General features: G+C 37.6%; 5 protein-coding genes and 1 long non-coding RNA gene across 19 annotated transcripts in view; 3 read left to right on the top strand and 3 right to left on the bottom strand.

Annotated features, from left to right (window-relative positions):
• map2 (microtubule-associated protein 2) overlaps positions 1-23,635 on the top strand; it is a 123,895-nt gene extending 100,260 nt beyond the window's left edge. The window contains exons 8-19 of the mRNA XM_079882009.1: positions 32-331; positions 1,494-4,211; positions 4,529-4,729; positions 5,183-5,320; positions 6,510-6,568; positions 7,297-7,482; positions 7,652-7,796; positions 8,913-8,969; positions 10,079-10,398; positions 20,588-20,669; positions 21,579-21,691; positions 21,774-23,635. Of these exons, the coding sequence (XP_079738135.1) occupies positions 32-331; positions 1,494-4,211; positions 4,529-4,729; positions 5,183-5,320; positions 6,510-6,568; positions 7,297-7,482; positions 7,652-7,796; positions 8,913-8,969; positions 10,079-10,398; positions 20,588-20,669; positions 21,579-21,691; positions 21,774-21,989 (4,535 nt within the window). The 3' untranslated portion in view covers positions 21,990-23,635. The remainder of the gene's footprint in view (positions 1-31; positions 332-1,493; positions 4,212-4,528; positions 4,730-5,182; positions 5,321-6,509; positions 6,569-7,296; positions 7,483-7,651; positions 7,797-8,912; positions 8,970-10,078; positions 10,399-20,587; positions 20,670-21,578; positions 21,692-21,773) is intronic.
• Positions 23,636-25,314: 1,679 nt separating this feature from the next.
• myl1 (myosin, light chain 1, alkali; skeletal, fast) lies at positions 25,315-30,737 on the bottom strand. The gene is made up of 6 exons (XM_079880358.1): positions 30,494-30,737; positions 28,996-29,023; positions 27,450-27,593; positions 27,061-27,234; positions 25,966-26,043; positions 25,315-25,810 (listed from the first exon to the last, which is right to left on the bottom strand). Exons 1-6 carry the CDS (start codon positions 30,611-30,613, stop codon positions 25,782-25,784), a joined length of 573 nt encoding a protein of 190 aa, XP_079736484.1. The 5' UTR covers positions 30,614-30,737; the 3' UTR covers positions 25,315-25,781.
• Positions 30,738-37,677: 6,940 nt separating this feature from the next.
• cps1 (carbamoyl-phosphate synthase 1, mitochondrial) lies at positions 37,678-83,618 on the top strand. 2 transcript variants are annotated; one of them, XM_079882022.1, is made up of 38 exons: positions 37,678-37,891; positions 38,085-38,194; positions 38,705-38,849; positions 39,056-39,145; positions 39,214-39,270; positions 39,352-39,444; positions 39,520-39,609; positions 39,699-39,827; positions 40,125-40,231; positions 40,426-40,567; positions 41,020-41,097; positions 41,292-41,390; positions 41,494-41,589; positions 42,560-42,749; positions 42,837-42,994; positions 43,137-43,265; positions 43,860-44,004; positions 44,899-45,109; positions 46,058-46,256; positions 46,461-46,637; positions 48,380-48,498; positions 51,007-51,148; positions 51,246-51,311; positions 51,475-51,538; positions 51,690-51,871; positions 60,195-60,389; positions 62,349-62,416; positions 66,112-66,187; positions 68,539-68,616; positions 70,853-70,960; positions 71,793-71,882; positions 72,182-72,352; positions 77,545-77,619; positions 78,247-78,345; positions 80,043-80,102; positions 80,267-80,379; positions 83,132-83,261; positions 83,336-83,618. In XM_079882022.1, the coding sequence occupies exons 1-38, from the start codon at positions 37,799-37,801 to the stop codon at positions 83,462-83,464; spliced, it is 4,503 nt and encodes a 1,500-aa protein (XP_079738148.1). In that variant the 5' UTR covers positions 37,678-37,798; the 3' UTR covers positions 83,465-83,618. The 2 variants fall into 2 exon arrangements, with proteins under 2 accessions (XP_079738148.1, XP_079738147.1); XM_079882021.1 differs by having other exon boundaries at positions 38,073-38,194.
• A 53,317-nt stretch (positions 83,619-136,935) lies between these two features.
• On the top strand, positions 136,936-138,747 carry LOC307164860. Its single transcript, XR_013822352.1, has 3 exons — positions 136,936-137,179; positions 137,263-137,367; positions 138,666-138,747. It is a non-coding gene; the product is annotated as an uncharacterized lncRNA (long non-coding RNA).
• Positions 138,748-146,694: 7,947 nt separating this feature from the next.
• On the bottom strand, positions 146,695-450,405 carry erbb4b (erb-b2 receptor tyrosine kinase 4b). Of its 4 annotated transcripts, none has more exons than XM_079882023.1 (28): positions 450,044-450,405; positions 306,420-306,571; positions 268,543-268,729; positions 244,777-244,908; positions 240,342-240,407; positions 233,278-233,396; positions 231,094-231,235; positions 229,349-229,462; positions 228,298-228,424; positions 227,174-227,247; positions 222,658-222,748; positions 219,740-219,939; positions 216,583-216,715; positions 214,173-214,244; positions 211,517-211,610; positions 206,881-207,035; positions 205,787-205,831; positions 200,930-201,062; positions 198,377-198,499; positions 197,072-197,170; positions 192,933-193,118; positions 161,968-162,123; positions 160,251-160,326; positions 159,934-160,080; positions 158,101-158,198; positions 157,690-157,860; positions 153,528-153,861; positions 146,695-152,501 (listed from the first exon to the last, which is right to left on the bottom strand). In XM_079882023.1, the coding sequence occupies exons 1-28, from the start codon at positions 450,120-450,122 to the stop codon at positions 151,813-151,815; spliced, it is 4,194 nt and encodes a 1,397-aa protein (XP_079738149.1). In that variant the 5' UTR covers positions 450,123-450,405; the 3' UTR covers positions 146,695-151,812. The 4 variants fall into 4 exon arrangements, with proteins under 4 accessions (XP_079738149.1, XP_079738150.1, XP_079738151.1 ...); XM_079882024.1 differs by having other exon boundaries at positions 146,695-152,498; XM_079882025.1 differs by lacking the exon at positions 214,173-214,244 and having other exon boundaries at positions 450,044-450,397.
• Positions 450,406-471,495: 21,090 nt separating this feature from the next.
• Positions 471,496-503,338, bottom strand: ikzf2 (IKAROS family zinc finger 2). Of its 10 annotated transcripts, none has more exons than XM_079882043.1 (10): positions 503,148-503,336; positions 502,980-503,060; positions 501,552-501,604; positions 498,577-498,625; positions 493,281-493,385; positions 483,354-483,545; positions 481,490-481,657; positions 477,261-477,398; positions 475,441-475,566; positions 471,496-473,980 (listed from the first exon to the last, which is right to left on the bottom strand). In XM_079882043.1, the coding sequence occupies exons 4-10, from the start codon at positions 498,608-498,610 to the stop codon at positions 473,253-473,255; spliced, it is 1,491 nt and encodes a 496-aa protein (XP_079738169.1). In that variant the 5' UTR covers positions 498,611-498,625; positions 501,552-501,604; positions 502,980-503,060; positions 503,148-503,336; the 3' UTR covers positions 471,496-473,252. The 10 variants fall into 10 exon arrangements, with proteins under 10 accessions (XP_079738169.1, XP_079738165.1, XP_079738160.1 ...); XM_079882039.1 differs by having other exon boundaries at positions 483,342-483,545; positions 503,148-503,201; XM_079882034.1 differs by lacking the exon at positions 501,552-501,604 and having other exon boundaries at positions 483,342-483,545; positions 502,980-503,038; positions 503,136-503,338.
• Positions 503,339-576,716: the final 73,378 nt, after the last annotated feature.

The raw sequence follows: 576,716 nt of genomic DNA, 5'->3' as shown, positions 1-576,716 counted from the left end.
GATGTTTCCACTTGTCTCCCTCTTTATGAAGAAGAGGAGACCATAGAGAGTCTCTCAGCTGCGGAGGAGGAAGAGGAGGAGACTTCAGAAGCCGCAGCAACAGCAGCAGCTCTAGAGGAAGAGGAGGATGAGGAGGAGCAGTGGAGTGGGGAGGAGCCTGAGCAGGAATCCCCATCTGAGCTCCTAGAGCGGGCAGAGGTCATAGGCGAGGCCCAGGCTCTGCCCGGCCTGCAGGCCGAGGCTGAGGTTCACACGCAGGCAGCTACTGCTGCTGACGAAGCCCCTAATGGGAGATCTGAGGAGGCAGGGGGGCAAGAAAGCCTTGCGGAAGGTGTGTCCATCCTTCTCACAACCTGCATGTTTCTCTCTCCCTTCACAAAAAAAAAAAGCTAAGCGAAAGCATCGTGAGAGCTTTCTAAGGGAATGTGGGTGGATGGCTCAAATATCTCCTCTATCTGCTGATGCTGCAAGGCAACACAGGCTTGATGGTGACCAGCTTCTGTGGCCAGAGCTGTGTGTTTGTCTGTCAATGTCTTTCTACTAAATTGCTTTTCCCAGAGCAGCTACCATCTTCTAGCTATCTGATGAAGCTTTTTCTGAACTTTCTGCTTATTTCTCTATTGACGCTACTGCTGCCAGGTCGACCTCTCTCATTGTTTTCCATTGCTCAGTTAATTTTTATTTGCCAGCTACATTGCCAGTTTGTGGGTGATTTTTGCTGCATGCGCCAACAAAACACCTGTTTTTACAAGTAGGATTCTGTTAGAATCCTGTTTTTGTGATATTGTGATATTGTGATATTGTGTTATGCTTTATTTTCAAAGGCATTTGAAAAGCCAAGCTTGTTGATTCAAATTTTATTTGTTAATTTTCATTTTGCTTTTTTCTTCACATGATCATTGTCATTTCACATGGTTAATAGAAAATGTAGAACAATTTTGAATAATAAAAAACAATGTATTATTTCATGAGTGGTATTTTAAGACAGTTACAGTCGGCCACATGTATACGTGTAATTTATACCCATTTAGTGCTTAAAATGAGCCTCATTAAACAGTACCTTGCTTGCACATTGTTGTCTTTTAGATTCCACCAATATTTGATTATCTTCTGAAAATCAGACCCACAGTGCATTTTCCATAATCTCTGAATATGTATTTGGCAGAAGTTTTAAGATCAGCTATTCCATCTTGCTGCTGGTGTACTGACGTCAGTATCGTGTTTGGACCACCTCCTTGGATATTTCATCTTCATTTTCTGGACCTCATCCACGCAACATTAAATGTTCTGGGTCTGCATGCTGATCCTGTCATATCCATGCCATCACTCCATCACTGAATTGGTATGTGTGTATCATCGGCTGCTGCTATTTGAAAATGGAAGTTCATTTTACCAAGAGCTTTGGCTGTCTGTGTGGTGGTTGGCCTGGCAAACTTGTACTTTGAATTATTAATAATGCAATACAATGCAGACTACTTGAGATTTGCTTTCAGCTGTGAAGATGGAAGCAGAGCGGCCAGAAAGCGAGAGGACAGATCCCATTGGCATGGACTTCACTGATTCCGCAATGCATCTAGATGATGAACTCCCATCTTACCAGAGCCTTACCAGAGACACAGATATGCCAGAAAGCCCCTTTGCTCGAACATGCCCCATGGAGGATTTTGAAGTGCCTCCAAGTTACCAGGGTCATGCCAAAGATCCAACTGAAATGCCTATTGTACAAAGTGGCGCTGTGAAACAGCCTTCAACCGAAGCAGGTGACTCCAGCAATATCCATGAGGTCAAACCAGGGCAGATTCAAGACAAACAAATGGAAAAAACAGCAACAGAGGGGGACATGAAGGACAAATCTGGCATGTCTGCTTATTTTGAGACCACTACAATTAAGACGGATGCCACTGGGTCTCAAGGAGAAGGGTATTATGAGCTGAGTACTACATCAGAAGAAGAAAAGGACTCTATTGGTAACCTGCCACTTCCCGAAATCAGCTACAGCACTTTGGCTCAAACACACTCTTTGGAAGTCCAGCCAGATCTTCCAAAAAGTAGCGCAGACACACTACTTACCACTTCACCAGCAGAGAGAAGAGATGACTGCAGACTGTCTCCTGGAAAACTGGCTCTAGATCAACGAAGTTACTCTTTGAACATCACCATTGGGGCAGTGAATCATGGCGATGCCCAAGGAAGTCCCAGAAACTTCTCTCCATTGGCCACCGACATCATGTCTCACACTAGTGGGAGCCTTGACGAATCTGCCGATTACCTTCCTGTCACAACTCCCTCAGTTGAGAATATCCCTCAGTTTCCACCACTGATCTTGGAGACAACTGCCTCTGTCACATCTCCATCATCTTCACCTCCCCAAGCAACAATCACTGATGTAAAGACAAGTCCACAGACAGAGTCTCCAGAATCACCTGTCCAAGCCAAATGCTGTTACAAAAACGGCACCGTCATGGCCCCAGACCTGCCTGAAATGCTGGACCTGGCAGGTACCCGATCAAGGTTGACGTCTGACAACGCAGAACCAGATATTATGAGGAGGAAGTCTGTCCCAATGGACATGTCTTCTATGGTGAGTGATTCTTTAGCGCATTTGTTCAAAGGTGACCAGGGCCAGATGGCTACAAAGAGAGAAATGCAGCTGGAGGAGCAAGGATATTGTGTCTTTAGTGAATACTCTGGCCCCATGCCATCCCCTGCAGATGTGCACAGTCCAATGGAATGTTCTCCTCAAATCTTCAACACAGTGATATCAGAGGAGAAAGAAACTGGTCTTGATGCATTTGGAAAACAGGAGTGTCTACCAACTGAAGATCTGAAAGCAACAGAGGTTGTTACACCACAGGCAGAACCAGCAAAAGAAAAATCAAGGAATGAAGATTCCTTTGAAAATGAAAGTGCACCTTCTGAACAACCTTCTACAGAGTCTAAGCAAGATGAGTCTGATCTTTTAAAGACTGAACCTTTGGAAGAAATCAAGAGTCCAACTTTACCTGACAATGAGAAAGGACAGTTAGACAAACAAGCTGAAACATTTATTACACCGAAAGTGACGGTTACTCTTGAGGAACCAAAGCCTGATTTTGATGTAGGTACTAATCTTGCAGCTGAAACCGATGCTGAAATAGCTGCCTATGAGAGGCAAATTCGCAAATTGGAGATGGAGGACCGACCTCTGAGTGTAGAGGAGGAACGGGAACTCCAGGAACTCAGGGAGAAGGTGAAGAATAAACCAGACCTTGTGCACCAGGAAGCTTATGAGGAGGTGGATGCAGAGGATGCATACCAGCTCACTGGAGCTGCAAAGGACAGAATTGCTCGGCCCATCAGACCATCTCCAGCATCTTCTGTAGAAAGTGCTACTGATGAGGAGAAAATGCATGTTGGCGAGTTTGAAAAACCTAGATCACCAGGTAAGAAAGAGGCTCTCAAAACAGATCCTAATAGATTATCTCCAGTTGGGTCTTTTGAGAAATATTTTAGAGAGGAAAGACCTTCTGAGCAGGAGGTAAAGCAGAAAGACTCAGTGGAGCCCCTCAAAGAGAAAGTTGCTGAGGAGAAACCTCAGCAAGCTCCTTCAAAGACAGATGAGGGTTCGGTTGACACCACAATGACACAAGAAGTAGAGGAAGAGGTAGAGCTTGCAAAGGAGCCCGAAGAGGTTATGCCAGAACCAAAGCCAGCTCTAAACTTGGATGAGAAGCCAGTGGTAGATAAAACTGAGCCAACTGAGGTTGTGGTCGAAAAAGAGGAGGTTAAAGAGGTTGAGAAAGAAGAAGTGGAAGATGAGGAAGTCTTGGATGGGGCCAAAGCTGCAGAAGATACTGTTGAGTCTCGAGCTGCAATTGAGTCAATAGTGACAGTGGAAGATGATTTTATCACGGTGGTGCAGACCATCGATGAGAGCGAAGTCTCTGGACACAGTGTACGTTTCTCAGCTCCCTCTGAAGAAGAACATCCAAAGCTCCTCCAAGACGAGGAAGAGGAGGAGGAGTCCGTGGAAATGGCACAGGAAGTAGAGATGGAGGCTCCCAGATTAGAGGAAGTTGTAGATGTTCCAGAGCCTATTGAGCCTTCTGTATGTCCAGCCAAAGAGATAGAAGTGCCAGAGAGTGAGGCCCCAACTCAAAGCTATGACGACTACAAAGATGAAACTACCATTGATGACTCCATCTTAGACAGCTCCTGGGTGGACACTCAAGGTGTGATTTTAATATCTGTTTTGCATTAAAATTTGCTCAGCAAATGACAGAATCTTTCAGAATTGTTAACTTGCTGTCTATATTTTTAGGTAGTTTGAAACGGTCATAAATTAGCTGGCTTGCCATTATACAGCAATACAATTTGTACAGTAATTTTATTATTTCTGTGAGAGCGTAAATTAGCTGGCTTGCCAGTATATAGCAATACAATTTTTCATTTTATTATTTCTGTGAGAGCCATGTTGAATTTCAAGTAAATGTATGTTTACACCCTGGTATAAGAGTAGCTTGGCTGTTTCACTTCATGTACTCTGTAGATGATGATAAGAGTATGGCTACGGAGAAAATTGAGCCTCTACCCAGAGTGATGAGCCCTGTCAAGAAACCACCCGCAGAGAAACCAGTCAAACAGAGGGCTAAAGGTGGCAGGGCAAAAGGACGAATCACCACCCCTGAACGTAAACCTATTCGCAAGGAGCCGGTACCCATCCAGAAAGATGAGCTAAAGAAGAAAAAAGGTTTTTGTTGCTGGAGTGACATTGTTTATTATGTATATCCTGTATTTATTTTTTCCATTATGATGGGCATTTTCTATAGCCCTCCACATGTTTTTTATTTTATTTTATTTAAACAAATCAAATACTTAAATCTTTATGTTTATTTCCACTTTGAATAGATGTCATGTATCAAATGTAAAATTTTGTATTAAGATTTCTTTCTTTTTTTTACTTAAAAAGTGCAAGCAATCTTTTGTTACATTTTCATGAATTACATTTTTATTAAAATGAATTAATTTATCATGCTTCAACCAATCATGTTTTCTTTTACCCCCCCCCCCCCATGACATCTATGTTAAATTATTCTTTCAATAAAAGATTAATTGATATTTTAAGGAGAGTGACTGTATCTCCTATTGTCCTGAATCGTACTGCTGCTGTGACTGTCCTTGATTCTTTGTCTCCCTCTTGTAGCTCTGATTAAGAAGGCTGAGCTCACAAAAAAATCTGATATTCAGACGTGCTCTCCTTCCCGGAAGAGTGTTTTAAAGGCTACCGTAAGGCACCCTAGACCTACTCAACATCACGCGTGTGTTAAACGGAAACCCACAGGTGATCTCTGTCACAAGGAGCTGTTTTGCAATGTGGCTGGCAAACATGGGCATTGGCATGTTGTTTTAAGAGTGATGCTTGTCTATTGTTTTATTTGTTTTTCTTTTCATGTATTTTATATAACAGATTGTTTTAGTTACATAAGTTTCATGTTCATGCAGTGTTTGTAATGAGGCTCACTGGTGTTTTATTCAATTGTTTTGTTTATAATGTTTTCATTTTCTTATAGTATGACCTTTCATTTTGTTGTCTGCATGTGTTCTCTCAGTTTTACATGCTTGTTCACACTTTGTTTTCTTTTCAAAGCGATGCTGCTTATTGAATGTTGTGCGTGTGTGTCTTGCGGTTAATTTTAAAGGATGTCCTTCTGACTTAAATGTGTTCGATTTTAAATATATGAGGTGAAGCATACAATAATCACTATTTCCTCTCATTTTGTAATGTTTCTATTCTGTTGTATACAACATTCAGGGACCAATTACATTGGTCTCCAGGCAACTGGTGGTTTGAGTGAGTTCTGGGCGCTTGTTTAAAAGAAATGGCCTCCATCTCTCTGGAGGAAAGGAACTTACTGTGCCATAATGAAGTTCCACTGTTAGCTTTCTGAGAATTGTGCTTAAATTCATGGTAGACATCTGATACATTGCTGCAATCCCCCAATTAGACTTTACTGAAAAGCCTCTTATATAATACAGTTCATTTTCAAATTCTCTGTTAAGCTGTGCCAAGTTGTTTCAGAGCATAGCTTTCCAGTAGCTACAGAATATTCAGTTGTGAGTAACAATCCATTTCATATTTGATCCTAAATAGCCCAATTAGAAATACTTTGGCTTGAGTATTTAAAAAATAAATCTCAGTTAATTTTCAGAGAGAACTACAAGTAAGCCTTTTGTTGGTTGATTTGCTTGAAAAGTTAAACACTTTGGTTCTGTGGCGCTTTCAGGAAATTAATCTAGTAGTTGACCAGCCCACACCACAACATTGACTCCACCAATGGTGTGAGTTTAGGGCAGCACTAACTGTATATGTATATGTGGCTGCTTTTGAATACAAGATTACATTTGCAGTGTGTTTGCTTGTGTGTAATGTTCAATACGTTTTATTTTCCTTAGAGATATCTCTACGGTCTTGGAAACAATATTTCTCTTTATCATTCTCAGTCTCTCTTTTTCTCTCTTTCTCTATGCAGTGTCTGCAGATGGTCGACTGCCCTTCAGTGTGGCCAGGCACTCCAGAGATCGGGTGTCTGTAAGAACCATATCAGATTTCAATTTTATACAACTATAATGTCCCCAATTCAAGCATAAAATTCGCTTAACAGGTTGTCGATAAATAGTCGAGTCTGTATACTAGGGATCCGCTCAAGTACTCATAAATATAATAGGGGTTTTACACAAACATACCAAAGGTCTTCTTTTTTAATTTTGTAGTTTGTTTGTAATTTTGTAGTTTGTTCATATACATAATATATATGAAATTTAATAAGTATTCTAGATTAAATTATGAATAGTGCACACTGCTTTTAAACAGAGCTAATAGAATGTGACAGAGCTGCATTTTGAGCCTCTGTACGCAGTCCCTTGGTTTCCACTCTTTGTATTGTCTGTACATCACATCTCATTTCTGCATTGTTTGTTTTACAAGTTTGCATTACTTTTCCTCCTTATTTCCTTTAACCTTAAAGTGATACATTGCGCCCCCTCAAGCAGTTTAATGGCCCATGTACTAACACTACATTCAGTGAAACTCAACAAGTTTTCTTTTTTTTTCTTTTTTTGTGCTTGCTCATTTTTTATTGCCCGAGTGGTTATGCATTCTGCCCAGAATTTAATGCCCTTGTTTTCCCCAAATGTGTGGTCAGATGTTGCTCATTTCGTTTGTGTAAACATTCTTTCATGCTGACTTTTATTTCATGTTTTTGGTTTCATTTTCACCGTGCATGAATCACTCATCTGTCCGTGTTCCTCTCATCATAGACCTCCAATCCCACAACACTAACAAAGATCCCTACCTCTAAAATTCGGGCAGAGGCTTTGTTGCCGGCCCGGCCGAACTCCGCCAGCTCCTCCAATAAAAGGAGCCCGTTGGTCGAGGCAGATCTTTATGAGCCCCGTCCTTCTTCAGCGGGCCCACAAGTTTCGCTAAATATATATGTTGTAAAGGTAAGCAGGGAGCGAGATGGTTCAAATGACTATTTGCTTCTGCACAATATTAGACACTTGTAACTTTCCAGAGAAAACGGCATTCTAGAATTTGTTAACCTTTTGTTTTGGATGCACTATTGTTTTAAGTTCCCAATGATTCCAACAGGATTAATGATTCTGTCCTCAGGATGGTGGTTCTCGGAGCCCAGAGAAGAGGTCATCCCTGCCACGGCCAGCATCCATACTAACCCGTCGCTCACACATGGCTGAGCACGAGGAGAGTTCCACTTCCATTACCAGTTCTGGGTCCACAGCACCACGCAGGCCCACATGTAAGAGGCATCACAGTTGGAATCAATGTTTCTCAGTTTCCTTCCCTATTCCCCCTTTTGCTTTAATGGTATGAGACAAATTACCATGACAATGCAAAACAAGCAACCACTCTTCTAGGTTCTTTGCAGATTCTAATGAGGATAGTTCTGCGGTTTCAATGATCTGTTAAGCAATGTTGTTATAATAATTTAATTCATAATAAACTGATGACAACGCATAATTGTTTTTTTTGTTTAAGCAAACCCAGTTGTTTAATGCACATCCAGACATCTAACACAACACTTCTAAAGCCACATTAATGTGGCATATAACAGTAAAAATAACCTGCAGATGAGCAATATGCATCTTTATTTCTTTAATACACGAACAACCCTCATATATAATAATATGTGACCCTGGATCACAAAACCAGTCATAAGTCGCACGGGTATATTTGTGGCAATAGCCAACAATACATTGTATGGGTCAAAATGATCGATTTTTCTTTTATGCCAAAAATCATTAGGATATTAAGTAAAGATCATGTTCCATGAAGATATTTTGTACATTTCCTACCGTAAATATATAAAACATTTATTTTTGTGAGTGAATGCAGCACAATCACGAACATAAATGGACAACTTTAAAGGCGATTTTCTCAGTTTCGATTTTTTTTTTGCACCCTCAGATTCCAGATCTCGTCCAAATATTGTCCTATCCTAGCAAACTATACACCAGTTGAAAGCTTATTTATTCAGCTTTTAGATGCTGTATAAAACTCAATTTCAAAAAATTGACCCATGTGACTGGTTTTGTGGTCCAGGCCAGGGTCACATATTTGATATTGATCAGACTTAATTATCACTTATTTTGATTATGCAGATTGCTTACTACAATCAAAATGAATACAAGACATTTTCTTAGTATTGCATGGTTTTTATTTCACAAAAAGCCAGTATGCGCTGCAAGAATTGATGAATAAACTACTAATGTTGCCTGAAGAATCTGAATTGCTTGCTCAAAGCTTTTCGGAGACATTTGGATCTATTTTTAGACACATCTTCTCTGCTTCAGGATCTACAGACTTTCTTTAACTCATACATACACTCACACCCTTTCTTCCCCTGCTCCTGTAGCATTCCGTACTGAAGTCAAAGCAGAGCGCAGGACAGGCAGGTCTCATAGTATGACAGGTATAGAGTATCATCCCTACTGTTTCACCCTGTTTATTGTCAGTCCTTCATACCTGCTGTCCTGTGCAAGGATACAGTCACCATCAAAAATTCAGTGCCATTAAAAGTTATTCATCCCAATAGCACATTTTGTTACAGAAGTGGAGCTGTAACACTAATTTAAAAAGGTGAATAATTTTCATAGGCACTGTTTTACAAAGGGATTTTTTTTTTTTTTTTTTCATTTGTACTTTTTTTTCAGTTATGCATGTGAGTACACTTTTCCGTTATGTGTTTGTGGCATTTAAAGTGTCCATTAAATATTTTTTTGATACATAATGCCTTTTAAAAATCAATAGTAAGATTTACTATCTTTCATTGTCGTTGTCATGTGGGGTCCAAAAGTCTGAAAAAGTCCACTATGCAAAGAAATGACTTCTAAACTAGTATTATTTTACTTTCCCAGTAAGAAGATCTAAAAATGTACACGAGAATCAACATTGCATAAGATATTAAGACTTATAGTTTTCATAAACTCAGCTTTCCCTTGATTTTAAATGGCTTATTGACACTAATCAAGTGAAAACCTAATTTCTTTGATCAAAAATACAGTAAAAACAGTAAGTGGGACATATTAATACAATTGCCTGATTGGAATTGGAAAAGGAATGATCCTTCAGAAGTTATTCTAATATGTTTATTTGCGGCTCAAGAAACATTGCTTTATATTATTAATGTTAAAAACAGTTGTGCTGCTTAATATTTTTGTGGAAACCATGATGCCTTTTTCAGGATACTTTGATGAAATTTCAGAAGAACAGCATTTATTTGAAATAGAACTTTATAGAACTGACATTTTGAATTAGTTTTATGCACCCTTGCTGAATAAAATTGTTAATTTGAAAATAAAACATACTGAACCTATATTGAACATACATTCTCTAAGAACAGGTCTCAGTATCATATCTGTTGTATTAAATTAGGGAAAAGCTAAATAGGAGCATTTTCACTAGTGGACTTTAGACTGCACTGTACTATTTATGTGAGAAAAATTTCACATACATTTGCTGATGTTGCACTTCCTAAATCCTAGCATTTAAACTACTAATTAAGTTCTGTTTCAACTGTAGGCACAGAGTCTGCTCGGTCCCGCTCGGCCCGCAGTGGCACCTCCACACCCCGCACCCCCGGGTCCATGGCCATCACCCCTGGTACCCCTCCCAGCTACTCTTGCCGTACTCCGGGAACCCCCCGCACTCCGGGCACCCCCAAATCCCTCAGCCTGCTGTCACAGGAGAAGAAAGTGGCCATCATCCGCACACCTCCAAAATCCCCGGCGACTACACCCAAACAGCTGCGCGTCCTTAACCAGCCGCTGCCTGACCTGAAGAACGTCAGATCCAAGATCGGTTCCATTGACAACATCAAGTACCAGCCCAAAGGGGGCCAGGCAAGTCCAAATGCTCCCAATTCATCCTGATTTCACCCCAACTGAGGCTAATAGCCAACTATCCACTCTTTGTCCCCCTCCCCATCCGTCTTTTTTGCTCTTTTTATGCTCCTTCAGGGTCGATTCTTTTCCCTGTGTGCACACTGTCATTTAAAGTGTGCTTTACTGTGTTTCGCACTCATTCGCATGTATCAATTCACTGTGTGCATGCTAATGGCTGCACATAATAGCTGTTAGGCCATTTCACTCGTCTTGGATTGACTGGTTCTTTGCCTGACTGGAAGGTAATATAGCACTTGTTCTTATGACATGGAGCAAATCATGTTCCAAAAATGTACCTCATATTATTTATTTATTATATAATTTTAAATGGCAACATTTGCACTTTGAGATGATCATAAGGATGTAGAACCTGTCATTTGACCATAACTGTGTTATTCTGCATTAAATGAATATTTGGGCTGTCAGTTGATTAAATTAATTGCATAAGTAATTTTATAAAGAAAAACATATATAAGGTTATGTTATATAAGTATATGTATATTTAAATGTAAAAATATTACACTGTCATATACCATCAGGTTTTGCCCCAGTACTAAAGAATAAGTTATTTGTCTATCTATTATTTCTAACTCTCTATCATATAGAAATGCTGGAGAGACTGTTCTAATACAGAAAACTTTTGGAATTATTTGATTGTATGCTAGATAGCCTTAGGTTGCATTTTGGGATTATAGAAACTTCAAGGATACACACATGAATGCATGTACACCCATGCGCCAAGGTTGTTTTCCTCCTATGTCTAGGACACTCTGGTCTTGTAGGAGGTTTGTTTACTAGGATGAATAGAGTTCATTTGGGACGATGGGGACAGGCTCTTGATGTAAACACCCCTTGTGTTTTTCGGTCATTTCATGCACGCTCGCTGTGATGAGCAGGGTGTAGACTGCGTGCTGGAGTGACATGTTTATGTCTGGCTCGTGGCGGAGTGCAGCAGTGCAGAGAAAAGGATCTCGTCAGCCGGAGGAGTGGGAGATTGGGAGGTTATTTGGGTGGGAGACTGCAGTGATAAACTGTAAGTAAGGGCAGTGGAGTAATTGTTTGTCTATCTTATATGTCTCAGAGACAATGTGTTAGATTTCAATTCTTGAGAAAACGATGTGTGAAACATAATGTAAGGTTTTTAATCAGGACAAGATCAGTTGTTCTTGCACGTTTGAAGAAAAAACTTTGACAAAAAACTTAAATGATTACATTTGAAATGATATTAAATGTTGGACGGGGCTTGATCGGGAAATGATTGGATTGGATTTTTTTTAAATCATTTTAAGAATTATTTTGATAACATTCCTATAGAGGTTATATGTTTTTTTTTATTATTTCATTTTAAAATGTTTTATCCCAATGAAGTCAATTTATAATGTTAGTGGAATTTCTTTTTCATCAAAACAGTAAAAATTTTGATTAAAAAAAAAAAAAGACTAGAAATGATGTTTACTAAATACAGTATAAAATTTGATTTCATATTGCCTTTAAAAGTTAAAAGTACTGTAGCAATTTTTTTTTAAAATTTTATTACAAATTAATGAACTCTTAAGGTCCAGAGAGTGAATAGATAAAACAAAATTTTTATCAAATAGATAAATCATGTAAAACTAAATTTTTTGACTGTTTTTGATGAAAAATATCTTGACTTACATAATAATATTATAATGAAATACAACAGAAATTTAGATTGTTTCGCCTTTTAAGCAATGACTGATGATACTGAAAAGTAACAATTAAATCATTGTCACTTTCTAAGTTCATCACTAGTCTTTGTGAGCCCTGTAGACTTTACAGTGATGAATCATTTAGTGAACTTGAAAATGGCATTGGAGTTCATTTTAGGGCACTCAGGACACCCTAAGGAGGGTGTGTTGTATAACCTATGCCACGGCCTGAATCTGTCTGGGCCCAAATGCTCCCTCACCCCTGGATGACAGCGGGTGTCTCCCCAGCATAGTCACTCACAGAACAGGTCTAAGAGACAGTGACATGAGCCACAATCTCTCAAGGTTGAGTGAGCGGGCATGTGGCGGCCACTGCCAGTCTGTGTTTGCCCAAGGGTGAGACTGGATAAGAGTGCTGCGCCTGTCTGTGCCTTAATGACATAATATGTCTACTGAGGGCCACTGAAGCAGACGGGGACAGTCTGAAAACCCGGAAACTGGAAAACTCGGAAAGCATGTGCATATTTAATGTTAGAACATTTCATTGGATTAATATTCGTCTAAAAGCTGCAAAGATACATCAGCTCTAGAGCTAAGTTATGTAGATACTTTTCTGTTCAAATCTAATATACTATAATAATAATATAATATAATATAATAATAATATACTATAAAAAATATAATAAAAATAAATATAATAATACAATTTTGATAACATCCCCACTGAGGTTGTATCATACCTATTTTATTTTTACCCCCCCCCCCCCTCACAAAGTCAGTGTTTTGTTTCTTTTATTAAAACATCATTTTTAATGTAATTAATGATGATAATTTATACAGTATATAAGATTTTGATAAATGTAGAAATTGTATCATACCTCATTTCTTAAATCCTAAGGTCTTATGTCATCTTAAGTCATAATTTAGTTCTTCATGATCATCACCGTCCTTCTGACCTATAGAAATGCATTGTCCATATGTGCTGCTGTGCCTTTAATACTTATTGTTTAAGAAATGTTTAAGAAAACATTGTTAAAATATAACTTTTGCTGTTTTTTAATACAAATAATTTTACTGTCCTCAAAGATTTTTTTTTTTTTTTTTTGACTGGTCATGAATTTACACACAGTATTATGTTAAAATGTAAAGAAAAACCTTACTTTTGTTATACTATTTTGTCACCAGTTTGTGAATCCTGCAGAGCAACATTCCCATTTAGATCGTATCATCTAATCTTTAAGAAATGTCCTCCCGTATGAAGTCCATCTATCATGATAGTGGAGTTTTTTGTGCTGCTGGACCTTTAAGGCTTCTTTGAAAACTGTATCGCTTAAATGGATGTTCCAAACGAGCAATTGTTTGCAGCTTAGTTAAAAAAAAAAGCCCTTTGCATAACTAAAGATACTGTATGTTTTCATGTAAAATGATCTCAAAACACGATTGAGATGAGATTAAGCAAAAATCTGACTACTCATGTGACCCATTTCACATTCTTTGTGTGTGTGTGTGTGTGTTGCGTTTATGTATGTTTCATGGCACATTTCATCACTCAGAGTTGACCTCACCACATTTGACTTTGTCATAGCTTGAAGAGTGTATGTAAAGTTAAGAACTTTCATGACTCATGTATGTCTCGAGACCAAACACAGACTCTGGCTCTGGCTCCAGCTGTCTCTCTCCCTGAAGGGTCATCATCTGTGCATTATTCTCCATCACCCCCTCTGCGTCGGTGTTTTGTGCACTTCGTTCGGGTTTACAGTATTTAAGAGACTGCTATGTGTGCAAGAGTGTGTGTTCAAGAGATTTCAGTAACATTGACTACAGTTGTTAATTTTGTCCTGCTTTCTGAACCAGCCCAGGTCCAAATCCCTATTCCCTAATAAATTAACACTGTCTTAGAAAACAGCTGAGGCCAGTTAAAAGCATGCTACTACAACAGCCAACAGCCTGGTGGTGAGTGCATTGTTGAAGTCTCTGTTCCACTGCGATAACAGCTAAATGGATTGTGCATCAGGTGATGTGTGAAACTGTCACTATACATTGACTACAGCAGTCAGGTGTCATCGCATGAGTCTGGTGTTTGATGGACTAAAGTACATTTAGCCTTTATAGACATATAATGTTGCACTGACTGATTCATTTTCATTGGCCTCTGAGGTATTTCTTGTTCTTACAACTATTGGAGAGGGGCATCTTTTATTAAAATCCCCAATATTCTCCTTATTTTCTTTCACTATGCAATACATTTAATGATGCAATTTCACTTAGATTTTCATTATTCTTTAATTTGATAATTAGCTTATTAGTTTATGTGTATATGCGCAGTATATCCAAGTATTTACCGTAGCATAATATGTAATATAAATATTCAGCATTATATATAACATATGTAAATTCATAACCAATAAAATAATAAATAGAATAAAAAATATAAAAGACAAATAAAATTATAGTAAAAACTAAAATAAAACCATAAAGATATCATATGTAATTATTTAAAAGATAATATAATATTATACGTATATGTAACCAAGATAATATAATACGTAAATGTATACATATACACACACACACACACACACATTATATCTTTATTGTTATATTATGTAATAATATTAAAAGTAAAATACCATTATTTTACATGTTTTATTATAGCCTACTACTAATTTTTTAAAAATACTATTATTATACTCTTTTGTCACAGGTCAGTGAGTCCTGCAGAGTGACTTACAATATTCAAGTTTAATAGGGCGATCTCTTTGGGATTCTTGAAAGTTTTGCAAATAAGGACCCCAACAGTGAAGCTGACATTTGCAGGCGTTAGCATGAGAGCAAGAGTTTTACATGTAACAGCTAATTCAATTTGTAATGTTTATCTGGAACTACTTCCATGTTCATTTATTCAGCCCTTAAGTGTGATGGCTTCACTTAATGGAGAGACCTTCAGCATTTTATTAGCATAAAATAAGTGTCTAAGTACATTTGCAGTTTAACCCTTAAGGGGCGTTCACACTGACAGTGATTAAATCAACACGTTTCTGCACTGATGGTTGCTTGTAGACATGCATTGCTCTCCACTAGCCACATTGTGTTATACTAGCTGCACATTAGCATAAAGTTGACCTCAACTCAACTTTGTTGCTTTGTCAACGCTTCTCTTTTGATGACTGGGGATTGCCCATTTGATTTTTGGCTGCAGGTGCTGTTAGCACCAAGAGATGGGTCAAGTTCATCTTTATGGGTTGTTATCTTACCTCTCTTACTGACCCGTCTCACCAGTGCACGGCTACCAGTTGTCTGAATGTTTGTGTGCATGTATGTGGGTGTGTGTTTCCATCTTCATTAAAAGAGCCACATATCTTTGTATTTTTCTAGATTCAAATTTTAAACAAGAAGCTGGACTTCAGTCACGTACAGTCAAAGTGCGGATCCAAGGATAATCTGAGGCATTCGCCCCGTGGAGGCAATGTATGTACTGCTCCATCTCTCCCTATGTCTCTCTCTCCTTCTCTTCCAAAGCCAACAGACCTCCACGGTTTTTGACCATTTACAAGGGGTGTGAATCGTCACTTGTTTCACGATTCAATTCGATTTGATATCACGTTGCGTTGCATCCTCACTTTTCAATATTACTGCACATGCCTATATTTTCGTCAATGAATACAGCAATGTAGCAAACATCAAACACAACTTAAGTCTGAACACAGCAGACGACAGGACCATTTAGACCAAACACTAGTAAATACTAAAAGCGCACACACACTCGCACTCGACTCGCCCAGACACACACACACACACGCAGCCTCGCACGCACACACACTCAAGCTCACACACTGTACATTTTAAAATAGTGGGTGCATTTTTTATTACTCACTTTTGTGTTTCGCCTCCCTCCACCATTTTACGCTAGTGCGAGAAGCGCGTATGTGACAAATGACATCAGAGAAAAGTCAGTAGTCTATAATTGATTATGGTCTATACTGCATTTGATGCAACGATTCATTTCAACATTTCTACTGCACTGGATGCTCATTAGGACAAAATGCTTTCCATGGCAGAAGCAAACATTACATAGATCCAGACAACCTTGAATACACACACACATCAGATATATTTTCACACGTGGCTCTAAAATGCAAAACTGAAGTCCCTTCTTGTTGTTCATCATGTGAAAATATATACACCCTACATGTATATATTTGTAAACTGTAATGCAGGTGTTTCGATGTTGACCCATCAACACTTGTGTGTTTACTGTATGGAAGTCATATAAAAATAAGACGAAACATCACTCTCCTTTTCTATATAATTTCTCTGTTTGAGAAAAATGGTGGTAATTTATATGGTTATTTTCATCCTGAAACAGTTGTGATCAACAGTCTGTATCATGGAGTAGTTGCTGTCAACATTTTTATTCTTCTCTTCTTTAGGTTTCAAGGTCTCCTCTATTATACTTACTTTTTAGGTTCTGATCGAAAACCTAGTAAGCCATCTTGCTGTCTGCCACCTACACAGAGAGCATCCTAACTGAAATGGAACCTCATAAGTGACTTATTTGGAGTGCTCCACAAAGGCAGTGGCTTAGTGTGTTATATACAGTACATTTTAAGTTGGAGTCGTCAAGATTATTTAATTTTTTGAAAGAAGTCTCTAATGTTCACCATGGCTGCATTTATTTGATAAAAAAACAGTACATTTTTTATTTTTGTTGAAAACAGTTGGGCTGCTTAATATTTTTGTGGACACTGTGATACATTTTTATTCAGGATTCTTTAATGAATATAAAGTTTAAAATAACAGATTTTATCTGAAACAGAAAACTTTTGAAATATAAATGTTTTCACTTTGATAAATTTGCATCCTGGCTGAATAAAAATAGTAATTAGATTAGTCAAATTTGATGACAAACTTTGATGTTGGCTTGATAAAGCCAGGTCTGAAAGTTTAAAATTACTTTGAAAAGCTTGAAGTTTGAAGGTTTTACTCAGAGAAAGTCCATTTTTAAAAGTATTTATAGTACTAGTTTTAGCACATTAGTAGAATAATTAGCACATTGCTAGCATGAATTAACACATATTTTAGCATGCTGTTAGCATGATTAGCATGTTGTTAACATGAAATACGAGTTGTTCTGGTTTTTGGCAGTAATACATTTAAAAAACAACAACAACAGCAAAAAAAACGCATGAAATACGATTGCGTCCCAAATGACGCACTATACACTATGCACTTATGCACTATCACTATGTACTTATGCACGTACTCATCCGTGTAGTGTATACATTTGATATGGTTTAGTTATTCACTGTCGCAGTCAGAAAGCCCTTCACCCTCCGCTACGTAATTAAAGCTATGACAGTCGTGCATGAAGTGCCCAACATCCCACGCTTTGTTTTTTCCATTAATTAACTGCATCATCTGGGTATTTAAAGTGTACTTTTTCAATGTGGAATTTTCAGTGAACACACTACTCACACTATTTATACTAAAAAACAAATTGGGACGCACATGTTGCTAGCATGATTAGCATAATTTAACGTTTTAACATGTTGTTATCATTATTAACATGTTGCATTCATGTTGTTAACATGAATTAACATGCTGTTAGCATTATTTAATCTTGCTAGCATGTTTTAGCATTTTGATAACATGATTAGCATTTTGATAACATCTGTCTAACATATATTAGCGTGTTGTTAGCATGATTAGCATGTTGTTAACATGTTTCTAACACGATTTAACATGTTGCTAGCATTGATGTAACATGCTGCTAGTGTTTTAATAAGCATGATTCACCTGTTTTTACATGTTTCTAACAGGATTAAGCATTTTGCTATCATGTTTTATGATTTGTTATGTTGTTACCAAGTTTTAGTATGCTAGCATGATTCGTATTTTGCTATCATGTTGCAAGCATGATTAACATGTTGCTAAAACAATTTAGCATGTTGTTAAAACAATTTAGCATGTTGCTAAAACAATTTAGCATGTTCACATGATTTAAAACATTGTTCTCAGGTTTGCTAGCATGTTTTAACATGTTGTTAGCATGAATCAACACATTAACACTGAAGAAGGCCTGCAAGCTGAAATGTGTTATTTCTCTGTAAATAATGTAAAATAAAGTAACTGAAAAGATTTCAAATAGCTGTTTTTTGTAGTTAGTATAAATCAACATGTTCCTAGCATGTATGAGCATGTTGTTAGCCTGATTAGCATGTTAATAACATGTTAACATCAGTAGCATGTAGCTAGCATGATTTAACACATTGCTAACATGTCAAGTCACCTTTATTTGACGCTTTATACAATACAGATTGTTTCAAAGCAGATTTACAGTGATAACAGGAAAATTATGCATTTCGGCTGTTGTTCAGCTGAAGTCAGATTAGTGTTGATTCAGTTCCATCGGAAAGATCATAAATCATTAAATTAGTTAATTTAATTTATAAAGCAGTTCTGCAAAAAAAAAAAAAAAAAAAAAACGATGTTATCGTCCAGCTCAGTTCAGTTCTTATACAACAGAGTCAGTACAGTCAGGTCAAAAATATTGTTGAATATTAAGTTGTCCTTGGATAGTCATTTAGCTTTGCTAGCGATAAACATCTTAAATACTCTATTGCTGTGTTTGAAATTGCTGTGTTTGCTGTGTATCTCTGGTCGTAATCAGTCCTTCACTGACAAATCAGCGTTCATTAGCAGAATGCTAGCGTGTTATGGGCAACAACAACTCAACCTGTAAGAAATCGAAAGGACATAAGTAATCGTTCATTCAACTTTCGACCTATAACCCATGTTGAATTTGCAAAACCTACAATCAAATCTGAGATTTCTCAATGGCAATCGGGTGAAAGAGACAAATTTAGCTGTCTAGCTCCATAGACTCCCATTCATTTTGCACTCATGGGCGATCGCCCCCAGTGGAACTCTGGTGGAACTACAACCAAAATTCGGTACAATAGGACTTAATAGGGAGTGGCCAGGCTCTCCGTAGACGGGCTCTGGTAGTAGCCTATGTCCAAATACATAATATTCGGAAAAACAGCAGTCCCCGGATGACCTACTACTTCCGGCGAGATTCTGAAGTGAGAATTCGATGGACACTTTACTATTCCATTAGGCCACCGGAGGGGATTTATGAATGGAAGTGAAGCGACTGACGCTGACGCTGAAACTGACGTTGGTGGGTCACGTGACAGTAACAACATGGCGGATGTAGAATATCTGATTTCATTCATACTACCCATATTCATGCTATAGAGAATACTTTTTTAAATGATTTGTCAAGCCAACATAATAAAATAAATAATCTAACTGACCACAAACGTTTGAATGCTTGTGTAAAAGGGTCATGTGAAGCACACAGTAAATTTATCTCATAATTGATTTCAGTAGTTTGCTGTTAACTTGTTGCTACACTAAATGTTGTGATAAATAATATAAATACCCACCATACAGAAATATTGTGTAAAATACTAAATTGAGTATTTTTAGTAATAATTAAAACATTTAAATGATTTATATTAATAATTGACATTTCTCTCACTTTGTCTGCCATCCAGATTTTTTTTTACTAAGCTTGTTGTAATACATTTATGCCATTGCTTTCACTGCTAAGGATAAATGCAATGCTGTCTCACAATTTGATCAAAAGAAATTATAAAGGCTGCGTAATTATGCCTAAAAAGCTGCTTAAGTAGTCATCTCACTAGTTTTTGGTCTCTCTGTTCTTTCTGATTGTGTATATTGCCTGCTAAAATGTCTTGACCAGTGTTTTCTAAATGTCAGAGCTGGTATGTGCTGAGTCTGTACTTCAATCAGATTTGCTTTTTCTGCCCCTTGCAGCAGCAGCGGTCAGTCATTGTGAGTGACTATTACAACAAAGCTATAATGACCACACTGTGTAGACTCTAGAGCATGGCGCTAGCAACGCTAAGGTCATGGGTTTGATTCCCACAAAATATTACTTATGCTGTCTGTTTAGTTAAGGTTGGAATATCCCTTAACTTTCTGGAACATTACTTTAATGCGGCAATTGAGCACTACATTTCTCTTATTTGTATAGGACAAAAGGTCAAAATCTCCTTTTAAGTATTTCATGATTCAGTACACCAGTAGCAACACCAGTATCTACCCAACCCAATATTTACTTTGCCATGAATTTCTAAACATCTGTAAGTCTATCATCTGATTCAGTGATCTGATAGTGTATTTATGATATTCATTTGCAGTTGTTGGATTTCTTAATGTTGTGACATCTTCAGCATATTGATCAGTTTTTGCAGATTTGCAGCTCAGCTAACATGCGTTTAGTTGTGGAGTTAGTTGAACTTGTCGATTATTACTACTTTTTTTTAGGCAAAGGTTTTTTTTTACGTTGCAGATTCATATGTGAAGAAGAACTGGAGTGACTCCTTGCCTTTATTATCCCATTTGGGGTTTAATTTTTTGTACTCAACATCTGGTGTTTCTTACAGGTTCACATTCAATCTAAGAAGATTGATCTTAGTCATGTGACCTCCAAGTGTGGATCATTGGACAACATCCGCCACAGGCCAGGTGAGCATGCTAATGAATTCTGGAAATTTTAGCCACAGATTGGAAATTTGCAATGTCATGATACAGATTGTGTTTAAAGCATGCAACGCCTGAGCTAGGCTATTTGATGATATAACAGCGCCATCTTGTGGTTATATTTTAATCTCCTCCTTTGCCAAACCCATTTAAAAGGATTCTGCCATTTCAAATTATCCTTATATACAAAAGGCAAAATGTTATGCTGTAAGAATCTTGCTAACTCTTTCCAATAATTAACAGTTAACAGTGATCACATCTGTATTTTAAAGAGCAGAGATTTGATAAATGTTCATATGTTATTAGATTTAATAGGCCTATACATTCAGTACTGTTGAAAATTTGGGGGTCAATGTTTTTGTTTTATTTTATTAATACTTTTATTCATTTTATATGACATTAAAGACGTTTATAAAGATTAATATTAGAAATAAATTCTAATATAGAATTAGAGAATAGAGTTATTTTTCCATTCATTAAAGAAACCACCAAAAATATTAAGCAGCACATCTGTATTCAACATTGACAATAATAAGAAATGTTTCTTGAGCAGCAAATTAGAATGATTTCTGAAGGATCATGTGACACTGAAGACTGAAAATCCTGAAAATCCAGCTTTGCCATCATAGCAATAAATTACATTTAAAATATATTCAAATAGAAAACTTTTAATTGTAATAATATTTCACAATATTATAGTTTTACTGTATTTTGATCAAATAAATTCAGCTTTGGTTAGTATAAGAGATTTAAAAATAAAACTTTATCAGTAGAGTAAATCTTTAGATTTTATTCCTGTTTTTTTTTTTTTTTTTTTTTTTTTTTGTTCTGTGAAAAAGATTTCACCAGCAGAGAAATGAGAAATTAATTGCATTTCTTTTTTATGACTCTCAGGAGGTGGTCATGTGCGCATTGAGAGTGTGAAGCTGGACTTCAGAGAAAAAGCCCATGCAAAGGTAGGCTCACTGGACAATGCCCACCATACACCTGGAGGAGGCCACGTACAGGTGAGTGCACAAACACAACCGTTTTTACTTATCCGTCCCACATCATACATGAGGACCGACTTCCTATTTCCTGCTTTCTAAGATCGAAACCCATAAGCTGTTGTTCCGAGACGCAGCCAAAGCACGTGTGGATCACGGGGCAGAGATTGTGATCGAGGCGCTCGGGCTGTCAGGCGGCACCTCTCCACACCGGCACAGCCACATGTCCTCGTCCGGGAGCATCAACATGCTGGAGTCTCCACAGCTGGCCACGCTGGCCGATGATGTGACCGCTGCCCTGGCCAAACAAGGCTTGTGAATCCGAAATGTCTCCGTTCAATCAAATTCCCTCCACTCAATCTACAATAGTCCCCTTCATTGGTGTCACGGTTGACCCTTCCTCCCTACGGTATTTAATGAAGACTACAGATTTCACTTCCCATCTGAAAAAAATAAGCATTTTATCTGTTTTTTGTTTTATTTTGGTCAATTTTAATGAATAACGACTTGTTAGAGCTAGAGACCAGTGCTTTTTATTACCCATGTTACATGTGACTTTTTATGATTGTGTACAGGCAGTGGCCTCAACTGCTGGTTATGGGTCAGTGTCAGGTGTGTTGCGTAAACAGTGGCCTCAACTGCTGGTTTAGGGTCAGTGTCAGGTGTGTTGCGTAAAAGTCGTCGAACTGAATTTTTTATACACGGCAATGTGGCGCGACGGTACCATTCTGCACGCGTTCTTTTGCCCATTCAGTGCATGGACTCTAAAACATCTCAACTGCGAGTCACATACGATCAAACACAATATACACTATAAGGGAATATATTTATAAGTATACCAGCTCTTTGTCTCGACATCTCATGCTCAATTGAAAAAAAGAAACGATTACTCCTTCGATAAGTTATTCCTGTACTATTGCATTTAAAAAAAACAAAACAAAAAAAACTAGATAGTATGATGAGCATGTATTCTAGTACACAAAAGAGGCTATTTTCTATTTCAAGGGATTTTAGTAAGTTATTTGCTGAAACATCGAATAAAATCAACACATCATGTTTTGTAGATACTAGCAACAATGTTTAGTTTGTACATTGTTTCAGATGACCGTTACAAAACCGTTGCTTCCGTGGATCTTTGTCGGTACACAGTTCAAGCAGATTTGTCACATGGGCGATATTGAAGAAGTCACTGTCAGCACGGTGAATTCACCGTGAACAACTACAACTTGAGCAAAATCTTTATGGGGAACTTTTTCGCCGTCATGCTAAACTCCCAAACACGCAGAATCCTGTTGAAATGACTAGATTTCGCCTGTGAAATTTTGCCGAGCAACATTAAATGTGACTGCACCTTTACACTAAACGCTTATATTACAGTATTACATTACGCAAAATACAATCGAGGGCTCCAGTTATACATGAATCATGTAAGATCTGCTCAATCTGCTGTCTTGGAAGTGTCAACCACATACCACCATCTTTCAGAGTCGAGATGGGAACGGACTCGCCTGAGTAAGATATGGGTGGTTCTGCGGCCCTCATTTTATTCTTGAACGTAGGGAGCAGCTCCTCGGGAAGTTGTTGGTGATTTAGGCCCTGTGTTCGTCTGCTGATTCCTGCTTGGATGCTTAGTTTTCTTTCTTAGGACGTGGAAAAAGAAACACAAAACAAAACTTTAAAAAGGATACTCACTGTGCTTGCATTTGTTTGAACACAGTACACCAGTATATTTTTTCCTCGTCATTTGTGGTTCTCCCCTGCCCCTTTTCCTCTAGAACAGCTGTCATTCGTAGGCTTCTGTGTTTTCTCGGCCCCCCTGAGCCTTACCTGCCTTTTTCCTTGATTCCCTCAGCTGCTGTAAATGTATTTAAAAGGTCACATAGATGTACGCATTTTTTCTCCTGTTGGTATGATACGGATTATAAATGCCCTTAACAGTTATGACAATAAAAATACAGAAAATGAACAAAACATTGGTGTGATCTGTTTTTTTCTTTCTTTCTGACTTTGAGAAAAATGAGAAATGTGTTATGACTTATGACTGTGGTATTATAGCTTCCTTAAAGTTTTAAAAAAGCAACAAGCGACGAGAGGCTGTACATTATAGTGATTTTACAAACGGTAAGTGGAAATCTATTGGTTGAATTCAAGGGTCCAGGGAAACAATCTACTACAGTACATGTGGGATTTATAAAGTAGGGTATACCATAGCGCTATAAATTAAGCATAGCGTCAGTTCTGGCAGGTCACATTAGTCAAGCTCGCATCAGCTGACTCTCAGCTGATCCACGTCTACTTATAGGAATACGACGCCTATCACTGTATACATATATAAGCTCCTTCAGTATTATCAGCAGCTATCGTGTTCTCAGGAGCTAATTACCCTCCTCCATCCCCAGCTCCTCCTCTCATCAGTCAGGATTTGGCTTTCTGATTCCCCCTGAATCAGAATAAATTCTCGAATTATGATGTACTTTAAAATCTTGGATTAATGATATCTGCAATACATGCATGTTTGTTCTGTTCTGTTTCCCCTGAGGGGGGTTATTGCTGCTCTTATCCATGCTAGGCTGGTTCTTGCCCAGAACAGAATCATACCGCCAATCCTAACTGTATGCTAATGTCAATCGTATTTGACGATAGTGGTCCTGACGGAACTGTATCGTTGATCAGTCTCAGTCATTTTACAGCAGCTTCAAATGTGCCTCATTCAATCTGAATATAGAGAACTTTTCATTATGAATACTTTGTTTTGTAGGCCTCATATTTTGAACTCAGTGTTTACAGATACTTTTTCTTAGTATGTCTGGTATAATTACAGTCTATTTTAAAAACTCACCCAAAATATAGGTTTTTTATGGCTATGTAATAATATAATTATTTTTATCTAGACATATTAAAACATTTTTATAGTTTTTATATATTTTCAATTATACTTATTAAATCAATAAGTATATTACTATAGTAATAATACCATTGGACTATAAAACAATAGAAAAATCCAATAATTTTACACAACAGTAAAATTACTGTACCAAGATTTATAGCTGTCTTAATTTCTTTGCTCTCATCAGTGTTAAACCAGAGCTTTTATTTTAGCGGAGTCTCACAAGAAAACCAAAAGCCTCTCATTTGTTGACAACAGATTTATAAACGGTTGAAGTTTTATTTTCAAAAGCAGGTCACAAGGTCAAAATGTGACAAGTTTGCATCCCAGTTGTCTTTGAATTTTACCAGATATTGTACAATAACCTATGAATGAAAAAAGCCTAGGCTCTGTCTAGTCTTTAATTGGGTATTTATTTACCAGTTATATTCGAAGGTTATCTTAATGTTAACATAAACTCAACATGATATTAAAATTGACCGCATTTACTTTCTTGATATACTCATTGTGAACAACCTTCCCATTTTTCCTGATCAAATCAATTCCAGATGTCCAATCTAAAAAAAGTCCACCAAGTTTCTGTTTTTCTTGTTGAAGATAATTTTTCACTTCTATCGTTTTCACTCTGAATTGGGTTGTAGATACTGTTTCATGTTGGCTGTAAATACCTGCTATAATCAGTCATGTTCACTTACCTCTCACTTGCCTTTCTGCCTTGTGCGCTGAATATGAAAACATTAATCACAACAAAAGCTAATACTTTGTGAAAAGTTTATTATGAGAATTGACAGAGGCGAAAAATAAATTAAGACTCTGGGGAAAGGGGAAGGAGGTTTTGCAGGCAGTCCATTAATGGCAGTATATTTAGCACCTTTGACTTTGCGATCCAGACAGTGAGAGGTCAAGGGGGTGGTTTATATTTTTGTGTAATCATGATGCCCCCCACACCCCCCACCACTCACAACTGTTCCGCTACGGAGAGGCTTGTCCCGGCAAGAACATCACCAAGAATACTAGCTGGAAAAAATATAAATGGATTCCAAGAATGGACAAAAGAAATAGGATTCAAGTGGAAAAAAAAAAATAGGAAACACAAATTACAAAATAATTGTTTATGACTAACATCCCGTGTCCCTTTTATCCGTTTCTGAGTTGGTTTTGGAAACATTGTTTGGATGTCCTGACAACATGGAATCTGGAGAAATGCTTCAGTTTCTTCACTTCTTACACAGACATGATGTGTTTGACGAAAGCTGTTTAGAATGAAGAGATTGAAAAAATGTCCATGAGATGCTGGCTTAGAATTACAGGACAACAAACAGCGATTAGCTCTATAAAACGGTCAGTCATTATTGCATTTTTTACTGTGATTAATGTGCAATGAGACAATGAAAGGAACTGAACTGACCCTCATAATTCACACAGCCATTTTCATCCTCCTGGCCTTGCATGAGAGCATCGATCTCAGCTTCAGTCATTTTCTCACCTGCAGGGAAAGTGAGAAGTCTAGTTTGATCATGACATTAAACAGGCTGAAAGACAGAAGCTCGCCATTAAAGTGCATTTAAACCACTGCACAAAATGTTCTTCATAGTGGAAAAAGGTTCTTTATATTCTTAAAATATTCTTCACAATAAAAAAAGAAAAGAACTGTAAATATTTTAAGAACGGTTCACTAAAAGGTTCTTTGAGGAACCCAAAAATTATTCTCCCAAAAAAATGCTGAAAGATACAGTACAACTTGCTGAAACGTATCATAGCTCCTGTAATCTGCCAATCAGTGTTTCAAACGCGGAAAGATATCCATAAAAAAAGTTTGTGAACAACACCTCACAACGTTTGTCTCAGAAAAGTCGTTAAAGTTTATTCATAAATTATTAATATACTGTATGCACTTTATTATAGATGCTTTATTTTTTATCTTAATTTAATCATTTAATGAAGGCTATGTTTTAGTAAATCATCTAATTCTGTTTAAAAATGTCTGAAAATTGTTGAAATTCTTTAAAGGCAATTTTCTCTAAATGTTTTTATGACAGTCACCATTTCAATTATTATATCTAGACAACAGGCTTGATTAGTAGAAACATTATAATACTATGATATATCAGTGGTTCCCAGTTAGGGGACCCCAGCAAACTGCCAAGATGGCAACAGGATGACTTAAAATTATTTAATTATACATAAAACTTAAGATGTAAACTGAACACATAACCCCCCCCCCCACACACACACACACAATTAACTGTAGTTGCTTTTAAAATTAAAGCAGAAATAGAGTTAATATCTTAGCTAATATAAGGGGGTCAACTGATATATATAATTACAAAGCAGACTTTGCTTTTACATTCAGTTCATTCAAAGTTTCTAGGTAAAAAAACAACAACTCAAAATGATTGAGTAGGTCATCATATGTGTTTTTCAAAAGAGTCCACTCTCATTATTGATGTGAATTTGGAATTGCAGTAGTGATCTCATCTACTTGTTAATTCTGGCCACTTACCCAGTGTTGACAAGACGATACGCAGCTCAGCACCCATTACTGTTCCGTTGCCCTCCTTATCGAATACACGCAGACCCTCAACGTAGTCATCAAATGTTGCCTTGTTTGGGCTGTTGATCACAAACTGCAGCATGGGCAGGAAACCATCAAAGTCGACTCTCTTGTTTGCCATGTCTGTGAACAGGGACATAAGTGAATAAAGGAGTCAAAGAGGGCAGATGCAGTGAAACATAATGCACTGCAAGCACCTGTCATGACACCAACCTTCTGCCAATTACAGTTAATCAAACAGGCATCTGAAATATTTCACTGTGAAAGCTCCTGACAGTGCTAATGTTGACTAGAAGTACTTTCAGTGTAGCTAATTAAAAGGAAAAAAATCCACGTACCATCAGCGGTGGGGTTGCCCAGGATCAATGCAACCTCTTTGTTGGTTGGGTTCTGTCCCAGTGCACGCATGATATCTGCAATCTGGTTGAAGGCTACTTTGCTGTCACCAACTCTGTCGAAAAGTCCGAAGGCCTCTCTGTAATCTGGAATTGTGTAGAGATTTTTTTTTTATTGAAAGTTGAAGTGTGTCATTTCTGCACACATTAGTTTCAAACAGGTTTCCTGAACACATCCCTGTCTGCCATTGGTTAATCAAACAGATGGTCCTGCCCACAACTCACTTCCAGTTATCTAGCTGTATCAAAACAGTCTGTTATATGCTGCTTAATATTGCAATCTAGTATTATTTATCATATTTTTTAGCACAAATAGTTGCACTTTGTCCATTCACCATGCTTCGTTATTTCTTCTAGTTATCGATCTATAGTGGTAATGAACCAGAAGTCTTGTACATTCACAGGAAAGCTGGGACATGAGAAACTTTTTTACACACTTTTAATGAGGCACTTTAAATGTCTAATTTGAAGATTAAACTTTATGTAACTTTTGGATATTTTTAGACTTTTACTATTTTGCCCCAACAAAAAGAAAAATTATTTGATAATTCACTTTTTAATTGATTTGATATCAGTTTTCACACAAATCTTTCTCCAAACCTGGGCATATTAAGACAAATTTGTCTGCCATATGTCAGTTTATAGTCTAAGAGACTCAGTTTTGCTTATAACAATTTTTTTTTAACAAAATGAATAGGCATCTACTATGGTCATCAAAATTATGCATTTTATTCAGATCTCTCAAACAAAATATCAGGTTCCCTTTTTAACCACTACCTTTAAAATTGTGGGTTTCTCATTTGTTAAAACATATTTAACAGTTGAAATTGATTTAAAAGATAACCAAAAATGAGCAAACTGAGTAATAATCAGTGCTCAGTATTTCTATGGGCATCATGGCTATTAGCTCACTGGAATATGATCTGCTAAAAGATTAATAGCTTCATCTGATTTCCGCACAAAGCCAGCTGCCAGCAATGAAGTGACAGGAGCAGGGGGAGACATTCAAAGAGTCACCATGGAATGGATATGCTCCCCCAAGAATATAACTCCCTCCATATAAAGGCAGTACCATGTGAGGCCAGAATGCTGACTGAGGTGTAACTCACACCCAGGATGGCGAAAGCTGCCCATCACGGAGCAATGGCCACATTCTTCTATGTAAAATGCAGCACTGAACAATGGTGCAAATTAATTGCATTGCATTGCTTGACCTTTATAGCACAATAGAAGTAAATCCCAAAACACTTTGGGAATTTGACTCAAGTTGCTTACTTCAAACCACTTAAAATGTTCTAAGCTTTTGAATTAATATTGCTGCTTGTTTGTCATTAAATTCCTACCAAATTATAATTAGTTGAATTGAAATAGGATATTTAATATCTAATTATCCTTTTGCAGGATTTTTTCTGCTTTATTTTAAGCACCACATACATAGGTGTGAGCAACAGTCCTGGAACCAAAAAAAAAAAAAAAAAAAAAATCTCACCTTCCATCTGGTCTGGGCTGAAATCAACCTGCAGGAAAACAGAGGTACATATTACTCTATCCCATAAGTCATCAACAAATATAATATAATATGCAGATCAGTAGGCTATGTACATTTACATAAATAGATCAAACATTCATAACAGCTGCATTTGAATCTGTTTAACATTACATAGTGTAGTTATGCTAAATGTATTATTAAAGCTATCATAAATTCTTACAGACATTTTCTTTAATAAGCAATATGAGGAAATTAGAGTTACATTTTATTCTGCTCCATTCCAGAATATTTGCATACTTATATATTGAAAGTATCTGTACAAAAGTACAGATCTGTGTGCCCTTTCTGTCTGTGTTCTGTATGTAAATTACAAATCAAACCAGTTAGTTTAAATCAGTTTAAACACAGTAATAAAATTTAGTTTACATTACATTTGATCTGTTCTAATTTTATATTCTAATTTTTATTGTATAATATCATTATCATCATATTAATCAGTCAGAATATCAAAGGAAAATAAGATATATCGGGTATGGTAAATATCAGGGCAGTCGGAGTAATGGTTGAAGCAAAACACTTTCGTAAAATAATAATCAGCAATGCAAATTTCCACTACATAAATCAGGGAGAATATGTGCATAGCCTGAAGATGTGGAATGATTTTCAAGACCTGAGAAAATCCATCACATCACTAACACCGTTATGACAGGTGAGTCATTCACAAACAGCTGCTTTAATAGAAAACTGAAGAGTGAGAGCCCCAGATCTCGGCATGCTTAATTTAGTTGCTCAGCTGCTTACAGAACATTAAGGAGCTCCATGTTTGGCCATGTGAAACTTCTCCACATTTGGCAATCTGGGCCAATCAAAAAAGGGGTGTGACCTTTGATTGTAGTTATGCAGGAAAAAACAGAACTTATCCGGAACTATCCGTGGTGCTGAATCCGCCAATCATATTTCCAGCGGTCATCAGGCAATAGAGCAACCTTAGGCAACTGCTTATAATGACTTAAGTCATTAGCAAACAGTTTAACATGCCTAACAAAATAAGCAGGTAATGTAAATTCAAATATTAGGATCAAACTTTCATGACAGTGTAGTTATGTAAAATACATAATGAAAGTGTAAATGCAACCTTAATGCAGGCCTTTTCAGAAATAAGCTAAATGATACTGGAGGCTATAAAACGTCAGAATACAGATATTATGGATTTATTGCTTCATTAAAAGCAAATGCATGTAATCCCTGGTATGTAAATAATAACAGAACATTATTCTGTAGGTGGAAAATATGTATTGACCAAATCAGCATTCATGATATAGGTTACTGGTCGTTTTTAAAAATTTCTGATTTGTAATTTAGTTTAAAAAAAAAAAATGCTATAACAAACTGCATACTTTTCAATGTCAGCTATCACTTCAAATGTCACTGTAAAGAGTGAGCAGTAGAATGAACTTTTCACTGAGAATCTGTCTGATATGACAGGAATGGTGGTTACCTTCACAGCGGACAGATCCACTGCCGCGGGTTTAGGTGGGGCCTCAGGTTCAGGCGCAGGAGCAGGTGCGGCTGCGGGCTTGGGGGGATCGGGCTTCTTAGCGTCCTTCTTAGGTGCCATTTTTTTTGTCTATTTGTCCGCCGGGAAGGAAGTTAACACAGGGAGTGGACCACAGCTTGGAGGATACTCAGCATTCTCAAGGTAAGCATAGATGTTTATATACCTCGTATTATGTACCTCGGAGTTGATGTCAGACTGATGCTCAGGCGGATTGGGTCGCTGGCCACAGAGGGGAGGGCTCGCGCGCCCCAAATGGAGAAGGGGGCGAAGCTCGGTGAAAAGGGTCGTAAATCTCATTTCAACTTTAGGTCAGACAACCCGCGAATTTTCTTGAGAAATGATTAGGGCTCGTGCGGATTGAATGTGTACCGCGACCACCTTTTTTAATTGAGACTTTTAGAAGATATTTAAGGTGTTCCTAGTTTACTGCTTGCTTTAACAAAAAAAAAAAAGAAAAGAAGAAGAAGAAAAAAAAAAAAGCTTTCGTCGTGAACGTATATGGAGGGAAATGTGACTGAGAAACTGTAGAAAGTGTAAATAAAATGGCGGTCGTGAGGATGCAATCCAGCGAGACACTCGCAATCGGGCGGAAGTTTATTGTCAAACACTGTCATTATTGTCTTTAATTTACAGATCATAAATGACATATTATTTACGTATCGTTATTACATTACATCGTACTTGGTCTACACCTAGATTAATAATGGAAACATTCAATATATATATATTTTTGGTAGGCTAACACTTTACAATAAGGTTCATTTGTTAACATTATTAATAACATTATGTATTAACTAACATGAACTAAACATGAGCAATAGCCTGCTTTATTTGTTAATCTTTGTTAATGTCAGTTAAAGCTGTTCATTGTTTGTTCTTGTTAGTTCATAGTGCATTCACTAATGTTAACAAGATTTTAATGAAGTATTGGTAAACGTTGAAATTAACATTAACAAAGATTAATAAATGCTGTGTAAGTGGAGTTCATTATTAGTTCATGCTAATTTATGTAGTTAACTAATGTTAACCAATGAACCTTATTGTAAAGTGTTACCATATTTTTACTATTATTTACATCCTCACAATAATGGTTCAAAGAATGTGTAATGGCACCAGATTATGGCTAAAAATACCATGACAGGTGGCTAGAATGTGACCACTTTCTCCAAAATAAATGAAAGTATGCTGGTATGTTGTCATTTCAGTGAAAGTGAAATGTCAAAGGATGAAAAAAGGAAGTTAATTAATGTAAATTATCTAACATTTTGATGAGAGTGAATGTGGCTACTTTGTTGAAATTAAAAAATAGATAGGCCTATAATAAGATATAGAACATATAAGTTTTGTTTATTTAACTTTTTTCAATTACTACATAATTCTCATATACCATATTCCCTTATAACATTGTTCTATTCTGTTTTGGAACTTTTTTTATTCTATTCTTCTCTGCAGGTTAGAATTGTAACTGGTAAGGTAAATCCATTGTATGGGTGTGTCCTGGTCACATATTTCAGTCTATGATGTCTGATAATATTTAAATTATTTTAAAATGAAAAATGTAATAAAATGGAAATGTAAAACAAATTGTGTTTCAGACTGATCTTCCATGTGCTGAGTAGGGAGATATGTTTGTCGAAGAGTGGAACTCTTCCAGCATCCAAATTCGTCCCTTATCATGTGTGTGAGCAAAGTGCAGACAGTATGAGAAATGATGAGAGGCAGAGAGAAATCAGACTGTGAAGTGAATGAAAGTTGATAGTGACATTGAGTGACTAAACAGTCTTTGTTCATCTCAGCCTGGACTCTTGGGAAAGGGAGTTATTGGAGTCTGGAAGTCTTAAGGAGACCTCAGCTGCTGATGCCCGTTACCTCACAAAGCACATAGACGATTTCCCTCACCCCTCTCTCATCTAAATATGTCTCGCTGGCCCTTTCCCCACCCCCAGAGGAGGGCCATTAACGTAGAGACGCAAGATATTCATTCACCCTTCTCAACCCCACTGCTTTCCCCTTGGAGGCTTGGACCTGCTTTCTTTGACCCCCTTCAGTTGTATCCCAGCTGTCATCAGGGCTCACCCCTGCCATCTAGAAGTACCTTCTCTAAGAACCTTCCCCCCTCCCGTCCCATCCACCTGCCCACCAGAACCAACACCCCCCTCAACTCTTAATGATTTTAGCAGCTAACTCACTTTTAGCCTGCTTAGTTATTTGGTAAGGTTAGTGGGGATGGGGAGGAGTCATCAAGTTTGATGGAAGACTCAACATGTCCATAGATGACTTCTGTAGTGTGTGTCAGGTTTGTTGGAACATGAGTTGTTTGGCCTTGATTCTTCATTTAACCCTAAAGTTTTTAATTTTTTATGCATTTGGTGCTAAATAAAGGTGCTTAAAGGGTTAGTCCACCCAAAAATAAAAGTTCTGTCATCATTTACATACCCTCATGTTGTTCCAAACCTGTATGCGTTTCTTTTTTCTGTGGAAAACAAAAGAAAACATTTTGTGGAAAGATGGTAAACAAAATGTATCAGTTCCATTGACTTCCATTATATTTTTTGACCATACAATGGAAGTCAATATGGGTAGCCAAACTGTTTGGTTACCAACATTCTTCAAAATATCTGGTTTGGAACAACATGAGGGTGAGTAAATGATGACAGAATTAAAATATTTGAGTGGACTATCCCTTTAAGAATGCTTAAATATATCACAAAAGTTATCCTTTGAGTTAAAACATGAACTGAATCATATAAAGATGTGTCAACCAATAATAACACATGTGACTTGTTTTACGTCATTCAGTCATATGTTTTCAGTGTATCATGTGATCAGCACAAAAATATCCTGTTTTCCACAGCAACCTGAGACAGAGTGAAGCATAACATCAAAACATCAGTGAAGCATAAATATAAAACCCCTGCATCATACACATGCTACTCCAACTCAGGTATGAAAACATTCCCATCTGACTCTCCTCAAACTACACAAAGCTGTACTAATGAGGTAAGCAAGCTTATGCCCATCATACAGTAAAAGGCCTGCAGGGTGTCATGCCGAGGTGACGCACATCTCTGGATTCATTAAGTGTCTTTTTGAGAGCGCAACAGTGAGGACGTGCCAACCGTGAGGGAGGAGACAGACACTCAGAGGAAAGGTGAAAAGGTCTCATAGTGAAACACTTCATGTGTGGCCAAGGGAATAACGATGGTTTTCTTCGATAGTGCATATTTTCCACCTGATAAATAACATGCATTGACTTAACATGATTTGTTTGAATTATTTCTTTAAATCCTAGCACTTTTATATGTGGACTAATTCCTGATCTTATCCTATAAATATAATTTTGCTAATTGGACAATACAACAGTATGCATTAGTGACTAAAGAGACACATAAAATCTAACTGATTTGTACAGTGTCTTTTCTATGTCTAAAAATATATTTTAAAATACTATTTTAGGCATTAGTCACAGGTGTCTTATAACATTAGAAGGCGGATATGGGATGATCATATTGTATATACCCACAACTATATGCAAAAAATAAACACAACTACACATCTATCCCATAGCAATACTTCTTAATCTTATATTTGTGTCTCTTTTTGCAAATGTTTTTATTATTGTTGTTGTTATTATGTCTGAATGTTGACTGAACGTGACTCTGAAACTGTACTGGCTCACAGTATCAGCTAACAACACATTGAAACTATTCAGAGGTGAAGCTGTTTCTTTTATTGTTACTCCCATGTCTGGGACAGGAAAATGTCTAATATCCTCATGATGTCACATTGAATGTGACTCAAAGTGACACAAAATTAAGTGTGATACAATCAAAAATTCCTCTGGCAACTTTAAAGCTGAGTTTGGGCCTTAAACACTCACAAATATGATATTTTAAACACTTCTGACAGATACAAGTATGCAATTTTGGATATTTTCTCACATCCTACATATAAAATAGTGTGAATAATGTATCTACCTCAGTTGGCTATATGATTCAAGAGATACTGAAGGACGGACTGCACTGGGTGAATGAAACATGCCGCTGCTGTCTTAAGAAAAGAGCAGGAAGTGACGCGCTATTTTCAGATAACCTCAACAGAGCAACAGAAGCACTCTGACTCAGAGGTCACAGATTCTGCATAGTTCGGACCTCAAGGGTTCTGATGTGAATCCCCATAACTAAAAGTGTTGCTCACTCTCCTCACTCCTTACTAATTCCATAAGGAATGGGATTGTAACTTAGCCCTTGGACAGATGGGCTTTATTTATAGCCCTTCCTGAAGAGGTGCAAAGTTTTCTTGGGATCTCTCTGAGCGGGTGGGGGGGGTGGGGCACAGCTCCTTACCCTTAAAGCCATCTCGGACAAATTAGGGTAAAGCTAAACAAAGCAGCACACAGCCTTGAAAAGTGACTGCTACTCCCAATGAGGGTCTCCAAGCCATTGGAACAGCAGCCCCTACTCTAAAAGAATACCTATTATAGTTCCTTGGAATTGCTGAAGTCACCAACACACGTCATCAGAGAAGCCCGCCTATCACTTCTGGTTCAAGTGCTGAGATGGAATAAAATACAAAGAAGGAATCATTTGCATATACTAGTAGAGGCTGTCAGAATGTTCTAGTGCTGCATTAGATATGCTGAGATGTGGATAAGCTCTTCAGGATGACGAAAATAAATAAATAAATAAAATAGCTATTGAAATGTCAGGCCCCTAAATCTTACACCTAAATATACATACATAAATAAATAACAATATTAATAAAAAAAATATATTTTGCTCATGTTTCTGAATCTCTGAAAGTTCCAAAATGGCTTTATTAATTTATATAAATTAATCGACTTTAACCTTGCATGCATTATTTAAGTTGTTTTTTGTGTGTGTGAAAAATGGTCACTCATTTTATTCTGTTGTCATCCATGGAGGAAAGACACGACTAATGAGTTTAGATAGAGACCAACATGGCCTTGGTTATTTTCAGACCCTTGTATATGGCTGGGGATCTTTGAAAACAGCAAATGGGATCCCAGCCAAAATGGATGGGCTCCAGAAGAAGAAACTAACCGTATTTGTGTAGTGTGAGCTATAATAGAAAGCTATGCATTTCTGAAACACCCCATACCCCCTAATCACTTAGCAATTTTCCGTCTTATAATGCCAGCAGGCTCTTAGAATAGAAAAAGAGCACTGAAGGATTGCAGGCTATGTTAAGACAGGGATGTTCTCTCCATTGAATTTCTCATGTAGACATAAGGATCACATTATAGGAGAATCATTCAATGTAAACATGATGGTTTCATCCAATACTGAAGTACAATGCTAGATTCAGCTGGATGCTAGATTTACTTATTTAACTGCAATATAATCAGTGGATACCATATTCTTGATAGTTAGGGTTTTTCCCTCATTATAATAATGTTAAAACTCAACAAATACTGTTTAAGCATCGCTTGGTTTTTGTTTCACAGATCTCATGGAATCTCAACAGTAGATGAGTTTTCATAGGATGACGGCTAGAGGGCAGTGCACTGTAAAACAATGGATCAGAGTTTGGCTTGTTATTTTCATTTTCTACTGTATGCCCCTGCTGGTAAAGGCGTAACTACACCAATATGGTGGCAAAAAAGCTTATTTTTTCCACTGATGGCAATTAAAAGTAGCTTTCTTGCATAAAACATATAAAATTAAAATATTTTAATACCATATAGTATAGTACATGCTTTACCAGCTCCCCTTTCTGCCTCAAAGATCTGACCATCCAAAACACAAAAGGTAAGTGTTAAATAAATAACAGCATTCCGTAATGAAACTCATTGACAAATACCCTAAATATGGCCACAATATTTGCACAAATATAAAAATGTAACCAGAACTAAACTAATACACAAACTATAATTGCAAAAACATGTGAACAGCTAAATGAGAGACCCTTGTTTCTGACTGAAATGGTATGGTCCAGTTTCCTGGTGTCACATAATGTTGGAGCCAAAACTTTTTGTGATTTTTAGGCTAATTTTAAAGAGTTTATAATTTAGATAAATTATATACATAAAGTATAATAAAACAGACAAAACGTTGATGAGACCAGTTTCACCCATATAAATGTGCAGTGTGCTACACATCTGTTACACAGAACCATGGTCTAGTTTGTGGTCAAGTTGACACTGCTCACAACCTGCCACAGCCACAGTTGATGTATATTGTTCCTGTCTGAAGACTTTGTCTTTGCTGAATGGTGAAGCACATTATGTGCTGTTTCTGACAGACTGCTGAATCCACCAGAGTGACGGCCTTTGAACTGAGCCCTCCCAGCATGCTCAGCAAAGTCCTGCACCAGCATTAATCCCCTGATAGGGGCTCTCGCTATTGTCAGAAGGAGAGGAAAAGAGCAGGGATTTGCTCACTGTAGCAAACTGTGGATCAGGGTTGCAAATGTGAATGCATGGTTAGGAAGTGCTGTAGTTTCATCAGAAGTCTGTGTGCTTCTCCTTTAAAAGGCATATTAGAGCTTCCTTTTAAAAATCCTAAATACAACATATGACATTTGTTTTAACCTGTGGTCTGCACTGGCATGCAGACTGATGCAAGTTAGTTTAAGTTTTAGTAATTTGTTATCTTTTGTCAATTTAAATAGTTTTTTAAGGTGATTTTTTTCAGTTTGAGTTATTTTAGTAGGCCTACTTCATAGTAAACTTATTTAATTTAGTTGCCAAGGCAACTTAAGGCAACTTAACACTTAAAGGTTTTCCATGTAATATATTTATATTTCATCTGAGCTTTATTTCAATTAAGCGTATATGTTAAATAATAATAATAATAATAATAATAATAATAATAATAATAATTTCAGCTTCAGTTAAACATAAAAATAGTTTTTAATGTAAAATATTTGAAAATATGACATCAAAGTTGAAGTGTTAGGTCATGCTTTATTTTACAAGGAGTTCTATATATGATTTACAATCTTGAATCGCTGATAATAGCAACAGTTATTCAATAATTACCTGCATCGTCTTCTGCCGTCGAAGTGAAACTGACCAATCAGAGCACAGCGCGTTGAGTAAGCGATGAGAGTGTTCTCGTGCTCTCCATCTCTAACTTTACACAGCGGCAGCAGGTGGACGGAGCGCGCTGTGTAGTGTTCACCGGTGGTTGGAAGTATTTTAAACCCATTTCAAGTTGATATTCACACATAGTTTGAAAATAGCGCATATTGTAAGGAGAAAACCACATTTCTGGACAGAATATGTCGAAAATCTTAACTGTCTGTGGAGTTGCCAAATCACTGAGGCTGGGATGGCGCAACTGGAGAACATCAACGAGGTTGCTCAGCTTTAAGGTGTGTTATCTTTGAGTTATATGGTTGAGCGCATTAATTTACATGATATGATGTAACAAAGTTTTTGTGAAAAATTAACTGTGTCATGACAGTCAAAAATCCTGGAAATCTGCCTCAAATTTTGCTTCACGTTGCACATCATGAATTTCTTGCCTCAGACGCATTTGTTGCCTAAATTTAGTCTAATGTCCAGACTCAGACTGCACACCTGGTGCTTGAAGATGGGACCAAGATAAAGGGATACTCCTTTGGTCATGATCAATCTGCAGCTGGAGAGCTGGTCTTCAACACAGGACTAGTTGGGTAAGAAGGGACCCTCTGAATATGGTCATGCATTAATATAGTGTTTTGGCAGCTGTGGAAAAGTGCAAAAGAAACAACTTTCCTGATAACTAATCAGTGGCAACACTCATGCAATCAACCAGTTACTTTGTCAAGTCAATAATTACAGTACAATAAGGTTACTGTCATATTAGCTTTAAGTCACCATGCAATCAAAATGGACAATTCTTGTATTTTTAGAGTATATGATTGCAGTATTTATTATAAATGATTTATTCTTTTAAATTCATGTGCCCTTGTAATCTTTAATCAAAATAACTTCCCCTCCCCTTTGCCGTGTTTTTCGGCATGAGGGCGAACATTGAGATAGCAATAGCAAACCACAATGATCCCGCCTTACATTTTTTCCTTGTTCCTTGTTCCAGAAGCCATTTCACTTGGATATAAGTCACAATAGGGGAGAAAAGACTATAGCAAGTTTAGTTTGATGCTGACTTTAAGCATCTTAAAGTTTGTTTATCATCTCTCCAGCTATCCTGAAGCTCTGACAGACCCCAGTTACAGAGGACAGATCCTGACCCTCACCTACCCCATTGTGGGAAACTATGGTGTTCCCAACACACAGGAGCTGGATGAACTGGGACTGAAGAAAAATGTGGAGTCTGATCGCATTCAGGTGAGCTGTGCAGCTCGTACAGTACTAGCAATGCGAAGATCATGCGTTTGATTATTAGGGAATACACAAACTGACAAAATATATACCTTGAATGCAGTATAAGTCACTTTTGGATAAAATTGTCAGTCAAATACATACATGTTAATATATATTCTACCCTTATCTGCAGTCATGATTGTTTTTTTCCATGTATTTGTTGTTGGAAGGTGTCAGGATTGCTGGTTCAGGACTACAGTCATGAGTACAGTCACTGGAACTCTGTAAAATCACTGGCACAGTGGCTTCAAGAGGAGAAGGTGTGTTTCCATATATTCTACTTCTACTTACTTACAGTATTTAAAGCGTTTTTTTTTTTTACTTGCAGGTGCCGGCACTTTTTGGGATAGATACCAGGATGCTGACAAAGATCATTAGAGACAAGGTCAGAATTTACACAACTTTGAAGTATGCACAGTTTGTCCTAAATACATTCTGAAGGTTCCTATTTCTTTCCTCTAATAAGGGTACCGTTTTGGGTAAGATTGAATTTGATGGTCAGCAAGTGGAGATCACAGACCCAAACCAACGGAATCTAGTGGCTGAGGTCTCTACCAAGGTAACCTGCATACTCGATCAAATTGCTGTCACTGCATTTTCAGTGAGTGTTCACCATGTCTCTTCCTGCTTTAAGGATATTCAAGTGTTTGGGAAAGGTAACCCAATCAAAGTGGTTGCTGTTGACTGTGGAATCAAGCACAATATTATAAGACTACTTGTCAAGGTAGGGGATTTTGGCTGTGGTCTTCTTCTGTGGAAGCAATAGACATTATAGCTAATCATATTTCAAATCTTTTCATTTTTATATCATAGCATGGAGCAGAGGTGCATTTAGTGCCATGGGACCAAGACCTGATGAGTTTGGAGTATGACGGTCTCTTCATTTCCAACGGCCCAGGAGATCCTTCACTGGCAAAGACCTTGATTCAAAATGTTCGCAAGGTATGATATATAATATTATCATTGTTTTGAACAATTCATTTGGAATCATTCATCTGAAACAACTTTCATTTTCTGCTGACATCAATTAGGCCACACTGGTATTTTTTCATTTAATGTGCTGTTTTCCTTGGAAATATATTACATTACAGAAGTAAAGTAGTCTACAAACAGAAAACATTTACGTTAGAAAACAAGTGAAAAAAAGATTAAGTTTAGCTATGTAAACTAATATGGGAATTTGAAAATTAATAAATTGTCACTGCTCATCTTTCATCCTGCCATCATATTGACCTTCAGGTGCTGGAAAGTGACCGTCCTCAGCCAGTGTTTGGTATTTGTATGGGGAATCAAATCACAGCTCTGGCAGCTGGTGCACAGTCGTATAAACTACCAATGGGAAACAGGTACTAATTATTATTATTATTATTATTATTATTGTCTGCTATATAATCTGGTACATAGTCAAATTTACTGTCAAATTTGATTTCATGTGGGTCTGGAAATGGAATTCAAGGCAAAAAATACCATGGCAGAAGAAGAGAAAGCATAACTTTTGTCATTTGTAACCTTAGACTAATTAAAAAGATTTTTTTTGCAGAGGCCAAAACCAGCCAGTTGTGAACGTGATGACGGGCCAAGCTTTCATCACAGCTCAGAATCATGGGTATGGCATAGACAGCGAGTCTCTACCTCCAGGCTGGAGTCCTCTCTTCACCAACGCAAATGATGGAACCAATGAGGTCTGGATTTAACCTAAAAGGGATGCTTCACCCAAAACTATTTCAATTCTGTCATCATTTCCTCATCCTTATGTCGTTTCAAACCCGTTTAACCTTCTCTCTTCCACGGAGCATGGGTGAAAATGTGAATTTTTCCATATAATGAAAGTAAAGGGGAGTCTTTCTGTCAGACTCAAAAATGTTGTCATTGTTGGATGATCTATCACTTTAACTGTGACTGACTGTGGAAAAATTAATTAAAAGTGCCTGTAAGGTTTTTTAGTGATGCATTTCACTTCTGTGGTTGATCTCCTTTAAAGTAACACCTCCTCATTGGTTTGACTACTATAGTGTCTGTTTTTATTGATAATTAACTCTTATAGAAAATATTCATATTTTGTAAAAACCTTTCGTTTTGCTTTTAGAGGAATCTAGGTTAACTCCGAACACTGTTTTCTCTTCTACTCTTCCAGGGCATTATGCATAAAACCAAGCCAGTGTTCACAGCGCAGTTTCACCCTGAGGCCAAGGGAGGACCCACTGACACAGAGGTACCGCAGCACTGTCAGAGGATTGTGAAGAGTCTGATCTTTTTGTTTTTCATGGCTGAATGTCCTCTCTTGATCATGTTGTGTTGAATCCTCCATAGGGATTCATACATGACTGCCCTACACAGCGGGGTGCTGATTATTTCATTAAAAACCAGCCAGTGTACTTGAACACTTTCTTCAATTATCTTTTATAGTTCCTGTTTGATGCTTTCATCTCTCTGATAAGGAAGGGGAAGGAGGGGAGCATCGCATCTGTGATGCCAAAGAAACCTGCTGTTCCTCAGAGAATCCAGGTGGGGGAGACAAACTACATAAGTTGGAAGTCCTCTCTGCTGTCACGTTGTGTTGAGTACAGTACAGAAACAGACACTTGTTTGTTGTTCTTGTTTTATCCAGGTATCCAAAGTGCTGGTGCTGGGGTCTGGAGGCCTGTCCATTGGTCAGGCTGGAGAGTTTGACTACTCAGGATCCCAGGCTGTCAAAGCAATGAAGGTGAGCAGTTTTGTTTATTTTTGTGGGTTCTACCTTTTTGCAGTGACATAGTTCAGTCCTTCTCAGACCTTTCAGGCCAAGTACCAAGTCAGACCATCCAAGTACCACCTTTTCACAGTCATGCTGCCCCTGTTTTTATAAGCATTTATAAAAGCAAATAGAGTCTTTTTGATCTTGTTTAGGCCTTAGAATAATTTTTAAGTTCAAGATTGTGTATGTAAGTTAGTGCTTGTTTGTTGTCAATTGACTAGACATAGATATGTTCACCAGCAAAAATGTTTTGTGGTGAATCTGGTTGACCAAGGGAGTCTTGCTGGTAAAGCTAATTGGGACATTAGCACACCATCATCCAAAACGGCAATCTTAAGGGTTGTTAGTAACACATAATGCCATGCTTTGATTAATATCAATTTCAAATAAATTTTAAAATCCAATATCACTTGTTAGTGTTATTTTAGTATTATTTATATACTGTTCTAATATTTAGCGATATTTTTAATTAGCTTTTATTTTTATATTTCCAGTTCTTTGTTTGATTTTTTGGGTTTCAGTTTGGGCAATTTTGTGCTTTTTAGTTTCAGTTTGAGTAATGTGCTTTTGTCATTTATTTTATTAGACTTGTTTAATCGTTCTATTTAATAATATGTATTTGTATTTGTTTTAGTAATTTTAGTACTTCAACTTAAAATGATTCAGTTAGAATCCAAGGCAACATTTACATTTTTTGTTTGAGTAATATTTTAATTCATATTTAATTTAAATTACAGAAAATTGTTTTTAATCATGTTAGTTTTAGCATGTGTGTGTCTAGGATTGTAAATATTAATATTAAAAATAATAAATGAATTCTATGCTTTTTATTAAAGAGTTGTACATTTCCAGAGTACCACAGTTTGAGAACCACTGACCTAGTTGAAACAACAGTACAGGTGTTCTTTCTCACAGCAGTGTTTCTTGTTTCTGTCTACAGGAGGAAAACTTGCAAACAGTTTTGATTAACCCCAACATTGCCTCTGTACAAACTAACGAGGTTGGCACCAAGCAGGCAGACACTGTGTACTTCCTCCCCGTCACTCCTCAATTTGTGTCAGAGGTGATCAGAGCAGAGCGACCCGACGGCATCCTGCTCTCCATGGGTGGACAGACGGCTCTCAACTGCGGTGAGCATTCATCATTACACTTTACCAAATTTAACAGGACTGAAAGGATTGACTGATGGTACATTATGTTCCTGTCTGTGGTCCCAGGTGTGGAGCTCTTTCAGAGTGGCGTCCTGCAGAAGTATGGAGTGCAGGTTTTGGGCACACCTGTGGAGTCCATCATGGCCACTGAGGATCGGCAACTCTTTTCAGATAAACTAATGGAGATCAACGAAAAGATTGCTCCCAGTATTGCTGTTAAAACGGTGAGATGGAAAATGTGGTACTGCTCAAAGTTGTGATGCTGTCTTATTTGAGGTTTCAGAGAAACTTTTCGAAGTAAATGCTACAGTTGGACACTGTTTGAGTAGATATTTGTCTGTGATTATGATCCTTTTTGTCTGGAAGGTGGCAGATGCCTTGAAGGCAGCAGAGGAGATTGGCTACCCAGTCATGCTGAGATCAGCTTATGCCCTGGGTGGCCTGGGTTCAGGCTTGTGTGCTAATAGAGAGAAGCTAGAGGACACCGCTCGCAAGGTAAGCACTGTAAAACATCACACAACATGATGTTAATTATTTCTATTCATGTTGATGCTCTGAATTTAAATATTATCTGCTTTATTATGATCAAGTATAGTGTAAAAATTGCTGAATGTTTGCTCCTGAACAGAGAGATTTTTTTAAAGATTGTTTCATGTTTGATTTAGGAGGTCATGTTGTACGTTTTTCTTTTCTTTTAGTTTTCCCCCCAATGTCCACTAATAATGTTATTTTTTTGTGCCAAATATTTTTTAATTAATAATAATAATTAATGATAATTTTTTGATGATTTCTCCTATTTAAATATGTTTCTAACTTATATGTCTGCTTTGGGTTTGCTGTCAGGTCCAATATATTTTTCAAATGCTTCATGCATCAATAAACCTACATTTTTGCAGCTTATTAAATAGCCTTTTTTTACTGGGTATTAAGCATGAGCTCTGAAAGTTACGGTATGTGTTCATAGTACACTCTTTTATCTCAAGAAGATCAAGGAAATTTTGATTCCCTATAATATGGACGCTTTCTAGATGGTTTGGCATGATGAAAGTGGGTTAAGTCCTTTCACTCTTTTACTCTGTTCTGTTACAGGCCCTGGCCATGAGCAGGCAGATCCTGGTGGAAAAGTCCCTGCTGGGCTGGAAGGAAGTGGAATATGAGGTGGTGAGAGATGTCGCTGATAACTGTGTCACTGTCTGCAATATGGAGAACTTTGACCCTCTGGGCATCCACACAGGTACCACATGTAGAATAAAATCTTTTATGCATGCGTGTCAGTGATGAGACACATTTTTTTTATTATTTTATTATAATAAAATTATTATTATTTTTTTATTTTTTATTAAAAAAAGTAGTTTTGCATAATTTTTTATTATTTTATATATAATTAAAATACTAACCTATATATATATATATATATATATATATATATAAAAAAAAATATTATTTATACTTTTTAATTTATATATTTGAAATATTTAAATAATGCGTGTTTTAATTATATTATATTATATTAATTTAATTAATTATATTATTCTATTAAAACACGCATTATTGAAATATTTAAAATATATAAATTAAAAAGTATATGTATATATATATATAATATATATATATATAAAATATTATTTGTACTTTTTAATTTATATATTTGAAATATTTCAATAATGCGTGTTTTAATAGAATAATATAGGTTAGTTTAGGCTTTCAAATTGGTCAAACACCTATGATATTGATAATAATAAAAAAAAAAACTAAATATGTAAAGAATGAATTCTTTTCTTTGATCAATATTTTCAAAACTTGCATGTATTCTGGGTGTAAGGAAAATATTTTATTACTTTTTACCTCAATGGTTGCAAACTGTTTTTGAGAATGAAAATGATCTCTTAAATTTTTTTTAATTGAAGATTACATTTTTAATAATTGGTAGACACATGGATGTTGAACTACTTTTTAAAAAGACTTTTTCTCCTCATAGTCTTGTACGTCCTTGTTTGTCATTGACCCCAGCATACACACGTCCATATTCATAAACCTTAAAGACATTTTAATTTAAACACCAGTCACATCATATGCATTGAAAATCCTCAAGCGCTTCAGTTAATAGCCCTTTCTGGTCATCTCAAAGGTGACTCCATTGTGGTTGCACCCAGCCAGACTCTGTCCAATGAGGAGTACCACATGCTGAGAGAGACCGCTATTAAGGTGGTGCGTCATCTAGGCATTGTGGGAGAGTGTAATATCCAGTATGCCCTGAATCCGTCCTCTCTGGAGTACTGTATCATTGAGGTGAATGCCCGCCTCTCCAGAAGCTCAGCACTGGCGTCCAAAGCTACAGGGTGAGATCTGCACACCAAAGAATTATTTAATAATACATCCATATTTTTAAAGTATATAAGCATAAATGCTGCTTTATGGGTTGCCACCGTATAGCCACAGTTAGTTACCGTATGTCTTTAGGCACCTCTCTGTGTTGTATTTGAGTTTATTTAATGCTGTATGGTACGGATTTAAGAGTGTAAATTGCTTTGGCTTGGTTCAAATTTACCTGAGAAACAGACGTTTCCCTGTGATCAACTGAAGGTGTCAGTTTCACACTGTCTTTAGTTTTGAGTTTTTTTGTCACCAAACTATTGAGAACTGACTGCAGCCAAAGTTCTATGTATGTTGAGAGCCAGACTCTAAAAAACACCCACCCACCACTCTGTCTGTTCAGTGTGAAATGAATCTATATATTTTGAAAGCATTGATGCCACAATTGTGTGGAATAAACAGAACAGATTTTGTTGTCTTATAAAAAGATTAGTGTGAAGAGGCAAAAATAGTTTTAATACCATGTGGGGCTATTATTATTTTTTTCTTTTCTTCGGAAAATCATTATGGAGGGAATTTTGGAAAGCATTGTTATTTAAATCATGTTAAGGTCTAGGTTTATTAATATTTTCTAAATTCCAATAGGAAAAAAGTAAGATAATTGATGTTATATATGGATATCACAGCTTAAATAGTTTTGCAGACTTTGCTATATTGACAAATCTGAACACGGGTTGGGACACTGCTGAGATTTTTTTGAAGTGCTAGAGGAGACATGTAAAATTACTGGGGTCTCAGTCACAATTTGCTCTCTGCAAAATTTCATTGCTGTTTAGGAGAAACAATTGAGATCTTAAAAGATGTAATTTTAGAGTCTGATGAACTTTAAATAATTATAAGTTACTATTGTTCTATTATTGTAGATAATGTTATCCATTATATGACATGACGGCTTTCTGACCCTTTCTCATTAGGTACCCACTAGCATTTGTAGCTGCTAAACTAGCTCTGGGCATTCCTCTGCCGGACATAAAGAATGCAGTATCGGAGCAGACCACGGCCTGTTTTGAGCCCAGTTTGGATTACATTGTCACCAAAATCCCTCGCTGGGATCTGGACCGCTTCCAAGGGATGTCTCGGGAGATCGGCAGTGCCATGAAGAGTGTTGGAGAGGTGCAGCAGTTGTCATGGCAATCAAACACTGCTGCTTTCTAGGACAGATTAAAACTAATCCAAGACCGAATTAGGATTTTAATTCTTTATTGCCAATTTCGTTTAAATCCGTTTCACAGTTAATTCAGTGCTGTTGATTTACAGAAATAGGCAAAAAAAAAGGCTCCCATCTCCATTCTTTCCTCTTATTTCCTCCCCTCACAGGTCATGGCAGTTGGCCGAACCTTCGAGGAGAGCATCCAGAAGGCTTTGCGAATGTGCCACCCCTCAGTGGACGGCTTTGTACCACGTCTGCCTCTGAAAAGAGCATGGGCAGAGCAGCACGACACGCAGCGAGAGTTTTCCATGCCTTCAAGTACTCGTATCTTCTCCCTCGCCCAGGTTTGTGACTCAGAGCATTAAGCAATGTGCATTACAGTCTAGATGATAGATTCTGATTGTGCTCAACTCAATATGACAGGCATGTTTAACTTAGACTCATGATTTATGAGCGAATGAGACAACATTTTTACATCAGTCCTAAATCTTTGTGTCCAGGTTGTACCATTAGTTTGGGGCTAGTAAGTTATTTTTTTTTTTTTATCCAGCAAAGAATGCATTAAATTGAAAATAGTAATTAATACATTTATAATGTTGCAAAAGATTTATGTCAATTTATGTCAAATGATATTCTTTTGAACTTTCTATTAATCAAAGAGTCCTGGAAAAAAAATGTGTCTTAGTTTCCACAAAAATATTAAACAGCACAACTGTTTTCAACATTGATTATAACACGAAATGTTTCTTTGCACCAAATCAGCATATTAGAATGGTTTCTGAAGGATCATGTGACACTGAAGACTGGAGTAAAGATGCTGAAAATAAATGAAAAATAAATAAAATTTGTAAATAAAATCACATATAAAAAAGTTATTTTAAATTATAATATTTTACTATATTACTGTTATTTACTTAAAAATCGAATCAAATTGGTGAGACTTCTTTCAAAAACATTACAAAATCTTCCCAACTCCAAACTTTTGAATGGTAGTGTATATGATTTAATAATTTTATAATGCAATTCTGTGTCCTGTTTCAGCTCAAATTATTGAATAAAAAATTATTAAATTGTATTGTACTTTTGAAACCAATGTAAAAGTTAACTATAATATATTTATCAGACAAAGAAAATGGCAAAACTACCATAGGAAATTGAAATGTAAAAGTGTGTAAATGTGTAAAAGTTAGGGTAGTTATATATTTCCATAGGTTATTTAACTAAACCTTAGTTTTAAAGAATTATTTTATAGAATCCTTAACTGTGATTGGTCAGTTACCTCATTATGTGGTCAATTGTTTTTGTATGATGTCCATTAATATGTGTAATTGACCTATTGTCGCTTGCCACCAATTTCCTAGTTTCTTGTTGCTCTCGGTGATCTCTTTCCTCTCCTTTTCCTGTTTCAGTTCAAATCAATGTTTTGTGCCTGTTTATTTACTTGTCTTGTAAGTAGCTGTGCAGTACTAGGGTAATGTAGTACTGTAGTCAGCCGGTCATTATTGCAAAATAAACCCCTTTAGGATGATACAAAACTGCTCTTTATGAAATGGACATTCATTAAAAAGGAAAATTACCTGGCTGCCTAAAGAGAAACCAACCAACTTCTCATCAAAAAACGTGTTATGTGAGTGTCAAATGAACGCATCGATGCTGGCAGATTTATTAAGGAATAATAGGCCAAATCCTGTCAAGACACGAGTCATCAATAACTCTCAAGGTTGGTCTCGCTTTTGTGGCACTAGAGTTTGATGTTAGTCTCCAGGCACATAATTTCATTCAGAGCAGGTTATGCCTCCTATTAAGCAGACAGGCTATTAAGTGCTGTGTCCTGATTGGCCAGGACCCCCATCCCCGTCACAGCGCTACGGCAACAGCGAGTTACAGCTCATTGGGCTCTGCTCTGTATTCAAGGGACACTGCAGGCTAACAGCCAACAATCAAGAGCCATTATTTCTCATTTAACAATGACCCAACAATTTCTTGTAGATCGCCATCATTTATTAGAAAAGCCTGTTTATGTTCATGGCATTTATAGTATCGTCTGCTGATTTTAGACATTATGTTGATTGTTTTGTTTCTCAAGGCCTTGCACAGTGGTGTGACCGTTGATCAGATCCATGACCTCACTGCCATAGACAAATGGTTCCTGCACAAACTGAGGCACATCACTGAGATGGAGCAGCACCTGGGTCAGTATAACAGGTGAGAGAGATTAACAGTCACATTCGGACACTCATAACTGATATTAATCTAATAAAAAATAGATCTATCTGTCATCTATCTATAAATTGACAATTGAATTTTTAGCACCTTTTATTTTAATTATTTTATTAATTTTTGTTTTTAAATTGTGACATTATATAACAGATTAATTATTAACTAATCTCACAACATATTCTCATGACTGGAATGCAAAAAAAGTAATTTTCATTAGTGTGTTAATTACTGGAATTATACACTCATACTCACTAACTTTATTAGGTACACCTTCTGGACCCCCTTTTGCCTTCAGAACTGCCTTAATTCTTGTGGCATAAATTCAACAAGGTGCTGGAAACATTCTTTTAGAGATTTTGGTCCATATCGACATGATAGTTGCATTGCATCCGATCACGCAGTTGCTGCTGATTTGTCGGCTGCACATCCATGATGCGAATCTCCCGTCCACCACATCCCAAAGGTTCTCTATTGGATTGAGATCTGGTGACTGTGGATGACATTTGAGTATAGTGAACTCATTGCCATGTTCAAGAAACCAGTTTAAGATGATTTGAGTTTTGTGACATGGTGCGTGTTATCCAGATGGAAGTAGCCATCAGAAGAAAGGTACACTGTGGTCATAAAGGGATGGACATGATCAGTAATAATACTCAGGTTGGCTGTGGTGTTTAAATGATGCATAATTGGTAATTAGGGGCCCAAAGTGTGCCAAGAAAATTTCCCCACACCATTACACAAACCACTGATACAAGGCAGGATGGATCCATGCTTTCATGTTGTTTTCACCACATTCTGTCCCAACTATCTAAATCCAGATTCATCAGACCAGGCAACATTTCTCCAATCTTCTATTGTCCAATTTTGGTGAGCCCATGTGAATTGTAGCCTCAGTTTCCTGTTCTTAGCTGACAGGAGTGGCACCCGGTGTGATCTTCTGCTGCTGTAGCCCGTCTGCCTCTGTTCAACGTGTTGCCTTCAGAGGTGCTCTTCTGCAGACCTTAGTTGTAATGAGTGGTTATTTGAGTTACTGATGCCTTCCTATCAGCTCAAACCAGTCTGGTCATTCTCCTGTGACCTCTGGCATCAACACGGCATTTTTGCCCACAGACCTGCCGCTCACTGGATATTTTCTTCTTTTTGTACAATTCTCTGTAAACCCCAGAGATGGTTGTGTGTGAAAATCCCAGTAGATCAGCAGTTTCAGAAATACTCAGACCATCCCGTCTGGCACCAACAACCATGCCACGTTCAAAGTCACTTAAATCACTTTTCTTCCATAGTTTGAACTTCAGTAGATAGTCTTGACCATGTCTACATCCCAAAATTCATTGAGTTGCTGCCATCTGATTGGCTGATTAGATATTTGTGTTAAACAGCAGTTGAATAGGTGTACCTAATAAAGTGGCAATTGTGTGTATATTATTTATGTGATATAATTTATTACAGTAATGAGAATTACAAAAATAAAACTTTTGGATGCATAATGAGAATTTGTAAGGAAAAATAGGCTTAACTGTAATGGCACAATGTAAAACATCTTAATGGTTCTATTCTGTGGTATTCTAATAATTCACTTAAACTTACTCAGAAGATGGCTAATAAAATAACCAACATCTAGATCTTTATTTTATTAGATACACAAATCTGGTAAAACCTTGCTTATGGTTCTTCATAATACAGTACATTGCTCAAGAACAGCAGCATCTTGAGTTATAGCCACATTTCCTTGAGCATGAACTGTAGTTAAGCACTCAAAGATCAAAGTTTGAACCATCTTTTCACAACCCCTGTACTACCCCTGATCTTTAACCACCAGGCTACTTTCAGGTGAGAGCTGACCTCTTTAAGCGCAGTATGAAGTAAAGTCTCACATGTTGTGCGTGGGATAGTGAGGATTGGTTGTCTCTTTCCATTGCGACTCTACCGTCTCACACTCCTGCTGTCCCATGCTGGTTTTAATGCTCTTTGCTTTGTTAATAAACCGAGATTTAGACCAGGACCAGTATATGCACTGAAGGCTTGCTGTATACATAGCTAAAAAATGTTTTAGAGCTACTATTTTTCACAGTAATATAGATCAAAAAGTTTAACATGTTTTGATTATCTGAATTGTTTTATGCCAATGCAGAGCTTATGAAACATGAATGTTAAGAAAGAAAAATCTGCAAGTTTTGATTCCATTTCCCTTTGATCTTTGTTCAAACGTTGTATTGATTTAAAAATAAGCATCTTTAGCAAGATTTTTTTTGGGGGAGATTTTCTTTCCTTCCATGTACACTGTAGCTTGAACTCTCTGATGATCAAAGGTCTACGGTTTGCTATTTATCCTAAAAACATTTTCCCTTTAATGATTTTGCTTATATTTACCAAAATATATTTAAAAACCAGCTCAGAAAACACTAAACCAAGCAGTACAGAGCAACATTAAATAGTTAACATTCTGAAAACTTTGTGTCAGGTTGAGTTTCTTAATGCTGTTTGCACCCTCAGCGCCACAGTGCCAAGAGATCTACTTCTGAAGGCAAAGAGGGATGGTTTCTCAGACCGACAGGTTGGCCAGGCTCTGGACATCTCAGAGGGAGAAGCTCGGGCACTGAGGCTCAACCACAACATCCGACCTTGGGTCAAACAGGTTTGAGCCTATTGGCAGAAATATCCTCTTATTATTGAGATCCAGTGGTTATGATAAACCTGGCTTCATGATAAATGGCTTTTGTGCTCACTTTCAGATTGATACACTGGCTGCTGAATACCCCGCAGCCACCAACTACTTGTATTGCACTTACCATGGTCAGGTAAACCAGTCTGTCCAACCTTTATGTAGGGTCTTTTATTGAAGTGCCAGGAAATATTTTGTCTAGGCTTCTCCACAGTAGCATAATTTTTCTTAATGATTTTAGTACACAAAGGAAACATTATATAACAAGGGAAAGCTTATTTCTTTGTCCTTTTCAACAGGAGCATGACTTGGATTTTAAGGATCATGGTATCATGATTGTGGGTTGTGGTCCATATCACATTGGTGAGCTCTATTCCTTTTTACCTAATCATCCTTTGATTTTTTTGTTTGTTTTCACTTTACACCAATCCATTCATGTATTGTCTTCATTAGTTTTAATGAGCAATTAGTGCAAAAGTGGGTCAGGGCAGTGTTTCGCTCTACTGCCCCATAGGCAGCAGTGTGGAGTTTGACTGGTGTGCTGTGTCAAGCATTCGTGCCCTCAGACAGATGGGCAAGCATACAGTGGTGGTGAACCATAACCCGGAGACGGTCAGTACGGACTTTGATGAGTGTGACCGTCTGTACTTTGAGGAGTTAACCCTGGAGCGCATCCTGGACATCACACAGCAGGAGGTGAGAGGTCAAAGTTCAGTCCGTGCATCTGGTGCATTTGGGTAACTGAAAGGTATTATTCACTTTCATGTTTGACAAGGGCATTTGTTATCATTGGTCCGATTTCTGAAAATACCGTGCAAACATTTATTATAAAGTGTATAGGTGATCTAAAATCTGATTGGATGAGCCACGTTTAAAAAGCTTATTGATGGGCTAAGTCAGTGTATTCGATTATTATTACTAATAAATGTAGTTAATTTAAAATGTGCCTTTAAGCATTGTGGTTGTTGGCATTTTATAAAAACAAACAAGAAAAGGAAAAACTAGAAAAGGAAACTTTGTCAAGACATTTGTGCTAGCTTGCACTGCTTGACAAAGCTCTGTTTTAAGAAAGGTTCATGGTTAAATCACCATTGTGTTGTTCGAGTACTTTAAAATCTATTTTTCATTAAGGGATATTAGAAAGATTGGTTGGGTTTGTTTGGGGATATATTTGATTGTACGGAATGGGAGAACGATAAAAAAATAAGTCAGAACGGACTGAAGGACTGTGCTGAGATGGGTGGAGTGCTATTTAAGTATTATTTATATACTATTATAGTATTGATTAATATTTTGAATTGGCTTTTTTTTTAAGCAAGTTTAGTTTTAAGTAAGTTCAAAGTTAAAAAGTAAGTTTTTTTTATATATTTCTAAATAGCTGTAATTTTTTTCTCAGTAATTCTAGTACTTTTCAGTTTATTTCAGTTAATGGCTCTGTCCCAAATGACACACTTCATGTCCACTTTCGGTCTTGTGGATTTACAATGGCACGAGACGGAAAGTACCTATGAAGTGTGTCATTTGGGACAGAGCCATTAACTGAAATAAGTTTTTCATCATTTTATTTCAGCTTTATTTCAGTTCTGAAAACATTTTTTAATAGTACCAGTTTTAGTTAAACATAAAATCACTGGTTTGGTGGACGTAGCAATTGCATATCTTTTGACATTATTGTGGAGAAAAATACTGTAAAATACTTTACAGACATTTTTAAGCTTACTATGAAGCAAATTCATTCATATTATACTGAACCTGTTTTTGTTCACCATCCTTATATCCCAAAAAAAGAAGTCTGATATCTTGTTATCAGGTTGTATGCTACCATCTTCAAACTGTGGAAATAGATTTTCTTCCATTTTGTTCCCTGCCTTATAAGAAAGAACCTGCTTAATACAATGTTTCAAACTCATCTGTTATCTTGTGTCTGAAAGTATATACGAGTAAATGTGTTACTTTATCCCCATTATGCTTGCTGTGGAAAAAGTAGCAATGTCTTCTATAAAAAACGGCAACAGACTGTCTGTAGAGTGCGAGCAATTCCTCATTTTCTCCTTTGATGTGTAGCAATGTGTGACCGTAGACAAGAGCCGACTGGGCCAATGGTCTTAATATGAATATCACAGCAAGACTAACACCACAGTGCACAGCTTATGCACAGTGTGCTATACAAACAAGATCATGTGTTTCCAGTGCATATGAATTTTTTAATGCTTGGGCTGGTATTTTAAAGTGTCATCACATTTCGAAAAAGAGATGATGCAATGATGGCCCTTGTTTTCAGCTGCATTGATTCTTGAAATAGTTTTTTCCATTCATTTTCTCCATTTCAAAAAGAATCACAAACACACAGCATTTGATTCTAAGCAAAAAAATGTTTTTAAAAAACTGACAAATAGACACGTTATGTTCAGAATATCATATCACCATACAATTCCTGCAGTAAATACTAGTATGATTCAGAAATACAATTTGATAGATAATAGTGGTAATACAGGGTTTTTCCTGGGTCAAAATTGGTCTTCGGTGGTGGCTGACCGACATGGTCATCCACACACAGCAAAGAGTACCCTAGTACCCACATGATCCGCAAGCCCAATATTGACAATAAATGTTACATTTAAAATAAATACAAAGAAACAGTTTGTGATTTTTTTCTTATCCTATTTATTCATGAAAAAATGATCACTGACAGGCTAGTAAAAGAAAGCGATTACAACTTATTTTATATCTATACCTTGATGTTTGTTTCTTTTGTTCCTCGTTGTTAATATTTGGTTGTTCATTCTTTTTATTTTATTTTTTGGGGGGGCCATCATAGGGGTGGGCGATATGCCAAAAATATCATAACACAATTTTTTTTTCAGGAAAATCACGATTCACGGTTTTATCACGATTCTTTTTATATTTTGTTTTTACTATTTTGTGACTGAGCATTACAGCCAAACTAATGTCCATATTTTAAAAAACAAAGCCTTAGGTAACAACAAAAAAAAACAAAATGGCAGACAGGGGCAAAGATAAAAATATTTGTCATTATTTTCTTTGTTATTAAATATTAAGATCAAAGATACACATTACACTGACATACACAACTTAATATACAAATGAAATAAACAGAGCTTTATGTTTTCAGCTACAGTAGGTGTATTTAACAGTAGCATTGAAGAAAGTAATTAAATGAACAAATATGAAATTAAAACAAAATAGACTTCACTGTATAAATTATGCATTGATACTTATTAAAGCTACTTAAAGTTATCAGTCAATAGCAGTGAGTGATTTTCTCTTTGCATTTTGTTGGTTTATTAACATTAAAGGAATAGTTCTCCTAAAAATTCAAATTGTCATAATTTACTCTTTCAAGTTGTTTTAAACTCGAATAAGTTTGTTTCTTCTGTTAAAAATAGAAGTTATTTGGAAGAATGTGGGTAACCAAACAGTTGATGTACCCCAGTGACTACCTTAGTATATTTTTCTCCTTTGGAAGTCAATGGGGACCAGCTACTGTTTAGCCACATTCTTCAAAATATTAATATTAGAAAAATATTAGAAAATATTAGAAGGAAATTAATACAGGTTTGGAACAAGACAACATTAGAGTGCGTAAATGATGAGAAGTTTTATTTTTGGGTGAACTATCCCTTTAAGGACAAGCGGCAGCGTGTTTACTGAAGCTACTGTCTCTTTAAAAGAGCTGCGCGCGACGCGTCTAACGCATTTTGACAAGCAGATTTACTCAATTTTCTCAAGTTTGCTTTCACTTTAGACATAACTGACTTTATGTAAACCTTGTGTGTATTTAACAGTATAAGCACAATAAGACTCGAAAGATAACTTAGTCCAGTATCCAGGCGCTGGTAGACAGGCTTTTAGTGCATGTGAGCTTCACATGCACGCGCTGAGAAACGCACACGTTAGAACTGCGCATCAGCACGCGAATTAAATGTTTAACCGACAGGGCATTAAAGCACATGCAAATTATGAACCTTTGTGAACTGCAGTGTCCTGTCCCTCGGCTCAAAGGAGTCATTAGGTCGCGAATCGGACTTTAGCGGACGTGTTGTGTGGGAAATTGGGAATCCAGACTGTTAGGACATCACGAAAGATTTGTCAACACACACAAAAACACTTCAAACTTTTTTTTTTTTTTTGCGTTTATTTAAAGTTATGTCAGCTGCATGTGCGGAATGCTTGTCACAAGTTGTAAGAGAAGATAAGGCAATTTTTTTTTGACTGCAATTCACACCCAGCGCTAATTCAGCAAAAATATTCTCCGAATGCACCGCGTGAAACATGGATTCGGTCTTCCGACCTTTAGGATCAGTTGATTTTGATGCGAAGGGAGAGAGCAAAGACAGAACTGAAGACGGAGAGTGCCCGCGCGGGGGTGGGGCGATGTGATCGCTCTCTCCGTCACTCCGTCAGTAGCCTGCTTCACTCACAAAACCCAATTACAGATCAAATAAGGCTTTGGCGGGACAAAAAATCGTTTTGGCGGCCGCCAAAAAATTTTCAATGTAGGAAAAACCCTGTAATAACATTAATACAAATGCAACTATTGACTTTCGAGGATTTTAAGGGCTGCATGATATTGAAGAAAAATGTGAGAAATAAATTGTAATTGTGTGTGTGTATCTACACTCACCTAAAGGATTATTAGGAACACCTGTTCAATTTCTCATTAATGCAATTATCTAATCAACCAATCACATGGCAGTTGCTTCAATGCATTTAGGGGTGTGGTCCTGGTCAAGACAATCTCCTGAACTCCAAACTGAATGTCAGAATGGGAAAGAAAGGTGATTTAAGCAATTTTGAGCGTGGCATGGTTGTTGGTGCCAGACGGGCCGGTCTGAGTATTTCACAATCTGCTCAGTTACTGGGATTTTCACGCACAACCATTTCTAGGGTTTACAACGAATGGTGTGAAAAGGGAAAAACATCCAGTATGCGGCAGTCCTGTGGGCGAAAATGCCTTGTTGATGCTAGAGGTCAGAGGAGAATGGGCCGACTGATTCAAGCTGATAGAAGAGCAACTTTGACTGAAATAACCACTCGTTACAACCGAGGTATGCAGCAAAGCATTTGTGAAGCCACAACACGTACAACCTTGAGGCGGGTGGGCTACAACAGCAAAAGACCCCACCGGGTACCACTCATCTCCACTACAAATAGGAAAAAGAGGCTACAATTTGCACGAGCTCACCAAAATTGGACAGTTGAAGACTGGAAAAATGTTGCCTGGTCTGATGAGTCTCGATTTCTGTTGAGACATTCAGATGGTAGAGTCAGAATTTGGCGTAAACAGAATGAGAACATGGATCCATCATGCCTTGTTACCACTATGCAGGCTGGTGGTGGTGGTCTAATGGTGTGGGGGATGTTTTCTTGGCACACTTTAGGCCCCTTAGTGCCAATTGGGCATCGTTTAAATGCCACGGCCTACCTGAGCATTGTTTCTGACCATGTCCATCCCTTTATGACCACCATGTACCCATCCTCTGATGGCTACTTCCAGCAGGATAATGCACCATGTCACAAAGCTCGAATCATTTCAAATTGGTTTCTTGAACATGACAATGAGTTCACTGTACTAAAATGGCCTCCACAGTCACCAGATCTCAACCCAATAGAGCATCTTTGGGATGTGGTGGAACGGGAGCTTCGGGCCCTGGATGTGCATCCCACAAATCTCCATCAACTGCAAGATGCTATCCTATCAATATGGGCCAACATTTCTAAAGAATGCTTTCAGCACCTTGTTGAATCAATGCCACATAGAATTAAGGCAGTTCTGAAGGCGAAAGGGGGTCAAACACAGTATTAGTATGGTGTTCCTAATAATCCTTTAGGTGAGTGTATATATATATATACGATCACATGTACTCAGTGTGTAGGGAATGGCAGTGCTGAGTGTGCATTCTACAAGATAAGGCATTTATCAGAAGTTTAGGCTCTGTTGTGCAACGGACCCTCCGCCATCATCACGTGATCAGTGAACTGTGATTCGTGCTGCACTGTGTGCGACTGCAACTCGTGCTGGATGAGCAAAGCAGATGTTTACAATAGTTTAAAATGGTTTTTATTTTTATAAAAACAGCAAAACGACAGACAGTGGAGGCGGTGCCGCGGTGTGCACCTTAATGCAATATGAATGTAGCGGTGAAATATTCTATGCTAATTTCACCCTCAGGCTCCGTAATGGCGATATCGTGAGTCAGCTTTTCACTCGACGAGAAATCATCACGTTTTAGTCTCGCGAGATCTCGTGGCACTCATCTTCTCACACTAGTTTGCTATGAGAGCATAAATCTAGTCTCTGCTGTCTGCATTGACCTAAAACTTTTATCTTTTCTAAACTTTTTAAAGTATTAATTTTTCTGTTGCTATTATTCATATTACGATTTATTTGCGATATTTCAATCTTGCAGCCCTACTGTTATAAGTTTCTATTATATATACAGATTTGTCTGAAGACTGACTTGTTTATGTAATTTGCAAATTTTTATGGGAATGGAATTTCTCTCTCCACAGTAACAAACTTCTGTGATTGTTCATTCTTCAAGATAGCCTGGCTAACGTCAGACCTCTTTCTCATTGAGACGTGGTCTGGGAACCACATGTTCATTTTCTCGTATTTGAGGCGTGGTTTACGAATGCCCAGAGCCGTTTATTGGGCGCTACGAATGTCTATCAAATGTGCCTGTACGTAGCTCATAGCCAATCGTTTCAATTATACCAGATGACGTATGTAGAGTGGCAGAAATTCGACGAGGAAGAAGACGAAATAAACTTGCGTTCTAAACTACTTAGAACACTATCTAAAGCTGCATCGAAAAGGTAACTTCGTGTCTGATGCCATGTTGGATCCATAGATATAAACAAACTGCTTCGGTGTGTCGCATAGATGTTGTCATCCCTTTTTGAGGGGAAAATCTGGTCCATGGAATCCAGGCTGCCTAGCAGCGTGAATAAAATCGAGCTGCGCGCAAGGCAGCATGGGGAAACCCAGGCTATCTTCAAGAAGTTCTTTCCAGGAATTTGGTAATTAGTTTTTTTTTTTTAAAAAGAAGTTGAAATCACACTGATTAGTAGCTACAGAATCATATACCATCACTTAACAACTTCTGAGATTTTATTGCTGGAATGTTCTCTATAGAGAAAATGAATTTATACATCTCTGGTCCTAGATGCCATTATCTCAAGAGACTAACCACAAAATGCCTCTGAGCATCTAAGCAGTTCTTGGTGAGCCCATTTCTATTTCGTTTTATAGAGATAGAGCCACTCAAGTCTCCACTGATGATGCAAAATCTCTAACAGCCATTGACTTTTCCATTCAGACACATTATAAGCTAGTTAAAGTGATAGAAGCTTGGGTTGATCAAGTGTTTGTTGTTTTGCTCAGAGGTTGTAATAAATTCCCAGGTTCTGTGTAGCGGTTTATTACCATCACGTTAACATGCTCTGAGAAACCTGGAGGGAAATGCGAAGCTGACATATGTATTGTGAAGTGGGCATACATGTGGTTGCCATAGGAATGCAACGAATGAGATTAGAGGGTATATGAAGAAGGTATACCTTCTAATACCTTCTAACCTTCTAATAGAAGGTATCAGAGCGTAAAGTAATGCCATGTCATGTCCCAGGGTCAGCTTCTGGGACCACAGCTCATCTCTGAAACAACAAGAAGGAGAGAGAGAAAATATCAGTGGATAGGAGTCTAGATTGAGTAATGCCTATAAAGAGTGGAACATAAAATCATTGTGAATTCATGCAAAGAATGAGCAATGATTATAGTAATTTCTGTCAGATCAGTGCTTTGATTAAAACATTTTTTGCTTAAAACAAACTTTCTGTCATATTATGGGATGAACCAAGCTTTAAGTTCATAAGCATCAGAATTTGTAGTCTTTGATCTTGGACAGATACAATATGTTAAATTGTAGAGTCAAAACTAATTGTAAAATGCACTTGACATTTAAAAATAAAAAACATTGGGCCTCATTCACTAACCGTGCATACACACACATTTGTCTGTGAATCTGCGTAAGAACGTTTTCACAAACAAATAATGATTCATCAATAACCTACGCTCTAAAATGTATTCTAAATTTGCAAAACAATTAAGGAACAACTGAAACCACTGGTACACAAAAATCACATACCCTGGGTGGCATTATGAACGCATTTCAAATTAAAATGTATGTATACATATTTCATCTTAAATACATTTCATCAGCACTGCGAGTTTCCTCTGCATCAAGATGCAGATTTGCATATATACAGCTAGTTAATCAGAGATCTGTATTAAGTTTTGAGCATGGCACACTTGGCATTGATTGAGGATCTTGTTGCTGAGAGCACGTTTTTAGAGAGGGTCATGTTTGCTGAGAGGGCCGAAAGGAAAGGATGTGTGGAAAGCCCTTATATGGACATGGTTTTGGTGTGTTTTATGCAAGTTACTAACCTCGGGAACGTGGTCGCTCATTTAGAATACTCCAAATTCATTAATGTTCGAACGAGGTTAAGAACAAATCATTGTGTGTACGCGCATGTTATTAATTAGGTGGAAATTTTCCATCAGAAGTTCTCCTGTGAGTATAAATATAAATAATCCACACAATTATTAGTGAATGAGGCCCATTATTTGAGCTGTAATGTTGTATAAATAGTTATTTTTCATTATTATTGGTGGATTAGCATCTATGTGTTGCTATTTATTGGTTAGTAAGATATTTTGTAAACAGTAAAGTCCTTTACGTTACTGCAAAATAAATGCTGTTCTTTTGAAGTTTCTATTTACTGTATAAAATCATTCTGAAACAAAGCTGCACTGCACCGCTGTTTTCAACTGCAATAATATAAATGAATGTTTCTTAAAATGACCATCAAAGCAGCATATTAGAATGATTTCTTTTCTTGTGACATTGAAGACTGGAGTAACAGATTCGGAAAATTCAGCTTTGCATCTCAGGAATAAATTACAAATATTAAAAGACTTTCCATCCCTCTACAGGGCTGCACAGGCTGTATAGTATCTGTGGGTGGGCAGATCCCCAATAACCTGGCCATGCCCCTGCATCTGAACGGGGTGAAGATTCTGGGTACCAGCCCTCCTCAAATCGATCGTGCAGAAGAGAGATCTATATTCTCTTCCATACTGGATGATCTTGGTGTAGGCCAGGCCCCGTGGAGGGCTCTCAGCTCGCTGGTAAGGCCAGTTTTACTTGTTATCTGTTCTTAATTTCAAATGCATTTAATTGAACAACTGAATAATTATTTTGTATTCAAAATTTGTGCCTTGATGATCTTGATGATGCACATCATGTTCCAGTCTGTTAATTTTGGTCAGTTGAGTAATATGGATGTGATTTTGCAGTTATAGTGAACACCACCCGCTTTACTTATGCATTTTCTTGTTTAGTTAATCATTCATCCCAGGCTTTCAAGAAATCGCCCACCCGAGTGGCCGCACAGACGTCTTCCCAATATAGTTACATTTTCTAGACTTTTCACTTTTACAAATGCTGCATTCACTCCAAATACTCCAGAGGTGTCAGAGTGCTTTCAAACAGCAAACTTAAGAAGTGCTGAAACATGTTGACTGGAAGCCTGCTCGCTCGTCCGTTAGCTACACCCAGCCTTCTTGCCGCGGGCCATGGAAGCGAAGAGCTGAAGTCTGTGATGAAGGGGGAGAGAGAGAGAGCATTCTGCCCCATGGCGCTGCCCACTCACCCTCCGTTGGTTTCCGTCTCACTGCTTAGGGTACATCTAGCATTTTAATGGTCTCACCGTTGTTGAAACAAGCTAGAAAGGCAGTAGAGATCAGCAGAATCTTTTGGGATTCTGTGGTTCACTCAGTGTGTTGTTTCTGGCTAGAAGAGCAGTGCTTAGGAAAGGTGAAGATAGAGGATACAGTTGCTTCCTTGTGTCACACAGCATTTCCTGCTAAGTTAAAGATCTAGTTCACCAAAAATGAAATTTTGGTCAGCATTTAGTCATTGTTGTGTCGTTCCAAACCTTTACAGTTCTAGTTCAAATTTTATTGATTAAATACTTGAAATAAGGTCTGTGGTTAACACAAGCTCAAGATATTTTCACGTTTTATTCTACAACCTAAAATATATCAGTAATACTTCACTCATGATATTTTTAAGCGTTAATGTGTCTTGAAAAAGGCTGTTCGCTAACAAGTGGGTACTCACTACTCTGCTTTTATAGCCTCCTTTTGTTTATATTCACATTCTTGCAAACTTATTTAAACTCAAACTGAGATTAAAAGAGTTGTCTGAAGCTTGGTGGTGACATTAAAATCTTATTTCGCTGTGTAGTTTGTTTATAGCCTATATTTAGCTTTTTACTTATGTTGATTGCATTTAGGCTTTAAAATGATAAAAGTTTTGTTAATTTATGTAAATTATCTAAATGAACTAAACATGTAATAATTAAATAATTTATTTTCTGCAATAATTCAGAACCCAGTGGGAAAATCCCATTGACTTTTTATCAAAGGAACCAGGGTGATGCAAACAGAAATATGTCATCTCTGCAGCACTCTATAGCTTTATGTGATGTACAGATGGAAATTAAAGTGATTTTTTACTTGATCTACCCTTCTACTGTAGATCTCAGTTGGAAACTTAGATGTGCTCTCCTCTGGTTTATTGAAGATTAACATCCAAGTATCCATTTGTACAATATAAAGCAGGGTTCCTCAAATCCAGCCCTGCGGGGCAACTGTCCTGCAGAGTTTAGCTCAAACCATGATGAACTACCTGCAATTTTCTAGTAACTCTAAAGACCTTGACTAGCTTGACCCTTCAGGACCGGATTTGAGGAACCATGATATAAAGCTTTACTGTGTGCATTTGTAGCTCTAGTTAGGCAGAATCTCATCAAATGCGATCTGCAAAAGATAACTTGCTAATAATGGTTTATTCAGGTAGAGGGTTGTTTTATCTTAAAGTTTTTCAATGTGAAGTAGCCAGTTCACAAAGCATTAAAAGTACGGTGAATAGATGTGGTCAGCGGTAATTGTCTGGCCCTTTGCCCACAGCCTGGGACTCAAATGGAGAAAAGGGCAGAAGAACCCTGACCTCATCTGAAACACAGCCTATTTGATTCTGTGCAGCTGATTGCAAAGGGATATCTAACTTTCCTTATTTTTCAGGAAGAGGCTGTTTCTTTTGCCAGTAATGTGGGCTACCCTTGCCTCCTGCGACCATCCTATGTTCTTAGGTGAGTACAAGGGGAACGATGAATTCAAGACACAAACACAGTACGGACGATCAGTTTTGGAATGGATTTCCCATGTGATGCTTTTATATATCTCTTTGGCAGAGCATTTTGGGTAAAGATTTTTTTCTCTTAAAAGAGTTGTTCACCCAAAGTTTTGTCATTATTTACTCACCCTCATGTCGTTTCAAACCTGTATGAATTTCACTCTTCTGTATGATAAATATCTGTATGGCAAAAAGAACAAAATTTTAGTCACATTTCACTAATAATCTTTCCCTCCAGTGATCTGTTAACTCAAACTACTGCAGTCAGATTGGTGAATGAATCATTCACTCTGATTTGCGAACCAGTTCAACTGGTTTATGTGAAAAGAATCAGCTCAAAAGAGAGATTTGCTGATCCAGTTTTCAATTTCAGTGATTATATGTCTTTAATTAAAGGTGCTATAAGCGATGTCGGGACACGTAACTTCTTGTTGACATTCGAATTGTTGTCAAACAAAACGGAGGCTAGCTAGACCCTCCCTCCTCCCCTCCCTTCCGGCATAAAGGAAAGTCAAAGTAGTCACTACAAACAAAGTTAAGTTTTAGTGATACTTCATTCAATGTGTAATGTCACCAAGTTAGATAAATGCTTTTATATATTGCAGAACAGAATGCAGAAAAAGAGAAACATTATCTTAAAATCGTTTCGCCACCTGAGGTTATAACTATAGCTCCCATACAAGGACGCAATAATAGCAAGATAACGTTAGCTTCGCGTTTCCCAGTGAGCATAAACAACAGCGGCGTCGTAAACAAATTTAGTCAAAGTTGTCAATAGCCTATAAATGAACATTCAAATTCATAACAAACAGTGGGTGAAAACAATCATTCACACAAATTGTCGCCCTACTGTGAATTTACAATAGAGATTGATCGCTAGCTGCTAGAAACATATGTTGTATTCACCAAAGTTAACGCTGACTGCATAGTTCTAGCTAATTACATCCTTGTGTTGGTTTGGCGAACATGAACGTCAGTTTAGAAAGAAAAATGGATTTACCCACCTGTTCTGCAAAAACAGAGCAACCTAATGTTGGATTGGAATCCCTTCTGCCGGCGGAGTTCTCGCCACCTTTCGAAGGTTTTTCCGATGTAAATTCGGTACTTCGCGCGTTTCTTATCCTTGTCCCTCTTCTTTGCAATTTGCTCATCGGAACGTCGTCTCTTTGGTCGTGTGTAGGCCATAATTCAAACTTCCCTCTTCATGCTTCTCTCTCCTCCACACCCCCTTCATGTGTACGCGCACTAACCCCCCAGACCCCACCCTCAAATACTTCTTGCCAGTGATTGGCTGAAACACTGTTTGTTGTGTTTCGTGGTGCGGGTGAGCCCAGTTTGTTTTTGTTGCCGTTTGTGGAGCCTGTGGTGTCTAGAAAGACCGCGTTTCTTCACAGTGTGTTCAGGGGACAGGCAGCGAGCGGATAGTGAGGAGATGTTTGCTGTATGTGACAAAAAATGTTTTGGCCTAAAAAACGCGTGGCATCGCTTAGAGCACCTTTAATACTACTTCTACTTCTAATAATGCATATGTCCCTCTCATAAAGCTCTCAGATGGTCCCTTTTAGTCACTATAAATTGCCATTGTATTGAAAAGACCTGAGGGATATTCTGAAATTCTTGCTTCACCCCAAAAAAATTAAAAATTAAAAATAAATCACAGCATACATGTGACCTGTTGATTTGTCAAGAGCAGCTAAATTTCACTCCAGTCTTTTCTCAATTGCTGCCTGAAAAATACTGGATAAAATGCATTCACCCGCATTGTAAGAATCCAGATTGACAGGACTCGAACAGCTAATTTGCAATAATCAGACAGCAGGCATCTATTTTGAGTGCCTCGATGGAAAAATTACTTTCCTTTCAAATCGAGTCCGCTGTGCAGCAAGAAGGCACAAAGAAATAGCAGGTTATGTTGCCTTTTCTCCATTACCCAGAACATGTCTCAATCATAAAAGCACTTTCATCAGTGGAGTTTCTATTTGTTCTCATTAGATGTTGCCTCAAATGTCATTGACTGTTTTGAGACCAGTTTAGAGTTTTTTCAGGGAACCACATCAGTCACAGAGACTCGCACTGTGCCAAGTGTGAAGCTAATAGTTATCAGTGGAAGGTATAGTGCACAAATTTCAGTCTGGTTTTCTTGTAACCAGATTCACAACATGAAACTGAAGCTGAATGAAAGTAAAGTGCTTTAGCACATCCATTCATCACTGTAAAATCTTTATTGTTGTATGTAACCAACAGCCACATACAGTAGAGTCTCTTGCAGTAACAGTGATTTGCTTTTAGTTTTCAAGAAATCCAACTGCCAAAAACAAGATTTTTTGCTTATTTAAATTCGTTTGAATATTTATTGCTCCATGTGAATCCGTCACTGCTTAGCTGCTTGGTTGAGAGCTGTTTTTTGAGTCCTGCTCTGTGTTTCTGAGGTGCCAACTGTGGTTTGGCATCATTATATTGCCTAAACCCATGCCTTAGGCTCAGACTCTCTGGGACTGCAGCTCCGACACAGAACCTGACAGAAACACTGCCAGTTCATCTGGACCGTAGAGCGGTTCATACTGAAGAGAGACACTTAAGGCTGTCTCAGTATGTTTCCTTCTTGTCTCTCTGTGACTGTATTTTGAGATGTTAGTGAAACATATTGCTGACTTTCAATTAAATAGTGTGACAGTAAGCAGTGGTCACCTGTTGTAATATTTTTGTGGGATGCAACCAGAGTTCACAATTAACTTTTTGCCATTCTTGCCAATAGCAAGTTATTTGGGATAGTTTACTTGACATAAATGGCTAAATCTATGAAATCGTTTGATATCACCTTAGACTGCAAAAGGCACCTATCGCCTTATCAAACTATTGATGTTGATTAGTATGTTCTGATTTCAAACCTTCTATATTAAGGTATGTAATGAGAAGTGCTGAGTGTTAAAAAATTACAATGTGCCATCTTGCCATCTCCAAATTGTTATAACTGTTTTCTATTTTAATATATTTTAAAATAAGCGAAGCTGAATTTTCAGCAGCCATTACTTCAGTCTTCAGTGTCACATGGTTCTTCAGATTTCTTCAAAATCATTCTAATATGCTGATTTGCTGCTCAAACATTTATAATCAATATTGAAAACAGTTGTGCTGCTAAATATTTTTGTGGAAACTAATACTTTTTTCATAATAATTTGAATAGAGATTTCAAAAGAACAGCATTTATTTGAAATAGTTTTTTAACTCACTTTTGATCAATTTAATGCATCCATCCTGAATATATAGTTAGTTAGACAGACAGACAGACAGACAAGATATTTGGATGATCATTTGTTCAGGTATGGATTGCTGTCACTGTTAGATGCCTGGTGACACCACAAATGTTAGCTGCAGGGCTGATACCATTAAAATCCCAGAAAACTGTCTTTTATTTCTTTCAATATGAAACGCATTCAGTGCTGATCGCTTCAAGGAGCAGCTGACCCAAATATATTTCTCTAGTTGGCTTTTTCTCTCTTTCTTTCTTCTTTTACACAACTCTACATACAGTATCTTCCCGTTAGGTTTGACTCTATAACCATATAATTATGTTTTTGTCTCATATTATTTCCTGATGGACTCATTTAAGTGTCACAGTGATGAATGATAAAAATCTTTCTCTCTTTTCAGTGGCTCAGCTATGAATGTTGTGTACGGTGCAGATGAGATGAAACGTTTCCTGGAGGAAGCCACACAGGTGTCACAGGTGAGGTCTGCACATTTAACCATTTGGCCCTGTCACAGCACAAATAACTGATGTGAAGCGTGTTGATTTTGCCACATGAATCATGCAATGGCTCAGTCATGAATTATGTAATATGCATCCTTTTTTTAACCCATTATCACAAATGAATGATGCTCTTGAAATTATATTTCATCCTATGTAAAACACACTTTAGAAAAAGGTGCCTTAAAGAGTTTTTTTATTCTTTTAAAGGCAGACCAAGCACATTTCCATCAGCTCCAGTTTTCCTGTACCTCAGGGCCAGTACTGATTTTCATCTCCTGTTCCTGCTGCCCCTTACAGTTTTTTTTTACCTTCGCTGTCACCATCATTGAGCCATTCATTCCTGAGTGCATTAGCAAGGATTGCTATATAGGATTTTTTTTTTCACCATATCTTTTTTTATTACCATCACTAACAAAATATGAAAATGATCAGTTTTATATTGTCATGAGCTAGTAAATTATCGAGACTTGTAGCTACAGGATGAAGAGAACTATTTAAGTCAATTCTTTGTAATATTTACATAAAATCAATGATCTAGATGGACCCCTGCCAAAGATCAACAACAATTAACTTTGTCTGAATTGTGAGGCATACCACATCACCTCATATCTTAAATTTAAATGCCACATCAATGGATGAATGAATTTTAGCATTGCCTCTTCTAATTCTAGCAATGTTGTAATCCATTTTGCCAAAAGAGAAAGGCTGTCAATTTGTACAAATGTGTATATTAGCTAAAAGAGAAATTAAACTGCATTCACACTACCAGCGACTTTGTCGCTGCATGTCGCCAGTGGCTGTGGCATTTTGTGAATGACATTCACGGATGTTACTCTGTGTTGTAGACAAATCAGTTTTCTTGCCGCTACAAGCAAACATTTTGGAAGGAAAAATCTAAATGTAAATGGAATCTGTACATAAAATGCCTAATATTAAAGATGAACGAGAAACAGAGTGCTCTTTGCCATCGCGGCTATTTATCTGCAGCAAAAGGGCAAATGCCGGTTTATCTGGGCTCACAAAGCCATTCAGGCTCGGAGTCATTAATTATCATAAATTATAGGACAGTTGCGAACTGCTAAAATTAGCTAGTGCGCTCCACTGACTTCACTCCTATTGGTTGTCGCTCCCGAAATTCGCTCTTCATTTGCATAAAGTTGAGATGTCACATTGCTGGACATGCCCCATCCGGTCGCCAACAGTCCCTGCCGCTCGTGTCGCTGGAAATCGCCAACTCTCCATTGAAATGAATGGGGTTGTGTCGCTTTGTCTCTGCTAGTGTGAACACAGGTTTAGTTAACTTTTCTTTGCTTGCTTTCTTTTTCACTGGCACATAGATGTCATCTAAGCTAACAGACGTGACTAAAAGCCACATAATTCCAAAAATGATTTCATGAGGTCTTTAACTTCACGGTCCTATAACGGAGCAGATCTATGAAATATAGATTTATAGAGTTGTGAACCCTTTTATCACTCTGGTAAAATAACGTGGCTGGATTGAGAAGGAATGAATAATTTTCTTAAGCACTCAATTAGCCTTAGTGTGCCTTACATCAGGTAAATATATATTTGCTTAGTACATGAGTATATATTCTCGCTCTCGCTCTCGCTCTCGTGTGTGTATGTGTGTGTAAACTTGGTTAAGGTATTTATCTGACACAATTAATTTGAAAAAAGGCAAACTACAGCTACAGGTTTTATTTTACTATGCAAAAAGTTCAATAATTTCTTTGTTTGACCGCCTGGTCAAAAAATGATGTCTGCACAATTTGGCAGGTTTTGCTACATACACGGCAAAGGTTCGCCCTATTACTTACTTTATATGAACGTAACACCACACAGATCAACTTAAAGATGAAAGGCTGAAATTATCAATACACGTCTGTACATCAGCCACATTCAATGAAAATCTACCAGCCTAATAGCTTGTTTCACACCCCCACACAAATTATTATTCTCAAAATGTCCATCAGGTTGTCTTGGAAAGCCACTCATATAACTAATGGAAATAACAAGATTGAAATATAGAAAGGTCTTTCAGACATGTGCTTGGTTGAAGGTTTAAGTTCTGCACTGCAAGATGCTTATATTCACTTAAGTATCAAAATGACCCTGTGCTACATGAGACTCAGGTTGATGTGTCTGTAAGAGACGGTTAGCAATTCTGGGAAGCACAAACACTCTGTACTTGTCAATGTACAGCTTTAGCCTTGAACGACTTTTTGAATGAGCTTTTCAATACAGAGTTTTTTTTTATGTCCTTTGTATTGTATTCTTAAAAGCCGTTTTCAGCAATGTTTTTATTTACTGCATTTTCTCTGAAAAAGGATCATCCTGTGGTCATCACCAAATTCGTTTGTGGTGCCAGAGAAGTGGAGGTGGATGCAGTAGCCAGAATGGGCAAGGTGAGCGATTCTAGAATCATCCTGGTGTTTTAATTCTCCAACAGAAAATGGGTAAAATGAGTAAAATAACATGATCAGGCATTAAATAGAAATCTGTCTAAAATTGAAAGCAGAATGTGGAACACTTGGTTTTGATTGAAAATGTCTCTCCGAATCAAAAGATCTACGTTGCAGTGGTTTGATTGTTCAGAGGTTGTGGAAAACTTTTTAGAATGTTTTTTAGAACATTGTTATCCCACACACCCACACATAACAAAAACAAGACAACTAAAAATAAAATAAAATATGGCTATGGCAGCTTCTCTTTGGAGTTTGTAACTTTCTTGTATCTTCTTACTCTATCAAGGCTTTATTTATTACCTCAATTTTTGTGGTGAATCCTAAAATTAGAAAAAGATGTGTATTTTGCATTTAAAGTCAGTATAATCTTAATTGTAGCCTGTTTTGGTTTAAATTGACGTCAAAATGTGTTGTGACAGTAATTGCGTTTAAGTCTTCTGATTGGCTGAACAAAGAATCTGCTGCTCACACTCAAACTGAAGCTATCCCAGGCCTGTGTGTGCTCAGTTATCAAATCTAAATCACACACACACACAAACTTATTATGTGATTTGTAAAACGTCTTAACTCCTATTGATATTTGTGATCAATGATCAATTTTAGTCCCACTGTCGTGACAAATTGGGTCTCGTTTAGGTTTAGTAGCTGTTTTAATGCCTGATCAAAAGTTATCACAATATTTAGTTGTATAGCTATTCTGAGATGTTGTAGTTTGTAGCAGGATCAATTTTCTGTACAAAATAAAAGCATGTGAATATATGTAGGGAAAGTGCAAATGAAGTGTATAAGTTAAGATAGTAGATTAATCTGGTATCTCTATGCTATGTCAGTACATCATTTTTTTTTAAATATATTTCATAACCTATATCTTTGGTTATACCAGTACATAAAGCATATAATTTTAAAGACATTAATGGCCATTATAATACAGTTCAAACTACATGTATCATAACTTGATTTGGTAGGAATTGTAAAAAGGCACTAAAAATAGTACCCACTTGTTTGGAGTTCTAAAGACAGTGATGGACTCGAGTAAGAGTAAATAAGTAGTTTGCTGAAAAACTACTCAAGTTACTACGTTACTACGTTACAAAGTACTTTAGTATATTTTAATAATAATATTATACGTGTTGTATCTATTAAAGAAAACGTATTTAGTTTCATATTTATGTTTAAATAATGTAATGTTATTTTTTTATTTCATCTATGTTGATTATATGAAAAGTGAGCAGCAAGATAGGGATAAGAAAGGTAAGTTAGAGTAAGATAGGATCATTAGATGCGCAAGTGAATTTCGTTTTGTATAAATTTCATATTAATTTTAATCAATGTTTCATCAACCAATTGCCTGGATTTAATAAATATAGCAGCCACTATAATCAGGAAGTGGAGACGTGGGTGCGATCAATTGCATTGCTCGTGAACTGAAGCTCGTCTCATAAATGAACCGAAACTCAGCATATAGGCTACTTGTCTCACATACATGAGAAATATATCTATGGAAAGCTTGAAATGTCTACTTTTAAACAAAACAATAAAACTTTTTAAAGTTTTACTTTTAAAAAACGAAAAGAAATAGCTACTCTCTGCTTATATAATCTGAATGAAATGTGCATTTCTCTCTATAGGTGCGTTCACAATACTGTGAAGATGGCGAGTCAGCATCGTCAACTTCATCTTTGCAGCCGAGTCCGACACTGACACAGAAAACACTAGTTTATTAATAAACAATTAAAATGTCTCCTTGCTTAAATTTGACACATTCATAATTATTACTTTTGCCGGTTCTTTGTGGCAAACTTCATGCGTGCGCTTGAGTGCAAAATAGACTAGGAAAGCAACTTGCACTGACTAGTCACTGCTATTATTTTGTCTCAAGATGCACACCAGTAATGTTATTTTCTAAGGCACGTTTATAAAAGCTGCTTAAATGCCCTAATTTAACTAAGGTCTAATCCTGGCTTAATCTAAGCCTTGTCTGTGAAACCGGGCCTGGGTGTTCAATGTACAGGCCGTTTGCATGTCTCATCTTGTTTTTCCAAGTTTGCAATCAGTTGATGATTGGGAAAATAAATAAAGTATGAGCCACAAGATTATCCATGATTTTCAAAAAAGCAAAACTAGATGCAAATAAATGATAGTTAATCAGCTGTTTTAAGTGTGGTTGTCATTACAGGTGCTGGCTCATGCTATCACAGAGCATGTGGAGGACGCAGGAGTGCACTCAGGAGACGCCACACTCATACTGCCCACCCAGACCATCAGCCAGGGAGCTCTGGAGAAGGTCCCAGCCTCATTTACATTCAACAAAGCTTTCTGTGTCCTTTCTGGTTAAGATGGTTTGCACCTTGTTCAGACACATTTTTTTTTTTTTTGCCTTTCCAACACATTTCAAAACATTTTTCACAAGCCTGATCCAAACCATCTTCATAGCGTAGTAATAGTGTACTTTAAAACACTGAATCTGCCACACTTTCCCACTTTTCTCTGTGGCGATTTGGATACTGTCCTCATGAAAAACATAATGCTGAAACCTCCACTGCTAAAGTTTGGATTGTTACTATGACAATCATTGTGTGGTGGCAAAAACCACTGCAGTCCGAGCAGGAAAAATCAAACCTGTCTACATATAACTTGTCGTCTTGCTATCTAAACATATGCTGGTGTCATTCTTAATCTAAAGTTTCTTTCCCTCCGGAATGGTGTGGTCTTGATTGCGTTTTTCATGAGACACAGATGTGACTTTTCATTCTCCTTCAAGCTGAATCAAAGCCGACAGTCAAAAATAGTTTGTGTGTTTGTGAAATCCACAACTTAAAACACATCTGACAAAGCGTGTGTATTCCCAGCAAAGTTACAAACTGTCTCTCAGAGGGCCAGCAGTCAAAGTCTTCTCTTTTCAGCTGCCTCACTTTATCAGAGTTGATATTAAACTTTCTGTGCTTCCTAAAAGGTTTCAAGTTGTACATTTAATTGGTGAATTTTTGACAGGGCATTCATAACTCGGACTGTGACTGATGTTTTCCGCCTGTGCATAAGCAAAGACTTTAAGTGAGGTATTACTTGTTTTTATTTATATATTTATAATATATATATAAATATATTTCTTATTTTAGGTGAAGACTGCTACACAGAAAATTGCTAAGACGTTTGAGATTTCAGGGCCATTTAACACTCAATTTTTGGTGAAAGGCAATGATGTTATGGTAAGTTATTGGTTCACAGTTCTTCATGAAAAATGTGACGATGACTTCAAAATATATGAATTTGAACATTAATTTTTCAGGGCCAGTGGACCAACAACATTTAGAAACATTTTTGATACAGAATGAACTATTTGTCATTTTTTTTCTTCTTTATTTACTCTGTAAATTATATTTTTTATTGAATCATTAGGTCAGGAGGAAATGAATCATGCTAAGCTTTTGAGTTTGCATTCAGCTTTATATTTGTAATTTGTTAAATATGGCTGCTGGTTACTCAGGACCATGTATTTCTGTCTCAGGTGATAGAGTGTAACCTGCGTGCCTCTCGATCCTTCCCTTTCGTCTCTAAAACTATTGGTGTGGACTTCATTGATGTGGCCACCAGGGTCATGGTGGGGGAGCCAGTGGACGAGTCTCATCTGCCCTCTCTAGAAAACCCAATCATTCCAGTCGACTATGTTGGCATTAAGGTGTGTAAGGGAAGTAAGCTGTGATCTAGCAGTTATTGCACATGTGCTCATGTGGGAGAACTTGAGAAGCAGGTTCAGTTGTAGGCTGTGATGTTTTTTTAAGTTTTATGAAAGTTTAACAAACAAATAAAAAAATACATTTATAATATTTATTAAATATTATATACTTATTAATATTATATACACAGACTGGGAAAAGTTCATTTATATATTATATAAAAAATACAATAATATTGTGAAATATTATTACGGTTTTCTATTTTAATATATTTTTTCAAATGTAATTTATTACTATGATGGCAGAGCTGAATTTTCAGCAGGAATTACTCCAGTAAGTCACATTATCCTTCAGTCACTTCATTATAATTTGCTGATTTGGTGATCAAGAAACATTTCTATTATTATCATCAATGTTGAAATCAGTTGTGCTGTTAAAGGAGCTGTATGTAAGATTGTGGCCAAAACTGGTACTGCAATCACTGTATCCCCTCCCCTTCCCCCCTGACTCGAGGTTGCCAGATATGTTGCAGGATCCAGCAGGACCGTAGGCTGCTACAAGGAGCTGCAGCTGTGGTAACTAGAGCAGAGCTGGCAACCCGGATGCCGAAACACTACTGACTTCGTGATTGGTAGATAGGCAGAGGGTGGAGCATCAGGCCAAAACACAACATGACAACATCAACATCAGTTGAGGGCTGCAACTTCACTTTTTAAATGACAATATCCTGGCCGTACTACTGTTGTCAGTGATATAAGTATTTGAAATGAACATGATTTCTTAATGTCTAGTGACACATCAGGGCCATTTTATGATTAATTGAAATACATTTCTTACATACAGCTCCTTTAATCAAAAATACAGTAAAACAGTAATATTATTTCGAAATGTACTACAATTTAAAACTGTTTTCTATTTTAATATATTTTGATGGAAAGCTGAATTTTTTTCAATGTCACATGATCTCCCAGAAAACATTCTAATATTTTGATTTGAAGCTCAAGAAACATTTCTTATTGTTATCAGTGTTGAAAACAGTTGATCATTTTGTTTTCAGGATTCTTTGAATAATAGAAATTTCAAAAGAAAAGCATGTGAAATAGAAATCTTTTGTTCAGGATTCTTTGATGAATAGGAAGGTCAAAATAATAGCTTTTTAAATAAAAAACATTATAAATGCATCCTTGCTAAATAAAAAATCTTTAAAAAATGTTTTTACCCTAAATGTTTGAACAGTAATGTATATTTCCAGCATATTACGTACCACCTTGGGAAGGCACATTCTACCTGTTTGCAAAGTACTGCCATAGATCATTTGTACTGCTGTTTAGAAGTTTATTTGTCTTCTCATATAACAAGTTACTACTTACTGAGCAAGCCAGTTAAGGGTGGGCTTTAAAAGTGATTGATTATACAATTAAATTACTAGTGTTAGTGCTGGTTTTTATCACAGGTTCAGGAGTCCGCCTGAATGATGTTTCTATTCTCCTAAAGTCATTTCCTGTGAAATGATCAAGGAGTTTTAGTGCAATAACCCCAAAGAGGAGCCAATCATAAGGGAATAATCCCCGTCTCCTGCCAGTCTCAAAGTTTTAAATACCTCATTTAGTGCTGAGAGGAATTTTAAACAGCTAACTGGATGTTACCGTTAGGGAGAGATGTATAGGGGATTTACATTCTCTTGCAAGATTAAAGATTCATTCTCTCTCTTTTTCAAATGCATCACTCGTGATCTTTTTCTTAAGTTTCCCATAGGAAAGAAATGCCTTGATGAAGATATCGCTTATACCTCAGTTGTTTCTCCTAGACAGCTACAAGAGCAAATGGAGACTTCAGCTTTTGAATCTTGCGTGCGTGTGTGTGTGTGTGTGTGTATACACACACAATATATATATATATATATATATATATATATGAAGAGTTCAGATGCAAAAGCCTCTAAGTGCCATCTGAAATTTTCTTCTAGAATGATCATTTTTATCAAGCTTGTATATTTAAGTTCAGTAATTTCACTTAAATGACAATTAATAGGTAATCTTCATTGCCATTTAAGTGAAATTACTGAACTTAAATATTCAAGGTTGATAAAAATTCATTCTAGAAGAAAATTTCAGATGGCACTTAGAGGCTTTTGCATCTGAACTCTTCATATATAATAATAATAATAACAATAATAATAATAATAATAATAATAATAATAATTAAGCAGCACAAATGTTTTCAACATTAATATAAAGAAATGTTTAAATTGTTGAAATGTTGAATTTCCATTACAGGAATTAATTACATTTTAAAAAATATATAAAAGTACAAAATTAAAATAGAAATAGTTATTTTAAATTGTACTAATATTTTACAGTATTGCTGTTTTACTGTGTTTTTGACTTGCAGGCTTGGTGAGCGTAAGAGACTTCCTTAAAAAACATTAAAAAATCGTACCAACCCCAAACTTTTGAACAGTAGTTAATACATATTTATTATAATATTGGCTCTTTCTTTCTTGATTTGTGGCACCTAAGAAAAAGTAAAAATGTATGATAAATGTAATAAGATCTTAAATTAATTGTATTAGTTAATTTCGGTGGGAGTAGTCAGGTATGGGATGACACTAATAATATGAATTAATATGACCAAGTCCACATTGGTACATTGTCATGTTTCTTGTTTCCTGGGTAGCGTCTCAGAAATAGTGCACTTCCTGCCTAACAAGTCCCCAATGTGAAGTCTTAACTGCTTTCCTCAGCTTCACAAATGGCTGTTGGAGGAAGGTTGGCATGTACTGAATGAGCTTTTCAAAGTGCATGGACATGCTCCATCTTTGTGTTTCATAAAAGTGCTCGTTATTCTTGTTTGAGAATCTCTGCTGCTCACATTTACCAGGGAACCATGGGTTTTTTGAGAAATGCACTCACTAAGATGATTCTGTATCTCTCAAAAGGTTCAATACAAATTTGCTCACTGACTTTTCTTCCGCTTTCTCTCTGCATTATGTGATACGATTGTGAGTGTATAATATTTGCAATTTTCCTCTTGTAATGTATGCAGTGACCCATTGGGACCAGGAAGGCCTGGTTTCCATACCAACCACCGGCCTTTAAAGGAAGCTCTATAAATTGGTAATGGGAAAGACCACTCTTTGCTACTTCACCAAAGATGTTCTGAGATTCTCCTCGCAGGGTAGTGTGAATCCTCAGGGGGTTCAGTGATAAATAATGTATCTGCTATGATGATGAACTGTCTCTGGAACGGTGCCCGGTTAGTAGTAGTAGTAGTAGTAGTAGTAGTAGTAGTAGTAGAAGAGCTGATAGTGTCCTTCACCTCCACAGTTCAGCCTGGCGGTGGTGCCCACTGGGATTCCTGCCACATTAACAGCCAACAATGCATCAATAACAGAATGTATCAAAGCTGCTTGTTTATTCCCGCCGGTGCGGCTTCCTCTCGCATTTACATACGTAAGTGAGGCTGGCTTATCCAGGGCTGATTAGATGGCTTCAAGGATGAGTTCCCCCTGGTGGCGCGCTGCAGTGGAGGCAGAGGTTGCGTGTTAATCTGTGTCCCGTGTCCCCTGTGCAGGTAATGGGAGCTGTCTGCCTTTAATTGGAGAGATAAGGATGTCACTTCTCACAGGGCAATCAGATCGCCCCGTCACTCGAAAATTGCTTGAATAGAAGTCAAACCTGCTCCCCTGTTGGTCTAGTCCACAACATTCAGACTTTAGCAGTCTCATCATGTTCTATCCAGCTTATTTTTAACTTAAAAGCAGATGCAGCCATTTGTAACATGAATGTGCGAGGCTTCTGGTCTCATCCACTTCCAGTTATTTTTAGCGGTATAAAACTGTACAATTAATATTGCAAACTGCAAACATTTATTTTATTGTATTTTCTTAATTATAAATAAACACTTTTACTGTGCTCTGCACTTGTTATTCTTCGAGTTATTTACCTATAGCAGTCAATGAATCGGAAGTCTCGCACATTCACAGAAAATAGGCTACATCCGCATTGCAAAATAAGGTGGATAAGCTGACTGTCAGTAGCACCCAAAATAAAAACTTACCCAGTATCCTTCTTCACATTACATGTGTTCTGCTTAAATTCAGGTATCACAACCTGACCGTTTTTAAGTCGTTTCATGTGTCCTTTAAGTTTATGTCTCTTCCTCAAATGTTTTTGCATTTTGTCTGCTTATGTTTTGGCCTGTGGGTGGCAGTGGTGAAGCAGGTTTCCTGTTTTCCCATACGCTCTCATTCGAGAAGTTCTCTTATAATCTCATTTTATTGGCAAGAATCACCTTAACAAGTCAAATGCTCTTGAAACCATTAACCCTATATTACAAATGGACACATTAGACTTTCATTAGGCATGTATACATTTTCTCACTTTCTTGGTCCCAGGATTCGTGCTAAACACGGAGCAATAATGCTTCACAGATACGTGTCAGGAAGTAAACAGCATTTGTATCAGATTGCTTTTTTTAAATAAATGGATGCCTACTGTACATCTCCTAAATTGCTACTGTTTCTCTTGCAGGTCTATGTGAACAAAATTATGCTTAAAAGTGATAGAGAAATATATGATTTAATCAGACAATTTTATTGCCTACAGTTTTCAATGTTTTGTGTGAATTTTGAGTAAAAATTGTGTAAAATAAGGATTTAGATTTTTTTAAAGACTTTTTTGTACATTTAATTTGCATATATAACACTCTCTCTCTCTCTCTCTCTCTCTCTCTCTCTCTCTCTCTCTGTATAAATGTGTATGTATAATGCATTGAATAGATCAAAAGTAACAGTCAAGACAGTTATCATTTTCTTTTTAACTTTCTATTAACATAGAATCCTAAAATATATCAGTTTAGATAATTATTGAGCAGCAAATCAGCATATTAAAATGATTTCTGAAGGATCACGTGACACTGAAGACTGGAGTAATGATGCTGAAAAATTAGCTTTGCAATTACAGAAATAAATTACATTTTAAAATAAATTAAAATGCAAAATATTTGTTTTAAATTGTAATATTTCACTATATTACAGTTTTTACTGTATTTTTGATTGAATGAATGCAGCCTTGGTGTATCTTTCAAAAACATTTTGAAACGTTTAAACGGTACTGTACAGTATATGCATTAGCCATTAAAAAAAAACATTGAAAAACTACTTGAAGTTGAATATTGTTATACTCTTTGCTAGGCTCCCATGTTTTCCTGGCCTCGGTTAAGAGAAGCTGACCCTGTCCTGCGTTGTGAGATGGCCTCCACTGGAGAGGTATGGATCTGCTTTAGACACATTGATTACTGTTACATCTGTCATAAAATCTGAAGAGGCTCCAGCTCATGTTTTCATTAGTTATCTGGGAAACAGCCCCACCATCAGGGATAAACAATTACATATTGTCCATCTTTAGCCCTATTAGTTCTGAGGCGCTCGTGGACACCTACATCTAGTTTTTCTGTCCTGCCTTCAATTCAGCAAAGATTATTTTAACGTTTCCACTCGGGCCGCTCTACCTGCTCTCCCTGGCAACGGGAAAACCATAGAAACCAGCCTGGAGGACAATGAAGCAGGAGGAGGTTTTTATCGTGCAGCACTGATTTTCAGCTTTAGAACAGGAAGTATAATATCTCCATCCCAGATTTTATGATGGCCCCATTCTGTCCGTTTTTTCTTCTTCATAATTGTAATATCACACCAGTCTACCTTTATTCAGCAACATTAATAAGTTTGATTTATCTCACCTTGGCTTTGAATATTGTACTAATGGAGATGAATGAATAATTTATCCAGGAGTTTCTGTATGCTGCAATGAATATTTGCAGATTTGCTCATAATCTTAAGGATCAAGATATTTCTTTCTTGCTCTTGTTTTTCAGCAATCTCTTTTGCTCTCTGCAGGTGGCTTGCTTTGGACCAAACATCTATTCTGCCTTCCTGAAGGCCATGCTCTCTACAGGATTCAAGCTTCCCCAGAAGGGGATTCTCATTGGGATACAAGTAAAGGAGATTTTTTTTTTCTTTCCTTAAAGGATAAATCTCAAAAGACTGCCTGCTTTACATCCTCTCTGATTTACACAGTAGTACATTTCTGGCTCGTTTTGATCAGAGCAGGTTGTTATTTCCTCATAAAATGATAAACACCATAATATGAGGTTTTCAAGTAGGAAAACAATTCCTGAAAATATTTAGAGATCATTAATAAGCTTCAAAGTTAGCATGGAAAAATATAAATTCTGTTAGTTTTTTACCCTTACAAAATATAAGATTTATATAAGATTTCCTTTCTTCTATGGAACAAAAAAAAAATTCTGGCTGCTCTTCTATGCAATGGAAGTGAGTAGCGACTAGATTTGTCAAGCTACAGAAATGACAAAAAACACCATAATAGTATCATAAAAATGGTCAATATGACTTGTGCATAATATAATATAATAACAATGCAGTCTGGTAGATTAAACCCACAAGCCTTCATTTCCTATAGAGGAAGACCTTGGACCATCTTTAAAGGGATAGTTCACCCAAAAATGAAAATTCTGTCATCATTTTCTCACCCTCAAGTTGTTGCAAACCTGTATGAATTTCTTTCTTCTGCTGAAAACAAAAGAAGATATTTTGAAGAATATTGGTAACCAAGCAGTTATTTTTCAAAATATCTTCTTATCAAATGTGAAGCCAACAAATCGCAAACATTGATCATCCATAAATGACTACTAAAATAAGAAATTGAAAATTGGAAATGATTGCATGTAAATCTCTCTGAAGCTGCACATGAACATTTAGCAGTCCCGAAGGGGCGAATACAAAATCACATTTATTCACATGAAATACATCCTGAATCACCGTTACTGTGTTTATGTTCTTGCAGTACTCCTATTTTAATTTCAGCGAGTTTCACGTGACAGAGAATCATTCAGAGTGAAATGTCTTTCCATTCGGCTAGTGTGACACAACCTCATTCTGCAGGCACAAGATATATTAAACAGGCTTTATAAAGAAATTCCTAAATGCTTAAAACACAAAGCACTTAATAGTTACGATCTGTTTCCTCAAATGGTTTTCTATAGGCGAAATGTTTTTGTGGTTCATTTTCCTTGGGTGTAACTGTGTGATGTTCACACATCATTATAAGCCTCGACTATGACACTGGAATTCAGAGGCTTTGTTTTATGTTTTGATGTAATATCATCATCGGCATGCCTTCTTTCATTTCCTCCCGTGCTCTCTCAGATGTTTACGATTCATGCCCACTCTCAGCGTGGAAATCAAATATCTTGTCAGGGTCATTGACGATGCTCAGACAGCGTTGTGTTCTAATGGAGTCTCTGGTATGAATGAGAGCATGAAATTCCCATTCGAAAACAAACCTCCGGATTCTGTAGACGCTACCTGCCTGATGGCCGTACCTGGGGACTGCAGATCTGACATGCTTTTTAAAGCCTGATTACCAGCCTGTGGTTAAGTCTCCGTGAACACAGAGCTGTGCTATTGATCTGGAAGTGCTTAGAGGAAGACTTTTCTTCTAGAAATAGTCTGCTGCTCTGTGTCCATCCACACACAGACTACCTGACCTTTTGGCTGTGATCTTTTTTTCTGTCCGACTATCTTTTTCTTTCTTTCTTTCTTTCTTTCTTTCTTTCTTTCTTTCTTTCTTTCTTTATATTTTTCTTTATATTTTTCTTTATTTTTGTCTCTAGCATTCATTCAGGCCTAACTTCCTTTCCACTGCTCATCAGCTTCATGAGGAGGGCTTCAAGGTGAGTCATTCTCATCCACATCCTTTGTTGGGTTCAATATACAGTTGTTTTAACTGTCGTGAACCAATAAAACAGCTGTTGACAAACTTTAGTAGTCTTTTTCTTAGCTGAATTACATCTCACGTGGATAAAGAACAAATCTTCTTCTGGTGTCCTGTCTTTAGCTGTACGCCACAGAGGGTACGTCAGCTTGGCTTAATGCTAATGATGTTCAAACTATCCCCGTTGCTTGGCCGAGCCATGAAACCAATAACACACCATTACCAAGCATCAGCAGGTGAGTACTTTTGCCTTTTTTTTTCCAAATGTATTTTTATTAGCGCTATAAATTGATTCAATATTTAAATAAAATATTTGTAAAAAATGATGTGCTATACTAATAAAATATTATTATTATTATTATTAATAATTGCGATTTAATGACAATATTTCACACTTCAGCTCCTTTAAGGAAATAAAATATGGGGTTCTATAATGGCTAATGCATATACAGTACCGTTCAAAAGTAAGAAGTCACTTATGCTCACCAATGCTGCATTTATTTGATCAAAAAAACTGTGAAAAATGTAATATTTTGAAATATTATTATAATTTAAAATAGCAGTTTACATTTTAAAATGTAATGTATTCCTGTGATGACAAAGCTTAAGTTTTAGCATCATTACTCCAGTCTTCAGTGTCACATAATCCTTCATAAATCATTGTAATATGTGACCCGATCTGGCGAAATGAGTCGGAAGTCGCAACGTTCCATTTTAAGATATGGGCCGATTATGTGGAAAAACAATGAAATAATAGATTTTTGAAAAACATTTTTTTTTTGCTAAAATCCAAAGAACAGACATTCAAAAATAATCTCCTAAAGTTTCGTAGTCCAGATAATTGAGTAAAGATATTTAAATGACTATTAAAGTTTACAAAGTTTTACTAAATTCGCTGAAAATGAATATTGCTTTTCTCAACTCCTCTCGTCACCTCTGAGCATTTCCCGGGAATCCCCTCAAACGTCTCTGCTCTCCAAATATGGTGTTTCACGTTGTATAGAAACAATCAAAGAGCTTAGAAATGTACACAAACGCTGATCATTTGTCAATGGGAAGCCCCGTTTCGACTGACCGGCACGCGATTGGTCCAGCCATCCTCCTGTCAGACTCGTAGCGCTATGTGTAAACAAGCTAGCAGATCTCCTCAGAAAGATTAAATATTATTAATTTGAGAAATGTCGCTGTCAAAAGAGAGCAAAGTCGCCAAAAAGTCGCCAAAAGTGTTGAAATCACTAGAGGCTTCTAACCTAAGCTCTGCTGCTGGTCATCAAGAGTGGCTAAGGCTAGTCAGTGATTTTTTTGGATCTGGAGACGTGTCATCCTCTGATGACAGCGACAGCAGTGACAGCCCTGTGGTATTTATCGTGTATGGATGTGAGTGAGTGCAATTATTCTGTGAGTGTATTTATCTGCAAGGAGAATCCATTACAATGTGTTTGATTTATTTTAACCCAATATTTAACTGTTGGTATCTCTGTTATGAACGTGTTAAACTATTATTGTCAACTAGCCTACACAAAGGTTCTATTTCCTTGTCTCTCTGCCTCTCTCTCTCTCTCTCTCTCTCTCTCTCTCTCTCTCACTCACTCACTCACTCACTCACTCACTCACTCACTCACTCACTCACTCACTCACTCACTCACTCACTCACTCACTCACTCACAAACACACACACACACACACACACAGACACACACACACACACACACACACACACCCTCTCTCTAGGAAAACTGTAGCACCTCTGTTCAATCTTTCTGATTTTAGTAAATGTTTGTAAAAGTGCCTTTTAAATTATTTATTAAAATAAAAACTTTAAAATAATTTGAGCTTCAGCCTGGTTTAATAGCATATATTAATGTCTTTGGTCAAATTAAGCTGTACAATAAATAGTTTACCCCTTTAAATGCAATGGATTTTGAAAGATATCAACAAAAAACGGGCAAAAAACTTTAAAAGCGATTTTCTCAGGTTTTCAATTGTAAAAAGAGGACAGACGACCATAATTCAAATGTGTATATCTTTACAACCATTCAAGGTATGACTTTGACTTGGATATCATTTGAAAGCTTATGGTCTCCTCTTTCCATTAATACCAAAATCTCAATTTTGAAATTTGGGTCACTGTGACTCATTTTGCTGGATCAGGTCACATATAATGAAAACATTTCTCAAGAAACATTTCTTATTATCAATGTTGAAAACAATAGTAAAAAAAAAAACGTTTTAAATGTTTTCAAACGTTTAAACGTAAATATGTAATATATGTGTATCTATATATTATATATATCACCATTAAATTGATTCAATTATAAAACAGCCAGTAATGCTGATGAAAAACATAGTTACTTTATAAAAACATAAAAACTATGAGTTAGAGTGGTATTGCATAATCCTGAAACTGATTGTTGGCTTTTATCGGAAACATTTAGCTGTAACAGTCACGGATCTGCTGTTATGAGACTCAAGAAGCTAAGCCTGTCAACAGAAGATCCAGTCACCTTTTTGGCATTCAGGCATATTTGTGTCACTTATGTTAGCATTCTGCTCTGGTGCACAGCTCTGTTGTAGCAAAATGCCTTCAGACACTGCATACTGAGATACAAGTATGTCTGCTGTCTGCCCTCAAGGGTTGCAGTAAAAGGCCTTTACCATTTTGTTTTAGTATGAGATGTTTACTAAAGTTGGATCACAGATTGTTTACTAAAGTTGTGATTCAGCTAATCACATTTATAACTAGTCAGTGGGAGCTTTTAACGTAGCTTCACATACAGTATATTATTTGATTTAGCATTTTTGATTCTTGTATTAAGGCGTATACCCTAAATAATGAGTAGCACTTTTGAAAAATGGAGAGAATCTGAAAAACTGGTTTATTTTACAATGAATTGGTTGGCTCATGGGGGCAAAAAAATTATCAAGTATACCTTTTGAAATTTATAAAAGGTTTATAATATATCACTCTTTGCATTATGCTCTGAATAGACTTGTCAGCGAAGGACACATTGACCTTGTGGTCAACTTACCGAATAACAACACCAAGTTTCTCAAGGATAACTTCCAGATCCGGAGAATGGCGGTTGATTACGGAGTACCTCTTATCACAAACTTCCAGGTCAGCCTTGTCTCTTAAATGTACCATGAATTATTTTGGTTCTAGTATTAAATACCCGTTTCCCTTTTCTACAGGTTGTAAAGCTGTTTGCAGAAGCCATTAGGTATTCCAGTGACTTAGACGCCACCAGCCTGTTCCACTACCGCCAACGTGAACCCAGACTGTCGAAGAGCTCCGCTGCATGGTTAACTTGTAACCTCTAAAACAGGAAACTCAAAAGTTACCCGAGGTGGTGTTATCCAGTCATTGGGAGCCATTTGAACAGTTACAAGCATTTTAACAAACATGAGTCTAACTAGACAGGGCTTAATAGTAAGGGTTTTTCAGCTGGCCCAATCAGAACAGTACAGTGGTCTCACTGGCCATACTTCTTTAGTAAGTTTTTTTTATATTTATATAATTTGACATAATTTTATTTCATTTATTATAATTATACTACCAGCCAACTGGTTTTTAATGTTTGTGAAAGATTTATTCGATCAAAAATGCACTACTCCAGTCTTCAATGTCACATGATCCTTCAGAAATCATTCTAAATGCTGATTTGGTCCTTAAACATTTATTATTAAAATGAATTCATATTTGATTTAATTACAAAAATGTCATTCCTTGACAGCTATAAATTCATATCAACACACTTTTGCAGGAAAACACTACTGATCGATCCTTATTGTTGAGCCCTGCTACAGTTATTGTAACAATTACAAATATTTATCAATGTTTGTCCACTTCTCTTGAAACTGTGTATATTCAATGTCTACCTTGTCTTGACCAACAGACCAAGACAAGCTAACTATCCTTAACTATAACCATACTGCTTGTATCCAAAATCTAGTGGGCTGAATGTGGCACGTGAGTGGGTTGAGACAGAGCTTTCGAAGCTTTCTGGCTTTTCTTAACACTCAGCACTGTCTGTTCAATGTACCAAAGAGCGAGAAACTGCTGCTCTCAGCACACAATAGCAGATATGCGTGTGATAACACAAAAAGAAAATGGTTTCTATGAATGTGTCCATGTTTGTGCCTGTCTTACCAGAGTGAGAGTGGAGGAAACATCTAGACTTCATTCCTCAATAAACATTACAGAAAGTTATTTTACGCTAGAGCAGATCTTCAAGTACAGGTCATCTATAATTAACATGCTTAGTGAGATGGATTGTCCAATAAAAGACCCCAAATATTCATGCACCATTTCATAGCCTTTTATTTTATGCTTTAATTTGAAATGTTTCATCTAAATCACAAACAGAAGATATTGAGTTCATATCGGCAAGATAAATTAATGGATTTGAAGGCAACATGTTTATAGCAGCTTCTTAATCAATGGATTGTTGTTTATTCATTTGCTCTAGCCTCAAAAGAATGTCATTCATGAGTGAAACAATTGAAGCTTCTTAGGAGATTCCTCATTCAGCTTTATTAGTCTGCCAGTAATAGAAATATCAAGCATCGGCCATTACTCCGCGCACACGCATTATGTTTATCACTTAAACATCGCTTAAACTCGGTGCTAATTGGAAAAAGCTAATATTATGACCAAACATTCCACTGATGTGTTGCACATTATCTAGTGGTCTAGATATTGATGCCAAAATTAAATCCCAACACATCTGTGTTTGTGTGGGAGCAAAGTACGATACATGTCACAGCTCATAACGAAAAGAGATTGCAGAAAGGGAGAAACTAAACAGAAATGGGTAAAAAAAACAGCAGTAGAATGTGGGTTTTTTATAGTGCCGTAGACAAACAGAAACCAGACTAATATATTAGATTGTTAGCACACGTTACACAAAGGGACAATTCACCTCAAAATGGGTGTTTAACCTCCTTTTGTTTTTCATAAAAAAAGAAAGAAAAAAAAAAAGAAAGAAAAACAGTTTGTATTGACATGATGGTGAGTGAAGATACATTTTTATTTTCTGGGTGAACTATTTCTTAAATGCACATTCCTATAGTTCAAGAGTCTCTGTTTAAGCAGTTACAGATGGAATCTTTGAGTTCATTAAATCAGTGGGAATCCCAGATCTGGCACACAGGCATTTGAAACACCAGTAGGCAGATGGCACCTTATGCCAGCCAGATGAGGGGGCACCCATGTGGCAGCGATAGAGTTCATATTTAAGCCATTTCATATTGGCTAATGGCCATTCATTTACAGCAGGGCATGTTAAGGCATTATGCTGAATATGCCCATTTTGACCCTGATGCTATTTTGCAGCTGTTGGATCAAACCAGCTCTGTGTTGTACATCTGCACAAATGGATGACAAATGGATGGATAACTATTTTAACAGGTTTTATTTCTGTTTTTTGCTGTACTGATTGAGGAAAAATCTGCAGAATTGTAATGTGGGATGTATTTAAACATGGTAAAATGTGTTTAATGAAGCTGAAAGTATAAAAAATTAATTAGCTAAAAAGGTGGAGGATGTGTAGAATCATGAGAATGATGACACTTCCAATTCAGCACAATATCATTTTCATTATAAAACTGCTTTTTAGCACTGAAATCCACAGTCATTTTTGAAGCAGCCACACCAACTAAATCAATTACATTTTATATGCATACGTTGTTTGGCACCCTTAAACATCCTGATAGGCTTAATACTATAATAATTAACTAAAGTGGACTTTTACCTATACTTTCTATATTAGTTCATGCAATATGACATACTGTATAACAATAAATAGTTCATTTACAGCATTTATTTATACACTTGCTTTGACTCATCAAAATAAGTTAATTAAAAAAAAAGAATAAGTTATACATGATTCAGCTCATTCAAGTCAGTTTAATTTAATTTAAGTTGAAATGACTTAAACATCCAAGTTGATTGTACTCAAAAATTTAAGGCAGCAATTTTATTTAACGTGTATAGATTCTTTTTTGTATGTTTTAGTGTTTCAAATTGTATAAATTAACAGTAGAAATTTGAACAGTGATATATGAACAAGATTTAACAATGAACAATATTATATTTTTAAATTAAAAAGATAGTTTCAAAGAAACGGAATGCTGAATGCTCATGTTTGACTGCATCGGTGAATGCAGTTAAATTGAAGCTTATTGTAAAGTGTTACCTTAATTTTGTGTATGAAACTGTCTGTATGATGTAGTGAGGGAACAGGCAGTGCATTTCCAATTCAATCATTAGTGCAGGTTTTTAGACTTAGGCTCCAGATTTGCTCTGGATTAGAAAACAGAGCAGCCACACAGCAAATTGAATTAATTCTCCAAAGAATCAAATTATCCAAATTTGTTTAAAGTACAAAACGCTATGTTTACCTTGTAAAGAGTTTGAAGGGGTCTTGCTGTGTTCTTTAAGCAAATGGAGGTTAATTTGTTTTAGTCAGGGGCTCTGATTAAGTTCTTTACAGATGGCAGGACTGCACCGATAGCATCCTTTTTTTCACAGACCTGTCTACATCCATTAAGACAAAGGACGGGACAAAGCGTGTTGTCGTTAGAGCCCGTGAGGAATAGTCTACTACAGCCTCGAAAACAAGTTGAACTCAAACTATCTCAGCCTGAACCTAATAGGCCCATCCAATTTCAATACATCCTACAGAAAACTCCCTGCATTAGCCGGAATTTGTCAATAAAAAAAAAAAGCCCATGAGATAATATGCTAATAGCGTCTCTCTCGTTGCCAGACTCAGGGCGAAGCTATTACTTTTATTAGTTTAAAACAAATATGCTGTAGAATAATCCAGCTACACGATTCCCTAAATACTGTGTACTTATTTTTCTGGTGAATAAGGTATATGTGACAAATAAGAATGTTATATCGCCTCTGGCTGTTGTTCAGCAGCTAAACTCTCGCTGAACTGGCGGATAGAGTTGAGACTTGCGGACCCTGAGGGGCACTTGGTACATCGTTGCTGACAACAGTTTCAAAATGGATCCTTAACCCTCTTCATAATATTACCACTCAAACATGAAGGGAAGGGAGAACAGAGGCGAGAAAAGCTGCCGAACATAATTACCACGACACATTATGCCACGCGTGATATTTTCCCCTCCATGTGAAACCTCTCGGAGGATTCCGATGCGCCTTTATATTCGTTTGCTGTGAGAACTTTTAATTATACATGAATGAGTTTTAGTGCTGACTCTCGGTGAGGACCTCCGAGATTAGAACGCTATATGCCGAGTTTCCAGGGGTCATGATTAGTTAGTCACACAAGGCTGAACGTTTGATTGAATTTAGCCAGGAAAATGAAATGTTGAAATTTGATAGGGTAGAGCCTACTGCCTATAAGAAACTTACACAAGGCCATCAGGAGAGCGGTGTACTTTTAAGGGAATGGAATCAGAGTTGCATCTTCCTCCTCAGAGGGTCGGCAGAATATTATATTATAAAGCAGAGTAACATTGATTAGAATGATATTAGATTGATGCTGATCCCTCTATACCTTGGTACATGTAACCTAAAAGCTCTTTAATGAGATAGAGAGTGCATCCCCCCTACCTATAAGTCTCTCTTGAGGTTCAGAAGGAATGAAAGACATCGTGTAAAACGTGTTAGTATGGCTATCAGTTCGGCCCCAAGATATTGCTGTGAGAAGCCAGAGATTAAAGAGACTTGCTCTATAGGCTACATATGTGCGTGTGAATGTGATTAAATGTGATCCAGTGGCACATGGAGAAGTAGACTTTGCCTCAGGTTGAAGATTGCACAGCCATTCATCTGCATATGCCAGAGGCAAGGAATGCATTTTTCATCTCTATTTGACATTCTTTGGATACTGCAGTTTAGGTAATTTGCATCATACATGGGCCATGTATAACTGTAATATTCCCATTTAATGTGAAGTCATGTCACTACACATTTATTAATTCATTTTTGTGGATTTTATTTTTTTCTTGACAACCCATTATATTTAGATATCATATTCATATGTTGCATACTGTATATGTAACTCTCTCGCTCGCTTTGTCTCTCTATCACACACACATTTATTTATCAATTGCATATGTACTCAGTCAGAACCTCTGATTAAAATAAATGGTTAATTATAATAATTATTAACTGATAAGCACTTAATTAATGTAAACTAGCGCTTTGCAATTTAAGCACATTTAATCATATCACATTTTTACATCTACATTTTAAGTCCAATTCAGTCATTTACATATGATGATCACTACAGTTGCCAAGTTAAGGTACACTTTTTCTTGCTTTACTGTGAAAAAAGCCACATGGCAGGATTTGAATCTGAATGTTAAAAAACAACAGTTCCCTGAGGTTCAAGGGGTCCTGGTTTTTGGTCCCTGGGCTTTCTGAAGTTAAATGGCCTGAAATCAGTGGTTTAGCACTGCTTGAGCAGGACTGCAGAAAAAGAAACCCAGATGACTGTAATTGCATCTCTTTTTTTGCCATTTTTAACCCTTTAGTACGGATGAGTGAAACTCGTGAAGCTACTCTCGCTGCCTCACCGCAGGTGGGAACAAATTGAGCTGAAGCTCATTAAGGAAAGTGCCATGACAGTGGTGATCTAACCTTCAGCCGTCTCTCAAAGGGTCTGAGAGGAGGCCGGGCAGCTGCAGTCGTCTCTGTCCCTGTGCAGATCGAGTGTGCAGACTCAGCCGTACTGAATAATGCACGGCACCTGCCTGGGCTGAAGGAGGCCTGCTGTGCGCAGAAGAAAGAAAAAAAACGCCTGCTAATTGACATTGGTTTCTCATGCTGTGCTAATGAATTATCCATGGGGCAGGGATGAGGCACAGCGCATGCCATCCTTTGAGGTGTTTGCTGGTATCCTCCAGAGAGGTTAACAGATAAATGATGGGTGTTTTTAAGTGCCATCTGACTTATCAGTCATTATGTTCCTGGATTTCTTTATATCAGATGGAAGAGATGTCAGGGAAGGGAGACGTCAAATATCTTTAGGGAAATTACAGAATATGTTTTCCATGTTCAGCTCATGATATTACCATGATGGTTGTCATTGCACTGGAAGAACCCCAGGCCATTAATATGCTTGGGCTTAATTTCTAATAATATGGTATTTTTTCACCTTTTTCTACACCTTTTGATGATTACATATTTATTCTTTAGATCATTTTGCACAGAGGTTGACAGGAACAAAGTACATTTACCTGAGTACTGTACTTTTTGAGTATCTGTACTTTACTTGCGTATTATTTTTTCTGGAAACTTTTTACTTTAACTTCACTACATTTGAAAGACACATATCGTACTTTTTACTCAACTACATTTCTGTCAAGGTCCTTGAGTAGAGAGTAGTAACGTCAGTTAGTGGATGATTTTGGTTGCAGGGGTTGCATTTTGGTTGGAAATGAAAGTCGGGTTGACGTCAGAACCCGACTGATGTTGGTTTCTGACGTCAACCCGATTTTAATTTTCCACCACAATACAACGTTGGAGATTAATGTCAATCTGGCGTTGAATTCTGACATCAACTTGATTTTCATTTTCAACGTTGGCTTTGGTCTTCTTAATGTAAATTTTGTCATTGTTTTGGAGCACACTAGCTTATAGATAACAGTAAGGCTAACATATTCATGCTATATTCATTTACATATGAGCCTCTATCATTGCAAGAAAATTGGCCACCGCCTTGCAAGCAGTTCCTCTTGTGCATCATGGTCATGAACTGGTAGATTTGAATCCAACAGAGAACAGAAGGAATGAAAATTCCTTTTCCACACTTCTGCAGATTTTTTCCTGCTATTTGCCAGTTCCTATAAAACACATGGGTAAAAGGTAAGATATAATTTTTATTTGATTTGATGGGTCCAATTATACTTTTATAATTTATGTTAGCTCTAGTATAGCTCTCAAATATTTGCTATGCACATACTGTACATTCTTCTGCAAAATGCTAATTGCAAATAATAGGGTACAACGGGGCTAAAGGCGCACCAGGGTAAAAGGCGCATTTGATTTTATTCACTTTTAAACCACTAGATGGCACAAAAATTCAGCTTTTGGTGATGCATGTGGAAATTTGGTTGATGCTTGATGCGATCTCGGACAGCAATGCAAATTTGATTCTGCGTTAATTTGATCTAATATTTGATGTTTTTTAAAATGTAGATTTGTGTATAGCAAATGAGAATCGATACAATTATTGACTATTTTGAGACAAAGGTCTTGGTGATGATTTTCAGTTTTGTTCAAGGTAATTAAAACAGTTTTTCAATAACGGAATAATATGTAAATGTATGGTATTTGATGTAAAAAAGCACCCCTACTGTTGGGGCAAAAGGCACAATAATGAACATGATAAGAAATAGCTAGCTGACTTTTCCATTTGATGACATGATGTGGTTAAATTCAGATGGTAAATATCATATATTAAGTTGGGTGTCCACTTTATAGATAATCACCATATTTATATTGAAACCCTCATATTTAAAAATATGATATCAATCAAATCATATAATACAATATCATACTTATTTGTTACTACTGTAAAGCTATATTAAATTATAATGTGATCTCATCCAATGCTTTCAGAATGAACATATTGTTTTGACAGTAGCCTATTTGTTGAACATAAATGAATTATTTTATTAAATAGATAATAATCTAAAATAGTACTAAGTGTGCCTTTAGCCCCGTTGCACCCTAAAATGCATCTAACCATCAATTCAATTGATCAGTTTAGAACCACCTAGTAACTATGCAGTAGAAATGCAAAAATATGATCAGTTTATTTTATTGCCATTCAAAGAACCATATTTTGTCAGATGAATTACAGGCTCTTTATAATACATCTTCAATAGCAATCAGCCTGGAAAGTAAACGTCAAACACACATTTTATCCTGTGCATTATTACCCACAATAGGTGCTGATGTAGACAAACAAGCAAGAAACAGCCGTATACGAGCATGTTAAAATCACTGCAGGAGCCAATGTGCTGCACACAAAGACAAGCCATTTATATCTGTTATTGTAAATTGATGCCGTTCACAGCTTGGTTTCATACTCGTCCGCTTTCTAATTCACTTCTTATTCTCTCTGTGCTCTTATCTGGAATTACTGTTCAAAATTACTGCCTCTTATGAAGAATTTAAAACCCTAATTAGTCATACCTTGTCTCGGAAAAACAGAAATGTAACTCAACAATTTCCCTGTCATATTTTCTGTGAAGACTCAAATGAGCCACTCTGCATTTCGTATAACAAAACTGCCTGTAGTATTACTTCCCTTGTTTTATGGAAATATATATAATTAGACATAACTAAGAGAAGTGATTAGTATTCCAGTTGCAGCAAGACTCTCAATACTGCAGTTAAACTCAAATTTGTGCTTAAAGGAAAATGCACAAGGCCCTAAAAGAAGAGACTTCCTCTTTGGATTAAAAACACCTAAAATTATGCTACATTGTTAGTAGTAGTGTCTAAACTCTATAATATAATGGTTTTATTAAAGGTAGCCTACACTGTATCTAACTTTTCGCCCTCTAGCGGTTAAAAAAAAACAATACTGCATGCATTTTGCAAAAGAACATTGTTTTGGTTGTGCTTGGGATTGACTGAGCAGATGAATAATGACCCTTCACAATAGATAATGCTTCACAATGAACTCTGTTAGAGAGCTACATATGGCAGTTTATCTGTTCAATAAAAAAATGACCTTGCTCACCTGTTGAGTAATTAAAACATCATCTCCGAATCGCTTTTACAACATTTTAAATCCCTCAGTTCTCGAAATCTCAGAAAAGCCAAGCCAGTGTTGATTCTTGTTTTATTACGAGCTCTGCCACGTTCTCTTTTTGCCAGCAGACTCTCCTCTATTCAGTTTCGGAGTTTCGGGATTTAACATGCTCCGTGTCAACCTTTCTTGCTCATTGTGACAACTAACCTATGCCCACACCATACATGTGTCAAAGAAGCCAGAACAACTTTTCTCTGTTTACGGATATGGCGAGGCACGTACAGGCCAGTGATGTTTACGTGCAGAAGGGGGATTTCCCTCCTTCTCTTCTCACCTTTTCCTCTCTGTTTTGCTACAACTGTGGCACTTGATGAACTGTGCCAGCTAATAGACCAGGGAGGATAATCAATATCTGAACTACAACATTCTTCAGCCATTTCCCAGTCCCAGTCAGGAGCGAGACCCCAGATAAGTTAGTGCCATTGTTTTGTCTCAAGATGCACACCAGTAACTATTTAAATGTACTAATTCAAATAAGGCCTAATCTTTGCTTAATCTAAGCCCTATTTGTGAAACCAGGCCTAAGAATCTTTCACTGTAAAAACCCATATTGGTTGGCTTAAAGGGGACATATCATGCTAAATCCACTTTTTTAGCCCTTAAATGCATTTTGTTGTATATTTGGAGTGTTTATAAGTACAGAAAAGTTGAAATTATTCTCTTCAGGTGCTTCGTTGATATCTTTATATTCTGTTTTGGCCTTATTTTTCAACCTGTTCCGATTTTTCTGTTATCTATGACGTTTTGTGAACTATTACGTCACAGTATTTGCAGCGGAACTGCCAAATAAGGACATTGACTTCCAGCCCAACACTTCGAGCAATCCGCCATTTTTATTTCTCGCTGCAATATTGTAGTCCAAGCTAAAGGATGCAGAAGTTACGAGAGGGTAAGTTAAAATGTTCGGTTGTTGGATGTAGTAACCCACACGCTTCATTACACCGTCTAATGTAGATGAACTGCCGGGCTTGTGACAGGGCCATAGACTGTGGACAGGGCGCATGTTTAACTGAAAGAACGAGCAGAGAGAGAGAGACCCGGTCGCGTGCACGCACTCTCTCTCTCTTCGGAGCCAGGAGAAAATGTAAACAAGACACCGTCTCCAAACTAGACGCTGTCTTGCTCTCTCTCCCTCGCACATATTAATCAAAATAAATCGACACGGTGGTAAAAGGTCGGAAGACCAAAGTTTCATGTGTAAATACAGTAACACACCATTGCGATACATCCAAATGAAGACGTTCTTCTGCAGGTTCGTCGTCTTCATTTTCATCTCGCTCCGGCTCCGACTCTGGCTCGAACATGTAAGGCTGGCTGGACAAGTCTTCCGTTGTTGACATTTTGTTAATAACGTGTGAATAAAAAGTTTCTGTGCCGCTATAATCGTATCTCTGCTATCAAACTACAAAAATGGCCGAACGGGGTGGAGTTGAACCGAGTGTCACCGCTGCATCCTGGAGAGGGGGCGGGGTATGAAGTGTCTCAATTGTATTTAAAGAGACCGCACCAAAACGAGTTGCTCTCAGACGCACATCAGAAAAGGGGTAGAAAAGGGGCCTGTGGAGCTATAATAATGAGGAATTCAGACCCAAGCATTGCAGTTCCGCTTTATATAGACTACAAATGTATGATTTATATGTTAAAAGGAACGATTTAAAAGCATGATATGTCTCCTTTAAAGGGATAGTTCACCCAAAAATGAAAAGTCTGTTCAACAGAAGAATAAAACTCATACAGGTTTGGAACACTTGAAGGTGAGTAAATGATGACTGAATTTTCATTTTTGGGTGAACTATCCCTTTAAGAATTGAAGCTGCCTATGTAAGCTGTAGACAATTTACTGGGTTTTGAAACAGAGCTATAGCTCAGAATACTTGAACTGCTAGACATTATCTCATTGTGCACATATTTCCATGACTTCTGTCTTTCAGGGACTCTCCACAAGTGTATAATTTAAATTCTCACATCAATCATGTTCATTATGCAAAGTTTGTCTAATGTGCGTCTTATTCATTTCTTTATTACATAAAAATGGATTTGATACCTTACGTTGCTTGTGTTCTAAAATGTTTTCTACAAACTCCAGCGTGCATAGGGTAATGCCTTCATTTGCATGTTTTCATTTTGCTAGACATTTTCAGAGAGAGGGAAACAAGATGCTTGCAGTCTGATTATTTCTCCTCTGTGACTTTTAGTTAAACATCAGCCCACATTCAATTCTCTTTGATGTGCTGTTTTTTTCTCTCCTGATATCTCAGTCCTTTCTCACAGAATTGGACTCCCTGCTCCTTTGCATCTCTTTTTAACAAACACCTACTGAATTCACATCTTAATTTGAGATATAATTTAAAATATTAATTCTCCAAAGTTTTTTTCCCCCTCAAAACTGAAAGTAAATATCATATGATCAAGGCACTTGCCTCACATTTAGTGTGGAATAAATGCAAATATATATATTTTTTTGTATTTTATGAAAGGGCTGTAGCAAATTAGCTCTATGAAATATTAATAATGAATATTTGGATCAGTTAATATAATTAACTTCATGTTGTAAATTAATATTACAATCAATTAACCTGTTTGTCCCGTGAACACTCAGTGTTAATTGTTTATTAATTCTAAGAAATGTACATTTCCGAGGCATGGGAAATGTCTTTCTTACTTTACAGTACTACTAACAGCAAGTAGTCAAGATCTATGATTAGGGACTCCAGATATGAGCTTGAGACACGGACAACTTTACGTGTGACATGAACAGGATTTTATTAACTAGACTAAACACTTAAACTACTCTAACATACACATACATACATGCATACAGTTTACCAATGGAAAGAGAGCTTAAGCAGAATACAGGAAAGCAAGAAGATATAGCATTGTTTGAAATTCAGCAGATCAACAGCCTTGAGCAAACCATCAGTTTAGTTCTAACACGCCCTTCTTTAAAAAGGGGTAAGGATACTTAATGTATCAAATAACAAGACTAAGTTCGATACTTGCATGTCTCGCCCATTTGAATTAAACTGTCCTGATGCAATTTGAGGCTCCATTTGATTTTTGCTGATGTTGTCTTGATGAGAGAGAACCAGTGGGAGTCAGAGGATCTTTGGTGAATGGAAAGACAAGGCCGCAGCCTGGCACAAGCTTGGGGGTCCTTCTGAAACGTCTAGTTCAGCAGCATCTTCACATCAGGATTCCAGAAAAGGACTAAGAGAGTAAGAGGGCTGATCTTGTGATCAGTGATTTTTAAAGCGTGAAGATGTCACACCCCTCTGGAGGTGTGTGTGAGCCAATAAGAAGTTTTCCCTTTGGAGGGAAATTTTACGGCCCATTGTGTTCTAGCATGGCATTTGAATATGTAATTTCATTGGGTGTTTAAGAAAATAATCTCCAAGATTCTTATAATACTAATGCGTCACAAAGTTAGCAAAATGTAATGTAAATTAACAAATGGGAGGGTGAAGATTGGCGTTTATAGAGACCAAACATGCCACACATATGATTTTGGTAAAGCATAGTATGCAAAGTCTGAAACATTGACCCAATAGAGTTTATAAGAATACATAGGCCAAATCACATAAAATGAAAATCATGAGATGGGAAAATTAGATGCATGTTTATACATTTCTCAAGTGGTTATATATAGAATATATAGGATTAAAAGGGTTTATTTCTCCTTCTCAGCAAGAATTAAGTGAGAGAGTCACAACTCTCTGGAAATTCCTTTTGGGGTCATAAAACTTCTTATCAGTCTTTATGTGTCCTGTAACAGGACACTGTGTTTTGCCAGTGTGTTAGATTCATTTGTGATGTTAGTTTTGGGGGAGGTTTTCATAGACCTTTGTTGGGAGAGTGAGTTTGCTGGATTATTCATTAAATATAATGAATAATTTGTGTGTGTCTGTTTGATCCAGATGCTACAGGGCCTTGTGGACTTTATTTTACATGATAGTAGAAATTGGCAGGTAAATAATGGTACTAGGACTGATTGGGCTGAATTGAAACCAACTGTATGTCCCATGGAGCACTACATTGTTGCCAATATAAAATTATACTTCTGCTAAGTTTCCTGAAGAGTGTGCCATTCATTTTATGATTCTGCATTGTATCGTGACCTAAAAAGATTATTAAGAAAAATATATATATTTTTAATGCCATTTCTCATTGCAAATCAAACTCTCCAATTCAGTTAATTGATTCAAAACTGGGAGGAATGTGAGGAAAATTATATTGCAATGATTTTGCATGCCCCCGGGAAACTTTGGGTTCACTCAGGTATTCAAGTTGTTACATTTTTCCTAATTTCTTAATTTCCTAATTTTCCTATTACTCTTCCCCCTATCACCATGTCCCCTTAGGGGCTCTGTAGTTTAGTGGAAAACAGTGTGGAAAGCATTCCATGATATAACTCCATCTATCCCCAATATTTTTTTTAGCTACCAGTCCATGTTATTCAATGGGTCATGTCTGACCAACATTTAGGTAATATTTTAAGTTACTGTAGTACACTCATGCTTTGGCCCAGTATGTGCAGATCATCTTGAGCTTCCTCGTTGTACTTTCTACCACCTTTAACCCTAATAAACTAATGTTGTCATGATAAGCAAAAAACTTTCTCTGTGCAGGAAAAATTCAGATGTAGCAGCCAATCAGTTAAGCTTGGCATCTTGCTGTTGTGGGGTGAGCTTTTGTAATCTGTTGAGTGAAGCTTAATAAAATGCATGAGTGGAGAGGGGTGCTAAAGCCGGGCCTGTTGTTGATGGTTTTGTATATCCCTCTAAAGCCACTCAAGCAGGGCTGAGGGTGGGCTCACTTTCAATATTTATGAAATTGGCTCTGTGTGAAATTGGTTTTTGCCTAATGGATCCTTGCATGACTGCACTCCTTAAAAGACACTGGAGTCACAAGAAAGGAGAGATGAAGAGAGCAACAGAGTTGAAGAGCGGAATAATATGAGAGGAGTAAAGAAACTGCGAAACCCTCGAACCCGGGCCTACTAAAAATATGAATACATTACACAAGAGAGAGAAAAATTAAGCAATAGGTTAGCACACATTTTAAGGAATTGTTCAATGAAAGAATACTGACACTTCACATGAACCCACAGTTATCTCACCCAACTATCCTATTTGCAGATTTGTCAGCATTCAAAATTTTGCCTTGACTTTATGACTGAGCCATTTGCTTCAAATGGCAAATCAGTAAGTCGCATGATGAAGTCACCCAGAACGCCGAACGCAATTTACACTGTTTTCAAGAGGAAGCCATTTCGCTGCATGGAGGGAAGCCGAGGCTTTCCAGAGAGCTCTTTACGCTGGTTTTATCGTCTGGGACCCAACCAGCCGGCTAATGAGGATGACCGTGAGCTTGCTCACTGTAACGGTGATATGGATGCCGGGGAAACTAAAATGTAAAGTTGCCCGGACAGAATGGCACGCACTATAATACCGTGGTACATTAAGCAATAATTGGACGGACCTCCTGATTATGAAGTCGGCCCATTTGGCTGGAGTGCCACATCTCCCCTCTTTCACAGATGGTTAGCTTAGATTAAGTGGGGGAAAATCAAATGTACAGGCCCTATCTCATTGGGGCAGTGCTGGAGCATCTTACTCAGCGGCCTTGGTAATTTACGAGGAGGACGGGGCTCCATGGATCCCTCTGTTCCTCCATATGTCTGCCTGTGACATTTACCAGACTATCTGGATTAATTAGTTTTCATGGCCCATACGCACGGGGCATGTTCGGAAAGAATTCCCACAGCCATTTCAGCTTCCAATTGCACCAAAGCATCAACCTGTCCCATGAGCTTTTTATAGCCATTTATATATGAAGTGTGACCTGAGGAGGTCTAAGAAGGAAAGCTACCCTTTAGCATTCTCATTCATCTTAATGCTAGTTTGCAGGAAGTATGTGACTTGAAAATGAAAAATGTATTATCATTTACTACATTGGACCCTCTTGGCTTTCATTGTATGATAATACACTGCCATTCAAAAGTTTGGGGTCGGTAACTGAAAGAAGTCTCTTATACTGACCAAGGCTACATTTATTTGAAAAAAAAAATACAGTGCAGTAATATTGTGAAATGTTATTACAATGTACAATAACTGTTTTCTTTTTTAATATATTTTAAAATGTAATTTATACCTACATTTTAATATCCAGTCTTCGGTATAACATGATTCTTTAGAAATGAATTTAATATGCTGATCTGCAGCTCAAGAAACATAAAATTGAAAACTGTTGTGCTAAATATTTTTGTGGAAACCATAATTTTCGTAGGATTCATTTGATGAATAGAAAGAAAATAATTAATTTTAATACTATTTAAATGGTAGTGTAAACATTTTAATAGAATTTTTTTTCTTTTTTCTTTTGTGTTCCCAAAGAATAAACTATCCCTTTAATAGCTGTACAAAAATGGGCTAACTAGGCCAAAACATTTTTCAAAGAAGTTTCCCAAACGCTCCCTCCTTCCACACAAACATATAGTCCCGCCCCAAACTAACACCATTGGTTGAGATATTGTTGATATGTCCGGCTCAGACAGAGTAATGTTTTGATTGCATCACAGACACAGTGATTTGGGGGAATTAACCTACAGCGACTGACTTACTGTCGTCTGGCTGGTGATGAAATACAGTATCGCAGTATGTGGCCTGCTCAAGTGCAAGAGAGTTGCTGGCCCACAATGCTTGCTCCAGTGCCCCGTGTTAAATGGGAAGGACCGCAGGAGGAAACTCTTCATTATACAACCACTTAAAGGAGTAACATGCCTCAAGAAGGAGGGGAGGGAATGGGAGAGGGCAAATGACAGACTCATACCTCTCTGTCTCTCTCCATCCATCTCGTGTTCTCAAGACAGCTGTAAGCCAAGCAGAACGCTACTGCCAGTCTGGTAATTCATATTCCCAGCCTGCTACCAGAGAAAGGGATGGGGTAGGAAGACAGGATGCTGGATGGGGAAAAGTGAAGTATTAAAAAGTTGATGATACTTTTGTTTAAAGCCAAGGAGAGAGTTTTAAAGAGGAATTAAAAAGACGGCCAAGCAATATAGAAATTTGAATCTCTCAAAGCTGAAAAACACTGATGGTTTTAAACTATCCCAGCTCAAAAGTTTTTTTTGGTTAGTATGGTGCCATAACTCATCTGGCAGCGAAGTCTTCATTGATGGCCATTCAATGTTTTTAAAATAACTGAATCCCTTTTTATATTCCACTATATTACAGGGCTTTTTTTTGATGACTGACAAATGGGGACACTTGGGATCCCCAATCCCCTCTGAGTTCTAAAAAAAAGTGGCATGCCAAGCCACTCTCTCTGGACTGGTGAAGAGGGCGCATTCAGTCAAAAAGAGCAGTTTTTCCCATAAGAGCAAATTGGACGGCGAGCATCTTTTTAAAGATGTCTTTCTGTCCGTGTGTTTCTGGTTGCAGTTGTTTCCTGTCTTCATCTGATGGCCACATTCACAGTCTCACATGCCTGGGCCAAGAGCATTCTGAGATCGCGTTCGTGGATGGTTCATATCCTCATTGTGAGAATATGACCATGTCGACGCTGTGGTCGAGACTTGCCTTCCTCGTGAAGGAATGAGCCCCCTCTGCTGTAACCCAGCGTGCTGCCTCTGCACAATGCCAGGGCTACCAAGGGCATCGGGCTTGAGTGGAACCCTCCAACTTGCACAGAGACCTTGCAGTTGGATGATTTGTTCCTGTGTGCAGTGTGCAGTTTATAGCTGCGTTCTGTCCCATTTGCCTTTCTTCCCGTAAGTGCATATGGAGGTTCAGAAGTCGTGGAGGGCACCTTTTACTGCCACTCTTATTACCTGCAGGTCCATCAAGCTAAAGCTCTCAAAGAGCTGCAAGAGGGTAGTTCTGAGTCTGGGTTGATGCAGGAACTCCGCACAGCGCCTGACTTCGCCCTCCGGGCAACAAAAGTCACAGCACGGGGCCGAAGGGCAGACGATGTCCATCTTGGTGGTCCAGGAGCACCATCTCTGGCTATACCTGGTAAAGATGCGGGATGCCGACAAAGTTCACTTTTTCAACACCCCCATCTCGCAAGGTGGCCTCTTCGGCAACACTGTCGAGGACTTCGCCCAGCAGTTCTTGGCAATACAAAAGTAGACAGAGGACATCAAGCACATCCTGCCCTGGCGTAACACCACCGCCACCAGGCCAGGTCGGACTTTTACAGCCCTTACTTCATCGTACCCAAGAAAGGCGGTGGGTTACAGCCAATCTTAGATCTGCGAATCTTAAACCGGGCCCTTCACAAGCTACCGCTGAAGATGCTAATTCAAAAACGCATTCTCACGTGCGTTTGTCCCCAAGATTGGTTTGCAGCAATCGACCTGAAGGACATATACATTCACGTCTCAATTCTGCCTCGACACAGTCCGTTTCTTCGATTTGCCTTCGAGGGTTGGGCATACCAGTACAAGGTCCTCCCATTTGGGCTGTCCCTGTCTCCCTGCGTCTTTACCAAAGTCGTGGAGGCTGCCCTTGCCCCGTTAAGTGAAGTGGGCATTTGCACTTTTTTTTTTTAACTATTTCGACGACTGGCTTATTCTAGCTCACTCTCAATATCTGTTGTGCGAACACAGGGACTTAGTGCTCAGGCACCTCAGCCATCTGGGGCTTCAGGTCAACTGGGAAAATGCAAGCTTTCCCCCATGCAGAGTATCTGTTTTCTCTTTATGGAGTTGGACTCTGTCAATATGACTGAGCGCCTCACCAACAAGCACGCACAGTCCGTGCTGAAATGCCTGAATACGTTCGGAAAAAACAGCGGTTCCACTGAAATATTTTCAGAGGCTCCTGGGGCATATGCCATCTGACAGATAGAGAACGTCTTGGTTACTGTCGTAACCCTCGTTCCCTGATGGATGGAACAGAGACGTTATGTCTCTCCTGCCACAATCCTGAACCACCCCGCTGAATAGGGGCACCTTGGTTTTTTAGAAACTGTGTGTACAGAACACTTTTTTTTGCATGCTACACTACTTTCCCATAGTTTTTCTTTGTAAACATGGCAAGACTGATGTGTTCTAAAATCTCTGTTCTGTGGGGATCAAGTATATAAGGTAAAACATTTTTTTTTTTCATTCCACTACCTTGCTTCTAGTGTTTTTAATTATGAATGTATTCTTTTTACAAGTTAACAGCAGGACACAAACTATGCAGTCGAGTAAGGGGTCATTCCACAGGCAGTGGAAATTGAAAAAAAACAAAACATGAATGATCCATTTTTTTTTAAGTTTAAACACATTTTTTAAAAGATCTTCTTATGGCTTGAGTGCCACATGTTTAGAATGTTGTGCCATGTGTGAATCACTGAAAAAGAGTGAAAAACACGGCGAGAGATTGATCTAGAGAGATTTTAAGAATTGTTCAGATGAAGACAAAGATATAATCAGTATCTTTACCCGGCTCTTGCAATTGTCTCACTTTGTCATCCAGAACTGCACCTTGTTCGTGGAGAGGCAGGTTGGCATGCGGTGCTGCCTGCCGTCCTCTGCCTGGCACATGTTCCTGGCATTGGGATGTGCAGAGAAGACCCCCTCCTGTCCGTCACATGTCACTAGCATGTTGCCAGTGCCAGGCTTCCGTACCCCTGCTGAGCACAGTGAGTGTGATCACATCACCCTTCTGCTTGAGTCTTACACACACCTGCAGTAGTGTCAGTCCATGAGAAGGATAGCCACCACAACAAACACAATCAGTCGTACACACATCCGCCCACACACGCGTTCACACATTCATTTAGCATGCATTCAGAAAGGCACAAGCAACCGAGATTTGCGGTTTCCTCACAGCTTGGTTTTACTTTAAAAGTACGTTTCTGCAGTTCAGTGCACTTGAATTGCTACATGGGAACAATACATCATATTCACTCGGAGTGGATGGTTGATGGATAATTTGCTGGAATTACCAGGCACAATGAGCGCCTGCAAAACAGCCGCATAGAAAGGGGCTTTATGACAACCAGATGCTTTATTGTTCTCTCATAAATCGCAGATCAGAATCTGTTCAGGGAGGTAGAAAAGGCTGATTCAGAAATTTCAGGCCAGGCCAAACATTCACACAATCTAGATCCTCCTAATTCCACAAGGAGGCACTTATCTACTTTAATGTTTGGTCGTCACCTACTGTGCCTTATCATGGCATTTATATGGTCAGTCTAAATATGCCACTGGATCATACACTACTCCAAAGCTATTGCTTATTTCAAAAACAAATAAAATTATTCGAAACTTAACTGCACTTGGACCATATCAATCACTGATGCTCTGCTCCCAGTGAGGCTGTTCCACCAGCAGAGGGCACTATTGCTGCTTCTAATAAATTGTTCTTGACATTCCTGTCAACCTTCCTCACTCACCTTTTCATAAACATCCAGATGATATCATGTGCAAGTCACATAGGGTGTTGTTAGTCATGTACCCTTTTGGCTCTCTTAAAACATTAAAGCGCAGTGGATAAAAACAGTGCAGCTGCAACATTCGGATGCTTTAATGCCTGCCTAGACTTCAAGGCTTTGAAGAGTTAATAAGAAATTTATGTCAACAAGAATTTAAAGCAAAATGATCACTAGTTTATCTAGTAAGACCTTTTTTTCTCTGAGAGCTCTTGTGTAAGTGCATGTTGAAGTCTGTTGTCATACATATTTACTGGTGCCGATGCATGCCAAATTACACATTACCGTATGCGTTGTTCATTTCAGGCAACAAAGGGGATAGACAACGCCATATTTTTACCTCTATTAGATGATGATGTAATTGTGTACAAATGCTTTTATCGGCATATGATGTAAGTATTATAATTCATATGTATATATAATTCATTGCACTTAGAGATTTAAACAGGTTAGAACAAAGCTGCCAGCCCTCTTTTGACTCTTTACAGAGAGAAAGCAGTTTTTTAAAACAGTATTCTGTGTATTAAAGGAATAGTTCACACAAAAATGAAGTCTTATTAAGTCCATATGAGTTTCTTTCTTCCATTAAACACAAAATGAGATATTTATAGCAGAATGTTCAAGCAGCTCTTTCCTATGCAATAAAAGTGAATTTGTGACCACAGCTGTCAAGCAAGATTTTAAAGTTAAGTTTTTTTTCAAATGAATAAAGACTTACATTCTGGTCTTTTCCTCACAGAAAGCTTTCATATGGCGTCAGAGGATTTATTGCGCAGTATTCATGTTGATGACTTTTGTGGTGTTTTTTGTACTCTATCCACTTTCAATGTTATGAAAGAGAGCACCTTAGACATTCTACATAACGTCTTTCTTTTGTGTTTCTCGGAAGAAAGAACGTCTGTGGGTTTGGAACAACATGAGGGTGAGTAAATTGCACAGCATTTTCATTTTTGAGTGAACGATCTCTTTAAGATATGCATATGCATAAAAGGTATACATTATAATCACCAGAACCATGATATGTCTCTGTCCATGACTAATATATGTCCTAATTTCTGTAGGTCTTTCACTGTTATATAAAAATGAATGCTAAGACTCTGAGAGTCTTTAGTACAGCTGCTGTTGAGATTTTCATGTCTTTCTCCCGGCTCAGTGAGACTGGTCTTTGAAATACTTCAAGGAGCTCCTTGCCATTAGTGTATATATTATCATTTCATCTAAACCTATACTGCACTCCATCCAAATTAGGCGTATTATTAGCTCAGAATCATTCATTATTGATCCCAGGCAGGAGGATGTATGACCAATTAGTGGCTCTCAGATCTGTGCTGAGGAACATGTCAATGTGTGTATATAATGATTTGTTTGTGTTCATATATAGCACAGATCATTCTCTTTGCGAATATAGAAGACCATGTATGTTTAATGGGCTAAACATGTTTGAAGAGTGAAGAATAAAGATTTTTTTTTTTTTTTTTTTTTTTTTGAGAATTTACAGTGGCCCCAAAAATTATTTGGATAGTTAAGCCACAATTAAAACTGCAATCATGTCTTTGCATTGTATATCATAACAAGAGGCGTTTATTTTAAAGAAATATTGCACAAGCACACTTTTCAATCAACACATTGCACAAAATCAAGTTAACACAAAATGTGAAGGAATAAATAGAATAACATTTAAATGTAAAAAATTGAAATAACTTTTTTCTAATTAATATATTGTAAATTGGTTATTCCTGTGATGGAAAAACTGATTTTTGAAGCCATTACTTTAGTCTTTCTTTCATCCTTCAGAAATCATTCTAATATGCTGATTTGGTGAGAAACATTTCTTATTATTATCAATGTCAAAAACATTTAGCTGCTTAGATGTTTGTGGAAACTGTGCTAATTTTTTCCCACAGGATTCTTTAATGACTAGAAAGTTCAAAATAACATTTATTTGAAATAGATTTTTTTGTAACATTGCAAATGTCTGTCACTTTTGATCAATTTAATGCATCGTTGCCAAATAAAATGATTAATTTCTTTAAAAAAAAAAAAATTTCAAAAAAGTGTCTCAGAAAAGTGATGCTAGTTCTGAGAAAAGCTCTAGGATCATTTGTTTCTTATGTAATTAAATATAGACATTCTTAAGTGTGATTTGTAAGTGCCAAAAGTGTCCAGATGCATCTTGGGCCACTGTACATGGGCCACTGTGGTCTATTAAATTATGTTAATCAATACTTTTCAGAATTAAAATATATTCTAGGGCTCCTCCCCCACTGAGCTCATTATAGTGCAAAAATATTAGATGGCACGGCAGCATAATAAATGCTGACTAGGTGGGCAGCAGGTTTTTTAACACACTCTTAGCATTTAGGTGTAGCAAAACATTTGTTTTCTCTTGGACAATACAGTAGTTAAACTTAAAACCTGACCTGACCTGAGATGTTCAGATTAGCATTGCTCTAACCAAGTCTGAGTCCTTTCAGTCGCTGATGCCTTTAGAATAAAACAAAACAGCCCGTGATGATCTGTAAGTTTTAGACTTATCTCACGTCCCTCCACTCAGTAACTGAAGTCACTGCAATACTTTCTGTTCTGCTCGATTGGTTTTGTTTTGTCTCAGAATATGAGCACATTGTTCGAGTGAAACACCTGAGAGCTCTTTTTATCAGGTTACACTAAATGAGCAAACAGAAACACTGTGAGCTCAAATGAGGTTACACAGAAAGACGCCCGCCACTGTCGTCTTCCTCCAATTAAGACTGTTTATTCTGCATGCAGTCTTTTTTGGCTATGATAAGACGCAGCACGTTCCAGGTTCTTGCTGTTCCTTCAAGCATTTCCGATTTATCCGTGTAGGAGCAAGGAGACAAGTGGCAAGCATCCATAATTACAAACTGATTCAATCATTATTGTTGTCATTACCGTGACTGATACATGCTGGCGATGCACAGCAACGCAGGAGTGTGACACTCAAAGACAATGCGCCCCCTCCAATAAACGTTCCTGTGTGTGTGTGTGTGTGTGTGTGTGTGTGTGTGTGTGTGTGTGTGTGTGTGTGTAAAAGGGAGCGAGAGATCAAGAGTGAAAGAGCCAGCTTTAATAAAAGCCATTGTTCTGATTTATGAAGTGTGACCCCAGATGATTCATCTGATCAGATGGTGCCATATGAGGGACAGGCATGTCACAGGACACGCTATGTGTGTCACCTTTTACATGCAAGATCATTTGAAATTGAAAATTCTGTTATCTTCATGTCAGCCTTAACATCATTCTATGCCTGTATCACTTTAAGACAGCATACCTATTTCATACCAGTGTTGTTTGATGTTCACTATATGTCACATGGACAAAACAGTTGAAACAATCTTTAAATAGGCCATATTTTGCCCTTTAAAGCTACACTGTGTGATTTTTACCCCCATCTAGCGGTGAAATTGTATATGACTACCCAGTGAATGTTAGTTTCTGTTCCTCTCAATTCCGAGGGCGTTTTAACTCCTACGGTGGCCGTATTATTCCAAGATTAACATGGCTTCCAGTTATCACTTCGTCCATGACAATAATAAACAATACATCTAAAATGAATAAAACTACAGGACAGATGTCAGGAGGTAAACGTCACCCTTGGAATCGGCTATCCCAGCATAATCAGATTAGGCTAACGTTACAATGTGTACAAAGTAAAAGCAATTAAAAATAACTAAAATTTACAGTGTCCTTTTTTTTATATAGCTTAAAAAATTGCGCCTTTAAAACTATTCATCACCTGTGATCCGTCGCAGCACAGATTTATGTTACAAGGTAAACAATACTTTTTCACCATTGAGGCGAGGATGAAGTTATACTAGAGGTCGTTCTGGCGTTATGCACAACCATGCTATGGTTAGACAAGCAACTATAAAACTTCGAATTTACACAAATGAATTACAACAGGCTGAATTACCTGTCGAGAAGAAAGCAGGCAACCTCGGCGTCCGTTTTAAAATCTTTTCTCCTCATGAGCTCTTTCCATCTGGGAAAAGTTACTCCAATATTGACTATGGTCTTGCTGATTTGTCTGTCGCGTTGACATTTTAATTCTCTCTTTCAAATGTGAGTACACACACACACACACACCACACTATCTTTCAAATCTGCCGGCACTCGCGAGCTCGCGAGTAATCTCCCCCTCGCATTCGTCACGGTGTCACTGAGTGAAAAACGCAAAAGGCGAAGCTTGAATTTACAGGTATGTCCCTCTTTGGCTAATGTAGTTTCAAGATGGAGGCGCAACATGGCGACCGGCATTCGAACCCCTCACCCGTATGTACTTTCAATGGCAGATTATAAACTTAAGAGAATACTTTATTACTTGAAAGAAGTAAATATACATTAAGCACATATATTTTTGAAAGAACTAAGTGTTTTTTGCTAAGAATCAACTAAAAAAGTTACACAGTGTAGCTTTAACAAAGTCTTGATTTTGTTTTTGGTGTCTACTAGAATTGGTTTTCATGCTTGAATTTTTTTAATCATTATTATTATTATTATTTTACATTGTTGCAGCATCTCTCTTCCTAGTCTGTCAGAAATGCTCTGTTTAGTTCCTGTCCTGTCCTTCCGAAAAGCGAATGTGCTCTGATTGCGATTGGTCAACTGCTTCATTTCAGAAAAGTCACGGGCTTTACAATAACCACGAGTTTCAACACACTACTAATGCGGCTCAACCAGGCCTCGCCCCTTTTTTGCATATGACTTTGGCAGAAATTATTTAAATGAGGCAAATTGTGATGTGTACGTTTCTGCCAAACTCAAGCCAAACTTGTTCATCGTCAAACAGCAAAATTACACACTAAAGAAAGATTAAAATGTAAAAAGCACAATAGTCCCACTTTAAAATATCTACTTTTGTGCGCCACATAAGAAATTAAGTAATGGTATGAACTGACATCAGGGTGAGTATATGACAGAATTTTAATCTTTGGGTGGTCAACTATCCCTTTAAGCGGGTCAGTTATTGCAGAAGATTAATATTTAAGGTTAAAGTTTACAACAAACCCCAGCCTAGATTGTTTGAGGAATACAAATACAGTGCTGCATTTAACCTCTTCCGCTCTACTTGCCCGTGGGCGGGGCATAGAGCTACGTCATTATACGTGCACTTATTTTTAATCAGTTATTGACGAGATCAGAAGAGTTCAGGAAGTTCACCAATGCTATGACCTCTACCAGACTTACTTTATTCATATTTTGCTTTGTTTTTTTCTTTTCTTCTATTTAACATTCATTCAATTACTTTTCGATCAGACTCACTTGTCTTTCTGAACACGTAGCACAGGAGCAACATCTCACTCTGTTGCCGGGAGCGACACATTAAGCACACCACTCACAATAGATATTTACCCACAGACAGCCAAAATGACTTTTATTCACGACAGTAGTTGCTGGCCGTGACTGCTCCAGAGGGGATTTCATCCTCGTGGAGTTGTGGTAAGCATGAAATCAGAGTGAGACCATCTGTTGCTTAAACATCTGTAAGTAGAGAGGAAGAGCGGCGTAATCTACGATGACACTGAGTGTCGTGACACATGAAGAACCACGATTGCCAAAGCACGATTCATCTTGCTCTATTTGTTTACCACTAAACAATAACTGCAATAACTGTCTTCTGCAATAACTGACCCGCTTAAAGGGACAGTTGACCACCCAAAGATTAAAATTCTGTCATATACTCACCCTGATGTCAGTTCAAACCATTACTTACTTTCTTATGTGGCACACAAAAGTAGATATTTTAAAGTGGGACTATTGTGCTTTTTACATTTTAATCTTTATTTTGCTGTTTGAGGATGAACAAGTTTGGCTTGAGTTTTCTTTTAGAAACGTACACATCACAGTTTTCCTCATTTAAATAATTTCTGCCAAAGTCATATGCAAAAAAGGGGCGAGGCCTGGTTGAGCCGCATTAGTAGTGTGTTGAAACTCGTGGTTATTGTATGCAGCATGTATATGCAGCATGCCGTTTATTCATTATTTAGCCTTAGGTGTTATAATCTGTGGTTTAAGTGTCAATATCGTGTAGTCTACATACATGTTGTGCCCAACTTTATTAGATCCTTGTCGCAGTGTGATTTGTAATGATCTTATACGATTTCTGAATTCGCACAGTCTGCAGAAGGCATTAAGCATGTTAATTGCAGTGAAGTAGGTTCCTTTAAGAACACATTTTTGTAAATGTTTCTAACTTCTAAAGTTGTCTTGGCCAATAATCTTTATCTGATATTTATCTGTGTGTATGTTAAATTTAAGGGGAAAGGAAGTTCAAAACAGCCCTCTTTTCTCATGCAGTACAGTATACATTCACAACACGTTTTCATGCCAGTCTGTTGAATTTTGAAAAATAACACACGTTTTTCCTCCATTTTGCTATAGGGTGATATGAACCTATATTCGGGTGTGATAACAGTGAAAGTGTGGATAGCACATTCAAAAGTGTTTGTAGAGGGAACCAAAACAATCATATTATCATGCAATTTTTTGTCAATCTACACAATGCCAGAGAATTTCAGGGAGGAAATAAAGTGACTGATCTGCAACTTTGCAGTAATACTAAGAAAAACAACAAACAGTTTAGCTTACACCTGCTTGCGTCAAAGTTTTTCTGCCTCCCCCACCGTCCGTTAATATTCTTTGGCTGTGCTTGTCTCTGAAGATTTGTAACTTGGTTTAAGCACATTAAATCCACTCTCATCTGAACAGCAGGCAGACGCCAGCTCTTTCATCTCCAATGTATAGCCGCTCATTTTTTAGAGGATAGGTTCAATGAGTTACATGGTTGACATCAGATGGTATATCTCAGAGATTGATATAGCAGGTTAGAGAAGGCTCTGAAAGCAAGTAAATACTATAATTTCTGAGGGAGTCAGCAGGGGAAGAGAGAAATGAACATTAGAGAAGTGCTTGATCTTGGGCCAGTTCTGCAGTAGAAGTCTGTCAACAGAGGACACTAGACTCTCAGCTGTTTCTGCTCTAGTGGAAGAGAGTCTATTTTGACTTTTGCAAGTGTACTTTTGGCCTTGTGGACATTCAGAAAATAATCTCCCTGAAACTCCCACAGTTTTCTAGTAAAATGTCATTTACTTTTAATAAATAAAAACTGAGATAAAAGTACCAGTAATTGAGGAAACAGGCATTGTGTGGTAAATTAATTTAAACGTATACATTTGACACCATTCATTAGTATCTTAAAGCTACAATATGTAATTTTTTTTGCCGCCAGGGGTCACTAACCTCTTACAATAACAAAGGCGTAGGTTGATGACGCATAAGCGGAATTGTGGAACTTTTTGTCATGCCGATGGATCTAGTAATGTTTATGGATGAGTGAATACATTGATGTTTTTAACATGACTGTGGTATGAAGCAGGGCGCGATTGCTAATGAGAGACAGATATCAGCAACACACGTGAGTCCCGCAGATATAAAGGAATAAGGACATTTCATTCTACCGAACTACCCGCAAGTGCTGAATTACTACTCACACAGGTCAGTTTGTTTGACGAATGAAACTTGTGAGGTAACGCAGCGCTGTTTCACTTGGTCAACACTATCACACTAAACTGCATTTGAGTGTGTTGAAAGTTATAATGTTATTCTATGTGTTAGTTTGTTGGCTACATGAGACTAGCAGTAAGCTAGATCAACATTAGAATAACATACTGATCATATTCTAACATTTCATCATGTTGTTGAGCTATATAACATTGATTAGTTTTATGTGCATTTGCTCACCTCTACATTTGCACGTCTCTGTCAAGTCGAAGTTTGTCACGCACGTGGAGCTCTCGGCATCTCGAAAACACCACGCTGATATTGATCCTCGTTTTAGTTCTCCTTTTGTCCCAAAGTCTGCTTGCCATGGTCCATAATGTTTGAACGAAACAACAACAGCGTGAGCGTGCCGCTATCCATTACACAGTTGTCCATTATGGCAGTACGAGCGGAAACCAGGGATAACGTGGATATTACGTCATTGACAGGCGACAGGGATGGGACAGGGATGAGCCATTATTTAAAATTGGAATTTCTCTGAAATTAAAAATCTTTGGGAACTTTTGGGATATTGTAAGTACACAACTGCAGGAAATATATCTCACTGTGCAAGTGATTTTTGTATTTTATTACAAAAATCTTACATAGTGTAGCTTTAATTTGTTGATTAGAGCAAAAAAACATAACCCTTCAACACTCTGCCCTAATGACCTCCACTGTACACTGAAAAACTTGGCATAGAAAGAATTTTCACAAACTGTTACAAAGAAACAAGTAACACATTCAATGTAAGATTTTAAGGTAGAAAAACAGAAATAGTATTTTCTTGTAAAATGTTATCAATAATTGATCAACTTCACAAAATCAGTTTTACAGTGTATATATACAGTAAATATGCAAATCATTTGATAGAGACAAATTTTTCATCCAGCCTTTGAGTAGGTCATTGATAAACATGAGATTCCATGGTGGGAAGTTCAGCCAATAAGCCATTTCCCTGGAGAAGAGAGGGTCATGTGCTTGGCAGAAGGACAGAGGGGGTTTCATTCATAGCCTTCCAAAGAATTTGAACCAGTTCTTCAAATGAAAACCACAAACAAACGCACTTTATCCGTGTGATCTAACCTCTGCCATGCTTTCAGAGAAAAATATTCCCTAAAGAACACCGTTTGAAGACGTTCTTAATTTCTGCATTCGAACTCCATTGAAATAAAATGTTTTGTATGATTTGCTGCAAAATTTCTGCTTTTAAATCTTTTCAAAGAACTCTCAAATATGTTGCATGGAGGCTCAAGATTAAGTGCTTTTGATCTTTTTATTCTTTCTTATTTTATTTTCTTTTTTTGTACATTTTTAATACTGTCTGAACCATTCGTTTCAGCTGGAAAGAGTCCTGATTTGATATTGAGCCAACAACAGAAAATTAGCAAAAACCTCCCTCTCCATACAAAGTATATGAACAGAGATGGACCATTAGTTTCTGCAGAAGCTAATATTAACTCTCTGTGGATACACAAACCTGGAAATGAAGAGGTAATGTGTTGTCATGGCACTGTTTACAATGCATTTGCATTGGTGAGAGGTTTGTAATTATGCGGTTTAGTTGCCATCACTGATGTTAATATTAATTTGAAATGCCTCTGACCTTCGCCTGAGGAATCCGCTCTCCACCTCCAAATAGTTTCATAGTTCTGAATATCTGATTTTAATTCATTGTTGCCATGGCAATAATGTAACAAGGGTATAAAGTCCACTTCAATGCATATAAGCATAATTGCTGCCGAAGTTGCATAGTTGATTTTGTTAATGACAAACAATAGCGTTCAAAGAGGCAAAAGTATATTTTCAAGTTACATTACTTTAATGTGAGTCCCATAAGCAGATTTAACGGCCTTTTACATGGTACACGACAACCAGGCAACAAGCTTTGATTGCCGTCTTGAGCACCAGCCCAAATTCAATGATGCTTCTAGTGCCACTTGCTTCACCAACTCAATGCTAGCAAATGAGATCATGCTGCAATTCTTAATAAGGTGATTAGTGTAAGTATTGTATTTTGTGTTGTTAGTGAAATAATAAAGTTAATAAAATGGCATTTATTTCTCATCTCCATACATTGAACACAGCATTAAATAAACGAGATTGGTGGACAAACATTTTTTTTTTTTACTAAAACAACATTTTAGTGTACATTGAAATTATATAATTTAATTTAAAAAAAGTTATGCTTCTGCAAAATAATGGGTGATCACATCAGTAAAAAAAACAACTGATTGCTTAAAAAAAAAATTAAATCCCATTTGGAAATAAAATCTAAAGGCTTTAATATTTGTAATTATCGTATCGTTAACTATTTATAAATATAAGTTGAAAACAATCATATCAGTTTTTAGAAACATTAGTATTTAAAGGCCAATTCACACTCCACCAACAGATACAGACCAACACCAACAGTCACCAGGTTACAGTACATCACTTTCTCAGACACACTTTCTGGAACACAGCATGACTGGAATGCATTGAGGTCAGAAATGGGAAATGTTAACTTGATTATTCACAATTCTGATCAGTCTAATTTTGATCAAGCTTTGAGATACCAAAAATAGTGCATTTCTGTCATGACAACTCTGTGTTTGGCAAGGTAATAGATGACAATGTTGATAGTTTGGTATTGGCGGAATAGATCTACACTGCAGCTGCTGTTGTTTATTGCTGCTGCTGCTGCTGTTATTGCTGCTGCTGTTGGTTATTGCTTGTGCTGCTGCAGAGTGAGTATATGGGACTTGCTACTGCCAATACATAAACAACATGCTGCTTTGAGCAGGTAAGACATGCTGCTGCTGTTCAATATAGCATACATGAATTACCCATAGCAGATATATACAGGTAGAAATGGGGAAGGTGGAGGGTTTCTGAAAGTGTGCTGCACTGCCACAGCAAATGTTGACCAAGTATTTGAAGATTGAGCAGCAAGCTCATTGGCTACTGATACAGCTGAAACCAATCAGCTGCTCCCTATAGAGTATGACGTGATTGCAAGCAGCTTAAAGGCCCACTGAAATGGCTTGGAACGCGCAGCTTTGTATGATGCGTTGACGTAATTTCCACTGAAACAGGAAGCTAAGGCAGGACATACTGAATGGCTCCTCCCCTTTTTCAAATAGCCAATAGCATTTAGTTTACCTCACAGATTGCAAGTCGTATTTGACACATTCTAGAGAGCATTTGATTGGACAGAAGATGTGAATATTCTAGACTTTCACGACAGAACTTTGTATTAGTCTCTCTGCTTAACACATTTTACCATGTTTTAATCCATTCAGTGTAATTAGATTTTTTTTTAAAACATCTCAATATTCTGTCTGAGACAGCTCATGACCTATGAAGCTTGTTTACATCTCGCAATTCTGAGAAAAAATCTCAGAAATGCGTGATATAAAGTTGCAATTGCGAGTCCTAAAGTCAGAATTGCAAGGTATAAACTCGCATTTGTGAGTTATAAAGTCAGAATTGCGGGATATAAAATCCAATTTCTTTTGAACTTTAACTTGCAATTGCAAGTTTATACCTCACAATTCTGAGAAGTCAAAATTCTTTATTTCTCACAATTCTGACTTCTTTTCTCAGAACTGTGAGATATAAACTCTGAAATCTGACTTTATTACTCGCATTTGCGACTTTATTTCATGCAATTCTGAGAAAAAAAGTAAGAATTATGAGATAAATAGTCGCAATTACCTTTTTAATTTTTTATGCATGGCGGAAACAAGTTTCCATAATGACTTGACAAACTTTGTTCTGGCCTTAGAAACTAAAGTGTAGCCTGCATTGCTGTTATTCAAAACAACAGAGGATTACTTATACCAGCCGACTGCACATGAAAGGCTCCTCAGCAGCAAACTTGACTTCATTACCTACTTTAAGACTATGACAGCAAGTCTCATCCTAACTTATGATGTCAGTCTCTCCTGGGCAGAGTCAGGGGAGATGTTTTATTCATCTGCGTGTAGCATTCAGAAGCATTGTAGGAAAGTTCTCTAGTAAACACAGATTTAATGGACCAGGCTCATTTTTCGCTGTCTGGCAGGAGCAGCAGCGATAGAGAAAACCATGTATAAGAAATGAGGAACAATGCTAGCCTGGGCTTGAGAACTATAGACGTGCAACAAGAGGTGACTACAGGAATGTGCTGAAAGAGGAGAGGTACATGCCTGGGAGTGTATGTGTAGTGTTCTCAACTCTGCAGACAGAGCCATGCTGCTGCTTTTGAATGCAGTTTGAACATACTGGGTATGGGCCTACCAGTCACTGAGCAGATGTGACATGACAGGAGTTTTTACTGTTATATAAATAGAAAGTTGCAGGATCGCTCAGTCAGTTTTTATGGAGAGTGAACTCTCCACATTCAAAATGCAAACAATTACAAGTACGTGCTCTTTTGTAAAACTATCCTTTTTGAAAAAAACTGAACACAGTGATGATATTTCATTCTTGAATAAATCAGTGTGGTTGAATGAGTCAGTGATTCAATGACTCACTCATAAAGGCAGTCACTTGTTTTGAGACCGAATGAATCAGTGTGTTTGAACAAATTGGTTGAGGGAGTGATTTATTAACTTACTCAGATAGTTACCTCTTGTCACTTGCTGGTGTATCGGTATAACCTGCTGAAGAAAGTTTTCCCCTGGTTTACACCAACATGAAAGTATGGGTTACTATGTCAATAAAAGGCACTGAACAGCATTAATAAATGAGAGACCATACTCCTTTAAAAATGTAGTAAATGTTTTTTTCAAGCGGAAAACACATTTGCCCAGTTTTACAGACAAGGCTTAAGCCTAGTTCCAGACTAAAAGGCATGTTTCAGCTGTTTTAACTATCACTGAGATATCTTAAAATAAGTTAGTACCAATTTTTTTGTCTCAAGATGCACACAGTGTATCTGGTGCAACATTTTTTGAATGTTTAATTTAGAAAACAGAGATAGTATTTTCACATTTTTATTGAAAATATAGTACTAAATACTAAAACACAGATGATTTACAATTTAATTAATAAATTAGTAAATTAGGTGGGGACCACTTGAACATTATTTTGGAAAATCATTTGTTATCTAATGCAGTGGTTTCTAATCCTGGTCCTGCAAAGCACATGCAATGACTTTGTATATTCGAAATGATATTTGTGAATTTGTTTAAACAAAATTGATTTACTTTCATAGGCCTATTACATTACCCACACTGAGTTTTCAGGTAGCTAAAGTAAATCACGTTGAGTCATGGAGGTTTGCCATCATGAGGTCTGACAAATAAACAGTGGAGTATATGCGTTCAGGTGGTGAAATCTGAATAAATGGCACAAGCAAGCAGGAAAATGTTGATTACCCCGACATATTCATATTCATAATGCACCGACCAGCTATTACTCTCAAAAAGTGATCTCAACACATTTCTCCATGGCTGCCCTCATCAGCGAGTTTTCTACGCGGTGTATCAAACGCCACCGCTGTACTCTGCCCACCCGAGCCAGCAGCAGCCGTCAGACGCGAAGCGCTACCGGGGCAAGTGGGGTTTGAGCAGTGCATCACTGGGAGCAGGTGCCATACATCAGAGGAGCGTAACCTGTCAAGGCGTGAATGGGTTTTGTCATGAATGAATAACTACTGCAAATGTAGCGGCAAGGAGGAGAGCTTTACGATACTAAGCCTTTTCATCTTCTCTGATCCAGGCTTTGGGCCAGACAGAAAATAAACAGAATCTTCTACAAACACAAAATCTCTGTCCCAAATGGAAATGCTGTGCGAAGAGATTCCCCCCCTCCCTTTCCCCCCTAATTTTTTTCTCATTTTTTTCTGTTCTAAGACGAGGGACAACTGACACAGAGAGCATGTGAAAGTGTGAAGTCGATTTTAACTGACAGTACGGTTGTCTGCTTTGGGTTTTCGTGTGGTGGCAGCCGTCCCCTCTGGGCAAGTACAGCTGACTACAGTTGTGATCGTAACAGAAATATCCATTGGGTGCTTAAATCAAGTGAATAGTTTCATTCCTGAGGCGATACTTTAATTCAGCCAACTATAGTAGATCCATGCTGCATACAGCAGACTGTGCAGTAGGAGTCTGTGATGAAATTAATTAGCACTGTTGTCATTGTACAGCAGATTATGACCCACAGACGGATGCTTCACCATTCTTTCCACACAAACAAAAAAAAAAAAAAAAAAAAATCTAATTATGTTATACACAAACCAACAACAGCAACAACAATAGTAACTGATAATGAAATGAAAATAAAACAATAATGAAATAAAATCAGGGATAAGGGCGGTCTTATCACCCTGAGGGGGTTTATTTAGCAAATAATACCCTATTACAGGTCAATTTCCCAAATAAATAGATAAATGGACATGAAGCATTCATTTGAGTTGAAATTATGACCTGGAACAATCAAGTAAAAAAAAAAAAAAAAAAAAAAAAAAAATCTATTGACAGACATTTCAGCAGACTAAAGTATTCCAGAGATCCACCTGATAAATAAAGTTAGCATCACTGATTTAAAATAAATGAATAAAAAAACATGGTTGCAGGAATGGTCTGAAAAGTAGGGGGCACATATTATAATTTCCATTGAAACAGGAAGCTAAGGCAGGACATATTGAATGGCTCCGCGAATCATCTTTTGAACCATTTCTTGAAACTGGTCGAACCAGTTCACCAAATCAAACTGAATAGTTCAAAACAGTTCGCGTCTTGAGTCAGTGCTGATCCAGTTTTCTAAAGTTAGGCTACTCGCTTTCGGATGTGCCTGGCAGTCCCTCCGACTCGGAATAAACCAATATCCCGGAGTATATGTTACTCCACTGTCTTGTTCATGAAAATGAATTAGGAGACATAATGTTTATCAGTGGCGCTAAATGATTTGCTGAAATGCAGGTATATGTGCGCTATAACCGTATACCGCTTGTTTATTAATTCAGTCCACTGCAGAAGCCATTTGTAGAATGTGATTTTAGTTACGGCCCCACCAAAAAAAAAAAAAATGTTTTGTGCTCTGGAGCCAACCCTGCCACAGGCTATTAGTCTTAAAGGGTAACTAAACCCTAAACCAACTTTTTTTAGTTAATGATCTGTAAGAATGGGGCTTTATTAGTGCTGTTCATTGATTCGAGTAACTTTTTTTGACATTTGGTTATAAAGTGTTTTAATTCTACAATATATGGTGTAAAAATATATGGTGTATATGGAGTGCTGCCCTCTTCAGGTTTAACGGTGGCTACTGCAGTTGAATTTTCCTATTGGATGTTTGCGGTACTGCGTGACGTAAGCGGTACTACGTGACATAAGCAGGTTCCAGCTCACCACGCCCTTGGTACGAGCTCACCACGCCCTTGATACGAGCTAGCGTAGATTTATCTGTATTTAGTACAGGAGGGTACGTAGGTGTAGTGTTGCTGGTTGCAACAGCACTGCTGGACTGCATAGCTTTCCAGCAGACTTGGAAATTAGGCGCCAGTGGTTGCATGCACTTGGCCTGGAAGACCGTGAGTTCCCGCCTAGAGCTCAAGTGTGCAACCTGCATTTTATGCGGGATTGCTTCTCCAACGCAATAGAGGTGGAAATGGGCTTCTCCACACAGCTCGCGCCGAAAAGCGACGCAGTGCCAAACGCTACTCCTCCTGCATGGACTCCACCACCGCAGCGGCATCTTGATGTGAGTGATCATATATATTTTAATCACAATTTATGGTTAGGCTAAAGTTAAAAATCCTCTGGGGTCGACAAACGCGCCGGCGCCTTTTGCTGGATTTTTTCACATAGCGGCAAAATATGAATATGCCTACAGAGAGCGCGCGCTATTGACATCAACTCGATAAAACTCATCAGATGCATGTACTTTACGTCGTCTTGCGACCCTATGTGTCACTCTCCATTTTAGAGTCTGACAGCGGGTCTCAGGTGCACGCCTCCCCCGCTCAGCCCCGCCCTCGGTTCGTCCCCTCTATCTCCGCTGGGGTCTGCCCACTTTTCTAGCATTTTTCAAATATTGCCAGTGGGTGGAGTCAGGCTCTGACCAGGGGGTTTTGTTACCCTTTAAAGTTGTCATTTTATGCATCCTAATGCACCATTTCTTATTAGCGAGGCATTTTGTGTTTCAAAGTAGTGTTTTGACTCCATATACCACAATGTGACAGTATTTCTTATTTTTAACTATAGAACTTATTTTTAAGCTAAAAGATAAAGAACCTACTTTCCATATTAAAGAAAAACTATTGCTTTACTAATGAATACAGTAGTGTTCTCCTTGCTGTGTCCAGGTAGGGAAGCAGTGGATTAAACAGCCCTTACTGTGAGAAGAGGAGAACGAGAAAAAGGAAGGACAGATTCCTCACCACATTGCATGTATTTTTCCTCACTCCCAAAATACCCCCTGCTGCTATCCCATCTGCCTTGGCACTCCTCAACATGGCAGTTGGCACGCAATCCCCACTAATATCAAAATGGCAACAATGGATTTACAACAAAGAATATAATCAAACTGTAACTGTTTAAAGGGATTTTTAACTTATGGACTGTTTCACGTCAGTCACAGGCCTTCAAGGTACACAGGACAAGACGTGTGATTGTTTGATGCCAGTTATGGGAAAAACTGTAGCTTTTCAGATATTGCTCCTGGAGGGAAGTCTAATACTTCATTGAGTGTGCTGTAGAGATTCAGCTGTTCGCTCAATTATTTACTAAACTGAACAAAGAACAAAAAAAAAAACAACAACAACAACAAAAATTGTACATGAAGACAATGTTTCTTGCAGAGGTTAATCCATAAAGTATGTCTTATTGCTTTTGATGAAACAGATCTCTTTGTGCATACATGATATAACTAGTGATGTGCAATCTATTGATCAGCTTTTTGATGATATAGTATATGTAACTGATGCTTTCAGTATATGTAAATCATAGAGCTTAGCTAGTAATCATGAGGTCTGACAAATAAACAGTGGAGGATTATAGTTCAGGTGGTGAAATCTAAATACATGGCAGCAGGAAAATGCAGCACTAGTTAGATGATTTCTTTTTTTTTCTTTTTTCAGAAGAATAAAAAATGTCAACCAAACAACTAGTGTAGCTAAGCAAATTTAAAATGTTTAATGCAGGAAGTAAAATACAGGACAAATCTATAAATGTTTTCACTAAATTAAAGCTGCAGTCTGCAAGTCTGGCAGATTTGGTCGACTTAGCCAAACCAGAGCCCGTCTACGGAGAGCCTGCCCACTCCCTATTAAGCTCTATTGTACCGAATTTTGGTTGTAGTTCCACCAGAGTTCCACTGGGGGCGATCGCCATGAGTGCAAAATGAATGGGAGTCAATGGGGCTAGACAGCTAAATGTGTCTCTTTCACCACGATTGCCGTTGATAAGTCTCAGATCTGATTGTAGATTTTGCAAGTTCAACATGGGTTTTAGGTCGAAAGTTGAATGAACGAGTACTTATGTCCTTTCGATTTCTTACAGGTTGAGTTGTTGTTGCCCATAACACGCTAGCATTCTGCTAATGAACGCTGATTGGTCAGTGAATCACTGATTACGACCAGAGATACCGCTTGATGGCATCGTGTCATCCGCAGCGGGACCAGAAACAAACAAAACAAAAACTCTTCTAGCACATGTGTTTACCTGTGTCAGCTGTGTTGTCGATGCCTCAAGTGAAAAGAAAGTGCAGAGCGCGAACGCACCAAAGTGACTGAAGGATTGCCGTGAAGCAGTATCTCTGGTCGTACATGTATATGACGTCATTGACACTTTAAAAGACTTTTTGACTCAAAAAAATCTAACACCCAGCAATGTGTAATTTATTTGCATCTCCTTTCGAATACAACATTCAAATTACTAGACAAAAAATTACTATATCATGAGAAAAGTGGATTTTTAATGGTATAGCGCCATAGACCTCCATTCATTCTGCACTCGTCCTGTGAGCGCCCTCATATGGAATCAGAGAGGAACTGCAACCAGTTCAGAAGCCGGAAGTGTACTGAGAGTGAAACTTCTCGCCATATTCTCTGGCCAAACTTTTGAATGTTTACAACTCTCATGCCCCTCCCCCACTACCAGCGAGCACCCTCCCATCGAGGTCGTGCTCGTCAGTGCGTGTGCACCAGATTTTCTGTGAATGCGTCCCTCTCTTCAGCATCGATCAACACCATAGACTCGGAGGTAGGCTGCCCTGGCTAATCTATCCATAGATAGCAATAACCGAGGAATTGGAAGCTTGTTAGTAGATTTTCTCTCCGCCATCACGCTTAGTACAATATTCAGGCGAACTTCAGGCGTGTCGAGTGCATGTGATATAGTAACGTGCGCGAGCCGCGAGGGAGGGGGGATCTGTGGCTTGTGCACGACCTGTGATTGACAGTCAGATCGCACACCCCCCTGCGCTGATTGGACCCGATGATCCGGGAGCAGTGGATTTTTGCAAAACAAATAACATGCTCCAGCCAGGTGGAGTTAGAAGCTCAGGTTTTTTTCTAAAACCACCTTATTTATGTTGTTCTGTCGGATTATAGTGTCGATTTCACTGAATATGATAAAAAAAAATGTTGCCGACGGCAGCTTTAACAAGGAAGAATAGAGTATGTAATTAGTTTCTTTTATGTGCAACAGCTATTTTTATTCACATATAATTTTATAAAAACATGGTCACAAAGAAACATGATATGAACTGATCTTACCATCTCTAACTGTAGTTTAAATCAGTGACATCTCTGTTATAAGGCTCTCATACTCACAAGAAACAATCGCAAATCACTCCGTGTGATTGTCAAATAAGTAAAAATAAATGGTTGAAATACAACACATGTCCATTTTTAGTAGCATATACTCACCATTATGTAACCTACAATCCAGGGCCTTGTATAACTGCCCACTTAGGAGCCCCAGCATCCCCCTTAAAAGGCCTAGTAAACAAATAACAAGGCTCTTGTCTGTTTCTTAACTAGATGTTCAATTATTCCTTCATAAAACTCATATGTTCCCAAGTAAATTTTTATGAGAACCATACTTCATGTACCTACAAACCCTTCCATTGCCAGGGGCTGAAGTTAAACCAGTGTCAGAGGGGATCCATAAAAGTGTTTTGGATTTGTGTGATTACTGTTGGTACAAATGTAAGTTTCATTGGATTTATGGAGCCATTTCCCTGGAGTGTTCATTTCAGCCTATACATAAATCTCCTGGACGACCAGCTCCCGAGGACCCGCACGATTGTTACAGACTGATGTAAAAGTATGACAATATGACAACATACTGTAACAATATTATAGTGGGTGTACTTATCAGCAAAAGACGCAAACTGCATTACGTCAGAGAAGGCTATAGATCAGCAGAGGGTGTCTGAACATTATTGTAATGCTGTCTGTGTTTATGTGCACTGCTATTTCAGGTTAACAATCACACACTTGCATCCACATGCGTGCGCACACCTCACCTCTCGTTTCCCATCTCAGTAATTAGTTCATTAATCACAGTAATGGAAACGACCTAAAACAAAAAATGTTCTCCTTTTCCAGCTTCAACCATAATGCTCCTTTATGCACAGAATGGGGCGGCACTCTTCAGCTCAGTGGAGGAGAGGTGGGACACTCTATCAATTACCTTATCGAGGATTCTTGCCCCGCCGGGGCTGCAACAGGACATTTTCCACAGGACACGTTTTGTGAAAGTATATTCATTAAACAGCAATCAGGCAGCACTCTGACGAGAAACTGAAAATAAATTGCCATTACTAAGAAATAGATGATTTGTTAGAACATATTCAAAATGTACGTGGGCATTTCTGCTGGAAAACGTTTTGGGAAATAATCATATTTTAAGAGTTTTGTTTTTCTTGGCCGCGGTACAAAGTTTGTTTTGATGACAACTTTAAGAATAAGAAGAAGCATCTGTCAACTGGTTGCATTGGTAGCAGACTAAAATAAACACACAAGTGCTGGTCAGAGCCCACTTTTCAGCAAATAACTATCGTGCGAATATTGGCCTACATCATCTAATTAATATCCGTAAGTCAGGCTTCAAAAGTCATAGGCTGCGTCCGAAGTCAGTGCTTCTTTTGAATAAGCAATTACTTCACGGCTATATAGTATGAATATGAGTAGTATGGATGTAATCTGGACGTACTACATCTGTCATGTGACCTACTAGCATGAGTTGCATTCACTAGCATTCACAAATGCTCTCCTATGGCCTCATGGGATAGTAAAGTGTCCATCAGATGCGCATTACAGAATCTCGCTGGAAGTAGTAAGTCACATAGGTACATTTTAATGTAAATTCAGACTTCCACATTTTTCCATACAGTAGGCAACTATGCAATTTCGGATGCAGCCATAGGCCTACTTAATATTTCTATTTGAAGGGAAGCTCGATTTGGGTAATTCAGTATGGCAAATTAAAATGCCCAGCTGAAGTGAAATTTATTTAGCCTATGTATACACATTTTTTTCTTTGACTGTCTCTTTAAGAGAAATCACTTGCCATATGCAGTCCTTGACCACGCTGAACACAGCCACTGAAACTTGCCATATCATGTTATGCATAGGCAGCATGTGAGTAAAATTTAGGATGAAGAGATGAGCAGCAATGATCAATGGGTGGGCTAATCTCTTTCCACCTCATTTCCTTTCTCTAGCATGCTGGGTATATGCATGCAGAAAGTATCGACCCCAAAGAATCTTCAATCTGGAGATGATCTGAGCCTTTACAGGTGAGTTCTTAAACAAGCATGCTGTCAAGTGAATGCAAATCCACCACAGGAGATGGCCTACGCACTCCTGAACATGACATCACACCTGAAACAGATATCTTCCCTGCGTGCGCGTATACCTCGATTGCAGTCTCGACACGTATGGAAATGCAGACAAACACACTTCATCTCCCTGTCAGTTACTACGCTCTGAATTTGATGCGCACGCTGATTCTCGCAGGTAGTGTGTGGCCATTTGCGAGCTGTGTCTGGTCTATGGTTCTCTGCTCCGTGTCCATCACCTGTAAACTACACAAAGAACAGTAATTGCTTGTCTGGGCTGTCAAGCTCAGCTTTTGGGGAATCTACACTTGCCGACACCAAGCAGATATTTACACAAGAAACGAAATTACTCCCTTTTCAGCGCACCACTCCAGAGTGACGTTCCGCTCAGACCTGTCAGTCTGTTTAGGGCATTTTTTTTTTAAATTTAATCTCACGAAACAATGTAGGCCAACAGTAGTCGGAGTAAAGTATTGAGAGTGGATTTTCTTCTCATGCATGAAGTCCTCACTTGTTTGCATTCTTGCGACAGAAAAATCCCAATCGTTGAAATCCCAATATTTGAACTGCATTATTTGTTCATTCTGTCTGTTACTATCTGGGATTCTGACTATGTATCGGATACATAGTCAGAATCCCAGAACTGCAGGGTCATATGAAATTGTCTTATGATAAGGATTCAGGTTGTGGTTAAATCCTGACTGTTAACACAGGCAACGCAAACTTAACTTTTTCTGTCTTTCTATTTAGGATGAAATACAGTATGACCCTGAAAGCTAAAAAACAAATAAAGACATTTCAGTAAAAACAATGAGTTTAGAAAGTGCACGTGAAAAAAAAGAAAAGAAAGATTACATCTTATTTTTTAGACGTTTTATTAAACATTTGCCATTGTGAAACTATCCTGAAGAGGCCTTCTCTGCCAAATACGTGAGGACATTGCGTTATATAAGATGATCGTTTCAGATGATCTCTGAAAATGTAAAAATAGCAGCCAATATTCGCACTGCTCTATTTACTGACTAACAGCAATATTGAAGTCAATTTCACCACCACCCCAGGCATATACGCCTGTCACAGTGAGCATAACTTTTACAGGGCACTTTTCAAATGGCACCTCCCCTGGAGAAATTCACAAGGCTATGAAACTCCTTTTATTTTTAGACAGATCTCAGGTATACATGACATTATCATTCAGCAGACCAGATACGTCAGTCAGCAGATCAATCCACCAGTTCCAATACTACATCACACAGACATTGTGGAGGAACGCTGGAGGAAGTAGACACAATATTTAATTGTACTGCAAATGACAGACGCACATTCTGTTTAATAGGTTCAACGGTCTTTCAAACCCTCTTTCATTATCTGCGTTCTACTCCACTAACATTAGGATCAATACAGTAACTAATCATCTGTGTCTTTCTTTAGTTCTGTAGGTTCAACAGGTGGCTGGAGCTCAGAGACACTCACATCGAGGGAGAGAACAAGAAGGCATCCCCATGGACCAAACATGTGCAATAGGTGAGAATGCTGCACAGCAGTACACAGTTCAGCTGTGAATTAAGGGAACAGCAGCACTGTAGTCAGTACACTTTTGTAATCCATCTAAAGATGGAGGTGAATGTGGGGGTCATTCGACAAAAGATAAGAGGATCAAATGGCTGTTCACTCATAAGCAGCATGCATTAAGGCTCTATGCATAAAATAAAGCCATTTCTGGGTCTCTACATTGAGTATTTCCTTCAATAGCTGCCATAACACATTGTCTGATGTTCAGAATGATACATTTTTGTAGCTTATTGACAGTGAATGTCTTTTGTTTGCTTTTGGACTGGAGGGAAAGTTATACATTTTAATATACATCAAGCACTTTTATCTTAAAAGATCAAAACAGTAACATATTTGATGTCTTATGATACAAATTGTTTAACCTATTCATGTTCACGGAACTGCATAATTACAGTCGTCTTTTAATATTTAAAAGTCTTGATGGAACATTAACAGGCATTTGTGTGTGTGTATATATATATATATATACAGTATATATATATACATACATACACACACAACATAAACAGTAACCAGGTTTATTTATTTGTTAATTATTGTTACATTTTATTATACTATTTTTCTCTGAACTTTTCCGCTGACCGGGGGTCCCTGGACTGCAGTAAAAAAACAAAACCCTGATATAGGCAAAAACACTGCAATATTTTCCTCATCCTCAAGGAGGAGTTGAGTCTGCCTGCATCCCCGGACGGACAGCTTAACTCAAGCCTTCTTCCTGTCTACCAACTTACAAGAGCAGCAGTAACCATGGTAACTCCTTCAGAACCCAGGGCAAACATTTATAGGGCAATGGATTTGCTTGAGAAATACTAAAAAGAGCTCAAATAGAACACGGCAGTCAGAGAGAAGCAGGACAGCTTGATAAAAACAAATGCAATCAGAAGCTTTTTATGAGTTTATGTGAACACTTGCCTTGATCTTTCAGTCTCTCTGTCCTGTCCTTTCTCTCCAAGCTTTGTTGTTTGCTTCGTTGTCCTCCTCCTGCTTCTATAATTACAACATTACGAAGGATTTGTGTGTTCTGTGAGCACTGACTGGGTTTCTCTTTCTCTCAGTAGTTGCAGTAATTTAGCATCACTGAAGCCTGCAGCAATAGGGGAGCTTGCAACACCATAACCCTCACTCAGAGGAGCACAGGTGAGACCAGGAGCAGAGCTACCATTACCTCAGGAAGAAAGACAGTCCTTATTGCTGTCTATTTCAGAGCCTGAGAGAGAACTGTCAAAGCTCGGGATGACACATATCCTTGTGATATACTGTGTTATTAGGCCTCAAAGTTACACTGAAAAGAGTATTCCCTATTGGAGAATCCAGCTTAAAGGAGTAGTTCACTTTAGAATTTCCTGATAATTTACTCACCCCCACGTCATCCAAGATGTTCATGTCTTTCTTTCCTCAGTCGAAAAGAAATTAAGGTTTTTGAGGAAAACATTCCAGGATTTTTCTCTAGTGGACTTCAACGCTTAACAATGGTTTGAATAAAGTTTTAATAAAGACTCTACGATCCCAGCCGAGGAATAAGGGTCTTATCTAGCGAAACGATCAGTCATTTTCTAAAAAAACTAAAAACATTTATATACTATTTAACCACAAATGCTCGTCTTACACGTCCACGACTTCACTTGACGTAATAACGTTCCAGGTCAGGCGGTGACCTGACATAGGCGGAAAATGTAGGACGAAAAAGTCCATCTCATTCTCTCCTACAACTTCAAAATCATCCGACATCCTTGTTTTACCTTTTATTTTTCGTGACCCCAATGTGATTACGTAATGTGTGGCGCATCGTGTGCAAGACGAGCATTTGTGGTTAAAAAGTATATAAATGTTTTTGTTTTTTAGAAAATGGCCGATCGTTTCGCTAGATAAGACCCTTATTCCTCAGCTGGGATCGTGTAGAGCCTTTGAAGCTGCATTGAAACTGCAATTTGGACCTTCAAACCGTTGATAAGCGTTGAAGTCCACTAGAGAAAAATCCTGGAATGTTTTCCTCAAAAACCTTAATTTCTTTTCGACTGAAGAAAGAAAGACATGAACATCTTGGATGACGTGGGGGTGAGTAAATTATCAGGAAATTTTAATTGTGAAGTGAACTACTCCTTTAAGATGATAGATGGTTTCTAGCAGGCCATTAACTAGCAACAATGTTCCAAAACAACACTTTTGAGTTTCCTTGACCAGATGGTTTGTTGCTAGTTGAAGATGGTCTCCCATATTTAGCATAAGATGGATGCTACAGGAGTTTTGAAAGTGTTCTGCTGTTTGAGAGTGAGCAAGACAGAAAAGACAGTCAAGAAGGAAAGATTAGTCAATGCCATGTCCCACTAGAACAGTCATCAGGTATGGCGACAAGAGACGTTACACACCTTACATCAGGAAATGATCCTGCTCATCAGCGCTTCTACTAATGAGCATCCTAATTCATGATTGTATCGCACACACTCTGACTAATGAGTCTAATTGCTAGTAAAGGAAGACAAACAAAGCGGAGCAAAGGTTTGCACAGGAAGACTGTAGCTGCACAATGCTGCAGAAAACAACTCAGGATACAAAAGCGATGGTTAGTGATTTTTTGTCACTGCCCTGCAGCAATAAAAAAATGCATGACCTTTCTATGTATTTCTACTCTTAGTAATCATCCAATGACAAATACTAGTGATTTCTTTTGCATTTATATATATATATATATATATGCATTTGGCAAAAAAAATTATCCAAAGCAACAATGAATTCATAGTACACATTCATTCCCTGTTTATCAAACCCTTGGCTTGGCATTACTTCGCCATGTGTTATTGTCTGATATACAGAAACACAGACTTTTGACTCTAACATACTCAATCCTGAAGGTCTTTGGTGGAACTGTAGAATAATCTAAAATCTATGGTTTGTTGTACTGTTGCGCAGTTGATTATTGAAGAATAATTCCCCCGAAACTAAACTAAAACTAAATCTAATAACACAAATAAAACTATATAAATAAAAATGTAAATGAAACCTATATATGAATGCTTAAACAAAAATTAATATAAATAGCAAAAGCACATCACACAATTATGCAGAGAGCCTAAAAGAACATGGTGAGATGGGAGGAAAAATTATATTTATATTCTTTTGCATTTCCCTAAGAAACTTTGCATTCACTTAAAAAACTTTTGCAATCAAAATAATACGAGCTGGGAGGATAAATATATATTTCATTGCTTTTGCAAGTGAATTTACAGAGCCCCTAAAATGACAAGGTGATGGAAAAAAATATTTCAATGTTTGAAATAAATTTTGCGTTCACTTACTTGGCTCACAAAACCTTTGCATTCCCTCACAAAACTTCTTTTGTTTTTCATTTTTCATTACCATGTCACTTTAGAGGCGATAAAAGCCTAAATAAAAGCCTAAATTCAATCTGTTCATCATATAAAGTGATCCAGTCTTTAGAAAATTTGGACTAAACCGGTATATTTATGCAAAGTTTTATGATCTCTTTATGAACTTTTTGAAGTCAAATAGTTTGTTGCGTAGCTGTCAATGGAGGGACAGAAATCTATCAGAAGTCAAAGTCTTACAGGTTTGGAACGACATGAGGGTGAGTAATTGATTGAAATTTTCTTCATACATGTAATTACACTTCACTTTTGCAACATGTCATATAATACATTTCTTACATTCTTACAGTGTAAGGTAGGGGAAACTCTAAAATAGGTGCCGGATCCAATTCACATAAATGAAGTTCTGTTGTTGATAAAGTTGTAGGTCTATTGGCTTGTACTACATGTCCGCAAAAGAAAATAAATAGAGTTGAATTGCGCTGATACTTTTATTGCATCAACTCAAGCTGTAATATCTCACATTCATTTGTTCGGGCTTCTCGGGAGAGAGCTTTGGAGAACAGGATTTTATATTACGGTGCTTCTGGTACAAGGACAAAACCTAGAGCGCTCTCTCCCTCTCTTAGAGTTTGTCCGTAACGAAGCGTGCTGGGGTAAATGATTGATGTCAGAATAAATTAAAGTGCAATAGAAGGACATAACGCATTGTTCAGACTGACATCCATCAATTTAACCCTAAAAACTTTTAAGTGGCAATTACAGGACTGTGGAACAGAGCAGGAGAAGAGCGAATGCAACATACAGTAGCCATTTGTCAGGAAGACACGTCATCAGTCTATCAGCCCGGATTAACACGACATCACCTTTGATTTATCTGCAGATGAGCAAAAGCAATAACATTCCATACTCCTCATTTGTGTAGGATAGCACTGTATTTCTTTGACATTTTTAACATATCCAGTAATATCTCAATATGCTTGGCAATAACAAATGAAGCTTGGGTGAGAAACCAGGCTGAAATTATGTGTTATAATTTCACTTCAAGAACAAAAGATGGTTTGAAGCCTGGGGGAGACTACCATTGGATGGATTGCTATTTCTATGAGTGTCTGGAACAAGTTTGTCATTTCAGACAGCAATCCTCCAAGGGTGCAGCTACTCACAGCACCTAAACAAATAAAACAATATGCTGATGATACTCATCTGAACATCTGGCCTTTTTTGACGTCACAACACATGAATACACATTTGTGCATTTGACAGAGGATTTTATCCACAGTGACTAACCCAGAATAAAAGGTAACAAAATAACTAAAAAGAAAAGAATCTAACCCATATTGTTAGAGCCAATGGATGGAGAGTTATCTTAATATATAGACAGACCTGTACTCCACAAAGTCATGCTAGTGATGTGAGGAGACAGAGAGAGATTGATACTGTCATTTTGCCATTGGACGGGTGGAGGACACAGCCTGGATAATGAATTGTGACACTTCAATTAGCCCCTCCAAGATAAACAATGCAAAAATAACCCTCTTGCCTATTCAGTTTTATGGCTAACTATCACAACACATTATATTGTTGCCATTAACCCTTTCATGCATGAATTGTGATAACCTCAGGCAGGTTTTTTTCCTATGTGTTTTTATTGCTCTTAGGGCATGAAAAACAAGATTTGAATTTTTTGTAAAAAAAAAACAAAAAAACTTTTTTACACATTTTTCTAAGAGATTTTCAGATGTCCACTTGAGTGGAGAGCATGCGTTTATGGTTTAAACTGAAGAGATACTGTATTAAACATAATACAATAATCAAACAGATATAGTGTGTGTATTTAACAAACCAATCAATAAAATTATATCAAATCATGTGAAAACTATAAAATATATACAAAAAATATAAATGCGAAATATTGCAAAAACAATTGAACTTCACACAAGTTGAACTTAATCTGCGTATCTTTAATATCAGAACATGAGGACGTGATTCCATCAGAGATCTCTACAGCCTGTCATGGTACAACTGTGGAAACCACTCAGATGCTCCCTCCAGTGTACCAGAGTATGGATATTTACCCTTATTAGCTGATAATTCTGATTATGTTCAAGATGGACACATTTCTATCATAGCTCTCTTCTGAGAAAACCTAGCGATCAGGTGTTTTCAATCTCATCTGAAATGAGCAGTGTTGGGGGTAACGCATTACAAGTAACATGCATAACGCAATCAGATGACTTTTTTGATGTTACGAGTAATGCATTAAGTAACGTGCATTACGTAATCAGATTTTTTTGATGTTACGAATAAATGAATGTATTACAAGTAACATGCATTACATGATCTAACAAGTAAAGTAATTAATTACAAGTAATGTGCATTACATAATCAGATTACTTTTTGATGTTACAAGAAACGCATTACAAGTAACGTGCATTACGAAATCAGATTACTTTTTGATCTAACAAGTAATGCATTACAAGTCACATACATTATGTAATCACATTACTTCTTTGATGTCAATGAAAATTACATTCTAATAATACAAATACATTTATTTAGTCAAAAAAAAGTTACTGCAGATTAAGTATTTTCAAAAACAACATTCACAGTGTAAGTACAGTATGAATTGTAGCTGAAATATAGCCATTGATGCATGAGGTCCACTATAGTGGACAGATTATTAATCAGAATTTTAAAATCAAAAATCAAAACTTGGAAAATTTAACTGTGATATGACTCATTAGATATTGTTTGATGCTGCAATATTTTTTTTTACTTGTGTACGAGGGCATCATTTCCACACTGGCACTACCGATTCTTGGAGGAATTAGTGAAAAACTTGAATATGTGTGAGATACAGCAGATATATGTCTTTAGCAGTCACACAAGCCTGTGCAGCCTGTAAATTCTTCATTAGAAAGGATCCATCTCATTCAAAAGCTCTCAGCAGGACTGTCTGATATCCATGGAATAATAAATGATAACTTATAAAGTCGCAAGTGTTTTTGAAGTATGAAAAAACATTGAATATGAGGGAATCAAAAAAGATCATGGCTCAAGCGATTTCCTCAACAAAAAGGCGTTCACAACCAAAACGAGTCTTATTAAACGCCTCATGACATGTTTTTTTATCATGATTATTATTATTATTTAAATGTGCTCATGAAGTTCACCTATAGACCTTATGCGCCAGAGAAACAAGGGCGCAGCCATCTTTAGAATATTGTCTTAACTTCTGTTTTTGCGGTTGCTCTGTATATCTCTATGGCATTGCTGTCCAGGAGTAATTAGCTTTTGAAGTGGATTAACTAAATGTAAAGTTAGCGAAAGTTATGATGAGGATTGGAATGTTTAAATCAGATGTCTTAACAAATGTCAGTAGACCGGGAAGATTTTAAAACGAGACGTTCATTCATAAATAGGCAAGATCGCTATGAAAATACAGACCGGAAGTCAAAAGACAACGAGCGCAGCGCTGAAAAGGGGCGGGGCTACATAAGGTCTATAATGCCAATACAGTTTCTTGCATAAAAAAACTGAAACAAAATACACTCACCTAAAGGATTATTAGGAACACCATACTAATACTGTGTTTGACCCCCTTTTGCCTTCAGTACTGCCTTAATTCTACGTGGCATTGATTCAACAAGGTGCTGAAAGCATTCTTTAGAAATGTTGGCCCATATTGATAGGATAGCATCTTGCAGTTGATGGAGATTTGTGGGATGCACATCCAGGGCACGAAGCTCCCGTTCCACCACATCCCAAAGATGCTCTATTGGGTTGAGATCTGGTGACTGTGGGGGCCATTTTAGTACAGTGAACTCATTGTCATGTTCAAGAATCCAATTTGAAATGATTCGAGCTTTGTGACATGGTGCATTATCCTGCTCGAAGTAGCCATCAGAGGATGGGTACATGGTGGTCATAAAGGGATGGACATGGTCAGAAACAATGCTCAGGTAGGCTGTGGCATTTAAACGATGCCCAAGTGTGCCAAGAAAACATCCCCCACACCATTACACCACCACCACCAGCCTGCACAGTGGTAACAAGGCATGATGGATCCATGTTCTCATTCGGTTTACGCCAAATTCTGACTCTACCATCTGAATGTCTCAACAGAAATCGAGACTCCTCAGACAGGGCAACATTTTTCCAGTCTTCAACTGTCCAATTTTGGTGAGCTCGTGCAAATTGTAGCCTCTTTTTCCTATTTGTAGTGGAGATGAGTGGTACCCGGTGGGGTCTTCTGCTGTTGTAGCCCACCCGCCTCAAGGTTGTGCGTGTTGTGGCTTCACAAATGCTTTGCTGCAGACCTCGGTTGTAACGAGTGGTTATTTCAGTCAAAGTTGCTCTTCTATCAGCTTGAATCAGTCGGCCCATTCTCTTCTGACCTCTAGCATCAACAAGGCATTTTCGCCCACAGGACTGCCGCATACTGGATGTTTTTCCCTTTTCACACCATTCTTTGTAAACCCTAGAAATGGTTGAAAATCCCAGTAACTGAGCAGATTGTGAAATACTCAGACCGGCCCATCTGGCACCAACAACCATGCCACGCTCAAAATTGCTTAAATCACCTTTCAATCCCATTCTGACATTCAGTTTGGAGTTCAGGAGATTGTCTTGACCAGGACCACACCCCTAAATGCATTGAAGCAACTGCCATGTGATTGGTTGATTAGATAATTGCATTAATGAGAAATTGATCAGGTGTTCCTAATAATCCTTTAGGTGAGTGTATATGCAGAATGATTATTTTCAACCCTCATTCTGAACCTCCTGAAATTATTCAGTTTTCAGGGGCGGCTCTTTTAAGGCTTGCACATGAGTGTTTTGAAAACATAATCCATGAAAAAAACGTTTGCCATAAGAAACAACTGGGCCAATTTCACAAGAATCGGAAATCAATTAACGCTGTGTAAAGTTAGTTCCGTTATGGGTCAGCGGCTAGATTAATAGCCTATGTTCTTTTCTCAAATATAGTTGCTGTTTATAATCTACAAAAAAAATTATAATTTGTAGCCTACTTGTTTGTAGCTTATACGGCCACTCGAATTTAACAGCTATTTCATCAGCTGTCGTACTCATTCATCACCATACGACAATCATTTATTTATAGAATTTATTTATATAAAAACTAAACTCCCAATATGAATGCAGGATATAATATTGTGAGATTAATACACACTCTCTCTGTATATATATATATATATATACTTTATTTTGTCACGACTGTTTAGGACACAGTATAAAGTTTCTGTCCATTTGTTCTAAAAATGTATTATTTATTAGTGCGGTATGCAGCAGTTCTTTTGTATGGAAGAGTAAACAAAACTCTGTGGTAAATTGTGCAAAGTGTGAAGCTAAGCATGTCTTTAAAAGCACTAATGATCCGCAGGACTCCAGCTCGCACTGAGATGCATGATAGTGTGTGTTTATGCTGCTGTCTGTGGGCATATTTACGTAATAATGCTGTGTGTGTGTGTGTTTGTGTGCACCACCATTAGCGCTACGGGCTCATCTGAAGCAGGGGTATAATTGGAGGTAGAGTGCGATGAGAATTAAAGAATATGTCTGTTTACTGGCGTCTGCCTGAGGTTTGGACGAGATGATAAGATGATGTATCTTAATGTAGAAACAATATGAAAAGCGAGGGGCCATATGATAAACCTTATCATTTTGACTCATGAATATTAATTAGATGATGTACAAACTATTAAACAGACTGCATTCTATTCATCACAGTGTTTTTTTCATTTGTCAAAATAAATATGACTTTTATCCCAGAGTTTTAAGTTACTTAAAGTAACTTGAATAATTTCTAATTTTCATTCAGTTTAAATAACTAACATTAAAACAAATAATTAAAAAATCCAGACTATGGAAAAACAAGTGAGGTTATTTTAAAATCAGCAAAAAAGTTGACACAAACCCTCCGTTTTCTGATTAGAAAAAAGTTTCAAAATATGAGAAGATAATATGTAGGTAGGGGAATTAATTAACTGATGTCATGGTTGATTTCAGTTTTAATTTTTTTTGGCCTAATTTGTCAGATTAGCTGGCGGGGCTTTTTGAGGCTGAGCAGAATGGCAATAAATAGCCGCTTACATCACACATCCAATGTCGTCACTTTGTTAGAGCACAGACGTAAACAGTCAACATAGCGGTCAGATGGCTGTTTATGAGCGGTAGCGACATGCTAATGATGTGCATTAGCAGCTCGCTCTGGCTCTGGGCCTAGTCATAATGGCTCCAATCCTACAATTACTGGACATAAGCTTTCGCGCTGAAATTACTAAAGACACTTTGTTTTAGCGAGAGGCCATAGGCGGAGAAATGTTGACTTGAGACCTAGCGCTGAAGCGGTTATTATGGTTTTAAAAACCCAATAACGCTGTCAGAGGACATTCACATTTATCCTGCAGGGATATTGCTGCTTTGAGGGAACTCCCAAGAGTTTCCTTTAGGCTGATGCTCATTTTCTAAAGGAAAACTGAACCAATAAGGCACAGAAAGAGTGGGCGGCCCATCCTCAGCACCAGCCACCAAGCTGTAAGTAGATATCTTCCATCTTTGACACTACTGTCCCTATGGAGGGAGTCCAGGGGGTCATATAGTTCTGAAGGAAGACTGTATTTACCAGGGCTGGAGAAGCTAATTTGAAACTGTAGCTTGAGAAGCCACAAGATAGTCATAAGAGTAAAATGACAAGCTTAGCTACACTAAGCTACTAAGTAACCTAAGAAATACACTGAATCTGATTTGGGCGTAATGTCTTTTAAAATAATTATCTGTTAATATGTAAAATTTAGGGGCGGTCACACTACACGTTTTGTTCCATTGACATGCGCATGCAAAAACAGGAGACCAGAAATGCAAGTGTTAATTTTGCTGCATTCCAAAGTTTAATTTTTGGTGAACTCTGACCAATCAATTTGTATCATGTTAAGATGTGTGGCCAATAGAGGAATGATATTTTGTTTAAAAAAACAAGGCATAATCTCTTAGCTGAATAAAAAGAAGGCAAACTTCAAAGATGCATGTTTGCAGCATTGCAGGATATAGGGTAGATTTTATACTTGCTTTGTATCTACTATTATTTGTTATATGTTGAATTTATGTTTAAAGGGGTCATAGACTGGATTATTTTATTATTTTATAATGTTTCCTGGGGTGCCCTTATAATGTTAGTATGATTTTAACATAAAAAAAATTGTCAGAATTTATAAATAAAAGGCCTGATTTTAGCCTCTGATTTGAACGCTCTGTTTTAAGGGGCGTGCTTGCTCTGAGACTTCAGTGTAAACGTCCACTGCTGTGATTGGCTGACATGTTTGCATATGAAATAGCTAGTATTACATGTGGAACTCTCTCTAAAACTTTTACTATGTTTTTACTATAACAGCTATCGATTAAGGAATCGTGAAAAGTATTCACATGAAAGGTTGCAGTGATTCAGCAGATGACAGACAGCCTGTTGATCGCGTATGAAATTAGCTAAAGCCAAAGCTGAAGTGTGACGACACAAGTCTCCACTTTTTAGATCCTGTCGTCTGCTGGCCTTGGTTTCAATGAAAGCAGTTTTTGGAAGTTTTGAGTTTTGAAACTCACAGGGTATTTTTAATGAACTTAACTGTCAAAATATCAAGGAACATTTGAATTCTCATTCTATGACCCCTTTAAAAAAAAGATGTTGCAGAGTGGGAAGTCATCACGACCATTGCAGTGTCCGAAAGTCTGTAGGTATCATAAACAATTTTTTTACAACATTTATTAGGTTAACTTATATTGTTCATTATTTATCCTTGTTTATTCATAAAATATTACCTAAATTGAATTAATATAATGAGAGAGTGTTTGATTATATGCTCAGCTCAGCTGTTGCAAGGTTGCGTGCTTGAAGTGACAAATACATTTATATATATTTTTTCATCACACTTTGCTTTGGAAAAAAATGCTGGAATGTAGAAGCTTATTTCCGCCACCGAATAAAAAGATAATTGTGACTTTTTTTCTCGCAATTGAAATTGTATATCTCACAATTCTGAGAAACAAGCTTCCGTACTAGTAGAAAAAAGACACTACTGAAAAAATTTAGTTAAAGTTATGAGTGTCACTACTTTTAATTAATTAGTGCGTGAGAAAAAGAAAGTGTTTGGTTTCCTACTTTCCTTGGAGGTTTTTTTTTTTTTTTGCTTCAGCATGTTCCATTTTTTATTTTTTTTTTATTTTTTTTTACAAGGATATTTATCTGTAGCCATGAAGGCATTATTAGTAGAGTTCATGACTGAATTCCCCCCATGCCTTGCATTTTTCATTGTATACATTTCCATTCATTGCTTGTTCTCGTGGGATATGTGTAAAGACAGAAACATTCTCTGGACTGACAACTATATTCAGAAACTTCTTGGAGCTGAGCACGCAGCTCTGAGGCAGTATGGAGAGGAAGACACAAGATGTTGTTGACCCAGGATGACTGAATGAGAATTCTCTCCTCTAACACAGTTTCTCCCGGCTGTCTATGTATGATGTGTTTCATCACCCACCTGCAGCACAGAAGGTGTGACTCATGCCCTATGAGAAGGCTGTTTGTTGGCACTATAGCGCTCATGGAGGCCACGTCTTGGGTTATTTGCTTGCCAGACACCATGGACACTTTTTGGCTTTATGTTAGAGATGGATGCATGAGCCATATATTCAATGCATACAAATTTGAAGAGTGGAGAGGTTCAAACATTTATTGGTGCAAGTTTTGTTTGTAATTGAGTTTTACCACCAAAAATTAACATGCACGTGTGTTTGTCTACCAGGGATGCATTGTGAGAAATGCAAAGAATGCTGAAATGCTATATGAAAATACATTGCTGCTTGAATCTGAATACATTATAAGTGTGAGCCAGATTAAAATGCATGCAAAGATGCAACTTATGTCATTAACAGTCCTTTACACCAACCAAACAAACTGAACACTGACGTCAAATGGACTACAGTCAACAGAAAGCGGCTTTTGAAGAATGGAACTGATAGGCCTTAAAATCCCAATCAAACGCTACTGATCACATGCACATGAGCGAGCAGAGAGAGTCTCATCTCATTTACAAAGAGCAATGTGTGAGCTTCGAAAAAACCATGGAACAATTACATGGAGAAAGAAGGATGAGGCAGCAAACGTCTGGAGATCAGATCACTTCACATTGGCGCAGCAGAGGCAGGATCCGCAGTAATTACCAAGACAAACATGCAAACGCACGTCTTGCCACGGCTTTGCATGACGGCTGTTTCCTGATTGCTAATTGTGATTAAAAGCAGCACCTGAGGATCGAGCTGACCTGGAGAATGATCCTGTTGTGGGAGAGAAATAATTGGGGTAATTTTCTTCGCTTTAGCCGTTCCACTTAAACGAGGCTGCGTGATTTAGAAAAGGGAGAGAAACAAGAACATTTCTAACGATGATTCCTTCATAAAAAGGGAGAGAAAGGAGTCAGGAGAAACAAGTATGTGCAGGAAGAAAGCGTAAACAAAAAGCAGCCGTTGTAAATTGACAGCTGATTCTGTAGCCACAGTTTAGCTCTGTTGCATTTCTCCAGGTGTGAGACGGGTAAATGAGTAACGAATAAAACGAGACGGGCATCATTCCCTATTCAGACTAATGAGCCATTGTGTTCAACAGGCTCTCCCTTCCTCTGCACCGACAACCCTTTCATTGGAAACGAGTGTTTTAAAGGCTCACTGAGTATGTGGAAAGGGGCTTGGAGTAATCAAGTGTGGTACCGAGGTATGTATACATAATATCATACAGGTATAATACACATATATACTGTATGAAGCATGTGCGTTTAATAATAATAATAATTCATTACATTTATATAGCGCTTTTCTCGGCACTCAAAGCGCTTTACATAGAAGGGGGGAATCTCTTCAACCACCACCAATGTGCAGCATCCACCTGGATGATGCGACGGCAGCCATATTGCGACCGAACGCCCACCACACACCAGCTTACTGGTGGAGAGGAGACAGTGATGAAGCCAATCAGTATATGGGGATGATTAGGAGGCCATGATAGACAGAGGCCAAGGGGCAAATTTGGCCAGGATGCCGGGGATACACCCCTACTCTTTCGAAAGACATCCTGGGATTATTAATGACCACAGAGAGTCAGAACCTTGGTTTAACATCTCATCCGAAGGACGGTGCTCTTTGACAGTATAGTGTCCCCGTCACTATACTGGGGCATTAGGACCCACACAAACCACAGGGTGAGCACCCCCTGCTGGCCTCACTAACACCTCTTCCAGCAGCAACCTGGTTTCTCAGGAGGTCTCCCATCCAGGTACTAACCAGGCTCAACCCTGCTTAGCTTCAGTGGGCAACCAGTCTTGGGCTACAGGGTGACATGGCTGCTGTCTGAGGGTTTACTGCAGGACGTTCCATTTAACCTTCCAAAGCATAAACTGGAAGCAATAGCAGAGAATTTAATCTCAGTATCTTTTATGACTCATTATTAAATCTTATTGCTAAGGCTTAAGACATTTTTTTTTAATGCAAACCTGGACTGAAAATGCAAAATAATCATTTTTCTTTCCAAGATGATAAATTGAAACTTGGTGAATTAGGCATATTTGAAATGCAAATTTCTAAGGCCTCTAAATGATCAACATGATTAAAACTTTGCTGGAAAACCTGTTGTACACAATTCTACTACATGCTTAAAAAGAACAAACTATAAGATGACCAAAAGCAAGTTAAAAGGTATTTTAGATTAATTTTAAAATTGTCTTCTTTCAGGTCTGCAGAGCTTTGATCATAAGCATTTAAATATCATCTTACTAAAACATACTAGGAGATATCAAATTATAACTGATATTTATATGCATTTTATGTAAGTAGTCTGCTATACTGTTATAAAAATCTAAATCTAAATATATCAGCAACTGCACCAAGTTGCAAATTCCATTGCAAAAATGGTTTGGCTTAAGTTTCAATAAACTTTTCCATAAAAATACATCAGACTATTTTCATGTGTCATGGTTTACCAAGTTTACTTCACGAGAAGCTATGTGATGAATGCAGGAAAATAACCTCATGACAAAGCTGATTGGCTGATGGGACCATAAGAAAACAACCCTTCCCTAATGACTGTGAGCTCTGATGAAAAAAGGCAACAGAAAGCTTTTCATGATTTTAAGTGCACTGATAAAATATATTCTATAATATAATTACATTTTTGTGATTTATATATTGCTTGCATTTTTTTCCCCAGATTCACTAGTTCACACTTACAAATAAGTCAGATAGAATAAATGCGTATTTGGCGTGCTGTCCGAGGACATTCGGCCCGAACCCAGAGTACTCCCCCCGTATTCCTGGCTGTAAAAGATTGAGCCAAGAGTGAGGAGTCGGGGTGGTGGAGGGATGCTGGAAAACTGTCAAGGAATATTAGGTGAGTTGACAGAGTGGATATATATATACTTCTTGTCATGATGATTAGGGTAGACATAATTGTTTGATGACGAGTAGATTGGATTGACTATTTGAACGTGCTCCTCCCGAACTTTGTTTATAAAACATCATTACTTTTAAATGGCTGTCAATAGAGAAAAATGCTTGTTGCTGCTAATGATGTAGTAACAGAATACATCAGCAGGAGCTTAAAGGGCCGTAGGGCTGGGTAAAAAATATCGATTTCTCGATTTTAATCGATTCTCATTTTTACGAAACGATATCGATTCTTAAATCCCAAGAATCGATTAGTCATCCTGTTTTCAGTGATGAATGAATGTAATATTGTTGCGCGCATCCCATTCAACAAATCGCAATAATCTTTGTGCTTTGTTATTATTAATATGAAACAAAGTCTCAGATTTCAAATTACGTCCATTTTCTTATGAAATTCAAAAACATAAATACCGTTTCGGCGCTGTGGCGTGAGATCGCTCTGGCTCAGCTCAGCTCAAGAGAAGCAGCGCGGAGCGCACATGACCTTCTCTTCCGCCTTTATAATATCAGTTACAGCGCGAGATAAACATGAATGAGCATCTGAAAGTGTGTTAAAAGGTAGAGTACAACTGATCGAAGTCCGTATCATGTGACATGGAGTCGCTCAATCAGTGTTTCAACCGTGCAAAGACGTTATAAACAATGTCATGTAACGTCACATTTACCTCAGAAAAAGACATCCAGTGACCATATACTCGTTAGTCAGCGAGAAAAAATAATTCTAGAGAGGAGCATTTTGTTAAATATATGCACAATATTACATATTCATTATAATTGTTAATGTTCAATATTTAATGCATGTTTGAATAAATCTGGAAAGTTTTTTTTATGACAGCCACCATTTAAATTTGTATATAATTTCATATAACTTTATTATCATAAAAATAAATGTGTATTTTAAGTGTTTGTATACAAATCAGTTAATTTTTACCTTCAATATTATAGTAGGCTAATGAAGCCTATAGGCTACACTCCCATAGTTTACAATAATAGTTAAGAGATTTGTTTTCCTTGAGAACATTTGTAATGTATTGTACCTGATATACCCAAAATAATCGATATTGAATCGAATCGAATTGTAATCGAAATCGAATCGAATTGCAAGCTTGTGAATCGAAATCGAATCGAATTGTGAAATTTGTGTCAATACCCAGCCCTACGTGATACCGTAGCCAAACCATGAACCCTAGTTACTACCAGAAGACAGGAGTGTTACCCTGATACTGACAAACTGCATATCGTTTACAGAAGATGAAAACTGAGGGTCAGATTCAATAAAACGCTGTACAGCTTAGAATGTCAGATCACAGTAATCTGCTGCATCCACCACAACCCAGCACTGAGAACTGCAAGATGTGGAATTCAGCCTGTTACTTGATTTGCAGAGAGCACATGAAAATAAACCCAAAAATCTCTGAAAGCATGTTGCTTGAATGAGAAATTTGAGAAATTGCTCAGGTGGTGCAAAAACATTCCAGCCTATTCACTGAATCTGGTGGCCAGTTCTATATAGTGTTCAGCAGAAAACTTGTTCACATCACTAACATCTGTAGATCCAAGAAGTTAATCTATCTATCTATCTATCTATCTATCTATCTATCTATCTATCTATCTATCTATCTATCTATCTATCTATCTATCTATCTATCTATCTATCTATCTATATGGTGTAATAATTGAGGTTTAGTTCCATTTTTATAGATTAGAAGACTACAGTATTGCTCAAAACCGCAGCAGCCGGGAAAATATCCAACATGAAATGCAAGTGCTTGGTGGCAATCATTCTGTTAGATTCAAAAATTATATTTTGTAATGGGATTCAGTCAATGAGATTGCTCTGGAGATTGGCCCATAGGTTACCTGTAGGCAGATGCATATCGATAGGCACATTGAGGGAAAATGAAAGACTCTTGCTTGGTGGCTTTTGCGCCTCATCTCTCCACTGCAGGGAATGTAATATGCGTCCTATAATGAAAGCTCTCAGGGGAACTCTTCCTCTGCTTAGTGGTCTATACCAGGCCCACTCAATCACAAACGCAGTGCGTGCTGATGTACCGACAGGGCTTTCAGTAACACCAAACTGCGTAGTCTGGAAAATGTCGTCTATCGCCTTTAGCGCCATACACTTTTCTTGCCACAAGTCATAGCACAACATTTATCTCTGCGTTTATGGAAAACGAAGATGCTCGGCTCCACAATATGAAAATAGAATACCATTGCTCTGTTGTGAAAGAGAACGCCATTGTCTTTCCCCTGGTTTAGTTGGTTCATTAATGCAGACAGTTGCAGTACATTATCAGGGTAAATGTGACTCTAAAGGTGATTCTTTTCACTATAGACTATATTTAAAGAGTTGTAACATTATAGGGAAGAGGGGCCTCATTTAAAAAATGTTCCGTAGAAACTGTCCTACATTTGATCTGACGATCATTTCTCAAATGTGCGCACATGTGATTCAGAGAATGAATGAACACACACAAAAACAATGTGTGTATGTCTCTCTTCCAGAAATGAAAATTATTAATCTCAAATGATCTTAAGCAGCTGATGCAGCTGAATGGTTTCAGAACTCGAAAAGTGCATACGTCTCCTTATACCCCGATGTGGTGCCAAGCACTTTTCCACGTCAAAGACCGGTTTTATAAATTTGAACGTTGCCGTGGATTTTTTTGCGTATGCACACTCTGAGTTGTGAAGACTGGAATACACTACGGGACATTTGTCCAGATTTTTGCCCCGAATTGCTTCCCGTCTGGAAGGGTCGAATATAGTTGCAGTTTGTGTCAAAGCCAGCCACAGATTTAAAGGAATAGTTCACCCAAAAATAGAAATTCCATCATAATTTACTCACACTCATGTCACTCCAAACCTGTATGTTTTCATTTGCATGGGGAATCTTATGAAATTCTAAAAAATAAATAAATAATAATAATTACACCATACAGGTTTGAAATATTTTAATTTTTGGATGAACTATTCCTGTAGGCAAGCAGTTGCTGGAGTTAATTTCCCGTCATTTTCAGGTCCTGTTCACACGAGTAATAAAAAACCACCTAATTTGATCCTAATTTAGAGCATATTACCAATCATATGAATTATTTTAGGCCAGACGTTGTCAGAAAAACAGGTACAAAAACAGTGGCAGTAAATCTCAGCTGAAGAGATCAGGTCATATTTAGATCCAGAGATGCTTATCATTTCTCTTCATGGGAAAATCCATACAGAATGTCACAGGTAAAGGGGGGAGGGCTGGGGGAATGATGGATTGCGTCTATCACACTCAATTATGTGCTTGAGAAAAGTGATTTGACTCGCTATGAGAGGGAAAAAAAAAGAAAGACAATACTGATCACACCCTCTTACAATATTGGATTTCCAGTGACAATACCATAAAATGTCACTGCGGGGAAAAGAGCAGAATCTGTCATGCACAAGCACACAACACAAATAATCATGCTTTATCATCTTTTGTTGTGATTATCAGAGATATTAAGTTTTAAGGTGGTTGCAGTGCAATTCAGGTATAAGTGCAAGAACTTTCATCAGATTGCCGTCTAAAGCACTACTCAGACGGTAATGGTTTCTCATGGTGACGTCTGTAAAAAGAACATTTGCATGGCTCCTCTATGCTAAAACTCAGGAATACAAACGCCAGGTATTTCAAACAGGAACACGAAAGTGGTAATGTAATTTTATTCAGCACACTAATATTATCTATACTACGCTACAGACATAGTCGAGAATACTCAACCTGTTTGTGTCAATTTATACGTGAGGGTCAGATGTAAACAAAACTAGATGGTGCTATGACTCACCAAACCAATTTTGTCAGCAATTTTTTTGACTAACTTTTCCTATAAGAATACAAAATAACATACAATTACAACAAATAAAAAAAACCTTCTTTGTGCTCTTGGAAATGTCGTCAAATGACACGTTTCACTGAAGTTAACTGTCCTGTCCCAACTTCCCACGACTGCCAGGTAATTTGGCTTCTGAGAGAAAAACAAACATTTCTGTTTTGGACGCAATAAAATCACTGACTAGCAACTATATAAATGCTGAAACTACCTCACATTCCCATATGAAACAATTACCATCTGAATAGGGCTCGAGCTAAACAAGCCTTCTGATGAAACGAAGTGTTGAATATGCATTCAAGATCACATGGCCAGAATGTCTTCTAGTGGTTCACTGTGACATTTGGTGCTGTATCTCAGGTTTTTTCGAATGCTTAAAAAGGTTGTAGCATGTGATTTCGAAATCTGAAAGTGTGCAGAAGTGGTCTTTAAGAGTCTGAATAATTGCCTTGAGATGACTGCAGACTTGACAGACTCTTGCTATCCATCAAGACATTCAAAATGCTGTGAAAAAATGTCAGATTTTGACATTCAAAAAGTAAAACTCTCTGAGCAATCTTAACCCTTAAACAGGCAATGTGCACCACAGGATGCATACTCTTTAATCTCTTGTAGGAGGCATGAGAAAGAATTTTTCACCCAATTCTGTTATCAAACTGTTGAGTCTGTTTGGAGTATGTGGGTCACATGACTTTGTTCAAATTTTCTGTGCTCGTTTTGTCAGTTTGACCCATAGACTGTAAAAAAAATATGGACGACGCCCCTTCGCTCTCTTCCATTGGTGAGAACTGAAGCCGCCAGTGTTCCGATATGACGCTGACATCTTGGGGCTTGAATCTGCGCAGTAGCGATTTTGGGAACAGACCTGCGCAGTAGTGAGCAGGAAGTAAAGCCGCGAAATCAACGCCCCGCCCTCACTCTCGGTGTAAAATAATTAATTAGAAAAATTTAGATATTAAATTTAAAGCTCCAATCTCCTCAGTCCTCAGAAGATCCCGAAAAAAAGTCTGTTGGTGCTTCAGTGCTACTTTGCTCAGAGAACCAATAGGGTATATGTCGAACGTCGCATGACGAAACCGGAAACCTGGTCTCATCGCATCCGCTTGTCATAGAAAGTGTTAACAGCCGTATGAACTGACGCCGATATCTATGGAATTTTAAGGTAATCAGCTAACCTACCTATCTCACTTTGTTATTGGCGTTTTATTCTATTTAAATATCTAAACGTTAGTGTGAAGATTTTTTTTTTTTTTTACTTTTAAATATCGATCTTCACATGCGAGGGATATTGGTTATGATCATCTTTGCTCGCTCCTTTTAAGTTATCTTGAGTAAAACAGTAAAAAAATGCAAGAAGCACATACAAAAGACCTGAACCGGAAGCGATGCGTTCTGTTTTCCGGTTTCGTAATGCGACGTTCGACATATACCCTATTGTCAATCACAGTTGTCAATCATGACGTCACACCACCGTTATCACATCAGCGTGATAAAAACTACAGTAAATGACAGAAACCACCTTCGGAAAAAATATACTTGAAGTGTAATTAAATTGTTTAGTTGGTCTCAAGTCCCGTTGAATAAAACGTGGAGGCGGGGTTTATGACCTATACTAGGACCAGTCACCAGGGGGCGATCGAGACGTTTTGGCTTCACTTTTCAGGGCTTGTGTGGCACGCTTGGTCCCATGGAGTGGGACATTCTGACTTTGTAGAAATTAGGCATATATTAAGATTACTTTTATTCAGCAAAAAGTGCAAAACAACTGCTAATATTAATTGTGAACATTACAGTTTTTCTCAGTCGCTTTGGTGCATTTCTCATAACACTATTTACATTTGCACAACAGTTAATGCAGTTCTCAAAACAATTAGTACAAACTGCAAAACCTAGTTGATAACCTGCAAAAGCGTGTCACTTGCTCAAAATGGATAGCTCATTCCTCAAAAGCAAGTATTTATGTCAATGAATGTGTCAGTGTCATCAAAATGAAAAGTCCTGACACCATCGTTTATGAACAAGATAGTCAAATGGCTTAGTCATGTTTTCATTATGACAGTTTACTCTGTAAATGTTTTCCAATGATAAAAGTCAGATCTTGGTGACACTACCTGAAAATGCTCAATACAGCACTAAATACTATTTGCACAGCCATTTGAAAAATACAGTAAAGTTACACATTACTGTATGTATGAGGTAACGGAGTACAAGACACTGAATATGTATGTTTCACATTTTTACTGCATATGCTCTTTGCAATTCTAATTTGTTCACAGCATTGTGCAAAAGAAAAAATACACCCTTATTTACAACAAACATAAACCCCCTTTGGGTAGAGCTGTGCACAACTGTAAACAATATTGCAGTAGGCCTATATACTGTATTGGAACTGAACATACAACATACATAGGACTGTAATCATTCATGCACATCCAGACGTTCCTCTCTGTCTGGTCACATAATTTCATCTACATCCCAGCGAATATCATCTCTTGCTCAATTGCAAATTGTTCAATTTAGGAGACTTTTTCAGCATTTTTTTTGTTGTTGTTGTTTTTTTAAATGACAGATTTTGACAACTAGTTCAACATTTTTGTATGTAATGACTCAAGCAATGAAATGAGGACTATTAGTTTTATATGGAATGACTATTCATCATTCACAAGTATAGTTAATTTTGACTGACATGACATAAGCAAATGATAATGTTATAAAACAGCAGAGAGTTGTATGAAAGCAATGGATGCATGTCCAAAAGCATTTGCAATTTGTTGGAAGGAATGAGAAACTGCTACTATGATGTGCACAAATGACTAAATGTTGTGGAGGTTGAACTAACTGTTGTGCAAATGTAAATAGTGATGTGAGAAATGCACCAAAGCGACTGAGAAAAACTGTAGTGGTGGGGGTAGGGAAGTCGAAATCTTGTTCCAGGACCTTATAGACCCCTCTGTACACAGTCCCCCTTTTCAATCTATGCATTTTGAGTTAAAAGAAAATTGTGCAAATGTTAATATTCACATGTAAAACTAATATTATTATGCTTAGTTAACTACATCTTTGCATTTTTAACTAGATATTTCCTTGCAGGGTTTCACACGGCTCATTTTATGGTAGACCAGGGGTGTTCAACCCTGCTCATGGAGGGCTACTATCCTTCAGAGTTTAGCTCCAAACCTGGAGCTCCAAATCAAGCACACCCGAAAAATCTAACCAAAGTCTTCAGTATTACTTTGAAAATGATGTTGTATCTATATTACATTATATGATTGACTAGGGATGGAGCTAAGCCCTGCAGGACAGTGGACCTCTAAGGCTTAGAGTTGCCCACCCCTGAGGTTGAAGAAGAGACAGTTCAGCAGTGTAAAAATACAAGTACTGTATATGCCTCAATTTTAGGACACTTTGACATGTCATACATGCGGGATATATTTTGCATATTACATTTTTTTTGCATCAAATAAATCAGAAATATTGATGACTTTGGCTTTTTATTCCCTAATAAGGGCAACACATCCTGGGATACAACTCTTAAAATCCAAACTATATGAAATATTTCAAAAATTCCTTTGGATATGTTTTACTTCCATAAGTCCAGATGATTAAAAAAAAAAAAAAAGATTTTTGCTGATGATTTTCCACTCTTGCCTGTTTAAGGGTTAATGTCATGTTTAAAGAATGTGAGATGCATTCCCTTTTGGAAAAAAACAAACAAAAACACACACACACAGAGACTCACATATCAGGTGTTGTATTTATTTATTTATATTAAATTAAAAATATAGATTCAGGTAACAAAACTGTGAAACAGTATTTTAAATGCTCTAGCTTTGGGGAATGGGAAAGCTGTGGTGGAGAAAGTTACTGTGACCAGAGCTGAAGACTCTCACTGTATGCCTGGATCAAAAATGACAAGACTTGACTTTAGTTCTGACAAGCCGTCACTCAATAACAATGCGGCCAAATGAACACTCCAGGCAATTAGTCCTCTTGACAGCATGAATAATACACTCTGACTTACGAATCTCTTGGAGAAACACCATGGCGGATGCATTTGAGAAGGTTGAGCTCAGGGACTGTGGCTTTCGCCGGAATATTTCGCTCGCTAGCTCGCTAAGCCTGAGCTCACCGTGTGGTTGGCTGCAGATGGGAAACGAGATGGGAGATTGTGCATGAATAAGAATTACATACTGAGAAAGAATTCGACACTACCGATATGACCCGGACTAAAGTCAGGGAAAGCTTAACTGGAGTTGAGAGAGATTCCTGGGAGATTCAAATGCTATTGTCACGCAGCTGCAGATTCCCCACGCTGCATTCTGTACAAAAAGAGAAAATTGTGGGGTGAAGGGGGAGGGCTATACCTGACAGAAAGAAAACATCTACCTCTTGAGCATGGGTAGGGGTTAAAGAACACAAAAACGCACCAAGCCGGGCTACATACGGTCACGAAAAAACACACCGAAGTACTAAAATAACCTGCAAGATCTACAAAATCAAATATGTGCTGTTCAAATTACAGATATATACAGCCATCAAATAAGAATAATAATCTCACACTCAATATAAGTGAACAAAACATAGTGGGGGAAAAAAGGTCAGTCGAAAAGAGCGCAAGTTTTCTCAGCTATTTACAAACATCTGGCCAATTCAACTGTCTATAAAAATACTATTCACATTTTCTCATTGACGTACAGTAGTAAAATCATGAGGAACAACCATTCCAAATGTCAGTGTAGCAGGAAGATGTTTTTCTTCCCTTTATTTGTCCTTTGTGATATAAAATGACTTTTAAAACTGTGCTTAGTCTACCGATACTTTCCGACTACCTTGACACATGCAAAATAAGTTCCAGTGAGCAGAGGAATGAAATTATCAAAAAATACAACAAAAAAGGGGGCACAACTAATGAGAAGGACCCAAAAGAACAACATGTGCTTGTTTCCATCTGACACTGCAAATATGCATGATCAGGTCAGCAAAGGTAGACTCATAAACACTGCAAATTAATAACATTTTATCATTAAATGCCCAAACATATTATAAGTACCCTATTGTTTTTAGTAAAGCTTATTGCCTCCCAATACTGTAAAATATATGATGGCAGAGTCATTAGAAATCCCTTTTTGAGTTATAGGGCCCATTTAAAAATATGAAGAGGATTTTATGTGCCTAAATCAACTAGTTGACAAATGTGTTAAACAAAAATGTATATTTAAAAAATAGAAAAAAAAATATTTATGGGTGAATTCACTAAAGTTTCACACAAGTCAAAACCCTGTATTTTCTAACCAATCACCTACAATCGTTCAACCATACGCTAAAAGTGCTAAAATAGTTCTGCGCTTTATTTAATGAAGTCATTGTTTTCAGCGCACTGTATACGCGCCTTATGTAAATTAGGTTATCAACTCATCGCTATTGGCTATCACTCCTGACAGAAATCAGGCGGTGAACCATTTGACATTTTAAGCAGATCTTTGCGTACATAATTCATCAAATGTTGATTGAATGATGGAGAAGAACGTTAAAACCAGTCACATGATGCGAGTTGTAGTAAAGTGCACTTTAAGCAATTTAAAGAGTTGATTCAAGTGCCCGGATCTCAATACTGGAGATTCAAGTCTCCTGCATTCTTCACAACCAAGATCAGGATTTACAAATTGCATTCAGCACAGATTCTGTGTACGCATTTGTACCGTTAATTGATCTACATAATTATTTTAGTGAATCGGGCACATGTGCAAATAAACAACGCAATCAGTGGTTTCATTCTTAGTGCACTCACCCATCATATTTTTTTTATGCAATGTTTAAAAAAAGGGGGAATATAAGCATTCACCAATATCTCACCACTCTTCACATTATTGTCTCCAAGTCCCTGCAGGAATATTTACACAAGTTCAAGATGTTTGTCTCATGTTCTTCGAGGTTCTGCTAAAAGTGAGTCACCAATAAACGATGTGCAGCGAGACAAAAATGTTTGTGCTCCAACGAAACTTCATCTCCCAGAAAGTGGAAATGTTTCCGAAGAAAATGAGTCCCATCCTCTAACAGTCTCGAACCGAAAGCCTTTGCAAACAATCTCTAATATCACAATTCAGGGATCCTTCTCCCTCCGTTTTGGACTAGTTGTTCCTCACGTGATGGATTTAGTAGATCGCTCCCCACCCTGTTTTCACAGGAGTTGCTACATATGTAGATTTAGATGCCCTGACCTGCGGTGACGTTATCAGTAGCGTGCACATGAGGTCCTTGTCTTTTATCGGGTTGAGAGAAGAGCTGTCCATCCCCCGTGTGGTAACTGAAAGCTTCAACCCTCTTTGCACAATAAGCAAGAGTGTTTTCATGGAGGTTGTAGTACTTTGGACTTTTCATAACCACATCATAACCAAAAGCCTTTACATAACTATGCATTGTATTTGTCACAAATGAATAAAAATGAATAAAAATATAATTTGGCCTTAGTTCTAGTACTACGTGCTTCATAACTTTTAAAATAGTTTTCAAATTCTATAGGAGCTAAAATGAAGCAGTTTCAAGTATCAGTTTCATTCTGTAAAAGCATCTTATATTATTATTATTATAGGTAATCTTTGCGTTCTTTTACTGTAACCCATCTTAAATTATGCTCTATTCATTTTATATTTAAGGTTAAAAGCTTGAGATAAATACTTCAATTAGTAAACATCTGTGTTTGGCAAAATTGCCATGCGTCACTAACATTCCCTGATTTCGTTTCCAGTAGAGAGCCAAAAATGTCATTTGTCTAATCTGTTATCACATGGGAACAGCAATATCCACAATGAAAGGAACTCCGCTCTATCTTTGTTATGTTCATTAATTAAAGTGCTCCATGTAACCGTAAACCTTCATATTCATAAGCACAAAAAACATTGAAAAAAGGGGGAAACAAATGACAGAGCAAAACAAATGTATGTGGGCGGGTGGTGTTTGCTATCGTCATGTGAGCTATGATTATAATAAATGAGTATTCAATCAGTGCCGTTGGTGTTTAAAACAAACTCATGCGGCTGTGCCAGACTGTTAAGTGCTATAAAACCATTTCACATCTCCAAACCAGCAACACAACATCATTATTATATCTCTTAGCAGAAAAGCAGAGTGTCTGGCAGTGCTCAAAACTATACATGAATCTGGCCTTAGAAGCCAGGATGACGTGGTTGGCATTGAAGATGTAGCAGTTGTTTTCCAACATGCTCAAATAAGCTGCATTATCTTCCTTAACTTGTATCCGTGTGGCTCCATGAGACTCTTCTTATAGAGAAGTCATAATGAGAGACAGTTCAAATGGAGATGACAGATTTGTGGCAGTCTCATCTCTGACCTCGGGGCAAATATTCCATTTGTATGTTCTCATTTGTTCCTCATAGTACTGTATGATGATGATGGAATTCGCATACCTTCTCGATTTCAAAATGTCCCTCATTGTTGCAGTTTTAATGTACCCAGCTACAAAAAGCTGCCATCTTGATAGCAAGTCTGGATTTTCACTCGCACGGGGATAAGGTTTATACAGTTGTAACAGTTTTCCGGCCATATTTCAGGACAGGAGCCAGGCGTTGTGTGATCTGTCGAGTCTTCCGTGCAAACCTGGTCCTCTGTAGCAGTGTAAATATCCATTTCGACGCAGTCGACCCGTCTATGTGGACGCTATTGGTCGCTAGTATTGATTTTAGCTTCTAAAGTTCAAGGTAGACCTATTCCGGGTTTTTTATTCCACACATTAAATGACAAAATAAGGAAGGCTACCTTAAGGTGACAACTCCGTGAGCGTACAGATCAATGCTGGCTAGATCAACAATAAAAATGTTATTACAGTAGACTGTTGCAGATCTGCTTTTATGAAGTTATTGATTTAGTTGCGGCCTCGTTCATATGCGGGCTGATACTGTCCTCAGCTCGGAGTGCTTCTCTTCATCAAATTGCCTTTACACATGTAGTTTTACAGACGTCCAATGCGGTCCGCTGGACTGTTTCCAGTTGTGAATCGTTCCAGTCTTGCGACTCAAAAGGAGGAGAGAGCGGCTCAATATAAGTAATAAAAAGTGCCTTGTTTGAGTAATATGATGTGCATAAAACCAGATGAATTATGGAGATATTTTGAACAGAACATCGCATAATGTGTTGTCTTTTGAAGATGTGCCATCTGAGAAGGTTGTGGTCCTGGTTGACAACACACTCTAATGATGACTCTATAATGTTTTTGTATGTAGCATACAACCAGGCCTGTCGCTTACATTTTTATGAGTTATTAGGCAACATCAAGGACCTTTTTGGGCCCTCTTGTCTCAGGGCCCATGGCGATATTTCCAGTACAACACATCTGCCTTATATAATCATGTATGGAGTGCTAAAATAAACTATGCTAACCAAAGTCATAAATTACAACAGATCATATCGTAGCTTCAAATCAAAATCCCAAAATGAGATAAACGATAAACATTTCTGTAATTGCACAAAAGAATGACTCCTCTCTGCTATTGGATCGACCCACGTTGCATGTCATAATCAGTACTTGCTTCCAATGGCATGAGCGTAACATCTATCTTATGTTGGGAACAGTATCGCTTTCCGATAGTTGGGGTCAGGTAGGGAGAAAGGTCTTAATGGTGACTGGAGTGAGGACAGACAAGCAGATTGATGTGGTCATAAGTGACCAGTGCCTCTGGAGGAGAAGCTCACCCAAGTGGATCAGTTCCAGGTTGTTGGAGGTTGGGTGTTAAATCCAGTTCAGAGAAGAGCGGATAGATCAGGATGCTGGTGTGAGAGCCAGGGTGAGAACACACTATGACTCTCTCTTTACCTCCATCTTTCCTTCTTTGTCTCGGTCGTTGTTGCTACACGACAGTGTTCCTCTGGCGGTAGGGAGGCGGCGGCAACACTGTGCCCGGTTTTAGCGCATACTCTGACAGGTACTCCTGGTTCTCGGCCACGGCAGGTCGGATCCGACCGTTTTGCCGATAGAAGAAGCGTGTGCTGCAGTCCTGCAGATATTCTGGGTTGTGGAGAGTTGCCTTGGGGGGAAGACTGTGCTGCCAGTACTCAGGATTGTCAAATGTCTTTTTGGGCTTTATGTCGGCTTTGATGGTCCCGGAGTGAGCGGGATGGAGGTTGTGTGCTGGGTGGAGGGTGTGTCCGGGATGGGCAGAATGGAGGGTGTGGCCTGAGAGGGTGGAAATGCTTTGTTTGCCTTGGTACAGTGGCTGTGTTGAGATGTGGGCACTGGGCGCTGCCGGTTGCATGGTTTGGGAAAGATTTTGGCTGTTGGAAGTTACAGTATTTGCTGCTACTACTGCTGCTGCCACTGCTGTGTGTGCCACAGGGACCCCATTCTTCCTCAAAACGTCGTGACTCTTTTCCCCAGAGTTATGGAAGGTGTTGAGGTACAGAGGGTCATTGACGTACTCATCCTCCACCTTGGGCTGCCCGTTGGAGGTGCTGTGGTAACCTCGCTCAACAGTGTGGACCTCTCCGTTTCTGCGAAGGGTGACAAAGGGGTTCTCCTCCACGGGGTTGAGATAATCTGCTAGAGAAAAGAAAAGAGCAGTGAGAAGAGAGAAGGTGGGCAACATTGTGCCAGCTAGTGCTCTAAGGATAACGTCGACTACCATTGATTTAAGCAGGTTTTTTTCACAGACTCAATTGAATGCTCTCTCAATTCCTAGGCCTGGTTTCACTGACAGGTCTTAGATTAAGCCAGGATTAGAATTTAGTGCAATTAGGACATTTAAGTAGATTTAATAAATGTGCCAGGATTTTTTTAATATAACTACCATTGTGTTTGGCTCAAAGAAGAAAGTCATATACATCTAGGATGGATTTAGAGTCAGTAAATTATGGGATAATTTTCATTTTGGGGTGAACTAACCCTTTAAAGGTTTATTCTGACTTTATTCTGTGGAACAGAAGAGAATTGTTTCAGTTTTTTTTTTTTTTAAATAAAAAAATCTTCTTTTGTGTTCCACAGACGAAAGTGAGTGATACAGGCTTGGAATGACATGAAAGTGTGTACATGAAAAAAATAAAAAAAATAAATAAATAAAATAAAAAAAATATTATATAATAATACAATAATATATATATATAATTAAAAAATATATATATATAATATATTAATATATATATATATATATATATAATTATTATTATTTATTTATTTATTTATTTATTTTATTTATTATTATTATTATTTTTTTTCTATCAATCTATCCCCTTTAAAAAGTCCAGAGTGGATATGGTGAAATATACACAGATGAACAAACAGTTATTAAACCAGGCTTTGTGCTGTATTTGTTGAGGCAATATTATTACCCTTGTAAATATGCAAGAACTGTAACCCAGGGTTTTCAATTTACAAAAGTGAAATCTACACAGGATTAATCACTAACCACTGGGCAAAAGAATGAACAGTGTGAATCATTGAACAAAGACAACCCATGATTACCAATGACACTGGATAAATAATTTGGATAAAGCGTAACATCTCTACGTGAGCTCTTTTAGATCAATCTCCTCTACCACTCCTGCTCACTCCAGTTTATTCCTCCAGTACCTGAGGGCTTTTTGTCCTGCATAGCGCCCATGTATCCATCCTGGTTGGTCTCAGCTCTGGCTCCACGCTCACACAGTATCACAGTTGGATCTGCACTGTACCGCTGGCCACAGCTGTCCTCCCCGGTGCTCGCCCTGGGTGAAGCCTTCTTCCTGAGAGTGCCATTACAGCGGCTGTCTTCAAATGCCTCAGAGGACCCTGAGGCCCCCTGCTGGGCCATAGATTGCTTCTGAGCGGAACAGCCCGGGCTGACCGCGGACACAGCCACGACCCGTGGGATAGTGGCCATCATCTCCTCCATGCCGAAGCTGCCGTCCTGGTATGCGAATTGATTCTGCAGAAACACAAACAAGCCTTTTAGTATCTCTGCAGTGATCTATTTCTGTTTGCTTTACAATTAAACATTTCAAGAGGCAAATATTTTATACTAATGAGTCTCCAAATATTAATACAGTTTGAGATTTAATGAAAACTTGGCAACAGTGAATGAACAGACGTGAGTGTAGGAACACAGCTTTCCTGATGCAATTAGAAATCACATCACAATTTAAACTATTTGTTTTTTTTCTTATTCCTAATCCTCAGATTCTCTCCGTCTGCTTGTCTTTGTTTTTTCAGTCTCGCTCTGAACTTGTGTTGGCAAAACTGTTGCATAAATTCACGCAGTCCCGGAACAAGTTTTTACGGTATCTTATGGTAATACCATGTTACTTTAATATATACAATGGTACTGAATAATACCATGCCATATTCATTGATTATGGTATTTATATGGTTATCAGCAGTATTTGTTTATAGTGTGATATATACCATTACAAAACCATGGTAATACCTAGTTATGTGGGAGTACTTTTCTATGAATGCTGCAATCTCTCTGCAGTAAGTTTGCAGGTGTTCTGTCTGCTCAGAGAAACTCTGTCTGTGTCCTGAATTCAATGTCTGTATCCTTATTTTCTTTTCCTCCACCTTCCCACTAGCACAAACCTTCTTCCATCCTGTCTTCCCCAGCACACACCCACGATGCTATTTGAGCAGTCTGGAGCTCATTGCTGTGAATGAAGGGTGCTGCTGGCCAGAGTATTATGGCACAAAATCTCTTTCTCGGACCTTTACCATGACTGTTCCCTGCTGGTGGAATGATCTGCCAAACTCAACCAGAGCTGCTGAGTCCATAACCACTTTCAAGAAACGGCTGAAGACACATCCTTTTCGGCAGCACTTGATCCAGTAATACTAACACTTTCTCTTCTCTTCTATTCTATTTTTTTTATTTTTATAAAAAAATAAAAAAATACATGCAATGAGTTAGATTAAATTGAGCAGGGTCATTGCACTTGTATATTGTCGTCCTACTGTTAGTTTAACTGCTTCTATTGTTCTCATTAGTAAGTCGCTTTGGATAAAAGCATCTGCTAAATGAATAAATGTAAATGTAAATGTATTAGTATGAAGAAGAGGAAATAGAGAGTGAAGTAAACTTTAAGGGGTGGGCAGTCTCATTAAAATGCCAGAACACGAAATGAGTCATTTTATATCACAGTAACTGTATACATCACAGTAGTTACTTTCTTCTGGGAATTAACTGAAAGTTTATACTTTCAATAAATATGTGGTAAAGCATATTACTTGATAATCTTGTAGATAAATTATTAAATTTATTGAATAATTATTCAATAAATGATTAATACAATTTCCAATATCTAAGGAATAAAAATGAATATTTAAAAATATAAACAAAATATAATTACTTAATACATAAATGAATAATGAGTAAAAATATATATTTTCAATATTTACTTCAATTTAAAATACACAGATATCACATATACACTACCATCACACGGTACCTTCGATCATACCACACAGCTATACTTGCATAGGTCTGAGGAATTTCACAACACATTTTTTTTTAAAAAGTTGAATAAAGTAGTTGTTAATGTTTATGCCAAACCTGAAAAAAAAAAAAAAGCTTTTTTCCTAGTTTCCCATTAAACATTTACAACTCTGTGACCAAGGCGGAGCTGAAACACACATACACAAAAATGATTTTTCCATTATGCTCAAACTTCACAACATTTTGAGTAGAGATGAATTTGAGTTAATATTGCAATCTGCTGTTTGGGTTATTTGGCAGAGTTTTGTTTTCCCAAAGCTCAGTTTATACGGCAAACTGCAGGCGAAAGATTTCTGTAATGTTCCAAAGAGGCTCTGAAGGATTGATGTCCCTCATTGATATTCATACCGCTCACTCTCTTTTCTCTCCCAGTTAGACAAAAACAAAATGCAAGTTAGAATGCAAAATGGCACACATGGTTAGCGAACACGGTCCAGGAGAAAAGAGGAAACATTTCATCACACCCACCCCTCCCACACATTCTCACACCCTCACTAAGTCCCTGGTAAAGAATGATTGAACCCTGAGATTTTGTCTTTCTAAGTTACAGTTAAGAGCTGTTCGAGCTGCATCCCAATTGGCTGTCCTTTCCCTTTGCCGCTGTACACACCAACAGTTAATAACATGCTCATGGCTGACTAACACAGAGCAAATACCCACTTTGGTCTTCCTGTCGATGGGCAAATATCATCTTCACTTTAGTGAGGACCCAGTTATTTACACTGGCATGCCTCTGTAATGAAAGCCCAGGCATGGAGCCCATTATAGGCACACATATGTGAGGGCCACTTTATTTTTCTCCCCCACTCCACAGGAAAACCTTAATGCAAGTCACAAAAGCACTGCTGCTTTCTAAGACAAATTAGCACCTGAAAATACAAAAGAATCTCAGCATTTCAATACCCAACATCAACAAGGGGAATTATTTATGCTATGAACGAGACTTCCTTTTTTGTTGTCATCACATTCCCTATTTCAATGGCAGACAAGTTCGTTCTGGGAGAGTGTAGTATCTGTCAGTGTAGGAATGGTGTGCTGGGATTTCTGAGATGCTCGTGTGGGCGGCACTTAATTGGCTAGGGGAGCATCCATCCACCCCAAGGTCAACGTCAGTTAGATGATAGACTCATCTGAAAACTCAATTCAGCCTCAGACAAGCAATAAATAGAGATTCATGAGTGAGAACTAAAAGTGCATTAAAATGTAAAAGCTATCCTAAAATATGTAAATATGTGCAAAACGCCCAAATCTGAAGGTGTTGCATGCATGATGCATATGTCAATGCATCAACGACCTCTTGTCCTTTGCCTACTAAAAAATATTTCAATATTTGATGCTATTTTCTATTCAATTTTCCTGAAGAGTGCCACCAACTTTTTACCAAAAACATCTAGGGCTTACCATGATTTAAAGTATTCAGATGAAGTTATAGGAACTTTAAAGAGTTAAAATGACGACAATCCAATGATTATAAAAGAGTTCACACAATTGCACCGACAAAATACAATCTGATTTAGCCACTAAACCCTGACAGATCGCAACCCAAAGTCACCTTTGGGGCTAGTCTATTCATTCAAGTCTGTTATACATGTACAGCACCTATCTAACCGAATGGGGAAACGCTAAAAAACTGCTTGTTAAACTTATAATGTGCTATCGTTCAAAAGTTTGGGTCAATACGATTTTTAAAAATGTTTTTGTACAAAGTCTCTAATGCTCACCAAGACTGGATTTATTTGCTGAAAACTGTGTGAGAAATTGTGAATATTACAGTTTAAAATAACAGTTTTCTATTTTAATATATTTTCATTAATGAATTTTAAGCAGCCATTATTCCAGTTTTCCTACAGAAATCATTTAATATGCTCATTTGGTGCTCCAAAATCTTCTTATCAATGTTATAACATCTTCATGGACACCATGATATATAGTTTTTGTATCAATGTATCAATGTAGAAATCTTTACCGTCACTTTTGATCAATTTAATGCATCCTTGCTGAATAAAAATATTAATTTCATAAAAAAAAAAAAATCTTACTGACCCCAAACCTTTGAACACTAATGTGTATGAAATGCTCACACACACACTCACGCACGCATACAGTATATTTAATACATTTCAGGTTTAGTCTAGCCAATTCACATTTTGCAGCACCAAACAAAAGGCAGGTGTTGTAAAGATGAAGCCTGACTTTGCCGAGTGGGTATTTATTTAGAAGGCGGGACTTCCTTTACTAGAGTCGTACTGTAACTGTAAGTACACTCACTCTGTTGGGGTCCATGCGTGATCTGGTTGTATATGCCAGTGGAGGAATACTGAAGGCTTGTGGCACCAAATACTCCTCAGCATCCATCAGATCCTCCAGTTCTTCCTCATCTAGCAGACTTTGGAAGAACTTACTATCATTGGGGCTGGGCAGCTTCATGCGGTCGTCCCCCTGGCACAGAGAGAATCAGGCTTGAGATATTTATGCATTATGCAGAGAAATAACACTTTTATGATACTTACATGTATTATTTATAATTTTGTATGTTATATATTTTATTATTGTACAGCACACTAGTCAATAGTCTGTTGTTTTTAAGTGTGCTTTATAAATAAATAAACTGAACTGAACTTAAGATCCTTGACTCTAATCACAACCATGGCCATTTGTGCCGAGCTGTAAAGCTCTTACCTGGATGACTAGGTAACGTTGTGGGTCTCTTGCCATTCGGCAAAACTCTGCTGCAAGCTCCTTAAATCTTGGTCTGCTGTCTGCATCTATCATCCAGCCTGGAGGGGCACACATAGCACAACTTCAGTCAGCAAAGTAGACCACAATGGATAAACAATGCAGTGAGCAATACATGTAAAAGAAGGTAATGTGTACAGTATCTATCTACCACACACTGTTGATTACCACATAACTGTAATTATTTTTTTCCTCTAGGTTTTAAAAACATTTTTTAAATAAATGATGATAATTCTTATATAGCCGTTTTCTTATGTACAACTACAAGATTCAACGGCCATTGATCTACAGTATAAACTCAGAAGGTTTCCTAAGCCGACCTGCTTGAACACTACATAAGAACTTCTATCATGATGTGTTAGATTAATCACGATTACTCGCACACTTATCGTGAAATTAAGCATACACCATTTATCTTGTTTAACACATAATTTTTTTTTACAAAACTGTGTTTCTGTCAGGACCACTATCGTCAAATACGATTGACAATTAGCATACAGTTTGAATTGGCGGTATGGTTCTGTTCTGGGACAGAACCAGCCTAGCATGGATAAGAGCAGGGAGAGCAGCAATAACCCTCCTTAGGGGAAACAGAACAGAACCAATATGAATGTGTTGAAGATATTAATTCAAAAGTACTACAAAGTTCGAGAATTTATTCTGATTCAGGGGGAATCAGAATGCCAAACCCTGACTGACGAGAGGAGGAGCTGGGGATGGAGAAGGGAATTAGCTCCTGAGAAACGCGATAGCTGCTGATAATACCGAAGGAGCTTATATATGTGTATACAGTGTATACAGTGATAGGCGTCGTAAGAAGAAGAGGAAGAAGTTTTATTTATATAGCGCCTTTCCGTAGCTCAAGCTCGCTTTACATTTGTATATTACAATACATTTACACACCCGAACACACATTACAATCACATGAGGACACATCTAGTCACATTATCCAAAATACATGTTAAATAGATATGTTTTTAGCTGAGTCTTGAATGTAGCCACAGATGAGATATTACGAAGTGTAAGGGGTAGTGAATTCCATAATTTAGGAGCATTAACACTAAATGACCTTCCACCTACAGTAGCCAACTGGAAAAGAGGGATGGACAATAGGGATGGTCGTATTCCTATAGGTAGACGTGGATCAGCTGAGAGTCAGCTGATGCGAGCTTGACTAATGTGTCCTGCCAGAACTGACGCTACGCTTGATTTCTGCAAGCTTTTTTCAAGGTAAATTTAGGTGTCTTTTCAAAAAAAGGACACTTGAAGACTCCAAAAGGACACCAAATAACCAAAAGTCCATATAATTCATACATTTATGCACACCAAAGCACCCATAAAAAAGAAACAAATAACAAACAGTCAAAAATCATTACAGGAAAACTTGAATTCCTAGTGTACAGAAAAAGAGCTTGTTTAAATTTTAGACAAGTCAAGTTGCGAAACAGAACAGGACCACGTGGAGATGCCAAAAAATAAATAAATAAAAATAAACCAACTGCCTTGACCTGACTTCATATGCCTTCAACAGTAAATAGATCCATTCAGAATTACTAAACACAGCAACATACACTTGACAAATCATAACATTATCACGAATGTGTGTGGAAACAATGTACTGAAATGTGTCTGTGTCTGACACAAAATGTGTCTATTTTGAATTAATCACATGCGTTTAAGTGTTACGCTGACAGCCCTAGTTAAACCCCCCCCCCCCCCCCCCAAAAAAAAATAATAAAAAAATCTGGGATGAAAATTTGTGCAAAGCTGTCTTACATTTGACCATGACCATGTAGACGTCAATAGTGCAGATAGGAGGTTGAGGAAGCCTCTCTCCTTTCTCCAGCAGGTCAGGGATCTCTCGGGTAGGGATTCCATCGTACGGCTTTCCTCCAAATGTCATCAGCTCCCAGATAGTCACCCCTGGAAAAAAATCAAATAAGCAATTTAAAAAGCTTGTAGGCGTGTGCTAAGACTGTCTGGTCTGTTTGCCCAATTCATACAGAGTTTGGCTGCATAATAAAACTTGAAATTAAACTTGAAATAAGATAAATTTTACTGAGGCATGTAACTGTAATTAAGGCTAATCTCACCGTAACTCCATACGTCACTCTGGTGGGTGAATTTCCTATAGTGGATACACTCCAAGGCCATCCACTTTATAGGCATCTGACAAAACAATAGGGAGCATTTCAGTGGCTTGTGTTGAATAAAAAAACACACAATGATACAGTACATGAAAATGTAAAGTTCAAGTGAGCACAACGAGTACTAAATTATTGTTTATTTACGCAACTTGACAAAGTTTATTCAAAGCTTACACCGCTAAAACCAAACCTTATCACAGTATCATGCATTATTTATTAGGTCTGGTAAGTTAATATTTCAGAAATGGAATAATCAGTGATATCTGATTCTTTTCATCTTTTGCTTTAAAGGGAAACATAAGAAACAGGTTGGGGTAAATGTGTGTGCAGAGCTGCTGGGTATCAAACTGCACTAAAACTTTAGTTTCAAGAGGTTTGAAGTTTCTCCTATGTGGGAAAACAAACATGGCGGATTTAAAATGGTAGCCGGTTGGAGCTGAACGGAGCAGAGCGTGTCCCAGGATGCTCTATATGGCAACAAGAAGGAGATTCAGATGGATAAGATCAGATCAAGTGCATTAACATGCACGTTAAACGCGTTAAACCGTTTTCCTTTATCGGTGTGAGCTCATAAACGGCTTAAAAATGAACCAATCAACACAGCTAGATTTTGGCCATTACCCCGATTTCACCAGGCATGTAAACACCTTAATCTATGTTCTGTCACATTACATGTAATGTTACTGCTTTTTGCAAGTAAAACCCAAGTATTTCCATATAATTTTCGGTAAAAGGCTATTCTAAGAAGTCCTTGCCTGATGCATCACATATGATGATATTTAATATAAACAGTTGATTATCTTCTCATTTTTGTTATTAGTAATGTACATTAAGGTGTTTTGTTTTACATTTTCTGTTATTTTGCTACTGTTTATTATATTATGTTAGTGTGGTGTGTTAACCTGATGGTGTTTTGTTTTTGCGTGTATGACCCTGTACATACACCATATATACTGACCATGTTTTATGGAATCATCATGTGCCTTTTTATATTTTACCACTTGTATTTGTATGGTGGTTATTGAGGTTAAAAGCTGATTTTGCTATATTAACATTGTCACTTAATGAAATATGATTATAATATGTAAAATATTAATTAAAATATGATTATAATATGTAAAATACAGGCACAAATATGCCATACACATTTTGTCTATATTTTGTAGGATGAATTTCTGGCCAAAAAAAATATATATACGTATATATACTTAACAAAATATTTGTTAGAGTGTTGGCTTTCTCCTTCTTTGTAAATCAGAATTCCTTTGCCCATTTTCTCGCCAGGTGAAAACCGTAAGTTTGATCACTCAGAAAATTAGAAGCACACATTTCTTAGTTACATGTCAAGACTATTCCCAGATTTCTAATGAAATCGACCTTTCATTAGATGTGTTTCCTGACTAGTCTACGCATAGTCATGTAAAGTGCACACCAACATGACCCTTATACCTATGAGTCTTTGAAAGCGTGCAGAGCAATAATCTTCTGTCTTGTAGTTGGTGTATGGCCTTATTAAACATTGTTAATTAGCCTGTCATAAGGAGATGTGTTCTAAAACCCATAGACAAAGAGTGCAGCAAATCTTTTGACTTCCAACACAAAGAGCATATATTAACTGGGTCAGTGCATGCCCTTTGTCTTGTTGAGGTCATGTGACACTGACTTTTCCACCATCTGCGTTGTATTCCTTCTCATCTGCATCCAGGAGGCGAGCCAAGCCGAAGTCAGTGATCTTTATATGGTTGGGTGACTTCACTAGGACGTTCCGAGCCGCCAGATCCCTGTGCACAAGTCTCCTCTCCTCCAAGTACATCATACCCTGCATCAACACACATACACACACTTATTTAATATGGGAATAATTTAACTGTTGTGTGACAATCGAAGAAACTTGCCAATTCAAGTAATGAACGGAATGCATAGCTGATATAAAAATTTGGATGACTAGGAATAATTTCCTATTACTTAATTCTGAAAAAACAGAGTTTCTAATGATTAGAGCAAAAACATCCGCACGTACTAACCTAGAATACGGTCTAACAATTGATGGGTGCTCTGTCAAGTCTTTGTCGTCGGTTAGGAACCTGGTTGTGCTCTTTGATACCAATCTTTCATTTGAAAGCCACGTTTCCAGTATCTATAAAACCGTATTCTTCCATCTTAAAAATATATATAAATTACGACATCTGCTTTCAATGAGAAATGCGTGAAGTTTTGGTTCCTGCCACTGTCGCCTTTTTCCACCTTTGTTGCCATTAGCTTGGCTTGCTTAGTTGGGGACATTAAATTTAACATTTCATTTAATATTCAACAATAATATTGATCTGCCTGCATTGACTCTATTATACAAGAACTGAACTGAGCTGGACGATGACATCACGGTTTACTCCATATATATATATAAATGAACTAAATAAATGAAATCACTGAAGCTGGACTGTGACGCTATTTTCTTCTGGAAACACTTTTTTGCATTGTTTTCCTGTTATCTCTGTAAAGCTGATTTGAAACAATCTGTATTGTAAAAAGCGCTATATAAACAAATGTGACTTGACTTGACAATCAAAATCATTATCACTAGCACTGACACTTTCACAAGCGTGATGATACCATCTCATAAGCTAATCAAATTCACTTAGGCTACATAACGCAAAAAAAAAAAACTTTTCCTGCAAGACAATTGAATAATATTGTGTATATTACTGGTAAAGTAACTTTATCTAATATTACTGTACATATAACATATAAATTCATTCTGATAGAATTTTAAGTACTTAAAGTACTTCTCAAATATATGACAAGTTTCTGATTGTTTCTCAAGTGTTTTCATCAAACTCATTTAAGGTTATTTTTGTATTATTTATAAAGTATTGTAGAACTTATTAATATTTTGAATGAGCTTCTATTTTTTTATATTTTTCATTTTTATTTTTATTTCATTTTAAATTTTAGTAATTGTTATGTGCTTTAGTCATTTTTTTATTCTATATAGCTATTTTTTAAGTTTTAGTTTTAATAACTTTAATACTTTAATACTTCAGTAATTAATATTACTCCTAATATTTATATTTTATTTTGGCTTTATTTCAGTTACCAAAAATGAGAGGACAATAGACAACAATCGGGTTACAGAGTTCTTCTATATTTCAGTTGAACGATCTACATTTGTGATATTCACTTAATATTGTTTATTAGTATATTTAAAATGTGCTAAATAAGGTCTACTGCAAGACTACAAGATATAACTGCAAAATACACATTTAGATTTATGATGATACCATCATTATCTCTCATAAGCTATTAAAGTTCATGTACTTCTGCATTAGTTTCATCATATCCTTAAAATGTAGAAGGCGGCATTAGGAAGAAGGCATTAGCAGTAAAATCAAAGTTTGTTTGTTCTGCCTTCACTTTTTTCAAAGACACTTTGTGGAGGGATTACACTAGAAAAAAAGTCACAGAATTATTATTGGTGATTGGTCACATTGATAAGCGATGAGTCTCTTCTCAGGCGTGGCCGTGTATCGCAAAACAATGAAAACTCCAGACATCAATTTTCTGGAGGAGCGAACAATGCATGTAATCGATTTAAGTCCAAACCGCAGCATGGAGGCCTTTCGCAAGAAAACAGCCTCTCTACTTTTCCCTCCAACGGGGCTTTCAAGTGCCCTTGAGCTGGTGGCTGGAGGAAATTTATATCTTAATGTGATTGGTAGAGAGGTAAGGACAGCATGTGGCAAAATGGTTTAAGAGAGCGAGATAGTGAGAGGGAGCTTGTAAAAGTGGGGAAATACAATTTGAGAGGTCCAGTAGGTCATCACAGGTGCTCTCTGAGATGAGAAGACTGCGTCTGTCATCACAGAAAGAGTCTGGATTCAAGCGCTTTTAATATCAAATAACTGTGAGAATATATTCATAGGAGGAAAGCGTATTACATCACCTGCATGTTGGCAGTGCATCATATACTGGGGAGAAATGCTCGTGGTTACGCATTCATTTTTATAGGGAATTGAAGAGAAAAATCTATATTTTTATTATTTCTGAAGAAACACATTCACAGTTTTTGTCTATTTTGCACATAATAAAGCAACAACCCTGAACATTTCTTGCAAAACAAGTCAATAATATTGTGTATGTGTATGTTTGCACTGAAGTACTTTGTTAGCAGATTACTGGTTAAGTAAATGAATCTAATATTACATGATGTAAATTCAGTCTACTGTTATTTTTTGTTAAAAAAAAATTCCCCCTACTGCCCATGTATAAGACAATTTACCAGTTGTAGCTCGAGGCTAGTCATCAAACTGAATCAGTGTTATTTTAGTATTCTATATATATTATACAGCATTATTATTAATATATTTTTTATATTTTCATGATTTATTTTATCTTAAGTAGTTTTGTTACGTGCTTTTTGTAGCTTCATTTTTCATAATAAGTTTTACTTTTAGTAATTTTAGTACTTCTACTAAAACTTTTAAGTTCATTACATTTATATTATTTTGGCTTTATTTCAATTAGCGGAAATTATTTGAATAGTTTTAGTGTTTTAGTGTTAACTAAACTGAATCGATGAAAATATCAAATTATGAATAATTATGCTACTAATATAAAACTAGAGGACAATACACAATAGTCAGGGTACATACTTCTTCTATATTCCAGTTGAACACACTCATTTGAAGGATAACTGTCACCAAAATGCAACCTAGGGTCTTTTCGATCTCCAAAAGTAAATGAACTGACTCTGAATTTTAGTATTGCTTCTTATATGAGCATCCTTTTTCAAATACAAGGTCAATATTGATTTTCACTAATGACAAAACAACAAATTATCCGTGAATTTATATGGAACTAAGCTTTAGGAGCGTTCCATCTTTACTCTCCTCCCTGTTACTTTGCATTCGGAGATCGACTATTTTTGATTATTTCCGAAAACGAAAATACAGTCAAACTCAGAAGTGGCGTTTCCATTCTAATTATGCTTTTAAAAGAAAGTTTGCCTCGGGTAGATTAACAAAAAGACCCTAGGTTGCATTTTGGCGACAGTTATCCTTTAATGGCATTGACTTTATCATAATATTTACTATTTACTTTTTAAAAATATGCTAAATAGGGTCTAGTGCAAGACTACAAGATATGCAAACCCATATTTAGATTTGGATATTTAGATTTCCACAGGCGTTTCTTATCATCTTGTTGCTGAAATGCTTGTATCCACTGACTACTTCAGTAAACCTTTCATATTTACATGACTGGGGATTTAAACAAAAAACACAGATTTTTTTTGCTTAAAATAACACAAATGAGTACTTTATAGTCAAATCTGCTGGATATTCTTTTCATTTCCCCAGAAGTTAATAACATGGTTATAAACCTAAGTGAGAGATCAATTCTAATTGGGAACTAAAAAGTGGCACATAAAACGTATAATGAAAGGAATGTGGCTTGCTTTGCAGCATGTCAACAGTCTAGACTCAGATCTGAGAGTGTGTTTCCAACTGTACTTATTAACATGATGGCAGCAGCTCTGAAAGAGAAATCCCCCAATTTAAGATGAGCCGAGAATACATAAGTGGACCGGCTAAAGCAGTCTGGGAATGGAAAGAGGGGTTTAATTCAACCATATTCAAATGGGTTTGGGTTAAGCGGGGAAAGAGGATGATGCTTTTTTTCAAAAAAAGAATAATATGTTGCTCAGACAGCTTTTTTATTATCTTTTCTATTATGAAACAGATGTTCTTTACTAAAACCAAGTGAGCTGCCTATAGAGGTAGGTTTCCAAAGCATTATGCATTGTGATTAAATCAGTAAGATATTATTATATCATATCCATTATAAATATACATAATTCATTCAGGACAGTCTTTGCATTCAAAACTTCAACCAACACTGGCTGACCTGATGCGTTTCCTACAGTAATAATTGATGGTCTATCCTAGTAAAGCCACAGATGGGGATATTGTGAATGAGACTGGTAGGATATGATAAATTAAACAATAAGCCCTTAGTGTCCCTCAGGGTTGAGGTCAGTGCAGTCCAATGGTGTTCATTATGGGTCACGGGAGAAATGCTAATCGGTATGCTTTAAAATACACAAATGTCTGCAGAACTGTGAAGGAGGAGGGAACAAATCTCTTTATGCCATGCAATCTTTCCCCAGCAAGCAAGTGTAATCTGAGGTAATGGTGTGGGGATTACACCCTCTGTGCTTGCTGAAGAAAAAAAAAAAAAAAATCACTTCCTCTTCTCCATACTCACCCACAGCACCACATTTATTACAGGACTGTATCACATATAACACTACCGTTCAAACTTTTCCGGTCTTTTCCTTTTTTTCAGCAAGGATGCATTAAATTGATTAAAACTGACAGTAAAGTTTTCTATTTCAATTGAATGTCCTTGTGCTGTTTGTGAACTTTTGCTGTTCTTAAAAATGTATGACAGTTCCTAAAAATATTAAGGAACACTAACTGTTTTCAACGTTGATAATAAGAAGAAATGTTTCTTGAGCAACAAATCAGCATATTAGAATGATTTCTGAAGGATCATGTGTAATGATGCTGAAAATTCAGCTTTTGTCACCACAGGAATAAATTACATTTGAAAATATCTTCAAATAGAAAAATATAGAACAATATTTCACATTGTTCTCGTTTTTACTGTGTTTTTATCAAATAAATGCAGCATTGATTAGCATTAGAGACTTCTTTGAAAAATATTTGAAAATGTATACTGATTATAACATTTATAAAGGAAGTGACAATCAGATCAAATGACCACGACTGGCAGCCATTTTGTTGCCTTCCTCCTTCCTCTGCACACACTGCAGGTACGTCTCACGGAAGACATGGTCTTAAGAGCTTTTCAAAGATTAATGAGCCTACATTAACATTAATCGTCTATCAAAATGCAATTATCTTAGCGTTTGCAGAGCTGAGGTAGAGAGGAGGGAAACGTACATTTCAGGGTAAATAATCTTGACTTCTGCACGACTGTACCTGCAAACAAGGAAAGTGCTTGCTTGCACCACATAAAAAAGCAATTACGTCTCACTGGCATGGCTTTTCAAAAGTCTTAATTGGACATAAAGCATATTTTATAATCTTATCAAAATTTCAAATCATTTCGGCAGGGAAATAATTATATTTAGACACAATAATGATATATATATATATAAACATCACATAGATGTGTCTGTATCAAACATTTTCCTTCTCTTTAGCTGTTTTTATTTCTTCAGTGAGAATAGGAAGGTTACAAGACAATAAAAAGGAAGACACTTGGGGGAGAAAATCTATGAAGGTGGCCCCCTGAATGTCTTATTTATGTTCATATTGGAGCCATGCAAACAAAAGTTCAGCCCATAGCATTGTCCTATAGAATGCACTTTGTCAAAACATTTATAAATGTTTGTCACAACTATTTTCATTGACATTGAGTCCTGGCTGTAAGCAGAGGCCACACATACACACGCATGCATGCGCGCACGCGCACACACTTTTTTATTTAAAAGAAATTATTTAGCAACACGTTAAATAATTCCACATGCCTTAAAACAGAGGAAATTCCTTTTGGAACAGAGTCGAATTCTCTCACCCAAAAGCCTGATAACATAAATATCCTATCCCCATGTATTAAAAAACACAGGCTACACAGTGTTTCTCTCGCTCAGTGTGAGTGAGCAGTGCACTGCAGTTCCTAGCAGTTGATCCACGTTTCTCACAGGACTAAACCCGAACCCATTCCACAGTCAGAGCACAGGCCGCTTTGCCCCATTCACTCTGGTCCCAGTGTATTTAAAACAGATTACTTCTGCAGCCCGGACAGTCAATCAATACTCACTCTGATTACAATAAGCCACAAGATGGCCGCGGCACACAATATTTATCCCCAGAGTGGACTTCAGTGTAATTAGAAATCAATGGCTCACACAGTCCATTAATGCAGCAGACCTGCTGATAGAGCAACAGAGATCGTCACATACGCGAGTGTTAAAAACCCGGAAGAGAGAACAGGCGACTTTATGAAATAGCTGAGCAGTTATAGGCAACCCCCTTTCAAATAATGTTCAGTGTGGGGATTCTACATTAACGTGTTTATAAGGGCTTTCATAGTGACACTGAGCTCACAAAGTGTGCAATACATATCCAATGCTTATACAAAACATGGGTGAATATAATTCACCATAAATTGCCAAGTATCAGTGTAGAGCAGATGTCTTCAAATAAAATTGAATTAGGGCCTATAACATAAATAATAATACAATATAACATGCATGTAGTGCCATTTTAATGTATTTAATACATACATTGTAGTGATGCTTGCATCAATGTCTTTACTCTAAGCACCATTTGTTTACTGCAAATATTTGTCATATTTTAAGTATTTTGAGTTTGCAGTCCAAGTACAATGCGATAAGATAAAAAGCACATGTACCGCAAAATACTGGCAAGAAAACCTCTTTCTTTTAAGTTGTAGTCACGGACCATACACAGTAAAATAAACCGTGCACAGTCCAATTCACAAACAAATGACTCTTATGAATCGGTTCTTAAAAATACAGAGTGAACCAGTTAAGTCTGATGCCTCTTTTAAAGGGGGGGTGAAATGCTATTTCATGCATACTGAGTTTTTTACACTGGTAAAGAGTTGGATTCCCATGCTAAACATGGACAAAGTTTCAAAAACTAAGTTGTACGTTTGAAGGAGTATTTTTGTTCCAAAAATACTCCTTCCGGTTTGTCACAAGTTTCGGAAAGTTTTTTTCGAGTATGGGTATGTGTGACGTCAGATGTAACGGAATTTCCTTATATGGGTCCTAAGGGCACTTCTCCGGTAAGATCGCGGCCGCGCGCGCACTCGTAGACTAGAGCAAGAGAGTGAAAGCAGTTCGCCATCAAAGCGCCCTGCCCGGCTTTTGGGAAGTCAATGTCACCAAAGAAGTGTGTTTTTGGTTGCCAGGGCAAGACAACCCTGCACAGATTCCCAAAGAACCCAGCGTTAAGGAACCCGTGGATGGAGTTTGTTTTCCTGAGCATAAACGGAGTTGTGTAAGACTGTTTGTTCCCTGCATTTCGACGATGATTGTTTTCAAAGCCCAGATCTACGGATTTGCAGATCGTCTAATGCTTAAGGATCGAGCAGTCACAATGATAAAGATTCGCGGTCGTGCGTTGGAACCGGACGGTGAGTAAAACTGTTGAACTGAATAAATGTCTCTGTGTGTTGTCACTAGCTCGGCGCGTTAGCACAGCTAAGCTTCGCCCACAGGGCCCGCCTCCAGCCGCTCGTTTTTTTCCGGAAAGACTCGGTACAGTCTATCTTTCTGTTATTAATATAATAAAACAAAATACTTTTTGGAGATATGAAGGATGCAATATTACTCTATAGGTACTCAAGATTAACAGGAGATTGAGTGAAAATGAGCATTTCACCCCCCCTTTAATGAATCATTCAAAAAGACTCACGTTCTCTGAATGAATCTCATGAGTTCACTGAATCAACTCAATGAATCCATTAGAGCTGCAGTATCAAGTGATCATTAAATATACTACAGTCTATTTCAACAATATCACAAAAATGATGTTTCAAATATTGGTACAGCTCTGATTCGACCATAGATCAGTCATGTTGATATTTCGACCAACAGCAACAGCGAGTGTGATTATATTATCTGTGATATTGATTTTAAACAACAGTTCAATGAACAAGAATGAGTAAGTTACATTTTACACACAATATTGCAAATTGTTGTTCGGCCAAGGAAAATAGTTCCAAACAAAGCAACAGCAGAAACATTGTGCATAGAGCAAAACACAGCACTGCTGTATTGTTCTTTGAATTGCGAAATCGCAATGTTTATACTAACACATTTTAATGGAGGTCAATGAATTTGTATAATTATAGCTCTACTTCAGCTTCATTTAAACTTAATATTGAGTTTTTGTAACACATTACTTAAATTTTTTCCATAAAAAAACAGGTCTAGATCCAACAGATTGACGGTTCCTCTACAATACCATCACAAACCCTCAATGGGCTCCTGCTGAAGGCCCTCAATATGGAGAGATCATTCTTGCACTCACCAAAGGAAACTCAGAAAGGATTTGTCTCCATGTTTAGTAATCATGTTTCAAAATGAGAGCTTTAAAGGAATGAAAAATCCTCTTGTTTCATCATTATTGGATTACTATCTCTATGCCAATACTGCTTCCCCCATAAACTGCTCTGATTAAATTAACTTCCTTCCCAACTCGCTTTTGACCTTTTGAATGATGTCCTTCATTCCCTAAGAGATGGATTTAAATTGTGTTTGTCACTTATTAAGTGTTTGTCATTTTGCAGTGATGTGAACTTCTCTAAAGCCTTCTGTGCGTTTCCTGTCTCTGTGGAGGATTCGTGATATAAGCCTGGGAATAATCACTGAGTAAAGAGTGAGGAGTGTGACCTGTGAAGACCCACTGCAGAGAAAGTGATTCAGTCCTTCTGTCTCGTCACCCGCATTCGCACTCTTTATCCTCACTTATACCTGTAACCACATCTGACTGGGATTAGACTCAGCCATCTTTTCCTCATTCGAGACAAATAATCTGTCCCTGATATTTCAGCTGTGCAGAGCGTGGAGCCGTGTGATAGGTTTAGTCTAGCAGGTGTCATCATCAGTATTCTGAATGTCCTTTCTGAACAGTGTTACCACCACAAAACCATTCCATTAATTCCAGACCTGTCAGCAGACCACAGTCGCTTGGAAAAAAATCAACAAAATTGGAGGGGAGACCTGTCTATCGATTATAACTTCAATCACACAAGTGATTCCTATATAATGCCAGCTGGCTCTTTTTAGGAAGAAATTGGGGCTTTGACCTTGTAGATAAAGTTTACTACTACTTATTTCAGGCAATTCAAATCACTGTCCAAAAATGTAGTCATGTAGGATGAGATTGTCTTGAACATCTTAGTACACCAAGAGCATCAGCATTCCAACTGCATCAGATTTAAAGGGATAGTTCAACAACAACAACAACAAAACATTCACATAATTTACTCACCCACATGTCATTCCAAACCCTTTTTTCTCTCCAAAGTCAATCGGGTCAAATGTTGTTTTGTACCGCATTGACTTTCATTGTATGTGCAAAAACAGTTAAAACTTATTTTGTGGGTGAACTATCCATTTACGTTTTAAAACTGCACCACTTTATAAAAAGCTTTGATTTACAAAAATCATGATTAACAAAATATTACTTTATCAACTTTTTAATAGCCTAATATACTGTACACTACATATTAGAACGATTGAAGGATCATGTGGCACTGGAGTAATGATGCTGAAAATTCTGCTTTGCCATCACAGCAATTCAAACAGAAAACAGTTATTTTAAACTTTACAAATAATTCACAATAATGATTATTATTTTTTTTTTTTACTGTATTTTTTATCAAATAAATGCAGCCGTGGTGAGTAAGAGACTTCTTTCAAAAACATTAATTATTCCAAACATTTGACCGGTAGTGTGTAGATGACAAAATAGCTTTCTTGTCATTCACATTACCTCCTTCTAAATACCATGGAGAAAAAAGTTTAGAAACAAATTCAGCAAGAAATAGTTCCAACGACAGCTCCAGTGAGGATCTGGTCACCCTAGCCTGTGTGTCCCAATTTGAGACTTCAAAAATCGGGACCCCACTACTTTCTGAATAGAGGAATAAGAAATGCTTATTAGAAATGATGTCTCTTTTTCCTCTGTCAAGCATGTTATTATCTAGCACCTGGACTGTGCATTAATAGAGGTTAAAGAATCTCTCTCTCTCTCAAACACACAGGCTGCAAAAGGCAGGCGGTACACTCCCTCTGTGACCAATTTTCAAGCCAGTGTATGGAAAGAACACAGCGCAAGCACAGGAAAAAATAATAAAGAGCGGCATGCTGCACAGACAAAGGGCTAATTAAAAGCTGAGCAGCACAACATGGCTGACAAAAGAAAGACCAGTTTAAGTAGTTTGTGTAAACATGCCACTGAAGACTACTGGTGCAATCACAGAGAGGAGGAGGACGGGGTGTACCAAACAATTGACAGGTGGTGAGAGAGAGAGAGAGAGAGAGAGAGAGAGAGAGAGAGAGAGAGAGAGAGAGAGAGAGAGAGAGAAATGAGGAGCAGTGCATAGAGAAAGAGAGATGCAGTTAATACCAGTTGTGCTGCATTAAATAGCCATGTTGTGGTGTTAATAAAATGAAACCAAATCAGGGCTGGTTAAAGGTGCCCAATGATTTCTTTTAAATACCAGGCATAAAATTAAGGGTGACACTTATTTTTACTTATATAAAATCTACCTACACCTATGGAAGCTTGTTTCCGCCACAGAATAAAACATTTTAAAAGATAATTGCGACTTTTTATCTCACAATTGCGAGTTTACATCTCGCAATTCTGACTTTATTTCTCAGAATTGCGAGATATAAAGTCAGAATTGCGTGAAATAAAGTCGCAATTGTGAGATATAAAGTCCAATTCAAAGGAAAAAAAAGACAGACTTTTTTTTTCTTTTTACCCCAGAATAGTTTATATCTCACAATTCTGACTTTATATCTCCCAATTGCGACTTTATTTCTCAGAATTGCGACTTTATTTCTCAGAATTGCGACTTTATATCTCGCAATTGCGACTTTATTTCTCAAAGTTGCGACTTTATTTCTCAGAATTGTGACTTTATATCTCGCAATTGCGACTTTATTTCTCAGAATTGCGACTATATATCTCGCAATTGCGACTTTATTTCTCACAATTCTGACTTCATATCTTGCAATTGTGAGAAAAAAAGTCAGAATTGTGAGATAAAAAGTCAGAATTGTGAGATAATAAGATAATTATTATTATTTGTTTATTATTCAGTGGCGGAAACAAGCTTCCATATACACCTAACCCAACCTAATATACATTTTTAAAAAGAAACTAAGCAAATGGAAAGCCTGGGTTCATCATGCATTTTCATTGCATTAGAAAAGAGCAGCTTTTAATTTTGAAAATAACTCCTTCACTCATTGGGAAAAAAGTTGAGGGACATGAGTAAGCAGTTAATGACAGAATTCAGTAAAAATAAAAATAAAAAAATGAAGGTGTACTCAATGTGAATGCATAATTTCTGCATCCTCATATATATATATACATACATATATGGATGGATGGTTGGATGGATGGATATTTAGTTTTGTTTCAGATTTATGTTTTAATGTCTTTTTTGGTGTAAATTCTCTGTTATGGTTTCCTGTTTGTCATGTGATTCCTTGACCTCTTGTGATCATGTCTTGTGGTCTCATGTGTCATGTTCTGATTGGTTCTTTCTGTTCACTGCTTTCAGGTGTGTCTTGTTTAGTCATTAGTCTTGGTGTATAAATAGCCCTTCAAGTCAAGTTATAGCCACGTCAGGTCAATGTCGTGTTTAGTTTATTTTTGTATTGGTTTCACGTTTACTCCAATAAACTGCACATGGATTCTCCTTCAACTTGCCATCAGTGGATATTTGTTAAAGAAAGCTAGACAAGAGACAATGGGAACATGAGGGCTATTTATACACCAAGACTAATGACTAAACAAGACAAACCTAAGGGCAAATGAACACAATTAACTAATCGGAACATGACGCATGAGAAGCACAAGTCACATGATCACATGAGGGCTATGAATCACATGACAAACAGGAACCATGACTGTGAGAATTTCTAAATAAAAGACATGAAAACATAAACTTGAAACAAGTCACCTGATCCTTTAGAACTGATTTCTTATTATTTTCAATGTTGTAAACAGTCTTTGATGAGAGAAAGTTTAAAAGAACAGCACTTATTTGAAATATAAATCTTTTGTAACAATTTAAAAGGCTTTATTGTCACTTTTGACCTATACAGTGCATCCTTGCTGAATACATTTTTTGAACGGTAGTATCATATTTTTTAATATCCACTTGGCATCACCTCTACATCACATCAATCAGCGTGCCTTGTTTTCAGTCCACTGCACCAGTGAATAAATGATCCCCATTTTAACAGGGGGAGCTCTAATATAGAGGAAGTGAGCAAAACAACTGGAATGTTACATCATCTTTAAGCCTTTACAATTCGGTGGCATTTTCTTTCATAGTAAAGCACATGGTGGGATTGGGGATATTTTGGTAAGAATCAATAGTCTTTTTCCAGGTTCTGCATGCTGAAAGTGGGTGATTTTCCAAATAAATATTTTTTTTATACACAATTACACACTTTGAATTGCCAAGAGCAGTTCCAGCACATAGTATACGCAGAAATACAAGGCCACGCTAATCAATACTGACATGATTCTGACTTTCTGGTGTAAAAAGGTTTTTTTAGCGATGAGCATGATGTATAATTTCACTCCTCAGGCATTCAAATTCATAAAAAATAGGGAAAGAGAGGAAAAAAAGAGGAAATTGGAAGTGTGCGTGTGTGTGTTTGTAGTGGTGAGTGTATATGTGTGTGAAAATGTGCCCTTGTGTGTGAGAGCCTGGCTTCTGTCCGTCACACTTCACTACCCATTCAGCAGCGCTCAGAGTGACAGAATACCAATAGGGAACTTAGACAGGAGAAGGACAACCGGGCCATAGTGAAACCGAGCTGGACGCTGACAGAAAAAGAATAAGGCAGGAGAGGCAGGACCCTGATCAAATCCTTCAACATATCACTGACATCTGCTTTGTAAATCATGGAATTAACATTAACCTGTCATTCCTATTTATAGCTAATCCATTACGGCCAAGACTCTGGAGTCGCCATAGTGCTAAGGGGTATGCTTTTTTTTCTGTTCTGCTTGCTTTAACAAAAACTCACAAAACAACTTTCAAAGTTCTGATTCTTGCTTTCAGTTCAGCCTGTTTTAAAAGCATGAAAAAGAGGTGTACATTTGTCTATCCAGTGTTTCAAGCTTAGATGCCAATGGAAACAACATAATGAAGATAACTATACTACAGTCTTGTCATCATAATGTCTTTCTAATGTCATAAGTGGTGAGCTGTAAGTGTTCCCAGATTTTACTTGCCGTCTTGATGAATTGATTTTGGCCTGCATGCATTATACTGTATGTGGCGTTCCAACGGCTCTTAAAATCTGATTGGATAAGACTGAAATGAAGCTGTTACAAAACACCTTTATTAATTGGCAAGTCTATTCTTAGGATAATATTACTTGCCAAAATAAGTATTTACTGCAGTGGTCTTATAAATAAATTAATGATGAAAAAAAGAAAGAAAAATAAGAAAGAATAATTATATGATACTTCAAAAAAAAAAAAAAAAAAAAAAAATGTAATGATTAAACCTATAGCAAACAGGCTCAGGCTAAAGTAAGGGGAAGCTACTATTAAAAGTACACTGCTGTTCAGAAGTTTGGGGTCAGTAAGATTTTTTCTTACTAAAGATTATTAAAGGTCTTTAATTCAGCAAAGATCCATTAAATGAAAAAAAGTAACAATAAAGACATTTGTAAAGTTACAATATATTTCTTTTTTTAAATGAGTATATTTCTTTTTTGAACTTTCTATTCATCCAAGAATCCTCTAAAATCCTGTATTGCAGTTTGCACAAAAATATTAAGCAGCACAACTGTTTTCAACATTAATAATAATAATTATCACTAAATCAGCATATTAGAAGGATTTCTCAAGGATTATTTGACACCTAAGATGAGAAAATTCCACTTTTTTGAACAAATGAACGAAGCTTTGGTTGGCATAAAACACTTCAAAAACATGATGGTGAAAAGAACAATGACATAAAAACGGTAACACTTTTAATTAGGGAACACATATTCACTATTAACTAGGAATTTTCCCTCAATAAACTCCTAATTACTGCTTTTTGATAGTAAGGAAGTTTTTGCTTATGTTTATGTATGGGGAGTATATTTATAAAACAAGGCATTAATATGTACTTTATAAGTACTAATAAACAGGCAATATGCTAGTAATATGCATGCTCAATATTACCTAGTGCAGTGTTCCCAAATCTAAAGTGTTACCAAAAAAACGTACTGGCCCTAAACCTTTGAGTGTATTTCTGTAAATATTAAATTATATCCAGTAAAGAAGACAAAAAGAATGAGAAACCCTGATTTAAGGTATAGATATGTTTTTTTATGAGAAAATACAGGTGAATTCTAGTCAAGTCAAGTCACCTTCATTTATATAGCGCTTTTAACAATATGAATTGTTTCAAAACAGCGTTACAGTGATAATAGGAAATTACACTGACAGAGATTGTTTTGGCTTTACAGCAGCTCTTAGATAATGTTATTGTCCAGCTAAAGTTAGTTTTGATTGATTGATTCACTTCCGTTGCGAAGATCATTAGTTATCAACTTAGGGGCCGATAACATGACACAGTTCTAACAGAAAACCCTCAACGCGCTCTGGCCGCCCATCCGCACAAAACAGTGCCTGGTGGCTCGAGAACACACTCCCGGAAATAGGTTCCAAGGTGCAAACAATTATCAGTTATCTCTGCGCAAACACCGACGTCGCGCACATGCGCATCACGTGTTCAGTTCTTAGGTATGCGCGTTTTAATATATATATGTGCGCAGGTGTGTAGTCCTTTACAAATCAACCCTCAATCCTACTTGTCTGGCCTTAAAAATGTATAATACAGAATTATTTATCACGTCCGCGTGGCCACTTGGTGACTCTGTACAGATAAAATGACAATGTTTTATCTGTACAGAGGTAAAAGGAAGGGAAGGAGGCCTTCACAGGGGAGAGCCTAGTTGACACTTCAGGACTGCGTTGTCGTCGTGTCCAGACGCAGTTCCTTCATCAGATCTGGATACAGCCTGGATCCGGCGGACTGCGGTAAACCTCAGGATAAACAGAGAGACTTACTGTACGTACACACCGCCGCCGACTTGAGCTGCAAAGAAGCTCTGGCCGCCCTGTCAAGGACGCTTGTCAAAAAGTACGGGGAAGCTTGTTGACGCTTTGGTCGCTCTGACGTAGCAGCATTCTACAGTATGTTCGATCATGGGAGAAGAGAAGTGTCACACCATGAAATATAAACAGAAAAAACAAGCAATACATTGACACTAGAAACCTTTTATAATGACAGCATTTTTAGAACCGTTTTGGTCACATTTGGTCGGGAAAAAAAGAATAATTAGCTATTATTATTATTATTATTAATAGAGAGTTCGCGCGCACAGCCGGGGCTCTCTCTCTCTCTGCTCGTTCTTATATATGCCCTGTCAAGCGTGCCCTTGTTAAACTGACAGGACTTAAAAACACATGCAAATGATAAACTTTCACTCTATGATGGTTAAACTGTGCGATTAATCCGATAATGATAGGAAACCCAGCAACGGCGATGGTCAGCTTCTCCTCCATTTTCTCGGAACTAATGTTTTGGTAGGAATGAAAGTTTACATCGTATGTTTCTCCGGAATAAGCCAGCGCGAAGGACGTCTATATTCCGATTGGTTGCTGGCGTTTTGCCGCTGCTTGCCGCTGAACCATGTCATAGCTCATTACCATAAAGTTGAGCTACTTTCAACTTTCTGATTGACGCTCTGGTCGCTCAAAACGCCCAAAACGCGACGCCGATGGATTTGACGCTCCTTGCAGCTGAGAGAAGCCAGCTTCCATTGAAAATGAATGATTTCCGGTAACTTTGGAAGCTCAAGTCGGCGGCGGTGTGTACGTACAGTAATATTAACGTAGACGCCATCCTTCTTATGATGTAACAAGTACATCAGGATTTATGGGAAGTGTTCCCGGTTCCGGCTGACCTAAACTATGCAGCCTAACATTGAATTATAGAAGTCTATAATGTGTTATGTGTATACTAGGCCAAAGATATGTGTTTTTAGTCTAGGTTTGAACTGACAGAGTGTGTCTGCTTCCCGGACAATGTTAGGAAGACTGTTCCAAAGTTTTGGTGCTAAATAGGAAAAGGATCTACCGCCAGCAGTCGATTTTGATATTCTAGGTATTATCAACTGGCCGGAATTTTGAGATCGCAATTTCGGACCAGCTGTAGTTTATTTATTATGCGTGCACGGCAACCACCCGTAATATCATTACAATAATCTAGCCTTGATGTAATGAACGCATGAACTAATTGTTGTCAGTGAGAGCATATGACGTAATTTAGATATATTTTTAAGATGGAAAAATGCGGTTTTACAGATACTAGACACGTGACTTTCAAATTAAAGATTGGTATCAAAGAGCACACCCAGGTTCCTAACCAACGACGAAGACTTGACAGAGCAGCCACCAAGTTTTTTGTCCAATAATTAGAATCTCTGTTTTTTTCAGAATTAAGTAGTAGGAAATTACTAGTCATCCAGTTTTTTATATTAGCTATGCATTCCGTTAATTTTGTGAATTGGTAAGTTTTGTCAGGGCATGAAGAAATATAAAGCTGAGTATCATCAGCATAACAGTGAAAACTAATGCCATGTTTCCTAATGATATCTCCAAAGGGTAGCATGTACAGAGTGAACAGCAACAGTCCTAGTACTGAGCCTTGTGGTACGCCATACTGAACTTGTGATCGATAAGACATCTCTTTGTTTACTACTACAAACTGATAACGGTCAGATAAGTATGATTTGAACCATGCCAATGCAGTTCCACTAATGCCAACATAATTTTTGAGTCTATTTAAATGAATGTTGTGGTCGATAGTATCAAATGCAGCACTAAGATCGAGTAACACTAATAGAGAGATAAAACCACGATCGGATGATAAGAGCAAATCATTTGTGACTCTAATGAGAGCTGTCTCGGTACTATAGTACGGTCTAAATCCTGACTGGAAATCCTCGCAGATAAAATTTCTTTCTAAAAAGGAACATAGTTGTGAGGATACTGCCTTTTCTAGTATCTTTGACAGAAAACGTAGATTGGCCTGTAATGACTAATTCTGTAGGATCAAGTTGCATTTTTTTTAACAAGCTGAGGTATCCTAATGACAAAGATGAATTAATGATACAGTATTAAGAAGAGGATCTATGACCTCTGGAAGCATATCTTTCAATAGCTTAGTCAGTATAGGGTCTATAGTTCATAAAGTCATTACTGCTGTGCTGCTTGGAAACGTTTGGACTTGAAGCTTTATTTTTCGTTAGTTTAGCCACTGTTTCAAATAAATACCTAGGGTTTTGTTTATTTTCTTCTAAGAGGGTTGAAAAATAAGCAGATCTAGCAGCTTTTAAGGCCTCTCTGTATGCAATCGAGGTCTCTTTCCATGAAATGCGAAATACCTATAGTTTTGTTTTCTTCCAGTTGTGCTCCATTTTTCTGGCTGCTCTCTTAAGGGCCCGAGTGTGCTCGTTGTACCACAGTGTTGGACTATTTCCTTTAATCATCTTTAAGCGCAACGGAGCAACTGTGTCTAAAGTGCTGGAAAATAGAAAGTTAAAAGTTTCTGTTGCAATATCGAGTTCTTCTAAGCTATCTGCGATGCTGACGAGATGAAACTGATAAGGAAGATGATTAATAAAGCAATCTTTAGTGGCAGAAGTGATAGGTCTAACATATGCTTCTACTCAATACATTTTTTTTTTGTCCATAATTATAGTTTTGTCTACAAAAATATTGCTACAAATACATAGTTATTTTTTATCCATGTACTAGTCCTTGATCACTGTTACCAGCGATCTCTCTAGTAAAATTGCCTCTAGTAACGCCTCTAGTTGGCTCCTTCAGCGCATGGTTCTGATCTCAGGTGTTGGGCCTTTGGGGAGGGAAATGGTGTGCCAGAACATATGCCAACACATGACCTTGTCCTGACGGACTGGGCTGTACTTGGCATGGGGCACGGGGCACCAGATGGGCTTGATAATGTGCTCGGCGTGAGGGAGGAGCGAGACCTACGTGTTCCTCTCAATCAGGTAAGACCTGAAGACCTGGAGACCTGTGGAGGCTTTGGGGGTGGGGGGCCAAATTCATTAACAACACAGTGTGGGGGGCACAATAGGGGAGAGGGGGCATCACCCCCACCCAAAACACACACTCTTATTTGTCCTCTACTGTGACCTACAATCGTTAAAATCACACATTGGAATTATTAGTGGAAACGGAATAATGTTGTTTTCTTCCATACCATATTTTACCACGAAAGATAGTTCACCTAAAAATGCTGTCATCATTTACACCCACGTCATTCCAAACCTGCTATGGATATTTTGAAGAATGTTGAGGTCCAAACTACTTTGAAAAAAAAAGAAAAAAAAAAGACATTATTCAAAACATCTTTTATGTTCTACCTAAGAAAGTCATACAGGTTTAGAACAACATGAGGGTGAGTAAAAATGATTACATAATTTTCATTTTTGGGTGAACTATCTCTTTAATCGCTTCCCAAGACCAACTATAACAGGTACTATGAAAACAATTTATATTTCAGAAGAAAATGTACAAAAAAAAAATATTTCAAAAAATATATAAAATACAATAAAAACGCCATCCAAAATGGAGCAGAATGTATTTAGGTTAAGAGTGACTTCCACTCTACAGACTTTAACTTTCAAGAAAAAATGAGTGATGGTGACTCTCTAGGATGCAGTCACTCTCTTCACATGACTTGTTGCTGTTAATTGAACCTCATATCCACCAATTTACTGCTCAATTTGTTGGCCTGGATGCGTCTCTTTAAGCTGTAACGGATGCCTGGCAACACATTAACCATTCAGTGGGATAGAGACACGTTCCCGGGGAATCACACTGGGAGTGAGAAAAAAGACTGATGACTGAATAGGCTACAAATGACATCTATAATTCAATATTAAATATTTAGTAACCATCATCATAAAGAGCTCTTGACTGTTTATACTTTACATAATGGAAAGGTTTTTAATTACATAGAGATGAACCATGTGAGTGATATGAGGTCTTCGATGAAACACAGTTGGTGCAAAGATAGAGATGCAAGAGAGAGAGAGAGAGAGAGAGAGAGAGAGAGAGAGAGAGAGAGAGAGAGAGAGAGAGAGAGAGAGAGAGAGAGAGAGAGAGAGAGAGAGAGAGAATAACCTACACACAGACCTCACACCTCACCAATGAATGTGTGCAATTCATATGGACTACTTAATTATCCTTTTTGGAGCTTTTCTACTGTATTTGTATTGAAAAGTGCACCCTACACAGTCAGCAAAACCTCCTTTTGTGTTTCACAGAAGAAATAATCTTCTTTGAAATGACATGCGGGTGGGCAAATGTCTCCATAATTTAAATTTTTGGTGAACTATCCCTTTGAAGAGTAAAATTTCATCTTTGAATATAATTTCATTATTTAATATTATGTATCTGTATTATTATTCTTTATTAGTATTATTATATTATGAAGTTTAAAATGCATGAGTTAGACTATAGACTGCATGGACACAAGGAGGGTAGCTGGGAGGATTATGTATTTTGCTTAAAGGTATGTGTAAAATGCAATGTTCACTTAGCAGAGAGTTCCAATGATGATGATACTTCAAATGTGTACAGTTGGTATGCTCTTTGCAAGAAAATGAATGTTTCAACTGATGCAAATGTACCATTTGTATACCACTAATATAGACTGAGAAACAGTTTCTTAATGTGGAAAGTGGATTGTACCATTAGCATATACGTTCCATCTTTAAACAGTGTTTTTCTACCTTACAAGGAAGTCGAAAGTCGCTCAGTTGTGTATTTAAGCTCAATCTTACTGTACTACAGCAGAGAAACACGGAAACGCATAGACCTGGCATGAATATAACATCTTCTCAGAGTTTCTCGCCTGACATATAAGAATAAAGATTTTTCTTGGCAAGGTAACTGGTGTCCGGTCCTGTGAATCAAATAATAACGGGGAAAAGGCTTAATTCCAAGTCTGCACCCTTTAAATCAAACAACTCAATCCAGTGTGAATGCATCTGCTGTAAGGTCATGCAGTCGTCCTTTGCCTCATGTGGCATTACACCAGGGCACAAAGAAGAGCTTAACACTCATTTGCTGGGTGATTAATTTACTCTAGATATGATCTCAGATAGTTCATTGGCACCGCAGCCCATTTCCTTTCTAACAACATTGGCTTCTGCCCCATTTTAGAGTCTTTTTCTCCCCCTTTTTTCTTTCTCTGACCTGGCCTGAACAATTGTTTACAGATTCCGAGCGAGGTCTGGCCTTCCTCGGGCCACAGTAAATTATACACACCTGTCTGCTCCTCAAAACACAGCTCTGTCCTCTAGTGTCTGTTAGGCGCACATCTTGCAAACCAATATTGCAGGTTGTGTTTGGCGCTGGGGGCCGGTGTGTGTATTTTTTTCAGGAAAAGGGGATGTTCATGCCTTTCCTCTGAGGCTGGTCTGGCTCCATTGCAACAATGAGTAAACCTCTGTGGCAGCCATGATAAGGGCATCAGCATAAGGCTTCTGGGAAATGTAATGAACAGTCACTGGTGTGTGAATATTGGCTATTTTACAATGGCTTGTGCAATCATCTATACAATTTCTTACGATTTTGTTGACTTAAGTGTTATGTAATATCTGTAGTGATTAGATGTGCCGGTATTCGGTAATACGATTTGTAAGGAATAATTGACGACGGGCCTAATAATTCAGCTTATTTCAATATCGTGATAATACTGTATACCGTGATTAAAGCATCAGTAATTATTGCAACATGAAAATTTGATACCATCACATGCATAGTAGCGATAAATTTGTCAATTTGCTGTGATTAATCTTTTTGGTTTCCGCCAATTAAGTAAAATACAAATAAATCGAAATAATAAAATAATAATAATAATAATAAGGCTGCATTTCAATGATCAAAAATACAGTAAAACAGCAATATAGAAAATATATTACAGTACGATTTAAAATATCTGTTGTCTATTTTAATATATTTTCAAATGTAATTTTCAGCATCATTACTCCAGTCTTCAGTGTCACATGATCCTTCAAAAATCATTGTAATATGCTGATTTGGTGCTCAAGAAACATCTCTTATTTTTATCAGTTAAAAAACAACATTGATTTGAATTAGATTTGTTTCTATCAATGTAATATCTTTACTGTTACTTTTAATCAATTTACTTCATCCTTGCTGAATTAAAAAATAAATATAATGTAATAAAATAATTAAATTATAAATATACATAACAATATATATATATCTCACTCCAGTCTTCAGTGTCAAATGATCCTTCAGAAATCATTCTAATATGATGATTTGATGCTCAAGAAACAATTATTATTATTATTATGTTGAAAACAGTTGTGTATTTTTATTTTTTTCAGGATTATTTGATGAATAGAAAGTTCAAAAGAACAGCATTTATCCCAAATAGAAAGCTTTTGCAACATAATAAATGTCTATACTGTCACTTTTGATCAATTTAATGCATCCTTGCTGAACATAATTATACATTTCTTAAATTTCTTTCTCAAAAAAATGTATATATACTGTACATAAGCAGAGTGTCATCCATACACAAAGTTTAGTATCATGTTTATTATATTATAAACTAGATACTAAACTCTGTGTATGGATGGCGCTCTGCTGATGTTCGCATGCCTGGAAGAAAAATAAAACAAAACAAAAACAAAAAGCATTTTCTTCAGAAATAAGAAAAATTAGAGAAGGGTAAAGTCATTTTGCTTGAGGCGGCACAACACATTCATTCTTACGCTCCTTTAACTTAAGGCGCTATGCCAAATGTGCGTGTGTTTTATGTTTCTCGCAAAAAACTCCTTCTGACAGCAAATGTCGGGCTTGGACTACACATGCACAAGTCAGAAAAAACTAAAGAGTGTGGGAGAAAGGTGTGAGATCACGACAGACAGGTACTATGTCAGAGCTAAATGAAGATGATCCTAAAGTGGGAAAATCACATTTTCTCTGGGGAAAACCATTTTTTCTCTAGGTTTTATAGGAACAATCAATAGTCTGTCATTTTAAAGCTAGAATGATATTGTTAATATAAAAGATTTTCTTCTCACAAATATGATACAATTAAAGCGTTTTGTCACCCAATTTTGTCAGTATTTACTTGTTACCATGTTGTTCCAACTCTGTATGGTTTTCTGTCATTTGTAAATTGTTTCATCATCACATATTAAGTCATGTTTATATAGGCTATATTTTATAAGTCATATGGAGTGTACGTAAAAGAGCAGTTATTACGCAGTATTTTGCATAAAATCTACATTTTTATTACACAGAAGGAAAATACATGTTGGAATAACATGAGGGTGAGTACATTTTTTCCTTTTTTTTGTACTCGTTTAAGCTCCAGTCTATTAATCATTTACTTTGTCCAGGCGTCTCTAGGGGTCTAATATTGGCTGTGTGTGTATCAGTTGATTTCCACCATAAGTGTTTAAAACGCTGACTTAAAACTAATTTAAATCCTGTGCCTTATGAAACTAGCCCTGGTGGAAAACCTCAATTCCAAACGACAAGTGCTAAGTGTCAGTCAGCGATTCAGACAACCTCTCCTATTTTCCCAGACATTTCTGCTCCAAATGTGCATCTGTGCTCCCAGCTGTCTGTCTGCATGCGAGCGGCCAGTGAGCAGTCCGTGATACTCTCTGCACGCAGACACATGGCAAGTCATCCTTTCTGTGCACGCTACAGCATAACAGATGGCCGCCTGTGGTAAATATGGCTAACTTGACCTGATGAAATAGCACAACAATCGATCCAAGTCATTATCATCTCCAGCTAATTGAAGAGGCCTTGATGAAACGGCAAGAGGAAAACCGTTTATATTCAGATTAGATGATTGCGTTTGCTAATGACTCACATGTCTCTATTGCTCTTTAAGTCTGATTAAAGCAGTTATGCTTAACTTTCTCTTCCTGTCATTCCAATACAAATTCAACACCTAGTTGCAGTGACCAATTCAATTCCAGGGCTGTGTTCGAAATCGCCTCCTATACCCTTAAATAGGGCACATTTATAGTGGTGTCCAAAAAGCATAGTGGACATTATTGAGTGCACTCATTCAATCCCATGATGCACCACAATAATGAGTGTACAACTGATGTACACTCAACGGCTAGAGAATACCCATAATGCACTGTGAGGGTGGCGTCGAATGAATTCCTGCGTCTCGCCAGAAGATGGAGCTGAATCATCCATCCATCCATTTTACAAACCACTGGTCCAATGTGTGTACAGCGTAATATCATACAGGAATAAATTCCTTTTTAATTGATTACTAAATTGTTTAATTAAGGTTTATGCAAACTACTTTCCATGGCAGAGTACATTATAAATCTTTTCATTACTACTGGAGCTGCCAGTTTGCTAATTTTCAAGCACAAACTATAAAAAAGCGGCAGCCCTTCCAGCGCGGTGTCAGAATTTTCTCGCTCGTTTTCATTCACTCCATCAAGTGGACTATATTAGTATCAATGGAACAGTGAATGAGGGTATCTAAATTCTCAGTGATAGTTCACGCAAAAATGAAAATTCTATCATCCTTCACTCACCTTCATGTTGTTTCAAACCTGTATGACTTTTCTTTCTTTTGCGAAACACACAAGATATTTTAAAGAATGTTGTTTTGGTGTCCATTGACTCCTATTGTATTGACAAAACACAAAGATATTTCTCATAATATCTTTAATAGCTTGTCACAATGCCTTCTGCTATTGCATTATCTGCTAATTGTCAGTGCTATTTTAGTATTATTTAGTATTACAGCTTTTATTCATTTTATTAATTAATGTTATTTTTTATTAATTTTTATATTTTCAGTTTTCATTTCAATTTTATTTAAATTGATGGTATTGGTATTGCATTATCTGATAATTGTCAGTGCTATTTTAGTATTATTTAGTATTACAGCTTTTATTCATTTTATTAATTAATGTTATTTTTTATTAATTTTTATTTTTATATTTTCAGTTTTCATTTCAATTTTATTTAACGTTTTAGTAATTTTGCTACATGTATGCTTTTGTCATTTTTGAAATATTACCGTTTAGGATGAATTTATTTTTAATCAAGTTTTAGTTCAATTTTAGGTTTTATTTATTTAGAGTTAGTAATTTTAGTGCCCTTAAACTTATTTCATTTAGTTGCCAAGCACCATTTCCAATTTTTGTTTAGTTTTTTAATCTAATTTTTATATTTTATTTAAATGAACAAAAATGTATTAAATAGTTTTAGCTAATGATAATAACCATGACAAGACTACATGCAAAGCTAAATCACAGCAAAAGACTCTTGTTTCTACCCTACCTTTCGGAATGCACAGAGTGTGCCTATAAACGCTGCCTATACTGTAGGCAGCTTACTTGGGTTTAGAACACAACAAAAACAACACTCAAACTTCTACTCTTAGCATATCTTTCATAAAACTCTATAGAAAGTTACAGCTGTTTTTTTGGTTGTACGTCACATGGCATGCTCATAGAAATTGAGGACAAATTACAGGTCCCCATACCCCCCTCGTTCCCACCACAAAAAAACTGACAGATTCACAGAGGTCAAAGCAATTAAAGCTGCTCTGTTAGACAGGCAGTTTTGATATCCAGATAATTGAGAGTGAAGCCCCTGCTAAACACTTGGTGTCCCTTTTAACTTCATCTAACACTGGCGATTCGCTCTAGTGTCTGCAGGTCTACTGAGCTGAGAAAGCCTCTGTGTTCCCTGACATCAGTGCTGTCTTACTCTCTCTCTTGCCTGTTTAAAATTTCAGCAGCCCAGCATAAAAAAGCAAGGTTGAGAAAGAGTGAAGAAGAGGTAGAGGAGATGTGAGATGAATGATTGTGTGTGAGAGAATGACAAAATATATTTCATATGAATATTGGAAAAGATCTGTATGGATGGCCTTTAAAGTAAATTGCTTTGCATTCATTTGTTTGTCTTGGGTTTGCAGGACTCAGAGGATGTTTTTAAAGGTTCAATTCAAATCGGAGAGATCTAGGTTCAGGTATGAGCTAACCGGGATGACAATTACAGCTTTATTTAGCTAATTAGGTTACATTGTTCAGGAAAGGTGTTCTTTCAAGACATCTTCACATATCTTTATCTACGGTCAATCCGTAGATTATAATTAGCAAGTTAGAAGCCAGATAATTGTCATCTCAACTAAAACCATTGAATATCAAGCGTCAATTTAATTACATCTATTGAAAATTCAATTGGCTTAGCTTCAAACATGAAGAATGGGAGGATTCCAAGATTTCCTGAACCATGAAAGGATAAAAGGGATAATTGTTGCCTGTGATTGTATCAGTATCATCATTGTTCTTAATAAGAACTCTGCAACTTGAAATAACATTTAAACCACCGTCTACCCAGAGTGTATTTACACTTTCCATTATAAAGTTCACTTCCAACTGGCAGAACCATGTCAGGTGTGTTTTGGAGGATTTTCTCGCTCTCTATATATATTATGGAAGCTAATTTCCGCCAGAGAATAAAACATTTGAAAAGATAATTGCGACTTTTTATCTCACAATTTCGAGTTTATAAAGTCAGAATTGCATGATATAAAGTCACAATTGCGTGTTATAAAGTCAGAATTGCGAGATATAAACTCACAATTGCATGTTATGAAGTCAGAATTGCAAGATATAAACTCACAATTGCGAGAAATAAACTTGTAATTTGTAATCTGACTTTTTTCTCGCAATTGCGAATTTATATCTCACAATTCTGACTTTATATCACGCAATTCTGACATTATATGTCCCAGTTGCGTATTATAAAGTCATAATTGTGAGATATAAACATGCAATTCGGAGAAAAAATGTCAGAATTGCGAGTTTATTCTAACAATTATTCTAACATAATTCTGACTTTATAAATCACAATTGCAACTTTATATCACACAATTCTGACTTTTTATTTAATATATACACCTCTCTCCCCTAAAATATATTTACATACTATTTGGTTTTATCATATTTTTGTTAGCAACGGTCTGCAAATCAACCAAAATGGGTCGAACTTTTAGAAATGGATGGACTAATTAAAACTTCTAATTACTTGAAACTACTGTGGTGTGTATTTTTCCCTTTGGGGCTTGCCATAGGACGTATACTGGAAACTGATGGACAGCCGCCGGCAGGACTGTCAACTCAGTAGTCCCTGAAAGACGCAGGCACAAACATCAGCTCTCTCTGATTCCAGAATGACTATGTAAATGGGCTGTAAAAGAAGTGCATGGGATGCAGTCTTAATGAGTGTGCATGCATGTGTGAACATGTTTCATGCTGTGTGTTCTGTTGTTTGCCTGTGCTGTCACTTTCTGTGTGTCACAGTCTGTTTCCTTAACAATTACACCTCTAAGCTGTTTTCTTAAATGCCACTCGGAAAATACAGACTCTAGTAGTAAACATTCAAAACACAATGACCAAATGTGTAATTACTGCAAAAATGTAATGGTACAGTGCCTCACAATTAGTATTTGAGGGAAACTTCAGTCTTGCATGGCTGCAGATGGTTGTCAGCTCCACACTGTTAATTTGAGAGATGGTGCTGCTTTCTATTGCTCTACAAAATCCTTACTTGAAGATCTCACCTGTTCACAAAGACTGCCACTATACAAAAATACCCACACGCTAAGAGGATGAAGGTTGCGGCAAATGGCCAGTAGAAGTCACAATAAATCATTGTTTTTGTCTCTCTCTCTCTCTCTCTCACACACACACACACACACACACACACACACACACACACACACACACACACACACACACACACACACACACACACACACACACACACACACACACACACACACACACACACACACACACACACACACACACAGTGCCCCTGACCTTTTCTTTAATAAAAAGTACTACTGGGGGTCTCTGGTGATCTCACAGGGCATCAAAATTTAACCTTCACACGTCAGGCTTATGTTGGCTCTTGAGTGAGTCAGTTTTTAAAGCATCTACACTTGATCACCTATTCCGTTCTACACACACATGTCCAATTCATTAACAGAGCACAAGTGAAATGTGAAGGAAATAAGGAAGTGCAAATGCTGGTTTAGTGCACCTCTGGTCAATCTAATCTCATTGAAATTATTCATTTATTAATCTATTTATTAAAATTCCTTTCATGCCTGATTATTTCATAAATAATCTATTGCATGAAGTGTGTTTTTTCCCCCCAGACTGCCAATAACCCGTTGGGCACAGTGAGACAAATCACAAAAATAGGCTTGTAGTCATCTAGGACACTTTGCCATGTTCTATCTCTCTGAGTGGTACTTGTTAAAAAACGCTTTCCGTTCAATTTTTCTTCATGTCCTCTTTCACTTTTTTATGGTACATTACAGTACCCTCTCCAGAAGAACATTCACTTTGTCCGATTCCAGTGGTCATAACTCTGCAGGGCTCAACAATAAGGATGGCCTGCTGACCCGAGGTCAGTGTGAGAGAGATTCAGCCTAGCTGACAGAACAGACACATGGCCTTTAGGGACAGGGCTGTGTTCTAACTGAAGAAATTACAATCATTGATTTTGTACATCCATTTTTAATGCCTTACAAACTTAAATGTTTGGTCTTGAAACCATCAATAACACTGTTGTATTTTTTGTTTTTTTTTTGCAAAGAAAAAAAATTCCACCAAAATAGTTAAAAATCTTTTATTTAATTTCCGTAAAGGAAAAAAATATAAATATATATTTGTATATTTGATAGATTGTAAAGATATAAATAATAAATAATATAATAGAGGGCAAGTATGTGAACAAATGTGAACTACTTGCCTGACACTGAAGTTTGTACAATCTGTTCAATGACTGTCAGAATGCCTTGCATTATATATATAAAGAAGATGGCACTAAGTGTCTAGTGCGCTGCAAGAAGAAGTACTTGAATAATTGTCACAAGGACAATAGGCAATTCATCATTGTCTCCAAAAACAACTGAGTTCTTGTTATCATATATATATATATATATATATATATATATATATATATATATATATATATATAACTACACAACTATCTCTCAAACCTGATTGTCCTTTCTCTGTTTATTTGACTGTTTTCTTTTCCTCTGGCCTCATTAAAAGAAACTCCTCATAGCCAGGTGGCCTAATGCACACACACGCACGCACGCACGCACACACACACACTGTTTGAGTATGAGTGTACGTCAGAGAAGCTGCATGAAGAGGGCATTGCAAAAACAACACACTCTATGTCTGTAATAAGGTACTTGTAAATAATGCATATAACCACGGCTTTGCTTCATCAATAATGCATGGACCACAACAAAACATAAGTAAAAAATGATTTTTTTTCTTCTCAAAATTAGTTGGTGTATAGTAACTGGCCAACTTTGTGCAATGGATTCAAATAAATGGTATGTAAAGCACACAGTTTCAGAGACACCAAAGCCCTGTTTCACTGATAAAGATCCACATCCACAATCACCGCAGTTGTTTGCAATAGGGCTTAATATACTGTATGTGTCCAAGAATTGGCTAACTGAAATACCTCTCTATATCTTTGTATAATGCATCGGTGAAAGGTTGGTTTATGGTATTATTGTGAAGCCAGTAATTTAGCACCACGAGTATATGAGGTGACATTTCTAAAGCCTTGGCTCGTTTTGCTCGTTTTATATTGAAAAGAACAGGTCAGACACTGTCTGATTTTACTCCCACACTGCAGCCTGCTCCTAGAAAGACTATCATAAGGTGAGCCTAATACATAAATAATAACCTCCGGTTGTATCACTTCAGGTTAACATTTCTTAAAAGTATTGTGCCTAAAATCTTTTTTCTGCATGGCTGATTTGGAAAGCCTCTGAAGTGGTCATGTGAGTACAGCAACCAAACACCTGAATACCAACTAGCCCTCTTAAACTATGATTTAAATGCATGAGATTTATTTAAACAGTTGAATCTGGCTTTTGTCTGCTCATCTGTACAATACAAAGCTAAGCTCACACCAGCAGTGGCTAACATGGACATTCATTTCTATTGGTTATAATGTTTATTTGTATGCATTAGAGAATGTATGTATTATAAAAAAAAATATTTTATTATTATATTTATTATTATTTGTTTTTCAGTAACCCTTTCTGCATGCTACATAGTTACCCAAGTAGGTAGTGACAAAGGGCTGACTGTTTGAGTGAGTCATGAATCATTCACAAATGTTTCTTAAAAAAAAAAAAAAAAAGAAAAAGTCTAAAATATATCTCTAAGGGGACATGGTGATTGAAAAAAAAATAGATGGGAGGAAAAATAAAGAGCCAATGCTTTTCGGTTCTCTCACAAATTTTTATTGTGTGGTTTGCAAGTGAATGCAACGTTTCTCGGGAGAACGCAAACATTTTGCGAGCGAACGCAAAGTTTCTCGGGGAAACGCGAAACATTTGCTCATACTTTTTTTCTTCACCATGTCCCATAAGGGGCTCCGTAAAAATGTAACTCGCAATGATAGATAGATAGATAGATAGATAGATAGATAGATAGATAGATAGATAGATAGATAGATAGATAGATAGATAGATAGATAGATAGATGCAGCCTTGGTGAACATGGTTTGTTGATAGATAGATAGATAGATAGATAGATAGATAGATAGATAGATAGATAGATAGATAGATAGATAGATAGATAGATAGATAGATAGATAGATAGATAGATAGATAGATAGATAGATAGATAGATAGATGCAGCCTTGGTGAACATGGTTTGTTGATAGATAGATAGATAGATAGATAGATAGATAGATAGATAGATAGATAGATAGATAGATAGATAGATAGATAGATAGATAGATAGATAGATAGATAGATGCAGCCTTGGTGAACATGGTTTGTTTTCAAACATATTTTAAAAATCTTACTGACCCCAAATTTTTAAAAGGTACTGTATGTACCCTTTCTCTCCCTTGCTATTTTTTTTATATAATCAAATACAATTCAGGCTGCAAACACCATTTCATGTTAACTTTAAAATAGTTTTAGCTGAAGTATATCAGTTCATATACTACAGTCTCTGCTTAAATTATCATGTCAACTACCACCTGTGATGTAACTCCTGTGTAACCATATTCACTCATCAGTTGCACTCATATTCAAGATACCTTTTTTCTTTTCCTTTTAAGAATATTTTGTAAACAATAATTCCTGAAATAGCTCTGTTACTGTTCTGCTTTTTAACCCCCCTCCCACACACACACACAGAATTGATATACAGTTCTGCATCTCAGAGGTGTCAGAGGTTTTGTTTTGAGTGACAAAAAGCAAAGCTCACAGATACAACTATGAGCTCAGATCGGACAGAGCGTGCTGTACGCTGCTTATCTATCCCAGCAGCCTTTGAGGTGCTGCTGCTCTGAGATCAGTCACATGCACTCCCAGTCTGGGAGACACCGAGAGGAGGAAATATGGCCACCATTGGTGTGGGAGGAAGATGAACAGAGTGGTACAGACAGCAGATGAGGTTGGGGGTCCAATATCAAAGAAATATGGCAAAAATGATGCTCGCTGCATGACTGGGAAGAATTTAATATGTACAAATTATTAGTACTTCTGAATAAAAACATGAGCCATATCAATGGCCACATAAATATAAGATAAATAAGAGTGGTCTCAACTAATGTTGCATTTAAGTAGATCTCTAAATCTCTGGTTCAATCAGGATTTGGGGTGTCTTACCTTGGCGATCTGAACACACCAGTTAAGCAGTAACTGGGAGCCGATGTTGTCTTTGTGCTCGTGCACGTAGTCCAGCAGACAGCCGTGGGGCATGAGCTGAGTGACCAGCTGAATGGTTGGGCTCAGACACACACCCAGTAACCGCACCAAATGAGGGTGCTCCATGCTGGCCATGATCAGAGCCTCCTGGAGGGAAAAAAACAGTGACTCAGAGCACAGGAATCCATAATCCATCAATTACAATGAGTGGATTAAATGTCAGATTTTACAGCATGTAAGGTAAATGTCTTAAACTGTTCTTTTTTTAAGTAAACACAGCTGGTTCTTTTAGCTTTTAGTATATATATATATATATATATATATATATATATATATATATATATATATATATATATATATATATATACACACACTCACCTAAAGGATTATTAGGAACACCTGTTCAATTTCTCATTAATGCAATTATCTAATCAACCAATCACATGGCAGTTGCTTCAATGCATTTAGGGGTGTGGTCCTGGTCAAGACAATCTCCTGAACTCCAAACTGAATGTCAGAATGGGAAAGAAAGGTGATTTAAGCAATTTTGAGCGTGGCATGGTTGTTGGTGCCCGACGGGCCGGTCTGAGTATTTCACAATCTGCTCAGTTACTGGGATTTTCACGCACAACCATTTCTAGGGTTTACAAAGAATGGTGTGAAAAGGGAAAAACATCCAGTATGCGGCAGTCCTGTGGGCGAAAATGCCTTGTTGATGCTAGAGGTCAGAGGAGAATGGGCCGACTGATTCAAGCTGATAGAAGAGCAACTTTGACTGAAATAACCACTCGTTACAACCGAGGTATGCAGCAAAGCATTTGTGAAGCCACAACACGCACAACCTTGAGGCGGATGGGCTACAACAGCAGAAGACCCCACCGGGTACCACTCATCTCCACTACAAATAGGAAAAAGAGGCTACAATTTGCACGAGCTCACCAAAATTGGACAGTTGAAGACTGGAAAAATGTTGCCTGGTCTGATGAGTCTCGATTTCTGTTGAGACATTCAGATGGTAGAGTCAGAATTTGGCGTAAACAGAATGAGAACATGGATCCATCATGCCTTGTTACCACTGTGCAGGCTGCTGGTGGTGGTGTAATGGTGTGGGGGATGTTTTCTTGGCACACTTTAGGCCCCTTAGTGCCAATTGGGCATCGTTTAAATGCCCCGGCCTACCTGAGCATTGTTTCTGACCATGTCCATCCCTTTATGACCACCATGTACCCATCCTCTGATGGCTACTTCCAGCAGGATAATGCACCATGTCACAAAGCTCGAATCATTTCAAATTGGTTTCTTGAACATGACAATGAGTTCACTGTACTAAAATGGCCCCCACAGTCACCAGATCTCAACCCAATAGAGCATCTTAGGGATGTGGTGGAACGGGAGTTTCGTGCCCTGGATGTGCATCCCACAAAACTCCATCAACTGCAAGATGCTATCCTATCAATATGGGCCAACATTTCTAAAGAATGCTTTCAGCACCTTGTTGAATCAATGCCACGTAGAATTAAGGCAGTTCTGAAGGCGAAAGGGGGTCAAACACAGTATTAGTATGGTGTTCCTAACAATTCTTTAGGTGAGTGTATATACACACACACACACACACACACGCTGTTGAAAAGTTTGGGATCGGTTGATTTTTTTATGTTTTTAAAATAAGTCTCTTCTGCTCACCAAGGCTGCATTTATTTGATCCAAAATACAGTAAAAAAAAAAAAAAATTGTGAAATATTATTAGTTTAAAATAACTGTTTTCTATTTGAATATATTTTAAAATGTAATTTATTCCTGTGTTGGGAAATCATTACTCCAGTCTTCAGTGTCACATGATCCTTCAGAAATCATACTAATGCTGATTTGCTGCTCAAGAAACATTTCTTATTATTATCAATGTTGAAAACAGTTGTGTACACTTACAGTTGTTTTTCCCGGATTCTTTGATGAATAGCAAGAAACAGCATTTATCTGAAATAGAAATCTTTTGTAACATTATAAATGTCTTTACTGTCACTTTTGATCAATTTAATGCATCCTTGCTGAATAAAAGTATTAATTAATATCCAAAAAAAATCTTACTGACCCCAAACTTTTGAACGGTATTGTATGTTACAAAAGCTTTCTATTCAAGATAAACGATTCCTGATTTTTTTTTTTTTTTTTACACACCAGTTTTCATTCAATTTCAATTCAATTATAATAATATTTCACAATATTACAGATTTTACTGTATTTTTGGTTAACTAAATGCAGCCTAGGTAAGCATAAGAAACTTCTTTCAAAAACATTAAAAAATCTTACAGATCCCAAACTTTTGAACGGCAGTATAAATATTACTGTTCAAAAGTTTAGGGGAATGTATATATATATATATATATATATATATATATATATATAAAAACATTTAAAAATTATGCTTTTGAAAGAAGTCTCTAATACTCACCACGGCTGCATTTAAAAAAGCAGTAAAAGCAGTAATATTGTGAAATATAATTACAGTTTTAAATAACTCTTTTCTGCATTTATTTAAATGGAAATCTTTTGTAACATTATAAATGTATTTACTGTCACTTTTGATCAATTTAATGTGTCCTTGCTAAATCTCACTGACCCCACACACGTTTAAACGGTAGTGCGATTTATTGTTACACAGCTCAGTCCAACAATAAATTATCTGTTAAAAGATGGCACATTCTGAAGCAAGATAAACAGTGCATGACTTATTGGGCAACAAATATGTGAGAATGAATGGCAGTGTCTTATATTTGACAAATGAGAGCATGTTTCAGTTACAAAAAACAGAAGTGCATGTATGTTACAAACAGCTTTAGCAAAGACAATTTCTTAAAGATTTGTTCTGAAGCACTTCTCATGCATGTTGAAACACGCACCCATGACGTCCCACTGAGATTCATAAGTGAAACAGACCCATATAGTCTGCTCTGCTGCAATGAGTATAGTCTGCAAAATGAGTGTTGGATTTATTTGCTTTGTTTCACGACACTTGCGTAAGCTGGAGGATTTACAAGGCAGACTTATTACCCATAAATCACTAACACTGCACACTTGCATGCTGAAGATGAGCATCTACAAAATTTAACAAAATCTTTATGCTTGTCTATTTCAGTTACTGTGCTTCAGTACAGTGTTTTTAAGTAAATCTAGTCAAAAATAAGAAATGCGTGAAGCATCTTACTAAACGAGAACACATTTATGATCCAAATTCCAGTTTATATCCAACATATTTAACCTGTGGTCCAAACAAAAGTATAAAAGTATCAGGGACTAAGAAAATGCAGAACATAAAAAAATACATATAATTTCCACAAACAGCTGAGGGGATAATTCAGAAATAATTTCCAAACCTCGGGCCATAAGGTTATATTACTGCAATAAAAGATACCTCAGCCATTAATATGATTTCAGGCCTTGGAGGGATCCTATTACGTTTGTTTGAACATTTTGAAAAAATAACATGGTGTGTAGCACACATCCAACATCCACAAACACACACACAAACCCATTATCTGAGCACTACATAAAATGACACACTTGACAGTTATATAATGAGCATTCACACTCCTGCTATTCTCCAGCTGCTGAGATGATTGCGTGCCCGTCCAATCAACAGCGGAGGCCAGCGTCTACAAGTCTGATCCGCCTTCACGTGCTTCTGTTGTTTAAGCGCAGTATGAGTGGATCTGTTCATCTACAAACCCCTAAGAATATTCTGAAAGTGAAATGCCCATTAACACTGATGAATTGTGGGAAATACCTTATGTGGGGGAGTCATGGAGAGGACGCTTTAATGCATGCACATATGCTCAAATATCTTAATGAAAACAAACACATGCATTACTAACATGAAAAAGACGCAACATTCTGCTAACAAATAAGCAGAAATAACCTGTTTTAGATTGCACTCAACGTGTGTGTAAGGGCCTTTGGTAAGTGTTTCATAGTCCTTGCATCATCTAAGAGGATGGTTCAAGGTTTACATGCATTTTTCCTTTTGAACTACTAAAGAGCTGAATATTCGCTTAGTGGAATTACACAAACTACAGCTGCAAGCCTTGCAACAGAGTGACACTCACATCCATGAACTCTACATTGGCTTTGGGGCCCGTCGCCTCATTCAAGATCTTTATGGCCACGGGAATCTTCACAGTCTCACCCTCAGGAACCCAGATACCCTGAAATCACACACACAAAAAAATATTTCTTGGGAGGAATTGCACTTTTTTTTTACTGTAGAAAATGTGAATGTTCATGCAAAAGTAGCATGCATTGACGCTAGATTGTTGATGAAGTCTTCTGAGTTGTTCTTAACACACTGCTAAGGTGTTCTTGGTGGTTGTTAGGTGGTTAAAACGAGCCTACACTTAAATACCTCCTTCAAAGTAAGTATAATATTTTCATGAGTTTTGATATTGATTTGAAGTGCACTACAGATCAAATGTTTGGGGTTGGTAAATATTTTAATGCTTTTGAAAGAGGTCTCTTATGCTCACCAAGGCTCATTTATTTGACCAATATAGTTAAAACAGTAATATTGTGAAATTAATTTTTTTAATTTTCAGCAGCCATTACTCTAATCTTCAGAAAACAGTTGTGCTGCTTAATATTTTTGTGGAAATTCTATTATAAATAGAAAGTTCAAAAGAACAACATATATTAAATTTTTTTCTATCGATGTAAATGTTGATACATCTTTGCTGAATACAATTATTTTAAAAACATACTGACCCTAAACTTTTGAACACTATCTTTCATGTTCATAGCACTGTATGGGGAAAGTTATGCACAAAAAATAAATAAAATAAAAACAAATGAATATTTAGTGTTAAAGGGATAGTTCACCCCAACATTTTCATTTTAATTACTCACCTTCATGTCATTCCAAACCCGTAAGACTTTTGTTCATCTTCAGAACACAAATGAAGATATTTTTGATGAAATCTGAGAGCTTTCTGTCCCTCCATTCACAGCTATGCAAATACCACTTTGACGCTTAAACTGCTCATTTCATTCTTTGGACTAAACTGCTCATTTCATATGGATTAGTTCTACAATCTCTTTATGAACTTTTGCAACTTTTATGAAGTGCAAATGTGTCAGTTGCGTAGCTGTCAATGGAGGGACAGAAAGCTCTCAGATTTCATTAAAAAAAACTTCATTTGTGTTCCGAAGATGAACGAAGGTCTTACGGGTTTGGAACGAGATGAGGGTGAGTAATTAATGACAGAATTTTCATTTTTGGGTGAACTATCCCTTTAAGAGTTTTGATAACCTCCCAGCAAATGTATGTGCAATAGTTACAATAATGCTTTCCTAATCAAAATATACGGGCTGCACAGATCTTTCTTCAGTTCCCTCTGTCTCCTCTTTGATGCCATTACCTTGTAGACGGTGCCAAAGGCCCCGGCTCCCAGAATCTTCACCCGTTTCAGCTCAGTCTCTTTCAGAATGCGCAGTTGGGCCTGGTTCGGGGCCGCACCGCTGGGCGTCAGAGGCTCCACCAACTGAGACACACAAAGCAACGGACGGAAGATGCTGTCAGTGACGCTAAAATCAATCTGGACAATCAATGAACATTTGGCCATAACTCAAATAAATTGAATAGCCCAGACAATAGTGTATGAATTCCTTGTAATTTATTTAGTCTTGCTGTGCCATTATGTGGCGCATATAAGAGTCTGGGAGTTCAATCAATGCATAAAAAACCCTGGTGATAAAGGAACTATTGAAATGTGATGAGAGAGAGAGGGACAGAGATAAGAGGAAAAAGCAAAGAGAGAAGATTCAGGAAAGAAAGACAGAAATAGAGAAGGTTATCCTGATAAAAATATGAAGGGAGAAAGTGTGTAGGAGAGATTGGGAAGCGTAAGAGAAAATGAGAGATAGAGAGAGAGAGCGTAAATCAGCCGTTCTATCGACCCTTTGCGGCGTCCCCCGGCTCATCACAGCGCCTGATTAAAAAACAATAGCACTTCTTCATTTAAATGGAATTGTAAATCAGGAGCCAGAACACAGAAGGCGGAGGAGAGCCAGGGGAGAGGACGAGCTGTGATCCAGGGAGCTGTCCGCTGCAGGCGGTGCTGAAACACAGATCAGCTGTCCGTGGTGCTGAAAAACCTAAGTGGCATTGTGTTGCTCCAACTTAATATACATTTATAGTGATAGGAACACCCTATTCCGGTGAAAATTGAGATATGGGAACGCTCAAGACCATTTGTGTTATTGGCATACATGATGTCCATTTTCACAAATACGTGCTTACTTATGTGGCATGCGTGGGCCAGCTCCAGATTATTCTATGGAGTATCTGAGGAGAGCATTATACTTTCCGTTCAAAGCCTGAGGCCATAAGGATATATGTACGCATGAAGACGAGAGGTCGGAACCTTCGGGCACAGAAACGCAGGATCCTTGCGCAACCTGCACTATTATGAACCCTCCACCCACACTGTGATATGAAAAATAAACAACAATATTAAGAGGATGGATAGAAGGAGATTGAGTAAATGAAAAGGAAGGACAGAAACAGTAAGCATTAAGAGGAAAAATAAGCCATAAGTGAGGCCAACATCCCACCAGCAAGGACACGATTTCTCATTAATGTTAATTTAATTAATACATACAATCTCTTTAAAAAGAGGTGCAAAGAGAGGCTATTATCCTCAGCATTGGAATAATTCAGTTTGACTGTTCATGAGGTTTACATAGTAATCAAAACAGATTGAGTTAGGTACTTTTAACTGTCTTTAGAGCTTTTATAAAGTTGAACTATGTTTCGGTTATAGAAATCTTAATTAACTTAACCATGAAAAAGGTACAAAATAGGGCCTACAAGAGAATGAAGTAATTCATATCAATAAATGGTCAGTAAAAGGGAGTGATTAACTTTCATAAATTGTGGATGAACAAACTCATGTGGCCAAACTAAATAATATATATACTCTTTTCTATTTTATATTAATTTTACATTGAGGTTTGCTATTCTTGCAACTCTGTTACCAAATCTGATGTGACTCAGATCTGTTTTTTGTCATGACAGTGTGAGCGGCACAAACCACATGGAATCAGATTTTTTTTATTCTGATTTGTGCCACTTCCATATGTGGTCCTAAATCTGATACAGGTCGGATGTTTAGCAATGTGACCTCAGTCTGAACAGTCATATCGGAATTCATGTGACCTTTATGACACTCTAGAGCAACATTCGTCACAATTCTGCACTCATGGGAGTCACTTCAGTTGCGATTGGTAGTCACTGGAAAGACAGTGATGTGTCAGAACTTAAAATTATTACAGTGACTGCTCTATATACAAGCAAAACCTGAGGGTCATATCATAAATGTTTAAAAACTCTGCTCTTTTTTTTATTTATATATTGCCTGTGCATAAATTCGCTGGATTCCGCGGCAGATCCCACAATAAATAAACACATAATCACTTAATCTAATGTCCTCTGTGTTTATTTCCGTATGACAGCCTGCAGTGTGTCGTGTTCTACCGTTTTTTTGCGCACCCGGGTCAGTTCAGGACCATGATCTGTTCACACTGGAATCTGATATTGGTCACATTTAAAAAAAACAATGTGAACAGCTACAAAAAAATTTCAGATCTGAGCAATAAATCAGAATTGAGCACTAAGGCACGCAGTGTGAACGCAGCCTAAAATACTGTTTAATACCTTGGTTTTTGTCATTTTGTTATTTTGTAATTAATTACATAATACAAAAAAAATATTAATCTTTTGACAATTAAATACAAACAGCTGAATATCAATCAACAGATTATGATTGTTACTGTTAAGGTCCTTCTGGTTTTCAGGCTTCATGAAATTGGCTGAGAGAACAGTCTTTAGGAAGTCTTCTGTCTGTTTTCTGAATGCATGCTTAAGTAAAAAAAAAAAAAGAAAAAGAGAGAAAAGATGGACTTTGTCTAACCTCAGTCTCCAAGAAGCGTCTCAAGGCTCTCTTTTTCTTGATGCTCTTCCTTCTGACTGATATGGCAACACTCAGGCCCACAATGATCACCACAAACAATCCCCCAATAACCCCAGCCGCAATGAGAGGAGTCCTGAGGGAAACACGGGAGAGAAAATAAACATTAGCCATAAGCAATAACAATAAACTACTGGGTAATTGGTCCCATATCACGTAAACCAGAGCTTATCAACTGGTTCTGCTTCATGACTAAGGTATTTCAAAATCGGATATCATTAAAATGAAACATTGAAATGTAAGAATAAATAAAAACATCCATTTATTTATTTATTACATACAACATTTTTGGAAAAACTCAACAGACTTATATTTATAGTTGAGAACCGCTGACACATACTACAGAAGAACAAAAGAGCTGTACAGATCAGTAGAGAAACCCATCAGAGGCGCGGGCTGAGAATTGCCAACATCCCTTAAATGAGAAGGAACATGAACAAAGCCTCACTCTCAGAAAGAAATGAGATATTTGGTTGGATGTGTCTGCAAAAAACCTTTCCAACTGCAGTCATCTTGCATCAGTCTTCTCTGGGCTGTACTTTGAGGTTTCAGTTTTAAACTCCGTCTGAAAATGTTCCCTTAGCATTAATGAAAGGCCTAATTCAACGGCAGCACTAAATCAGGACTGACTGCATACAAAACACAGCACATGCTGTACTATTACAGGTCTTTCATTAAGATCCAACTCTTTAGACTGCCAATCTTACCATGTAATTGTCTCTGCACTTTTTTTCACCCGTATTTCTAACAGCACATGGATATAAAGTAGACTCGTCATTTGAGGGGTATTATCATGGACCCAAGTCTTCTTTTTAGTTTTTCTGGGAAAAATGATTTAAGCATATAAGCTGTGTACACACAGGATGTGCTCATGTTCCAACTTTGCTGTTTTATAATTGCTGGATGGATATCTTGGAATTTTACATCTCAAAGTTGCCATTTGTTTTTGTATCTTGTATAATTAGCATTGCATTAAGAAACCATATTAAGTTCAAAGTAGCTACATTTTATGCAATGAACATCAATTGTTGAAGGACTAATCAGAAAAACAAATAAAAAAAAGTTTTTTTTCAAATAAACAGTTTTTTTTTTTTTTAAACTGTTTACAGTGTCTTGTGCTGGTGATTTCTCAGGACACTTATATCAGTGATTTCTGACAGGTTGTAGAAATTGTTTTGGTTATTCGATAAAACAAACTGCTTACAGCAAATTTAATATCTTAAAGGGATAGTTCACCCAAGAATGAAAATTCTGTCATTAATTACTCACCCTCGCGTTGTTCCAAACCCACAAGACCTTCGTTCATCTTCGGAAAAATCTCAAATAAAGATCTACACAACTGACAACTTTTGTGCTTCAAAAAGTTCATAAAGACATCGTAAAACTAGTCCAAAAGACACAATTGCTTTACTGTATATGATGAACAACAGAATGTAGGCTTTTATTTACATATAAACAATCATCAACTCACACATCAGTTGTGGTAAATGGAGGCTAAAGCACGTTGAGCTTCCACAAGAACCAATGATGTTCGTTCTCGCACATCAAGCAGATTTGGTTGAGCGTCGTTTATGTTCGCAGATCAATGTACAAATAAAGTAAATCTGTTCATCACATAAAGCGTCTCTTCAGAAAATTTGGACTAAACCGATCAATTCATATGGATTAGTCTTACGATCTCTTTATTAACTTTTTGAAGAGTCAAAGTGTCAGTTGCATAGCTGTCAGTGGAGGGACAGAAAGCTCTCAGATTTCATAAAAAAATATATTTATTTGTGTTCCAAAGATGAATGAAGGTTTTATGGGTTTGGAACAACATGAGGGTGAGTAATTAATGAAATAATTTTCATTCTTGGGTGAACTATCCCTTTAAGATATTAAATTTGCTGTAAGCAATTTGTTTTATTGAATAACCAAACAATCTAAGTAATTAATGACAGAATTTTCATTTTTGGGTGAACTATGCCTTTAATTACGGTGTAATTACATCATGTGTTAAAAATGGATATTGAGATCCTTGTGTTTTTTTCTATTCCGTTAAACTCGTCCAGTTGCTTCCTACGTGTACACCTCTGTACGGAAGGCCTTTGTGTTTGGTTTTCCCTCCTGTGTAAATTTGGAACTGTAAGTTTGTGGAATGGAAATGAATTTTCACTCAGTGAGGTGGGGACAGTGAAGCATTGCCCAGGCATGATGAGCGATAGACTGCTAGATTATCTATGGGCGAGGTGAGAATCTCTCCCGTTAATTTGATATTGATCTGCAGTCAGAATACAAAGCTTATGAGCCACGGAGACCATAGCCGTGTGCATACCATCACCCACCGAAGCCTGTGTGAGTGTATAGATCCCACATGCGTGAGCGAGCTTCTTTCGCACTGACAATGAGCAGGCAATTATGTTGATGCTGCATTGCTGTCAGCACGCACCGTGCCACTGCCGTATATATTGCAGGGGAAGGAGGACAGGATGTCTGACATCTTGTTTTATGTAACCTGCCATGTCTTTTCCAATTGTGCAAGAGAGACTCTGGAGAGAAACACTTAGAATACACATTACAGAGAGGTTCAACAAGGATTTTTGGAGGTACGGCGGGGATTCTGATGCCCTAGGCAAGATAAGACATGACCCAACCATCCAGTATTACTTATATTGAAACCGTTCTGCGATAGTATTATATAGACATATTAGATGGAAGAAAAAAAATACATATATTACATAAAAAAATCTAATATAAACGTAATTATTTTATTTAATAATATGTCGACTTCCACTAAAAAATTTGAGGTCAGTAAGATCTTTTTTTTTTTTTTTAATACACATGTATAATATACAGATGCATATACAAATGGCATTAAATAGTCACTCATGCTTTTCGTTGTGAAAAACATCCTCTTTACCTGACTCTGCAGGCTGTTGTGAGTGTTGACTATCACCTGCCTCTCATCTTGTTCACACTAGAGATGTTCAACTCTCTCCTGAGAGCGTGTTTGGTCTCCAAGGATAGCAATGTGTTTTATCAGGATTACTCCCTCAAGCCTTTACTCTGAAAGTCTTTCCAAACAACAAGTATACACTCCTGCACTGCACTATAATACACTATTAGGACAGGACAGAACTATATACTGTATAAATGTGTGTGTGTGAGAGAGAAAGCGAATAGTCTTGATATAAATCCTGGTCCACATTACAGCTCATTCTAACCAAAAAAAAAAAAACGTCTCTGGAAGTGTTCAGTGAAGAACCTCTGAACAAGACTTCATATCTCAGTTGATATAAACCTGCCAATCAGATTGCATCTTGTGAGAAGCTTTTGCCCTAGTTGTTTTCAATACACATCAAGCAGTCTGTGGTTGTGATGTGTGAGGTCGAGACAAACGATTTCTAGCTTTGGCTTCCCTCCCCTGCCAGGACGGTGTATATCACTATGGTGGATATGAAACAGCAAACACATTTGCTCTGAGCAGTTAATGGTATTTTGTTCCAGCTTTTCCCATGAGAACAAAAGAAAGTGATATCAATTTATCAAATATGCCATGAAGCAAATGTACACACACACACACACACACACACACACACACACACACACACACACACACACACACACACACACACACACACACACGCCTCACAGCAGCACATTAATCACAGAACTGTGGCCTGGTCATTATATAACTGTTTTTTTTTTCCCCACCGTGCATTTTGGTGTTAAAGCAGAGCTCTGTCTTGAAAGGCAGCTGGCACTAAAACAATGAGCAGTGTGAGTGTGTGTGTTAATGATGTCATCAACACAGGAATTAGGCCAATCAGATGCAGCTGGGTTTGACAAACCTAGAGCCTTGCACTGTACGCAGCCAGTGAAGGATGAATTTTAATGTACAGTGAGAAATCACTAGTGAAAATACCTCTATTTTGCAAGCTTTGTTCATTTAATATAACATTTCATTAAAAATTGTACTACAGCATAACTATTTGAGTGAAACTTCATGTGATCAAAGTCACACATTTGCTTATTTAAATATTAACCAAGAAATTCAAAATAAAAAATAAAATACTTAATAAATATTAAAATTACAAATAATATTTCTTCATTCGACATCATCAAAAAAAAAAAAAAAAAAAAAAAAAAACGATACTCAATTATTTATATTATATTATTTTTTATTTTTTAATAAAAAAAATGTCAGAGATTTTCAATGTAGTCTCAGACATTTGGACCCCACTGTTACATTACAGTGCACAGAGGTCTTGTGACTGAATCACCAATATGACATAACTGTGTGTGTGTGAACTGTCTGTAGAACTGTGTGGTGTAAAGGATCTCCAGTCACAGTGATTTTCTATTGATGCCAGCCAGTGTGACTAGAATCAACTGTTGGACATTGGGCAGAAAACCAAAATAGATACCATGAATAAATGATGGCTTAAGGGAGGACGAGAACCTGGTGCCAGAATTCTGACCTTGCAAACCTACTGACAGTGGAAATCACTGTTTTTTGGAGAAAGAGTGTATAACACACAGTAGTGTTACTACAGGACATCATTTATGTTACAGAGATTTAGACTTATAGTATATAATATATATATATATATATATATATATATATATATATATATATATATATTAAGAAATCTAAAAAAAAAAAAAAAAAATCTGAGAAATGGGTGACCCTAGTTCAAGTCCTGGCTCAAGGTACTGCTGCCCTCTCTTCTCTCCCATTGTTTTCTGTCCATTAAAGGTGAAAAAGCCCAACATATATACATATTTATATATATATATATATATAAATAATGAGTGTACCTGTCCATCATGCCAATGCAGTCTTGCAGACGAGGCCCTGTGCATCTGAAACAATAAAGAAAGAAAACAAGTTAACAAATAAACACACACACACAAAAATACATCTAAAGTTTTCTAAAGTATTTATGTTTTAAAATTATTCAAATTTATATATTTATTAGTATTTAACTATTTAAATGTTTATCCTGCACCAATAAAACAATTCATAGCAATAAAAATGCTGCATTTATTAATTTTTACTAAAATATTTTAATAAATAACAAAATACCATGCAAGGTATTCATTGAAAAAGCCAGTTTGAAACGAGTCTTACTTATGTACGTACTTAATTTATGCTACTGAAGTTCAAATCAGTAATGCTGTTAAGATCAAAGATCTCGGTCTAAACATTCTTACAAGAAACATTCTTACATACTTACAAGACTAGGAAAGGTTGTGAATGTAATCAAATGACTGTCTTGAGACAAATGAATGGTCATAATTCATCAAATCTATTAGTGCTAGACCTATTTTCAAGACACTGCCTCTACTGTCGTTTTATTGACGTCTAAATTCCTGCCCTTCCACGCTGATGCTCACAGCCCTGTCGTTTTGTCAGCTAACCGCTAACGTCACTAATCGTCCCTGGCTAACAGCGATCCCAGATCAGGCAGTCAGCGGATGAGGGCTTCCATGTGACACAGGAGGAAGAAAAGTGAATCCATGGCTCAATGTGAAGATTCATTGAGGAGATAATGGTTTTCTGCAGGAAATTTAAGCTGTCTCTCATGTAACCCCAAGGGCCTGAGGTTATGTTGCAGGTGCCCAGCCGGATAAATTCAGAGAGTGTGATGGTTATCATTTAGGGCTAAAGTTAGATTGCAGAGACGCAGCAAGGGCAAACTCCTTCCTCTAAAATTAATGATGCTTTATGCACAGCCAGCTCCGAGGACACAAGAGCTCTAAAAAGGGTCAGTGCATTGACAAATAGGCTCTCTGAAGTTCCTGAGGCTAGAACTGACGTGGCAAACAAGCACAGGAAGTAGCTGGACCGCTACAGATATATTTCCCACACACTCCCACAAAATGCAAACATTTAACAAACACGTCCATACCCCTGGGTGCAGTTGACATGACAGGGGTGACACTCATTGTTGGCCTCTGCATATTTGAAGATGAAGCTGTTTGCTCCCTGTAGGCCATCAGGGCATTTCTCCACACAGTTGGGTCCGTCTTTAAAGTGAAGACATTTAACACAGTGATCAGGACCCTGCAAGAGAGAGAAAGAAAGTGGAGGAAAGAGACACATAAAATACCAGCACCTATGGATAATAACCATCCCTCACCACCAACACAATGACCATAACAATCAGCCGGCACAGGATTTATGGCGGTAATATGGAGAGAGGAGGCCGGAGAGGGGGAATTGGTAGCTTGGATATCAATATAAGCACCCTTAGAGTCATCCGAACACCTCATCAACCAGAAAGACAAATAACACTTTGCGGACAATAGGAAGAGATGCTCGGTTTTGTTCCATTAAGGGTGGAAAACGCATGCTGCGCCTACGTAACCTTGAGGAACATCTGTATGCGAGCGTATCTGTCTGTGCTCAGTGAGACCGGGGCTGATATGTGCTTCTTTATGAGCGAATCTCTTGTGAGAGATGAATAAAAGCCTTGCAGCAATTACAGCTGCTCTTCATTTCTCGCTGTAAACCGCCTCTGATGCAATAAAGCAGCAGACGGCACCCAGACGCGGCCGTGGGAGCCAGGCAGCACGCAACACACACAGCTTCAGGACCGTAAACACGATATTAACAGTTAAGAAATGATTAATACTTATAGTCTGCAAGGATGTGACATTAAAGACATTTAAAATGTTAGAAAGGATTTCTATTTCGATGCTGTTCTAACTTTCAATTCCTCAAAACATCAACTTTGATAATAATAAGAAATGTTTCTTAAGCAACAAATCAGAATATTACTATGATTTCTGAAGGAACAAGACAGGAGTAATGACTGCTTAAAATACCGCTTCGCCATCACAGGAATAAATTGCATTTCAAAATATGTTAAAATAGAAAACAGTTATATTTAACAAAAAATATTTAACAATATTACTGTTTTACTATACTTTTGATCAAATAAATGCATCCTGAGTAAGCATAAAAGACACCTGTCATCATTTACACACATCTCATGTTGTTCCAGATCTTTCTTTCATCTGTGTGCAATAGAAGACATTTGGAAGAATGTTTTTGTCCATATAATGAAAGTCAATGGGGTCCTAAATAACACTGGACTCCTTTGACTTTCACTGTATAGACAAAAAAGACGTTTCCCAAAATACTGTCTCTTCGTTTGGGTTCCACAAAAGAAAAAGTTCGTACTGGTTTGGAATAACATAAGAATGATGGTGACAGAAGTTTCATTTTTGGGTGAACTATCCCCATCATTTCTCATCTACCCTCTACTATTGCTATTAAGTGGCAAAAGGCTCAAAACTAAATAAACAAATTAACACTCAACCACAACTACATGAGTAGCATGCTGCTCTATTCAGCATTGCATTATTCATTTAATATTTGAATAAATCTATTGAATTTAGTTTACCTTCAAGTCTTATCAAAATTATCATGGCTATGAGAATAGCGTGCATGAACGTCACCAGAATGTCATAATTACCAGTGGGGAATCTCTGGATATTCATTGAGTTTGGGGGCATGTTAATTAAAGAATCCTGGCGGAAGTAAATTAGTATTGTTTCTGATTAAGTTTTAATTGCGAATGTTGACTGTACAATTTAATTTGCATGCATTGTAGGCTGTCACAAAGCTTACCAAATGCCTCCTCATTTAGCTGGTTTACTCATCATTTTGTTCTATAGCTCTGAAAAAGCTTATTGTCTTTCTTGGTAAGTAAAAAAGAGGGAAAGAAATATGATGGCCCTGCGAGTCAATTTTATTCCGGCACTGGGTCTGCCAAAATCGTGCGTAGCATGGCACAGAGATAAAGGTGTCTGTAAAACTCCTCCAAGGCTAGGTTACCTAGAAAGCATCATCACTTTTTCTGTTAATTGTGCTGCTTCTCCAGACACCTGCTGCACACAAATCTCCATTTCCTCTCCACACACACAAAACACTGTTTGTTAGTGTTGTTTAATTATGCCTTTGTGAAGCAGATGTTGCTGATTGCTTCACAGGTAGGTTAGACCACTCAGCAGTTAATCTGCACTAATAACAACAAACATTTTAACAGCTTAGCTAAGCCTTGCATCACCTCAGAGGCTTATGGGTGTCCTTATTGGAGAAAGTCAGCTGGATCATTTGGTGATCAATTTAGTGTCTCTATTATTTGCATATTGTCTCCAATGGTATATTTTAGGAATGTGACATCTGGATGTTACAATACAATTATTATTATAATTCTCAAAAGAAATTCTCATAATATTCCCATTACAGTAATGGTTTTTTTTATTTTTATTTTTTTTTTTTTACCACATATAATGACTTTTAGTAAAAATAAATTATTCAGAGCAGTACATCAAATATCTTTCAATAAATATTTTTTTAGATTACATTTGACACGAGGGTTACAAGGAGATTTGCTTAGCTGTCAATAATTTTACACTGCAAAATGCCTTCATTCTTTATATAACAATTACTAACATGTACACATTGACTGAACTACTTCAGAAATGAACAGATAACAGGCTTTGATCAGGCAAAAACCACATGAAAGAGGAATATTTATCCTCTAAATTTCCAGTCAGGTCAGGACACGCACTCAGTTTTAGAGAGTTTTTTTTTCTGTCTATGTTTGTGCTGGTATGGGTCTCGGAGGGCTCATGATCGCGTCATTTGCGAGACCTTTCTGTTTGACTCAAGCAGACGACAGCCAGAGGCCTCTGAGATGAAGAGATGGATCGGCTAAATCCTCTTTCGCCAACACAAGCACACGGCCGTACGCATCTTGTCATGTAGTCATCAATTTAAACCAAAGTGCCTGAGGCTGTTTTGAAAAAGGGGCAGCACTGAGCACACAGCCCATCTGTGGTAATGTCTCTAACCTGATCAGATTCATGAACATCCAAACAGCTTATTCATCCCACTCTCAGGTGTCTTCTATGGGGCAGGACTCTCTGTAAACACTTGCCAAGCTTAGGCAACTTAATCTACTTTCTCACTAAATTAACAAGAAGTAAAATCAATCCGACGGCAGCAAAAGTACACTTCGACAAGGGATTCAATTAATCATTTGACCAAGCCAATCGAAGGCGGTGTCTGCTGTTCAGCTCTGTTTGTGCTTAAAGCTAATATATATTGAAAGAGATTGCATTGAAATGAAAGAAACATGCACACAGAATCCAAAATTAACAATCACCAAGCATTGATTGAGCTGATTATTCATTATATTTATTTGTAGTTAAAGCTACCTTTCAAAAGTTTGGGGTTGATAAGATTTTTTTAATGGGGTGGTTGATTATGATTTCACTTTTCTAACTTTAGTTAGTGTGTAATGTTGCTGTTTGAGCATAAACAACATCTGCACAAAGTTACAATGCTCAAAGTTCCGAGCAAAGGAAGATATTTTCTTTTAAAGAAATTGCTTTTTAAGGACTACAACAAACGGCTGGTAGGGACTACATGACATTCCTCCCGGGTTAGTGACATCACTAACCCTAAAAATTACATAAGCCCCGCCCCCAGGCACAAGATTTATAGATTATCAAGACAGAATATGCTAATCAATGATTAGAAGATAACTACACTTTAGCTACATAAATACATCAACTAACCATTCAGAAATGTCCTGTTGCATTACATGTTGTCACTTCTTCTTGAGTCTCTCCATCACTGTCTGACTCCGGTTTAAACATAAAATACTAAAAGTTTTTGAAATTTTCAGTGCATGTCTGTGTGAGTTAAAAGGACACAAGCTGTTGTAGCTCCACCCTCTGTGCCGGGAGCAGCAGCTCATTTGCATTTAAAGGGACAGACACAAAAACTGCGCGTTTTTGCTCACCCTCAAAAAGTGACAATTTTAACATGCTATATCAAATATCTGTGGGGTATTTTGAGCTAAAACTTCACATACACTCTCTGGAGACATCAGAGACTCATTTTACATCTTATGAAAAGGGCATTATACCACCCCTTTAAATATTTTTGAAAGAAGCCTCTCATGTTCACCAAGGCAGCTTTTATTTGATGAAAAATACAGTAAAACAGTTACATTTTGTGAAATATTAATATAATTTAAATGAGCTATTTCTATATTATGTTTACACTGTAATGTATTCCTGTGATGCAAAGCTGAATTACTTCCGCCTTTAATGTCACACGATTCAGAAATCTTTCTAATATGCTGATTTGGTGCTCAACATTTCTCATTATTATCAATGTTGAAAACAGTTGTGCTGCTTAATATTTTTGTGGAGACTGTGATCATTCAGGATTCTTTGATGAATAGAAGGATCAAAAGAACAGCATTTATTCAAAATCTTTTGTAACATTATAAAAGGCTTCACTGTCAGTTTTGATCAATTTAATATGTCCTTGCTGCATAAAAGTATTCATTTCTTTAACAAATAAATAAAGTTGTTTTTTATAATCAGAAAAAAAAGAATGTCTAAAACACCATGCCAATTAAAATTGTACACTTGTGCTAATGTTGTTGTTTTTAAAGACTGATATTATTGGCTTATTATTTTCTAAGTGTAGCTGGAGATGAATATGACTGAACTCACAGGCCCAGTGCACGTAAGACCGTCATCATCTGCCACCTCACACTGTGCGTCACACTCCAGGCACACTGAACCATTTGCGAACTCGCGCACATCCCTATAAAAGAGAAAGAGAAAAATATGAGGTATCATAACACACTAAAATGACATTTAATGACCGTTCAAGAGCATTCAAGTTTCAGATGGGAAGAATAGCACGTCAATCGTCAAAGTTCGTCAAGGAATTCCTGCTCAAGTTCAAGGATCTAGATGATTCAATCACTAGCCTTTTAAAGTCAAGACAACTCTCCAATTTCAGACTAGATATTATGTCTTTATGTACACTTCATATTTCAAGATCTGAATGAGGAAAGGCTGAATCACAGGCAGTAAAAAAAGAGTCATCACACACACACACGCACGCACGCACGTCCACACACAACACACACACACACACACACACACACACACACACACACACACACACACACACACACACACACACAGGTAGCTTGTGAAAGAGCAGCCGAAGGGAATTCAGTGCCTGAGGCACAAGGCCATAGGGAGGCAACAGTGGAATCCAACACATCCGCCAGGTGTTTACAGCACTTCTCAGACAGCTGCCACAGCTGGCAAACACAGTTACTATTGACCAAAAGTAAACAGTCAGCTTTCACCACCTATCGAGGTGACAATTCATCAAGCACATTCAGGAACACCTCAAAGCACCACATGGAGGAAATCAGCCAGGGACCTCAAAAACAAATGATCACAAAATGGTTCAATACAGGCGAACACAGTCGCTTCCTGGTTTCATCACTCCTCTGAAGACGGTAGTGACATTTTAGAAGCTGACATCCGTTGCCGTGACATGTGGAGGATGGCAGCTCAGTGTGGGAGTTTTTTTTATGATTGACGTGCTGTCAATGAGTGTTACATTAAATGAGAATTAATTATTCTTTATCTAAAAGGCACAGCACATTTTGTGTAGACTGTGAGGAAGCTTTTAGAAGACCCCCTTATCATTAAAAGACTTCTCGTTCTCCCTTTATGTGAACTTCAACTCCACAGGCTCCGTAGTGTTGCACGTTCGGTGTCCACCGCATGTTTCCTGGTTTGTTTCCTTTGTTCTCACCTGTGTTTGCTTTAGGACACAAATTTTGACATTGGACATCAAGTGGAGACCCAATACAGAAACAAAATGGTTTATCATTCAAAAGTAAACAAATGTACTTAAAATCCAACATGAAATACATGAAAACATGTTTCTGTATTGGGTCTCCATTTCTAATCAGTCAAATGTGAAACATGACTTGGCTGAATTTTGTAGAATCATAAACAACTGCAGGTGTGTGATTTACAGGCTTTTTTACAGCATAAGTCTCTTATGCTCACGAAGGCTGCATTTATTTAAAGGAGCTGTATGTAAGATTGTGGCCAAAACTGGTACTGCAATCACTGTATCCCCTCCCCTCCCCCTCCCCCCTGACTCGAGGTTGCCAGATATGTTGCAGGATCCAGCAGGAACGTAGGCTGCTACAAGGAGCTGCAGCTGTGGTAACTAGAGCAGAGCTGGCAACCCGGATGCCGAAACACTACTGACTTCGTGATTGGTAGATAGGCAGAGGGTGGAGCATCAGGCCAAAACACAACATGACAACATCAACATCAGTTGAGGGCTGCAACTTCACTTTTTAAATGACAATATCCTGGCCGTACTACTGTTGTCAGTGATATAAGTATTTGAAATGAACATGATTTCTTAATGTCTAGTGACACATCAGGGCCATTTTATGATTAATTGAAATACATTTCTTACATACAGCTCCTTTAATCAAAAATACAGTAAAACAGTAATATTATTTCGAAATGTTACTACAATTTAAAACTGTTTTCTATTTTAATATATTTTGATGGAAAGCTGAATTTTTTTCAATGTCACATGATCTCCCAGAAAACATTCTAATATTTTGATTTGAAGCTCAAGAAACATTTCTTATTGTTATCAGTGTTGAAAACAGTTGATCATTTTGTTTTCAGGATTCTTTGAATAATAGAAATTTCAAAAGAAAAGCATGTGAAATAGAAATCTTTTGTAACAGTATAAAAGTCTTCACTGTCATATTTGATCAATTTAATGTATCATTGGTGAAGAGAAGTATTCATTTCTTTCAAAAAATAAATAAATTACACGTCCTCCCTCCCTATTACTGTCTGACACTGAAAACTGAACCAGAAAGCCTTTTGGACTGTTTTCTGATATCTGTATTTACCACTAGCCACTTGTTAAACAATCATCTGAAATGAATGTTAATGCCAGCTGTAAAAAAGCACAAAACATTCTGCTTGCTTCCAGCAAACCACACAACAAAAACTGTCCTAATCATCTTCAAAATCTTTCATTTAGAGCTCAAACAGTGGGTCTTTTCATTTTTTAGCTGTCTGTTCCCTAACACTGAGTGAATCATCTTGTGCGAACAGCGAGTGAGACCGCAGAGGTCGACAACCAGAGGAGAGACAGAGAAAACATTGAGATCAACCTGCAAATCAAAACACAAATACACACACACACACAAACAAAAACAGCAAAGATAGCGGAGCACTGGGTGACTCGTGTGGGACGGGTGAGTAGGTGGACGTGACAGTGCGAGACAGTGATGCATCCGTGTCCGTGCCGTACCTCTCCGAACCTGCCTCCCGCTTCTCGACCACATAGGGCCTGGTGAGCAGCTTGGGCCTAGAGCCGGCCAGTCTGCAAGGCAAAAGAATCATGTGGGACGATCGCAGGGTGCACGAGCCCTGGTGCTGATTCACTATCAATGCAAAACCAACATGGATGTGGCATTTATATAAAATACAGTGCACCCATCCATGATAGTCCCAGTCCTAAACACTCAAAGGACGAGGGGCCGTCTCAAAATGGCAAATGACTGTTGTTTCAGAATGTGAAAATGGATGTTGTTTGTTTATTGCCTTGTTTTAGCTCTGGGCAAGGGAGAAATTAAATTTAGCTGCTTCACTCAGTCAAATCAATCAAACGCTGATATTCATCTTTCCCTTTGAGCAGTACGTAAGCACACAACAAATAAAGAGGGAACTCAAAACCAATCTGTAATTTACTCTCTTCACTGCACTGATCAACACCTTTATTGTTCACTTATTCCAAATGTGAGAAGGGGCTTAATGTCAAAACAATTTTATGAGCAATCAGACAGACACTGACTACCAAAAAGATTTTTGTGCTGGTTTGGTATTGGTAAAGGCGGTTTACCAAGGAAGCCTGGCTGGTTAAGTTAGTTAAGCAGTATAACGAGAACATCATCCATAACACAACATGTGCAGTTATCTACAATCTACAGTGCCATGGCAAACAAACTGATTAATTTTTCCTTGGGTTGTTTAGGAGTTTATGATGAGATAAAGACACAGGGTACCATAAAATGACACAAAGACAATAAATAAAATGTCTGGTTACACTTTATTTCGACAGTTCACTTTAGACATTCTACTAACTATAAGTAACTTAACTTTGCAACTACATGTCAACTAACTCTCACTAGATATTAGTAGACTAGACTGTTAGGTTAGGGTCAGAATAAGTTGACAAAGTTACTTATAGTCGGCGGAATGTCTGTTGGAGGACCATCAAAATAAAGTGTTATCAAATATTAAGCAGATACTAAGAGTCTACTAATACTCTAATGACTGGTGGTAGTTGACATGTGGTTGCAAAGTTACTTATAGTTAGCAGAATGTCTGTCAACTATCAAATTGAAGAGTTAGCAATTGTCTATCTATTACTGGCTGCACAAAAAACAAGAAAGGACGACAAGAAAATACACAGATTTACTACACAATATATGTTTTCTAGAGTGTTTTGGCACATATTACGAAACTCATATGCCCTATATATCCACCCACTCTACTTTAATGTGTGACTAGCCAAACACAGTATATGTACAGTATTTGTGCTTTTATTAAATTATTATTATTATAATTTTTTTTTTTTGTTTGTTAAATGAAGGCCATTTGTCTTGGAAAATATTTTACTACACCTGCATTTATTTTTCCTACTTTTAAAATGCTTTTAAAAGGGTAGTGCATCCAAAAATGTTAGTTCTTGTCATTCATGTCATTCCAAACTTGTATCACTTTCTTTTCATCACAAACGTTTTTATTTTTGGGTGTGTGTGCCCATACAATGAAAGTCAATGTGGTCCAAAACAACACTGAAAACAATTAGTGAATAATTAGTAAAAGATTAATCACTAAGATATTTTTCCAAAACCAGATTTTAAGTGTTTCAACTAAAATATTTTATGAGTAAATGATGACAGAAGTCTTTCTTTTTGGATGAACTATCCCTTAAAAGTAGACATTTTATTATTTTAACCTCGTCACATATCCAGACTATAAAAAATTGTTTAATATTTTATTAATTTCATTAAACCATAAATTAATTTCATGAAAAATGATCTTATTTATTGCGTGGAAAGGATAAACTAGTGAGTTTGAAAAGTGTGTTTCAAGAGAGTTTATTTTCTTAAAGTACACAGGGTCAAAAGTGCCCATGGAAACACTCATACTTGTGTGTGTCTGTTTATCTGCCTTAAATCTTTGTGCGTGTGTGAAAACAAAGCCAAGGCTTTACTTAGTTCTTCATTCTGTCATGGTGCTCCACACACTGCTGTATTTGATGTAGACGTCATATGAGGTAGAGCTCACCCAAACACTGTTATTTATTTTCCAGCTCAACCAAGCTTACATTTCATCATTGCAACCTGCTCTCCAAAGCCAGGGGACGTGCTGCTCTGCTGTTTTATTATTGTTTTCTAGAGGATGTAGACATGAATCTTTGTGAAATCCCTGTAGAACAACTAGCTATTGTTCAACCTTAGGAAGACACATCTCACAAAGTATATGCAAATAATCCGACAACATAGCTTGAGCACACCTGTGATTCTTGAGATTTGTAGATTCATGTAGTAAAACATGTCCTGTACAAATATAGTTTTGTGGAGTTATACATATCTATATTACATGTCAATTTAACTTATCAGTGGCATTGAGTGTGGCGTTTAACAACTTACCCTTCGTGCAGGTTGCAGGATTCAACACAGGTGCGTCCCCTGCTAAAGAACCGACAGGACAGGCACTGGTCGGGCCCTGGACCCCAGCATCCAGCATCAGAGCACAGCGGGTCACATACCATACGATCCAAAACTGCAAAAGATATGTTTATCATTAATACAAGAGCACGCATGCCAGTAAATAACTAACTTCCCCATAGTTTCCTATCATCTCTCATCTGTCCTACCACTGAAAGTGGCAAAAGCCTGTCTTATTTAAATAAATGATAATACAAAATGTATAATATATTATACATTTTTATTACATGACTCTGTGGAATACTTGATTCTGATTGGTCAATCGCGCCATCCAGCGCTATGTTATTCCCTGATAACACAGACTCATCTGGGTAATTAAAATCAGAACTATAATGTGCCACTAAAGACTGGAGTAGTGGCTGCTAAAAATTCAGCTTTGACATTATAGGAATAAATTACATATATATATATATATAAATAAAAGTTATTTTAAATTGTAATACTAATAAAATATTACAGTTTTTACTGTATTTTTGATTCAATAAATGCAGTCTTGTCGAGCATAAGAGACTTCTTTCAAAAACAAACAATCTTACCGGTCCCAAACTTTTGAATGGCACTGGCAGTATATGCAATTTAATGTAATTTTAATATATACATTTTTTAAATATATATTTTTTTATGTATGGCAATAGATGATATACGGATATATTTTTAGAATAAAAATGCAGAATTTTATATTTGCCTAAATGATAATGTAGTGCTGATTGTGCAAGTGACTGCTCTAATTGACTTTTTCTAATAAAATGTCACCTGCTCCAAGGTGTTACAATGAAAAACTAATTTCTGTCCATATCTGCATTTCAATCTATTGCACATTTGTCTCCAAATGATGCTGTCAGTCCACCCCAGGGAAACTTTCAGTCGATAGATGGAAAAGATCCTTTGTCAAACCGTGACTGAACACAATGCACACACCATCTGTGAAAGTGTTACTCGTCCGGTCATGGATGTATCACGCTTGTACGAAGCTGGCTGTATGAACTGCTGCATTTCAATTTGAAATGAGGACAGAATGGTCTGGGCGCCCACCCACTGGGCACTGTATTTTGCAGCAGCTGGGAGAGTGTTTTAAAATACTGCTGACACCACTTCAGCAAGTCTCACAGACGTCCTCCTCAACAGACAAACTTCTGAAACTAATGTTGAGAATAATATCACTGAAGAGCATATATCGGGGTCAAAAGATTCGAAACCACAGTTAAAATATGGATGTAAACTAATGTGTATTAAATATGAGCAAACTTAAGACAATGTGAACAAAAAGTCAAGTTCTTGCTTTCATTGGGAACAATAATGCTGGATTTTACAGCCTGAACTTGTGGGATTCAACCGCAGGCGCTAACAAGGACGACAAGACCACAGCGCCTCTTGTGATCAGGGGTTTACCTGCACAGCTCTCACATAGTCGGCATGAAACGGATGTTGCGATTGTCTTTTCTTCCCTATTGTTATGCATATCCGAGTTAAACAGCTTTTCGAATGAGAAAGAACGTGCAGCAAGACTTTTGTCCGTGTGTAATTGATCAGATCATTTGAATCGTTTGTGAGTGACAGGTTGTCACACGTCATCAAAGAAGAGAAAGATGTCTTAGCAAGAGTGAGGGAAAGTTATTTTGATTAAAGAACACAACAATATTCAATAAAAATATTATGATATCATGGTGAATTCAAAGCAAAAATCAAATACTAGATTTTTTTTTTCTCTAATTTTCAATTAGAAAAGAATGAAAACCTCCTCAATGTATTACGTTACTTTGAGGACTATAGTAAGGATTGCTGAACGCCAGGTAGGGATTACTTTATTTGTGGCTAGTACATTTATTTGCAAAAATGAATGACTAAATGAGCAATAACATGTAAAAGCACTCCAGGGAGCACAACAAAAACCCAGCCTTTCTCAGGGAACAACATCTAGTTCAAGGACCAACTTGGTACATAACGCAGGTATCCAACAGCACGAGGAACGACCGAGAGAAGTGGGAAGCCCTTTCAGCTCTACGTTTGTGGCAGATGGATCAAAAAGATGCCAACTTCAAAGTTTTAACCTGGTTGAAAACACACAATTTGGGTTGTGCTGATGTCAAAAGCAGTGCTGGGTTGGTTTCCAGGGAGATGTGTAAGAGCCAGGGGGATCGCGAAGCCCAACAAAAGGCTACAGTTGCCGCGAGACATTAATGATTGCTGTTGCATCACAACATCCTGCGCAATGGAAAAGAAGGCTAAAAACTGCTTTTTAGCTGTTTTTCATAAACATCACTCAGCAGCGAGAAAAGAGAGAGTTCTTAAAGACAGAGGTGAAAGTAAATTCCCTCTGGTGATTACAGCTTCTCCTAGAAAAAAAAAATCTGAAATGTCAGAAATTGTTGCAGGGTCTTCCCTGCAATTAATTCCCTGTGATTGTTCATGGAGCGACTTAACATTTGCAGAGAATGGGTAATTAGATTGACGGTCCATGCATAAACCCGAGGCATTTGGGGTCTTTTTTCAGGTTTGCGGCAACATCATTCCACACATCTTCAAGTAAAAAAAAAAAACATCAAAGAACTCTTTATGTTGGATCTAAGGGTGAATTTGAAGGGTAAAACTGGAGCACATAGTAGGGGGCTTGCATCAGTACTCATATTTCACAGCAGAGTGAGACTCTGATCGTCTGACATCTCCTGACCCCCTCCATCTGTGGAGGAACCCTCATGGCCCCCGCTAGGCTCGGCGAGGTGCAATGACACGGCCAGAACGTCAGGTATGAGGGAGCTGCACCAGCACCTTCCAAAGTGACCGAATTTACTACCTCAAAGTCTGCGAGCTCAGCGTGAGGTGTCGTGATCTCTGGCTGTGGTTCGGGTGAACCAGGACAAACAGCAGCTGGAAGCCTGAGAACCATCCTAGCCTCAAGACTTTTTCTCACAGGTCAGATGCTGCAGATTGTTGAGTAGATGTTGTGAAAAACTGTTTTTTTGAATTATTTTGATTTGCAAGAATAAACTGGACTAGACCTTATGATCTGGCTATGCTAGGATATGACTAATTCATCCTAAAAACTAATGGAACAATAGTAAAAACAGAGCGACGGACTCACTGCACTCCTTGGGGTTGCGGTTGTTGCGGATCAGGGACTTCTGGGTGTTAGTGCGGAAGAGTCGTGTCCAGTTGACGGTGTTGTAATAGCAGAGTTGACTGTTGTTGGTGACATACACGTTTCCAGCACTGATCTCATTAAGAGACTGGAGCTGAAGTGATGAAATCCACTGCTGCTTCAGCACCAGAAGAGAGATGCCACTAAACACACGAGAAAACACAAGGGGACAAAAGGTTAACACTTTAAAGAGGGGTTAATTCAGTTACAAAAATAAAGGGAATACACAATATTTAATCAGTACAATACAACAGAAAAGCCCACAATTCTTAATTTTTCTCAGTGAATGAATGAATGAATCAATCAATCAATCAATCAATCAATCAATCAATCAATCAATCAATCACTCTGTCTGTCTTTCTATCAATCAATCTGTTTGTGTGTGTGTGTGCGTCTGTGTCTGTGTGAATAAACAAACAAATGACAAAAAATATTTAAAACAAATAATACAAAATAATAATTAAACATTTGAGGGCTTTATATGAATATAACGAACTACATAAATAAATATAATAGAAACTTTTTATTAAAATTATATAATTTATAATTATTTATATGACATTACATTTTTATATATTTAATCAAATCAATTTTCACTTTCCTTTTTTAACAATTTTTCAAACTGAATGAACACATTAAATTGACAAGCACACTTTTAAACAGTCAAAAACAACTAAGAAGACCAGACTTTCTTTTGCCTGGAGACTTGATCAGATCAGAATGAGTAAGAATGAAACAAAAGAATGAGATCCGACACAAAGAAAGCTGAAATGATGGCTTCATGAACAAAAGGCACGAGCGATTTGTCAGTATGAGAGCTGCTGTTGCCTTTCTAAAGCAAGTGTTTAGCTTGCGTCCCCCATCTAGCGTCGCAGAGGATCTCCCACTTCAGATGTGATGAGATGGGTTAATGCTGAGGCGTAATCACAACAGTGTTTTTAATCACAGGCAGGCGTGCTGAAGAGCACATCAAAGGGGCTTTGAGAGTCAGAACGTGCAGGTGCACTTAGACACTGACATCGCTCTCATCTCGCCGAGACTTCTCTTCTGTTATTCCTCTTTGTCTCTACTTTTCCCCCTCCGTGTTTCAGGCAAAAAGCCAGTGGCAGACACAGAGCACATCATGTGACAAACGGTAATTGCTACAGTGGTAGAGCTTTCAACAAATGACCCGCAAATGTTAAAACTGTGCTCTCGCTCTCTTTCTGCTTCTCCTGACTCTTTAACTCTAAGCAAATGGGTGTTGCACTGTGTGAATAGAGCTTTTCATTTGGACTCTTTGAACTCTTGGCTAGAAAGCCTCAGCCTCTTTAGAAAACACGAAAGAGGGGATTCACTAAGAGTGAATTAGGCATTTGCACATGCCGTCTGCGTTGTTTTAGTCCAATTCACTAACATGACTAAATGATGCAAATCAGTTGATAATGGAAAAGTAGTAACAAAATTACTGCTGAAAGCAATTTGAACAGCTATAAATCTAACAGGCTTACAGGCTAGTTATTCATCAAATGATAATATTGATATTGAGATGAATAAATGCCACGATCAATAGAAACTATAAACAAATATCTCTTTCAAATAAACATTCATGAACCACCTCTTTAACATGGACGATAAAGGCACAACACATCAGACAGGCTTTGAATTTTGTGAGTGGAAAACAAGTCTGTAGCGAATTATAATGAATGATTTTGCAAGTTATTTTTAACTTTACATTCTGTTTTCCAATTATTTTTAAAGGACAAGTTCGGTATTTTACACTTAAAGCCCTGTTTTCAGATCGTTTCTGATGAAATAGAACGGTTAAGATTGAAATTTGGACACATGCTGCTGGCCCGAGAATTTTCGGTTTCTGTGGTAGCACCCCCCCCCCCCCACCTCCACAATGGCTGCATATGTGCACTGGAACAATCGTTCCTAAAACGCATTAAACTTTCGTTTACAAAGACGTGAAACTCACCGAGTGGTCAGGGGTGTTCACTGATATGCTCACACAAAAATCGCTGCAAAAGATGCTTTCCAACAGGTGTTTTACCATTCGTTGTAAAACTGTGGACCTATTTTTTCTTCAAACGCCTCACACCCGTACATTCTTCCGTTGAGAGCTTGAATAATAGACACTCCAGTCCAGTTTCCGGCGGCGGAGTAATACCGTACCTCACAGCACATCCAAAAACTACGATAAAACCTGTTGGAAAGCATCTTTTGCAGCGATTTTTGTGTGAGCATATCAGTGAACACCCCTAACCACTCAGTGAGTTTCACGTCTTTGTAAACGAAAGTTTAATGCGTTTTAGGAAGGATTGTTCCAGTGCACCTATGCAACCATTGTGGAGGTGGGGTGGGGTGGGGTGGGGGGGGGGGGGGGGGTGCTACCACAGAAACCGAAAATTCTCGGGCCAGCAGCATGTGTCCAAATTTCAATCTTAACCGTTCTATTTCATCAGAAACGATCTGAAAACAGGGCTTTAAGTGTAAAATACCGAACTTGTCCTTTAAGGTTTGATTACAGAACCACAGAAAGACAACAACTGCAAAGTTATTCAATTGACTTTCACGGTTTGCTTTACATATAATACACACATTTAGTTTTGATACCATGTATAAATAAGTAATAGAAATGAATAATCATTTTGAATTCAGGTTTTTTGAGTTCACTGCTCAAAATATAATTATTTTGTTTTGTTAAGGCTACTTCTGCGTTATTTTTCCGACTTAAATGTGTGACGTCGTAAAAACAAATGCCTGATTTGGAAGAATGAGTTTCCCAAGTGCACTTGAAGAAAGCAACAGACTTGTGGAAGTGGGATGAGGGGGATTATTTCTAGAGCTGGCAACAAAGAGTGAGCCCTGGATCTTACCTATAGAGAGATCTGCCTCCGATGGTTGCCAGATTGGAGAAGACACTCAAATCAGTCATGTTTTCTGGCCAGGACTGAATGTTTAAAAAACCTGGAAAACACAAAATGACACACTCAATGAGCCAAATGATCAGCCAACATATATAGTAGACATAAGTGGTGCCACCTACAGTAATTATTAAGAGAAATGCATTACTTTCATTGCAGCATGAAAAAAAAAAAAATCCCTCTTAGGAGCTTATTAAAGTCATTATGTGGGTGATCAGTGCTGAGCATAATCAATGTGTTATTTGAGAAATATGACCACTATATAATGCCTGACTATATTATATTCTCATATCCTGCATCTATCTCCGTTTATTTAATGTAGATTGAAGAGCTGATAGCTATAGATCAAGGAGACATTTTAATAATGGATTCAAAAAATGAATAATTTATTGAAGGGAAAACAATCCTGTGCATATGCCAAGAAGAGACAAACAGGCCATGAAAAAAAAAGAAAAAAAAGAAAGAAGAGGACTTTCTTATTCAAGGACAAGAAGAACATAAATTACTCCAATTACTTTAACAATGCAAAGCTTGGCTTGTGCATATTTCAAGTAATAACTGATATTTGATTGCCTTTAAACTAATTCATTACTTTCAGAGGGACATGTTTGAGCAATAGCGGTCTTGTGTTAAGAGACTAATATAAATATTATTCCTGCTGAGAGTTTATGGTCATATCTCTAGGCCGCAACTTGTGGTTATCATTCCTGGCCTGCTTTGTTGTGCTTCTTTAAAATTTTGGATTCAAACGTTTGGATTTCACAACTCATTAGAATGTCTACCAGAAAAGACTACAGTAAATATTAATGCAGCCATTTGATTAAGACATTTGCCTCCAGTGATGGTTTTCTGGAGGAGAGAAAAATACCATCAATAAATCATAAATCAACTAAATTTCACATTAATTGAGCTCTACTGACATTGTTGCCAGACTGTTTATTATTAATGCAAAACCTGCAAAAATGTACCTAAAATTTCATGATTTTCACTCTTAGAAATCAATCATTTCTGAGCTGAAATGGGGTTAAACGCTTCAGCGTTTGCATTTTCCGCAGCCTGAGTTATTTGGTCTAAGGTTGTGGAAGCAGATTAGAGGAAGTGCCTCAGTGAGGTGTCGTTAGCGTGGTGTCTGCTGACACTAATTGCCTTAATGACAAAACTGTGCGATGGGAAGTCTGAGAGAGTGTGTCTGCAGTGCCTTGAGAGTGGGCCGCTTGCCTGTCTGTGTTGTAATCTGTTTATTTTTTTACGTGTGGAGGTGAGACTTCATCATGCTAATAGTCTAACGAGGTCCCAGAGAACACTTGTCAGCTCCAGACAAACATCAGGAGAGTAATGCTGCCCCACAAATGAATTGCACGTAAGAATCACAAAGGGAACTGCTTCAAATGAGTCTGAGTAACACAAAATACAGCTGTCGACACCAGCGCATTTAATCTGCGCCAACATGATCCTTTAAGGCTAGGATCTCTTTGTGTCATAACTCAGAAATGTATGCTTTAAATTTCTGATGCTTTAATATACCGTATGTAGGCTGTTTATATATATATATATATATATATATATATATATAGTGTTTGTCATATTGGTGCATATAAAGTACAAAACTGTTTTCAAACGTTTGGAGTCAGTAAGACTTTTTTTCTTCTAAAGAAATGTATGCTTTTATTCAGCAAGGATGCATTAAATTGAAAAAAGTAAAGACATTTGGTAACACTTTACAACAAGGTTCATTAGTTAACTAGTTAACATAAACTAAGAATGAACAATACTTCAGCATTTGTTAATCTTAGTAAATATTTCATAACTAGTTAATGCTCTGTGAACTAACATGAACAAACAATGAACAGCTGTATTTTTATTAACTAACATTAACACAGATTAATAAATACTGTAACTAATGCATTGCACATTGTTAGTTCATGTTAGTTAATACATTAGCAAACATTAGTTAATGAACCTTATTGTAAAGTGTTACAATACATGTATAACATTACAATATATTTCTAATTCAAATAAATGCTCATTCGACACATATATATATATATATATATATATATATATATATATATATATATATATATATATATATATATATATATATGTGTGTGTGTGTGTGTGTGTGTGTGGGTGTGTGTGTGTATAACATCATTCAAATCATCATTTAACAAAAATAGTGTGGAAAAATATATTTTAAACTATATTTGTACTGTGTTTTTTGCGTTTTAGAATAAACAATCTGAATCTACTTTGCAACACTGGCTGTTTGGTTGAAAAAACTAACTTCAGAGAAAATAAATAAATTTGGAGAAAAATATCAGATATCATGATCAAAATGCTGCAAAAATATTTTCTCAGAAAAAATATATTTAATATGATAATTTTTCACAGTTCTACAGTATGTCCCAGTGCTAACCCCTCCCTCAAGCCCTGAGACCAGGCAGAGGTTAAATCAGGTCAGCCTCTTCTGTCCATCTCTCTTGAGAGATGATTCACAGAGGGCTTGAGCTGAAGGCAGTGCCGGAAGAGCCACAGGCATTTCCCCAAATCTTCAAATACTGGTGGAGAAGCATTCGACTGCGGCTGTGAAATGTTCGTTTAATGCAAGTCAAGGTTTGGGGTTTACTGGGAGTCATACTGACCATGCAACCATACAAAAATTAAATAACAGCCATCTGAAGGGTATTTCGTTTCAGCTGCAACTTCTCACAGCTAGATGACCTTCTTCAAGCGTAAAATGCAAATTGTACACTGAATTCATTCAAATGGAGTAAACACATTCGATTTAAAAATGCGCTGTAAAGAAATACATATAGCAGGCACCTCTGGATCTGTCAAAGTCTTCAAGCTGGGGGTCACAGAGCAGAAATAATACCGTTTCCAGTCAAGACGTTCTGTCAGAGACTGTGGCCACCTGCATATAGATGTGACAGCCTGACATGCATGCCTCACTGACTTGGAGAGCCCTCTTTGCACAGCAAGAGAGAGCGAGAGAGGTAAAGAGCGTAAGGGAGAGAGAGAGAGAGAGAGAGAGAGAGAGAGAGAGAGAGGAGAGAGAGAGGGAGGGAGGGAGAGAGAGAGAGAGAGAGAGAGAGAGAGAGAGAGAGAGAGAGAGAGAGAGAGAGAGAGAGAGAGAGAGAGAGAGAGAGAGAGAGAGAGAGAGAGAGAGAGAGAGTGTTTTCAACTGCTTTCATGTTTCTTATGAGTCCTGCTCTCCTTTGGGAAGCTCTCTTCAGTTGGAGAAATCTTCCTCATCATGTATTCATCATATATAGGGCCTCCCCGCTGAGATACAGAGAAACGGACTCTCGTACAAACACACACAGTTACACACATCCCACACACACACATCTACAAATCCACAAACACACTAGATCTTCCTCTGTGCTTTGTTCCATGTGTTTTTGATGCAACTCTTCAATAAAACAGGTGGATTATGAAAATCTGGGCATGTGAATCAGCTATTTTCATTTTACAGGCCCTTCTTTATGAAAGCATAAGTTAATGGCTCTGTTTCAAAATATAGGAAGATGCCTTGCTGTCTACTGTCTGTTACCTTATAAGGCAGCACCCTAACTAAAATGGACCCTCCTTAGTGACTGGTTTGGAACACTCTCTCAGGCCCTGATCACACCTGGTATTAAGATGTGTTTTGGTTGATCGGATCACGAGTGGACGACGTGTATACAGGTGTAAATACAGGTGTAAAGGGGTTTAAAATGTTTTGAGCTTGTCCACTTCCAGAGGTAGACAAAAATGCATTCGACCAGATTGCTTTTGTAGTGTAGACGCTCGTGGTCGAATGAGTTCGAACAGCCACTGAAGCCTACTCTCCAACTATTAAAGATTATGGGAAGCGCGCTAGCCATACTGGATTTAAACTTGGTCGGCTGGTGAACCAAGTTTGGTTTGAAGACGAAAAACGTACTAAGCACAATGTTCTCTCACCATTGATGATTTCTAATGCACTCACAACATTTGAAGTAGTCTTGCAAATGAAGGTGTAAACAGGATAATGTTATAGATTGTCAAGGGGAATGTTTCTCCCTCGTCTATCAAAATGCATCTTAATAGCAGGGCCTTAGTGTGTTAAACAAATAACCCTCCTCATGCAAAGTGTGCAGTAAACGTAACTTGACTGATTTCAGCAGAGATTTGAGTTACAGTAGCAGTGCTTGTGTCAGCACATATTCTAATAAGCATAAACATACATAAATATTGGGTAAAATTGTTAATTTATTATATTAGCATATAGCATTTATTTAAATATGTGCCCGCCAGAGGAGGATGGGCTCCCCTTGCTGAGTGCTGGTTCCTCCGAAGGTTTGTTCTTTGTCATTTGTGGCTTGCGCAATTTGTGTTTGTAAGGCACTATGCATTATTCAAAGATGCCTTGAAAACAATGTGTTATCATATTATCATCATTATTATGTAAAAGACCCATCCAAATTAAACCAACATGACTTACCAGTGATCTCTCGAACGGTGCGGAACACATTGAGTTTCTCTGGATCCAAGGGCTCTATGTTGTGGTATATGTCCCTGTAACACAGACGAAGATCGATGCAAATACACATCATACTCAGTACATACTGAAAGCCACATCATTTCTTTAATAAATAAAGAAAAACCAAGCATTTTGAGTCCAGATCGTGTAACAAGCTCTTAAAGCAATCAATGAGAAGCCATTTGCAAAAAAACAAGTTATTAGAGAGTCCATAAGTGCAGACTATCAATATAAAAGCATTTAACCAGTATCTGCTGACCACATCCATCCCAGTCTGCTGAATTTTCTAAGTCTCCATGCATGCCTTATAATGTTCTTTTGAGCGGTACAGCAGGTTTTAATAGCACCACTGAGCTGGAGATCTTCTGGGAGGATGTGTCCAGAACACCTGCTGACGCGGCATGTGTGAGAGTGTGCACGTGGGAATACGTGTAAGAAATATGTGCACTCCATAGCACAGTTTGTGGTGGAGATGATGTCATATGCATGCCTATCAGGATGTGTGTATGTGTGCACATGGGTTTTCCCAGCATGCCTGCGGCTGCTGGCCCTGGATTGCTCTTTAAGAGCAGAGTCAGCTATACGGGGTTAAAGGGCCAGCCAAGCAGGCGCAGTGGGATCAGAAAGAGACCACTGGAGGAAGCAGGTCAACCAGAGGTCAAATGACTTCTTGACAAGCTGACAATCAAATATTTCACAGCACTTATATAAAGAGGGGGCAGCAGATTTCTCATATAAAGTCACATTAACTGCGGCCATCTTGAGAGTCAGTAGAAGGTCTCATAGGTCTTGCTTGCCTGTCTAAACTCGCAAAGTGTGTTAACGGCACTTTTAATGTGTGCTATTAAACTAGCCACTGCTGTTTTTTTTTTACACAGCCATGATGTGAATGGTTTCTCTAGAGCTTTTCTTTCATGAATCCCCTCCTGCATCATTAAAGCTGATGTTATCTGATAAAAAGCAGCAGCATAGGTCAAATGGCTTCCGACAATCCAATATTCGATATTCAGCTGTAAAGCAGAGTGTGATGGCTGTGAAGTGAGCTGAAAGAGGCCTTGAGGAGAGGAAAGAGGAGCCACTCTCACCCTTTAATGCCTGTGATGAGGAACACCAGATTTCCGTTGATCTTGGTGCAGTTGATGAATCTGTCAATGTTGCTGGAGTCGACGGTTTGAGCCGTCTGAAGGCTGGCAGTGCCAATCCCATCACATGCTATAACATAAACCAGACAACTGTGTAAAAATCATGGATAGAACTTTCAGGTGATGTTTGATAACTTTGAAAGAAAGAATAATTAACGAATGGTTAATGTCAGGTCAACTGACCCCTTCAGAAATTGGTTAGCAAGGTTCCCGCCAAAAGACCATACTTCACACATCACTGTTACTGCTGTAAAGTTCACGGTGCACAATACATGTACTGTGATGCAGTGTTTTGTCACAATACACCGCTGCACAATGGGCAAAGTAGGTTGTTTACTGGAAAGGCTGAACTATCCTGATAACAATAACTACAGTAACCAATGCACTTCACAAGTTGATGCAAATAAACAAATAAATACATAAACAAAGACTGTATCAATACCAGTCTTTGAATAGCAGCAGTAGTTCCATGTAGTCTTAAGTGTTGTTTTACCAGTAATTGTATTTTACATTTGATTGTTTCTTTTCTTTGTTTTCAGAGAGAAAAAAATCGATATAATTCTATACATTTATATTTGACATATATATATACACAGTATTTCAATATTACTGTATTACAATCTATAATTATTGTACATTTAGAATTTATACAAATCTGTGTTATCCAAAACTATTTTTAAATAAATAATAATAAATGCAATATAAATATTATTAAACTTAAATAAACATCTGAAATGGTGAAAAATTATAATTTTAAGCTAAATTACTAAAATTATTAAAACTAAAACTGAAATAAAAAATAAATAAAAATGCCCAAAACACATACCAAAACAACTAAAACTTAAACTAAAATTAAAATATAAAAGCTAATAAATAGCATGTAAGTAATATTAAAATAATACTGTTATAAATTGAGGAAATAGCATTTCCACCAAAAATATGATTTTGCTTTGCTATCACAGTTTGTGTGAGTTTTGATGAAGTGTGTGATCACCTTTAGGGCAGATATCAGTGCAGGGGATGCACATCTTGATCCTGTTCTCCTCCACCTCCATCTTGTTGCTGGGACAGGCTCTGACACAGGAGCTGTGGTCCACCACGAAGTTATCTATCACACCACACACAAAAGCAGAACAAAACGGTCAGACTGCAGCGTGCCCCTGAACAAACTCTAAGCAATCTCTGTGAAAAAGGCCATTGACATTTTGTAATGGTAGAGAAGAAACATCCATTCTCAGACAAAAACCATTAACACATCCGCACGAACGCACTGGGGACCCTGACTGTGGCGTGTGCGTGTGGAAAGAGCCCATTTCCGGCGGCGACTGTGCAGCGTGGCATCCATCACCAAAGAGGAGAAAGGGCTCACAAAGGGCCAGATAAAAGAAGATGGAGCTCTCAAGTGCAGACGTCTCTCTTCACCTCTTACATTAAATGTGAATCTCAGAGTCTTACTGTGGCATTAGATTTAACGTGACACCAGAAGAATGAATAAGCCTGGGTAAAAAAAACCCACAACCCTCACTTGACAGCCTCGTGAAACCCAACCAAACTGAGGATTTCAGAGATGTACCACTGAATGAAGAGGCCTTGTCCAAACTGCAGAGGGCAGTTTGGGTAATGGAACGGGTCTCTGAGTACTGCACAATAACATTCATCGTGGACTGAGCACTGGAGTGGGCGTCTGTCAGTGTGCAAACCCTTCATTCTGCAGCAGTGGTGGCCCAGCAAGGGGGAATGATGGCACTCGTGCTCACCTATAACCACTGTTATCAAAACTCTCTTTCATAATTTTGATGTTACTTTCTTTTTCCCCGTTCTCTCCTCTTCAAAGAAGTCAGGCCAGTTCATTCGAAACACACGAGATTCCTATCTCCGTATCAGGTCTATTCACACTCAGCTCTGTTTTATGTTGCATTGTATGCATGCGTATAGTACATGTCCATACTTTGTTATGGTGCTGCTGACAATGCAAAGCCATTAAAACATTAAAAATGTACTTATACTGTAGATCACATTTTAATTTGTTCTTAATACATTTAAATGTGGGATGGACAATAAAACATTTAGCAGTGGTTGAAATTAAGTTTATCTTCTGTTTGGGGACCCACATTGAGGTGCATTACTGTTTTGTGGATATTATTTTTTAATAATATCGGTCTACTAGAATTTGATTAGGTTAGAGTAACGTATTAAATTAATGCAAAGAAAAAAAAAATATTTATCAAAAATAAAAATAAACTAATTCTCAACAGAACATGAGGGTTAGCTTAATGTCGTTTTGAACGCATATTTTAATATTTTAACAATAATTATTTTGAGATCAAACAATAGTTGGTGGACCCCCTGCAGTACTGCCACAGATCCCTGGTTGAAGACCCTTTCTTTCTTTCTTTCTTTCTTTCTTTCTTTCTTTCTTTCTTTCTTTCTTTCTTTCTTTCTTTCTTTCTTTCTCCTCCTTCAAGTCAACAGAGGCCAAGAAGCTGAGTGAGATTTATCAGACAGGCTCACTCCTGGGGCTCTACGTGTGGGCCGCACCTCAACAGGGGCTCAGAGGAGCGTGAGGACTCAGGTGCAGAGCCGATTCGCCTCATTTGCATTCAATCTGAAACATGCTTACATGCCCGCTTGTGAACGCGCCTAGACATGGCATCTGATATCCATTTATGTGAGTGAAAGATCCAGCTAGAATCGTGTGCGTAAGCATACACAGGTTTGTATTCATTCTCTCCGTCTTACGTGGGCACTTTTTGACGCAGAAAGCTCCATATGTGTATTTGGCCCGCGGGTTGTGCTCCAGCTGGAACGTGGTTGGGTTGTAGACGAAGGGTTGTGGGCATTGCGTCACGCATGCACCGCTGTCGTTGAAGTTAGTGCAGGCCTGGACACAAGGAAACAAGGTTATTGACAGCAATACACATTTATTTAATAAAACAGCTGACAAAATCTTGTGTTGCTACTCTTACAGTCTCATTTTTGTAAATTATGCAATAGAAGAATGTGTAGGAACACAAAATCAGCTTCAACACACAAAAAAGAATGTCAACCAACACCAATACTACATAAAAGCAATATAGAGCAGCAATGCTACTAATAAATAATGATTCAAACCCGGCTAAAGGAATGGAAAAAGCTCTATACTTTGACTTTAGAAACATGTGAGAACATATGTTTCCTGTCTTAGAGGTGCTGAGATTCAAAAAAATTGAAGGCATTGATCCAAATCCCAATGCATGCCGCGAAAGTGCTTTTTCAATTAAAAGGGAACAATTGAGAAGTACAATATCAATGACTACAGCTGAGGATAACTAATTAAAAAAACAGAGAGGTGCGATAAATCGCTTTCTCTGAGGGCCGGAGAGGCGAGGAACAGTCAGAGACGTTCGGGATCTGCCCAGGCAACACGCAACAAAAGAGCTACAGAGGTGTGGCCCCACTCTCATTCACAGCAAAGCATTGTGGGAGGAAATGAGATTTTAATGGTATCTCCAGTGCAAAGAACATCTCCTATAGGGAGATTTCTGGTCAAAAGCGACTCATCTGTAGGCAACATAGATCTCTTTTGCAGAAGTGAATTGCAGACGTGAATATCACAGCTGAACAAAAACTCACAGATAAGGTGAGGGAGCCAGAATGGGTCTGGTGCTGTTACCGTAACACTTATACAATTGCAGGTTTATGGGATGCTGATAAGGCCATAGATGACTGACAGACTGTGTGTGTGTGTGTTTGGGGGAAAAAGTTTTGAAATGCTGAGACATCTAAGAGGATAAAATTTGAGGTTAGGGATTCTATTCAACCCAGAAAAGATGTTGACTATTTTTATTTTTTAGTCAATGCTTAAAAGCACAATGTCCACATTTGCATAATTTTAAACACAGTGAGGTTTAAAAGTCTGATTCCACATTCAAATCTGAGATTCAAAATCTAATCTAAATCTAATTTTAAACCTATAAAAACTATTTTAGAATTAACATTGCACATCAACATTTCCAGACCACTATAAATGTGTGATATTTTGACCATGTTTAAAATCCCGTTCACATGACGGCAACTATAACAATAACTATAAAGTTTTAAAAATCATTCTAATTCTATGAGAAGAGGGAAGTCCACACCACAACTAATTATAACAACAACAGAAGAACGACATCATTGAAATCACTTTCAGAACAGTTTTTTGTTCAGCTGATAAATTATAAAAACACTGACAGCCAATCAGAATCCATCCTGCTTTAAAGAACTTGAGCATTTAAAGTGGCAGGCGACATAATTGCAGTGTGTGCTTATGATAAACAAAATGTCACTGTGCATTGGTGTGGTGTATTTATATCATTGGTGCATTGGTGTGGTGTATTTATATATTTATATATTTATAGTTATAGCTATCTTCATAGTTATCTTACTTATTACTCTTGGTGTGAACGGACCTTAACTTGTACAAAAGATCGAATGTTCTTGCTTCCTTTGAAGCTCAATAAGGTCTTTGGATAATTTTCAAATCTTGCTGGAGAATATGATAATCAGGTTTTATACAAACTTGTGAAGTTCATGCAGCTTGAGTACTGCTGTTATTAAAGCAAAAAGAAAAAGAAAAATTGTGTTTGCTGATCATATAATTTGTGTTGATAAAAACCCTATAAAAAGAGAAGAATGCAAAAGCTCAAATTTGCTAGTGGACTTTGAAGCCCCACTTTATATATTGACTATGACATGCAAATACAGAACAAATACAGAAGTTTGTGGACAGAGGACTTTCCATCCTGCTGTCACCGACCATATAGAACAAACTGTAGTCGTGTGATCTTTGACTAGTCGACACAGAGCCAAAACATCAACTAGTGGCAGAGCTAATCGACTATATTCTGCAATCACTAATATGCTTGGGTGTATGCGTGTGTTACAAAAATACTGAAGACATACAAAGCAGTCTGTGTCCTTCGGTCCTGAACAGCCTCCAGCACACTCGCGATGGCAGCAGTCACTGACATACGGGCCAAAACAGCGACCATCACACTGCTCGGCACACACCGTCTTGGTCACTGAGAAAGTAACAGAGAGACAAGTTCGGAAACTGTTTGTGAAAAAAAGCATTTTCTAATGACAATTAGCATCTGTGTTAAACACTTTAACCATAATGCCTTATCATACAGCTGTCTAGATGACAGTAGGAGTGGTAAACCGAGTAAACTCTTAACTTCAATGATGGTGAACATGGAGCAGTGCTGCTTTCCTACTCCTAGCGATACTCACAGTAATACATTTAGACATTCACAGTAATTCCTACCATATGGCATGCCAAATACTTCTCCGGTGTAGCTGCTGAATGGCCTTAGGGAGCTTTCTGAAATAAGGCCAACTTTATGCGCTGCAAGGATGCAAACGAAGATGCGGATGCTTGGCTAATGCAACTCTTCTCACGTTGTTAGGATAGTAACAAACTTTACTCATGGGTGTGATATAGTTATTATCAAAATGGATAAAATATTATGAAGGTACTCTATGATTAAAAAAATTGGGTTTGGTACATTTTGTTTTTTTATTTTTTAAAGTTATATTCTGAAAATATTATTACAATTTAAAATAACTGATTTGTATAATATATTTAAAAATGTAATTTATTCATGTGAAGGCAAAGCTGAATTTTCAGCATCATTACTCCAGTCTTCAGTCAAGTCAAGTCACATTTATTTATATAGCGCTTTTTACAATACAGATTGTTTCAAAGCAGCTTTACAGAGACAACAGGAAAATGCAACAGTTTGTTTCCAGAAGAAAATAGCGTCACAGTCCAGCTTCAGCTTCAGTTCAGTGTCACATGTTCCTTCAGAAATCATTCTAATATGCTGATTTGGAAACATTTCTTCCTAATATCAATGTTGAAAACAGTAGTACTGCTTTATTTTTATTTATTTTTTTTTAGATACTTTTTTTCCACAATTTTTTTGATGAATAGAATGTTCAAAAGAACAGCATTTATTTAAAATAGAAATCTTTTGTAACATTATCAATGTCTTCACTGTTACTTTTGATCAATTTAATGCATCCGTGCTGAATAAAAGTATTCATTTCTTTAAAAAAATCTTTTTTAAAATGGTTTAGCTAGCTGTAAATGTGTCGAATTTAACTAAATTCCTGAGTAAGATTCTCCTAAAACAGTTGCTCATCACAAAAGTTGACCTGAAAGAGAGAACTAGCTATAGTAGTATACAGTTTACTAATGGCCAGTGGGTTACGCTTTTGGAATGAAACAATGTCCAAAATCACAAAGACTGTCATTTTAATTGATCTTATAGTCCCCACACAAATGTGAGTGTGAGTGTTACTAGCAAGGTGCTTGTAAAACGGTGTAATTGGATTTCCACAGCAGCATTTGTATATGCATGCTTGTTCGGGCTGACTGCACGCTACACAGCCTCTTACAAATGCGTGTTAATTCTTTATCAAGAGTTCATTAGGCTCTCTAAGCATGACAGGATTCAGATGTACATGGATCTTGGTACGTTGACATAGAATTTCAAGCTGTGTCAGCAGTGTCCTGCTGGGTGACATGCTATACTTAATCTAAAACTACATAAAATATTTCTTTATTTTTTTAGTATAACTTCTATACATGCAGTTTTAATGATCTCATGCTAAAGAGAACTTATTGAAACTAAACTGCAAAAAACAAAAAAAAAAAAAAAAAACCTGAACTTCTGACGTGAGATAGATGAATAAATTCTTATTTGATCATCCATGTTTACATATCAATGATTTGTTTTGGTTTTTTTCAAATCTTTTTTTCTCTCACAATTGTGAGTTTATATCACGCAATTCTGACTCACAATTGCAAGTTTAAATTGTGAGAGAAAAGTCAAAATTGTGCGATAAAAAGTCACAATTACCTTTTTTTATTTTTCATTCTGTGGTGGAAACAAGCTTCCATACAAGGATGATCATTTCTGTCTAACCTTAATTAATACATTTTTAAAGAATAAGGCAGTTAATACTATATTAAACCCGACAACAAACCTGCTTCCCATATGAGTGAACCAATAAAAACGTATTTATTTTTAAGGATAGAGGGAGGAAAATGGCATATTTTTTTTTACACAATTTGTTTAGGGGGAAAAACAAAAAACCTTAATATCTTGGCACCAGGGGAAATAATAATAATAGAAAAATGTTTGATATGAACCCTTCAAGAGAACTGTAAAAAAAATCTAATAGGACATTGGAAATGATGCTTATCTCAGCACCTATACACACTTTCCCTTGAACATTTATATAACTTTTAAACTAAAATGTTGATAGAAATGGTCATCTACCTATTTACATTCACAAGCGTCTCCAGTCATTACAGCATTGCTATAAGACCTGCACAATGCATCCAAGGATTTTATATATATGAAAAGGTATCGATACACTTTGAGAGGCATTTGTGAATAGATTCAATTTATGTGAATTGTCCTTCCTCTGAAATACCACTTTTACAATTCCATTATGGCAGTGTAAGCCATAACCGCATAGACACCAAATGGCCTATTTTTCTAAACAAAAGACATTTTACTGAACTAAAGGCCCACTCAGAAACTCGATGATATGTTGATTCATTTGCCATAAAACACGCTTTTTAAAATACACCCAGCTCTGGCAATTATACACCATCAATCTGCTAAAGTACACAGAAGACTATGAAGCACAGAATATTTAGCCTCTGAGAGTTTCATTAGCGGCTCAACTGCCGTGTTTTACGGCGCAGACACATTTTAGGTCAAGAAGCGCCGCTCTTGTTTAGATGTAATCCCGTTTAGCTATGCACAAATTGATTTCCAAATCTAATTATGCATCAAAAAAAAAAATCATTATTTGAACACACTAGATTGAAATATTTACTCAGTATCCACTGGGTTGAGGAGAAATACAGATTTAAGTTTGCAGAAATGACAGGAAGCTACAGCGAAAATCCAACAAGAATGTTTAATGCTCTCAACTTAGTAAATAGCTTCATTAGCGTGAGATGGAACTCGAATCCATTTCACAGTCGCGCAGTTCTCCAATTACTCCGTCCTTATCGTTTCGACAATTAAGACTACTCAAGCTAGGCGGCTGGTGGCGAGGCGAGCTGCGGATTTAACCGCTGTGATGAGAGAAGGAAGGTGAGGACGACGAGATGAGGGAAGAGGAGAGAGAACAGACGGGACTTATCTGGTGCAGTGCGGTGACATGTAATGTCTTTGTGGAGGCAGTTTGCAGAAGCAAAGGTTTGCCTATGACTATCTAAATGAGATCAGAATATACTAGAGAGAAAGAGAGAGAGAGAACAGGCTATCTTCCAAAACCTAGTGAGCTGCTTATGTCTGCAACATTTTTAGTTCAACCAAAAATTCTGTTATTATTGTTCCAAATCCATATGCTGTTATGTGTGCTATACAGATTTTTCCATACAAAAACAGTTCAGATGAGTGTGGAATGAGATGAGGATGAGCAAATAATGTCAGGATTTTAATTTGTTTTGGTGAACTGCTGCTGTCCCATAAAAAGGTAAGCAGCATGATTATAGTCCCAGAATCTAATGAAACATCACATCACAATATCTTTCATGGAGAAGGCAATCCCCATTTCTGATGAGCTCAATGAAAGAATCCATCCAAGATATTGTTTATAAATGTACAGTATATACACTCCCATTCAAATGTTTTTAAAAAAAGTCCCATATGTTCATCAAGGCTGCATTTATTTAATCAAAATACAGCATTATTGTCATTTAAAATGACTGTTTTCTATTTTAATAAAAACAAATATATATATTCCTGTGATGGCAAAGCTGAATTTTCAGCAGTCATTTCTCCAGTCTTCAAAATGATCCTTCAGAAATCTTTTTAATATGCTGATTCGGTAATCAAAAAAATATTTATTATTATTTAATCAATGTTGAAAACAGTTGGGCTTCTAAACTTTTTTCTTCAGTGTAAAAATCACTTTTGATTGATTTTACATCCTGGGTGTATGAATTAAAAATGAAAATAAAATATTGACCCCAAAACCTTTGAACGGCAGTGTACAATTCTTTCAAAAAATAACATTTTGTTGATGAGTATTGATTATATAATTGAATGTAATTAAAAATTGAGTATTCTATCCAATATTTGTGTATGCTGAATATGTTTACATTATCAACAACAGTGAAATCAACTGAGATTCCAGTCTTTTGTGCGCTTTGCTATTTGTATGAGTTGCTGTTCCAAATTGGTTACTACATATGAGGTTCCATTTTTGTTAGTATGCTTGCTAGAACACAGCCACAGAGAGACAGAAGCGCCTGTTCAAATAAATGGTTTCTCCATTTAAATAACAGATTTCCTCTCAGAGGTCTTGAAGATGGAATGAAAACAAAACTGAGTGAGAAGAATGAGAGTGTGTTGGTACCCAGATGGAGGGACAGAGTGAAATGACAGGTACATCTGCAGAAGAGAGAGGAAAGAGGAAGCAGGGAGGACATTATGATTAATTAGAGTATATTTGAGAAGCAAAAAGGCTCATATTCTCCTACTTGACCCACCAAACCATTTTAAAGTAAGTCTATAAAAATGATTGTCCATTACGTGAATAAATGGTGATATCACCAGGGTAGTACAAATTCCAGGTAGTTTTCCTGCCATTCTGTAAAATGAAATTGCTCTGCTCTGCTCATCTGTGTGATGATACTGTCGTGAATACAGATACATGGTCTCACAGATGTGCTGAAATACCATTAGCAGTTCCAAACAGAGTCTGCAGACTTTCTGCTCTTTTTTTAGGTGAAAATCTGTAGAATTTTGTGGCAAGTATGGTCAAATAAAAGAATGTTTAGGTCAAATTTCTGCTGCTTTAATTTAAGGTTTCCTTGCCAATCACTAGTATGGATCAACAGCCATAAGATACAAAAATATATATTATTTATTATAAATATCCACTGAATTGAATGAAAAATGAATGGAGACTACAAGATGTGTCAAATTCTGTGGAAATCTGTGGAATTTTCTGCAGAAATGATCTGCACAGATTCCGTGTGGGTCTGCCTATTAACTTTCCATCTCCTCTCGCTCATGCTAATGACACTAAAGTACTGTAATGCCATGAGAGGTTTTTCTCTAATATGAAAATTTCAAAAATGGATTCTTTTTTCAGCAGAAAAGTTGAGTGTTTTGTCCTTAAAAAAAAAAAAAAAAAGACCCTTACTGCTCCATTAGCAAGCTTTTCGAGGCAGGGGAAATGACATGTTTTTGAGCAGTCTGACTTAGCATTTGACTGCACTATAAGAGCACGTCCGGGGAAATCAGAGTTACAGGGTGTTGTGATCAAGCTTGTTGAGAGGAAGCCAGCAAGAGAGAGAGACTGAGTATCTGTCTACGTGTGAGATTTTTGAGGGACCTAAAGTAATTAATCCTGGCAGTTTTAAGTGCAGCTGGTTTCCTCAGCTACATGTGAGAGGAGAGGGAGAGTCAGGCTTCCCGTCTATCTCTTCAATTATCCTCCACTGGGAGGGCAGCGGTGAGCCACGGCCTGCTGGAGGTGTCCTATCGGGCCTGTGGAGAAAGCTGGAGAACTCTCACAGAGTGGAACGACACTTCACCTCTCTCTGCGGCTGTCTCTGCACAGTCTAGATATTGTATTCATGAGTAAAAGTTACTTCTGAGAGATTTTTATTCATCCTTGTTGATAAGTTACAGTATGCTTATGCTATACAATGCATTATCAAATTAGAAAATAAAAACAATAAGCCAAGGCTGTTTGTTCAAGTTTTTTGCCTAAACTCTTCATAAATCACTGTGAGTGACTAGATTAACAAAAATATGAGTTTAATCACGAAAAGATAAAGAAATTTCCACAGATTATATTCATCAGCCTCAACATAGTCAACTTGGTGCCTACTAACATGCGGTCATGTGCGTATTTATCTGCATTGCATGACGGCTTTGAGTTAGGCTCATCCAATCATTATTATTATTACAGTTATTATCATTAACTAAAACTAAAACTATTAAAAAAGTATTTAAATCAAATAAAGCTGAAATAAACGAAAATTAGAAATATAAGTTCAAGTGGAAGCACTAAAATTATTAACTGGAAATAAATAAAAACTAAAACAGTAGCTATGTACTTTTGTCATTTTATTCGTTTTTATTGCAATTTAGGTTTAATTTATTTTTTATTTCCATTTTAAAGGTGCATTAAGCAACTTTTCATGTTAAAAATACCCGTTTTTCTAACCCATACATACTTAAACAATTGCCTGATGGGCTGAATGAGCCCTTCTATGATCACTGCGATTGCCTCTATAATCCTGTACAGTAAAATAAATAAGAGGGATTCGGGACGGAATCGACTGGGCGTGACGTCATGCGCGTTCACGCTCACCTGGTTATGTCTGGCAGGTTTGTGTATTCGCCGCCATTATAAGCATCAGCGAAGACAACTCGAGCGACTTTTGCAAAAGTAGAAGATGGATTCAAAGAGACCGGCTTCTAGTTCATCCCAAACCCCAACGCAAACTCCATGTAACCGCGTGCACAACTCTGGTTGCAGTTTCGTGTGTCGCCAGAAGGGGGCATAGTTCTGCAAAAACTCAGAGACTTGCGCAATGCACCTTTAAAATGGAAAATGGAAAATAACATAAGCCAGGTTTGAACCCATACTGAGACTTGAAGTCTATTTATCTGCATGAGCACCAGAGTTCAAAGTTCAATGACTGAAAATCTCTGATAATTAAAAGGATGGTGGCATCATTTCAAACATGGTCAAACATGATTTCAACATGTTGTTTAAAGCTCTAGTCTGGTAACTACTTCAAATCCTGTGAGGAATGATTGGAAGTGACACTCTCTCATGTGACCAAAGGTTGAGAAAAGTAACTTTTGAACATTCAGATGTAAGCATACATTCATCATTTCACACTGACCCACTGTTTTTTTCTTTTCTTTTTTGGACCATTCTAAAGTCATTTGTGAATTTCGGACACTTACAGCTTTGGCACTGGTCCTCCTTTGGCCCCCAGCAGCGTCCATTACATGCTCTATGACACCTTTGACCTGCAACCAGGAAAGAAAAAAAACATTTAGTTATTGAAATGTTCGAAATAAAAGATTACACAAAATAACATGTTTTATTTGAAATAACATTCACGTATGCACCTGTGCAATAATAAGACCAGAAAGCTCAGTGATCTTAGTAAATTTTGATTTCATGTCGACAAACTTTTAAGTGTGCATTTTTATCACAAAATCATTACAGGGACATATATTGTCCTAATGTTCAATCATAGTAACCAGAATTTGGGATAGAACTCTTTCCATCCGCACTGACCCTATTCTGATGAAGTGGGGAAGAGTCGACGCTGACTGACAGAACAATGTTCTCCCTGACTCTCCGGAGCTGTGCCTGAATCCTCCCCGGCCCGTATAGTTTGCTACACTCATCTGCAGTGGCTGTTCTGCCACCCAAGCTTAATTGACTGTTGGGTAATTGCAGTGTGAGCATGGCTGACTGATGGAGTGTTGTCCTCTGTCCCTGTTCCACTTCAGTTAAGAGTAATTACACTAGTGGCTTACTCCCTTCAACAACATGGGCCAGACACTTTTGACTATCTCCCCTTTTTAAACATCGCCCTTTTTTTTACACTCTCTCTCCCGGTTCCTCTTATTCTTCCTAAGTACTTGATTTCTCTGTTGTTCACGGCAAACTTTCTAATAGCTCAGGCTAAATGAAAATTCTGTCTTCATTTACTCACCATCATGTAATGGAAATTAGGCTACGTTCAGACTGCAGATAAATGTGGCCCAAATAAAAAATGGTCTGCTCATATGTGACTCGGATATGTTTTTGTCATGACAGTGTGAACGGCACAAACCACATGCAATCTGATCTTTTTGATTCTGATTTGTGTCACTTCCATATGTGGTCCTAATACAGGTCAGATGCTGAACAGTCATATCGGAATTCATGTGACTTTTACGTCACTCTAGAGCAACATTCGTCACAATTCAGCGCTCATGGGAGTCACTTCAGAGATTTTATCGAGACAGTTGCGAAAAGTATTCAGTGAAGGACAGTGATGTGTCAGAAGTATTACATGTGACAGCTCTATATACAAGCAAAACATAATGATATGCATAACTCTGCTCTCTTTTTTCGCATCCTCGTCTTTGTTTTTAATATTACCTGCGCATAAATTCACTGGCTTCCACGGCAGACCACACTATAAATAAACACGTAACGTTAATCGCTTACTTTACTGTCCTCCGTGTTTACTTCCGTATGACAGCTTGCAAATCTTTTTATTGTTCTTTTGCACATGCGGGTCAGTTCAGGACCACAACTTCTTCACAATGGAATCTAATATTGGAATCTGCCACAATTAAAACTAGGGCTGAACGATTAATCGCAATTTACATGTAATCACACTTAAATCGAGATGGCTTATCGCGATTTTAAAATCGCAAAGGCTGCGATTATTTTTTATGCGCAGCTTGTCATTGATATAACTTTACGGCTCTGTAAACGCTGCTCCATCTGAAAGCATTGTGAGTTTGAGTCACTTATAACGTGCATTTGAAAAAACAACACGCGTCAAACATCTTTCCAAAACATGAGAAGCATTTATGAACCTCTTGTCCAACAACAGACAACATTTAATAACATGCATTTACTCCAAACTCACTTCATAACGACAGTTGAGCATCCTTCTGTGAGATGATGTGCCACCTTAATGTACATACAAAAAAAAAAAAAAACTGAATTTAAGTTTAATATACAAACTAATTACAGCAGTCAGATCACGCAGTTGTCACTCAAGTGATCATTTATATTTAACTTAAATTCAGCTTTTTTTAAATGTTTTATTTGTACAGACCAAAACACACCACCACGCATGCGCGTCCAGTACGTGTCGGATGTATCCAGCTACGTCATCGTGCTACAGGCTGCAGCAGGACTTCTTGGACAAAGCTGCGCATAAAATAATTGCAGCCTTTGCCAAATCGCGTGCGGTTTTATTGCGATTAATCGTGCAGCCCTAATTTAAACGACAATGTGAACAGCTATACAAAAAATCTTATCTGAGCAAAGAATCGGAATTGAGCACTAATGCTCGCAGTGTGAACGTAGCCTTAGATAGCGTTTCACCCTGTAGAGCTCCAAAGAGGACAAAAGATCAGCATAAAAGTAGTCTATACAACTTGTACATTACAATCTAAGTCTTCTGAATGCATGTACGATAAATTCATGTGAGGTATAGATGTAGCTTACGAGTCGTATGGGCCACTTTCATGGTGCTTTTTTGAGCTTGGAAGCTCCTGGTCACTCTGAAGATTATTTCACAATAACAAAACATCTCTCCCTGTTTCCACTAGAAAGATAATGTCATTCAGGTTTGAAAATGAAATGAGGGTGAGTAAATAATGACAGAGACGCTCAAGGTCTCATTTGGTTCATTTTAATGTTTACATTGACCATCATTTTATGCTTCTCCTTACTGCCTACACTTCTGCTTCTAACCCAATCTGAAGGTTACAAACATTGGAAATAAGTAATTGATAAACACTGGCTGGAAGGGCAGGATTACATTTTAATTGGTAAAAGGAGCATTGCTTATTCCTTGTTGTTTTAATGTAAATAACCTCACTAAATAATGAAATAAAATCAATGAGATCAATCCCTCCCTCAAAACACTAAGAGATGGTTTACAAACTCAACACCCTTGATCTGGGCAGTGGGGAGAGAAACAGATCAAGAAGATTGATTGATTGGACATAACGTGAGTCTCTCCAAATTAAAATCTGGTTTTAAGATGAGTTAACCCCAAAATTAAATCTCACCCTCATTTAGTCACCATTATGTTGTTTTTGTTTTTTAAGACATGGAACACAAAAGGAATATTTTGGGTATTCTTCTATATGATAATAGTAGGCCTACATATTGACCAAGTAAAAGTACCATCAAATAGCTAAGTGTGTGTGTTTTTCTTTTTGTTTAGTTTTTTCTCCTTTCTGGAGTTTGACAGCTCCTTGCTTTTATTGTATGATTAAAAAAATATGTGGGAACATTCTCCAAACTTTTTCCTTTTGTGTTCAGAAAAATAATAGCATACAGGTTTGGATCGACACGAGAAATAAAGACCGAATTTAAATTCAGGTGTAGTTAAACACACACTAATCCAAATAGAATCAAGAATCTTTTAATAAACAGGGAGAATACGCAGGAGAATCAGATCAGCAACTACAAAATAACACAAGCAAGACCGAACAAAGGCTATGTTCACACCATAAGTCAAAATCTGATCATTTGTGTATCCAATTGGAATCTGATCTAAATGATTGGTTGTCTATGTTGTGTATCGCAACTGTTCAGATCCGATTTGTGTGTCCAATGCTGCTCTTTTGTTTTCCGGAATATCTGCACTGGTTTCTATGGCAATGACGTTGCGCTGGTAGGTATACACCAAAAAAACAAACAACCACCACAACATGGAGGGATTTGCAATACAAAACACGTCTCCATTATTGTCATTTTCTGCTCGTCTGGCACTTTGCAACAACACAACCTTGTTTCTGCAGGGACTTTCAGCATGTTTCCTATAGCAAAGTCTGACACTTACTTTTTTTTGTGGTGTGAGAAAGTCACATTAACCACGCAAAATCCGATCAGAGCAGTCAGACTGAAAAGGATTTCCAGAAATGCTTTTTGAATAGGATTTCATGTGATTTTTTTTCTGCCGTTCACACTTGCTAAATCTGATCGGATTTCAATCAGATACGCACAAAAAACGGATTTGGATAGACAGTCTGAACGTAGCCAAAGAACTGAGGAAACTAAGAGCTTAAATACACAGAAACAGGTGCCGGATTAATAGGAAGCTAATGACCAAGGAACACAGACAAAATGGGAGCAGGGAAAACAAAAACAAAACACAGACATAGACATAACCCTGACAACTACAGTATACATCAAATGGAAATGGAAAAACAATAAAACAGTGTGTCAGTGTGTAACATTTTTTCTTCAGGATTCGTTGATGAATAGAAAGAACAGTAGTACACTTCCATTCAAAAGTGTGGGGCCAATATGATTTGTTTTAAAGAAATTAATTATTTTATTCAGCAATTGACAGACAATACATTTATAATATTACAAAAAAATGTATATTCCAAATCAGTACTGTTCTCTCACACAAATATTGTGTAGCACAACATTGATAATAATAAGAAATGCTTCCACCAAATTAGTATATTAGAATGATTTCTGATGGATCACATGGTGACACTGAAGACTGGAGTAATGGCTGCTTTGCCATCATATAAATTGATTACATTGTATCCTTTCAAACACTGACCCCAAACTTTTGAACAGTAGTTTAGTAACAATTCATTTTTGCACCTCATGCTCTAATTGGTCAATACTCACAGGAGCTGCTGCTATTAGACGGCACAACCAGGTGATCGGAGCGGGCGTTCTTCACTATATCCTGCCAGTGGATGGTATCGGCATGACACAGGAACTTGTTCTGGTCCACGTACACCCCTCCATTCAGAATTTCTGTTAAAACACAGACAGCAACAATAAAACAGCAATCAGTCTGTAATGAATTATGTCAGCGGACACCTCTGAGCGAATCATTCCAGTGAAGGTGACCTCATCATTATCTTTTACTTCACATGGAATATAGCAAGGTTAGGCTCTCCCAAGAACAAAGATAATGTATAAAATAATTTGATTTCTTCACACAATGTCACTTTTTGACCCTCTGGTGTTTTTGACTGGCCTGGTTAGTCAGCCTAGAATCCACAGTCAGACAAGACTGGTGCTTTAAAGGGACAGTTCACTCAAAAATGAAATTCTACTCACTCTAATGTCATTCCAAACCTTTTGTTGCTTAAAATGTCTTTTGCCTATGTCACAATATGACGTAAATCCTTCCCTGTCTGTGTATCACACAAAGCTATTGTGTGATATTTAACAACTTATGAGTCAAATAGACGTATTTGATGATATTTTTATGGTGCGCTTGCATCCTTTTTGGAGATTGAAAGCTCCAGTCCCCATTCATTGTAAAATAATTTTTCAAAATGTCTCCTTTTATGATCCAAAGAAGTCAAAAAAGTACTGTCGCTCATACAGGTTTGGAATGACATTTGGGTGAATAAATAACGACAGATTGTTATTTGATTTTATTTTGAGATGAACTATCCTTTTAACAATGAGGCTAGACAAATTCGACTCTTGCTGCTATCATTGTATTTCCCCCCACTTCCTTCCGCTCCTTTGAGAGATGTCTACTCCCAGCTGACAAAAACAAAGGGAAGGAAATGATTACATTCCCCGACAATATCAAAATCAGATCCATCCTGGATTTGGAGCTCTGATATTCTGGACAGCAGCGCTAACAGATTTCTAATTTCATATTTCATCTGCAGGGAGGCACTTCTCAATCCTTTGCCCTAATATGCATCATACTGTTTCACACGGATCACCGGATGGAGAGGAATCAATCTGTTGTTCCCCTCCCCGCGCGTTCACGGGTGAGACGTCTCTGTTTGGGCACACCAGACGACAGTGAACATTATGATCTTAACGTGTCTGGAGTAATCCTCACTTGCGTGGACAAAAACACTGGAGAGCTTATAACAGATTTGCATTATTTACTGCATTGGATTTCTCTTTCACGGCAACAGGAGATTAGCTGTGTGGCAGTAGAACAGATGAGACATATTCATATTACCACGGGCCATCTGAAACTGATAATAGCCTAACAAAAGCTTGATTAAACTGTACTCCATGGATGATTGGAGAAGGTGTTATTATGAATTTCCCCAATCTCTACAGGGCATTGAGAAACCTGTCGCTCAATGGATAAATTAATTTTAGCGTTCTCGGTGTCTGACATGCTGGGAGGGCTGAACGCAAATGTCTTGAGCTCTCCTAGAGGCAAGAGGCAGAAAAACAAATAAATGCAATGGCAGAACTCAGCAGGGGTCCTCAGACGGCCCAACCGGTTGATGGAGGGCCGGAAAGCTGTATTCCTCTCTCTACAGATGATTTCACTCCAGCTTCACTGAACCTTAGTGTGCACATCAGATAAGAACACCTTGGGGAAGAGAGTCCACAATTGAAGACTACATACCAATTATGCTATCACATCATAAAAACACTGACCATACTAAATAAAACCAAACACTAAAGCAGATAATAGTGTGTGTTTACATGCAAGCATCATGGAAATGGTACACCAGATGTTGCGGCTAAAGCTAGTTGCACCAGTTCATCTACAGTATCTTCTTACTCAAAGGTTCATCATTCTCAAAGACAACATTCAAAGCATCCTACACAGGCTATGACATATTTATAAACAAGGCTATGAAGATGTTTATGTAGTTGTCCTTATTTTAAAGGGACAGTTCATTTAAAACTGAAAATGTTGTCATAATTTACTCACCCTCATGCTGTTCCAAACATATGACTTTCTTTTTTATCTGTGGAAGATCAGTGTTGTTTTGGACCCCACTGACTTTTATTGGACAAAACCATCCTTCAAAATATCTTCTTTCGTGTTCCGAAGAAGAAGGTCAGTCAAAAACCATGTGCTTAACAGTTAAACATTAAGTTATAGATTTAGATGTATTATTCTGATTTGATATTTATATTAATATTCAATGTTTATATTTAATACTTTCATGAACATTTGACATTTACATTTAATATTTACATTTGTTAAACCCTTACAACATAAAAAAAATGAAACCTGAAGGAACATATTTGTGATAAATCTGGCACATTATCACCCTAAACTCAGTTTCTCATTTGGCACAGATTGGCAGGCAAGTTGGCAGGCAAGGGTGGTGATGGCGCAGTGGATAAGACACAAGCCTTTGGTGTGAGAGACCCGGGTTCGAATCCACTGTGAGACACCAATGTGTCCCTGAGCAAGACACTTAACCCCTAGTTGCTCCAGAGGCGTGCGACCTCTGACATGTATAGCAATTGTAAGTCGCTTTGGATAAAAGCGTCAGCTAAATGAATAAATGTAAATGTAAATGTAAGTTACCTGTATCAAAGGACACACAGCTGGAGGGGTAGGAGAGCGCACACACACACACACACACTGCCAGTCTATATGCCAGCACAGGCGCTGGGTTCAGTTAAGCGTTTCTCTTTGCAGCGATGACAGCTGGTTTCATTTGAATGAGTGTTTGATTAGTTGGTTCTGTAAAAGCTACAGGTTCAATTTTGACTCAGATAAAGTGAAAACATTAATGTCAATGACAAACGCTCTACACACACGCACACACACACACACACACACACACACACACACACACACACACACACACACACACACACACACACACACACACACACACACACACACACACACACACACACACACTCACTCACACACACACACACACACACACACACACACACACTCACTCACACACACACACACACACACACAATTACTGAAGTCATTGTACAATTACTGAAGTCATTGTAAGCTTTTGAGGTTTTTGTAAGGTTCCTTCTGATGGATTTGGTAACACTTGAGTCATTACTAGTGGGTTACCATGATCTTCACATTAGAATACTGATTAAAATAATTAGTAATTCCTTTAGAAGGATGTAGCAACACTTGAGTCATTACTATCCAAAACCTTACAAAAACCTTAAAAGTTTACAATGACTTCAGTTAATTTCATGTTTTATGTTCAGTCAGTTATCATGCTTTTCACTTTAGTATACGGATCCTAAAAATGTGTAACTCTTTCTGAAAGAGATGGTAAGACTTGAGTCATTACTATTGGGTTAACATGATTTTCACTTTAGAATTAATTATTATACATTATGTATTATTCACATTAATAAATAACCTGTATATAAAAGTTCTTAGTAGTTGTCCGGGAGGAATGAAAAAATAGTAGTTACTGATTACTGGATTAAAAAAAGGTCTCTTAACTTCAAGAAAGTGCCTATGATGACTAAAAGCACTGCCTCATAGACAACTCGTGAGATTTTGCAGAACTCTCTGGGCTTAAGACAATCAGTTTCGTTTAACTAAATGGACAAGACAGGACTTCATATTGGAACCAGAGATGTAATAGTACGCAGGGCCTTTCATCAGCTTAACTTGAAGATCAACACTAGTCAAGCTTCTCCTTATAACAATCACAGAGTCCTAATCCAGTAGTTCATTCACACTTCCTCTATAAAATGATCAAGTCAGTCGGGCATAGATGTGGCTATTCATCACAGAGTGTCAACATCACCGCGGCCTTACGCCAGTCACTGCCAGCAGTCTGGCTCTGCGTGTGGCACAGAGGGATCGCGCCTGGCAGGGCTTATGAGGAATGATATGCCAGACTGTGCCAACTTCCCCTGCCGCCACTGTACAAATAGGTGATCTTCTGCACCATCCATCAATGTGAGGCTCTGCACCACACAGCCCAGCCTCTCCAGACGCGTTACCAAGGAGATGTTGTCTGGTTAAAAAATGCAATGGGTAAAGTTGAACAAACAGAAAGAGGGTACAGAGTGATTTTTCTTTCCGATAAGGCGAACAAAAATTGCCCTCAACCCAAACACACAAGGACTTTTGTGAGAAAAATAAACACTTTGCGTTTTAATCGTAGTTTAACTGAACATTATTGTTCTTTTCACTGTTTGAGGGTGATAACTTTTATGCTGTCTTTTTTTCTTTTGTGAGACTGAGAGCGCTAAAACCACGGCCTAAGTGCTAAACAAGACCTAAGAGATAGACAGAGAATATCTTACATCTCTTACATATCTTTCACCGGATATTTGAAGATCAAGTGTTCCTCTGTGCCCAATTTGAGGGGGAAAAACGCAAGTAACTCCTTCCATGTGTCCGTTAGAGTCTTATTGAAACTGGCCGAAAGCAGGCAGAGAACACCTCAGACTCTTCTGGATAAATGATAGCATTCGGTGCTCTTTTTTGTGGCTTATTGAGTCTAGGACTGACAGAGACAACTACCTGAAATGTTCTTACTACCTGACAGATTGACTTCAGTGGTGTCTGTCAGGTAGAAGAGAAATCTTCTGTGTTATTTCACAAAAAAAGTCACTTACAGCTCATAATGATTTGTTCTACCTTCTGAATCCTATTGGATACAGATGATAATGGCTGATCATCAAAATGAATGAAGACACTGTATGTGTGTAGCAATTTTTTTTTTTTTTTTTTTTTTTTTTTTTAAGATTTCAATATGCAGCCGATGATCTGTTTTAAGACATGATTTTTTTGGACGGTAAAAAATGGCGTAACCAGTAAATTGACGAGCGCAAACCTTAGTAAATCACCTTGCGTGATTCATTTAAATATTTTACTTCCATAAAATTTGCATCTGAAGGGAAACTCCTTTTCAGTGCTAATTTTTCACTACGTGTCTTTAGTAAATCCTGATAGTAGTTTTTTAACGGCAAAAGAGGGTTTGTGCTGGCAGAATTTAAAAAAAAAAAATTTTTTTGGATTCTTTTAGGAATATTAATAAATATAAAGTTCAAAAGCACGCCATTTATTTGAAATAGATTTTTTGGGGGGATATTATACATTTCTGTCTTTACTGTCACTTTTAATCAATTGTATGCATCCTTGCTATGATATGAAAAAAGTCTTACTAACCCCAAACATTCAAATAAAAAGCCACAGTTGTGAACCACTGCTCGTTATTTAGCTAAGATAATAAGAAACTTCAATGATGGGCTTTCCATGAACACCTCAGCCAAGGTCAGAGCAAAAGAGCCACTCACATAAATCTAGAGGAACAGGGGTGGCAAACTAGGAATAAAACACAGACAGACTCTATTTGAATTTAATTGCACTTTTATGTATTTAACTACTGACCTGAAAAGAACAACGGCTTTAATTTAACTACATAAAAGCATTTATGAGGAGTTGATGCTGCAGGCGTTAGGGGGAGAGAAAGGGGGAAGGCGCGAACCTGTGCGGGAGTAGTTCGGCAGGCATTCGTGCCGTGCTGGCTGCAAGCAAATGCACTTTTAACGAGACACTGTTGACATTCAAGCATGAGTGGCCACGGCAGGCAAAGCATCATGGGAGCCTACTGATGGCCCATATGTGATCGGCACTGACAGAACATGTGTTCTACTGGTAACGTGTCTGTCTGGAATTTATCTGAACCAAGGACCCTCTTGTAGCGCTCAATGCATCATTTTTTTTTTGTTCAGGCTACAGAGGGACAAAGTCCAACTCGATAACAACTCTTGAAAAACCAATGACAAAGGCAGTAAATAACAGGCAAGAGCTGCATTGAAATAAATCCTTTTCAAATCCAACCAAGGTTGATCAAAAAAAAAAATTGGTGCAATACAGGACACCCTTTTTGTCTACAGGAGGGCAATTTTTATTGGCAAATGTTATAAGGGGAATTGTCACAGTGACGGTATGACATACAAGCAATAAAGAGAGAATTGAAAGTATATTGAATGCTGAGTGAAAAGCGTGCTGTGCTGGACTAGTGGTTTAAAAGCAGTGACAGATGCTCGCAATACACTATAACATCTTTTTTATGAACAGTTAAAAGCAGAATAATTTGAACCCAGTCTTATTTTGAGTTGTTTGTTGGGTTACAAGGTATATCAGGGTTCAAGGCTGGTCGGCTCAATAAATATAGATTCAGTATATATATAAAAACAGGATGGATGACAGTTTCAGACAGTGGTCTTTACTTACAATCCTCCCTGCCCTCCTGCCTTCCTCAAGGTGGTAATTGCGTTTAAAGCAGACTGATTAAAATTTGTTATCCCTTGCGCAATTGTTTCCGATGAATCTTTATGAAAAATGGCTAAGATTAAAGGCTTATGGAATTATCTAGGGCAGGGAGCATCTGCTTATTTATCTGGGAAACTAATAGAAAAAGAATAGCGGTGTAAATGAGAGAGGGCAAAGGGATAAGAAAGGGCAAGACTTTCCCTCTCTTATTTCTAGTAACAGAAATAACCTTTCATGTTACATATCTGGGTCAGATATGTTAAATCACTACATGTAGTGGCACAATTGTGGGATAGATTTCTAAAGCACAGGGCTATAGGAAAGGGAACATATTACAGTAATGGTCTGTCTACTGATAAAGAACACAGATTAAGACCACAGTCCTAAACTGTACAAAGCATGTGTATTCGGTCAGCTATCTCCTCTGAGAGGATTTGAATGCAGTTACTTCGGGTCAACACTGTGATGAATGATTGCCTGAATATGATTTTAGTGCAGTAATGGGCATAACATTACATAATCTCCATATCATCTTTCTATGTGTTCTATGATTATAATATAATATAATATAATATAATATAATATAATATAATATAATATAATGTAATGTAATGTAATGTAATGTAATATAATATATAAACATTTTTTCAGTCAAGGATTATGTCATAATATAATATTTTTGAGAGTTCTGCTATGGTGAAAGCTGTTGTTAGCATTGAATAGTAATTCAAACATCCATTTTCTCTTTCCTTGGGCAGAGTAAAATGCCTCTTTAACTGCACAATGGCTCAATCAGAGAACACAAGAGAGCTTAAATGAATGCTTCAATAAAAATAAAAAAACACAATGAAAAACATAGGCAGAGAGAGAGGAGGCCAAGTGTGGCTTCTGACTGAGTGACACTTCAGATATCAGAGCAGGACTCGGTTCACCCCACACCAGCACTGCAATGAGCTCTGTACCCGGGAGCTCCAGAGAGAGAGAGAGGGGAAAAACTCAAACAGAAGAGCACCTGCATACAGATGACTGTACTGTGACCTATCTTAACCTCAGGGAAAGGTCAGCATTCCCCTGTTAGACTGCAGGGGAAGACAGGAACGTCTTTGAACCCAACCTCTAAATCTCATAACAGCGTGAAAGACAATTGCAAATCAGTATTTGGTGTGACCACCCTTTGCATTTAAAACAGTTTTAAACATTATCAGCTCTGGGGTGTCTGCATTCTTCCTAAAATGACAAAAAACGTTGTAATAAATCAAATAAATAAATAAATAAAATAAACTATAAGCATTAGAGCTGTTGTTATACCTTATTTTATATCAGAATTTTATAATAACATGTCTATTCTCAAACTTACTAAGTAATAGAAAGAATCCTTACGGCACTGTTATAGAACCAGAATCATTAAATCCCCTAGTTAAAGTGAATTTAACCCCTTGCTCATCACCCCCAATTTTGGCAAGTGCTGCATACATGAAATGCCCAAAATAAAAAGGTTACTGCTCATAAGTAATTCTGAATAGAAACATAACACACATACATTTAGAAAGCCAACCCTTGAGAGTTTATAGTTCAAGACTCAAAATTAACCAGACTGTTATTAATATTGAGATATATAAGCTCAAACATATTTTGAACTAAAATAATCTGGGATCACCAGTGATCCCTGTCAGGTAAGGGGTTAAACAAAAAACTTTTCTAGGGCTAAACTTTGTTCTGCTACCAAAACTTGATATGACACAACATACCTTGTGTAACACATTATAAATTAGTTCATGCACAGTGCTGCAAATTGATGCAAGAGGCCTGGATGAGGAAATTCTCTGTATTTAGAAAAGTGATTTCAGATGTGCGCTGAAAGTAAACAAAAGTCCAGGTGGGGAAGTGAGGGAGGAGTTTGGAGTATATTTAGCATCATGCATTCATCCGCATGGCAGACCCCACCTGACCAGCTCGAGCGCTTGGCAGGGCGGCCGTAGCCGCGACAGCAGGGGCTATTCATGTCCTATTACCCTCCGCTGCATTCAGTACAGCCCCTGAGCCTCGTCCCTGTGAGCCACTATGCAAAAAATAAATACATTAATTATTAAGCCACAGAGGGAGACGGGTATGCTGCGGCAACCATCTCGCTGTGCCAGTTTAGCTGAAACACAAGAGCCGGCGCACACTCGATTTACCACTCCAGATGCACACCAGCTGCTTTCTGCGTCTCTAGCTCCTTCTGGTGTTTTCTATGTCACTGGGCATGTTTGGTGGTGTCGTCTGATGTGCCATGACTCCATGGTGGTCAGGTCTCCCAGTTACGTTCACCTGCTTCTTCCTAGGTAACGGCTCACTAGCCAATCAGGAGCAAGTAAAAGAGATTTTCATCATGGATGTTGCTGACAAATCTGCAGGAACTGCGTGATGCTATCATGTCAATATGCCAAAACACCTGAGGAATGTTTCCAACACCTTGTTGAATCTATGCCACAAAGAATTGAGGCATTTCTGAAGGTCCAACCCGTTATTAGCGAAGTGTACCTAAGAAAGTGTACGAATAAGTGTACGTACCTGCTCCTAAACTGCTTGAAAAAATAAACTTGTATATGCTAGTCTCTTCCGGTCTAAATGAAAAATAAGCTGCAATGTAGATTAGACTTCATGACAATAGTCTGGCTACACAAGTCTATACAGCCTCCATCTGATCTATCGATCATGTGACCAAACCAAAACCCACAGTTTCAGCAGAACAAAGATTCTTTCACATTCCCTCTGAAATAAGCGTTCTGTGATTGTCAGCAGAGGCAATTGACTTACCACTCTTAAATGTTTCATTAGCGTTTCCTGCTGCGGGCTTGATGAAACAATGCCAAATTTGAGGCGACATCAAGAACAGGAGGACTAGCGGAGGTGGAGATGCCTTTTTATCAGTCTGTAGTGTCTGTATCCCTTGAAAGCCTAAGTGTTTGTGTACGTATAGATGTGTCTGGCTGTGTTTGGACTCTGCTCTGCATGCTATTGATGCCAATGACACAGACTTTGGCTGGCAAACACTGTGAAACCCAGCCAGAACAGCTGGCAAGCACAACACAGCACTGTTCAAACATCCACGACAGCGTTACACACCTGCCAGGAAACCTACTAGGCCCACCGACTTAAACTGATCAGGTCTATTGGGTGACTTTTTTATGTCTTTTCCTGCTTCACGCACCCCCCAGTCTTTGCTTTGGTTGCATTGTGTCGAATGGCCTGGTTTTTGACTCTGAAATAACGCTGCAGGGCTATAGAGGAAACGGTTTTGATTATTAATTGGCATAAAAATTCTTTGCACGCCTCACATTAACTTTTAATGAGGCCCAAGTCTGATATCTGAAGAGGCGGAGGGCTGAAACGGTTTGAAATGGACAGGCGAGCAGAGTTTGCAGCTTTCTGAGTGCTGCTGATACACATTGTGTCTGTGTATGTGTATGTGTATGTGTGTGTGTGCAGGACAAAGGTGAGGTGCGGGCACACTGCTCATCAGTGGCTGGAGTTCCTGCACTCCGGCTGGCCCTGAAGCCCCATGTGCTGCCAGTTCTGAATTATTCAACATCCACAGCCGCTCTACTTTTTTTCAACCCTGTTTTTTGCTCCTCTTTTCTCTTGACTGTGAGCGTTAGCTTGCACTCAAAGCGACGCACGCATATAATCAAAGGCATAAGTGTACGGAGTCATTTATTATTATCATGATGTACAGCCCTGGGTCATGGAACAGCTCTATTTGTGTCAAAAAGCTTGCACGAATCTGTGTTCGGGCTGGAGTGTAATGACTGATTTTGCAAAGGCTCGAATCAAATGGTAAAGTCAGGTGCTAACAACACCCTAGAGACTCTTTGACTCCATTAGCAGAGGCTTACGGGTAATGGAGACAAATGGGGGAAGCTAAAATGTGTGTATGTCAATGCTTTCTTAACACAGGAGCAAGCTGTCGACTAGCAGCAACACGCTAAAACACTAAAACAGGTAGAATGTTATTGTTACATTTACATTTTTGTCAGTTGAACATGTCCTTCCATTAAAGATGAAGTAAAGCAACAAAGTTAGCAAAAATGACATGATAAAGGCTTAAAAAGTCATAATTTTCACTTGCTAACTTTTATTAACCTCTATCTCTTTCTTTGGTCAAATGCAAAAGGGGATATTTATGCACAATGTTTGAGCTTCTGTTTTCCATACAATGAAAATGGGTGAAGATTTAAACAGTTAGGCACCATAAAAGTTTATAAAACGTATATAAAATAAAAATATATATTCCAAGCCTTATTAATACTTATTTTTATTTATTTACAAATGACATTTGAGTAAATGACATTTAAGAGCACTACAGAAGGGAAGATTATCCAACAATAATATCTTCAATTTCAGTGTGTTTCTCACAGATTTTCAGACAACTTATAATGACGTTTTTTGTTCTTTGTCCTGATTGGCAGAATAAATCACCTTTCAGTGAATGGGGGAAAAAAGCAGTTCAAACAGTCTTTGATGCATTCATTTATACATGTAAAAATAATACAGGGTTTCAACGATATGAGCGTGAATGATGTAAATGATGACAAAATGTCATTTTGGGGTGAACTATTTCTAGTGTGGTCAAACAATAGCGATCTCTACTAACCTGTTGCATTCATTAATAAACGAACAAATCTCAATATCTCCCATCATCAAACTGTCAAAGATAAATCTTTTTCTACACTAATATGTTTTCCACCTGCCTCAGATTATATAACCGCTCTGTGATGTGCTCCACTTTCTTTTTACAGTACACAGAACGCAGTGATGTTAATTGACCGTTTTCTCTGGATGGTTCATGCAATTGAATTAACTATGAGGCCATTAAAAGCTACACACACATTAGAATAACTGGCTGTTGTCATGATGTTGGATTTACGTTATTCAATCCCTCATTGTATCCAAAGAGGAAATTTATAGCTATTCTGCACACCTTTGTAAATTTACTGCATGGATTATGGGGGGAAATCTTGGAATTCTGTAGAATTAATTTAAATATATTAACAATAATTAAACAGAACATAGTACTACGGTCTAATTGGCAGATGAAAGCATTTTGAAGTTGTTAATGTTGAATGACTTTTTACTTTCTCAGCTTAGTGTGTAGAGACAAACAATTCAAGGGCTCTGTGGCACTTCAAAACATTGTTCTGTGTGTTAAAGCACCTAGCATCTAAACTTCTGGTTCAACCAGTGGTGTAAAATGACACACTTCACCTTTAAAGGGATAGCTCAAACTAGTGAGTAAATGATGGCAGACTATTCATGTTGTTCCAAACCTGCATGCAATTATTTCATCTGTGAAACTTTTTGTATAACTTTGTGAATGACAAACAATCCAATACCATGGAAATCTGCAGACTTGGTATGTTTTATATCATTATTCCTTTATGTATGTGTGAGCCCTTTTTTTTTTTTTTTTTTACAGTGAAAAGTGGTGTTTGAAGCCAGGAGATATGTTTAATCATTCAGATTCTTAATGATGACACCAGATTCATTATTAATGGGCCTGGTTTCTCCAGTGATTGGTGTGGGCGAGTGGGTATTAGCACTAGCTCCACGCTCTCTATTTGATCTCTGTGTAATTACAGCTTTTCTTTTTTCTCTCTTCCCAATTCACATTACAGGCTTTAAATACAGACAACTTTTAAAATGGATTCTTCCATTTTTTTTTACTCTACTTCCAAGGGCTTTGTTTCTCCTCAGCAGTTCTGTCATCCTTTCATCTCCATGGAAAAGGAAAGTGCACTGTGAAATGTGTTCTGTATATACAAACACACTGCTGTTAGAAAGAGAAGCACATTTAATAGAGTTATAATATATTTCTAAAAGAGCATCTATGCAGTGAATAAGTCTCACGGCAGGTTTTACGGCTCAATGAAAAGTCATGAATCCCACATCTTTAATGGCTTTGATTACCGTCACACACTTTTCCTTTCCTTTGTGAGGGCAGAAGGGTCAAATCTTTCTAATGATTGTAATTTTAAAAGTCCTTCTGTGGTTAGACATCAATATTTCATTACATTCTTTTCTCACAGCTTACATAATTCCCAAAAGCTTTAATTAATGAGCTTGAAAACTTCTTAAAAAAAATTAAGAAGTAAAAGCACAAAGAATATGCAAGTGGTAAATGTAAAAAAAAAATATATATATATATATATATATATATATATATAAATATATATATGGCAACTGTTTTTTTCAAGACCTAATAAAGAAGCACTTGTTTGTGTTGTTGCAAATGAGCAGAATCATAATATTGTCGCTTTTAATGCTGTTTTTCCTCAATGCCATGCATGGAGAACATGTCCTGTCATTGACACCGTCCTTTCCACCTCTGTAACCTTGCGTTTGTGGTTTATGTCACTGGTTATTACTGCACTACAGCTGCGCCAAAAGATTAATAATACAGCCACATTCTAGATTTGCTGCAGTGCAACTGTTGTCCTTCAGAAGGAGGATCGCTCCCCTGTGCCTCAAACAGTGAAAAATCGAGTATGACACAAACGTAATTGCATGGGAAGTAATCAATTAGACACACAATTGGAAGTGACCCGGGGTCTGGAAGCCTCAGTGCGAAAGATGGAAATGAGTGTTGTGCAAGCACCAACAAAAGTCATTTTCTTTTTTCTCCTCCCGGATCCCTTTACACAGACCGCGCTGAGCTGAAAAAGAAACTAAACGGGTAAAGAGAGGGAGCAAGAGACAGACGTGTCTGAGGGAGTGATAGGCTGATCTCCTTTTCTCATTCTTTGTCTTTCATCTCCGGTGCGCTGTTCCAGACCGCTTTCATGAGACACTAAGCAGGACTCAATGAGGTTAATGCACGATCATTGAGATTTTCTCCTTGAACAGGTGCAGGTATATTGAAGCGTAAACATAAAGAGCTGCTATCATATGTACATGAATGTGTTATGTTTGGATGGGAAATACTAAAGCCGAGAGACTATTTACATATTGATTGCAGTTGTGAATAAATGTAATATTGCCACATGTTTTCCAACATTAGTTCTAGCTTTAGATATTGCACTTCTAATATGCCCACACTCTACAAGAAGGTGAACTGGAATAACAGGAAGAGAATCTTACTGAATTATAATGCAAAGAAACAGGCGATACATGCCGGGAAGTTCTTCAACCCTGGTCCACAATTTTTTTTTATTTTTTTTTTAATTCAATATGACATGCGTAAACTAAATGCTCATTTTTATCATAGGTGGCATCCATCCAACCATCCATCCATCCATCCATCCATCCATCCATCCATCCATCCATCCATCCATCCATCCATCCATCCATCCATCCATCCATCCATCCATCCATCATTCATGACAAACTTTGCTTTTCTAGTTAAAAATTATTCATCAATTATCTGATGAATGTCTTACTACTTCCTTACATTCAAATTTAAATTGTAATTCAACATCCTGTTTGCTGCCTCAATTCAAATTTGATTCAAATTCTGTAACAGAATTGGAATTTAAATGGCATTCTTGATTCAATTCTGAATAGTGCACACTTAATACATTATCTATGAAACAACAAGTGGAGGAAATATCATGTGAATCTGCAAGAAACAGCAAAGATAAGTAGTAGAAGGTAGACATAACCACAAAACACATGAGAGCAGTATCAGTAACTGTGTACATTCACAGTTCACATTTTTGAAGTTACAGTGACAACACACTTACATAGATGTCAGTACATAAAGATTGCAGTATTCAAATGTCCTGTGTCAAAGTGTGCACTTAAGCATCTGTAAAATGTCTCTATTAGTTCAAACCTACAGAAAAAAAAAAAAACTAATATAGAAAAATGCTAATGCTTTAGAGCGAAGCTGAAAGTCACAAAATGGCATAAACCACACAAAAACCCACCATTTACTAGCCATAAAACCTAGCGTGCAGTACAAAATTAGAACCTTGAGACAGCACAGACACAAACCTTGACAAAACAAAGTCCTCTTTCAAGATAATTTGTTCTAAAAGGCAGGAAAATAAATATAGCTTGCATGAAGGACAGGACGTTGAAGCCCATTTTCCACATCTGAAAATAAGAATAATGAGCAGTGCTCCTACAATTCTGAGTGAGAGGCATTCAGAGATTCATGATAATCATATCCTCCTGGGACCCAAGAATAGACTTTTGTCCACTGTAGTGGACATTATATTTTAGTGAATTTCTCTGAGATCATACATGTCACATGACACAACCTGGGTGTCCTGTAAAGAGCACATTCAGGACTTTTCAGAAATGTTGGAGGTTTCACCATGAAAACAACTTCTCCTTGGTCTTTAAAAATGTCTGACATTAATTTAGTGATCAAATGTAGCATTCTTATGGAAATATGATAATATATTGTAATTATGATTTAAATTGGACTACTTTTCAAATTGTATTTCATAAAACAACATCTCAGGAAAATGTTAAGGGGTTTCAAATAAAAAAATACTTTCTGTTACAGAACAGGGCGTTGATTTCAAACGTGTCCACTGTAGAGAACATCAGGACTTAAATCATGTTTATCAGGCATTTTGTGAGATATTCCTATGAAATATTAGATATTATTATTAAAATGTTGGCAATTATTACTCCAATTATTACACTTCTTTTTTCATTAAATGTTGCTCCAAGAACACATTAATGTGCAAATTAGATACAGTGTAGATACATTGCATTGAATGGGAATATTAATTTATGGCCATTTTACCCACATATTGCATAAAGTAAAATGGTGTATCAATTCATTCCGTTATTTCTTTCATAACATAGTTGAGAATAATCTTTATACAAATTTTGGTTGAAAAAATCCTGAAACCCCAAAATTTATTGGTGATTGAAAACAAATCCTTAGTCCTGGTGTCCACTACAGAGGACATAGCATAACGTATGAATAAAATATTATTTTTCAAAAATGTTTTTTTTACCATTTGTTTATTGTGCTCTAAACAGTGTGATGACATGGAAAAAAACTAAATTCACAAAACTTTTTTTTTTCTGGGTCTCAGGAATATAATACGTCTAATCAATGGTTGAATTATGAATTACAGCTCAAATGAGAATAAGCTTGGAAAGTAGAAGAGGAAAGTAAACACTTAGTTGCAGCCAACCTTTACAATAATTTATTATGGAAACCATATAATTATCATGATAAAGCTATTCTACAAAAATACCATAGTGTGTTTGCAGAGATTTAGGAAACTAATGCTAAGTTCATATACTTTCTCCAAAAAACAATGCTACAGCCAGTTATTCTACTTTGAAATGTGTGTTCCGTGTCAGAATGTCTGTTTTTATTTTGGTTTGTGTGATCCCAGCTTTTGCTTATCTATGCAATAGTATTTCGACACCCTGGGTTGCCAGCTGGTGTAAAATACAGCGTATTGCAGCCATGGAAGCCAGCAAATAAACTAGGCCAGAGATCGCAGATTCTACCTGACATAAAAAGCCTCGGCATCCATCTAAAAACCTTTATGTCCACAGGCATATTAAAACACAAATAAATCAAATCATCAACTTACAGTGTAAGTAAGTGTATGGTGTATGGAGTCTGAGGAGGAGGGGGTGGGAGAAACAACCCTCTCCGATATTTTGAATTTGAACTGCATGCTGTGCCCATTTCAACCACTAGCTGTCAATATTACATACGGCACCGTTGACATTGATTGTTTTCTTTTAAAATTCTGGGTAGAGAAGAAAATAATGTGTAATAACCAAAAGCACTCATCAAGGGCAAAAAATATAAAGTGGGAGAAATAATACAGACAACAGAAAACTGCTGAAAAAGAAAAAGGAAACAGTTACATTTACACACTCATCTGTTCTTATGGAGGTTGTTATTATTGTGAGGTAATTACTGTCTAAGCTGCATTTGCTGAAAGAAATGACAAGAAACAATGAGGTGCACAAATGTTGAGTAAAAAAAAAAAGTTTGCCTAGGCATGAACAAAACATTCTAATTCTTCTGAAAAGGACGACGGAGAGCCACTTTGAAATGTCAAAGAAAGGATGCGAAGTTTAACCTTTGCCTCAGCAGTGGGACGAGGTATAATTATTACAAATCACCTGCCTCTTGAGGCCTTTGAGGACACCGACACAAGACGACACAGCTCCTTCTGGACTGACAGTAGCAGATGGTAACACTTTCTATAAAGCCTGTATACATGAAACATTACAATGCACATCCGAATCCATAACATCTTTCCATGAATAATTCTAACCAGAGCTATAATTCATGATTATATTAAGCTATTCATTCTTACACATAAAAGAGTAAAAATACAACAAAGGACATGGCATTTTGGGATGGGCATTAGCACACTAAAAAAATATTTAAAAAAAGATACAAGCACGGATATTATTTTATTAGTATACATAATGTATTGTTAACTGTTGCAATTATTTATGAGAACATGCAATATATGAGATGTATTATATTTTATAAGGCATTATTGAAGCATAAGAATACGTTTATATATTATTGTTGCTATTGGGCACACATACTACATATCCACACACATAAACTGATTTAAAATATTTAAGCAAAAGCCACTATATGTAAAAGTTTTGAAGATCATGAGAAAAATTAATTCAGTCATGTGTGTCCAAACCTTTGACTCCTAGCATTTAATGCATTATACATACAGCGTTCATAGAAAGTGCTATCAGACAGTAAAAAAATAAACAATAAAAAAATAAACATGGACGGTTGTTGCAGTGAGTTTGCTAGTGGGCAAATTACATCATATTGTGGAAGCCAAATGAAAAGACACAGGAGATATAAAAAGCCTTAAGTATTAAAAAGAAGCTATTATTTCTAGCTATTATTTCATGCAAAAATCCTTAATCAACAACATTCAAATAATTCAAATGCTTTCCGAGGCGTAGTAAAGGTGTTGTACCATTTTGCATTCAAACAAATAGTTGAAATAGCTCACTCCATTGACTCTGACTTAATAACCCAACAGGGAGGACGTTTGAAAGCCAGACACAAGGGAAGCCCGAGCACCACATCACTGTGTCGCCCACACACCACCTCTCAGAAAATCAATAGAGCAATATCAGAATATACCAGCGACAAATTGATTTTATCCAGGGCAATTTCTACCTCCGTGGATTTCAACTCTAGTAGCAGTGCCGACAGGCTGGTTTGATCAGATTCGGGATTAGACCCAGTGCAGTTAATAGCCTTTATTCTCTTAGATATCATTTATGGATGGTATTGATCACTTTACACATCTCCGGAGAACTGCTATGAGAGGAGTGACATGATAATGTGACAGGGGATCAAAAGGCTCATAATGTAGGTCTGACAAGCTGATAGTCCTTGACGGAGAGCGAGAGAGATGTTGCCCGGGCTCTGTTCCAGCTTTGATCTGTCTCAGGGTTACAGGCCGCTGACTGAGTTCAACATTTAGAAGACCAGTGTTGGGAGTAAGTGACTAAAAATAGATGGTTTCTTCCAAGTATTTCCAACAAGTAGTGACAAACTTTGATAAAACGTTACATTGCTCTATTTGTGTCACGACTCACGTCACCCATTGAATCCTGCAATTATTCAATTCATTTTAGTGAGTCAATTCATTTGGAAGTTTTATGTAAATTATGCCATCATTTACTTCCCCTTATGTTGTTGCAAACCTATGCATTTCTTTCTTCTGTGGAACACATAAACAACACTAGACCCTGTTGAATTTCATTGCACCAGCAAAGAACACTATGTTTCTCTCCAAAATATCTTCTTTCCACAGAAGAAGGAAAGTCATGAAGGTTTGGTACTACATGAGGGTGGGTAATTAATGACAATTTTCACTTTTGGGTGAACTATCCTTGAAAGAACAAGCTCGCTACAATTTCGAAGTCGCTTTCTTATTGCCGTGGAAGAAACATACAGCTTCTTCTAGGCCAATAATACTTCACTGCGATTTCTCATTTTTCTCAGTTATTTTGCTTTATTTCCAGATTCAATCATAGGCTTGATCTTACATAGTAGAGCTTGTTCGCACATGCGCACTCTTCAAAAACGGTGCTTTAAATATCTTGACAAACTAAAAGACGTAAATGACATTTGTATGTATTCTAAATAAAAGACACAGGTTGTACTGAATGTCAGCTTGGTAATTTTGCTCAAGATAAGGATTTATTAAGTCCACATGTCATGCAAACTAAAAACTATGCTCCTAACCACAGGTCGAGAGCTGTCGTTCCAACTACACAACTTTGCGACACTGTTTGCGAATGTTCGTTAGAACGATGGTTTCGGGAAACACTGACTCGTTGAATTATGCTGATAACGACGGAACTTGCGAACATAGTTGGCTAACGATGCTTTTGGGAAACGCACCCCTGCTCAATGAAAGCACGAGAAAGATACAGATAAAGTTAAGAGGGCAGCGAAAGTAAATTTCACAAAGACTTCGGTGAACAAGAAAAGAATGAATGGGTAACACTTTAATTTAAGGTGACGTATAGTTACAAGTTACTACATGTATTTACGTCAGTAACAGTAAATTATGCATATTTACAACTAACCCTAAACCAAACCCTAACCATAACTCTACAGTAAGTACATGTAGTTAATTAATACTACTCAGTAATTATTTGAGTAAGTACAATGTAACTAAGTCACCTTAAAATAAAGTGTAACCACTGAACGTAAGCAGAAAGAGAGATGATGAGCGAGTGTGAGAAAACGAGAGAGCAGAGCTTCTGTGTTGTCTCCTTCCTTGTGGGCATGGCTGGGATTTCAAACGTTCCTTAACTCCAGCGCTGTTCCGTGTTAGTCTGCCAAAGACGGGATCACACTCCTCTGGGACCACCTGGTCTTCTCGACGTTCCTAAACACTGTCATCTTCCAAGAATACAGCATTAAATGAAGCACAGTTAGGCTTTAAGTGATGTCAGCATTGCAATGTGGCATTTGGGTTATGTACGCTGCGTCGAGTGGACTGGGGACAGAGTAAGTGGAACAATACACACGGCTTAAATTATTTACCCGGTCTGCTATGCCATGTCTCTCTCTGCTCCATTTCCTTTGCCTAGCCACAGCAAGTGAATGAAGGTGTTTTCTGGACCAGAAACATTGTTCCATAAGAGACAGACAGTGTTCCCGAACCATTTACGTGCACTAGGTTAAATACCTAGCCAGATTCGGCCCTTTTGCAGTGATACAGACTAAAGCAATTTCAATGCAATGCGAAAAAAGAAAACAAAAAACAAGTGCAGATCTTTCTACCCTTGTCTGCCACAGGTCACAAACAGTCCCACAGTGTCCCAAAATAGTCCCACCTCAAACTTATACCATTCATCGTGCATAAAAAAAACAGTCAACAAACCAGAAGGAATCAAACTAGAAATGGCTTGTACAGTACTGTAGTCGCCTCCTCATTTTAAGTTGGGATACATTTACATTTATACATTTTCCAGACACTATCATCCAAAGCAATTTACATTGCATTCAAGACATTTTTTTTTTATCAGTTTATGCTTATGCACTAAAGTTTAAGCTGCAGAGAATTACTGTACAAAAAGTTTGGGGCAAGTATGATGTTTTTGAAAGAAATTAATACTTTTATTCAGCAAAGTATGGATAAAATGTAAGTAAAGACTTTTACACTGTTAGAAAAAAATCTGTTTAAAAAAAATGCTGTACTTTTGAACTTTTTTCTCATCAAGTGAAGAATCCTAAGAAAAAATAATACTTTAAAAAAAAAAAAGTTTGTATCACAGCACAGCTGTTTTCAGCTTTGCTTTCAAAGGAATAAATTACATTTTATTGTGAAGTCTTATTGTGATTTAAAATAACCGTTCATATAAAATATAAAATATATTTAAATTATTTTTATATTAACAGGTATTTAATATAATATATGTATTACACATATATATATATACAATATGTGAAAAATATATAAATATAATATATATATATATATATATATATATATATATATATATATATATATATTTTTTTTTTTTTTTTTTTTTTTTAATGTATCATTTGTTCAACAGGGTCATGGATTTGATTCCATGTGATAACTCAAACTAATAAGATGTATACTGTAAACTGCTGTTGATAACAATATTTGAAAAATAAATACATGCAGATGAAAATGGTCTTAGTCCTTAGTGGATTGAAAAGAAAGTAAGTGGCACTGCTCACAATTTAGAGCCCAAACCTTCTTCTTCAGCATTACAAGAACACTCTGCATCCTGGTTCCTCACACTAAAGGCTGACTGGTAATCGCCACTGATTAATGCTGGTTAAGATTACTAGTTTGATCGTAAACAGTTCTGGTCCTGTTAAGTATCATGGTCACAGTGTGACGATACTAAAAGTACAGACGTAATTACTACCACCTCCAACAACTATTACAGTCTGTGCCATTAAGAAGAAACATACTCTTAATTTGCCAAAGAAGACAAAAGTGGAGCATGGTAAATGTCAGGCCCATGCACTTATACTAGTGCTATCAGCCAATCAGAAGGAAGCGGAGCTGTTGTGTAACACAAATGATCAGGTACTGTGAAGAAGAGACATATCCAACTGGCCCTGGTAGGGAAGCAGAAAGAACAGAGACACTTACAAAATCCCCCCAACTCATCCCGGTTTTGATGAGACATGCGTTTGAATTTAGCTACTGATTCAAAATAACAATTCAGAAACCTCTGAATGAGAATATACTGCATGTATATATGTCCTTTCAGTGAAATGAACAACATTTTAACGAACTCGAACTGAACATACTGAAGAATATTTAATAGGCACCACACAATAGGTGTAGTACAAAGAGCAGAGCTGTTGAAAAAAGGTCCTTCACAGACAAACCACAGTAATTAGAGTAATGAATGGACAGGACATTTACCCATATGTCTTTATTCCTCATCTAAATGGAAAATACATAATTCTCTCTTCCTCATAAGAAAAAAGAGCAATCATATAATGAAAAAAACTTAGTGTAAATCAAAATAATGTATATTTGTACAAATATACATGATTCTCACACACTGCTTGGTGAGTAATACACACACACACACACACACACACACACACACACACACACACACACACACACACACACACACACACACACACACACACAGTATATAAATACATTTTAAAATATATTAAAATTAGAAACAGTTATTTTATATTGCCAGAATGTTTCACAATATTATTGTTTTGTTATGTTTTTTTTTTTTTTTTTTTCAACCAAAGAAATGCCCCCTTGGTGACCATGGCTGGGTTTCCCGATAACGTTGTCTCTTAGCGTGCTACGAAGACTCTTAAGGTATAACTTAACTGAAGGTATACCATTTCTAGGCGTGTTCCCCGAACCATAGCTTAGGAAGCTGCTTAAGATATACCTTCTTACGTGCGACGTTACCCGGTGCTGTCCGTGGCGATGGTGCTGAATTAGTTGATATCGATGGCTTGAGAATCAATTATTCTCTCTTGCAGGGGCTGTTTATGTGAGAAAGCGGTGTTCTTTATAAAAGAAGCACTTCAGAAATAGTTGAAATTGCATTTATTAGGACTCGTGCGATATGTAAGGGATAATCCACGGCTAGCCATGCATTAAAGAATTTTAATGCATGACGTAGAGGCGAAGAACCACCCGACGCGAAGCGGAGGGTGGTTGCCTCTACGAAGTGCATTAAAATTCTTTAATGCATGGCTAGCCGTGGATTATCCCGCTTATACCTTGGTTATTTGCCAAGTTAAAAATAAGTTAAAGCTGTAACTGATGTTTACAGTGTAATTTTTTAACAGACGTGTAAAAATGACGGTTATTTCTTAAGTTTAGGCTCGTCAGTTCTTGCACTCCGTCCGCTTTAAATAAAGTAGAGCCATCGGATTGCTTTTATTTGAATGAATTCACATTTATTTAAATTCATTATTAAAAGAGAGAGACAGAGAACTGAAGGAGAAGGAACAGAGAGAGAGAGAGAGAGAGAGAGAGAGAGAGAGAGAGATGCGTGCACGAGTTAACGTTACCTGTGTGCGTCGATCTCTTCTTTAAAGTCTAGCAGCTACAGTCCCCTCGTTGCTTAAGCCTACCTAAACGTTTTCATATGCGTCTCTCACTCTGCTTGCAAGTGTATCTGTGTTACTATGGTTACCAATGTAGCGGATTAATTTCGAACTGTAATCAAACTGACTGGAACTACCTGTGCATTAAACGGTTTTACTGCACACCTTCCAGCCAATCAGAATCGAGTATTTAAACAGCCCATGGTATAATATAAAAAATAATCCAAATTATAATAGCCTATAATAGCCTAGCCTACATATTAAATTGTATCATATATTGCGGCCATAATAACCATTTCACATTTTTACGTGCTTTCTTCTCTTTCCCATTTTTGTTCGCTGAGGTGGAGCTGCGATTAAATATTGTTCTTGTAAATACTTTACAGCATTTCAGTAATAAAAGTGTATATCTAACGTACGGTGCTCTGCAGTGATCAAAAGGGATTTAAACAGTGGATTAGCAAGAATGCACATTGTTACAAAAAAATCTTTAAAAAAAAAATCTATAAACGCTGATTGTTAAAAACTTCATATTCATTAAAGAATCCCGAGAAAATAAAAATGGTGAGCATAAGAGACTCTTAAAATACAATTTAGGGAAATACATGCTTCCAGAGTAGTCTTAAATAAAATTGCCACTGAAATATTTTTGAATGTTTTCAAATATAGCTTAAATAAATGTAGGCTTTACTGTGCTACCGCAGACTTTATTGTACTAAGTAAACACTATTCAGTGTAGACTCTCTGGCACTTTCAAGAAGATTAGCCTTTACCACTCCTGCAAAACTGACAGATCTAAACTATAATAAAGCCTCGGTTCATATCAGAGCAGCGCCATCATCAAGCTGTTCAAGTTCCAGTGTTCCCCAAACCTCTCTCACTGAGTTTTATGGATCCAATTCCAGGTGCAGATATTTAGCTGTATTTCACTGCCAGCGTCGGTCCTCATCCATCCACCAGTTAGAAAACCAGCTAAGTCATTTCTGATGGAAGTTGTGTGAAATCAATTTAGTATGATATCCATATTCATAAATCCTCCCCCTCTCATTTCTGAGAGAGAGATCAGAAAGCACTCGCCAACTTCACAAAGGCCTCGAACAGTGACATTTACTCTGTGTGATTGTATACGACAGATATACATTCTCAGCCAGACGCAGTTATTGATGTTGTAATGAGTGATTTTAAGTTGGGTAAACAGGGATCATTGTATTAAAGTGGATATCAAAAAACCACAAACCATCTTAAACAAAGAATTTATGCTCAATCAAGAACATTCACAAAAGAGAAGCAAGACGGGGAATAAGAAAAAAAAAAATGAACACACGAGTCATGTGACCTGTGGACTCGAAGGCTCATATTGTACCTGTGAGGTTCTTAAGGCCAAGCTGACGGAGACCGAAGTTGCCGTCTCTGCGGTAGTTGAGGAATACAGCCAGGGCGTAGCGGTCTTCATACAGCCTGGTGCCGCGGATGATGCGAAGATTCTCCAGGGGCAGATACTCAAACTGGTTCAGAGCCACAAGCACATAGCCCGTCACCTCACGAATGGACTGCAGACAGAAGATCAAAAGCACAAATATCAATCAACAAATATTAACCAACCAATCAGCTGGAACTTCTGGAAATAAATTAGATGAAAAAAAAAAATCTGATTTAGAGCGAAACAAATACATATTAAACATTGCACGGATGTGGTTACAGTACACACCACACTATTATGTAGGGGGGGGGGGGGAAACACTTTTTTTTTTAACTGATGTCCGATCAAAAGTAATAGAGTATGAGAGTGGTGTGGAGTAGAGAAAAGAGCAATTTTTCTTCAATCACTCTGATACTGAACTGCTATATCAATTATATAATGACCCATAATGCTATTGCATGTTAGAAATGATTCTTTACTTGTTAAATATATTGTTAATAGGCATTTAGCAATCAGAAAGAAAGTAAAACCAAAATCTGTTATATAAGATTGAATTTATCAGGGTCAATTATCTTGTCAAACTATTCGGACGGGAGTAGTTTTCCAGGAGGATGTTAGAGAAATTCGTGTTTCACAGACATACTTTGCGCTTTTTAATCCCGTCCGAATCTGCCAAGTCTGTTTTTCCTCACACAACCTTTGTAAAAATTCCAGGGCAAATGACCTACTGTCTTACAGGTTAACTCAACGGTCATCTGAGAAATCTAATCCCGTCTGTGATTGCTGACGTTGTATTTTGACCAACTTGAGCTACCGTTTGTGCACCAATCTTTGGGATGCTTTCATTTCATTTCAATTCGGATGGTATCCGATGAAAAAAAAAAAAAAAAAAAAATCTATTAATAAATAGAGCCAAATCGCAGAAAAGAATTAATATCAGTGTCTTTATTATAAACAGCCACTTCTCGTAAAGTTTACTTAAATAGGGTTTTTGGAGTAAATTAAAATAATATCAATAAATAATAAGTTAAAAGACATACTTCATACGTGATGCACATGACCTTCTGTAATGGCCACATCTAGAAAACACACACTCAGATTTTAGTCCGGTCTGAATCGGTACATAAAATCACAAACGTCGAGTGATAAAAACTGTAACTCGAACGTCGTTTAGAAAACTAGTCCTGTCCGTATAGGGCTTCCTTCTTGAAAATAAATTTATGAAAAAGAGCCTCTTCCCATATGATCCTGCTGAAATATGTTTATGTCTCAATTATAAAGGTGAAATCTAAAGTGGTTGTGATGTAAAGTTAAGGGTAGAGTCACCTCAGGCCTCTAGGCTCATCATACATTCATTAGCTGAAGTGTTGGGAGTGGACAACAGTAGGACAAAATAAGCCAGAGGGTCTTTGCTCTCTCTTTCTCTGTCTTGTTCTTTTTTATTATCTCTCTCTCTCTACCCTCTACTAGACAGATAATGATCACGGGGATGACTCAAACCCATCCAACCACATCCGTGAGACCCTCGCCGTGACATACTGGTGCCGTCACCATGCCTGTCATTAAGGCAGACACAGTTTCATTCATTCTGACAGAGCGCCTCCTGCTGTGAATGATGACACTAAATGTGTGTGTGTGTGTGTGTGTGTTGGGGGCCAGAAGTAGCCTTGAGGAAGTGCTAACAGCGGGGAGTGCTCTCACTGACAGCCGTCAGTTAGCGTGAGCTTCATCTTGGGACCCATGCAGGGTGACAGGGCCGGTCCTGCTGCTGTCATCGTCCGCCATGTCCGGCTAATGGGCAGAGACGTGAGCTCTTTTTAGCAGCAGCGCTAGAAGGCCAGTCAGAGCCTCAGTCATTTATCTGGGCTAATGAACTGTTCTAATAGCTGCAGGGACATTGCAGGAAGCACTTCCTGTGCGTGTACGTGGGGTATCACTGATGTGCACTGTGAGGATTGTGTCAAGTGGGGTGACAGGACTTCTGACGAGAAGGTACAGAGAGCGGACCAGCTGGAAATGGCATCACAGCTGAAAGCAGTATCCGTGCTACTTCGGGTCACGCTGTAAAAAGACGAGATCGCTTTTTTTCTATAACTCTGATTTTGTACTTTTTTTTTTACAGTGTCTGGGCCTTTTTTATTTAAAAAAAGGGAGACGCAGGAGAAGTGGAATGAAAAAAAGATAAAACATTTAAAATGTACTTTTTTAACTTGAGTGACACAAAAAGATGCTGCAAATGATGAGAGATGTGAGTGGAAAGGAAAAACATATCTGTCTGGTACATGTTTACATGAAAACACGGTAGAAATGCAGCGCAAGTGAATGCAAAAACACGTTCCTTTAACAGGCATTTACCATTCACAAAGTGAGATCAAATCTGTATTGTACTATCAAATAAATGGGCTTTGGGAAAATGTACGACGGCCACTGATATATATAATGATCATTCAATATTTCATTCAAGATCATTCAAGTTTTCTATATACTGTATATCAATTATAAATGTGTGTCAGTTACACTTAATTTTCCTGGTTAAATAAACATTATATCAAAAAGAGAGAACAAATACAAATCTTTTTTTTTTTTTTTTTGCTATAACTATGTAAATTTCTATTTATTAAAACCAAGTATACATTTCAAGTTAGTGTTTTTACGCGTTTGTACATTTATTCCAAAATAATACCTAAATGCAATAGCAATTTAAACAATATACAGTATATTATTTGTGAACTAATGTTCGACTTTTCTTTTTAATAGTCGACTCCATTTCTGCATAGGCAGAAATTGTATTTTGGGTGGGCCAGTGAAAAAGTGAGTGGGCCTATGGTTTTTCCTAGAAAAAAATGACTTAAATAGTAGAAAAAAGAATAGACAAACTGCAAAAACAGTTACACCTTTATTTTGCAATATTGGGCAAAGGCAATAACAAAACACTCTCTAATCATCATGTTCAACCAACAGAGCTCAATAAAGGCTGGACAAACCACCAGCATAGACAATGACCTGTCTATTTTATTCAGGCTAGTCAGCAGGCAAAGACAGTTCACCCGAAAATAAAGTAGGCTAAAAGTAAAAGAAATTCAAATAATGAAAACGATCAGCAGAGCACGGTTTGAAATAAATAACAACGCACTCCCTAATTTCTGTTAAATCAACCATATATCAGCCTGGTGGAAATTAAGCTTTTGTGCCAAAAAAATAGCAACTCATTTAAACTAAACAATGTAGGCTAGCCTATAAGGCAACTTTATAAAACTTCCTCAGTTGATCCGGAGAATAACAAACAACTCATTTTGAGAAAACAGCATTTAAAGATTTGTAATGTAAAAAATCATACTTTTTTAGTAGAAACAACTATTTACAGACACAATATCTTATCAAATCATCAGCAACAACAATACAAACCACCTAAAACACATCAAAACTTATAACACAGCATTTATGGCCTTCAACTGAACAGAACCCCAGTCAAAAACACACATCAAAATGTCAGAGCACGTCACATGATGCATCTGAATGAATCACGTTGTCAGAAATTAACATCAGCCAATGAGATTTCGCTTCTAGAGTTAAATGCCCCATTGTACTTTCACGATTGGTTGCTGATTAAAGGAAATGACCATATTTGGATCCGACAGCACTGTACAGGAGAGAGAGAGAGAGCTTTTCAACGGTGTTTGCGATGACAGGTGCAGACAGCGATCGCGGAGCAGCATATTGATTTAGAACGCCAACTTTTGTTGAATTTAGGAGAAATCTACAGACGCAAATAGACAAAATGTAGTAAAATAAAGACCTAAATGTGTATTTTGGACTTTTTTTCATCACAAGTCTGAAAGAAGACATTGAAGACAAATAGCCCAAAATCTCAAAATTGACCAGTGAAAAAAACAACAACAAGCCTACCTTTGTTGGTTTCATTCTACAAAACAAGACGCAAAAGTGCCTGGGTTTAGTGTTCAAAACAGAAATGATCTCATCATAGTCCAAAGATTCACAGAGTTCTTTTTCAAATAAGTTTTTGGCTAAAAAGCAGCTAAGTTAGCAAAGTTAGCTGGCTAAAGGCCGCCAGAGCCCGCCACCCAGAGAGTCCTGTCGGAACCCCTAGCAACCATAGGCTTTCTACAACTTGATTCAACAGTTCCATTTTTTTCGGAAAACAAATAAAACACACACACACACCAGTCAACAATAAATCAGGTTTATATTAATATATTTTCTTAAATACATTTGAATAATAAAAATAAACTAAAAATGTATTTTGATCAAACTTGCCTGGGCGGGCCAGTGAGTAATGTGGGCGGGCCAGTGCCGCCCTGGCCCATTACTGGCTACGCCCCTGCGACTCTTTTTCAGTGGCCATCAAGCTTGTACACTCTGGTCACAGACATGAAGATGTACATTTCATTTCCTCAATCTGATTGCTCACTAAAAAAGCCCAAATGATCATGTTTTCAGCCCATTTCAAGTTTGATTTTGACATGACATAAAGCGAGTTGTTTACTTACTTTTTAATTAGTCTTCCCATTAACGCCATCATTAACTTCTTTCAGGCTGATGAGAATGGTACAAAAGAGGCGGGATTTATCGCACAAACCAATCATATCAAATCATAACAGATAATATCCAATCATCTTGCGTGACTTTCCCCCATTCATTCTCAATTACCCCCCATCAAACCCACCGCACATTAGGGTGTCCATTTTAAGTCAATTGGGACAGAGGAGGCGCACATCCCCCTGTAACTTCACCTGCGGGTGTCACTGTTGGACACTGTTACTTTATTAAAACTACTTACTTCTATACTTTTTAATGTCACATTTTGTAATATTTTTGCGCTGTTTTATTTGACGTAATACAGATTATTTTCACATCCAGTTTTTTGAGGAGATACTGCCTCCCTTGCCTCCTCAGAGGAAACGCCCCTGTCTAATAGTGATAACCAATATATTGTGCATCCTGTAACAAAAAAAGAGCAAATTTTGTTATGTAAACTAAATTTTGTTTCTTTTACCGCCGAGCGAGGAGCAGAAAACGTAATAAACTCCACTACTGCACTCACATTCTCTGATCCCGTCACGGCATCTGAATTTGGATGAAAGCACTGAACTGGCCAAGCCTTTGACCTTGCTGTGGTCCCTCCATTTCCTCTTCCTCTCCTTACGGCCAACAAAAAGCCACTGCACTTGCCACATCCTGCCAACAACCCCTTCGCCCCTGGCCATCGGGAACTAAACCCATCCCAGTTACCTAGCAACCTCTGGAACCTGCTGCTGTCTAAAAGACATGAGAGAGGGGGAAAGTAGAGGGTGGAAGAAAAAAAAAAAAAAAACAGCAACATCTTTGTTGTACTTCTCCTAATTTAATTAAAGGATTACTTTGCGGAGATTTTCCACACAGCCTATTTGGCTTCCCGCACTTGCTTTCCATCACCATTTAATTCCTCTTTTTCAAACTAATTTGTTATTTTCAAGCCAGTGGATCGATACTTCCCAGAGTGGAGAAGAGAGCGGAGGAGAGGGATAGAAAGGGGTCCTCTTTCTTCTTGCTGTTTGCTCAATAATGAATCACATATATAAATAAGGTAAACACCTTTTTGTGATTACAAGCGTAGTTTAAAGCTAATGACGTGACATCAATGAGGAGCACTTTCCACCTGTTGTTAAACATAACATATCCAACCTGAGCTGGATAGAGATCAATGGACACACAAAGCAACAGTTCTTTCAGCTACAACATCTACGGTCTCTTCACCTCTAATGTAAGGGCACAGTTAAGGCTCTGGGGTCAAGTTCACCTGTAACACAAGGATGACTGTCCCTGCATCTTTGTTCGGGACGTCTGTGTTCATTTGTAAGAACTTTCAACCTATTTGTTTCTGTTGTATTTGGAGTAAGAATTGTTTGTGTTACAAGGCGGTCAATCCTCAACAGAGTGAAAAACAAACCCTAAAATTTTGGAGGCAATTCAAACTTACAGCTCCTCTGACTTCAAAGTTACATTTAAAGTTGTTGTTTTTTAAATTCATGTCAAAAAAAAAAAATAGTTAAAAGACTGCGAGTCATGGTTATATATCTGTAGATCAAAACAGTTCATCTTCAGAAAAAAAAAAAAGATTTTTTTGTTGTTGCAAAGACAGAGATATATCAAAAGTTTGGGGTCGGTGTAATGATTCCACCGGAGGGTGAACTAAAAAATGTCTTTCAAAAAACAAACAAACGCATTTTATATGTATCCTCTCTCAGCATTTCTATCTGCTGTACTTATAAACTGACAACAGACACTAAAGATGCTTTTAGAAGCCAATGAGAGAGACTCTTATACAGGTGGTCTAATAGAGCACTTACAGATACACCCAGCGCTAGGGGCCATTTGAGGCCTTAATATGATGCCTGTTAAAGGTAACAGTCCTGATAAAGCCAATCTATAAATACAGCCCATGTGGTGTGCGGAGAGAGCGGGAGATATGGGAGCCCTGATGTTGGCTTTGGAAGCTCAGATGACAGTGGTCCACTTAAAGCTCTTGTGATACTGACAGGAGAAGGACATCTAAGTTTTGAGTGCTGGTAAAACTACCATTATATGGACTAGAAAGAGATTTTAAGATTTGGGAACATAGACCAGATTGTCTGAAATAAGCCTACATTACAATATCATTCAGATCTCTTTTGATCCTAAAAATATGTTCAGTTATAACGTTTATCTCCACCATTTAAAGAATTACTGAATGTGTTTCTGCATGTGGTAAAATATAGTGTGCAAAAGTCTCAACAGTTTAGTTTATTCACCCAAGGCCTTCCATTCAAACGCAGTCAAAGAAAACAGCAGTGAACAAAGTAAAGGAGAAAGATATGGACAGATTCTCTAGATTTCCAGGGATTCTCTCTTTTCTCAGCGGTAGAGTGTCGGAAAAGAGGAAGTGTGCCGCGAAAACAAAACCCCCTTTCACTCCCCGAGACGTGCTCAGTGTGGAAATAAACTCCTGCAATTCACAAACAAGAGTGGAATGGAGAGAAAAACCGGGAAGAGGAGAGAGAAAGATTGATGGAGAGATGAGGATGAGGAGAACGACAGGGCTGCAGTCGAGTGGATCATAGTTGGTTCTCTGTATATTTTAATGCATAATTAATACTCCACCTGTTCCAGTTCAGAGAAGACAACAGAGGGGTTGAGGAGGAGGACAGACTAGACAAAGAGAGATTGAGAGAGATTTAAAAGAGAGAGTGTAAACATATAGCAACACCATGGCCCTGTGTATACCATTATGCTAATTAGCACTCATTTACATACATATAGATCTTGTTGTGTCTTTTGGAAGAGTGGGCGGAGACATACATAGAGGTTTCGGTGTTTGGATCACTGAGTGTCCTTATGCTAATGCATTATATCCTCAAAAAATAATACAGGCACAGCATCTCTCTGCTACATTTCTATACAGTTTTATAATGAGGACATATTTATCATTATTATGCAAATACTTGTTCTGATTATTATAATTACTTATTAGCAGAGTTGCTAGTCATCATTCATTAGCAAAGTTCTTTGAATCAACATGCAGGTGGCACTTTCCATGCAGCTGGTGTCATACTTTTTTAAAGGCATATAGAGGTGAAAAACTTTTTTTTGTAAGAAACTACCAGAAACTTACTAGTAACTAGTTTGAAACACATCAAATGTCTGCCATCCCATCCCACCTCAAATATCTTGACCTTCTCTGTATCGAACAGTGAACGTAATACTATATGACATAATCATGAAAAAAATCAATGTAACAAAAAGGCTCCATGCCCAATATTGTGTGCAACTCTGTTACTATAAAGTTAAAATATAAAATATTATAGTTTTCATTGAATATAGAATATCAAATAAAGTTTTCATTGAAATTTCACTGATTATTTGTTGAAAAAGACAAAAATAATAACTCTTGGCCCTAATTTATATTTTGTTATTACATTCACAAATCATATCTCCATGTTATACTATGGTTGAGAATGTAGAAAATAAAAATACCAGTGCTAAATGACATTTTCATGCCATTTTTTTGTTAACAGTTGTTGAAAAACATTACAGTGGAGTTTCCCGCAACTTATGCTAAAGTGCTACAGAAAAAAAAAAAAAAAAAAAAGGGGGGGTTTTAGTTGTAAAGGAATCGATAAAGAACAATTGTTAATTGGAAATCCTTATGCTTCCCATACCGAAAACTACATGTGTAGCCGCAGCTAAGGGAAGATTTGTCATGTTCCAGAGTTATGCAGTCCTAAATCCTCTCCTGCTCCATTTTTACCCTTTATTTCTCTCCTTTAAGTTTACTTCAAATAGTGACACTTGAAATACATAATGCTTATGTCGATATTTTGATCTCACAAAGATGCGTCTGATGTGTTTCATCTCACCCTTCAACCAGAAAAGAAGGACGTTCTATCTTGAACAAACTAAACAAAAGTACAATCAAAGGAACTAAAATCCCCTTTTTCTTTTCCTCACAAAGACCCTATTTTATGAATGAGAATTTCAAATGTAAACAAGCTTTTGAGCTACATTAAACCAATTACCTTCTTTAATATAACTTCTTTGCGGATATCCCTGTCACCATAAGAACATACAGCATGTCATTAGCCTAATCTGTGTGGACTGACGGAGACGCCAGACTTCCACTGCGAAAGGAATTGTGAATGAGAGGCTCAGCACAGCGCTCTGTTTGATTCTCATTGGCTTAGACAGAGCAACAAACACGTCAGGGTCGTTGATAAGCAAAGCCTGCAGGATATGTTGATTACCACAAAACATTCTGTGACAGCAAATATTTGAAACTCAGGCACAGACATGACAGACAGGAAGGTGTTCTCTGTAATTTCATATGCATGCTAAAGAAATGGATTGCTGCGTTTTGGAATATTTCATTGTTGCTTGTGCAGCCATATTCTGAGATAAACATGCTCATACCAGTTCTATTTGAGAAGCCCAGATACTGCAAGTGCCTTGACTCATTTTGTGAGACAACAGAACATGGTAGCAAACAATAAAACATTGTCTCACAATGATGTGAGCAGATTTACAGTAACACTGTAAGCAAACACTGAAGTCACAAACGGGTCATTTGAACCTTTAAAGTGCAATTAGGGGAAAAAAAAACAAGAAAAAAAAAAACAATAGCCAATATTGATTTGAGTTAAAACTTTCAAACAGTGAAAAAAAGAGACAATAAACTAAGAATAAACTGTACTATAGGCATAAAATTATTTCTATAAGTTAAATGTGTAAGAATAAATAAGCCGAGGTGATATGCATTATTGGTAAAACTTTAGATTTGGGAACACTATTCACCATTAACTAGTTGCTTATTAGTATGCATATTACTAGCATATTGACAGTTTATATATATATATATATATATATATATATATATACATATACACAGTACTGTGCAAAAGTCTTAGGCATGTTAATATCCTAATATCCTTTGTAACATGATTACATGAAGAAACATGTTTTTTTTTGGGGGGGGGGGGGGTATTAACATGTATATAAAGCACATATTAATGCCTTATTCTGCTTGACCATATTCTTGATCCCTCAACCCTACCCAATACCTAAACATAACCAACACAAATACCGTACTTACTATCAATAAGCAGTAATGTAAAAGTAGGTGTTTATTGAAGGAAAACTCCAAGTGTCCCTCCTCTTCTCCATCTACACCACATCACTGGGACACATCATACAGGCACACGGTTTCTCCTACCACTGCTATGCTGATGACACACAGCTCTTCCTCTCATTTCAACCAGATGATCCCACAGTAGCTGCACGGATCTCAAGCTGTCTGGCGGACATCTCGACATGGATGAAGGAACATCACCTGCAGCTCAACCTGGCAAAGACTGAGCTTCTCGTCCTCCCTGCCAATCCGTCTCTACAGAACGACTTCACTATCCAGCTAGAATCATCATCAATCACCCCATCAAGGTCGGTAAGAAATCTTGGGGTAACGTTTGATGACCAGCTGACCTTCACAGATTACATTTCAAAGACAGCTCGATCATGCAGGTTTGCACTGCACAACATCAGGAAGATCAGGCCTTTCCTTACTGAGCATGCAACACAACTTCTCATCCAGGCCCTGGTCATTTCTAGGCTTGACTACTGCAATGCTCTTCTGGCCGGACTTCCATCATGTGCAACCAAACCTCTACAGATGATCCAGAACGCTGCAGCTCGTCTTGTCTTCAATGAGCCCAAGAGGGCCCACATCACTCCTCTGTTCATCTCACTGCACTGGCTACCACTTGCTGCTCGCATCAAGTTCAAGGCATTGACGCTTGCTTACAGATCCATCACAGGCTCAGCTCCCTCCTACTTTCACTCACTCCTACGAGTCTACATCCCTACCAGAAGCCTACGATCGGTCAAAGAGCGACGTCTCGTGGTTCCATCACAGAAAGCCACAAAATCACTTTCCAGAACATTCTCATTCACAGTTCCATGCTGGTGGAACGCTCTCCCCACCCTCATCCGGAATGCAGAATCCCTGACAACATTCAAACGACAGCTGAAAACCCATCTCTTCCGTGAGCACTTAACCGCATAAAAAAAAAAAAAAACCTTTCCCTTTAAAACCTCACTTATCGAGCTTATGCTACTCTGAATAATGCCTGAACTTCGTATTTTGAGCACTTCTTGCGTTGTTTTTGCCTCTTCATGATGACTCGCTTAATTTAGTCCTAATTTGTAAGTCGCTTTGGATAAAAGCGTCTGCTAAATGACTAAATGTAAATGTAAATGTAAGTGAATAAGTGTTTCCTAATCTAAAGTTTTACCAATAATGCATATCACTTCAGCTTATTTATTCTTACACATCTAACTTGTAGAAAGAATTTTATGCTTATAGTTAAGTAATCAAAGTTTATTAGTATTACTGCATTTTTTGTGCATACTGTATGGCAATGGGAAATGCAATATCACTTAAAGACATTTCTCATATTTTCAATCCACAATATGTATGATTAGCCTACACACTATCGGAAACAACCGCATTTGTTGTAAAACACCATATTTACGCTTTAATAGCTACACCTCCAGCAGGATCAACCTGTCATTTTAGAGAAGAGAGAGTAGGATGACATGTTTTGAAGGTGGAGTGAGCTGTTGTTAAAAGCTGACAGCACTGTAAACAGTTCCTAAAGCGATCCTTCCTATTCCTTCGCACTGCTGCAATGGACTACTATCTCACACAGAGTAAACGCCACAGGAGAAGACAACAGCCCACCGCTACAATGATGTCACCGATCATTAATGGAGCTTTGGGCTTTGTTTTAGCAAACATGCATTTTTAAACCATCTGGCTCAGCAGAGTGTTGATGCTCCAGTGTGATATCTTTATATTTCACCGCCTGAAATATGTTTGGGAAACATGTCTGGCACAGGAGTGCTCCATCTGTGTGCACACAGACGCTGGTTTTGAGATACAGAACAAGCTTTTTCCAGTTGTATTGATACATATGCCTAATGGAAAATAAATAAATACATGTTTAAAACATATGGTACGTGAAAGGAAGAAGGTTTTCAAATTATCCAGATCTTGATTTTTTTAATGAATAGATCAATCGTTAACCTGTGTGAAAGCATATACAGTGCAGCCCGTCCTGTAAATATCACTTTACAGTTTAAGTAAATAGACTACTTTTGGAACAGAACGCATTTTGATGTCCACTGCTCTGCTTTTTATATGTCACGTAAATATTATGCTACGTGGATGTGTTTTACGGCAACTCTCTGTGTTTTACTATGTAACCCCTTCTGGTTCTACTCTCACCGCTCCGAGCGAAATTCAAACCGAACCGGCATTTCTGGCATTCTACAAGGACACTAAAGACCGCAGCCTCTAGCGATAGTCACCAATGCGCCTCTTGAGATCAGGGGGGTGAGGCTTACCCACACAGCTCTTACTATCTGGCCTCCGTTACACTCATCCTCCTAAACCTCACTCCCATTCGGGTCACGCCGATTTGAATGATGAATAATGAAGGCCAGCTAGAAACCTCAGTCCACTGATATTAAGAGGCATACAAGCGATAGATGCTAGCATCTGCGTTCTTTAGCATCCTTGTTAGAGCGCCCATCTCCCATGCTGGAAACACTGTTTCGAATCCTGCTCGGAGCGGGGCAAGTACGCGCGCACACCTTTTACTTCGCCAGGGACCAATGGTAGTACAAAGGTGTTTCGAACTCCAAACGAAGTTCATTTTGGCTTGATTTTGTTCAAAATAACGTCACATCAGTTCGTTCTTTGATTTCGCTTGACGTATATCAGGGCCTATATACTTCATATAAACGTATAGCTCACCAGTATAGTCTTAATCATGAACACATGACACTTATGAGTTGGTTCTTTTTAATGAATCAAGAGTGATCCGTCAAGTCCAATTCCCACATCTAATGATTCTAATGATCTGGTTCTTTTATGAGCAGTTCAAAAAGACCAGGTTCAATCAATCTGAAACACTGCCTACATAATGGACATTCTAAATGAAATATATACAACTGAATCTAAATTGAATTGAGAGCTGTGATACTATACACATAGGTCAGTCCAATGACATACTTTCTCATGATTCTGCTGTAGAAGGCAGATCACAAGGTTTTGGAATAGAGACATTATGTACTGTGTATCTGCATTACGTGTGCGCTCTGCACAATTGTTCAGGATAATAATCAGTTTAAGCAGAAACAGCATTCTGGAGAGGCTCTCCAATAGCACGGTCATGCAGGTTTGCACTGCACAACATCAGGAAGATCAGGCCCTTCTTACTGTAACTGAGCATGCAACACAACTTCTTGTCCAGGCTCTTGTCATTTCTATGCTGGACTATTGCAATGCTCCTCTGGCAGGACTTTGAACATGTGCAATCAAACCTCTACAAATGATCCAGAATGCAGCAGCACGACCGGTCTTCAATGAGCCCAAGTTAGAGACAGTGACATCAAGTTCAAGACATTGATGCATCCCCTCCAGCGCCTCATGGTACGTACGAGGCACAGAATCACTCAAGAATGTTTTCGTTCACTGTTCCCAAACAATATTCAAGAAACAGCCGAAAACTCATCTCTTCATGAGCAACTGTACTCTGCTAATAAAAAAAAAGAATAATAATTCTATGCTTACAATATTCCTCCATCCATTCTTCCCTGCTCTAGATTGGACTATTCTGAACTGTGTCTGAAACTTTGTATTACTAGCACTTCTAATGTTTATGCCTCTTTAAGATGAATCGCTTGATGAATTCCTCATTTGTAAGATGGTTTGGATAAAGCATCTGCTAAATTAATAAATGTAAATGTAAACATCTGCAAGGCCATTCACAGGTGTGAAGCCGATTGAGTGGATGGTCCCTTCGGAACCTACAAACTCTTTCATCTCACATTCCGAGGGGGTCGGAAAGTGATGAGCGCTCTTACAGCGACGCCACATTCTAAGATGGAGGCTGGCTGGGATTGTGTGTTAAAAGACCCTTGATTATTACGAGAGAAAGAAAACCGGTCACTATACAGGAAGTCTGTTTTTTATCCTGCTTCCTCTACTTTCCACCTTTTCCCTGTGGACTAAGGATCACAAAAGCAGTACTGCTGTGGCACTATATCCAGCACTCTCATCCTCTCTCTAGAGAGAGACGTGTGTGTGTGTGTGTGTGTGTGTGTGTGTGTGTGTGTGTGTGTGTGTGTGTGTGTGTGTGTGTGTGTCGATTTATTGTGATTCGCTGTGGGGAGATGCCTCATGAAAATAGAATGTTCCCTCAGATGTCTTAATATGATCATTCATTTATTTGTTTTATCTGCACTTAATAAAAGCTTTCACGCACACAGACTTCAGCACCCCACAATGAACTATGCTTGAGTTCCTTTCATATTGATTGGGCTCAACAGTAATTAAGAATGATATCCATCTCTTTCTGCTGACTCTACCCATGATACAGATCACTTCCCTTTGCTCTTTTTCCTCAACATGTCCTCACAGCGTCAGTTGCGTCGCTTCACTGCCATTCATAAATCCTCTCCCATGGCCTCATGGGATAATCAAGTGTCCATCGAATGCACACAGAATCTCGCTGGAAGTAGTACGTCATCCAGGGACTTTTCCGCCTTTCTGTTTTTCAAATACTATGCAATAATACTTTTGACATACAGTTTTTCGCATACCATATAGTAGGGAAGTATTCGATTACGGATGCAGTGTATGTTTTTCAAACCTGCCAAACCACAATTAATCATCTGATGAACGAAAGTCAATGCCATGTGGTGTCAATGACATCAACTACAGATTTTTAAAGCAAGTAATTATAAATAAAAAATTACTTTAATTTTGATCTGTTTCACTATCAAAGTGCTTCAAAGAATGTATACTACCATTCAAAAGTCTAGAGATATCCTTCAGAAATCATTCTGATATGCTGTTTTGGTGCTCAAGTAATATGTATTATTATTATCAATCTTGAAAACAGTTGTACTGCTTAATTATATATATATACTCTGTCAAGATTCTTTGAGGAATAGAAAGTTCAAAATAATAGCATGTATTTGAAATAGATTTGTTTTGTAACATTCTAAATGTGTTTACAATTTTGATACATTTAATGTATCTGTGTTTAATATAAGTATTAAAGCTACACTGTGTAACTTTTTTAGTTGATTCTTAGCAAAAAACACTTAGTTCTTTCAAAAATATATGTGCTCATTAATGTATATTTACTTCTTTCAAGTAATAAAGTATTCTCTTAAGTTTATAATCTGCCATTGAAAGTACATACGGGTGAGGGGTTCGAATGCCGGTCGCCATGTTGCCCCTCCATCTTGAAACTACATTAGCCAAAGAGGGACATGCCTGTAAATTCAAGCTTCGCCTTTTGCGTTTTTCACTCAGTGACACCGTGACGAATGCGAGGGGGAGATTACTCGCGAGCTCGCGAGTGCCGGCAGATTTGAAAAATAGTGCAGTGTGTGTGTGTGTGTGTGTGCGTGCGTGCGTACGTACTCACATTTGAAAGAGAGAATTAAAACGTCAACGCGACAGACAAATCAGCAAGACCATAGTCAATATTGGAGTAACTTTTCCCAGATGGAAAGAGCTCATGAGGAGCAAAGATTTTAAAACGGACGCCGAGGTTGCCTGCTTTCTTCTCGACAGGTAATTCAGCCTGTTGTAATTCATTTGTGTAAATTTGAAGTTTTATAGTTGCTTGTCTAACCATAGCATGGTTGTGCATAACGCCAGAACGACCTCTAGTATAACTTCATCCTCACATCAATGGTGAAAAAGTATTGTTTACCTTGTAACATAAATCTGTGCTGCGACGGATCACAGGTAATGAATAGTTTTAAAGGCGCAATTTTTTAAGCTATATAAAAAAAAAGGACACTGAACGTTTTAGTTATTTTTAATAGCTTTTACTTTGTACACATTGTAACGTTAGCCTAATCTGATTATGCTGGGATAGCCGATTCCAAGGGTGACGTTTACCTCCTGACATCTGTCCTGTAGTTTTATTCATTTTAGACGTATTGTTGATTATTGTCATGGACGAAGTGATAACTGGAAGCCATGTTAATCTTGGAATAATACGGCCACCGTAGGAGTTAAAACGCCCTCGGAATTGAGAGGAACAGAAACTAAAATTCATTGGGTAGTCATATACAATTTCACCGCTAGATGGGGGTAAAAATCACACAGTGTAGCTTTAATAAAAAAATAAAATAAAATAAAAATCTTACTGACCCTAAAACTTTTGGAGCTTGGTAGTATATCCACTTTTGTTAATAAAGCAGCCACCTCAGACATTCAGTTTTAAATTTCTCAAAAAAAAAAAAAAAAAAAAAAGTTTAAGGGGTCTATGGGGTCAGAATGACATGAGTGAATTTACATGAATGACATGAGTGTGTGTACACAAAATGTATGGGTAAACGAACCCTTTAAATGGAGATTTCCTCACTGCGTCTATCTTCTTATCCCCCCAGTCAAAGTGAATATGTCTGCTCCATTTTGTCTTTTAAAAGTATTTTCTCTTTGATTCAGATGACACTGTCTGTGTCTGTTTCCTTTTTATCCTGTCCTCTGTATGCTGAGATGTCAAATATGATGTTGACAAGAATCGGAGTGCTCGAGACAAACCTTCACATTTTTATTTGATCTGCCACTGCAAGGATTTCCTTTATTGCAGGGCCCAGTAGATGTACTTCCTATGCTGCTGTTTCAAATGCTTGGTAGATTTCTTACAGACTCAGTGAACCTCGTTATTTTTTACCTCTTGGTTTAAAAAAGAAAAATCCATATATTTACATTCGTGAAAGGTCACCCTATGGAAAAAGATGATGTCTAGAAACTGCCAGGAAATGATCAGCTTTGCTTCTGATGCATTAACCTTAAACTTTGAGGTTTGGCTCTGTGTGCATAGAATGTTAAAATGTGCCCTGCACTGCAGCTGAACCCGGGATGTCTTCAGAAGCTGAAGAATTTCCAACTTTGTGGGCGCTGAATCTAGGAAATGACATCATCGGCAGCAGACAGTGATGTATGAGCTTTGCCCTGGCAGGTGTCAGATCAGACTCTCTGTCTCTAAAGCAGATGTTAAATCGCGATTTAAGAACGCTCACTCTTCTTGAGTTTTAAAGGTCTATTCGGCTGGCTTGTTGAAGTTGAAAGCTAGATTTTCCAGACATGAGAAGGATTAAGATTCTGCTGCATTGTAAGAAAAAAAAAAAAGGATCTCACAAACTTTTAGCCACTTTGCGGGCTGTTTCTGTAATAACACCTAGATGTCACTGTATGTTCCAATAACATGGTATACTACTCTTATGTATACAATCTGTAGTATGTGCATTTTTCATGTTTAAACAAAACCCAACATGTGCATGTGTGTGTGATTGTTTTTTCTTTTGTGCCTCTGAAAGTTACTGAATAATTTGTACATTTCCATGGAACAAATCCTAATTGGCAAAATCACACTGATCAGCCCAAATAATGATACAACTGGTTTTGAGGAAACACATTCAGCATATGTATAAAACATATTTCTACATGGTCTGACAATGCAGTGTACAATGTCTAATGTTTAAAACGGTACTAACCAAGACCATCACTAACATTGTAGTAATATTGAACCCTTTCCACTGGGTATTCTGAGTAGTGCTATATTACAGAGCTGAAGTTTCAAACAGAGGGCCAGTTTAAATGTATTATTTATTAAATTATCTAAATGTTATTACATGTTGCTTTGGACTCCTAATTATTGTGAACAGCACATGGGAAATCTGCACTTTATAAATCTTGATTGAATTGAAAAAAGGAAAAAAAAAACATCCGGATTTAATTAATTGACATTATACTCTAATAGTGGGTAGAAAAAAAAAGATACACAGTCAACTTAATTAGCAAACATTTTCCAGATAATAATGTAATTTTTTTTATGTTAATATTTTTCCTCACACTAAATGTTTTTTGTTTGTACATGAAAACACACAGCAGACATATTATTTAAAAAATGGGGGGCCCCAGCAAACAGAGCATCATATTTGGGTGTCCTAGACATGAAAAAGGGAAACGGAAACTAAGACTGCAGATATACAAACCGTAAACAAAGCAGCGCTTGCTTACCATTTTGAATATCAATCACGCTGATCACTTTCTTCATTCCAGTCGACTCATGTTATTATGAAAAAAATTGTGCTTTCGAATGCTCAGGTGAGATGACATAAAATTATAACAGCCTTCTGTCTGTACCGTCTTGACTTCTTTGCTCGCTTTCATCTCTTTCGCTTTTATTCTCATGCAAAGTTGAACAGCCAATCAGAGTTCTCTCTCTCACCGACGGCCTGACGCCGATTCAACATGCTGAATCGGCCCAAAAAACCCAGATGGCATCAGACTAGCCAATGGAGGAACACACCGAAAAAACTAAGGTGACCGACGTTTAAAAACGTGACCGTGTCCCAGCCTTTAAGTGGGCCGCACTCATCACAGAGCCCAAGAAAATACTGCTGTTTTTTTCCATCCCAGACAAAAACCATCAGTTCTTTTATGTGCTACACTAGTTTAGACTCATTCACATTAAAGATGTCCTTTCATGCCAATCAAATTTCATTTTCTCTGTCTCAGGGATTTCAGGATAGATGATTGAGCAGAAGAGAGGAACAGCCCGTACAGATCTACGACTTTGACACTCCAACCATCTCCTTGAGCAGTGTAAATCTATCGCTGCGTACCGGGTGAGCTAAAGAAGAGCAGTGTCTCTCCCCCTGGGAGCGGGACTCCATCAGTACTCTGATAATGAGGGGCTCTCCTGCAGGAATTCTCCAAATGGAGTGATTTGTAATTGATTTGGTGCATTAATTACCGTCCGGTTCTGCCTGTGTCATGGTTAATATTGCACACTTCTGATGAGAAGAGGATCCGCACTGGGATCGTTTGGGCGAATGGCAATTATTCAATTAGAGCTGAAGTTACCGCTGCACATCTTCATTCAGTAGTGGTAATCACACCAGCTGATGGTGTCTACAGCAGAGTATGCTGCAGAACGCCCAGTTGTTCATGATATAATGATATATATATATATATATATATATATATATATACGTATATAATGATAAAAAGAGTTATTGTCTCCCAAAGGAAAGAACCGATTCTGAACTGCATGAAACGAGTCGTCAGTAATTCCAGTCCGCATGAACCTTGTAACAAATTTGCATAATGCCAGCTTATTGTCTTCATTGGCTGCTCCCGAACAATATCTACTTTGTCCCATCCTAAAACACTGTAGTTGTAGCCTGGAAGAGCTAATGTTGAGAAGATGCTGTTTTCTGTGTTGTGAAAGCAAATCCATGTTGAACCGTTTTCAACACTGTGAGAAAAGAGGTGATGCTGCAATGTATATTATGAGAAAAGTGTTTTTGAATGTGATGCATGACCTCCGAAACAAAATTAGAAGCCTTTAAAATAGAATAATAGGGGCACATTCAAATATATTTAATGTATACAAAACATGACATTCAAAACTTTATTCATAATTTTTTTTATAAAAATTGTATCCTTTCCCTCTCTATTATTTCTACCTCTCCTTTTTCTGTTTAACATTTTAGACTAAAGGTTTGCTACAAAAGACAAAGTCAAGTAGTCCTTGAGAGTCGTCTCTGATGACTGAAGATGGAGATCACAAATGAAAACAATGTGCCTTTCAAACGGCTTCATTCAGTCATTTAGAATCACAAAAGGCTTGTTTATGGTTCTTTAGCCATTTAAAGCTTCTCTAAAGGAAGTGATAAGTTTGTTATTCACTAGCTTATTTCAGTCATTGAAAGGTTTTGTTGAGCATCTCACGAGAGACGGCCTAATGCGAAATGCACCTGGGTTAAACTTCTCAGAAAACCTGTTACTTCTGATTGGTTTTGAATGACTTTTCCCCTGCTATCAACAACAGCATCAGGTTAATTGCTTATTTTCAAAAGTATGAATATGCATAAGATCTGCTGCATAGAAATTAAAACGCTAAATGAAGTCATTGTTCATTAGTTTAACCCCTTCAGGCGGTATAGAAACGTGAGAAACGTGCCCTGTGAATGCATGGCACTGTCATATTAATTCAAAATAATTACAAAATGATAAGAGCGTTTTCAATTATTTACGTGATTTGTGAATATCACGAACGGAAGTTATGATGAACATGCTTTAAGGGTTGTAAATCTAATAGTCACTCTGGAATGAGTTGATGTTACTGAATTACGCACCGATTTCATTTAGCCGAGAGAGTATTGCTCATTTAGTCATACAAACTAATTTTAGCTGTTTGTCATAGATCTGTGTTATGAGGATGACATTTTACGTCTTATTAGACTAAACTGTAGAGAAATAAGCTTTACTTCTGTGCCTATTTTAAATCTAAACACATATTAGCCATTAAGATATGTCTTTGCTGATTTTTTTTTTTCCATTTGCAGGCATTTATTTCATTATCTTTAACAATATCAGAAAATGAATTTCAATAAATACTGCAGTCATAACCAAATATATAAATAAAATAATAGAGGTAATAATAAATAAAATGTTACGTTTCTTTCATCAATAATTTTCATTTTCATTTGTCACTGACAAAAACAAGATGTCTACATAAATTTTTTTTTAAAAATTAAACAAATTGATGACAAAATCTACTGATACTCTCCAATCAGAACTACTCTCTTTGCGTGGTAGTTGTGCACAATTGAATTGGAACATACCAATCTACCAGCCGGACCTATAGTGACACATGCTGCATGTCTTATAAAACGTACAACTAAACCCTACACTAAAGCTAAAACAATTCAGATGACTAAAACTAAAATGACATTTTAGTCAAAAGACGATAACTAAAACTAGATAAAAATTTGCTGTCTCATATGTTTCATTTAGTTAGCAACTCTTCTAAGAAATAAAAACAGGCACAAGTGTAACCATAGGCTGCATCTGAAAGCGCATACTCCTCTACTAGTAGGCGAAAAACAGTAGCCTATGTGACACGAGTATGTCTGAATTCACAGCACCCATAAAAAGAGTAGGCAAAAAGTACCAGGATGACCTACAACTTCCAGCAAAATTGTGAAGTGTGCATCTGATGGACACTTTACTATCCCATGAAGCCACAGGAGAGCATTTGTGAATGGCAGTGAAGGAGACGCTGTTAGGTCACATAACAGGGACAACATGGCGAATGCAGTACATCTGGATTACATTCATACCACACACATTCATACTATATAGATCGACAGTGCTGGGTAGTATAGGCCTAACTGATTACATGTAATCTGGATTACATAATCAGATTACAAAAATATATCACTTGTAATTAGATTAGATTACATTTTAAAATACTTGTAATCAGACTACAGTTATTATTATTATTTTATTACACGATTACACGTTATTCTCACAATGGCAGTACCTTATTCATAATTCAATGATTCGCCCGACTGCCTCTTTTTATCTTTTACATTTTCCTTTCTAAAAGAAGCCTAATGCTTATATACGTTCAGAAGGTATTCCAGGTTTGTGGAATTACACACACAGACCAGCCTCTAGTCAAAACTGAGACCCACAGAACTTTTGATTACTGGATTTACAGAAATAATTTTTCTAAGTGTTTTCTCAACATTGCAACATTTCATATCCAATAATCTCCTTTAACACATTCAGTATTATTTGATTTATCACTCAGTGAGTCATTTAACAATTTATTACTGTAGTTGAAAGGCTTTTGTCTTTCAAACAAGGCTTCTTTTTATGTCAACAATAACATTTCTAAAAAGTCAATAATAATAATACAATTAAGTTCATGGTTCTCTGATATCAGTTAATGGTCACATGACGTACATGTAAACATTTAAAAATATACATTTTTAGTACGTGTTTTATTTTAATTGTACATTTTCATGATTGAATTACTTAATAGCTTTTCATTAAACACACCGATTCCTGCAGTTCCTTCACAAACCACAATTTGGGAAACCCTGACGTAATGTAATATTTAATGCACTTCATGCTGTTGACCAAAAAATGGGATATATTTTATTTATCTTTGTATTTTTATATCAATATGGAACATCCTATTCAAATCAATGTGATGAACGAGTTAGATCAAAAGTAATCTAAAAGTATATCAAGAAGTAGTCAGATTATATAACCTTAACTGTGCAATGTAATGGATTACGTTACCAACTACAATTTTTGTCATGTAATTTGGAATCAGTAACCGACTACAATTTGTTACAAGTTATCTACCCAGCACTATATATAGAACATACTTTATTAGCGGACTTAAATTAATTACTTATTCAAAAGAAGAACCTACAGTACTCAAAGAGTATGCAATTTCGAATGCAGCCAAACAGTACAGAGCTATGAACTGAATATACAGTATATATATATAAGATACAGTAAATCATTTCACTTGGTCTTGTAATTACTAACTTAATACATTATTTAATTATATCAAATATTATTTTATTAAATTGAAAGCAAATCATTTGAATATTATTTGATAAGAAATGTTTGGATTCCTATTGAAATTGCACATTGCAGACTGAGATATCTCCATAAACTCTAGATGAAATATGTGAGATTACTGGGGTCTTTTCTTAAGAGCAAAAGCAGGAGCAAATGCTGTCTAGGAGAAACAATTGAGATATTGAAGAGACAACATTAGTCTTCTCTACAACTAAATTCCAGCAGTAATCCATTGTGGTCCTCTCCAGCATGCCAGTCTTTTTTTAACAGCAACCACTAATGGGAGACAAGACAGTAATGCATCTAAGGTCAAAACCATCTGTCTCAGTATCACCAGCAACTTAGCTGTCCCCATTACTGTAAAGACTGTTGGGACGTAACCCACTTTAGCTCATGCACTTCTGAACTTGTAACTCAACCCTCAAACAATATAAGTTATTTTAAATAACATATAGGCTATAATGAAAACGAATACGCTTTGCACTAGGATTAGCCCTATTTTTAACCTTACAGCATCATCACTGCTCTGCTAATAACTATGCAGTGTGAGCAGCTGTAGCACACTTGCTAATGCTAACTAGCGATAGCCAGGCGCTAAGCAACACCTATTGGTCTTGCTGTATTGTATTAAGACTATTAGTTCAAAATTGCTGGTTTGTGAATCGATTCACCAGCTTTTTAAAGTGAAGTACTCAAAGGGAGGGATGTTTCCTGTGTGGATGGCTGATGATCTGAGAGCTAATTAACCAAACCTCTGTTGTGTCTTTTTCTTAGCCAATCATTACCACTGCTGAGGTGTTTTCAGATAGAGTGTCAAATCACGCTGAGATATTGGCGAGCCCAGTGTTTAGCTTCACCACTCATGCCGCAGGGTTGTTATCCTGATGCCTACAGAGAATAGTTCTGTTTAATAGATGCAACGGTGATATTAGCTGGAATGCTGATAGGTTTTGTTTAATAAAAGAGCTGGTGAGAGTTTGTCTCTCTGTTCTCTCTAGCTGTCAGAGACAGACAACAAAGACTGCAAGAATGCCCGGCATTTACAATAGATTTCCCTCAAGAAATCTGCTTGCAAACTCTTCTGAAGCATCTACATATGCCTAACTGTTTATCTGCCCTTGTGCCGCCCTAGAAGAGAAAAAAGCGACTCTGTTCGCCTTCCACACACTCACTGGTAAGGAATGTTCACACTAAAAGCAACAAAGCAGCCATAAGTCATTCATTTACAATGTGAGCTGTGCATGATGGGGCAAAGAGCAAACATTGATACAGGATTCTGAACACAACAGCACAGAAACTCAATCTGGCCATTCCTGTAATGTAGAATGTATTGAACTCTGTAACAATGTAATTTTAAAAATTATTTCCATAAAGGGGTAAAGCAGACTTTCAGAAATATGTTCTGGTCAAGATTGTGGACATAAGCTAGACTGGGTAAACCCAGCCTGATCTGCTGGTGATTTGATTTTGCCCTGCAGCTCAGGCTAGAAACCTGTAAATATTTCTATCCTGCTTCCGTTACAAATCTGCGGGGACCAATCACAAACTGGCATATCCTCCTGGCGCGCTATTGGCGGGTTTAACACGATGACGATAGAGAAGTCTCTCGCACGACGTCAATCCAATTCCCTTCAACCTCTCAACGATGCTCAATGGCTTCTTTAGTTTAGCAAACAAATCGCTCGAGTGGGTGTAAATACCACTCACTTTCATGTTTTTTTTTTTTTTTTTTGCACAACCTGCAAAACTCGCTCGATGCCATTGTCTTCTGCAAACCGCTAATCAATGCTACAAACCAACACGTTTGTTGACACGTTTCCTGCCTGGAGTTTTCGCGTCGCTCTGCAAAGTAAGTCACCCAGATCATTGGTCTGATTGGTTGAAGAACTATCCAATTGCGTACAGAGTCATTTGAACTATGCCCATTGATCACGCCTCTTGTGCAGTAGAAAATACAGAGCAGACTCCCCAGACTAATGTTCAATCTTAAAAGATTGAGCTTGGTCTGGTGATAGCCAGACTAGACATAAGCTTCAACGGCGACTCATTTACTCAATGAAAATGAAGAGAATATGCCCGGATAGGAATGAAAGCTAGTAATTTTGTGAAATGTGCTACATACTGTAAGTAGGGAATGACCCAGTGGCTTCCAGTGATTTGATCACTGTCAGGATGAATGCTCCTTTACACAGAGCCAGGTTGCACTTTTACATCAACAGTCTTTAATTCGATGAGCTTGTGCTCACCTTATAGAGAGTTGATGAGGCCTGCTTATTGATCAGAGCACATGGAAAGACACAAAGTCTCTATTGTTCTCTACATTGATTTTTTGACTGTAATACGGTTTCAATAACAGTTTGCTGAAACACAACCACTCTCTTGGGTTCAAACAGAGGGAACAGAGTTTATCAGGTACCATGATCCAGTAGCAACAAAAGGAAGCTAAAAAACAAGTTTCTTATATTCACAGTGACATATTTACAATGTTCAGGTGCACTAGAAGTAAAATATACATAAAATAAGATCCAGGGCAGTCATGAATGCATGTCTACCCTTTTGAAAAGCCCTGTACCAAATTACAGTGACCCCAAAAAGTATTTGGACACTTAAGCCGCCATAAAAAATGCAAGTATGTCTTCACATTATATATCAAAATATAAAAACAAGTAGAATTTATTTTAAATAAATAACTAAGCAGGAAACATTCATGTGTTTGGTTTTGTGATGGTGTCACACGGCACATTTTCGGCACAGTCAGTCGTTCCCTTTAAACAGTGTGCTCACCATCCCTACAGGGGAATTTATGAGCTTTCCTGAGAAAAGCTCTCTCGCCCAGGCAATAAATTCAGGCCCGCATCCATTCAGAGGTCTAAGGCATTATCATCAAATTTTCTAAAGGTTGCAATGCTGTCAGAACTCCGTCCGGCCGCATCCAGATTTACAGGCGGCTCTGGAAATGACTGGCTTTTCAAACGCACATTACTCACACAGCCACTTCACTTTCCCGCTCACTTGTTTTTTTTTTGTTTTTTTTTACCATTATTTGAATTTGACTACTTATGAACAAAAGAAGAAAGAGAGGGAACAATTTGCTTTTCATTGCTATTCGTGCCTAAAACGATACAAAACGTCTATAATTACCCAGCTCTGACTGTATTTATGAGGGGAAGATGAAGTCCTAACACTGGTGCGTGGAGGAGCTGGCACGCTCTGTGACAAAGCTTTAATTTCATAGTAAAGGGCTGTAATTACACAACCGTTCTCTCTTTCGCTCCCAATTTCTCTTTTTCCCTCCCTTTCCCTTTCTTCCTGTGCCACTGTCCCCTTATTGGTTCCGTCGGCGCTCTTATCGGCCCTGCTGTCAGAGTGAGGAATATTAGTGCTTTAAAACAGCATCATTAGCTGATGAGCAATTCAATTAGTCTGTCGCCTCTATTTAAGGGAAGATCCGAGGAATGCGTCTTAATCCCCCCATCATCGTTCCCGCAAAGTACCCTTTGTTTTAAAATTTTGCAATGAAAGGGGACGGCTCTCGTATTGAACTCTTTTAGCCAGCAGGGTGGCATGCTACTTGAGCGGAGCAAAGCTGAATATATCTGCAGCTCATTCCATCTCAATTATAACCCTGTTCATTAGCCCAGGTGCCGCGCCACTGACTCCTGGTCCCACAAATCAAAGTAAGGTTACCGAGTGTCCTCGGCACTCGGGCCAACTACAGTGAGAGAAACGCACATAGCAGCTCCTCACTGAATCACACTGCTTGCATGGTGAGCACTGTATTGAAATCCCTCATATGTATTTTAGTTCTTCTGCTGCACTTTTTCTAAAATAAATTAATTGGCAACACCTCCATTCAAACTTATTTTGGGGATAATTTCCTCCCTAGGTGCTAGTTTACTTTACACTTTATTATCTATTCAGTTTGCCATAGAACAGAATTTTGCTTTTGGCACTGCAATAAAAAATAAACAGACATAGATCATTCTTTAGTGCCATTGCCAAAGACCATAATGTGGAAAACTGAATGAAAAATAAAGTGCAAAGTTTAAAAATATATTGTGCACATAGAGTTGAAATGATACACAAAAAAGTTGATCATTTTAACCTTATGTGATAAAACATGGATAAACATAAGTAAAATGTATAATATTTATAAATAAATAAATGATTCAATGATTCAATGAATGAATCAATGAAAATTAAGATTAGATTTAAGATTTCCCAGTGATGATATCCTTGTAATATTAGCATAGAGAAATGAGTAATTGAGTTTTATCACAGAATGCATTGCAACCACTGGCATTTCCTTCAAAAACATGCCAATCTAACCAGTGGTATAAAGTCTTCAAGGAACAGCTCAAAGTTTTCAAGAAAAACTTGGAAAAGTCACGGAAATGTGTATGTTGAAAATTATGGTAGAAAATGAGCTTTTTCCAAGTAGAATCAGTATGATAAAAAATATAAATAATCCTAATCCAGTAATCAAAAATGGCTGTTTAAGAAATGAATTAAAGCTGTGGGAAGCCAGATTAGGCACAGTAAAAGTGGTCCATAAGTCTTCTGTGCTATATTGGAAGTCTTCTGAAGCCATATGATAGCTTTGTGGGAGGAACAGGATGAAATTCTGGGGGAGGGATTATCAATGAATAGAGATTGGAGCAGGTAGGAGCACAGAGATATTTCTGTGTGATTTTTAGCCCACACATGCTCAGGGACGAGGAGCGTGAGAAACGGCCCGGGCAGAGCCTGTGCTTTTTGGGTGTACTTGATTAATGGCTACACTACTCCCTAGTTAAAGCCATAATTATAGCCCAGCAATTGGATTTCAGAGGGTCCTCTCTGCAGAGAGAGAAAGGGCAACAGGAGAGAGGGGAATGTGTGGTGCTGTTGTTGTCCCTATTAAGCTGCAACAACACACAGGAGGCAGCCTCACAGGCAAGCACTGCACATGCTAACGCCTCAGGACAGAAACAGACAGAATGAGGGGAATTCAAAAAGAAAGAGAGAAGGGAAAGATATGAACAAGGATCAATAACTGAGGAAATGATAAAAAGGCAGGAAATGGGAAAGATAAGCATTGAAATGAGGGCTGACAAGACATGTGAAAGTCTATGTTAGTCTACAGTAAAATATTACACACAAATATAAGTAACACTCATACAGAATGAGTTTAGAAGGCTAATCTGTAAAGATGCTAACTGAAAACACAAAGAGAGACAAATCTTCAATTTGTGGAAAATGTACCTTTTGTGACAAAATGCCCCAATAGCATCCCACTGTATGGGGTAAGTTGTCACAATGGAATCGTGCCATTAATCAAACGGTAAAAATGATTATATTACATGTATATATTATATAATAAATATATTAAATATTTACTGTTGAACCATTTCACTGTTTAAGCCTATACCAAGTAAATAGTTATGAAAGTTATATATAAAAATTAAATATAAAAATCATCAAAAATATCAAACCATTGTATCAACAAATACTGTAATTAATAAATGTATATAATTTAAAGCACATTTGACAAATATGATTCAAAACTGACTGATGTATATCCCTGTGTAACCACAGTCACAACTACTTACTGTATGAGCATGACGAGTTATGAGTGGGTTTGGGTCTCACACAGGAGTAATGATGACGTCTTCATTTGTTTTAAAAGAAGTTAATTTAGCCAGCACAGGTCAGTAAATGTGACCGGCCCCTCAGAGGGCAATTTCACCTTGCCCCATGGCCCTTTTCTCAGTCATTATTTTCAGCTACACGAGAAATTGGCCACCGGCTCATCAACATTCAGCTCTTCCAAGTGTGTTATTACACACAGCAATTGATGGATGGTACAATTACACCCAATGTCACTTAGCTAAATGGCTATGTAATTCTAATGAGTTCTTATTTAAACAGCCACTAGTTATTGTGTGAAAGTATAAGATGGGGGAGGGGGATAAACAGACCGGACGATGCGTAGAGCCATTCGTTTACTAAACTGATTACGGTGAGGCTACGTCACACCATAGTTTAAGGAGAATACATTACATTTTAATCTCTCTAATAAACATCTCTTAAAGGCAGGTTAGTCCTTGGTTAAAAAACAGACCCTTTCTCTCACATTCCCCCGCCTTCAAACAAGGTCAGAGGGACAAACACCGACCAATCATAATTAAAGTCAAGCGGCACAAAAACCAACCCAGCGTACTCAAGGACCCCTCGCTCTAATAGAAACAGAGGAGTGCTGTGGATGAGGCCTAGCTAAAATAGCATAAAACATGATGGATTCCCAGCCATCCCGGAGCCTGCCGTCTCTCCCAGTCATACGCAGACACACACATGCACCTGTCTGACTGTCACCCTCTCTGCGGAGAGCCGGCCTGGCATGGACACGCCGCTCAGGCAGTCCTATCATGCGTCAGAGCGTGTCGCATCTGTTCAGCCCTGTTTCTGCAGGTATTAGTCTTCATTTCCATTGTTTACCCATTCTGTCCTTCCTCTGAAACTCTGTCCTCAGGGCCTCCTTCCACTGCTAGCTCCTTTATCTTTACTGCTATAAAACCAGTAAAACCCCCAAAAGAGGACATTCTTTCTTGTTACACAAGCTCAAATACAGAAATGTGTTTTTCTGCTTTCTTTTGGCACATTCAGAGATTATACGTTTTAATACCAATAAAAAAATAAAAAAAAAATCAATCAAATTGATCTTGTTTAGATTCTTAATACACATTTATGGTCTTACTGTGCATGATTCATCAGTGCATGTTGGAAATCATTTATCAAAATGTAAAATTTCCCTACCTCTGAAATGACCTTCATTTTCAATTAAAGCATTATCATCTTAAGAGTGAACTTGACATTCACCCTCCAAGGTTCTTTTAGGTGATTGAGTAAAATACAATAAAAACAGTATGATCAATGCAGATTAATATAATATAATATAATATAATCGAATTAATATAATTACATAATAATTAAATATAATAAAAAAATATATATATATAAAGGTCTTGGAAAAAAGCAATGGCGAAATAGACTGCAGATTTAGTCTGGACGTGATTATGAGTACCTTCCCCAAGACAGCTCCAGAGAACCCATTAAAAGCCGTCTCATAATATGAATGAAAATGCGGATGGGGGGGGGGGGGTGATCTTCACTTAATTCCAGATGGCTTTGTTATCAGGAAGCAGCGGTTAATAAAGTATGTTCAGCCATTATAAGCATGTTGAGCCTGACACGACCCATACTGAGAGCCCGGAGTGAGTGCTGCTATTGTGTAAATTGCTTTCATTTAGCGTGCGAGAGTGGTCTAGTCCCAGATTCCCCCTCTCGCTAAGGAGAGCGGAGGGGAGATAGGACAGCGAGACGGCTAGCGTAAGTGTGGCCCCCGGACAGACTATTGTGACTCCCTTGCTGCTTTTCCTCTCACACTCTTTATTCAATGACCGGTGTTCTGTAGAGATAAGAAACCAACGCTTCTTCTCCTCTTTATCTCGTTTCTCTCTCTTTCTCTTTGACTCTCTTTATCTGTCTGCTTCTCCTTTCTCTGGGATTGGAAAGTGTATATGAGAGACGTGAAGTGCTTGTCAGGTTGCGCTCTGTTGTGGTGGGTGTAAAACATCTCAGTTAACACGGAGGAAGTTCCTGCAAACATACAGCGGATCTTGTCCCCTTCATAACATGCCTCCGCTCTGCTGAAAGTCACCTTCATGCTCTTGAGGAGAGACTGGGGCTACTTGTCATACTTTGTTCTCTAGTGAATATTTCTCAGTATAGACATAAACTTGCATTCAAAAGTTTGGGGTCAGTAAGAATTTTTGTGAACACTTTACAATAAGGTTCATTAATTAACATTAGTTAAAGGGATAGTTCACCCAAAAATGAAAATTCTGTCATCATTTACTCACCCTCAAGTTGTTTCAAACCTGTATGAATTTCTTTTTTCTGCTGAACACACAAGAAGATATTTTGAAAAATGTCTGTAACCAAACAGTTGATGGACCCCATTGACTTCCATAGTAGGAAAAAAAATGCTATGGAAGTCAATGGGGTCCATCAACTGTTTGGTTACAGACATTTTTCAAAATATCTTCTTGTGTGTTCAGCAGAAAAAAGAAATTCATACAGGTTTGAAACAACTTGAGGGTGAGTAAATGATGACAGAATTTTCATTTTTGGGTGAACTATCCCTTTAATGTATTAACTAACATGAACTAACAATGAGCAATGCATTTGTTACTGTATGTATTAATCTTTGAAAATACAGCTGTTCATTTTTTGTTCATGTTAGTTCACAGTGCATTAACTAATGTTAAAAAATACAACCTTTGATTTTATAATGTATAAGTAAATGTTGAAATTAATATGAACTTAGATTAAACATTTATGCTGTAGAAGTATTGCTCGTTCTTAGTTAACTAGGTTAACTAATGAACCTTATTGTAAAGTGTTACAGTTTTTTCGTTTTCGTACAGATCTTATGTTCACCAAAGCCTAATTTATTTGATCGCAATTAAAAACAGTTTAAACAGTACATTAAAAACAGTAATATAGTGGAACATCATTACAATTCACAATACAATTAAAATAAATGTAATTTATTCCTGTGATGACAAAGCTGAATTTTCAGCATTTTTTATTACTCCAATCTTCAGTCATCTTTCAGAAGTCATTCTAATGCTGATTTGGTAAAACATTTCTTATTATTATCAATATTGAAAACTGATGAACTTCATAATATTTTTGTGGAAATAGACAGTGTATGTCTATGTCAGTGTATGTCAAAAATTACAAAACATATAATAGAAATGGCAAAAATGTCATGCAACAGAGATCCCCAATTAACAATCCAGATCAAGAATGGTTCCAACTGAACTGCACGTCATTCAATACACTGTAAATTAATATATATTTCAGTGCAACTACTCAAAAAGAGAAGCATTATTGAACTACTTTAAATTATATGTAGCTTGCAGTTTGGCAAAATATAGTTTCAAAGTATCTTCCTCAACAATGATGTGGTGTAAAGCAACAGTGGAACGATGGATCTGACTGTAACAAAGATGTCCATCAGGGCTAGTAGCATCATTAGTGTGCACTGTGAGGAGGATGTGCCCTGACTACAGCTCATACATCTTCCTGACACACACACAGTCAGGACAGACCCTGTGAACTCCAGCCCTCCCAACTAAACACTGACCCAGCCATTATTAAACACATGACCAGCACAACCTCAGCATACTTTCCTGCTGTGAGGTTATGAGGGTCACACACACCACCTACTACATCATAGATGAGCGGACGACGACAACCTGGGCTGAGTTTCTAACAGAGTTAATTCTGAAGAAATGTAGAACCTTTCAACTTTAAAACTGCATTTAAGTTACTTTGAAATATTTAACATATAGCTTAATAATTCAACCACATAATTCAACAGTCAGGATTCCCACACTTTTCCATAAATCAGCTGTGGTTACTAAGATAAAGACTATTTAAAACGGTTCGAATTAATACATTTATCATACAACCGTACATGTATGGAAGCCTGCTTCCTCCTCAAAATAATAATACTAATAATTCAAAAGTTTTGGCTTAGTATTCTAATATAATGTAATGCATCAAATTTATCAAAAGCGACAGTAAAGACATTCATTTTGTTATAAAAGCTTTCCATTTCAAATAAATGTTGTTCTTTTGAACTTTATTTTTTTAATGAAAGAATCTTGATAAAAGGTATCATGGTTTCCGCAAAATAAATAAATAAATACATACATGCATAAATAAATACATGCATGCATAATAATTATGTATGCATGTATTTTATAATTATTTATAAATATTCATTATCAAAATTTATAAATTTCATAATTATTTATAAATAAATAAATACATAAAAATAATTAAACGCAGTACAACTTGTACAAAATTGATAATAATAAGAAATGTTTCTTGAGCACCATCAATTTATTTATATGTGTAATGTCTTTGATATGGCATAAAATAAAAAATAAAATAAAAATTCATCTTCAATAGAGGAATCAGTTTTAAATGCCACCATACGCCAGATTTGTTTACTCTAAAATGTGTTATTAGTACAGTACACTGGAAATATTTGCCAGTCAAAGCTAGACACATTGAAATTTCTGTCTAACTCTGGACAGCGGGTAAAATGTTTAGGGAATGCACATTGTCAAATATCTGTAGAAAATGTGTATTAAAGTCCCCCTGTGTAGTCAATAATTTTATCCATTAAAACTTCCAAATCCAAAAAAAAAAAAAAAAAAAAAAAACTTCATGCCTTGAAATAGATTGAATGTAACTACACCCTTGCTTCATTTAGTATACCGGATCCATGAATATGAAAATGAGCCCCGCCTCCACTCAATCACAGACTCTTCTACAAGTCAATGTATCAGAATGGTAATGTGCTATATGTAGCTTTAAGGAGAAAATACTCAGGAATGGTGTAGACTATGATGTTGATTTTGCACATGGTTTGTCTCAAAGAATATAAAAAACACCACATAGACAAATAAACAACTTTAAAAAACTTGATTTTCACCACAGGGGGAATTTACGGAATGAAGGCGGAGGTAAAGAATCTTGGTAAACTCTATTTCCTGCCTTCTATTGGCCTAAAAATGTATCTGCTAGTCATCCACAAAAGAGAGATAAACCTTCTGCTGACAAACACTGACTGGTCCCAAACACATATAAACCAACAATATAAACAAAATGCTATAATGCTTGCCTGTTGCACATGTGCTTGTCTCACTATATCACTGTCTCTTGTTTCAGCTCAAACACCTGCTCTTTCTTCCACACCGTCTCCTGAGGTGTTGTCGCTCTGCCAGAGCTGGACGACACTCATCATTACGGGAAGTGAGACATCCCTGACTGCAGCGCTGCTGTGTGTGCCGAGCCTTTGTGAATGCGAACCTGTGCTGACATTCGCCGTAGGCATGAGAAGTGAGGAGACGCTGCAGTGGGCCATGAGTCGAGAAACAGGTCTCTCTCTTTTTACATGCATGTGTGGAAGTGTTTATATTTCTTCTAAAACTCCATTAAACTGTGAGTCCATAAACATGAGCTAAAAAGTTTCAGTGATTCCCAACTAAAGGACCCAGATTTGACATCATACCAAATGTGCTTATCATACGAAAGTAAATAAAAATGTTCTCAAACACTGACATTTTACGAAAATTCATATTAAGTATAATATTAATGTTAAAATAATTGAATAATAATTGAATGTTAATTTAGCATTAATACTTTGCTTTATTGTATCTGACAGTCAAGATACTGATATTCTGTGAAAGTGGTCTTTTTCCTATGACCTCTAATTGCACCAATATTTGACTAATTATTCCCAAAGCAAATGAAATTCCCCTCCTCTCTTGCTCCTTCTCTCTCCTCCCCTTCTAAGCCCATCTTCATGTCATATTAAAGTGATGGAAATGAACTTGAGAGTTTGCTAATTGCGATTGTCAATCCCATCCAGGCAGAGTTGAAAGACATGGACTCCCAAACACTTCATCAGTCTTCATTAATATTGAAGGGCACTGTGAAAACGTCTCTCGATCACAGCTGATCTAACGTAGCATTTAGCCCTGGAAAAACTACATTGCCTAGGGGTATAAAGTACATGAACTTCATTACTGTATTGTGCATTTCTAGCAATTTAGAAACACTATTAGGGGTGTGACGAGATCTCTTGCGATAATAAAATGTGACAATATCTCTGGTCGAGGTGAAAATCTGTCTCGCGATATCAGCATGACTGAGTTGAGTTTGTAGTAAAACTTTGTACAGTGCTTGCATTATATTGTTCTGTCTTTTACTGCATATGATAATTTATGCTCATCAGGTAACAATATTAAACAAGGATTTGATCAGGCTGTAAACCGCAACAACAACAATCACCAGGTCATTGGCGTCCTCTGCAGGCATTTGTTATAATATATACATAAGATCATTGTTTATATTATGGACTTTATATGACTTAATGTACAATGACAGTGTTGTTCAATAAAACCATAAAATTACTTGTTTTTTTACTTTAGTTGAACCAATTATTATTGCCCTGTTGTTATGTATTTTAAATCATTTTAAATGCTATTGTTTTATTTTTATAACCACAAAAAAATTATCCGATTACTTAATTAATTGTCAAAATAATTGACCAATTACTCGATTACCAAAATAATTGTTAGTGACAGAAATAGATTAGTTAAATTATAAGTGAAATACAGCTGCATTTTTTTTTTTTTTTTTTTTTGCATTTTGTGACTTTCAGTTGAATAAAATACTATTTTTCCAATCATATTTGGTCACTGAAGATTTCTTAAACATAGTGTTTCTTAAAAATATTGTTTTGTCTTGTTCTCCGCAATACACACAATATTGTGTATCGTCTCATGTTTCGTCACACCCCGGCCTAAACACTATTGCATCTGATTTTTGCTCAGTTACGTTTCCAATGCAAAAATGATACTTTATCCTATTTTTAATATAGACTTTAAGGTACATTAAGTATTTACATCACTCTATGTTCATATTACTAACACACAAATAAAACTGCTCTCATTATTTTGACTTTCTTTTGTCCATTTCATCATAATATATATACAGTATATATATATATATATATATATATATATATATATATATATATATATATATATATATATATATACTGTATATATATATATATATATATATATATATATATATATATATATAATTTTATTTTTTTTCACAGACATCACAGTCTTTTATTTAAAGCAATATATAACCATTGCTTTAAACAACTATACGCAAAAAAATCAATCAACTATAATCAGCTGCTGTTGAATTTAAAGCTGAAAAGTTTATAAGGTTATATTACTACTGTATTTGCAGTAGGTAGTGTAGTTTACAAGGTTTTTGGAAAAAGCCAGTGAGTCATCCTTTACCAAAAAAAAAAAAAAAAAAAAGATTTATTTTCAAATCATTTGTACCATTTTAAAGTTCATGGAAGTAGATTGTATCATCATGAGACGTTGTTGTATATTCTCAGGGTTGAATGGAGAACCAAGTATTCACATCCCACACAACAACGGCTGCTTAGACAATATTTGCCAGGAAAACAATCCTAAAATGTTCTATATTTCAAGGTAAGTTTGATTTGAATCAATATTTAGAGTCAGTAAACAAATAGGAAAGTTTATAAGAAGTGGAGGTGAATGTTTCTGAGAGTAGCAACCTTCGGCCCATCCAAGTTCAGAGACGCCTCGGGCTGAGAAAAACAATGGAGGACACTGAGATTCATTCCCTATGCGATTGTTTTATTTAGAATTTGCTTATATAAGACAGAAAACAATCACAAGTCACTCAGAATTGTAGTCCATGCAGACTTTTAGGGTAATTCGATAAATACTTATGCAGATTTGAATATACATATATATATTTACATTCAAAAGCTGTCACGACACTTTAATTCACGTTTGCATATATATTTGACAGAAATGATGAAAATTCATTAATAATGACTTTTTAAATACTGCTAGCAATGATTTTATGTACTCCAACTCTAAATCTGCAAAATGTCACTGACAGTTGAAGACTGGTGACCCTTTAGCAAAGTCACGTCAGCGCTACAGTGCCAAAACACAACTCCCGATCACTTCAGTTCAGGATATGAAAGCTATTCTAGGAACATTGCTTGTTTTGGGAAGCCACTTTAACTGACTAGATCAGACAACATGAGGAGAAAAGAAGGAAAATACATAGAAGAGACAGTCAATGACAAAAAGAGACAAATTAAAAAGAAGAATAGCTCTGGTCCCTGTCAGGGCTCCATGGCAACACCGTATATCCAGTAATATTTCCAATCAGACCTTACACTCTAGGCACTCTGCAGTATCTAATCTTCAGCCTAATGACATGCTGCCTTGTGGAAATATTTATGCTTTCCTCTTGGAAATGATAACCGGTTATTAACTCTATATCGGCTCATTAAATCCTGAACTAAGCATATAATGCATTATATGCGGATGGAGGGTCGAAAGACGACCATATCAAAGACGGGGGATTCTTGCAAGAGGGTGTCAGTAGCTGGATTTCCATCCAAATGTTTTACATTTTTTTAAATGTATTTCAGAAAATTTGACAAAAGAGAATGCAAAACATTGAACTTTATACAGTAGCACCGTTTGTCAACTTTGTTCTGAGAAAGAGTGGATACACATTTCCAAATAATGAAAATACGGCATCTGTTTTGCAAAAAGATTTTTTTTTTTTCTTTAACTCCACCTCAGCCTAGCGCATAAACCTTATGGAAATTTTGAGAGTTTATGCGAATATCAAGTGTTTAAACTCAGCGCACAATTAAAATGCGCATAAATGGGATGGACAGCCAGCAACTGTTCACATGGAATGTCCATGCAAAACATCTAACTCTGAATTGCGATATAACCTTTGCCTTTAAAAGAGAAATGTGGATTTTTTAAGAGGGCAGAATTACAGTTATTCATCACATAGAGGGTTTAATTCATCAGCCCTGAAGGCACGAGAAGATCAACTCTGTTTACCACTAAAGCTATTCTGGCTGTTTTGGAAGTGGCCATCAATCTCCAGCTATCTTTAAAAAAGAAAGCATCAGTTTCAATCACCCAAGAGACGGCTAGTCAACTGTTGAAAAGATTTCTCTTCTCCTCCTTGTCTCTTCAAGGTGAAGTTTCCCCAACTGACGTGAAGACCCTGGGGAAGCGTCATATTAATGCTTTAAAATATTAAAAATCCTACCAAAAATACACATGTGACTCCACTCTTTGGCCCTGCTGTTGTTCTCAATTAACAAGTTCAATTAACCTGTGCAACTGAGGCCTCTAGATACACCAAGACCTCATTGGCCTACAAAGATGGCAGTCTAAATGTTAAAGCATTTTCCTACAAGTGATTTTCACTGTGCTCTATCATCCCCTATGGTGGGGCGAAATAAACATGGACCGGAATTGTTTTTAGATTGATGTCTAAGCACAGAATGTTATTCTCCCTAACCATCATCCTATTTAGCCTGAGCAATAATACGACTCTGTTTATCAGTGCTTTTACTTTGATACTAGCGATTGCATTGGCCAATTACCTTCAGCGGGAGGCCAGTGGTTGCCCTGCACATTTGAACAGTTTCCCTGACCTGCGGGGTGGCGTTGTGTGTTTTTGCGGCAAGAAGAACAATTAGCAATGCAAAACTCTGTCCACTCTGAGGAAAAAAGATGTGATGGCATCAGACAGGACAACTGGGAATGCTGTCCTGGGCCCAGTAAAAACCTTTAACTCTAATATGTCAAAAAAAATAATACAAGAATTTTTCTTGTTTCTTGGCTTTATCCAATGTTCTGCTCTTGAAACGTATGTGAATGTGTGCATATTTAATTGGATATGGCCTAATTTGCATATTTAAAAACATTTCAGAAAACAATTGCCATAATGTACTGATTAATCAACTGGGGAAAGAATAGTGATATATATATTAGTTAAAATGTTTACACTGTAGTGTCTTGCTTTAAAAAAAGAAGGTGCAGAGTGTGACGTTGTTATAACCGTTGCAGCGTCGGTAGAAATTTTATATGCACAAAGTCCGTTGCTTTACAGTAACCAAACAAACTGAACTCTGATGCCAAACCAGGCAAATCAAGTATGGTAATTAAAACCGGAACCTTTGATATGGCACAGAATATTAGGACACTATGGAAAACATAAAATATTAATATGAAATCTGAGATGTCATGTGGGGAATGGCCTGTAATGGCTCACACAAAGTACTTACCCTAAGAAAGGACAGGTCACGACTGCGATCGATGCTGGTGATCTCGAGGTTACCCATCACCACCTCGCAGTTCTCGTAGTATTTACGAAGGGTCCGATACTGCTGGTCCAGGTCTGACAGAGTACTCAGTTTATTCTCTGTGCCAGTACATACTGCAAAAAGAAAAAAAGAAAAAGAACAAAATAATTACATTTTGATGTAAACAATAGATGCAGGAACTGGTTGGTGCTTCAGTCCATCCATCCAGCAATGCAATTCAATCATGCCTGAAGACAGACAAGGAGGCTCAAGCTCCAGACGGACAACTTGACAAGTAATTAAACAGAGCCATTTCTGCTCATCAAACACCTTGCACCAATCAAATATATTTGCCATCTGTTGCATCAGCTGGCAGTGCCTTTGAGCCAAGAGTGTAACCCTCCCTCTCACGCATCACTGAACCTCTGTCACAACATACACAAGCAAATCCACGCCTATCCCATGCCACCCGCTCTCTGCCCACCAGAAAGACAGAGAGAGAAACGGGAGTCAGCACATGCATTACGACACCATATGATTAGACTAACTGACAGTGTAGCTACACGTCTTCCTATTATCCTTGATATACAGCTACAGCTGTTTGAATAATGCTATGCAACTTTCTTATATGCAACAGCAGAGACCTTATTCATCAAGTGCTCATTAACAAACTCACGCAGAATGAAGCGGGGGTGGCTGCTTCATGTAGAATAAATACTTTTTCTAGGCCACATCTGCAAGCCTTCAATTTAAAGGAATATTTGACCCACAAATCAAAGATTTTCCATCATTTAGTTTCCATGCTTTTAACCACTGTGACTGGATCACCGAGTTGAACTTCAAATCAGTATAATTCATGATTAAATCATTGAGACCAGACTGCATTTCTTAAAATCAGTGTAACCGTAGATTGTAGAACCATCGGCACCAATGTTCTCTACTATCAACATCTTCACTTCTCTCTTAAACATACTGGGGAGAGCTACGTTAGATGTCCAGTATTTCAGTGAATCACAACTTAATTTCAATGTGTTCTATTATATGGATTCAGAAGTCTTGAAACATGGACTGGTTTTATGATGTTTTATGCTGCTTTTGCATCATTTTAGAACCTTGAAAGGGTTTTTTTTTTTTTCTACAAGAACATGAGTTTAAGTAAATGTTGGCAGAATATTCATAAAGTACTATTTATTTCTTAGTTTAACCATTTTAATGAGGAACAAATTACTGAATGCACTTTAGGAAAGTATGATTAATTCTGATTTTGTGTTGTCTTTTTTAAAGACCTCAAAGCTCTAAAGTCTTCATTAGTAATCAAGACAAGCACATAACAACCTTCCAGTCTCCCTCAAATTAATCGGGGTAGAAAAAACACAAAATAGTTCCCCTAAAAATACAGATTTTGAGAAGAATATAAGATGAAGAGAGATTGAAATACGTTGAGGTCAGGTGTTAGACTTGGGTCTTTTCAATAACCCTTAACATGCATTAGAGCGAGGGAGGTATTATGAAAGAAGCTTAGACGTAATAAACATTTATTGCACCCCGAGGGGCTCCGATGTGAGATTACAGGTGAATTGTGGGATATAATCTTGTTAGAGGGGATGTTCCTTTCTATACCATATTTCTATACCATACAGCTAACCCACTTAAAGAAAAAACCCACCAACATTAACTTCATGAGGGAGACTAAATATACTGTACTGTAAAAAGAAATCAGAATTTTTTTTTTTTTTTTACCACCAACCTGCTTAGAGTTCACCCAAAACTGAAAGTAAAATAATTTTTAATTTGTGATCATTTTCAACAAACTACCTCTTTCTTTTCAGAGCAAGATACTTATAATCACACTGATCTTCAGGAGCTAAGATGTGCTGTGTGTTCCTGCTAGGCACCTTATACACACACATTGTGTGTACACAAACCACAGGTAAACATCATGTGAGCATCACAGCATACTTGAGACTTATATATTGCACATTTCTTTGCCATGGGCCACAGTAGACGTTAAAATGAAGCATGTCTTGCTTACAAACCCCCACGTTTGTCTTTTTCAATAAAGAAGAACATAGACGTGCTGCCCTTCAGCGAACCTCCTCACTGACGCACACAGACAAACAACACAAAAAATGGCATCTTTATTTACAGTTTATGCCTCTGACTGCAGCTTGATTGAACCGTCTTTCTATTTTTTTTTCGGATTATAAATGATGGATTGGATTTATAATCAATTAATGAAAGTATTTATAATCAATCTTTATTTTTTCACATAGCTCATCGAAGTGCATTATGGGACTACCATAACCACCACTTCTCTTATAATTTAGCCAAAATAATGGATCTAAGAAGGCATGATGACATTGTCTATCCTTTTAAAAATCTAAGATGCCTTTAAATCCAGCTGAATAGATTTTGGAACAGAACTTCTAGTAAGAAATAAATGTGTTCATATGTGCAAATAATGTTTTCTACCACTTGCTTTTATATATATATTTTTTATAATGACATTATTTATCACAAAGAACAAACTTGAAAAAGCGGACCTCCACAGTAAGAGAATAGAATATGAACAGCTCTGAAGAACTAAGCCTTGAATGGTTTTCATAATTTTTTTTTTTTATTTGTGGTATTTACAGGATAGATTAAAAGACCTCAGCAATACACACACTCAAAAATCAATCCTTGTTTGAGATAAATCGTTTTAAAAGACACTGTTAATGCTGCTTTGTAGCTTCTGTAGTTTTTTAAACACAACAATTTTCTAGACTGAAAACGGGTAGCTTTGAAACATTTTTATTTAGTGCTTTGTGTATTAATTTTCTTACTACAGCAGCACGCTGGAGCGCACCTGATTCAATCCCACCACATGTCTAATGTGTTTCATCAAAGAAATAAAATGCTCTCCTTCCTTACTCAGTCACAGATACACAAACAAAACTGTTTATCATCCCCCCATAGCTCTAACTCCTGCCGGCCTTGCATTTGTCAGGAAGGTGTGTGTATATCCAACATGACCGGAATACATAAAGCACATCCTTATCACTGGGACAGTGAAAGATGCCTTTAGACCTGCGTCTGAAAGGTGCAGCCTCCATGGGAATCTAAACAGCATCGCATCACCATGGGATGGGAAAACTAAAAGAGAATTATTAAAAATTCTGTCATTATTTACTCACAGAGAAAACTGTGTGAGACTTAACCCCTATTAAACCCGTAAAACATTCTACAAACTGTTTTTGATATTTGGTTTGACAAGGACCAAAATATTTGTCATTACAAAAACAAAATAGCATTTTCATATCATTTGAGTTTCAAATCACGACTGCTAATAAACAACTTGGCATAAACACGACCTCCATTCTCATCAATTCCGACTCCACTCTTGTATATATAAATATTCTCATTGGAATTAAACACTCTATTAGTCGATGCATTTCATAAGTATTGCACAAAATGACTTCATCAATGAAGAACGGGGGTTTATTGAACATCAATATAAGCGAGAAAAGAAGTCGGAGTCTCTAAGGCTTACTGGACCCACAGCAATGGCAGAAAAGGTCATGCCAATAGCCGGCAACTCATTGAGCTAAATAAAGTTGCAAATGTCACTTCCTGAAGTAAACATCGTCATTGGATTGGCTTAAAGGACGTGAGCGGATTGGAAGATCGGAGCTGATCGCCAGAGGGGTATGGTGATGGTGTGATCCATGGAAGCGGATTGCAGTTAGGTTTGGTCGCCTGTTAAGAGGGCATCTGGTGAAGGACTAAATGGTAATAATGACAGTCATGATTGCATCTCTGCGTGACAGTGCTACGGTCCGGTAACCATGTCCTCTGCAGTCCCAGTCACTAGTCTATGGGTTTGCCCTCTCCATATGGGACCGGCTGATATTAGTATCATAAACACTTTAGCAGGCCGGCTCGGCCGACTGAGCACTGGAGCTTTGAACTCACTCGTGAGGTCAGGACACGGTGACATTAACAATTGTCTGAAGGCTTGTGCACCTATAAATAATAGGTTTATTGCTCTCTGAATCACCCCAAGAGACGATTTATCAAGTAAATGTCTCATGAAATGATCATGAAAATAGTATCAGATTCACTAGAGGGCTTGGATTAAACTAGAGTTAAACGTTTTAAACTGGATGCCGTTTAGCTGTCAGTCCAATTTTTGTTTTAACAGTATATTATTACAGTTCACCAAAAAATGAAAATTATGTCATTGTTTACTCTCTCTAATACTGTAACAAACCCGTTATGACTATATTTCTGCCGAAGAAAAGGGGATTTTTTTCTTTTTAACAAAAAGTGATGAAAAAAAGGCACTTTAAATAAAATAAAATAGCCTTTAGATGCAAATAAATACATTTCAGTCTGTTACTCAGAGCTAGGATTTCAAAAGACTTGGAATACAGTGCGCAAGTCATGGATTTTTTTCTGACTATATGGTGATAAAGAGGCTTTGGAAAGGAAAATAAAGTAATACAGCTATAAAAACAACACAAGGTGAGTAAATGACAACATTTTTAATTTTGGATGAATTATCCCTTTAAAGAAAACTTCTATGGTACTTCTGCATCACTGAAAGTTAAGTGGACCTATTTGGAGTGGGACGTATCATTCTAGAGTATACAATCTGTCTCTCAGACCTTTTGTTCCTGACCACTGCCCTCCTGTCTGTCCTGGAGGAGGACAGCACAGTCCAAAAGCTGACGGGCTCCTTTATCTATCTTGCTTTCTCTTTTCTAGGTCTACAAATGTGAAGACAAAAGTACTGGAGTTCAGAGTGTTCTCAGTCGAATGGGCTGTGCTGACCAAGGTCCACGCCTTATTACCCATAATCCCATAGGCCGTCTCATTCACACTAGGCAGAGAAAAAGACATTCCTCTGGGAGAGAAGAATGTATCAGGATGGAAACTTCCACTCTTAAAGACCTCAGCTTATCCTGACAGGAATTCGAAGAGAATAAGCTTTGGTTTATCTCTACTGAGCTGTGGCGGATTTGCAGTGAGAAGTGAGAGTGGAACAATTTCGACTAACCAAATCGTATTGTTTTTAAGGATTTATTTTATATGCTGAATATTGAATCTCCTCTTATATTATACATGGAGAAACAGATTTACATTTACAATTATATATTACAATCAATCGGATTTAGTCATTTCCTGTTGGATTTCATGATTATCATTTTGCGAGTACAGGTTTTTGTTTCGGCCGTCTGATTTAACAGACAAACTTTAATCATTTCTTTTAACAATGAGTACGTTAATCTCGTAAACTAAATTACTGATAACAATGTCATCAATGATAACAAAGATCAGTCAAAAATATGTATCATTGCAATAATAAAATGATTTTAATGAATTTAAAATGTCTACTGTTGACAAAAATATAACAAAACTGAAAAAGCAACACTGAAAGATCGTTGGTTTAATTTAGCTTTCAACTCAAATTTGTGTATTGAATGATTCAATACAAGTTTAGCATATATACCGGTATACTCATGTAAAGCGCTATATATAGCAAATCTTAACGGCCTGATTTTTTTTTTTTTCGCCACCTAATGTAATTATATTATCACCCAGTTCTTTATGTAAAGATGGATATACAGTATAAGCCAAACTTATTTGCATACTGCTTGTATTGATGCAAAATGTCAGCTCTAATGTGCTAAATGCATAAGCCATTAGGCATAAGGATATTATATTATAGATATTATAAACATTAACATCATGATTTTCTGCTTTGATACAATGAGTATTGTGAAAAGTGCTATACAAATTATTTTGACTTGACCTGAAATACTGACTAAATTTAAAGGACATTATCCTTAAAAATTATTTCTAAAAATATAAATATATTATCAATTACATTTTGACTCATATATAAAAAAAAAAAAAACATAGAAAATATGATAATTCAGCATGCTGTGTGTCATCTTCCATGGCAGAGGAAGATGGCACACTCTTGTTTTAACCCTATCAGCAGGATGTCTATGACCAGCAGTTTCCTTTCAGGAGTCTCCGCGTGGATGACTTGGAGGAAAGCCACAAACCCTGAGGCACAGCGACCGCTTAAACCAAGGACAGGCACGTATTCCCATCCTCCCATCTCACGGAGGCCCAAATCCTATTTTTGGTGATGTTGATCGAGTCATAAATCCATGTCATCTGCTAATAGCAGGAATATTTATTATCACAGGCCCATCACAAGGAGGCCGCAACCAAAGGCATTTAATTTGCTGCTGTATGGTAACTCTCACAGTTTCAGAGCACAAGGTCATTGGCAATTAGAGAGTGCACGAAATGTGCTGACAGCTGGTGGGAACTCAGTCTCAAAAAGCAGTCTTTGTGTCTGAGGATCACTTCTGTTCTGTTTTCAGCATTCTCTCAGGCTGCTCTATCTGTGCAGGCATCAGACGGGTGAGACTGAAGCCCTTCCTAATGGCTTTTACAGCACATTTACAGCAGAGGCGTCCCCGTCATCAATTACCCCCCTGCCTGCTCTGCGGAGTATCCTTCATGCGGGAGATCGTCTCATCCCTTAACGTGGCCCATGAAATGAATCTTCATCTCGTAAGCGAGCAGTCCTCATTAATTACAGCGGCTTGAGCCTCCGCCCCTCCCCCTCTTCTGTTTCTGTCATTAAAAGATTTCTCCGGCTATTTTTTCTCTGGACTAGAATTTACACGAAAGCTGGGAGGGCAAGGGACATATCTTTCTCTACAAGGGAAAAGCAATCAGATGTGTGCACATGTGTTTGTGTTTTGTTGTTGTGTTGAGTTGTGTGTAATGTTGGTATAATGTGGGACTGATCAGGAGAAGGAAGTTAATAAATGGCCCGTCAATGCCTATTTGGAGTTTCCAGACCAACATCTAGGCTTAAAAGAGGTTAGTGGTTCCCCAGTTCCAGATCTGCCACTGCAGAAAAAATCCCAAAGGAAACAGGATGATTCTGAAATGGATTTCATGCAGAAAAGCTATTGCACAATACACAAAATCATTATTTTACATGACTATGGCTCATTGCAGATAACTAGATTTATATATTAGAGAACGCAAACGGCACATGACCTCGCTGCCACAATGCTTTGGTGGTTGCTAGTTTGGTTGCTTACAGGCCCAAGTATTAGAGCTTAGTCAAAATGTCAATGATCCCACTCACGATTACAAGAGATGAGGCCTTCCAAATTAGCTTGTTATGCAGAATGTCTCCGATCGTCACGCCATGCACAAATCCTTGTGCTACCACAGCAATGGGTGAGCTGTTAGAGGTAACACTAATCTCTGCGATCCATCACTGTAAACCATTCATGACAGGGTAGGCTGTTCTCCTCATTTCTCTCTTCATCTGTCTTACAGCTTGCAAAACAGGGGTCTGACCACATAACACTTCTCTTCCTCCCTGGACCATTACGCTAATTTCATCTGCTTCCCCTCTGTCTGTATCTCTATTATATTGAAGTTCCTGCAAGAAACCATCTGTATCTAGTAAAGTGGTCACTATGACACATTTAAAGAGAGGAGTGAAGTGCAATCATCTTGGTTAAGCATTGCAGGGTTGTGCGTCATTCTGAACTGAACAGAGAACGGTTTTTAAATTAAATCCAAATAAATTCCTGAATTTGAATTGAGGTAGCAAACAGGATACATAACGACAATTTGAATTTGAATGTAAAAAAGTACAAATAAAATGAACAAACTCATATTACTTTAATATTTTACTGTTATTTAAATACAATAGTTAAAATTGTCAAAAATTAAAGTTACCGGTATATGAATATCATTTGTTTTTAATTCTACTAATATATATTTATTTTGTGGACTATGGTGGAAGAGCACCTGCATCACTTCTGAATTGCAATTCACTAAATTCACACCTGTGAGGTGTGGTCAAATCAATTCAAACTCCAACTCATGAAAAAGCTTTCTGGAATAAAACATTCAACTTCAAAACAAGATGTTCCTAAATATTCCGGAATCAGCAAACTCTCATTTACCCTCATAGTGCTTTCTAATTGCATTGGTATCCCTGACCTCTTCCATCATGAACATGAGCTAGTACGGTGCCTGTAAGCAAAGAGTATTACTCCATCTCCGAGACTTTACATGCCTGAGCTCTGGAAGTTGGCTGTTTCCTTTTAATTTGTGATAGCTTGTCTTGCTCATTATGCCTTGAATCGATTATAATTCGTTTTAATGCTGCGCAGAGGAATGTAAAATGCAAGTGGTTGGCATTTAAAATGATATAAAAACACTCAGCCAATATAGTCATAGCAGAAACAACGGTAGAATTTAACTGAGGATGCAATCTACACTCACATTAGGGGTGGGCACAAATTCAACCAGTGGTATAATATATAATGTGGGTGAAAGGTCTGGCTGTGTGATGAAGAGCTGGGCAAACAGTATGAGCTATCAGAGCTATCAAGGGAAAATATCGCTCCCTTAGATTGCTTGGCAATGCACTCACACTAGCTCTGAGACGTCAGCTCAACATTTTGGCCCTGAAAACAGCGATCCTTGCTTTATGCTCTATCTGCTTTCACATATTTGTGTGAGCAATACCACTAGTGACTATCATTTCAGATTATGTTTTCTGCTTGCTAGGTATGTCAAATATGTGGTTGGTTTGATCTACTTTCAGGTATTGACAGTAATTCTCCAAGTTTCCAAACAAGTTTTAAAAAGATTACAGCATTGTAGGACTGGGTTTCAATTAAGATTTATTGATTCAATTCAGTTCCATTGATTTTAATTCAGCTCGACTCCATTCTAATTCATTTATGTACTGTATATTTATAAATATCACTCTACTACTGCTGCAAATTAGTGTTTCAAACTGATTCAAACCGATGACTCTTTTTGAATTATTCACTAAAGGAACTGGATCATAGGAGTCTTCTGTTTTTGAATCCAAATGCTACAGAAGAGAAGCTCCAAAGACTTGGCTTAGAAGAATCATTTTGTTTGTAAATTGGGCAACACTGTTCGTGCTGCATGTTTTTGATTCACCAAAAAGAAATCGACTCATAAGATTAATTCGTTTGTGAATCAAACTACATTGGTCACACACGCATGATTTTTCCCACCAAACCAGTTCAGCGGAAATCCCGCCCTGCAGCTAATTTCATTGATTATGGTTACAGTGACGGGTAGATTTAGGGATCAGTGTTTGGTGTAGGCAATCAGTACAGTGATTGACATGACCAATGAAATCTTTAGAATCGGCTGCAGGGCGGGATTTCCACTGAACTGATTTGGGGGGAAAAATCACACGTAACACACAACACACACACAGTAAAATGCAATCTCCCCTGTTGCCACTAAGGATACATAAATTACAAACTTCACCTTTAATATCTCAAACATACCTTCATGGTGCAAGCAAATAAGCAAATCAGGTTCCAATCCTAAAAATGGAAATTTGATAGTGTCGTCAGTATCTCCAGCAGAAACAGCCAAACATGAGCTCTATAAATTAGCTTCACGCTTTAAACAAGAACCGAATCGCTGAGGCAATATGGATGTGTTGTTATTGTTTGAAAGTGTTCATTACCACATCACCACAAAGAAGCTGCAGGTTAAAGCAATTATAGCCTGGCCTTTGTGCGTGCTGAATTGGAGAAATGCTAATTTGACATGTTATTACAGCAAAGCCAAAACATCCCCGCCAAACACACCCGGGCAATTCCCTCTCCTTCACACTCAGCCTTGGTGTTGAATTGCAGCAGGGTTGTGTAGGTGATGGTAATGCAGGTTGAACAGACCCACTACATCTCCATAACATCGGTAAAAGCTATGCCGGGGCAATTATTAATGTCTTGTGTCTGTTCTAGTGCTGTTTGGGAGGAACGGAACAAATAGGCTCCGTGGTGCAGAAAGAGGATGCTATTGAATACAACGGATTGAAGTGGGAAGACATTAAAGCATTGCGGACCAAAGGAGAATGGGTTTAGTGTCTTCCATTTAAGCTAATTTCAATCCAGTTCTAACCACTACAGGTTTAACTGTTGTAACTAAGTTCTACATCAAAAAAAAAAAAAAATCCAATTCAGACCTCCATGCACGTCAGTCAAGAAGGTCCTGCGAGTGTAAGGTGGTCTCAGGTGTAATTTCAGCACAGGACAGACAGGAGGAGCATAGCACACATCCCAGAAGTTCTTTCAGGCCAGCTCTAAATTGTCGTCTTCCCTTGGGGCTCACTGGTTGTGTTCATCGAGAGCTCAGGACCTGCTAATTGTTTAATCTTCAAGGAGGTCAGTCTCCTCACTTACACAAATTAGCCCTGAGCCTGGAGCCATGGGAAATTAGGCCTCGGGCTTCTTTTCTGGCACAGAAGCCACTTTCACAGCAAGAACTGGCTGTTTTCTTTCTTTTCACATTTTATGCTTTCTTCCATCTCTTTGACACTCTCTCTTGCTCTTTTCCTCTCTCACTGTTTTCCTATCAGGAATCGATACATCGCCTGGGACATGAGAATGAAGATGAAAGCAGAGTTGATTTCTTGGAAGACCGTGTCACTACTAATACAAGATGAAATGTTTAACTCACCAAGAGGAAGAAATACAACCATTGATCTTGGAGGTGTTTGAGGTAATTGAATAGACTTACAGATCTCAGCTCTAGCAACTGAACAGAGCAGTTCAGTTCGTATAGCGTCGATGGTCACGCAACAACAAGGCCATTCAAAGACCTTTGCTTTCAGAGCACATGGATGTACAAGACATTTTACAGTGACAGTCTTGCCTCAATCGATAAAAGTGAGCAGTACATAACACTGTATGCTAATATCTTGTGCTTTGCAATAGCTTGCATACACTTGATGCATTTAACCAGGGCAGCACAACTACTCAGAGGAAAACTAACTTAGAAGTTATACTTTTGGAGATCTCAGACGTTTCTCCTAAAGTGCCTTAAAAGAGATTAAAAATAAAGACACAAATGAGACAATTGTTGATATACAGTGCAAATATAGAGCAAATGTGAATTGCATAATTTAGATAATTTGGTCATGGAAGAATGTGTGGTCATTATGTTCATTTTGAAACCTTTTCATTACAGACTTTGATACCTTGCCAAATTTGAGCACAATTTGAGGCACTGTTTCTTCTGAAACACTTAATTTACAGGGATTTATTCTCAGGAGAAACATCCGAAAAGCAACTGATCATAATTCAGTTTCACTGCAAGAGAACCAACTGAGATCTCTACTTTTGTGATCTATTGGACATCCACACTTTTCAAATTACTTTACAGAATTAATCTGAATAAAAATAAAAAAAAACATTTGGGAAAAAAAGAAACTTAATAAAAATACATTTCAATGACTAAAACTACAACAAAAATAATAAATAATAAAACTATATTAAAATTAATAAACTATAACTAAAATTATAATATATTATAATTATAAACATATTGTTTAACTAAAATTAACAGTCATGGAGTGCATTTTTTGGAAAATTTCACTAAATTAAAAGGATTAACTGAAACCAAAATAGAAATAAAACTAAATTCAAAACAATAAAAACCCAGATTTTTTTTTAAACTGCTCGCCTTCTCACCTTCACACAAGATACGTACTCTAGTATCATAACCTATGTCAGAGCTGCCCATCTGCCAGACCCCTGCCTGTCGTCATGTTTCCTCTTACCTGAAACTGAAGAGCTGAAGGGCTAGCTCTTGGGTTCAGGTAAGAGGAAACATGAAGACTTGCAGTCAGAAAAAGAGGTTTAAGTGGAGTTCTTTAGACGTGCAGACTTCCCTTCCAGAGCAACACTACAGGAAGGCCAGTGCACTTTGGGCCCAATCAACTGAGACAGAAGTGTAGAAAACTTCCTCACTGCAAAACAAAACTGGAATAGCTGTACTCTACAGCAGAAAAACACAGGAACAGAGACAGTATCTGTAACGCTTGCAGATTCCATCCTATTTTAACCTTCCAACACTTATAGACCCTCTACAGTATAAGGTGATGGGATGGAAATAAAGTGGATAAACGACTAAAACATGTAATCAGTATTTTTGTAATAAAAAAAAAACAGACTCAAACATGCATGGACTGTAAGCAGCATGGCCCAATGAGTCAGATCACTAACCACTAGGCCATGACTCTGACCAGATTCCACTCTTTTAAACTACTGATTTATGATGAACAAATTATGAGAAGCTTGACACCTGTAGCATCTGTAATAAATTATATTCATTTACAATCACTTGCTGAACACACCAACATTAATGAATCCTCAAACTAACTAGAATCAAACCCACACATGTGTACCTGAAGGTGGCAAGTGAGGGTCTAACCTGCGTGTGCCTTAATTGTTATATACCCCTTGGCTCCAGGCAGTTATGCTTCCTGACGTCAAATTAGGGACTAATGAAAAACAAGTCACAATGAATAAAGCTCAAGCTCACCAGACCTTCCATCTGCCACCAACCATAATGAAGAGACTCCGAGAGAACTGCAGGATGACTTTGGAAACAAGCTTTGAGACGGAGCGACGGAGTGAAGCAGGGATGGAGGTTTCGGTAGAGGGGGGCCGTCCGCTCTGTCTCTCAGTATACCAGCCTAGACACTTCGCATCTAAGGCTCACACGGCTGCCAGAGGATGACACAAAATGAAGGACTACGAGCTTCAACTGGCCAGTCTTTGTAACTCAATTTCTTTAAAGTGGGTTGACATGTACTCTGACCTTTTATCACTGTCATTACAGAGAGAGCACATCTGTGCCCATGCCTCAGCGGAGGTGTACTACATCCTGAATGCAGAGGCGCTACGACGGGCAGGGACCCACACAGGGCGGCTGCAGCTGCAAAAACAGAAGTAGTGCTGACTAACTCATGATGCTGATGAAAGTCTCACGCTTTAGTCACAGCGTTTAATCCAGGGCCCAAGTTACCCAGGCCCCTGAGTTCTGTGGTTAAGCAATTGCAAGCACTTAATTCCTCCAATAGGCAAAGGTTTCCTTAAAAATAAGAACTGATTTAAATAGAGGTGTAAAAATGATAATGCTACAATCAGAAAATTCAATGCATTGGTTACAGATTTAGAAATTATAATAACTTACTTGTTTAGGCTAAATCTGTCTAGTTGGTCCATATATTGATTGAATTGATAGAATTATTGTCAAAAATAAAATAAACAGATGTATAAAAATGATTATGCATCAATCTGAAAATGCAATTCATTAACTACAGTATCCAAAAATCTGATTATAATTAAGTCTACAATAATGAATTCATTGAATTATTATCAAAAATACTACTTTTTAATATATTGAACAATATTATTGATCTGACTGTACTGACGCTTCTTGTATGAGAACTGAACTGAGCTGGACGATGAATTTTTTGCTTTATGAAATGAACTAATTTAACAATTGATTATCTTTACAACGGAACTGAATCAAGACTAATCTGACTGCTTTTAATCTGACTTATTACATAATTTAAAAATCTGATTACAATTAAGTCTACAATAATTAAGCAAGGTTGTATTGCAAAAAAAATTTCAGACCAAAATTGGCCAGTTAGTCCATATATTGATTGAACTGATTGACTTCTTGTCAAAAATAAAATGAATTGAGGTATAAAATAATTGTTAAATGTTATGAATCTTTAAAAATTGTGACAAAATATCAAATTTTCACATTTTAGTAAATATTTACAACTAAATCAAATTGTTGTCAGAGCAAATATTTTCACCACTAAGAAACGGTATCTCTGCAAGAGTTTTATTTTCAGAGTTTAGGTAAGCATTTCACTGTGAGGGTATGTTTTCTCTCTGCCTGCAGTTGGCCTGGGGCCCTCCCTCCCTATGGCCCCTGACAGTGCAGTAATATTATCTGAGTACGGTGGCAAAGCCTTATTGCTTTCCTCTAAATCTCATTTGAAGGTACAATGTGTGTTCGAGATTAATGAATAAAATAATATTGCTTGAAAATAATGATGGCAGTAAATCCATAGGTTCTAAGCTAACCTTGACGGATGCATCTGTTTTTATTTGGGGAATGAAAACTGCACAATGTGACAGTGTTCTTTCCATGCTTCCCTCTTAGACAAGTACAGCAGGACTGGTCAGACCAAACAAGCAACAGAGGCTTACTTGGAGACTGTGGCTGTTAAAAGCCCCCAGGAAATATAGGGAAGGAAAGGCAAGAAGGATAAGATGCTTTTTCTACCTCTGAAGTGAAGTGAGAAATTTGTTTCGATTCTTCAGTGGAGACAATAGGAATTTTTTTTAGAATCAAATAAAACAAAAATCAAACTCAAATAGACCAAAGAAAAATGGAAAAGATAAAAGGAAAAAAAAATATGCACACACACACAATTGACAACAGGCCGTTGCATAATAGATGCACACCCGAGGTGGTAATGCACAATGCGAAGCCCAGAGTCAATGGCCCGAGTCAATTATTCTGCTTATACTATGGTTACAGTCTAATGCAGTTATTAATACAGTTATTACAGAGAGAAATAGAGAGGGAGAGAGGGAGAGAGAGAGAGAGAGAGAGAGAGAAAGAATTATCAAGTGTGTATGAATTACCTGAATCTGTGCGTCTCTCAACAGTTTTCAGCAGCAGCGTCTATTAATAGCAGAACTTTAAGTTGATCTGCTCCAAGAACAGAGCCGTTATTACATCGCTAGTGAGAAATGGCTTATAGCTTTTAAGTTGATAAACTATTTTACTAAAAAAATCATCAGAGCAGCGCTAACAACACACTTCTGTGTGTCCATACTGTATGTGTGTACGTTCGAGAAAGAGAACGGGAGAAACACTGTACGTCCTACATAATAAAACGTAATTTTGTGGAAAATGTCATTTTTATTCTATTGTACAATATTTTTTTGCTTGGTCAGTGTCATTGTGGGGTTTGGTTCTTTTACTGTTGTAGGCTGTAAATACCCTTTTAAAATAACTGAAATCATTTGGTGAAGTGATATGGAACTGTAATGCGTTTGTAAAATCAGATTCAAGCATTCAACAGCCCCGTAGTATAAATACTGAATATATAATTGATGGAGTGTGTAGGAGTGTTCATTTCCTAAACAACCATGTAGGAAGACACATCATGGCCATATTCCAGGATGACAATGTCAAGATTCATCAGGCTCAAATTGTGAAAGAATGTTATGACGAGTGAGGGAAGGATGGAACGGGAGATTGACATACAGATCAGTGCAGCTTCTGCAGTAATGTGGTCGATGTACCGGTCTGTCGTGGTGAAGAAAGAGCTGAGCTGCAAGGCGAAGCTGCAATCTACGTTCCCTACTCTCACCTATGGTCATGAGCTGTGGGTCACAAGATCCCGGATACAAGTGGCCGAAATGAGCTTTCTCCGCAGGGTGGCTGGGCGATCCCTTAGAGATAGGGTGAGAAGCTCGGTCACTCGGGAGGAGCTCAGAGTAGAGCCGCTGCGCCTCCACATCGAGAGGGGCCAGCTGAGGTGGCTCGGGCATCTGTTCCGGATGCCTCCTGGACGCCTTCCCGGGAAGGTGTTCCGGGCGCGTCCCACCGGGAGTAGACCCCGGGGAAGACCTAGGACACGCTGGAGGGATTATGTCTCCCGGCTGGCCTGGGAACGCCTCGGTGTTGAGGAGGAAGTGTCTGAGGAGAGGGAAGTCTGGGCATCTCCGCTTAGACTGCTGCCCCCGCGATCCGGCCCCGGATAAGCGGAAGAAGATGTATATGCATGTATGTATGTATGTATGTATGTTATGATGTTATTTCCATCAAGAGGTACATACATTTCTGGTCAAGATCTTGTATTGACAATGCAAGAGTCCATCACTCTGTATAGTCTACTCCAGCACATCCCAAAGACTTTCAATGAATTTAAGGTCTTAGCTCTGAGGTGCCCATTCATATGTGAAAATGATTCTTCATGCTCCCTCCCAACCATTTTTTCACAATTTGAGCCTGATGAATCTTGACATTGTCATTCTGGAATATGGACATGATGTGTCTTCCTACATGGTCGAAGAAATGAAAAGCTACACACTCCATCAATTAGGATTAAAAGAACTGTTGCCAAACATATTGCATGCTAGAAACAGCATTTGCCATATTTAAATCTAAACAGCGACTTTTTTTTCTTTTCTTTTTTTTTTTTAAATCTTACTGGGCAGTGTAATTTCAGTTTACATTTATATTTCAAGTAAAAACAAGTTTTTATGGTTTTACTTTTAGTGAACTATAACAACACCAGTTCGTCAGTGCAGAATCCATGCAAGCTTGTTCATAGCTAAGCATCCTCTATTTGGATTACACAAGATCGTATGAGCCAATATGGGTTCTGAAGTCTTGACTTCTGAGTCAGTTCCATTTATAAAATCTCTCAGTGAGTAGATATAAGGGTACAATTGCCTGGAAGCCTTTACTCCATCCTATTATCAGGACTGATAAAGAGTAACACTGAAAAAAAATGATAGTAAGGCAGACACATATTGAGGCTTTTAATAAAGAGGTATCGTGATTTCCCTCACCTGGAGTGATCTTGCTACACTGAGAAATAAAGTTTTGGATCTGATTATCATAACCAAATACAAAAGCGCTGGTGCTATGGAGAATAGGAGATGGGCATCTAGAGCTGAATAAATAAGAGATTGTGAAATGAAGAGAGAATAATGGATAGATCGTCTCTGATTCTCCTTCAGAATCTCATTCACATCTATATTTAATGCATGACACACCACATTTCCTATTAACCAATTTTACTTAAGTGGCCGTTCACACGAAATGCATTTAAAATAAATAAATAAATAAATACAATAAATCTAAAAGGAAGGTGAGTTTATAGGTGCATTGAAGTCAGCATGAAACGGAAGTCTTTTCTTCTCTATTGTGATGTATATCTGAGTGAAATGGCTTCTTGAACAAGAAAAAAATGTAGGGCAGGACTTGATTTTCTCCATTGGGAATTGATTGGATCATTGGATTGTTGATGCTATTGCGGTAATCTCATGTAAGTGACAGGTTGTCCTTGCGCAGAGAAACACATCAATGAAATGTCGCTGCAAGAGGGAGCGGAAGTTATTTTGAATTAAGATTAAAAGAACATATGATTTAAAAAATAATAATGATGTGCACAAATAATTAATTTATGATAAATACTTCAATATTCCATACAAATTTTGATTTCATGCTGACTTTCTCTCCCATACACCCATTGTTAATATAAACACTCAAGATGCTCCGTCCCCAGACTCATGCAACTGCTCAAATATTATACTGACATCAGCTCTATTGAGTGCTGAAATATTTCTTAACTTTTAAATGCAGTATTCATTACTTTAAAATGTGAAAAAAACTATGTATCACAATGACAAAAAATGGCCATTCATTCTTTGTAAAAAATAAATAATAATAATAAATATTAAAATGTATGTATATATATATATATATATATATATATATATATATATATATATATATAAATAAATGTATATATATATATATATATAAAGTTGTAAATAAAACAAGGATAATTGTTTTTAAAGGATAACATTTTCTAAAAGTCCTACACCATTTCCCCCCCAGTATACATGCCCTGTGTGAATAGCCCCAAGCATATATGCACATGCATGTCTCTATTAGGAGGCCATTGCCCTTTGAAGAGGCCATTTTTGCTCCGTGGCTGCCTCCTCATTTTGAATGACATTTTAAATTTCAGGTGAGCACAAGGAAAACATTGACCTTTCTTCCCAGAGGCCTGTGGAATCGATAATCAAGGAATTAAGTGAATTAGGCAGCGCCAGGGCCATGTGCTGACCGAGGGAGGGTGGAATAATTTTGAGGTGTAATGATAAACTCAATGGCTTGTAAGTAATGCTCCATCATACAGCCGTCCACGAGTCACTGGGTCTCATGTTATTAAAAATCCGCCACATTCTTTTGCGAGGATTGCTCACCATTTAAAGTCTAGACATTTAAAGTGCTAGACATATGGAAGCTGATTTCTTATTGAAGTGCTTGGTAATCACAGCACTCGTAGGTTGTTAATGAGAATGAAACGAATCTACATTAAGCATCATTCCTACCCATTAACTCTATTATTTAATTCAATAAAATTACACAAGCCTCACGGTGAGATCATGCTTGGGGGAATGAATGTGTTCCATCATCAAGACTTGAAAGAATTAGTGCTAAATAGCAACATGGGGGCTTTTCTTGGTCAATTTGAGTCTTTTTACAATTTATGTATGGTAATTCAACATATGTTTGTTTTGAGAAAGAGGCACAGAAATACAAAATAGAGCTGTTTCTAAGTTCACAAACTAGGAATAATCACTAGACTGTGCAGTCAACCTCATTTCTGTATTTTGCAAGGAGTGGTAATGTGAAGTGCCAGATTCCATTTAAAACCAGATTGTCTGCTTTCATTTCACTGCCGCCAGCATGCCTTTGGTTCCTTTTTAACATTTCTCCTAACTTGCTTCTTAGAGCTCAACAGCTTGTCACGACCTCTCTGAAGAGGAGTCTTAATTGCTGTCTGAGCCCTGTTAAATGGCACGGTACATTAAGGCATTCGTAATTTGCGAAACAATACTAAAACGCATTTGAAGAACGTGCCCTCCATCACATTTTCTGTGAGTGTGAGTGTAGCCAGTAAGTTGGTGTAGGTGTGTAGGTATACTTCAGACCAAATGAGGTTACTGGGGCTCTCAAATGAGCATTTTTGACTGGATCACGATGTGTGGGAGGTGATTTGCCTGAAAATTGGATGATAATGATTCATTTTTAAGGAAAGAAACAATGCAGAAAAATGCATTAAAGGGATAGGTCACCCAAAAATGAAAATTCTGCCACCATTTACTCACCCTCGTGTTGTTCTAAACCTTCAGGATATATATATATATATATATTTGTTTCTTTTTTTGAGCAGAAAAGAAAATTTTGAAAGAAAATCATAGCCATTTTTTTCCTCAATTCCTTACATACAGTAATGCAGGGGTGCCCAACCCTGCTCCTGCCGATCGACTGTCCTGCACAGTTAATCTCCAACCCTAATCAAACACACCTGTTTTTAATTTTCAAGTGATCCTGAAAACCATTATTGGTTGCTTCAGGTGTGTTTGATTAAGGTTGGAGATAAACTGTGCAGGACAGTCGATCGGCAGGAGCAGGGTTGGGCACCCCTGCAGTAATGCTTACAGACTCAAATGCTTATACTAATGTTTAAAAGTTTCAGATCCGTAAGATTTTTATATGTTCTTGAAAGAAGTCTCTTATGCTAAAAAATACAGTGAAAACAGTGATATATATATATATATATATATATATATATATATATATATATATATATATATATATATCAAATTTTCATTACTTCAGTCTTCAGTGTCACATCTTCAGAAATCCTTCTAATATGCTGATTTGGTACTCAGGAAATATTTATTAGTATTATGTTTTTTTTTCTTTCTTTTTTTTTTTCTTTGTGAAAACTGATATATTTTTGTCTTTTTTTTATTTTTTTAATGGATATAAAGTAAATTATAAATTACTTCCAGAGGTTCTGTTTTTATCATACAGTCTGATGTTTCATACATATATGCTTGAAAGAAATAAAGCTTTTTTTGTGTAAAGTGCTTTGAGAAGATGATTTAAAGGAGCTATATAAAATAAAGTTTATTATTATTATAAAAACGCTTTCAGAAACACTTCAAATCCGAACTAAAGTAAAATGCTTGGTAAATTGTAAAGATGTTTTGTTACCCACAATTTCCTAAATAAATTATCCATATTGTTTAAAGGTGCCTTGTGTAATGTCCGCCAAAAAATCAATTCATACTCCACATTCCATACCAGATGGGGGCAGTATACCTCCAGAAAGTGAGTTGGTCTACTCTAGAGTAACAACCGAGAAACGGCATAGTCTCTATGCTCCGCCCCTACCTTCACAACGACCCTAGAGCCATAGCCGAAGCCGAGCCAACCAGGGGGGCAGGGTTTTCTATTATTTTGAAGGTACCCCCGGGCGCCGCCATTTGCTAGCGGACCCCCACCTGCTGTTAGCATCCCATTTACTCCCATTCATTTTGGCGTCACTTTGACAGCGAATAACTTCACATCTGAGGCGTTTAAAGACTCCATTTGTCCATTATTTATTTCTAAAGAAACACGAAAATGTATAAAAGGCTTCATTACCTTGTATCTTATGTTATGGCCCCGTAGAAGCAATTTTTGTAAAAATAGGCTAACGATTGCGTCATAACCACGCGACTCTCTGTCGCACAGTAGAGAATTACCGTATGGACAGGAGGAGAAGCTCGCGTGCAATCGGGGGGACGTAGAGGCAAAGTGAGAAAATAATTAATCAGAATACTTAGCAAAAGTTTCTCCTGCTCCTAGCTCATGGACACCTATACTCACACTCTCCGTCTCTGCAAGTTTCGGAAGGGAATGATTCAGATTTCTCTCGGCACAGCTACTAGAAGACAGACGGGTTGCTCACGTCACATCTACGTCGTCAAGCTCAGTTTGAGTCTGCGCAGTACGCTCGACCCCCAGGATGTAAGAATTTCTAATTGACTTCACTTTGTCTCCGTTGAATCCAATGGGGTCGCTGTGTCCATTTCTTTTACTGTCTATGGAGCCAACTCCTAATAGAGGACGTTTTGACTCCAGAGGAACGTTGGTTGATGTCAAGTGATTTTGAAATATGACATCTTCAAGCTACTCCCCTTCACCTTTACCAGTGAATATGTTCATATTCGTTTTGTTCATATTACATTTTTATTGTTAGTTTGAATTACATTAATTTGACAGACAGCATTCGCTGATGTTGACCAAGCTAGCGCCAACGTAACCAGAGCTGCCAACTCTCACGCATTCACCGTGATACACACGCAATTGACACTTTTCACACGCTCTCATGCCACATATTTATTTTCTCACGCACAGAAAAAGCTCTCAGATTCTGTCAATTTTATTACGCAATTCAAACAATAAATACCGTTTTGGCGCTTGTAAATGTTACATGACAGATCCCTAGCGCACGTGAACCGATCATCTCTACAAGCTAATAGTAAAAAAACACGAACACTGTTGAAAGATACAGTAGGCTACAACTTACCAAAATGTATCCCTCATACATAATATCGACCAATCAGTGTTTTTTTATCAGCGTGAAGAGGTCAATAACAGCTGGAGAACAATTATGTCAGATTTACCTCAGGAAAGCCATTTAATAAACATAATATAGGTCACGTAGTTGTCTCCAGCGATGGAAAGCAGTGCCAATGTTTACTCTGGTTCTGTTCCTTTTTTATCAGATTTTATTTGCGATTCCGAGCGCGTTTTTTTCCCTGCAGCGGGTGGTTGTGGTGGTGGTAAGGGTCTCTTGCCAAGGGCTTCAGCCATTCTTCCGCTCTCTTCCCTGAACTGAAATGTAGTAGTGGGCTGTACTTTCCACACGATTGACATCAGGTTCAAGTACGCCCACAAGCCGTGCGAGTTATTCGTGTATTGCAGTTTGGCTGGTGGTTATGTTGCCCGCATACTGCCTCCCATGGCCGAAACTGGTATTATGACACCTGTCGGGCTGTGGCTAGTAATTTAGCATGCTAATTCAGGTTGATATCTCTGCAGCACTATAACTTGTCATTTTTTTAATGACATCATCGCCCTTATTTCTTCTCATTCCTTTGATGCATGTAGCTCATTTTTTGGATATTTTTACCTCAATTCTTACACATGGCACCTTTAACAACCTTTAATGGCAAGCTCAAAAAACCCTACCTTAATTCAAACACAAATATAAACAGTATCCCAACCGACAAAAACGACTCTGTTCTGTCTACTATTCAGTTAAAAACCAAACTGACATCTGATGCTTCAAGGACACAGTATCATAGTGCCGGTACTAAGGGAGTAGATCTGCTGGCCAGGCAAAACATTTAAGAGCGCATCTGCTAAACCTCTACAGCTCTGGGAGAATCCATCTGGACCTGTCCAAAACAAACTCGCTCTGATTGACCCGGATAAAAAGTGAACTTGACTTGGAATTGCATCATATAGTCACTCACTGATGCATTGTTTGTAAAGCAAACATCACATTAAAAAACAACTCACACCATTCAGTTTCTACTACGTTTTTCCAGACAGTTGAAGTTAAAAACAGAGATCAGACAGAGCAGATATGCAAGAGCCAAAACACCTCCTAAGTTATTGATACCGTGGTGTGTTGGAAATATATCGAGTGATGTCCGAGGTGTTGTACCCCTGGGGCTATAGGAGATTCATTTTCTTAAGGAACTGTAGTGAATAAAAGATGTTTGTGAAGGACTCAATGGCTCTGTAATGTTCAGAATATGATATACTGAAAAATATTTGGTGTAGGACTTAATTTAAAACGATTTTTACAAATAACTACAAAGAAACAACAAGTAACATGCAATTTTTAAGTATAAAGACTGAAATAGTATTTTCTTGAAAAATCTTCAAAAATCTTTTTACAGTGTACTTGCTCAATGTTCAATGTATATTGTGCAATATATACATCCCGTATAGAATAAAACTGCACGCGTTCTGTAACAATAACATTGTGTAAAAATGTCTCAATTATTGGCGGTCCAATAACATAAGTTAACAAGAAATATTACATGATATTTCCATTTCTAAATCATCTATAAGTTAGCAACCACATCTACAACCACCCCTTACTCTAACACAAAACCTTTGGTGGCTTATTTCTTGCAAGTAATTCCATGGAAGTGCATTGCATTGTGGGATGGAGTACCCAGTGCAGTGTGTGCCCTGATGTATACTTCAAATCTTGGCTAATGTAGTAGGTATAGTACCTAGAATATCTAGATATTCTATGCATACTATATATTGCAGGAATAGTAAGAACAGTATTTTGAACATGAACACCATGAAAGTCCATTGATAGAACATTAACAAGGGAATAATGGGTATATCAATCCACTCCAGACAGTGTTTTTACAGCAGGGCAGAGCCAATGTCATCACAAGACAGTCATTTACTAGCTCAGAACAGCTGTGAGCAGACAGAGGCCAATCTGTGACAAGAATCCATCAGAAACCAGATGACACCCAATGAACGCGGCCTCACAAATGTTTCGTTTATGATGATGAAGTCTTGAACAATGCTATGGCTCACGTGCCTTCCTACTTTTTATCCCACGGCACCATAACTCTCCATTCACAGTTACAACAGCACTAGTCGCTGGCTGGCTTATTCAAAACCACGTTCAATTCATGTTAGATTATGTGTACAGTACACTACTTTTTCTATAAGAAAATTATATCCAGTAATGAATGATATGGTCTGCAAACACAAGTCCCAAAGTAAAGATCGTGTCAGCATCGAAATAGAATTTCTATTTATTACAGTCTATTCTGTTGCAGGGATGTAGCACCATCTCAGACCACACACAAGTCAGAGGAACGTTCAGATTTACTTGTGGATTTTCCCAATCACAAGATGACACTTAGTATCTTTTCAAACACCAAGTCATTCCCACTGCAATTCCAAAAAAACATCAGTTTTACTACATCAATGTGAGGCAGCAGAACACACAAACTTAGAGTTCAGGACAAAGAGATACTTTGTAGCCCAAAATCATGCGAACACGGGTTTTGTGTCTTTGTACAGAGGCCAATTGTTCATCATGGCTGTTTCTCATGGCCAGCTATCAGTTATGGGTTATGAAAGCTAATTTAACGTTTTTATGTCAGCACAAAGGGCTCATACCAAAATGAATCTATTGTATGGAAAAGGTCTACATTCTTTCTTGGTAAAGAACTCTCAAGATCATGCTGATCATGTTTCCTCATGAAAGGCTTCATAGAGATTTCCAAAAGTAAAAATCCCATTCATTTTCACCATAGAGAAATAGATTTTTAGCAATGTGTTCAATGATTTACCATATAAACTATATACAGTACATATACATATGCGTGTGTGTGTGTGTGTGTGTGTGTGTTTGTGTGTGTGTGTGTGTGTGTGTGTCCTGTGCTGGCAAAATGAGTCGCAATGAGCACATTTGAATTTTTTTTTTGTTGACATTCTCATTCTCATTAAGATTCTCTATTAAAAATCTCCACAATGATGTATGCTTTGTTGAAATCAGACAAAAAATTAATGAGCTACACCTGTTTGAAATTGATAGAGACCGCAAAGTCCATTTTGAGAACCACACGGTTCTAATAGAATTTACACATCAGGTGTTTTCCCCAACAGTTAACCAATCTTCCATGTCATTATCTGACATAACAGATAATGTTTGCGTGAATACTCGCCAAGACAGATATTTTTAAATACTGTAATTCTGTGTGTATGTGTATATCAGGATTGCACGCTGTCTGAGAGGTGTCTTTGTGCTCACGCTTCGGACGTGTCAGTCAGTGCGAGTAAGATCGTTTTGTTTACATCAGCATGAGTTGGAAAATCACATTCATTGGTTCAGATTCATGCCATCAAGAACTCGCTATGATTGTTCACAAAGTTGGAATGCTGCACTTTAGTATTTTACAAATTTTTCTTGTAATTTGCCTGTGCGCATTTTTCCATAATATATATATTCTGTCATTTCTCTCACGATTAAGTGGACCTAATATTAAAGTTTTTAATATCTTTTTATATTGTAATACAAATCTCCAAAATAATGTAGAAACAACATTAAGACAGTATATTTGTTTAATGCCATCTTTTTTTACTAAGCACTATGAATAAAGGCCAGTATCACTGATACCAGTACTGATACTGAAGTCTCTATTAAATGGATTTCCACCCTCAATTTTAGACAATGATTATAGCCATTCAACATTACAGAATAATTTAAATGCTATCATTTTTGAAAAGCTATCATTTTAAACATATAAACAGTGCTTTAAGATTTTCAGGTAGGTCTAGCAGGCAATATGCAGAAATGTAATAATTTCCTGAATCATTTCTGTATCTGTCTTCACTGCATGAATTATAAAGTGAATATAGATTAATCCTTATCAAAGCTACAAAAGTTAAGTTTGAGTAACATTAATGAAAGACAGCAGCAGGTTTATTAGGCTGCTGTCACTTTAAGACCTAGCACACATGACCCGGAGCTAACACCTATTTTCTCACAACTCTTTACGTTCATTTAACACTGTGCTTACAAAGATACTTGACAAAATGGGAATTTGTCCATTGTCCGTTGGGAGTTTATGTCCGTTCAAGTGCGAAAGAGAACTCTATGCAGTGCTGGCGTGCTGTTTGAAGTGGTATTCTGTGCACGCGGTTTGGGTATTTGTTTACAGAGACGCTTTACAGACAGCGCTCCAGTAAACATTTTTTGATGTTTGAAGGTTTTAATAGCACTTGAATGATAGCGTGATCATATACTGTAGTACAGGCAATAGATGACAGAAAAAAGTATGCTGCTTTAACTATGTTCAATATTATGAAAAAAAAAATTCTGCATGCGTTAACGTATTCATTTTTACAGCCCTAAAATACACATACATACATACATACATACACACACAATGTTCATTCCACGATAACGCTTTTTTTATCCATCTCTTTTAAATCCAGAAAATTCAGTAATGATATAATATAAATGACTCTAGATCAATACCAATCAACACCAAACTAAATATTTTCCTATGTTTAATTTCCATTTCTTTGAGTTGTTATTGTGCTTCATGGCAACGCATTAAAGCTGTTGATTTCTGCCAGCTGTCAGTTGGTTGCTGAATTAGACGTAATGGTTTCTCAGTTCATTCTCTCGTTCCGTCTGCTGCTGTTGACCTTTGGTGGGAGCTGTTGCAGACATTTACAGCGGTGACTCATATCTGGTTCATCATTACTGATAGCAAATGTACTGTCGGAGTTCCCCTGGAAGTCATCTGCCAGCCAGGCATCAGGCAATCCCACGGTACCGCATGAGAGAGCAATGCTGAGATGATATCTCTAAAACTTTCACATTGCTGTATACACTACCTGTGATATCCCAAACCATGATTCCTACACAATTACTATGGGTGAACAGGCCTTTGCCTCAAAATTGAATACAGTTCAACATTTATATCCTGCTGGAAAAGAAATGCAGGCACCAACAAGTAATTTTCTGCCCTAAAGGATTAGATTTTTTTGCCTCCAGACATCTACAATACTATATACCCTCATATGATTATTTACACAGACCTTCGCTCATTTTCTCCCCATGTGGCATTGTTATGTCCTCCAGATTCAATGGGGCATTTAGAGCCGGAGGTCTGAAGTCTGTATGTTCTAGTGATTGGCAGGATCCTGTGGATATGTTGTAGCAGCACAGCACAGCAACCCTCTCTGCCTGGTTGGGCCAAAATGAAAACATATCCAACAGAAACAGCTTTGCTTTAGCTGTATGTGACTAACTGTAGTCCACCCAGACCTTGAGAACTCAAATGGAGGATGGGAGGTTGGTCGTAACACTGGGTTTTATGGATTGCTTACACTTAGGAATAATGTTTATTTTATAAAGATATGGGACGACATTAACAAAATTCTTCCCCAGTGATGGGCTTAAATCAATAGCTGTGTATTTGGGATATAATGAAACAGTAAGAATTGTGTCTTTGATAACTCCATCTTAACATGTTTCTGCACGGAGAAACACAGTAGTAAAACAGTCACGTCTCAATGTTCTATCGATTGCAAGATGCACTTGAGCCTTTCATCACAGAAGAAATGGCCATGAACAAGAACATGGTCTGTGTGACATGTGAGTCAAGTCAAGTCACCTTTATTTATATTAATAACAATTGTTTAAAGCTTTACATTGATAACAAAATCATGCATCTTCAGCTGAAGACAGTTCAGTGTTGATTTAGTTCTGTTGTAGAGATCATCAATTATTAAATTAGTTCCTTTAATTTATAAAGCAGTTCTGCAAAAAAAAATACTCATCATCCACCTCAGTTCAGTTCTCGAGAAACAGCGTCAGTACAGTTAGATCAATAATATTGTTGAATATTAAGTGTCCACCACTACGCAAGCCAGAGGTGACAGTGGCAAAGGAACCCAAACTCCATTAGGAGACAGAAGTGAGAAAAAACCTTGAGAGAAACCAGGCTCAGTCCGGGGGCCACTTCTCCTCTGCCCAACGAATGAGCATGGTGTGATTATGATAATATGTTATGTGTATGCCAGGTTAAAGAGGTGTATTTTTAGTCTAGATTGTGATGTTTCATAGGGAGCCAATGCAGTGTTGACAGAACCGGGCTAATATGGTCATACTTCCTGGTTCTAGTAAGAACTCTAGCTGCTGCATTTTGGACCAGATGGAGTTTGTGTTTATTAAGCGATAATACAATAATCTAGCCTTGAGGTCATGAATTCATGAACTAACTTTTCTGCATGTGTTGTCTTACTCCAATATAGTTTAGAATGTCTGTAAATGGCAATCCCAATGAGCCTTTTTCATGATCTACATGTAAATTAAAATCACCATCAATTAAGACTTGTACTCCAGCCAGTACTAAGTCCGATAGAAAATCAGGAATTTTTTTTTATTTTTTTTTGATAAAGTCTGTATTGTGCCCTGGTGGCCTGCATACAAGTAGCCAGTAAATGTCAAACAGGATTTATCACTTACACTCAGGGCCTAAAATTAATACTCGCCACGTGACAAATGCAAATAAAAATCAGTGTTGGCAAGTATATGAAATGGTGTCAATCAAGCGTTGGCCAGTAATATTTTTTAATAAATTCTAGCAATGCAATGTTTTGAGAACATTAACGTGAACAAACATGAACAATGCTCAGGAAAGTTGACTGGCCAGTGCTGCATCGTCACGAAAGTTTAAGCATTGCCAAATAAAATATTAAAGCACAAAAAACTCAATATGTTACTCACTGTGTGGGAAGTTTTCTGTGCGCAAAGATCTGAAGAGCACACCCAGAAATACGCATCTCAGACAGAACGCGAATATTGAATTGAACTCTCTTTCACGTCTTCTTGCGCTGGAAAATGCCCGTATTGGCGAGTATCCTTGTAAACATAATCAGTTGTCTTAAGTGAACATAAACAGTTGAGAAAGAAAATGCATGTGTCAGTATATTGCATTAGCCCTTAAAGCGACATCAGCCTAATAAGCTACCTGCAGCCGTCTGTGTCCTTAATGTTAAACAAACAATAAAAGACAAAGAAAAATCACTCACTGCCCTTGACTGAATAAGTAATTTTTGTAACTTATATAAGGACTGATCTATGTTTATTTTATACAGTGAAGACTATGCAGTGCTATTTAACATTTGATTACTTTATCAGTTGGTTGGTTCCAGAAGCATTTTACCCATTCATATTTTCTATAGGCATTTCCAAAAATTGTTTAATACAAAATTTAAAATCAACCAATATGCTCTCAGATAAAGCCAACAATTCAGTCGAAGCAAGAATGTGTTTCTTTCATGAAATTCCAAATGAACTACTCTTTCTCCTGCAATTCAACTTCCCGACTTCCTGTGGGGTGTGTAGCCAATTAAATTCAACTCAAGGGAGCCAGTTCTTTAATTTTGAATTATGCCCAACCCTGCTGGATAGCATATTGCATTAAATCCCTAAATTATAGTTATATTATTACCCATAATAATATATCAGTGTTTAGAGTACATTATTTAACTACATAAACAGAACCAAAATATAGCTGCAAGCAGCCATTATCGGCCTATGTTTCCAAACTTCTGACGGTGGTTTCGAAGATATTGGCAAATGTTTTTTTAAGCGCTAAATCACAACGCTACACAAACGTAAAGCGAAATTGGATATTAGTCGACTCTGCATGACGCCCTGAATCTAACGAGACCACTTTTATGATTTTTGGACAAACCGTTCGGAAGTTATAAGCAAAAATAGCCATTTGTCGTATCTCTGGACGAGTAGGCGGCGCTGCGCCGAAACGCAGTATGTAGCCTCAGGTCATGCTTTTGATGACATGTACCAGGTTTGGTCTGAACACGATAAAGCGTTGTGAAGATACAGCCTTGTGTCCAATTTGGGGTGATCTACGTCAAATTCATTTGCGTGTTATTCAATAACGGTTGGGTTTATTTAAAAGCTTTTGAGAACTTTTTGTCAGAATGGTCTCGAGATGATCTGGTTAAATTTTCGTGGAAATCGGAGCAACGGCCTAGGAGGAGTTAGAAAAAGTAGGTTTTTCGGAGAATTCAAAATGGCGGACAAATTTTTATGACGGAAAATGACGTCATAGGGTGCAATCGAATCGGCTTGACCTAAGGAATCATAGGAAAAAATATTTTAACATGAGTTAAAATATTTAACATTAACATAGCATAAACATTAGAGAAATTTTGGACAGTTGGTGGTGCTAAAGGGATTGATTTGGAGACTCAAAAATGTGCTATGGTGGCAGTTCAGACTGTCCTCTATCAGTGTGCCAAATTTCATAACTTTCCCGCAAGCGGTTCTCTGGGCTACCATAGACTTCCAGAGCGGAAGAAGAAGGAAGAATAATAATAAGAATGCCAAACGCCAACAAATACAATAGGTGCCTCCGCACCTTCGGTGCTTGGCCCCTAATAAAAGCAGAAACTGCCACTTGTGGTGTGTGGGTGGGCCCTTCGCTTCTAGAACTCTCCGCAGATCAATCTCTTTTTATGAAGAAAAATAAGGTGTGAAATCAGCAAGCTGTCACTATTGGTAGAGGATGCTTCTCGGCTTAATGACTTGGCAGATGAGCAGGGAGCAGATAACCCTGAAGACATCATCTTCGACTGTTTATACAACCTACATCTATCACTTGGAGCTCCTTCTAATAAGATGGTCAGTGCAGAAGAAGCAGCGATATATTAGAGGACGGAGGATGAGCATGGAGGAGTCAGCTGGCGTTCTGGAGGTGACCTCTCCGTCGCAGTGAGAGATTGGGAACTGCCACAGGGAGACAGACAGTCGGGTTGGCAGCTCTTGAACGTTGCCCAAATCATGCCATCTGACACAGGGACGAGAGAGAGCAGAGAAACAGGCCTGCCAGCACTGGGCACACACATGGTTAAGGGCCAGCTGCCATGACTCCTGCCTCCATGTCAGGACTTAGAGGGCTGGACAGGGGCCTTGCTACGGGTCCAAATACCCCTGCGCCCCCATCACACTCACAATCAGTCCTTGAGTCCTCTTGTCCTCAAGCAATGCCATTCCTACATAGTGGCAATACATCAAACTGGAAAGACAGACTCAGAGGGGCAGGCCAGGACATGTCACCTTGGTTTGGGTTTCAGGGTGTGAGGTCAGATCTCGAAGCCTGTCAGCTTGGTGCTGTGCTCAAAAAACGGCCAAGGCCTGTCTTCAGCAGCTGTGGCCAGAGCCTGAGGTAAGAAACAGTCGGCCCATACCTTCGCTTAACAACAGAGGGTCCATTCCTCTCCAACTACACCAGATGAAGGTTAGGACCATGGGCCATGACAAAGGATCTCTGCCCTATCAAAGCAGAAAGACTTATGAACAGAATATTGCAGAGAGAGAGAGTGTATTGCAGTGTGTTGATTGGCGTAAATAAACTGAATTTAATACAATCTGCCTTATATATTATCAAACAATGTGGTATACTACAATACTAAGCTTGCAAGAAAATATAAACATTAATACGATGAATATTTCGAGCTATTACACACAAACGTTCTAGCAATGGAGTAAAATAAAACTGATAGAAAATAAATTCAACAAATGTAATGAATTCTAGGGAATTAAGTGTTGGAAAAGTATTTTTTAAAATATGATACGATATAAAATGGAAATATATTAAATAAATATAGCATTTCTATAGGTGGCTAACTAGATTAATGTCAAGATAGACAGACTGAAAGAAAAATGGATTGAATAATGGATAGACAGAACAAAAGAATGATTGATGGAATGATGTATAGACAGAATGAAAAAAACAATGGATGGAGGGATGGAATTAAAGAATGCATGATGGATAAAAATAATGAAAGAACGATGGATGGATGGATGGATTGAAAGATAGACAGAAAGAACGAATGATGAATGGTGGACAGAACTAAAGAATGATGGATGGATGGACTGGTGGGTGAACTTTTCTTGCTATTCTATTTTATTTTTATACAATTTTCTTTAAAGTTGCAGTCCGTAACTTTTGGTGCTCTAGCGGTTAATAAACAGAACTGGATGCATCTTGCGGAATAACATTATAGACTCTCTGTTTATGTCTATGACGAGTCATGCAGGTACTGGGCTACTCTGCAGTGGTATGACCCGAACCAGTCTAAAATAGTCTGAATAGAAACACTTATTATAGGTGTACCGTAGTGATTCAGGATATGACAAAACACGGTTTGAAAAATGTATTCATGATGTACTCGAGTACATCTTCAAAATGTGCAGCTTCAAAAGCTACAGAAGAAAAAAGTCTGCACAGATATTTTGTGCTTGTGTTGTAATTTACCAGCTGACCTGCAGCAGAAGAAGCAGGCAAACCTTAAGCATGTGCAATAATGACAGATGCTGTATTAGAAGGTATGCCATTTAACCAGCTCTTCACACACAAAGGTGCAGCAGTGACGATCAGACAGAAGGATGAAATGTGGAAGGGATGAAACACATCACCCTGAGTATTCACACTTCAGCAGCCTCATGCTGTATTCTTGGACTTTTTTGAGTTACAGTTACTAATAATGTATACGCTGTGAGATAGTGAATAGTAAAAACAGTTGTGCTGGTTAAAGAGTCATGAAAATGTAATCACGCTGCCACATGAGGCTGGAAACCGCGTACGAACCAAAATAATGTGATATTTGAGTCAATTTGGGAGATGTTATTTGTGTCACGGAATTCAAATATGCATACATTAAGTTTTCTAGCTTGATTTGTCAAAACTTATTTTCTTAGAGGGCTGCCAACGGCCCTCAGTTTACTTAATGAAGGCGAAAGAGGAAATGTGCAAGGATGAAAAAGTTAAAGAAATATACAGGAAAAAACAAGCAAATACTTTCAGCTTGTCCTCTTCCTATGTCTTTGATATTAAAATATCTAAATGAAAGGCATAGAATAAATGTTTTTGTATATATGATATATAACTTTCTATATATATATGTATATATATATATATATATATATATATATATATATATATATATATAAATAAATAACTAATATTATATTTAAAATAATTTGTAAAATATAAATTTAATATAAATGTTTATATAATGTTTTGTATAAGCTTGCCAGGTTGTCCTTTTCCTCTGCCGTGTCTTTGATATTAAAAATAAAAAAAATAAAAAAATTAATTAAAAAAACAGATAAATGTATTCTGTGTTTATGAATCAATTATTTATATAAATATATTAAATATAATTTTACATAACATAAATAATATATAATATCTAAAATAATTCATAAAACACAATACACATTGAATATAAATCTATAAAATTTTATATAGCAAGGAGGGTGAATATATTAGCATTTACACTTTTGTAAACAGATACTGCAGATACTTTTTACACAAATAAGCTTTAAAATACAGCCATCCAATGTTTTGCGACATTAAGTCTATAATAAAGGGAATAAATCTATTTACACAAAGTGACTACATTATCTTGTGTAAGATGATTTATGTGAGTGACAACCACATTCTACATTGCATTGTGTCTATCAAACATTTTCTTTTGCATCAACTTTTTTCAGCACTCTAACACGTAAATAACAAAAAATAGATCTGCATACTGATAGCCGTGCAGATATATCTATACCATGGTCTAAATTATGTAGCAAAATCTCTACCGGTTGTCAGATTTCTACGCTTGCATGGTGTATACCATCATACAACCCAGCTCTAACATAAATATGTGCACATACACACAGACAATAAACCAGAGAGAGCAGCAATAAAAACAAAAAGACGGAAAAAAAGAGGCAGAGAGGGAACGAGAGAGTGAGTGAGCAGAGGAATAAGAGCTTTAGTGATATATTCAGAGGAAGAGTTAAGATGAAAAGATGGGGTTGGTGGAAGATCAGAGGATATGAAAGGAAAGAGAGTTGTCTGGCCTCTCTCGAGGGTCAGATATAAACACAGAGACCCAACTGCCAGAACTGGGCTACAGTACATCAAGTGGCTTTTATGTAACATGTGCTGAATTAAAGATGCGTGAGGTGGCGACCACAGCATTAATTACTCTACTGTCTGTGATGCTGAATTTGGACGGAGGCGCTGTTTTGTTTTGGTTTGATTCTCACATCTAAAACGACAGGAAAAGCGCTTTGATTCTTTTACTAATTAGCCTGCCAAACAGTGACCACTGTTCTACCAAACTAATGAACAATTGTGAGGGAGAACGTGAAGTTTCTGTACTTTCTCCCATTTTAAAGAGATTATTATGTCTATTTATTCTCTTGTCCCTGTGAATTATTTACTCATATTCATTTTATACCTGTATGCTTATATTCTTTCCATGGAACACAAAATGGAGAGAAAAAAAAAAAAAAACTTATTAAGAATATTACAGATCTCCTAAAAGGAAAATTTAGGTTGATGAAAGCTTCGGTTTTGTTTTGTATTACTTCAAAAGACATAGTCAACAATAGTTACTTCAAAATAAATATAGTTCATAAGTAGTATTGACCAGTTTATGATGATTCTTTGTCTTTTTGGATCTTCAAAGTCATGGTCACTATACTAACTACACACAAAAAAGCTACAGTAAGTAGCTTAAAAGTACAGTAAAAGCTAAATTTCTCCTTGTCTGCTTCAAAATACCTGCATTGAGGTTTGGAATGACATGAAAGTCAGTAAATAATAAGTAAAATGTCATTGTTTAGAAATTTGGGTCACTCTTTCTTTAAGAATGCACTTTCAATGATGGTGGCCACTTTTCTCCAGTGCTTCTGGCATCTGTTATTAGACGTTCACTGAGAATATGGCATATGAGCACAGGAGTCTTGAGGTCATGGGTTCACAATATCTGGCCAATACCAATGTGGAGAGAAATATTGAAAGAGGGTGCTTTCATATGACACATATCCATATAATTCTCCTTCTGCACAGTCACACCGTGACATAAGTGACCTACCTTTGTCCTCGTGATACCTTCTCAACTTCAGCGGCCAGAGAAGAAAGAAATAGAAACAAAGATTTCAGTGCATTACCTTTAGTCTAACAGATGAAGCAGGAAAGAGTAAGGAAAATAGCTTTGATTCCTGCAAGGAGGAAAGGGCTGGTCTAATAACAGACTTGGGATTAATGCCGCCTAAAGGATTTGTTATTAGACACCAAGCTGGTTTTGACAATCACCTTTGTAGTCTGTAATTTCAGCTAAATGGTCAGTGATTCCTATAATTTCACCCTAATCGTTTTCTCATTTGCCCCAGGCGCCTGGTTCACGCATCCTTGAGTTCTGCAGGATAGGTTCGTTTCAGCGGCAAAAGCAGGACGGTATTAAGATTGAATTGCTAAAGAAATTAGGGTTTAAGCTGAGGATTGTAAAAGTGAATATTAGAAATTCAAACATCTGAGAGAGACATTATAATAATAAATTATAATAACTTTCAATTAAGTCAATACAGGAATAGTTCACCCAAAATTTTAATTCTGCCATCATCTACTCACTCTTTTGGGGGCTCAAGCTCAAAAAAAAAAAAAGAACAGAAAAGTAGTCCATAGACCTTTTTTGACATTAACGATTGCAAATGCTATTGGTTTTGCGAATACAGTTTAATTAAGAGCTATGGCAATAGGTCAAGTTTTTCCAATTAATATTGAATTAAATGTATTCAAAAACTTCAGAAGACATGGAATATATGACATAATTCATATGGACAAATCTTATGGTCCTTTGCTCTCCTTTTAAAGTCCCCCCTTAAGCCCTATTCGGACGGGACTAGTTTCACAGGGGGTCGTTAGAGAAATTTCTGTTTCACAGACGTACTTTGAGATTTTAATCCTGTCCGAATCTGCCATGTCTGTCTTTTTCTCACACGACCTCTGTAAAAATTCCAGAGCAAATTACCTACTGTTTTTCGTCAAACTCGGCGGTCCTCAGAGAAATCTAATCCCGTCCGAATGCGAATGTCTGTGATTGCCGAAAATGTTTTTTTCCAAAACGCTTTTTCTTGTGTTTTTGGTCACCGTGAACTACCGTACAATCTCTCGCTATCGCGCCGGGTATTCAAGTTTCTGCTTTTTGCGCACCGATAATGGATGTACGTTAGACATGTAGATGTGTTCGGTAACGTTACACTGCGAATAAATAAAAAAATGAAATCAACAAGAAGAGCCAAATCACGTAAACTGTTAAGACTGGCAACTGTAATATCAGTTTCAGGTAAGATTACTTTCATTTCTGCACTTAATTACATAACGTGTAAATTATATAAGTTAAAACTTTTTATTCCAGTGTGGGTTTATTATAAGAACCCAGTTCTATAAAATCATGATGATAAATGTATGTTTAGTTTTTTATACTACAATTTTTATAAAATGTTTACAAAACACTAAATACGTTTGGACGGTTTACTTTATATTTCAAAGTACTTAATTTCAAAATACATTTGATCAAATTTCATACGCAATCCACGCATTCTGAACACGTGATCTTCTGCAATGCCCACATGTAAAACACAGACACTCCTACCTCGGTAATAAACACGGAGATGTTAGTCCCGTCCGAATCCGTACATGAAATCACAGACGTAGGTTGAAAAGAATTGTAACTCAAACGTCGTTTGGAAAACTAGTCCCGTCCGAATAGGGCTTTTGTCACTCATTTTATCCCTTAAAGCTCATCTTTAGCCCTATTCGGACGGGACTAGTTTTCCAAACGACGTTTGAGTTACAATTCTTATCAACCTACGTCTGTGATTTCATGTACGGATTCGGACGGGACTAACATCTCCGTGTTTATTACGGAGTGTCTGTGTTTTACATGTGGGCATTGCAGAAGATCACATGTTCAGAATGAATTGATCAAATGTATTTTGAAATTAAGTAGCCTACTTTTAAAATTAAGCACTTTGAAATATAAAGTAAAACGTCCTAACGTTTTTTTTGTCATTTGTAAACATTTTATAAAAATTGTAGTATAAAAAAAAACTAAACATACATTTATCATCATGATTTTATAGAACTGGGTTCTTATAATAAACCCACTGGAATAAAAAGTTTTAACTTATATAATTTACACGTTATGTAATTAAGTGCAGAAATAAAAGTAATCTTACCTGAAACTGATATTACAGTAGCCAGTCTTAACAGTTTACGTGATTTGGCTCTTCTTGTTGATTTCGTTTTTTTTATTTCTTCGCAGTGTACCGAACACATCTACATCCATTATCGGTGCGCAAAAAGCAGAAACTTGAATACCGGCGCGATAGCGAGAGATTGTACGGTAGTTCACGTTGACCAAAACACAAAAGAAAAAGCGTTTTGGAAAAAAAACATTTTCGGCAATCACAGACATTTGCATTCGGAATCGGACGGGATTACATTTCTCTGAGGACCGCCGAGTTTGACGAAAAACAGTAGGTAATTTGCTCTGGAATTTTTACAGAGGTCGTGTGAGAAAAAGACAGACATGGCAGATTCGGACAGGATTAAAATCTCAAAGTACGTCTATGAAACAGAAATTTCTCTAACGTCCCCCTGTGAAACTAGTCCCGTCCAAATAGGCCTTTTGATAACCAAAATGACATATTTAAAAATGTTGTCCTATGAAAAAAAAGTCTTTGTGCTTTAAAATAGCTTGGATGTCACTCTACACCCTTGCTTCATTTAGTGTACGTGGAACCATGAATATGCAAATTAGCCCCACCTCCACTCAATCACACAAGCTCAGAATATCTGATCCACTCAGTCAACTTTACTGTAGTAAACGCTGGAAAATGGCAAATGGAAGTACTGGTTTAATCCATTGTAATGCTCTTAACAACGTTGGACACATAACCGCAATTAATATGATTAGCCTTTTGCTTGATCAAACAGCTAATAATGTGTTGCAAATGTTACACAAGCCATATTCCCATTTGCCATCTCAGTCCGCCTTCTAAAATCAATATCCTTAGAAACGCTTTGAACAACTTAGAACACGTCAGTGGAGAAAGGCATATAGTTCATCATAACATTGTGATATGCATCATATACATATTTCACCCACTATACTGCTAAATGTACCCGATTTTTCATATCAACAGAAAAATATACCAGGATAACCTGGCTTTGAGACTCCTCTGCTTCGCAGCAGTTCATGATATGCTAAAGCCCGCTCACGTGTTGACGGGATTAGTTACAACATATTTGTGACGTAGAGAACAACTGTGATTTCAAACTGTGTTTTTAAGACTGTCTTTGGTTCACTGCAGTTTTAAGGAGAAAATACTCAGCAATGGTGTTGACTTTTAAATTTGCAGATGGTTGGTCTTAAAGCATATTAAAAACACCACATAGACATATAAACAACATAAAAAACTTGATTTTCACCACAGGGGGACTTTAAGAGCTTTAGCAGGATAAACAGTCATGTAAATCATCTCCTTTGGTGTTCTATGGAAACTATAAGGTAAGACTGGATTGGAATAACAAGAGGTTGAGTAAATAGTGATTGAATTGTCAGTTGTGGATGAACACTTCCTTAAAGGCAAGAAAAACTTTTTGGGGGACTTGTTGGCATTCCCATCAGGAGGGTCTGTGATAGTTAGTGGGGCTCAAAGTCAGCCCAAGTTACGATGCCAAAATTAAAATAAAAAGCTGTCAGAGTGTCAGCCAACTCTGCCTTCAGCAACGCTTTGTCCCTGTGTGCTGCTGTGTGTTCAAAGCAATGCCAAATAGCATGCTGGGAGAAATAAAACAGAGATAGGTCTAAACATCTGGACCAAGAGTCAGAAGGAAAAAAACATCTTCACTGATGATCATCACAAAACATTTCTAATGAGTCTAATATCTAAATTATTCAAAGTCTGCTTTTGTATTCCATAGAAGAAAGAAAGTCATTTTTGGGTGAACCATCTCCTTAACTTAAAAGACAAATGTGATGCTGTGTATGTACACATCACAGTTCCAGAGATCATATTTGACATTTCACAACCCCTCCTGTGATTGAACTGTTCACTCCCTCCAGCCCAGATGACAGAAATCAGGGTGAGGAGCAGAAGTCCTACAGACAGATAGAACATACCAGCAGCACTTTGAGGAAAAACAAATTGAAAGGGCTGTCTTCATGACGCAGCAGCTGACGGACACGTACCACACACACACACTGAGGAACTACATCCTGTCAGTCACGAGTGTGTGCGGGTGTGTTTGAAGCATAATTGAGATGGTGAACCATGGGCTGCTGAATATGTATGCATGTCAAAAAGAGATCAAGTCAAAGACATGAGATGGTGTCTGTCAAGCCCTTAAACGCACATGCACAAATTTAAATCAAAAGTAGAGAAAGGGGAAGAAAAAGCAACCAGATATTTTAATATTTTTGACAAATTGCTTAGGTTACTGTCTCATAAGTTGTTTTGTATAAAAGTGTATACTAAATGCCTATATGTAAATATTTGAGTAAACTATTATATATTTATATATTTTTGGGGTATTTACTTTTTTTATATTGTATGTTTTTTCATGTTAAAATACTTTCTCCCCTCCTATGCCTTAAAAAAGGTTCTTTATCTGCATCTATGGTTTCATGAAGAACCTTTAACATCCATGGAACCATTGCATTGCACAAAAAGTTCTTTATAGTGGGCAAAAGGTTCTTTAGATTCTTAAAATGTTCTTCACATTATGAAAAAAAAAAAATGGTTCTGTTCACAGAAAGGTTCTTTGGGAAACCAAAATGGTTCTTCTATTGCATCGCTACAAAACCCATTATTTTTAGAGTAGCTTAATGCAGAGACAACACACATTGTTGAAAATGCACACAGAAACACTGGCTCAACCAATAGTGTGAGTTTGGGGCGGGACTATCTAGGGGTGAATTCAGGTTGACTTGGAACACCCAAGTCATCTCGATGGCAAACATGTCCCAATCATCCTGAATTCCCCCTACTTGACCGACTAATGACAGCTCAAGAAAGCTGATTAGCAACAATCATTACTTTTGCAGTTCTGTTTGGTTACAGTAGTGACCCATACATTTTACATTTCACCAACAGAAATAGCATAATGTGACAAACAAATACATCAGCAGTCAGACTTCAAACCTGTATTATCTGCTTGAGAACCACAGATTAATGAGTTTGGATCTCAACTGGTGCATCATGGCAAGTTGGTGTACAACATATTTGACCCTGGACCACAAAACCAGTCACAAGGGTCAATTTTCTGAATAAACAAGCTTTCCATTAATGTATGGTTTGTTAGGATAGGACAATATTTGGCCGAGATACAACTCTTTGAAAATCTGGAATCTGAGGGTGCAAAAAATCGAAACATTGAGAAAACAATATATTTTTTGTATATATTTACGGTAGGAATAGCTAATAGCTGTAAGTGTAGGATAATTACTCTGTTTTACTGGTGGAGAAAGACCAGAAGAGTTCATTATGCTTATATCTGCTAAAAGTGAATTTTATACAACTTTTAAGAGTACACTAGCATATAGATGACCTCAAAGCTAATGGACATGAACTAAAAGCCACAAAACTTCAATTTTAATTTCATGGCTTTTTAACGGTGAACATGAAAAGCAACTTGATGGTGTTATGGGAATGATTCTTTAGCCCATCAGACATCAGTAATAACTCCCCATAAAGAGGCAGTTGTCTTTTACAGCTCTTATATCTGCTCTCAAATTCTATGTTTCCTTCATATTCCATTTTTCTCTTTCTGACCTTCCTCCATGATTGACTTGACAGAAGATGATTGCCTGAAGGTAAATGGGTCAGTAATAGTTTAATGACAAGAAACCGCAGAAGAGTGTATGACAACACGCACGAAAATCTTTTCAGCTCATATTTAACAACGGGGGCACCCAGATGTAATATTTCCTTGAACTGCGACAGGTTCCCAACACATTGGATTCGACTTTTATCCAGTAAATCTGGTTTAAAAGACTGTAAATAGTTCAGCCAGAACCAGTAATACAGTGTTTCTGCTGGGCTGCACATGCTCATGAACACAAAATACCTATAAGAGGCGGATGTGCGGAAGGAAATAAATTGACTATGAGGTCCCGACTGAATGACCTCTAGAGATCAGAGAAGACGTGCACATTCTGCAGTATGAGGGGGAAAAAGGAAGATTGACCATTAGACAATGTCTGCTTCAAACAGCTGAGAGACGGAACATGTGGTTCTTAAAAAAAAAAAAAAGATTTTTATAATTAAATATGTTTAACTAATTGGAAAAGGAACAAGAGATCAAATATAGCGGACCGGAATGACTTGGTTGCAAAGACCAAATTTCAGATTCCATGTCATTCTTAAAGGAACAGTTCAAACAAAAATGAAAATTCTGTCATGACTTATTCACCCTCGTTTAAAAAAAAACACTTCTTAAAATATCTTCCCCAAGACATTTCTCAAACTATCTTCTTTTGTGTTCCACAGAAGTAAAAAATACACTATTTTGGTAGTAAATGCAGGTGAGTAAATGATGACTATATATATATATATTTTATTTTATTTTATTTTTAAATTATTATTGTATAATAAAAGGCATAAAACGGTTGACAAACCAAACACGCTTTCGTGACATCTCGTAATAATTCATATGAGACGAATATGACCATATAAAAACATTTTATAGTGCATTTTATTCCATTTAAAATTATGGGTAACATTTGGGTTTAGGTCATACGTGTTTTGTACGACCCAATGTTCAGCATCTCTTCCAAATTCCTGTGACTTCTCATGAGATCAAGTTAAGAAACTACAAAAGAGAGAGGGAGGATAAAGATATTGCATGTGTGATATGAGAAAGAAAACTCATTTCTCAAAAGGGACCGGTTCGTTTGTTTCCTGCACAAAGGCCACACTATAGACTGACTTGTTCTGTGTTTCTGGCAAGGATGGTTGAGTTGAGATGCCTTTGTGGAGGATATGTCGTTTTTCCACTGGTTGGATCTGGCAGCGATGCTTGTTTTTTTGGCAGTGAAACCCAAAGCCTTCCATTGATTGGTAAACCTACAGACCCGTACTGTTGGCGCAGATGCCTGATCCTCCAGCAGTGTCAAGAGCAGACTCGAATCTTTCTACCTGCCTCATGAATTTCCATCTCTGGGAGAAGACTCATGTGACACCAAGTGCTGAATAAGATAACAAATGAGAAAACACATGACACGTGTTTTGGAACATACAAGGGCGTGTAAATAATGGCAGAATTTTCATTTTTGAGTGATATATTTCTTCACAACCCAATGAAATAAAAATACATAGCCCTAAAGAACGAAGAAATGTATTCCTTACTCTCCAGAGATCAATGGAGGACGATGATGACATGGTAAATGGTAAATGGACTGCATTTATATAGCGCTTTCACAGACCCAATGGCCACCAAAGCGCTTTACAATATTGCCTCACATTCACCCATTCACTCACTCATTCATACACCGACGGCGGTGTCAGCCATGCAAGGCGATCCAGCTCGTCGGGAGCAGCTGGGGTTAGGTGTCTTGCTCAAGGACACCTCGACACTTGGTCAGGTGGAACCGGGGATTGAACCACCAACCATCCGGTTTGTAGACAATCTACATGAACCACTGAGCCACTGCCGCACATGGAAGAGAGAAGGAAAGGAGGGCATGCTAATACACTCTTATCTTTCAACCAACAAAGGTTTCACTAAAGATTTAAAGTGAGTGATACAAAAATAAACATTTACATTATAACTTTGAAATATTCTTCTTGAAGTTTCCTCTCAACGCCTCAGCACCTTATTCAAAATAAATAAAAAGGATACAAGACTCAACTGAAATATATTTAAATCTTAATTCGAACACTCCAGACACAACATGATAAAATGACGTGTTAAAAACTCTCTTCCATGTAAATGGAGTTTTTTTTTCTTTTTCAAACCAGCCCTGAAAAACTGACTGAAAAAAGCAAAACAACATTTTGTTGGTCACTTGTTTCAAGCCTTAATTAAAAGAGTCTGATACCCTTAATTAAGACCTGAATTCACATAGAAAATGGACAAAACAAATAAAAACCTTGCAGGCTCTTACTCTTTACACATATATAGTATGTTTTAACAGTTTTTTCAAACAACATTTCAGTATTTCATGTTTATGTTTTCAGTAACATGTTTTCACATAGTGGTAAAAAGACGATCAGAAGTCTAATTCTAATACTGTTCTGTTGAACTTTCTATTCAAGGAATCAGTTTCTACAAAAAAAAAAGTACAAGTTTTCAACATTAAAATACAGTTTCTTTCATCACAGGAAAACATTTGATTTTAAAATATACCAAAGTGGAAAATAGGTATTTTAAATTATTATAATATTTCAGAATATTACTGTTTTTAGTGTATTTTTTATCAAATAAATGCAGCCTTGGTGAACACAAGAGACTTTCAAAAACATGAAAAAAAATCTTACCCCAAAATCGTGTTTCCAAACTTTTGCAGGAAGCTGTACATATCACAAATATATTACAACAAACGAATTGTTCTGAATCTGTTTAGTACTGATAAGGTCTCCAACAGACAATATGTGCTGGAATAGACAAACTTCAAGACTCTGTAACCCTACAATTATCTATAGAAAAACTCATTGGTCCAAAATTCCTGTCAACATACACAGTTGTATGTTCTAATGTTGCACAACATACAACTTATTGAATCTCATCTTGTTACGAAACATGAAAAAACAAAAATCACAATAGAATTAATGATATTTGTTTCATGCACAAGCCCCTAATAGGCAGTCACGGATCAAATCTTGACAGCCTCTTGACAACCCGTTAAACGCTTAAGGTCAAGGTTAAGATAGACACAAGCTGAGCATCTGCTCTGAGGAGGAAGTATTCACAAAAACACCAAGCCTTGGGCTGACTGCTCTCACACCCCAAACGATGGCCTCATGTTCACCCACAGCAGACGAATGCAAAGTTATTCACCGGATAAGTGGGAGGCAAGCGCGTACACGCATGTTTGAGTAAGAAGGGGTGAGATTAGTAGAAAGATCAGAGCTCAGAGATGGAAACACAAAGAAAGTGGGTGAAAGAAACGTTGAACATTTGAGAAATGACTGTGGCGTGTGCAATTTGTTTCCTCAGACAGCGCCTGAAGCTGCACAGGTGGCCGCGTTTGACACTTCGTGCTGAGAGGAATAGCGCAACAACCCTTCTGCTGCGAGGTCCAACAGACGCTTTGCTCTTAACCCTTTCTAATTCCATCAGAAAAGATGAAAGCATGAAAAAGAAAGACAAGCAACCCAGGGGGTGAGTGGGAGTAAGTAGGCCGATTCAGAAGATACACAATGGTAGAGGAGTGGAAGAATGGTTACACAGTGAGGAGTCACGCGCTGAGCCTCTCCATTTTGGGACGCCTTAAAATTCCTCACAGCAGATGGTCCTTCAACCGTCCAGACTGAGGAGAAGACAGAGCGCGTCCACTAAGACGAGCCTCCCGCAGCTCCTGCAAATGGCAGCAATAAATGGAGCTGTCTACAGGGAGGAGGATGAGAAGAAAAGGAAATTGTCATCACCGACGTGAGAGGAAATCAGGCAATTATGCAAAAAGGGTTGAGAGAAATGGAACCATGAGATGAATGTGATAAATCGCTTTCACAATTGACTAAATATGGCTGTTGGGAATTAGAAGAAGGAGGCTGGTGATTTCCACACACCATACAGTTCATCACACGTTTACTACAAATGTCAAACTAGTCTATATACTGATGGTACACATTAATGGTAACAGTCAATGGACAATTTTTGAACACATGGAATATTCTAAGAATGTTGAAACAACATTCTAAGTAGAAAATAAACTCCAAGTATCACAAAACATATTACTTATACAACTCATGACAACTAAATAAAACTAGGGAATAATGGGGAGAAAAAAAAAATCACATTCTGATGCATGCTGGGAAACAAAGTTAAGCAGATTGAACCAAATGTACACACTTATAGTACACACAGCAAACAGCAGAGCATGGCGCTAGCAACACCAAGGTCATGGGTTTGGTTCCTAGTGAACGTAAAAACTGATTTTAAGTCACTTTAAATAATCTGGCAAGCATTTGGCAAATGTAATATAAATGCACAGTCTTACGTTGTGTGCAAAAATGGACGTGCTTTTCACAGAGAAATTTGCTCCAAGTTTCTACTGTCTGCCTTAATCTTCTGTGGTATTTGAAAAGGGCATGGAGGAAAGAAAGGAACACACTGTTACCAATTGTATCCAGTGCATTTTCATATTGAACATTTAATCATCTCTGGTTTGCGATCTTGTGCTTTGGAGGTTCATTAGTGCGCAGAGGTCATTAGTCCAACAACCAGCACAGATATTTCATTCACAATTTTTCAAACAGGATCAGTATATTATTTGTGTTCACACAGTACATAGTATCAAAAATGTGACCACAATATACACTACCATTTAAAAGTGTGGGGTCCGTAATGTTTTTGTGTTTGTTTTTGAAAAAAAATCTGCATTTACAGAAAACAGCCACTTTATACACCTGTTCAACTGCTCGTTAATGCGAATATCTATCAAATCACATGGCAGCAACTCAATGCATTGAGGCATGTAGAGATGGTTAAGACGATCTGCTGAAGTCCAAACTGAGCATCAGAATAGGAAAGAAAGGTGACTTATGTGACTTTGAACGTACATGGTTGTTGGTGCCAAATGGGATGGTCTGAGTATTTAAGAAACTGCTGATCTACTGGAATTTTCTCACACAGCCATCTCTGGGGTTTACAGAGAATGATCAGAAAGGGAGAAAATATCCAGTAAGCGGCAGGTCTGTAGGAGAAAATGTCTTGTTAATGCCAGAGGTCAGAGGAGAATGACCAGACTGGTTTGACCTGATAGAAAGGTATAAGTAACTCAAACGTTTCCCTGACTAATGAGTCTCGATTTCTTCTGCAACATTCAGATGGTAGGGTCAGAATGTGGTGTGAACAGCATGAAAGCATGGATCGATCTTGCCTTGTATCTATGGTTTAGGCTGGTAGTGTAATGGTGTGGGGAAATTTTCTTGGCACACTTTGGGCCCATTAGTACCAACTGAGCACACACCACAGCCAACCTGAGTATTATTGCTGATCATGTCCATCCCTTTATGACCACAGTGTACCTGTCTTTTAATAGCTCCTTTTAGCAGGATAATGCACAAAGATCGAATGATCTCAACCTGGTTTCTTGAACATGGCAATGAGTTCACTACTCAAATGTCATCCACAGTCACCAGATCTCAATCCAATAAAGCACCTTTGGGATGTGGTGGAATGGGAGATTCGCATTATGGATGTTGCTGACAAATAAGCAACTATACATGATGCTACCATGTCAATATGGAGCAAAATCTCTGAGGAATGTTTCCAGCACCTTGTTGAATCTACCATGCTGAAAAGAAGTATTAATTTCAAAAACAACAACACACACATACTGAACTTTTGAACGGTAGAGTACATATCAATTACTGTGCTATAATGGCTAAAGCTTGAGCCCAGGGGCATAAACACACAACATTCACATCCATATAAAGCATATAAAATAACTGTTAAAGTTTAGCTGTGCATAACAACTAACTACCTGTTTTCTAGGTTCAGTATAATGGGCTGGCGATGGAAGAGTGAATGTGTGTGTGTATAGAAACTGATATTATTAATGATATGATATTAAGGTCCCACAGCTCTGGCAGTGTGTTCTCGCTGCTGGAGTTTGGCACTGGCTCTCACCACTGTGTAATCCCTGCGCAGTGCAACAGGGAGTGCACCTGTCCAAACTGTGTAAACACACACACACACACACACACACACACACACACACACACACACACACACACGCCTGTAACATAAACGGTAATGTTTAGGTTATGTGTTGAAGTTTAATACTTAGAGTTAAAAAAAAATTAGTAGAGCAAGTGCCACTTATCACAATAAATGATTAGTATCGCTATAATTTTTATTGTATCCTAACATACACTGCATGGTATGCTATGACTCAATCTGACTAAAGCAAGTATTATTAAGGCAAAGTAAAGTCTTCTGCCAAAAATAAATAAAAAATCAATTTTGCTGAACTCTGGAGAAGACTAAATCAGGAGGACGTAAAGGAATAAGGCTAGACAGAAACTGACAGGTAGGGGTGATGAGAGAGGATGAATGCAGATTGGAGGAATGAAGGGACGGGATGGTGTTTGGGCACAGGGCAGCTGTTAGTGTACCATCTGTGAATCCAGCCTTGCCAGGGCAGTAATCAGGCAATCTATCACTCAGTTTCCTGACACTGTCAATTAAATGCTTTGCTTCTCACTTTCCCTTTCAACTTCTCATTCCTCTTCCTTCTACCTGGTCTCATTAATATTCAAAAGTATCTGTATGTAAAGTACACATACAGATTTTTTTAAAGGCAAGGCACTGATTATGGTGTTTTTTTCTATTTGCATGTGTGTGTTTTTTCAGTTGAGCTTTGTGCTATTTGTAGCATGTTTCTGTATTTGGTTGCATTGTGAGTATTTGCTGCACATGTGTTGTCAAACTCATGAAGATGTTTTCTTAATTTGCAGGTGGGTTTTTTTTCTATTTGCATTTGTTTTCTTCAGTTGCTCATCAGTTGCGTCAACTGATCAACTCATCAGTTGTGGTGGCTGAGAGAGCACAACGCACTGTTGTGCTCTCTCGGCCACCGCAACTGATGAGACCAATATCAACAGAGAGACATACAGGGCCCTATTATACACTCGGTGCAATGTAGCACCAGGCGCGACGCAAGTGTTTTTTGCTAGTTTCAGCCCAATGCAGTTATCATTTTTACGTCCTGCGCCACATTGTTTAAATAGCAAATGCATTTGCGCCCATGGGCGTGCTGGTCTGAAAACGAGGTGTGTCCAGGCGCATTGTTGGCTCGTTGCTATTTTGAGGCAACTGAAATAGACTGTACCCGCCTATAGGCGCACATTACTAACACGCTCTTTAAATAACAAAAAAATATATATTTTAGACCAGAAAATGACTTTAGACCAGGTTTCAGTTGGTCAAGGGCGCAATCATTTTTTTGTTATTTAAAGAGCACGTTAGTAATGTGCGCCTATAGGCGGGCACACAACACGCGTACGCTTTGTCCCGTAGATGGTCTGCTTGAGTGCTTTAACCTCGCGCACGAGCAGATCAGTTTCCTTTCTGGAGAAGCGCTCAGTTTTTCCACTTACAAATTCCATCATGTAAATAGTGAATCCGCCATGGCATGAGCGCAACTGGCTTTTTAAGGGAATGGGAGATGAGACTCTGATTGTTTTTTTGCACGTTATGCCCAAAACACACTCATTACTCATTAAGAGAATATGGACAACCCTTTTAGACCATTTTTCCCGTCGTGAAACTAGCAAAAGTGGATTCAGACACGCCCTAAGTGCACCTGCGCTTGCGCTTTAGACCATGCGCTTAAATCGTTAAAATAGGGCCCACAGATTAAAACTACTGAAAAGACAAAAATTACAAGTGAAATGTCTGAAACTATGTCTACAAAACAAAGAATAAACTGAAATAGTAAAGGACTAAAATATACCCAAAAAGTCACAGAAAAAATAAATACTTTTTAATGTTTAAACGATCTTGAATAGTTCACAAAGTTCACAGAAATGTATTCTGTGAAAATCTAAATTGTAAAAAACATTTTTTTTTAAAGAAAAAAAGATTTCCTTTTTTCAAAACAAAGATTATTAGAGCAGAGATGAAGTAGAGTACTTCAAAATATCATTCAATGTGTCACTTGCAGTTTCTTTGTAATTACTGGATGTGTGAAATTTACTAGCAATATCTGGGAAAAAAAAAAATTCAAAGTGACACATACATACAGGGCTTTATGTTTTTAAAAGCTGTCCATACATTTATATTGTATCAAGGTCTATCCCATTGAGCATGAAATATGCTTTACATATGAATACCTAAGAATACTAATGAGATAATTTCACTCCTCTCCATATGCATTAACAACAGCAGATGATACATTCACCATTTAGTTAAAGGACACCACTTTACATTAATCTCACTGACGGGACGTATACAATTCCATAAAATCTCTTTGTCAGTAACATAAGAGAGCTTTGTTGTTGTTTTTTTTACACAGAACCACACACTTCAGCATTCTATATTATGTTGTGACTGGGGCAAAAGGTCTCATTTACATCACTTCCGGTTACATTCGCCATATGCTAAATGAAATGGGCATTTGCATATGCTATACTGTATGCATAATTGCTACGTTCAAAAATGTAGTGAGCATGATTTTAAGGCTCTCCATATGCAAAGTAGTTTTTAAAATGTATGTAGTATAATGCACCCTTTAGAATGTAGAGCAGAGATAGTATTCTGTTTTAGACAGCAGTAGTCTAAGACAGAGGGATTTGTATAGGATTTGATGGCTTACTATACATTTATAATTGTGAAAAGAAAGAAATTAGCATATAAGTGTCACAGATTACTTAATCTAAACTTTGTTTTACATAAAATCAGAGTCTGTCCCTGCGGCTCTCTGTGGAAAAGAACAGGCAAACTCGCAGCAAACACAATCAGTGTAAAGATGCATCCAGCTCCGTTATTAATGGTGCGAGCGCGTGACGGACCAAACACAATGATATCTGCAGAGTGAAGAGAAGAAATCACTGCAGTCACACTGCATCAAACTGTCTCCTTCATGATACCCACGGCTCAGCCATGCTCTGTGTTCAGAATCAAATGAGAGTATTGCATTCGCTCCCTGTTTTTTCTTCTTTAACCTTTCCCCTCTTTCCTGCTTCTTCTAATAAGTGACCCTCCGTGCAGCAATTAAAAACCTTCAATTTAGAGGTCACAATCTCTTAGAGAATGTGTTGCATTCAGCAGGTTAGTGCCTCGCAAATCTAATTTACAAGGTGCAGAGCAGATTGTCCTCATAGCCTGATCACACTCACCCCTCCTCTGGGCTGCAGGGACATAATCAGAGACGTCTCAAATTGGGAGAACAATGTAGATATTTAGTGCATAATTATATTGGTTCACTGTATGTTCGTTTGTTGGCCAGTGGAGGACTGGCCCCCCGACTGAGCCTGGTTTCTCACAAGGTTTTTTTTTTCTCCATTCAGTCACCTGATGGAGTTCGGGTTCCTTGCCACTGTCGCCTCTGGCTTGCGTAGTTGGGGATACTTCATTTTCAACAATATTATTGATCTGACTGTATACTGACGCTGTTTTATGAGAACTGAACTGAGGTGGATGATGACATCATTTTTTTGGGAGAAGTACTTTATAGTACTTTATAACTAATTTAATAATTGATGATCTTTACAACAGAGATGAATCAACACTGAACTGACTTCAGCTGAACAACAGCCAAAATGCATAATTTTCCTGTTATCACTGTAAAGCTGCTTTAAACAATCTGTATTGTATAGAGTGCTATATAAACCATATATACAAACCATGTCGACAAACCATAGTAACTATGCCAACACTGAAACAGACATAATTAACTGATTAATTAAATAACTTCCCTTACCAGCCGTGAAATTGTAATAGGCTTTTTTTTTTCTTTTTACAATTGTTTTGCATATTTGTGACAAACAGTATATAGTCACAAAGTCATTTTCAGAATCATCTAAAACATACAAAAGAAAATGGTTGTGATTTTGTTTCTCAAGATTTTGTATGGGTGACTTTCATATTGGAATATTTCACTGTCGTTTTGGACCCCACTGACAAAAATAGTTGGAACATTCAAATATCCTCAAAAGAATGAAAGTCATACAGGTTTAGAACAACATGCAGCGACCAAACAATTATTATTATTATTTTTTTTATTACTTAAATAAATAGTTTTTGCCACACCTGGTGTGTGAAAGAAAAAAACTATAAATAAATATTTGAACCTGCCAGCCGTTAAAACTATCTTTTTTTTTTTTTTTTTACTTTGTTGCTTGCATATTTGTGACGAACACTACATAGCCATACAGTCACTCACAGAATCATATGAAAAAAGAAAACGGTGATTTCCTATTGGTGACATATTGTGTGCATTCCAGAGAGATACAATGCATTTCTTTCTTCTGCAAAATACAAAAGAACATATTTTGAGAAAGGTCTCAGTGTTTTATGTCCACACAATGAAAGACAATGGGGTCCAATGTTTTTTTTGTTTTTTTTTTTTGACCCAACTGAATTTCATTGTCTGGATAATTTTTTTTAAAACGTAAAAGTCATCCAGGTTTGGAACAACATGAGTAAAAAATGACAATTTTCATTTGTGGGTCTCTTTAACTTGGGATAGAAGGTTTCGTAAAGTTTACACCATTTTTGAAAATACATGTGCATCCTAATCAGATGCTGAACAACATGAACAAGGTGCTGTTGAGCAGGAAAACCCTCCTCACAGCTGACAGGAGCAGCAAGACGCCCCGACACCCACCTCTCACACACATGCTCACTCTCCCATTGAGAAACAACCACAGAGAAGGAAAGAGAGGAAAGCAGGGGAGAGTGATTGGCAGGCAGCCAGGATCTCTACTTCTTTAACTAGTGTTCTATCTCCCTGTGTGTGTCACACTCTCTTTTTCATTTTCTGTTATCTTTGAGTTCTGTCACTGTACCCTCAAATCACAAATATATGCAAAACCTAGACTTGATACGACGTCCTGCTCGGTGACTGCATATGAAGAGACATGCTTATGCAACAAGGAGCGCCTCTTCCAGTACACACACATCAACACTCAGGGAGTTGTGGTTGACAGCATGGAAGTTAACACCAAACTTTTTTTTTGCAAATCTCAAAGCTAATTATTGCATTTTTGATTCATGGCTAATTGGCTTGCTTGCTATGAATTTGAACATGAACAAAAAGGGCAACAGATGCATATTCTGATCTAACTGTGATAAAACTGGAACAAGACAATGTATGGACAGAAACTGTGACAGACTGTATTTCATGAATATTAATTACTGCAGGGTCATTCAAATGTTATTTAATCTTCTCTCAAAACTAATGCTTATTAATATTCATAAGACAAGTAAAGCCGAGACTGGTAAATTCCAGTTTCAGCCCAAAGCTGTTCTGATATGAGCTTTATGTTTACCTTTTTTTCCAGTAGAACGTTTGACTGTTTTGAAATCAAATATTTCTATATCATACAACACATATTTAAACTCAAATTGATCTGGGTCTGTAGTGGAGCATTTGCTATTGGATATTAAAATTAATATTATAGCTGTTTGTGTGTGTTAAACAAGTGCAGTGCTGAGGAAAAGAAGTTCAACCCCTGGGGACAATAAAATTAAAAGTTAAAGTTAAAGTTTAAAAAAAAAAAAAAAAGAAAAAAAAATATTTTAAACAATTAGAATGCATTGACCTCAAAACGTATTTATGTCATAATTTAAGTCATAACAAAAAAAATGTTTGAATGCAATTGCATTAGATTCTAAATGAAATGTTATGTTAGAAAATAGTGCTACATTACTTTTAAATAAATTATATTTCATTTGTATTTTGCAATGTAATGCAGAAATATTCATACTATTTGGGTATTTTTTGGGGTGAAAATGCTTTTCTACCTTAATATACTGTAAGTAAAATCATTTTAACAAATCATCAGTATGAGAACTTTAATGTTACAGCTGAAAGAACATGTTATTCATATTTCTCAGATCACAGTCAATCACTTCCATTCATTTTTTACTATTTGACTACCATTCACCCTGTCCCCTCTGTGTATTTTGTAGGCACATTTACCTGTTTGAAATATCAAATGCAACTATCGAATTTTAGTCCAAACCACAAATGCCCTTTTAACGTTAGCCAATAGAAGTACATATTTTATATCTGTTGACTAAATTTGTTTAAATGGGCTAGTGAAGTGTCTATTCAGATCTCTGAAACCTAAGCTAAGAGATGGATGACACACAGGATCTGTAGAGATGACTGATTGTCCACATCTACATGTAAACTGCATCTCACAAAAAACATTTATTGTAATTACACACTCTGTATGTGAAGATGCGCCTGTTTGTGTGGTTCAAGCTCATTTGAGCGGTTATAGTTCCTGTCTAAAATCCTTTTGTATGCCTGGGTGGCGCTACTGATTACCTGGAACAGGAATGAAACTCTCTGTGAAATACTGAAGAGAAAATAACAGCACATCTCTGCATCAACAAATCAACTGACTGATTCTGTGCCCATCACAAAATGTTGCGAAGAGAATTGTCTGATAAAATTAAGCAGTGAAATTTAATAGGGTGAAGAATACTGCATTATTACGGTACTCTCTGAAATGAATGAGGTGAAAAAGCCCAGTGATTTGCTAATGACACTCAGTAGGCCATCAAGCGTCCAGGCTAATATACATTAGAGCTGCACTGCAGCTAGAAGGTGAGCTTAATAGGGCACAAACATCCCTCCTCATGCACATCGCTCTCGTACCCGACCTAGAGCCGTGCTTTATTTTCTCTCTTTAATAAACGAGCTGCCACACAAGAACATGATTGCATAGGAAACTCTATAGGAAATGAGATCTCAATTGTTTCTCCTAGACAGAAACAGAATTAAATGCAGATCAAATGAAGGATTGCTTAAAATATGAAGTGTCAACACTGCACCATTAGCATCACCAAAATGATGACTGTTTTCTGCCATTGTTCAAAAAAGGTACTCATTCCACGTGTCTCTAGAGATCACCAGCATGTCAAACTGTGCTCAAGAGCGATCAGTCTTGAAAATTCAAGAATTTCCCTATGAACTCTATGCACATTTATTTCATTGCTTTATACTCTTACAATGTGTCCACAATGCAAATGCACTCAAACCTCACACAAACCCATAAGTCTTTGGTTGTCACTGCCATAGTCGTGGTAAGCAAACGCATGACGCAATTTGTTTTTTGAAAACGATACCGTTATCTTCTCTGTGTAAACTACAAACACATACATTTGTGAACATTTACGTCATGTGCATGCGTATTACTGTACATGTTCAGTCTATACTCCATAGGCATGCGCGAGTAACAAGATAACAACAAAGTGACAGACAACACTGGCCTGGCATTCCTAATACAGCATTTTTAGTTGTTTTCGCGGATCCGTGTGAACAGGGATAATTTTTTGTTGCTGTACCGAAACTTAATAAACAGACACATGAACTAAAACACAATGAAATTAAATATAAACCTGACATTGGTCTTCAAAGCACAAATGAAGATTTTTTTTCTTATAAATCCTGAGACATTTCTGTTCCTTTACTGAAAGTCTGATAACTTAGAAAACCCAAAAAGTTCATAGAGTCATCGTAAAACAAATTTAATTTAGGCTTTTATTTACATCTAAACATTGATAAATGTGATGTGCTCTATGTATGTGTGTCAATCATTGTTTAAATAAAAGCCTAAATTAAATGTGATCATCATAAAAAGAGATTGAATCTCAAGACGTGGATTAAACAGCTCAATTCACATGGATTCATTTCACAAAGACTTTATGACCTTTTTGGATACTTGGACTTTTTAATGGAGGGACAAAAACCTGCATGTTTCATTAAAATATTTTAATTAAGTTGTGTCTATCTATCCCTTTAAGTCTCTTGAGCTATGAAAGAGCAATCACTGGGTTATCAATTTGAGTTAATTGAGTCTAACCCTGAGGTTTTCTCTTTCTTTTTCTGTCATCCAGCTTGTTTTGGCTGCATTTCACTCTTTTGAGTAGTTATCTTTGTTTTACTCCACAAGTCCTCCCATTCTCCCCTCTCAGGGGTGCAGTGCAGCAGAGCATGGCTGTTTCTGGTGAAGTTCACCCATGTGGATGTGAGACGTTTGCAATGTGCAATCTCTGGATCACCGCCTTGGGCATCTGCCCACTGAACAACGAGCCAATTACGACCTCTCTCCTTCAAAACATGACCTAATGAGGGAAAACACTGTGTTTAACAATAGAAGACTTTACAAAGAAGTAAATTATACAGGTTAAATGGTCATTTCAAGTAGATTAATTTGAGATCTACAGATAAAGGGAATGGTTTCAATGAATAATGACCTAAATATTGACATGTTCTTCACATCTATTATAAAGCCATTACAGCTATTAAAGCTATTACATGATTTTAGAAGACTTTGAATATGGCACACAAATCATATGGACTACTTTTATGATACTTTTTTTTGTCTTTTCATTTTGGAGCTTTACAGTCCTAGTAAAGGTAAAGTCCTAGTTCACGTTCATATATGGAATAAAGCATTTTTGGGTGAACTACCACTTTAATGACATGGTCTATGTAGATTTTACAGATGACTATAGCATATATGCACAATAGCTGAAGATATTTAGTTTTGTCAAAGTAATATATTGATTAGTGACTGGGCAGTCAGGGAGAAAGACTATTAGGACCATTATCATTCATTAGTGTCAGACTCTTGAAGGACTAATGCATCCCACTGCTTCATTCACCCATCATCGAGGTTCAATGTTAGGAGACCCCTGAGCAGCACATGGGAGGTTGACAGCCGTGAATCAAACACTGTATATGCACGAGGGCCACATTTGACTGTACAGAGGTCTCAGATTTCTGTGTGATGATAGAAACTTCTGTCCCTACAGGGGGAAATGGATCGTTTCTGTCTGCGGTCTCTGGTTCAGCTGTCTGCAGTGTCCAGTTCTATTTACTGTAAATGAAATGGAACATCCTCCATCTCTGACCACTCAGCCGTAAAGGTCAAAGCGGGTGGTAAAATGTTTGAATAACTATCTATTCTTCATTATTAACATAAATCCACTGGCATGAAATTAATTTACTTTGTAGCATTATAATAATAATTTAAGTAAAATTGCTACATATGGTGAGGCCAGAACATTTTAGCATATAAAAGATCAGAAATATCACAGTCTGGTTGTGGTTATTTAAAGTGCCCCTATTATTATTACCACATTTCATGCAGTGTGTAATATAGTTGTTTGTGAATGCAAACGGTATGCAAAGTTTTAAAGGGGTGGTTCAGAATTTTGGACATCGGACCTCATTTCCAAGTCAGCCTATGTGTCATTTATCAGTGGAGACAGTTTTCAAAAATTTTCACCCAGTCCTTCCAGTTGCATAGTTCGCCGGTGCTAGGCTAGCGCGAGTCAACGGTATCTGCTAGCCTGCCATTAAAAACAGTTTACCCACTCCACAGTACACCAAAAGCAAATAAATTATAACGCCAGACTACCGATGTAAATGTCTGTTGAGAGAATAATGTTAGAATTCAAACTACCCTTGCATCTCAATGTTTGCATTACATTTACAGGAACTAGTTTCTCAGCAGCGGCAGAATTTTACTTTGCTCCGGTTAGTAGTACTGCGCCGGAAAGTAAACACAGAACAGAAGCGCACTACAGTCGGGACGTCTAGCTAGCTGTCAACATGGTGATTAGGTATGCATTTCGCAATTGTACAAATAAACGAAATAGATGGTCACCAAAAAGTTTGCACAAATTTCCACTGCGAGATCCAGAAAGGAACCAACTGTGTCTTCTTGCTGCTGGTTTGGACAACAAGACTCCGGCAGAGACTACTAAAATTGCGAATTTGTAGTGATCATTTTAGACCAGACGACTTTGAAAAACCCCGTAATCGAAATAATCACAAGTCACTGACAAGGAATGCAGTTCCAGCCGTCTTTCCAGATGCACCAACAACTACAGATGAACAGGTAATAACTTTTGTTAGGCTACTCTAGCTAGCTACTAAGATAACTAAGTCCCACTCCCTGCAGCAAAAACACTCGTCTTCCGTCGGCATTTGTATACATTTTCTGCACTGGCACCACCAGTCTCCCGATGTTCTGTCCCGGTTCTCTACGGCATCTCCAGCTGCTGTTGTCTCTACAGACATTCTTTCTCTTTCTGCCCTTTTAGCATCCATCTCGATTAGTTCTTCGTCTGTGTATTCCGGCTCATACATGCACGGTTCGTTGAATAACACACATTCCTCGTCTTCATCGTCTTCAAAGTCCGAAACATTGCCATGGCTTTCAAACGTGGCCATAGTCCTATGTCTTGTTGTATAATATACTCTGCTTCTGTTGTGATGAGTGTCAGCGGCAGGTAAATACACTTGCATGATTGTCATGTGGACCGGCTCTCTCGGTTGCCTAGGTAACTTAATATCACTCCGCCGCTGCTGTAGACTGTGCTAATAAATACCGGTAACAAAGTCTAACTATTGCAATGTGATGCATGGGTAGTTTGAATTCTAACATTATTCTCTCAACAGACATTTACATCGGTAGTCTGGCGTTATAATTTATTTGCTTTTGGTGTACTGTGGAGTGGGTAAAACTGTTTTTAATGGCAGGCTAGCAGATACCGTTGACTCGCGCTAGCCTAGCACCAGCGAACTATGCAACTGGAAGGACTGGGTGAAAATTTTTGAAAACGGTCTCCACTGATATATAACACATAGGCTGACTTGGAAATGAGGTCCGATGCCCAAAATTCTGAACCACCCCTTTAAAGATCAAAGAGCACATTAACTTAAGCCGGGGACACACTTATTGACTGTAAGGCTGATACTTACGACTGATCATGTCGGTGTTCACAGTCTGTGTTTAACCCTCTGGACATGCCCTGTCATTTGTGCTTTTTTCAGTTATTTATAAACATGATAATGGCAAAGGTGTAAATTCTGCTCCAGTCATTGGAAACAGTCTGTAAATGTGTTCAGTTCAGTCTTAGAATTTTCCAGCTAGTCGTTATGTGTGTCCCCGGCATTAGCAAGTTATCAGTAATTCCAGTCTTACTTCCATAATTTACATATGTAACAATGTAACAAATTTGCATAATGCCCACCTATGGTCTTAATGTCCACCATTAACACTTGTAAATGGTGATGGTGAGGAATTACAGTTGCAACATCTCATAATGTACTTCAAACTGAGTAGCGCATCACTGGTGGTTCGGGTTGAATAACTAGTTCTTCCAATGTTTCATCATCGGACTTGCGCTCGAATTGATATGGTAAAATCGACGCATCGTTACTGTCTTTACAGTGTGTACAATTGCTGAGGACTCAGAAAGCTTTCTGAGCTGAAGTTCAGTAATGGTGGTGTTTCATTACCATAAGTGGTAGACCAATCACAACATCTGACCAATCAGAAGAGAGTAGGCTCTTGGAAAGAAGGGGTTTAGAGAGACTGAGCATTGATTACATACATTTTAAAATATTATATTAATAATAATAATAATAATAATAATAATAATAATAAACATTACTTTATAATATACATTAAAATGACTATAAAAATACAATATAAATTACTTAACTGTTTATTTGTTATAAAAAATATTTATTTTTCTAAAAAACAATCTTTATTTTTTTAAAACGAACAAACAGTTTACTGTTTGCACATGCATTTGACTACATGCCAAAATGCTCACACACTCACTCTGCTCACCCAGTGTTGCATTTCTCTCGCCACGCGTATCTGTCACGGCACACAGATATCAGAGAGAGCAGTCACACTCTTCTGTAATACATGAGATTCAATTCAACAGATAAATTAGTGTCAGTTTCCACATCCCATTCCTTGCCAGCAGCCTCTCTCTCTCACTGAGTGTTGGGTGTTCTGCATTCTAAATGAGACGGCATCAATCACAGGCCACCCTACAATCCACTCTGGTTACAAGAACACTGTAAGTCTTTGTGTGTGTATCAGTGTATGATGTTTGTAAAGGGACGGGTGTGTGTTTGTGGGAGCTTGGTATCATATCTCACCAGTCAATAAAAGATACAAGGCAGATTCAAATTAAAATGATGGAAGATGCTGTTGGCGAACGAGTTATTGAGACATGGGAAAAGGAAGCATTAACAGTGTGCATCAACAATTTGTGTGCAGCACTGCTGTTTTTAATGACTTCAGCTACTGTACCATGAGAACACAACTACACTAGAGTGTTGTTCACTGGCTGTATAAAAAAAAAAAAAAAAAAAAAAAAAAAAAAATTATATATATATATATTTAATTATATTTAAAATAATTAAATATATATTTAATTACAGTATATTTAAAACAACCTCTCAGGTTGATCATCAGCAGAATCACAAGTTTTTATCTATTCTGTCATGCAAATAAAAGCAGTATCATTACGCTAATGTGGGGCGGATCCAAACATCTGCCAGCGAACTGGCCTTTACAACAACAAAGAAAGATATATGGTTTGCATGTGCATGAAGAGAAAGAGGAGTCTTTAATAAGAAGGATGACATGGCTGGGTCCACACCAAAGACCTCGGCATAAAGATCATCCCCTGACCTGTCACTCACCTATTCTCTCTCTCTCCCATGCTCTTTTTTTCTCCCAAGGTTTGGCAGACTAATCCCGCACAGTGAGTCAAGGGGCAAACACAATCTAAGGAGCTGAATGAGACGCTCTCTCACACCTGGAGCACTGTGCAGAGAGACAGTCATGCCTCCCCAGCCACCTTCCCTGTTTACCCACACTGCACCAGGGTGTTAATTGCTTTTGGTGGGATTAGTCCTGACTGAGCAAGGCCTAAGCCACAGAGCCTTTGCGCTGTCACACACACTCTGGGCCCCCGGAGTCCTCTCTGGCTCTGGACCAGCGGCAGTGAAGCTGCGCTCTGGATCACCGGTGCCTAAAGCGCCGACGTTTCCTCACAGCTGATTGGATATCGAGTCGGGCTTAGGCTGATTGATGGGGCTGAGGTAAGCAAAGAAGATCAGTTCATTTAGACCTGGGGATCTCAACAAGGTTGTTGAGATACAAGTGAGTGGATAGGCAGAGCAAGGAGAGCATAGTGAAAGCGTGATAAAGAGCAGACGAGTTTAGGAGCCTCAAGCATTCTCTAAAGGAGTATGCTTGATTGTCTGCCATTGATTAGATTGAGAGAGTCAGAGGAGTGACCCCTCAAGCAGGAATGGACTGTCCCAACCAGATGTACGCTTCTCCCAAGAGTGGACACTTAGACTGATTTGGATTTTGTTAAAACCTACCTATAACCTAAAATTAACAATTGATTTAAACTAATTTATGATAATTTATATTATTATTATTAGTAGTAGTAGTAGTATTAGTAGTAGTAGTAGTAGTAGTAGTCGTCATTTTTGATACACTGTACTGTTAAAAGTTGCTTCCATCAGTAACACTTAATATTACTAAAATGGACATTAATACAGCAAATCACTTTGAGATGAGTAAAGAGCACTGTTGCAGAAATCATCAATATTAATAATTGTGGCATATTTATGGATGGTTGGTTGGTTGGTAGGTAGGGAGGAAGGTAAGAAGGTACAGATAGGTACTGTACTGTAGGTTGGTTGGTTGGTTTGGTTGAATGGTTTGAGTGGATGGTTTGGTTGGATGGATGAATGGATGGATGGGTGGGCAGTTAGGTAGGTAGATAGGCGTGCTAGTACAGCTCCTGTCTACTTGAATGGGGGAAGTGAGTTTATATTGTTCTATCCCATCCATGATTTATTAATCCCAACCTGGGGGCATATCTGAAAAAAAAATGCACATAATTATACAGTCCCTAATCAATTTTTAAATAAACTTTCATACAATAGCTTTCACCACTGCTAGCATGTGAATATCAATTGTCACAATCAGTTTATAGGCAAATTTTTTGCATAAACAAAAAACAAATTTACAAGATGAATTGAATTGTCTAAAGCAAATCTGACAGATTACACTGTCTTGTTTGTCTTTTTGCATTTTGCATACCTGATAGCCTGACTCGCCACTGTTTATTGTAAGAAATATGACAAAGTGATTGATGGATGGACTCCCGAAAGAGGAGTGACAGCTCAAAGTGTGTGGAGATGGCAGCTAAATCGATCTTGAGGAAACAGGAAACCGCCATCACCTAATCCTGCCATGTCTTGCATCAGGATTTGTTTCAGTATTATTTATTACAATATTATTATAATATTAAATTTTTATACTTTTAGTTTTAAAGGAGAACTCGGCAACTCTAGCGAACTCTAGTCACTTCTTCGCTGATTTTTCCTTTTGTTGTCGCATGTTTTCCCCACGAGCTCCCCCTACAGCTGTGGGGGGGGCGTATATTTCACAACACGGACGTAAAAACTCACTTGCGGCAGCCTCCTCCCCCTCTCTACCGCTGCTCATGTGCGTTTGTTTTGATCGGAGCAAGCCAACTGTATCGTGTGGAGCTATGTCTACCGAGGTGGGTTATCTGGTAATACATCATACATGCGTGTGTGTTTATGTCGAATTGCCGTAAAGCAATTCGTGTTTCGCACTCGCGCTCGTTCTCGTTCTCGCTTCTCACGAGACTTCCAATTTCTGTCTTACCGGGACGGCAGTCCCCAAGTTGCAAGGTTGGTTTTCCACCTGGGAACGCTGGGGGGAGCAGGGAAAGTCATCAATATCACCAGAATAGGTTGTTTAACCATCCAAATGATTTCTAGACAGTTTTATTAAGTTAAAAAAGTTACCAAGTTCTCCTTTAATTGAAATTTTAGTTGTATTCATTTTATGTTTTTCTCATTTTTATTTTTAAAATATTTCAATTTAGCTTTAATTTATTATTATAGTTTTAGTTAGTACTTCGAGTTTAAACTTAATTATTTCAATAAATGTTATTTGTAACTCTCAAGATCATGACATGAGAAATCAAATTTGCCTTGATCTTTTGACATATAAGAGATCTTTATACCATTAAAACATCCTGGGCTGCATTTCCCAAAAGCATCGTAAGTTGATCGTAGAGACCACTGGTGGCAATTGTTCTACGATCAACTTGGGCTTACGATGCTTTTGGAAAATGTAGCCCTGGAAGTTTCAATAGCTTAAAACGTCCTCATAAACAAAGCATTTATTTAATCAAGCTAGATATTGTGGGGTTTGTGATGCATATGCCTGCCTCCAGAGCAAGACATCAACGAATAGCCTAGTTATACATCATCGCACCATAGGGTCCGCCCATTTGCATTGAGGAACATTGCAATAATCATTGCAATTTTTTTTATCGCTAACAGTTATTTGCCAAATAATTTGTTTAATGTGAGCAACTTTTTATACAATACAGGCTCAGATGTGGTGATTCATGTTTGGCACTTTCAAACATCAATAATTAATAAAGATGCATTCTTTTTGATATGTCAGTCAAACATGAATGACTGCAGTTCAAGTCATGTAACTGCAACATGTTAAATAAATCCTTATTATGAGAGGTGTATGAGAGGCTCCAGTCTGATTGATTAGCAGATTGATCCGAGCTCCCCTGGGCATCTGTACTTGTGCCTGCTCGGCTGGGAGGGTCTGAGTCTGTGGCTCTCCGCCATCTCATTAAAAAGCACCCCATCGGGTAATGCTGAGAAGGAGGGATGTTCTCTGTAATGCCACAACTATCCTTTGAGACCGGAAAAACAAACACTAACATTTAAAGAACAGCTCAAAGATATAGCATGCCACTAAATCTGTAGTTTGTAGGACTCACTGTGACATTATGGGCATTTGTAATATTACCGGTCAACTGATGGTTAAGACTGAAAGGGTGGCATTTGCCGGTACAGAATATTAAAGTCATACTCAACACTTTATAAACATGCTATTGACTAGGGATGAGAATCTTGAGCAATGTAAACCAGGACTTGACATTAACTTTTTTGCTCACCAGCCACTGTGGCTAGTGTTTTTCCAAAGGTACTAGCCACTCCGCATTTTCACTGGCCACAATTTTGACATTAATACCATGGGGAAAAACTGCCATACAGATTTTTTTATATATTATCACAAAATTTGGCAGCAGATATATTAGGCTGCTGTCACTTTAAGACCTGACACACAGGCTCTATTATACTGTTATACATGTGATTTCTTTCTCAACTATTTATGTTCACTTAAAACATAACTGACTGTGTTAATGTGAATACTCGCATTTTGACATTATTTTGTGTGTATGTGACTTTAAGCGCAATAAGCAGCGAAAAAGAACTCACTTTAGTACTGATATGGGGCTTTATTCAAACTCTTGCAGAAGATCAGACTTTCCAGTCTTGAAATGTTTACAAACTGATGACACAACTCTTGTGTATCTTTAACTAAATGTTGCCATATAAAAAAAGTCAGTAACAACATTGATGTATTTGATTCACTAAAAACAATCATAAAAATAAATAATTATATTGGTCAAACTTTAAGGTTGTGATTCACACACACACAAAAAAATCATAATAGTCATTAATTCTGGAATCGGAATATACTAGCTGTGCTATATGTTTTTGATTTACTAAAAGGAACCTGTTCATAAGATTCATTTGTGTGGGAAATTTGCACTGTGTGGTTTAGAATCAGTACAAAGAACCGACTCATAAGAGTCACTTGTTCAGGAAATGGACAAGACTGATGGCTTTATGTTTCATTTGTTCGGATCTGGTATTTTTCTGTTCTGAATAAAATCCAGTTCTCAGTTTCCAAACCTAGTGTTGACAACACAAACATTTAACATAAATGAAGCAGCACAATTACAACAGCAGGCTCGCATCAAGCTTTCACATCGACAGTGTTTCTGAGCCGTGGCTCTATGCAGAAAAATAAAATTACTTCTGGGTTATCACATAAGTTCAGTGCTGAAATGTTAAATGCAACAGGGCACCAAAATGAATATGTGCCACTTACATGCTGCAGACAAAAAATGAGGGAGGATACAAGCCTTATTCTTATTTCTTGTTCATTCAACACTTTTCCAAAGTCTCGATCCACTTTCTACAAAGTCTCTCCACGCCCTTTCCTTATCAAATTATCCCATTTCCCATTACTACTTTTTTCTCTAAGCAAAAAGAGATCTAGAGTATTCGTTTTAGCCATGTGAGTAGTATCATCCTGCTGGAAAAAGCCTGGCTGAGCCGATCTCCAGCAGACATTAATTGTAAGAGGAAGTGGATTAGTGAATTAGGGGGGATCAGGGAACTGGTCGGCGCTGAGCTGAGAGGAGATTGGGAAGGGGGGTATAACGGAGAGATCAGATCCGCCCGCCTGCACAGCTCCAGGAGTCCGTGAGGAAGCTGAGCCTTAGACGGGGGATCAGAGTGATGGAGAAAGTAAGAAAAAGACATGCAAGACCACAAGCTGTCAGAATGTGTGCGGGAAAAGCTTTGGAGCCTCCACGAATTACAGGCCTAAGGTTTGTTTCACACATGCCCTCTTGCATCGCAGCAATGTACCCACAACAGCAGGCCCACGTGGTGTTTTCACACTGACAATGCTTCTGCTGTGTAACAGAGATGAGCCAATGATTTCTGGGTTATTGAATATGTCCTTTAGTAATGGCCAAAAGCTATAAAATGGTTATCAGGAGTGGGCCATTTATATATATTTTTTCAAACTTGATCCTCATGAAATTATTTTTATTTTCAATGTCTGATGCTTATTTGATCAAACATAGTAAGTACAGCAAACAGTAATACAGTAAAATATTATTACAATTTAAAGTAACTATTTCCTATGGTAAGTGTTGGGTGCATTACTAAGTTACTAAGTTACTATGCATTACTAATTACATTTCCCTTGAAAATGTAAAGCAAGGGATAACTTAATGTTTCTGTAATTTAACTACAATTAATTTTTATGTAATAGCAACACATGCTAATAGACTATTGAACAAGTACTGTATATATAAACAATAGTGTGTTTAATGTTTAATGTTAAAATGTATGTTTTTTTTTTTTAAATGTAACATTCTCCCTTTAAATGATTTGGTCAGTTCAAACATCTCAGGTTTTTTGATCAATAAAATGTTCAAAAGAACAGCTTTTGCTTGAAATATAAATATTTTGACACATTATAAAAGTCTTTACCATCACCTTTGATGGAGGTCAGCAAATGTCATTCAACTTGGCCAAAAAAAAAAAAAAAAAAAAATAAATAAATAAATAAAATAAAATAAAATTAATGAATGAATTTATTTTTATTTTTTTATATAGAAATGACAACAAATGGAAAATCAAATCATGCAAAAAAATACATTGAATTTCACAGAGGCTAAATTTGGGACATAATGGAACAGAAAATAAATGAAATCATAACCGAAATCTTAAAAAAAAAAAAAAAAAAAAGATTTGTTTTCCTATTTAAATTTTTGAGGTGCATATGTATCACCTGTATCAGTTATTCGGGACATCTCGCTCTCATCGCATTTTTCGAATGACTCACAGGGGTGTGTAATTTAGCAGCTTTATGGCTGGGCTAATTGCAGATATATTTTGGTGGGAGTCTATCGAGGAGCGGGTCACGGCCTCCTTCCTCCCTTGATTAGCACAGGTCAGCGATAATGAGTGAGAGGTTCATAGCGGCTGCCAAGCCCCTCGACTTATCAGTACGCACCTCGGGTCAACCTTTTGATCTCAACTTTTGGAGTCCAGGGCAGGCTGACCACAGGAGGATAACAGCAGAAGTGGAAGAATGGGGGTTCTAGCCTTTAATTAAGAGCTCTCTCTTTCATAACTCACCATATTATGGATATAACAATGACTCAATTAAAATGTGAATTTGAACTGAAATAAGATCAAATATTTTTCTCAGTTTAGTTGAACCCAGCATTGGATCTGACCAAAGATTTATCTATTCTCCAACACAAACCACTGTTTGTTTGTTTTTCCCCAAACACATGCACAGAAGCTATCTGAAATTTATGAACGATTAAGATTGTCCGAGCTCACACACAAAAAAAGTAGTCTTAATATGCAATGCACTTTTTGACCTATAGAGGTCACTGTGTGTGTGAACACCACTGTGACAGAGCTAGTAACTGTAGGTAGCATGAGGCTTGTCACATGACTGCACCACCCTGAACCTGTACTTGACCTGCCAATCACCCAATCACCAAACTAGTTTCCCATATTAAGCAACATATAACCACAGCCAGTTCTCCAGGGAATCGCATTTGTAAATACTGCAAACGGCTCTCGGGGGTTGGTCATACAAGTATGTGAACTGCCTTCCAAGTATGCTGCAGAATGTAATGGCCTGGTGAGTACGCCTGGATACACACCAAGAGAGGTCATATGTTATCTACGGTGTCAGGTGTACCTTCACCTCCAGATGGGCAAAACATGTCACATTCAATTCTTGAGCTAGTTTACAACACTTAGGTTTGAGACATTCCCTACCCAAGTATGTGAACAAAAATGCTTCAAGCTACACAATCTCAGTTTTGCTTTTGCACTGTGAAATGTGGGAGAAATGTTTAAACGTAAAGCTAGTATGATTTGCAGATACAAGGTTGTTATACAAGCACTGGCGTAGATTTCCAAACATCCTTAAAACGAAATAAAATGTAGCCTACAGTATAATGTATTGATCATTCTTCTCAAACCATGGGATTTATAGTTTTAAAGATAAATCTAAGAAGAAAAATATAAGCTTTAACAGCCAAGTTGTTTCAAAACAACTTTGAAAAGATTTTTTTTTTTTTTTTATCATTGGCACTAAAAGTCGAATTACAGAGTGTTTAATTATGTTTTGGAGTGATGACCATAAGGCGTGTGATGACATGATGCCGGGCACCAGATCATTTGAAATTATTTTATCACCCCTCTTTTCGTGCAGAGCGCCTTCGGCATGTGTTTGCTTTACGATGTTCCGTGACTAAAATATCCGCGTGCCCCTGTATAGTGTTTGCTGGTCCTGAGCCAAGTGACCATGACAACACAGTACTGACTAAAAGAGATGCACAGAGAATTTCCAGGAACAGACAAATCACTTTGCATGCTCATCCCTTTCTCATGCTGTCTTTTTATGTAGGTCTTTCTCGTGCTCTCTGTTTCATTTTTTTTTTTTTTTCCTTCTATATCTCACTTTCAACCTGAAGTAACAGGTTCTTGGAACAGTAGGGGGTTTGTGTTAATAAGCGCTATACGAGTTGTTCGGCCAGGTCTAAGGTCAGTGCTCTGCTGGAAGTGGAGTTGCACACAAGTGTGTGTCAAAAGAAGTAAAAGATCTGCTCTCAAAAAGTCCTTGAAGCCATTTGAGTCACAGCACATAGGGCAAAATAATCATCAGTGACCTAACATACAGACATAAACCTCCAGGCATTACATCTTTATTTCTAGAAAAGACTGAACAATAAATACCCAATTTTGAATTCAGTAAAAATATGGACATCAGATGTGCGCATTATTCAAATTATTAAAATATTTGTAGCTTTGTCTGAGGGAATCTATGGCTGAATCCGAAATCATTCATTATGAATCACATTATTTGAGTGGACAGCCATTTGTAGTGGTGTCTGAAACCATAGTGGACATTATTGAGTGCACTCATTCTTTCCCACATTGCACCGCAATAACAAGTGTACAGCTGATGTACACTCAACGGCTGTCAGAATTCGCTCACTCATTTTTATTCTCTCCTTCACGTCAACTGTATTAGTGGACTAACATAGGGAATAGTGCTTGAGGGTTTAGGGGGCGACTTCGGATTCAGGCTATGTGTCAAAGCTTGCAGGGAAGGATTGAATAATTACCCACAAAGCTTCGGTTTGGGTGACAGAGTGTGCACAAATCAATGCACTCATTGTCTCAAAGTAAGCAAAATCCGTGCAGTCAAACAGTGACTGACAGGTAGGTTACATGACCTAGAAAGATAGGTACTGCTAGACCTGTTTGTCCACACGAGAGAACTTAGATGAGCTGGAATGTACACTCTCACTCACACACATATGAATATCCACACATCCATGTGTGCACACACTGCTACAAAACTTAAAAAAAAAAAAGAAAACATCTAAAAATCTATACTTTAGCAACCATCTAGCAAGGCATACATCCCTTCAAAATCTCAATTATCTCTTCAATCAACCCAAGTACACACGTCTTATATAACCTTCAGCCTTCAAAAATAACCTTCAAACTATTTTACATTTCCAAGACTTGTCAAGCCAACATTCAAAGCTTGTCTTGATGAAGCTGTTCTTGAAAATGTCTGCATAATCCTTTGACTGGAATTTCAACTCACATCACCGATCCCTTTATTATCAACTAATTACTGGTCAACACTATCAGTTCTGATACCTAATGTCCACTTTTTACAATCCAATCAATTCCTGATGTCTCACCCTACACTTTTTCCTATTTACCATCCTGTTTCACTCTATGAAATGTCAGATTGCACAACTTCAATGAGTTGCAAATGCTATTCCGTGTTGACGCTACCAGATTGAATTGGTGCTCGGCGACTAAGAAAACACACTGATCTCAGACAGTCATCTGACACACAAAAGAGAGATCAGCAGGTTATAATTATGAAACCATTGTGTGCTGACAAACTGACTGACAAGCCAACTAATTGTTCCAGTATTGTAAGTATAAAAAAGTGCAATGTGAAGAACTTGCTGTTACTCAAGGCTTGCGCTGCGTAGCTGTTTTGGGTAGTTCAGAGAGGAGAACAAATGTCCACATCTTACCTGCAAAGACAAAAAAAAAAAGAGAAAACAAGACAATTTAATTTCCTATCACAATGTAATTCACAAACATATACTACAAACAAAACTAACTACATGTACATTCACTCTGTATTCAAAAGATTGTCATTGCACAAGCCACCCTGCATTGTTTATTGGCTTCAGTCAATGTACAAACCAAAGGAAATGGTCTTATTTATGCAAACCGACATAAATATTTTTGTTTGTTTGTTTGTTTGTTCTGCTGAATCCATTTTTCTTGAGCAATCAGAGCTTTCTGAGAGAGGTTATGCATAACCCCAACACATGAGGCCGTAAACAGGTTAGAAACCTGATTGCAGCTGGGACACACGCCAGATAACCTTTCATTTTCCCTCTCTGCTTCTCTACCAGACAGACAGGTTGCATATTTGACTTGGCAGTGACGACTAAATGCAATCTTTCCATGCAACACAGATAAAACAGCAAGTGTTTAACCCTTTTAGGAAAGAATGCAGGAAATCAATCAGAAAGTACTGACAAATCATGAGGGCTGGCAAAATAGGGAGTCATGGGAATGGCCTGTGTGGACATTTTTTTATATTATGCACTAAAAGTATATGCTTGGCTTGCGACGCAAAAGTCCATACTTATGAGTAAATACAGTAAAACATACTTAAAGTACTGGGACATACTTTCACATTATAAAAAAATGTCTTGATACTACAGACCCCATTGCGGTGTACTTTTGCATTTTTTTACTTTAAAATGCATCGTTATTTAACATTTCAGTTTTAACATATAAAAAATCTAGTATTGTTCGACTGATAAAATAAAAAAAGAAAAGTCACAAACTTGTTGCACACATTGGATTAGGGGATATAATACAATCTTTGTTGCATTAATTTCCTGTTATCACTGTAAAGCTGCTTTGAAACAATCTGGATTGTAAAAAGCGCTATATAAATAAAGGTGACTTGACTTGACTGACTATATTAGCCTAGAAAGACTGCACATTTTCATACTGCTGGAAAAGGGGTATTTCTGGTGTACTTTTTTTCTAAATACTATAAATTAGGACACACTAATTGCTATTTAGGATGGACAATATGCAAATTGAGATAGCGTGCTATTGTGCAATTTAGGAGTCAGCAGAGATGGGAGAATGTGAGGAATATCAGTGGCTTCTGGTTTAGGCCTCAGTGTGCCAGTGTGTGTAAACTACCACTGTTTCACTGCAGCAGTGCACGGGAGGCTACTGACTCGAATAGAGTTAGTATTCCCCTCATCTCCAGATTGAGGGTTTATTGTCATGTTGATTTTGATAAATGTTGATAAAAAGATGAGAAGATGGAGAGAAAATCCCAGATCCATCTTTTCTTCTCTTGCTGAACTCCCTGAATACCTCAAACCCACCACTGTTGCTATGTGTGGGAGAAAACAAATCACTTCAAAAATCACAGCCAATGGACAGTTCTCTAAAATATAGTCACCATTCATTCTGATTGGATGAAGCAACCAAACTGGCTGAAGAAACAAATTTTGATATCAAAACTTGGGCACTAAAAAAAAAGAACAAACAAATGATTGAGCTATAAAGCTGTCATTGGAGAATGATGCTTTTTGCCTGCAGAAATTCAATAAGACCCCTTTTCCAGTTACAAGAAACTATGGCTTCACTAGAATAACCAGCAAGACGACAGAATCTTAATCAACCATGCTTTTTGACCAGCTTCAACCGTTCACCAGGTCTTCACAACCTAGGTACAAATGGAAATTCAGTACGGTAGATAGAATTGAAGATAGATTCAAACTGCAGCCCCATGATGCCCACAGATGCTTCATATTTCTGGATCTGCCAGGAAAGAAACTATGAATAGTGACACTTGAGGAACGAAGAGGCTTTGGATGGAATCCAGTATACAGGAATAGATGCACTTCCTATTAAAACATGATTAACAAACCATTTGCACTCCCTCTTCTATAGTAAACTCCTTTCCTGGCATATGGCACTGATTCCTGAGACAAAAGGAGAATCTCTCTAGAGGAAGCAAAGCAACAAAGACAACACTTCTATGACCTGCAGCCATTCGCTACAGAGCCAATTGATTCTCCATTAGCACACACAAACACTGTCTAAATCAACCTAGACTGTGCTCTTCACATGTCTGACAGTGCAATCTTAATTAATTCTGATCCAAGGCCAGAGAACGAAACTCCTTACTGTGTTCAATGACCGACAGTTAATTTGTCCCGCGCAGCTTGGTTTTAATGACCATTCTGTTTTTCAACATTCTCATACTGATATCTGTCTCTCTCCACTCTTCTTTCTGTATTCCTTGATTCTTTATAAACATATTTCTAGTCTTAATACCATTAAAGTTCATTTAGAAAAAAATCTCAGCTCAAAGCTGGAAATATTTAGCGTAAAAATAATCCATCCTTTCTCTTTTCTAGAGTCAAGAGACCACCATAAAGGAGGTTCAGAGCATTGATCTGACAGACTAACGCATCCTGTCAGTTGTTGTAAACATTACCGCATCTTAACACAATGTAAACAGCCCGAAAGCTATTTAAAATGACACTGTGTAAGGTCATATCAATGTGAATTACTTTAGAATGGTACAGTCAATGTGACTGGTCTTTAATATAAATATGAATGTAGCAAACAATCAAAGGTGTTTAAAAAAAAGATTCAAACATGACCTTATTACATGACCTTAAAGAACTTTGTCACACAGTAACCATTCTGATTGGCATTTTAACTAAGGCGGTGTGACCAGTGTGGAGCTGATGCAGAGGGCAAATGCTGCATTCACATACTACTGGAATTACTGTAATTTAGGGCTGTCAACAATAACGCGTTGATGCATGAAATTAATTCAAAATCCTTAACGTGTTAAAATAATTTAGCGCAAATAAATTACTGAATAATGCGTATTAACGTAATTTACATCACACAGTTAGAAGATCAAGTCGGGAGTTCATCACACTGAGCATCTACAAGTAGGAAGTAGGAAATTTCTGTGAATAGCCCTTGAAGACAGCATAAGCCCTGGTTGTCTAGGCTGCAAAAGGCAAGTCTTCACCCCATAGAGGAAAGCAGCCAATGACGCACGTCCTGCATGTCCTTCCACGTCCTTATGGAACAGGCTGACTGCAATAGCAATCTGAATTTCACGCCCTAGTGCCCCGGCCAGGACGAATGAGCCTAAGAATGTGAGTAAATTTGCTGCCCTATGTCTGCTGATCGATGAGGCCTCCGGTTGAGCTCTATTGATCTGCCATTTGTGGGCTATAATCAGACCTTGTACCCCGGCGTCCCCTCCTGGCCTCTTCGCTTGCTGGCAGAGATGGGCAGAGAGAACCATAGCAGGCAGAAGTTCGCAGATAACATGGCCTTCTCACCTCTGTAAGTGGAGCTAAACTGAGAGATAAGGAACTCCCCGGGGCCTCCAGCCAGCACTTACGGAGCTATGCTCACCATGCAGAGCCGTTTCCGTCTCACTCTTACTCAGCCGGTGCAGCGGTATTGCCAGTGGGACAGGAATGCTCGATTGGTGAAGTTCCAACCCTCTCCTCCTACTTGCTATGAATAAATTAATCTCCTTGTTTGAATATGTTCCAACTGGCCTGTACTTATTCATAATTACCTATTAGGGCTTCTTAATGTAATAAGCAAAGCTAAATGTGAAATTTAATTGTAGCACAAAAGAGGATGCGGCTCCATGGTGCATTACGAAACCAAACGTTAAAAGAAAACGGTAGTTTACAGATCGCCAGGCACCATCTTGAGAAAATCAGATTAGCCAGTGGAAGTGAATAGGAGGTCTGGAAAAAGCCCAGGGCTAAAGCAGCACAGCTGAATTCCAAAGGAGGCCAACAGCTGGCCAATCGAACCACTAAATCAAGAATCAAAGCCATGAAACCCTAAATGTCACAGCTGAAGGCAAAATTCTTGTTTTAGAATGTTACTATAAAAACTCCTCAAAGAAAGATAAGTATGTATGTATTATTGGGCAGATAGACGATGCCATCGTCCATCGCTGATGGATGACAGACGTCATGATGTTGAGCCGGCATCGTGATTCTTCACGATTTTACGATTCTTCCGCATCCGGACCCCGGCATGTTTCCATCCGGACCACGAGACAGAACGGTAGCACCATTATGCTGTTTCTAGTTGAAGTGAGCAGTGTGTCAAAACAGTGGTGCAGATCACACTACAAGCACTCAGGATCATTTGTGGTAATGATATTTCAGCGCTTCATTCAAGCCCTTTCAGCTTTGTTCGCGTTCTCTCTTTCTCCAGACGAGCACCACATTAACGGAGCTTAACGCTCAAACGCAACCCCCCGATGTCATTGTCCATTGCAATTTTCTTTAGACATAGACATATTACAACACATTTTGGAATTCATCTCAGCATTCTCCAGACCATATGAACGGTGTCTCACACTCATTTTCAGCTGCTGATAAAGTAGGTTTTGAAAAACTGTCTCAAAGCAGTCCCTTTCAGAGCTCACTTCAGAGTATTACAACACTAATGGCACAAAGCGATAAAGACATCTACAAACCTTCAGATCTATCAAACACTTGGCCTCCAGCTCAAGAGTTCTGGTGGAATGAGGCCATATTCGTGGATGTGAGGGAGTACGAGAGGAACAGGAGGAGACGCTGTATCGAGCGCCTCTGCTCCGGGTGCCTTGAGACTCTATTAACAGTAAAACAAGCGGTATGCACACACACACTAATTAACTAAGTTTCCCAAACGAACCACTGCGCAGAAATAAGTGCATCTGGGAGCCCCTTCAAAGCAGCAATGGCACAGTGGCATGCCAGAGATTGTGCAATGCAAATGGGGCTGTAGAGAACTTGCCAAGAGCCATCAGGCTAAAAACACAAAGACTATGTATCAGACAAAACACTGTAATAAATAGATCCGTGCAAACAGTTCTAATTCAGTGTCTGGGGAACCGACTGCTTTGTGACAACAACCGGAGTGGCTTTTGACCTTTAAGGTTGGCTCGTGACTCCTCGTTGAGCTTTGGGATTGGGACAATGATAACTGAGATCGATGGCCGCCCTGGGTAAAAGTGGATCGATGAGTGTCATAAAACAGCCCTCATGATAGCGCATGCATAATCCAGATGAGCAGAAGTATGTGACATTGCCCAAGACGCATGACAGAATTACACTGGCTGTGGATTTAAGCCTAGTCTTATTGGATATCAGTCACTGTGAAAATACAGGAGAGAGAAAAAAAAATGTTCATTTAAAAGGTCACTTTGTCTGCCGGTATACCATAAAAAGTTATGTTGCTATATCTCCATCTATGAAGACATTGAGGCGAGTGATCTTCAGTGAGGTGTAAAAATCATCTACCCACACTTCTTTGCCAAACTTTTACTTCCTCACACCTTCGATAATTTTTTGTAAGATGGGGTTTTACCGCCCACAGTGCTCTCTGTGTTTGCCCAGGGCAACGAAGATACCAATCTGACTCTTTTGTAACTGGCAGAGGTCTTCTCAACCTCCACATCCCCTGTGTGTCTCTACAGACTGATTCAGTTATAGCTGAACTTATATATATTATGTGGGTGTGTGTGTGTGTCTCCAAAATAAGTAAAACAATAAATAAATAAATAAAAAAACACACAAATCAGCATATTAGAATGATTTCTAAAGGATCATGTGACACTAAAGTCTGGAGTAATGGCTGCTGAAAATTCAGCTTTGCCATTACAGTAATAAATTACATTTTAAATATATTATAAAAGTAAACATTTATCAGAAAATGTAATAATATTTTACAATTTTTTTTTTTTTTTTTTTGCTGTTGTTGTTGTGTTTTGATCCAATAAATACAGCCTTGATGAGCATAAGAGTCTTCTTTCAAAAACATTAAACTATTCTTAATTATAGTATATAATTACAATATATATATATATATATAGTATACATATATATACACTACTTCTATCTCTACATGTTTATGTAATATATATATATAGAGAGAGAGAGAGAGAGAGAGAGAGAGAGAGAGAGAGAGAGAGAGAGAGAGAGAGAGAGAGAGAGAGAGAGAGAGAGAGAGAATTTCCAGTTGATAAATTCCTAAAAAAACATTTAGGATTTATTTTTTTAAATTATAATTGTGATACCATTGCTGTTATTCATAATTACTCACATCGTGCTATAACATTTTGGCAGTACAATGTAGAAACCAGTGAGAGTTATTACTAAATTCTATGCAACATATATACAGTTTATAATATAAATAGTACATTCTGAAAAAGCAGAGAATGATGATTAAAAAAAAAAAGTGTGACACCAAAGCACAGTGAGACACAGTGAGTTTTAAGTCCTTGCATTCCTTCCAGACAGTTGGGTAATGATTACCCTACTGTAAAAAACCTCCAGCAGTCACCGCATACATGCACACACACACACAAACACACACACACACACACACACAGAATCTCAATATCTTCCACCGACCAGTGTCTTATTCAGGGGATAAGTGGAACTTTCTGAATTTTAGGTGGTATTGAGTGCAGTGAGAACAGAGCGTAGATACACCCGCAGTCCTTGGCTCTACATGTATGTCTATGGCAAGACCCTGACCTGAACCAAACTCCATGAATAATTCGGCCCACATCAGAGTGTCCTTAAAGCCCTGCTTGAATCTATGGGATGGGGTCTCAATGTTACAGTCTTTGTGTTCAACTCAGACTCATTTGCAAGGTTTGCGCACAATGTCTTGTTCTTCATGAGCAGGTGAGAGCAATGCTTGTACCCAACATATTGTTACACAGCAATCTTCTTCCTGTTATAGTGCAAAAGCATCCTCTAAGTATAGGACATACATGCAATAGAATGTAAACCCTGTAAGCTATGTTATGATTACACTATATGGTACTCTGTTGAAGTAATCAATCTTCTATTATAAGGCACTTTAAATGGGTCATGAGAAGAGTTCAAAATTAACTTTTGCCACTTCTGAGAATGGTGGGAACAAAATTTACTATAGCTATATTTTGCATATATATATATATATATATATATATATATATATATATATATATATATATATATATATATATATATATATATATATATATATACAGTGCCCTCCACAATTAATGGCACCCCTGGTAAATATGATCAAAACTGGCTGTAAAAAATAAATCTGCATTGTTTATCCTTTTGATCTTTCATTCAAAAAATTTGCAAAATTCTAACCTTTCATTTAAGTAAAAGAATTGAATGTGGGGGGGGGTTTCATAATCACATTATGAAATAAATGTTTTTCTCCAAAACACGTTGGCCACAATTATTGGCACCCTTTTATTAAATACTTTTTGCAATCTCCTTTTGACAAGATACCAGCTCTGAGTCTCCTCCTATAATGCCTGATGAGTTTGGAGAACACCTGACAAGAGATCAGAGACCATTCCTCCATACAGAATCTCTCCAGATCCTTCAGATTCCCAGATCCATGTTTGTGCTTCTTCTCTTCAGTTCACTCCACTCATCAGGTCAGGGGACTGGGACGGTCATGGCAGAAGCTTCATTTTGTGCTCCGCAACAAATTTTTGTGTTGATTTTGATGTTTGTTTTAGATCGTTGTCCTGATGGAAGATCCAACCACGGCCCATTATAAGATTTCTAGCAGAAGGCATCAGGTTTTGATTTTTTATCTGTTGATATTTGATAGAATCCATGATGCCATGTATCTGAATAAGAAGTCCAGGACCTCCAGCAGAAAAATATGCCCACAACATTAAAGATCCAACGGTATATTAAATTGTACACATGGGGTACTTTTTATCCTTGTGTGCACCAAACCCATCTAGCGTGTTTGCTGGCAAAAAGCTCTTTTTTTAGTCTCATCTGACCACAGAACCCTGTGCCGTTTGAAGTTCCAGTCGTGTCTGACAACTGAATATGCTGGAGTTTGTTTTTGATGAGCGAGGAGGATTTTTCTTGAAACCCTCCCAAACAACATGTGGGGATGTAGGGTTTTGTTTTGTTTTGTTTTTTTGGCTTTCTGACCCAAAGACTCAACTAATCTCTGCAATTCTCCATCTGTGATCCTTGAAGAGTCTTTGGCCACTCAAACTTTCATCCTCGCCGTGCATTAAGACAGTATAGACACACGTCCTCTTCCTGGCAGATTCGTAACATCTTTAGTTGATTGGAACTTCTTAATTATTGCCCTAATGGTCAAAATGGGGATTTTCAATTCTTTAGCTAATTGTCTTACAGCCACTTTCTATTTTGTGATGGTCAACAATCTTTTGCTGCGCATCAGAACTATATTCTGTGGTTTTACTCATTGTGATGGATGATTAAGGGGATTTGGCCTTTGTGTTTCCTCATATTTAAACTCCTGTGAAACACAAAGTCATAGCTGGACAGTTTCATGTTCCTAGTCACCCTGGTGTGCTAAAAAAGGTAAATATTAATGGGAATATACTTCAGAGATATTTTACTCGTAAAAAATTCTAGGGGTGCCAATAATTGTGGCCAACGTGTTTTGGAGAAAAACATTTATTTCATAATGTGATTTCCCCCCACTTTCAATTCTTTTACTTCAATGAAAGGTTCGAATTTTGCACATTTTTTGAATGAAAGATCAAAAGGATAAACGATGCAGATTTATTTTTTACAGCCAGTTTTGATCATATTTACCAGGGGTGCCATTAATTGTGGAGGGCACTGTATATGTATATATATATATATATATATATATATATATATATATATATATATATATATATATAAATGATAATATCAATAAAAAAGAAATAAAAAACTTTAGCTACTGTAGATACATTTCAGAGTAAAAAAAATGTACACTTCAGTAAAAGTTGATAGTAACTGACTGCACATCACTTACTGTACATCAGGGAGGGTTTGATTATAATTCTTACAATTATATATAAAGCATAATACAGCAGTTTCTAATAATGTTGCTGACCAACTGACAAGTGTATATTTTACTGATTGCAAAATCCTATTTAAACTCCAATTTGGAGCTTGGCAAGTGTTAGTTTTGGATCCTGGTCAAATGGCATTGACATTGTCTCCAACTCCTTATCTCATTACCTTTTTAATAACGTCTTTTGCGAAGTGCAGGCTTTTACAACTATGTCCCTTTTGTAAAACACTAGGAACATTGTTTTTTTTAACCCGAAACTTACTGAAAGGCTTTTTTAAACAAAGTACCCTAAAGGAGTTTCATAAGCGTTATTATACAGAATGCTCTCATTAACGTCAATGTCCCTGTTCTTTCCTCTTAAAGACAAGGTGAAAACGACTGCTCCCCAAACTCTGCCATTAAACATGTCAATTTGCCCTAATAAATAGGCTGATGGATAAATGAATACATTAGCTCATTCATTAGATATTTAATCAGGTAATTATGCGTAGGCACAGCACAGCTCTCTCTGGTTAGCACAGAAGCGTTAAACCCAGGCATAATATCGCTCTTTCTAAAATGGACGATTTTAAATGATCAGTTTGACTTGGAAGGTGAGGGAGTAGGGTTTAATTATAACTACACACAATGCTGCTAATAATAATAATAATCGCAAATTTGGTTTATTTTATTTATTTACAAGTTTATTTAAGTTGGCTTGATTAAAGGCTGAAACAATGATTAAAAACAATCGGGCCACTACACTTACAATATACTGTAAACACAGAGACTAATGACTTGACAAGACACACCTGTGAACATGATTAAACAATAAACCAATGACAGAACAGAACTGAAAAACCACCTGACTAAATCAACCAATGACAACATGACACATTGACAAGGGGAGCACATGGCAAGAACCAAGGGCGTAGATTTGGTTTGAACATTGGGGGGGTTGAAGTTTGGGTCTGCATATTTTTCATGTGATCATGGTATAAATATTGGGGGGGGTTGTAATGCATAGATTTAAATATTGGGGGGGTTATCTCCCCCCCAACCCCCCCCCCCCCCCCCACAAATTACACCCCTGGCAAGAACACAAGAGGGAAAAGGGAATCACATGACAGGAACATTGACTATATAGGTCAATTACAAAATTAAAGACATGACAACAAAACTAGACGTGACAACACTCTAGAGGTGAAAGCAAAAGAAAGGTTTGCCGTAATCTAAAACATGTTTTCATTTTGAATACTTCGGATAGTAGGTCATTTTCAAAGTGAAGGAAAGATGAAGGTATATAAACAGCCAATAGGCCTGTATTGTGCATATCATGTCCTTGGAGCTAATCATTTTCAACTGCAGCAGGTTGACGTTGTTCTGCGCCAAATGTGAACAAATTAAATGAGGCAATTAAAGACTGAATAAGCCGCCGTTGATAATTGTGGCCTGATATGCCAGCGGCAATTATAATGAGCCCAGTTCTGCTTCACAGACTTAGCGCTGTTCAGAAACACAGCCAGGAGTTACGTTTTTCTGTGAGGGCACTTGAGCCAAGGTTTCCACAGCAGTCTCTTAGCCGTACCAAGCTATAAGATTTTCACAGCGGGACCAGCTATAAGATATCCCTCTCACGTCGAAAGGCCTGTTGGTTACAAGCGGACGGCTGTGGCGGGAAGCAGTCTGGTGGAAAATTGGGCCGCTCTGTTATATCCTGCGCTCTGTCATGTCCTGTGCTTCTAGCCTTTGGGTTTATTGTACACGAAATCTCGGTTGCTGCCGAGCCACTGGAGTTAACTAGCCCTGTCACTTCCATTAGGAAAACAGGCATGGATCTCTTTTAAAAGGAAAAGGAAAATCATTCTCTGGTTTAAGTTGCACACAAGTTTTTGTAAGTGTGTCCTACGTCTTGCCTTTTCAGGTCAGACCTGTTTGTTAGCAGTGGAACTTATATAAGAGAGAACAGCAACACAGACTCGTTCGCGGACGATTATATCTACTTACTAAAATGAGGCAATGATAAGGAACAAGAGTGCACTGAGATAGTGTAATAGCAACACAAGCATGTCTCTCTCATCTTTCTCCATTGACGGTCATTAGAAATTAACCTAGAAGTTTGTGAAGGAACTGCAGGGCGTTTCTAACAGAAATGCCAATGTAAAAAATTAAATAATAATAATAATAATAATAATAATAATAATAATATTGCAAAATCCTATTTAAACTCCAATTTGGTGCTTGGCAAGTGTTAGTTTTGGATCCTGGTCAAATGGCATTGACATTGGCAATAATTATAAATATAAATATAAAATGGGAAATATAAAAACATTCAAATTATGACTAAAAACTACAATAGTATCTCAATTACAGTAAAATGACACTGATATCCATGGTCACCTCAATAAAATCATTGGGTTTACTGATTTTACCCTGCTATCAACTGATATATTACGGTAATAAACACAATCTGGAAAACATAGGAAAAGGAAAAAAAAAAAAAAAAAAAAACTCTAAACTAAATGTTCTTTAGATAGACATTGAACTTGCTTTCAACCGCACATCCATTTAAAATAGATTTTTTTAAAGCACAAAAAGCCTGACAATTAATTGAAAATCTGCAAATAAGCGATAGTCTGAGCCATTGTGTTTGCTTTGCCTTGGCCCAGTTCTGTTGTGTTTCTAAGTACTGCTGCTTTAAGTACTCTCTTCCTCTCAGTAATGATGGGATAAACAGCTCAGCCTTGGTTCTCCTTTCTCTGAGACCCAATGTCCTCAGCTCTCAAATAGCACATCAGCCCTGACCCACACTATCTGCAGCCTCTTCTAATAGTGTACACAGCTTCATCTCTGAGGAGAGACAGTCAATGCTTTACTGCTCTCATTTTCAATGACTCTCGTATTGTTCATTTTGAGGGGGGAAATTGATCGGTAGTGAAAATGTCTATATATATATATAGTTTAGGGTTTAAAGTTTAAAATGTTTTTGAAAGGAGTCTCTTATGCTGACCAAGGCTACATTTATTTGATACAAAAAAAAAAAAAAAAAAAAAAAAACAGTAAAATCAGTAACATTGTAAAATATTAATACAATTTGGTACATGATAAAAATTATTCCACATTATTTCTTGGTTAATTTGGGAACATTTTATTGATAAAAAAATTAATAGAAAATTCAAAAGAGCCAGTTATTTTTTTTTATTTTTTTTTTTTTCTTAATTTTAGTTACAATTAAGTTTTAGTAATTCTGTTGTGTCTGTCTTTTTTAATAGTTTTAGTTATTTTAATACATAAAGTTTTTCATATTATATTTCATTTCAGATAATGTTTTTTCTATTTCATGTAACAAAACGGTTTAATTTAAGTTTTAGTTTTAATAACCTACAATATCCCTGAAAAGAGCAGCATTTCTTTGAAATAAGTATCTGAAATCTTTTGTAATGTTATAAATATCTTTACTGTCACTAATGCGTCCTTTCTGAATAAACATATGAATTTCTTTACAAACTAAAATTTTACTGACCCCAAACTTTGGAATAGTCACATTTATGATGCTTTTGCATAATTTTTCAAGTATGAACTCTTCAGTTCCCATTCACAGGAATTACACGTAAAACAGCAGCCAGCATAATTATTCAGAATTGTCCCTTCTGTGTTCCACAAACGAAAGAAAGTCATACAGGTTTGGAACAACATGCGGGTGAGTAAATGATGACAGAATTTTCATTTTCTTTTCCTCACTAAGAGAAGGGGTGATGACATCCCCCATCTCTCCTGCCCATGCAGCGGACCTTTCTGTGGAGTGTGCAAGAAATCGCCCCCTCACACGGCTCTCTGGGATCTTACCCGAGCTGCACGAGTCCTTTTCATCAGCTCAGTAATTGAAAAATTTAAGGGAAAAACAAGACTCTGATTTCCTTGGGATGAGCCTTTGATAAGGCCTTCGCTCTGAGAGCTTTGAAGGGAAGCCTCCTCTCATCTTCTGAATGCTTTACTCTCATTCAACCCCCAGAAAAGAGAGAGAGGAAAATAAAGAATAGGAATGACAAAAATGTAAAAGTCAAAAGCATCTCATTTTATCAATGGGGGCAGCAACTGATCTAGAGCAGAGAAATACTAAAATGTTGAATTGAATTCAAATCCCAAAGACATTGGAGGGGCTGTTGGGGGAGTGAGTTGGAGCACGATAGGTTCAATGTGACCTCCATTAGTGGCACCAGAGTGTGAAATGACGCGCACACACGTGTACAGGTCTCCTGTTTCTGCTCTGAGGCAGTAACAGCGAGTCAGTGGGGAGTCATACTCTGTAGCGGCCTAATGGAAAGTAATGAGGATTGACTCGCGGCACGCTGGGTTTCAAACCTAACCCCACCATGCCCCATCTGCCTGCCGCTAACCAGAGCGACAACTGATGGATGCAGGAAATCAGACATCTCTCCCATGTCTGAAACCTCCCAGGGGGACATTCCTGAAGGGAAATGAGGAATGAGCTGTGGGAATTGTGTAGGCACTTCAGAGAATGGTTTTGATAAAATGCTGACGTCACCAGTGGCGCACTTTTTTTTTGTTTTTTTGAGGGTATGCATATCATTAATTTTATTGCATTTAATTTCATTTGAAAGAAATTCATAATTGTATTCAACAAGTATGCATTAAATTGTTCATTATAAATGTCACAAAAGATTTATATTACAAATAAATTCTGTTCTTTTGAACTTTCTATTCATCAAAGAATCCTGAGGGGAAAAAAAGTTTGATGATTTGCACAAAAAATGTTAAGCAGCACAACTGTTTTCAGCATTGATAACATTAAGAAATGTTTTTGAGCACTAAATCAGCATATTAAAATGGTTTCTTAAGGATCATGTGACAATGAAGACTGGAGTGATGACTGCTAAAAATCCAGCTTTTTATAATAGGAATAAATGAATTTTAATATAATAATATAGAAAATAAATAAATAATAATGTCCCACAATTTAACCAGCCCCAAACTTTTGAACATTAGTGTATTTTCTCTTAAACAATGCTGGTCAGAAACAGTTTAAACATGTTTGATTCTGTTCAGATACAGACCTCCACTAAGTTTTTGAACTTATTCGTGAGTTTTCTCTCTGATGTATCAGACACTGCAACGATTTCATCATAATCAATTGAAGGGCGCATAAAATGATCAATGGTCCGGATTTTGCCTGCAGGCCTCTTGGTGGGGGTAATTAAGATACTCACAGATTTGCACAGAGAATGATGGCAATGTCCGAAACATAGACATCAGCCTCACAGCCCAGCAGATCAATTTATTCACAGAAGACAGAATTTTTATATGAAAGTACATCAGGAAACAGGTTGCAGACAGGCTTCTTAGGCACCATAATGTCATGTCTAATGGTCTAGAACAAATTCAAATGAGCTTTAGAGGTAACCAAGCAAATATTGAAGGACTGCAACGCTCGTTTCTTGCTAAAAATGAGATCTTAAGTCAAAAAAAAAAAAAAAAAACCTTTGCAAAATGAATGAATGAAACTGTGTGCGGAGAATTGTGGGATATAAGTGGAAGATGCTGCCGTCAAAATCCAACAAGATCGACAGGATGTTAAGCAATCAAACCTCTATATACAGTTGTAATCTGAATTATTCAACCCCCATTGCAAATTGGGTTTATTGGCAAAATTTACAGACTTTCAGCAGTTTGCAATGAACAAATCAAACAAAAGTAATTGAAATAGCTCAACACAACAAATGTTTCAAGTGGTTTCCCCAAATTCAACTTAAAATGCAACTTTTAATGACTGCAATCTCAAAATTATTCAACCCCCTGAATACAATCCCTCCCAACAGCACAAATCTGCAAAACAGGTGTTGTCTCAAGCACACCTGATACAACTAATCAAGGGCTTCATTAGTTGCACCCGGTGTGCTTGAGCTAGAACACATGAAATGTCTGAACTGGCTAGGTTTGTTGAGACCTACTGTCAGTGAGGAAGCTGAAATTTGGGCTTCACTGGACCTTACAACAGGACAGTGATCCCAAGCATACCTCAAATTCCACCAAGGCTTGGTTGCAGAAGTAGTCCTGGAGGATTCTACAGTGGCCATCACAGTCACTTGACTTGAACCTCATAGAAAATATCTGGTGGGATTTGATGAAGGTAGTTGCAGCACGCAAACTCAAGAATATTATTTAACTGGAGGCCATTGCTCATGAAGAATGGGCTCAGATTCCTCAGAAACGCTGCCAGAAGCTGGTGTCTGGTTATACATCTTGTTTGCAGCAGGTCATAACAGCAAAAGGGTGTTCTACTAAGTACAAAAGATGATTGCCATGATAGGGTTGAATCATTTTGAGACTGCAGAAGTCATTAAAAGTTGCATTTTCAGTTGAATTTGGGGAAACCACTTGAAACCTTTGTTGTGTTGAGCTATTTCTATTACTTTTTGATTGTTCATTGCAAACAGTCTGTACATTTTGCTAATAAACCTGATTTACAAAGGGGGTTGAATAGTTTTGATTACAACTGTACTACCTACTGCACTATACTACTAAATGTACTATACGTTTTTCAGCTTTCAGGCACAGCCCATGTATCAGTCAGTGTAGCAATTTCACTGAAGGACCATCTTGGTGTCTAAGGCCAGCTATTCTGAATAATATGGAGATACAATCACAAATCAAGTAAGACTGAACACATCACATTCAGAGATGATCCATCAGAAAATTCTTTCATCATTTACTCACTCTTGTGTTGTTCCAAACCTGCACGACTTTTATTCGGAAAATCAATGGGGTCCAAAACAACACTTTCATTTCACCAAACCCCCCATACATGTTTGGAACAACATGCGAGTGAGTGAATAAATGTTGAAAGAATTTTCATTTTGGGGTGAATTATCACTTTAATATTCAAAATAATCAGTGCTATTATCACCTCTATTGCATGCTTCATGTACATACCTGCTAACATTTTGAACAAATTGTTTAAGTATTTCATGACTCTTCAGGCACATCATATTTTGTTCGTAATTCTGTTTGTCGAGTACAACTTGAGAGAACTGGTTTGATCTCACTGGTTCAAGAACCAATTTCTAAGGGTCAAACCAGGATGGAATTTTCAGTTTTGAGTGAACTAACCCTCCAGGCACATTTTCAACACACTAACATACACAACGGGGTGACACAGCAGCTGCTAGCGGTTCAGAGAGTTGCACAGTGAGCGATGAAAACAATTAAGGGCTCTAATTACCACAGTACATCAGCTTTCAATATGCTGGCCATTGATTTGATAGAGTGCACATGACTTTGGATGAGCAGTAATCAAACAACTTCACACAGGAGGGAAAATATTAAAGAATGGCCTGCTGTTATATCTGGCACACACTCGGGGTACTTGAATCTTTCGTTCTCTCGTTTCCTCCATCTTTTAGTCTCCGTCTCACACAAAACTCCTACAAACAATCCAACAACATCTGCGGACAGTGCATAATATCAATTAACACCAATTCCTCTGGGAAACCTGCCACTAGTGATTAGTAGAGATGAAAAATGTATTGTCACACTTGGTCAATATACATGTACAGTACGTCATCAGAAAAGAACAAGTATTTATCAAATTCAGATTCTCAAAGTATTTATTTTCACACTAACTTCCTGTTTACTACACCGAGACACATGATTTTACAGATTTCTCCCAGACTGAAACCAACTGACAGCACAATGCAGCTCCTATCAGATAGGTCGGTTGTTTAGAAATAAGAGATGGTTTTATATTACACAGATAAGCGGAGGAACAAGATAAAGTGATGGACCATGTCAGTTTGCTCTCTTATCACATTCTGCTTGGGGAAAGGAAGTGAGAGAGGGAGAGAGAAAGGTGATTGGGTAGTTTGCTGAGCCACAGATGCATTCCTCATCCTCTGAGAAGTCACCGTTCAGGACTAGTGAAGTGTGACACCAGAAATGCTGAAACGCCCATATGGCAGAGAACGAACTGAAGAATACATAAACATTCAAGAACACCTCAGGCGCAAACAGACACACCTGCAGTCTCCAAGAACATGACAGTGTATTATACAACATAACTCCGTTCTTGCTAACTGCCTGTGTCGCCGAAATAACAACATAACGTTGGTCAAACAAAGGGTGCCATTCACTAACTAGGCATGTGTGTGTGTATTATAAACCTGTGAGCAAGCAATAAGTCGGGACTTTTTAGACCTGGATTTAATTAGGAGTGGAAAAAATGCATTAAAAAACAAAATAGTATTTAATAATCGGTTATGATGACTGCAATAATATACAGATGCTGTTTCAGATTACATGCACATTTTCACAACAGTAAGTTTGAAGAAACAAACACAGACCTTAAATGAAGAAAGTTCATGCTGCTGATTTCAGATTTTAGCATCATCATTATTCATAATTGTGTGCATCCATTTGATGAAAGTTAGTTTATTTTTCTTGTTTTCTTCACCAACTGCAATTTATTCTGCATATTCAGGAATATTTGGAGATTTTAGTTTAAAAATGCTTTCCCATGCCTTGACTAAGAATGATTTATTTGTTATTTACATTTTGTTTGGAAAATTCACATACATTTCTTATCCAAAATACATTTTTTGAGACTGAATATATGGCCTGATGTATTTGTTTTGTTTTGTTTTTTTGTTAATATTCAACTATAGTGCAAATTTTCTCTCATATAGTCTGCTACATTCAGTGCTGGGTAGTAACTGATTACATGTAATCTGGATTACGTAGTAAGATTCCAAAAATCTTGTAATTGTAATCAGATTACAGTTACTTTTTTATGGATTACATGATTACATATTCACTCAATGGCAGTCATTTTTTGATTCTCCCTAATTCTTATTTTTACTCAAATACTTAAATTTTCCTTTCTAAAAAAATGATATTGTGTCATACCATTTAGCTTTGACTATATTCACAATAAAGAATGTCATGTAAATAAATCTGTGGCGCTTCTAAATTTAGGGGCAAAAGCGCCTCTCTGTTGCACCATGCATGAGATTAATAATTATGCAAGTCACTAAACACTGCTGATATACAGCTGTAAAACACTGTGTCAAATCCACATAATCAAAAAGTAGTACAAATACATTACCTAAAATGAGCAATCTAGACTATGCTACTAACTAACATTTTTGTCATGTAATTCATGTTATAAAATTTTTACAACAAAAATATTAAGCAACACAACTGTTTTCAACACCTATAATACTAATAAATCTTTCTTGAACATCAAATTCAGCTTTGCAATTACAGGTTATTTAATACAAATTACATGATAAAATGTATTAAAATAGAAAACAGTTATTATTAAATTGTAATTTTTTTTAATCAAATAAATGCAGTGTTGGAGAGCAAAACACTTTTTTCAAAAATGTTTTTTAAAAATCACACTGCCTGCAAACTTTTCAACAGAAGTGTATGCTTTTACATCATTTTTGGAGATAATTATAGTTCCAAAAATAATTTAAACAAGACAGAACTGAATCAAATCATTACAGTTTCACATTTCACAATGCAATGATAAAGCAAAGATTTGTAATCAAACTAAATCATCTTAGAACAAATAATTACAGCCCTACTTATAATAACCTGCCGACAGGAAGGATTTGATCCTGTGTAAATCCATGCATCCCGTATCATCCTCTCACCTGAAGCCCTGGATTTCCAGTTATCCGTGAAAGTCCACAGTCATGGGTTGCACCACAGACAACAGCAATAACAGATAGCATCAGCTCCCGCCGCACTACCACAGACATGAGAAATATACCACCAGCAGTCTACTGTATTTGGCGAACCTTGTGCCGAACAAAGATCTTATCTCAGCTGGTTGGGCTAAGTTTCTCATGGAAAATGAGCAAATCAGGGCATTGATGGAGAGAAGATAATGTGTAAAGGTGTTAGCTGTGGTCCGTTCTAGGTAAGAGCGCAGTATGTTATTTAAGATCTCAATCATTTCTGCTAGACAACACTGAGATTAAACAGAAAACAAATGGTGACTGTTACTGAAGTGTCTAGCTCAAGAGTTTTCCCCTAAGCAAAAGATCCCAGTAATCCCACATGTGCCTCGAGTTACAGAAATGATCTAATCAATATCACAGACACAGATTTGCAAAGATTCCAAAGTTTGCATTAAAAATAAATGTAAACATTACTCATAAAATACTTGGAAGACCAAATGATCTGAGCAATGGTATCCAAATTCATTTTATAGCTACCAGCTCTTACTGTATGTCAGAATTGTCTCCTTTTGAGTCAATTTTACTTTTCCTAATGAATTTTAGGAGAACTATCTGTGGCAAAAAAATAAAAAAATAAATCTGAGATGTCAACAATCTCACCAGAATCACCTGTATCATCACCAGAATGCCTTTCTACTTCTCTCACACATGCTCTCTTTTTCTGTCCCGCATATGTTTAACTAAGACAAGATGTGATCGCTGGACTGATTTTATCCATCAAATGAACTGTGTGGAAAAAAGCAGCTTGGGCATTGTTCTAAATATCATATTAAAGTCATAGAGGTTTGAAGTGACATGAATGTGAGTACAGAAATTTCATTTTCGTGAACAAGCCATGCTCATTTTGAAGAGCAACACAAAAATCAATTTCTAGTATGTAGTATGTACCTGACCAAAATACATAATTACTTCTGAATTCCTCTATGAGAGAAATATTTAATCAAAAATATTTGATCCGCTACTTCCTGCACATATTCCCTCCTTACAAATTCCCGTATGACTGAACAGTTTGTTAAGGCCCCTGCAATGTTTCTTTGAATCCAACTTGAGAGAGCATGTTCATGAGGGTAGCATCCCCGACGGCAGAAGGCCGATCCAAGCGTTCCAGCTTGATCGTATCACAAAAGAAGAAAAAAATACCAACACGAGAAGCCCGAGAATGAGCTCTACCTCTGAGGCGATTCAGAGCACGAAGCAGAAGCCTCAAAGCGCCTGATATGGCACATTCTTACATTACGAAAACAAGATAAAAACAATGTAAGGCCTTATAATAAAAAAGAAGAAAGCAAAGGCGAGGAGGGGTGAGGGAGCTTTGAAGTGTCTGTGTTTGCATACGACTGAGTTTCCTCACAGGGTGCATCCTAAAAATAAAGAGGGTACATCAGGGTTTTCAGGGCTGTGGAGATAAAGTAGGCCGTTGGTTCTCTTATTTGGGCCTGTTATTCCTCTGAGTGCCTTTGAGAAGGGACAGGCCCGGCTGCTCTGTAGCATGACTGTGCTGTGATTGAATTCCTGTGGGTCAAAGCCTCTGAAGAGACCACGAGAGAATACTGCAAACTTCACAGTATGAACTCTGTACACTGTAGATCTGTGCAATGATGGGGCATTTATTGTTTCATTATATTAACGGAGGGGAATCGTAAGGAATTTAACCATCCAGTTGCTGATTGATGGTACGATTAATCGTTCTTTTATACTAAACAAAAACATGACATATGAACAACCAGTCAGTAATTACATTGATCACATTGATCTCGCAAGCCTGAAGTACATCACTCATGAGTCTGAGACTGATTTATAAATAAATAAATAAATTAATTAATTAATTAATAAAACCAATTAAATTAAATAAAAAAGAATCCGCTCATAAGATCTGTGTTTGCGAATCAGATTGCACAGGACAATGCAATAGAAAGACCTATCCAGTTAGGGTTTGTATTAGGGCTGCCAATCTATTAAAAAAAATTTAATTCAATTAAATGTAAAAAAAAATTTAAAAAAATAAAATAAATGTAAAAGCAAAAAAAGTACCAAAAAAAGTAAAATAATAATGATTTATTCAATCAAGCTGCATGATTGATTACAAACTTGTAATTAGAAATTATTCTTTTAAATATTACATTGCATTATTATTATTTTTGTTTTTATGTATTAAACAGTCCACATTAGTCACAGAATTTATTGCAATGATCGTCCCAGCCTTACTATGTTGCACCTATTTTTTCTCACCAATCACAAATAAAATTTAGACTGAAAGATCACATTTGAGCTAAAATATGAATTCGTTTGCAAAACGTCAAACGTAGTTTCCAGTATTTTTTTTAATAGAACCAATTCTGAATAAGAACTGTTTTTCAATACCCATCCCTCCTTATAAATAAAAAAAGATTAATGATTTCTTCTCAAAATCTGCTTTTCCCAAAGAGTTTGAGTTCTTTTACAGCCAGCTTTCCATATGCTCATGAGTAAACATCTGTCTACACTGCAAAAGAACAACATGTACAACCAAACAACCATTCCTATTCTAATCACCAAAGCAGACACTGCAAGCACGCAACACCGCTTGTCAGACCGAGGGCCAAGATACGCTGGCACTCCCCGTCAGCAGCATTCAGCGCCGAAGGCTTGGCACGGACGAGAAGGCTGTTGAATCTCGGCAATGGCGCCCACTCCTGCCACCCAGCCCTCTGTTTATTTATACCCACCCCCAACCAGGTCTGGCACTTCAGACCTTCTCGTCCTCCCCCATGTGCCCTTCCCCTCAGCCTCCAACACACAAGCTATATTTAGCCATGACCACGTTTGGCAGGGCTGCCCGTGGAGGGAGACAGGTGGGGATGAATTCCCCAGCTGCACATTCCCACAGCTTGATGATGGGGGATGATGGGGACCAAGGCGGAACGAAGCACAACTGTCCCTTCTTAGCAGCTGGTGCGGCCCATTAGATGGGATTAGAAAATGCAAACAGGCCCCGTCGTCCCTCTCTCGAGGGGACCGGGCTCGGAGGAAAGACACCTTGACCTTGACCCAGACTGAGTCACATTTGTTCGTCTTTCGTCGCCCATAAAGTGCTGCCACGAGACTGCTACCATTTTCCTCTGGCAATCTAACACCCCTGCAAAAAGAATAGAACAGGACTCGACAATAAGGACTGTCCAATGGCCCGGGGCCAGCATGAAGACGCTTGGGAGAATCGTCACTGGCCAATTAATCACAAAAGTTTATCATTTGCATGTGTTTTTAGGTCTTGCCAGTTTTAACATGCAAGCGATTTTAAACCATTGAAGCACAAGAAGACACAGAAGAGAACTCAATTCTGTACTGGCTTGTGCATTCACACCCAAAGAGCGCATACAGAGAGAGCCAGACTCAGACAGTGTGTGAATACCGAACTGAGTTCTCTTTTGCATATTCTTGCACTTGAATGTACAAATACACTAAAAATCATGTCAAAATACCCGTCTTGGGGAGCATCTTCGTGAATACAGCCGGTTATGTATTAAGTGAACGTAAACAGTTGAGCAGATGTGTATAAGTATATTGGATCCATGCTTAGGGCTTAAGCTAATAACATTAAGCACTGTTATTTTACATTTGATTATTCAAATTCTTTACCTGAATACTACTGTTATACCTACCTGAAAAACTTAAAGCACTGTTCATTTCATTTGTATCTTTATTCTGCTGTATTTATTTGTGCTATTACTTGTAATTTGTTTATTTGTTTTTATTTTATTACTGACAACCATTTTATTATTGACTTTTTAATAATGTTTGCCCTTTATATAGTCTTTTTGTGGTAATGAAATTTGAATCAAATATGGTGAAATTTCACTGATATCTATATGTTGGTGTTATACTCTTTTTTTTTTTTTTTAAATTAGAATACAAGGTTGGTTAGTTAGTTAGTTAGTGGCAGGGCCAGTGAAAATTTCGGCAGAGCAAGTAAAAATTTGACCCAGTAAGAAAAAAAATCCTTAGCATTGAACACTGAAGAAATAAACCTTTCAAACTGAAAATGAAAGTCTATGTTACCATTCAAAGAGAAGGATAATTTGTCCAATGCAGTCCAAAGGAATCCCATTATCCACTAGGGATTGCATGTGGCAACAAAAGGCCTTGATAATAGAACTGGAGAAGAGATTAACTGGGGTTTGAGTTTTTAATGAGTTTTGCTCTTTTACTCTGGAGAATAAGCGACCAGATGTTAAGTTAACGTGATAGAAAAATGCCTTAGAAATGGACCCATCATTGCTAACTCTACTAATTAAATCAATAATCAAAATCATTAAAGTGCTTTAACAAAGGTGTCTCATTCATCGCTGCTTGTATGATATTTTATCTGCTTGAAAAGAACATGAATAACGCGTGTCCTCTGCCAATAACCATGGGAGAAGAGCATCATTCATGTAGGAAAAAGCCAAACTTGCCGAAGACGAACAGTGACAGCAATTGTTAAGATATACCTCACGGTCCAGAACAATCTGCTACAGCCCGTTTGGCACTTAATACCAGTTGACATTTAACATGAAACAAATAAAAGAACAGCGGTATAGGTGTCTGCCTCTGTCATGAGAAATATGCTTTGCACGGCACTATAAAAATATCTGACACAATATACCCTCTAGTTCTCTCATTTTTCAAATGAGGCCGGCACAAAAGAGATTTTGATAGAAATACGAACAGAAGAACCTTGAGCAGTAAAAGGACTAGCACACTTATTTCAATCATTAAAACAGCTTCCTGTAGAGAAAGGCATTTTGTATTTTGTGGAAATATATGGAAAACAAAATAACATCACCGTCTGATGTCACTACTTGTGGACAGGGCCATTTCGTGGAACGCCACTAGTTGGAAATTTGGTTTCCAACTACTGTAGTGGCGTTCCACGAACTGGCCCTGTCCACAAGTAGTGACATCAAACGGTGATGCTATTTTGGCCAATTTAGCAATTTCTCTTGGAAATGTTTCATAATGTTATTTTACCGTTTTCGTGCTAAAATATTTTCAGTTCATGAAATGTAGTTTACTGGGCGAATAGTGTAAAAACAGTTCTAGATGTTCTAATGTAACATTAAAAGGAGTCAATCAAATTTTCCTTGATCTTTTGAAATATACAAAGAGTTTGTTTGTACCATTAAAACATCCTGCAAGTTTCATAACTTAAATGTCATTTGAAAAAAAACAAAAAAAAAACCCTTTGTGATATTGTAGGATCTGTGATGTCACATGGGCAAAAACATTTGCATATGACTACCTCTAGAGCAAGACATCGACGAATAGATTTACATCATCTCACCATAGGCCCACCCACTGGCATTCAGTCATTTGTCTGTATCTGTAAATTACGATTTTATATGGATAATATTGTCAAAAAACTAGCTCGCATGCATTAGAGCATGGGCGTTGATGTTTTGTTGATACAATTTAAGTCGTCATGAAACGGAAACTGCAATCGTCTTTTCTTCCTTGCGGTGACGATCTCGAACAAAACAAAATGTAGTTTGGGACTTGATTTTGTCCATTGGGAATTGATTGGATCGTTGGATCGCTGTCGTTTGCTAACTGCTGCAATCTCATGTGAGTGACAGGTTGGTGGAGGGAAAAGATTCTTCATAGGCTAATGAATAAATTAAAAAAACTATTATATTAGTTATTAAATTAGATGTTATTTACAATAGAATATTTACAAATTAACATTAATCTAGATTAATAAATGCTGTAAAAAAAAGTATTAAATGCTGTATAAATTGTTAGTTCATGATACTGAATGCACTAACTAATGATATCATACTATAGAAGCTTATTTTAAAGTGTATTACCCACTTCCCTTCAGTTAACCTTTAGTTTAGTTAGTGGGTATCTGTGAATGCTCAAAGAGAGGTGTTGCAATTTCAACAAGCAGGTGTCCGATTCCCAGCTGTACGTGGATAATTAGTGGAGTTTTACACAGTAGTCTATGAAGGATCCACAGCATATACAGGATGACCACTGCTATAAACACAACCCTGAAGCGGGCGCAAGAAAACATTAACCCAGCAACCGTTTAGAGCAAACGAATATTGAGCAAGATGAAGTAGATATATCACATTAATTTCCTGATGGCTCTGACATCACGACATAATTACAGGTAGGTTATCTATGGTAGTATGTGGTGATAGTGACATGGAGCAGTGAAAAAAATAAAAAAAGAATAAAAAAAGAGTCAGAGAATTAGACGTCAGTTTTTAGAAACTTAGGCCTACATTTCTAGACATCTAACTTTACTCAGGGATCAAGAAACAAAACAAGTGCACATGCCTCTGCCGTGCAATCTCTTGTGACTCAGTAACTCAATGATTTTTAAGGCCATATCACCCACCTGTCTGAGTCTGAAAATTTCTGCCTGTGGTTCTCCCATCTAGCACCTCTTCAAGAGCAAGCGCTGGCATTCAAAGTCAGCGACACAGCATCGCTCCACATATATTTGCTGCTTTGCTGTTGAGTCCCATTTGTGCTCTTAGAGACCATGCTGTTTATTTTATCACTCTCTTCGGCCTGAGTCAATATTTTGAGTTTATAATAGTTATATTCAGAACAAAATACTAGTTTACTACTCCACGAAATTCTGCACAGTACACACTACATACTGTACTACATACATACCTACTATGTGAAGCAATGCACTATGCTATAAATGAAGCTATAAATGTACAGGAGTTGTCACAATGCCATCACAATGCATGTTAAATTCAGAAATTATCTTTCTATACTCCTTTCAATACAGTGCCAAAAGCTGTTTGACACAAATTCCAATAAAATACATCTGACATCACACTATACAGTACAACACACATTGAAAAACAATATCAAGTAGGATTTACTTTTAAACAATTTTTGCTGTAAATTTCACAAATAATTACAAGGACACACAAGTAACACATTCAATTAAATGTGAAACACTGAAATAGTATTTTTTTGTAAAATATACTCCAATAGTCATTGTTTTATTTATAACTTTGAAAAATCTTTTTTTTTACTGTACAAATTGTCCAAAATGTGCACCAAGCTGTCCCATAAATCGCATGTTCAACGGAATTGAACGTATTACAAAAACATATTCAGGAGCATCTAAACAAACTGAACAACAAGGTGTGGTTTAGACTCAACACACACTGAAGGATTTCTGTCAGCCACAATCCTGACAAATTTCTTTGGCTGAGACTATGGAGTAAAACAAACGGACTGAGACAGCTGTGAAGGTGAGGAAAAAACAAAACAAAAAAACACTAAATATCCCTGAGAAAGCTGCCCGTGTATGTGTGTGTGTGTGTGTGGGGGGGGGGGTTGGTCTAGCTCTGCTCCAAAACCAAGTAAGTTCCAATTTAATTCATCGTAGGCGCTATACATCACGAAGAAGGCAATCGCAGAATGCATTACAATGAGCACAGAATGCATTGCAATGAATTAAATTGTTAAGGAAAAGGAAAGGAACAGGAAAAGAGAAAAAAAAGATATTAAATTCAGCATGAAATAACAATCCACCATCTAATTTCTAAATGCATTTTTGATCTTATTGTGAATGACTCTCATGCATGCACTTCTTTTTTTTTTAGCTTATTTTCAAAACTCATAGACTTCTCTCTAGTGATGTATGTTGGACTTCTCCAATCGTTAAGTCCACTTAAAACCTGCCCCTTTCTTAAAATCAACCACTAGCTTTCATTCTGATCTGCCTCCAGCCAATCAACAACCAAATGATAGAATATTTTTCTCTTCCCTATATTTTAGATAATTGTTTTCATTTAAATGAACAACTACAATACAAAAGAAAAGATCTGTTGCTATACTTCCGTTTCATTGTGGAGAATCCAAAATGTCATACAATGCAAGATAGATGAATTACAGTTAGTATAAATACACATAGATAAACCTAAAAATGATATTTAACCAAATATGTGTGTGCTATGTATTTTATGCTTAGTAGGGCATTGCTGGCTTAGCAAGATGCTAATGCTAAATTATATTGGAATTAACTGTGAGGTAAGTTTCCATGTGGAGAGCGTTCCAAATTAGTCACTTATGAGGTTCCATTTCTCTTAAGATACTGCTTATCTTAACAGAAGAGGATAAGATAAGAGCTTAGCAGGCTGCAGCCTATATAGGAAGTAGGCAGCACACTGTGTGTGTGTGTGTGTGTGTGTGTGTGTGTGTGTGTGTGTGTGTGTGTGTGTGTGTGTGTGTGTGTGTATACCGATGGAGCTTTTTTATACCCTTTGCTGACAGAAACTAGCAGGTGACACATGGTAGATTGGCTTAATTCTGAAGGCCACTCTAAAAATACTGTATCTCAAGCCTTACACCAGACATAGTTCTACCACCATCACTCACACTAACCAACATCCACACACCAACAGGGTGCACATTCCTGCCAACTGGCTGGCATACAGTAAGTTTAAAATGTTGAGTGTTTAGCAGCACTGAATTCCTCCCCATGTGTGCTGGGCTCCACCCTGAACCCGAGGGCCCTCGACATCTGTCTCCAGGGGATCCCGAGGCACAGGCTGTGGTGGCCGGTTGTCGGAACCCAAAGGAGACAGACTGGATCCTGGCTCTGTGTTGGGGAGAGCCCAACGACACCATCTGTCTCTCATCTGCTCTACTTCAGTGCGACGAGTCATGCCGCAGCACTCGAGGGGATTTACGAGAGCGTTTCCAAGCATGAGTGTGAACATACCGTATGTATGTTTGTACACACACACACACACAGAGAAAACCCAGAATGATGCTTTCTCCGGTGACAGCAAAATCCTACAGTGACTGAGGTATGTCCTGACAGGCAGCTGTGTAACACACCTGAGGTCTGCCGTGGGATTGTCAGCAGGCATCTGGAAGGCTTGACTGTGTGCATGCTGAAACGCTTCTCAGGCTCTGTGTTGTTGTGGTGTGGAGCGATTATTTTACTCCCCTCCTCCTTTTAGTCTTACTGTTTGCTCTGAGCTGGAGGCAGACACCCAGAGTGATGTGGACTGTCTGAGGCATGCCTGTCAGGTTACAAAAAGCAATACGTCCACCTGTCACCTCCTCTAGTCAGACTCTCATCACCCTGCCGTCATACTGCCACTGGCCCCCTGCACAGAAACCAGCTTCAAATTCCCTGACACAGCAACAGCAAATCACACATGTGAATGCACACGAACATGCTCAAACACATTAGACACATTAGACACATACACACATCTAAGCACATCAAATGAAAAGAGATGAAAAGCAGAGAAGGGGAAAGGTGAGTGAAGAAAACGAAATGAAAGGAAAAGGCAAGGATAGAGGGAAGGGTAAATAGGATAAGAAAAGAAAAAAGAACACGGAAAATGGAATGGAAAGAGGAACAAGAAATGAAAAAAATGAAAAGGAACAGGAAGATGAAAAAGAACAGGGAAAATTAACAAGGAACAGAAAAAAATAACAGAGAAAGAAAACAAGGAAAAGAAAAAATAACAGAGAAAGAAATCAAGGAAACGGAAAGAAGGGGAAAAGGGGGAAAGAGGAAGGGGATGAAAAAAAAGAAAGGAAAAGGTAAGGATAGAGGGAAGGGTAAAATAAAGAAAATAAAAGGAACAAGGAAAATAGAATGAAAAGAGGATGAAAAGGAACAGGAATGAAAAAGAACAGGGAAAATTAACAAAGAAAAGGAAAAATAACAAAGAAAACTAGGAAAAGAAAAAATAACAGAAAGAAAACAAGGAAAGGAAAGGAAAGGAAAGGAAAGGAAAGGAAAGGAAAGGAAAGGAAAGGAAAGGAAAGGAAAGGAAAGGAAAGGAAAGGAAAGGAAAAGAAAAAAGAGGAAGGGGATGAGGAAACAGTAAAAAAGAAAGAAAAAGGTAAGGAAAGATGGAAGGGTAAAGGGAACAGGAATGGGTATATGGAACAGGAGAAATTAAAATGACCAGGGAAAAAGAAAAGAAAAAATGGAGATGGATAATAGGGAAAGATAGATGGGGAAAGGGAACAAAGAAAAAGGGAAAGGAAAGGGAAAATGAACAAGTAAATGAAAATCTTAGGGGGAAAAAAGTACAAAATATGTAGGTCCTACATTTCTTTATGGGAGTGTAAAGGGAATCTAATAAAGCTGCAGGATCATTAACAACTTTAGTTTTTTTCTGGTTTGGACCGCAACCAAGTCTAAACAAACAGGTGGAGGAACTGTGGAAGTTTTGGCCTCAGCCAGCGCTCTGCTCACTGCCATCACAAAAGCACAGCGACGAATCTCATTCATCAAACTTGTTCTACTCTCAGACAGATGGAGTCTGTGGATACCCCCCAGAAACATCACTGTGAGCACCCATTCACAACATGCTTCATTTCGATGAGAGCTGGCATGAAGGCTGAAGATCAGAAGCAATATTGTGTTTAGATAGAGATGGTGAAGACATGTGTAGATGTCCAGGACTTGTCATGCTTATCTGGACTGGACAGTTGCTGTATGTGGGCTGCTGTGTCTAAATTTAGGTTAGCGTTAACAGTTGTTGAATGTCTGCACATAGATCTCCACTAAAAACGTAATTGGACAGACAGAAATATTTCCCAATATTTCATTTAGAATGACCAGGGTGAAACATTTCAAGTGTGAAAAGCCCTAAAGAGGGTTTTAGACGTCGGTGTGCTCTTGAAAAATCTTCAAGAACACGGTGAGCGTGTACCTATCAAAACTATTAACAGACTGAACTTCCCCTAAATTTCCTAGCAATGAGTGAGAGCTGAAATAGCCTCTCCTGAGATTCATGATTAAATGTTCTTTTAATAGAGTGTTCACTGTTGAGTCAGTGCTTCAGTCCTTTAAAGGGATTTAGTTTAATTACATCATATCTAAAACTAATGACTTTGATATGGTCTTTAGTCATACATGTCTCTAAAACACTGTTCAGCAAGACTCCACATGGGATGACAGCACAGATTAAACCAGGATGTGTTGCCTAGATTAAAAACATAAGTCTGCCCTCAAACTATACGGCATTATTTGATTCTTTGTTTCAGAAAACACACTTTCCACCTCTTTAAAGGGAGAGTTTTTTTTCTACTAAACACCTCTATAAAAACCATCAAAACACGTGTTCCAGCCAAACACTTGACACGATAATTGAGGGCTATCAAATCCTGCTGGCAAATGTGATGGACGCTGATCTGGAAACAGCGCAAGCAAGCAATATTTTGCCTCAAGTGTAGCATCCATGTGAATATAAGTGAATAAGAACAGGGAGAAAAGCGTCTTTCTGGCTGGTAAGTGGGTAAGAGGCTGATGCCAGCTCTTAATGGCATTCTCTAGTGCCCTCTGCTCCACTCTGATTGGCCCCAGGGATGTTGCTGGCATGCTGTAGTAGAATGGCAGGGCTGGATAACCCGGTTATGAACAGCTATAAACAATATAGTAATGCTCAGTGTGCCTTCTTTGATGGCACGACACAGTTAAGTAAGCAAATAAAAACTTTTATCTCCATCTCTTTATCAAAGATTTATACAGCTTATACAAAGTACTTAATATTAGATATATTTTTAAAAAGTAAGAATTTTTATAATAAAAGCGATAATGTGCATATTTTAATCATATGTATAAAAAATGATAACAATGCTGCAGCTCAAAAAGATTATCAAAATCATATAAGATGTGTGTATGCTTTATATATCTTAAATAAATGTAAATGTTTAATTATACATATGCATTTTTTAGTAAACACTTATTTTTATATTGTATAACAATTTATAATATTATATATAAAATTATAACAGTTTTGCTGCAGCTCACATGGATTCCTTCAACATACACTCCTGCGGATTTAAGAGTTGGACAAGCTAAAAATATCTCTTTTTAGGAAGACGACCTGTTCTGGGATGATAATCAGCTCTTAGAAGTAACTCTCAAAAGTATGCATAATCAGCCCCCCCAAAAAACTAAAAAGGCCCACTTGAAAATTGAGCATTGAATAAAGTGTTTCATTAAAAAAAAGAGATTGAAGGCCAAATTTAAGTACATTATATTCTCTGAACAGACCTTAAACAGAAGTGGAAGAGACAGAAGTCAAAATACTGTCCAACGGCACAGCCATTCTGACTGCGTTCATAAAAGTGTGAACGATACTCATGCAAAAAACATGATTTAAACAAGAGTGCATGCAGGAGATCAACGGCGCAACTCATAAATGAGCTCTCGTCTGCCTGAGCAGAGATGAAAGAGCGTAAAGGAGAGGTAGGTCATGCGTTTACCTCAGATCTCTGTTCTCTGGTTAAAGTTATTCTACAGAAAACTTACAGATGAATCCGCTCTCTGCATAACGAACACAGGTTATGATTTATGTGCTAAGACAGCGCCAAACAACTTCACGGGGAAAAAATCCTGTGCTACCTGCATCACTGCAGGCTTCAATGCCATTTAAAGTCTCGTCAAATTCTCATTCTTAGAGAGAGGGGGAGTAATCTGTAGGAAGCCGTGCTGGTTTCATTCATAAACTGTTTCATTACGGATAATGTCTCTTTCGCTCTCTCTCACACTCTCTCTCTCTCATTTCTTCTGACTGTTTACGACAGAAAACCATATATTTTCATGATAATCTACAGATAAATTGCTTCAGGGGTTTATTGTTATTGCCTCCCTGCTGTGGGAGAGGGCAGTTATCAGTTATAAAACGCACAGGGTAGTACTCAAGAGAGCTAGGCCAGGTATGAGGAACTGTATAGAGTGAAACAGTTAGTCAAAACTGCTGTAGAAAACAGATCTAGATGTAAAAAGGGAGTTTAGCCCAAAGGACAGAAGCCTTTAAATGGATGAAAGTCACAGGTCTAAAAACCTAGAAATATTCTATCCGTATTTGTCAATTTGACTCCAGTTTACATAAAATGCATTAGTCAGTAATGACTGGTGACAAATGTGTCACTGGGGAACATCGGTCAGCCAGCTCAATGTCCTTGCAAACTTTTAAAACATCATCTGAGCTAAACTTCATATGTAAATTGTGATGTTGCAACCATAAACAAGACTCACATCATCTATATTCTGGATGAGGTGTTAGAAAACCAAATCCATCAACAAGCCATAAACTCCCCTTTTTTTTCATCTATCTCAGAGTGGATGCAGATTTCACAGGTAAAAATCTCATCGCTTTTAATTATTTATTTCCCCTAGTATTGACCTATGCTGCACACTGGTTCTCAGTTCATTAAGAACCAGCAGCGTTTGAAATTGGTCAATATATTTAACAAACGACCTCTTCAGAAGAGTTGCTTGCCATCTCAGCAACTTCTGCAAGGCCGACTCCACAGTTGTGCGAATGTTATTTCTCCCTGACATGACATGATGGGATGGGAAAATAGATAATAATGAGGCCTGAGGGAAAATACACAGAAGGTATATCAGTACTATTTAGAAGCAAAAAAGGAAAATAGAATAGAACATTTTTTTTTAGTCAATGGTAAAGGGACTGTTGGCAGATCATTTCACATACACAAAAAAAGTCTCACAATTTGAAATTTCCTTTTGAAGTTTGGGATTTCCTTTCAAATGTAAGGAGAGACATATTTGCACAGGTTTAGAGTTGCTCAATTATGGTAAATTCAGAATCACTGCTGTCACTTCTAAGTACTCAAGCCCATCCCAGCCCCTGACTCCTCACTAAAAATCATTTTGGTTCTATGGTGTACAGCGCCATAGTATATCATGCTGTCTTCAGTGTTCGAATGAAGTGTGACCATGCCACCATTAAAGAAATAGATGACTGCAAGAGCTTTTGTCTTCCTCCTCTCACCGCTGGGTGGCTAATGAAAATGGCAGGCCCTCATGTTGGTGAATAGAATATTGACTGGGGCTGAAGATTTACACCTAGACTCCTGAACACGGACATGACAAATATAGCGCGTAATTGAGTTTGGTCAGTGAGTCGTGTTTGAAAAGAAGAAGAGGAGAGAGAAGAAATGAGTGTTTGTTGGTTTGAGCCCAAGTTCCTGCCACCAAATAGATGAAAAGGAAAAACAGAAGGTGTTTACCAGACATGAAAACAAGGAAAATGGCAGAAGAAACCGTGATGTGCTGGGTGGATCCTCTCCATCTGTTAGCAGAGGAGCAGTTCACCTGATCTGGTGTGTGACGCTCTTAGTGTGGGGTGAGCATGATGGCCACCATCGATCTGTGACAGCCAGCATAAAATGCCACGTCCCTGTTGGTGGGCTGTAAGGTGACGGATGCTCAGCTGGTGACAGCCACCACCCTCTGAGACTACAGTGTCCAGGTGAAAGATCTACCAATGAAACCTAGAGACTACTTTTCCTTCAAAATCAACAATGCACCAATATATGCGTTTTGGATGTTGATGTTCTTAATTTACTTAACCTGTAATGTTGCAGTCTACCAGCTTCACCTTCTAAATTTTGCTTGCTATGGCCATCCTGCCCTTTTCCTCTGTGGAACATTTCCCCTGCCACGCTCCAAAGAATAGCAGCATCCAAGATCATGCAAACCCAGTCTGTAGCAGCTCTGTGCCAGGAATATGATGTCATACATGGAGCAGAGTTTTAGTCCAGGCAGGATTCTTCCAGATGGACAGAGCTCCATCAGGGCCACATAGATCTGCACTCATTCTGCTGCCGAGACTTTCAGAGCCTTTGCCAGGTAGAATCCTCTGAAAGTAAAAGGCGATATATTGTGCTTCTGCCTTGAAGCCTGAGCAAATTTATCCTCCCTCATTTACACTCTCTTTCCCCCTTTTCCCAATTCCTATCTATCTATCTATCTATCTATCTATCTATCTATCTATCTATCTATCTATCTATCTATCTATCTATCTATCTATCTATCTATCTATCTATCTATCATGACAACTCATCATGAGTGTTTGGCATGGTAATGGGTATGACAATGTTGATATGTTTGGTCTTGGCGGAATAGATCTGCTACACTGCTGCTGCTTTTATTGCTGCTACTGCTACTGCTGCAGAGCAAGTACAGGACTTGCTACTGCCAATACATACATGACATTCTGCTGTAAGACATGCTGCTGCTCTACAATATAGCGTACATGAATTACCTGTGGCAGATCTATACAGGTGGAGCTGGGGAAGGTGGAGGGTTTCTGAAAGCGCGCTGCACTGCTAAGGCAAATGCTACCCAAGTATTTGAAGGTTAAGCAGCGAGCTCATTGTCTACTGATACAGCAGGAACCAATCAGCTGTGCCCTATAGATAACGATGTGATTACGAGCAGGTTGAGTTAAATGACCTATTAGCCCACAGATATTTTTATATAGCATGTTAAAGTTGTCACTTTTTGAGGGTTAGCAAAAACGCACCGTTTTGTGACTACCCCTTTAAATGCAAATACGCTGCTGCTATCGACACAAGAGGGCGGGGTTTCAAAAGCTTGTGTGTGTGTAAGCAGCTCAGATTACCTCACAGACACACACTAAATTGACAGAAACTGTTCTGCCTTTTATGTTTAAACCATGTCAGACAAAGATGGAGAGACTCAAGAAGAAGTGACAACACGTAGAATGCAACAGGACGTCTCTGAATGGGTAGTTGATGAATTTATGTTGCTGATGAGGAGTTAACTATCTTCAATTAGCATATTCTGTCATGATAATCTATAAATCGCTCGTATAGGAACTGTTGTGAGAAGCACACAGAGTGACATTCTATTGCATGTGAAAAGACGGATGCTACAGTTTGAGCTGACTCACAAATGTGCTCGACTACAGCAACTCTTCCTCTTCTCAACATGGACTGCGTGTTCCCGGGGGCGGGGTTTATGTAAATTTTAGGGTTGGTGATGTCATTAACCCTGGAGGAATGTCGTGTAGTCCCTAACAGCCGTTTGTTGTAGTCCTTATAAAACGATTTCTTTAAAAGCAAATAGCTCCCTTTGCTTTGAACTTTGAGCGTTGTAACTTTGCAGATGTTGTTTATGCTAAAACAGCAACATTACACACTAACTAAAGTTAGAAAAGTGAAATCATACTCAACCACCCCTTTAAAAAAAAAGTTTACTCTATATGAATTTCTTTCACAACAATTTATTTTAAATCCACATCCTTACATTCAAATTCTGGATTCTGTTTACTACCTCAATTTCTAAACCAGAAATCGAATTCAAAAACAAAATTCTGAACTCAAATCTGAATGGCGTACAAACCAGGACTTCACATGGATAGTCAAAGGTTTGGCCTCGCAAGACTAGGTGGGTCACAGAAAACTGTCACACGGATAGGCAGCTCTCGCCACGGTACTCTCGCTACAGTTGGAGATGAGCTCAAACTCAAAGAGGTTGGGCTGAATTCCAACCCAAAGAGTCCAGCATCATATTTGGGATAATTATGCTGAAGAGCTCCATCGGTGTGGATTTTGTTTCCAACAAATGGCTGGCAAAGTGAGCTAATTAAATGCGGAGCAGGCAGAGAGGGGAGCTGAGATGGAGGGCTGGAGAGAATAATGACACTCGTGAAGAGCAGAAGGAACAAGATAATGAGAGTGACTCGGATATACAACACACACCCTCTACATCAAGACTGAGACAAGACAACATACAAGATGGACCAGTGAGCTGTGAGGCGCACACAAAAAATAGCAGAGATGGATTTGATGCCAAACACACACACACACACACACACACACACACACACACACACACCCCTCAGCACCAAAGCAAATCTGTGAGGCAAATGAACTACAGGAATGAACGATATCAAGTAGAGATTACTGTAATTGTAAATTATGCATACTGTGGCATGCTGCCACAGTCATTATGTGTGTATGTGTATGAAATGTTTATGTTAATGAACAGTGCTGTGGCAAAAACAAACACTTACTTTTTCTCCCCATATAGCTCATTCTTTATGGCTGTCAGGTGGAGGACACGGGGAACCCTCTCATAGACCACTTTTTAAATGATTTGAAACAAAGCTGATGTTTTCATGAAAGCTACTTGCTTGTCTTCGCCAAAATCCACTCTGATACCATTAACTGGTTTTAGATGCTTAGCAAAGATTGCATCCCGCATGCCAATAACATTTAGGAGAAAATGGAAAGAGAAGCAAATGGAGTAATTCCTTTATGAGGAAATTATGTACAGACATCTAGAATCAACAACATACTGACAAGGTCCCACTTTGTGCGAGTGCATGCAGACAAGCAAGTCTGCTTCATGATAGGACATTAAAAAGCTATCTATGTGGTCAAACGTGTCACCCTCACCTTGTGGTAGCTTGGAATTCCAAGGGGAATCGGATTTACATGATTAGACGTAGGTCAGATGCCCAGATATCGGATATGTATCTGATTCAAAACCTCATTTGGAAGTGGCTCAGAACGGATGTGAAAGAATCAGATCTTGTGCTGATTTTTGTGTTTACATGTGTGCAACAAATTCCAATCTGTGTCAGATGTGTAAAAAAACGCAGATTTTTCTGCGCCAGTGTAAACACAGCCGCAGCGACAAAGTGACACAATCCCATTAATTTCAATTCAATGGAGCGCTGGCGACGTCCGGCGACACGAGCGACATGACCATTGGCGAAAGAATGTGGGTGTGTCAAGCGACACGAGACACGCGACAAAAGTTCAGAAATTTCAACTTTATGCAAATGAGAAGCGATTTTCGCGAGCGACAACCAATAGGAAAGAAGACTTTCAGTGGAGCTCACACCGTCTCAAGTGCAGGCAAGACAGAAGAGTTCAAGGGTGATTTCACTGTTTTATATGATTTGAATAAAATGGTGCATGGAAAAGAAACTGCCGACAGTCTCAGTGAGTTTAATTCATACATTTATAGTTCGAGTGTTGTAATTTTATGATGCTAGTTCAGCACTGCTGCAGTTCAATTGACAGTTTCCCCTGCATTATGTTGACTATTAGGGACAAGAAAATGTATTATTTGTCTAATTCGAATGATGTTTTAGTAATTTATGACAGTATGAGTGAGTTTAATTTGTTGATTGATCGATCGTTAATCTAGTAAATTATTTAATCCACTGAACACTGCTATGGTAATATAAAAACACTCTCCCAACAGCATACTGTTTCTTTTGAGCCTAATTCCAAGTCAAATTAAAATGATATAGTTGTATATATCACTTGTGATGGTATTTTGTATAGATATGGCAGTCTACCAATAACATTAGAGCGTAAGACTAAGTACAAAGTACAAAACATCACAGTAAAGAGACTAGCGACATACAGCGACAAAGTCGCCGGCGGTGTGAACGAGGCTTTAGAGTTCTTGACTACAGGACATAATGGGGGACACAACCCCATAAAACATTAGGGGGACACAGGTGGTGGTGCCAATACAAGCAATTGTCTGCCTGCAGGACCGTCCAGGCAATCAGAATGAAATGAACTGCCTGAAACAGTGAACAGTAAGCTACTTTCTCTCCATTTAGTGTTGGTATCTGTCTTATCAAAACAACTTCCTGTTTCTCATTTGCTACACAACACTTCACCTTTATTGAGTCCTTTCTGAACAGACATGTTGAATATATGCAAAGTGTATAAACACATACTTTACAGTTAAATTTAATTGTTAGACCATGTGAAAATGGCCAAATATGTCTTTTTAGTAGACATTTTAATGTCTTTTATTTAAATTACTTTTAAATTGTTTGTACAGATTGGGCGATATAATGTTCCCAATATAGTTACAAAACTATTGTTAAGATTTATTTTATTGCCTATACCAATTTTTACTATTTGGCATTTGGTGTTAATTTTGGATCTTGGTCACTTGCTTGTGTCTAGTTAAACATGCTGGCATCTACATATGAGACTAAAATTAATCAGAGGAGGAAGTGCAAGACCCGGTGAAAACAACACAAATTTCCTTAATCGAGTCACTCGTCTTAACATAATAGACTCTTTCACTCAAATGCCAGTGCATTGATTAGGAAAATCCCTGTATGAAAACGAACATGCGTCACCACTTGGCAGAACAAGAGGCCGCTGCTAATTCTGCTGTTAGCTCGACCGAAAGCACCGAACAGCAGACTTGCGAGCGTTGACATATTAAGATGAGCATCTCATTCAGTGCTTGTCACGCATTTGAAAGAGCACTTTATTTCTGCTTGACCCCTACATCCCAGGTTTTGCTCATCAATCCGCCAACTTCATTAGTCCCACAGCCCCTGCCGTCTCTGTGTCTTTGCTCTGCGCTCAATGTCTCCCGCCTGAGGTGATAGCTGAATAGGAGCTAAAGCACTCCTGAAGTCTGAGTCTTTAACGTTATACACTAAGCACCAGACACATTTACTGTCCCCTGGGGTCTTTGTTATATTGCTGTCGAATGTAAAGTGTTTTTTCGCCTTCTCACCACCAATCCACTTGACCTTTCCTGCAGATTTCTGTGGGTATCGAACTCGCCCAATCAATTTGGAAACTAAACAGTGAGAGCGACCTGGGCTGAAGGAACCATGACCTGGTGCAGTCCAGGGATGGTGGCTCCATTGCAGAGAGAAAAGAGAAGAAAAAAAAGAAGAGTATGAAACACGATCGATAGGCCCCTGTTTGTCAGGGAAAAGGAAATAGAAGGATGTATGGGCTGAGGAATGACGGCAAATACAGAAACACAAGGGACTTCACTACAAAAATTCTTGAGAAGTTCCCAAATGTTTTAAGAACATCTAGATTCTAAAAATAATAATGACAATTAAATGTACATTGTATACTAGTCTACTTATGAAATTCCTGCAGAAATAGTTCTTAAAAAGCATCAGGAAACTTTTAAATTAATTTGAATTCTTCTTTTATTCTTTTTTATTACCATTATTATTTTAAAAATGTTAAATACACAAAAAAAAAAAAAAAACTTTAGGAAATAATTATTTTAAATGTTATTATTATTATAATTATTATTATTATAATTATTATATAATTTTACTTTTTGGATGAACAAAAAAAAACACGCAAGAACATTAAAAAACACATAAGAACATTCTTGTTGATCATCTATGTGAAATTTTTAAGTTAGAAAATTATTCTTAAAAATCTACTAAACTACAAAACAAAAAACTACAAAACTAAGACATATAGTGTACCCTATATATATATATATATATATATATATATATATTTATTTATTTATTTATTTATTTATTTATTCTCAATAACAACAATGCAGGCTTTTGCTTCAAAGAATACTGGAAATGCTGAAGCTCATAATTTCATTTGTACGTGTGATGGAGTTTGGGTTTGCGGCCCAAAGAAAGTGAAAGTCCATCTAATTATCTGTGTTGTAACGTCAATATCTTTAGTGTCGTTGTTTTTATTGTGTGTGTTGTTGACTCAACTTGGCCATATGTCATAGCAGGCATGATTTCACTGCAATTATGATATTGATTGAAGTCATATGCAGCAGAATGCAGTTCTTGGACACATTCACTGTGCTGACCTCATCACTTATCAGCTTCAGCAAACAGTGAAAACAGAACAGAGCTAAACATTAACCTTCCCAGACAAACACACACTCTCTCTCTCTCTCTCTCTCTCTCTCTCTCCAAGCAAATCTTGTTGAATCATGATAGCTAAATCCACCACAACCAAAGCTTGACACAGATGTACTACATATTTAAAAAAAAAAAAAAAAATAATTCACAGACCTGCATTCTGACAGCAAAACGGGAATATAGTTTCAAATTTGTAATTCAATAAGTGGTCTGGCTTGTTTGTGTTTCCCAATCACAAAAGTAAAGACAGTTTTTTGGCATATTATGCAAATCCATAGAGAGTGGTGTAATCAGGACCTGGAAGGAACTGTACACAGTTCGGACCTGAAAAAAGAAAGTATCAGTTTCCACAAAAATATAAAGCTGCACAACTGTTTTCAAATATTGAAATCAATAAGAAATATTTATTGAGAACCAAATGACCATATTAAATTGATATGTGGCAGTGACACCAAAGACTTTGCTAAGCTTTGCTATCAAAGAAAAAAAAAAAAAGTTTTAAACTAGATTAAAATAGATTTTTTTAAAAAAATTGTAATACTATTTCACAATATTACTGTTTTTACTGCATTTGTGATCAAATAAATGCAGTCTTGATAAAAAAAAAATTAGAGACTTCTATCAAAAACATACATTTCAACATCTAACCGACCCCATACTTTTGAATAGTGGTTTATACTAACATTATTTTTATTATACAGTAAGGCATAATGGGGTTAAAGTTTCCCCATAAAAAAAGAACACTAATTTTCTCTTAAAACACTACACCCCCCCTCCCCCCCCCCCCAAAAAAAAAACAAAAAAAAACACTACAGCACTTTCCTAAACACCTGGAGTACAGCACCAAATTGTTATACATTAGTGAGGAGGATGGATTTTGGACGATTGCTTTGTTACGATGGATTCGTAAAATGAGCCAATGTTAACTGCTGCAGCCACATTGGAGATTCATTTGTGAAATACGCTGGTACTAAAATTACAGCTTTAAGATGTATACAGCTCATTTACTAAAAGCAGAATAATACAGAATTTTTTCAAAATACTAGATAGACCATGCAATCTGGTGTGCAGCTGAAAAGAGACCTGTGTAGAGAGAGAACGAGTTCGTGTTGGGAGGCATTTAGAGGCATTACTGCCAATGTAGTGACAGGAAAATGAGCCACATTAGCAAGCTACCTTTCCCTTCGGGGCTTAAGCTTGCTAACTGTGGGGTCCATGTTCATTTAACACATGCATAAGCATGTTAGGAGGACTCAAGAGGGTTTTAATGGAGCCTGAGCAGAGGGACAAGAAAGCAACCCCTCAATTTATTCTTTTACAAGTCTGCTTTTTTCACCTTTTGCTAGCACTGCAACCGCAGACAGTGAGGTACATCCTCCAGCACAGGGATCAAGATGTTATTAGTTACGCTACTATAAAAACAACAGGTGCCCACTGTTTTAAAACAGTGGCACGCAAGTGCTCTGCCTGCTAAACAGCCGCTCGTGACTCAGATGAGTGCTAGAAACCATTCCACTAGTGTCAGATTTAATATAAAAGCAACATTTTATGATGTGGTGCTACAGCCATTATCATAAAGGTATGGTTTACTCAAAAATTTTAATGATGTCATCATTTACTCATCAACAGGGGTAAGTGTAAAATCCAAGGATGATGTGTGACACAGAAAGAACGATTACGAAACTTTTAATGAACACAAAGATCAAAAACTACACATGAACATAACATTAACACGAGACTTAAATACACATGATTAACGAGACAAGGAACAGGAATGTAACTAATAAGAAACCATGACAACTAATAAAGAACTAGAACACAGGCTAGAGACAATGAAAACCATGGCTAGAACCTAAACAAGACAACAAATCCAAACATGACCGTGACATTGCATGGCAGACCAGGGCGGAGATGGTGGGAGTGAGGACAAAGTTGGAACCAGAGTTAAGGAGGAGACCAGCGAAGCCAGAGGGGTGTCGAGGTGCAGCTGCTGACTCGGAATTCAGAGGTGGAGCCAGAGCTACAATGACCCAGAGGGACAAGCGAGCCCAGCAGAGCCTGAGGGATAACAGTCCATGGTGAAGCCAAGGGACCGTTGAGCCAAGGTGGAGCCGATGGGTAGGAGGGCCGAGTTGGGGCCTGGGGCTTAAAGACTGATTGGGAACTAAGGGATCCACAGGCCAAGGTGGAGCAGATGACTGAGAAGCCCCAGTAGGATCTATGTAGCTGATCTGAACTGTTGGAAGATCCGAGTGGCTGAAGTGAGACAATGGAGATGAAGCTGAAGTACTGTATTGCTGTAGGAGGAGGAAGAGAGAGGCTGGACGGGACCATCTGCGATGACGATGACGACGAGGTGCTGGGCTTAACCAGAGACGACTTGGAGCTAGTCTTAACCAGCGACGACTTGGAGCTAGTCTTAACCAGCGACGACTTGGAGCTGGGCTTAACCAGCGACGACTTAGCATAGCAAACACCTCCTCATTTACAGCGTGTTCTGTCAGGGGTGCATGAAGTTTAATCCAACAAGAGATGCATGACGCAGAACGAATGAAGAATTACTATATTTATTTAAAAAAAAGACCAATAACTTTACACACTTGAAAAATAACATTAACGGGAGACAATTAACAGAGGAAAACTGATTGCTTAAATACACAGAGATAGAAATTAACGAGACAAGGAACAGGTGCGTAACCATGAAGAAACCATGTCAAGAAACCATGACAACTAACAACACTTGTTGTTAAAAACCTGTATTTATTTTTTTGGGTAAACTATCCCATTAATAAGAGTTCTTCAATACAGAGGAGTTGTTTAAATTAGTTCTGAGTCTGTCTCTCACACATGAATTATGAGATTGTTGTTTGGGACAGTACTGTTAAATGAGCCATAGACGAGTGATTCACAGAGTTGTGTTAGCAGTTGTTATTACAGGTCATTCGAGGGTCAGTTTTAGACAGGCCCTGCTACTCATGGCCATGAGTCATAATGGTTAAAGCGTCCAAGAATCTGTGCCACTTATGAGTGCATCAGTGTGTAAATAATTTCCAAAACACAACAACATTTCTTAGCACTGCTATAAATTGACCGACCGAAGCTATTCAGTGTGTCTATAGTAGAGATGTACAATACAACATGTATATATTTGGTCCAAAAACATTCTCTTAGATGCCACCGTCGGCACGCAAAATGAACCACTGCACATTCTATACCTGTATATACATAATCACCAAGGGTCTGGCCACTTGAGCGAAACTAGAATATAGTAGCACAGCATGACATCTAGGCAAATGCAAAGAGAGTGAATCCATACTTTATGAGAGAAAACAATGTCAATGTCCTGAGATGCTCTCATTAAAATCCATCATCTTTAATGTGGAAACAAATGTACTGATACTGCTCTTAAGGAAGAGTGTATAGAGACACAGTGTCTAATCTAATGTGTCTAGATTGGTACAGTATAGCACAGTGTAGAAACACTATTCAGAGACTACAGTCTACACTAGACAACGTTTTGCTGTGCTCACTGAGATAAAAAAAATATATATATAATAATAATAATAAATAATATTTTTTAATGACTCCAAAAGTACTGTAACTATCAGGCAAAAAGTAAAATTTAGGTAATAATATATTTTAGTTATTTCCCTGTATATGTATTAAATATCATACTTTTTTCATTTTACAAATATTATTTTTATTTAAATTTATGCTTTAGCATATCATTAACTGCTGAGCAGGGAAGTCTCAAGAGAAGCCAGGTTATCCCGATATATTTTTCTGTTGATGTGGAAAGTCGGGTATAATTAGCAAAATAGCGAGTGATTTATGTATATGATGTATATTATGATGTTATGATGAACTATAAGCCTTTCTCCACTGACGTTCTAAGTTGTTCAAAGCATTTCTAAGGATGCTGATTTTTATAAGGCAGACTGAGATGGCGAACAGGAACATGGTTTGTATAAAATTAGCAACACATTATTAACTGTTTTATAATGTAGTCAAGCAAAAGGCTAATCATATTAATTACTGTTATGTGTCCGACATCGTAAAGAGCGATACCATTGTGCAGTGTTTACCACAGTAAAGTTGACTGAGTGGATCTCTGAGCTGGTGTGAGTGAGTGGAGGCATGCAAGGCTAATTTGCATATTCATGGTTCCACATGAATATGCAACATCTACACAGAGTGTAGAGTTAAATTCAAAGGCTTTCAAAGGGTTTAAGGCATGAATATTTTTTTTCAGACAGTTACACTACCAATACATTGTTTTTAACTTTTAGCCCCATTAAAAAGGATATAATATATCCTTACATATTATGTAAATGTATGTCATACACTTATTCTTTAATGTTTTGTTGAATAACTAGATCCAGACGGTAAAAAAAAGTAATACCATTATGTCATTGACCCTAACACGAAACACACAGACACACGTCTATCTGAGTCAAGCCCTGAATGTGTGTGACACAACATAGTGAATGAGTTATGTCCTTCCACTCACACCTCGTCATCCTTTCTCTAAATGGATTATCATAAGGACCATTACCCCCATTTTAGGAGCTGTCTGGGGCTAATCAATGGGCCTCTTGTCTGGACTCCCCCATTTTCCTCATGAGAATCTGGGGTGGTATTAGAGGAGGTGCGTGGTGTCAGAGGGTAAGGCCTCCAACACTCTTCCCAGAAGTCTCAAGCATCGCAAGAGGAAAATGATAAGCATGGCCCCTCGCATGAGCTCAAGAGGATGAAAAAACAATGTCTCCACTTGAAGAAACACTGGGGGCTGCAGGCTAAGCTGTATTTATATGTAAAGTGGTTAGTATCCTCAGCTGGGGGTTTACCAGTCTCTTTAAAACTCATGTAACTTTTTCAATGTTAAAATATAACTATAAGGCATCTGTAGGCTGACTTCTCGAAGACACTGTGCCTCTTTAGTACTTTCAACATTGCTTGTTTGTCAGCTGACTCAACCTACGGTTTGAGTTCTTCACAATGCACAAAAATATCTTATCATATACCAGTGACACCTGGCTCATAATTGCATTATAGAACGGCATCACACAACAAAATAAACTTCTACTCGCTGTAGGGACTACGCTGTAGTCTTAACCAGTGACGACTTGGAGCTAGTCTTAACCAGCGACGACTTGGAGCTAGTCTTAACCAGCAACAACCCATTCTCTACTCTAACAGTAGAGAATGGGTTCAATTCTCAGAGAATGCATGAACAGATAAAATGTCTACATTGAATGCTGGAAGTCACTTTGAATTAAAACATATGCAAAATGCATAAATTTAAATGTTTTATTTAAGTATCAACTTTATCTCAGATGTTTTTCCTAAAATTCTATTTACACAGGGATGGACCGATATGAAAAGCTAATATCGCTTTAACATTTAGCTAAGTTCCAGGCAGGTCTTGAACGCATGTCACTTCGCCAAATGATTTTAGTTATTTCAAAAGGTCTTTACAGCCTACAACAGCAAAAGAACCAAACCCCACAGCGACACTGACTAAGCAAATAAATATAGTAAACAATAGGATAAAATGACAAATTGTTTCCATGTTTTTGCCACAAAATGTATTATTATTATGTATGGAAGGCACTCTCTTTTTCCAGCTGTCTCTCCCACACCAACGCACACACATACAGTACTTACACATGCTCGCACAGAAACCTGTTGGTAGCGCTGCTCTGATGATTTTATCAGTAAAATAGTTTAGCAACTTAAAAGCTACATGACTTTTTTCACTAGCGAGGTAATAATGGCTTGGTTCTTGGAGAAGATCAACTTACATTTCTGCTATTAGTTCTGCTATTACGCTGCTGCCGAACACTGTTGAGAAATGCACAGATTCAGGTAATTCACATATGCTTCTCTCTCTCTCTCATAACTGCATTAGGCTAATTACTGCATTAGTCTGCCATCAATGGCAGAAGCCTCTGCTACTAGCTCTAAAATTACATTTTGGAATTAGCAACGGAGGCTTGGGATGAGATGCGTAATAAAATAGTCCTACACACAAGAGCGTTTTAAGGACGAAAACCTGACAAATTGAAATACATCATCATGTTTTGAGATGTGGTAAACATAGTCTTTTTAGCATTATTTTTCTAACAATTCAACGGCCTGTCGTCAATTATTCCTTTTATATGTATGTATGTATGTATGTATGTATGTATGTGTGTATGTGTGTATGTATGTAAAACTAAGATTACTAGGGTCTTTTTTCTCAGGAGAAAAATCTGAGAGCCAGTGAATAAAGTCACCATTTAAACTCATCTAGGTAAACCAATTAAAATATTAGGGATCTTTTGTGATTTTCTTTCCTGTAGGTGGTAACAATCAAAGGCTTATTTTCAAAAGCAGTAGAGGAGGAATCCTGCTGTGTCTGTTTTGGAGAGGGACCTGGTCAATTTGGCCTAGTTTGAAGGCTATGAGTGAATGCTGTCAGCATATCCATTCTAATGACCGTCCACATCCTGACAGAATGAGGCTGCCCGAGTCCCCAGACGCACATGTTTCTCTGTCCTGAGCCCTTGAAACCCTCCACGAGACACACATTCTCTCAACTACCTCACCTTCTGCAAGCAGACAGAACTATTTTCACTTTTTGTCACGCTTATACAATGAATACATCTGCCATTAAGTAATGTCTTTGCAAATTTTTCTTAGCAAATTATTGATGTACCGACTTATTTGTGACTAATTTGATTAATGAAATCAGCAAATCATGTAGTACATTTGATTACCTTTGTCATTCGATTGACAGCACTAAATAAAACAACAATAAAAAAAAGAATTATTTCATGCAGATACATTTCTGTTGCCATGTTAAATTCTATTCAGAAAACAAAGGATGTATTTTGTGTGCAAGCAGTGTGTCTACAACAACATCAACGGTTCTAGTCGGCGTAAGACAGATGCTAATGGAAGGCAAACAGAAGCCTGATTAAAAGGACACTTCCTCCTTGGAGACCAGGAGACACTAACTTCCCTTTCCCTTGGAGCGACGGAAACCTTCGCACAGCAGCAGAGGGTCCTGATAATGGGCGACTAATTAAATTAAGCCTCCTTTAATAAAAGAGGAAGCAAACCTAACACGTTAATTCTCCCTTTGCCATCAAAGGCACCAGCAGAGAAATAAAAAAAATAGAACATAACCGCCAGTTATGAATATCTGTGCTCTTCATCACACATTTAGAGCTGAAAGCAACCCAAAAAAAATCTTATAAACTGAGTTGGGTCTTGTTTTAGACTGGTTTTGAAACTTCTTCTCTGTACTGCACAACTGAACATAAAAAATATTATATATTCTGTATTCTGCAATTAACTTTTTCATTTTATTTTAACAAGTCAGGGCCCAACAGCACCCTCAAAGCTGACGGTCCAACTGAGTTGAGTGAAACAGGAATGCATGCATATCAAGAAAAAAAAAAAAAATTAATTCTCAGAGTTCTCCTGCGGTAAACCAAAGACAGAAGACAGAAGGATTATCATAAATTTCCATCTATAAACTTTTTGCCAACTTAAAAATAGCAAATACATTGGCTTTTGAATTATGCTTAAATTGTGTAATCTTTTAACCCAAAATGACATACTGTAGAGTGGTGGGTCCAAAAACATAAGACCACTAAAGCAAATTAATACAAATCTGCTAAATAATTTAAGTTAAAAACAGAATTTTGTATATGCTATTTTTTCTTTACTGTCACCGTGTACTCAACAACATGATTTGAAAATTATTCTTTTCACATGATCAATGCCACAAAGTTGCTTATTAAATTAGTGACCTAGAAATAGTGCAGAATATTTCTTCTTCATTTTACATCATGTTTTCTCTTTTACATTTTTCAAAACTTTGTTTATTAACAGATTTAAATGAGATTTTCTACGCGGTCTCAGATATTTGACCTCACTGTCCTGTAGTAACTGTCAGGAAACTGCAGTGTACGAATTTCTTCTTTGGGCTCTACGGCACTGGTGCACGTCCTGTCTGACCAAACAGGGAGAGAGGCGGCAGAAAACCTTTCCTCCTTGTTATGTAAACCATATGCAGAACTATTCATTGGGGTCCCCTGAGAGATAATTACCAGTGGCTTCCCACCCTAATTGGCTAAATCTAATTTCTTTCTTCTGTGTTCTTTTCACTCACTTACTCACACACTTTCTCTCTCTCTGTTTTCAGTTTCCTTCATATTTTTGTTTTTAAACAGGAAGCATATCTTACTTCCGCACGGTTCTTCTCCTCTTTCCCACCATCTTTTCTCTCTTCTTTTGAGCTTTGGACTATCTTTCAGATTTGTCTGAGCATCTGCTCCAGCTGGCAAACAACACACACCAGATTTTACAAACTGCTAATTCCTGCTATTTGGCTGGACTAATTACTATTGGACCAGGAAGATATAAAATTCATCAGAGAGTGAGGTTCCTGTAAAATACATATTTTGCGATAATGATTATTTCAGTGCAGTTGTGAGGGGAGACATACTGCATTTTTTTTCTGACAGAATAACTATATATTTCAGCAATTTTCTACTATAAGCAGTTTATGTTTTCCTAAAAGTGAAAAACGTAAAACTAAGTGGAGTGCATGCCAAAAGCCATTAAAAACACGCACTCATTCTCATTCTGTACATTACTCACAACACAACTTCTTGACTCCAAAATGACAAATTAAATTCAGCAAAAACAGAATATGTTTGGGAATCTGGCATAACAAAAGCCATTCGTTTTATGCCTCAGCAGCTAGCAATAAATAAATGTTTTATAAACTAAAAGCTTTTTACAGCTTGATGCCATTAAGAAATTTCTTAACTTCAAACTATAATATTTTAATCTTTAGAAAACGATATGTAATAGTTCATGGGTCTTCAAAGTTTTCCCATGCCTATCTTGGTAGAGATATGGAGATAAAATAGTGTTGCACTGTAAGTCTGGCTTATAATAACATGCATATATTACCATATTAATTTATGTGCATTCTTTGTTATGATGCTTGCAATGCAAAGTCATTAAAACAATCATTAATTGATGTAAAAAGTCATTAAATTTAAATCCTACTCAATACATTTTAATGTGGGAAGAACAATGAAACTTTAGCTTCTTAATTTCAGCTTTGGTTGAAATTATTCTTGCAGTACCATCATTTTTTGAAGACTCTTATATTAGTGCTTTAAAACCAATACTGATGAACATTATATGGCATTGCAAAAAGAACAATCAAACAGATTCTCCAAACACTGCTTGGGCCAGCAGAAAGTCAATTTATTTAGTTATTTACTAAGCTAACAGTCAATATCGGTAAACAAACTGCTTCATAAGACCCCTTTGTTTTTTGTCAGGTTCAACTTCGCTGTACTGTACATTATTCCTTACTTAATATAATTCTGGGTGTGCTGTTTAATTTCTACCACTGCAAAACTACTGGAGATTTGAATCAGACACAACTCATGGACATCGCCAGTGAGAGAACAGCCTCAGCATTGCTGCATTTGCATTCATGGGAGGAGGAGAAGGTGGAGGAGGTGACACTGGAGCATAATGAAACTTCATTTATCTATTCATCTTTCAGGGCTGGCCGGACGGAGGGAGAACCCTTCACACGGCCGCAGATTGATGGCCTGCCAAATCACAGCGTACCACTCCACCAGCCGGGGCGTGGGCCGCACACAAAGGAAAAGCCGTTAGGCATTTAATTAAATGACAGTCAAGAGATATGGATTATGACCCAGGGAGTAAAACCTGGGCCATTGTACCGTGACAACATTGCTGTAAAAGCCAGCAGAGCGTTGTGGCTGAAAAGCTGAGACAGGCTTTTCCTTAAGTGTGTTTTTGAACAATGCAGTCAGCTAAACAAGGAAGGAAATGTCTTTTGTTTCCAGAAATAAAATCAAAGCCCATACTCTTAAAAAATAAGTCTCAGTTTTCTGAATATGGAGGTAAATACATATAAAATGATATTCATTACTCACACATTCTCCCACCAAAATTGAATCAACTCTTAATTGTGTGTTCTCATAGGCACTACGATATATATATAAACTGTGCAGTGATATTGCAAAATATATATTTAAATAAGTGGAATGTTAGAGAGAATAATGTGTGGTTTTAAAAAAAAATAATTTTCAACTTTATATATCTCATCTTAATCATGCAATTTTGAGTGGGATATAGACTTACATATTATATCTACAGTGTTATCCCATTAAGGGAATAGTTCATCCAAAACGTTGTTCCAAACCTATATGAATTTCTTTCTTCTGCTAAAAAATAAACAAAGATATTTTGAAGAATGTCAGTGACCAAACAGTTGATGGACCGCACTGGGTCAATGGGGTCCATCAACCCTTACCAACTTTCTTCAAAATATCTTCTTAAATAAAAAAAGCACCTGTCATTATGTCAGATAGGTCTGTTGTCTTTGAGGATGAAACTTGTCTAAATATGATTCATAACCTACCAACAGCCGACAGTAGGTTATGAATAATGATTTTTTATTTATTTATTTAGGCCAGAGAATTAACTAGACCGAAGGAAAATTTGCTAACACCCCTTTTTAATGTTCTAATAAATCCCAGAAGGATTAAATCAAGTTAAATCTAAATTTTCTTCTCATAATATGCCGTTTCACTCAGAACTGTCAAATTATGAAAGTAAAATGCATCAATTCACATCAACACTAACATGTATAAAAGGCTGTTAAATTTAGCATATATATATATTTTAGTGTACAAATATATAAATGTGTCCTCTATTGAAATGTAACATTACTGCTGCTGATGTAAGAAATAGTTGCACAAAACACAAACATTTAAATTCTGTAATTTACATTTAAGTCAGTCTTGTCATTCCAGCACAAAGTCAAATTGCTTGCTCATTTAAACATGCTTTTTAAGAGTAATACTGACTATTTGTATTGTGAATGTGTGATTTCATTTTGTGTTCCACAGAAACAAGAAAGTCATGAGTTTGGAATGACACAAGGCTGAATAAATGATGACAGATTATATTTTTGGGTGAACCATCCCTTTAAAATCAATATATCTCACTATCCAGTCGCATATAACAGCATAGTTTATGTACACCAAACTTTGAGTCATTTTAATTTTAGTATAATAAATACAATTTGAAAGTGTTTTCATTTACTCTGCTATCCGCAGAAGTCTTTTGCAGGTACCAAAGCTGCTGGCTGTTCTGCATGCGCCACTATCAGTTCAGCTACAGCTGCTCTCTTATAGATAACTACAACATTTAACAATTCCATTCCGTGAGTGCTATTTACCGACAATAATGAAGAGATAGCGTGGAAAATGAAAACAGAGGATGAAGAAAAAAAAGAGCTGATAGAAAATGAGGAAATTATGTTAAATAAACATGGAAAATGAAAGCATTGCGAGGACAGAAATACGAGGATAACACCAAAGACTAAGGAGAAGCTTTAAAAAGGAAAAAGCATGGAACATTGTTGCTTCCGTTTAGTGATTGCTTTCTGAAAACTTGCTGCCAACTTGGAAATGTTAAATAGCTGAACATGAGCACCAATACACGCGTCTATAAATCCCACACAAAGGAGAGGAGGTAGTAACATGCCCTCAGTGTAATCTCTAAACGCTCAGATTTGACCTCTATAACAGCATCTGTCACTCCCAGACCAACGCTGAACATCTGATGATTACATTAAGAAGAGAAGGCATTCATTTGTCTCTCCCAGCTCCTCTATGATCCAGGTTCACCCTGTCTTTCCTTCCTCTCGTCGCCTGATGGGAACAGAAGAAGGCCATACTCCAGGGGCTTTTCTCAGAGCCAGTGCGTGGAGAAACGCTGTTGGCAGAATTACGCTCCACTAGCTATTATAGTGATTAGGAGCAACATCAATCAAAGATGGCCCCAGAAGCTGAAGGGGACATGCTGACGAACAATTAAAGCACTAATAAAACACAAAGTCTCAACATTCTGCCCTCCTTGAAGAAGATAAAAAGCACTGCATTGTTCAATTAGTATTTCATGTGGACTCTCTGACCAGAGACTACATTAGTCCATCAGCATAATGCATCAAGTAATGCTAAATTTACACTGTAAAGGTGGTACAGAAGCGCTTCTGAAGTTGCTATTAGGCGTCTTTACAAAGGCTGTTCAATGAGGCTCAGAGGTAGTATAAAAACACAGCAATTTTAATAGTATATTTTATAATAGGGGCTAATGTGGATCAGAGCAGGCATATTTTAGTCTGGCTTTTATGCAGCATTACACCGATTTTTGAGCAGGCACAGAGCAGCTTATAGCATAAGCATGAACAAAAGCAATTATTTACATATTAATTAACCCATCATAATCATTTCTTAGTGATTCCCTACTGATGTAATGTATGAAGTGATAGATATTCTTGGCAGGCCTTTAGCAGTTGCAGAGAGGATGGTAATAAAAACATCATAACAAATGTAACAATTAAATTAAATTCAGTAAAATTATAAAACTATAATGAAGTATTTGAAGGGTCATGCCATACTTTAAATGTTTTCCCTATTAGGTCCGCTTACAGTATAGTATTTTTATTTAATAATTTATAATTATATATTTTTAATTATAACATAGTTTTAGTTTTTGTGCCAAAATTGCGCTGTGTATATAAATGAGTGTTGACATATGAAAAAAAGAAAGTTCTTTACTGCACTCCAATAAGTTGAGTTCAATATAGTTTTCTCATTTTAAAACTGTTAAAAATCAGACTACACTCTTAAAAACAAAAGGGTTCTTCATGGAACAATCAATGGCAATACAAATATAAAACAATAAAAACTATTTGTACTATTTTTAAGAGTGTAAAATGATGAGGAATACGGTTTGAAAATAAATCCCTCAGAAGAACTAAAACACATTTTACTCTTACTAGCTCATCTGCTGTTTGGGAAAATAGTACCTATCCTATCCTCTGCGTTACCTCACCTATTGTTTGGGGTTTCTGATTTCCAGAGATTTCTGAACTGGTTTTCAATAAATGGACTTTTTCGGAAAAGGATGGAAGTTGTGAGTTCGTAAATTCACCTATTAATATAGTTTCATAGCACAATGAACTCTTTACTCTTAAGATGTCATGTTTCCTCAGGACTCCTTTGAGACTTAAGCACACATCATTCATGCAGAGTGGTTCATACAACAAGTTTATATTATATTTCCCAAAGCCGGAGCGGTCAGTGTAAGAGTTGTGTAATGAACATTTACACTCCTAGCCTCCACTCCATCGTAAGTGTGGATGGGTCTCCTGAGCACTAAAGAATGACACTTCAGCAGAAACAAGAGGTCAACTCAGTTACAGACCTGCCATTTATCAAACACTTCAGTTGAAGCTCACAGCAATACACTGAAACTGAGTGACAGCACAGAGAAACCAGCAGACATAAATCCCATGATGCTCTCTGATGCGATGCATCCCTCCTGTATGACATGACATCAACGGTGTCTGGTCATCACGAATGCTGCACAATAAAAACAACTGCTTGATTATTTAAGGTGCACAATGATAAAAGCATGTCACACATAAATAAAACATATAAAGATGGCTTTCTTCGGCTGTAATATTGACCATATGACCGCTGAGTGCGTGTCTTATATAACATTTATTATAAACAAGTGAAATGATGGGCTACTTGGATTAATTACTTTCCCAAATTGCCTTGTTCCGCACGACAGCGCTCTGCTCTGGCTGATTTTATTGTAACAATTCTCTTTCTGATTCCACTTAACATTTTCAGTTCTTCAATGATCACAACAACAATTCTTTTAGTATTTTTGGAGAATGTTGCCCTCCATAATTGGTCCAAACTTTATACAAAACAAAACCTACAACACATTATCGTAAGAACTAGTCAGCAATTTAGTCTCAGGGAGGAAAATTAACAGCCACTAATGGCCAAAAGATGAACAATCAAAGGTAGAGCAAAAAGATACAAACCCAATTTTAAAACAAGGGACACAGAAAATACATAAATTATGTTATATAATATGCTATTAATATAGAATTTGTATAAAATATTAAATTAAATAATTCTCACACACGCACACATATACATAGTGACAGTACAAACAGTATAAAGTGACAGTAAAGACATTTTAAAGTATATTAAAATAGAAATGACTTTTAAATTGTAATAATATTTCACAATATTATTATTTTTTTACTGTATTATTGATCAAATAAATGCCGCCTTGGTGAGCATAAGAGACTTCTTTTAATAAAAAAAAAAAACTTTCTAAACTTTTGAACGGTAGTGTAGTGTAGGACTATGTCTCTCTCTCTGAGTGTGTGTGTGCTTGTGAGAAATAGAGAGAGCAGTCCATGCATTTGAAGCAGACTCGTCTGACGTGCAAACCGGTCGATCAGCCATATTGTTTGGGCTGGCAGTAATGAGGAGAACTGGCTTGCCGAGTCCGACCACGGCTGCGGTGTTGTGATGCAAATGTCGGCATCATGCCCGCCCCTGTGCCAGTACCACCTTTAATTGTCTTCTTTGATCTTCAGCTAATTCCACTAATTAGGCGTCTATTCTGGAAGTTTTGCTTTGCTTCAGTTACAGAAACTCAACTGGGTAAACCACGGGGAAATGGGAAATTGGACACCTAGATGAGCAAACAAACATAAACAAGCTCATTCAGCTCCAACAAGAACAGACCCCTAAATACAAGAGACAGATGAGCAGTCACATGCAATCACGCTGCATGGTTGAGCACAGATGCTGACTGCTGCCTTCATTCGCAGAGACGCAAATTCAGAGAACATGAGCAAATCTGGTAAGGCACACATATTAAACACCTTCCCCCATGCCATTTGCACCTGATGCCACATTCACTGTATTTGTGCACACTGGCATTGGAACTGAGTGACTGTCCCAGCAATGATGATCTGGTCCGATCAATATATGTCAGTGCCAAATGTACAGTGCACACTATGGCTTTAGTGAATAGCCACTTGTTTCAAACCAAATCAGCATAAAAATATTAAAATACAGCATATTATTATTATATTTTACAGTATTCAATATTACAATATGAATTTATTTTCAAATTGCCTCACTTTTACACATCAAACCTTTGAGCTTGTACGTTCTGGTGGAATTTTTTTATTTTTTATTTTTTTAATACATTTCTCATTACAAAATTGGTGAAATGCTGTGCATAATTTTCAAACTGAAATGATGTAAAAACAAAGTGAACGTATATGGACACCTGCTGATCCATGATTTACGTGATTTTTTCAGCTTGGTTTTAAGATAAAAGCTTAAAGATAATACACTACCTTTCACAAGTTTGGGGTCAGAAAGTTTTTTTTAAACTATTCAGCGAGAAAAAAAAAACATTAAACTGATAAAAAGTGACAGTAAAGATATTTATAATGTTACAAAATATGTATATATAAATGCTATTCTTATGAACTTTCTATTCATCAAAGAATCCTGAAAAAATCTGCATCACAGTTTCCACAAAAATATCATTAATAATAATAAGAAATGTTTCTTGAGCACCAAATCAGCATATTAGAATGATTTCTGAAGGGTCAGGTGATACTGAGGACTGGAGTAATGATGCTGAAAATTCAGCTTAGCCTTGCAAGAATAAATTACAATTTAAGATGTTAAACATGGTGATAAGCATAAACAACTTTCAAAAACATAAAAATAAATCTTACCAACCCCAAACATTTTGAACGGTATTTCATACTTGGCAATATAATTTCTTATTTTTCTAGCTGAGTAATGAGTGAGATTTTGATGAGTGATGACCTTGATGGTATGCATGTAGACAAACCTTTTACACAATAATAGAGGTCCCAACCCCCACTACATGCATACAAATACAGCACATAAAAACTGGGTCAGAGGCAAAAAAAGAGAAGGAAAGAGGTAAGGAGCTAGTGCGCTAAAGTGAGGAGAAGACCCAACGTCAATCGGTGCATGACCTTTTAGCCTCACACTCAGCCTGAGATGCCAGTTTGATGGACGATATGAGTCCGGGTGACAGTTGTGTGTGTGTGTATATGAGTACAACTGGGAAGAGGCATCGAAACGCACTACAGCGCAGAACATCGCTGTCAATTTGCAGCTGCCTGTCGTTAGAGCTTCTGCTAGCACGACTGCACATTTCCTCACCTCACCTGCAGCTCTCATAAACAATCCCTCCTCTTCTTAGTTATTCATTCATGCCTTCATTAGCATCCCTGCCATTAGTGCTAAATCCTCTCTACCCTTCACAGCCCGTCAGGCAGACATCCCGTCTGTCAGCGAGAGAGAGAGCCGTCCTGCAAACCTAATGCTGAGTCCAGCGGTCTCACCAAACAATGATATTTTGCAGAGTAAATATTGTTTAAAATGACTTTTTTAGTTATTTATTGATATACATCTCATATATGTAGTTATATATTGTATATTTAAAAATATATTTATCAGTTGTCATGCTGTTTATACTGTGTCACCTTTTAAAAAACTGGGCAACCACCACTTTACTACTTTGATTTATGAAGAGATAATCAGTTAATATCAAGAAAATAAAAAAAAAGATTTATGAGTTTTGGGGTTAAGCGGTTTAAACCTGCCTTTTGTATTAAAATATTCGAAACGTGTTTCTGCACATACCAAACACTGTCTAGTGAATTAAACACACTTATTAATCAGTTGAAGCGATTGACTCAATCAGACTCACTTACTGAACCGCAAGTCATTCATTTTGACAAGTCTGACTCAATCACATGTATTTGTAGAAAATCATTTTAAAGCAGCTTTACTGAAAAAAAAATCATGTTTCAAATATTACAATCAGGAAACTAGAGGTGACTGTCAAGGAGAAAAAAAAAATGAGTGATGGTATTGAAAAAACACTCTAAACAGCCTCAACAAACTACTACTCAAATGTTGAACAAACAGACACGATATAGACCAAAACACACATGAAAAACATTACATATTCGATTAATTGTGCACTCAAGTTGGGGCGGAGCCATCGCCTGTCCTCTTCACCCCCCCTACTTAACTGTGACTCGCAACAATCTGGAGTGTGGCTCTAACGAGCATTTTGTCAGGTTTGTTGCTCTAATTAATTCAATTAGGGAAATGCAGGGGCAGATGGCTACAAAGCAGGGAAATGTTCCCACTTTCTCCCTCTCTGATGCCCCCAAAACTTTCCGCAGGGAACTGGTACAGATGTGGTGGCCGGAGGACTGGTGAGTACACACTGCAGCCAGGAAACTAATCATGCTTGATTAGATGCTGCTGACAGAAAACTACGGTGACATGTTACAATTATATATATATATATATAATATTTTTCATGATCTTGTATCCACCATATCCTACCAGGCTCTATTTTGGGGACAGTAACATTTCATGGCAGTGTTATTTTAGTGACATTAACATAATAACATGTCTATAGTTTTGGTTTTAGTTATTTTTAAACTAAATGAAAATGAGATGTTGCAACTTGCTGAAATAAAATAATAACAATACATTTTATTTCAGTTAATATTTATTTTAGTTCAAGTAACAACTTTTCTGTATGTTTTCTTTCCCCGAGTCTCTTTCTACATTGACTTTCTTAGGGGCCGTTTACATGACACCGTTTTCAACAAAATTTTTTAAACTTTATGTGTTTTGGATGTTCATTTACATGACAACGGCGTTTTGATGGCCTTCAAAGTTCAAGTTATTGAAATTATACAATTATTGTCTCCGTGTAAACTACAAAAACACGAATTTGTGAAAACGGTGGTGTCATGCGCACGCATATTACATGTTCAGCCTATAGGCGTGTTACTTTACAAAGTAACATCGCCAACTACTGGCATGACATGCATAATACAGCATTTTCTTATTGTTTTTGCGGATCCATGATTGGCGATTGTTTTGACAACATTGTCATCTGTGTGCAAAAAAACGCGAAAGAAAAAAAAATGTTTAAATGTACCCTTAGAGTCTAGCCAGTGGTTCCTCACTAATAAATCACATGTGATCAGTTGATGCCATCACCCCATTGTCTTGGCAGGACACTTGAAATATATGTATATGCATGTATATGTATGTTCTCTCTGACTGTTAATGTTTCACCCTACACTGCCTTGACTTTACATTTGGGCTTTGTGGGGTTAGTTACCCAACCCAGCACACCTCAACTCCTGAAACTCCTGAACTCAGTCCTTAGAAAACATACTGTTTAAGCGTGTGTGTGGAATCAGTATGTCGTATCTGTGAGTTATTATAAATTCTTGCTGGCAGCTGAGCAGAGGATTTAAAAGGTTGCTGTGCTCTGCAGTTGAAGATGGCACAGAAACTGTTGGAAAAACTGGCCAGTGAAGTGGCAGTGCTCTGTTTAGACCAGAGCGTTCTGGGTTCCCTCAGCCTTGCTTTGGGCTTCTCCCTTCATAACATGACAGATGGTTACAGAGAAGCAACAGAGCGATCAATAACACGAAGTGCTAAATCTGCTGAATCAGAAGCTTCTGCGTAGAGCTTTGCATGGCTCCCAAAAAATGTATTTTTAACTTGAGCTTCTTAAAAAGCTAAATATTAAATGACATTTAATAACTTGCACAGCTGAGATTCATAACACTGTAAACTGCTATAATATCAAAAAGTGCATTACGAATAACAATTCAAGGATGGCATTTAGAATATGGTAACATTTTATCTCACTCGCATATATGCACAAACGTGCAGTGGGGTCCAAAAGTCAAATAAAAAAAAAAAAATAAAAAAAAAACCTGTTTCAGGGGAAACTGAAATAAGAAATATTCAAGATTCTGTAATAAATTGTGTTACTAATTAAATAAGCACATTTCAAGCATATAGTTTTTGTACAAAAGTTAATATTTTCATGCTTACATCGAAGCACAAGAAGTTATTTTGTTAATCCGCAAATCATGCTGGAGAACATGATCGGCAGGTTGGCAAACTTGGCATTCATGTCTGCTACTCTCATTAAAGCAATAGAGGGAAAAACCAAATACTAAGAAAATTCTAAAATTCATTAAAACTTCAACATTACATTTTTAAATTACATTTAAAAAAAAAAAAAAAAAAAAAAAAACATTTTCACTTGTATACTTTTGGGATTTTCAGCAGAGAAAATGATACTCTCTCTTTGCTGACCTGGCTCATAAAGGAGTGCTAGTGGGGAGAGCAGCAGAACCTGCCAGCTCCCCCAGGGGCACAGAGTATGAGTGCCCATTAGAATGATAGGACCTGGCAGCTGGGTGCCCTTATACCCTTCTAATTAAACCCATGCCACACTGACACTGGCAACACTGCTCATTGTAGCCCGTTGAAGATGGGAAGGGTGTGAGGGGATGGCCTCTGGGCATTGTGGGATGACGTTGGGCATATAGGGAGGTCAAAGTGTGATTACAAGGTTTGCAAGGCAGCACAGTACTGATATTCCTCAAACATTTTGATCTAAACCCCATCCCTGCAGTAAGAGCAACCACATAGTCAATAGCCCCTTTCACACATTAAACTAGGTAAATCACCGAAAAAATGACCAGATTGACTTTTCTGGCAAATACACAAATGTGATTCATCTTTTTACAGGTAAGATACCATTTACATTCATTAGAGATGACAAAATCTCTAGTACCAAAATAGTACTATTCATTAGTGCCAAAATACTGGTAAACTCAGTGATGTCAATCTTTAGAAATTACCTTAAACCATGCACTGTTTTCTTCATCCACCTGGATGAGAAGTGCTTCAGTTTCACTATTTGTCCAAAAATTGTCAGAACTGATTTATTGGTATTTTTGAAAAGGTCCTGTTCACACATGATCTCCAAACGGTAATTTACCATTAAAGACCGCGGGGCCTGTCATAAACCCGGCACAATACGGTGCCAGGCGCGAAGCAAGTGTTTTTGCTAGTTTCATTTTCACGTCCTGCGCTACATTGTTTAAATAGCAAATGCATTTTCGCCCATTTGTGCGCGCATGGGCGTGCTGGTCTGAAAATGAGGTGTGTTCAGGCGCATTGTTGGCATGTTGCTATTTTGAGGCAACTGAAATAGATTGTTTAAATGACAAAAAAAAAAAAAATTGTGCCATTGACTTTATACCAGGTTTCAGTTGGCAGTATTTTTTTTTGTTATTTAGAGAGCGTGTTAGTAATATGCGCCTATAAGCGGGTCCACAACGCACGTACACTTTGTCCCGTAGATGGTCTGCTTGAGTGCTTTAACCTCGCGCACGAGCAGATCCGTTTCCTCATGAGAGAAGCGTTCAGTCTTTCCACTCACAAATTCCGTCATGTAAATAGCAATCCGCCATGGCGCGAGCACAACTGGCTTTTAAGGGGAATGGAAAATGAGGCTCAGATTGTTTTATTACACGTTATGCCCAAAACACACCATTACTCATTAAGAGAATAAGGACAACCCACCATGCGCCGAGCGCGCAAACCATTTTTCCCATCGTTAAACAAGCAAAAGTGGATTCGGACACGCCCTAACTGCACTTGCGCCATGCGATTACATCGTTAAAATAGGACCCTGTATGTGTGAAAGGGGTTCATATTTATTCCATTTTACACTGAAAAAAAGACGTGTTATTATTTAGAATTTCCATTAAAGAAAGTTTATACTGAAAGTATTACAGCCATACAACCATGAGCACTCCCGATCTCATCTGATTTTGGAAGCCAAGCAAGGTTTAGCTAGTTTAGTACTTGAATGGGAAACTGCCTGGAAAAAATTGAATGCGTTGATAAAGAGATGTAGTGTAAACTGCAAGGATGGCAAAGAGTTACCATACCATATCTGGGTTTACTCAGGCAGAGACGAAGGGCACTGAAACCATGTATTAAGTGAGTCAAACAAGTACTCTAATTAGAAGCGAGCTTGAACGAGTCATGAACTCCAGGAAAAGAGAGCATGAAGTGGAAAAAGGCCCAGCTGGATGCTTGCAAAGCCAGTTTGCATAAGAAAAAGAAAAAAAAGGAAAAACCAGAAAAAAAAAAACAAGAATACATTTAAAAAAAGCCCAGCTGAATGTGTGCAGTCATTTCACATGAGACAGAAACAAGAATACATGGGTGTTTCTTCAACTTGGCACTTAATCAATCAATCAATCAATCAATCAATCAATCAATCAACCCACCCTTGGCCCATTAAAGTAACCATAGCTGAACAAACAACAAATGCAAAACTATTTTATGCTTTATAAAGCATAGCAATGTATAATTTTACCATCAACTTCTGGGTAAAATGAAAGGAAGTGTTACAACTAATGACAAGTTTTCTCTTTCCCAATGAAAAAATCTGTGCAATGTCTTGTACAATGTTTTATTCATCCTGTGCCTGTCAGCGGGTGAGTGGGAAATATAAAGAAAGAGACAGCACTTTTACTCCCACTCTACCAGCTTCCAGTATTTACACTGAATAAATGCAAACCTGAATGCACAAAACTGCTTTCAAGTTGAATTATCTGAGACTACCCGTGTCTGAGAGGAGACAAAAATGCAGGATATGTTCCACAGTTCAGTCACGTGATTAGAGAAACCCCTCAGAGATGGCTCCTCCATCACAGGGGCCATTTAACTCAAAGACAGCATTTGTTGTTCGGGGCTTTGGCCCATCTCCGAGTGCGGTGTTCTTTTACCGGCTCAGCCCCAGGAGAGAACACAAAACTCAGGTAATGGGAGAGGAGTCTGGGAAACACCAAGCTGGCTATTATCACTCTGTAGGGCACAGCGCAGACACCTAAACACATGCTAAGAAGAGCACAGGAGATGGTGGGAGTACCTGAGGGTCACACGAGGGGGATTGAGATGCTCAGGATTCACAAGGGATACAATTATAGGGCATTCACATATACAGTTCAGCAAATGGCTGTACTGTTGGTTATAGTAGGCGTTATCACTGCTGGATGCCTGTAAAGCTATTGGTTAGTTGCACAATTGCCCATAGCAAATTATCTTAATTGACCCATTAGGGAGCACAAGTAGAGCATGGTTCTTGAATCCAAGGTCATGAGTTTGTGTGAGAAATCACAAAATGATTAAAATGCATATTTTAGATGTACCGTGAGTTGCTTTAGATAAAAGAATCCGCCAAATGTGTTAATGTAAATGTAAATGTAAAAATAAGATCTAATTTTATAAAGAATTAACAATTCTGCAGGGAAAATGTTTCTATATAAATTTCAGCAGTCCATAGTGCATCATCAACACAAATTATTATTATTTTTACACTTTTTAAATGCTTTTAACCAAAGCTACTTGCATTGCATTCAAGATATACACTACCATTTTGTGGTCTTTAAGACCTTTATCTTATTATTATTTAAAAACATAAAATAATAATAAAGAATGAATTAAAAATGATTAAAAGTGAGAGTAAAGACTTTACATTGTTACAAAAAAAGATTCACCAAAGGATCCTGAAAAAAATATATAGTTTCCATACAAATATTAAGCAAAATATTAGATTTTATAATATTAAAATAGAGAACAGTTATCAGTTATTAAAAAAAAAAAAAAAAGTCTTTTTGATCAAATAAACACAGCCTTGGTTTAAAAACATAAAATTATATATACCACCCCAACATATGCACCCCGACCCCAAACTTTTGAACAACAGCATACATTTCATCAATTTGTGAAAAATGTATGCAGTAGCCGGTGATCGTGTTTCTGTCCCTTTGTGCCAAGAACTTCCTTTGAACTTCCTCTTCTTCCTTAAATAGATTTTCTCCACACTTCTGCTTACCCATAGTGTTTGCAGAAAATCAATTATGGTGTGTTGGTCAAGAAAATAAAAATAAATCTTTTTGGCTTCAAGACCTTAAGAAAAGAGTTTGGAGAGAAAGATGCAGAGAGAAGAGAGCAGCGGGTTCCCTCCAAAAAGTTTAGTCAGGCTATAAAATCAACAAAAATCAAGAGTTTGTTCACTCAAAACAGAAAGAGAGCTGAGAAAAAAAAATGACTGTGAATTTACCAAAAGATGTCGACAGATTTACTCGACCCTTCACACAAACGCACAATCACAAATAAAATCACTCTCAAATCAAATCCCAAGCTATGACTTAAACGAGAAAAGTTTGGAAAGTTTGAGAAAAGGAGAAAATTGGAAAATGTCAAACAAGGGAAAGCGGATGAGTGAAAGAGACAACAAGAGAAAACTCTCTATAAAGTAATTTAAGCTAAATCTGCATCGTGGCCAAATATATATGTATACATATTAATATTCATAAGGAAACGTTCACATAGGATGTGAGAAATCCATGGGCATGTTGTGTGTATTATGCTTATTTGCAAATGCTAGTGATCTGGGGTGGAATTCTCTCATTCAATCCACTGCCGACTGCTTCTGATTAGGGAATAAAGTTGTTACTGTAACTGCTGCTCTACAATCAGTTTCTCCAACTTCTGGAAAAAGCTATCCACTAGCATTTCCAATCATCTAAAATGCTATGCGCAGTCTCAAGTCTTTCACTAACGACTACCCTAATTTATTTTTTTTATTTTTTTTTATTTTTTTTAAATAGCATTCATATATTCAAAAGTTTAGAGCTGGTACGTATTATTTTATATATATATATATATATATATATATATATATATATATATACTGTATATATATAAAATTATACATATTATACAATTATACATATATATGTGCGTGTATATGTATGTGTGTGTGTGTGTGTGTATATATATATATATATATATATATATATATATATATATACATACATACATACATATATACATATACATACATATATACATATACATACATATATACATAAATATATAAAAAAATTATAATATTGCAGAACATTATTAACATTTAACGTAGCTATTTCATATTTTAAAATATTAGTTATTCCTGTGATGGCAAAGCTGAATTTTCAGCATCATTACTCAAGTCTTCAGTGTCACATGATCCTTCAAAACTCATTCTAATATGCTGATTTGGTGCTCAAGAAACATTTCTCATTATCATCAGTTTAAAACAGCTGTATTGCTTAATACTTTTGTGGAAACCATGATAGATTTTTTTTTTTTTAGGATTCTTTGATTAATAGACTGCATTTATTTAAAAATATAAATCTGTTGTAACATATAAGTCGTTACTGTAACTTTTGAGTAATTTCATGCATCTAATTTCATTAAAAAATATATATAACAGTAGTGTGTTGTTTATCAATACAAAAATCACCAAACAAATCCCATTTAAACTTATGTTATGTAAAATGTAGGCCCGCTAGATTTCATCCCAACTTCTAAAAATGTTCACATTGATATTGACGCTACTGATGAGGTCCGTATGATGGCATTTGGTAACAGGTTCAAATGTAGGATTTTGCGGATTGAGTAAAGTAATTAGTATGATAAGGTTAGGCATACTGGTATATATTTTACCTGTCTAAATAACAATAATAATAAATAATTCATCTCAAGTGTTTTGCATAGGAAGTGAACGCATAAAGTAGGTGGCATGACTGCGTACCACACAAATGGCAATCCCTTCGGGCATCCCTGAGGTCTGCTAGCAGTGAGTTTGAGGGAGAAAAGATGGAGCGGCAGTATGAGATAGAGACACACCGCCGAGCGGCATGCAGTGGTTGTGTAGATGGGTGTCCGGTGGCCGGCCATAATAAAACGTCCCTGTCAGAGGCTTGTGGCTCCCCAGAGTGAGGTCTGATTAATTGGGCTGTCCAGTCTCTCTGATAGCAGCTGCTTTACCCACTGCTCCTGGGAACCGTACCCATGCCCCTTTCATTCAACCCCATGCCAAAAAAGGGAACGAAAAAAGAAAGAAGCGAATATCTGGCCTTCGAACCTTTGCGGCTAAAATTAGAGACTCTCTTCCCTCCATATTCCAAAATGATCCTGCATCAGCATTCTGTTCACCTTGCTGGGGGGTTTAGTGTGTATTTATGCATGTGTATCGGGAAGCAGGGAACATTCAAACAGCAGATGCCTCAGCATGAAGCATTTACAAGTTTCAGTCTCAGTCATGTGTGCGTGTGTACAAGTGTGTAACAATCTGTTAAATCTATAGCCAGGTCACCATAAGACCTCCTAGATTAAGCACAGCTGTCCACAGTAAATAGCCACAGAAGGCAAAACTCAACAAAGATGACATTGCAACAAAATTGCTATGCAAAGCCCAAAGTCCTACTAAACAATGCTGTGCTGCCCGTGATTCTCTGCTCTACTGTATCACCAAATACTAGGGATGGGAAATGTAAGAAATCGTGAAGTTGTAATTGTAAATAGAAACTGTAAGGTATTGTAAGAAATTAAAATGTGTTTTCTTTATTGCGTTGCCACTAACCGTTCTTTCATTACTTTTGAGGAAAAACTATTTGGAAAAACAGACATGCAATTCCATTCCCAAATGATGAAATTATAGATTAACATTAAAATTCTTGCAAAACGTCTGTTTACACAAATATTTAGATGACTTTTCAGTAATTTTAGAGACGGCATAACTGCAGTCCAGTCATTTCCACTGAGCTTAAACAGAAACTAGACAAAAAAAAAAGAATAATTTGACTCATTTATTCATTCATTTGAACTCTTTCCCCGCCATTGATGGAAATTTCCATAATTTATGAGACAACACCTCCCTGACATTGATGGAAATTTCCAGCTTTCTGTGTTTTCACTGTTATATGCGATGACACATCTTCTGAAAGAGTACGGAATCTCTGGATCAAAACAGGCAAAAAAATGAAGCAGAAACAAGCGACAGCATGTAAGCAGATACATATATAAACTAACACGATCATCAACATTAAACAGCATATACATCAAAACTGCCTAATGTTATCCAATGAAATGTCAACCTAGGACGAGCTATAGGACTGGGAAGCTTTAGGGGTGTTGATGAACTCGATCTCCATCTATGTTTTGATCATCGATCTTTTTTTTTTTTATGAAACTCACCCACATTCAAGGGTTGATAAAAAAGAATGCCTTGAGCTATAATAAAATGTTGTTTGTTTTTGTTTAAAAGCAGAGGCTCTGTTCTTTCTTTTGCATGTTCAGATATTCATACAACAAAATATTCTGTGGGCCATGAAAGTTTTGTGAAAATGATCAAAAATGCATGGTGGGGAAAGAGTACTAACAAAAACTATTTGGTTAATAAGATAAATTTGTTCAGGAATCTGTTGGACTTCACTGGTTGTGATGTACTGTTTTGATTCACTAAGAAATATAGGGGCTCATAAGATTCATTCACTTGAGAATCAGTTGGAAAAAAATAACACTAGTGTTGTGAATCAAAACCATACAGCATGACCCGTGATTCAATAAAAAGAACCGGCTCATGAGAGTCATTCACTCAGGAATCAATTGGACTACAATGGCTGCACTGTATGGTTGATTCACTGAAAAGTACCAGCTCATAAGAGCCATCAGAACATCATTCAGTCTCTGGTATTTAAAAAAAAAGTTATTAATACCATCTACAGAAGAAAGAGCTTGCTTCGAAGTCAATTCATTGGGGAAATTGTTCATCACTTCCAGGTAAAACGGAGCTAAAAAAACCCAGACTTTCACAGAGAAAAATAACTCAGCAGACAGACACAAAGACAGCAACTCTCCCTTCCTCTAAGCTTCTACAAGTTGAACGACAGTCCTTGCTCAGCACATGGCTCATCTCTCCCGCAGTCAGTCAGCCAGCCAAGGTCAATTGCCTTTTCCCCTTTCCTCTCATTCAGTGCTTTATGTGCCTTTACGGCCGACGTTTTTTCTCCTCTGCACCAAGGTGACCGCTGGCCCACAGAGACTGGCACAGACTGCTGGGCAGCGTTAAAGGAGTAGTTCACTTTAGAATGAAAATTACCCCATGATTTACTCACCCTCAAGCCATCCTAGGTGTTTATGACATTCTTCTTTCAGATGAATACAATCGGAGTTATATTAAGAAATGTCGTGGCTCTTCCAAGCTTGATAATGGCAGTGGATTGCAACCAACAGATTGAAGCTCAAAAAAAAGTGCATCCATCCGTTATAAACGAACTCCAAACGGCTCTTTATGCCGGAAGTAGCGTAGTGCATCATGGCGTAGTGTAAATGTCAGCAGTACGTCGCATTACTCGCACAAGTTGTGCTTTACACTTAAATAGAATCCGTATGTCCGTTTGGCCGGAAGCTAGTTATTTTACTTTAGAAAGTTTTAAATTTGAATCTTTTTCTAACACAAACTCATCGTTTTGCTTCAGAAGGCCTTTATTAACCCACCGGAGCCGTTTGGAGTTCGTTTATGACGGATGGATATACTTTTTTGAACTTCAATCTGTTGTTTGCAATCCACTGCCATTATAAAACTTGGAAGAGCCAGAACTCCGATTGTATTCGTCTGAAAGAAGAATGTCATTTACACCTAGGGTGGCTTGAGGGTGAATAAATCATGGGGTCATTTTCATTTTAAAGTGAACTACTCCTTTAAAATATCAACAAATGCAGCACAGGCCTGACCCTCTGGTTCAGTCTGATCGCTTTCCCTTTCCACCTCTGGTCATTTTATATTTCCTCAATCCTTTAATCACATTATTGCTTCTTTCTAAACTTCACCATTAACTTTTATTTGGCATTTCTCCATTTCACTCTCATAAATGGCATAAGCATTCACACTTCTCTTAAGTGCTCGCTTTTATTCTTCAATGTCTTTTTCCTCCTTTCTAAATCTCTCATTTTCTGTCTCTTCCATTTCCTCTCTCCCTGATGTCTCCTTACGGGCTGTAAAATCACCTATAAACCGCTCACATCCATAAGAGCTTCATTAGCGGGGACAGAATGTGTCTGTTGCACACAGCACAATAAAAATATGTCCCTGAGAGGGAATACAAACATTTAATTATACAGCAATGACATACAAATATAGAAAAAGGAAGACTGAAAGAGAGAGAAAATGGCTTGAAGGTGAAATGTGCAATCTATACACCACTACTGGTAGCAAACGGAACTGCAATCCGCTTAAGCGAATGTTTAAAAAAAGAGAGAGGGAGCGATTTTAAAGCTAATGCTAGGTTGGGACAACATGTTTTTGGCAGACGGGAAAGTGTTTGAAGTGTGTAAATTGGTGCTATTAGTGATGCTGAAATTACACGCTTCACCTTTAACTCATCAAGTATTTACAACATTAATTTTGACAGTCAATTCTAGAGATGGGCAGAATATTGAATATTTAAACTTACAAAATAGTGTTACTAAATGATGACAGTTTAAAATTGTCCCAAAAGTTGAATCAATGATTCAGCGGTAATGCAATGTCCAGACTGTTTCTTACAATGAATTGATTCAGCGGATGACTTTATCCAGGTATATCCTCTTAAATAAATAATGGAACATTTTCACATTTCTGGGCTTCTCAAATGCATAAGTCATCATGGTTATGTACACTTCTAAAGTGTCATTCCATGTCAAATCAACCAAATTTCAGCTTCTTCGGCTCATTTATTTTTATTTTGTTAATATATTTTTCTGAAGAAAGACAAACATAAATTTTACAAAGCCAAAATATTAAATGTCATGGATGTATATTTACAGAGTAATCCACTATTTTGTATTAGGAGGTCAAAATGACAAAATTCCCCTGAGATTTGGAGCCAAATTACAGGAGAGTACAGATGGCACCATCATTTTATTTATTTTTTTTACACAGAGATTGGTAGGTCTGTTTGTTGAATAGATTGACTTTAGCAATCTTTGCAGCATTATATGCCAACAGACAGTTCAAAAAGGGGAAAAAGTACTTTGGTTTATAGCAAAACTTTACTTTTATGGCCCTATATCGTTCAATTCCAGAGATATTCTGATATCAATATGGCTCCATGAGTAAACTGGTAAATGTACACATTTTCAGTGATCAAAAACCAAAAGGTTTTTTTTTATTTTTTTTTTTTTTATCACAACAAATGCATAGAACAGACATGTCTGAGTGCCATAAATATTGTTTTTCCAATGTTTGCATGCATGTAACTAAAAAAGTATTAAATATATATTTAATATCCTTCTAGATTCTCATTCTTAATAAACATTATATTTGTAATTTTCATTTTATTTTCATTTTATGGTTCAATCCACTAGATATGTGACCCATGACATTTAATATTTTGGCTTTCTTCTTCATTTATGTATTTTTTACCAGAAAAAAAAATCTAAATCAACATTTTTAGCAGGGGACAGTCGACCAAAACTGACTAATATTTACCGTTAACCAGTTTTTGTCATTTAATAAAGGTATAAAACTCAAAGTAATAACGTACATATACATATAAAAGTAGAATTATATATATATATATATATATATATATATATATATATATATATATAAAGAAAACAAACTTTTCTAGATTTAGGATGTTAATAACTATGGAAATGCATCATCACAGTATGTGAAAAGGGTCCATATAAAATACATTAAAAAAGAAAATATTCAGCGCACATCCACATATTTGCCTGCTCTTCTGATATTTACTCAAACACATATTAGCAAATCAAGATTAAGTCCATTCGGGCAACACAGTCATTTTTAAAAAGTCAGTATCGCTCAAAGCCTGCCTGTAATTACATTGTAAATGCAGATTAGCACTGAATATTTTAAAAAAGGATTACAGAGAAAGAGTGCAAGGCATTCAGAGAAACTGCCCCTTCAGCAGCCCCTCACAAGAAAGAAAAACATGAAACGCTCATTAGAGGGAGGTGCATTTTGTTTATAGCCAAGAACACGAGTCTGTAATTATTCTTTTATTTGTTAAGTCCATTATTCAGGAGTTTGAAAAAGCAAAAGTGGAGGAGGGTGGGATTTAAATAAGGAGAAACAGCTCACTTAGTTGTCAGCGACCTTAGAGGGAACAAGGGGAAAAAAGACAAGAAATTGGGGATGCACAAATAACTTTAATTCCGTATAATTGCTTTTAATTCCATGCGCTGCGGTAATGAGCGCATTTTAGCAAAGATTAGGCCTATATCCATTGTCATACTAATTTCTTGCTTTTGTGGCATGCACAAGAAAGGGATGAAAGAAGTTGAAAGGAAGAATTGAAGCAGAAGGCAGGAGAAGCCTGGAGAGCAGGACGACTGTATTAAACGATTGGCAGTGTCAATCAGAGCCAATGTTTCGTTTTCTCCATCTCTGTCCTCACGCAGACGAAAATCCTCGGAATGGCACTTATTAACAGCCCCTCTGCTGTTCTTAATTGTAGGCTGACAAAGCCTGTCTTTGGCTTTGGGAGAGAGGGACAAAAGCGGCTCTCAAACATCATAGTCACAGACGTCTGAGCTGCTCATGTACATCTGAATAGCACTTTGTATAATGAGTCAGAACACTGAATGTTATGAATTTTGTCAGTGTGAAGAGGTGGAACTTGAGTTTGCATGAAACAATAGCTAGCGGCTGTTTGCCGCTGATTGGCGTTGCGCTGTTTATTGGCTGTCACTCTGTCACCCTTGTCACTTAAAAGGGAGAAGAACTGTCATTAAACTTGACTGTTCATCTGAACTCTGATTCAGGTGAAATGGCCAACATATTACAGTCTGCAAATCTGAAAATTGCAGCAATTTTCAATTTATCAATAGCAGTGTTTGCTTATAGGCTCATACTTAGGGTTAGAGGTTTGAAGAAACCCTTACGACACTGTGGCACAGACACAAATGTGAATGAGCTTTAAATTGTGTGGTTTGCCGAGGAGAAATTCCATAGACATTGAAGGAGAGACCAGAGCCATATAGGGACCATATTATGACTCGATTAGCAACCACCTAGTAACCATCACTAACACCTTTGCAACTTAAAGGGATAGTTCACTTTGAAATTAAATTTTGGTATGTTTTAGCTTACCTCAAGGGCATCCAAGATGTAGGTGTCTTTGTTTCCACAGTAGTTTCAATTTTGATATTTTTAGGTCAAACCGTTCTTGTCTGTCAGTCATATAATGCAGGTTTGTGGTCACTGTCTCAAAGAGCATGCACAGAGTCCAAATTAAACAATTCCCCATCGTAAGTACACATTAATGGCCTAAGACACGAAACGAGCGGTTTGTGTGAGAAAACGAACAGTATTTATATCGTTTTTACCTCTTGTACACTTTCCGGCACTTGCGCAGACTAAGCCAGAACGCGCGCACACGTCACACACCAGGAAGTGCGCGTGCCCTCAGTTCACTTGGACGTGGTTGTGTACAAGAGGTAGAAACGATATAAATACTGTTCGTTTTCTCACACAAACCGCTCGTTTCGTGTCTTAAGCCATCAATGTGTACTTACGATGGGGAATTGTTTAATTTGGACTTCTCTGTGCATGCTCTTTGAGACAGTGACCATATACCTGCATTATATGACTGACAGACAAGAACGGTTTGACCTAAAAATATCAAAATTGAAACTACTGCGGAAACAAAGACACCTACATCTTGGACGCCCTTGAGGTAAGCTAAAACATACCAAAATTTAATTTCAAAGTGAACTATCCCTTTAATACAACCTCCCAAAATCAGGGAGACTTTCTCCAAACAATAAAACAAGTTAAAGGTTGAGTACTACTTACAAGAATTCATTTCCGCTAATCTGGGTTACAGTGAGGCACTTACACGCAGTGTAAGACATAATATGCATCTTAAAATGATTTTAGTGTGGAAAAATTCCCTTACTAACCTTTTCCGTGTAAAGATACAATCTTACCCTAAAATGACTTTAAAATGATGGCTGAATTTTTTTTTACCCGTTTTACAGCTCAAATAATACACATTTTATCTGAGGAAGTATTATAAATCCTAAAATGAAAAGCTTTCTGCTTTTATATCCTCCCAAAAAAAAAAAGGCTCCATTTATTTGCACTTTAAGTGCCACACCATTCCCTCCATTATTTTTTAAAGAAAAGTAGGGACGAGTCTAAATAATTTTTTGGTGGAAATCAAAATTACGCCACAAGTGCTGTTGATTGAGCTTACTGGACTCACATATTTAGTAGATATGAAAGGACAAAAGATGCTTGGGGCATTCAGAAGAGACATTTTGTTAGGCACAGACGAAATCCAAAATGATAAAGAGTTGCCCGAAAAAAGACAGAAAAAGGTGTTGTCATGCTGTAATCGTTCTAATGCCTCGCTCAGCTCTCAAAACAATTTGATTCCAGCACATTCTCTTCAGGCCAAGATTGCTCTTGTTTCAATACATCACTGCTGAACTTGTAAAGATGGAAATCAAGAAAACAGCCACATGGGGTCGATCTGGCAGTCACTGCTGTTCTAGATAAAGAGAAAGCATCCCCAACCAGCGGAGCTGAGCAGTCAGAGGTTAAATGATTTGAACCTCTGACTTACAGTGTAGCTGACCTTCGACTTCTGTCTGATGCGATTCTCTAAGATACTATTGTAAAGCTATTGTCAGAATGAACATTTTCTCTGAAAACAATTTTGCGTAATGAATTACACATGGGTTGCCATGTCCTTTTACACTTGGTCAAACACTGCATGTATGAATACTGATAACAGTTCAGTAAAGTGTCAAACCAACAGAAGATTGTAAACACAGTATGAGCATATGAATGCATAAAAGGCCACATTATAAACGTTCTCTCTTTCTCTGTTCTCCCTCACAGACTCTGTAAGGTATCAAGTCTTATTAGACTTCAGCCTGTATAAAGGCATTTCACACTTGTTGTTGGCACCAATTGTACCACAACTCTGCTCAGTAACTGTTGAAAGGCCATGTAATTCGATTCATTAGATGTGGGGAGAAAAAAAAAATGAGACATGTTTGGAGAGAAAACGGTAAGGTACAATTTACAGTATACAGATCCTCTAGTGTACTATTTTTGCTATTTTGTAATTGTTTGATCATTGGCCATAACATCAAATCTCACATGGGTTCTTTCAGCGTCTCACACCATGCATACAGCGTTTCAAGTTAATAAATAGTTCCAAACCATTAAATTCTGTTTTTTGTACATACAATGAATCTGAACTAGGCCTTCAAGAAGACCTTAACATTTAGATATGATCTTTGAGCCTTAAAAAGAAAAAGAAAAGAAAAAACAATCATTCAAAGGAGATTCAGCGGGCAGGTTTTGTTGGTTAAATCACTGTAGAAATTGAGAGAAGTGACAGAATGAATATGCAATGTGCTTTGAGCCAGTAGCAGGTCTACCATGATCAAATCCACAAACAAATCATCAAATTCCCATTAGCCTCTGGAAGGCTGAGGCAGCACATGTATCGCAGTCAGTGCAGGGAGACACTCAGAGCCGGAGCAGAGAGCAACACGCTGCGCAGGAACCCGCCTTCGCTTGGCAGGAGTTGGCGCTCCTAACAGAATCAAAGGCTGCTTTTCTTCCCATTGAGACACACGGGCTCAGAGGTCAGCCTGCCTTTCTTGGACCAAGATGGAGAAAAACTGAATAAATGGGCTTTGTGAGACAATGGGTTATTGCTGCGTGGGCAGGCGTTTGTAGCACTGTGCCCTCTCACTTTGACAAAATAAAAAGAGAGCGAGAGATGATGCGCTTCGACTGCCACGATAAAAGCAAATACTTTACCCTTCTTTGTTGATAGGGCTTCCTGTCTGTGCCACACTGTGTAAACATTTAGATACTGTGAACTTGAGATGTGTGTGCCTGGATGATATAAATAAACAACACCTCACGAATAAGCATATGCCATATCATAAGCCGCAGACGGAGTTACATGTTATACAGGATAAAGAAAAAAGATTTGCGTAAACAACAGCATTAAAAAAAGCAGAGATTAAAAAGAAGGGAAGACAGCATGCTCAAAATGGATTCAATAGAGCAATGAAACTTCTACAGAAAGTGAGGAGGGGGAAAAGGAGAAAGGATTCCCGTGGGATACTTTGGCCTCATATGGGAGCTGTCAATCAAAAGCTTGTATGAAACCTCGAGAGGCCAGATCAGAATGGACAGAGCTAAGGAAATGTACTTTCCCACAGTTAACAAAAATTTAATATTCACATTGATAGATAGATAGATAGATAGATAGATAGATAGATAGATAGATAGATAGATAGATAGATAGATAGATAGATAGATAGACAGATAGATAGATAGATAGATAGATAGATAGATAGATAGATAGATAGATAGATAGATAGATAGATCTACATTAAAAAAGGCATTTTAATCCTTAAAATGGTTCTGTAAGTTCAGTGTGGAGCCATTTTAAGATTTTAGATATACAGACAAACTACCCTGTATTATTCACTTCTCATGCTTGTAACACAGCTCCATTGTAGCAGGGAATCTATCATAGATTCATAGAAAAAGATCAGATAGAGAAAAGGAGAGTTAAATTGCTGAACGATTAATTTTCATCAGCAGCCAGTCTCACTGACGGGACTTAATCCAAAGCTAAGCCGATTAACAAACTGATATTTGTGTTCCTACTATTCCCCACAAGTCTTGCTACTGGCACGGCTCCTAAATGTCATGGAATAGACTGATTTAAATTCACGACCATCTTCAGACAGATTGAAACGATAACCGATACTGAACACAATAATGAGTAATACAGCCAACTAACACAACAGCACACTGCAGTGGTCAGATCTCTCATCATCATAATCATTATCATCAACCCTTTCATAAACTCGGCATTCAGCAGAAGGACAAGCTTCAAGATTTGCCCATTTTATGACCTGTGACTGATGAGACAAATTGTGCAAAATAAACAGATTATTGACCAAAACCAAGTTACATAATTTAATAATCATTTAAATATTTAACATTAATATTTCATTCACTATGAATTCATGGAATCATGCACATGTTTAATGAACTTAGGTTCAATAATTATGTTTAGGTAGTTGACAAAACTTTCCTTCAAAAAGGATTTCAGGCTAAACCTGACATGCAAATGGAAAAGTCTACAAAACTTTCTTCACAGCTGTAAACGATCTTTACCTTCAAGTTCATTTAAAATGCACCTATGGCGTGAGTGACAAATTAGTTTTTAAAATGTCTCCGCATCAATATGAGTTTATAAAACCTGCATGCATAACAAATAGGTATAGATTAACTGGAAACATTTAGCTTTTTGATGAAGTATAGCATGTCAAATCACTGGACAACAGCTTGAAAGTTTGCCATACTCATTACCCAATAATAGTAACGATCGGTTAAAATGGTTCTGTTAAAAAAAATTAAAATTAAACTTGCAAAGGCTGTTTAGCACCAAAATTGATTATTCTATTGTTGCAAGCCAAAGAAACATTCGGAGATATGTACCATTTCTTACAAATAATGTTCGTAATAAGCATGTTATTTAGCCTACTTTTACCGACTGTAACTTTGCAGAGTATCCTACAGTAGTGTTGTTGTTGTTGTTGTTTTAGCTGTATACCCATTAAAATCGCTCTCCCCTAAGGCTTTTTAATTTATTTAATCTAAAATAACAATTGGATCAGGATCGTGTCTCCTCCGGGCAGCGCAGCGGAGCGCAGACGTGCGTCAGGAGCCCGTGCCTTTGCCAATGACACTGAGATCAGTGACGAACTATAACAACTGATTCATTCGTGATCTTTACCTGATTTCGACAACTGCTTTTGCCCTTTAGTCAATGGTCAGTGTGTCTAATCGCCAGAAATAACGGATTAGCTTTGAAAACACACAACGCAAACTGCGCATATAGAGACAAACATTTGAAAGTTTCGAGCGATTCAAATTCATCAAATGGCGTAATGCTTTGCTATAAAGTTTTCTTGAATGTTTTAATGAGGTCAGTTCAGCTCGACTGTGATGGAGGATCGTGGCTACAGCATCATTTATACTACTGTAATCGATATCGAGGTTGATTAATTTATACCTATTCTGGATGGATCTGCGTTTGAAAATTAGTCACGATGACTATTCATCAATGCATGTGTGCGTGTAGGCTATGTGGGGGGAGGGGGAGGAAATGAGTATGCCAAGCTAAAATGATTTATTTGTATTTTACTTTATAAAATGTATTTCAGTTAGCCTATTATTTTAATATCATTGCTTTTTAACATTTATACTTGGAATAGACAACATATTATTTGTATGTAGCTACACATGAAAACTATAGGCTAATGTCAATAAAGGAGAGAGAGAGAGAGAGAGAGAGAGAGAGAGAGAGAGAGAGAGAGAGAGAGAGAGAGAGAGAGAGAGAGATTCAGACTATCTCGGTTCATACTACCACCATGTGGAGATGTGGACGCAACATTGCTGTGTATGTATTCTTATGTCATAAAATCTGCCAGTCATATTATGTTATAATTTCAAAAATGCTACTTACATGTTAAAAACATTTAGTCTGTTTAGTTAAGCAAACTTTTCAATGAAAAAACATTCGAAATAGACCATGAATTCCCAATAAATTGTACATTAAGACAGCTTACAAATAAACTACATTTCTGCATGTTTACATCAAAAAATGAAAAGGACGCTCAAATCAGATATGGCGCATTTGATTGCACGATGACATTTCAAGTTTCCAGTTTCTTCTCAGCCAACGAAAAGTCAACTATAAGCAGTCACACGCACCAGAGGTAGGCTACGACTCAAGGCAACAGAAGTGATTTTTCACATGCACGGAAAGCAATGACCACTCAAACTCTTTCTCAGACAGTGTACGGGCTGAGAATAACAAAACAAACGTCCAATGAGACTGAATGCCCCTTTCAGTGCCACTCTGCGCTATCAGTGCCATTGCTCCAACTGTATGCCAGCCTATTTCACACCAACACACATAGAGACTCTATGCATGAAATCTATGCATCATTGTGGTAGTGAATGAATGGCACTCATTTACCATTACAATAACGCATCTTATAGATTTCAGGCTTTTAATGTTAAGGGAGATTCAGGCACCAAAAAAAAAAAAAAAAAAAAAAAAAAAGGTTTCTCGCACCAGAGGATGGGTACTGCGAGAAGCATCCTCAAAAAAGTAAGCAGAGCTCATAGGTGCGTGCACGAGACGCATAAACACCTTTGCGCACGAGACGATGGTCAGTCGTTTACTCACCTTGCTGCGAGTCGCTCAGACGGACCGCCACAGAAGTGAGAAGAAACCCGAGGCAACACAGAGAAGATGCCAGCTTCATGTTTGAAGTTGCCCGTGTGTTTCACATGTCCAACACCATATCCTTTTAATTTAAATGTCTTAAGACAGGAACGCAACTGCGGAGGAGTGACTTCTCAAGTGCTGCTGTTGCTTGTCAGAGTAAATAAGGAAATAAGACGTCCCGTTTAAATGGTAAAATAGTCCTCAGGAAAGAGTGTAAAAGTTCAGGAGCGAGAAATTTGCTGTTTAGTGCTTTGACAGGATCTCGACGCAAGGCTCATGCCATTACTCTCTTCAGACGCTCTTCAGCGCTACGACGGCACAAAGCCTAAGACACGCCCCCGAAGACCTACACACCGCCCTCCGCTCAACTGATTGGTCCAAAGTCTGTATAATTAGACAAGAGCCCGCCTTAGCACGCCCAGCGTAATTTTTGATTGGCTCAAGAGGCACTCGCTTCTAAATACACCTGTCTCGTTCTGCATACAGCGTCTTCTTTAACAGGGCGTTTGTTCAGATTTCAAGAGGTTTAAAAGCAAAGCTTTTCCCATCATGAATTGTCAGAGGACGCATGTAGACGTCGTTATTCCGAATTAAGCTCTACAGAAGTTGGATGATTATACAATATACCACCCCAGACGGTATATGATAGGCCTATATAACTATAAGCTTAATGTGAGTTAATCTTTCAATGTCAGGGTTGCAGCATCAATGCATGTGCATGATTTTACCATGACTTTCTCTACATTTATATTACTATAATACTTTTTAAAAATCACAATATATAGCACTGTCACTCACAAAGAGCAAAATTCAATTACATGTTTTGGGGCCAAACATATAGACTGCAAAAACTTCTCTTACTTTAAAAGTTTGTATGAATTTCCATGTCTTTTCCAGATCTGGAAATTACAATCTTAAAATTCCATGATATTTTACAGGTTTTCTATTACAGCTGAAACCCAAAGTTAATAATGACAGGAACATCTAGTTAATCTAATCAGGTTACAAAGTGTTACAGAGAAAATCAATGCTTTATATTAGGGGTCTCTGAGTTGGTTGCGCATCCCTGGGTCTGTAAAGAGTGAAAAACATCTTGTTCAGACCACTAAGCCAAGTCCTTTCAATGACACACTCCACGTTCACACCTGCTATCAAAGACGGGGACAGTCAGACGCAATAATAATAATAATTGGTATGCTTCACACACACCCTCATATAAACATGTCACATGGTCATACTACTCAAGAGGAAAATATTGAAACAATGCCGAACTTTGGGTTTTCTATTATTTTGCTTTTGTCAACAGCCAATGTTTCAGTGCTCCTCATTGAATTTGTTAATATTGCATAGTCTATAAAGACTCCTATAAAGTCGGTAACACTTTACAATAAGGTTCATTAGTTAACATTAGTTATTAACTAACATGAACTAACAATGAGCAATACATTTGTTACAGCATTTATTAATCTTTGATAATGTTAGTTAATAAAAACAGCTGTTCATTGTTTGTTCATGTTAGTTCACAGTGCATTAACTAATGTTAACAAATACAAACTTTGATTTTAATGACGTATTAGTAAATGTTGAAATGAATCTTCACTAAGAATAAATGCTGAAGAAGTATTGTTCATTTTTAGTTATGTCATGTTATGAATTAGAAGTATTGTTCATTCTTAGTTCATGTTAACTAATGAACCTTATTGTAAAGTGTTACCATAAAGTCAACATAGACCATACATATTTGAAATATTACATCCAGCCCACACTGATATACACCACCATATATATATAATAAATAAGAGAGAGAGAGAGAGAGCTTTTAATATACACAAAGGCCTGAGACATTTTACTAAGGCAAAATATGATATATATATATATATATATATATATATATATATATATATATATATATATTAGGGCTGTCAAACGATTAATCGCATCCAAAATAAAAGTTTGTTTTTACATAATATATGTGTGTGTACGGTGTATCATTATTTTCTATATATAAATACACACACATGCATGTATATATTTAAGAAATATTTGCATGTATATACTGTGTATATATATATTTATATTATATATAATTTATATTATATATAAATATGTTATATATAAATAACACATTTTATATGCATGCGTGTGTATTTGAAAATAATTATACTCCATACACACACATATATTATGTAAACACAAACTTTTATTTTGGATGCGATTAATCGCGATCAATCGTTTGACAGCCCTAATATATATATATATATATATATATATATATATATATATATATATATATATATATATATATATACACACACACACAATATTGCTGTATATAAGCCAGGAAACTGGGTTGACCTAGAAAACCACTTTCATTTTCACTATGTCCTTTTCCTGTAAACTCTGCTTTTCGCACTTCTGATGGAGTCAAAGCAAAGTTTGACAGCTCGATGTTCAGGTCTGGTGTTTCGGCACTGTTACTGTAGTACTGACCTTTCACCACAGGAGGGAGTCATAGCCACACCTCTGGGGTTACCAAGGGTCAGAGCCAGCAGGAGATCAAGCTGTTTCCACCCAAGCATACAGCCCTGCAAATGACATTGCCTTCTTCTTAATATTATATGGAGAGAACATGCTCTTTTAAATAAGTAACTAAGTTTTGCGATTTGATTAAATATTATAAAACATCAGTTGTCACTTAACAAGATGCTTTCCTGTTCTCATTTGTCAGCTCAACAGTGAACAACACAATTAAGTGACAAAATATTCAAACGGGATTTTTTGTTCCTTTAATAAATCTCTCAGAATGGTATGTATGACAATATCTTCCAGACGCTCTCAATCGCATAATTCATTTTCCGGATTAGGAGAGTGAATAGCAGAGGTTCCGTCGGTTGGCAAAAACACCCTTGATGCCGGGTGTAGAGCTAATCTAATACATGACTCCATGATTTGTTTAATGGATGAGAGTTAGCTGTGCAAGGACCGCCAATAAAACCTGAGCCTCCAGAGGCCCTTCCGTGCATAATGATTCCAGACACACAATATCCAAGTAATGAAGCGGCTTTATCAAACTAGGCAGAGCTTATTTCCACCGGTGTCCTTCTCTCCCCTGCTATCTCCCATTACACTTCCTGCATTCAAACGCCATCGACGCTCAACAGCCTATCACAAAAGACCAACAGCAGTGTGTGTCAGAGAATTAGTCAATTTTGAAGAAAAAAAAAAAATTGAAATTATTTACATTCAGGAAATGCTATTTCCCCACAGACCATCCGAATCACAAGAGATTATATCAGACTGGATGTATTATGGCTACAGAAGTGGGCAGAGATGGCTCAGGGTATATACTGAACTGAAATAATGCAGTCATTTTAAAGAGGCCATATCATGCCCTTTTACAAAGTCTTGGTTGGTCTACTAGAATAGGTTTTCATGTTTGAATGTTCAAAAAAACAACACATTTTTCAGATATTTTACACTGTTGCAGCACCTCTCTTCCCAGTCTTTCAGTAATGCAGAGTACACACTCCACGATTTTAGCCCCAATTTTCACTCGCCGAGAGTTTTGTGGAAATCGCCATCAAATGCCTGAAATTGGAGGCGAATCAGTGCTCGTTCAAGTAAGTTTTTGAAGGCAGCATAGATGTATCCTTCACTGCCGTTGATATCCCACAATCCTGTGTGTTCCGTTCTGTGACGGTTAAGCTAAAAAATAAAGCCTCGTTTCTTTTTGTTGCGTATGACTTGGGCAGGAGTTATTTAAATGAGAAATATTGTTACGTGTACGACGGTGTATGTCCCCGGAAGAAAACTCAAGGCGTTTCAGGAAGTTCAGAAACTGGTATATCGAGAATAACTTCCTTAAAGACCTTTTTCAAACTCAAACAGCAACATTACACACTAAACAAAACTCTAGATTGAAAATGGCTATGAGGCTATGTTATTTCATCTAAACTCCATAGAGTAACATGTTTGCATTTCATTTCCCCTCTGAACACACATTTGACTCTTTAACTGAACTGATTCAGTCTACGGCGAACTGCGGATAACAGATTATCCATTTTTGAGAAAATAACTGAGCTGAATGACACATAACTAACTCTACTATCTTAGACCGTAATCGATATTAATACATCACAATGTACAAATGACCAAGTTATGACATAATTACGCTCTTTTGAATGAGTCTGCATTCAGTAATCTAAATATGCCCTAAAGTTTGATGATCTGTTACTTTTTTAATGGCCCGGAGTCAATTGACAAATTGTGTCGTCTTTAGGCGGCTTAGATCTGGAGTCGCTGAGCAATGAGAAGCATTACCGAATTACACACACGCCATTACGTGGTCACTGCCATCGCTAACCGCCCTCATCAGAACTTAGAAGAGGATTCAGTGACTGTGTAATTGTTTTCCGTTCGGTAGATGCTCCCTGCTACCATCTCATCGCGAGAGTTCTCTGACTCACTCTGGGTTCTCGCTGTTTTCATCTGCTCAGTACTTTCAGAAACATTTACCCACTAAAATACATGCGGAGAGGAATGAATCTATAGCTGTGTGAATAAGAGAGCGAGAGAGACTTTGGTTTAGCTAAGTGCTGATTAATAACAGCAGTCTGTGAGATGCTGTCAATAGAACTTGAAAAAAGGCCACTCTATGGTTCTAATTTTCACTGGCACCCTCATTTGACTTGAGTCGAGTTAGATTTGAACAGAGAACTGAATCACTGGCTAACAGACTGATGAAAGTTGTAATGATGCAAAGCGCTTCTGCTTGTCAATGGGTTGGTTCACCCAAAAATGATCCCATAATCTAGGTGTATATGACTATCTTCTTTCAGCCAAACACAATCAGAGTTATACTGTATTAAAAAAATATCCTGGCTCTTCCAAGATTAATGGGAGTGAATGGCATCTTAGATTTTGAAGCCCAAAAAAGCGCATCAATCCATCATAAAAGTAATCCATATGGCTCCAGTGGGGTAATAAAGGCCTTTCACGAGTTCACCCTTACATCAATTAAACAGAGTAAAGATTATGCGTATTTGGAGGGCTCCGAGCTCGGAAATTTTGAGAGTACTCCCCCGTTGTTATAAGAGTATTTAGGACTAGAAGGAGATGGGGTTGTGGAGGGATGCTGTTAAACTGTCAACGAACGGAGGTAAGCTTACAGTATATATATATATATATATATATATATATATATATATATATATATATATATATATATATACACCTCTTACCTCGTTGATTGGGTTGATTAACAGAGTGTGGTCCACTCGTGTCTAATTAGGTTTGATTGTCTGAATGTGCTCCACATGTGTTTGAAAAAAATAAAATAAAATCCATATTCATAACTAATAGCATAACATAAGTGACCTCTGACCTGACGTATGATGCAGGATGTAGGAGTAGTGTAAGCTTAGGTGAGAGTAGAAACAATATTTCTCTGTAAAAATTCTCATCTAGACTTCTAATTCGTGACTGTGTTTTGTTTTGCTCTATCCTTTCCTCTGCACTTCCAAGTTCATCGATACGTCATGCGTCGGGTCAGAGGTCACACTTCCGCTAGAACTAGACTCGTGTACGGCCGTTACCGGAAGCCAGTGATTAAAGTTTATGTATAAAGTTATAAACATGGATATTTTTCTTACAAAAACGCATCACTTCACTTCAGAAGGCATTTATTAACACCATGGAGTCGTATGGATTACTTTTATGATCGATGGATGCGCTTTTTTGGGCTTCAAAATCTAAGGCACCATTCACTCCCATTATAAAGCAAGCTTGGAAGAGCCAGAATATAATATATTTTCGATTGTGTTTGGCTGAAAGAAGAAAGTCATATACACCTAGGATGGCTTGAGGGTGAGTAAATTATGGGATCATTTTCATTTTTGGGTGAACTAACCTTTTAATTGTGCTCCCTAACAGCAGTCTTCTGACCACTATGATGATAGCATGATTTGCTATAGGATGCTGCCATCTTCAGGATCACAGAGGCACTACAGGCAGTGTGATAAATGTGCTTAAGAGACGAGTCAACAGATAATATATAATCCTATAAAAGCTTTAGCATTTAAGGTCAACAAATTTGCTGTTAAAAAGTTACACCTCCAGAGAAATAAATAGTATTTTAGCTATATGAAAGTCCAGCCATATCAAACCATAAAAATGACCAAGAAAAAGACCTACTGTAAAAGAATGATCATTGTTGGTACTGTAAATTACAGGATGCGCTCATGGATAATTTAAAGTCATCTTGTATTTTATAAATAAAATTATTTGGAAAATAAAGGCTAAAAATCCACGACTTTACATATTAACAACAGAAATACAGGGGCATGATGTACATCAAATCAAATAGTTAAATAAAGGAAAATTCAGACAAAAATAAAATTTTCTGTCATTACTTATAAAAAATTTAGAATAAATTTCTCAAATTTAAATTTGATAATCTTGCCCTCAGCCAACGAGGGAAGATTAGATTAAACGATAGAAGACATACATTATATGATCGCAGATAAAAGAGCAATCATATGGAAAAGTGCTGAGATTGAAAATATCAGATTTTATCTTCCATGCAAAAAAATAATAAAAATAGCTGCATATGAGGGTGAATAAATCATGACAGAACAACTTTTTGGATGAACTATTCCTTCAAAACACAATATATAGTTTGTGAAATGATGACATCTGCTGGACACTTGGGAAAAAAACACTACTTTCCTAGTTTGGTAATGAACTCAAGAGTGGAAAAAAAAGAAGAAGAAAAAAGCCTCCGCCACTTGGAGGCAGCATCAGTCTTGGGTAAACTGGGTGTTTTGATATGGCTTCACTCAGCTGGTATGGAAACTGCATTTGTAGCCATGCTTTGCACCGCTGCATTTTGAAGTCAGACATAAAAATTGTAGGCTACTATGCAAGAGACACTCAGACAAGTAAACACTGAGAGTTCAATTCCAGCTTGTCATGTAATTATACTGTACCAGTTATCTTTGTCGTTAAGGTAAAGAGGGCCACTGAGAGGCCATGCACATATCTTTTTTTCTGATAGATAAAAGGGCTGAGAAACCCGCTCTGAGTCTATAAAAAGACAAGAGTGCAGTCCTGCGGTCTCGAGTGGTTCGGGGTGTATGGACTCGATAGTTCACATTCACAGCTATCACTATTTCTGTACAGATAGAGAGGGAGGTTAGTGTTAACAGAAGCTCATCATGTGTGAATGCTCAAATGTGTCTGTATGTATACAGACTGAATCAGCTCGAACTGAAAATGTATGAATTTGTCTTTGCAATCCTGCATGCACGCTTTTGTGCATGAGTGTTTTTGTCCATGCACAAGTGTCAGTTGTTTCTGTACGCTAAGACTTTCCACTATCACACGCTTAAGTCACTCCCACCATCCAGACTCTACACAATTTCCTAATTATTCAACCTACTTCTGTAGAGATGAAAAGGCCCACAGCCACAGAGAGAAACAGAGAACATAGGCTACTCCTACAAAACGGTCTGAGTTACCAACTAACAGCACATACAAACCACAGTCTTCATACTGTATGTTCACCACAAATCAACGGTTTTTTGTTTATTTTTTTAATTGTCATTATTTGTGATCTCGGCTGTTTAGACATAGGAGAACTAGGCGGTTGACACGGAGTGAACCCAGAACAATGTTTTGTTTTTATTGTATTGGAGTGGTAGGGGGAGAGAGATGGTAAACTAGAAGTCTCTATGGAAATTCAAATTACAAAATGTCATAAACAGCACTGTGTGAACTCATATGCGGACATCAGATACGGGAAATGAGCCATATGTTTTTCAACACCGACACACGGTACGATTCAGCACCTGTAACTCAAGTAACTCGATTTGTTTACTATCTGCGCTGTTTAATTTAATGAAACAGTCTAAAAAATAATTAAGCCCGAACTGCTTAATTTATTTAGTAGAAACCTATGTTTTGTAAACGCCACAGTTCTCAGAAAAACGAAAGATTACCGTTTAAAAATCTCCCGTTGAACTCAGCTTCCAAACTTGCCGACGCACGCAGAGGACGTCATCGGAATATTCCCATTCCCAAACTACACTGTGATTGGTCTTCTTACTAACATCTATTTACATACTGTATGTAGGCCTACTACATTATTTTTGTGAACCGGTTTGGAAGGTTCGTTTCAATGAATTTGTTAAAAAGGATTCACCAATTATTTTGAGTCATCACACAAAAGACGTCCCATGCAGTCGGTCCTACATGGGATCTCTTTTAGTAGAAATATTGCTGTTTATTGCTATATTTTTATAGCACTTGTATATGCGCACTGCAAGTCTATATAAATAGAGATGTTGTCAGACGTTAAAAAAAAAAAAACGTTATTATTGATATTAATTAAAGGTATGGTAGGCAATTTCAGAGAGACTAGCTAGCAGCAAGCTAGCTTTGAAAGCTTTAAAACCCACCCTCCCTTCAGATAGCCTACAAAATGAACGCACACAGCAGAGTCTGCAAAGCATCACAACACAAGAGACGGTGTTAAATTACCTCATGTCTCAAAGCACATGACATTACATTAATAATAATCAACGTAAACAACTTAAAGAGCTCTTACTTGTTCCACCTGACTGCTGCGGTTTCATTTCAGCGTTGATAGTGTTGACATAGAACACTTTCACATCCAGGTAGAACATCAAGGGGTTGCCATCTCTAAATTACGTTTATGACAGGGTGTGAAAGCATACGCTCATTGTTTTGGTTCTGGAGGAACTGTAAAAGGTGGCTGTTGTTTGTTTACGGCGCCAAGTGACTGTTCGTCTACAACTCCGCATTAGTGAACACACTGAGGACGTGTGATGTCTGTGTGAGTGTTCATAAAAAAAACTGCCTACCCTACCTTTAATGTGTTCAATTATTAACATTAATCATATGAATTATTACCAATATTGTTCCCACCTGATGGATTTACTTCCTTACAGTCAAGTTTACAAATGTTTTGTGAATTGGTTCAAGAAGCATTCAAATTAATTTTGCTCAAAAGAACAATTAAGTCGCAAATCAAACATCTACAATGTAAGGCCCCATGAGGCCTAGTTTGTTTGTGTATAGGCATTATGTGTGTGTTGGTTGCTCCATCCATCTGCCAGTACCAAGTCAGATCAAGTATCATTAGATCATCCATCTTTACTATTATTTCTGCAGAATTATAGTAAATAAATATAGGATCGCCTTGCAGTGTAAGAAATTAATTGCTTTACATTTGATGATTTAATTTTTACTTGGGCTCAATTATATCCATCTTTTGCCAGTCCTTAGGGAAAATCCCATGGGTCCCACTCCCACCTCAGATTTTTGTGTCCATGATGCACTGCTGACATCTGGATCTGAGATCTGGATCCTCCTGTCAGGGCAGAAACAATAGCTTTTAAAGAATACTCCACCCAGCCTGTGTGTGCCGAGGTGAGAAGCGTCTCACGTCTGACCTGCCTTAACCTCTCACTGATCGCGCCATTCACAGACAACCAATACCAGCCCACACACCTTATCCACAGTTACAACCAAGAGTCTTCCTACTCATTACAGTACAGTGGAGACACAGTGGTCGCTATGACATTTTGGAGAAGAAGGCACAATGCCAAATGAAAGAGGTGAAATTTGTCACACTATACGTTTATGTGGGCTAGACAGTACAAGTGATGTAATCAAAGAGCTGCAGAACCAAAAGGTTGGAATTTGACTAAATGTTTCTCATGGTCTGAAAAAAAACATTTGATCCGAAGGCTTTTAAGCTGAATTCTTAAATAAATATGATGAAAATAAGAATAAATAAGATGAAAGAAAAGCAGTCAATAAGTGCTCAGCATACATGTGAACTTACTTCCGTGCTGTTGAAAAAGCATGGACCATGCAACGTTATTATAGTTAAAATAAAATAAAATAAAATAAAAAGGCATATTAATTTTACTTTAGCTATTGCCAAAGAAACATTTGCCATTTTCATTTAGTTTAACTTGATGTACAAAAATAACAAAAAATAAATAAAAAGTAACAAAATTAATCAAACTTTAACTAAAATTAAAATGAAATGCAGATTATGTATATAAGTGAGTTCAAAACATTATTAAAAACTATAATAGTACCTACTAAAATTACACTAGATGATCTCATGAATTACTTTGAAAGAAGAGTGTTTTAAAGGCAAAAGTGGCCACATGATAAACCTGTATTGTATTTGAGCTTTTATGTAGCCACTAGCATTAGTTTTAAATCAATTTAATTGAATTCAATTTATAGAAATGCATCTACACTGTTGTATTTAATTTACTTTAATTATTGTTTATTTAATGTAATATTCAATTACATTTTAAATATTAAATAAAAAATTAAATGTAAAATATGAATCAAATTATGCTTCTGGAAATGCTTCTGTACTATAATTTTTCATTAATTATTTTGTAAAATTAATTACGTTTATTTTTATTTAATTTAATATTTTATTTTAAACTTAATATTAAATAAAATATGAATTAAATAAAAAATTTCATTTCGTTTTTTTTTATGTTATGTTGACAAGCATCTGGAAATGCTGCCACAGTGTCAGGGGCATCTTTGCGATAAGGGTTTGCTGAGTAAGTGACACCACACTCCATACAGAGATGTGAGACCAGTGTTAGACCGGCTCCTTCAGCTCCTCTGTGGTTACGTTCCACTGACCTTTTCAGTCCGCAACGCTCAAACGCCTGCTCAGGATGTGAGAGTGTGAACAGAGCGAGCAAGTTGCTAACACTCAGATTGTGAGGCCTAATGTGTGCCTCATACCCACGAGGAGGGCATGACATGATACCGCGCCCCAGGTGTCTGTGTGATCGGACACAGGTCAAAACTTGTACTTCACGACATCCGGCAGAGAATTCTCCCTTCTTCTTGTATCCTAATATACCTTCTGAATGTCATCATGGGGTTGTCAGATGTGTTGGGAGATGCATGTCATCTTCATTTGTTTCCTGTTTTCACTTCAGCTATTGACATCTGTGCACCCATTTTTATCAAACCACTGTTTCACAGTTTTCCTCCAGTTATCTGTCTCTCTCTCCCCACACACACAACTCCCTCCAGCCTTCTCTCACTTTCCTCCACCTCTCCACAGATGTCTCTTTCCACACATCTCCTTTCACCCGGGCTCCACACAGGTGCAAACACACAACCCTCGGTTTTCTGCCTGCGTCGTTAAAGTTTGTTCCCTCCTTGAGCGAGTGCAAAGTTCTTTGCAAGCTTTAGGCTTCTGCGATCATGTTTTTGTGTATTTTCAGGCTGTTTTGCCCTAAATGGGTCCCGCTTTGGGAGTTTCCCCCTTGGCAGTGGCTGTATGAATTTGGTGAGCGGTAGGAAGGAAAGTGGAAGCCCCCCTCCCGCTCCTCCTTCCTCCTCTCGCTTCAGATTGCCCTAGCTCTCCGACTGCATAACCACAAACCAATACCCAGAGGCCTTTGCAGCAGTCTCTTTCTCTCTCTCTCTCCCTCTTTCTCTGTTCTTTCTTCTTCTTCTTTTTTTCACACTTAGCACAGGAAATAGCACTCCTCAGCCCCTTCAGACAAACCAAGATGGAGGTGTAGCATCCCTGTATAGCTAGGCGAAATTGTGAAATTGCTGGGTAGAGAGGGTCAGGCACAAGCACTAGTAGACTAGTTCAGATAATTGTGAGAATTTAGCCCCAGTATTCTCTGCAGTGCTCATATATGTAAGATCTAATAAACTTTTGGGCTGAACAATGAGAAGCATTTACCTACCCTTATTATGTTGCATGCAACACTGATGTTGAGACACAAAAAGGAGATCTTATGCAGAAGGTCTGAGCTCCTGTTTTCTATACAAAGAAAGTGGATGGTAATTTAAACTGCCAAGCTTCGAAGATTATCATAAAATCTTATAAAAGTGGTCCATATGGAGTCTCCAAAAGGGACGCAATGATTGGGAAGCAAATTAGAAGGGAGAAAAAAAATTTTCTTTTGCATTTTCTTTCAGAAGTATTACGTTCCTTGTCGGCGCCAATAGCCTCGTGGGCAGCATGCCGACACATAGCACTGTTGCGCTTCGGTCGAACCGAGTTCGAGTTTTGGCTCGCTGACCTTTTCAGATCCTTTCCCCCTCTCTCTCTCTCCCACCTCGCTTCTTGTCCACTCTATAATATCCTATCATAATATCGGTAAACACTTTTTTAAAAAAGTACTGCGTTCCCCAGAGAAACTTTACATTTGCTCTCAAATCTTTTGCGCTCACTCACAAAAATATTGCGTTCCACCAAGAAACTTTGCATTATTTCGCAAGTATTGTGTTTCATATACAGTCTTATGAAACTTGCATTGTTTGAAAATATTGATTAGAATATTGATATAAAACAGATATGTTTCTAATTCTGCGTATCTGAATTTTGTGTAGGCTAGTCCACTGGTAGTGAATAGGAATTTACTCTAATTCTGCTAGGCAGCCTGGATAACATGGACCAGATTTTCCCCTCAAAAAGGGAACCAATCACAGAACGGGGAGGGAGCAGTAAGACGATGACGACGTCTATGCGACACACCGAAGCAGTTTGTTTATATCTATGGATCCAACATGGCATCAGACGCGAAGTTACCTTTCGATGCAGCCTTAGATAGTGTTCTAAGTAGTTTAGAACGCAAGTTTATTTCGTCTTCTTCCTCGTCGAATTTCTGCCGCTCTACATACGTCATCTGGTATAATTGAAACAATTGGCTATGAGCTATGTACAGGCGCATTTGATAGACATTCGTAGTGCCCAATAAACGGCTCTGGACATTCGTAAACCACGCCTCAAATACGAGAAAATGAACATATGGTTCCCAGACCACGTCTCAATGAGAAAGAGGTCTGACGTTAGCCAGGCTACTTTTCCCCACCACTGACTGAATTTTCCAGCTATCCATGTTTTCACTGTTATACGGTAGGGGGCACTATGACACATCTTCTAGTACAGAATGAATCTCTGGATCAAAACACAGGAGAAGAAGCAGCTGAAACAAGTGATAGAAGATTGCCCACTCAAATGTAAAATAACATGATCATCAAACATTAAACAGCATGTAAATCAAAACTGCTTAATATTACCAAATTAAATGAAGCGTAACCCATGAAGAGAAAACGACTGTGATTGGGGGGTGTTGGGGGTGTTGGACTCATAGTAGTTTACTGAGAGTACACTTCAGTGTGTACTTTCATAAACTAAAAAAATTACTACTTTTGTATTAAAATAGTAAACTATTAGTATACTTATAAGTTCACTTGTAGTACAGATGCATTACAAATGAGAAACCTAGTTGTGTAGCCTACTTAAAGTTTAATACTCTTACACTTATAGTACACTTAAACGTATACTTTTATATACTAAAAGTAGGCCAATTTAGTCCCAAGCAGTATTGAAATAGTACACTTACAAGTTTACAAGTACACATTGATATTAGTATACTTCCTACATAAAGTATACTTAAAAATATACTTTAACATTACTTAAGTATACTTCATAAAATGAACTTGAAGTATACTTCTTTTTCGTAAGCGTAGTTTTGTAAGCAAATGCAAAGTTTTTCAGGGGAAGTTTTGCGAGATAAAGCAAACGTAAAGTTTCTTGAGGTAATGTAAAAGCATTATTTATTTATTTATTTATTTTCAATCACTATGTCCCATTAGGTGCTCCGTAGGTCCATACCACTACAATACATAGCTTTGTGTGAGGAACAGACCAAAATGTAAGTTGTTTTCTCTCGCAATTTATAAACTTTATTTTTGTTGGTCACATGACATGCAAAACCCATTGCCATTTGTTGTTAACCATGTCAATGATTTATGGAATACATTACACAAATATATGTGTGTGTGTACTTTTTTTTTTAAATCAGTCTTAGTGTTTTTGTTTTTCATTTACACAATGAAATTCAACAGGGTCCAATGGTCTTCAAAAACACCCGTTTTTGTGTTCCATTGAGGAAAGAACCACATGAGACAACATAAATGATGAGAGAACCTTTATTTTTAGGTGAATCATCCCGTTAAAACAATCAGCCGATAGACTGGCACACTGGGACTACACAGCACAACAATGGTAACACACATTCACAACATGTAATATTACAGTGAAATGTAAGTCTACAATATGCTATGAATAACCTCCTAAAACCATATCACACAATTTTGTAGTCTTAGCAAATAACTGTCTAATTTGTTCCCGGCCGCAAAGCATGCTGGGTAACCAACAGTGTCAAGTAATATTGGACATGAAAGTAATGATAAATTTTCTTGGTGAGCTATTTTTTAATTGAGACTAAGTAGATCACACCCAAGGTTTTTTTTTATTTATTTTTTATTTTTTTATAGTTTTCACGAAAGTGGCTTCAGGCACAATGTTGACAGCTTGTATTTTTCCTCTCTCACAGATATTCACCTCTCATGAGTCTGTGTAGGATTTCAACAGTAGCTTCAGGCAAGTACGATACAGGCCTTGCTTTCCTGAGGCTTTGTAAGAAAGGATACTGGCTGTTGGGACTTCATGACAGTGGCAGCAAAACCGCCCACACCAGTGGAGCTGGATTCTCCTGACACTCCCAGAGCTAAAAACAGTTTGACAATTGCTCTTTCTTTCCCACATAATTTTCATAACTCTCTTTATAGCTAATAGACACCGTGACAGTCATGACGCTTAAGATTTGAGCTCCGCACATTTTTCGGATGTTCTGTCACAGCACACGCTAAATCCTCTAACTGTGGAGGTGTAAATAAAGGCATGCATTTTAATAGGGTGTGTTCTCCAGTGCAATGGATGGCACAAAGGCCAGCTAAGACAACCCCCACACTGCCGGGCTGGAAAAACTGGAATAGGAGTCACCTATGATGATTGCAAAACAATCCTAAAGACATTTCTGGGTCACAGTAATCAGTTCTTACCTACCAACACAACACTAATCGTCCAAAAATTAGCATGCTTCACTGGAGCCCTCATAAAAGCTGATTCGTCTGATTGGTTCTGATCATTAGAGAGAAGAGGGAAGCATAAAAGAGTTTGAATGTTCCAAAATATAAATCATGCTCTGTTGAATTCCGCTGGAAGATTCAAGTGATGAGTGACATCCATTTATAAACTGAAAAATGAGAAGTAATCTTTTTTTTTTTTAAAGCAGTCTCTTGTGCTCATCAAGGCTGCATTTATTTGATCAAAATACAATTGAAAAAAAAAAACAGTTGTGCTGCTTAATATTTTTGTGGAACCCGTGATACGGATACAGATAAAAAAAAAAAATTGATGAAAAGAAAGTTCAAAAGATCCGCAATAATTTTTTTAATGCATACTTGCTGAATAAAAGTATTCATTTCTTTCAAAAAAAATCTTACTAACCCCTTTGAATGGTGGTTTATTTAGAACAAAACACATTAAAACTCGTCAAAATCTATGCATGTCAAATTAATACTGCAACTTACAAGAAAGTTAGACAGTTCTTTCCATTCTGACGCTGAAGATGTGTGAGAATATTGAAATAAGGAAGCAACAAAATGCCACAGAGTAAGTTCACACCTATCTGAGGGCTCATTGTACATTTGCCACAGCATGAGGGCTAAAGGCTAAAAGCATTTTATGGCACAAGTAGCTTGTCAGTTTAAGCCCACCTTCACACTGTGGTGGATTCTGGTCTGCAGCTTCCCTAAGATTTTACACAGATAAAATGTGAGACATGAACGTCCCCACTAGTCAATGTACTGACAGCCTTCAGCATTAACCAATGCCACTAATTAGTCCAGCCAAAAATGAAAGAGCTGTCATCATTTACTCACCTTTATGTTGTTCCAAACCTGTGACTTTTTTTCTCTTTTCTGTGGAACAATGGTCAAGTGTCAAAAAACATTTGGTTTCCAACATTCTCTAAAATATGTTCTTTTGTGTTTCACAGACGTCAACATGAGGGTGAGTAGGCCTAAATGATAACAGAATTTTCATTTTTGGGTGAACCTTTACCTACATTTTCAACAGGCAGTAGCTCAAGCTATTTTAAACACAGCACAGTGTTCTACTAACAATCTACTTCTTCCAACCATTTAATGTCACAAAATACGACACTGCTATTTTAATGTCACATTGTACTGTAGGTTTACTGTGTTTGTACTTGTAATTTTATAGCACAGTTAATGCTGCAAAAAACAGCCTATGATGGTTGGCTTATCTTGCTGGTTTAAAAGCTGTTTTAAACTGTGCGTAGCTGGTGTTCAGCTGGGTTGTCGACTGGTCTCCCAGCCTGACCAGTTGAAGAAGTGGTCAAAGCCCCACTAAAACCAGCCAGCTAAACCAGCTGTAACCAGAACAGGTATCACAACAGCCTGTGTCTGGGTGGAGAGGGAACTGCAATGATACCCAGAAAATGCTCCTCTGAGAATAGTGCATGGTTCCTGTTTGGTTATTTCACTGGGACATTCTACCAATGTTCTTTTTGGGCATAAATTGTTATTTTGTCCCTGCTGAATCAAACAGCTAAAACCAGCCTGGTTTAGCTAGCTACTTTTATAGGGGTTCTAACCACTAGGCTGGCAGACCAGCTGAACACTAGCTCAGTTGCTGAGGCTGAGTAACAAAGATCAGCCAACAAAGTTTAATTTTAGCTGTTTTTTCCCCTAACAGGGTTGTCTCTTATAGACGTACCAGAGAAACAAATGTGCAGCCATCTTTAGAATTGTGTCTTTGAACATTTTGCGGTCGCTCTGTATATTTCTATGGCAGCGCTGTCAAAGTGTAATTTGCTGGTGAAGTGGATATACTTATTGTAGAGTTAACGGAAGTTATCATGAAGCGGATGTCAAATGTCAGCAAACTGGGAAGTTTTTAAAATGACCCGTTCATAAATCCGTAAGATGTATGCGCTGAAAGGGGGCGGGGCTAAATAAGGTCGATATAAAATCTGTTTTCGTAGTTAATCAATTCATTTGGATGATTTGTGTAAATGTAGCGATTTACTTGGCATCTTCTGTTTTATACTATGTTTACTGTATACTATGTCACTATGTTTTTCATTCAGTTATCTAAATGAAGGTGTATTCTAGCCTTTTTAGTTGCATTATAGTGTAAAATGTATCTGTTCAATGCTGTTCCCTTAATTGTTATTTTTTTTCACAAATGTTGCCCTTATTAAACTATACAATTATATAATCTGACATTTATATATTTAAAAATATATTGCCCCATAAGTAGCTTCAAAGTTGTTAGCTACTGTTGTTTGTAGCTTCTAGCTAACAAGCTAAAAGATTAGCTTGTGAAGTAGGAGCTTCCCTAACACTGGCACTTAACAGTCCACGGAATTGAAGTTTGTATTTTTCTAGTATATAAATACATTATAAAAGCAAATTAATACTCTGATAGAATACCTTCCAGAGTTACACACAGAGATTCTCTCATGCTACTGTAAATCTTTAAAAGAGTATTGGCCTGTATGTGCCAGTGCATTGGCAGCACTCCTAAAATCAAAGCTAAGCAAAAAAGACAGTTGAACAGATAAAGCTCACCTCCACCGTTAAGGATATGAGTCATGTTCAGACAAGATCAGGCCAACAACCTATCACAAAGAGAGAGAGATAGAGAGAGAGAGAGAGAGAAGCAAACTGACAAAACCCCAAACAATAGGGAGGGCTGAGTAGAGGTTTAGCGATATTCTGTTGCAATCATGTCTTAACCAACACAGCCCCTTCAACGCAAACTTATCTCTGTCATCTTTGTGCAACTGCACGCATCTCAGAGGGGCTTTGACATTGCGGGCGCACGAATCGAGCCAGGACTTTGATGCATGTGGACTTTGAGAGGTAGAGGGGATGCCAGTGTTTCTGCAAAGAAAGCCACAGACAAGGAGGTACCCACCACCTCCTGGCATTTGGAGCATCACCCAAGAAACACACGAGCTAAAGCAAAGGTCACAGACTGTGACAAGAAGAGGCTTTTTTTTGCAGCACTGGTGGAGACCCGGCGAGTTCAGTGCTGTTAGAGGTCTCTCGAGGGCTTCTCAGAACACATTCAGAGTAAAATAAACAGGATCGCATGTCAGTGACCAGATAAAACATTTAAACGTCCCGCTCCAGCAGACGCCTGCAGACAGATAATACCTGCTTTTACCTGTCAGTCAAACGTGTATTTAAAATTGTTCGTATTTAAAGGCAGTAATTAAAATGAAGCAATAAGGTTGAAAAGCAAGTTTTAAAGAACATGGTTAGACATTAACAGACTTGAGGGCCTTGTTGCTTTGCTATAATAGAAATATTAGGGACAAATTTTCTTTAAAAACATTTTTATTAAGTAAATTTGGCATTCTTCTGCTATTGTGCATTTAAGCATAACTGAAGCACTGACCAATCAGCATCCAGGACCTGAAGAATCTGATTTATAATAGGTTTTAAATATTGACTTAAAAAGTAAAAATGGCAACACTAATTGTCCATACATAAAAGCACAATCTAAAACACCTTGCAAATTTTGATCACACATCTGACTGAAATAATAATTATTATATGATATCATTTCGAAATTTTGGTCTAGGCCTTTGTTTTTTGTTTTTAGGTCAGCTTCGATCTGTTTTGCCCAGGTTATCTTGGGCACCATTAGTTGGACCTTCCATTTCGCAGGCCGCTGCCACCAGAGTCTATAAGATAGGTGTTGTTCATTCATTTGGCATAGATGGCCAAACCTCTGTAACAAGCGATTTTGGATTACTTCGACTGTTGGTTGATTTTGGCACCTCGGTCTGATGGTGTTATTTCGAAACAGACCACTCGCACAGAGTGGCACCTAGTATTCGCTGAAGGCGCCGCATTTGAACATTTGGCCTGGTTTCAGACAGGGCTTAGATTGAGCCAGGATCAGGCCTTAGTTCATTAGGACATTTAAGTAGCTTTTTATAAACGTGCTTTAGAAAAAAAAACATTACTGGTGTGCATCTTGAGACAAAACAACGGCACTGACTTATTTTATGTCAGTGAAAGTTGCTTTCAGTTAAAACAGCTCAAATATGCATTTTAGTCTGGGACTAGGCTTAAGCCTTGTCAGTGAAACTGAGAGTTTGATTTTTTTAAGTCTGCATTTTGGGACCAATGCCGGTCCCAAGCCCGGATGAGAAAGGAGGAGGGTTGGTCCCCTGCCGAGGGACTGTAAAAACCAGGTGGGTATACAGTGGATTGCAGACAAATTGTAAAATTAATAACTTATAGACTTCTACTTAAATGATTTAAATTTATTATTATGTTATTTAATTGAACATATGATTCTATAGAAATACACACACGTACATACTGTATATACACTACCAATCAAGAGTTTGGGGTTGCAAAAGTTGTTGTTTTTTTAATAGTCTCTTATGCTCACCAAGCCTGCATTTATTTGATCAAAAACACAGTAAAACATTGATACTGTGAAATATTATTACAATTTAAAAAAAAAATTTTTTTTTCTATTTTAATATGCAATTTATCCCTGATGGCACAACTGAATGCCATGAGTCTTCAGTGTCACATGATCCTTCACAAATCACTCATATTCATTTGCTGCTTACAACAGTTGTGCCGCTTAATATTTTTGTGTAAACCATGATACATTTTCAAAATATTCATTTCAAAAAGTTCAAAATAACATTTTATCTGAAATATAAATCTTTTGTAACACGCATAGTAAATATATTTACTGATCCATTAAATGCATCCTTGCATTAAATCTTACTGATCCCAAAGTTTTGAATGGCAGTGTACAGTATATTAGATGAAAATTATTCATGTGAAATAAAGAAATTACTAATGACACACTGACAAAACTCACATTAAAAATAAAATAAAAAACACTTGATTTGCTTATTCTTGTGCCCTCTTCACCACCCAGTAATAGTAGAGTATCAAGTCTCTGGCTTGTTGTTCCTGTAACACTACATGTGTTTGTTGGTCTGACTTCTACATACACTCTCTCAGGCTGCTGAGCATAGTTGCAAACCGGAAAAGGACAGCGGAAACAAAAGAGATGGCCTTTGACTAAAACCACAAGTCCCTGAAAATAAGGGCTGCCTCGTTCTATGAGACCACACATCTATTCTCAGTATACAAGATCGAAAGATTCACACAAGCAACAATATAAACACCACACAACCAGTGTGAAAATGAGGAGGAAAGGAACAGACAGCAACAGGTTCATATGACAGTATTTAATGCAGAAAAGCCCATGCTTTAAAAACCAACATAGAACGACAAACTTTCCTTAAAGATGCCAAGGTTACAAAAGTCAACCTTAGAAACAGTAAACTTACTGTTAGTCTTACTTATAAGATTTCTATCTTTAAAAATAAAAAAATATATATTTATATATATTTATTTGGATATTTGACTTTGTCAAATAGTGCTAAACAATTCAATATTAATTCAAATCTCTCCTACAGTTCCATAAAAATGCCTTATAATAAGATTTTTGACAACACTGTACCTGAGAAAACCCCAAAAAGTTAACCGACACACAGCAAAAGATAACCCCTTTCAACATTTTTACCAAAATATACTGTGTATAATTCATACATACATTTATTCACTTGTATAAAAATACACTGCAAACCCTTGTCTTACTGTTTGTAAGGTCCACAGTGAATAAGAACAGTTAAAAAAAAAAACACCTTTCTCTCACACACACACACACAAAAAAAAATATTTACACAGATGAGAAAATAGCAGTCCCATACACTTTAAGGTAAAAAGTGAAACCTGACTCTAGAGTGCCTTTCTTGTAAGTTCAAGTACTCTCCACTCCCATAAGTGTAGACTCATCATAAGAACACGTTTTGTTCATGTGCTCTTGTTCATTCAGTTGTAAACATAGTCTTACATCAATGTTTCCTTCACCTTGTTTCTTTTTTGAAACTAAACAAATACAATGTATAATATACAATAAGCTTTGATAACAATTTTATAAAATGCCCTGGAACTGTGGAGCACATTCAATTTCATGCCTGCTTGTGACACCAATCCAAAAAAAAAAAAATACAAAAAAAAATAAAGCATCTAAAATGCATAAAGATATTCATGCTTCACAAGAACAAATAAAATTCTTCAAAATGTTTCAAGATTTAAGAGGTGATATGTGTGCGCGTTGTGTCATTCTTTTGGAGGTGTAAAAAAAGGCAAAGCTATTTTTTAAAGAACAATAAAATGCATTTCTATCTGTTGCCTTTTAAGTCTTTTTCCTCATAACGTTTAAAGGGCATATTCACAGTTTTTTTGGAGTTTTCCTCAAAGCAGAGAAGACAAAAGCAAAGCTTTAAAACAATAGGTACAACAAAGTCTGATAGTGATGTTAAGCTCTTTTAGCGCTGACAAAAAAGTCAATATGCAAATATGCAAGGGAGGTTCTGAACAGTTGTACATGCTGAGACGTATGCGTTGATTGAAGCTGGATTTATGGTTGTGCTACAGAACGCTTCATGTAAATATTCAACAACATCGAAGAAAGAAAAACAGAGTGTATGAAAGAAAGAGCAAGTAAAAAGGGAAAATAAGCGGCTGTGAACATTATAAAAACAAATAGTCAAAATTTTCACGACTGATTTTAATGCCCTGAAAATAATGAGAAAAGGTCTCTGCATCAAGCATGGGAAAATTCTAAAGAGTTGGAGGGAGTGAAACATAGTTTGATTAATAAACCGCGTTTTATCTTGTAAAGCTCTCGTGCAGTCTGGGTTAGCGATGAAATCTCGACGGCAATCTTCTGGCATCAACAGAAGTTGTTGTTAGGTTTATAAGATCTACATTGTTCCAGTATCAGACAGATTTCTTTTTTCATTTGTAACTGCGCATTGGTTATCTATTTGTCTCTCTATGATAAAATATATTAGCTAACTAGAGTCGAATGAAAAATGCATATGCCGCGCATGTAGGTGCATATTAGAAAGCTCAATAACAAATACATTGGTCCATGTGTGGGCTAAAACGACAACATTTGTGGATTGAAAAAGAAAATCTAGACTCTTTACTGATCTAAAGAGTTTGTGCTGTAACACTGAAGACAGTCAGAGGAGATTTATTTAACAAGGCATTGATAATGAGGCATTCGGTCTGAAAGGCAGAGTGAAATTCACAGATTTCAATCAAAAATATGGCAACCCTGTTGGTAAAGCATGTTAATATAGCTGCAGACTTGTTCAAACTACTGCACTTTGACTAGCTAAACTAAACAATGATCTTTGTTCCCTTTATCAATAGCATGGAAATAGCATATTTTTGCCCAAGGCCTCAAGCTAATAGTGCAAAAAACAGGTTTATCAAGGCATGTCGCAGTGCTGTTTTCAGCGAAGTGCATAAGAACGCAAGAGATGATAGTAAGTGTGCAACAGAAGCAAAACAGCACGGAACACTCATCTGTCCTTAGCATGTAAAAAAAAATTCAGTCTCCCGTTAAAATCTGCGAGACACGAGGGGATTGTCATCAACACTTCATTGTAATGTGTCCGAAAGACTGCCAACTACAGGACTGCTTTTGTGAAACTAGCATAGAACCGGCATGAGGAACAGGAAATTAGCACGAAAGCTTCAGCCCACACGCCGAACTTCATCGAAATGGAGCGAGTGATGAGAAAAGACTCTAAAAAGATACAAACCACTCTGTAAAAGGCAAAATCGTGCCGTTCAAAACATCAGCAAGGCACTAAGAAGCCACAGCAGCATGAAGCTATGAATTTGTCTTTTTTTTTCTTTTTCTTTTTTTCCACAAAACTAAACGGTTTAGTTCTCCAGTGGTCCTCTGGTTTCTCGGTTTACCTGTAATATTGATCGAGGTCCATGAAACAGGAATGACAGCATGCATCGAGGTAATAAAGATGACAAAAAAAGAGAAAGAACTTCACAACTTTAGATAACACATAGCTGCTCTGCTGGAAGGTTCAGTACATACACAACAATAAAATGTGTGTTTTGAAAAAAAAAATTTGGGAAAAGAAAGTCAAACGAAACATTCACAAAATAAACTACTCATCCCCTCACCCAGAACAAAAATCTTCAAACAGCTCCAAAATGAAAACATTTCTATTGGACCCAAACCTTCATATATCTGCCGATTGGTGCTCACGTAATGCTTCGGCAGTAAACTCGTGCCGTCTGCAGAAAATCGACTGCAAGAGTGCTAACGAAAGGTGTGTTCTCCACGAACAATGTGCGAGGAGAACTCGTAGCGATCTTTGCTGCGGTGGCCGCAGATGTTGCACTCCAGCGGGTCTCTGTAACCATGGCAACCCATGTGGATGGTGTACATGACGTGGTCCAGGAACAGAACGCGGCAGTGCTCGCACTGGAACACCCTCAGCTCCTGGCCCTCGCGGCTGAAGACACGGATGCCATCCCTCGCGGCGACACGGCTGGCATCGATCGCCCTGCCTTCCTCTACCCGGCCAAACCCCGGGCTGGATCGCGACCTGTGCCCGGCAGCGCTGAGCTTGTCCCGAGGGCTGCTCCGTGCCGAATCGGCCGAATCCTGTCCACTGTTGCACGGCGACCCGTCTCGGGCCAATTGAGGATTCTTGGGCCTGACCAAGGAAATGGCGCCATTGGTTGGGTGCGGGAACTCTGGGTTTGGGTGGGGCATTGGAGGAGGCTCGCGACTGCTGGGCCTGTCCATGCGCGGGCCGAGCGGGTACACCGGATGGAATAGCGGGTTCACCATTGGTACCACCTCGGCCATGGAGAGGGATGGGTGATGGACCACAGGCCTTAAGGAGTCAGAGCCCAGGTAGTTGATAGCATTGCTAATGGCATGGTCCATCATTTGGGCCTGCATCAACTCTGCTTCCTTTTCATACTTCAGGCCCATCTCATAGTTCACTTCAGGGTACGAATAGCGAACCATTTTCTCACCTTAATAGACAATGCAATAAAAGATGCATTAACAATAGCCTCAAAGTACTTTCCATTATGATCCAAAAATATACTAATCTTGCAATTTGCTGTAAAAGATGCATTTAAAGAATCTGCTACTATGTTTTCATTGCATTAATCATGGAAAGTCCCATTTGGAGACTGAAGTGAGAAAATTTAACCCCTGCATAATATGGATGCGGTAAACTGCACTGGTGTAGTCAGTAAAAGCAATGGCAAAGCTACAGGTGTGCAAAAACCACAGAATGAAAAAAAAAACAACTCCCACTCAAACCTTTTTTCTCTCTCTCTTTCACTTTAATACTTAGTTTGATTTCCGCATATATTGTCAATAGGCAAGTAATGAGTTTCCTTTCAAATAATATTTTTCTATCTCCCTTAAGAGATCTTGCATTACAATTTAATTGTATTTATGTCTTTATATTTTTAAAGTGAGTTCTGCTCTCTGTTCCTTCATGTGGAAACTCAGCATTCACTAAGCAGTTGCATGTGGTATTTCAGCTCAAAAACCTGCATATTACTCACTAACCACCCGCAATCCAGTTTAACCAGGCGCTAAATGCTCTGAAATAGGACTGTGCTGTATTTAAATAAGTAACTGTCTTTATTTGTGTGTACCTTTTGAAATTAGACATTATGGCTTGTGCCTTATCCACCCAGCTCTATTTGCTGTTGCTTCTACGGAAAGTAGCAGGTACTCATTTCTATTATTAAAAAGAGATTTTTGTGTTCATTTGTAATGATTATGGTAGAAGTAATTAATGAAATGATAATTAAATGATGGGAAAGTTCTTATCAGGTATATATATCTTGAACTTAACATCTAGGCACAGGAAGAGTTTCTTCCCACAAGCCATTTCTCTTCTGAACAGTTAACATACCTCCCAAGGCATATGCCTGTAAGTACAATACTCCCACTGTTTGGTGCAATATCTTCTAAACTCAGGTAATATTTATATTTATTCATACTATTCAAAATACTGTAAATATGTTCATAATCTGAAAATGTTTATTCTGACTAAACCCAACTGTGACCTTTTACTTTTTTCATATTTTTATATTTATATTTTTATTCTTAGAATTTGCATTACTATGTTTCTTGTTGTATTTGTATTTGTATATGTGCACAGAAAAATTCCTTGTGTGTGCAAGCACACTTGGCAATAAAGCTCTTTCTGATTCTGAATCTGACCTGAGTCCTAGACAAGCTCACTTTCAATAAGACTGAAAACATATTTTTGGCAGTCTATGCACCAGTACCTGACTTAAAACAGAGCAGACAGAATTTGCATTTTGCAGCAGGGACTGTATTTGTGAGGTTGAAAATGTTTATTCCGCCATGTGACCTGCCTTACATTCATTAGCACCGCTAGAACTTTGAAGATCAGTGTGTTGCATACTGTAGATTCAACCACATTTACTGCTGAGGTGACACTTACCCACAAACTTCTGTGGCGTGGTGCTCTTCCGTTTACCCACATTCCCCAGTCTTTCAATTACAGGAGGCCGGTCAAAAGCCGCCATGCCAGCGGACTCCAGCGACCTCTGCTCCTTTGAAATCTCCCCTGGGAAAATGATAAAAATGATTCAGCACATCAACCAAGTTGGTCCATAATACATGAAGAAAACTATTCATTAGCATTTCTATTCATCTCAGAGTTTTGCAGCCAGGTTGTTCTGAGCCAATAACCTGGGTCCTCATTTATAAAGACGTGATCATAAATGTGAATGAACTACAGTTACCGAAATGTTTCTATAACCGATTTATAAAACCTTTCCCTAAAGGCATTTCTCTTTATAAATTGCGGTTTATCTACAGAATGCACACAAATAACTCTTCATGGTTTAGAAAAAGTATGCCACTCATTATCAATGGCAAGGAAATACAAGTAAACATATGCGCAATAGGCATGGCCTGGTTTCTGTACAACGTCTGTGTGTAGTAGGGCTGTCACCTTACGTTCGAAAATCGATTGCACAATCGATCGGACCAACCAACACAAGTTTTGAAAACGAAAATAGGGAATCGATTTTAATGGTCTATTCTCGGAGCGCGTCCAGCTCGTCACGATACGCCCGCAACGAACACGCGTCACACAGCAACTGCAGGCTCAGACAAACACACATAACAGCAAATTAAACTTCTGCATAATGTTTCTCTTTTAACTACAAAAATGTGAATTCTGATGGTATTCTGACTCAGTCTCATGCATACAGATACAGATTCGGGCTACGGTCTACAATCGCTATGTAGGAAAAATTTGTTTCGTAAACACAGGCATGTTGAAGACTGCAGAAATGTTTTTCATTGATTTTAAGGCAGTCCACTCAGCTTATTGTTTTTCGAGAATGTTGCACTCCTGTTTGTCATTGTGCACGAAACTTCACGCCAATAAATCATCAGGAATATTGCTGACTTCTCAAGCACCCTCTTTATGTTCGTCCTAATGCCAGTTAGTTGTCCGTGGATTTGCCCATATTTGGCGTTTAAAATGGAAACATCTTTAGACATGGAAAATCGATTTTACAATCGATTCTATGAACACTTATGTCTCAAAAATCGAACAGGATTTTTTCACAAAAGTGTGTAGGCATATATTATTATTTTCAGGAAAGCATTAATATATATAAATTAATTTCAGTGATTTAATTAGTAAAAGGCAGTTTAAATGTTGCTCATTTGTGCATTAAATTATATTTATGCTTACTGTGATTGCTTATTTATTTCCATAAACATGTTGAATTAATTCAATTACTGGTATATGTAACATTGAAAAAGTTAAACAGTATTGAAAACATAGAAAAAGCTCCAGATTTGTTCCTCACTTTTGATGGAGGATAAAATCCATGGTATTTAGAATCAAATCCGATCGCACGTAAACGAGGCCCTTGAACCGTAAATGCCATGCAACTAATTTATCTGGACAAACACAACAATGATGTCAAGACAACACTGATTTTAGCTAGAATGATAATGTTCCAAAGGCTTGTAGTTTGGACATCTACCAGCAGGGGTTAACCATGCTAACCAGCAAAACTGTGTACCCTTGGTGTCAATAAAATGTACCCCACAAATGTTTAGTGTAGCAAATCTATGTTAGTAATTGCTATTATTTTGTTTCCATGAAGCATAACAGCTCATGGAACACCTTTGTGTAATCCAACACCAAAACGATTTCACAATAAGTCACAATAACACTTCATCACTAATGTGGAAAATCGTCATCTTACAATCTCAATTAAGTCATGAGCCACTCACCTGGATATGGGCCAGGATTGGAGGCGGAGTCCATTCCGACGCTCTGCAAGTAATTATGACACCGTTCTTTGTGCTCCTCCAATGACGTGCGCTGCTTGTAGCTCCGCCCACAGTAGTTGCACTTGTGTGGTTTGCCCACTAAAATACATCAAAGAGTAGTAAAATAAGTATTAAGACGTAAAATAACTCATTCAGACCGCTCACACAACTGAGTTTCAGTCTCCAACTGAGTAAGCGAGAAAGTGGGCAAAATCAGATTTCGTGATGATGCAACCACTACAACGCGGTAAGGGGGTTTGCTCCAGAAGAGGATAGAATTACGTACTATAGTGGTTATATTTGATGTAAGTTTATCGTCATCGATCTGTAATTGGCGCCACGAGTGATGACTTGGAAAGTCTCTTTAAACAATAAACAGAAACCGAGTGAGTGTTTCTCCTCAGCCGGATAAGGTGTGAAGTGATTCACAGTCAGTTCCACTAAGATTAGGTCAGTGCAAGGGCGATAATGCGGGACAAAACCTCCCAAAAGATGTAATAGAAACAAGCATCTTGTCCTTCCGTCGTGGGCAGAGAAGAGTAGGAGGAGGACGATGCTTAGCCTCCAGAAACAGATGTGAGTTTTCCAGTAGCTAAGGGAACAATTCGTTCATTGATTCATTCCGAGTTTCATTCATCAATTGGTTGAGTCATTCATTTATCTGTCATGTTTTTTCTCATTCACTCATCGGTATCAATTCGGATTTCGGAACATAGCCCACCATTATGTTTGCGCTGTTCTGTTATGTCAGCTAAAAACATGATTAAATTTGAGACAGGGGCTGCTGTCAGCACTGTGGTCAATCCTTGGTATAAGGGACTTTCAGAATTATTCATAAAGTGTGCGGCAGTGAAACAAAACAGCCTAGCGAATTGAGTCATACTGTATGAACTCAGTTAACCAGTCTCTTACTGCACGTGAGAAAATAATGATAATTCACACCTGTTACTAGCAAGCCTGTGGGATTACCTGTAAGTGTGCCAATTGTAAAAATACCCCCTACACTTTTCGGTAACCCTCTTCAAAGCACCATAGTGCTTTCCATCTGAAGCAAACAGTGAAAGTGAGACAGCTACTGACTGAGACACTGTGAGGTGACCTTTCACATGTAGAACGCATGTCAAACAATGGAGGCCCTGTCACTTCTGTGGGAAAGGATGGATTATACTTTATATTGATTCATATAAAATAATATGATTATGTGAACTGTCACATCATGTCAGTTGTGAAGATTTACTAAAGTTGTTTATTATTATATTTAAATAGTCTTTCATGAACTTGGTCTTACTCTGTAAAGGTCAGGTAATCAAGGGATCTAGTGCAGACTCTTACACGTTAATAGTTTTGTGGTCTTTATATGTCAGTGGGTGACTGTATTGGAAACAGTTTCACCTGATGAGAGAGCTCTGAAAGTGACATTTTTTGTCACAGTTTCAATATTTCTAATAAATGGGTGTGTGCATGACAGCACATTAGAAATGGTTTGCGCAGACATTTAAGAGGATACAGTGCATCCACACAGACAAATATAGCCTATAAATGGAAAAACAGAACTGAACTGTTTGGTTCAATGAACTGTCAAAACACCTGCAAGCTGCAAAGTCTGGAACAGGCAATCATGCTAATATGCGATGGAGACAAAAATGCAAACTGTTTCGGGGCAAAAGAAAAGCAATGGTTTTATCGATTAATACCAGCCATTCAAAACCCTATGAGTTCCTGTACCAGAGTTTGGACGATTTAGAAAAAATCCCTGTCTAAGCACTTATTCAAATGCAAATTCATGCACATAGTGATGCATTAAAGCCCTCTAAACCGCATCCATTCGGGTTGAAAACAGGAAACAGTGAGATGAGGATGACATTTCATTTCAAGTAAATGCCTATCAATTGTAGAGCATCAGCAAAAGTGCTCAACTTACTCAACTGGTAGTTAAACACTCACCCGGCTCAAAGCATCCTTTCCCTGAATCAAGCGTTAGCCCCTCACCTCACGTTTCTTATTTTACTAAGCTGCCAAAGCAACCCAAAGAAAAGTCACCAACATTATGAATCACGCCTAAAACTGTGGTACAATATATGCTGTTTCAGTTTCATCTTTTAGAGAATGTCTGTGGTCTCTGTGCATGCATATGGATTTCAGCGAGAGCCATTCGTCAACGACTGGATAGCAAACGTGTTTGAATGTTTTAACTCCCTCTCAACGTAACTTTCCTGGGCTGTTTGCCACCAATCCTCCTGTTGCCAAGGGCCAAAAGAGGATGAGTCCTTTCATGTGGCGCTCGTTGCACAAGAAGTCGTCAAACCTGCTGAGTTCCTCGCATTCTGCTGCAGCTGAAGTGGCTGCCGGGAAGGCGGACGGGACACCAAGGAGTGGGGAAGGACTTGTGGCAAAAAGGGCGAGACCACCCCAGGTGATAGTACTCAAATTACTCATTAAAACGTCTCTAGCAACAACTACACATCTCACACTGTGGAAGGACAAACCTTTCTTGTGGGATCTCCTTAATAATGCCTATAGAAATGGATATGCAAATTATTTAATGACTCTCATTGGCCACAAACGTTTATACGCTGAGCTAGTTGGGTGCGTAGGCTTTGGTGGTAAAAGTTTTCGCACTGACATTTGATATCAATATGATAGACCACAACACACAGACACACACACCACATATTTTGCATAGTTTGTTGATTAAATGATGGAGAATCTATACTACTAGTATGGATACACCAACTCCTACTGTCTCATGACCATTCATGACATTTTTGAAGAATAGTATAATCATCAAAACTGTGAAATAAGACAAATGGAAGTAAATAGTGACCAAAAAATGGTTAAAAAAAAATAAAAAATAAAAAAATAAAAATAAAAATAAAAAACTGGTAGCCTATTTTAGCTCCTTCAAAGTTGCTATCATTTGTCCAGATTACAGAACACAAAATGCCAACCATCTCTTTTTCCATAGAAATGTAAGCTTTGAAAAGAAATTCAAGCATAGACAATTTACACTAGCGTTTAAAAGTTTGGGGTTGGCAAGATTTTTTTTAAAGAAATTAATGCTTTTATTAATCAGGGACGCATTTAAGGATGCATTAAATTGATCAAAAGTGAAATTTATAATGATAAAAAAAGTTTTTTTCAACTGTCTAATCATCAAACACTCCTAAAAAAGAATTACAAACAAAAATATTAAGCAACACAACTGTTTTTAACATTGCTAATAAGAAGAAATGTTTCTTGAGCAGCAAATCAGCATATTAGAATGATTTCTGAAGGATAATGTGACACTAAAGACTGGAGTAATGACTGCTGAAAATTCAGCTTTGCCATCACAAAAATAAAATTACATTTTAAAATATATAAAAATAGAAAACATATATTTCACAATTGTTTCGTTTTACTGCGTTTTTGATCAAATAAATGCAGCCTTGGTGAGACTCAAGAACAAAAGAAAAAAATCATAAAGACCCCAAACTCTTAAATGGTAGTGTATTTAATATAAAATTATATTGTTTTGAAGACTAAAATAGCTCTCCCATTACGACCATCAGCGTATATGTGAAACCAAAATGTAGCTATGTCTTTAAGAATTATTTCATAAATTCTGCCCACAAAAACAGGACACCACAGACATCAGCTGCCTGGCCTATAAAACTGCACTATCCCTGCGCTGTGATTAGAGCTGCAAAACAGGAAATGACAAAAGACGAAGAGAGGCAGAAAAACACGATGAGAGTGATAGGCCGCTCCTGCTCTCCCTGTGCATTTCAACAAGCCTGTCCCTGAGTGACAGCTTGTGAAGTCCCGAGCTGAGCGCTGATGGTATCGTATGACCCGGATCTTCAATGATGAGGACTAGACAACTGATGGTGGGCTGATATGAAAGTGGGTTAGAGTGTGATGCTTCACCAAAGCGACACTTCCCTTTGGTTGACAGAGAGCATTTCCTTTGGTGGAGCGCAAGACTTGCAGGCAAACACAACTGCATGTCCTAGGTGGCCTAACCGCAGTGTTTGCTAGGCTGTCTGTACACGTCCCTCAGGACAGAACAGATCTGCTCAGTCTTTCCAGAACATGTTAGCTGTGGCCACAGAATAGCAATAATTCTTTAAGCTATGGCACACATTAATACCACACTACCGCCCATACATGTCTTCTATATAGCATGTGCAGAGTTGTGGTGGTCTGACCTGAGTGTGTGCGCAGATGTCCAGTCAGGGCGTCACGACGTCGACAGGCATAGCTGCAGAACGGGCATTTGAAGGGCTTCTCTCCCGTGTGGAGTTTGATGTGCCTCAGCAGGTTGCCCTTCTGAGTGAATGAAACCCCACACTGGTTACACTGGAACGGCCGTTCACCTGATGGACAGAGTCACGAACAAGAGACACATACTTATCACCGGTTTAGCTAATGTTAATAAACATAAATACTGCAGTGTTTTTCTGTGCAGCAGTTTTTAGATATACTGTTTACCACACAGCACATGCAGGGATTGCTTTTTCCGCTCATGGTTGGCTGATATATTGAATATAAAAGTAACAAGCCATTTGAATAGCAGCCTTGATATAAATAGAAAAAATGGTGTAGGATTTGTAAAATATATTTGCCAGCCTATCAGTCTATATAAAGGACTCATTTGTGGCATAATCTGAAATGTTTGTGGAAGTCTCAGTGTGGCCTCATATTTTATATTATGTTGAGTACTTTATGTACTCAACTTTCACAGCATTAATTACGTAGCGGAGGAGGACTCTGGTGCTGAATGACAAAACAACCTTCTAAAGTACATACACTACACAGTTGAATACATAGTGCATACGTTCTTATTTTATAAGTGCATAGTGTATAGCACGTCATTAGGTACACAACTATAGTATCGCGTAAATTATACCATGTGACCTCCATCATTGCCATTTTTGGCATTAATGAGCACTAAGGATTGTTTTTTTATGAGTGTTCATCTCAAAAAATTCCTTTCACAGCTATGATAACTACGCTAAGCCTCTTTGATACAATTTGTTGATTGGGAACCCAATTATGTTGAATTAATTGGATTAGTCATACATCAGATCTGCTGCGTGAGCACCTGCTTTATATTTAGCCTGTGACTCTAAAACACATTTGATGGACAAACAGAAATTTAAATCATTCGTTTATTCAACCCCACGTTGAGCGTCAGGGTGCTGCCGTGGCTTGATAAGGTGAACGTTCTATCATTGTGGGCAGAGATGAAAACCTGGAAAAGTGAAATATGACTCTTTACTGCTAGCGTGTTGTCTGGCACTATCAGCGTCAGCCAAGGGCTTGGGAACAGGTTGTGGAGGATTCCTGGGATGCTTTCCCTGAGAATAACTCCTAGTCTTAACTATTGTCTTCTTATAGAGCAGCTACAAGCTCCACACCCTTTTAACACTGAAAAAAGGAAGAACGCATGAGTGACAAGCTTTGGTCACGAAAGTGTTTTGTTATTTTAATGGGAAGTCAGTGAAATGTTCTCTGTTGAAACTTACTTGAGATGTGTCACAATAAATTTAGGCAAATCATTTGCACTTTGAATTGCTGGATTATGATGCCTTGCATAAAATGGACATGATATAATTAAAATAAATGTTTTTTTTTTTGTTTGTTTTTTGTTTTTCTAATTATATTATAAAGTACACATAACCTAAATGTATCTTTTAAAATATCTTATCTTTTAAATTTCCATTTTATTTAGGGTTACCACACTTAATTCTTTGACTTTTCCATAACCTTTTCTGTCATTTTTATGCAAATGTATGCTGACTTACAAGCAAGTTTTATTCTAGCTCAAGCTCGTTTTACTCAAGCCCTCACAAAGACCAATACCTAGCTGATGAAATTTTTAGACCAGAGCAAAACTAGAAGACAGATTTCCTTTAGAAGGTTCCATGACTTCTCTATGAGGTTTTAAGATTTTCTAGACTATATCTTTAAATATATATATATATAAATGTATATATTTTTCCTGATATTTAGAAAGTTTTTTTTTTTAAATCTTAACCGTATAATCTTAATATTTACCATTATATTTACCATTTGGCAGTCTTATTCCCGTGTCACTCTGCACTTCTGTTCCTGGCCCAGCATCTTGTAAGTTGTTTGGACTGTCAATCATGTGCTCCTCCAATCCAGAACCTTCCTCACCGCTGTGACCCGCCTCATCTGGACCACTGGGCCTTCTCTCCGTCTCTTCCTCAGTACCTTCCTCTTGTTTGATTGTGCGTGCTGTAAGAAAAAACTCAAGCTTTTAAACAAGTTTTCAAACAGAACAAAACACAAAAGCCAAACATCACCCACTGCACACTACAGTAGTTTCCATACACATGATCAAGCACTAACGTGTGATTTAAGACTGTGACAAGACTCTTTTGAAGTCACTCGTTACTATGACAGCACATTGACCAAGAAATCTGTTCTCCAACATGAAACAGCATTGGGATGTCAACAAACAGGAAAAAAAAAAAAAGACAGAAGCAGCTGTAGTCTCTAGAGAAGGGAGGCAAACGGTGGGCAGGTGGAGTTCTACATGACTGACAGTGGGAGACAGAGAAGAGGAGGCGGGCCAGCGTTTTGGTCTGGACTGAGCGGGTCTCTCCATTATCTCCGTGCGCAGGCTGTCGAGCACCTCCAGGGAGGCCACCCCCACACGCAGAGACACACAGAGCGTGACAAAAATAGACATGCAAAGGGACGTATAAACACAAAGCGACACGTAAACACGCGACAGCCCGGCCCGCAAGTTTTCCGTCTCAACCACGCACACTCTCCAGGTTTCACGACAGATGGAAAAAGAGCAGGCAGCTCTCTATGCCATCCAGACAAACCTGTTTGTAATTTTACTGTGAGTTTAATCTCTGGGCGAGAGCTTGAGACTGAGCTTTGAGTCACCTCCGTCTTTCCCATCCGTACAGTATGAGTGTTGTCCCTTAGGCAAACCTCTCTGCTGTTTCGCTAGATTTGAGTCACAGTCTGAAAGTATGACTAAAATCTTTCTAATCCCCCTAAAAAAAAGCTCAGTAGTTCCTACTGTTTGCGGACTCTAAAACCAGTGCGATGTCACTCATAAACACTACTCGAAAGGGACAAGTTTTCCCTGAGGAGGTAAATGTGTATTATTTCACAAACATAATTTGATTTTAATCTTATCGAAATTGTATTTTCTCCTCACGCAATCTTGGTAAAAATGTCTCAGGTTATGTATGTAACCCTGGTTCCCTGAAGAGGGAACGAGATGCTGCGTCAAGACGCGGTGGGAACCCCTCTGTGTGACTGCGTCATGAAACACGTATGAAATCAGTCCAATGGCGTGACGGAACGTCATGTGACGTCATCGCCCAGGAAACTATAAAGCATACCTAGACCAAACAGTCACTAGCTTCTGAGCAAGTCGCTCACAGGCATCCAGGGAGTATGGCAGGTCGACCCAGCATCTCGTTCCCTCTTCAGGGAACCAGGGTTACATATGTAACCTGAGACGTTCCCTTTCAAGGCACAGTGGGAACAATATACCCATGATGCCATAGTAACAAGTGCCTGTCCGTGTGAAATCTCTGTGCACACTAAGACGAAAGCACCTGCACTTCTGGAGTGGAGCCGAGGTCAAGGTCATAAAACCTCACGTGTGCGGCTAGGCAACATCCCGCCACATCACAAACATATTGGAGGCAAACTCCTGACAATAATGTTTTAGAAGCAGCCATACTCCTAGTCTCTTGGTCTGAAACCTCACAGTGCCATGAAGGAAACGTTACTAGAGGGTGTCTCCCCAAGGATACACCACTTAAAAGGACGTTGTAAGCAGCTAAGGCCGCCATCTACACCTTTAGTGTGGAGGAGGATAGACCTGCGGAGAAACGCTTCTGCAGGAACTCCAGCACTTCAACCACAGGGCAGATAAGTGGGTCCAGCTGGTGCTCTCCGCACCAGGAAGTGAATAATATCCACTTCAAGGTGTAGAGTTTCCTCATGGAGGGAGCTCTGGAGTGGAGGATGGTCTCAACAACCTCAGTTGAGAGACCTGAACTTATGAGCTGGGCCCCCTCAGAGGCCAAGCCCAAAGTTTCCACAATTCTTGGCGGGGGTGAAGGCTCAACCCGCTCGCCTGAGAGAAAAAGTCCCCCCCGAGCGGAATCTCCAGAGGAGAGCCGTCGAGGAGAGACTCTAGGTTCGAGAACCATACTCGGGCCTACCAAAACGGGGCTATTAACAGAAGATGGGCCCCGTCCCGGTGAACTCTCTCCAGAACTCCCGGGAGCAAAGAGATCAGGGGAAATGCATACAGACGTGACGCACCCTGATGATGTAAGAGCGGACAAGCACATGATGGCCCCTCAGGTCTGGGAGGAAGTGTTTGAGAGCTCGAAACACCACAATCATTTCTAGCTGATTTATGTGCTAAGAAAGTAGATGGTCCTGCCATAGACCTTGCGCCGAGCGACCACTCATGATCGCCCCCCAACCTGTGAAGGAAGCATCTGTCGTCAGCATTACACAACGACAAGAAGCCCCCAACACTGGGCCTTGGGTGAGGAACCAAGGTTTCTTCCACATGACTAAGGCACGTAGGCATCGCCCATGACCTTGATCATGCAAAACATATTTCTCCTCTGAGAAAACCCCTTGGTTCTGCGCCACCACTGCAAGGGACTCATGTACAGGAGGCCAAAAGTTATTACGTTGGATGCAGCTGCCATGAGACCCACCAGTATCTGAAACTGTTTCACAGTGAGTGACTAGCCTAGTTTTACCTAGGCTGAAGTAAAGAACCCAATACTGGCACACTTCGCCACCGAAAGCTAACCTCAGGGACTTCCTGTAATGAGGATGGTTGGCTACATGGAAGGACGCGTCCTTCAAATCTATCGTGACAAACCAGTCCTTGGACTGAATCTATGACACAATCTGTTTGAATGTAAGCCTCCATCCTTCTTTGGAACAATAAAGTAACGGCTGTAAACCCCTGACTCCCTGCTGGGAGGAGGAACCCTTTCTATAGCCTCCTTACGCAGAAGATTCTGTACTTCTTGCTCCAAAACCTACTAGACCAGAACTCGCTGGAGGGCACTGAAGGGAGGTGGAAACCATATAATGAGATGTTATCCAATACCCCCTGGGAATTCACCATTTATTTCCTCAGAATTAAATGACTCCTCAAAGATGAGTACATATTTAATTTTCTCAAAAATTCAATGCAGCCAAATATCAACCAGACAAGTAAACACGGTCTGGATGAAAAAGCTGAATAGTATATTAATACAGACATTTAACTCCTCAAAGATCAGATTAGTACATATTTAATTTTCTCAAATTAAATGCAGCCAAATATCAACCAGAGAAGTAGAAATGGTCTAGGTGAATGGCTGAATATAGTATATTAATATAGACTTCATATTATAATCTCAAACAATAAAACATACATAATTAGTTTGCACACAATCATAAGAGAACGAGAGAAAGGGAAATTCCAGTCTGCTCTGTTCCCTGCGCATATTATACATTGTGGACCCATTATCTACACGTTGCCTCGGCAAACGCGAGATGAGCCACTAGATTATTATTGCAGATATGCAGACCCATAATCTACGCGCTGCCTCGGCAAACGCGAGATCTGAGCCACTAAATTCTTATTGCAAACCCGTAATCTATGCGCTGCCTTGGCAAACGCGAGATACGAGCAACTAGACTCTTATGCAGTCCCGTAATCTACGCGCTACCTCGGCACACGCAAGATCCGAGATCGAGTCACAGAATCGAGTCAATCTTTATTGACTTTCTTCCCTCGAGAAGAAAGTCAACAGGAGCAGAGCTAAAACTCTGGATAGTGCATATGTTACACTTCGGGAATTTATGAATGAACACTGTCAGCCCCCTTTTACTAGAGCTGACCTTGCATGCTCTACTCCAAAACAAATAACACATGAATCGCGTGTGTCCCCACTCGTAATGAAGCGAGGGCAGGGACAAACACACTGTTCAAAGCTGTTTGCTCGCCATACTCCTGTCTAGATATTTTATGCTTGTGGACAAACAACAAAAAACAGAGACAGTTTCACACAGAGCACTTGCTGAAGACACAGAAGCTAGTGACTGTTTGTTCCAGGCTGAATCAAACTACCCACCGTTTCACCTATCTGCAATTCTCTAGGAACTTTGAAGACCTTTATTAGCTTGTTCAGGTGTGTTTGAATATATATATATATATATAACATTTATAATGCAAATAATTATAAAATATAAGAAATATACTATATTGTATATCTCTAGATAGTGTATGTGTTTATACTGCATGAGTAAATATATGTTCAGTATATTTATACATATGCATATCTTATCACATACGTATATCTATATATTATAAAATGTATTACTGAATAGAAAATTACATAAATTATGATATATTAGTAAATAATTGTCACATATCTTTCAATATATGAAAAGCGGCAATTCCTTATGTATTATTCAATCTATTTTATATAGAATATATATATATATATATATATATATATATACACACTGAAAAAAATGATTCATTGACTAGTTGAATTTGCTAAAAAAAATTATGTTAATTGTATCCACATAATTCATTTTAGCTACATTTAAACAAATGCATTACGTTGAACTAAGTTCAACTTAATGCATTTGTTTAAATGTAGCTAAAATCAATTGTGTGGAACCACTTACGATAAATTGTTTTAGTAAATTCAATGATTTCAGTAAATTCATTGAATTTACTAAATGTTTTTATCGTAAGTGGTTCCACACAATTGATTTTAGCTACATTTTAACTAATGCATTAAGTTGAACTTAGTTCAACGTAATGCATTTGTTTAAATGTAGCTAAAATGAATTATGTGGATACAATTAACAATTTTTTTTAGTAAATTCAACTAAGTCAATGAATCATTTTTTTCAGTGTATATATATATATATATATATATATATATATATATATATATATATATATATATATATATATATAATGGATAATAATTGCCATTTAAAAATGGTAAATAATAAAAAGGTAATTAAAATGGTTTTATTTTAAAACAATTGCAGTAGGACGTTATTTCAGTATAGTCGTTTAGAAGATCCCCTCTAAATAGTGTTATACATACAGAAACAAAGATTAGCATAAGTAAGTTACAGTTAAATTACATTCAAACATCTCTTTAAAAACGTCCCATTTTGATTAAGAGACTGTTTACACACGGTGACATGCAGGTTCGCAGAGCTTTTGAAAGTTAAGTGCTGTGTGGCAGTGCCACAAGATAACCCTCACTTCTCTCGCTGGCACTTCCAATGAAGTATTACAGGCGTACTTGCTTAATATTGCACAAGAGATCTTCACTTTCAAAGAAACACTTATGACTCGCAAGAACAATCGCAAGCTTCGGTGATTACAAAATTGTACCCAAAAAAAAACAAGGTGCAATCCTGTCAACACATCACAGTCGAACAGCATTACCTCAATGTGTCGAGACGTACTGTATGTTTCTTCCTATTTCTCTGTCCATTCTGTCAATCATGCCATCAGAAAACAGCTGCTTGCGGTTCTATAGCGATAACTATCTATACCGTACACGTTATGGAGTATCTATGATGGCTGCAGCTGAGTGAACTTGAAATGGTTGCCGGGACAACATACAGAATCCTGATCAAAGGAGATGAATGAGAACAAAACGCACTCAGTGCTGGGGATCCATACACCAGAGTCATCAACTAGGCACAGTACAAAAGCAGAGTAAACCAACATAGTCGGATGCATAAATGATGTGCCAGTCTAACTCCAAGGTCTCTTTCTATTACAATTTCACCTTTGCAAAATGTCTAACCCTTGAATATTAAATTATGGCTTGCACTGACGTCTCCTTTGAATAAGTTCTATACAGAATGATACAGTAGATACATTCTGTTCTGTATGCATGTGCAGATCTGTGCATCCCTCCATCTCTGCATACAAGCATGGGGTTAACTAAACTGTATATTTGTAGGTCAGACTTCTCTTTACCCAGTAACATGTTTCTCAACATCCTGTGCAACATGACCAATAAATTATCTAGAAGAACAATCTCAATCTGGGATCATGGTCTGTGCCTCCATCCTTCGGCGGCGAACGCTTCCCTTTTCTCATGCACACTCATGCTGACAACTGACAAGCCCTCCATCGTAACCAGTAGTTGATTTTGAGGAAGGGAGATGTCACAGAGTGGGCCTATCCCGTCAGATCGTAGATAAAGCTGTAACTTCTTTTTTTTTTTTTTTATACTGCGAGATAAAGGTCCTTCCTCTCTCCCTTGCGAGCTAATGCTCACTAATTTCTCCTTTTTCATATATTTTGCATTGGAAAGTGAGAGACTGTATTTCATTTTCTCATGTTAAAGGGATAGTTCACCCAAAAAAAAACAATTCTATCATCATTTACTCACCCTTGTTTCAAGCTTTAAAACTCTTTCAAGCTTAGAAAAGGAAACAAAGCACAGTAAAATATTGTAAAATATTGTAAAATTAGTAATACTGTAAATACGATGCATGTGCTAATGTTCTGAAGCCATGTGAGAGCTTTGTGTGAAAAACAGATCAATTCATTATTAATCTAATCTTCCTCTCCAGTAAGATTTTAACGTGACAACTGTTGCTGCTGCAATGTAATCATTTAGTCAGTGAGTTGATTCAAATGAAAAAAATCATTTAAAACAAGTTTTAAGAACCAAATCAAGAGATTAATTTAAAAATCTGACTAAAAGAATGACTTGTGAACCAGACATTGCTACTTCTACCCAAGCTCTCATTGGCGCATTTGTGAGAGATGTTTTCATTGAATAGCGACTGAAATTGTGTTCTTTTCATCATATAAGGATACTATATAATTCTGGAAGGATTTATATACCAATTCAAAATTGGGCAGGTGCTCGGTCCAAAAAGGGGGGAAAAACCAACACACTGTGTTATCTGCTCCCATAAAACTTTTATATAACACTAAATTACATCGTTTTGACCAATCAAGGTCTTTGTCAGGCCTTAAGACTTTGGATACAGTCATATGAACCACATTTATGACAATTTGATGGTGCTTTTGGATCCTTTTTGAAGCTTGAAAGCTCTAGTTATGAAAAAGACTGACCAGCACATTATGTGGTTACACTTTATTTTGATAGTATAATTTAGACATCATCCTTTTGGAACAAAAATATAATATACTGCAAAATATAATGATATATATTACATAATACATTTCCATATATGGGAAACTAGTGATTATATTTTTCAATATACTGCAATATATGCATTGAACATGTAGCCTATGGCTGTACATATAAAGTATTTAGAAATGAAGACAAAAATAGCATTACTTGCAATATTCGCAATATTCATAAAGTTTTATCCTTTATTGTGTACATATATTGCACATCCATGTTCCCCTATAAATGTGAATGTTTGTACACACACACACACACACACACACACACACACACACACACACACACACACACACACACACACACACAGAATGACTAACACATGCATATAGTTTCCAGCATGCAGCATGAGTAGAGCCTGTGGTTAGACTGACGATTGGCCAAGCACCATTAAGACTATATGTTACTATATTTAAAAAAGTAATGGCTGTGCACTCCTAAGCACAGTGATAGTCCATTTTCTAAATATTTTAGTACATACAACTGTGCTTGTGCTTGTCAATTAGCTTGAACATTTATACAAACATTTATAATGTAAATAATTATAAAATATAAGAAATATACTACATTGTATATATCTAGATAGTGTATGTGTTTATACTGCATGAGTATATATGTTCAATATATTTATACATATGCAGTACCATATCTTATCACATGTTCATCTATATATTATAAAGTGTATTACTGAATATAAAATTACATAAATTATGATATATTAGTAAATATATTGTCACATATTTTTCAATATATGAAAAGCGGCAATTCCCTATGTATTATTCAATCTATTTTATTTGACCTAATTAACACTATAGGCCCTATTTTAACGATCTGAAACGCAAGTAACTTTGTGGGTGGGTCTTAGGCGCTGTTGCTATTATACCGGCGGTATAAATTACTCCATCTAAAATGGGTTGGTCTGAAGTTGCTTCATTATTCATATGTGTGGTTTGGGCGTAACATGAAATAAACCAATCAGAGTGACATCTCACATTCCCTTTAAAGGAGAACTTGGTAACTTTTTAAACTTAATAAAACTGTCTAGAATTCATTTGGATGGTTAAACAACCTGTTCTGGTGATATTGGTGACTTTCCCCGCTCCCCCCAGCGTTCCCAGGCGGAAAACCAACCTTGCAACTTGGGGACTACCGTCCCGGCAAAATAGAAATTGGAAGTCTCGTGAGAAGCGAGAACGAGAACGAGCACGAGCGCGAAACACGAATTGCTTTACAGCAATTCGACATAAAAGCATGTATGATGTATTACCAGATTACCCACCTCGGTAGACATAGCTCCACACGATACAGTTGGCTTGCTCCGATCAAAACAAACGCACATGAGCAGCGGTAGAGAGGGGGAGGAGGCCGCCGCGAGTGAGTTTTTTACGACCGTGTTGTGAAATATACGCCCCCCCCACAGCTGTAGGGGGAGCTCGTGGGGAAAACATGCGACAACAAAAGGAAAAATCAGCGAAGAAGTGACTGAGTTCGCTAGAGTTGCCGAGTTCTCCTTTAAGAGCAGGCGCGCTTGTTTCATGGCGGATTGCTATTATAACGGCAGATTTGCCAGGCGCATGCCAGGAGCGGTTCAAAGCTGAGGAGACCGACGTTCTCGTCAGGGCCGTAAAACACAGAGAAGTGACATTGTATGGGGATGGGAGAAACCCACCCAAATTAGCTTCGGTTAAACAGGCGTATAAAAATTTGGGTAAATGTGTAAGCTAGATTTACGGCTATTTTTTCACATCTTCATGGACACAACAATGATTTCCCTCGTGTATGGTTTTCTAAAAATGAGAACTGCTGCGTCTGTGTGTAGATGAGATAAGCAAAGTGCATGCGCGTTGTGCACACGCTACATTGATTATGGCCAAGCATGTGCCCTTAAAATAGCTTATGAATAACATGCGCAACGTGCCACTGACTTCAGACTAGGTTTTTCCTGGTCAGTGGCGGAACTGTTTTCTAAACCTGCAAAATAGCACCAGGGAACGTTTGCGCCGGAACACACCTCCTCTTTGTGCTGAACCGCCCCCGGGAGCGCAAGTTAATTTCCTAATTTACCGACATGCGTCTGTGGAGGGAAAAGTCTGCTGTGCGCGGGTGCAAAATAGGAATGATACATGCGTCGGTGTACAAAGTCAATTGCGCTGGGTGCAAGATAGGGCCCAATATATTATTCTGTATATTTTCAAATATACCGTTAGATATTGATCATTCATATATAGGGGGAATATATCTTCTTTGCGTAAGGGTCTACTAACTATTGCAACTACAGGTCAACTAACTCTCATTATTTTGTAACTACATGTCAACTACCTTTTATTAGACTAGAGTATTAGTAGACTGTTAGGTTAGGGGTATGTAATAAGTTGAAATGTACTTGCAAAGTTACTTATAGCTAGTAGAATGTCTGTTGGAGAACCATTAAAATAAAGTGCAAGCAGATATTAAGCAGACAGTCTAATAATACTCTACTGACTGGAAATTGACATGTAGTTGCAAAGTTACTTACAGTCAGTCGAATATCTAAAGTGGACTTTCAGAACAAAGTTTTACCCATTATTTTTTAAAATGTCTCTTCTTCCATTCTAAGAATGAAATAAATGCAGGTTTGGAACAATATGAAGGTGAGTACATGATGATAGAAATTCCATTGTTGGCTGAATTATCCCTTTAAGCTGATCAATGCACCACATCTAAGAAAGTAAAATGGGAACAGGCATTGAGGGGAGTGGACTTGATAGAAGACAGGCCTACTTACCAGCAGGGGAATCAGGACTTTGGGAATGCTGGCCATTGGGTGTGCTGGTCGACAGGTCCACCAGCATTCTCGAGTTCTCCTTCCTGGGAGAGCAGTCGCCGTTACCTAGGAGACAGACAGAAACAAGTGCACTGAGGACATTGCCTTGCTCCAGGCAGCACAGCTATTGTGGCTAAATGCAGCTCCGAACTCAGATCTATACGAGCAGACAGTTCAAGGAACAACTCTCTTATAAAAGCCACGCTTTTTGATTATCACTCAAAGATAAAACAGAATCAAGGATAACTGCAACAAAAAGATTCATTTCTTACTGTCATTTCTATTCTAATATACTTTCACCCGTGCTCTACTATTTAATGCTTTGTACTGAATACTGTTCTTTAAACTTTTTTACTGCAATCTACTGTTTAAAACAGTTCAGGTCTGAGATGCTGAATGGTTAATACAGTGTTCTAGCCATGATAAACACACAGATAGAAACAGATATGAAGTAAAACATTTACTAAATACTGTTTATGACTCATAACATAATGTTATTTCTTACACAACAGGGACTATATTCTAGTCTAGAGCAAAGATGAACTTGCTTAATAAAATAATGTAGCCTTCTGTTTAAATCTCAAATCTACTTCCTAATGTAGCCTTCTTCTTAATACTCTTTATTTTCTATACTTAATCATACGGTTTTAAAGTCAAATATACTCCCTACAATGTAATAATGTTTTGTCAGGTATCCAAAAAATGTGTTCTAAATTAACTGATTAATTGAACTAAATGATTTAAAAAAAAATTATTATATGTTATGTATATTTACATTATATAATATTTACACACACACGCATACAGTATATATATATATATGTATTCAGTCAGAATATTATTTAACAATTAAAGAAATATTTATATAATAAAATGACTGAATTAATCTGACTGATTAGATTCCACAACAACTGCTTGTATTCACTTTGCACAGTACTGAACCCTACTGTTTAATACTCCAACAGATGTCCATCTAAAATGTACTATGATGCTCTATAATACTTGCTGATACCTTGGTAAAGGAGAGCAACATATCCCATGGTTTACAGGTACTGTACACACTGTTTTTAATACCACCCGTCTCTGTTACCAGAGCTGACATTTCTCTAGGGTCAATGACCATCTCAACACTTCAGTTTACAGAGACGGTGAGCCATCAACTCATTTGTGGAGGGGTTGTTAAGCTTTCAGCCACATCCTTAAGATTCAGATTGGATTTCCTCATCTCTCCGCGCACTGGCTTTGGGAAATAATATGGCTTCAACGTGTCCACTCTGGGGGAGCGATTCCTGCTCCCTGATCCCGTTACCCACTGACCCCTTCAGAGCCAAACACTCAATACAACGGCAACAACATTAGACAGCTCTTAATGCTTGCATTATGCATACACACAACCTCCAAGGGCAGTATTACGGCTTAGATCATTCCTTGAACTCCACGTTTATGACTGGAAAGTACCTTGGATGTCACCGTTAAGCTGGCTGTTATATCTCTATCCAATGTACTAAATCTAGTCCCTCCTTTAAACAGGTTTGTTAGGTAGCAGAGTGAGTCTGCCAAAGGGCTCTAAAACAGTATTCGTGGCATTTTTAATGATTCATTTGTCTGTGTTCTTCTTGTGAATCAACAGTTCCTTGTTCAATCCTTAAACTACTACTTTACTACAACAAACACCACCCTTCATGAACTATAAAGGTTTTAAAAAGATTTTAAACATTACATTTGTGATAAGTAAATGAATCAGTAAATGAGGGCCTTTGAGGTATATCAGGCGACAGATATCTGTGCTGTCAAGCTGGCAGACAGACACTGTCATTCTGACAGGGAGAGCAACTCGGGGAGACGAAGCCAATGACACAATCCCAAAGCCCGTCTCCGGTTACGGTGCCGGGGTTGAGGGAAATCTCAGGTAACCGGCAGTCCCTTGGCAACGGGAAATAAGCAGCCACTTCGATTTGAGTGACAGCCGAGGGGAGGATTTTCCATAACAGAGTGCTGTGTCTGATGGCCTCCCGGCATGAGAGAGGTTCTCAGGAAAAAAGATCTGTGAGAGCAAACTAAACTCTTGTACGGTAGCGGCTGAAAGAGTTCTCTTATCCCACATCTAAACAAAACCGCGATAAATATATCTAATGCCAAGCGCATACAACAAGACCGAAGCTTATCAACATGTGCACATTTAAAGACTCACAGGTTGACTTTAAAGTCAATTAGATGTTTCTCTTCCCCATCTATACACACACACACACACACACACACAGTTCAAAAGTTTAGGGTAAGATGTTTTAATGTTTTTGAAAGAAGTCTCTCATGTTCACCAATGTTGCATTTACTTGATCAAAAATACAGTAAAACCAGTAATATACAGTGAAATATTATTACAGTTTAAAATACCTGTTTTCTGTTTAATATATTGTAAAATGTAATTTATTCCTCAGATGACAAAGCTGAATTTTCAGCATCATTACTCCAGTCTTCAGTGTCACATGATCCTTCAGAAATCATTCTGATATGCTGATTTGCTGCTCAAGAAACATTATTATTTGCAATGTTGAAAATGGTTGAGGTGTGGAAACCATGATACATTTATTTCTGGATTCTAGAAAATTCAAAAGATCAGGATTTATATAGAAATGTATATAGTATTTACATACAGTATTATAAATAGTATAATAGATTGTTACACTATAAATGTCTTCACTGTCATTTTTGATCAATTTAGCACATCCTTGCTGAATAAAAGTATTAAATTAATTTAAAAAACATAATAAAATAAAACAAAATATCTTGCTGACCCTAAACTTTTGAATGGTGGCATATTATAAATTACGCTAAAATTCTTTCTATTCGTTTCCTTTATAGGTCTTTCTTCCCAACTATGCAGTCTTGCAGTGTGCACTTGGCTTTGTTATCATTTGAACAATCTCTGACGCACTTTAATATGTGGTTTTCTCAGTTTTAGAATGATTCCACGTTGTTTAATTTGTTCTATAAATCACATTGACATTCCCACACATATGATTGTTGATGGCCCTAGAGCTCTATTGTAATGACGGCCTACAGCATACGGTTCATATTAATAAGGCTACCATCTGCCCCCATGCAGTGATGCATGCTGAAAATCCGTAGGCCCTTTGGAGACTACTGGAGTGACTACAGGTCTGGCCTATGACAGTGCTGAGTCAGAATCAGATCCCAATTCACTCATTCGCTGAGACTGTGTATACAAATCAAACAGCAACCTACAGAATGGACTGTTCCATGCACTTTTTTGGTGGATCGATGAGGAAACTAATTGGGGGTGTTTTTAATAGTGGCCCACGGGTTAAAATCAACGTAAATAGCAACACCTATGACTTCTGTAATATGTTTTCAGAGCAAAATGGGATATTCAGTGAAGGAAAAAATGATTTTTATTCATGAGGTATTGATTGAATCATAAAAAGTGGATGTTAAATACTGAAAAAAGTTTATTTATTTTTCTGAAAAAAACATGAACCATTTGATAAATGATACATTGGCCAATCTGGATTTCATGTTGACTTTGAAATCACTGTGGTTACAAAAAAGGACTGTGTTCGTGTGCAAATATTTTCACTAAACTCAATGACTTATAGAACGTTGAAGTGATTTGGACAGCATGGTTGCCGTCGGCTGTATTACATTAGTGGGGGTGGAGCCTGAAGGCAGGTTCTGTGCCAAAGTGGCGATACTAGACAAGAAAAAGAAAAGTTTTTAACAGGATCGGTTCTCCCAGGAAAGAGAGTGATTGGTTGTGGCATGTCGTAGACGCTAAAGTTCGAGCATGGATCAGGTTTATCCTGTCCGTCCACACACCTCCAAACCATCCTTCCACATCAAACACAAAACACATTCCCACTCACGCTCCTCGCCACCTGCCAACGCTGAACTGCTCTTTAAAAGGACACACTGAAGGGGACGAGGTCTTATTAGCATATCAATAGCAGTTTACTGTACAAAAGGTTTAGCCTGTGATCTGAGATGGACAAACTTAAAACTGTCTTTTTAGGAAAGCAAGCTGTTTGACTATTCCTAGTTTTGAGGGAAACTATCAGCAAGTGGTTTTAAACCAGAAAAGAAAAAAAAAAAAGATGTGTAAATGATGTGAAAAACGCAAAATATTGCTGTGAAGACACATCTAAGCACAGCTTCAAGTCATTAACAACTTCATTCTCTTGAACTATAAAGAGTTACGTTTTCTGAAACGTGATAAAGCTATTCAAAAACCAGGTGTTGTTCGACGTTCATTCATGCTTTTAAAATGTAACGAGCCCTTTAAGAAAGGAAAAATGCCTTCAAGAGTCTATGGAACCAAGTTAAACTGTAAACTTTTCATTTTCCAAGACACCTGCAAGAATTTTTAGATGAGGGACGTTTTATCAGCATGTTCTATCTGAGGGAATCTGCCGGGGGAGTTAACGGGCTTGAAGGTACCACTGTGCACCTGGTACTGAAGCCCCGTCCAGATAACAAATCTCGAGGGGAGCCAAGAGTCGATGCTTTTCAACTGGATCTTGGGGGCAGCTAGTGTGCTTGACTACTGCACATATTCATAAAGCAGAACTGGCTTAACAGCTGCAGACAAACTCCCACTGTGCTCACGGAATTAGATAGCATATCTAACATAAATCAACAGATGTAAAAAATTCAAATAAAATAAAAAAGCAGCAAAATATTTTTGCAATGCAAAAAAAAAAGATGAAAAGTAATAGATACGCTTTTTTTCATCAGGTCTTCAATTTTATTTAAAGAAAGCATTCCCTGATAAACCCTTGTTCCAAATATGTGTCGCTCATTTTAAGACGTCAGGGGAAAAAAGACACTTATCAATGGGCTTAAGTCTAAACCTAATGAAGTGTGTGCCACATACACACGCAGCATGAGAGAAACAGAGAAGCAGGTGACATGATAAAAACATTGTGTTGACGGAACTGCTTGGCTATTTTAGGTCTGTATGTGTTCTGATTGATTACAGTAGAACTATTACTGTGCTATTATTTTCATATTAATATTTCATTGTCTCCAATTAGCTTTCGTCTAGTAGAACAGAGTTATACAGTTGCATACTTTAAATGCATTCAATAATTCACTATAAAGGTTAAAACACATTTTTGAATGAACCTGGCAGACATAAAAAAAAAGGCAATTTAACATGCTTTTATGTGCTAAATAAAGAATGCTCTTTTTTTTTTTTTTTGAAAGTGGCCATTGAGATGTATGCAAATACTTTACTTACTCGCAATATAGCCATTCGACGCCTCCATGTCCATATTCAGGGGGCAGAGCTGTGAAATGAAGAGGAGTTATAAATTAGATGTTGGATTTTGCATTATTCTATAATGAAACATTACTGGCACAGGTTTCTTTAAATATTTGCAGTATTTTTTTAGTCTTTCAAAATTATTAACCACGGAATTATATAATAATGTTCTGTTTTTCCTCCAAATTATGCAACACCACTAGACGTTCAATGTCGACAGTTCATTTGTAATAAATATTTCAATAAAAAAATCAGTACATCTGGCACATAAACGAGCTGCTGTGAAAAAAAGACACTAATGTACGATTTCTCAATGTTAAACTTTTCTATTACAGTTTTTAGCTCTTCTGAACTGAATGCAACTGTCTATAACACTGCCATGTATAATCTTAAAAATAAAACATGTTTTATTTAAACATTTAAATTGTCTTGTGAAGTATTAGGGAAGTAACATATAAAGTCAACTTCCTGGCTAGGCAGAAAAAAGGTACATGCAAAGTGTGAAAATTGACATGTTTTCACTGAGTTTCAGGTCCTTCTAAAACAAGTCTAAAATTAAATGTTTGGACAGAGCAAGTGAGCTGTAAAAATCAAAGATGCTTTTCTGATGAACAGCATATCGTCCATCAGATCATGTAAAGCTGGCCTCATTGCTGGATAGAAACACGTTTAGCCACGATATAACTGATTCTATAAGCTATACAGGTTTAATTAATTTAAACTAAAACAATAAATCTAAGGCTTATGTTAGTGCAATCAGATGAAATCATCACAAAATTTTACACAGAAAAACGAGCACAGCATCAATATGATTTTACTTGTTTAATATTCTAGAACGGACTGGGAGGAATGTAATTTTAACTTGTGATGACAGATAAAATGAGCAATTCTGTGACGTTTATGAAATACCACAAATAAGCTACTGTATGCTGTTTATGTTTTGCCGGACGGAAAGTACAAAAATGGCTCAATGTACACGTGTGAAAATATATTCTCTTCCCAAATGATCCTTATAGAACCTCACTTATGACAGATATTAAGGCATGTACAAGCACTGGGTCAGGTTTGGAAAGAGAAATGTGATATGTTTTCTTTTTCAACTTTAAAATGTTTAATTACTAGTTTTACGATTTATGAGTATTTCTAAACCCATTAAGTATCACGTAAACCAATTAAGCAGCTTAATAAATGCACACTCTTATGCTTTAATAAATCGCAGATGCTAAATGCACTAGAAAGAAAATAACTGTTTTATTAATAGAGTATGAAAATCATTTTTGATTTTATCTCTCTACTCTTCTGCTCTTCGTGCAATGCACGGTCCTTAAAACATTAATTAACTATAATGTGCACACATACAGTACATTAAACAATAATAAATCATAAAGTCAACTTTTAAGCCCTCATCAAATCAGGAACTACACAATATCATGAACCATCTTTCCTGAAATCCCATAAATTATGAGGAATACTCTGACATTACACAAGAGTGCACCTGGATACTATGACCCTGATCAAAGTTTCTGAAATAAACAAGACACAAATTACAGCTCCTTGATATGGAAATACAACCAAATTAGTACAAGAAATTACACCTCAAATTAAAAGCACTAAGCAATGATAGCGTGATGAAATGGCATGCAAAGCAATAGGAGTGAAGTTGGCCCTATGTATGGTGTATGGCGTTGCGCTTCTCCAGGGGCCCTAACATACACACCGATCACGGCACGCGTGTGCACAACCTTAACCATCCAGCACAACAACAAAACACAACCGTCCCCGATCAATACCTGAATATCAGTATACTACTTTCATCTAATTAAAACCCTTTGAGATGCAATGGATGTTACATGCATTATAGCGGTCAACGATGAATAAGGATGTCCGGGGGAAAAAAAAAAGAGAACTGTTAAAAATTGAATGCAAAACACATGTAACATGTTCTTAGAAATGTAATCATTGGGTTCATGTTTGGAGGGGGGTACCATTTAAACAGGAAAACAAAAATGTGGTGTGTGTGGTGTAACCCTCACGTAAAAAGTACTAAAATAGTTTTCAAGGACCTACACCATATCATCATCCTCATCATCATTGGGGGTTTTTAAACACATTTTCAAGTTAACATTTACAAATTATTTGTAAATTATTTTTGATTCATGAATATCAAAAAAGTGTTCTTAGGGTAACTCTATTTGACCTGAACAAAATATTTTAATAAAAAAGTCAGAATACATTCATGACAGTAATGAGGGTCTACAGGGGTCTCTGTTTTAAGGTTGTCACATGAAAACAAAATGGCTTCCTGCATGCTTATGGCAACCTGACTTAATTGTTTTTTAAAACATTAATAATATTACACATTTTTATTAATAATATCTCAAAATTGATTTTTAGATACTATAGTTTGTATCAAACTAATTGCACCAACGTTTTTAAGAACGTAAACCTTAATGATTTCTATACATATTTACAATCTTCGGACAGTTACAATGTCTTCTTTTTTCTTTCTTTTTTTTTTTTACTTTAAGCCCCACAATTATATATATATATATATATATATATATATATATACACATACATATATGTGTGTATGTATGTATGTATGTATGTGTGTATATATATATATATATATATATATATATATATATATATATATATATATATATATATATATATATATATACATACATACATACATACATACATACATACACATAGCTACTCAAGTTATTAGATCCGGACAAAAATTAGCGTCACCATATAATGATATTATACTGTATTTGGGCTATGTCACTTGAGGTATGTAGCAGAATGAATACATAATGTCAAAAAAAGTATATATAAATAGCCTACCAACATTATAATATAGAAAGAAGTCTTTCCGGACTTTAATTGAACTACAAGACTCTACGAAATGTTAACCATTAAAGATGATTGCATGAAACTTTTACCTTTTTGTTTGGTCTCCCCCCTGTGAAAACGCAAGTAAGTGTCCAAAGAAATCCTTGCGTAAAAAAAAAGAAAAAGAAACGCGTGAAATTATTTCCAATGACAGATCGAGTCTTTTCAGAGCCTACTGTGATGATGAAGTCCTCTGATGACTGTCATGTTCAACTGGAGTTCATATTGGTCACAAACAGGGGACGATCTTGCCCCAAATGAAAAAAAAAAAAAAAATGAAAAAAAGAAGAAGAAAAAAAATTAGGAAGCAAGCTGCTTCTTGGGTTTCTATCGTTTGGTGACTTCCTTCGCGCCGAACAAGCCCGTCAGCTTTTCCATTTCACACGCGTCTAAGCGCTTTCCCCCCGACTATTAGATTTCTTCCTCTGATCTGAAACTGCTTTGACATAGTGAAGTGAAACCTGTGCCTGTTCAACACCTGGGTCAATCGGTGTCAGGCTGGGGCGAATACTCAACTGGATCCACCGGTTCCAAGGGAATTAAGCCATAAATAAGGAAATGATGGGAACTGCCTACAACAGGCTTAGAGCCCAATAATTCCACCTGTCTGACAGTCCATCAAAGGTTGTGGGATGAGTGTGTGCGTGTTTTCTATATGCTTCATGTGCAGCTCAGTATTCATGTGACACATACGCTGACAGTAGGCTAATTCACATGCATTTAAATGCAGGCTCTTTGCAGACGCGTCATGATGCGCAATAAATACGGACATTTACAAACACGAGTCATAAATATTGATAAGAGTGCGAATTATGGGGGTGCAACATGACAAGGCTGGGGGAGGGGGTCTTAAAAGTATATTATTGTTTTCATACAAGTAGGCTATACGTTTAAAAGGCATTTTCAAACGTTTTGTTAACTAACGTTAGTTAGATTAAAAGAGTGCGCTAAATAACGCTTGCGAACTGCTTTTGCCTGAGGAGCTGTATTGCTAACAAAACATTCGTAGGCCTACTGGCGTAATTTATCACAAATATATCACAAAAATATCTAGTTGTGTTTAAAGCGTCTTTAAAATATAAAGTTTAAGATTAGTTATGCGCGCTAGGGGCGCCAAAACAATCTCACCCGATTGCACCCTGCAGACATTTTTGAAAAAAAAAAAAAAAGTTGATTTCTTCTAAATTCCTTTACCAATTTGCACACTGTTAGGGGCAAATAATTTCACAATCACAAAAAGTGACTAAGGCCATTGTACGAATTATATAAGAAGTGATAAACAATCAGAGTAACGTTATAGTTTTATGCGAGCAAACAGACACCTGTTGCTATGGTTACCTCAAATTATGTTCGCGAGCGATCCGTTAAGCACACTCGGACTAACTTGTAATATAACTTTAATAGTTAATGAAACGTTGTTCGAAAACGCTGACGAAAAGCAAGTACATTAACATATAACTAAACTTTGAGACCCACACCTTTTCCTTTGACCTGTTTTTAGGGGTAGGTGGGGTCAAACTCCCCCATAATTCGCACCCTGATCCAGACGCTTCCTGGACCTGTCAAAACACAGAACATACAGATGCATAAAGGCTATAAACAAAGAAAGGAAAACCTTAACATTCGAAACGGACATTTTAGCTTACCTTTAGCGATGCACGAAGTGACACACTTCCATCTCATCTGATATGGAGTTACAGACAGCGTCTTAAATACTGTGTATCCACTGCAGTGCGATACACACGCAGCAATAGTGATTCCCTTCCCCTGCTTCCTCCATCTTCAGCAACCGTCTGACTCAGAGAAACGGATCTATCAGTGGCGCTCGGTAATCGATTAGACTCGTTATCACTGCATTTAAAATGCGTTCGGCGTGATCTCCAGCAGGCTATATTTAGGTATCTATAAGAACACAGAGAGGAGAAACTTGAATTAAAGCTGCTATTCTAAACCCTGTGGCATGTTATAATACATTCACATCCTATATTTTAACTGATTCATATAATTATTACTATTATAAGCCTTTGTTACGAATATCTATTAATTATAATTCTAGTAATGACAGCTGTTGGGCTGCGGTCCTTACACATCCTCATGAATGGTAGCCTATCTTAGGCTAAAGGCTACAATTTTCGTTTTAAATATATATTTATATTTTCAATCACATTTATAATGTGGAGGAAGAAAGAGAGAATTAATCACTTATAATAGGCTAAATGATTTTATGTATTAAAAAAAGAAAGAAAAAGATTCAGGTTGGGCATCAGTCATATTTCTCTTGGACCCCCTCTACTGGTCGACGAGAGAAATACACCACTGACCTAGTTGGAATCCAGTCAGAACTGCGGAGAGCTGGTGGTGATGTCAGTGAAACAAAAGTCCTTTTTGCAAATGATGAGGAAATCGCAACCTGTTAATTAATATTATTACAGTAGGCCCTACTATATCAGATACAATGCAATGTTAATTCAAAACAATGTTATTTATAATAAAAAATAATAATAATTAAAAAAAAACTGCTAATAACTATTACAATCAGAGAAACCAGCCATTAATGATCTTGCCATTTCTTTATCATCCTTGGAGACTGAATAAGATGCCATTAGGTTCTGAATAAGAATAAGTGTTACTGAGATGTTACACTGAGATGAATGAGGAACTGAAGCAGGTCATGTTAGTCATGAAAGGTTGTGCATTTGCATTTTTTCATTGTTTCTTTTACAGTAAATTGACAATCCGGATATTGAAGTATATTACTGTAAGTGAGGTGCTTTAAGAGGGTTACATAAAAAAATATAAAAAAACAGGATAACAGCTTTTCAATTTCACTAAGCACTCTTTCCTTGACTATTAGATTGACAATGTGAACTGAAACCTGCCTGTTCAACACCTGGATAAATCTAAAAAGTTTACTTTAATAAAGGTTTAAAATAGTTTAAGAAATCCGTTTAATCTGGATTACATAGTCAAAATCCAAAACTAACTTGTAATTAGTTTATTTTAAGTTTTAAAACTCATTTTCAGACAACAGTTACTTTTTTATTGATTACATGATTACAAATTATTTACACAATGGCAAAACATATTTATAATTGATTGATACTCCCTAATTCTTCTTTGTCATAGGATATTGTTTAAATAAAAATAAAAAAAATAACTACATTCCTTCACCAACCCCAGTTTGGGAAGCCTTGTGTTTAATGCACTTCATGTTGTTGATAACAAAGAATAGAATATATTTTCTTTCTCTTTGTATTCTAAAAGTAGTTCGATTATACTACTAAAAACATGTAATGGATCACATTACTAACTACAATTTTTGTCATGTAACTTGGAATCAGTAATGGACTAATTTGTAAGTAATATTTAAAGGATTATATGTCACAGGTGGTTGCAAGAAGACAGAAGAAGGTTTCTTTTCAATACAAAGGTTTAATGATTAAAATACAGGACAGCAACACACTAACTACAACTGAGATCGGACAAAGACTGACTGAACAGACGGAACTTAAATACAAACACAGATGACAATTAACGGAACACAGGTGATACAGATGACGATGACACAGGTGATAAGGCTGAACTTATAATGACAGTAAAGATGACACGTGACGTGATGACGGGCAGACAAGTCCAAATGAAAACAAACTAAACCAAACACCACAGTGACAATATATATATATATATATATATATATATATATATATATATATATATATATATATATATATATATATACACACACACACACACACACACACACACACACAGTGTTGGGTAGTAGTCCATCACGGATTCCAGATTACATGACAAAAATTGTAGTTAGTAACGTGATCCATTACAAAACACGTTTAATCAATAATTTGAATCATTTATGTATAATTTATTTTTTTTATCTTTGTTTTTTTTTTATAAAAGTGATCAAATAAAACATAAACAAACTTGTGGAAAATAAACAAAAGTTGATTTTCTTTGAACAATTTAATAAGGTCACCGTTTGCATGTTCAACTGTGTTGTTTGAGGCCGCATTGTTTGTTTACTCTGCCATCAACTCTCTGATTTGTAGAAGTCTCCTCAGATAAAAATCAGTTGCTTTTGTTCAGAGGCTGCTGGTTAACTTTCCATGGTTTAAAGAGCACTGTTTGAAGTAGAGGGGAAACCGTTAGACGCCCCCTCCTCTGCCACCCTTTCCCCTATCTTTCTTTTATGTATTTCTTTTATTTATTTTTTACATTACTGTCTACTTTCCTCCCCTTTTTAAGGTTTCATCCATCCATGAATTACCTCACTCATTCTGTGATGGTTTCCACAGTCCTTACATGATCTTAATAAATGTAGTGCCAGTAAAAGGACATATTTAAGCCCAGTCCTAAACAAGGATTCTCAGGTGAGTGTCAGCATAATTTCATTTTAATAAACAGATTAGGCTATAACTGGACTCAAAATGTCTCAGTAGATGACTAAAATTAACTTTGACGGATTTGATTCATAGGCTCACCATGGTCATGATGGAGAGATTTTGACAAATTGTTTAGTTACACATCAACAACTCCATCAAAATTGTTGTCAGAAACAAGTTAACTTTGACTTGTAAAGTTAGACAATGGACGCTGAAGCCAGAAAACAAATGTCACCTAATAAAACATAAAAAGTAAAATAAATGAATAAATTAAGCTTGCAATATGAAAACAAGATTCAAACAGATTTGATGGATGACATGAAATACACTCAGTCAGTAGCAAGGGTACACACACTTTTGACAATAGAAAGCACATCTGCTTACTGAAGCATGAAGTTCATTGTACATCCTGTGCTGGTTTAATGTAACCAGGTTCATCTAATGAACTAAAGTGTTGTAAATGTTCTGCAGAACCTCAAATAATGTCTTATAATTACATGGGTTGAATTTCCACCTTTTCATCATATTCTGTATTTGTGAGATGCTAAGACACATTGCATGTTTTTACATTCATTTGGGTAGAATTGGGCTAAAAGGCTTCCATAAAGAAAATGTGCATGTTTTTGGTCCCAAAGTGTATGAAAAGTTTGTTATGAATAAAAATATTTTTTTATGGTAGGGTCTGGGTGCTCAAATGCTTTCAATAATTCACAATGCAGGTACCGGAAATTGTTTTTGATTTATTCACTGAAAACTGAGAATCATTAAGTGCAATGTCTGAAAATATATGTCATAATTTCACGGATTGTAATTTTCCACATAAATGTAGATCAAATGACTACAAAATTTATATTTTGTTCTTTCACTCCAATGGATTCATTTTTTTTTTTTTTTTTTTTGCAAATAGCAACAGCAGGCATTTAGGAAAATGCTGTTGCTTATTAGTGTTTTCACACACTCACGCACACACACACTTTCATGTTTTATGAGGACTTTCCATAGACATAATGTCTTTTATACTGTACAAATTGTATATTATATCCCCTAAACCTATACCCATCACAGAATACTTTCTGCATTTTTACATTTTCAAAAAAGCATCACTTTTAGTATGATTCATAAGCTGTTTCCTCATGGGGACTAAAAAATGCCCCCACAAGGACAATGGTTTCAGATATTGCCATCTTTGTGGGAACATTTTACGCTTTGTAGTTCATCTCACTTCTTTCAGTACTGTTACTCTTGAGCACCCTTTACTCAATTAAACTCAAGTTATACAACTATAACTTGTTATCAATAATGTCTCTGTCAATCAGGGTAAGAAGACAGGATACGTATTTTACAAAGAAAATATAGAGCCAAAATATGTCTGAATAGGGATGAACTATTTCACCAGAACAATCGTCTCCTATAAATTCAATATGATTCAAAATAATCTCACAGATGTATGATTCCTCTGTTCAGTGGTGCTCTACAGCAGAGTTATGGTGAGCGATTTCCATATGAATGTCTTCTGGGTTTTTTTTATACTCAGAATGATTATTTGGGTATGATTCCTTATGATTCTAAAAGCATTTAATTATTCTCCATTTGAAAAAAAATTGAGGAGGATACTACACCGGATCTAAGTCTGTAAATGAGAAAATCTGGCAAAGTGTGGATCATATGATTGAGTTTTGACAATCTTGGTTGCAAAAACGTGTCTTGGTTTCAGTCGAGAAGAGAAGCGAGTCTCATTACCTCTAAACCGAAACGAAGGAATTTGTTTCATCTTCATCTGGCATAGCTGGTGCACTCACGTATAACATGCAACACATATTCAAGCTTACAAAACCACTGATTAGAAAAACAGCCTAAACCACAGGCCTCATTTTCCTCATAATCTAAAAGAAAATGTTTATCTTTTTGCTCTCGTTTTTTTTTTTTTTTTTTTTGCATTAACCTCCCCCAGTTTCACCCCTTTGTACCCCAAAGTGCACACACACATAAAAAAAAGAAGACATACTGACATGCACGAACACATACAACAACAGTCAGCACACTCTTTCTAATGTTTTGCACAATATTTCTGATCTTTATATTTGATAGCTACTCTTTTGCCCCAGTTTCTTGTTCTGATGGACTCACGCACATCTATGTATACACAAGCACACATACTGTACACCTACACTACCCCTTAAATATTTTTTGTTTGTATTTCTATAATTAAAAAATAGATGTTTTATATTATTGAAAATGTCCCAAATTTAGCAAGCACACACACACATAATCAACATGTATTAATTCACCACAGATACGTGTGTCACCAGACTTATGCTCTCTACACACAGAAAGAGAACCAAAGCAACCTCAGATAGGCTCAAGTTTCAGACACCCACACTGAGATCACATATAAGGTTGTAAATCTGCATAGCCCTGCACTGAGGATGGATGGCCAGATATGTGAAAATGTTTGAGAGCATGTGAGAGTGTGCAGGGCTTTTGCACATTGGCTTCTCTCACAGCGACTGATGCACTTTAAAACAGGAAACATCTTCATACCCATCACTGGAAACAACCCAAGGTCTTTCACAGGAGAAAGCCATTTCCTGCTTTTGACTAAATGAGGCATCTTAAGCATCTGTTTCACATAGGATTTCACTGCCAAGTGGCAACATGTAAACAAAATGCCTACACTGTTTCTTATGTTGTACATTGATTAATAAATATACATTACCGTTCAAAAGTTTAGGGTCGGTACGGTTTTTTTTTTTTTTTTTTTAAAGAAGTCTCTTATGCTCACTAAGGCTGTGTTTATTTGTTCAAAAATACAAAATGCAGCTTATTCCTGTGAGGGCAAAGATGAATTTTCAGCAGTTATTACTCCAGTCTTCAGTTTGATGATACATGATCCTTCAGAAATCATTCTTATATGCCGTTTTGATGCTGAAAAACATTTCTTATTTGTTATCAATGTTAAAAACAGTTGTGCTGCTGATCATTATTCTTTAGGAGTGTTTCTCTTCAGAAGGGGCCTGGAAAACTCATAAAGATGGAAGAAAGAATGAATGAGAGCACAGAAAAATACTGAAAGACAACTAAAATCCTGCTGAAATCCTCAAGTCACTGGGATTTAGAGGATGAGTCATCATCCAATGGGACAGTGACCAACAATATACAATATATGTCTGTCCTGGAGTGGCTCAGTCAAAGCTCTCAATCCAATTTAGCATCTGTGGAATGACTTTAGTCAGCGACTGCCATTACTGCTTCTCATTCAAGCAGGTTCAAGGTTGTTAGAGGTTATACAATCCAGACATTTTTCTAATTGATTTTAAATTAAATATCTTGAGCCAAATACATCCATAGACCCTCTCATAGTACCTCTGGCGAGTTCTATTACTTTGGGTGAGTCCCTATTCCTGTGTTTCCTAAACATCAATTTCAAAAGAAGCCATTTCAAAAACAATTACCACAGATGTTTAGTTGAATTGTGTACAAGGCTTTTGACTGAGTGACTGCAGAACATTACGCTTTTTGGTTTTAAGCCTTTCCAGTGTGGTTTTTGCTGTATAAGGTCATTGCCCTGTTGGAACATAAATTGTACTTAAAGAGTCATATTCTGCATCCTAAATCATGAGTAGGTACATTTAAACTTGAATTTAATTTGCGATTGTTAAAAATGTACGCTCTACATAGAATGAATGTGTGTAGTATGAATGAGATTCGGATGTACTACATTCGCCATGTTCTTACTGTCACTTGACCCACCAGCATCAGTTGTATCGCTTCACTTCCATTCATAAATCCTCTCCCGTGGCCTCATGGGATAGTAAAGTGTCCATCGAATGCGCAATTCAGAATCTCGGAAGTAGTAGTATCATCCAGGGACTTTTCGCCTACTGTTTTTCTGAATACTATGTATTCGGACATACTACTCTTTTGGCGTAGTGTTTTTACATGCTATATAGGGAAGTATTCGATTTCGGATGCAGCAATAGTGTTCTTGTGGTTGGAAGCATTCTTTCCTCCAGCATATTTCTGTACTTGATTTCTCTAGTTCGCGAACAAATAATTTTTTTGAACTGGTTATTTTTAGTGAACTGGTTGAAACAATTCACCAAATCGGACTGAAACATCTAATTCAGTTCGCGGCTTGAGTCAGCACTGATCTACATGCAAGTTATTCAATCTAAACTCACATTCAGACGTGCCTGACAGTCATTCCTTCTCGAAATGAGCCAATATCCCTGAGTATATGATCCAATATGATGCCAAGTCATTCAGAACTCCAGTTAGTCCCACAATACATTGAACTGAGAAGAGTCTTATATAGTTGTGGTCAGAACTATTGGCACCCCTGGTGAATATGATTAAAAATAAATCTGAATTGTTTATCCTTTTGATGATTCGTTCAAAAAATGAACATGTTTGCCACAATTATTGGCACCCCTATAATGTTTTTATGAGTAAAATATCTCTGAAGTACTATACTCCCATTAATATATTTTTTTTTTTACTAGGAACATGAAATTGTCTAGCTATGACTTCTCACAGGAGTAAATATGAGGAAACACAAAGGCTAAATTCCCTTAATCATCCATCACAATTAAAGAATATTTCTGATGTGCAGCAAAAGATTGTTGAGCTTCACAAAATAGAATGTGACTGTAGGAAAATAGTTAAAGCATTGAAAATCTTGAGAATTTGAGGCAGCTATATATTTACACTGTGTCTAAAATATGTCTAAAATTCACATATTAACCACACCCCTTTTTTGTGTGATGTAAAACAATTAAACAAAGATAAATAATATAACCACATTTGCTTTTTAATGTAAAATTACAACATATGCAATGCCTCTGAAAACTAAAGAGACACATTTCAGAGAAAAATAAATATATCTAAATAAATAAAATAACCTAACTGTTTTAACAGGGGTGTGTAGACTCTATCCACTGTCATTTCCATTAGGACAAGGATATGTAGCTTTTGGTAGCTACTAGATGGCACTATTGGTCTTCCAGATCTTCCAGCTGAACAAAATTCAATATTCACACATCATGTTTAGCAATAAGCCTGTTTTCCAAACTCAATCTCCTCACATCTTAAAGATTTCATCAGATAAATAACTTAATTAATTGACCCTCTTTCTCCTCTTAAAACACGACTGAACCATAGACATTATGACAAAAAAAAATATTAACATTAATATTAAACTCATGCTTACACTCTCAATTTTACAAACCTTGCTCAATTTTACGTTAGATTAATGTTATATGTCATTTTGCCCGAGGCAGAGAACTATAGATCCAACACATGCTGATGAAGTAAACACTTTTCCCATCATCGTTTCACAAATTTAAAGCAAAATCCAGGTATCAAAAAGCACAAAAAATATAATTTTTATTTAATTTAGGGAGCAATAGGGATTGCACTGTAATTCACAGTGATATTTGCTCATGACTGCCATGTGTCCTGACATGCACATTCTCATAGCTGCCTTATTGATCTAGATGTATTTCCCAGCAGCCTCCTCCATCCCAAGATTCATATGCCTGTGATTGGAAAAGCTGAATGTATCTGAAAATTATATAATAAAACAAAACACCGAAAAGAATGCGCACGCGATTTCAACCGAGGCGAACTTCCCTCTCCCTCCCCCCACCCTGGCCTATTTAAGTGTGGGAAGAAGAAGACATAGTTGGTTTGAAACCCCCCAAATCATATCTCATATCATGGCTGGCATTATGCCAGAAGGCATGTAAGTGACAGAACAATCTGGATGGATTCTACAGTCAACAACTTGCAGACACAGATAACAGGCTGAACACAATGTGTGCAAAATGAAGCGAAAACATATTTACAGGATGTTACAAAATATCAAATACATGCAGCAGCCAATATTTTTGACTTTTAACTTATGCAAATGTAACTTCATTGATTGTAATGGTCAGGAGGACCAGGGTAATGACAGGGTTATTAATGTAAGTAACCGTTTTTTTGTTTGTTTGTTTGTTTTTTGGGCAGTGCTCTGTGCAAGCCATTAAAATGAGCAGTGTCAGGAAGAAGTATGAGTTTGGGGGCAGTATTTGAAAAAAATAAAATAAATAATACTTTTATTCAGCGAGGATACTCTAAATTGATCAAAAGAGACAGCAAAGAAATTCACATTTTTACAAAAGATTTCTATTTCAAATAAATGTTGTTCTTTTAAAATGTTCTATTCAACAAAGAATCCTAAAAAAATGTTTTTAGAAAAAATATTAAGCTGCACATTTTTCAACATTTCAACAGATTTCTGATGGATCATATGACACTGAAGATTTGATGGCTGTAGAAATTTCAGCTGTGTATATACAGTATATATATATATATATATATATATATATATATATATATATATATATATATATATATATATATATATATATATATATATATATATATATATATATATATATATATATATATATAAAGATGTAGATACTGTATATTCAGCTGGATATATATATATATATATACAAAATAAAAAATGCTGGGAAAAGACTTATGTGCAGTGAATAATTTTTAATTGGTTCATTTACATGAATTTGTCAAACAAAGTCTGTAATCCAACACTACACAAGCAAGAAAAGACCATTTAAGAGAGCTTGTTTGCCTATAAAATCAGTTCACTCTTCTGTAAAGACGTGCATGAAACACAATGCGACCAAAAACTATGTTGTAGCAGCGTTTTTTTTTTGGTTTTTTTTTGTTTTTTTGCAACATTCCATCACTACTCATTGGATAAAGCAGCTTTTAAAGGGAAAAGCTATACTATTTTGAAAACAGCATTAGCAGCATCACTATACTTCTTCCCACTGTTGCAAATGAGCCCAAAATGGTGTGAGCCGTTCTGAGCGTGGGTCTACTATTACAAGAGTTGATTGCATAAAAGGTGTCAAAATTATAAACCATTCTTTTCACTATTCTATTGAGAAAATGAAGTCAACCATTTGCCACAGCATGAGTCTAAAGTGGGTTACCTACACTTCTATTAGATCATACGTAGAAATCATGAGTTGACCCACAGGCACTGCACTGAGTCATTGGGACCACAAAAATGATTACCATCGCCTGCTGACTTTATCAACACCACATTTAGAGCAAAGCCCCTGAGACCTACACCAAGATCATTTCCTGCTCACTAAACAACATCAGGATGGATGGCACGAAATTAGACCAATAATTTAATGGCAATAAACAATGATCAACAGACAAAATATATACTAAGATTGCAATTAGGTTTGCATTTGATGTGACTAGTTGTTTCCCAATAGTGACGATATTTTACAATGTCGGTTCAAACCGTTCTCTTTGCATAACTGCTCCATGCCGTGCCGATCAGGGCCAGCCGGCATGGATATGGTTTCATTTTTCACTGCAGGGATGATAATGAAGCTCTTTGGAATGTAATACAAATGTGTCTGTCTTTGCCTTGGTAACACAAACGTTTACATGCAATTTGAGATGATCGGATATTTCTTTTAATTTAATTATTAATTTAATTATAAGGGTTTACGTTACTGAAATAGCTCACTTAGCCAGCTACAGAGAAACTGGTACTAGCCAGGCAACATACAAATGACCAATCCTGAGTTGCAACGTTACTACACGCATTCTACCAGCACGGTTCGCCAACGGTGCCGAGAATTCCGGGCCGAGAACGGTTTGTAATCGTGCCGTACCAGTCTCAAGTGGAAACAACAGGAACCGTTCCTTACCATTCTTAGAAAGGCTATTATTTACTCTCATGTAATTAAAAACCCATAGGCCTATGACTTTCTTCATGAAATACAAAATTAAAAATTCTGTAGCATAATCACAATCACATATCAGATATTACTTCTACCATTTGACTATAGTCTAAAATTTGTGAAGCCATATGATAGATTTGTGTGCTGGTTGTATTTAAATGTATCAGCTTCACAGGCTTTTACATGGCAGATAAGGATTCAACATTCAACAGATAATACAATCAAAACAAACATTTAAAAAAATAACTTTGTATACAGTACAGCTCTATAAAATCTTTAAATGCACTTGTGATGGTAAAAGACGGTCCATCTACAAAACAATTCCTTCAAAATGTTGTATGAGAAACTGACTGCAAACAATCAGCAATGTCTGATTCTTGTTCACTAAACAGATCTGGTTCTCTGAGAAAGTTCATCTCACTGACTCATTGAATCAGTCACAGTGGTTAACAGCTCACTTGAGGGACTAGTTATGACTGTTAGTGAATAATGACTTAACTTTCAACCATATGGCTTCAGAAGACTTAGAATTCAGCACACAAGTCACATGGACCACTTTCATTTATTGGCTGAACCATTTCTTTAAGTGTGTGGTAATGATTAAAACATTAAAAGCATCGAAAGGTGATTGAAATCATGACATCATTATCACCCTTCAGGGTTATTGGGAAATACATGTGCTCAGTAAACTGGCACAATCTTTAAAACAAGGGCAGCTTTTCTCAAGGTCAACACTCTTCCTTTTTTGTATACTGGCAATGGCAAAATAAGGAATTTCTCCCAGAGCTCCCTTTCTCTGTAAAATCTCCTAAAGTGAGTTCAAGAGAGCATGCTAAGTTACTTAAATGTGCTGTACAGCTATGGTGGTACAGAGGCTATGATATTTTAATCCTACTAACAGCATTATAAGCTTTCTGCGCCATGTCAGTACATTTATTGAGGCTAAAGGTCTCACACCCCAAAGGATAGACTTGACACTCATATTTTTTGTGATATTACAGTAATGAAATGCAGGTCCAGCTGTGACACACAGCTTCATGCAGGAAACTGGTGTTGATGAGATAAAAATATATATATATATATTTTTTCAGTCTAGTCTTTGTCATCTGCCCCCTTTGTTCATTGACTGAATCGCAAATCACAAATTTGTATTGAAGGTAAAATGAATGGAAACCTGGTAAATGTGAATCTTTGTCTCTCATGGGCAGAGGAAAATGTGGAAAGGACTGAAATTGCACATATTACAGCTAATTTCAGTAATGTGAAACATAATGAATCATAGTGGTCACAGTCTATTCTGCGAACTGACTCCATCATGCCTTTAGACTTCAAACACATCATTTTTTTTACTGTCTTAGTCGTGGAAAACACACACACACACTTACATATTACACTACAGATGGACTTTCCAACGTTCAATTTGGCCACTAATGAGTGCTAAAGGTTTACAGGAATCCCTGAAAGCTGGTGCATTCATTGTAAGACTATTCACAGAAATCCTATTGTGTTCATAGAGGTGGGTTTCTTTGTGTTAAAAGCAATCGGCCTCAGTAAACTCATCAGTTTGGCTCATCGCTTGGTTCTGACAGTGCTAGTCCAGTACTGAGTCACGATCCTCCTTTCAGTTAGCCACAGATCAAGATGCTGTTCTATCCATTCATGGTAGAGAGGATAACGGTTACACTATCAGTATAAGCGAGAAGCAAAATGCTTCAATGGTTTTTAACTGTGAATTGACATAAATGTTTCACGTATTGAAATTCTCAGAAGTTCTTATCTGTTGCTTGTTTGCAGATATACACAAATTTGGAAAGTTAATAACAAAAGCTACATTATGTTACTCAGATTGAAATTACTGTGATGAGCATTTAAAAAGTGGTCTAAAATTAAATATTACCTTAAATAAATATTAAAAATGGATCATTAAATCAATGACGAACGTTTTAAAATCTGCAAGATTTTAATATGAACTCAATCATTTCTCATTCCAAATCATTATTTGGATTCAAATGACTGCATGTGATGAAAATTTACAAAGTGATCCAAATGTCTTCAACGTTGAAAATGGATCATGAAATCAATGACAAGATATAGCAAATGTTTTAAAACCTGACAGAAATGTTTTACCTTAAATAATACGAGAACTATATCAACTGTTTCTTGTCAATGAGATTAAATGAAGAGCAAAAGTAGATTTTTCTCCTATCAAAAAGACACCAGTAATCTCACAGTTTCAGAGGAGATCTCAGTAACGTCTCAAGCTGTGCTCAGATTTGCCAAGAAGCCAAAGTCTGCAAGATGTCAATATAAACTCAACCATTTCTCATTCCAAATCAAGGCAAATCTTAGCTGCTACCAACATTCATTTCATAATACATACTGTATCATATGTCAAAAATGTCTTGAATTATTTTAGAAACATCAAGTTGACACTTAGATGAAACATAACTGAGTGCCCTGAGCTACCAAAGAGCAACCTCTGAGCAATGAAGCATTCCTATGGGTTATAGCATCATTTTCGCTAATGATCACTGTTATGAACTCTAAAATGTGTTACTTTCAATTTTCAGTGAAACTACTGTGAGACTTACATTAACAACTCATCCAAAGTGTTGACATCTGTAAGTACGACAACACCGTGTGAGTAAGTGCTGCATGCGGTACCTCTGTGAACCCTGCAAGGCTATACTGGCTTTGAAGCGCATTTCGAACACTTGATGAAAGTTCTTCTGAGGTCAAAACAACAGAACAGACAGGCATTGCCATATCAATATCAGTTCTCAAGATAAATTTAGAAGACTATAGCACTGCTAAAGCCAATCTTTCAAGATCTATGACAAATTCACATTCTTGAAAGTGACGCTGGTCCCGTGTTCTCACCTTGAACACCCCAGACCACAATGTTCATTCTCAGCCCCCATGGCAGCTCTACAATCTCACCCCCTGCCGTTCGAGAACATGTGTTAAACCCATACATGGGAATGTAAAGTGGGCCGTGAAGAAACTCTCCTAGGGTTTGTAGTGTGTTAGCACCTGTAAACTTCCAGTACTGTGTGGGTGTCATTAGCCATCAGCCAGGTGAGATATGACTATCAAATACTCACTTCACTGTACAGTTATCTTGACAAACCACTTCCACTCATAAATAGACTCTTGACTCATCCTTGGAAAAAAGGCAATTAGGCAAATTACTGAAGTCATAACACAACTACAGTAACTGGTTTTGGAAAACAAAAATAACCATTACTGGCATGTGTACATCTACAAAATCACTGCTGCGTCAGTAATGAATGCACAAAGACAATTCACTCAGAAAATTAAAATACAAACTGTTCCTTAAATTAATATGTAAATTTATATGTTGCTAAAAAAATAGTAATTGACAACTTTAAAAATCTGTCATGGTTTTAAGAGAACCATGTTTGGTTTTATATATATATATATATATATATATATATATATATATATATATATATATATATATATATATACACACATACACACATACATACATATACATATATATATATATATACTTAAACTTAAAACCATGACAGTGAGTGTGTGTATAAATAACACATGTAAGTATGTATGAATGTATATGTACACATGCACGCACGCGCATATATATGTGTAAACTCTGTGAAAGAAAGATTTTAACAGGGACTAAAAGAAAAAACATGACAGAAAAATATGATTTTAGATTCTGCATTAATTTGAACAATACACACACCTGGCAATTAACCTGTCATAACAGCAAAAGGGAGATGTAAAAGTACCAATAAATTGTGAAATTAATGCTGATTTTTCATGTATTGTACTTTTGAAAATATGGAAAAAAGGTAGAATTGATAAGACTTTTGAACCCCACTGTATATAGAAAATACACACACACACACACACATATACATACATCACATATACATATATATACTGTATGTATATATATATATATATATATACTATATATATATATAATGTATAGACAAAAGCAAGAATAATTTCAGGTGTATACTATTAAAAAAAAACATATTTACATAATAAATTATAATTCTTTTAGCAAATAAAATTCCATCAAATTGAAACGACCTTGCTTTCCACTCTAGCACAATATTTCAAATTTGTGCATCCAATTGTTGCATTTCTGCCAACACTGCTTTAAAGTCGCCATGGCATCAAAATCAACAGTTTGTCACAATAGGAAAGAAAAGACTATCCCAACTTCAGTTTCGTGCCGTCTCAGTGTGTGCAACAACATTCCAAGCAACAATCAGATTTGAGGGACAAATTAACAGTTTATGACAAGTTTAGGTTTACAACCAGGGATAGGTGCTTCTACATCAGTGTTGTTCACCTATCATTTCCATTTGATTTTAGGGATAAGTTATGGGGTTATGTTTACGGGTGGGGACTAAATTTTAGGACAGGAATCTTGTTAAAATATGTTGCTCCAGGAACATGTCTTAACATGTTCTTAGTGACCGTGTAGATACAATGTGCAAGGTTTCTTCGACAATTACGGTTTGGCTTTGTTGCTTCATTAGCAGCATTAATGCTTATGATGTAAAGGGCTGAGGCATTTTCATGCTTATTAGGATGAATAAAATATCTGTGTGTAAATGCCTGTGACCTATACTCTTGCAAAAACTAAGTTGTTGCAGTATTGTCAACAACACAAGCACCCGTTGACCTCTAACCTTTCTTGTCAGTTTTTAGATCAGGTCATGTCAGATCATTTGCCATGTTTTTCTTTCTCCCACCGTCTGTATCTGGCATTTAAAGAGGTCAAGAAATTACAAATGATTAAAAATGTGGATCATACTCAATCCTGAACTAATAGTTCTATCCCATTTTTTGTAAAAATGTCCACACCCTCATGTCACTTTTTCTTCAGTTTAACAAAAGCAGCTGCTCTTCTACATACAATGAAAGTGAATGGCGACCATGGCTGTCAAGCAAAATTTTCTAAAAAATACCTAATTCAATGCACAAAAGCATCATAATGGAAGCAGGGGACTTTGGACATTGTGCGGAAGTTGAATAGACTACTTTTATGAAAAATGTATGCTGCATTTGTGTCCTTTTTGTCCTTTTGGAGCATGACAGCTGTGGTCTCCATTCACTTTCATTGTATAGAAAGGGCAGCTCAGACATTCTGTGAAACTTCTCATTTGTTGTTCCACGAAATAAATACAATTATTACAGGTTTGGAAGGACATGAAGGTGAGTAAAGGATGACAGAATTTTAATGTTTGGCTAAAATATCCCTTTAGAGTGTGCAAATTGAAATTAAATTATGAAAATGTGAATCATAAAAAAAAACAAGAACTACTCAGAGATCCTTTCAAACACCGTGGCCAAAATTGTTCAGCTGCAGACTTTTTGAAAATTTCAAAGACAAGAATGCCTTCCTATTTACTTTCAACTTGCTCAAGAAAATCCTTTTAAATGTAAAACTATTTAGCAAAAGCTGAGTAGAACCTTATTCCAGTTCAGATCCCAATCATTACACTTTTCTTTCTATCAGTAGATGAATCCACCTGGAAAGTCAGATGTTTAAAAGTGTCCTTCAAGTATCATAGCTGAAATTCTGTCGTCTCTTCAAGATGCTTTAGCTTGAGGTTAAATGGAAATGGCAGTAATGGCAAACAACCACAACTGGTTGAAATGTCACGTAAAAGGAACTTAAGAGGTTCAGTGGGTTATAGAATAGGGGCCTTCCTTCAACTTCAACAGACTAATCAAGACAAACATTATAGATTTAATGGGTGTTTCTTTAACTACAGGTCCAGATAACATTTAGATAATACTGTTAAACAAAATAGTAATAATAATAACAAGGCATGGAAGACAGTTTAAAAGACCATTTAAATGTGACCTTATTATAAAAAATTCAAAGCTGTTAGTTTTAATAAATATCAACCAAAGTGCCCATAAATAAAACACAAAGCTTTTCACTCACATAATCACTCAAGACTTCAGCTATTCTGACCTTTGCGTTTTTCCAGGAAGTCAGAGGAAACCAAGCATGAGCCCAAGAGGGGACGACCACGCTGAGGAACAGCAAAAACAGGCAATCAGTCACCACTGAGAATTCTGCTGTTCCAACTATACATCCACCAGGTCTCAAAACATCATCTCACTGATCTGAACACACCAAAACACCATCAACAGAAGTGACTCAGATCTACTGCAGGATCTCTCACATACACACTATATTCTGTACTACCATTATATCAAAAGAATGTGTCATGATCATTATATGGTACTTTCAAGTATTTCAAAGAATAACAAGGTTTTACCACGGTACCATGTACAAAAAAATAAAATAAAAAATCGGTTACACTTTATTTGGTAACACTTTATTTTACAGTGTCCTTGTTACATATGTTACATATACTTACCATAGTAATAACAGTAATTTATGCATAATTACATGCAACTAACTACATGTAGTTAATTAATATTACTCAGTACTTAAATATATAATTACACTGTAACAGTGACACCTTAAAATAAAGTGTAACGCTTTATTTTAGAGTGTCGTTGTTACACTGTAATTATACATTTAAGTACTGAGTAATATTAAGTAACTACATGTACTTACTATAGGGTTAGGTTAGGATTAGGGTTTGGTTTAGGGTTAGTTGCATGTAATTATGTATAATTTATAGTTATTACTATAGTAACTAACTACATGTAACATATGTAACAATGACACTGTAAAATAAAGTGTTACCAAAAAAAATCACAGCCTTCACTATAAATAATCAATACAATCACACCTTTGTACCATGGTAGTGATGCAATCAAATGGTCATTCAGTAATACTTTGACATTAATCATTGTAATGAGGGTAACACGTTTCGATAGTCCACTTTAGACATTCTACTGACTATAAGTAACTTTGCAACTACATGTCACCTACAGTACAAGTCAGTGGAGTATTAGAAGACGGTCTGGTTAATATCTGGTAGCACTGTAATTTGATGGTTAACATGTACTTGCAAAGTTACTGAATGTAAGTAAGTTGGCAATTATGTCAACTTATTCGATTAACCCTTTAACTAACACTCTAATAAGAGTTAGTTGATGTGTAGTTTCACATTTCTGAGAGTTAGCCTAGTTGAAGAGGATACCAAGCTGAATGTCCAAAAAAATGTCCATGTTAAAAACACGATTTACAAAATATGATTTGTTTTGTTATAAATTAGTGTTAAATTACAACACAATAATATAATTGCATACAAATGACATATTTGTCAAGTAACATTTCTTCTCCATAGCTGTACCTTTGCATCCAGTGTTCAACAACGTTTGCAATGCCTCTGAAGCCTGAAATTCATTTGACATTGATGAAGCTCATGACAACAATGATGGGATGCCCTCTGGTGGTAGCTTGGCAACTTGAGAGTTTGCTTTCTAATCGCATTACTTCAAACACATCTGCAGAATAATAATCTACTGTGCAACCAAGTTTCTGATGTCTGTTTACTGATAACATGGTTCAGTGTGCAACCAAACAAAATGTACAGGAGCGAGGAATCCGTTTAAAACACCAGGATAGTGTGTGATGGTATTACACCGATAAAACCATTACAGATGCGGAGGGAGAGAGAGGGAAAGACACCAAGAGATACAGAATGTTTGCTCTTCCATATTCATGTTGAAAATGTCAGCCGGTGTTGTACTGCACAGAGAACTACCTGTCTTGTGAACGCAAAGTGCATAACTGAAATGAACAAGGAATCCCTGGCTTTTCTTTAATTAAATGTCAGCTCACTAAAAATATTGACAGTAATCCATTTAGAACTCCAAATCTCCAGCTGCACCTGTTGTGATCCTTCTGATGATCACAGAACATGTTCACAGGCATTGGAAGCCTGGAGCCTATAGGGACCCCTATTATGGCACTAAATTAGACGGTTTTATTAAGGTCAAATTTATCCTATAGTTTCATACACTAGATGGCAGAACTTCTTGCTATTGCCAGTGAGAGGCATGTGCTTTTAAAGATAAAGACTGCCCTTTTAATGTGCATATTCGCAAAAACAGGTTCCCAACTAGGGGAGCCTTTGCGCCAAGGTGCCAACAAGATTAAAGCTTTATTGCTGTTGTTGTTTTTTTTTTTTTAAATAATCTTAATCTGAAACAGCTAAAAATCAAGATGTATTGTAAAAATACATCATATTCTTATTTTAATTTGTTCCCAACGTTTTTTATTTTTTAGGTAGAAATCGCTGAGAAATTGCTATTTGTCAGGAAGAAAATAACGTATAATTATTGGTCATAAAGAGTGAATAATGTAAAATCTCTCTTGTAACCTGGTATACTAGAACTGCTTGATTGCCCATTAAAAAACCCTGGGGAAGATTTGCGGTTTGAAACTTTTCACACTTTCACACTATTCTAAATAGAGAAAGACTGCTCTTTTTAAATGTGCATATCATCTTAATTTACAGTTAATTTGAAATGTTGGACTCAAAGCTATTATGGAACAAAAGACAAAAAAAAAAAAAAAAAAAAAAATCATTTTAATTTAATTTGCTCACAATGTTCATTTGCAGTACAAGAATGTAATAAGATATGATTTGCTACAGTATTTGAAGACTCTAAAATGTTAAATTATCAGTCATAAACTAACCAATCAATTAATGACCAAATGTTATTATGTCACCTCCTCCTTGTACACATTAATTTAAAGATGCAGTAATTGGAAAAACCTTCTATCGATGATTCCGTTCATCATATTTTACACATGTCTCACATTGCCAGTGTTGTGAGCGTGACTGACTGGGGTTTTGCTGTTCAAAGCTATTTAGCTACTGAGCTGTTATGAGCTAGTTGAGATCTTTGCCAGTGTCAATGTTCAAAGGGGAAATATTAAAAGGGGACACATCCACAGGAAGAAGCCACAGGAGCCAAAGCACCTCTAATTGATGAATGCTGTTGTAGCATGCTGCTGTTTCCAGTCCCTGCCTTCCTCAACACTGTCAGCCCTCCACATTAAGTGATTCTGAACAGTCTTATACAGCTGTTCCATCAACCTCCACTTCTTTCCCAGCTCACCTCTCAATTACCAGATACTGTTCCCCTCAGCGAGGGATCTGTAGACGGTGCCACGCAGAGCGCCTCGCAAATTCAATCTCCACCATCTCCCTCTAATTACACCGTGATGAGGAGCAAAATGGGAATCTGCCATGGAACACATTCCAATCCCATGCACGGATGAGGCTGCTAAGTAATTGAGCTGATACAGGTGCCAAAACATTGACAAAATGCCTTGGGTGTTTTGTCTGAAAATCTTCTGCCCTTTGTAGAGGTGCTGCAGGCAAGGATTGTGTGAATGAAACTAATGAAATGCTCACTCTGTGGTGACAGATTTAGAGCTAAGATAAGATAATAAAAAAAAAAAAAAAAATCATGTCTACGACTACAGTCTACAGACTACTTTTAAGAAAAAATAGCCAGCTAGTCATTATCAACTCAGGATCAGCAACACACTCACTAGGCGAGTTGACAAGATTACATCCTGTTCTTTGGGTAATCGCACAAACTTTAACCCTCCGGATCTAACGAAGCCTCACACTCATAAATTCCTATGGTGGATACTTCGGAATTAGACGCAACATCATTAGATTGAAATTATGTGGAATTTATCTTGCCCCATACTCCCTAAATGAAAAGCTCCAGCACTGATAACCTGCTTGCTTAGAATGATGATGAGGAAAAGAAGACTAATATAACAGTCTGCCCTACGTTCAATTATCAGCATCTGGTTTGACCTCTGACTGAACTGATTTAACCAAATGATCATTTACGGTTCTTTAATTTACTGCAGTTTAATTTCAAAACCATTAATTAAATGGTGAAATATGTAGAGACGTGCTTATAATAAACCAGAAAAGGAAAGTTTGTCAACCTTTAATGGTGTGAAAAAGCCAAGCCTGAAAGTTTAAAAATGGTTTTCAAAAAGGTAGGCAGTCTGATTGACAGATAGAGAGATATAGATAGAAAATGAAAAATAGATATTGAATACCAACAGACAGCTTAATAGACAGATAGACAGACATAGATAGAAAATGAAAAATAGATATTAGATACCAACAGACAGTCTAATAGAGACAGACAGATAGAAAGATATACAGACAGACAGATAGATAGATAGATATTTGTAGAAGTACTGAAGTAGCAGTTCACAATAACCTTCAAAACACTGACATGAGAGGACTACTCAGTGCCAAGTACATAATTAAAATGCACTAAATAGCAAAATTGCTTTCAAAATGACATTGAGCATTCTTGGAATGCAGGGAATCATATTCAGGTGTTACGGGCCCTTCATAGATAACAAAAAAAATATGGGTATTAGCTTAAAAAGCCCCTCTGTCTACTTAAATCTGTCTTCATAGTAGAGAAAATTCCCATTAATGGGAGCTGAGAGAGCAGTGTTCTCTCGAGGATGACATGGTTAATGATCTGTTCCCATTGTGCATAAACCAATTAGCCTCTGTGAACCCAGACATGGCGTCTATGCCATAACAGTACAGAAGATTCTTGCAGCTGCCACTCTCTTATCTCCAGCCACCAATTCAAGGCTAGAGGCAGTGCATTATGGGCTAGCATTGGCCGCATGATGAAATCACAGACACTAGGCAGGGTCAGTTAGTGAGAGCTGTACAGAATGTTAGGAAAGACATCTTCACCTTTCCTGTCTTCACTGTGTTAATGGTGACTGCTTGTCGTTGTGGGTTTTAGTTCTGTGGGCTGTAAAGACCTTTGAAATAGCTGAAATCATTTGGCGAAGTGATATGGAACTGTACTGCGGTCACAACCTGCTTGGAACTTTAGCCGTGCGTTTCCCTGAAAATAATTGCACACCATAGAATGTTCGTCAACCAATCAGAGTCAAGCATTCAACAGCCCCGTAGAATAACTACATATATATATACAATTAGACCAATTAACCTTGTGATTGCTATCGGGATGTGAAGAGGCTTTTAACCAGCATAACAAAAAAAAAAAAAAAAAATTCTGAGACAAGTCACCTACGCTGTCTTTAATATAATAAACTATTGGAAATGTTGAGGATCAACCCCTTTCTCTTTCCCTTAAAGGCCCACCGAAGTGTCTTGAAACGCGCAGCATTATTCAGTGTTGACGTAATTTTCACTGAAACAGGAAGATAGGGCAGGACATATGCAGCTCCTCCCCTTTTGTAAAATAGCCAATAGCGTTTTCTTTATATCACAATTCGGCCAGAGCCGTTGAGCTCGGCAAAGCAGCATTTGACAGATTATGACAGTAAACCCCAACAGTGAACATAATCATGCTGAGAATGAATTTGAAAAGTGTGTCATTTAATATTGGTGCATGGCACCGGTGTTATCTTTTCTACTCGTCAGTGCTGTTTCTAATGTAGTGTCTGTCTAAACTTTTCTCCTCCTAATCTACTCCATATTGCTATAAAATACAGCATTCTGTGTAGAATTCACATGGGTCTGATTTGTTTAGTGGTCTGAATATTGAGCACTGAGAATATTGTCCGTTTTATGTTGTAATTGCCTGTTAAATGTGCCACAGGTCAAAAGAAAGTAGCGTGCTAGGTAATCACAGTTTTCTCATTTCTAGTTTGAGAGCAGTAACACACAAATAAAGTGGAAAGACTCTGCTCTGGGTGTATGAAACGGTACTTAGCGAACCAATTGTACAGAGGCATGAGGCCATGGAAATGTCCTCATCCGACTGAAGGAAATGTGGGTTAACTCGGCTGATGTGAGCTCCCAAATCACATAACAAAGTCTTTTTTGAGAGTGGAGGGTCACATGGCTCATGAGTCTCGCTAATGTAAAGCCTGTCATTCTGGGGAGTAGAGCTGAGGAAAGCATAAATCAACAGTATGTCAGTCAAAGATTTCCCACCATGGAGATGTTCCAGAGGAAGAGCTTCTGCAGCAGATGCCCTGAAGTCTGTCAGCCCTTAAAGGCGACGCTTTAGAATTCAGCTCACAGAATGTGTCAGACTGCAGCGGCACACACTCTGTGCTGATTCTCTTGGATCTGGTCCACGTGTCTCCTCTGCTCAGGCGAATCGTCTCAGGGCCCTAAGGCAGGGCTTTAAAAGGTCTGTTCTGATAGCAGGAACCTGCTCGACTCTGACCGCTTCTGAGGGAGGCTTGATCCGCCGTGACATGCCACTTCTTTCCACGCTGCAAATTACCATTGGATGCATATAATGCCATTAGGGTTTTTCTGTGAGAAGAACACAGACACACATATTTAAACCATCCAATGCTTAAAACAAAGACTGTGACGCCATCTAAGAAATTAATAAGGACTGTTAAATCATCAGATTACTCCTTCACTCCATTTATCATCACGAATGATGGATGTGATGGATGTTTCTACGGATACTCATGATACAGCTAACATAATTAATCCAGACAGGACATGACATCAGTCTCCCCGCCCACTTCAACTCTATACTTCGTTTTTATAGTCTTGCGATATGCAACGCTCTAAGTGGCCTTTCACAATATTTCATTTGGAAAAATGAATGATGTCAAAGAATGGGAGTGGTGTGGATCATTTTAGTCGGGAGACAATGTTTTCCGTCACTTTGTGATAAATCGCACCTGTTAGCTTGGTGTCTGTTCCGGATGCGTTAAAAACTCAAGACAGTCAACAAACCCTCCCTTCCCTTCATGATGCTCAACACTTTTTCAATGATACTGCTCAAGGGCAGAGCTGGAGGACAAAATAAACATATTATATTGGATTTTTTTTTTTTATTCGAGTAAAAGGTGCAAAATGTTTATTATAAAACGGATAGTTCCGGTCCTTGATTCTGATTGGTTGAGCCGCGTTCCAAGCCGTTGTAAATTACTCAACAAACATACACCTGTGACCGCATTACATTAGTATTACTGCGCAACTGCATTTGTGATTCTTTGTTTCTGCATGTGTTGCTTGGCAACATCTATGGAACTATATTGCTTGGCGGAGGAATAAATGTGTTATAACGTTACATTTTTTGTTGCTGATGTTTATTTTATGAATAAAATAAATATTAAAATGAATATTTTTATGGAGTAACCGTTTTATAAAAGCAACAAGCCCCTTGAAGCCATGATTTACAGTGAATTTAGAACAGCTAAGGGGGTTTTAGGCACTCCGCTCCACGTCTAAATACTTCTAAATTCACTGTATATCACGGCTTCAAGGGGCTTATTGCTTTATTTTACACACAAAACACAAGTACTCACCACTTGTAGCATATACTTTCAAACATCAGTTTAGTAGGACTTTTTTTTAATTGGATTCTCGCATATATGAAAATTATGAATTATATTAAACATTAAATAATCCATTATAATTATTATATAAAAATTACAATAATATAATAAAAAAAGTAATTTTACAAAACAAAATATTACCTGTAATTGCTTCAAATTAATTCTTCATAATCAATCACACACACACTTCATTATTACCTCGCCATAACAGTCTATAGCATTATTAATTCTTCATAAAGCACACACACACACACACACACACACACACACACACACACACACACACACACACACACACACACACTCTAACTCGCCATAATAGTCCATAGCATTATTTACTTATTTATGAAGAATTTCAGCTGTATTAACTTTCATTTCATGGAATAGTCAAAGCAAGACTTATGTATATAATACTTCATACAATAATGATTGCTTCAAAGCAGCTTCAAAGTAATAAACAGGAGAATAACAGTATTAATGTTGCACAATTCATCAATTATGAAGCTGTAAAAGCAGATCTACAGAAGACAAAAGTGTCATCATGCAATTCAGTTTAAGTTTTTGTTCTCATCCGACAGTGTCAGTACAGTCAGATCAATAATATTTTCTGATTATTGTATTTTAAGCCTCAATGTAATGAACAAGAGGGTGAGTAAATAACACAATTATTTGTGTGTGTGTGTTTGTGTGTGTGTGTGTGTGTGTGTGTGTGTGTGTGTGTGTGTGTGTGTGTGTGTGTGTGTGTGTGTGTGTGTGTGTGTGTGTGTGTGTGTACTATCCCTTTGAGGAGCTGCAAATAAGCATATTGATGGGTTTCCCATAATTTTTGAAATATCTGGTGTGGTCAGAGTTTTGCAGAATGTACTTGCATAAGAAAGTTGTTGGCTCCTCACCACCATATCGAGAAAAACAAATATATTTTTTTCTTGTTAATGCCCTGAGCCTAATGAAACATGGACAGCTATGCGACCAATATGGGCTCAATGTTACACCTGAGAGGCCTAAAAAAGACATTATCTCTTCCTCATGTCATTTTTTTACTGTTCCATCCAGAACAAATTTCCTATCTAAAAGAGACTGTATTTCCGGACATACTGGACTGTTGTTTTTGCATGATATGACACTGACTGCTCGCTGTGAAAGATGTTGGATATCAGCTTCTCACCACGAGAAGAACAAATATTTTTTCTTGATAATGCCCTGAGCCTAATGAAACACGGACAGCTATGCAACAAATACCGTGCTTAATGTTACACCTGGGAGGCCTAAAAAGACATTTTCTGCTCTGTATGTAATTTTTTTACTGTTCCATCCAGAGATGCATTGTATTTCCGGACCTACTGGACTAATGTTTTAGCAAGATAAGACACTGACAATGGATCTAATATGTGCCACAAGGGACAAGCCACTCACCAATGACGGCAGATTAACTGTAGATGAGGCAGAATAATATTTCTGTCCCATGCTAATACTGTCACAGTGGTGTTTGGGTTAGTTGGTGTCTTTTGGACTTGTCTGCTTGTATTCACATGTCACGTGCCATCTTCACTGTCATTATCAGTTCAGCCGTATCACCTGTGTTTAGTCAATCATCGTCATCTGCATCACTGTTAATCAGTGTCATCTGTGTTTGTATTTAAGTTCCATCTGTTCAGTCAGTCTTTGTCCGATCTCAGTTTTATTTAGTGTGTGTTGCTACCTGTTCTGCTGTCGTGTTTAATTACCATTAAACCTTTGTTTTGAAAATATATCCTCGTCTCCGTCGGCCTTCCTGCAACCACCTGTGACAAATATGCCTTATTTATTATACTGTATACTGTTTTGTTTCTTATGACGTGCCTTTCTGTTTTGTTGAGATGTCTCCCAGAGGTATTAATATCTGTTCATAATATATTCCACGCTCTCTTATTTTTCAGCGAAACCTCTAGGGTCTCTTTAACCAAATAGGATCATTCAAATATTTTCAAACATATTGTCTGAAGAGGCAGAAGAACAACATCTTTTCAGGGAATTAGAAGAGGTATTAAAAAAAAGCAGAACTAATATTAAAAACTGTCAGATACAATCAGATCTTTTTAAAGGATGGCAATGAGATTTGTAGTCAAACTCGCAGCAGTTCCTGTGAATGAGTCATTATTAAGCAACTTTGAGGTATTGCGTTTTACACGTATCACAAGGGGGCAGAGTTGTCTCAGCATTGTGGTAACATACAAGGTGATTTTTTTTAACTCCACGTAAATATATTATGAAATGCTGGGTCACTCTCAGAAGCGTAATAAAATAATAAGAGCATCATCATTCAGTGGATCTGAATCAAAAGCTAATTTTTAATGTCCAGACTTGATAGTGAGGAGAAAAATGGCCTTATTCACTGACCCCTCTCTTCACAAGCCCTAATTACTTCTGAAGGGCACAGCTCCTGCTATGTCAAATTGTTAGAAAGTGATTTTAAGAGCATGTCAGACTGAATTACAGTAATTCAAGCTCTTATATTCTAATCATGTGCTGTCACAGACGGAGTACCTGAATATCTGTACCGTTGATTAGATGGTTCATCTAACTATGAACACAGAGCAAGTAATTGGAAATTGAAATGTGTCACACATCGCAAGGAATTTGTTCCTTAGGGTCAATTTTAACATCAAATTACGCTTGAATAAAACAAGTTTATCAAAGTAATACAGGCAGTCAGATTAAATTGAGAGCACTGGCCTGAGAGAACATCAGTGTTTTTGTAGCTTGTCAGCTCATCAAAATAATCTCATAAACAAATAAATAAAATAAAAAAATGCTTGCATTTTATGAAGAAAATTGTGAATGCTTATCCAAGCAAACCCATGTTGCAGTTTGCCAGATTACTTTCTATGTAATTGCTAATGTGTTCCAGGGCGCTGTTGTGGTAGATTTTTCCCTAAACCTAACTACATTCCAGGAATTACCTGGGGCATCTCCAATCGACACCCAAGCATCTACATTCGACACTTAATAAATATATCTGGGGCGTCTACAATCGACACCCAATAATCTTTATACTCTAGCTCTTGAGTCTACAGTTGACAACTGGCTTCGAGTTCCTCACCCCAACTTGTTCCCCTATCTAACTTGCTTCCCTAACTTACTTGCTGCACAGCAATAAAATACAGACAGACTTCAGCAAATGTCCTTTAAATGCTTTAATCACGGCCGGGAGAGTTCTCAGAGCAGTTCTCCAGAGAATCTCTCCCAAGAAGAAGAATACATCATGGCCGGAGGATCTGAAGGAGGGAACGGAGACTTAGTCGATCGTACCGACTGATGGGGATCATGCCAGGGAGCCAGATGTCTTCGATATAGTATACAAATCAAGCCAAATGAGCTTTGGCAGGTGCGCAATGCACACTCCGCCCTGCAGCGCGGGTAAAACAGGGAAGTGGATGCACCCACCATTCATTTTTTCCGCTGAGGAGCCGAGCGGAACCCGGTCAGTAATAGTGGCACGGGGACTAAGTTTCCGTTCCCTCCTTCAGGGAACGAGGGTTACATTGGTAACTGAGACGTTCCCTTTCAGTCGGGTAACGTTCGACTTAATCGATCGTACCGACTGATGGGATCCTCTAACACGCCACTATTACTGCCACCTTCCAGTGCCCAGAAGAAAGCCTCCTAATCTTTTCGCAGCAGATCTGAGGCGAAGAAGATAGGGCTAAAACCCGGGAAGTTACTGCTGTTCCACCCCTGCTAGTAACCTTTGGATAACACTGGGAAAGCATCCCCTACGAAGGAAGGAGAGACGCGGGGGGGGGGGGATATTGTGAGAATACACATATGGCCTGGGCGAATACAGGCAGGACAACATATGGACAAGAATAGTTCCGGCTAACGGGGGAACCATGAGCAGCAACTGCTGTTGCCAAGGGAAAACACGAGCCTAAGGCCGTTTACACACATGGATCCAGTCCGAGGAGGGGATACAACATGCGGTCCCCTGCAGCCTCCAACAAGTTCTACAAGCTTACTAGTGGTAGACCTGGTACCAAACGCTCTGCCACGTCCTATACCGAAAGGGGACTGGAGGAACTAAGGTTCAGAGAGGAACCTAAGTGAAGAACGTGTACCCCGGCCCAAAGGGGGGGGGGGGGGGGGGGGGGGGGGGGGTACGTAGCAAGCTGACATGAGCATGCTTGACTCAAGGGTGCCCTCTATTTGAAGAGAGCACCTGAGAAGCTACTGGCTCAATACGTAAGCTATAAAACTTAGCAAACACATTAGGTGTCGCCCAACCCGCAGCTCTACAAACATCTGCCAGCGAGGCACCCTGCGCCAGCGCCCAGGAAGCAACAACACTCTGGGTGGAGTGGGCATGGAACCCTGGGGGACACCTGAAGGTGTGTCGGGCTTCCTCCACCTGCGACTGAGCTACAGAAGGCTGTTGGGCACCACCCACTGTAGCATCGCCGAACAACCCCGTCTGGGAAATTGGGGAGTCCAGGATCTGAACCTTGTCCGCATCCTCCATATCAAGCAGACCGAGCCAATGATCGCGCTGCTGAACCACCAGAGTGAACATTGCCAGACCGATTGCGCAGGCTGCCACGCTTGTGCTCCGAAGAGCCAAGTCGGTTGCCTTACAGAGCTCACCCATGAGTTGACAGTCTGGCCTACCCTTTTACACGTCCTGGAGTGTTTTAGCCTGAAAAAGCTGTAACAAGGCCAAGGCATGCATATAATAGAGGCGGCGGCTTGCCCACAGGCTCCATAAGCCGCGTCTGACAAAGCAGACAACGACTCCAGAGCCTATGAGGGGAAACACGGTTCTCCAGAGCCGGATGTAGCGGCCGCCGGACACAGGTGTGCCAGAACAGACCGCTCCACCGGAGGGATCGCCGTATAACCACTCGTTGCGCCGCACTCAAGGGTAGCGAGGGGGGAGGAGCCATCCTGGTCACTTAAGGCAGTAAAGGGTGCCTTCCATGACCTGGTTAGCTCCCCATGCATCTCGGGAAAGAAAGGTACTGGAGCGATGGGCAGAGCCTGACCCGCTCCAAGAAACCAATCATCCAGCCGAGACTGAGCGGGCCCGGGCGGAGGATTCCACTCGAGCCCGACAGCCTTGGCAGCCCGTTTCAGCATAGCTGACGACTGTGGATCTGACTCAGGCTATGCTGTACAACCCAGGGGGGACAGCATGGGGGAATCGTCCCCGACAGTATACAGCTTGCCCTCAAATGTAGTGGTCGGCATCCTATCCCCCTGGTGAAACCCCGTCAGTGAAGCACTCACTTTCCTCGCCCTTAAACCGACCGTCAGCCAACAAACACAAAGGTTGCTGTGAGAACAGCAGTTAAGAGATTCAGAAGCTCGCGATCACTGCTGCCACACGCTGTAACGTAAGCACTGGGAGAGCTTCCAACAGAAGTGCCAACACACACAGGCTTGTTATTAAAGCACACTTTCAGAGATATCGACATAACAGCCAATCGGCTCCAAAGCGAAAAGAATGAATGGTGGGTGCATCCACTTCCCTGTTATACCCGCGCTGCAGGGCGGGGCGTGGATTGCGCACCTGTCAAAGCTCATTTGGCTTGATTTGTATACTATATCGAAGACATCTGGCGCCCTGGCGTGATCCCCATCAGTCGGTACGATCGACAAAGTCGAACGTTACCCAACTGAAAGGGAACTCTGTTTTCTTGATTACTTCATAATCACAAGGTTTCAAGTTTAGACATCAGTCTATTTCATTTCCCATATTTGTTATTTTTACACTCACACAACCAAAGTCACAAGTTTTCGCCAAAAGGGGAAACATTTAAAAACATATGAATGTTGTTCCTGCAAGAAAAACACGTTAGTTATGATTAATTTAAAAATCCATCACACTATCAAGTAAAGAAAGCCCCACTCTGAAGTCTCTGAGACCACATACACACTGGAGCTAAATTTAGTTGCCAATTCACCTTTTACTGCTTATTCCTGTTCTTACACACAGTTCAGTCATTTACAGCAGTGATAGCTGCATTCTACATCCTAATTAACTCCCGAAAAATTTAGTTATGTGACATCTGTATTTACAAACAATCTATGCAGTGTGTACGGAACCGAAATAAATCCAAATACTTTATATTAAAAATATAACGAAAATTGAGCCTTATGCATGGATCATGAACTATTGTTTGTCTCACGGCACGCCAGTATGAACAGAGACGACAGCAAAACTGTATACCCTCTTGAAGGGATAGTCAGCAGCCACTGATTTGTTGTTATCGATCTCCAGTGATCCAGGGGCCCATTCTTCGTACGTTGCTTAAAACATCCGAGATCAAATTACACATCCCTCGTGCTAATCATGATCTGGCTAATTAGGTTCTTCGAACACACTTGCCGGATATTATTAGTATAGCTGGATTGAGTTATCTGAGATAATTGCGCGTTCATGCGCTGGTTTAAAAGGGGATATGTATCGATAGTAGAAACATTGATCAGCAACGCTGCTATTGGCTGTTCAGTGTGGCCAAAGAGCGGGCTCAGTTTTTCTCCTCAGCAGAGCAAGAACTAATATTTGAAGTTTGTTCGGAATTTTAATGTTTAATCAAAACGCCAGGGAACACCTCAAAGTCTGCAAAAGCCAGGAGAGAGGGCTGGCAAAGAGTAGCAGACAATTTAAATCCATTAGAAGTGGCCATGTTAGATGTTTTTATCACTTAATAGCCTATATTTTTGTATTTTAATAATTGCATAATTACTTTGTTCATTGTAATGTCAGAGTCACCACACTAGAACATGGGAACAAATGAAAGTGAAGTACAAAAATATTCTACATAATGGTAATTTTTATATTATATTATAGTTATAATATATATAGTTATATTATATTATATTATATATTATATAGTTATATTATAGTCTCTTTTATAAAAGACACTGTTAAATAAATGGTTGTCTGTTTATAAAAGCAACCAAGAAAAAGGCTGAAAAAAAAAATATATATATCTTAGTAGCCTACACTGTAAAATAATTTTTACTGCATTAAATTAAGGCCGTATAGTCATTTCAACTGTTAAATCTTGAGTAATGATGAATTGCTTTGACTTGTGAAAGTGAAAACTGCTAAACTTATGTTAATGTAAAAATATTTTGCCATGAGTTATTGATCACATTTTCCCCGAGTGTAGTTCATTGTAATGATATTGTGTTTCCCTCTTTTGTGCACTTTTACATAATACACCAACACTTGTATCTGTTCCCAAGAAAGTGGTGGCTGAAATATGTGCAGTAAGTGGACATTTTCTAACTTTCCAAAGGAAAGAAAGTATAAGACTTTGTAATGTCCATTTGTTTCCATTGCACTGGACAGTGAATAAACCCTCTCAGATAACTGTCATATGGAGGAACTAGCCTACCTGCAAGTGCATAAATAACTTTACTTAATTTATACTTGTATGCTTTATGGCTGCAATATAAGTTGCAGGATTCCACATCTACAGAAAGGCCTACAGAAGAGTCTGCACAGACAGAGGAGACATATACAGTAGGCCTACAGGTGGGCAGTGTATAGCCAACTTTTCCTTTTTATTTGTTGCATGAGGCATGTGTCTAATATCTCTTGTTGCAGGCACTTGACCACTGGCTTTTCTTTACAAAGAGCAATTGAAACTCAAGGAACTAAGCATATTTGTCTTTTATTAAACATTTAATGAAAAGTGTGTTTGTTTGTTTTTGGCAATGTTGTGTAATATGGCACATGCAACAATGTCACAGGCCCTGTCAGGTGTGCAACCCTCAGACTTTTCAGACACTGAAATCTTCCCTTTAGTTAGCCAAAGTTAATTTCATTGTGTGCCCTTGTCCTGGCAAGAGCTGCATTGTAACTGGTTTGGGTCAGGGAATGGGGTCATAAAACACCTGTCTGCAGGCAGGAACATGTCATAATCACCTATGAAAAAATGCAGTTCTGTTAGGATCAGCATAAGTGTATGCAATACAGTGAGCTTGATATTTAATTGTGGAACTGTCCTTACCACTTTCAAATAATGTGCATAAATGTGAATCTTAAATTCTTAAGTCATGCACAGATCCTGGCCATTTTGCTTTCACATTTGTGATATGGAAGATTTTAGCCAACTGCCTTTTTTTTATTTGATATAATATTAATCTGGAATATTAAGAATCACAATAGTAACTGGGCTGCACATTTACATTGTGAATCCCCTTTCTGTTCACATACTGTAATCCCCTTCATTGAGGCCTTGATGGCAGTCTATGGTCTAGCCTATAGTCTATGGTACCAATCACGTTAGTGAAGCCTGAGTGACATATACTGTAATCGGCATGGTCATGATTGCATGATCTTCATAAAAATGATGATAGCCAAAAAAAAAAAAAAAAAAAACTGCTTTAAAAAAAACTGCTTTACAACATTGGGTCTTAAGTGGCTTGGAAATGCCACAAAAAAACCTAAAACTGTGTTTTAAACCTAAAAGCGCCAGGTAAACTACGAATGACATGACAGACAGCACTTTCCATCAAGTTCTCCGCATCTCATTCTCCAATAGTGTAAAGGAAAGAGCCACTCGCAAATAATCTTAGGGCAATGCAAACAGTTTGTGCTGTAGTTAAAGCCCGACTCCGACAAGTTGAAAATAAATGTGCGTTTCCAACAAATTAATAATGTAAACGACAATCTCGTACGAAGAACGGGCCCCAGGTGTCTTTCCGTAAATTTATGCGTCAACGATTCTGCTTTAAGCACTCTCGTGCAAGCTCGATGTAAGGTTTGGTTGGCTTTATCTTCTTTGCCAGAGGTACTATGTCTAAACAATTTGCGACATCTGCCATTTGTTCTTGGTCAAATTTATGGACCAGCTACACAGAAAGCCTTGGACTGGCATGTGTCCGTCTCTGAAACTCATCCCCGTCATGTGGGGACAGCCTCAGGATCCAGGCCGCCTCCAACAGCCTCCAGTGTCCGTTATCACAATGTTGGTGCAAGATCTGCACATAGACCTCTTCAGCATTTCCAGCATGGGAACCCAAAAGCTCCTGCACCTCCTAGGCGTGGTGGGACATCAGTCTCACACACGACACCAAGGCCCTCAGCGACGTCGCCCACCTCTAAAGCATACGCAATAATATAAACTTTTCCAAATAAATGTAATAATATAAGCAGACCTCAGCCTATGGCATTTTTTTTTATTATTGGAGGAAGGTTATGGGTTAGGGTTAATCTGACAAAGTGTGATGGAGAGCAGCATTAAGATCTCATAGTCATGAAAAAACAGACAAACAAAGCACTGGACTAAAGGGAGCTGTCCTACAGTCAGATGTCTCATTAAAAGTAAAGGAACATGTTTGCTAGCAAATTTCAGTGTCCTCTGTTTCTGTTACTATAACAACAGAAATTATGCAAAAGAGACACGGTCAGACACCCAGCGTTCTCAATTTGTATTTACCTCCTATAAATCCTCTCTTATGAGAGCAATGTTTTCTTTCGACCACAATAAAAATTACATAGAGGAATTTGTCTTCACTACAAAAATGAAAAGCAGAAAATGGACGTATTTATGCAGCAGAATGCTGATGTTTTTCTTGCTCCAGGATCATTCATAGCAGGGTTTCTCTTACCAGTGAGCATGGAGGGAGAATTGGAAAACCTATTTAGAGATATGGCTCATTTTAAAACATTTCATTCTGAATTTCATATTTTGGTGGGGGGGAAAAATAACTAAATGGCCAAAATGTATGCTGCTATTCAGTAAAAACAGTAATCTTGCTTGTGCAGTACTGATTAATTATACACATCTAACACACTTCTGGTAATAAGATCCATAAAGACACAATCATCTCAAACATTCTCATTTCAGAAAAATAGAAAAAATAAATAAACATTTCACAAGTTGCTTATGAAATTCACTTCTAGGGCCCTATTTTAACGATCTAAGCGCATGATGTAAAGCGCACGACACAAGTGCACTTAGGGCGTGTCCTAATCCACTTTTGCTAGTTTAACGAAGGGAAAAATGGTCGGTGTGGTCTAAAAGGGTTGTCCCTATTCTCTTAATGAGTAATGGGTGTGTTTTGGGCATAACGTGCAATCAGAGTGTCATTTCCCATTCCCTTTAAAAGCCAGTTGCACTCGCACAGTGGTGGATTCGCTATTTACATGGCGGAATTTGTAAGCAGAAACTGAACGCGTCTCCAGAAAGCAAACTGATCTCGCAAGGTTAAAACGTGCAAGCAGACCATCTATCTATGGGACAAGCCGGATTCCACCATATCTTTATGCACACAATATTAATATTTTACACTGTAATCCTTTTATTTTTAATATTTGGCTAGTTTGTGTGCTGCTGCGCGTCCCTGTGTGTGTAATAAGCAGACTGTATGCGCCTGGCACTACATTGCGGCGAGTGTATGAGAGGGCCCATAGTGTTTAAAAGTGAATGTTTAAATGCACCTTAAACATTCACTTTCTGAGAAACTCTGTTGATATTTGAAATGAACTCAAACAAACTCCCCTACCTTCATTTCTCCACCCCCAAAATGCACAAACAATCAATTCAAGTGTGCATGTCACTTTATCATAGCTGAAGCGAAGCAAAATAATGCTTCTTTTTTCCAGTGATATTCCTCTGACCTTTTCTTTTTTGTAATGTCTCTCAGTCTCAGTCATCTCACTTTCTTCCCAGACTCATTAGAAAAATGTACCTATGGCAAAATTTTTGTAAAAGGCAAAATACTTCACGTCGTGCACGTTTCGCGACAGTTTCAAAGTGAAATGTCCAGTGGGTAGCGCTGTGTTTAGTTTCGTTTTTTTTCCGCAACAGATGATTGTGAATATCGAGTACATTGGAGTGAAATGTCCGGTGAGTGACGCTAAAAGCTTAATGCTCCATTTCAAAATAACGTACACCTACACTAAACCTACCCGATAGTGTTAAAACACGTGACATAAAAACACACAAAGCTTGTTTTTGAGCTCTTTTATCATGACTCGTCTTTCACAGGATTCGTACCCGAGCTCTCTGCATTACAGGTACAATTCTGTATCAGCTGAGCTACCGAGCAAGCTTAGTATGTCTGTAAAACCGAACATACGGAGCTGGTTAAGTAATGCGAACTCCAAAATATATTAATTTACAAATCATGCACTATGGTAAGAACTGTTTTGAGGTCATAATATATATTATTGTAGGTAAAATTTATTCACAGTACAGTAGGACAGATTTTTTTCTGTTAAAGAAATTGCAAAAATATCTCTTTTGATAATTAAATTACTCAATTATTGTAAGTAAAATGTAAAGAGAAGCAACTCCGCAAATATCTTGCAATTTTTTGTTTCAAACACACACGAAGAAAGAGGCCAAAACTCTGTAGTGCACCTTTAAGAAGTGGGGTTTTTTTTTTACCACCTGCATTCTTTCCCAGGTATTTTGATGTCTCATCCAGAAATTTGACAAAGTACTAACCCATTGATTACTGGCACCTCCATTTATCAACTGGATCTGGACTTGGGCCCACAGTCGTCATATGGCTCGCTCCCAGGATGAAAGATGGAGGAGATGCAGGTGTATTCAGGGGTGCTGGAATAAATCAATAACACTGCCAGGGATTCATCAAACAAGAAAAAAAAAAAAAGTTTGTTGGTAAATGAAGCATTAATACTTAACCTTGAGAGATGTAATTTTTTATCCTCTTTAATAACTACTTATAGTATTCCTTAAACTAATCACTGGCCCTGTTGACACCTGGTATAAACATCCGTCTTGGGTGATCTGATCACAAGTGCTTAAATGACACCAAGAAAGTCAATAATACCTGTCAGGCTATCCATCAATTTATATTCATTTCAACGGCAGTCGCTCGACTGACGCAGGAATTTGTGTGACACATATTAATTCCATGTGTAAACAGGGTCACTGCTATATAGTACAGTTGCTCATTCTGAATGAGTCCACAGTGAAGTACATATCTAATCACAGCTGTCATCTCAGGTTTGGCCATTCTGAAAGGTGGTTATGGATAATTTGTCAAAAATTCATTTTAACATGTTGTATTACTGCCATTACTTGACATGAGCCATCTGCTTATTGGTTGTTAAAACTAAATCATTTATTTTCTCTGACAACAACTTTGCCCTTGCATCACTATTTATGCTTCAGTTTAATCACAGTATGGTTCCAGGAGCTGTGGGCAAAACAAACGCCTTGCAGATGTGTTTCTGTAGAGAAATAAATAAAAAAGAAAGACTTTCCAAGAAGCCACACAAGGAGTCTCCATCTGAACAAAGTCAATAAAATGAGACAACAATAGTTTTCTCACAACTTGGCCATCTGTTTGAGCTTAAAACAGCAATTCTGTACAGTCGCTCCACAGTGAATAGTCCAGATACAAAACATGAGACCAGCACATAGCAGTAATTCTAAAGACAAACAGTATATAACTAGCTTAAGTGTAAAATAAGTGAATCCACTGCAAATATAAAGCATTCTTGCTTATAAGATCATAATCTCATAATCAGGGTTAGGAACAGGGGCGATTCTAGGATTTTTATTTTAGGGGGGCTCAGTCCCCAATGAGGGTATGATTTTAAAAAAAAAAAAAGAGAAAATTTTGATTTCTCTGATCTACATATGTGCATTTTAAGATGTTTTGAAGGCCAAAAAAATTGGATAACAATAGCTTTAAAACCATGTGCTGGCAGCTGTTTGTTTTCTCTCCTCATCAGCATCACACTCTTTTTCTCTTTGTTTTTCTCTTGCTCTGTCTCTTCCCCTCCTAAAGCTGAGCTTTGACTGATATAGGCTTTTCATTTTTGTCTGTCAGTGAAGAAAGTAAACATAGGGTCAACTGATAGGTTGGTTTATGAATCATTTTCTCAGACAAAGCTACCAGGAAAGCTAGGTAACTAAGTTTATTAAATTCATTCACAATACACATTCATTATTGATCTAGGCCTAATATATGGCCGTAGACAGGGCTTTATAATCAAAGAGGTCATAAATTTGAAGTTGTTATGGGGTTAAACATTTTTATTTCTCTGATATGTGCATTTCAAGACGTTTGAAGGCCAAAAAAGGATAAGAAATAGATTTAAAACCTGCTCTCTCCTCATGTCTTTTTCTCTCAGTCTCCTGATCTTGCCCTGTCTCTTCCCCTCCTAAAGCTGAACTTTTTTAATTTACTGAAGGCTACAAATTGTATTATATTAATTCTCAACATGTACACATGCATTATTAATCTTGTGCCTATGAAAACGGCTTTGTTGATGTTTCTTGTCCCCTCACAATGCCATAATTACACGTTATATAGGCCTATTTTCAGCTCAAAATGGCGAAATTAGACAAAAGTTTATTCGTTTTCTAATTATTTTTGTCATTCGTTTAACATTTATGACCTAAAAAACTGTCAAATATAAAATGTTTAGTTTAGCAACTTATTCTTAACTCGCACTTGACCGTAAACTGAAGCGTCAGTCGTGCTGCTAAAATTCGCGCGCGGATGAGAAACCGAACCGTCCTGTGTTGCTCCCAATGCTCTAGTAACATTACATTATGTAAACCGCAATGCATTTATGACAAAGAACTGCACCGATGCAGATGTAATATCATTGCAATCTATCAATAAATGCACTCACGACACACCTTGTACTCTCTGATGTTCGCTCTGCTCGGCGCCCCTGCAGATTGAAAAATGCGCTAAATCCAAGCAGACTCAGATAAGGGGAGGAGCCGAAACTTGACGCAGCTTTCCGCCGTTTCAAATGAGTTTTTTAAAAGGGGACTGAAGCGATCAAAAATGTATTTATCAAATATTTTTTAGGAGGGCTGGGCAGAAGTTTAGGGGGGCTGAAGCCCCCCTAAAAAGGGCCTAGTGACGCCCCTGGTTAGGAACCCGAATGATGTTCGGTTATGTTAATGGTTAACGCACAACCAATGCAGTCTGATTCCCAAATGAATGACTCCTTTGGCCCAGTTCTTTTTAGTTAATCATAAACATTCAGGGTGACCAGTGTAGTCCAACTCTTGAATCAATGACTCTTAGAAGTTGCTACTTTTAATCACAAATGAATGAATCTAATGGCTCAGCTCTTTTAAGCAAATCAAGCACACACACACACACACACACACACACACACACACACACACACACAACTAACTAATCAAATCTGAGTTTCCCCAAAGCATCGTAAGCCTACTTAGGCTTATAGTGCTTTTGGAAAATGCAGCCAGGTGTAGTTACTGACTGGTTGTTCATGACGTGTGATTAAAATGTTACCTCAGAACACCTATTTCAGGGATATCAGACAGGTAGGGACATCTTGTGCGTATGCAAAATGTCTTAAAGGGATAGTTCACCCAAAAATGAATATTACCCCATGATAACCTCATCCTCAAGCGGCATCCCAGGAGTTGTGTATATGACTTTCTTCTTTCAGACTAATACAATCGTAAATATTTTAAATAATGTCCTGGCTCTTCCAAGCTTTATAATGGCAGTGAATAGAGGATGAGATTTCAAAGCCCCAAAAAAGTGCATCCATCCATCATAAAAGATATCCACATGGCTCCGGCGGGTTAATAAAGGTCTTCTGAAGCAAAGCAATGCGTTTGAGTAAGAAAAATATCCATATTTAAAACTTCATAACATCCAATAACACATGGCCTCAGTGATGTCAGCAGAAAAGGAAAGTCATTTCAGATAAGAGGAAAGTTTTGATTAAAAATCATAAAGACTTTTTTTTTTTTTTTTTTGATCGAGCACCACCAATGCATAATTTAAAATAGACCTAGGATCATGCATTAAGAAAGTAAATAGGGTTGATTTTGAAAGTCATGTCAACTGTAACTAAAGGTGAAATGAAAAATGTTCACATTTTAATAGTCAACATTTTAAGTATTCATTTTGAGTCAACACTTATATTGATTGAGAAGACTACGGAAACCTTTCAAAAGCGATGAACAAACTTTTTTTTTTTTTTTTTATCAAACTCTAGAAACTCAGCTTTGCGAGTGTTTGATCTTGTGGATCTTTTTCAGCTCAAGTGCTTTACAGAAAATGAGGAAATGTCAGCTGCCAACTCAATCTTCTGTCCACTTTGGAAATGAATACAATCTTGATTTCCTTCCCATCATCTCTCTTTAGAGCTCTGGACCCTCAGATTAACATTTTCCAGACTTTACCCAGCCCAAAGGTTTTCATGTGGCATCTTTCATGCTCAGCTGCTCTATTGTCTTGAAAATAGTTTAGCATCACAGGCTGCAATCCTCCCTCTCCCTCCCAAGAGTTAAGTCTTCCTGCACACACACATATGAATCTCTGCCTGCTGGCTGTTTGTTGCTGTTGCATGCAAAATGTGTGCCAAGGCAGAGCAGCTGGAAACCAATTTGATGCATTTCAAAAGAAAAACTTCCTCTGCTCTCTCTGCAAAGCCAAATGACGGAGAGAAAAGGAGGGATGTGCTGTGGGTCTGTAATTAATTGTACCACAAACATATGAATAAATCATGGGGCTACATTTATGTCCACACAGCAACAGAGCATTGTCACATATCATTTCGTAATGAATGCAACACCTCAGAGGTCAAAACGTTCAAGGACTTGGGTTATGTTCTAATATATACTGTATGCAGTACATATATGGTATAAATTAGGATAACATTTTTGCTGACTATTTTAAACAACCAAACTTTGAACATTAACTTTTAAAAGCAACATGTTATACAACTAAGCATTAAAGTTCTGAAAGTAAAACCCCCGTGCATTTCCCCAATAGAGATACAAATTCAGACAATAAATCAGAAAATAAACTGATTTTTAAATATAACAAATATAAACCTTTCAAGAAAGACATGAACAGCAAGGTTGTTAAGAGATGGGACTTCTGTAGACCAAAAATAAAAAAAAAATAAAAAAAGGGGGGGACAGTGTAAAGAAACTGTAATATTACCAAGACTACAAAGAAAGATTTTAAAGCTGAAAAAAAGTGCTACTGCTCTTGCATTTTTCATTGGGTGCCCTTGAACAGCACTCAAACTGCAGGTCAGAGAAGATGCATCCCACAGTTCTTAACCCTCACTGATATCTGAATGAGAGTTCTGAGAAAAGAATCGACCTCTTATTGGGAGTTTGAGCATTTACCCAACTCTCCAAGACCAAATACTCCTGTTCCTAAAGAGGATAACTCAGACAGCCGGAGCACAACGGAACTGAACAGGAGAAGCATTTATAGGCATGTTACCTTCTATACTTAGCTTATGTCAACACCCTTGTATGCTTGTACATATGCTAAACCTTCCCCCAGATTCATTTGATTGGTCCAAAAACTGACATTGATGCATACTGAGTTTCAAGGCAAAAGTCAAACTATTTGAACTTTAACACGGTATAAATGTTGAAAATAACGGTCAGACAAGCCAAAAACTGCCAAAAAAAAAAAAAAAATGCAGTTGGAATCAAAAACACATTGATATCCCTTCTTTTATAACACAGCTCTGTGAAACTGGCCTACTTTATTCTGGTTGGTCAATCACTGCATTCATCCTCTGATATTTCCTAATATTCACTGCCGTTAAAAAGTCATAATGATGCAAGTCAAAACAAGTCATAATTGTTAAAAAAGTTAAAAGGCACACTATGCAGTTTCCGTTTTTCTCAAAGCGACCCCTAGAGTCGCTGTGGAATACTTGTATTTAACGTTACTGTCGTAAATACCACTCACGCAGAGCCGTCTCTGCACTCTTCAGACCGCGCTTTCTTCGTTTTCTTCATCGACTCTGCCATGATTCACGTCTGAGATGCGTGCTAGTGTCTTCCATAGTGTCACGGTATATATATTCAGTCTCCTCTCTCGTCTTGTTGTTGAGTGTGTGTGTTTATGGGCGGAGTCGCTGATCACTGCTGCTGATCAGTTCACCAGCCACAGCTGATCAGCGCGCCAGCTGCTGCTGATTAACGCACCCTATTTAGTCTCTCTGTTGTCACCTTGTCTTTTGTCAAAGCATTGTTGGATGTTTCGTGTGTTCCTGCCTGTTTCCCATGTGATCCTGCCTGTTTCCTGTGTGATCCTGCCTGTCGTCAGAGCCCGTGTGTTCGTCATCATCCTGCACTTCTGTCACCCGCACTACATACTTCCTGGTTTCCGGATCGAGTTCATCACCATCATCACCGTCATTTTCCATCGGAAATCCGGGCTGTCCTCAGCGTCCCTGTGCTGCCAAGTGCAATTCATCCCTGGACATTATCTTTCACCACTATCACCGTCTCTGACCTGCTCACTCTAATAAATATATCTTTGAACTTGCGATTGAATCATCTTCGTCATTCCATTACAGAACGCTCTGACCATAATGGATTCAGCAAGTAGGCATACACCTGATCTCAATGAGTTTGTCACGCAGCATTTCAAGAATGGACCAACAGGAGGAGAATCTGGCTGTCACAGGACGAGCGGTACAAGCCTTGGTAGCACAGGTGTCCGAGCTGACCCAACAGATTCAACAACTCGCTTGTCCCACTGCGCCCAGCCCACCGCCGATTCCCCCCACTTCACCAGCAGCCAGTCGCCAGCCCGAACCGCAACTGCCTACCCCGGAGTTATACTCTGGTGAGCCTAATTACTGTAGAGCTTTTCTGACGAAATGTTCCATGTTCTTTGCCCTGTAACCTCAGACTTTCAGCACGGAGGAATCTAAGGTAGCCTGCGTCCTTACGCTACTCTCGGGACAGGCGGCTCTGTGGGGAACGGCAGTGTCAGCAACAGAACGGAACAGCAACATCTCTGCTGTTCCTCATTCCAGGCACTCTCGGAGGAAATGAGACGTATCTTCAACCGGACGGTGGCAAGAAGAGAGGCAGCTCGCCAACTCGCCAATCTCCTTCAAGGTAATCGCTCGGTTTCTGATTACTCTATTTACTTCCGAACCTTGGCCGCCGAGTGCCACTGGAACGAGGAAGCGCAGTGGGACATATTCCTGCATGGGCTGGCTGACCGCATCCAGAAGGCGATTTTTACCCTGGATCTGCCCGGTAAACTCGATGGACTTATTGAGCTGGCTTTGAGGGTGGACGCTCTCCTCATCCCGGGAGCGTCGAATGCCCTCAAGCCAGTGGTGGTGATGCGGTCAGCCCCGTCTTCGATCCCGAGCCCATGCAGGTGGGTCGAGCTCAGCTTTCTCGGGAGGAGAGAGAGAGACGGAGATCCCTGGGTCTTTGCCTCTACTGTAGAGGAGCTGGACACTTTCTTAACAACAGCCCAGTAAAAGACCGGGCCCGGCAGTAAACAGGAGGCTACTGTCGGGTGGGATCTCCATGGATAAGACCTCATCCTCTACTCTCCTTCTGGTAAGACTGCTGCGGGCAGCCCGATCCCACATCTATCAAGCACTTCTGGATTCAGGGGCGGAAGGTAACTTTATGGACTTGTCACTGGCTCAGACACTCAATATACCCATCACTCTGCTAAAGGACACCATTTCTGTCAGTGCACTCAACGGTCAGGAACTCCCCGCCATCACTCTTACCACCAATCCTCTGACACTCATCACATCTGGCAATCACACTGAACAAATTTCATTTCTGCTCCTGGACTCACCCGTGGCTCCCATCGTCCTCGGTCACCCTTGGCTGGTTCAGCATAGCCCAAGGGTTGCTGGGGACACAATTCTGTTTCATCATGGAGTACTCAATGTCATGAGTCTTGTCTTGTGTCTGCCTGTTCGTCTGTGTTTTGTTGTGTTTTTCAGAAGGAGGCGGTGAATTTATCTAACGTGCCCTCAGAGTACCTCGACCTGAAGGAAGTGTTCAGTAAGTCCCGTGCTGCTTCTCTCCCTCCGCATCGTCCCTATGACTGTGCTATAGATTTACTCCCAGGTAAGTCTCCGCCTAGGTGCAAGCTTTACTCACTTTCTGTTCCAGAAAGGGAGGCCATGGAGAAATATATTTGTGATTCTCTAGCCTCCGGATTCATCCACCCTTCCTCTTCTCCTGCGGGGGCGGGATTCTTTTTGTGGGGAAGAAGGATGGTTCTCTGCGACCTTGTATTGATTACCGAGAGCTGAACAACATCACGGTAAAGAATACTTATCCTTTTCCGTTGATGTCTTCAGCTTTCGAGAGGTTGTAGGGAGCATCCGTCTTCACAAAATTGGATTTACGTAATGCCTATCATTTGGTTCGCATCAGGAAGGGGGATGAATGGAAAACTGCGTTTAACACCCCCAGGGGCCATTTTGAATACTTGGTTATGGAGTTCGGGCTATCCAACTCCCCAGCGGTTTTCCAAGCACTCGTCAATGATGTGTTGACAGACATGGTAGATCAGTTCATATATGTCTACCTGGATGACATATTGATTTTTTCTTCGTCTCTCCAGGAACACGTTCAACACGTCAGATGAGTGCTTCAGAGGCTGCTAGAGAATGGGCTTTTTGTCAAGGCGGAGAAATGCGCTTTTTATGCACAGTCTGTTCCTTTCCTAGGTTACATCGTCTCTTCTGAGGGAGTGCGTATGGATCCTGACAAGGTTAAGGCTGTGGTAGATTGGCCAAGTCCAGATTCCCGTAAGGCCCTACAGAGGTTTCTGGGGCTTGCCAACTTCTATCGGCGGTTCATTCGCAACTTCAGCCAACTAGCCGCACCTCTGACTGCCTTGACCTCCCCCAGAACAACGTTCAGGTGGTCCGATTCTCCAACCTCAAAAGTCGCTTTGTTATGGCTCCCATCTTAGTCGCCCCTGATTCCTCACGTCAGTTCGTGGTGGAGGTCGATGCGTCAGTGGTGGGGGTATGTGCAGTTCTATCCCAACGTTCTTCCTCAGGCGACAAGATGCACCCTTGCGCGTTTTTGTCCCATCGTTTATCACCTGCCGAACGTAATTATGACATTGGTAACAGAGAGTTGTTGGCCTTCAAGTTAGCGTTGGAGGAGTGGCGTCATTGGTTAGAAGGGTTGGGGGTACCTTTTATCGTTTGGACCGATCATAAGAACCTTGAATATATTAGATCTGATAAAAAAAAAAAAACTCCAGGCAGGCTCGATGGGCACTTTTTTTCAGACGTTTTGACTTTTCTCTCTCGTACCGCCCCGGGTCCAAGAACATCAAACCCGATTCCTTATCTCGCATTTTTTATCCATCCGAACGCCCGGTTACTCCCGAGTGCATTTTGCCCGAGAAGATAGTTATCTCCACACTCACATGGGAGGTCGAATCGAAGGTCAGGTCAGCCTTAGAAGGGGTAACGCCTCCGCCCAGTTGCCCACCGAGTCGATTGTTTGTACCGGAGGAGTTACGGTCCAAAGTCATTCGATGGGGTCATTGCTCCAACATTGCTTGTCATCCAGGAGTAAACCGGACTAGCTGTTTAGTTAAGCGATTTAACGATTCTGGTAGCCATCAATGGCTTGCGACATTCGCAGTATTTTGTTTTGGCTTGCTCAGTTTGTGCCATTGGGAAGACGTCTAACCGACCTCCTGATGGGTTACTCCATCCGCTGTCTGTCCCTTCGAGACCCTGTTCCCACATAGCGCTAGATTTTGTCACCACCCTCCCACCCTCTCACCCTCTAATGGCATGACGGTTGTTTTAACCGTAGTGGACCGGTTCTCGAAAGCGGCACATTTCATCCCCTTGCCCAAATTACCTTCAGCCAGGGAGACAGCGGTGACTGTTGTAGACCACGTCTTTCATTTACATGGCCTCCCGATGGACGTGGTCTCCGACCAATTTGTGTCCAAATTCTGGAAAGAGTTCTGTAGATTACTAGGGGCTACAGTCAGTCTGTCTTCGGGTTACCATCCCCAGAGCGATGGTCAGACCGAGCGAGCCAACCAAGATTTGGAGAGAGTGTTGCGATGTTTGGTGTCCAAGAATCCTTCATCCTGGAGCCAACAACTTTCTATGGTTGAGTACGCACACAGCTCGTTACCAGTGTCATCCACGGGCCTCTCTCCATTTGAGTGTAGTCTAGGGTACCAGCCACCAATTTTTCCGAGTCTGGATTCCTAAGTCGAGGTCCTCTCCGCTCACGCCTTCGTCCAGAGGTGCCACCGCACATGGACCAGAGCCCGTGAGACTCTGCTCCAGGTGGGGGCGCGCACTAAGACTAAGGCCGATCGTCACCGGTCAAAGCCTCCCGTATACGTCGTGGGTCAAAAAGTGTGGCTTTCTACCAAGAACATTCCGCTTCGCTCCGTGTCTAATAAGCTAGCTCCGAAATTCATCGGCCCATTCACTGTCACCAAGATCATTAGTCCGGTGACAGTCCGCCTCAAACTTCCTCCGGCGTACAGGAGAATTCACCCCGCCTTTCATGTCTCCAAATTGAAGCCTGTTTTTCATTCTTACCTTAATCCGCCAGCCCCGGTTCCCCCACCGCCGCGACTCGTAGACGGGGAACCTACGTATTCGGTCAATCATGTTCTGGACTCGAGATGGAGGGGACGCGGATTCCAATACCTGGTGGACTGGGAGGATTATGGTCCGGAGGAGAGAAGTTGGGTTCCTGCTAGGGACATTCTGGATCACTCCCTTATTGATGATTACAATCAACAGGTAAGTTCTCCTGGGAGCGCCAGGAGGCGCTCCTAGGGGGAGGGGTACTGTCACGGTATATATATTCACTGTCTCCTCTCTTGTCTTGTTGAGTGTGTGTGTGTTTATGGCGGAGCCGCTGATCACTGCTGCTGATCAGTTCACCAGCCACAGCTGATCAGCGCGCCTGCTGCTGCTGATTAACGCACCCTATTTAGTCTCTCTGTTGTCACCTTGTCTTTGTCAGAGCATTGTTGGATGTTCCGTGTGTTCCTGCCTGTTTCCCGTGTGATCCTGCCTGTTTCCTGTGTGATCCTGCCTGTCGTCAGAGCCTGTGTGTTCATCATCATCCTGCACTTCTGTCACCCGCGCTACATACTTCCTGGTTTCCGGATCGAGTTCATCACCATCATCACAGTCATTCTCCATTGGAAATCCGGGCTGTCCTCAGCGTCCCTGTGCTGCCAAGTGCAGTTCATCCCTGGACATGAACTCTGGACTCTTCTTCTTTGGCTCTCAACGAAGGCGGTCACATTTTCTTCCCCTCCTGCCCCTTATCTCCCCTGCTTTGCTGCTCTCGTCTCGTCTACTGTCTTGTATGTACTTTGAGAGACTCTCTCCGCACTGCTCTCCAAACTAAGAAATTATGGATTTGATCAACTGGTCTCTCAATTCAATTGACACCATCTTCTCGACGAGAAGTTTGGGTTCAGGGGAACCTGATTGCCCTGCCGGAACGTTCGCAGCTGGCTACACGATGGACGCGTGGGAGAAGTGGCGGGTCGTGTGTCTGGCGGCTCTTTCCGTGGAGGACATTGAAGATATCTACCTATTCGGAACCATGATAACAGGTTTTCTGCTGTTTGGATTAGGCATTGCCCTGGTTTATCGAGGAATAAAGAAGACGGTGACAGCTGTCCAAAGCCCCACAAGGCTGCCCGTCATGATTGAAGCAGTGGGCAGAGCTGTCAGCACTCAGACTGTGACTATGAACCACTATATGGATAACATCATGGAGAAGCTCACAGCTTTGCAAAGGAAAATGGATCGTTTCGGAGACCAAGATGGAGATGGACCAGGAGCTGTGTAAATTGGAATGCGGCTACTCGTCCCAAGACCAAACAACCCTAATCTTATCTGCTTTCGGCCCCCCTCTACCAGCACTGGCCTTGGCCGAGGCCACTGCTGCAACAACAACTCCTCCGTAAGAGCACTGCAGTAAGATGCTCTTGCGTCCCTCCCCCCAATCCCCAAAGACACCTGCTGATTGTTGACTCTGTCTGGGACCTGATCAAGGTTGACTCCATGGCAACTGCTGTGTATCGCTATGACATCCTGCGGACTGAGGCACCTAGATTAGGATGTCAGGCGTAGCGACTCTCCAGGCCTACACACACACGAACTCTTACACATATACAGATATGCAATCACCCCCCCTCCCCCCATCCCTCGCCTTCAACGCTTTGTACCACCAGTCTGACAGGCGGGTCTGTGACCAGCGCCGAAAATGGCTGCAGGAACCGGATGGCTGCTTGCCTGTGCTGGGTTACCTCCATTCCCCACTCCCCTTCCCTGTTGCAAGTCTTGTGTGTTCATGTTGTGTACTGATTATGTGCAAATGTTGCTGAGGTGTTTTTTACTGTTCCCAAACTGTACTCCTTACAGGAGCATAGTCTGGGGGTTGCCTTTTTTTTCTCCTCACCTCTCCTCATGTTATGCTGTATTTTTTTCCTCAATCCTCTGTCTTCCTGTCCTGTCTACCCCCTTGTCATATTGTATGTATGTTTGTATGGACAGGTTGATGGCTAATTTCACTGGTACTTGTGACTATGTGACAATAAAGGCTACTACTACTACATTATCTTTCACCACTCTCACCATCTCTGACCTGCTCACTCTAATAAATATATCTTTGAACTTGCGATTGCATCATCTTCGTCATTTGTTGTTGATGTATGTATGTGACGCCGTAAAGCGAGTCGTGAAAATTGTGAGATTTGTCGGGGCGCCACCTCTCAAACTCGCATTGCTGGTTTTGCCAGTGGCTTTATGTTAGTTAATACACTAACTAATGTTAACAAATGATACCTTATTGTAAAGTGTTACCGTTAAAATTATGACAAAGTCTAAATTATTGCCCAACATCAACAGTCAAAGCTGAGGAAATGAACGTGTGTGACGCACTCTATTAATCTCTCAATTATTGGTCACACCATTTTGTGCATCAGGCAAATCATCATATGTGTGATTGCGAGATATTAGTGAATACAAAACCAGGGGTATTAGGAGGCCCATCTCTAATGTGAATTTCTCACGCTTATCGGTTCCTGTGATCCTCATATATGGAGTGCTCATGCTGTCCGTCCCTCAGGAGAAGACTGTCGAGAATGTGCCTTTGAACGCCTTTAGGTTATTACTCAAATCCGTTTAATTAGCCCTCGCTCTTTCAATGTCGTTCCTCAGAGAGCCGCTTCATGATAGTGATTACTCCCTCTGTCTATGGCGTCATCTACTCTATCTGAGGTTTCCAAACTCACATGCACATGCTCAATAATTCCACATAAGGTCAAAGAAGGTAAATAAACAGAGAAATGTTCCATATACAGAGCCATCTCTGCTCTATTGCTCTAGTATTGAATGAAAAGGAGTGGTGTGTTCCAGAGGAACATATTTACATATCAGGGGGGGGGGGGGTTTGTACTGCAAACCCCATTCATTTACACGACAACAGTGTTTTGGGTGCCTGAAAACACAAACTTTTGAAAACGGGTTTCATTGAAAACGGTCTCCGTGTAAACAACAAAAAAGCAAATCTCTGAAGACAATGATGTCATGCACACGCGTATTACGCGTTCAGTCTATAGTGTTTCATCGCCATCTAATGGCCTGGCAGCAGAATACAAGGGTTTTTAGTAGTTTTTGCGGATCCGTGTGAATTGGGATCGTTTTGACAATGGTGTCACCGGAACGCGGAAAACTCAAAGGAAAAACTTTTTGCAAGGTTTTGAAAACGACGCCCCATCATCTCCCTGTAAACTATAAAAACCGAATCTGTGAAAACGGTGACGTCATGCACATGCGTATTACGTGTTTAGTCTATAAGCTTTTTTTTGCAAATGAAAGGATACAGATATTAACAGTAAGATTTTTTTTTCTTACTGTTAATATCTTCCTTTTTTTCTTACTGCAAGTTTCCTTAAAGTAAAAAGGGACTTTATAATCAGAGGACAGCATTCTAAAATTGGCATTACAGTGAATGGTTCTGGCTTTGTGAAGATGAAATTTACCCAGAAGACAAAGTAATACTGTAGTAAAACTATTTGTCTGGCATGCATAATAAAGCGTTATTAGTCGTTTTCACAGATCCGTGTGAGCGGGGATCGTTTTGATAACGTTGTCATCTGTACAAAGAAAAAACGTTTCCATTTTTAGCACATCGTTGTTGTGTAAACGTACAGTCAACCAATTTACCGCATTAAATGACTACATTTGTATTATTTTTCTAATACAGTTTCAGACATTTCTTAGCAATGCATTTTTTTTTATCACCTTCACTGTATACTTTAGACCTCTATGTCTGCTGTAATCATGATATAATCTATTTTCCTGCTGAAATTACATTTTGAGTTAGGAGACAGATGCTGAGAAACATTTTGGTAAATAGTGACTCACAGCAGAATTACATTTTAGAAGCACATTTGATGTTATTATCAAACCTGCTATTTGGAAAGAATGAATTAATCTGTACATTTTGGGTCACAAACACCTCAGAGGCGGTTCTCTGGCCATGCTCCTGTGCCAAAATTATGGTGTCACATGAATTTAAACACAATCTAAAGATGGTGGCACTAGCACAAACAATGAATCCCATTACTTTGGAAACCAGCAGTGGCTTCTATCCTTCCATAACAAAATCAGCATTCAGTTCTTTCCAAAAAGCTCTGGTGACCTTGACAAGCTTCCCCTCGCCAGCCTAGTCCCGTCAGCATTCATGTTTTATAACCGGGGCAGTGGCGGTTCATCAGCCCTCATGGCATCTGGGTCATATGTGAGGCAATCTAATCAGAGAATTGCTGCAGCGTAGAGGAGGCTGATCCAAACCCACTGAACAGTCACAGTCCAGGAGCCTTTGTGCACCACTGAATATGCTCTGTTCAGGTGGTAAGAACAGGCCCCACTGCTGGCCAGATGGTGTTATTAAAGGTTGGGCAGACGTGAGGCAGTCGGGAGCCAAGATACAAGCTCTGAACCTTCCACTCACGCAGCGTATGCCATTACTTGTATTTAACTCTGTGCCAATGGCATAAAACTTTGATCAAGAGTATGACACTAGTTCCTGTGGACCTCATCTCCATCTGCTAACAAAGTAAGTGTTCAGAACTTCTCGGATGATCTGGAAACCTTGTGTTAATTATTTCCTCTCTAAGGGATATGGATAGACACCCAAAAATGAAAATTCTGTCATCAATTACCCACCCTCAAGTTGTTCCAAAACTGTATGAGTTTCTTTCTTCGGTTTAAAAAGAAGATGTTTTGAAGAATGTTGGTAACCAGACAGTTGACGGTAGCCATTGACTTCCATAGTATGTTTTTTTTTTCCTACTATGAAAGTCAATGGCTACCGTCAACTGTCTGATTACCAACATTCTTCAAAATATTATGGAATATATTATTGACATTAAAATAATTTTTGTGTGTGTGCCATATTCTTTATAAGCTACACATACAAAATTTGAGAACCATTTCTGAATTACTTAATTGCTGCTCCATGCATTAGCAAATCAAAACAGTGACTAATCAGTCAACTTCACATTGAAAAACAAAACAGTTATTTAAATTCTGAATAAACTATATACAGAAAGCAAGCAAATAATGAAAGGACGTTCCCTTTATAATGATTGAAGATGTCAATCACTTCAGTTCAGCACTCAACTGAGCTCTGCACTAAGAGTGAAACTAAGAGTATTCGCTAGAGTCTGTATGTAATGAATAAAACTCTGCATGGTGTCTTTATTGAGATTTTTTTCTTATTAATTATTCTATTACTTATTTGCTACATACTTAGATCTAGTAAATAATACAGAAACATTTGGATTTGTTTACTTACTATTCTGAAGTTCTTACAACATGCGACTTTCAGGAACAAGTAACGCAGTCAAGTTATTAAAATATAATTTAAACTTATATTAAGTTCAGTCAAGACATTTGTATGTTTGAAATTCTATGAATATGAATAATACTGTTGATATTGTGCTACTGAAATGTAATTAACCAAGTAAAACGTATGTAATAAAACAGCTGATGCAACATTTAAAAATTCTAGAGATGGAGGCCCTCAGGTGCCCTGGGCAGAACATTTAGTCAGTACTCACAGAGACCAGCGCTTACCTCCCTTTGAGCTTGGTGAAGATCCAGCCTGGCATTTGTTTTGTACATTATCTGCAGTCCTGCCCGTCCTTCCAGATGGAACCACACATCATCTCACCCTCCCAACAGCTCTCTACACTCAAGGGTTCTGCTTCCTTCTCCATCCCGCTTGTAATTACTCACCCAATGGACAAATAGACGGTTCCATTATCCGAGTCATTATCGTTCGTATAGGCCAGCAGCATCAGGCAATTTCATGCCCCAGCATTTGTCAGCTTTGTGCTCTCATAGAGATGCAAGGTTTGCGGAAGAAAAATCTCATTTTTCATTATTGCTAATTATCCTCTATACACTGTCCTCTACTTCTTACATTCCGCTTAGTACATTTCCCAGGCTGTTAGCAATAAATGCCGAAAAATATAGCCTAAAAAGGCACTCGACAGAAAATCTCTTTTGTCTTTCTGAGACGTACTCAGTGCATTTTCATTAAAATTTCCATTGCAATAAAGAAGTGAACTTGAAAGCAACATATAAAAGCTGTTCCACAAACCAATTTAATTCTTCAACTCAAATGAGACAAAAGAATTCACCAACACAGCACGCCAACGCTCCTCCGTTATGACTCAAAGCCGCCCACAGCATGGTCAAGAAATAAATAACTAAACTAAATGCTTAAGCCACGAGGCTTGTTACACTGTTTAACCTAACTACCTTAGAGTCTATGTGCCAACCAATTTAAGTGTTAAAACACATATCACCATGTAGAAAATAAATCCATAACTGCCTAATAAACGATATTTACTATACATCTCCACAACATCAGACAAAGTACATTTCACTGGCTTACATAAACAATGGACAAAAATACCCACTATGCTAGTCAAACATACAAGGTCAAGGTTTGAATGCTTAGCAAAACCCCATTAGCCCCTGATGATAGATACTGTAACTACACCATCTGGATGACCAAAAACAAAACCTTTTTGTATAAGTAAAATGTTTTGCAATCAACATATCTACAATATTCATTGTATCTGTAGTTACAATGGGATTTTAGTGTGTAAAGAGAAAACTATCATGTCATAACCTTACAAGATATATAAAAATTGTAATATTATAATATTCAGTGTAATAGAACAATGTTTTGAGAATAAAGTCAAAATTATGTGTACAAAATCATATTATTATGAGATTAAAACTAATATCATGAGAATAAACTAAAATTGTGAGAATAAAACCATAGCATTCTGAAATTAAAATAGTATCATAGCATATAATAGTAGTATATAATATCAAAGTAATGTTAACTTCTGCATATTCCTAATCTATAATACTGTATTGTAACGTAGGGATCCATTGTAGTAGAGAACCCAAGTGCAGTTTATTACAAACAAGATCAAACAAGAAACAAAAACATGCAACACATTCTGTGGCACACGGACACGGACACGGACACGGACACGGAACCAGTGGTCTACAGGAAACAATATTTGACCCAGACACATTGCAAACATGAGGGCTTAAATACACAGACTAATTACAAGACAAGGGACACCTGTGAACAATGATCAGACAATTAACCAATGACAAGACACATGGCAGGATCACATGACAAACAGGGAATCACATGACAAGACACAGAAACATGACAATGACAAAACCAAAACGTGACAATAATCACACTTTTTTTTTTCACACCTTCAAATTTTATGATTTTATTCTACAAAAACATGGGTTAATCAAGTCAAGTCAAGTCAAGTTTATTTATATAGCGCTTTTCACAACATAGGTTGTATCAAAGCAGCTTCACAGTAATAAAACAATACATCAATGTTTGTTTCTAGTGGAACGTCCACGTTTGGTAATGCTGATCAATAGTATCGTTGATTAATTAATTAAATTAAATATTCCCAAATATCCCCAACTGAGCAAGCCAAAGGCAACAGTGGCAAGGAACCGAAAAACTCCATCAGGTGACCTAATGGAGAAAAAAAAAAACCTTGGGAGAACCCGGGCTCAGTCGGGGGCCAGTTCTCCTCTGGCGTTTATGAACTAGAGGTCGGATTTAACTGTAAGATTAAAAGTATTATATGAATGCCTGGCTGAAGAGATGCGTCTTTAATCTAGTTTTAAACTGGGAGAGCGAGTCTGAGCAACGAACAGTATCAGGAAGGCTATTCCAGAGTTTTGGAGCTAAATGTGAAAATGCTCTCCCTCCTTTGGTGGATCTGGATATCCTAGGTATGACCAAAAGCCTCGAATTTACTGACCTTAAAGAGCGCAATGGATTATAGGGCGATAGAAGATCGGTTAAATAGACTGGAGCTAAGCCGTTTAGGGCTTTATAAGTCAGTAGCAATACCTTGTAATTAATACGGAACTTTATAGGTAGCCAATGTAGTGATGATAAAATTGGTGTTATATGATCATATTTTCTTGATCTAGTTAGAACTCTAGCGGCGGCATTTTGGACTAACTGTAGCTTGTTTATTAAGGATGCAGGACAACCAGCCAATAAAGCATTACAGTAATCTAGTCTCGAGGTCATGAATGCATGAACTAACTTTTCTGCATCAGAAACAGATAGCATATTACGTAGCTTAGCAATGTTTCTAAGGTGGAAAAAGGCTGTTCTTGTAACATGAAATATGATTTTCAAAAGACAGGTTGCAGTCTAATATAACACCCAGGTCTTTTACTGTAGAGGATGAAGTAACAGGACATCCTACGATGTTAAAGTTGTATTGTAAGAGGTTTTGTGGGTGGTTTTTTGAACCGATGATTAGTACCTCTGTCTTGTCTGGATTTAATAAAAGAAAATTGCGCGTCATCCAATCTTTTATATCTTTAACACACTCTGTCAATTTGGATAATTTAGCGTTTTCATCTGGCCGTGATGAAATATAGATTTGAGTGTCATCAGCATAACAATGGAAACTAATTCCATGTTTCCTTATAATATTTCCAAGTGGCAGCATATATATTGAGAATAGCAGAGGGCCTAACACAGATCCCTGCGGCACTCCATAGTTTACTGGAGTTATGATCGATTTTTCTCCATTTAAATAAACAAAATGGTAGCGGTCAGATAAATACGATCTAAACCAGCTTAGTGCTTGTCCTTGAACACCAGTATAATTTTGTAGTCGATCTAAGAGTATTGTATGATCTATAGTATCGAACGCAGCACTAAGATCAAGTAAAACTAGTATTGAGATACAGCCTTGGTCAGAAGATAAAAGTAAATCATTTGTAATTTTAACAAGCGCAGTTTCAGTGCTATGATGCGGCCTGAATCCAGACTGAAACTTTTCATAGATGTCATTTTCTTGCAAGAAAGAGCCCAGTTGAGCGGACACAGCTTTTTCTAGTATTTTAGACATAAAAGGTAGATTTGAAATGGGTCTATAATTTGCTAGATTATGTGGATCTAATTGTGGTTTCTTAATGAGAGGTTTTATAACTGCCAGTTTAAATGTTCTTGGAACATAACCTAAAGATAAAGACGAGTTAATAATATTGAGGAGAGGCTCCTCCACTATAGGTAACACTTCTTTCAAAAGTTTAGTTGGTATAGGATCTAGTAAACATGTTGTTGTTTTAGATGAAGTGATAAGTTTATTTAACTCTTTTTGTTCTATAGTTGTAAAGCATTGTAATTGTTCTTGCGGGGTGATAATTGAGGCTGAATTATAAGACGCAATTGAGGATTGAACGTTTACAATTGTGGTTCTGATGTTTTCTATTTTCTCAGTGAAGAACTTCATGAAATCATTACTACTAAACTGTAACGGAATATTTTGTTCAGGAGACATCTGTTTATTTGTTAGTCTAGCCATAGTGTTAAATAAGAACCTAGGATTGTTTTGGTTGTTTTCTATTAGTTTGCGGAGATGCTCAGCCCTGGCCTCTTTTAGGGCCTTTTTGTAACGTGACATACTGTCTTTCCATGCGATTCTAAAGACCTCTAAGTTAGTTTTTTTCCATTTACGCTCTAAATTACGGGTTTCTCTCTTTAGAACATGCGTAGTATTGTTGTACCATGGTGCTTTACTTTTCTCTCTAACCTTTCTTAATCTAATGGGTGCAACAATATCCAATGATCCAGAGAGAATGGTGCTCATAGTGCTAGTTAATTCCTCAAGTTCATCTGTTTGTTTAGGTTCACTGAGCAGCTGAGACAGATCAGATAAGCTATTTGAAAAATTATCTATGGTAGATGGAAGGATTGTTCTGCCTAATCGATAACGCGGCGCAGCATGACATATTACAGGAGTACGTAATATGCAAGTTACCATGTAATGGTCAGTGACATCGTCACTTTGTGGAATGATATCTATATCGGTTGGATCGGTTCCATGTGATATAATTAAATCGAGTGTATGATTAAAACGATGAGTTGGTCCGGTAACGTTTTGCTTGACCCCAAAGGAGTGTAATAAATCTGTAAACGCAGCCCCTAGCGCATCATTTGAATTATCTACGTGGATATTAAAGTCTCCAACAATTAATGCTTTATCGAAATTAACTAATAGGTCTGAGAGAAAATCTGCAAACTCTTTTAGGAAATCAGCGTAAGGCCCAGGCGGTCTATACGGTAGCCAAGGCTAGAGATAATAGGGATTTTTTCTAGCATCTAAGAGCGTAACATTTAGTACAAGTACTTCAAACGAAATAAACTTATAGCCCGTTTTCTGAGTAACATTGAGAATATCTCTATAGATTGTTGCAACACCGCCGCCACGACCAATCAGACGGGGCTCGTGCTTATAGGAGTATCCTGATGGAGTAGACTCATTTAGACCGAAATAATCATTTGGTTTAAGCCAGGTTTCAGTAAGGCAAAGTACATCGAAGCTATTATCTGTGACTATTTCATTTACAATAACTGCCTTAGGTGTGAGTGATCTAATGTTTAGAAGACCTAGCTTTAGAAATTGTTTTTGATTACTAATAGCAACATTTTCTGGTTTAATAACAATTAGATTTTTTCTAGATCCTGCAGTAGATTTATTATTTAATCTCACTAAACGAGGAATAGACACAGTTTCTATGCAATGTTCTACACTATTTATATCAGTTAAATTGGTGCAGCAGAGACTATGATTTGGACTTTTGGTTACTAGTCAAAAGGTATTTAACATTTTGGAGATGTTATCTGACAGAAGATCCGATCCGAATCTGCTTGGGTGTAAGCCATCAGCACGGTAAAGCCTAGGACGCTCCCAAAACAGATTCCAATTATTTACAAAGAGTAGTTTCTGCTCATTGCACCATGACATTAACCATTCGTTTAGCGCGAATAATCTACTAAACTTTTCATGACCTAGACGGTACGAGGGAAGTCCTGACACAATGATCGTTATATCAGGCGATGTGCTGCGTACCGTATCGATCAGATTCCTGAAGTCTTTCTTCAGAACTTCCGTCTAGCGCAGCCTGATGTCGTTCACTCCCGCGTGCAAGACCACAGTTCCGACGCGCTCGTTATCGTTCAGAATCTCGGGAACGCGAGCGGCGATTTCAGAAACACGAGCACCAGGAAAGCAGTGACTATGCACCTTACTTTTATTTAACGTAGCGTGTACGTGTCGAACGATGGAATCGCCAATGATCACAGCATCGCGTTCTGTTTCGCGAAGAGGGGAGAAGCGGTTTTGTGTGGATATCTCGAAAACCGGGAGGGTCGGAGAGAGTTTTCTTGGTCTAGGCCTGACTCGCGTCTTCCGCTGCGGAAATATCCAGGCTTCGTGGTGGCATGTTGGAGCCGGAGTGAACGAGACCATGGCTGATCGCGACCTCGACGCTCGCCGATGTTGAGAAACGCACGGAGTATCGAGGACGAGGTCGGAGTCAGCGGGTTAGTAACGTTAATCTCTGATTTGTGTGCATCCGCGCGTGATGTTTCAAGAGCCAAACGCCGGTCTATCAGCTCGGCCTGTCTCACTAAAAGGTCGTGGATCTGTTTCTCAACAGCTTCCAGCTCAGACTGCACCGCGTGCAGCTCAAATTTGTCTTCACCTGCACCAAAAGGTAGACTACTTACATCTAATATATTCGCCATTTTAACAGATGGACAGTACGTTAAGTTAGCAACGACGCTACCAGTGATGCTATCAATATTAATACTAATTTATGGCTGAAGTCTTGGATATAATCCGTCTTTTTAGTGGTACGGTGTAGAGTAGACGCACGATAGGCGAAAAAAAAATGTTTGTTTGTAAATGAGTGCGGAGAAGACGCGTTCAGCCGTGATCCACGGACGTAACCTATAAGAGTATCCAGCGTTGGATCACTAGGCTTGAGACACGTCTGCTCAACAGTCCGCGTTGTAACTATGAGGTGAGGAAAAGTAGAAAATGTTCGTTGTAAATGAGTTTAGAGAGAAATCAAGAATTATAAATCAATCGAGCTCCAAAGACAACAACGCGTTCAGACGCGACGCATGCGCATTCGAAAACAAATCCACAATAACGGTGCCAAAAATGAGGTAGCACACAGATGTTTATTCAATAGAGAAATAATTTTGAATAGGCCACGACTATTACACTTTCAAACTGACAATTACTTCAAAGCACCTACAATGAGTCCAAAACAATTACAAAGCAACACGTTAATCATCATGACTATTTTTTAGAAACGATAATATAAATGCACATTACTTATATCATGCAAGATGCCATAAAAACTATAGAATTCATTCTTTGCACACATTATTTTCTCTAATGTTGTCTGACTCTCTAAATCCGTACTCTAATTCCGTCAGCAGAGGTTGGTCATATAGAGAGGCTGTCAGGCTGAGTGTCAAGGCAGAATTCTCTTTTTGAAGAAAGATAAAAGAATAGAGAGCATCCTAAGCACTCGGGCTAATTGTATTTGACCAACAAGTCCATCCTTGCCAACCATGTTCTCCTCTGAGGTTCAACATGGTTAGACAGAACAAAGAGCTGGATTCACAGGTTTGTGAAAAAAGACAGACTTCAGTAGCAAAGACAGGCGTTCGGCTTTGATCCCACATGAGGCCAACGCTGACAGTCCCCCATCCTTTTGTCTTTGGCAGCATAAAAAAAAAATGAGTTAATGATCTCAGCACTTGTGCAAACGTTGCCAAAAGATGGTAGTAAATTGCTTTTTAATTACATACCAAGGAAAACGAAGTGAGTTTGTGTAAAACATGACTTCCTATTCCTATTTATCGAGTGGTCATTTTGTCCAACAACCTCTTCTGTAAACAAATATTGATAGCCGTTAACATCAGCTCACTGTTACAGGAGTGACCGGGGCTATATCTCCGAATAAATAAATTGTTATATATAAATATATATAAAAAAAGTAAATATAATTAATAATAATGATTGATAATAATAAAATCAATAAATGAATTTATTATATAATTAATAAATTAATAATAAAAGTGTTGAGCAATACATTTATTCAACTTAAGAAATACGAGAATAAAACCATTTTATGCAATTTATACACTTAATAATAATATTTGTTAGTCAAAATAATGGCTTGATATGTTTACCTTTAACATATATGTTTCATAATTGCTTCACTGTTTAGACTGTTTAATGGCAGGCCAGTAATGTGGTTACAAAAAGTGACTGCATTAATAAAAGTAGGAGCTTTCTTTCAGCAAAATACACATGCACAACTACCATTTCTTTTCTTGAATCTTCTGTTCATTTGCCCCCTGTCGTGAGATTTACGACTAATTGAACTCTCAGCAATCACAACAGCAAAAGGTTGTATTTCAAACCGGTGTAGTAAAAACAGCAGTAGTAAAACATCACATTATGGTCTAATTCACCATGTGAACAGCAAAAGATCTGCCTATAATTACCAGCCAGAATTACTGCCTTCACCATGCACATATATCAGTACATGCTTGCCATTTTTTTTCCCACAACATTGTACTTAGTTGTCATAGCCACTAAAGTGCCGTTTATGTGATTTTAATTTCAGGACATCACAATCAAGGAATCATTACCGTGTACACAAGGCCCTGCATGCTCATTATCATCTAGTTAACTGTCTATGTAGTGATGTGCATATCATTATCTTGATAGCTACACATTTCAAAACAAATTGTCATGTTTGCTGAGAAGAACACAAATGTAATTTACTATTTAGCTGTGAATAGACATGGACATAATTTCTATATGAGTGGTCTGCAGTGTTGTGGATATACTTGTCAAACTATACAAACTAATGACAATATAAAGTTGTTAAACTTCATTATATCCTGAAAAGCAGTTGCTACGCTACAAGCTACTATCAATTATTAACTACACTGAAGCTAGTGAAATATCTTTTTAAATATATAACTATCGAACTATATAGTTTATAATTTAATCAGTTGACAACATAGCATGTTTGAATTAATGAATCAAAATACAACAAAAAACTAGAATACTCTTTAATATAAATAACTAAAATAAGACCAACTAGGCTAAACGTTCTGCTCGACTGATAGCTGGATAAATAAATAAATATCATGTATCAGGGTTATTTTAGTATTGTTTTATTTATATTTTGAATTAGATTGTTGCAATTTTCTTTTTTAATTTTAATTCAGTTACATTTTTAGTAAATGTTTGTTTTTGTTTTTTTTGTATATAGTTTATATTGATTCATTTCAGTTTTAGTTTTTTAGTTCAAGTTAAAAATGAAAATGGTAAATGTTGCCTTGGCAACTGGCTAAAATAAGTTTAAGTTTTTTTGTATATTTTATTTTATTTCAGATAGGTTTATTAGGTAGAAAAGTGTTTTTGTTTTTGTTTTTCTCTCTAGTTGTAGTTACCCTGCCATGAAGCAACTCGAATATGTGATCTTTGGTCCTGTTTACACTTGGTATTAAGATTTTGGTCAATCGGATCAGAAGAGACACATACCTGTTTACACCTGGTGTTTTAATCTGTCTCTTTTGTTCACTTTCAACCATTTCTGTCCTGATTTCTTTAAGGTGAGGGTCTATGGGAGGGTAAACCAATGAGTGAACCAATTCACTATAATGAATCAGACTTTCCAATGCTTCATATGGGAGTGAGATGTTTAGACTAAACTGATTTACTGAATCGTAGTGTTATACATGATTCATGATTGTATGGACCACTTTTATTATGTGTTTATGGTGCTTTGCATCCCTTGTTAAGCTTTACAACCCCTGACCTCAGTGAAAGACAAAATTATCATTTTTTGGGTGAACCGTCCCTTTAAATCAAACAACAACAATGCATATAGGTAAGCCGTGCCAATTAAACATTAACATTGGAATCACAGCGGCCCGAACCCATAACAGAACATCTATCACAGCACAATTTAGCCCATTCTCCTCATCTCTGACAGCTTATATTCTGAGTGTAATATCCTCATGTTGATGTAGTTAAGCTTTGCCTCTATTTATTAATTCATGAATTCACATGAATCTCTCCCTGACTAGATGCAGAGTAACAATGTGGGGAATTATGCTGCCACAGATTGGTACACAAACAGTGGGCACTGCAAGCTTGGCAGAATATTCTCTGGAGGAAGAGAGATAGATCAGTGTGTGAACAAACTTCAGCTGAGTCAGTGTAAACAAACACAAATTACAAGAGGGTGAGCCATGGTGACACTGCCTTCATTTTTTGCACAAGACTCCGACAAGATTTGCAAGGGTAAACAAAAATCACTGAGTAAATGAATTTGCTATTTTCTATTTTCAACATTGTTCTTCTTTTTTTAGTTGTTTTTAGCTGCTGGAAAAAAAAAAAAACACGGCAAAGAACACTTCCCACACTCACACAATTAAAGGTTTTTTTCAGCAGCGTAGCCAACATTGAATGGGAGTATTCAAGTCTAGCCGTTTAGTGCTGGCTTAGACTGCAAACCTGCAGATTTGACAGCTTTGTTGATTATAATAAGAGCATTCTACCATAGGTTTGTCGCAATGCTTGATCATGGTCTATAATTTATTAAAAATTAATAAAAAAAAAAAAAAAATAATAATAATTTTTGATGCTGATGTTAGAGGGATAGTTCACCCAAAAATGAAAATTTGCTGCTAATTTACCCACCCTCAGCCCATCCGAGGTCTAGAACAGTAAATAAGAAAAAAACGTGGTCCTTGGTGATGATGCAAGTCAATGGCTACTGTCACTTTGGTAGTGAAAAAAAGACCAAAAAAAACCCATACAGGCATATAACACAATTAATACCAGTGGCTCCTGACAATACATTGAGGTCTTGAGAAGCAAAACGATCGGCTTGAGCAAGAAACTGGACATAATTTACAACATATTACCTGTAATCCTCAGCCTCAGCAAACTGTCAGTCAGTTTGTTTGATTTCATGTATACCTGTCAAAGGCCTGAAAATGGTAGCTTATATGACATAGGAAGTCATTATACAAGAGCATTATCTCCACTGCCTGCTAGAAAAAGAAACTACTGAGTAGTTAAAAAAATATTTCAAATGCAGCTACAATCTTAAACTGGATCTTCCGGCAGGCCTCACCTGTATAGAGGTGCATACTCTTCTTTCTGACTTCTTCCATTAAACTTTTTTATTGTTAACATACAAGAAAGGCAGTTCAACAGATGTTTCGGAAAATCTCACCCTCAACTTTGCAGTCTGACTAAATAACACTCGTGTGAAATCTAGCCGTAAGTTATACAAAATGTTCAAATTCTGTTTCTGTATGTCTAGCCCTCTGAAGCAGAATAAGAATTTAGCAGCAAGCATCTGTGTGGGAAGCATCCACTCTGCTCGCAACCCTTCCGACAGATGTCAAAGTCAGAGCTGTTTGAATAGATAAACATATGTTGAGAGTTGGAAACACATGCATGCTGTTCTCATTTACATAACAAGATGAATTAGAAGTACAAAGGCTTTACCAGTAAGCTGAGGCATCTTGGGCTGAGATTCTTTTCCTGCACATTTCCTCAGTTTCTTCTGGGAAAAGTTAACATAAGAATTCAATTGCTCATTGATTCAATTCGGTGCATTTTACTTAACCTTTAAAAGTGGCCTTTCCATCATATTTCTGTCAGCAAGGTGCAGGCAGACGATGAAGCAGCAGAAGATGATGATTCAAAACACAGAGTTTAAGAAAAATCCAAAAGGTAATCCACAGACGGCTTAGAACAAACACAACCAACACTGATGCTAACATAAACATGACCGGGCAAATGAACCCTGAAAAGGCTGGAACTTAAATACAAAGCAAATGAGGGAAATAATGACAAAACACCTGGTAAATCGCTTTTAAAACACTTTGAGTGTAGAGAAAAGCGCTAAATAAATGTAATGAATTATTATTATTATTAATGAATCTCCATGACAACTAAAGAGTGGCGGGAAACTGAACAAAGGAACACGAGACTGAAAATAACAAATTAAAAGTCCATGAAAATGAAACTAACTATACAGAACCGAGACAATTATAAAACTTCAGATCATCTAGAATTGCATATTTAGGCATTATGTATTATGAATATATTGTAATGTTTTCTGAAGGATAGCATGACTCTGAAGGAATAAATTACATTTGATAATAAATTCAAACAGAAAACAGTTATTTTAAATTGTAATCATATTTTACAATATTACTGTTTAACTGTATTTTTGATCAAATGAATGCATTTTAAAAACAATTAAAATTAAAAAACAAAAAAAAATTAAATTAACTTTTTCAGTGGTGTGTAATTATCATCATCATCGTCATCATCATTATTATTCATATAGTGTGTTGCCTCAAGCATCAATGACTATTTGCATTCATTGATGAGTTCTTAATTTTTTTTAATACAAATCTTCCAGCCCAGGCACTGTAAATTCTTTGGTTTTCCATAGATGACTTGTGATTTTACACTTGTTCGGTGTGTGTGTGTGTGTGTCAGGTGCTCAGTGCTTTTTGCCTACAGCAGCCGCTGCGGCAACAAGGACACACATGGGCACATCATAACCATCGCCTTTCAAGAAAGGATTCTTTCATCTCCATCACAAAAATGAACCATCAAAGAGCTTTCGCTATTGTCTTTGCATTCTTTTCACCAGCTAGTCAGTGCTGTGCTTACAAAGTAGAGAGGGGATGACAAGGTGATGAAACCGCAGAGACTCTAACAGCGATCCACGTCAAAAGCACTGTTTTATGATTCTAAATGAGATGCACACAAGCTCTGCATATAATAAGATTCTCAAAGTCCCAAAAGTCGTGAAGACACCAGGTGCCAGCAGCAGAAGGTAAAACAATATAAAAAAAAAACATTTTCTTTGGACCGTAGGATTAGAAATAGCATTGCCAACAGTCCTGCTTCTATTGTTTTTTTTTTTTGTTATGTTGGCCTCTGTTGATTTTGACTCCGAAATCACAACAATATCAAACAAAACAATATTTTGCTAAATGTTTATGTGCTTGTCTCCGACAGTTGTCCTGAGTAGTGAAGATGAATTTTAACATCATGGAGCCAGTGTTGAGAAGAACTCAAATGTGCAGATTATGCAAGAAAATCAATAATTATATACATGAATTATAAATAAGTCTCCGTCTCATTAAATTTGCCATCTACATCAGCTTTTTGTTTAAAAATGTGTGCTATAACTAAGTACTGTATAGGCATAAACTTTGTCATAGAGGCTATAGGATGTGTAAAATTAAGGGGATAGTATACCCCCAATTTATTTAATTGTTTTTTATTTTTTGCCATACTTTACTCATTCACATGCATTTTTTTCTTCTGTGAAATGCATAATGGAATAATAGGCAGAAAGTCCAAGCTGCCCTTTCCCATACCACAGAGTGGATGGTGATTTATGCTCCAAAAGGACAAAATGCACCATAGAAATATAGTCCATATGATTCATGTACCATATACTTTGATATGATTGATATATATATATATAAAAAAAACTCTATTTGAAGTTAAAAATGCATTAAAAGTGCTATTTGGTTGTGTTCAATAACGAAAAAGGCTGAGCTTAACGCTGCTAATACCAAACATTATTGGTTCCCACATCATGTGATTGATGAAGAATTAGAGTAGAGTAAATTATGACAAAATGTTAATTCTTGGCTAAATTATTTATTTTATTCAATATGCAAAGAGTGACTGACAAGATGATTTATGGATATAACAGAACATTAACGCAGCACAGTATTGTGTTGGTCTCACAGTGTCTCCATACTGTACATGAGGGTTTGCATTGATAATTCACTGATCTTAATGATCCAGCCATATTTGGTACAGCCCTACAGTCTTTTCTAAAAGTCTTTGCTAATTTGCATTAGGGAAAAAAATGAAAATAAATGGCTTCGAAGCTCATATAGATTCATAACTCAGGGCATTTATGAGGTACACAGATCAGATCTGTAGGAGATGAAAGGAGACAATGCTGATGAGCAGTTACTGAATAGCCAAAGTTATGCAGAAGAAACAAGAGGTGAAGAGTTACTCAACTTTCCTTTCAGAAGCACAATCAGGTGGTATATATATATATATATATATATATATATATATATATATATATATATATATATATATATACAGTATATATATAACCCACTGACACCACACTGTGTTTTCATTCATTGTGCAACATGAGGATATGTGGAATTTGTTTTCAAATGGCTCTGCAGCTATAAAAATAGGCTGATGGAAGCTAAAATGTTGGTACAGGAATGCATCCCTCTTGCTTTTTCAGAGTTCTGCACACCGGCTCAGTTTCGCTTTTAATCATTTATTCATCTGACCCATTGGCGGTATCATGGTTAGAATCCAAGAGGAGAGATCAGAGGCAGGGACATGGTTCCTACTCCGGTTAGAAAGAATTTGGAATGATCCGATGTCACCTCGTTGCTTTCAGCCAACCTATTTACCCATGAAATACATGTGTGCTGAGGTGTGTCAAAGGTGGATTGCTTTTGAGCAGCCACTTAACACACCAGTGGATATGGTGAAGAGTGCCAGGCCAGCTGGAATGAAGTGAGCAGAATCTATAATGTCAACACCGGACTCATGGCGAGTACACAAGGGTGGATACGTTCGGATCACAATGTTCTGGCATCTGGACTGCTTCCAAATAGAAACATCTGCAAGCTTGATCACTGTCTCTTGCTTCATATTATCTTTCTACATATTTATTGAGACAAACATAAGGAATACCTTGAACGCAATTGCCTTGGACAAAAATGTGTTAAACATAAATGTAAAGATGAAAATGATGTTAATATTTAATCATTATCACTCCAAACCTGTATGCTTAGATAATTAAAGGATTTTGAATGCAAATTCTAAAACAACAAAACAAGGCATTTTTTTTTTTTTAATCTCTGAAAATGAAACATTATTGTTGTAGGTAACACATTTTCAGTCCTTCTGGCAAAATTCACAGCCTTTCCAAAATGTCATTTACTTGTGAATAACTGATGAGTTTTAAATGTATATTATTTAAAATGTATATAATTGTGTCTGTTAGACATTAATTGTTACAGTGAGATCAAATTTTATAAAAAGTAATTTTATGTGGGATTGGATTGGCCTACTCGTTTCCCATTATCAAAATGTCAAATCTGCTCTATTTTATTAAATTAAAATGCGTAGTGATCAATGACCTTCAAGTTCAGTTATGATTTTCCTTGATTACGAACATTTAATTATCGATTAAAATTGTATACATTTCATATAATAAATAAAATTAATGGTAACACTTTATTTTGATGGTCCCTTTTGAACATTCTGTTGACTATAAGTAACTTTGCAACAACATGTCAACTAACTCTCATTAGAGTATTGGTAGACTGTCTGCTTAATATCTGCTAACTCTTTATTGTGATGGGTGGAGGGCGAAGATCCGGGAGAGGGATTAACAAACAGAAAGTCCAGGGTGGTGCAGGAGGTGGAACTAACCAGGAGATGGCCTTGAACCGGGAAGGGCAGATGGTGACCCAGTGCACAGCCAGGACTGTGCTCCATGGCGGTGTTGCTGGAGGGAGGAGCCATGGAGGGAACCCGGATGACACCATGAAGATGACAGCGTTGGCGATGAAGATCCCACCGTGTAGCCGGAGAGCTGATGAAACAGAAAGACGGAGGCAGAGCCTAAAGGAGGGTGGAGCTTGCCAGAGCTGTAGGGATGGAGGCCAGAGAGCAGCGGACGGCCCCGCAGGTCTGTGGGCGAAGGCGATGCGTTGTCTGTTCCAGGTGGAGCTGGCGGTCAGAGGGAGCCCGGCAAGGCCGAATGGCCGATGGTCCCTGCTGGAGTCAAGAGAGGAAGGAGCACAGGAGCTAGGGCAACAGGTCGAGGTGGAGCAGAGTGTTCTGAGGCTGGAGGCGGAGCCACCTCACGGGTTCCTCACGCCCAGGAAGAGGTAGCTCCCAGCAGTCCCGAGGTGATGCCACTCCACTGAGAGGAGGCTGAGGTGGTACTGAGGGTCAGATGGGAGACAGCGATGATTGGGTGGCAGGAGTGGCTGAGGACTGAGGAGGAGAATGGAGAATAGAACAAAAAACAACACAAAACAAAAACTTTATAATGGCAGTCTGGAGAGGTGGTGGGAGAGGGAGTTTGAATGGGGTTAGCTAAAGGGGACTAAAGACTATGATACACATTCTGGCATGATGAAGGGACACAGGGACACATCTCTCTACACATTTAGATAAAATGTCACTTCCACAAGAATGATTGGTGCAGCCGGCTCGCACACCTGGTCAGACTCTAACGGCTCAGAGGTGATGTTCTGCTCGGTCGCTCCCGTTGGCACTGGCTCAAACATCGCGGCAGAGGCGGACTCGTCTGTGATGGGCTTGTGCTGCAACTCCTCACAGTGAGATGGTATCTGGCTGGGCACTGGATTGGGAGTGGGGCTAACATCGTCATCAGCTGGTCTGATGGTCAGCGTTGATTCACAAGATACCATCACCCACTCCCTGGACAACTGCTCCTTGGTGGCGGTGTTCAGGCCAGCATACAAAAATGAGCAAAGGCAGTCATCCGGGAAGTTTGATAGATGTGTGAGATAGAGGAAATCCTCTAAATCAGGGTTTCTCAAACTCTGTCCTGGAGGGCCACTGTCCTGCACAGTTTAGCTCCAACCCTGATCAAACACACCTGAGCAAGCTAATCAATGTCTTCAGGATCACTAGAAACTCACAGCTAGGTGTGATCAGGGTTGGAGCTAAACTGTGCAGGACAGTGGCCCTCCAGGACCGAGTTTGAGAAACCCTGCTCTAAATGTTCCTTGAGAGAGTGATTCCCTTGTACAAGACATATTAACAAAAAAGAAGGATTGTCAATGGTGAAAAAAAGGAATACAAATCTCTCTCAAAAAAAAAACAAGACGAAAATAACATACAATATGCAACGAGTAGCGTAAATCACTTCTGGGTCGGGTCTTCTGTCACAACACTGTGTTGTAAACGCACACGAATACGATGATGAAGGGAAATAGGTAGGTTTTAATAAAAAATGAGACCATAATGAGTCCAAGCAGTGGGTTATGGGAAGTGTAGTTCATGATGGGAAAGCAGTACAGGAGACGGAAGGAGTGCCTGGGCACTCCAGCTGGCGGTGTAACAATATGTATATATCCTATCCCTCATCATTATGTATTATTCATGCACTTATTCATTATTCATTTTTGAGTGTATTTTATCCAGCAGGACTATCTTGGTCAGCTAGCTTGACCAATCAGACCCTGCAGGTATAGCATAAAAGATGGCCTTTTGACCGGGTTAATCTGCTAATCACTCACTAACATCTATTGTGATGCTATTGTGAGATTGTGTACAGAAGCTTCTCATCAGCAAATGTCAACATGCCACGGTAATGATGGAGAAATCCAGAGTAAGATTCTGGCTTTAAGTGAATGCGTTGTGGGAGAGGTCAAGGGTTAACTATTCTCCTGTCAGGCTATTACTCTGATGATGGTGTGCTGTCGTAAATGAGTTCCAGGCAGAAGGCGTGAGCACACCACCGGGGGCGAGAGGTCAAGTGACTGGTGCTGATTCAGTCAGTCACAGTCTGTCCAAAGACTCTCTTCCTGCCCCTCATAATCATATCTGTTTATGTTTTATTCATTCATTCGTAGCTCTGGAAATACTGATAGGCTCAGCTTAGGGGCTGTTTCAATTTTTCATAAGTTCCTTGATAGGTACAATATCTGATCTGTATGGAAAACGCAGTATATCTGATTTTATGGCGTTCACAGCGGCTGAAGAATACGGCGAACAGCACTTCTTCATACTGTGATATAAACAGCTTCAGAGAGGCCTGCACAAATGGAAAATGCAGCCAGAAAGTTTTAGATATGAGCAAATGAATATTTCAAAACATATATATTTCAGTTTTGTTTTTCTTGTTTGTTTTTTTCTTGTCATTTCTTGTTTGTTACATGTACAAGCAAACGACCATCATAAAAAATCATGACAAGACAGAGACGTAGCTTGGTGTATATTATATTTTCACCAACGTGTTGAAAACAGAAAGTTTTCTTTTGTTATTTTGTAACACTTCAGTTTAAACTCTCATATTGATTTTGCAGTCCAAAGCAAAGCAAACGTCAGCTTAAAGTTTCTTCTTCCAATGTTTTTAAAATGACTGGATGATTTCCAAAAGTTAGTGGACTCAGTTTCATAGGCTAAAATTTCTGAGAACGAATCAAAAGATGTACTTCTTTCTAATACTTGTAATAAAAGGGTCAAAAACACACAGTCCTCCCACTCTTTGATACTCAAGGCTGCACAACATGCCGCTGCTGTTTTCTCATAAATCACGTTTAGTGATCACATGGATTTTCAAAGCTGAAAATGTTTTTGTTAAAGGAGATTGACCGGAGTTTATGGAAACCTGCATGAGTTAGCTGTGTACGAGGTTTGAAACTTATGAAAGGATAAAGTACTGCTTAGTTTCATAAAGTCTGTCAGTGAGCTGTCAGAGCCAGAATGAGCCTCAGTGGCCCAGGGCCTCTCATCACACTCACTTTATTTAGCTTTCAAATTCAATTTACCAGTAATATATTTGATTGTTCGACCAATTCTCAGCAGGCAAATGTTGCATTACTGGTTGATACATAAGGCTCACTGTCTTTTTCTGAATATACACATCTAAACAAATACACACACACACACACACACACACATCTGTATATCCTTCTAGTATGTAATGTAATAGGAGCATCAAGCTCATTCAAATGGGATACATGAATTTGGCTGCAACATCCATATTTGGTTAGTCGATCTGTAACCATATGAAGAAGAAGATGATGCTGATGACCAGTTCCAATATGAAATGTCTTTAATAATGAAATAAACTCAGGTACAGACAGGTGTAACCGTGCATGCATACAACAAACATGAACATCGACTGACAAACAGATAGATAGATAGATAGATAGACAGATAGATAGACAGATAGACAGATAGATAGATAGATAGATAGATAGATAGATAGATAGATAGATAGATAGATAGATAGATAGATAGATAGATAGATAGATAGATAGATAGATAGATAGATAGATAGATAGATAGATAGATAGATAGATAGATAGATAGATAGATGTAGCTATCTCCTATAAATTATGTGAATACTGAAGCTGGAATCAAATTGTTTTTGTTCAAATACACAAATTAGGTTTATTGTATCTTAAGCCTGCACATGACTGATGTCAGCTGTGTGCTCATATATTAACTCTGTGATGAAGTTTAGACTCATGGTTAATGGATCTGTCTCCTCATTATTTACTTCATGCAGACATATCTGCAGTGCAAGAAGCAACCAATCGGAGCACAGAGTTTAATTCATATTTCTATGAGCCCAAAACAGTAAAACTAAATCTGCCACATTTGTCCTTCAACAACAACTAATGGGACTCGTAGAAGCAACCATGAGGAAACCAGAGAGTGATGCCTTGTTAAGAAGTGAACACTGGCCTGGCCAAAGAAAAAGACGGATGGAGTTTACAGATTTCCTGGCATTGCAAGGAAAGAGCTTATTCACATTTCACTGTCAGATTGGGAGAAATGAGTTTGGAGAGAGAATATTTTATTACAGCTCCACTTTGAGAGCATACTGTATATGAGGTAGTAATATATGTAGTTTATGGGTTACAATCACAAACATCTGGGCAGGTCCAAGTACATGGTAAACGCAGTTGAATAGCACCCTTGCATTGTAGATGGTCAGTTGTGGAAAGTGGTATTTTTGGAAACATTATGATTAATGGAGTTGTGACAATGAAGGCACATTAATGTCTGCAACCTATCTTTCTACAAACAACAGGTTCACATATTCATAACATTCTATCAAGAGCAAAGGCAATGTTTTGCTCATTTATTTTTAAAATTGTAATAATGCAACCATATTGGCTTCACAGTTCTATTTGCTCTTAAAGGGGGACTGTTTTCTTTATAAGACATGTCTAGGCCTTTACGTACACTTCAGTTAGATTTGTATGTTAAGACAACAGTTTAAACAAACAAACAAACAAATAAATACATATAGGGAGACTCAGTTGGAAAAAATGTTTAAAAAAAATCTTCACAAACTAGCATAACAACCAATAAATCTAAATCTGTTACACAATTAACGAAACTTCTAAAATGAAGAATTTCTCAATGAAAAATAGGTGGGGGGAGGCTGGGAAAATATATATTATCGTGATGTAATTCTTGATTGATTGTTAAATATGACTGCATTAAAGTGGACTTTAGAAATAGTTTATCTATAGTTTATGTTTGTTTTATATTCATATGTTTTATTCCCGCTCTGTTATATGCCTGAATATTAAAATACATGTCTATAGTGTTTATAATGTTTGTAAAAATGTTGTTTATTTATTTCTGAATGTAATGATAAAATGTGAACAACACACCGATGCGACACCCAAATTGAGATATTTTGCCCTTTTGCACTAAATGATCAAGACCACCCAGTGTTAAATCTGCTGCAGTACTGCCGATCAAGACAGCAACTCCCTAACTGTGGCTTTGTGCAAGAAAGTAGAACAACATGTAAAATAGATGACAACACACAACACTGGTCAAACATTTAGGAGCAGCTCAAAGCAACAATATGATAATATCATGGAGATCCAAGCAGGGTCTCTAAACACAAGTCAGATTTAAGAAGCACAGGGCATTAGTAGTGGTTTATTTTTTTTCTTCCTCTTTTTTTCCTCCAGCGATTACCCAAGAAAACAGTCTGTGAGTGAGGCTGGTCTTCAGTAATTCCTCATTCCGGGGTACAAACAAACTATCAACAGTAATGTTTATTTACAAGCTTCACTGAATCACTAAAGCTTTGTAAAATCCTTTGTGGTTAATTATAACTGAGCTATGTGTTTCAGAGTGAAGCCACAATATCTTCTCCTTTAAAATCAGTTTATCGTTTATCTGAGGACATTGCATAAATCCATAACTTAAAAGTAACCTAGGAAAACACCAGGATCCATGTCATTTAATGCATCCGTAATGAGTGCAATTCCAATAACGCCTAGGAAAGAAAAATCCCAGCAGAGATTGCTTAGCCATTTCTCCTAAACAGAAATGAAATAGAATGGATTACATCAAATAGAGAATTATTATTAAATCTCCTGCATCTTAGATTTTCTTACTGATTTGCCAAGACACCGTACTCTAAATGATCGTACTCTAATCACAAGTCAGAGATCTCAATTTGAACTCAAACACTTGATGAACAAATGATCTGATGCTATCCACATTTCTTTTCTATTTCAAACTTCTTGCTGATCAACAATAACCTGGATGGTTACTATTTTTTTTTTAGTCTACACTCTTAAAAATAAAGGTTCTTTATTCGCATATTTGGTTCCAATGAAGAACCTTTAACAACCATGGAACCTTTCCATTGTACAAAAGGTTCTTTCCCAGACAGCAACATAGTGTCGGCCCAGATCCGGCCCACATCTGGTACACATGGATTCCAAATGGCTGGATCTGGGCCAACACTATTGCTGTCTGGGTTATAGTGCAAAAGGGTTCTTTAGATTATTAAAATGTTCTTCACACTAAGAAAAAAAAAAATATATTTTAAGAACTGATCCTTTGGGGAACCAAAAATGGTTCTTCTAAGGCATCACTGCCCCTTTTGGAAAGAAAGGAAACATTTGTCACAGATCTTCTCAAATTAAGTTGATACTCAAATTAAACCTACTACATAAAAACTACATTACTACATAAAACCTCAGAAGCCACAAAAGAGCAACCTCTGAGCAGAAAAAAAAAACATTACTTTGGGAACTGCAGGGGACTCAATAAGCTATTGATAAGAATTCTATCATCAAGCATTCATGTTGAACTCTATTAGTTGAAAATGACTCCCTGTCCCAAATAAAGGCTGCTGTCCCATGCAGGTGTGTCTGCATAAAGCACATGCCCATCAAGCATTCTTCACAGGGTGCTACCAAGGGATGTTAAATATTCATTGATTGCTATAAAGGCTTTGAACAAAGATATGCCTCACTTTGAAAGGTAATATAGGCAAAAATGAAAACAAATAATAAAACTGAAAATTCATTGTAGGCACTTCTATTTCAGATTGCATTTTCATTCTCCCCAGCGTTACGGATATGAAACAGGGGTCCCTGAGCTATTCGTTAGTGCAGTCGCACAGAACATGCTCCCTAATAATGAGCAGGCAGCAGCAGCATCAGTGTACTGGCAAAGGTTAATTAAAATGCAAGAGAATAAAATCAGAGCTGGCTGTCTCCCATGAGGCAGAGCAATAGAGGACAAAGATGGATCTTGTTGCACCCATCATAACTATCTCTAAATAATGTGTGACAAAGTTTTGATGATAAAAACAATGACCATTGGTTTAGGGAAGGGGTTTCCAAACTCCAGTCTAGGGTGAATGCTTGCGGTGTCATTTTTTAAAATAATAAATAAATAATAAAAATGTAAACTAATGAATAAACAAATATATCTGATTAAAATAATAAATTAAAATAAAAAAAATTGATTTAAGTAAATAACTTAGTAAATAAATCTGATTAAAATAAATACTAAAAAAAAAAAATATATATATATATATATATATATATATATATATATAAAAAAAAAAATTAACAATGCCGAAGCAGTCCTCTCCGAGCAACACACAGTAGTGGCATACCTGATGAGTCAGTGTTGTGAACAAATCGGGTTGAATTAATGATTCAATGACTCACTCGTAAAAAATCACCCCCTATACCCTTATTCATGCTTGCTGTTTAATAATCATTTGAAACTTAGCAAACTGACAGCTCCAATAGTAATGAAAAGTTGTTACATTACTGTGTTATGGAAACTAGCATGCATAAATCTTAATTAAACAATTTAATAATAAATTAAAAAGGAATTTATACATATATGATATTAAGCTGTACACAAATTGGACCAGCGGTTTGAAAAAATGGATGGATGGATGATTCAGCTGCGGGCTCCATCTTCTGGCGAGACGCAAGAAATTCATTTGAGGCGACCCTCACAGTGCATTGCGGGTATTCTCTAGCTGATGAGTGTACATCAGTTGTACACTCATTATTATGGTGCATCATGGGATTGAATGAGTGCACTCGATAACATCCACTATGGTTTCAGACACCACTACAAATGTCTGTCTCCTCAAATAGTGCCCTATTTAAGTGTTTAAGGGTCGAATAGACACAGCAAACATCACTTATTTTGTTCCTAATTAAATCAGAGTTTCCTTCAGGGGTAGGGTTGGTTGATTGATTGTTTGTTTGATTGATTGATTGATTGAATGATTGATTCTTCAAACTTTCACAAAAAAAAAAAAAAAAAAACGATATAAATGGTAACACATACGATGTTATTTACATTTGGGTGCAGATGGATCTGCTATAAAACTGTGTATGGTCTTTGAAA

Source organism: Squalius cephalus, assembly GCF_949319135.1.
Source record: "Squalius cephalus genome assembly, chromosome: 9".
In the NCBI taxonomy this organism is placed as follows: domain Eukaryota; kingdom Metazoa; phylum Chordata; class Actinopteri; order Cypriniformes; family Leuciscidae; genus Squalius; species Squalius cephalus.
The sequence above is the reverse complement of the archived record's forward strand: the minus strand, read 5'-3'. Positions and strand labels throughout refer to the sequence as shown.

Coding starts and splice junctions, on each gene's coding strand:
- myl1 (XM_079880358.1), bottom strand. CDS start 30,613: ATGGCACCTAAGAAGGACGCTAAGAAGCCCGATCCCCCCAAGCCCGCA. Junction 27,594..28,995: donor CAGCCCAGACCAGATGGAAG/GTGAGATTTTTT, acceptor ACACAATTCCAG/ATTACAGAGAGGCCTTCGGA. Junction 26,044..27,060: donor TATCGTCTTGTCAACACTGG/GTAAGTGGCCAG, acceptor CTTTCCCTGCAG/GTGAGAAAATGACTGAAGCT.
- cps1 (XM_079882021.1), top strand. CDS start 37,799: ATGTCGAAAATCTTAACTGTCTGTGGAGTTGCCAAATCACTGAGGCTG. Junction 45,110..46,057: donor CTGGCGTCCAAAGCTACAGG/GTGAGATCTGCA, acceptor CTTTCTCATTAG/GTACCCACTAGCATTTGTAG. Junction 78,346..80,042: donor GGATTCTCATTGGGATACAA/GTAAAGGAGATT, acceptor TTTTGTCTCTAG/CATTCATTCAGGCCTAACTT.
- ikzf2 (XM_079882034.1), bottom strand. CDS start 503,184: ATGAGATGGAAGTGTGTCACTTCGTGCATCGCTAAAGGTAAGCTAAAA. Junction 477,399..481,489: donor ACATCTGCGCACACACTCAG/GTCAGACCACCA, acceptor GATGTATTTTAG/TGGGCAAACCACACAAGTGC. Junction 473,981..475,440: donor CACGCCACAGAAGTTTGTGG/GTAAGTGTCACC, acceptor TTGTCTATTAAG/GTGAGAAAATGGTTCGCTAT.
- erbb4b (XM_079882023.1), bottom strand. CDS start 450,122: ATGAAGCTGGCATCTTCTCTGTGTTGCCTCGGGTTTCTTCTCACTTCT. Junction 244,909..268,542: donor TGGCCTTAAGAACCTCACAG/GTACAATATGAG, acceptor GTGTTTTAACAG/AAATTCTGAATGGAGGGGTG. Junction 219,940..222,657: donor GGAGGCAGATCTCTCTATAG/GTAAGATCCAGG, acceptor TCGTGTGTTTAG/TGGCATCTCTCTTCTGGTGC.